Source organism: Chelonia mydas, chromosome 15 (assembly GCF_015237465.2).
Source record: "Chelonia mydas isolate rCheMyd1 chromosome 15, rCheMyd1.pri.v2, whole genome shotgun sequence".
NCBI lineage: Eukaryota > Metazoa > Chordata > Testudines > Cheloniidae > Chelonia > Chelonia mydas.
In genome coordinates, this window is record NC_057856.1 from 12948270 (window position 1) to 13444812 (window position 496543).

A 496543-nucleotide genomic window follows, 5' to 3' on the forward strand; every position below is an offset into this window, starting at 1 on the left:
TCAGGCTCCATAGGAATGAACCCACAATGAGTGAAATACTGTAGAAAACAGCAGCATGGCCATATTTATAATCAGCAGTGGGGCAAAGATTTTAAAAGGTAAAACATTATTTTGGTGTCTCAATTTTTGGGTGCCCAAACTTGAGATACCTGAAAGGGGCAGGAGTTTCAGAGACAGGGTGGGTCTGTGCTCGGATCTGGATCATGATGGATTCTACTGATGGATCCACATAGTGACCCAGTGGGGCTCCACACAAACACAGGGGTCTGCTGATGCAGAGCTATTTGCAGGATCTAGCCTCCAGTCTGATTTTGCAAAACCAAAGCCACCATGTTTTTGCCCATCTCTAATCAGCAAACAGCCAAACATTTATTTCCCTTCTGACCATGCCTTGATACTGGAATGGAACCATCTTATGGAAAGGTTTGACACACACTGTTCAGATAGTATAGGGGCAAGTGCAAGGCCCATATGGGACCAGCTCAGCTCATAACCTTAAAAAGAAACTTTCTCGCTCATGGGGGGACGCTTAGTTCATATTTGTAAAGTGCTTTGAGATTTGTGGATGGAAGATTCTAGAGAAGCGTCCCAGAAAGTAATCCAGCCTTCTTCAGTGAATCCCCTAAACATGCCACAGTGCTGAGCTACTGGAAGGTTTGTGGTGGATTTCCTGTGAGATGTATAGGACAGGGTCTGTGTGCCCTGAAAATCTCCAGTAAGACACAGGATAAGGATTTCTTCTCCAATGACCATATCTGGGAAAGAAATCTTGTCAATAATTCTGACCCCCCAAAAGGCTCCCAGGCTTGTAAATGACAATAGAAACACCCCATTCATTAAGTGGGAGAGCTCTCAATCTCCTGGAATTGCAATGCTTTTGGCAAAAACTCGGGAGAGTGGAAGGTTCATCACCGCTTATCCAGTCCCACATTGGGTGTTTCATAAGTACTATGGCTTTATTTCTCACTGGTCATCAGGACTGTTTCTGATTTCTAGTGCAGTGCGATACAAACAATTATATGAGAAAATAATTTATTTTTTTAAAATTGGAACCCTTAGCTAGATACAATGGTATAAGATAGACTATTCCCTTCATTCTACATCCAATGTCTGTAAAGTCAAAGTCCTGCTAGATGTAGCAGAAATCACTATTATACTCCAATATTAATTTTCAATGCGTATTTTTAAAAAACAGCTACGGTTGAGATGAAAATTATTTGAGTCACATATCTACCTAAGCTCTTCCAAATGAATCAGCACAGTGTGGGGGTGGGGAAGGGAAGCAGAGGATAGCTAGCCGTTTGAAACATGTACAGTGTACATGAAATGCGTACACCAAAGGGGTAAATGATCTGCAGCCCTCATCCAAAGTGCAGAACCTTAGGTCTACATTCATTTGGGTCCCAGTTACATCACTGAATGGAGTTTTCTCTGGATTGACACTAGTGTAACTGAGATCAGAATCTGGCCCTTGTTCTCCCAGTGCTGACCCGCCATTACACACAATCTGTTTACATCACAATTAGAGAGATTTTACAGGGTGTTGTTAAAAAGGACTGATGAACAGAAATAAAAAAAGTACGTAAATAAAAATCCTTGGCAATCAATACAAGAAACAACATGTTGCCCCCCAGGGAATGAAAGCTTATGGAGATCATGACATATGCCTGCCTGGTGCTTTCATTCTTGGAAGGCAGAGAAAATCCAAAACCAAGCTGACTGTGTAATACAAATCAGAAATGTCTTTATCCCCTTAACAACATAATATACAAATATTTTAGATTCCTATTGGGCCTTTCATCCCAAAGGAACCCAAGGTGTTTCACAAACCGGACACACAGCATCAGCAGCCCTCTCATATGCTCACACTGTACAAGTCAATGGTGACTGGGGAATTTTGGGCAAAGACATTGAGGCAAACCCCTACTAGTCTTACAAAAAGTGACAGGAGATCTCAAACGTCCACAGGGAGCAGACATAACTTCAGTTTGTCCTCTGCTCCTGTGGGATGGTTTAGAAAACTCAATGTTACCCACAAATGCTGATGACCCAGTGAGTAATGCTTCTTCCCCTCCATCTAAGAAAAATTGTAGCCCACCTCCACCACAATTCTAGATCCACCCCGCACACTAAGAAATGGAAGAGTCACCTACCAGGTAAAGCTTGCATTTTTCCATGTACTGTGAAGCCAGAGAGGTTGTGAAAGTCACTGTAGGAGAGAGATCCACCAGAACTCTTATATCATGAAAACCAAAACAGTCCAGTTCAAAATCAGAAGGCTTGATTTCCCAAAGAAAGCGAGCACCCTTCTGTGATCCAGTGTAAAGAGTGACTGGGGCTAGGATGGGACTCCAAGCTAAGCTAGCCAAGGTGAGTTCCTGTTTTATGAAGGCTAATGAGCAGGGAGGAGCTTCTCCCCAGGGCTGTCCCCTTGCAGTCCTTTGATGTCCAAAGGGACAAAGAGAGGAAGGATTTGCAGCAATGGCTGGGGCTGAGGGAAGAAAATCAAAGAGAATTAACATGGCTTTGACATACAGGAAACCCTACAGGGGAAATGCACCTTGATTTACTGCTAACACACTTTTAAACAAATAGAGACAAGACCAAAAATGCCAGCTGAAGATGTACCTACAAAAAATAACTTAATTGCAGACAACAGAGGAGATTTCCCTCTGGCAGTTTTGGGGTTTTGATCAAACTTTCATTTCCCAAACAGATTTCTGCATTCCAAACACAGAGCTTGTGGTTTCGTTTAACTGTTGAAACTGTGGACTGTATCAATTCAGGAAGACAATGATTTTTAAAAAGCTGATTCCCCTAAGATGAATGAAATAACTGTCTGATGTAACCTTTCACTCTCATAACACATTACTGAAATATCCCTTTTCTTTTGTCAGTCGAGGTCTTCAATCCCATTGGTATTTGACCTCAGCAGAAATTCAAGGGAACACCAAAGCGTTACCTACTGACTATATCTGTCCCTTCAACAGGGCTCGGCAGTATAATTTATTTTCTTTTTTATCACATCAATTTTTTATTGCATTGTACCCATTGATACAACAGAAATGTATTCTCTTTGGACAAATCCTGACGCTCTTACTACACTCAAAGGTTTTGCTGGCACACCTCTGTTGGTCAGGAGTATGGTTTTTTTTGCTGACATAGGTATGCTGGCAAAAGTGTGGAGTCGGCTATACTAGCAAAAAAGTCCTTTTGTCTGTATAGTGCGTATTGCTTTGTGAACTAGTATAAGTTTACCGGCAAAAGGAATATTTTGCTGGTATTAACTGCATCTCTATGTGAGCAAGGTAATATCTTTTCCTGAACCAACTTCTGTTGGTGAGAGAGACAAGCTGTGTGCAAGCTCGAAAGCTGGTCTCTCACTAACAGAAGTCGGTCCAATAAAAGATATTACCTCGCCCACCTTGTCTCTCTAATGTCCTGGGATCAACACGACTACAACAGTTCTACACCAGGGTAACCTTTTAAGTGTAGACTATACAAGGTCCAGTGTTTGTATTCATTCAGTCACTGAATTCAAGGCTGAGTAGAAACTAATGACTTCAAGTTTGGGCCTTAATGAGTTTATCCTGAGAGTGTGACCAATAACATTTGTTCTTACAAGTGCTAAGAGATGGCTAATCAATTCTCATTCTTCAGGACATAAACTGACCACCACACAGCCAAGAAAGGGATTTCTTTGCATCCATGTACAGCATTGCATTATTGGCTATGTATATTAGGGGCTAAGGGTGGAGGCTCAAATACTGATCACTGCCAAGGCCGGATATTCGCCAGAGTCTGATTCCATTGGCAAACTCTTGTGTTCCAATCTTCTATTAATTTCAAATGGCATGATTAGATTGCTGTAGCTGATTTAGGGTCTGATCCTTCTCCCTCTGAAATAGACACAAGTTTTGTCACTGACTTTAATGGCAGCAGGACCAGACCTTTAGTTTGGCGCATGAAATACATATTTTTAACATGCCTATTCCTTTATTGGGCTTTTGTTTAAAGTGGATGTTAGCATAGTTAATATTAATTCAGAAATAAATTAAATCGTGATAAAAGATACCTTCAGCAATAGTAGTTAGGAGCCTGAGATTACTTATCTTTGAACCCCAGTATGCCACTCCCCTCCTCTCAGTTTATTTACACTTATCTCAGTCACACACAACTAGATCTCAGGATGTAACCAGCGCCTGCTCTGGTTTTAATAAAAGGGATTTTTCTCTTCTCCTTTATTGCAACTCATTGTCATCTGCAGTAACTTGGCTGTGGTAGGTAGGTCCTTCTACCCCAACACAGCACTAACGATATGAATGGATCCAAATCTTGAACATTCTGTAGGGATGAAAATCCAAACTCTTATTACCACAGGGCCAAATCCTGAGACCCTTACACTCAGACAAAATTCCCCAGTGATTCCTGAGTAAACACTGAATCAAGGCCTCAGGATTTGGCCCAGAAAGGGTTCAAATAGCAACATTTGCAGTCCACTTCTGTAATCACTACCCCATTGCCCAAGACCAGCGTATTGTGCTTTGCATTGCTGAAAACTGGACAGCACTGCTAATGGTGCCTTTCTGTTTCCGTGGGTTGAGACTGAAAATGTTGCTCCTTGCTCACTTTATTTAAGGGCTGGAAATAAAAATATATAACCCCACCCTAGACCCCAGTTCCTGCACTGGTAAGCCCAGGAGCCTTCCTCTTGTTCCTGCTACATACAGGGAATTTTAACACACTGGAGCTGAGGTGCCCAAGAGTGTGCTAGGCTGATGGGGGATTTCTATTCTCATGGGAGCGTGGGCCATTTCTAGGAGCACATTGCACTCTGGGGCATCCCAATCCTGAAGGGGTAATGTGCCAGCGCTTAGCACAGTGAGATCAAGAGGAATGTTTTCTGAGTAGTTGTAGAGTGACAGGTTACTGACGCCTGGGAAGACTTCACCTGAGGAGGATTTTTGTGGGAAGGGTTAGTCTACTGGTCAGGTCCCTTGAAGAACCAGGAGCAATCTACCTGACTGCCCCTTAAGATAGGGGCGGGAGGATGTCAAACAGAAGACCACAGGTTTTTCCCCTGCAGAGGACAGCTAGGGACATCTCTAGAATTGGGGAGCTCAGCCCTTTAAAGGGAGGTTACTGTTTGGCAGTGGAAAGAAGGTCCTATGGGGAAGGAGAGTCAACTCGGTTTTGGGAAAAGGAAGGATGAGCTTGGGGTAAAGGCAATGGATGGGGGGGGGGGGGCCGCACAAGATCTGGGGCCTATTCCTAGAGTGAGGCTTGGTCTACACTACTAACTTCTATTGGTATAACTGAGTGACGTAATTATACTGACTTAATCCCCCCGTCCCATGTAGACATAGCTACTGCCTCTCGGCGCAAGTGAAGATCTCCCGCCTCAGCTCCAGCTGTGCCGCTGCAGTGCTGCAGGTGTAGACAAGCCCTGAGAGGCACAGATGTTGCAAAGCTGTTCAGGATAAGGGGCTTGCATTGGCTCTGATTTCTTTGGTAAGCGGTGATCCCCTTGTTCTCATCCTGTCATAGGGAAGAGGGCATATTAGCTCCTGAAATCTAGGCAAAGGTGATGAGAGCATGGAAAATAAACCAAATAGACAGGTAATGACAAGAGTGGATCCCTCACCCTGTATAGGCTGACTGTGGCTCCTGAGGCTCTGGATAGAAGCAGCTTTGGGACAAGGAACAACAGAGACTCCTCAATTGTATGTTAAAAAGAACATGAAGAAGATCTGAAGACTTCAGTTCTTCCAGCCCCAGTGCCACAGCAGCAAGCAAAACAGTACTGAAAATGACTCTTGTTGCTCTCCCCACTGATAAGGGGGAAGCAGCCACTGAATCCTCCTTGTCAGCCCTGTTTTTCTAGTGACACTTTTTCTGCCATAGAAAGGCATATGAGGGCCGTAACCAGGGGATATGTCTACACTGCAATAAAAGACCCACAGGCATGGCTGCAGCTGGTCCGGATCAGCTGACTTGGGCTCATGGGGCTCGGGCTGTGGGGCTGTACAATTACAGTGTAGACTGCCCGAGCCTGGGCACTGATAATCTGGGAAGGGGGAGGGTCGCAGAGCCCAAACATCTACACTGCAATTTTTCGCCCCACAGCCCAAGCCCCATGAGCCCAAGTCACTGACTGGGCTCTGAGAGCCTGAGATCTGCCATCATTGCAGAAGATGGGAGAAGAAAGAGAAAAGAGGGTCCAGTGGTGAGCTGGAACTCAGTCAACAACTGCACAGCAATAGCACCACTGGGGATTTCAGACAAGTGCACCACCAGACTGTCCAATGTATCAGGACTTACTGCGTACACCAATAAAAGGCATTGCACTTCTCCCTCGTCCACTTCATCTGGACGCACCGTATTGGTATTTCTGGCAACACGTATTTTCTGCAAACGCCCATTCCTTTCATCTCCTCCCAGCTGATTGATGGGGAGGCGGAGTCATTAATTACCAATTACTAGTTAACAGCTAGTGCGCTCTCAGCCATTCTAGGAGATAGAGAGGATTTAAAAAGGGAAGAAAAGTGAATTTGTTATAAGTGCTACAAAGTGTGGCTAATAGCAGCAAAACCCATGAAATTCACCACCGCCAAGGCGGAATTTAACACTTTACCCTCTGTCTGTCTGTCCCCAGTGTGCCTCAGGCTGTTCACTGAGAAATCAGATGTGAAGGGCTGGCCTCTAACAATTCATGGGCAAATTGGATGGGTGGGAGGGATGAGGGGGAAGCAGAGGGATGGCTGGGGGTGGGGAAATGAAAGGTGAAAGTCAGTGACGTGTACAGCTCTGTGCCCAGCACATTTACAGCAGCAGGTAAAGATCATATTGTACCTGACTCTAAACAGGAGCTGCCCCCAGCATCCTGAAGGGAATGAGGAGGGGAAGGCATATGGCATATGCCATTGGATATGGGATGAAGGGGAGGAGCAAACCCAGCATTTATTTTTGTCTCTTCAATGAGCTCTCAGTGCTTTTAACAAAACCACCTTTTTCTGGCCAATTTCATAGCATGTGAAGAGTTTTCAATGACAATTTCAACCCTCTCTCTGCCTTTTAGTAGCTAACACATAGCAGGACTTTGTGCTGAATTGGCCCACATGCATACATGTCACATTCACGACTTCTTTTGAACCACTCACATGCGGTATTGTCACAGTAAAGATCAGTATGTCAGCAACCCTGTAGCCTCAGTTGTTGGGGTTGGATCCTATAAGATGCTGAATGGGCTGCACCCCCACTTCTCAGCTGCAGCTCCTAGATCGCAAACACCTACCCAACATCTTCTGTGCCAGTAGGCTTGCCAGGTTCCAAGTTACTGTCAGGAATGTTGAGATGCAATAGACGTTCAGATGAGGAGTAATGATCCTTTTGGGTAGAGGTGGCCTTGAAAGTCACATGTGTTAAACCTTGTCACTGCCATCTCCAGTTCTGCTTGGTAGCCAGAGGTTCCTTAGATATAGGCCCTGGTGTATGCCACAGTTTCATGGCTGTGGAACTGGCTGCAGAGTTATGTGCCGGAACATGAGCCTTCATTTTTGTATTAAAAAAAAAAAGACTGTTTCTAGCCCTCATGGTTGTTAAGAGAATGTTAAAAACATGACCTGGGTGTAACTGAAGCAGCGTGGTCTTCCTGAGTCTGCAAGCAGCCTGAAACATGGCTCAGAGAAGTATGAACTGCAATACATTAATCTCAGTGCGGTGTTACTTCTGAAACCTAAAAATAGCAATGTTGGCATTTTAACTATTAATCATTTTAGCAGGGACTAATGTGCTTATCCCAAACTGCCTCCTATGCTTCCCCAAATGCCAAAAGACCCAGCTGCCCACACCTCTCTTAGCCACCTTTGATATTAGTATTCGCGCTGCATGCATGTATCTCTGGAAGAATGAAAACGTGGTGAGGGCCTAGAATTAATGGAATTTAATACAAAATAAACAGCAGGTTCTACTATCCTGACTATTCATTAAAATCCTCCATTACATTTTTTCTAATGAATCAGACACACAATTTCCAGATTGCTATGGAATCCAGAGACACTGACACAAAATTTAGGTCCAGCTTGCTGGTGAGTACCCAGGGCCCTGATTATGCACACACAGACCCACCGGCAAAGAGAAGCATGCCCGCAAAGACAGAGCACACTGAATCCATTTGCCCCTAGAGGAGGTGGCAGGATTACTCCCTTTTAGGTCTGGAGCAGCAAACAATGGCACTAATGAACACTTCAGTGTCTAAGCTAACTAACTAACAGTGTCCTGGCTAGACACTGACTTCAAACATCTCAGAAGGGACAGAGAAAAAAGAAAATGCAAAAATCACTCTCTAAGCAGAGCAGACGCTTCAGCAAGAAGTACATTTAGTGGACTCAGAGTAACAGCCGTGTTAGTCTGTATTCGTAAAAAGAAAAGGAGTACTTGTGGCACCTTAGAGACTAATCAGTTTATTTGAGCATGAGCTTTCTGCAGTTTCCACGATATGCTATGCATCCGATGAAGTGAGCTGTAGCTCACGAAAGCTCATGCTCAAATAAACTGGTTAGTCTCTAAGGTGCCACAAGTACTCCTTTTCTTTTTATTTAGTGGACTGAGCAGAGAACTGGGAGTGAGGACTGAGAGATTCTATTCCTAATGTTCCCACTGACTCAATCTCACCTGGGGCAAGTTACTTAGGCTCTCTCTAGGGCTTGGTTTCCTCAAACATGGGGACGTGAAGCTAAAATCAACGGATGTCAGTAAAGTGTTTTGAGATCCCCACATGAAGTGCTAGAAAAGTGTAAAGTATTGTTATTATTCAGAAAGACTCCCCGGTGAGCAGAACTTTCCACATGTTGGTTCAAAAAAATCCAATTTCCTCTCATGCTGTAGCATAAGGAAGGGCTTCTTGACAGCTGCTTACTATAGCTCAGGTGATGCAAACTTTTCATTTGATGATGAGTATTTGCATTTTTTTAAGTGGACAATTTTGGTTGCTATTTCCCGGGAAATCAGCTGTCATACTTAGGTTTGTCGCTTGTTAAACATTCTGTTCAGATGTTCATAGCCCAGACCCATGAGAGAGGCTCAGCAGCAGGCCGGGGTTTGCGGGTCTGCTAAGCCACAAATTGCATTGGTCCCCAACCATCGAGTGTTCGCAAAAAGCAAAATCACTTTTGGGAAAACAAAACTAGCTGAAAGGGTTAAACACGCTGGTTGGAGATAGCCGGTTGGTAACAGCTCCATGAACTGTGAGGCAGTGTGCTGTGTCCTGGTCACCCCCCTGTTCCCAACCCAGAGGAGGCTGTATTTAAAAGGTGCTGTGTGTAGTTTGGAGTGGACTTTGGGACCATGGGGTGAAAAGGGCTCATGCAAATATAGTATAGTATATTACAGTATTAACTTAGGCTTTGCCTTTTCACAGGTTTGTGGATTGAGCTATCTGGCCAAAGAGTTATGCTTGTGAATTGGAGAAATGAAGCTGCTCTTCCCTTCTTTCCCCTACTCATATCCCCCCTCCCATCCCCTCTATAATATGCACTCACTTCTTCCAACTAGCTAGTTAGCATTGAGACAAGAAGGGAAACACTTAACGGCCACTTAACAGGGCAGGCTGAGTTTGTGCTCAAAGGCTACAGTCCAGAGTCAAATGCAAAATTTTGGGGCCTTAGGCTCTTTCAAGTTTTCACAGACTCCTGATGTTAGCTGCACTGTTTTCCTGTCAGCCTATTGTGTTTCCCAGACACTGCTCAGCACTCCGTCCCATTCAAATCCACAAAAACACCTTTTTGAAAGGACTTTACAGCTTGGATGGGACATGACAGCAAAAACAGCTTCACAACACAGCACCAGAGTAACCACAAAGCACAACACAGCAGAGTGCTGCTTTTCTTGCACACTGCATGGGAAAGCACCAGCATATTAGCGCACCTGGGCATTGTATAAGGAAAAGCCAGCAACAAAGGAAGAATCCAATCACCTCCAAACCCAGTACACATTCATTTCATAGGGAGAAGGCTGTAGGTTAAAATACACACAAGGAAAAGAGAAGAAACATGGAGAGTATATACAACATGTAACTCAAACACTGAATACTGGGGGTTGAACTAAACCAGGACCCAGATCAAAACAAGCCCTGGGTATGGTTTTGCTGAATAAAAACCCAAACTGACATGGTTTTGCAAAACAAAAGCAGTTTTTAGGTTTTCACCATCTATTCTAAAAAAAAAAAGAAGGGCCAAACCCAAGAATGACATACCCTAATCTTTTGGATTTTTGGGGGTTCAGATAAAGTAGGATCCTGATTTTATTTTTGTAAACAAATACGCTGTATTAGATCTATCTTACAAACAACTACAGAATGAGCCAGAACTTGAACATTTAATCAGCTTACAAATTCATTAGTTTAGCTTCTGACATCAGAGGTGTACATTCACATTATACAATTGTTTCTGTATAAGACTCTACTATATCCCATCAAGGTTACACTCTCATAACATTACATTAATAAACAAAATAAAGGAGTCGATGGGACAACTCACATGCATAGCGCTAATGCATATGCTTAAGATTTTGCAGGCATGGAGCGAAAGTTTGCTGGAAGGACTGGGAAGTGCTGTCTACAACATAATTTTATGGACTTACCCCACAATAGCATCATTTTTGGATAAAGATAATCAAGATACCTGGGAAGATTATTAATAAAGCAGACATAAAATTTCAACCAGAAAATATAATACTTGCGACAGATAACTGAAATACACAATTAAAAAGTAAAAAAATACAACTGATTAGAAAGTTATGTCTAGCTGGGAAATACTTCATGGAAATTGGTCTTGCCACCCTCTAACACAAACTGGTTATAATGTGTGTGGCATATGCAAGAAATGGAAGAACTCACACATAATTTTCCCAAATACGAAAAAGAAATTCATGTCCATTTGGTCTTCCCTCCTTGATTACTTTAATGATCCTACTCATCACCCAAAAAGCAATGGATAACTGACATTTGTAGGGCATTGGTGTAATTTCTTAATCTCCAATAATGTGCTGTCTCGCAGCAAAAGGGAATAATACGAGAATGAAGTCATACACAATGGATTTCGATAGAGGGTACCTGTGATATTATCTCTGTCACTCAGGCTATTTCTACACTTAAAACGCTACAGCGCTGCACTTGCATGACTATAGCCTTTAGTGCAAACACTCACTACAGTGACAGGAGGGATTCTCCCATCGCTGTAGCTAATCCACCTCCCCAAGAGGCTCTAGCTAGTTTGACAGAAGAATTTTTCCATCAACCTAGCACTGTCTACACTGGGAGCGGGTAGATTTTTCACACCGCTGAGAGACGTAACTATGCCAATGTAAATTTTCAGTGTAGACAAGCCCTCAGGAATTAAATAAAAGTGGCTGCTGTTCTAAGTTTATTGTTATGATGGAATTCTTTTCCCAATATATTTTTTTTTATTATAAAAAAGAGGGTTCCATTTTTCCTCTTTGTGTATTTATATATGTAATTTATATTTTCTCAGTTAAAAAAAGAACAAGGTCTGACTGCATCTACCAAGCTATACAGCCATAGGATACATACACTGTATAAGAAAGGAAGCCATAATTAGATACCCAGAGAGAATACAGGCATTCTACAGGAGGAAAGAGTGAACCCAGGGAGACGGAGGATGTATACAGAATCCACAGAAGAATCCGACCTGAGGGACTGAGTTACAGGACATATACCTGTATCTCTCAGAAGAAGAAATTGAATGCAGAAGTAGACTATAAGGTGCATCCTAGATGACTGGTTCTGAAACTAGGAACAAAAGTTATGATGGGATACATATATTCTATAGGGAAGCTGAAGCCAGTAAAAAAGAGACATAAGATAAGTTCATTGTAGAAAGGAAGCACACTTCAATCAGAGTGGTCTCGCATATATAGTGAAAGAAAAAACCCATTCAGTTGACTGGAGAGATTCTGAGCTGTATTTTCTCTCACACCAGTTGATCAGCCCCTGGTAGCAAAAATGATGTCTCCATCGGCAACAGAAATTCAGACAGGAATCCCTATGTGCTACCAGGAATGGAAAGTAGAGCATGTCAGATTTCATGGATTCCTGAGGTCTGGCTGTGGGATCATACAGCCCATGAATTCCTATGCATTTGCATAGCCTTAAATGACTGCTGGTCTGTCTCTTTCATGAAGCAATTTGTTTGTATAGGTTCCCCCCAACCCCATCTTTAGTTAGTAAAGATCCTCATCCTTGTGATCACAGGCCTGGGTGCAAACTCCAGGCAGGAATTGCAGACCTAAGGCTCCCTCCCCCCACTCCAGTATATTGTGAAATGTTTATGACCAGGATCTTATGGCTCTGGAGGTGCTGAATAGCCTGTTTTCTCCAAGTCTCAACTCCTGATGGGCAGCTAGAGACCAACTTTTAGCCGGTTTGGTCCCTAGTTGTGCATTTTATTACCCAGTTTGTCTCTTCAGCTCACATTTGTAAACTCCCGAGTAAATTTCTCCCCGGTTAACACTCTGGAGCTCAAAGAACTTTTCATGTTTTTATTACATCCTTAGTGATTAAAGGGAAATTTAAACCTCAAAATGTCCCCTGCCGTGATTATAAAAGCACAGCATCATTTTGGGTAGACGTGTTTTGAAACAATAAATTAAAAATTAGCCCTCCTAAAGTGGACAAATGTTTTTAAGTTAAGTGCAGGACGTTATTAACAATAAATAAGTTGCAATTCCTTCATAGATCACTGGGTGGCATGTGAGCGAGTTGTATGGGCCGTTAAAAGAGGTAAATTCTAATTGGACTGAGGGCAGTAGGGGTGTGAAATGGATGTATTACACTAAAAATATTAGACTTTATCCAACTTCGTGTGCTTCTGGTAATAATATACCATATTCCAATCTCACATCTACGTAAGGAATCACTATCACAAAAGTGCAGACTACCCATGTGTCTGTGATGAGAAAATGTATTTAACTGACCAGCACTTTAAAAGCTGCAATATTTTCTGCAATATGAACATAGATTTAAAATACAAAACAAATGTCTATAAAGTGCAATCAATGAAAACACTCAAATTCTGTGCTAAAATTCCAAATGGGAAGGTAGGAGAAATTGGAACTGGGTGTGGTGAGTTCCTTCTAGGAATGGCTTGTGTGTAGCTGTATAATTATCATTATTGGAGGGAAGTGGTTTGTTGTGGTAAATTATATGAAAAATCATAGCCTGGGCATAGTAAGAGCCAGCATAAGTGAGCACGGGACAAGCTTTGGGTATGCAAAGAAAAACTGCTTGCTTTATCCACCCATACCACTAAGCTTTGTGTAGAGAGCTGCTCCGTGACTCAGTCTCAGTGGAGAGACCAGTATCCTTGCAGTGTGGCTACAGACTCATCGGTGAGGGGGTCACAGCCTGTCTCCTCAGCCCTTCCTTGCTTTACCATTTCAGTACCTCTAACATTTTTCCCTCTAGAATGAAGGAGAAAAACAAATTCATCATCACACAGCATACAAAAATCGATTCAGATGCACATATCCAGGTATTCAGACAAATACATTGTACCTGCACCACTGTGAACACACATACTCACACCCTACACTGCAGCTCCCCCATATGTAAGGATGTCATTTGTACTTCTGCACACACATTTAGACATACTAGCAACAAGCATGGACACATACATAGACACAGCAACATGATTATTACTAAACACACAGACATATTTCTTTTTATTATGCAGACATACACATGTACACACCCTCAAATACCACAATGCTCATATTCAGACAGATGTGTGAACAGAAGAATGCTGTTTGTTGATGTCTATGATTCTAGAGCTTACTCCAGGGTATTTCTCCAGTGCACGTGCACAGCTGAAGACAGTGAATGAGCTAGCAGGTTAAAGCTTCCCTTTCAAATTACTTCTTGTTTATTCTCCATCCACACTTAAGGCCCTGATTATAATGAAGCTGAAACTGAGTTTAAAAAATCATGTTCAAATTTGGTTGTTTGTCATTATTTATTTAGTGTGTCTGGTTGGTAAGCATGATGCTTTACATTTGTGCCCATGCACAATCTCTAGACAGATGAATAACAGAGATGGCAACAGCAGAGGCATAGGGAGGAAGAGAAGAATAACAAAAAACGGGAAAGAGAAGAGCTTGTGGGATAGTATTGTTGGATCATTATTACTTCAGAACTGGTCTTTAACATGCTTTGTCTGGCTAGTGTGGATGGTTACAACCATATTTATAATTATGCTCAAGCTTGGATCTTTACAGGTTTTAATCATGGTTCTAACAATTTAAGCCCTATCCACACTGGCTGGTAAAACCATGCCAGGACTGGGTTAAGGGGAACTCTTTAAACATGTTTCCCATATTCTCTTTAAAGACCAGTTTAGATAAGGCCTTTGTGGGCTAGTCTCTGTGACTCTTAATAAGATGTATCCCATCTGGATTTAGAATAACCAAGAGATGAACCAAAGCAGTCTCAGTTATAGCAAAGCTGAGAGTACACTAGCCTTTTGGGAGGAATCTCCACTATTTTGCTACTACTGGTGCACTATTACTACCCTAGTGGTAGCAATGGCAGGAGCACTAACAGAGAAAAGGCACCCGTTTTTTTTATCGTGGTGTCCTCTAAACCTGCTTTAAGCAGGTCTGGCTGACTGACATGGTACTTAAAATGCTGGTGGCTTGTGTGTTTTGTCTATACCACTTCTACCACCATCTCTACCACTAATGGAGCTGCAGCTGGGGGAGTGAAATGGTGGGATATTTCCCCCATAAGTGTAATACAGACAAGGCCTAAGTGGTTTGGCATAAACAGGAACTGTTGAAGAAGGCTTCTTACCGGTTCTTCTTATAGCTGAGTCCATTCTCTCGGAAACCCTTCGCAAATGGATTGTTATCAATCTTCAGCTGGGTAACCTGTGATGGGGAGATAACAGAGGGAGAGAAGGAAATAGAAAGGAGAGAGAGATGGGAAGGTGGAGACACAAAGAGAAAGGAAGGGAGGAAGAAAAATGCAGAAAAAAGGAAATAGAGGGAGAGGAAGAGAGAAAAGACAGAGGAAAGCATGAGAAAGAGGAAGGAGGGGTAATGAGAGAAAAAGAGAAGTGGAGAGGAATAGAAAAAGGGGGAAGAATGAGGGAGGGGAGAGAGTGAAAAAGGCCATGTGGATATTCCCCAGTCTATTGGTGAAATGGCTTCAGAGTCAGACCATTCAAAAATGGCGGTTATTTAAGGAGCAAATAGGACAGGAAACCAGAAAGAGGAAAACAACAGAAACCTGGAAGATGAAGCTGGTGAAATCAGGGAACAATGAATGCTCCCCTCAAAGGCAATAGCCCACATGATCCTATTTCCCAAGCCCTTCACTTAAAACCAACAGGCTGGTTTCTGAGAGAATGAAAATTTTCCATATGACCATTAGAAACTTCACTGGTTTTCTTATTTTTGCTACTACAGGTTAACCAGGAAAAAGCAATCTCTCTTGTTATGGCACAATTATGTTCATGTCACATGCAAAGTTTGTGGGATATATTGTATTCTTTTTATATTTAGAGTGAATTTGGTAAAGAATATACAGTACATGCTAGAGTCAGCTATGGTGCTGTACAAGCTTGCCAATATAGCTCTGCCAATACACCCCAGTCCTGATGTTATTGCACCCTTGGCTATTCCTATACTGGGTCTTTCTTCAGAAAAAACCATGGAAAATCATGGAGTATTTTTTGTGATGTGGGCAAATGTCATTAGCTACATTACCAAACTCACACTCAGAGCTAGGATTTGAACCGAGGTCTCCAGGGTGTTAACTAATAAGCTACCTTTGTGTATTTTTAATAGCTTTAGCACCAGAGTACCTGAACCTTTCATAGATTCATAGATATTTAGGTCAGAAAGGACCATTATGGTCATCTAGTCTGACCTCCTGCACAACGCAGGCCACAGAATTTCACCCACCACTCCTGCGAAAAACCTCTCACCTATGTCTGAGCTATTGAAGTCCTCAAATCGTGGTTTAAAGACTTCAAGGAGCAGAGAATCCTCCAGCATGTGACCCATGCCCCATGCTACAGAGGAAGGCGAAAAACCTCCAGGGCCTCTTCCAATCTGCCCTGGAGGAAAATTCCTTCCCGACCCCAGATATGGCGATCAGCTAAACCCTGAGCATATGGGCAAGATTCACCAGCCAGATACTACAGAAAATTCTTTCCTGGGTAACTCAGATCCCACTCCATCTAATATCCCATCACAGGCCATTGGGCCTATTTACCGTGAATATTTAATTACCAAAACCATGTTATCCCATCCTACCATCTCCTCCATAAATTTATTGAGTTTAATCTTAAAGCCAGTATACCCTTAATTTCCACCTCTTAGTGCTAATACTCATTTTGCTTGAAGGAAGCTTTATTTACCCCTGAATTGCCCCAGGTTCACAGAAAGTCACAGAGAAGATGGAAGGAGTCAGAGAAAAGCTACCTTGGAATTCTGATAGGCTGTCACAGCCATAAAAGTTGTTTCTGGGAACACAAAGGTGGCCACAGCATTCCAGGGCAGGGTGAGTGTACGTGCGCTGGTCAGCACCACATGAAATCGTGGTTGGTATTTGTGCATTGAATGCAATATAATCTAAAACCAAAGAGAGAACAAGCAGTCAGGAGGATTTGATAACAATGTTGAACTCTGTATGGCATCACTGTGATGAACTCAATGTTCCTGGAAGAGTCACCTGGAAAGGCTTCAGATGCAGTAGCATGTTGCACATCACCACTTTTAAATAACTGCTCATGTGTAAGTGGAATACAGATGACATTTGCTCTAAAGGGAGTGGAAGTGAACGCCACGCCACACCACACTTAACCTGGAAGGTTTGACTTAAATAAACAAAAGTCTACAATACATTTGAAACTTAGCTCTATCCATGGGCCTGATCTTACATTTGTTGGTTCTTTCCAACCTCTCTCTTCCCCCTCTGCTCCCAATCTCTTTGAATTGGGACCTCCTACTCCTGACGCACTTGCCCTTCCCACTCACCATAGGTGATTAGGGGTGGAACTTGTCTACTTGTGCTGTTCCATCTCTGTGGAACTTCCCGCAGAGCTGTACACTGAAGTGAAAACCTTCCTTTTCACTTTAGTGTAGAACTGTCTCCACAGCTGTGGAGATGGTAATATGAAAAATGCTACTGTATAGAAAGATAGTTCATATGGTATGGGATTGCAATGGGGGAAGAGGATCTACAACAAATGAGATGTTTTTAGTCCAACAACGGAAACAGTAAAGGCCAATGTACCGCAGGGTGCATATTGGAAAGTAACACATGGCAGAACAGGGAGGTAGCAAAGCCTTCCTCTATGGCTCGGGTGTGAACACACCTCTAGGAACAGGTCCAGGTCCAATTCTGAGCACCTCACTACCGGAAATTTATTGCCAAACTGGAGAGAGGCTGGAAAGGCCATTTTATTAGAAGAGATTAAAATAGTTAATAGCTTGGTTAAGTGATGGTTATGGGGTGAGATAAGAAAGAGACGTAACAGCGTACATATAAACACCAAGGAGGGAGAGGAATAATTTAGGGTGCTACAAAGGGGGGGCGGGTAACTAACAGCATAAGTAGGGATGAAAATGAGACAGGGAAAATTTAAGATGATCATTAGGAAAAAACGTCCTGGCTCCGAGGTGTTAGGTGTGCAACACACTCCCAAAAGAAGGGGTGGAAGCCTCATTGTGTGGAACTTTTAAAAGTAGCCTGAACAAAGCAGCAATAGGAGGACTGTAGGGAACAAACCTGCCCTGGCAGGGAGATGAGTGAGGTATTCTAATAGGCCCTTTCATCAGGTATAATTCTGATTAATATTAATATCAGTTTTGGGCACATGAAAGAATTATTATTCTCCTTGTTGTGTATGAACAGCATGTCATGGCATTAGACGATTTCATAGTGCAGTGCTCCCTATAAATCAATGGTTTGTAGCATCACACATTTATTCTATGTACAAATGAAATGGTCAGGCCTCTCCTTACATGTTCACACTGCTCCAGAGTATTGTTGGTGATCTTGAGTCTCTGGAAGGAGACTGGCTCTTTCATCCAGTGACTGCCAGGAGCTGGAGAATCTGGATGGAGGTAAAAGTGACTGGGGAAATGGGGATCAGCTTTTCCAACTGGCTCCCAGTGGCCACAGTGCCATTTATACCGAGCGTTGTCCAAAGGTACAATATCCACCAGCATCAGGTAGAGAGAGTGAGGGTTCAGGCCGGTAACAATCACTTTGCAAGGTGGAAACATACGTCTGCACAGAGGGAGAAGGAAGAGAGCAGAAAAAGATTTCATTGTACGCTTGATGTTTGCCCTCATCTGACGCACCAGCTCTTGTTTAGGGCCCTCACTTGAAGGAACTACAGTTCCTTGGGCGCTCAAGGTCCTGACTTTCTTGCACTGATAAATACAGGGGGCCAAATTCTCCCTTCAGTTACACCTATGCAACCCCCGTGAAGCTGTTTACCGCCTCTGTTGAGGGCCAGTGATAATAGAGGGCAGAATTTGTCCCGCTGTGTGTAATGAAAATCGAAAACCCAGATCAGACAATATACTGCAACAGTCCATATCAGGATCTGGAGAGCTCACATAGGGCATATAGCTGTAAAACTATTTAAAAGGGGGAGTACTTGCCACTCCTTTGAAAAAACACAGTGAGGTTGCTACCAAAGGCCCAGCATAATATCCATGCTTCTGCAGTGCATCCCAACTACTGTCTTGGTCACTGTCCCTGATGGCGGGGGTATTACTGCTCTTACTGGATCACACAACATGGGGCTTTCCCTTTAGTTCACCTTGTAGAGCTGTTGCCCGGGAATCTTCTGACCCTCAAGTGAATGTTTTGGTCAGGGTGGTGTGCACCTTGCACACTCAGAGCACACTTTATAGTGTTATGCTGGATGTGCGAACTCATCACATTCATCTGGTGACCCTGGTCACTAGTAGGCAGACACAGCACTTGGCTGCCTTGACCCAGAGAACAGGTGAGAGACAGAAAGGTAAAGTAGTAGCTTGAGCGTTGCACAGCAGATGGCACCGATGGTGGGATGTACCTAGGGTGGGTGAGTGAGGGTGGAAAGTAACATGCCACAGACATTTTTGGTGATACAGGTTTGCTCTCACCTGCCAGATTTGGTGATGATCATTTCAGTGCCAAGTGTGTAGAACTCCTCCCACAGTGCTTTGTTCTCCAGAGAGAGATGGACCCTGCCATAGGAACCATTTATGGAGGATGGAGGGAAGCAGCCCTCATTATGGAAGGAAGGGAGTTGTGAGCTATGAAGGGGCATCATCTGGAATTGAGGGAACAAGCCTCGGCATCTGCTGCATGGGGGGACAGCGTCACAGTCTCACAGGAGAAGGGGAGAAAAGCAAACACATTAATGTACATTCTAGAGAGCAGCCCACACAGCTGGAACAAAAGCAGTCCTGCTGCAAATGGAACATGTAAGAGGAAGGGGAGAATCCCTGCCAGGAGAGCTGTGGCCCTTTACGGCTACGCCAGGGAGAACATTCTGCAGGCATGGTCACCTCCACCTCTATGCTTCTTGGCTGCAAGCACAAGGGTCTCCTTGTAGGCACTGAGAGGCTTAGAACACCAACCCCAAATACTCTATTCCCAAGCGATCTGGTGAGCGGTACTGGCCACCAGTGTGACCGACACAGCAAGTTCAGGCTACCACCTTATTGGACTGCTACAAGCCATGATTCCTTCACATTGAGGGCAAATGAGCTTGCCCACTGAGTCTGTGACACAACTTCTGAGAAGCAACTAGTGGCAATGCTAGGAAAGACATGGCAGCACCATGTTAAGCTGGCCATACACATCAACTGCGCTGCGCTGAGCAAGGCCACATTCCCCACCAACCATCATCTGCCCCACTTCCATTGACAGCGGTTTTGTCTCTCTCCTGGGTTCATTCACTCAAAACTATCTTTGCTGTGCTTCAAAGCAGCCCAGCATTTTCAACAAAAGCCCCAACGATACCCTGAGAATTCTGGGGACAGAGGGAAGGTAACATGGGAAAACTGAATGAAAGAGAGAAATACATCCTCATTATTCAACCACTCAAACAGCCCCATTCAACCTGCTCTAGGGCCAGCATTTTTGTCTTAGAAGCCACAGTACAAAGGGCATCCTAGTGCCAGGCTGAGTGGACAGAACCAGGAACGTCGCCCCAAAGTCTGCAGCGAGGCCTTTTGCTTGGTCTCTAGGAGAGGAACATGACAGAAATCTACTCAGACACAGCCTGGGTTGACAAAATCATGAGCATATTCAAGCACAGACTTGCAAGACTATTTTAGAGGAGGCAGAATGCTCACAGGTTAGGATCCAGGATTTCCCGAGCCATCTCTTACCTGGCATCAGCATTGGTGCCCTCTGTTGGTGGCCCAAGCTGCAGCTTTCACCATGCTGGTGCCTGTATCGGCACTGGTGCCTTGAGCCACCGATATACAGGTCCCTTGAGGCATGAAGCATCGTGTAAGAACCTGGAGAGAGGCAGAAGGGCTTGGACTCCAGTGTTTGCCAAGAGAGGCAGGGAACAGCTTATAACTTGTGCAGGCAAACTTTCAAATTCGCCACAGGAACAGAAGGGGTAAAAGAGGGAGAAGTGAATGAAAGAGAGATGGGAAAGAGAAATAAGGGAAAGAGTCAATGAAAGGAGGCAATGGAGACAAAATGATAAAGATCCCGAGGATGTATACTGGCAATGCAGGCTTCTCTCTGCCTTTAGTATCCTCTCCCTGAACTCAGGGGTCTTGCCATTGGCTTTTGTATCCAGCACAGGAATGGCAGTAAGAAAATCCTATACTTCCACACCTCATAATTCACAAAACCCCAACTGTTTGCCCCCAAGGGAGGCATGATGCTGTCTGAATGTCGCTAGTTTCATACTGCACTCCCTCCACCAGCCCTGCGATTGGGTGAAAGGTGACCGGTGGGTGCCACATTATTGAGCAGGCTGGCACCCAGAGAGGTTTCAGTTCTCCCAAGGTGGCTCTGGAGGGCTGTGGAGGTATTAAAGCTGGCAGCCATCCTATTAAGGCTGACAAAAGATTGATCCAGGGATGAATGAAGCTATTTTATTGTCATTCCAAAGTGTGATGTTTACAGGCTGCTCTTCTCACAGCTTTCAGAGAGCTTCTGATGGCTCTCCAGGGAGGAGGGGGCTTCAGTTTATGCCAACAACATCCTCTCAGTGCCTTTAACTCCAGCACAACATCCAAGACTCACTTCCTCACCTTCCAAGTCTCAACAAATTCCTGCTAAGATCAGGCCCCTGGTTCCAGAAATCAAAATCCTCTTTCCTGTCCCTAGGAGCAACGCAGCTGAGAAACAGGGGACACCCTGTAACGGTATGTCTACACTACGAAATTAGGTCAAATTTATAGAAGTCGGTTTTTTAGAAATCGTTTTTATATAGTGGATTGTGTGTGTCCCCACACAAAATGCTCTAAGTGCATTAAGTGCATTAACTCGGCGGAGTGCGTCCACAGTACTGAGGCTAGCGTCGACTTCCAGAGTGTTGCACTGTGGGTATCCCACAGTTCCCACAGTCCACAGCTATCCCACAGTTCCCGCAGTCTCCGCTGCCCATTGAAATTCTGGGTTGAGATCCCAGTGCCTGATGGGGCAAAAAACATTGTCGCGGGTGGTTCTGGGTACATGTCGTCAGGCCCTCCCTCCTTCCCTCCCTCTGTGAAAGCAACGGCAGACAATCGTTTTGCGCCTTTTTTCCTGAGTTACCTGTGCAGACGCCATACCACGGCAAGCATGGAGCCCGCTCATCTCACTGTCACCGTATGTCTCCTGGGTGCTGGCAGACGTGGTACTGCATTGCTACACAGCAGCAGCAACCCATTGCCTTGTGGCAGCAGACGGTGCAATAGGCCTGAAAACCATCCTCATCGTGTCCAAGGTGCTCCTGGCCGCCTTGGAAAAGTCGGTCAGGAGCGCCTGGGCAGACATGAGCGCAGGGACTAAATTAGGAGTGACTCTACCAGGTCATTCTCTTTAGTCCTGCAGGCAGTCCTATTATACCATCTTCTGGTGAGCAGGCAGGAGATGAGGATGGCTAGCAATCCTATTGCACCGTCTTCTGCCAAGCAGCCAGGAGATGTGAATGGCTTGCAGTCCTACTGCACTGTCTGCTGCCAGCTAAAGATGTAAAAGATAGATGGAGTGGATCAAAACAAGATATAGACCAGATTTGTTTTGTATTCATTTGCTCCCCACTCCCTCCCTCCCTCCCTCCGTGAAATCAATGGCCGACAATCATTTTGGTGAGGTGTCGGGGCACCTTGAAAACTTTAATGGAGATTCAGTCCTGCCTGAAATACCAGAGGGAGGGATACCTTAGTGGGTTGAGCACTCGCCTGCTAAACCCAGGGTTTTGAGTTCAATCCTTGAGGGGGCCATTCTGTGTGACAGTTGTTTTTGTTTCTCCTTGATGTAAAGCCACTCCCTTGGTTGATTTTAATTCCCTGTAAACCAACCCTATAAGCCATGTCGTCAGTTGCCCCTCCCTCCGTCAGAGCAACAGCAGACAATCGTTCTGCGCCTCTTTTCCGTGCAGACACCATACCACGGCAAGCATGGAGCCCGCTCAGATCACTTTGTCAACTAGGAGCATATTAAACACCACACGCATTATCCAACAGTATATGCAGCACCAGAATCTGGCAAAGCGAAACCGGGTGAGTAGGCGATGTCAGCGCGGTGACGAGAGTGATGAGGACATGGACACAGACTTCTCTCAAAGCACGGGCCCTGGCAACGTGGGCATCATGGTGCTAATGGGGCAGGTTCATGCTGTGGAACGCTGATTCTGGGCCCGGGAAACAAGCACAGAGTGGTGGGACCGCATAGTGTTGCAGGTCTGGGACGATTCCCAATGGCTGCGAAACTTTTGCACGCATAAGGGCACTTTCATGGAACTTTGTGACTTGCTTTCCCCTACCCTGAAGCGCCAGAATACCAAGACGAGAGCAGCCCTCACAGTTGAGAAGCGAGTGGCAATAGCCCTGTGGAAGCTTGCAATGCCAGACAGCTACCTGTCAGTCAGGAATCAATGTGGAGTGGGCAAATCTACTGTGGGGGCTGCTGTGATGCAAGTAGCCAACGCAATCAAAGATCTGCTGATATCAAGGGCAGTGACCCTGGGAAATGTGCAGGTCATAGTGGATGGCTTTGCTGCAATGGGATTCCCTAACTGTGGTGGGGCCGTAGACAGAACCCATATCCCTATCTTGGCACCGGAGCACCAAGCTAGCGAGTACATAAACCGCAAGGGGTACTTTTCAATAGTGCTGCAAGCACTGGTGGATCACAAGGGACGTTTCACCAACATCAACGTGGGATGGCTGGGAAAGGTACATGACGCTCGCATCTTCAGGAACTCCGGTCTGTTTCAACAGCTGCAGCAAGGGACTTACTTTCCAGACCAGAAAATAACCATTGGGGATGTTGAAATGCCTGTAGTTCTCCTTGGGGACGCAGCCTACCCCTTCATGCCATGGCTCATGAAGCCATACACAGGCAGCCTGGACAGTAGTCAGGAGCTGTTCAACTACAGGCTGAGCAAGTGCAGAATGGTGGTAGAATGTGCATTTGGACATTTAAAAGCGCGCTGGCGCAGTTTACTGACTCAGTTAGATCTCAGCGAAACCAATATTCCCACTGTTATTACTGCTTGCTGTGCGCTCCACAATATCTGTGAGAGTAAGGGGGAGACGTTTATGGTGGGGTGGGAGGTTGAGGCAAATCGCCTGGCCACTGGTTACGTGCAGCCAGACACCAGGGCGGTTAGAAGAGCACAGGAGGGCGCGGTGCGCATCAGAGAAACTTTGAAAACCAGTTTCATGATTGGCCAGGCTACGGTGTGAAAGTTCTGTTTGTTTCTCCTTGATGAAATCCCCCGGCCCCTTGGTTCACTCTACTTCCCTGTAAGCTAACCACACTCCCCTCCTCCCTTTGATCACCGCTTGCAGAGGCAATAAAGTCATTGTTGCTTCACATTCATGCCTTCTTCATTAATTCATCACACAAATAGGGGGATAACTGCCAAGGCAGCCCGGGAGGGGTGGTGGAGGAGAGAAGCACCGGGAGGGGTGGTGGAGGAGGGAAGGACAAGGCCACACAGCACTTTAAAACTTTAAAACTTTAAAACTTATTGAATGCCAGCCTTCTGTTGCTTGGGAAATCTTCTGGGGTGGAGTGGCTGTGTGGCCGGAGGCCCCCCAACCGCGTTCTTGGGCATCTGGGTGAGGAGGCTATGGAACTTGGGGAGGAGGGCAGTTGGTTACACAGGGGCTGTAGCGGCGGTCTGTACTCCAGCTGCCTTTCCTGCAGCTCAGTCATATGCTGGAGCATATTAGTTTAATCCTCCAGCAGCCTCAGCATTGAATCCTGCCTCCTCTCATCATGCTGCTGCCACCTTTCAGCTTCAGCCCTCTCTTCAGCCCGCCATTTACTCTCTTCAGCCCGCCAACTCTCCTCCCGGTCATTTTGTGCTTTCCTGCACTCTGACATTGTCTGCCTCCACGCATTCATCTGTGCTCTGTCAGTGTGGTAGGTCAGCATGAGCTCAGAGAACATTTCATCGCAAGTGCGTTTTTTTCACCTTCTAATCTTCACTAGCCTCTGGGAAGGAGAAGATCCTGTGATCCTTGAAACACATGCAGCTGGTGGAGAAAAAAAAAAGGGACAGTGGTATTTAAAAAGACACATTTTATAGAACAATGGGTACACTCTTTCATGGTAAACCTTGCTTTTAACATTACATACATAGCACATGTGCTTTCGTTCCAAGGTCGCATTTTGCCTCCCCCCAGCGTGTGGCTAGCCCCTTCCCCTGTGGCTAACAGCGGGAAACATTTCTGTTCAGCCACAGGCAAACAGCTCAGCAGGAATGGGCACCTCTGAATGTCCCCTTAAGAAAAGCACCCTATTTCAACCAGGTGACCATGAATGATATCACTCTCCTGAGGATAACACAGAGAGATAAAGAATGGATGTTGTTTGAACGCCAGCAAACATACACTGCAATGCTTTGTTCTACAATGATTCCCGAGTACGTGCTTCTGGCCTGGAGTGGTAAAGTGTCCTACCATGGTGGATGTAATAAGGCTGCCCTCCCCAGAAACCTTTTGCAAAGGCTTTGGGAGTACATCCAGGAGAGCCGTGAATGCCAGGGCAAATTAATCCTTTCACATGCTTACTTTTAAACCATGTATAGTATTTTAAAAGGTACACTCACCAGAGGTCCCTTCTCCGCCTGGGGGGTCTGGGAGGCAGCCTTGGGTGGGTTCGGGGGGTACTGGCTCCAGGTCCAGGGTGAGAAACACTTCCTGGCTGTCGGGAAAACTGGTTTCTCCGCTTGCCTCATCATCATCTTCCTCGTCCCCAAAACCTGTTTCCGTGTTGCTTCCATCTCCATTGAAGGAGTCAAACAACACAGCTGGGGTAGTGGTGGCTGAACCCCCTAAAATGGCATGCAGCTCATCATAGAAGCGGCATGTTTGGGGCTCTGACCCGGAGCGGCCGTTTGCCTCTCTGGTTTTCTGGTAGGCTTGCCTCAGCTCCTTAAGTTTCAAGTGGCACTGCTTCAGGTCCCTGTTATGGCCTCTGTCCTTCCTGCCCTGGGAGATTTTGACAAATGTTTTGGCATTTCGAAAACTGGAACGGAGTTCTGATAGCACGGATTACTCTCCCCATACAGTGATCAGATCCCGTACCTCCCATTCGGTCCATGCTGGAGCACTTTTGCAATTCTGGGACTCCATCATGGTCACCTCTGCTGATGAGCTCTGCACTCACCTGCAGCTTGCCATGCTGGCCAAACAGGAAATTGAAATTCAAAAGTTCGTGGGCCTTTTCCTGTCTACCTGGCCAGTGCATCTGAGTTGAGAGTGCTGTCCAGAGCGGTCACAATGGAGTACTCTGGGATAGCTCCCAGAGGCCAATATTGTCTAATTGCGTCCACAGTACCCCAAATTCAACCCGGCAAGGCCGATTTCAGCGCTAATCCCCTTGTCGGGGGTGGAGTAAGGAAATCAATTTTAAGAGCCCTTTAAGTCGAAAAAAAGGGCTTCGTCGTGTGGACGGGTGCAGGGTTAAATCGATTTAACGCTGCTAAATTCGACCTCAACTCCTAGTGTAGACCAGGGCTAAGATTTCTTCTACCCTGGCCTACCTCCTGGGAATTCAAATACCAAGGCTGCCCAGGTCCAGATTAAGGCTTCCCACACAGGTAGAGGCACCTGTGACATAGGCACTGATCCACTGAGAGCAGGAATGGGATTCAATAGCTCTTCATCCAAAGGGCTCTGCATAGGCGACACAGCCACTTTATGAAGCAAAGCGCTTGGTAGCATGTAGCTGGAGAAGAAAAAGCAGCAGACCGTGGAGGCCACTGGGAGATGGTTTTAAAAGTGATTTTTGCACTGAAAGCTTTCCGAGACATTTATCATCTGTGGCCCCACAACCATACAGGTCTGATTCCTGCTCCTATTGAAGTGGCATCAGGACTGGGCTGATGGAGCTGGGCAGCAGATGTTACATCAAGACTGAGGCCACCACAAGACTCCGAAGGAGAGAAGGGGGGGAGGAGAGGCTAGGAGGGCTCTATAGTCCCCCCCCCTCAAGTAACCCACAAACTGGTGCCTTTGGACTCTCTAGACACTTGTGCCCACAGAGGTCATCACCTACCCCCTGGTTCTACTTCCTGGCTCCAGTCATCTGAGATGGGTCAAGTTACATAAAGTTAACACACTTATCACACAACAGGATCAGTACCCACTGTTATGGAGTGTGCCAGCCACTCAAACACTGGGAGAGTGGAGTTTAGGTTACGTGCAGCTACACACTCCAATGAAAGGGAGGCTGTGTCCACACTGCAGTGTGTAGCTATGAGGCAGTGTAAGGCTCTGTCATGGGGAGGCAGGGAGAAGGGCTTGGCCGTGCGGAGCTGTGCCAGAGCCTTTTCCGCTGCAGCACTGGACAGCTCTGGCAGGGGGAGCTGCCGGAGTCCTTCCCCACTACCTCCCCCTTGCCAGAGTCTATCACTAAGGCAAGGAAAGGCTATGACAGCAGGACACTACACTGCTAAAAATAGCGAAGACATGGGAGGCACTGCTTGGCCATCTTGAGAGCTGTGTAGGATACATACCTTAGGGCAGAGGTGGGCAAACTACGGCCTGCAGGACCGTCCGGGGAGGTTCGCCCCCGGCCCCTCCCCCGCTGTTCCCCCTCCCCTGCAGCAACGCCGCCGCGCAGGCAGCAGGGCAGCAAGCTCCTGCTGCTCTGAGCGGCATGGTAAGGGGGTGGTGGCGGTGCGCAAATGTGGTGGTGGTGGGGTTAGGTAGCAGGTCCTGGGGGGCAGTCAGGGGACAGGGAGCAGGGGGGCGATTAGGGGCGGGAAGTTCTGGGGGGCAGATAGGGGACAGGGAGAGGTTGGATGGGGTGGAGGTTTTGGGGCAGTCAGGGGTCGGGGAACAGGGGGGCTGGAGAGGGCGTGGGAGTCCCCGGGGCAGGCAGCGGTTTGGGGTGGGGGTCCCAGGAGGAGGCAGTCAGGGGACAGGAAGTGGGAGGGGGTGAATAGGGTACAGCCTTCCCTACCCAGCCCTCCATACAGTTTCGCACCCCGATGTGGCCCTCGGGCCAAAAAGTTTGCCCACCCCTGCCCTAGGGCTCATGTCTCTACTCTAGTTGCCTAAGCAGTGCATCACCCTCTACACTGCTATTTGTACCCATGCTAGCTGGGCATGAAGTGTCTGTACTCTACATGCCGCCACAAATGTAGCTCTACCTTGAGAAAGCCATTTGGGTTCATGTTTTACAAAAGCAGTATTGCCAACCCAAGTTTCAGCATTGTGAATCAGCACCCCGCCCTCCAATCACAAGAGCAACTTAAAAATCAAAAAATCCATTTTCAAGTTCTTTTTCTTTGCTTTCAGATTTTAACCTTTAGGTTTCCATTTTTTAAGCCTTTCTCCACATTCATGAGGGCTAGAAACTTTCATTAAAAGAACAGTAAACTCAGAGTCCTATGGACTCATATGGCTCCAAGAGTTAGGGCTTTATATTGCAATGACTTGTGATAAAGGAAGCAGGAGTTGGCAGCACTGTTATCAGTTTTTTAAACACCGATTTGCTGATTTTTAGCAATTTTTTCCTTGTACATTTATAAGTAAACTCTTATTATTTTAATATACTGTATTTATTTTAATGGAAGAAAATCATCAGGCAATAACAGTCAAACCAGAACCATTTATCTAACATGTTCCTCTCCCTGTGAGCTTTGTGGAGTTAGACCACATTTGTATATGTTTTTCACAAAGCAGAACCCCAGTTGATGAGGCTTGCAATACAAATCCTCCCCACCATTTGCTCTCTCTGTCTATAATAGAGGTGCCCTAACACTCGAAATGTTTTTCTGAGACCCGCACCCAAACTTTGGAGTGTAGATAAAATGGGATCCAGGTCTGAGAAAAACTTTTATTATGGTTTTGCTCTTACTGACTATCTGGAGCTTCCCAAGGGAGGGAATATCCAACCACATCATGGTCATCATCACACCTTCCTTCCATGACACCAGGGGTTACAAGCAGCTACTTTAAATGCTTCATTATTTCTCTCTTATGAGAGAGATGATGAGACCAGAGTGGGAGTTTATGCTCAGTAATGGTCCATAACTGCTTAAAAATTACCTGACCATCTTGGTCTCATTATTTGTCTGCCAGCTATAGGGAACTGAAGTTGACGCTGAAACTCGTATTTTAGTAACGTTATCACATAACTCTGTACCAAACAGAATTAGCACCAGACAATCAACTGACATTTGATCAAGAAAAGTTTTGAAATGCAAGTGGAGTGAAAACACTGCAGGAGGTGACCATTTTAAAGCAAACTCCAACCAGGCCAAAGAACACTCCGTTGTGTGCCGGACGATTTCACCCCACCTTTATTAGAAGACCCACATCTGCCAAACAACTGATTTTTGTCAGTCCGACAGGTTTCATTGTAGAACTTCTGCCCGTCAGAAACCAGCTTTAACCCCCTCACCTCCCAACAAGCTTGTGCTCTTATGGATAAGCTCGCTCATATCTGGCTGAAGGACACAATAGGTCTCTTCTGAATCAATCAAATTCGGCAGAACTTCAATAATGGCAGAGAGGGTAAATCTGTCTCACTGTACAATGCTGCATCAGACAGAGTTATTAAATCAAGGTCAGTATTTTGGGTGCAAGGGAGAAAATCCTTGTAACAGAGTAATATTACAGCATCAATGTCTCCTGCTTTGGAAATGTGTTGCTTTGCTGTTCATGGAGCAGCAGGAGACCATCCTACCAGAACAATGTGCTAATGCCATTGACATTTCTTAAACTCCGCCATCTGGTTTTGGACAACTGTCTTCAGGCAAGGCTGTTTCAAGTAAAAAAGAAAAACAGGACATAATGGATGTTAGCAGGACCTCAGGAGAGATTACGAGATATAGAGAACTTTAGCTGGGGAAAGAGAAAAAATCCCAGTGAATTTATAATGAGAGAAAAGTGAAGAGCATTGGTGTTTCTGTACTGAATCGTTCCAGGATCTCAGCAATTAAACCTAGAGGTTCTCCAAAAAATTAGCTGTGGAGTATCCCTTAAGAACAGATGCTAAATCAGCCGATAACCCCCTTGTGAATCTTCACCAGAACCTTGCTCAAGATCATCGATCCTGATGAAACCCAAATGGATTTCTGTACTCTGGCTGTTCAGTTGAGTCACTGGTATAAATTAATCTCAATAATTACATCATCCATCCATGAAAAACAGAGAAGAAAATAACAGATTGGATCAAATATTAAAAAGCAAAATTACAATCTGTTCCAAATGCATAAAAAAAAGAGTCCTAGCTTCAGTTGATGGATGACAAATTATTCTTGTCAAAACATTTTTCTGTACACATCTATGACATCCTGGATCCAAGATCTCAAAGCACTTTACAAATATTAATTATTCCTCACCACAGTTTGGTGAGATAAGCGTGTATCATTATCCCCATTTTACAGATGGGGAAATAGAGGCATAAGCTTAAAGGCCGCACAGTGAGCCAGTGGCAGAGCTGCGACCAAAACTCAGGTCTCCTGACTTCCAGTTCTATGCTTCAGCCATTAACTCAATGCTTTTTAAATGAGAAGGAAAAGACATTAATGATTACAAAGATCCAACTTTACAGAGTAACCCAGCATCAACTTGTGTCCAGTCTAAGGGAGTGAGATACCTCCACTTCCACTGCTGCTCCTTTGAAAGCCACCAGGAATTTATCACCATAAAAGCTTCAGCCTTTGCAGATGGGGAGGAAGGCTGTTAAACAACTAGATGTGCCCGACAAAGTCCAGATGCCATTTACCTAGGTATCACCCAGAGACAATACTGCTAAATGGAATTTCATTTCATGCTTTCCACCTTGGGGTTTACCCCAGTGTCCCTGCTGTTGCCCCAGGGATCTCTTCATCGCCACCATATTTCTGGCCAAGGAGAACAGAACGTAAATGGCTTTGTAGTCCCAGAAAACTGTTTCTAAGTTTGCTAGAGTTGCCATAACTGAGTGGTCTCTCTGCCAGGTGTGGAGATCACTGCCTTGGTAGATCTTCCAGCTCCTGCTGACATTAGAAGCTGGATAAGGGGTCAGGTAAATAAAAAAAAAAAAAAAAACTTATTCTCCACTGGGGGTTAAATTATGGGGAAAAAATTGCAGGGATGCTCTTCCAATCTCCGCCCACTCAAAAATGAGCTGCCTCTCCCAGTACATTGACATGTTGTTCCAAATAGGATGATGCATGTTCTGTTGGGCTTGACATCTTTTCATTGGGGTCTGCATACACCCATGGGTTCTGCTGAATTCCTTGGGCTTAGCTCAGCCTCAGAGGCAGTGCTGGGCTCCTTGAGCCTTGCTTTCCCATGGTGAAATGCAGATTTCTTTGTTTGGCTCTAGTAGGCTCTTTTTTGACTGAGGGGAAAAATAAATGGTGTCGTCTCCTAAATGCTATCAATTGTGGCACCAGAAAGAGATGTCCATGACAGTAGCTTGTGCAGATCTTTATAATATGATCACCCCGCTCCTTTCTTACATGCTTTGGTTAACAGTGAAATAGTTAATATTATTGATATTCAAATTATCACTTGGCTTCTGAGTTATGACCTCACGGAGATGATTGGGGACAGTTCACATCTCTCCCAGAGCTACTGTTTCAGGATCTATGAAAATTCAGGCATACACCAATGCATCAGTTACACTTGTCATGTTTTGAAGGTTTTCTTCAAAACACCAAGAGACAGAAACTAAGTACAAGAAAAACTTAGAGAGAGTCAGGATCACAAGATGGTAACTCAAGAAAAATATCACCTACACTTGTACCTCAACCTCAGGTTCTCCTGTATGGTAGCTCAGAATATTAACTGGCCATAGGGCTGACCCAGAATGTCCATTTTATGCCATCTCAAAGCCTTTATTGCATTTAAGCTGCCCTTGATTACAGACAGGCATTATTCTTATTTCTCTCACGAGCAGCTAGTAAATTGTCCCACAGCTCAATATGCACTTTTCATTGTCTCCCACCTTACAACAGAAATCAGAGATGGAAAAGCCTTATTAGCTCATCCAATCCATCATTTATGAACCAATGCAGGATTACATCCTCTATTACATTATATTCTCCAGTACCTTTTCCAGTCAAGCAGTGAGGCTTTCATCAGTATCCTTGAGAGATTATTCCACCATGATCTCAATGTTGGGCAATTTTTCCTCATATTCACATTCAGCCTTAAGTTCTCTTTACTTGTCAGGTATTTTCTGGATAAGGTTACCCAATATTTATTTGTAGAATTCTACATTAAAGTGGGTGGGAGCTAACGTACACCCTGAATTAGAAGGTGCCCTTTGTTTGCATACCATCCCACATGTCTAACGCAAAAAGCCAGAAACTTTCCCCATGCACACCTTTGTGTGGCTTTACAGATAAATAAAGGAGGTGGTGAGTAAAAATGTATCAAAAGAAATTTGACCCAACAACGTGGATGACAGTAACTTAAGGAAAGGGGGTCAGATAATGCAGAGTTACTGTTCTAGCTTTTAGCGTCCAATCACAAATAAAGATGTAAATTGATAGCACCAAATGAGTCCTAGACATTTATCCATATCTGAAAAATCAGTCGATGAATTTGGTATGATTGTCACTTTCTGCTTGAAGAGGCTCAGTATAGGAAAAGGAGCAGCATGCAGGTCAGAATTAAAGTTCATCAAGCCTCTAGCAACCTAAGAGTGTAGTAGTAGAAACGTAGGTCATTATTAAAAGTGCATCAACAAAATTGAATAGTGGACCAAGACCGGAGAAGTGAAAACCAGCAGCTGGCCATTAGGGAAAGAAGTGAAGGTTTCCCACCATGAAGATGTTGGGTGGGGCTGAGAAAGGAGTCTTGAGTGTCGGAAGCATAAGCAGAACAATTTATCCATGTTGGAAAATCCCTCACATACCTAAATCAGCACCAGTACCCCCTCCTCCCCATAATCCTTAAAATTTAGCTAGCTCTTACTAACTCACATAACCTCAGTAGCTTCCACTGCCAGCCTCTGATCACACTATAACCTCCTACTAACGAGTACTTCAAAGACTGAAGTGCTCCTGTTAATGAAAAATTCATCAGATTATCACTCACCTTAACTTTGCTCTCATTGTCAGAAGTCTCGAAGCCATCCTTGACCTCAAACTATGTCACCAAAAAATCAATCCCCTAACTGACATTGTTATATCAGCAAAAGTTTCTAGCATAGACCTGGTCTTAGGCTCCTAGGTGTCTATTTCCTTTTTGCAAATGGGGTTAGGTGCTTTTTCAAATTTTATCGAAGGCGTCTGCATCCAATTTAGAACTACTTTCCTCTTAATGCTCCATGGACATGCCCCTTCTGATCCTCTAGGACAGGGGTGGCCAACCTGTGGCTCTTCAGAAGTTAATATGTGGCTCCTTGTATAGGCATCGACTCTGGGGCTGGAGCTCCAGGCGCCAACTTTCCAATGTGCCAGGCGGTGCTCACTGCTCAACCCGTGGCTCTGCCACAGGCCCTGCCCCCAACTCAACCCCTTCGCACCCCCTCCCTTGAGCCTGCCATGCCCTCACTCCTCCCCCTCTGCCCCAGAGCCTCCTGCACGCCATGGAACAGCTGATCAGGAGGTGTGGGGAGGAAGGGGGAGGCGCTGATTGGCGGGGCTGCCGGTGGGTGGGAGGCGCTGGGAGGAGCTGATGGGGGGCTGCTGGCGTATTACTGTGGCTCTTTGGCAATCTACTTTGGTAAATTCTGGCTCCTTCTCAGGCTCAGGTTGGCCACCCCTGCTCTAGGAGTTCATGTCCCCCTGCAACTCTCCACAGAATCACTCACTCATCTTCTCTAATTTTACTTTCCTCTTTGACCTCTCTATTGACTCTCTCATGTTGTGTTGGGGGAGTGGGTGATGCTCATTACCTTGTGCTGTTACCCTACCTGGATTTCTCTTCTTCCTATGAGTCACAACCATTCTCTTTCTCGAGGGCTGTGTCTACACTGGACTTTCGTAGGTAAAACTTTTGTCGTTCAGGGGTGTGAAAAAAACACCCGCCCGAATGACAAGTTTTAACGACGAAAAGTGCTGGTGTGAACAGTGCTTTGACAATGTGAGAGCTCTCCCGCCGACAAAGCTACCACCGCTCATTGGGGGTGTAACTTTTTTTTGTCGGTGGGAGAGCTCTCTCCTGCTAACAAAGAGCAGCTACACTGTACGCCTTTTAACGGCTCGGTTGTAGTGGCACAGCTGTGTCGCTAAAAGGTGCCTAGTGTAGACATAGCCTAAATCTCACCTTGAAGACCTCCTTTTCTCCTCAGCTGAGAATGACTCTCTGCAAAGCTGTTTCTGATAGTCTGCACTATGAATGGTATAAAAATGGTTGTTAGAGACACAAAGTGGACGAGGTAATATCTTTTATTGGACCAACTTCTGTTGGTGAGTGAGACAAGCTTTTGAGCTACACAGAGCTTGTCTCTCTCACCAACGGAAGTTAGTCCAATCGAAGATATTACCGCACTCACCTTGTCTGACACCCTGTTACCAACATGGCTACAACGACACTGCATCACATAAAAATGGTGAGATTTTCTAAAGGAATCTAAAACCTCCTACAGAAGATGTCTTTTTCCCCCCAGTTTACTCTGGTTGACTCTGAAGCAAAGACTCCCAGTATGCTGTCTATTTTGCTTACATACTATATCAGTTGTATCATTCATGTGGACTTTCCTTTTAGTCACTTGTAACTTTGTCTCAAATCTTTCACTTGGACTGAATCTAAATCAGTGAAATTATTTTAATTTTTGTTCATGGTCATTTTCACTTTCAGGTTCTTAGGGATTGTCTACTCTTAAAAACGTTGGGTGACATAGCTATGGTGCTCCGGGATGTGAAATATCCAACCCCCTCAGCTCTGTAGCTATACCAACCTAGTTGTGTAGAATGCTTCCATGAATCTACCTGTTACTTGGAGAGGTGAAGTTTCTACAGGGACGGAAACAGCCCTTCTATCACTGTAGTCTGCATCTATCCTAGGGGGTTATGGCAGCATAGCTATGGTGCCGCAGCTATGCTGCTATAGTCCACATAATGTAGACATGGCTTTAGTGGCCAGGGTTGCAAACATAGAAAGGTAATGTATATTTGTTCTAAAATATTTGTTTTTGCTAGATCTCTTTTTAATTGGGGAAACATTTCTTAAAGGTTTGTAAATAGCTTGATTTTATAAAATTTAAATTTGTGGCCAAATGTAAGTTGGCAATATCCCTTAATATGAACATTAAGCGTAATGAGGCAGAAATAGAGTTCTTTAACTAGCGTATCCTTAACTTCTGCATTTGAACACTGTATTAAGCTACTCTAGATTTCTATTAAGAGGGTTCCTGGTACCATATACAAGCACAGGTCCTGCTTCTGTACGGTAATTAATGACATGAGTTGCTTCATTGACGTCAATGGGACTAGTCACATGGTTATGTACCTTGCTGGATGTGTGTCATATTTCAAAAAATGCTATTTTTTCTTTCTGCAATTTCTCTGGCACCTTTTGCACCCACTTTTTTGTTTCAAATTTCAGCTATAATTACCAGATCGTATGAGGGCTGGTGCATTGTGCTGTCTTGTATGTGAACTGCAATCGTTACTATGCTGACATATTCACAACTCTCCATTTCATCCAAATAGATTTCTCTACGAGTTTCACCGAGATTGCAACAGGCATCTCAATTCTGGATTTCTCATCCCATTAAATAGTCCAAGTACAGTGGAGAAAAAGTATAAACACATACTATTGACCCTTCTCTTTTACTTCAGCTATCGACTGCCTAAAAATAAGTCCAGTAATCTAGACATTAATGTCTCTGAATTGCTATTGCCCGAACAGCCATTTTAATTATGTGCAGTTGTTAAAGGACCTTATGTCTGCTTCTTAACAGCTGCCAATACACATGTCCAAGGAGCTCAGCCTTAGAAGTCATTCACTGTCCTGCAGAGGGAGAGCTGCAGTGCTCAGACAGGGCTAAGCACCTGTTATCCAAGTTGAATAGGGACATATTTGCAGCCAACAGGGAGGCAAGGGAAGAGATCAAAGGATTAAATTGGATCTAAGGCTGCAGTCTTCCTCTTTGGTAAAACTTCATTGCTTTCTTACTTTTTACAGGCCTTCAAAAACAGTGTATTACTAACACTCAGAGAAAACTGACGGCAAAGGTCAGGCAGGAGCATCCCATGGTTGGGAGAACTGTAGCTCAGCTCATATGGAGCTTAAAGACCCTCAGACTGCGCAGAAGCATGGAGCATCAATATGGAAAAAGACACCTGCTGAGCAAATGCTCTCTGCCAGTTTGGCTTCTATCAGAAATTCCAAATAATTTCTCGTCTTACATTTAAAATAGCCAGTGCTTGACGGCACTGGCTAAGTGCCTGTGTTTCTAACCAAAGAGGTGGAATTTCAGGTGTTCAGCTTCCTACATTTACAAAACAAGGACATTAATGGTACTTTGGGCTCAGCAGTGCAACACGGAGCACGTGCAGTTCTTCTGGCATTCAGGACTGGCTCTAGGCACCAGCAAAGCGAGCATGTGCTTGGGGTGGCACATTTCCAGGGGCGGCGTTCCGGCCATCCTTCCCCCTTCCCGGCCCCGCGCAGTCAACCAATGAGCTGCTGTGTGGGGCGGGGCGGCAGGCTCAGTGCGGAGGTCCCGGCCCGGGGGCGGTCCTTGCCTGGCCCCCCACCACTGGGGAAGCGGGGCGATGCGGCTTCTCTCTCCTTGCCCGCCCCATCACAAACGGCGGAGGAGCCGGAGCGGAGCAGAGCCCGGGATCAGGGCAGGACCCGCGCCCAGTAAGGGACCCACTGCCCCGGGTGGCTCGGCGCTGGGCGGGCGCCCCTGGTCCGCCCCCCTCCCCGCAGCTGACCTACCCCCAGCCGCTCTGTCGGTTACTGTCCCTCTGTGGGGGTGGGGCCGGGTCTGAGATCGGGCTGGAGGCCCACGGGCGGGATGTACAGCTCCGAACTCCTCACTCCAAACACTGCTATAGCATTACGCATTCTTTTATCATTACCAGTATCAGTGGCTTCTGGTGAGCGCAGTTTCTCAAAACTGACATTACTAAAAAATTATTTGAGGTCCACCATGTCTCAAAATCGTTTGTCAGGACTCGTATTAATTTCAATTGAAAGTACCATTGCAAAAAATTTAGATTTCACTGAATTATTGAAAGACTACACAAGTATAAAAACCAGAAAAATTCAGTTCATATACATTCTTTTAATTTATGAGAAACTGGGCACACCGGAAGACATTGACGTTTTTCATTACTGTGTATAGTTGAACCCAAATTGTTTTTAATTGTAATTTTGTTAAAATTAAATGAATACACTAATAGGAAATTGTTTTATTTCACTAACTACAAATTCCCTGTTTTCATTTTTAAAAAATTTTGAACAGTCAAAAAAAAAGCCCAAATCAAAACAAAACCATTGCAAAGTGCAAATGTGTAAAAGCCAAAAAAAAAAAGGAGGGGCAGCCGAAATTTTTTTTGCTTGGGGCAGCAAAAAACCTAGAGCTGGCCCTGCTGGCATTGATCTTTTGAAATAACAAATCCTGAAGTTTGCAGTGTTGTTGTAGCCATATCGGTCCCAGGATATTAAAGAGACAAGAAGAGAGACACAAGACCTGAAGAAGAACTCTGTGTAAGCTAGAAACCTTGTCTCTCTCAGGTGCAATAAAATAGATGACCTCAATTCTGAAGTTGTCATTTTGTTCATGAAAGCCTGACTGAAAACTCTCCTTTCACCAGTTCTGCTTTGCTGCAAGACAACACATCAGAGCCTTTATTATGCTCTCAGCAGAGCTAATTTACTTATTGGGATATGGAAGGAGTTTCCAGCACTGCCATTTATTGGGGAACTCAAAGCAGTATTGTTGTTTCACTGAACTTGAACTGAAGAGTTGAAAGCATTTAAAGCTTAACACTGCATGTTTACATGGTAAACTGTGTAACTTTCACTATGAATTTCTAGATCTTCACATATTTTAAACTCTAGTAAGTCTAAGTTAATGGAAATCTCCAGTCTACTATCTAGAAGACAACCCAGACCGATGATTGCTAGACTTCTGGAAAAAAAAAAAGTTAAAAAACCCGCAGTACAAGAATGTTTGTTTATATTCTTAACTGAGCCAAATACTAAGTTTGAGAAAGTTTAACTAAGTTTGAGAAAGCACCCTGAGCCCTTTCCTTCATGAGGAAAAACGTTAATGTGATCTTATTTCAGAAGTTATTCTTTACATGTACACATGCATTTAGCAAGAAAAATAACAAGTGCCTACATAACTAATAAGGAGTATAAAATGTGGGGTATGCATCTGTGAGACATTACAGGGAACCAGAGGGTGGTTTTAAATATAAGCAGCACTTTTTTGTTCATAAAACATTAGGTATTTATGGTTTATATGTAATATAATACTAAAGCAAGTATGATGTGGCAGCATATACACAGAGTATTTGAAAATAAGCCTTGCCCCAGTTTTGTAACCGTTCCATATGAGCAGATCCCTATGCCAGGTCCAGTCTCACTCGATTCAAAGGGGTTGAAAGTGGGTTCAGGGATCTGCTTATGCAGATCAGATTGCAGGATTGGTGCATAGTTAAGAGAATAAGGGTATGAGCTTTTATTTCTGAGGCAGGCAAAATTCCTGTTGGTTTAGAGGGGACTTCTGCCTGTCAAAGATAACGGAATCAGACCCTTATTGTCCTGATTCTCAAAGGGTTTTGAGCACCAGTAAATCTCAGTGAAGTCCATTATTATTTCTATTATAAAAAGAAAAGGAGGACTTGTGGCACCTTAGAGACTAACAAATTTATTTGAGCATAAGCTTTCGTGAGCTACAGCTCACTTCATCGGATGCATTCAGTGGAAAATACAGTGGGGAGATTTATATACACAGAGAACATGAAACAATGGGTGTTACCATACACACTGTAAGTGGTAATAGCTCACCTTACCTGATCACTCTTGTACAGTATGCATGGTAACACCCATTGTTTCATGTTCTCTGTGTATATAAATCTCCCCACTGTATTTTCCACTGAATGCATCCGATGAAGTGAGCTGTAGCTCACGAAAGCTTATGCTCAAATAAATTTGTTAGTCTCTAAGGTGCCACAAGTCCTCCTTTTCTTTTTGTGGATACAGACTAACATGGCTGCTACTCTGAAACATTTCTATTATAGTAACTCTTAGAGTCCCAAATGGGATATTAAGTTATTTTGTGCAAAGCACTGTACGTACACTACGGCAGCAGCTAGAGGTGATCAGTATCGGAAAATCTGATCTTGATTTTCAAAAACTGTTTCACCTGAGTTTGGCAGGTTCTTACTATACATGCATATTTGGTACCTGGTTTTATTGCAACAAACATGTACTTATACATTTACATAGTGCTTAGTATGTTTAGAACATACAATTTACTTAAAAATTGAACAGTCTGAGTTTTTTACCTACTGTTGTGGCAAGCCTAAAATTACTGTATCTGAGGACTTGTCTAGATGGCTAGTTAGTGCATGGCAAGCAGAGGTGTGAATGTAGAGCACATTAGCCTACTGTGCACTAACTGGCCGTAGGGACCCTGCTACAGCACACTAAAAGTTCCTTAACGCACTAAGTACATCAAAGCATACTAAGGGACCAGGTTAGAGTATGGTAACAGGGTCCACATTAGTAATTAATGCGTCGCATGCTAGCACTCTGTACATTCACACCCAGGCTTGCCATGCGCTAACTAGCCATATAGACAAGCAGAGAGATTAGAAAAAAATATTTCTGTGTTATTTCAGTTTGGTTACTTTGTGCATTTGACAGCACTTTGTGCATCGTCAGTTTCACTGGTTCCCCTGTTGACTGTGTGGGACGTCAAACAACAGGTGGGAGAAAAATGTTTTTAAAAAAATGGATTGTGAAATAAAAATTGGCAGTGGCTAATTTTGTACCAGCAGCTACTTTCTACTTTGTTTCTCAAATATATTGACAAGATTTCAAATAGGCAGTGTCCCTTACAGTTTACTTAGAGACATGTTGTGAAGTGTTCCCCCCAATGGGACTGTATAATTGAGAGCTTTCATACTAAGCCATGTATCCAATCATCTAATTGCACAAATAAATCCTAAAGGTAGGCAAAAATGAATTTTATTCTTCCCATTTAAGGAAGAGGCAGGAACTTATGAGCCTTTTATTTTTCTGATTACTGCAGACCATGCCATGCCAGAGCTATTTCTCACTATCCTAATTCATGTGCATTACTGTAAGATGAGTATAGTACCTGATTTTAGCTCCTAGCTGCCTGTTCAGTTATTCCTTCTTATACATTGGACACAGCTGTACAACCTTTTCCAGCTCCAAACCTCTCTGCAAATTTCATTCTTATGTTACTCTCAGATTCATGTTTTTGTCCCTAATTAGAATTTGGTTTTATGCAGTGTCTTTAACAAAGTATCTCAAAGCACTTTACAAAGCAATGAGGATAAATACCAGGGGCCAAATTCTGCTCTCAGTTACACTACTGGAAGTCCTGAGTAACTGCAATTAACTAAATGAAGTCACTCAGGATTTAAACTGATGTAACTGAAAGCACAATTTGACCCATTTAATGCAGGGATATTAGTTAACACACCAGGACTTTCACCCCTTTCCAAAATAAGCTGTATAAGCACTTATCAGGAGTTCTTTTAAAGAAAAAAAGTGCTTAACTTTAATCAAACAAAATACACCCAAGGGGCCAAAGATCAAAACAACTTTAATCTGGCAAACATGCACAGAATAATTCTGTTTTCAGGCAAAACGGAAACTGCAAACAACATTAGTAGCAATAATGCATAATTTTTGTTTGTTTCCAAGAACTTTAAGCAATAGGAATACAATTTAAATTGACTCCACCTTAATCCTGGGGGATTTGCTGAGAATGAATTTGTCCTTTCAACTGTTAGATTTAACTATAATTCTGTGCAAAGGATACTTCTAACAAGATTATTTAAGGTTCTGCAGAAACAGATTCGGCAGGGGGGAACATGGATAACTTAGCTTAAGATTGTTTGATCTTTGAAGGGCTCAAATGAAGACTTTGGTTATCCAGGGACAAAGATTTTTTTAAATTTAAATTTTTTAAATTTAAACACTTTTTTTTTTTAAAGAAACAAACCCATTAAAATTAAATTTGAAGTTGACAACTTCTATTAAGGCCTAAACTTATTATAATATATTAAAATCATTTAAATGAAGCAGTACATGTTTGCTGCCATATTTTAAAGAAAGTCAAATCAGTGACTGGTGGATGTAACTGGCTAAACTCCTGGAACCAGAGCTTGTTGAAGTGCTAACCCAGTTTTTGATATCAGTAGCCTCTTCTGCAGGTGCAGAGAATAATTTCTTCACTTCAGTTTACTCAACTAGTTCAGCTGAAAGACTAGCTCATTCAAAAGTTAAGAAACCAACTGAGAATTGAAAAAACAGGAAAGCGTTTTCCTTTTCCAATCTATGAATCAAAACTGTGTCTGAGAATGAGGTCTGTTAGTTCTAAACTCTTAAAGGACTTTGTGACCAAAACCAATCAGCTCAATCACTAACTACAAACAATACTTCCTTTGTTTAGTAAATCAGTTAGTTTTAAATGCAAAACATGCGTTGATAAACTTTTTTTCTTATGTAACCATCCTACTTAAGGTAGTTTTTTTCAATAAAAAATGCTGGTTTTGTGCATTTTTAATTGAATTTGAATTTCCATCTAAACAGAGCTAGACAAAAACCACAAGACAAAATTAATCTAATAAATAAGAAATGCATCATTCACTGTTAACATAATAAAAATGTAAAAAAATAAGAATCTAAATAAATGTAAATTAAGTTTTATAACTGCTTGAATAAATGTCAACATAGTACAATAGAACCTCAGAGTTTAGAACTCCAGAGTTACGAACTGACCAGTCAACCACACACTTCATTTGGAACCAGAAGAACACAATCAGTCAGAAGCAGAGACAAAAAAATAAAAAATAAAAACAAAAAAACCCACGCAAAGACAGTACAGGACTGTGTTAAATGTAAACTACTAAAAAAAATAAAGGGAAAGCATCATCTTTCTTCTGCATAGTAAAGTTTTGAAGGAGTATTAAGTCAATGTTCAGTTGTAAACTTTTGAAAGAACAACCATAACATTTTGCTGAGGGTTACGAACATTTCAGAGTTATGAACAACCTCCATTCACGAGGTGTTCATAACTCTGAGGTTCTACTATATCCCCTCTGGGTTAGCAAATTTAGTGTAAAGACTATGTTTAGTTGCAAATCCACGTTTTAATGAAAATTAACCTCTCTTTAGGAAAATAGCTAAAGTACAAATGCCAAACACAATTAAAATCAATTATTTACTCAAGGTTTCCTACTTTTTGATTTATATCATGATTAAAATTGGGGATTTAAATCGCTTTGATTTAAAACCTGTAGTCATCTATTTTGATTTTAGCTTTTATTCTGCAATATGGCACCCTCTAGTGTTAAAGAAAAAAAAGAGAGTGTTCCTTTAAGATAACATCCGATGAAGTGAGCTTTAGCTCATGAAAGCTTATGCTCAAATAAATTTGTTAGTCTCTAAGGTGCCACAAGTACTCCTTTTCTTTTTGCGGATACAGACTAACATGGCTCCTACTCTGAAACCTTACTTTAAGATGACTATCAAGGTCAGCAGGCCAACAATTTTACTTTAAAAAAAAATCCTAATAGGACTAAACGTCCTTCCTACATTTCATATAACTTAGTATAAAGAGAAATTTAGTCAATTAGGATACCTTTGGAGTCTGCTAGTTAAACTTTCTAAACTCATTCCCTTCATCAAATTGCCACTTGGGCTGTGACATCATCACTCAGCATTCTGGATATATATGTGACAGACAGCTGGACGCAGAAAGGCAATTTCTGCTATTGAGAAGAAGTCTGCCAGGGTAGTTACGGATATGAGCAGACAGCAGCAGGGTGGGTAGTAAATGGACAATGGTGAAAAGGAACAAAAAGGGAGGTGGAGAGTGAAAGAAAAAACTCCTCAATATTTCCTGTGGAAACTGCTCCAGACTTCCCCCAAAATGCTTGTGCACTAAACAGGACCAACATTTCACTCTCCATAGTTTGGAACTAATCATTAATCAAGAGGAAGAGGAAGAGGAAGAGGAAGAGGAAGTCTGGCAGTAACTACAGACCAGTGTTTTCCCCAGGAATTGAAATTAGGGGGGAAGATCTTCAAATATACAGGGAGGGTGATGGCTGACAAGGGGTGAGACCGTTAGGGCGAAGGTGGGCTCTATGGCATGATAGTAAAAACTAAAAATTGTTTCATAATCATTAGATTTAACTCATGTTTTAAAATCATCACACAAATGAAAGTTGGCTAATCAAGCCTACTATGAAGCACAACATCTACAGCCTTCTTGGTTTCTTTTTGTAATTTTGCACAACTCTATTCATGAACTTTCTGAATGCAGCGTATTAATCTTTGGTGGCTTCTTGTGTGTCCGGTACTGCCAGTCCTTCATGATATGCTCATGATCTGGGTAGAGGGTGACTCCTTTCAGAACACAAAATTCTGTTCAATGAGGAAAAAGAATGCTCAACTGTAGCTGTTATGACTGGGAGAAGCAAGAGATGGATTCCTACTTCTTTCATCCCAGGAAATATAGCACAAAGATTGGGTCGAACCACTAGTGATGATAAAGAAGAAGTAGAAGTCAAATCTTCATTTGTTCATCTTATGATATTCCACTCTGTTCAAATTCTCTGTTCTGTCCTGAGCACATGGCAGCCCCATTGCTGGTAGCGCCTCACTCCACTCAACTGTCGGTGTTTTATAAGACAGGCATCTGTAAAAGCTATGTGGCGATTGAGTAGAATCCAGAAATTGCTATTGTATATTTGTAAGAATCAAGTCTGTGTACTTTTTCAGCTGGCTTAATGAACACGTCTTGTTCTCTTCACTTAAGGAGTCAATATACGTGCCTTAATTAGTCAACTTCTGAACTAAAGTCTTTGCTTCTTCCAGTATGTTTGCAATGTATATCTCGCTGATCTAAGTGTAGCTTCTATTGCTGGACAAAGGTCTACTACTGTTGTAGCAGATGCCTCGATACCATTGTTTAATGACCAAAGTGGTTTCAACAGTAGACTTACAAGAGAGAGAATGGCAATAGGCTTCTCTGAATTTAGTACCAAAAGTAGTCCACCAGCCTCCCTACTTAGATCTGGCCCATCTCGGTGAATACTTTCCAAAGCCAATAATAATGGTTGCAGTAATTTGAAGACAATAGCCAAGGGCTGCTTATGAGAAAGCCAGCAGGTCTTCCCAGGTTGGACTCATTTGAACTTCAGTGCCAGGGTATCTTCTATTTTTTCCAAGACGTTCAGTCCTTTTGGACTCTTGCTGAAAAATAGAATATAATGAAGACATTAAATTTATGGCTTTTTAAATGTCTTTTGAAGATTCTGCACCACATACTAGGGCTAGCTGAAGTAACTGGCCTCTGTAGTAGGCACAGGAGAGATTAGGGTTACACTTTTCTCTGAGCAAAGTTTATACTCCACTATGTCTTCCAAAGAAGTTTGCGACTCCATCAAATGCACAGGCAGCCATCTCTTTTGGGTTAAATTTACAAGCATTTAATTCTTCTAAGATGTGGGTTGTCACAGATGCAGCCAATGTGTCTTCTGTAATCTGAATATGTAGAAATGCATCTACTGGCCTACCACTGACATCAAGATAACATACTCAATGACTTAATACTTGACACCCATTTGCATCGATGCATTCATCAGCCATGTATGCACATTGGCTGAATGCGGTGAGAGAGTTCTTCACTTTTTCAACGGCTGAGTCTTTCACTGTTGCACTGCATGCTTCTAACCAGTCAACTGAGCTTCTTGCAGAAAGATAGTGAGCATTTGTCGGTCTTGGTCAACTTCAGGATTAACAAGTGACCATGCACTTAACATTGGCCTCCAGTTTGTAGCGTGTGGTACCTCTTGCTTAAATAGAAAGTGTGATGTGACAGCCATATTTGTTCTCATAAACTGTGTTGTGTCTCCAGCATTCTTAACAGCCTAATCATTAAGTACTTCTAAAATTGGCTTTAACAGTGACTGGCTTATAAGGATTTCTGCATGCCAATGCAGTCCAAAGGCTTGGTGTTTTGCAGCCTTTTCACATAGGTTGTCAGCATTGGTTTGCTGATCAGTTTGGCAAATCAAGCTTCTCCACTTTTACTATATAAATCCATGGTACACCCATATCTTGAATACTGCATGCAGTTCTAGTCATCCCAACTAAAAAAAGATGTATTGGAGTTGGATAAAGTATAGAAAACGGCAACTAAAATGATTAGGGGTATGGAACGGCTTTCATATGAGGAGAGATTAATAAAACTGGGACTTTTCAACGACTAAGAGGGGATATGATAGAGGTCTATAAAATCTTGACTGATGTGGAGAAAGTGAATAAGGAAGGGTTATTTACTCCTTCTCATAACACAAGAACTAAGGGTCACACAGTGAAATTAATAGACATCAGGTTTAAAACAAACAAAAACAAGTACTTCTTCATACAACACACAGTCAACCTGTGGAACTTTTTGCCAGGGGATGTTGTGAAGGCCAAAACTATAACAGGGTTAAAAAAAAGAACTAGATAAGTTCATGGACAATAGGTCCATCAATGGCTATTAGCAGGATGGGCGGAGATGCAACACCACACTCTGAGTGTTCCTTGCCTCTGTTCGCTAGAAGCTGGGAGTGGACAACAGGGGATGGATCACTCGATAATTGCTCTTTTCTGTTCATTCCCTTTGAAGCACCTGGCACTGGCCACTGTCAGAAGACAGGATTCTGGGCTAGATGGACCATTGGTTTGACCCAGTATGGCCATTCTTATGTTCTTATGTAAAAAGTAATTATAATATAATAAAAATGTTTAGTACAGAAACTCCCTAAGATAACAAATAACAAATAACAAATGATAAGATAACAAATAAACAATAAACAAATGATAAGATAACAAATAAAAGATAACAAATGTTTAGTACAGAAACTCCCTAAGATAACAACCTTGTGAGATAACGACTTTGGCAAATAATGCATTTTAAAAATCTTGGCCTACTAGGAAATGTATATTTAGATACATTTCCCAGTCACAAATCTAGCATTCTGGAGCAAAGTCACTAAAACATAGTCCAACAAACAAATGTTCCTTTAACGTACCCCTCCCTTCTCCCTCCACCGCTGTCAACTCATAGTTGTTGTCCTTGGTCAATGGAGACCCAGAGTTCAGAGATGCTTTCGCTTGAGTTCACCTCCCACTCTGGGGGACAGAGGAGGAGAAGGCACCTTACTTGTTTCTCCAGCCACTTGCCACGGCCACTTGCTCTGACCACTGTTCGTCATGCCATTGTTCACTTCATCTCTCCGTCACCAATGGCCTTGCGCCATCACCTTCTGCTGCCGCCTGCCACTGTGACCTCTTGAGTCTCTTGAGGTTCTACCAGCTCTCAGTTATTTCAGCTCTCCGTGGGGGAACCTTGCTGCTAGTGGAGGCTGGACTGTCTCTTTCACAGAAACACCGTCCTGCAGTAGGTCTAAACACTTAGGCCTGATTATCAGTGATTTCAGCTCTAGGGGTCACGTAACCAAAAATAACCCTCTCAGTTGAGCCTGATCAGCTCTGTCTTTAAACAGGAGAGGACAGGTCAAATAGTTTCTGTTACTTAGGCAGAGCCCACACCACTCACCAAGCAAAACACCTATCCCCACCCTCTCTCTCCCCCCACTGGGATCTGCCATCAAAAACCCTTGCTTAGCGAGTGCAGTTCAGTTGAGGGTGACCAGCGCTTAATTTGGAATGAAATTAATTAAGCTGGGGCTCAAGCACGTTTTTTACTTTCATATCTGCTGTGGCAAGCGGGTGACCTCCTCAATCAGGACAGGCTATGTACATTCTGCTGCCCTTTACTCACACAATAAGGATAACATTTCATTACCTCTGCATTCAATACTAAAGTGATTTGTCACCCAACACCAGCTAAAATTGATCATTTCGGTAACACAGCTCTGTCTGCTGGATACCTAGGCAAACTAGGTGTTTTCATGTAAATATACTCTGGTCCTAAACACCTGGCTCATCATTAGTTGTCAGGGGAGAGCTCATTCAGACCTTATTTACCAATCAAAATGAATGCATCCACACTGTAAGAAAAAACAACAGCTGTGTGAGGAAGCTAGTCTTTGTTCATACTTTTCAAACCTATTATGCTTTTCCACCAGGTACAAGTATTTTATCACATACCATATATGGTTTTAAAGTGTGTATTTATGTTTCAATTTCAATTCAAATTTCCAACTGACTAAATTGGCAACACTCCTTGATGTAACTAGTTGACTACTAGGGGGGTGGTTGGGGAAATTTGGGGGGAGGGAGGGTTGTAGGGAAATCCCTGCTGCAGACCCTCTCTCTTCTTGCCTAAAGCCCTTATCTTCTCTAAGGCTAGGCCTACATTAAAATGTTAGGTTGACCCTGCTAGGTCACTCAGGAGTTGTGAAAAATCCATACCTGAGCGACATAGTGAAGTCGACCTAACCTCCAGAATTTTTCTATCTACCTAGCTACTGCCCTTTGGGGAGGTGGATTAACTACATTAATGGGAGAACCCCTCCTGTCACTGTAGTGAGTGTCTACACTGAAGTGCTACAGAGGCTGTAGGTAGGCCTACAGAATTCTTCCATCAACCTAGCGTTGTCTACGTCAGGGGTTAGGTTGTCTGAACTACGATGCTCAGAGGTGTGGATTTTTCACACCCCTGAGGAACGTAGCCAGGTTGACGTAACTTTTTATTTTAGCCCTGGCCTTAGGGGATGTTTGCACTACAAGCACTACAGCTGTAGTGATGCGGCTATGATGCAGTAGTGTAGACACTTGTTACAGCAACCGAAGGGTTTTTCTCCCTGCTATAATAAATCCACCCCCTCAACAGGCGGTAGCTAGGGTGATGGAAGAATTCTTCCATTGACCTAGCGGTGTCTACACTGGGGCTTAGGTCAGCTGAACTATGCTTCTTAAGAGTGTGAATTTTTCACACACCCCTGAGCAACATAGCTCGATCAATTTAAGAATTAGGTGTGGACTGGGCCTTAAGACGTATGATGATCACCTATAGGACTAAGTAGGTGCATAGCTCTGCCCTGTGTATAGCCTTGCACAAATTGCCCAGGTGCATTATAGACTTTTAACCTTCCCTAGAATTGTCATCACCACTGCCAAAGGCAGCACACTGGACTTGACAGCTGACTGATCTGATCAAACAAAGTGAATCCTATGTTCTATCCTCACCTGGCACCTCTTTGCTTCCACTGAGTCCAACCTGACCAAATTCAGATTCCTTACTTTAGCCTCCACTTCTGCTGACAGACCTTCGTCATCCTTTCCTGGTCCCTTCCCTTGACAAGTCCCTTATCAAGTCTTGTTTCCTTTGGCTGCAAGAGACACATTTATGTCATTATCCATAGGACAGACTCTCACTCTGAATTGAAAACATCTGAACATACTAATACTTGATGTGACTAATGAAGACTTTTGCAGTATTACCTGATTCCACATTTTAATTGTGGAATAAAGTTTATTCACTTTTTAAAAAATTATATTTTTGACACAGAGGAAGAACACCAGTAAGGAAATCAGTGATTAGTGTGTAAGTCTCAGTATGGCACAGATCCAACCTGGGAGATCAGAATTTTTGCTGGTCTTGGATTATAAACTCTTTGGGCCAGGCACCAAGCCTGCACTCCGCCCAACAGGATGCCAAATGTGGATTGGTATCTCTAAGCACTACCATATTAATATTAAATTTTAATAATAATAGGTCAGTTATCTTTGCAGGTACAAAGAAACATACACTATGAGGGTGCAGGAACACTAGAAATCCTCAGAAATTCTTCTAAAACTCAGACTCAAAATAGTAATATTTTCCCCTTGCTCCGAGATGCTAAACTTTTGTGATTATACAAGAAGTCTGGGTTTGTTCTTTTTTGTTCTGTTTTTAGTGTCAAATTTAAGGGTATTTTGATATATCAAAATCTGAGTGGAAGTGAAACAATTGTGGATTTGCTCTTTTAAGAAATTACTGAGAGAATAACCAGGACAAAAAACTCTTTCATTAGGGATCCTGCTGGTTTTGGAAGATGCTTGTGTGCTGAAATTGAAAACACTGGTCTGACCTCCTTTGGCTGGTCACTTAGTGTACAACTGCTATGAATGTAACAAAGGCTAGCACAGAAGATCCAAGGAGACATGGGGAGCAGCTGCAAAGAAAGCTGTTACCACTTTGTTCGTTCAGTGTTATATACGGAGAATCATCTCCTGCTACACAGAAATAATGCCTTTTGTCTGAAGATTTGGAATCTTGTGCTAGCACCAGCCATTCTGCTGAAAAACGACATTGAACACCAACAATATGTTTTACCAGGTAAACAAAGTTTCATGTTTAAATGTTAAAGTTCTTCCCATTGTTAAAGCAGGGAGGACGATGTAACAGTCCATTTTCTAATACAGTAGTGTTTTCAAATGGCAAGAAGAGCTTCTTACTCCATGTGCAGAGTATAAAGAAAATTTTTCCTTTAAACTCATATTTGGCATCAGAGCTTCCTCCCTATGTTCCTTTACAATAAAGGGGGCTCTCACCAGCTTTTTTTTTTTTTTCTTTTTCTTTTTTTGTTAGTTGTTATTTATCTGGCACAATCTTATGAAGAAATCAGGGAACCTTTCCACAGATGTCAGAGGTGATGGTGGTCCAGCAGTTCCCCTAAAAAATGTATGATCACAGGAGGTAGATAAGTGAAGTTGGGCTACTTGCCTACATTTGATATGCAAGTCTGAAGCTGGAAGTGATGTTAGCTTGATAATTATGTCTTATCTACACTGGGGATTTCAAGTTACCATAAAATATGATTTGCATCACCACAGCTTACCTCTGCTTGAAACTGAGGTAAATGACTAATATCAGTTTTACCTGTCTAGTTTAGGATTTTACATTGGTGCAGCTACTCCAGTGGCTATAACTGGAACAAATCCCACTTTACTGGACTTTATTGACTGGCCTCCCAAAAGGCGATAATGAGGGGAAGTTACTCTCTCTTGGTTTTTAAAAGAGTCGGGGTTCACTACGTGGTCCCTTTTGCACGTGGTTTTAAGACAAGCATGTCACACAAAATGCATCCTTACTGGCATCTTTTGCCTCAGAACAAGTTTCACTGAGTTGAACAGTGACTGAATAATCATCACTTACAGAGGCATGGTTTGGGGTATAAGGAAGGTATGTGGGTCCTTTGGCTGAAGTCAGCAGAAATACAATTATAAAAGATGGCATGGAATCTTGCCAGAACAGTATGTAGTCAGTAGCTGAAGACTCATGCTTGGAGGAGGCAGTACATGTACCAAATCAGTAGGAACCACCTTCATGTGTATAAAGAAGAAAGTCCTCAAGTCACTTGACGGTCATGGGAATTAAGCATAACAGATAAAAGGAAAGGAGAGAAGCAACTGAGAGCTTTCAATCCAGGCCAAAGCACAGATTACACAGTACTGTAGACTGTGTTTAAAACAGACCTGCAACGTTCAACTTGCTTTGCTAACAGAAAATGGCAATCTCTAGCCTTGTTACACCCTTTCATGAGCACAAAAAAGAACACATCTCATAAAAAAGGAGGTGGGTTGGAGTGAAAGAAAGATCCAGACAGTTTAGAAAATGTTGGAAAAATATGGAAAATATATCTGAAGAATTTCTAGCACCTTGGAATCCTCAGGAGAAATAAAGGTAAATATAATACTTTGCACTTACAAACTTAATTCTTTGAATAAAAGGTATGTTTTTGATTTATGCAGACAAAAATCGTCATAGACTAGGAATTAAATGTTTTTAAAACAAAATATCCAGATTAATTTTACTGAAAAATTGCAATATATATATTGTATAAGGAATACAGTGAAAATAGGGTATCAAAGATCCAATCAAATCCTCAGTCTTGGTATAGTATCACCAAACCCATGCTATATACATGGAGCCAAGAATTCAGATTATCCTAAACCTAACCATACATCTGAGAGTATATATTGACCAAAGACCTACACGGTCAAGTCCATTTGCGTGAATGAACGTTACATAGAATTACATGATCCTTCGAAGTTTGGCCCTGAGGTCCATACTGTTCACTGTCTTCTATTTCTTGCGATAGACTGTACCACTCCTGTTGGGTGACCTCATGTTACACAGAAACAGACAGAGACCACAAGATGTTTAAAAAAAAAAACCACAGACAACAACCCAGTCAGTTAATGTCTACAAAATATAGTGTGCTATGCATTCGGTTTATAAAAAAGCAGGCCAAATTAATGAACAAGACAGCACTGGATACTTTCCTCACTGAAAATGAATATATCTGCATTGCTTATTCACTGATCCTGACAAATATTCTCTCTCTCTCTTAGATTCATGTAGATAATTTTGTAATTTCTGTTAACTAGACCTAGTTTCATTAGAATTTGTTGATGTCCTGATTAGTGGACTTGTCCGTCACGGTTTCCCAGTCATACTCTATTCAAACTAAACTCTGTGGTGGTAGTTAAAGTTTTGAATGATGGATCTGAGATGCAAACTGGATCTGAACACTTCCAAAGTTTGTAAATATTTGAATTTCTGTTTTGACCTGGGCTCATATCTGTTCAGGATTCATGTTAAAAACAAGTTCTTCCTCCTAACGAGAAAAAGTGATTGCTATGATAGTGTATGAATTTCAGGTTTGTACAGTCAAATACTCTTTCAATATGGCCATTGTCATCACTGGGCTATCTTCTCTTCCCTTATGTTATCCATCAGTGTTCAAAGAGTGGACTGTATGCTCTCTGAGGAAGGGACTGTCTTTTTGTTCTGTGTTTGTACAACGTCCAGCACAATGGGGTCCTGGCCCATGAAGAGGGCTCTTCGGTGTTACAATAATACAAATAATAATACCCCAGATATGTCATGAAAAAAATTTAGAATGGATTTTGTAGCAGGGCTTCCTGTGGCTGCATGTTTGGCAACATTGTCTGAACTGGCCTTGGTCAGTTCTTGAGGAGATGGAGATGTGAGACCAGTTGTATTTAAGATGGATTTGTGGCCAGTATATACAAAATAATGGATCCCCCCCCGCATCCCTCCTCTTACCACAAAGGGCACCTGTTTCCAGAATCATGGGAGGATGAACAGATGTCCTGCTCTTTCCAACTAGCAGTTAAGAGAGGCAACCGTGAGTACATTTTAACTTTATTAGAAAAAATGTTTATACAAAGCTCCGCACTGCACAAAAACACACCTCCCCCCAAACACAAAGAGCAATCTAACATGGCAAGCTGTATGCATATTATATATGTGGCATGTATATATTTTTTGCATGGTTTGCATTCATTATTTTACAAAGTTAACATTCAGTAGAAAAAGATGCTGTTTGTTACCATTATTTTCCCATATAAATAACTGTGAGCAATCCCTCTTCAGATAGATAAAAAACACCTTTTCGTGTCATTCTGTAAAAAACAGACTGAAATGGTATTGAAATCTATAACATTCCCCAATACCACCATAAAAATATCATCTAGCCCCTGGCCCAAAATGCTTGTCCAAGGGAATTAGAAGAGAAGGGACCATAAGACAATGCTGGAAGGTGTGTCTTCAGTCCAGTTCTTTGAGCCAACATTCAGGTAAATAATATTTTATTAGACTTAACACTTAAGGGTGAAATGAGCACAATTTGGGAGGGACAAAACTTCTGCCCACATTGGAAACCCAACTTCCTGGTTATCTGTCATCCAGCCAACTTCTGACATGTCCTGTGGCTGTGCCAAGAAGCCAAACACTCACCAATTCTCTCCAGAAGGCATAGGAAATCAGTGATGGCAGGAGAAACCTTTGCTGGTTTGCCAACTTCTTCCCTCCACTCATCTTTGCTGGAGTTGCTGGAAACACAGAGCAGGAGCCCGGGCTGCTAAATTATTGGAGGAAAAGTCAACTAGGGAGAAATGCTAAAAGACAGCTAAAGGGAAGGTTTAAAGAAAAAGCCACTGGAATGGCTCCCAAGGATCTGGTTTGGAGAAGCAAGAGCAAGTAGAAAGAAATGCCTGCAGCTCACAAGACTGGCTTTACTGGAGTTTAAGGGTGGTGTTTTGGTCCAGATAAATTAACTGGCTGGTGACCAATCATTCTTTCCATCAAGCACCATGATGGGTAGAATGGAGAAGTTTTTGAAGGCAATACAGAGGCAGTGATGGTGGTGAAGATAATGGAGGTGAATGACAAAATGCTGATGAAGATTAATTGGAGGACAATGCCAACGAAGAGCAAGATGTACTGTCTGGCAGAGATGCTGGCAACAGAAGAATGGTTATATGGTTGGTGTTGTTGGTGATGACCACTGCAATCTATTTATATGTCCATGTAGTCGTCATCTTCATCAGTATCACTCTCCAGTGAGGACTCTTGGCTTGAGGTTTCTAAGATCTCCAATGCTGGCTGACAAAGACTCTCCTTCTTTACATTTGCTGCAGACTGAGCAGACAAAATAGCAGACTGACCCAAAGAAAAAAGAAAAAAGAGAAATATATTGCTGAATAGTTAGAATAAACCCACGATCACAGGGCGCAAAGACAAATGTCTGCTATTCCTCAACATTTATGAGTCTCCTTATTTGTAAAACCGTGTGTGTCCCAGCTTGCGGCTCCATAATACTGAATCATCAGTAAGCTTCCTCCCAGCCAGTACTCCTGAAGTTCTCTCTATAATAAGACACAGACTGGAACAGCTGGGATATCCCAATCAGACTGCATTTCTACTTCGTCCTTTTTCATGACTACTGCTAGGACTGCAGTCGCTATGAACTCCTGCAAGCACTGGGACCATGATATCTATGAGCTCACCTACAGCCTACACTTCACTAATCCTTAAAGTAACTCCACTTGGGAGCAGCTAGGGCCTCATACCATCATACCTCATATCCTGTGATGAGCTGGGGACAGGAGAAGTTGTTCCAATGACATGAAAAATCTCATTTTAAAGGGAGAATTAAGGTAAAACCCAAACATGACCTTTTTCTTGAATTACCTTTAATTTTTGCTTTGTCTCTTCTGAAATGCTGCCCTTTGGAGAAAGTAAGGTTGGTGTTGGTGGGGTGACAGTGATCTCAGGTGGGAATTTGGTGATAGATGAAGGGATAAAAAGCTTTGGCATAGTGGGCAGAATGCGGGTTTTTACTCTGGTGCTGTCTGCCTTGTTCTGCTGGCTTCCCAAGGACTGTGAATTGGAACTGACTTCTGGCTTGGAACCGGAGGCTGAGGAGAAAAGAATCAGGAAGAGAATTTCAGGGGTTTTCCATGCTTACATATGTCACAGGAGAGAAAACAATATCTTAGTTAAAAAAAAATCATCTGAGCCAGTCATATATTTCACTGCAAAGATTTTTGTATGAAGACTCAGAAATGGAAAAGGAAATGGAAGAGCAGGAGGAGATGCAAAGTGCTAGAAACCGATTCAGGATTCTGCAGTTCATGCTCTAGGTAACAGCAAAAAGGCAGTGACATTTCTTGAGACACACAATATCTCAAGCTTTCCTTGACAAGTACAATACTTGGCAAACATAATCTTGCCTTACTCACATCCATTCAAAATGCCACTGCAAAATTAGTTTTCCTAGACGAGAGGTGGGCAAACTAGGGCCCGCGGGCCATCCTGCCCAGCCCCTGAACTCCCAGCCAGGGAGGCTCACCCCTGGCCCCTCCCCTACTGTTCCCCCCTCCCCTGCAGCCTCAGCGCGATGCACTACCAGTGCTCTGGCCGCATGGCTGGATCTGGCCAGGCGGCGGGGCTTTGCTGTTCTGAGCAGCATGGTAAGGAGGGGGTTGGATAAGGGGCAAGGGGTCCCAGGGGGCAGTCAGGGGACAGGGAGCGGAGGTTCGGGGGGGGCAGTCAGGGGACAGGGGGGGTTGGATAGGTGTAGGAGTCCCGGGGGGGCCTGTCTGGGGGCAGGGGTGTGAATAGGGGTCGGGGTAGTCAGTGGACAGGGAGGTTGGATAGGGGGTGGGGTCCTCGGGGGCAGTTAGGGGCGGGGGTGTGGATAGGGGTTGGGGCAGTCAGAGGAGAGGGAGCAGGAGGGGTTGGATAGGCATGGGAGTTCCAGGGCTGCCTGTCTGGGGGTGGGGGTGTGGATAGGGGTCGGGGCAGTCAGGGGACAGGGAGAAGGGGGGGTTGGATAGGGGCTGGGATCCTGGAGGGTGGTTAGGGGCCGGGGTCCTGGGAGTGGGTAGTCAGGGGACAAGGAGTGTTGGATAGGTCAGGGGTTCTGAGGGGGGCGGGAAGTGGGAGGGGGCAGATAGGGGGCGGGGACCAGGCTCTTTGGGGAGGCACAGTCTTCCCTACCCGGCCCTCCATACAGTTTCGCAAAGCCAATGTGGCCCTCGGGCCAAAATGTTTGCCCACCCCTGTCCTAGACCATCACTTTGATCATGTCATTCCTTTCTTTGAAGCCCTCCACAGTCTCCTTCTTCTCTATTGCATCAAACTTAAGCTGCCTGTCAAGACCACTCCCATAGTCTCCCTGTGCAACCTATCATCTCTCATTCACTGTTGAGGTGTTGACTCCCACCTCAAATCAGCCAGTGGTGCCAGCATCCATTGTCTGCTTGTTCAAACAAGCACCTTATTCCATTTTGCCTCTTCTGCTTAGGAGGAGCTCTCTGTAAACATCTGCACAGCTACATTATCTTCCTGTCTCATTGTTTCTTTGTACTCTCCCCATCTGTCTTGTCTGTATCCAGCTGTTGTCTTCTCTTACACTTAGACTGTAAGCTCTTTGGAGTACAAACTATCTTTTTGTTGTGTCCTTGCACAGCACTTAGGCACTGTGGGGCCCTGATCTATGATTAGAACTTCTAGGAGCTACAGTAATACAAATTAAAAATAATATTTCTGTAATAATGATCAGTACAAGACATTGTCTCTTAGCTGACCGATTTAGTCCATAGAGAGGAGGGAGACCAATAGAGATTTCTCAGCCATACTGCTACTCGTTCTATATGGAACGATGACAAAAAACACTCCACCAAAAACAACCAACCAATAAAATCAAATTATGCAAGTCTGATCCCACGATGTGAGCCTCTGTAAGGGGTACAATAACAAGAGGTACTCCAACCTCCTGCTCTTCAAACTAAACACTTTCAGCTCTAGAAACCTGTAAAGACTGGGCAGTTTTATTGGGATTAGGCAGGGCTATTTAATCAGAGCCAAATGGAACTCCACTTACGAATGCCTGCCAGGAAAGCAGACACATCATCACCTATAAAATGATGTAAAACTGAATTTGGTGTCTCCTTAATACTGCAGAGGATCATCAGATCTGCCACTCTCAATCAGACCTGAGGTCCTTCTATAGCATAGTATCCTGTCTCCAAGTGTGGACAGTGCCAGATGCTTCAGAGGAAGGTGCAAGAAACACTACAATAGGCAAACGCAGGATAATCTGCTTCCCATGTAGGTATCATCTTATTATTTATATTTGTATTACTATAGCACCTAGGAGCCCTAATCATGGACCAGGACTCCAAAGTGCTCAGTGCTGTACAAACACAGAACAAGAAGTCAGTCCCTACCCCAATCCCTACCAGTTAGAGAGACAGGCTTAAACCCTGAAGCACGAGGCTTTATATTCCTTCCAAAACCTTTTTTTTAAAAAAGCATTAACTGTTATAACTATGAATATTCTTGTTATCCACATAAATGTCCAATCTCTCTTTGAATTTTGCTGAAAATCTTTTTTCCACAAGGCAGGTACTCCAGCTGTTTAATTAGAAGAGAAGAGTCATGGAAAAAATAAAGGTAATAAATGTGAATTTCCGATTTTGCTTTCAAACTGTATCCGATTTATCTGGGACAGTGGAGGAATCCTGTTAGGAAAGTGCCTAACTGATGCAGTGACAAAAGGATTGGACATGTTAGCTCCTCTGGATTTGGTATACTGCAGATCTTAGGTGACCTCAGTAAGCTTTTTATTTTTTAAACTGACTATTATTTTAAAAGCAGTACAGACTACAGAGTAAGGGCCAGGTACAATGGTGCTTTGTGTTTGGCTATGCTGCCAAGGGTATTCAGCATGCAAGTCATATGCCAAAGAGAATTACCACTGAAGAATTATAAGGTACTTCTCCAGGAAGCTGGGCCATTGCCATGAATGTCCATAAAATCTGGAAGACTGAAGGCATGGAGAGAAGGCTGGGGAAAGCATAGCCCCTGGTGTGTACAAGATTGCTACAGATGGATTTATTCTCATTAAAACAAACTTTCAGAAATGAAACCAAAAGAAAGACCATTCGGCTTCTATGGAGCACGGAACATTCTTACCTTGGGTACAGATATGTCCTGAGCTTGTGCTGGTCACTGATTCGACTTGCCATCGTGCAGCCTCAGCTGACGGAGCAACGGTAGCCATTTTCATCTGTTGGCAAAGTCGGGACTCTTGCTGCTGAAATCCAAGCCCTTCCAAAGGTCCTTCCAGCTCCTCCTCCTCTTCATTAACAAAAGATAATTCACAGATTAAGAGATTTTTCTGATCCCTTTCTTAATTCTAATTATTTTGTGTGTATCTTATAACTGGTGGGCATTTCATTACTCTGCCACTATTCAACAACACCATGATTGAAAATTAAATACTGGGAATTTGAAGTGGCAATATTACAATTCTGACACTTGGTACCATCAATTAAAGCACAGATTTTCATGAAGCCTTTAAAAACATAGCATTTTTAAAAGTTGGATGGAACACTGTGTGATAAATAATTCTCGCATACGCAAAGGCACATCCATGTGCCAAGTGAATTCCCTAAACGTGTATATGGGATCACCAACCTCTGAGACCTGGGGATTGGAACTCCTGTCATAAGCACCGTTACACAGACAATTCAGAGGTATAATAGTTGGCTGGAGTGCCATGCCAGCACTGATCCAAGAGATTTGTATCTGATTATTGGTGACAAAAGATACATACTATATTAAAAACCTCCTTAAAGCAAGCTATAAGGTTATTTATTATGAGTATCTAGACACAGTGGAAGCAGCAGCTTGGCTTATCCTATTTGGAGACGAGGAATTATAGTTAAATGCTCAACCTTTAGCGACATGGTCAATCTTGCCCATATGCTCAGGGTTTAGCAGATTGCCATATTTGGGGTCGGGAAGGAATTTTCCTCCAGGGCAGATTGGAAAAGGCCCTGAAGGTTTTTCGCCTTCCTCTGTAGCATGGGGCACGGGGCACTTGCTGGAGGATTCTCTGCTCCCTGAAGTCTTTAAACCATGATTTGAGGACTTCAATAGCTCAGACATAGGTGAGAGGTTTTTTGCAGGAGTGGGTGGGTGAGAGAGATTCTGTGGCCTGCGTTGTGCATGAGGTCAGACTAGATGATCATAATGGTCCCTTCTGACCTTAATATCTATGAATCTACGAATCTATGACATATCTACTGTAGTTTTACTAATGCGTTTTTTTACATCAACGCATTGTGAAATTCCCAGAGTCTGGCATTCAAAAGTATATACACGTACAGCTCAAATCCTTATAGTGTTTACTGGTTTGCACACTCTCTTTCTCTCTACCCAACCCCCACGCTAATTTATATTAGAAAAATATTTTACTGAATGTAAATATAGATTCCAAGGCCAGGACTGCATGTTTGACATGAGTAGTATAATTTTCACTGACTATCATGAGACCCTGATCATAGTCCTTTCTGGAAAGGACAGGCTGAAATAGCTAGCTGTGAGCTTTCTTAGATTCACTAACTGATAATGGTTACTATCCAAGGAACATATATTTCAACTTGCCACATTTATGGAGAAAACTGTATTTTTGCAATGAGAAAATCACTTTTCCATCTCCATTCAATGTAGCTAAGATCTCACAATCTGTTACACTGAGGTTCTGCTGCTTGATTCTTGCCTTTGCAGCAGGAGTTTGAAAGGAAGGTTTTATGGCTGAAGAACAACCTGCCAACTCTATTAAAAGGAATACCTAGCTAACCTGGGATTCCGTATCTAGGTAGAATTCTTTAAGGAGTTACATTTCCTAAATTTCTTGAACACAGTTTGTGAGAATAAGTTTATCAAGCCGGGTGGTGATGAAATTATTGCACTTGCAAATGCTAATTGGTGAAAAAAAGAAATGTCACCTAAACTTATGCCTGCTAGTCTGTATAAGCCTGAGAATCAACGAGTTTGCAGGCAGAAAATTCTATAACAATTCCATCATATGAATGTTCAGATATCAGGTGAAACACAGTCAGAATGATTCTGTGATGCTCCACTCATCGTCAACCATAAAGCAGAAAGGTCTGAAAAAGAGGAATATGTTCACTCATTTCAGCATTCTACTCCATATTCCTTCCTGCATCGTACTCTGTGCAGTGTTGTTGGTCCCAGGATATTAGAGAGATAAGGTGGGTGAGGTAATATCTTTTATTGGACCAACTGCTGTTGGTGTGAGACGGACAAGCATTTGAGCTACACAGAGCTCTTCTTCTGTACCTTATCCTGTATGGCAGCGCATATAACATTATAACAAAAGTAACATATATCCTATAACAAAGATAACAAAAATATATTTGATAACAGTCAAATATAAATATGCTTTGTGTGAACAGATAAGAAGAACCTGAAACAATACCAAAATGGAGTGTTTAAGCTACAGGGATCCTGAAGAAACACAATTCAGCTTTTTTAGTTTAAGAAACAGAGTCTATGTTAGAGAGACATCTGTGTTACTATTTCCCAAACTTCCTAACTTGGATTCTCTCTACACCAGATGTAAGTGTGGTTTAACAATAAGCAAGAGTACCAGAGGCTGTGTACCAAAAGAACAACAGCCCTGAAGTGGACTGAAGACAGGACGAATGCCCTCTATGCTGCTGGCCTCTGAGGATAAGCTGTGGACTAGACACTGTAGACTTCCAGAATCAAATGATTGCAAAAAAAATTCTTCTGACTCTGAGGCAGAGAGGAAGGAACAGCCCAGCCTCCCAAAAGAGAAGCAGGAGAACAATGACAATTTTGGGGGATTATACTGTACAACAGACAGGCTATCAAATCCCACCTTGCTGCTGCAACATCTCAGATGACAGATTTTAAAAATTTGGGATAAGCATAAAGTGGTCTTTATTCACCTAGGTTTGCCATCTACTGTTCCTTTCATTAGATAAAATACTAAATATGAGTGTGCTGTAAATCTTGTAACTAAACTGTATCCTAAGAAGAAATCACATGTAACTGACTGCTAAGCCATATCAGGGGCTTAATAAGTCAGCAACTAATTTAAGTTTACCACTCATTCACATTAAGAGCTGTGATTTGTGTTATTGCTTAATGACTGAATACTTATCCTTTAATGCTGATTATTTGCTTTGTTTGATTATAAGGTATTTCATTGTTTGGACTGATTTGCTATGTTTTGAGTCTAACTAGATTGTGTCACGTGACCTGATTGATTGGGTCTTCTGAGCAATCAAATTTTAGCCTAATGGTGCTAGCTTGAAATATACATAGTCTATCAGTGTACCTGTCCTATATTCAATAATCTGCTTTATTAATTTCTTTTGAATTTGTCTTGTATATCTAGTTTTACAGAATAAGATCAGATTTCACTTGAATAAAATTAGATTTAATTTGTCAGCTCCCTTTCACTCTTAAGAGAATACAAATGAAAAGACATAAATCTGATAACTCTAAATATGAATTTTTATTGAGACCTTTCTGGAAACAGCGATTTCTGATATAATATTGTAATGAATGCTCCAGACAACCAGAACAAGGAGCCAATGTCAAGTTAATCAATCAATAACTCGACTCTCAGAGGTGTTAAATGCCCAGTGACTGAATTATGCCCCTATATTGGCTGAGATTCTTTATTCTCTTGTGACTATGATGTTTTGTGCCATGGTTACTTGAGAGAGACATCTTTTTTTCTAAGTTTAAAAACTGAATTTACCAACAAAATACTAAAAACAATTCACTTAACCTGTGGTCTCACTGCACACAGGTGTATACACATACATATACAAATGTCCCTGTCATAATTTGTACCAATGATACTTCAATATAATGTGGAGTTATTCACTACATTTCTTCTCCTTGAACAGACAGAAAAAGCAAGAGACTGTAGGATAAACAAAAAAAGACACACACGCAATTCAATTTTCTCCTATCCACCTAAAACAGATTCTGAAGAAAATATCCCGGTACTTGCCTTTGTGGAAGACACTGTTACAGCCCCGACGAACATAATGTCCTAGTTCTTCTTATAAAAACTTTCCCCAGGGAGGTAAGGACTCCACTAAGTCATGAGCTACAATATTCTGCATCAGCACAACAGCACAAGGAAATCGATACAGCACCGTCTAGAGGTGTTCAGAAGCTCATTTTTAGTCCTGTTCAACTAGATCTTTCTATATCACACAGTACTGGTACAAGCCTGGTAGATTTTCAAACGTTAGTTCTATAAACCCAGCTTCAAAATAAAATCAGTTTTTGAAGACATTAAGAGGAGATGCAATAGCCACCCGTCCCTGGGCAAAAGATGGGACAGATACAGTACAGAGATTTATTTGGCACTTGAACACTGTAGTGCAACTTGCGAACTGTAAGCACAATGGGAAAACACAGATTTGCAACACAGAACATTTATGTTAATATTTAAATAGAAAAGTTCATGTCTGTCTGAGCAAAATGGAGCTGAATAAGATAAAATTTTAGCGTACCCCTTCCCAACAGCGCTCTATTATACATAATATAACATACACAATAGAAAGAGGCACATCATACCTTTCAACATCTCCCTGCTTTAGTGAGGAGGAAACAAGCTGAAAACAATTCAGTGCAACAACCTACTCCAGCTTTCCTCTCCAACCTCTTTCCACTTGTTGCCAGGGTAACCAGTGTTTGCAGATGCCTATAGCGGGCGCCTGGGTTCATGACTTCATTATAGTTAATATTCTCTCTCACTGCCTCTCTTTATACAGAGAACTCATTACATACATATATACACAACTCTAGATATATATATTATACACTTCCAGTGAGCATCATATATACAAATACGACACATTATTTTGCTAATCTAACATGTATACAATGAAAAAATGGCAAATATTCTCCCTGCATTTTACAGATGCACAGAAAGTTTACAAGCAGAGGAGCTGTAAGTGATAAACTGCTGCTCTGCTCTCCTTGTGCTCTGTACAGTGTCATTTGATTTCCTTGTACCGTCAGGTATTACAAGAGACCAACATTATAATGTTAATCAGAATCAAACACCTGCCTTTATTTATTCACAAAAACTGACAAAACAATCTGGATAATGAGACTAACACCTTAAGCAAATGCTTTCCAGCTGTTCAAGGAGGCAATTTTTAATATATACACACATAAAGGCATATTAAGGACTAAAAGAGAGGGAGAGAAAGAGCAAAATATCATCTCATCATAGGAAAGATGAAAGAGCTGAGCTCTGAACTCGAACTCCAAAACAGATTCATACCTGGGTTTCCAAAAGGCATGACTGGGAGAAACCCCATGGCCAAGAGTATCAAATGCTTAAGTAGATAATACAAAAAACCCTTCAAGTATTGTGTTATGAAAGGAAACACTAGAAACTATAATACTATTAAGTAGTCCTTTAGTACTTTTATATCATAAAAACACTTTAGACACAGTGAAGACCCAATTCTGCAATCTTTGCTTGTACTGAATAGCACTCACATAATTAGTCTCAGTGACCTCAATGGGTTTAATTGCATGCAAGTACTACTCTCAGCTCGAGCAAAGGGTTACAGAATCAAACCCTAATTCACCATGCAAGGTAGGTAAGTATTGCTATCCCTATTTTTCAGACGGGGCATAGACATGGGGACAAAGCCTCTGCTCTGAACTCCATGCCCCCATTTCCACCTCTTCCCCCCCACCACCTTTTTTTTTTTTTTTTTTTTTTTGGAAGTGCTCAGTGAGCCTTCAAAGAGCTGTGCTAGTGTTTAAGGATGTGGACACTATAGAAAATCTTTTTGCATCCTGCCTACCCTCAGCCTGAAGAGAGGAGAGGAGAGGAGAGCTCCATGCCTATAAAAGGGAAAAGAGTTAAGTGCTCCACAGAGAGTAAAGGAACATGTCCAAGACCAGACAGCAAATAAGTCACAGAGGTAGGATTAGCATTTTGGTATTTCTGGCTGACGGTATTGTGCTTAGTTTAGTCTATGCTGCTTCTCTAAAGGGAACAATATTGTACCTGCAGGGAAATGGATTAGATGACTTAATAGGGCTTTTGTATCTCTAGGAGTCTAGGTCTTTAGCATGAAGACCCACTTAAATACACAGAGTGGAGAAAGTTATATTGGAACAGATGAAGAGAAAAAAAATGTTGTGTGTGGAAGCAAAAAGAGGGCTTAAAACCACTGTGACGGAGATCAGTGCACAGACGGTGACCAGAATGACAAGTAATGAGTATCTGAACGGAGGTGCAGCGTGCAAGAAACTAGATCCAACAATGAAGCACAAAGCCACAGTGATAAAAATTCCTTTTGGAGAAACCTGGAACAAGGTAAAAAGTTTTGGAACAAAGTTCTGTGATCTGACTGAATGAAAGATGCTCAGATACCATCATGAAGAGAATATTGCACGCTAATGGAAGGTGAGAGTATCTATATCTAGGTCTCTGAATACTTAGAAACTCAGATGCACATGGGGGAAGGGGAAATCCTAAAAAAGAACGTTTTGTTCCCCAAATCCCTTTTCTTTTATTAAACTTTTAAATCTGTTTTTAAATATTTGTTGAAGACAAAGTTTGGTGTCCAGTTCCATGATTTCTTTACAAAACCATTTAAAAAACAGTAAGCTAATTGATTTTAGTGTCTTAACTAAAACTTGACTTGACTCGGCAGTAGCTAATAACTTGGAGAGAACAACATTGTACTCAGCTCTACTAGAGTACAGCAGCAGTTTTTCATTTGTAGTCCATTGCTGATGAATTTGATGTATGTTAATCTGTTGGATAGGTCCCTCAATGGCTATTAGCCAGGATGGGCAGGGATGGTGTCCTTAGCCTCTATTTGCCAGAAGCTGGAATTGGGCGATAGGGGATGGATCACTTGATGAATATCTGTTCTGTTCATTCCCTCTGGGGCACCTGGCATTGGCCACTTGGTCTGACCCAGAATGGCCGTTATGTTCTTTGAATGTAATAGCTGCCTGGAAAAAGCCACAAGTCTCTCCCTTCTCTCACAATATTTAATCCTTTCTTGTCCCCCGAGCCAATTAAACACAGTAGAGGTTAGTGAAAGCTACCATTAGATCGGTGAGTGGTTAAAAAAAGCATTGTATAAATAAGTTATGCAATAGCTGTGGAGTAGATTTTCAGCTAGGCCTCTATTCAGCCTTCACTAGGGTTAAGAGGCGCACTTGCAGGTGATCATGCCTACTAAAATTTCTATCACTTGCATGTGCACAGTTGTTATTTTGTTTGCAACAGTATAACAGCAATGTGCATGTAAGAGTTAGCATTTGCACTCAAAAACACCATTGACCTCAATGGATTTTTTGGGTGCAATTACTAACATTTCAATTAACAAGGGTGTTACACCATTTAAAGGGTGCATGCAAAGATTAGTGTATTTGCATGTTTGCAATTTTGCACACAAAAAAGAGGTGGCCAACAACGGAAAATTTAGCCCATAGTATAAATCTGAAATGTATGTACAGTCAAAAGTCCATATGAAATGTCTCACTACCCACTCCTCTTAGATCATCACCCTGTCTCAGCAAGAAACATCCCAATATCTATCATCACAATTTAGTATACTGTACGTCTATCTTTGTTGCTTTAAATACAAGTGGAATTCAAATGGTAGCTATCAGAAAAAGAAAGGCAGTAAAGCCACTATATGGACTGAAATGTTTTTGGCATTAACGTATCGTGCTAGCTGGCTAACTCAAACTTGCTGTACTCCAAATAGGTATATCGTGAGGAGGAGGAGGAGGGAGAGAACATATCCAATCAAGTGATCAGGTTTCAGAGTAGCAGCCGTGTTAGTCTGTATTCGCAAAAAGAAAAGGAGTACTTGTGGCACCTTAGAGACTAACCAATTTATTTGAGCATAAGCTTTCGTGAGCTACAGCTCACTTCATCGGATGTATTCAGTGGAAAATACAGTGAGGCGATTTATATACACACAGAACATGAAAAAATGGGTGTTTATCATGCACACTGTAAGGAGAGTGATCACTTAAGATGAGCTATTACCAGCAGGAGAGTGGGGGGCGGGGGAGAAACCTTTTGCAGGGATAATCAGGGCCATTTCCAGCAGTTAACAAGAACGTCTGAGGAACGGGGGGGGGGGGGGGGGGGGGGGGAGGGAATAAACAAGGGGAAATAGTTTTACTTTGTGTAATGACTCAACCACTCCCAGTCTCTATTCAAGCCTAAGTTAATTGTATCCAATTTGCAAATTAATTCCAATTCAGCAGTCTCTCGTTGGAGTCTGTTTTTGAAGTTTTTTTGTTGAAGAATAGCCACTTTTAGGTCAGAAATCGAGTGACCAGAGAGATTGAAGTGTTCTCCGACTGGTTTATGAATGTTAAAATTCTTGACATGTGATTTGTGTCCATTTATTCTTTTACGTAGAGACTGTCCAGTTTGACCAATATACATGGGGCATTGCTGGCACATGATGGCATATATCACATTGGTAGATGTGCAGGTGAACGAGGCTCTGATAGTGTGGCTGATGTGATTAGGCCCTATGATGGTGTCCCCTGAATAGATATGTGGACACAGTTGGCAATGGGCTTTGTTGCAAGGATAGGTTCCTGGGTTAGTGGCTCTGTTGTGTGGTGTGTGGTTGCTGGTGAGTATTTGCTTCAGGTGGGGGGGCTGTCTGTAGGCAAGGACTGGCCTGTCTCACAAGATTTGTGAGAGTGATGGATCGTCCTTCAGGATAGGTTGTAGATCCTTGATGATGCGTTGGAGAGGTTTTAGTTGGGGGCTGAAGGTGATGGCTAGTGGCGTTATTTTCTTTGTTGGGCCTGTCCTGTAGTAGGTGACTTCTGGATACTCTTCTGGCTCTGTCAATCTGTTTCTTCACTTCAGCAGGTGGGTATTGTAGTTATAAGAATGCTTGATAGAGATCTTGTAGGTGTTTGTCTCTGTCTGAGGGGTTGGAGCAAATGTGGTTGTATCACAGAGCTTAGCTGTAGACAATGGATCGTGTGGTCTTGTCTGGGTGAAAGCTGGAGGCATGTAGGTAGGAATAGCGGTCAGTAGGTTTCCGGTATAGGGTGGTGTTTATGTAACCATCGCTTATTAGCACCGTAGTGTCCAGGAAGTGGATCTCTTGTGTGGATTGGTCCAGGCTGAGATTGATGGTGGGATGGAAATTGTTGAAATCATAGTGGAATTCCTCAAGGGCTTCTTTTCCATGGGTCCAGATGATGAAGATGTCATCAATATAGCGCAAGTAGAGTAGGGGCATTAGGGGACGAGAGCTGAGGAAGCGTTGTTCTAAGTCAGCCATAAAAAGGTTTTCTCCCCCACCCCCCACTCTCCTGCTGGTAATAGCTCATCTTAAGCTCACTCTCCTTACAGTGTGCATGATAAACACCCATTTTTTCATGTTCTGTGTGTATATAAATCTCCTAACTGTATTTTCCACTGAATGCATCCGATGAAGTGAGCTGTAGCTCACAAAAGCTTATGCTCAAATAAATTGGTTAGTCTCTAAGGTGCCACAAGTACTCCTTTTCTTTTTGCGAATCAGGTGATCAGTTTGTGCTGTCTGAATGTCAGGCAAGAGGGAATTAAGAGATCCTTCACAAACAGGAAAAACCCCACTGACATTCAAAAGTGAGGTTGTTCTCAGAGTGCACCTGTGGTGAAGAGAAGAAAAAAACCTACATGAAAGGCATGGATCTTAATGGATGAGACAAGGGGAAGTGAGTATACCAAGGCCAAGCTTAGGAGGTGGCTACAGCAAGAGATTAGAAAGAGTAAACACAGACTACTTGTGACTGGCTCAGAAGCTGCCTGATTTATTCCTGCTAGCAAATCCATCTACTGTAAAATCTCACCCTGGAGTATACAACTAACAGATACCACAGTGCTTGCCCTATTTCAGAAAATCTTGTGAAAAATGGAGACGAAAGCTCAGAAAAAACAGGAAACGGTCAAGAGAAAAAAGGGAAATAAGGGAGGGAGAGATGGAAAATGGAAGTGAGTGAGGGGAACAAGACAACAAAGAAAAAGACATAAGGAGTTATAAAAATAGAAAGATTTAAGATGGGATTGCCTACAAAGCTGAAACTCACTCCTGGAAGAGATCTTGTTAACCATGAACCTCAGCAGCTTCAGAATGAAATGCCAAACCCATCTCTTTTGTAGAGCTTACCCAAAATAACATCACATTTTAAAAAAAGAAATAAAGGAAAAAAAGTCCCTAAAAACCAGAAGGCATGCAAGAAAAATGATTTTTTTAAAAACATGATGCTGTGGGAAGGCTTAGGTTTTGCATTTCACTCAGAGGGAAGACAAGGAGCAAGTTTCAGTTTTTTGGCCAGTCACTAAGAAAGCCCCATCTTCTTTGCAACCAGGTACCATTCTTAGGTCTGACAGTTCCATTTTCCAGTGGAACATAGCTGTCGATGCAGATCATTGATCACACAGGGTTAGGAAGTCCCCAGGTTAACTTGGTCCTGTCCCAAGGATGGCTTTGAAACAAGGACTGAAACCTTGACTTTAATTCAGCATTCAGAGAAGAGAATGAGAAATGGGGTCATGTGATCTTGGCATTCTGTGTTGGAGAGCAGATGGACTGCTATGCTCTGAACTAAAAGTAGCTTTTACAAAGGTTGGCATTTTGTCCCTGGTTACAGAAAATTACAATAAGCAAACCCAGAAGTCGCTGTGGATCACTGTGGCTAAGTCCAAACAAAACAGAAGGGGGTGCCATCTAATCAGCCATAGATGGAAAAAGGGGATTTTGGGTGGCTGTAGCTATTCAGGTATTCAGAAACAGTGAGGAGTCAAAGTGAACACTTACACTGTGTACTGTATTAATATGAAGGCAGATGCCCTCAATGGAAGGTAAGGTTAAGAGAGTTGGTGAGTTCTCTGAAGTACTTCCCACTCTATTTGCATCACCTCAGTCTTTTCAGGCTTCAGATTCAATCAGCTGCTGTGCATCCAATTGCTGAACTCAACCAAGTTGAGGACAGCTGGGAGACTGTGCTATTTGTATCTGATGTGAAGGAGATATAGAGCTGGGTGTCTTCTGTAAACATCTGGCATTTTAGTCCATGCTGTTTCACAATCTCTCCTTGTTGCTTTATATAGATTTGGATTGAAAAAAAGACATGAAAAATGGAGGTGGGATCCCTCTGAGAACTCTGGAGATGGAAGAGCAAGTGCCCATTGTGACTCTCTGGGTATTGTCTCAGAGATATAAGTGAAACCATCTTAGCATGATCCTGCTATGTCTCTGAAGTGAGGCAGCAAAATTCCACACCCTGCCATATTAAATGCTGTATTAACATGTGTCAAAGACCTCCCATCCTACAACCACCTTTATTTTGAGCTTCTGCTCTTGAGATTACTATTCCTGCCTGTGACGGGACGCCCGACCCGCACTGGCTCCCCGAGGATTAAAATCAGCCTAGCGAGGCTGAGTGGCAGGCAACCAAAGGTGTGGTTGCAGGGGAAACAGCCAATTAGGGCAGAGGCTGCAGACAATTAGGGTGAAGGCTCGACCAGCTGATCAGGGCCCAGCCAGCCCATAAGGCTGGATCAGCAGACCAGAGTGAGAGAGTCTGCTGCAAGGAGAAGCCTGGCTTCCTGGCAGGCTGCCAGGATTTACAGGCTCAAGGCCCTCGGAAGAGAGCAAAGGAGCTGGAGCCAGAGGCAGGAGCAGAAGGAACTGAGGCTATGGGAAAGTGGCCCAGGGAATAGAGACAGTGAGCTGGAAGGAAGAGGCAGCAGGAAGTTTCTGTTTGCAGGGTCCCTGGGCCGGGGCCCAGAATAGTGGGCAGGCCCGTGCCCCTTCCCCCCACCCCAGAAGGGGAACCGGATGGTGACACCGCCTGGCTGTGCCATGAAGCAGATGCCAAGAGAAAGGAGCCGTAATGGGTCTGCAGGTGGAAGCAGGGAGGGAAGAGCAACCACCACATGAGGGTGCACCTGCTGGGACTGAGCTAATTCCTGAAACGCCCAGCAGATGGTGCCAGAGTGGTGGGTGACCCCATGACACTGCCAATTATTTCTCATGCTGAATCAAATCTAGTGCCAGTTCCTTCTCTATAGTTATCATCATATTGTCACTCAACCTCCCGGGCCCTACGCAGCCTTCTTCAACCATCGCTGCATCTCATTTACTATATTTCAACAGATATAAAGCTTAGGTACTTTCAGAATGACCACTACATATCTGGGATTAAACTGGGCCCAAATATCTGGGATCAAAGAAGGATATTTATACAGTATGTATGTTGCAATACTTAGACACTACAGAAAGAACTAAGGGTGGAGTATTTGTCTTAACTCTGAATTTCCTAGTTTTGGAAGGGTTATGGCACAGCTTCAATATTTCATAAAAATCTGTTTTGCATGTGAGTAAAGGGGTCATTTACAAGTTTCAGGAAGAATGCATCATGGCAAACTAAAACAATTTCATGTATTTGGAAGTCAAAAGCGATAATGATCTGTACCACTGAGTACTATCACCATAACAGGCAGTAACTAAGGTAGAGGTAAAAATAAGGCAACTGAAGGCACGTAATTAAATCTTAAAGTCCTTAGTGCATTCTGCTCTAGTCTCACCAGGGGGACCCAGCTCTCCTCCATATACTGCACTGTGACTCCTTTGTGAAGGAATGGAGACCAGAACACAATTGTCAGTGATCTCCTGCTCCTGGGAAGGGGTGTGGATGTGTGTTGGGGGCAGGGTGAGATGAGGGGACAGACAGGGAGGGCAGAAGGCATGTCAAAAGAATCATAATAAAACAGCAGATTTTCACCAGTTAAAATCTTAACCTTACATTTTAATGCCCTTTAAAAATCTCAGCATTTATTTAGCAGGACAGGATCCCATTTCCCCCTCCGTTCATTTTACGTGCAGATCAAGCGCAATACTGGCTTCAAGCAAAGTCATCCTCACTTCTGAATAAATCCAGATATGGAAATCCTCCCTTGCACCTCCTTGCCTGAATCCATGTTAGTGTTTTCCTGACCACTCCTTCTAATAATTATCACTGGATTAAGAAATGGGAAAAAAAAGGGAGATCATCTGGGGAAAAAACCAACCATACTAGTAAGATTTTCAGAGCGATAGAATAGTACAGTTACTGGAATTGTGTGACAGAGCTGGAGAGGGTTTATCCTACTTGACATATTTTACAGCTCTCCCCGGAGTCAATTCTATGCCAAGCTAAAAAGGCTGGCAGCCATATGTGAATTTATACCTAAATGTTGGAAGTTTCCATGCTGTCATTAGCACCTGGTCATTGGACTTCATCGTCCTGTAGTTTCTGTACTAGTTGCTGTATACCAGTCGCAAGATCTCATTAAAATGTTGACATGGGGAATGACTGGCAGAACACCAACACTGCTTGGAAAATGGTTGTGTAATTCCTTTATGAAGTCATGAAGAATTACAGTAGTTAATACTTGGGGACAGGGAATCCTCCGAGATGGACAAACAGACATGGTGGGGGTATGAAAGTGGCAATTAAAAGGAAAGGCAGGAAGGAAAAAGGATGAAGAATAAAAAGATTACTTGGAAAATGAGGCAGAGGAGAGACTTTACATAGACAAGGAGAAATAACGGAGGAAAAGAGGAAAAAAGAAAGGGTAAAACTTATGAATTTAGCAATCATTCTTTAAAAAGTGGGGGTGTGGCTAGAGGGAGGAGTAGAAAGAAAAAAGAAGCAAAGGACAGTAATTGGTGTCTCTCTCAGCTAGAGAAACGACTTGTCAGGTGGGTCTGAGATACAGACAGCCAGAAATGATACATGCACTCAGCACTGAAATGAGAGATGTACAGAGAAAGCCTCTTGATCTTCAGACAGGAGACTTCAGGGCAATAATTTTGGTAGCTAACCCACCCTCCTCCCACCACCGGAAGATGTACAGAAACCATGAAAGAAGCCATCAGAAGCCTCACAAATCCCTAAAAGGCCTAGAGAGTCAAAAGATTAAAATAAATGTTCCTGCCACTGCAGGATGGCTTGGAAAATTAGAGAGAGGAAAGTAGATCAGAAATGCTTATGAGTTTTATGTGTAAAGCAATGGCACACGGGAGCGCTAACCTGCATTGTCATTCCTACCTCTCTGCTCAGTGAGATCACAACAACTTTAAAAGGCAGAGGCTTCATTCTTTTCCTCCTCCAGGGATGGACCTGAATTATTCCCTGCTGAACAAGCCTGGAAAGACATCCCATGATAATACCATATAATTCCATATCTGGACAAATCTGACTGCAACATTTTCTCCCTCCCCACCACAGGATTTGTGGAGAAGGAATGTGAGGTGATTATAAATTGACTATTAGTGGCGGATGTAAAATTTCAATTTAATCCTGTACTCTCTGAGAGATTAGCTCGTTGGGAAAATTGATTTCTCCCTGGTTTGCTCTTTGTTGCTGATGTATTCAGAAGATTATCTGCATTTAGCTGCCAAGGCTGATTACATAAGGAAAAAAAATCACGTACAGTAGGTGTGTGCGCATAAACTATACAAAGATACTCAGTCACAAAGCAAAATTTGTTTCAAACAAACCAGTTTGAGACTAGCTCATAAAGTATTGATGATGATACCTCCAATAGCTTGGCACTACCTTAACACTATTCTGATTTGCTCCATTCTACAGTGCCTGGATGGATATATGAGGTTTCATTCTTAACAGTAAACATACCAGGCTTGTGTAGATTTCTCTCTGGCTTTTAATATTATCTGAAAATAGTTTGATTATTTTCTTTAGACATACAGGGGCCAAGTCACTTCTAAAAAAAGAATTTAGGCACTTTTGACCATTATGCCCATAATGTAAATATTCATTTGTGAAACATTCATACTCTACAATGGGGTGGGCAAACTTGGCCGGCGAACCTTTTAAGCCAGCTCGTGAGTTCCCGCTGGGGAGCAGGTTCCGGCGCTCCAGCCGGGGCACCGGGTCAGGGGCCGCACCATGCGGCATGGCCCCATTCTGGCACTTCAGCTGGGGCGCTGGGGCATGGCCCCACTCCGGGGCGCAGGGTTGGGGGCCCCATAATGAGCTCCTGGAAGCAGCTGCATGGCTCCACTCCGGCGCTCTAGCAGGGTCGGGGGCCGCTCCATGCGTAGGAGCTGGAGAAGGGACATGCCACTGCTTCCGGGAGCCGCTTGAGGTAAGCGTCACTTGGAGCCTGCACCCCTGAGCCTCTGCCCACGCTCCAACCCCCTGCCCCAGTCCTGATTCCCCTCCTGCTCTCCAAACCCCTACATCCCATCCCACAGCATCCTCCTACACCCCAAACATCTCATTCCCCAGCCCCACCCCAGAGCACACACCCCCAATCAGAGCCCTCCTCCCCCCCTCCCACACCCCAACCCCAATTTTGTGAGCATTCATGGCCCGCCGTACAATTTCTATTCCCTGATGTGGCCCTCCGGCCAAAAAATTTGTTCAACCCTGCTCTACAGTTTTTTGATTAACTACAATTTTGATTATCTGAGTGCAAGAGAGGACTAAAGAATTTCAGATAATTGTGGGAATTTTCAATATAATTAACAGACATCAAATGACATGATCTTGTTTCAGATGATAATTTTGGATCATTGAGGTTGCACTGTATAGATTTCATATAAAAGTCACAAACCTTCAGGGCCAGATTATGCCTTTAAGGCACAGTCCCACATTGCGGGTATCTGTATAGCTGGAAGGGGCTAGGCTGTTAACAGAAGCCACAGGAAGAATTGTGGTTGGTTCAGACAGAATTCCTCCTGGAGCTCCGTAGCGTACACTTCAGCAAGAATTCTGCCATCTTTTAAGTGGGTGCATCATTACGCTTCCACACATGAGCACAGCTAGGCTCTGCTGGCCAGTACAGAGCAGGCTCGGGCTGGTCCAGCCTTACTTCATGCCCTCTGTGGAGGTTAGTAATACTGAGGGTGCGAGCCCATCACACTCCCTTTGCCTACTGGCCATGCTGTGGCTGGCCTCTGGCCAAAAATGCAAAGGTGATAAGACTCATTAAATTCTCTCATCTTGGTTGTCTGTCTAGGACCAACTATATAAAATGGCCCCAAATAAGTCATGTTCTCATGCCAACCAGGGACTCTAAACTGTATGTATTTTGCATCTTTAACCTTCTTATCTGCACCCTGTGTCCTCATCTAACTACATTAGGGCTACAAATATTGTAATTCTAACATTCCAGTCCTCTCAGCCACTGTTTATTCTGCCTCATACAACTATCATTCTGTAGTTACCATGGCTCATTGTAACTAAGTCAACCCTCCATTTTCCAGAGCAGAAATATTTATACCAATAGCATATCTGATGAATAAATATCTTATAAAATACCTTCTCTGTGGCATAAAGATGATGCTACCCTACAAAAAAGTTATTAGTACAGCACTGTACAAGTTTGGGATTTCTATACACACATACACACAAACACGTGGCAGTGAGACCCATATAATAAGTTACATTAATCATGCCCCTTTGACTACTTCACATACACATTGCCAACTAATCCATCTCCACTGGTATTATGTCTAACTTTTCAAACTTTGAAGCAATTTTAAACCATCACTATTTCTTTAAGTCAACTATTGAAAAAGTAAATATCTATTTTATATCACAGCAGAGTTAGAAACCCTCCTTTTCAATAAGCTATAGCACTTTTATATTTTACATACACACTGAGGACAACTCTTCGATCAGTTCTAGTAATATATACATCCCTTTCAGAACCAGAGACAAATCTCAGTTTGTGTGGCCTCTTGTGTTCTTTTGCATATGGTCTAGTGATTAAAAAATGTGACTTGTGGCAGAATTCTGCCACTGACTTACTATGTGCCCTTCGGCAAGTCAACTAGAGACTGTTAAGACATTTTATTAGGCGCAGACTTACCATGCGCAATGTAAGACATGCTGGGAGCAGTCTCTGCACTCTGGCGTTGGTGTGGCTCGATGTCCTTGTGTGATGTGTGCGGTGGGGGCACTGAAGAAGACGCGGAGGAAGAGGAAGAGGAGGAAGAGGATGCTGGCTTGGGTTTGGAATGAAGGTCGTTCAGTTTTAGGAGGTTTTCAGAAGTCACAGTGTCTGGATTTACTGGTGTAGGAGGCAGTGTTGCTGGAGTTGCTGGAAAGAAGCTCTCTTTATTGTCCTTTATATGCTTTGGGGTTGTTGGCGTTTCCCCTACGGACTACATTAAAAAAAGGAAAGATGGTGAGAAAATATGGCCTACTGAGCTCATATGTGTAACCTTATTGAATGGAAACTGGAAGTATTGTGGTCACCTGCATAATGCAAAAAAATAGCATCTCTCTTGTGCACATATATATTAACCATAACAATAAAATCTTCCCCCAGGTGAGTATTTATCTTCCATACTTTACAGTTCATTTATCAAAGCACCACCTGGAGTACTTATTCATATTCACAGTTATAGTGCTCTAATTGAGCTGCTTTGTATAGAAAGCTCCTTAAGCATAATATACTCAGCGGAACTTTATTATTAAACAGGATGAAATTCAGGAATGTTCCAAACTCCTATGAATAGAAAGAAGCTCTTTCAATTAAAAAGAATTGCTGGCAAACTCTGGGTTTAATCTAGCAGATAGTTAGTGCTTTGAGAAGAATTGAGCTTCAAATCCCCAAATTATTAAAAGAAAATACTGTGTGTAAGGCTATGAAAGAGAGCAAAAGAAATGAGGAGATAAGAGAGTATTTATATTTGTAAAATAATAAAAATGTGCTTATTCTAAGTGATTATCAATTGTGGCAGCGAGCGAATAATGCTGAAGTCCAGCTTGAAATGACTGATCTGGAAGCACTCTTGCCTTTGGACCTTAATACGGAGGATAAAATATCAGTACTAACAGCTGGGCTCTCATCCAAGGGCACAACTAAGAATCTGAAGCATTGCTACTAGTTACGTAACCAAGAGGTGGAAGAGTGATTTAAATTCACCAAGGAAGGGAAAGACATCTTAAATAAAATAAAACCCCTCCCACATTCCATACCAATAGATATTCTGGTCTTTAATGCTACAGACTACCTTTGTGTTCTTAATAATCTTCATTAATTCAGATTAAGTGGTAATGAACTGGCTAGAGAGACTCCAAGCTGCTCAACTGTCGGTCTCATAGGCCCTAAACCACTAAAGTAAAAGGAGATTTATGCCCAGTTCATGCAGTAGGGCCTGTGCTTTTGGAGCAAGAAGATCAAAGTTCTATCTTTGCTGCCAATGTTCTAAGGGACCATGGTGTCCTAGGTGTCTACAGATTTGCTACAATGATGTGAGAAGCAGGGGTTGAACTCCACTGACAAAATCTGGAGTGAATTTGTACCAGAATATCTGTAATATTTAATACATTTAAAATTCAGTACTGGAGAGCACTCTTGGACCTATTTATACTTTGTGTAGTATAACTTCTAAAGTCACTTCTGCGTTATTAGTGCGTATATTTAATAAGTCGCAGTATTTAATGGATATGGTTAAAATCTCACTGCCAATTAATTTTAAAAAAGCTGTTTTTACATCATAATTGCCATACTGGATCAGATAAGATCTATTGTGCCTCTAGCAATGTCCAGTTTCTGATGGTTTAGAGGATGTAAAAACTCATAACGCACCTAATTTATGAGATTCTGTACACAGAAGACAAATTTCCTGCATACATAATGTCCTAAATTCTGAAACTAGTATAGACAACTGAAGATGCTATTGACAGTCAAAGTTATCCAAATATTAAAAAATCCAGGCACACTATTAGTAATAAAAAAACCCTTACATTTATATAGGTAGTGAGCACAGAGAGAGGAATGAGAATGGAGGAGTGACAAAAAAAGAGGACAGGTAGGGACTAAATTAGTAAATGGACTGTAGGAGACACGCAGCTTATATGACTGGTGGGAAAAGGAGTGCATGAATAGAAAGGTCAGAGAGAAGGAAAAGGCAAGATTTGGGGACATACAAGAGGTAAAGGAGAAAACAGATGGTGAGGCAAGAAGAAACAGAAAGAGAAAGGTACATGAAAGGGGAGTCACTGACAGATTCCCATATAACACTTAATTGGAGCTTGAAGGAAACCACTGTGAAAGCTGAATATAGTAAGGTTTTTAATTGCAGATGAATGGGTGTGTAGGGCGGGGACAGAGATTTGACTGACATAATCCATGCATGTATAAAAGGCCAAATTCATACCTACTAAATCTGAAGTCAACCAGGAATATATTTGGCCCATTGTTTTTCAAGTTGTTCATTCATGTAAAATTTCAAGGTCTGTCTAATACTTTTTCTTGGCAGCCTAAGACTGCCAGGGTTGCATTCTAAGGAGGATGTTGGCACCCAATGGTGGCATAAGCAAAAACATATTTCATGTGTACGTGGCCAGCACTGTAGAACATATGTTTCACTTAAATATTGCAGCCACTGTCCTGACTGAAGCTGACAGAGTGCTTGGGCATGAACAAAACCAAGATTCCAATTGTTAGTGTATAATGGAAAACTATGGGTGCGTGAGTTGGAAAGGATTTAGGTATTCCATCCAACGGTTGGTTACTTTACAGGGCAATAGTTTTTTGTAATAAATCTGAACTTTAGTAGATATGTGCACATGGGCAGTGAGTATTAAAGGCTGGGGGGGGGCAGAGCCTCCCCAAACAGCCCTGCATGGCTCTGCCCCCAGGCCCACTTCTGCTTCCCGGCACTGTGCTGCAGGGGGCTCTTCCCTCGTGTCCAGGGCCCCAGGCTGGGGCTAATGGGGGCCATCCTGGGGCTAAGGACTCCACCTGGCGCTCTGGGGTACTGGAAGCTGTCCTGAGCTCCAGGGTTGGGGTGGGGAGGGCGCTGCCTGGAGCTCTGGGGCTGGGTGGGGGCCGTGCTGCCCGCCTGGTGCTCTGGGAGGGGGCACGCCACCTGCCTGGCACTCGGGAGGTCTGGGGCTGGGGGCCCACTCTGGGCTTCAGCGGGCGAGGAGGGGCCTAAGGCAGAAAGGGCAGGCCGGGCTAGGTGCTACCCTCCCCGAGGTTCACCCACTGCTCATTAATGTGCATGTGTGCAAAGTAGGGGTAATAATGCATCAGCACATGGCATTATCCTGTACTGGTACTAATCTGATAGCTCCATTAGTTTCAAAGTGATTTAAGGTTTTACTTGAAAGAAGTTTCTCATCTTAATGGCTGATAAGAAATCTTTCCAAATGTAAACTGGTGAAGGGCTCTCTTAGTGATTCTCGAGATAGAGAAAATCAGATCCCGTTCTCCAATGAAACAAACAGAGATGTTAGCAGGTGAACATAATCTTGATAACTTTCTTTGATGGTGAAAGTGGGGTTAAGGAGACTGTCTTAAAACAAAAAATCTCCCACAGTATACAAAAAAGAATCCTGGCCTTATCACTATATCCTTCCCCCACTGCAATTCCACTGTTGCCCTCTTGAGAGAGGCTGAAATTTATATGACATTTTATTGAAGTCAAGGAAGCTGGAATAGTATCAAAAATAACTGAGGAAGAATTATAATAGGTGTGAAGGATTACCTGTTTTGAAAATATTTAGTTTTTAGTGTGAAGACAAGAGTTGTGACACTTCTATATCAGCCACTGATGCCAACTTACACGCAAAGCAGGTGTGCATGATCCCACTAGCAGTAATACTTGTCAAGGTCTATGGGGCCACGTGTATTTTAATGTCATGCAGATGATTGCCTAGCAGCAAAACCACAGGACTATTACACTTTGCTTGAGAAACAGACCCGGAAGAAACATAGTAGAGAAACTGACTTAAGTGCATCAGAACTAATGCATACCTATCTATTCTATCTACGATCATACTGCTGATCATAACCAGGCACGGTGAAGACAAGACACTGAGAAGGGCACCAGGAGGAGGACCAGTTTTCTACAGCACATTTTTTTTTTAAATCAGGAGGGGGTATGACGTTCTGCGTGGATGAATGCATTCCATGTCTTTCTGGGGTTTGATTATTTCCTCCCCTCCCCATTCATCTTCAGTAGAAAACTGAGAATTAGTGTCAAGCTTCTACCCATGTTGTAGAACTGATCAATGAAATTGTTTTTCATTGTTCACTTTATTAATATAACTTCATAAGCAAAGTTTTATGAATGAAACAACATTCATTCATAAAACCGGTTACCCCAATAACTGGCTGAGTTTCACTTGCAATCCAATTGCTGCTTAAATTGCTGAAACTTACATTGTTTCAACATTGTAACTTCTGCTCACTGTTTGTCATTCATATACTTGTCTATATTGTAACTCAAACTCCATTTTAACTTGTCCCTAACTCAAACTCCATTTTAACTTGTCCCAAACTCCATTTTAAAAAGCTCACTACATTTTGTAAAAGCTTGCTGCAACCTTCATTTTTGCAAACCCTGCTGTGACCTTATTAGTTTAGTTTAGATGTGTGAATGAGGTATGTATGGATGATGGAATCAACCTCCAGCCCCAGCCTGTCCTGATGAAATAAAGTGTAAACACCAACGGCTGAAGATGCAGACAACAGCCCTGACAAAGCAAGAAGAGTCCACCCTAAAAAGAAAAGAACAAAAATACAATTGAAGAAACATCAAAGCCAGGTCCTAGGCTGAAAGTCATGTCTGCAACTGACGGGTGATCAATCACACCGAACCCAGAGACAGCGTGACACAGCAAGACCTATAAACTCTGGATTCAAACTAAAGCCTACAAAAAAGTATGGATGAGATGGAAGACTTTGGAGGGTAACATTCTGCTGCCAACATGGAAGAGCATTCGTGCATGCCCAACAGAGACCCAGCCCTTCCTTGTGCCCGGCTTTCCTGGCCAGTTAGCCGCCACAAGCTACGAACCCAAGCCATGAACTCAAGCTACATTCAGGACTGGTAACTATACAGCAGCTGCAGAACATACATACACATATATATATATATATATATATATAGTGAGTGTGTGTGTGTGTGTGTACACGTACATAGGTATTAGATATTAGTTATTGGTCATAAATCAAATTGTGTTGTTATAATAAACGTGACATCTTATCTTGTCCCCTGAAACGACCCTGTGTAGTTTTGTCTGCATAACAATGTTTGATGTGGCTTCTATGAGGAGAATGTTCTACTGTACTTTGTTGTGGTACACAGAGTCAAAGCTCTGACTATTCTCTCCCAGTCCACGGAAGGATGTAAACTTTCCCATTCTCACTGCCTTTAAAATTAATGTAAATGTGTTTTACAACGTGAAGAGGCTTCATGCTTTTTTCCATGATAAAGGTAGCAAGTTTCAGAGGGAACTGATGTCTACGAGGAACTGGTACAGAAGGAGGAAAATTATCTCTCCTCTCATTCCCCCTCCGATCATTTTGGTGGAAAACCTCTAGTTTCCCCACTAGGGGCTAGGATTTCCTGTAGGTCCTGACCTGTTAAAGAGAAGAGTATGCAGGAACTCTGCTTTCGCCTCATCTCTACCACACCAGATAGAGAGAACCAGCAAAGCCTGAGGCTTTTATGCTGTATTGGTCACATGACTGGTGATCAAATGATGTATTATAGGAAGAAGTATATCTGCTTTGGTCATATCCTATGTTCTTTGTGTTTTTATATATATATCAAAAGAGCTTTAAAGCAAAGGTGCCCTTTGGTATGGGATCAGGCTGAAACCTAACTGAATAAATAAAGCTATATGGCTGTGCAGATGGTCAGATCTCTTTTTGGGCTATATGTAGCTAGGCATCTAAGTCTCTTTCTATGCTTCTATAGCCATCAACAGAATACTCTTTTCTTTCTTTTCTGTCCTTTCTTTGGACTCTAGAGGCGTTAACCCCCTCCTCTTCAGAAAAAATCCTTAGGCCTCATGGAAACTGCAGGATCTATGGAGAAACCCTTCTTATACAGGAAGAAAATATAAAGGCACAGAAGAGGCAGAAAAGCAGTTACTGACCTAGCCTTAAAGGGAAGAAAGCAGTAGAGATAGAGGAATAACCTTCTCCTGGAGTATAAGCTCAGTAAAAAAGTCCTTGCAGTTTTTCTGTAAGGCACTTCAGGGTGGAGACAACAAGTGATAAGTGATATTTGACACAAGACTTCTGTCTAAGCTTTTTCCAATGTACCTTTAGAACTAGCAGTGATGCCCATAATATGGTACTGTACTCCATATCTTGAAGAACCATATATCAACTTCAACATGGCCTCCCAACTTGGTTTTAGTGTGTGGGTGCTGGTGGCCTGGGATATACAGGGGCTCAGACATTATGATCTAGTTGTCCTTTGTGGCCTGAAACTCTATAACTAACATTTTGTAAAGGACAAATTATAACATACACACAGTCATCTGAATTGTATTCCAGCCTAACCAACTCCTTCATGTAATGCATGCATTCAAAGACGTGGTCTCCCATTCTGAGTAGGCGGCCTACTACATATTCCGACGACGCTCTGATATGCAAACAGAATTATCAGATCAAGAGAGATAAAATGGTAAGGTGAAAAATATTAATAAATTGAAAAGGAAAAGTGTTTTTTTTCTTTTCTTCTTGTTCATTTAACAACTGTTTTCAGCTGCAGGCTGAGAGAGGAGAGCTGTTAATTACACTGAGAGAACACCTCCAGTATAAAGTGAGAGGGGATGCCATGGTAACTGGTGAATGCAACAGTGAACAAAATGGTCACTCTTTGGTAGGAGTGAGATCTAAAAAACTTGTCTTTTTGTCCCCCTTTTCCCACCTTCTTCTTTCCCTTTTTCTTGTCGTCTCTCTGCTGCATTAAATAAAACCTACAGACAACTCAGGAAAAACACTTTCAGCTCCATAAGCAGTCTCTGACGTCTTGATGTGCAGAAAGAAAAGAAAATGAGGAGATGAAAATTAGCAGCAAGTGGGCAGAACAAAGGAGGGGGGGGAACCACATGAGGCAGAACAAGAGATGCTTATTTTCTAATTATTTAATGTTTCACTTATTTCCCCCCATCCCGGGGAAAGGGCTTTTAACAGTTTCTTTTACAGATCAACAAGGTAAAAATGTGGGAATATGAAAAGAAAATCTGGACATCCAAACCAGATCAAACAATATCCTCTCATCAGTTTTCTCCCTGAAGAAAAAAATGTTTACAAACCTACCATTTCAGTTCACATTCTGCTTTGCCCCTGCACGACAATTTCTGCTGTTCCAAGCAAAACTTAAAAAGCCACTTTGAATATAAACTCTAACATGACGATTTACTAATTGTAAATCCATTGATAGTACAATTTGAGTGACTGATTTGATTTTGAGACTGGCTCAAGGAGAAGACTTGCAAAGCTCTTGTTAACAGATAATAGGTTATATATTGCAGAGGCATGATTTTTGCCACCACCACATGGAATCCATCCAAAAACATTATTTTAACTGGTCATCATAAACCATAAAGATTGGAATATGTTATAGTGAAAGAACTTCGATTTCCAGGATTTGGGAAATTAACGTTTTGGATTGGTGAAAGAAAACAAAAAGGCCTCTCTTATTTTTCCATTATGAGAGCCTGGAATGTAGAAACGTGTCTTTGCAGCTAGTACTTTTCTTCAGCAGATATTCCTTTATATTATAGAAGAGCCCCAAATTTAAACCAGTACAAACCCAAAGACAATTAGCTGATGCCTACTTTGCATAATCTACTGTGCCTTTGAGTTTTTATTAAAATTTACTTGTTTTAATTTCATTGGCAGGTTCATCATAAAGCACATTTTAAAAAAAAGTTGATACTGAAAGTTGCTGAGAAGGTTTGACTGCCAGTTCTAAAGGAGAAGGAGAAAAGCATTCAGGCTTTGACAGCTACGAGCAGGGAAATAATGTCATAGATGTGTTATTTTGACAGGGGGTACACAAAGCTGGGGAGTAAAGGGAAAGTTTTTCAGTTGGGGTGGCCTGAGGAGAGTGGGGATTTTGGCAATTGGAGTGGGAAGGGGTAGTTGGGAATTTCTCTCTCACTCTCCAGGGATGGAGATCCCAGAGCAGGGACTCTTTTTGGCCAGGCAGTGGTTAACACCACAGAAATAACTTTGTAATGTTGGAATGGCCTCCTTCGTTGTCTTCTTGTGATATTTAGATGATGTACAGTACTACAGCTGCAGATGTACTATATCCACTCAAGAAAAACCTTGGCGTCATTGTGGCTAGTTCCCTGAAAACATCCACTCAGTATGCAGCAGCAGTCTAAAAAGCTAACAGAATGTTAGGAACCATTAGGAAAGGGATAGATAATAAGACAGAAAATATTATAATGCCACTATATAAATCGATGTTATGCCCACACCTTGCATACTGCATGCCTGTTTGATCACACCCATCTCAAAAAAAGATATATTAGAACTGGAAAAAGTATAGAGAAAGGCAATGAAAATAATTAAGGGAATGGAACAGCTTCCATAGGAGGATAGATTAATAAGACTGTGACTTTTCAGCTTGGAAAAGAGATGACTAAGGAAGAATACAATAGAGGTCTATAAAATCATTAATGGTGTGGAAAAAGTGAATAAGGGAGTGTTATTTACTCCATCACATAACCCAAGAGCCAGGGATTACTCAATGAAATTAACAGGCATCAAGTTTAAAACAAACCAAAGGAAGTACTTCTTCACACAACTCACAGACAAACTGTGGAACTCGTTGCCAGGGGATATTGTGAAGGTCAAAACTGTAACTGGGTGCAAAAAAGAATTAGATAAGTTCATGGAGGACAGATCCATCAACGGCTATTAGCCAAGATAGTCAGGGATGAAATTCCATGCTCTGGGTATCCCTACTGCTGACTGCCAGAAGCCGGGAGTGGATGACAGGGGATGGATAACTCGATGATTGTCTGTTCAGTACATTCCCTCTCAAGCACCTGGCATTGGCCACTGTCAGAAAACAGGTTTCAGAGTAGCAGCCGTGTTAGTCTGTATGTTTCATGTTCTCTGTGTATATAAAATCTCCCCACTGTATTTTCACGAAAGCTTATGCTCAAATAAATTTGTTAGTCTCTAAGGTGCCACGAGTCCTCCTGTTCTTTTTGTCAGAAAACAGGATACTGGGCTAGATGGTCCGTTGGTCTGACTCAGAATGACTGTTTTTATGTTAGGTTCTTATGCAGCAGCCCAGGGGTCAGCAACCTTTCAGAAGTGGTGTGCCGAGTCTTCATTTATTCACTCTAATTTAAGGTTTTGCGTGCCAGTAATACATTTTAACATTTTTAGGTCTCTTTCTATAAAGTCTACAATATATAACTAAACTGTTGTTGTATGTAAAGTAAACAAGGTTTTTAAAATGTTTAAGAAGCTTAATTTAAAATTAAATTAAAATGCAGAGCCCCCCGGACTGGTGGCCAGGACCTGGGCTGCATGAGTGCCACTTAAAATCAGCTCGTGTGCTGCCTTTGGCACACGTGCCATAGGTTGCCTACCCCTGCAGTAGCCAATGGGAAAGGCTGCTATAATGACACCATGTTACTAGTGCTGTGCACATGCATGGTTCCATGCTTTCAAGAGTTACAATGTAAGAGGAGGAGGACTTGTGGCACCTTAGAGACTAAATTTATTTGAGCATAAGCTTTCGTGAGCTACAGCTCACTTCATCGGATGCATTCAGTGGAAAATACAGTGGGGAGATTTATACACACAGAGAACATGAAACAATGGGTGTTACCATACACACTTTAACGAGAGTGATCACTTAAAATGACAGGTTTCAGAGTAGCAGCCGTGTTAGTCTGTATTCGCAAAAAGAAAAGGAGTACTTGTGGCACCTTAGAGTCTAACAAATTTATTTGAGCATAAGCTTTCGTGAGCTACAGCTCACTTCATCGGATGCAACTTTTAGGTTGCAATTCTTCAACAAAAAAACTTCAAAAACAGACTCCAACGAGAGACTGCTGAATTGGAATTAATTTGCAAACTGGATACAATTAACTTATGCTTGAATAGAGACTGGGAGTGGATGGGTCATTACACAAAGTAAAACTATTTCTCCTTGTTTATCCCCCCCCACTGTTCCTCACATGTTCTTGTCAACTGCTGGAAATGGCCCAACTTGATTATCACTACAAAAGGTTCCCGCCCCCCTCCTGCTGGTAATAGCTCACCTTAAGCGATCACTCTCGTTACAGCGTGTATGGTAACACCATTGTTTCATGTACTTTATGTATATAAATCTCCCCACTGTATTTTCCACTGAATGCCTCCGATGAAGTGAGCTGTAGCTCACGAAAGCTTATGCTCAAATAAATTTGTTAGTCTCTAAGGTGCCACAAGTCCTCCTTTTCTTTTTGTGAATACAGACTAACACGGCTGCTACTCTGAAACGTAAGAAAGACACATCTACACTTTGGAGATTTATATTTTGGACACACCTGTTTTATGTTTTATATTTTTCAGTTAGGTCTGAAATAGATGCCTGCAATATTTTATATATTTTTAACTCATTTATGTAACTTAAACATAATTTATCTCAACAGCTCTGAAAGCCTAGGTAATATACAATATACCCAACATCTGCACATCGCTAAGGAAGCTCTATTTATCCTCTACATGCTACTCGCCATGCCACAATTTCAATTATGATTAAAGAGGTAAATTGAAAATTTAGAAAATATAGAGTTGTAACTGTGACCATACAATATAGAATCACAGAATATTAGGGTTGGAAGAGACCTCAGGAGGTCATCTAGTCCAATCCCCAGCTCAAAGCAGGACCAACACCAACTAAATCATCCCAGCCAAGGCTTTGTCAAGTCGGGCCTTAAAAACCTAAAATATAAGCATCACAAGTTTCTGTTCCTATGTTAATAAAAGTGCTATCTTTAAGTACCTGCCTAGGAGAAGTGAAGAAAGGAGACAGATGTTCTAACATTCTTAAGAGTGCAACGCTTTGTTTATATTGGTCACATTAACTTCAGAACTTCGATCTCAAATAGTCAGTGGAAAAGCCTGTAAGAAATTCCCTCTCCCTACTTCACCAGTTGCTACTGCTTTCAAGCTACCATTTTTATTAAAAAATTGCATATTTCCTTTTCTGAGACAAGGGCAGTATCTTATTCCTTTTGTTCTTTCAACAATAGTCAAAGTTTACTTTTTTTTTTTTGCGCAGCTAGAAGGAAAGTGTCATAAATTCCAAGGCTTAAAGGGACCACTGTGGTCATTTTGTCTGACCTCCTGCATGACACAGGCCAAAGAATTTTTTTTGCAGTAGAGCAAATTGTTAAAAATATAAATAAATAAAAGCAAACCTTTATTTCAAAATTGTCAGTGATGTTAAAATTTACACTATTATTTGCAGTCTGAAATTGCCTGCCTTCAACTTCCAGCCACTGGATCTTGTTATCCCTTTCCTTGCTAGATTAAAGAGCCCATTATCAAATATTTGTTCTCCACAGAGGTACTTACAGACTGATCAAGTCACCTTTAACCTTCTCTGGTTAAACTGAACAGATTGAGCTCTTTGTGTCTATCCCTAAAGACATGTTTTTTAATCCTTTAATCATTCTCGTGGCTCTTCTCTGAACCCTCTCCAATTGATCAACATCCTTCTTGAACTGTAGACATCAGAACTGGACAGTGGAAGCACCAGTGCCAAATACAGAGGTAAAATAATCTCTTTACTGCTTCTTGAGATTCCCCTGTTTATACATCCAAGGATCACAATAGCCCTTTCAGCTACATCACACTCAGAAAAGACTGGAAAATGTGAAGTATTTTCAGATCAGATACAGAGGGATTTTTTTCCATCCTGCTCCAGTTTTTCTTGGCTTTTTTACCTTCAAAAATTATCTGGGTCAAGCAGTGGAAACAATTATACTTCACATAATTCAGTTTTTAAAGAGAGTCCCTTAGTCTCAGAAGAAAACCAAACGCCATTACACAAAAACTCTCCTTATATATAAATATAGCTAGTACCTTTATTATCACCTTAAATTAAAACCTTTATTAATGTATTTTTCTTACAGCCCACCTCCTTCCAAGAAAGAGTCACCATTCTATCATGATGAAGTAAGGTGTTAAGTGACTCAACAAAGGTCTCTCAAAGTCTATGAATGAGGTTGGAATACAACTTTGGTCTCCTTATTCTCAAGTCGTGTGTTTTAATCAAAAGGCCATCTTTTGCCCCTTCCTTATGGCCTCACCATATTGTGAGGAAGAAAGATGAATTGGAGAAAAGAGGTTTGGGGTTTTGTTTAGAGCTGGTCAATTTTTTCCCCCCATCAAAATGTTTTTTAGGATTTGTTTTTCGAGCCTTTAGGATTCTCCACAATCATAAGGGCTAGGAAATTACGTATTTAATTCTCATGATCTTAAAATACAACATTCACATTCTACAGTCTGTATTCTTTAGTAATGCTGGTTTCATAAAAATGACCACAGCAGGGAAACAATGAAATAAATACTGAGAATCATTACATAACTAGAAGATAATGGAACTGTTAACGACAATTAACAATGGTTTATACAAAACAAACAATGCCAGACAAACCTGATCGTGTAGGTCGGTCAAAAAAAAAATCAGTGTATGAAGAGAATGCATAATGTCTAATATATTTGGACTTTAGAAACATTTAATATATACAATGTCTTGGAAAATCCTACTTACGAGATGAATTCAAAATCGTTTGGATATGAATTTTGTTATAGAATGAAATCTGCCTGAAAAACCCTAAAGCGAGTAATGTTAAACAATAATGTAGAGATTAGGAAGCGTGCCGCAGGAGATCAGTGTTAAGTTTGGTTTTATTTAACTTTTTCATGAAACATACAGAAGTGGAAGTAAACAATATATTTATGAAATTCACAGATGCTGGTAACTTGGGAAGTATTGTGAGGACAAAAATAATTGAGAGAGTCCTTCGGACATTAGATATGTGGACAGGAAATAAAACAAAACTTGGAAAAATGCAAAAAGTATACCTGTGGTGAAAAAAATACGAAACAGATATTTAAGGAGAGGGAGAAAGCTAGAAAGCAATACAACTGGAAGAGACTTGGAGAATGGAATACTAGACAAGATATGGACAAGAAATTAAGTAGGCATTTGCAATATAATATAGTAGCAAAAAAGGCCAATGTGATGATGGATTCTATATATTATTTGTATTACAGCAGGGCTGAGAGACGCCAGCAACAACTTAGTCTGCGGTGTTCTAGAAACTGTACAAAAACATATCAAGAGAGTCCCTGCCTTCTTACAATCTAAACAGACAAGACAGCCAAAGGGTAGGAGGAGAAAGACACAGAAAGTGAAGTATCTTGTCCAAGGTGACACTGCAGGTCTGGGGCAGAGCTGTGACTAGAACCCCTCTCTCCCAAGTGCTAGTCCAGTACCTTACTCAGTAGCTCACACTGCCTCTCTCACATAGAAACAAGAAGTCTTAGAGCAGGGAGAAGGTATTTCCTTTCTTTGGCCTTAAGTCAGCAAAGTAGTTAACCATATGTTTAACTTTAAGCACATGCTTAAAATCCAACTGACTTCAGAGACTATAAGAAAATATTAGATCTAAAAATATATGGTTTTGTTAAACAACTAAGAGTACCTTCTGAGGGGTATAAACACCATGAAGGGAGAAGAACTATTTAGAGTGGTACAAAGGAGTATAACTAAGCAGTGGGATGAAATTAAGGAGAAAATTTAGATGGGATATCAGAAAAACATTTCAGATGGTAAGATCTATCATACTACAGAATAGTCTCTCTAGAGCAGTGGGCTGGACAATGTACTAGAAAATATATTGAAAGGAACGATTCTGTATCTGCAGGGAAGATGAACTAGATGATCTAAAGTGCCTTTTCCATCTCTAATGCTTAAGTTCCTATGATTCACTGTCATGGTTTCTCGATATGTATGTAGAAAGCGTGTGTGGCATATACCCCACCCCATCCATCCCAATAAGTACTGCCCATATTCTCTCATCAACCAAACCAATTCACTGGATGGGGAGGAAAAACCCAAATTGTTCCAGCAAGAGGACAAGAACTGCTTAGCTAAAAAAGATGAGGCTTTCCCTATGCGTTAATGACCAGCAGATGCAGATGTCTCAGCAAATGAGTGACCAAGAAACGTTGTGAAGAAATTAAATGCTCCATAACAATCTTTTGTTTTAGTTTACATTTTATGTCACCACCACATATTTACTTCTTTAAACTCATATACACTTGCCAGTTCCTGGGGCCTTAATGGAGTAAATCTGGACTTGCTGTAGAAAACCTCTTCCAAACAATTTACAAAAGTATAAAAGTAGATATAATTACGTTTTAGAAACATGGAGCATCTGTGTTATTTAACTAAAGTGAATCCTCTTTACATTTTGTGAAACTGGAAATCTAGTGTTCTAGGATTGTATTTATGTCTACACTGAGGCACCTACTGCATGTTTTGTCCAGTTCAAGATCGCCATCAAAATATGAACATATTAGTTTGCTTTTACTTTAATACCTTGCATCGATACAATGGTATCTTAATACAATTACTGCTAGCAGCCAGTTGTATGATAGCTCCTTTTTGGAAAAGTATAGATTTCCCTAAAATTAGTGGCACAGAGAAATAAAGTATGGGAAATACTTTCAGTTGCCGGGGGGGGGGGGGGGGGGGGGGAGGTTGGGGGAGAGAGGAGAGACAGGCAGCCTTACAACAGGCTCAAGCAGATTTTATGGCATGGCTATCATTTTTAAAATCTGAAGATAATAAATACACAGATAATCATAAGAAGTGATTAAACAAATCAGTCTTTTAAAAGGTAACCAATACAGGTTCTGAATAAGATTTTTTAATATGTGAATTGACAGTTCATGTATGTTGTTAATGATAAGAAAAAAAAAAGAGCTTTTAAAAAAAATCTTAATGTAAGGAAGCACAGCAGAATTCCTGTAAGAAAGTAACTGAAATAAATCAATTTTCAAAAATGGACCTTAATCATTTTAGCTAGCATTCAATATTAGGATTAAAAATTATTCCGACAAAACAAAAATAAATTTCTTATTGCCCTACAATAAATTTTTGACGTTGCTTCTGTGCAGAAAACAATCCAGTCTACATCTTCTTTGACTCTCTCTCTAATCTTTCAGTTCCCATCTATATGTCTGTCTTAACCTTTTAAGTCCCTTTGGTTTACAACACCATAATTTATTATTATTGAATGTTTTAAAATTGAAGGTCTCTGGGGAAAATGTCTCCCTTGACTCTTATTCTACTCACTTCCACTAAGTTATACCTTACCTCTACTTCCAAAACAAGCAATACGAGAGATCTCCCTTTACTATGAGCCTTCTTTATCCTTGCAAATCTTACAGGTCTGTCTCTTGAATGTTACCTTAATTTGTCCTTATTTGACCCTACTTTTGCTGAAATTATTATTCATGTCTTATTTTTTCCTGTTTGACTACTGCAATTCCCACTTCTCTGGTGCCACCACTTGCATGCTCTTGAACTTGAATAGTTTTTCCCACTCACTTTGTACTGTGACCTAGTAGGACTGAAGAAGTTAATTTCTCCTATGGGACAAGGGAATAGGAGATGAGTGTTGGTTGAGTAAGCATGCCTGGGTTGGTATGAATGAACTCTCAAGAAGAGTCAACATATGGATGGAGTTACCTTGGAGAGATAATAGAAGACCAACTACCAGAAACTAACTGGCAGCCAAGGGATGCAAAACACAAGAAAGCAGCATGACGAGAGCTTGAAACAAAGAAGGAAGATGTTAGGAAGCTGCAATAAGAACTCTCCTGCCCAGGACTATGGGAGAGATGGAGTTCTGGATGTGTTTGAACCAAAGAAGCATGTTGTGCTGACAGCATGGACATGTGTAAGCTTTGCTTTTCCATTCTAAGCAAAAGACCCTAAAATACTGTATTCCAGTTGATTAATAATGCTGACTTGTTTTGAAAAGGCTTTCCTGTGTCACTAAAAACATATGCTGTTTGCATAGCTCGCAAAAGGGCAAAGTATCCAACAAGAGATACATTTTTTTGGACTCAGTGGAGCCACAGTGAGAAACAGTGGTGCTGAAGCCAGGGACCAATCTTGGAGTAGTGGAGCTGTGGGGCAAATAAGTAGAGGCCTAGCACTAAAAAAGGTATACTCCCAGAGAGGCTGTCTAAAGGTTGGAGGCAAGCTTTCCTTCTAGATCCAAGATATTTGGTAGGAAGGTTGCTATTGTCTCATTGTTTCCTTGTACTCTGTTTAGCCAATATGTTAAGTGTAGGACACGCCACTTTATTATATTTAGCATGTGGGCAATGTTAAAACTTTTGTTCATTTATGTCAAGATATATACTCTGCAATGCTAAATGAAGCTTTTAGCATTAGTGAATAGAAAACTGGCAAAGGCAAGATACATGAATGTTTTGCTCTGGTACAAGTTTGGGAGGTGCCTTTATGTCTGTTGGTATCTGTATGTGGTAAACAAGAGATGAGGAAAGGTACAGAACAACAAACTAAGGCACTTGTACAAACTGGTGGGTTGGATCTTAGGTGACATTTGAAGTCCTTTTGGCTTGTACACAACCCTGTGATAAATAGAGGTAATTTTGAGGGTGCATCTTCGAAATACCACTACCGTGTAAAGGGAACATGCTGCGAGATAAGAAATGCTTCCCAAAAGGAGGGGTATGTATATCTCCTTTTCATATTGTACTATTTTGTCTTTTGGCAATACATTGGCTAAGCTTGGCTATTTGGTCTTTTGAACATTTTTACTATTGAACTGCAAGTGTAGTCAATCAATTGGCTATACATTTTAATCAGTAATTCCTGCCCCGCATCTGTCTGTCTCCACCTGTTGTTTTTTGTCTTAAACTTAGACTGAGGGGCAGGGACTATCTTTTTGGTCTGTTTGTAGAGCGCCTAGCAAAATGGGGTCCTGGTCCTTTGGAAATACAAATAAATACTATATGAACAAATAAATGGTACTATATTTTTCAAGCTAGGGTGGCGAGTGCATTTGTAGTGACTGGCCAAATTTAAATAAAAATAAACTCATTCAAATCCTCTCTGATTCAAATCGGCTTTGCTGAGCTATGCTGCTGTAACCTCATAATGTAGATGCATCCTATAGTGACTGAAGGGGTTTTTCAGTTACCGAAGGAACTCCATCACCCTGACTGGTGGTAGCTAGGCTGACAAAAGCATTCTTCCATCAGCCTAGCTGTGTCTTCACCAGGGATTAGGCTGGCATAACTAGAACACTTGTATTGACTTATTTTCTGCTCATCTTTAAAGAGACATGACAAATACCAACGGCCCTGAAAACAATGCTGCCAAATATCCAGGTGAAAAACTTCCCTGATGGGGCTGGAAAAAATTAAAAAGAGGTATTGGTTGGACATCCCATTCAGTCACTGGTTCTAGCAGCCAATGAAAGCCTTCAGAACAAATATGCATGCTGATTGGCTGTTACAGTTGTAAAATCTGTGCTACCTGTGGTCATGAAAGAAAAAACCCAAGATATTGGCTTGTTAAAAACTGATAAAAACAGAAAAATCACAAACCGTGTAAGTCTATTTTCCCATCCAACCCCCCAGTAACATGGCCCTCTCTCCTTGGGCTCCTGCTGTTTTGCACATTAGCACCATTTGTTTACAGGAGGTAAATATTTGCTGGTTTGAGATAAAGCAGGATTCACTCTATTGGAACCAGACAGATGTCCCTTAGAGTAAATATTCTAGTGCCTGCATATTAATTCATGGCTTTGTACTAGCAATAATATGTCATCTCCATGCTACTCAAGATCATATCCCCAGCAGAAGAGAGTCAAACAGACTACAGGGTTGAGTAATCTCTAAAATTCAGATTTCCACCTTCCCAAAAGGGAGTTCCTAGAAGGCTTTGAAGAAAGGCATATGTTAAATTAGAAAGTAAGTTTTATTAGAAATGACTTATTAGGAGAACCAGTTTTGTTCCAGTGTACTCGGATATCAAATCTGCTCTAATAGTTGCTTTCAAGACTAAATTTGTTGTTCTCCCATCTCAAACTTTAGCTACATGACTGAATAATGAATGACCTCGCTAGAGGATCTGGTGGCAAAGTAATCACATTCCCAGAATCTTAGCATCCTAAAACTAATATAACTCAATTAGTCATGCTAATCTTCTCAAAACTCTACTTAGCGGCAAGTTATTTCCAGTATGGAACAATAGCAGGATGGATAAAAATCAACTGTTTTTGAAAGAAAAATAAAAAAATGTTTTATTTACATCAGATTTTTTAAATTTTGTCATTTAAATTATAAGTTTCTCTTTTTAAAATTAAACCTGTTTTACAAAACATATTATAATCTTTTAAAACATTTAAATAAAAATAAATATGCTGAATCCGTGAGCCTCTATAAAACTTTGAGTTAAAGTCTGCTTTTCTATATAAAGAAAGAATTAAGGAAAAAACATATAACTTTTGAGGTCAAGCTTAATAAATATAGCATAACAGGACAGTCTAATTTAAGAGATTGTCTCATTTCAAGAGCTAGGCAAAACTAGCAACATAAACTCCAGTCACTTTCACTTAGGTATATTTGAATATTTTCCCAGGCTGACCTGAAATAATCAGTTAAATTCACTGACTACAGTTAGTCCCTCAGTTTAATAAATCATTTAGCTGTAAATGTGAAACATGTTTTGATAAGAGAAGTTTATGTATTCAAAACATTTAAGGTTGTTTTGTTTAATAAAAATAAATTTGATATGCCATTTTATGTGATTAATTAAATTCCAGTTAGCATCCCAATGAAGCTTCACACAAATCACAAGCAAGAAGCTTGTAAATAAGCAATATATCATTCACCATTTTCTAACACACTAAAAATGTACAGTTAATAAGAATCTGAAAATACTGACCTATATAATTTCTTATATTTCATATATAGAGAGAGTTATGGTTTGTAGACACCAAAAAGATGTACCACATCTAGTGTAAATGCCCTGTTTAGTTGTAAATCAACATATTTTAATGGTTATAACAACCAATGAGTGTGCACCTTTCTTTAGAAAATAACTGAAGTACAAATGGAAAAGTTGATTAAAATTTATGATTTAAATCAAGGCTTTCCACTTGGTGATTTAAATCATGATTTAAATCAATGCACTCTGAACAAAAGCATGGTTTGTTTTAAGAAATTCACTACTCAGCAGATTAGTTTTACAATCCAGGTCACAAATCAGTGTGATGACTATAAAATTATTTGTTTTAAAGGAAAAATAAAGACATGATTTGCCTTCTGATCCCAGATTTCTTTATAAAGAAACAAGTTAAAGAGTAGATTATATGGGAAGAGAAAAAGTCTCCACTGTATTGCCACTTGCACTATTTGTAGTCATTTGTGTAGTTTTAACAGGAAAATGTTACTGGTTACCTGATGGGCTCAATATGGAGAACAAGATCTTCCACTAAAAATCAAATCAAGAGAGACTCTTGCACCTCTTTCTACCTCCTTCCTTCAAGAAATCAAACAATTAGTTCTCAAGAGCTTGTCAAATTGGTTCTTATATGAAGCTGCATTGCAAAATACACCATAAACAACTTGGATATAGAATATAAAATGTAGCATCCTTGTAACTATATAAGAAGTGTAACATTTAGCCCACTGGACTATTTGCTCCTACTTCTCCTGTCTGCTTATATTTCTAGGAGAAGGAAAGAGTTCATTTGTGAATATAATAAAATTGTTTTAATAAATGCTAATAATGCCAATAATGAAAATCCACTACTATCACTTTTAAGATTCTACATTTTTAGGGAGTATTGTGTATTAGCAGAATGGGAAGAATTCTTACAGCATAAAAGATTAAACAAATATCTTCACCAAAACTCCCAAATTGAAAAAAAAAAAATTAAGTTGGTCTAGGTGAAGACAAATGGTTTAAGCCTTTAAACCAATTATACTCTGAGGCACTGTTTGACATGCTAACTTTACAAGTGCACCTGAACAATAAAAGGTATGTTTCTAATACAACTATCAAGCAGAAGAGGGCAAACTTCTATCAAGACAAGAAAAGGGATTTTAGTTAATGAGTGCTGCTGTAATCCTAATGCTTCAGGTCTTCATTTTTCTAATTTAGGTTATGGCACTCTACATCTAAGGAATGATTAATTAAAAAAAATTGAATAGAAGCCAAGGTTTAAAGATCCTCAAGTGGTGTGACTGTAGAAGTGCAATATGCTCAGTTGTCTTCTAGTGTCTGACCTCTCTTTTTTACAGATTAACACTAATTCTAGAAGCGAATTTCTGGTTATCTTGCCTAGGGCTAAGAAGAAATTACTTAAGTTATAAGAAAAGTCCCATCTCAAGGACAGCAAAACATTTATTTTGAGGAATCAGAATTAGTGAGAGCCCTAAATGAATGACACAGAAGCCCTCCTGCCTTCATGTTAGCCATTCATTCATCAAAAAGACCTTTATCCCCATTCCTATTGTGACAGCTTTGTGGCCTTCTTGAGAGAGAGTGCAGTTTGATGTTATTCTGGCTGTAATGCAAAGATCAAACAGTAACCCCACATATCATCATAGAACTGTTGATCGAATTGTAGTCATTGCTCTACATGAATTTCATAGATTTCTAAAAAGCCTTTGACACAGTGGATAGAACTGTCTACTGGAAATTGCTGCGTCACTATGGAATCTCCCAGAAATCTGTGATTATTCTTCAAAAGCTTCTATGAAAATAGAACATGCAAAGAATTACATAGCAGCAAACTGACTAAGCCATTCAAGGTAACTACCAGCATCAGACAAGTACATCTTATATCACAGATGACTTTCCTACTAGTAACAGACTGGGTCATGAGAAAAACCACAAACAGCCCAGGGGTTTGCAATGGACTTTCACACAGAAACGAGAAGACCTTGACTTTGCAGATAACATCAGCTTGCTGTTCCATACCCACAAAGATATGCAAGCTAAAACAAACCATCTCCAGACATATGTTACTCGGGCTGAAAATCAACACTAAGAAAACTAAAACCTTGAGAATCAACCCCAATAACACTTTCTGGGATTAGAGAGACATAGTAGGGGAGGTACACCTTTTACTGGACCAACTTCTGTTGGTGAGAGAGCAAGCTTTTGAGATACACAGAGGTCTTTCTCAGGTCTGGGAAAGGTACTTAGAGTGCCACAGCTAAATACAAGATCAAACAGATAGCTTAGCAAAAATAGCTAGCATATATGCTAAGGGATCATTCTGGGATTGACATACAAGAGGTCTGACACTTCACATACCTTGGCAGCATCATAAGCAAAACTGGTGGAACAGATGAAAGAAATTAACAACTAGGGGTCTCAAAGTTATTTAGAACAGGGGAATTTGTCTTTATAGCTTGTGACATACAAGCATGCACATAAAATTGGCCATAAAGGTAAGGAGACTAAGTAGATGAACCTACAATGGAAGTCTCTGGGCCAAAATCAGCAACTTTAACAGGTGGTCTAAGTAGACTGCAAAACAGGTGATGTAACTTGTACTGATTAGGTATTCAGTAGATGTGAAAATGAGTGCAGCTTACCGATCTAGGAGATGTGTGTGGACTGTAGCAAGAAAAGCAACTAAATGGGAAGGTGTAGGAAAAAGCAGCCCTCCAGCTTACCTTTCATCCTCTTCTTAGTTCTTTTCCTGCTCCAGACTCCTTGGTGAGTAAAGTTATACTTATTTTGCACTCCCCATTAAGTACCAAACTAATACAAGATACACAACTTTACCACTTTCATCCATTTTTTAGAGTTCTTATGAATGATGAATATATTATATTTAAGTCATGGCTGAATTTCGCTCAGTATGTATGCACAGTTCTACATTTTTCATGCAGAAAATCTCAGCCAGCGGCACTTTTTGTATCTAGTTTTACAATTTTAAAATACCTCTACCACTTGATATCATACTAAAGCAATAAAAAGTTTCTAACTTGGACTCTAAATATTTCAAACAAATTTGGTTTTATTGTAAATACTTTTTGAGGGCTGTCAATCTACAATATAGCTAGATTTTTATATTTTGAAAGAACGTATAAGGCAGCTGAGTAATGGCTATTGAGTAGACGCACTGGGATTTTTCCAAGATGTATTTTACTTTCTCTAGTTGGACTTTGAGTCACTGTTTCTGCTCTTAATCCATGTGTGCTGATGCGAGGAACCATAAAATCCTGTGGTTTTGTCAACTCTATGTTTTGCCAGCAATATGAATCACCATAGGACACACCTACTGACCCGTTTGCTATTTCTTCTTGGCTTTAGGTCTCTTTCCAAGGGCAAGTAAATAACCATCTCCCTTCAGGTTCCACAGCTGTTGCTTGGAGTAGAAACCCAGAAACCACAGAGTTGCTGGGTGACCATGAAAAACGAGACCTTTACATGTAGCAATACGTTCAGATCTGTTGCTGCTGGTCTAAAGGTTGCGAAGATTTAGACAGAGGAGTCATTGTAAAGGTATGGAAATCACTCTGATTTCCACTGTTAGCTACCTACATCTCTCATCTTAGATCAGCTCAACTCAATTGTGCAATAGATTACAGGTCATCATAATCCTGCAACAGCCTTTGTAATGACTGATATCATAAAAACTGATGAGGGGAAAGAGTATAAAGGGTTAGATAAATACATTTCAGCCAATGGACAACGAAAAAGGAAATGTGACAAAAGGTTAACAAACAAATAAGAATTGAATTATCCTTAGCAACAAACACTTGATTAAACATTCAAAATGTGAAGCCTCCTCCCTCGATCTCCAATGATACTTGTTCCTCAAAAACAATGCTAAGAGGAAGTAGATGTTTCTTATATGGCTTACAGACACTTGTCTGCTAACTATCAGACCATAAAATAACAGTGCTGATGATGGTAAAGGGAAGAAAGAATGGTTTAGTGCTTACCTGTTTCTGTGTTGAGGCTCCCATATGTACCTGACAGAACTTGACTGCCTGTTCCAGGGCCACTTCCTCATCCACCTGAATAAAGGAGGACACTTGATGAAGCCAGTATGATTTAGTAACTGGCAGGAAATCTATCACTGATTTCAGTGGAGCAGAAGCAGGCCTTTGAGTTCCAACACAGTGTGGGTATGATTTTGCTTCTTGCAAACAATGCCCTTGTTCTGGCAAGAGGCTCTGTAGCAAAGTGCCCCCTTGCCCAGAGGCAGTTTGGTGGGATGGTATGAGGCCATCTGAAATATGTGGTGCCTTTTATATTTTGTTGGATATGGTGTTCACTGTTGCTCTCTGGTTTAAGCTGACTGATTAATCTGTCACCAGTGCAATAGGCAGATTCAGACTCCATGCTAACAAAGCCATTGCAAAATTTTAAGCAGGGAGGTGCTGAAGGCCTACTCTCCCTATTACCCAACTGCATCCACTATCAGTGAACCCTACTGACCAAGGAAGCAAAAAGTCCCCCTTGCACCCTCTCTGGCAAGATCATAAACCAGAAATGTTTGTTAAAAAGCAGTTGTTTTAATGTACTTTACCTTATAGATAGGACATGATGCAACTCCAAAAAATTAAGAGCTCCGAAGTAAGGATGCATTAGGGATTTATGTTCCTAACATAGGTGACATAATTTGATTAATATTCACTCCCTGCCACCTGATTCATAAAATGACAATGGTAAAAGAGAGACAAGGTGGGTGAGGTAATATCTTTTACTGGACCAATTTCTATAGATGAGAGAGACAAGCTTTTGAGAGAGACACAGAGCTCTTCTTCAGGTAACACAGGAAGCTGTTTGCCCAAAATCTACAGAGAAAGTAGAACTGATAGTAAAATCACTTGCCTGTTTAATCAGCATGTATGTTTCTGACATGATCTTCTCAATCCTGCCCAGGTCATAGGCCATGACCTTCTGACCTTGTTGCCACACCCGGTAGGCATCCAGTAACAGAGTTTTCCCAGACTCTGCATCATCTATTAACTTCCTCTTTCTGTTTGCTCTCTGGACAGCTTCCTCCACAGGTGTTGCCTGAACTGTTCCTTTAGCTGCCTGCTGTTGTTGCTGTTTTGAGCTGATACTTAACTCCTCCAGGGAGAGTTCTGCAGTCCTGCTTTCAGGGGTTTTGTCCTTTGAGTTCCTGCCAGACTGAACACGATCTGGCTCCGTATGTTTAAAGGAAGAATCAATTTTTTCAGGGTCTTTGGAATATCCATCAAAATCCATGGGCTCAACTGAGCCAGGCCTGCGGCCCTCTTTCATCTCCTTGTCATTCTTATCCTCTTGTTCCAGTGTGTCCATAGCATTGAGGGTTTGTCCCTGGGTCACTTCTTTTACTCCATTCTCAGTACCACATACTGCTCCATCAGAGAAGCCTGGCTTTTTGGGAAGAACCTCCTTCCCTTCTTCAGCACTAGCTTTGTTGGAGACGTCTGTTGTCATCTTTCCTACTGCAAGGCTACAAGATTTGGAACCTTGATCTTCTGATACCTTAAAAAAAGAGCATCCTTTTTAATTAACATTGAAATCAGAAGAAGCTTAGTGTTTGAAAAGCTAACTACAGGTAACACGAAGGCTGACAATAAGGACCATTGTTGTGTTACTGTCTTTGGTGCTAAAGAGAATGAGTTTATTTAGTATTCATTCTTGCTTAGTCCTTTAAAAAAAAATTGGTTAAAATTAACTCAAGTCACTAGCTTTAAGACTGGTTATAATATTCTGAGGAAAAGATCACAGTTGAACCAATAGCACAAACCGGATCAAAATTGCTATGGCAGGTTTATTTTAACCTTAAATTTCCTTTTGAGGCTTCAGTCTATGCCATATATTTGATTAGGTAAAATCAGGGTCTAGAATAGCTAGAAAGTTCCCCATCGTACTGCAACCACAACATTTCTTTTGGCACCTAAACATGAACATCAATTTCATAATCTTCATTTTGGTTTCTAAGACATAACCTTCTCTTGTGGTTAGAGGCTTGAAAGGTATCATGGACTCTGATCTAACATTTGAATGTCGTAGCTTTGCTATAGTGAAATCTGCCTTTGGAATGTCACCAGAGGACACCTTCCCCTCTTTCAGGCCACAGCTGGTCTAACCTGCTATTGCTGCCATTCTTACTACACCCAGATGGAAGAACTGCAGTACATGCAAAGGGCCAACTCCTTCAAACTTGTTTTCAGTAAGTTTATGAGCTTGTACTCTTCTTAACCAAAGAAATCCTTAGGCCAGAGCTCTTCCCTTGATTTGTTTGCCTAATATGCTTCCAAGTTCCAGGACTTATCTACACAGCAAATTACTGCATGGCAAGCCAGGATGTGAATCTACAGCACACTAGCTTGCTGCACAGTAACATCACTGTGGACACTGCTACATTGCAACCGGAATGCAGCTTGGCGTGCTCTACTCTAGGATTTTCATTGCACTGTGTCAGTGTCCACATGGGATATTACCACCGAAAAGCTGATGTGCTGTAGATTGGCACCCTGGCTTGCCACATAGTACTTCCCATGTGGACAAGCCCTGATACTGATTTAACTTGCAAACAATATGGAATGTTGGATGCTCACTGATTCAGCCGTTTAGCTGTTTTTCAGAGAGACATGAGACATATGGCTATTCTTTTATTCGTTTCACAACATGACTGGAATATGAATGATACCAGCATAACATGCATGTGGCTCTGAAGAAAAAGTATCAAAGAAACAAATCCAGACCTACAGAGTCTAGGTTTATTCTGCTAGCAGAGCCTCAGGTTGTGTTAACTAAAGATCCTGGGCCAGATTCTGCTCGCTAGCATTGTTTTTACACTAATGGAATTACGTGGGGGTAAGAGCAGTTATTTCCGACTTCCACAAGTTTAAGGAAAAGCAGAATCAAACCCACTCTTCAGGAATGTCTCTGGTTTTCAGGACTGAGCAATAGGCCACAACTGCACTGCACCACTGAAATTTTCTGGGCAGTTGCACAGATGCTTTCTTACCTCTGTCAGCTCGTTGAGTGTGTCCTCCAATACTTTCACTGTGAGAACAAAGGCTCTCTGTGCAAGAACTTGGCGATCTGCATCCCGTAAGTACTTCCTATGCCACAATGAGAAGATGAGAAAGGAAATTAAGCATCAAAAAGTTCTAGGGTTTTAAAAACAAGAATAAATGTAAACTTTCTAAAAAAGATAAAACCCGTTTAGAACAGATGTTGCAGGAAAAAAAGCCAGCAAAAATTTACACTTCTACACCAAATTGCTTCAAACTTCCCCCATACCCCTCCCAAGTTTGAGAGGCACTTTGTGGAGAGGGGTATTTGTATTGGCAAGACGCTGATAATAGTATCTATAGGTGTGAAAAATGTGGGGAAATGGTGTACAAATTTTCCCATACAACTCTTTCAATATCCCTCAAATTCTGGCCTACAACATCTCTGTTAGTCAAAATCTGGACTTCCCCTGAGCAGAGGATGTCAATTATGCAGAATTAGGCTGAATTGTGAGGTGGTTTTTGTAACATGGATAAATGTCCATTTGAGGCTAAGGGAGGATCAGCAGATTATTTTGACTTGTGTTCCAAGTTGCCTTTGAATCCAGATTTCTAGAGTTAAAAAGCTAGTGAATTAACGCATATAATTCCTATTGATTATTTACATTAAATCCTAATTATTTACATTAAGTGCCACAGAAGCCTCACTGAGTTGCAATTCATAATTGTGTATTTCACTTTAAAAGAAACAGTTTTTAGAGAAAGTGTTCTCAGCAACCAGCTTCACCCATCCACGGTGATGAAAAACAGCATTTCAGCCGCAAAGTTGACTATTTCTAACCAGAACTGGCTACAAATGCAGAAACTACATTTAGTCAGAAATGCACCAACTGTAATGTGTATTTTTATAGTATTTACCTAATCAAACCTTTTTCTGTTTTGTTTTTCAAATGAATGATTACTGAATAGATGACAATTTTCTGATTTATTACAACTGACAGTTTATTTGAATTAAGTTAAAGTCATAAAGAAAAACCCTCTTTAGTAAAACAAAAAATATCAAATGTAATTGGTACATGCTATATATACCCCAATATTTTCAGTTACAGATGCCTCACAAGGCTATAGCTTGCTCTGGTTGGCACAAGCGGACCATATTTTAGATAAGTTGAGAATACTCTAAACTTCAGTTTAGAACTGTAAATGATTATGCTGTATTTTGAAAACAGCATGGACTGGCCTGGTATAAATTTAAAGCTTTCTGTCCTCCAGTACTTTTGATATGTTAAAAATTAACATATTTTTGGCTGCAACTTTGCTGAACATGTGATCACATATACATGAATGTACTGCACCATATGCAAACTCACAGGCTCGCACACAGTGAGCTGTGTAATGCTTCCAGCCACTACAGCCTGTTGCCATCCACCTTAATTTCAATTTCTTAAAAACTTCATCCTGTACATATTTCCTTCTCAGTAACCAACTGGAATTTTACTGTGTTTTTAATTTACCCTGCAATATTTAGATTCTGGCCTTTCTACCTATATATGCAGCTGACATTAAAATGACACTCGTTCAAATAAAATTAATGTAATTAAAATTAGATCACTCCTGTAATTAGATCAACTCCTATAACGTGGCAGTTGCCATCAGCCAGTTAGAGGCTAGTCAGTCACTCAGGAATTGCAGGGACACAGGAGTGCCTGAGCCTCAACTCCTGAACATGCCTCCTGTGTCAGAGGTGAGGAAAGGGGCGGTATATGCTACTATGGTGCCTCTATGACACCTATGATTCTCCTCATATAAGAGGAATTCTCAGGTCAGGTAAGCCAGCTCACTGGCTGCTTTGTGCTGGAGGAGTGTAAAGCAGCTCTAGTAGGGATAAGAATCTGACCCCCAGAGTCATAGGTCTCAGTACCATTTTTAAGCATAGTCAAAATTCCTCAGAACCATATTAATTCACTCTCTTGAAATATGTTCTTCCTTCAACTGAAATATAATTTATGGTGATATAGATCAGGGTTTTGTTTTTATTTTTTAAAGCAGTTAAGTATTTTCCCAAAGAGACAGAAAAATGGGGGGATGAGGGGAGGGGGGAATATTCAAAATGGAAAGAAAAGGTTTGTTAAATGAAGACTAAACTTATGGCCTCACTTTCCCTGATCAGGTGTCCTCTGCAGCATGGAGGAGACTTTCAGCAGGGTGTTGTAATCCTTGAGCTGAGACAGCACATTCAGCAGCAAGACAATGGAGCGGTTCATATGAGATGCAAAGCTGCCCGGGCGGTCGATTTCATCCACGGGGATTCGCCAGATTCCCTGCAAAGAAATGAAGAGAAGAAGCCTCTAAAGATGGATCCATGGTAAAAGACAGAATAGAAAACTAAAAATATGGACCAGGTTCCTCTGTGTTCTCTGGATACTGTTTCAGCATGAGACGGGGTACAATGAATGAACTAATGCAATGGTTCTTTAAATAAGGAAATTTGGATAAGGAACAGAGTCTTACAGAAGCCACAGTACGCACCTTAGATATATTTGCCAATGAATTCCTGAAAAAGGCAAGAGAAGGTTAATTATTATGAGGGGTTTTTCTGAACCTCACTAAGTTCAAAGGTTTTAGTGTTTTGGTGTTACAGAAACCAAATCCCATTATCAAACAAGACAAGTTAGCCTATCCTTGAATGCATGAATAAAATTTTCCTGATCTAATTCAGAGACTCGCAACTGTCAGCCAGCTATTGTAGGAGTGTATCTTCAAATAGATTGTTAGCATAAAGGCGTCACCTGTTTGGAGGTTGCCAAGCATTAGCCATGGAGCAACCAACCTTTGGTCTGGTACAAATAATGGGATTCCTTACACTTCAATTTCCCCACTGGCAAATTTTAAACACACTTGTGCTCACATCCTGAACGCTAACTAAATCTTGGGAGCCAAAGGAATCTTTGGGAAAGACACCGGCGACAAATGGACAGTTATAATTAAATTATGACTAGTCAGCATGGATTTTGCAATGCTTAACAAATCTGAGGGGACTTTCCCCCCAATATTAATAAAATATGTTTAAGATGGATGTTAACCAGATTTTAAAAATTATGTTCAAACAATATCCATACATCAGTAGTGGTGGCAGAGATCACTTACTGTCTGGACTGGGGCCATCTGAATAAAAAATACTACTGTTGCTATACCAATACCAACTCTCCCACTATTTCCCTTGTTCAATGACAGAAATTCTCCAGGGGTACATCTGCAGAATGGAATCCTCATCTTGACCATGCCATTTAATAAGGTTGTAGGAAGAATCTCATTGATTTGAGAATACCTGCTAAAGAGTGAACCCTGCTTTCCAAACTTGTCCAGAGAGCAAGATGTACAAATATTGAATCTTTCATTCTTGTTTAAAGGTCTTGTTTTGCTAATTTTAGCTGTACTCTAAATGTGAGCAAAGTTCTTTAGAATTTATTACAAGGCAGAAGTGAAGAACACATGAAGAGCTGAATATCAAAACCAGCTATGGAAAAAGCCTGTCCACGGTAGGTCTGCCTCCTACTCCTTTTTGGTGAATTTGCAGTTCCACCCCATATAATTTATTTAGACATTTGTAAACCTCTTATATTTTCCCCCTATTTGGGGGCCAACTTTCCATGTTTACAAAAGAGAAGCACTGACCTGAGCTATGCATAACGCACAGAGGTTGTTCTGCAGACTTTTCCTTCTCTTGCTTTCCACAATACTCTTTTTTCCAGCCATCCTTTTTTATATCAACACTTCCCCATTCTTCCTTCTGCTTCTTCCAACTTTATCAACAAACTTAATCTCTTTATTACAGTTTATTATTCCATATACACAGAATAGTAACTATAACTGTTCTGAGACTGACCTTTGTGGCACTACTGTCACTTCCCTCCACCCTCAACTGTTACTTTTCACAAGCCTCCTCTAGGTTTGATAGCACAGCTTTATCAAGCAGCTCACTATCTAACACTTATTGACCTTGTAGATTAAAAGTGCAAAATTGCATTGAAAGCTTTCTGAATGCACAAAATAAGACGGTAGAGGGAAAGGTCTCTTGGTTATAAATATTTTAAAAAAATTAAAGTCCTGTGACTATGCTTCTTGGCTGCACCTGGATGCACCAATTCTAAAGAGGATACACAAAGAAGCAAGGTCATCAAACTGGTTCCCACCAAATCCTCAAAAGATTAGTTGACCTCAACGATGGCAACACACAAGTAGATAAAAACAGTCTTCCCAGCTGATGCAGCCGTCAAGTCAATTTATTGTTCATTTATAAATGAATCGTACGAATGGAAAGCAGCTAACTATGTAATCTCCTGGTTTGTTCTGACAGAGTCCACAACTCTCTACCTCATCTTTCACTTGCATTATGTAGCTCGCTCAGAGCAAACTTTAGGACATGACACCAGAAATCAGCTGACAATGCTTTCCCCCAGCTTCTTCCCATCTGCCCAGTAAACATTTTAACTACTTTCCCACACACACTGAGTATCCTCCGGAAAGTTAGAGGATGATCATTTTACAGGTCTCCAAGCACTCTTTGTTTGAAAATTAAAGTGTGCGGCAGGATTACCACTCAGAAAACTATCTTGCAACAGGTTATGATATCAAATCATCTAACCAAAATCACTATTGGGGAAATAACTTTCAGGCAGCATTAGACGCTTGTGGAGAAAGGCTCACCTCCACACACTTCAAGCCTCCAGAATGCTCAAGTTCAACTGAGCACAGTTTACAGTGTTACATTTCTACAGTTATGGTATCACCATATTTTGGTACTAAACAAGAAAAAAATAAATTATTCATGTACTTTGCGTAGTCTTACCTACATACATACAGATGCTACTGTGCTGAAGAAAATAATCCAGGTGCCACTTACCTGTAAACTCATCTCCTTTCAATGTTCTACAATTACAGGATGAAGAAAGAGATTTAAAGGGAAGCTTCCTCATCAACTCTTGCACTGACTTTTCATCGTCTTGCAATGAACTATACAGCTTTATACAAGTGCACTTAATTAACCATGACTACTCCCCTATGCTATCTACTCATCTTGTCTTCGGACCCAATCGTAAAGCATAAAGGAATTTGCCGTTAAGAACCAACTACCTTGCTTGCTTTCCCTCAACTGTTCTTTTGCATTGTGACATGAAAAAACACCAGATGTTTAAATAGTCAACCAGAATCCTAACAGGGCCTCCAGCTGAAGCTGAATCCTCCTCAATCTCCCAATCTGAGTTGAGTTAAAGATACATCCTCATCCAGAGTACTCCCAGAAGAATCCCACACATATACATAAAGAAGGATCTAGCCAAGCCTTCACTGGCTGTCATCTATCTCCAGGGAAAACATATTTCTCAATTCAGAACACAAGAACTGCAATAAAAAAAATCTGCTAATTTTAAAAGCCTATTTCTCAGCAGTCAAAGAATCTGGAACTCTTAACTAGAACAAAACACACCATATAGATACACTTGCTGGAGCTGCCATGGAACCAACTGGGGAACAGACAGGAAAAGTTTACTCAGTCTGACTGATGTATCATTATGTTTTCACATCATTTGAAAAGTAAATTTTTTAACCAAATATCCCCTTTAATGTACTCATACTTAACAGCGCAGACTGACAACATTTGCAGTCCTCTTCAGGGTTTCTATTACTTATAATCACTATCCAGGCCACCTGGCAGAGGTTCTCCCATCCAATCAGTCACTGAATGGAATTTATGTTCAAAACACCACTCTGTTGCACAGCTTGTGTGTGCTGGCCACCATTCTTTCAGCCTTAAGGGTCTCCTCCCTTCTGTTACAGCCAACCGAGCTGCTTATATGAAACCAAGAGAAGGAGCGAGAAGCTTTAAAAAGCTTCAAATGCCTCCAGGGTCCCAGAACTCCAAACCTCCATAAACTAACACTTTGCACCCTCCTAACGAATTTTACAATTCTGTTTTGCATTGTTAATAAAAATCTGCAGCTCAGTGAAAATCTGAGGACAACATAAAATAAACTGAAATTTACATCAAAATAAATACAACAAAGAATACTGTATTGATTGCATTGTTCATTTTCACATTTATTTCAAGCTGCTGCAGAATTTCTATTTGCTGCAGAATTCAGCACGGAAGCAAGAGGGAGGACCTTGCGGCAGTCTTCAGTTCCAGCTTAATGCAGGGTACACGAAGGCTTGTAGACAGGATTTGGAAAGTATCCATTGTGCCCATCTCAGCCATTCTGAAAACAGATAGGCAGGGAGTGCTAACTGCTCCATGCTGCTTATCTTAGCATTTTTTGAAGGGAAGGGATTCCCCAGGGTTTAGGAATATCTCTTTGGGGAGAAAAAGCTGACAGTCCTCAACAAAATGAGGCTTCTGTGGCTTTCTACTGACACTCTACAAAAGCACTCCAACAGATTAAGTATTTGAGTATTCTGGGCACAAGGCGACCTTCTCAGTATGCAAGTTACTGGATTAGCTATAGGATTTCTGTTCTTGGCAATAGCTCTTAAATGAAAGGAGTGGCCCTGGTCACACTCAAGATGTTCCTATCCAGTTGTGAAAAGCAATCCCCGGAACAATTACACTATAACTATAACAAAGTCAGGGCTCGTCAAATTTCATTAGGGTCGTCTCTCCTGCTTCCTCCCTGAACCTCTCAAGAGTGCAAATCACTCCAAAAGGGGGCAGAGATAGGGTCATGGCCCTTTCCCAGCACTGGCCCACAGAGGAGATCATACATATCAGGTAGGAGGGAAACATACTGGACTCCTGAGTCAAACAGGCTCTCTGACCACAGTTCTGGGAGATATTTTTCTTAAGGTATTTATGATACAAACTAAGACACAATAAAACTATTAACTAAACAAAGCAAACCGAGAGCCCAAACTCACCTAAAATGGAAGCAGCTAAAACAGATAATGACAAGCTGTTTGGTGCTGACATCAGAAATTGAAAATCTGTTCTGTTTCAGCATGAGATTACAGAGTATAGGAAAAGTAGAAAGGATGCTCTTTCTTCACACATCTGTCCTTTTCTAGCAAGGGACAATATTCCTTCTGAATATCAACCCCTGGCCCTGCAGATTTTGTATGGGTGAGCAAGGAAACTTGTTCTTCACATTTCCATCTCTCATACCGTCTTAACTAACATCCTCTATCCAGAAGTTACTTCTAGTATTTTCAGAAAGTGCTCAGTTGAGAAGGAGCAGGAAAGAAGAAAAAGAAATCACAGTCAAAGCTTTCAAGAGAGTGATGTGGATGAAATAGAAAGATTAAACTCAAAGCCATGTCAGCTAATAAAACCTACAGCAGCATCCAGAGGGAAATGCATACATATTTCCTTAGACAAGGTGGATGAGGTAATACCTTGTATCAAACCAAATTCTGTTGGTGAGAGAGACAAGCTCTCAAACTTGCACAAAGTTCTTTTTCAGGTCTACATATTTTCTGGTATTCATTTCCCTTTCTCATTTCTGTTTTACACTATTTGTTTACAGCCACCTGTTTCACTAAGCACTTCTCTTATCCTCAACTAGAAGGCTCTGTTCCCCATCTGGGACTCTTGATGATGCCTGGGATTAATCTCCAGGCAAGTGGAAATCTTGTGAAGACCCAGAGAGTGCACAAAAGAGTGGCAATCCCCCCACCCCACCCACAATTATAACAACATACAGACACAACATTGGGGGCAAAAGAACAGACGAATATTAGTCAACCTGTATAATAGCCTTGCCAATGAAAGCACGCTGTCCTTGGACTAATCAAAAGTCCATAACAATACAGCAAACTCTAGGTGGAGGGAAGCCATTGACTAATATTGCAACAATCCAGATCTACACTGTTCTTTATTACATAGCAGCTTAAAGTCAGGAACTGAACTCTCTTAACCAAAAGGAGTGGCCTCTGGTTGCATTAAAGATGCCCCTGTCCAATTATGAAAAGTGTGGGTCATCTCTGTGGATATTCATATCCTAAAGCTACTTTTTAAAATCTACTTCTGGCATGAAGTTTTCACAACCCCTCTCTTGCCCTCCCCATGACATCTTTTTACAGTAAGACTTTCAACATGATCCAGACTAGGGGTGGGCAAACATTTTGGCCCGAGGGCCATTTCTGGGTATGGAAATTGTATGGTGGGCCATGAATGCTCATGAAATTGGGGTTGGGGTTCAGGAGGGGGTGAGGGTTCTGGCTGGGGGTGTGGGCTCCGGGGTGGGGCCAGAAAAGAGGAGTTCAGGGTGTGGGAGGGGGCTCTGAGCTGGGGCAGGGGGTTGGGGTGCCGGAGGGGTGTAGGCTCTGGGTGGCGCCTAGTTCAAGCAGTTCCCAGAAGCAGCGGCATGTCCCTCCTCTAGCTCCTATGCGGAAGTGTGGCCAGGCGGCTCTGCGCGCTGTTCTGTCTGCAGTTGCCGCCCCTGCAGCTCCCATTGGCCGCAGTTCCCAGCCAATGGGAGCTGTGGGGGCAGTGCCCCCTGGCTGCCTCTAAACGTAGGAGCTGGAGGGGGGACATGCCACTGCTTCTGGGAGCCGCAGCACATGCGTGGAGTGGCCCCTGACGCCGTTCCCCAGTGGGAGCTCAAGGGCCAGATTAAATGTGCTGGTGGGCCGGATGTGGCCCACGGACCGTAGTTTGCCCACCCCTTATCTAGATCAAGATAAGACCTTGGATTCAGGGGCTGGAGAGTAAAGGAGTCAGGTTTGAGCTCTGTGGATTAAATGACTGGCTGTATTTTTCCCTCTCTAGCTCAACCCACTTCCTGCAGCCAACAAAGTGCAATATAGGGTAATAAATAGAAGTATCCTTAATCCTTGTTAATGGCATTGCGCCATATAGTGTTGGTCTTGAAGACATCAGTGAGCTTGCTCCAAGAGTGATAAATTCCTGCTGGCTTGGAGAGCAGAGTCCTCAAGTTCACAATCTCTGGTAACACCTAATCTTTTTTGATAAAGTAACATTTCTCTCTAATCCTTTCTTCCAGTTGCATAGTCTCCTGCAGCAAGTCATCTTTTCTTATAGTCATCTTTCCTTTTAGCTCTGTCAAGGTTCTTTCCCCACTCTGAACCCTAGAGTACAGATGTGGGGACCTGCATGAAAATCCCTAAGCTTATTTTTACCAACTTAGGTTAAAGCTTCCCCAAGGTACAAACTATTTTACCTTTTGCCCTTGGACTTTATTGCTGCCACCACCAAGCGTCTAACAAATATATAAACAGGGAAAGAGCCCGCTTGGAAACGTCTTTCCCCCCAAAATCCTCCCCAAACTCTACACCCCCTTTCCTGGGGAAGGCTTGATAAAAATCCTCACCAATTTGCATAGGTGAACACGGACCCAAACCCTTGGATCTTAAGAACAATGAAAAAGCGATCAGGTTCTTAAAAAGAATTTTAACTGAAGAAAAAGTAAAAGAATCACCTCTGTAAAATCAGGATGGTAAATACTTTACAGGGTAATCAGATTCAAAACATAGAGAATCCCTCTAGGCAAACCCTTAAGTTACAAAAAGACACAAAAACAGGAATATACATTCCATTCAGCACAACTTATTTTATCAGCCATTTAAACAAAACAGAAACTAATGCATATCTAACAAGATTATTTACTAAGTTCCAAGACTCCATTCCTTTTCTGTTCCTGGCAAAAGCATCACACAGACAGAGAGAACCTTTGTTCCCCCCCCCCCCACAGCTTTGAAAGTATCTTGTCTCCTCATTGGTCATTTTGGTCAGGTGCCAGCAAGGTTATCCTAGCTTCTTAACCCTTTACAGGTGAAAGGGTTTTTCCTCTGGCCAGGAGGGATTTAAAGGTGTTTACCCTTCCCTTTATATTTATGACAAGCTCTTTCATAATTCATCTACTGCTTCTCTCTCTTTTGATTCTCCTCTTCCATTTGCTCCTCTTCCTCTTCATCTATTTTGCAAACCAGATCCACTTTTTGTAATATGGAAATACAGGTGGGTGCAGCAAAGGCAGAGAAAAAGCTGAAACAATTCTAGTGTGTATATTAAAAACATATTATATGAAGTTTTACACCCCACCCCCCTGGTGTTTGTGTTTTGTTTTGTTTTTGTAAGGACTCTCTTGTTTTCTCTGGTTAATGACTCAGAGAAGGCTTGCCAACCCCTCTAGAATGTTTTAGAAAAATTCTTCCAATTTTCCATTTATCTTCCTGATATGGAAGAGTGAGAGATCAAAAGTGCCACGAAACAAAACATGGCATTTGATCAGCCTGTGGCAGGGGAAGAGAGGACACAGCTAATTGCCCCTCTTCCTTGCATTTCCTTTTTAAGAACTCTCAGGAGAACCGGACTACCATTCCATATCCTACCTCAGATCACAAGCAGTACATCCATATCTACATGTGTAAATACTACTACTCTTGTACTTTTACTCACAGCATTTGGAAGACTTACATGTACAAGGTCAGGATTATGCATAGCCCAGTAGCATTAATTCTGCAGAAGAGCTGCCGGACCAAAACGGTGGTGTGAAAAAATTGCTCAGCCTGCCCCCACATTAAAGTGTCTGTGGGAAGGAAATAGTAAGGGAAGAGGGCAGAGAACCTACACTTTGAGCTTCTCTGTTCCAAACAACAGCAATTTTTTAACATGAGTTTTAAATTTAATATTTTCACTTCCTAGAATTAACATAATTTTACAAAGCTGAACACACTGTTACTGTTTACATGGAGTTAGATTGGTTTTTACCACATGAAAAGCACACCCAAACTATCTATTCAAAGAGTGTGAGAGAGAGAGAGAAAGAGAGATCAGACAGTGGGGGGAAAAGGGTAAGAAAAGATGAACAGTCATTTCCTCCTGAATAAGCAATTATCTAAAACTAGAAATGCCTTGTTAAGATGATGAGTTAAGGGTTCAGGCAAAATTAGTGAAACACAAACTGAAGTCTGCAGGTAGCTTTTGTGAATGTTGGCTTTGGTCATTTGCCACAGTTGAGATCTAGGTGTATTTTGCTCACAGAAGCAGGAGGCTGGAGTTTTTACTCAAAATGTTCCAACATCCTTGTGAAATTTCACAAGGATCTCAGCGGAAATACTAAAATATACTCTTTTCATGGAAATGCACTCGATCAGTAAGGGACGGGGACAATGCAGCCATTCTGCTCAGTGGCTGCTGTAGAACAAAGACCAGGGGGAGGAGGAAAGGAAAAATAATTCAACTTGTGCTGTAACTTCAAGTGCTGTCCCTATGGCCGCTCCACTTTAGGTCCATATACACCCATGTGCTTTTGGTCAGAAATTTTTGGTAGCAATGTATGTTTTGCCTGTGCACAAGTCCTACAGATCCTCATGCCCCATACCGAGGCTACATAGGGCTGCATAGGCGGACCACCCTTCATTCCTTCTCTACCACAAAGCCCACAGAGGCGGCTCCAAAGCAGAGTGGAGGAGGGCGGGGAGCGGAACACCCACTGAGGGACACATCTTGAAGAACTCCAGTTACTGCACAAAGGGAGTAATCTCTCCTTCAAGCAATGTCCCTGTGGGTGCGCCACTTTAGGTGACTCCCTAGCAGTACCCCTTTAAAGAGGTGGCAGCTTCAGAACAGAGTCCATCGCTGAAGAAAGAACTGCGTTGCCTATTGCAGCTTCTAATCTTGCTGCATGAATTAAGCCACAGCACATGGAAATTGTGGGCACTGAGGACCATATTGCAGTCCTGTAGTTTTCAGCAACTGGAACATCTTTGAGTAGGGCTACAGATTAGAATGTGATCTAGTAGAGTGTGCAGTCACTCTTGGGGAGGTCGAACCTCAGGGAACCCATAAAAGGCAATAATGCATCCAGAGATCTCTTTAGAAAGCCTTTGAGTGGAGACAGGCATTCCTGTAGACCTATCTTCAGTGGAAACAAAGCGTTGGGGGGGGTGCGGTGTGTGTCTTCCTGAGAGGCCTCATTCTGCCCAAGTAAAAGGCTAACAAGGCTCTTAACATCTAGAGCAGAGATTCTCAATCAGGGGTCCAGGGTCCCCTGTGGGGCTGCGAGCAGGTTTCAGGGAGTCCTCCAAAATAAACCAGAGAGCAAGGCTGGTGTTAGACTCACTGGGGCCCAAGGCAGAAAGCCAAAGCCCAAGCTCCGCCATGTGGGGCTGAAGCCAAAACCTGAGCAATTTAGCTTCACATGGCCCCCCGTGGCTTGGGACCCCGGGTAATTGCCCTGCTTGCTACCCCCTAACACCAGCCCTGGCTTTTAATCTACTGGTTATGCAGAAAAACAGTTGCTGTAGCACAGGTGGGCCACAGAAAAAGGTTGAGAACCCCCATCTAGAGTATGAAGAGCCAACTCCTGTATAGACTGATGCCACTAAGAAGAAGAAGAAAAAAAGGAAGATGAACAGTTTGGTTGATAGGAAATTCAGAGGACACCTTAGATAAGAACTTTGGATGAGGTCGCAAAGATATTTTCTCCTTGGGGATGGAAGGAAAGGGAGCATCTGCCATTAAAGCCTCCATCTCCCTAACCCTTTCTGCAGAAGTGATGGCCACCAAAAAGGCAATCTTCATAGACGGATGTAGCAGCAAGCATGTAATCAGTGGCTCAAAGCGCTGTTTCATGAGAGGTTAAGAACCAGGTTGAAATCCCAATGTGGAGCAGGGGCTCCAATCTGACGAAAAAGATTGATAAATCCTCTGAAGAATTCTCAGTGTGGTTGGATGAGTGAATACCGAGCAGCCTTCTAACAACGCTCTGAAAGCTGTTATTTCCGCTAAATGAACCTTGATGGAACTCATAGAAAGGCCGGAATTTTTTACTTCCAACAGGTAAACCAAGATTAAGGAAAGAGACAACTGGATAGGAGAAAAATGGTGCTGGTTATATGAAATGTGTTATATTTTCGCCATTTTTGAAGGCAAGTATGCCTAGTAAATTCCTTTCTGCTATTTATCAGTATCTTTTGTACTTCTGATGAACATGTGGTCTCTAGTCCCAAGAACCATTGCAGAATCAGGCTTCTAGTTACAGGACATTCAAATGGAGCCTCCAATCTGCATCCTGAGACAACAATCAAGGTTTGATCAGGAGCTGCTATGGATGGCAAGAGGTGAGATAGATGGGGTAAGGAAACCAAACTTGTCATTTTGATTGCACCAACTTGGCCAAGACTTTGGCCTGGTTCTGTCTAATCTTGATAAGGAACTTTAAGAGCAATGGAGTTGGAGAATATGCATAAAAATACCCATAATCCATGTAATTAGGAAAACATCTTCAGATCGGGGATCGAGCCCGCATCTGGAACAGAATTTCCTGCACTTTGTGTTGGCTGCTATGGCAAGAAGGTCGATGTCTGGAAATCCCCAAGATAGGAATACTTTGTTGAAGACTTGAGTCCAACTCCCATTTGTAATTTAGGGAGAAATATCTGCTCAGGTCACCTGGCATGGTGTTTTGTACACTCAAGAGGTAAGAAGCCGAGACCACCATCCGATTGGCTATGCAGCAGTTCCAAACCTTTATCACTTTGGTGCAGATTGAAGGGGAATGCGCTCCTCTTTGATGATTAATACATGCATGCTATGTTGTCGGTCATGATCCTGATGGACTTGTTTTTGACTAGGGGAAGAAAGTGGAGGCAAGCATTTCTGACTGCCCTTAATTCCAACAGATTGATGTGCAAGTGCTGTTCCTGTTGTGACCATTTGCCTTAGACAGCGTGAGGGATCAAACTTGCTCTCCATCCCAAGAGGGAAGCGTCTGACGTTAATATGATTGTATGGGGATTCTGGCTGAACAGGATTCCTGAACGAACTTTGGATGGATTAATCCACTAGGTGAGTGACTGTAGGACCTGTTTGGGTACAGGTACATGCTTGTTGGGTACATAAACAATCTGAGCTATTCCTGGAGACATCAAAGATGAAATCTGGCATTTTGTGTCATAAAAACACAAGCTGCCATGTGTCCCAGAAGTTGCAGACACGTCCTTGCTGGAACTTGAGGGCTGAACTGCACTCTGTATAAGATTCTTTAGAGCAAGAAACCTGTCCGAGGGAGATAAGCTCCACCCATTATCGAATCCAGATGAACTCTTATAAAGAATAATTGTTGTATTGGGGTTGTCAAGTGGCTCAAGAGCATGAGTATCAACCATAGGGTAGACTGTTAAGAAGCAGGGCACACCCCCCAAATTGGTTGTCAATTCTATACTTAGATTTCTCCAATGAAGTATTAAGTGAAAACTCCTCCGGCACTTTAACAGCCTAACCACAGAGTTTCAGGCAGACTGGAGTATCCAAAGGGACTATCTCGCCACCTAGGCATGCTTACCTTTGTGATAGATGGTCCCTTATAACAAAAATCACAGCAATATTCAGGTTACTCCCAGTTTCACAGGACCAGTCATTTACCCCAGGTCAATTGCACCCTATATCTTACACTAAAGACAAAACTTGTAGCCAATCCCATAATAAAGTAACTAAAGATTTATTAACTAAGAAAAATAAATGAGAGTTATTTATAAGGTTAAAGCAGGTAAACACACACACACACAAATGAGTTACAGTCTTAGTTTTCAAAAGGTAATAGAAGTTTCTATAATAAGCAAGCTCTATATGTCCTTCGAGGTAGCTCATGCCAAGCACTGGCGATCTTTTGCTTACACTTAGTAACCCTTGCCCCTCAGATTCCAAGCAGAATAAAGACAGTTCCTTCTTGTTAGAGATTTTTATCTCCCTTCCCACAAAGTTCAAGCTGACGTGATGAGTTTACATGCATGTCTCCTCTTCATTCCAGGGGACCGATGTGGGGAGAGGGAGAAAGGAATCCAGTTAACAAAGTCTTTGTTATGTGATGTTCCACAATAGCTCATTTGGTTTCAATGGGTCTTCTTGATGAGCAGGACCTAACACTTTCTGTAGGAAGCCTGCATTTTACATTAATTAGCGCTTCTTTCCTGTTTGATTACTTACACAATCACAAAGGATTACAATGCAAACACTTAATGTCACCTTATAACATGTGGTACAGATATTATAAGTGAGATTGATACATTCAGCATCCTACAAGCGTTTCATAAAGACTAAACACATTCTTATAAACTTAATATCTATTTTAACAAGACTAATACACAGGTGAGCCACATTGGTTTCCAGCTATGTATTAGGTTTCAGAGTAACAGCCGTCTTAGTCTGTATCCGCAAAAAGAACAGGAGTACTTGTGGCACCTTACAGACTAACAAATTTATTTGAGCATAAGCTTTCGTGGGCTACAGCCCACTTCATCAGATTGCATAGAATGGAGCATACAGTAAGAAGATAGATGTGTGTATACACACACACACACACACACACAGAACATGAAAAGGTAACGTAAGAGGCTAATTAATTAAGATGAGCCAGTATCGGCAGGAGAAAAAAAAACTTTTGTAATGATAATCAAGATAGCCCATTTAGACAGTTGACAAGAGGGTGTGAGGATACTTAACATGGGCAAATAGATTCAATATGTGTAATGACCCAGCCACTCCCAGTATCTATTCAAACCCAAGTTAACGGTATCTAGTTTGCATATTAATTCAAGCTCAGCAGTTTCTCATTGGAGTCTGTTTCTGAAGCTTTTCCGTTGCAAAATTGCCACCTTTAAATCTGTTACTGAGTGGCCAGAGAGGTTGAAGTGTTCTCCTACCGGTTTTTGAATGTTATGATTCCTGATGTCAGATTTGTGTCCATTTATTCTTTTGGGTAGAGACTGTCCGGTTTGGCCAATGTACATGGCAGAGGGGCATTGCTGGCAAATCATGGCATATATCACATTGGTAGATGTGCAGGTGAACGAGCCCCTGATGGCATGGCTAATGTGATTAGGTCCTATGATGGTGCCACTCGAATAAATATGTGGACAGAGTTGGCATCGGGCTTTGTTGCAAGGACAGGTTCCTGGGTTAGTGTTTTTGTTGTGAAGTTGCTTCAGGTTGGGGGGCTGTCTGTAAGCGAGGACTGGTCTGTCTCCCAAGATCTTTGAGAGTGAGGGATAATTTTTCAGGATAGGTTGTAGATCTTTGATGATGCGCTGCAGAAGTTTTAGCTGGGGGCTGAAGGTGACCGCTGGTGGCATTCTGTTATTTTCTTTGTTGGGCCTGTCCTGTAGTAGTTGACTTCTGGGTACTCTTCTGGCTCTGTATTAGTCAGTGTTCAGCTGAGGTCTCGGGGCCTTGGTAAGAGCTGGCACCTGATCTGCCAGCGTCACAGTGGTCAAGATTAATTTCTCAAGATTTATCTGCACGCCTAGACTTCAGAATAGTAAAGCTGTTTGAACTGCCAACCATACCTCCTGATACAACTGACCCTTGAGGAGCCAATTGTCAAGGTAGAGAAAAGACTTATTCCTAGACAACAGAGGTAGGCAGCTATGACCATGATTTTTGAGAACAACCTTGGGGTGGATGACAGGCCAAAGGGTAGGATCTGGTCCTGGTAATGATTGTGATTGAAAGTGAAATGAAGAAATCTTTTGTGAGAAGGATGAATCGCTATGTGGGAGTAGTCATCTTTGAGGTCAAGGATCGCAAACCAGTCCATTAATTCCAGGGAGGGAACTGTAGCCGCTAGGGACTCCATTCTGAATTTTAGATATCTGACATGCCTAATATTGGCCTCCAACCCTCATTTTCCTTGGGTATGAGAACATATCTTGAATAGAACCCTTTCCCCCTGTGTTGAAGTGGGACTGGCTCTAGGGGGTCCTAGACTTAGGAGTGATGAGATCTCCTGTGTTAGCAACTGCCTGTAAAAATGGTCCCTGAAGAGTGACAGGGAAGGAAGTTGAAAGGGCAGGGTGGAAGGAAATTGGATTGTATAACCTGAAGTAACAGCCTCCACTACCCATTTGTTTGATCTTATGGGCTCCCAGCTTGATGAAAGAGAAAGAGGCAGTGTCCAAATTGAGGAATGGGGGCTGTCTTGTGCAGCTGATAAAACCTGGTCATTGGGTAGTCTGGATTCTCAATCAAACCATCAAAACTGGCATTTAGACAATGTTGCAGGCTGGGATAAAGCAGCTGAGGTAGTTGCAGGCTTTTTCTTTGTAAACCTTGACCTCTTAGCCAGTGGTTCCAGTAGCCTACAGAAGGTAGAAAATTGAGCCAGGTGGGATCTTTGTGCCAATTGAGACCTGCTATATTTCCATTTGTTTGGAGACATCTCTATCCCTAATGACCTAATTGTTGCCCTTCAGTTCTTTATGGTATGAAGAGAGTTGTCCATGGAATCTGCAAACAGCTTCTGGCCACTGAAAGGTAAATCTTCCACAGTTGATTGCACCACCTGTGGAAATCTGAACTAAAACCAGGAAGCTCACCTCATCACTACTGTTGAGGAAGTAGACATAGCTGCAGTGTCTACTGCACTAAGTGAAGTCTGCCGTGAAGTTTTAGCCAAAAGCTGACCCTTCTTTATTATGGCACTGAACTATTCTCAATGTTCCTGTGGCAAATGGTCAATAAAAGCATTAAACTTCTCGTAGTTCAGGTAGTCATATTTTGACATCAGCACCTGGTGGGCAGCTATTCTGAACTGAAGTGCTGCTGCTGAAAAGCTCGTGTGATCAAACAGGTCCAGATGCATCTGGTCCTTATTATAAGGGGTGGCTTTTTGAGTATGCAACCTGCCCCTTTCATTGACTGCATTTACGACCAGAGAGTTTGGTGCTGGATGAGAAAATAAAGACTCAGAATCCCTGACCAAGAAATAGTTTGTTTTATTTTTTTTCTTTTAAACATCAGCCCTTCAGAATGTAGGGAGGCACATGATGGAGTATGCCAGACTTCATTAATGAAGGAGGGCTTCATTAATGGCAGTGCCACTTGTGCTGAGGAAGAAGTGTGCAGCAGCTTGTGATGGGAATCCTGGACTTCTTTCAGGGCAATTTACAGAGTGTTAGCAACCTGCTTCATCAGGTCCTGGACTCTCCAATCAAAGGGGCAGGGGCGCATGTGCAACTAAATGTAGCACCCACAGAACAAACATATCTAGTACTGTCAAACTGTTCACCTGGAGTGAGAACGTGCCTGGAAGACACTGACCAGTGCAGGAGGTGGTAGAGATGCACTGCCTCAGGAGGATCTCTGGGAGGGATTGTGCCTCAGGTAGGCATAATCCCTCCTAGAACTTCAGGGAACACAGGAGCAGTATTCACACTACACCATCCTTTGGATGGTGCAGACTGCTCCCCACTAGTTCATCAGGTCAGTGCCACAGGCCAACGTGTGTGTGTGAGGTGGCTAACCTCTTGAGAGCCTTAAGAGGTAGTCCCTGTGCTTAGAGGAATATAGGGACCACTACTGTGTCTAATCCTTGGTTCCTTGCACCATTCCCCCTCACTTCCATTTGGGATGGGGGAGTGGGAAATGAGAAGATGAATACATATGAAATAGTGGGACAAGACTGTACAACTTTCTCTCTTGTATATGCAATGTTTTCTTTTTGGCAACTGGTAAACACCTCCTCAAACAGAGGATGAATTATGGATTAAGACTGCTAAACAACATATTCTTGTGCAATTTGATTCTTTTCTACAGGCTGTGACTCCTTGATACAAAGTTATCTCTGAGCTGTTTCCTTCTACCTTTTAGGGCAGGACAATATCAAAGACTTTTGCCAACATATGATTTTTTAAATTAAATTTTTATACCAGTAAAAGCCCTAGCATAGGGGCAGTTATACAAGCAACATCTCCTCTAAGAGTGTTTTAGTGGTACAAGTTTCAGAGTAGCAGCCGTGTTAGTCTGTATTCGCAAAAAGAAAAGGAGGACTTGTGGCACCTTAGAGACTAACCAATTTATTTGAGCATAAGCTTTCATGAGCTACAGCTCACTTCACTGGATGCTCACGAAAGCTTATGCTCAAATAAATTGGTTAGTCTCTAAGGTGCCACAAGTACTCCTTTTCTTTTAGTGGTACAACTATACCAGCAAATCTATTCTACTATAGGTTAGGCCTTAAGACGAATCGGAAGTCATATAATGGGGGAAAAGCATGTCCTCTTCATTCTGCATGAATCTAGTAATACAGCAGTCCTGTGCATGTCATACAAGCAACACAACATGCACACTGAGACCTCATGAGAAGGAAGGATGACATCAGTTGATATGACACAAATTCAGTTATGCAAAACCGATTTCAATCACAACATAGCAGTTATATTTGCTATGCAGCTAGTCTTTACTCCCTACAAAACAATTCTAACATACGCAATTTTCAAGCTTATACAGAGTTCTTCTTCAAGTCTGGGAAAGGTAAACAGACTCTCTCCAGGTACACAGAGTACCTTTCCCAAACCTAAAGAGCAGCTCTGTGTAAGCCTGAAAGCTTGGTCTCTTTCACCAACAGAATTTGATCCAATAAAAGATATTACCTCACACACTTTGTCTCTCTAACATCACTCTATATTTAATATGGACATTTTCCACACCTGTCATCATCAAATTGGATTGCTGTAGTATGCTCTATACTAGTCTGCCGTTGAAAACTGCTTACCTTGGAGGTGACAGAAAATGTAAAAGCCTGCTTGCTTTGCAGTGTTAGCCACAGGGAGCATATTATACTGGTGCTCCAAAGACTTCTTATTCACTTCTGAGTGCAATTAAAGGTATTCACAGCAATTATTATATTGTCTGGGTTCTAGCTACAACAGACCAACCCTTTCGCAAAGGGAGGCTGAGACAGCCAAGATCAGCTGACATGCACTCACTCATTGTCCCTAGATTTGAACATCTCAAAAAGAATGGTTACTTACCTTATTCTTAAAAGAAAAGGAGTATTTGTGGCACCTTAGAGACTAACCAATTTATTTGAGCATAAGCTTTCGTGAGCTACAGCTCACTTCATCTGATGCTGTAGCTCACGAAAGCTTATGCTCAAATAAATTGGTTAGTCTCTAAGGTGCCACAAGTACTCCTTTTCTTTTTGCGAATACAGACTAACACGGCTGTTACTCTGAAACTTACCTTATTGTTGTGCACTGGTAGGACACGTGCCAGCTCCACGTGTCAGGCTTCTTATAGATTTGTTGACCAGCAGGGTCCATTAGGGCTGCACATGTACCCCAAGCTTTCTCATGCACCCCCACCCAAGGGCATAAAGGGCGGAATGGGCCCAACTATCCCTCGGCCAATAAAGAATTCCAGAAGAGGAAGATGGGTTGTCCACATGGATTCCACAACCCATTTCAAAGAATGAGTACTTTATGGTAAATAACATTTTTCTTCAAGTGACTGTCCACCTAGATTCCACTCTTGGTGACTAATAAGCAGTTGTCTGTTTGCATAGAGATGGGTACTAGAAGTTCTTCTTAACCAATGACTGCAGGACAGTTGCTACCAAAACAGAATCTGATCTGGTAGCCTCTGCCAAATAGTTTCTTGTAAATGTGATTGAGCTTCATGTAGCTGCCCCACAAATTTCAAATATAGGGACTGTCACAGTAACAGGGCTAGCTGCACTTCTGTCCACTTTCTGGTCATTTTGAATGCAACCTCTCCGGTGTCAGGCCTTGTGCCTTTACCTATCCCAGGATGGATTTCCACAATTCTCACATTCTTAGACAGGGCCCTGGGCTACGTTACCCAGTACTCTCACCCTGAAAGTCCAAATGAGTTCAGACACTTGCTGTTCCTCTCTTTAGCAGTCTGACTGGTATACCATGACAAAACATCTTTCTTAACATAAAAATATTGTTTATTTTAAACCATGGGGAAAAGCCCTGTAGAAAAAAAGGATTTTAAAACACAAGACTTAAAACGCTACAGACTTACTATCCCTTGATAACCATGGGGAGGCCTAACTTCTTCAGACACCCCAGATGGTTCTGTCTCTCAGCCTGGTTCCCCCAAAACTACCCCCCCCCCCTTGAATGAGAGAGTCTAATTCCTGCTATCCTTCTTTTGAAATCCTGGTCCTTTTCTTATCCTGGCTTATCTTGAGCCATTTTTGCTTTCCTGCTTCCTCCACCCCCTTATTAAGATAACCTATTATATTCAAAATATAAACATCTCAATAACCAGGTCAACGTAGACTGTTATTAATTTCTTAGAGTAGCTCCGAATTCATCACAAGGACATTTTTCAAACAGGCAGCAAAGATTGCCAGAATGAGCTCTAATGCAGCTAGCTGGATCTAACATGTTCTTATATAGTTGGAAACTCATTCTGATAATATTTAACTGTAAGGCAATATTCTCATGACCCTTTTATAAAACAAAAAGCCACAAGGAGTCTAGTTTGAGCCCCATCTGCCCTTTATGTCCTTGGGTGCATGGGGACCCAGGGGACACTTTTACACCAAAAATGGAATTCATGTAGACAATCACTCAAGGAGCAGGGTGTTTTTAATTCATGGCCATATGCACTGAAATTCAGTTATCCCGTTGGTCTCACAGTCCAAATCTGTTGACGTTTAGCCCACCATGTGAATCTTTTGCCTGAGGAATAATGGTGGGTCACTTAGGTACAAGTGATCATGACTTGAATAAAGTCCAAACCAGTAACATATACTCTTGTTGCTTTATAAGGCCAATTCCACCAAGCTGAAAACAATCAGGAGTCAAATCCATTAAGAGAATAATTTAAACAGAAAATGTGAAAAACAATTCCCAATTATCAAAGAACATTTTACTACATGCCCAAAAAGTACACAATCCCACAGTTGTGAAAGGGAGCCACACTGGTTAAAAACCACAGCTGGGCTTGGGGGGGAAGTAAAGGTGGCTGTAAAAAAAACAACAACACTCCCCTCCACCATCCCACATACATAACAAATGGAAGAAAGACGAAACTGGTAGTAATAACTATAATCCAGTACCTAGAGAATGGGAGAAAATGGACAAGGAAAGCAAAAGGACATAAGGAGAAATCTATAGCCAGCAAACTTAAGGACAGTAAGAAAGAGGGTTTTTTTTAATGTTATATCAGGGGAAAAAACTAAAACTAAAACCACTCCAACAAAATATAGCAACCACAAAGAATGTGCCAACAAAGAGTTTCCAGTTGTACTCCTGTATCTGCCTCTGATCTTTCACCTGAGAAGTAGCGAAGGCAGTTGAAAGAAGACAGGGCAGTATGAACCATAAGCTGAGAAAATCAGGAGAAAAAGATGTTTTGCAGAGTGATTCTGGAGCTAGTGTAGCAAACGGTGAATCCATGCAATTTAGCAGGTATCATTAACTCTAGACCAAGACGTCAAGTTGTAGGTGCTGGATTAATCTGCTGTCACAACACTGGAGGAAGTTAGGAAGGAGTGAACATAACGCAAGCAGGAATTTAAAAAAAAACAACAAAAAACGGATTTGGTGGCTCTCCCACCCCATTCCTCCATGTCTATAGAAGACTACAGTGCTCTTGACAGTGGAAGTGGTGACTCCACTGGTGACTTGGGGAGGGTCACATTCTTGTGGCTGGACTGGCCACCAAGGGAGCCATGAAGGGAAGCTTGTGCTGCCAGACTACACTGAAACCATATATATGCAATCTAGTCCCATAGCTATCTACATTAAAAGCCACCACAGGGGCATGGAAGGAAACTGGTGGTTCCACAGAAACATGCAGTGGAGGGAGACACAGTGCCATTCAGGGTCATGCATCTTTGCCCACTTCTTCTCTTCTCATCACCTAGTCAGATATCCCCTCCTCCCTACAGGTTGCAATCTAACCAACAATTAGTGGATTAATGAACTGGACTTTTGCCTGGGACACAGGCTGAAATGTAAATTAAGTCCCAAGTGAAATATATTTTTTGCCTCAGTCTAGTTCCTAAAGAACTTTAATCTAGATCTCAAAACCACCACACAATACTGCATTATTTGCTCTGCTTATTGAGGACAGATGCCTTAAGATAATACCATGAACATTCCAAATTTGGAATGTTGGGGTCAATTTGCTTCCAGCATCATTTGGAAGACACAATTACCTGTAAAGAAATACAAGGAAATGACAACAGAAGGGATCCAATGTTTGAAAAATAAGAGGACAACAACAAGCTAGAAACAAAAAAGTTTTATAGTTTAGTCCAAGGATAGAAGAGCTAAAGGCTGGCAATAGATCTCAAAATGGTACATCTAGCCCAGAGGTGGGAAAACTATGGCCCGTGGGCCACATCCGGCCCGCAGGACCCTCCTGCCCGGCCCCTGAGCTCCTGGCCCAGGAGGCTAGTCCCTAGCCCCTCCCCTGCTGTTCCCCCTTCCCCCCAGCCTCAGCGCACTGCGCCGCCGGCGCAATGCTCTTAGGGGCCAGGCAGTGCAGTTACAGAGCTGCAGCCTGACCCGGTGCTCTGGGCGGCATGGCTGTAGCACCGCCAGCCACTGGTGCTCCAGGCAGCACGGTAAGGGGGCAGGGAGCAGAGGGGGTTGGATAGAGGGCAGGGGAGTTGGGGGAGGTGGTCGGGGGCAGGGGTGTGGATAGGGGTCGGGGTGGTCAAAGGGCGGGGAACAGGGGGTTGGATAGGGCAGGAGTCCCAGGGGAACCATCAGGGGGTGAGAAGCAGGGTGGGGTCAGATAGGAGGTGGGGGCCAGGCCATGCCTGGCTGTTTGGGGAGACACAGCCTCCCCTAACCAGCCCTCCACACAATTTTGGAAACCCGATGTGGCCCCCAGGCCAAAATGTTTGCCCCTGATCTAGTCTCACTCCCCAAAAGACAGTATTTCCATCCCTACTGGAATAGCAGCAGAACATTGCACAAACGGAAAATAAAGAAAAATATAAGACACATGTGTTCAAAAGGACGTGGAGAATGATACAATCTATGGAATGTCCAACTGGGCCAAGATAGGCATCCATTTTAGGCAAAAAAGGGAAGAATTGGTTTTTTTGCAAAAAAATCAGCTCATGTTCAGGTGGATTTGATCAGATCAATTAATAGAAAATGCTTGATTAATTATAATTAATAGCAGCAATGATCATTTATAATATATTAACAATATAGTAACAAATAAATATATTGACTTATTTATTATAAATTTAGCTTTATGTAAAGGTGCATGTCACCATCATATCTAGACATATTCCACTGATTCACTGAAACCATCCAGTCTCAGTGCTATTATACTACAGGTAAAAGAAGTACTTATCAGCATGAAGAACAGTATTATTCATTGAGAGCTAAAGTGAATTTTTAATTTGAACCTTTGAATGATGCAAAACCCCTTATCCTCAAACACTGCAATGTAAGCACTGCACTATTAGGGGGTACCTCTTCCTGTTATAATAGTCAATCTAGCTGATCAGAAAGTGTTCCAGCACATGTGATTTGAAGAAACTGTCAAATGCATATTTTATTACCTTGAATATCTGAGTTTTTGACATGCTATTTGAGCTACTTAATATAATACACAGGCTGTAACAGACAAAGAAAATTTTACCAGTGAAAGGACTAAGAAATTCCTGTGCACTGGTTGCCAGAATGCCTAGAAGAGTCATCTTTTACAGAAGCTTTCCAGGTAGGGTTTTTGGTGTGCCATTTTCACACCCCTCCCCTCTGATCAAACAAAATGTTCTTTCTAAGGTAAATGCTCTTCCCCCCATCTGCCAATATCCTGAATCCCTATATTGGAGCCTGTATGGCCAGGCCTGCTTTGAACCCCTCAATTTATAGAACATCCTCTGCATAACAGTGAGCACTCTAAGACACAAAGTTAAAGAGAACAGGAGTACTTGTGGCACCTTAGAGACTAACAAATTTATTTGAGCATAAGCTTTCGTGGGCTACAGCCCACTTCAGATGCATAGAATACATCTTTTTGCAGATACAGACTAACACGGCTGCTACTCTGAAAGTTAAAGAAGCGCAAGATTATGAAGGTCTGAGAAAACAAAGAAAGCATTTCAGGTGATGTTACAGTTTTCATCTCTTCTGTATGCTTATATAAACGTATCACCAAGTTGGGCTCCGATCCCATCAGATATCGGAAGCCAAACAGGGTTGGGTCAAGTCAGTACTTGTATGGGAGACCTCAAAGGAAAATTCATGTGCTGTAGAAAGCGATAATCATTCAGTCGCTGATTCTTGAATCAGTACTAAAGGAATGCCACAGCAACACATTATGAGATTGCGCTGGAGGAGGTCTCACCCCTCGGATAAAACACAAAACAGAGGTCCTGACCACGTGTGGTTAGCTTCTATGGCAGTTTTCATGAAAGAAAAACATTTATACTGCATCCTCCACAACAATGTCACAGAGCATCTGATAACTAAACTCAATCAAATTATCAGCACTGAGGCCTGGTCTACAGTACGAGGTTATTTCAGAATTAGCTGAGTTAATTTGAAATAAAACTAATTCTGTCCACATGACCAAACTGTTTTTTTCGATTCAAAGGGCTCTTTAATCCGGTTTCTGTACTCCAGCTCGGCAAGTGGAGTACCACTAAAATAGAGATCGCAGTTCCGGGTTACAGGTACTGTGGACGCAATTCGACGTTACTGGCCTCCGGGAGCTATCCCAGAATGCTCCCTTGTCCGCTCTGGACAACACCGTCAACTCCGATGCACTAGCCAGGTAGGCAGTAAAAGGCCCGGGAACTTTTGAATTTCATTTCCTGTTTGGTCACCGTGGTGAGCTCATCAGCACAGTCCACCATCACAGGTGACCATGCAGAGTCCACCATCACAAGAAACCATGCAGTCCTGGATTCGCAGATGAGCTCCAGCATGGTCCAAACGGGAGGTACGGGATCTCATTGCATGTTGGGGAGATGAATCTGTTATGGCAGAACTAAAGTTCCAAAGAAAGAAACTCAAATACGTACACTAAAGACTCCAGGGCCACGACGGAAAGAGGCTACTCCAGGGACACGGAGCAGTGTTGTACAAAAATCAAAGGAGCTCAGGCAAGCGTACCAAAAAGCCAGGGAGGTCAACGGGCATTCTGGGTCATAGCCCCATACATACCGCTTCTACTGTGAGCTGCATGCAATTATGGGGGGTGACGACACCACTACCCCACCACTGTCCGTGGACGCCTGCAAGGCGAGAGTTGTAAGGAGCAAGATTTATTGGAGGAGGAGGATGACGACGACAGTGCACAGGTGGCAAGTGCCAGGAACTATTCTTAACACTGGAGTCAATAGCCTCCCCCCACTCCCAAGGCAGGCTCCTGGACCATGACCCTGGAGAAGACACTTCTGGTGAGGGAGAGCCTGATCGGAGCCATGTGGTGAGGGTGGGGGGAAACCCAGCCGCACTGGGCTGTTCGCGTTTAGTTTAAAGGGCTCATCCCTGCTCAGAGCCTCATCTGAGCCATGCGGTGGGTGCGGGGGTTGTGTGAAATGATCATCACAGAGAGCCCGCAGGCCCTCCTTTTATATGGCAAACCCACCAGGCATTGCTTGCTATGGGAAAGGGGGCCCGGCAGTTTGAAAGCATTTAAATGAATGTGGAAGAAGCAGAACCCTGCGTGCCCCTAGGGCTTACCATGGCTGCCTGCAAGCTGAATTCTGTTGCCCGGCCGCGTGTGATGGCTTACTCACACCAAAGTGGCAGGCACTTCAGTATAAGAGGCAGAATGCGACCTTGTACAGAAAGAACATGTGCTGTGTACTATGAATTGCTTGTTTCACTGAGAAAGCATGTCCCCTTTGTTCTCTAAAATGTATCTTTTAAAATACTACCCGCCCTTTTCCTCCTCCCACAGGAGCAAATGTTTCAACACCCCTATCTACTCCGTCCCAGAGGCTGGTCCAGATTAGAAGGCGGAAAAAAAAACGAACTCAGGACGACGTGTTTGCTGAGCTCATGCAGTCCTCCAGCAATGATAGGGCCCAGCTGAATGTGTGGAGGCAAACAATTGCAGAGTCCCGTAAAGGGTTCAATGAACATGAAGAGAGGAAGGACGCACGCGATGAGAGCAGGCAGGATGCTATGCTCAAGCTCATGGGGGAGCAAACTGACAGTCTCCGCTGTATGGTGGATCTAATGCGGGAAAGGCAGCAAGACCACAGACTGCTGCTGCAACCCCTGTATAACCGCCGTCCCTCCTCCCCAAGTTCCACAGCGTCCTCAGCCAGACGCCCAAGAACACGGGGGGAGGCTATGGGGACCCAAACACACAACCCCAGAGGATTGCACAAGCACCAGAAGGCTGGCATATGATAAATTTTGATTTGGTTTCTGGACTTGTCCTTCCTTCCTCCTCCACCTCCATAACCGAATCCTCCCCCCGTCGGTCTACCTTCTCATTTTTCTCAATGTGTTGTGCAATAAATAATAAAGAATGGTTTTTAAACAATTGTGACTATATAAGGGGGGGCAGCTAACTTCAAGAGAAACAAACACAACTGTCACACCGTACCCTGGCCAGTCATGAAACGGGCTTTTAAAGCTTCTCTGATGCGCAGCACGCCCTGCTGCACTCTTCTAATCGCCCTGTTGTCGGGCTGTGCCAAACTGTCAGCAAGGCAAGTTGCCTCAACCTTCCACCCTGCCATAAACGTCTCCCCCTTACTCTCACAGATATTGTGGAGCACACAACAAGTAGCAATTACAATTGGAATATTGGTTGTACTGAGATCTAACCGAGTCAATAAACTGCACCAGCGTGCTTTCAAACGTCCAAAAGCGCATTCTACGACCATTCTGCACTTGCTCAGCCTATAGTTGAACTGCTCCTTACTACTGTCCAGGGTGCCTGTGTACAGCTTCATGAGCCATGACATTAAGGGGTAGGCTGGGTCCCCAAGGAGAACTATAGGCATTTCAACATTCCCAACAGTAATTTTCTGGTCTGGGAAGTAAGTCCCTTCCTGCAGCTGTTCAAACAGACCAGAGTTCCTGAAGATGCGAGTGTCATACACCTTTCCTGGCCATCCCACGTTGATGTCGGTGAAACGTCTCTTGTGCTCCACCAATGCTTGCAGCACCATGGAAAAGTACCCCTTGTGGTTTACATACTGGCTGCCCCGGTGTGCTGGGGCCAAGATAGGGATATGCGTTCTGTTTAATTGCCCCGCCACAGTTAGGGAACCCCAGCACATTAAAGCCATCCACAGTGGTCTGCACATTTCCCATAGTCACTGGTCAATGATTGCGTTAGCTACTTGCAGCATAACAGCCCCCACAGTAGATTTGCCCACTCCAAACTGATTCCTGACTGACCAGTAGCTGTCGGGAGTTACAAGCTTCCACAGGGCTATGGCCACTCGCTTCTCAACCATGAAGGCTGCTCTAATTTTGGTGTCTTTGCGCTTCAGGGCAGGGGACAGCAAGTCACAAAGTTCCATGAAAGTGGCCCTAAGCATACGAAAGTTTCGCAGCCACTGGGAATCATCCCATACCTGCAACACTATGCAGTCCCACCAGTCTGTGCTTGTTTTCCGGGCCCAGAATTGGCGTTCCACAGAATGAACCTGGACCAACGTCACCATGATCTCCCAATCACTACATGCCGTGCTTCTAGGAATGCCTGCGTCCATGTCCCCATCAGTATCGTAATCGTGCTGTTGTCGCTTCCTCGCCCAGTTATGCAGGTACTGCTGGATAACGAGCAAGGTATTTACAATGGTGAAAACTGCAGCGGAGATCTGAGTGGGTTCCATGTTTGCCGTGCTATGGCGCCGGCACGGGTAATCCTGGAAAAATGGCGTGAAACGTAGGAGAGCAGAGTGGCAGCGGAAGAGTGCTGTTTGGTTCATGATAGCCGAAAAAAGGTGGGAAATGGTTGTCTTCTGTAGCTTTCAAGGAAGCGGGAGCCCAGGGCAGACAACATGGAGAGGCTTGGTAGCATGGCAAGAGCATGAGAGCAGGGTTTGCAGTGGAAGCTGTGCTGCTCGGTTCATGATGGCCAAGCAGAGTCGACAGTGGAAGCGGTCAGTGAGGAAGAGAAAGAGTAGATATTATAGAGATTACATAGGAAGACAAGAGGAAATGCGAGTTGGATTCACAGTAGCAGGAGAGCAGCGGTGCACCGTACTGCACCGTCTGCTGAAAGCGGTATGGCGTCTGCATGCCAAAAAGGTGCAAAATGATTGTCTGCCGTAGCTTTCACGGAGGGAGGAGCGACTGATGACACACCCAGAAACACCCGCGAGAATGTTTTTGCCCCGTCATGCACTAGGAGCTTATCCCAGAATTCCAATGGGCAGTGGGGATTGCGGGAGCTGTGGGATAGCTACCCACAGTGCACCGCTCCGACATTCGATGCTAGCCTTGGTACTGTGGAAGCACTCCGCCAAATTCACGTGCTTAGTGGGGACACACAAGACCGAATGTATAAAATCGCTTCTAAAAATTCGAATAGAATAATTTTGAAATAATTTCATACTGTAGATGTACCCTTAGAAACAGTTACAAACTGCACAGGTGCTGGTGTTCTTATGCAGCCAAAATGTTAGTCAAGTTGGAATTAAGCCAGAACATCTCTCCCTGTAATTTAAGTTTAACCCTTTGGCTGAGATATACCATTATACCATCTATGGGCTGCTCTTATTTCCAAGGGTTTGCAGTGCTCTTGTAGAGCTGTTGCCCTTTAATTTTCGAAAATTGGACGGGGAGCATCTCTTTGGGGCTCTTTCTTCCTCACTCAGTCCAATCCCTGTAGGCATGCAGTTTCTCTTGACCGAGAGGGCAGGCATGAAAAAAATAGTTCTTCCCTGTCTCTTGACAAAGCTTGGAGCTGGTACTGTGTGGACACTGTTAGATCCTGTCTACGCTACAACTTTTAACATTATGGTAACAATAGGGTGACCAGACAGCAAGAGTGAAAAATCAGGACAGGGGGTGGAAGATAATAGGAGCCAATATAAGAAAAAGACCCCAAAATCGGGACTGTCCCTATAAAGTCAGGACATCTGGTCACCCTAGGTAACTGGGTCAGGAGATGGCCATGTTGCAACCAGCTCTGACCTTGGTAAACAGCTATAGCACTGACAGGCCCCAAACAAAACTAATCATTTTAGCAGGTTACCATCAGAGTACTTACTAAGGAAGTCACCCATACAATAGCATGTGAACACCCCAGCCTCCAAAACCATAAGACAGAGTTATTTTTGCAGTTCACTGCTAAGTTTGGTAGCAGGTTGGGGCCTTGGAGCATGCCAAATAGATTTCACCAAAGAAATTGTGATATGATTTACAAACAGAGGATTCTTTTTGGGGGGGCGGGAACTGGCATCAGGGTTATTTTTATTTCTTTCTTTTTGGAGTTTAAATTTTTTTTAAATAAAAATGAATGCATTGTATTATTCAGCAGGACTACAAACTATAAAAAGTGTTATTAATAACAAGCAATATGTAACAAATCAAAACTTGGCTATCCAACATTAGAGCCACTGATTTTTGACATAGGGTTTCTGGAAGGAAATGAGGAGGACCTGTCCCATGGCCAGTGTGCAGGGTATTCACAGGCATGTGGGGTGGGGATGGGGGGGGGAGGAATATGAATCACTTTCATCAGTGTAGAATTATTGGACAGTTGAATTGATAGTAAATTATAAATAAATTTCCTCCTATTCTTGTGTTTCAACAGAAGGGAAAATGAGGGCAGAGGTTAGTGGAAAAGCCTTTTAATCTTGAGTCAGAATCTTTGTCAGGAGTCTGTGACTAGGGCTTTCTATTCCTCTTCTTTATTGCCAAATTATTAAACATGCAGATTTGTTCACAGATAAGTTTATCCATATTTGAAGGTCAGAGTTCTGTCTGAGGTTTCAAAATCTGTTAGAAGATTGGTGATGTGCATCCTGGATTATAAACTGTTAGCAGGAACAGATAGAAGGAGGAGGAGGAAGAGGCTTATACAAGATAGATAATGAGAAACAAATACCTACACATTAGCGATTAGGAATAAGAAAGACACACACGGGGTAACCACTGTTAGAGAGGAGTTAAGTCTACATAGAGGCATAATCCCCTCCAAGAGCTAAAAATCTCTACAGAAGTTTGTACATTCCAAGCTCACCAAATGTACTTTTCAGAAGGGATAGGAGGCTATTAAATCATTTCTTTTACCTTCTTCTCCACTTGCTATTGAAATGTCTATAGAACATTTCCCTTTCCTGTCAAGCAAGTCAGGGCTCTAAACCAGAGGTTGGCAAACTGGCGTGCGGGACCGTCCTGCCTGGCTCCTGAGCTCCAGGCTGGGGAGGCTAGCCCCTGGCCCCTCTCCCACTCTTCCCCCTCCCCCGCAGCCTCAGCGCAGCAGGGCGGTAGCGTAGCTGCAAGTTCCTGCTGCTCTGAGCGGCAGGGAAAGGGGCAGGGCGTCCCGGGGGACAGTCAGGGGACAGGGAGCGGTTGGATGGGGGCGGTCAGGGGACGGGTAGCAGGGGGGTTGGATAGGGGGTGGCGTCCCGGGAGGGGGCAGTCAGGGGACAAGGAGCTGGGGGGGGAAATGGGTCGTGGGTTCTGAGGGGGGCAGGAAGTGGGAGGGGGCGGATAGAGGGTGGGGTCCAGGCTGTTTGGGGAGGCACAGCCTTCCCTACCCGGCCCTCCATACAGTTTCGCAACTGCGATGTGGCCCTTGGGCCAAAAAGTTTGCCCGCCTCTGCTCTAAACAGAAATCTTGACTCCTACACAAAGCAAACAATGTTGCTTCTACTAATGGCTATACATCCCATCACTAACCTCACAATATATATTTCTTTGACTCTACTGCAATTACTACAGCTGAAAACAAAGAGTTCTCTACAAGAGAGTTATTTATTGTGCTCGTCCCTCCATTTTTCAGCTACTTTATCAGACCTACTAAAATAAAAGAAAAATCATGCCCTGACATTGTTCCCATTTATTTGCTTTTCCAGGGCTTTGTCCATAACTTGGAGTTAACAAAAGGCTTTTTATCCAATTAGGGGATTTGGTGAAAATGCACAACTCATGTAAACAATGAGGAGTGCCTAGCAATCTAGCTAAAGTTAACTACTGTTTGGCAATACTGGAGAGAAAGGTACTGCAAAGTAGTTATGCTTGAATTATCCTAATTACAATAATGCAATGCACAGTATACACAAGGGATTTTCAAAATTCAGCCAGCAGTGATTTTACAATGGCTTCATCTGGCACAGGGCATGACAGTGACTCAGTTGGCTAAGCAGGAGAGAGCATACTGTCTGCTGCTGTTTGATTTCTGGGATACTGTCAGATCGGAACTGTATGCATGTCAACTGACAGAGTACTTAAATGTGTGTATGAGTGGGGGAGTGCTCAACTCTCACAGTATTTTACATCCCTTGGAAAAGGTAAAAACAAACCCTCAACTGATTATTCCTAATTGGAACATACTGTTAAGGCTACTCTGAACCCTAACTAAAACAGTTCAGGATGTCAGCGTCAATATGCCCCCAATAAAAAAGGCACATCTTCCAGACTCCAGGGTGATAAAGATGTTCGGAAACAGATGCTCTAATGTAGGGATCTGCTTTAAGTTAAATATCCACAGCAGATACACATCTTGCAGTACCAGTAAGCAAACACACCAAACACCGTATCAAAAAATTAGCAACATGAAGATGCTGAAGCCAAAATAGCCGGTAGCACTTGCTTCTTTTACAACATTAGAATTTATTGCAATTAAGACCTACAAAAGAAAGATCAAAAATTGTAAACATATGACCAGACAAAGCTGGCTGATTTTAGCTAATTGCTAATTAAACTGGAATCCTCTTATCCTCATTCCTTTCAGATGACTGAAACTGTGACTGCTACAGGTCAGTACTTTGTGCAAAACAGATGCTGGATGACAGTGTTAGGTCACTGTTAAAAAGGGGGAATCTCCAGTCTGAGCATGACAGTCACAGTCAAAACAGCAGAGTGCACACTAGAGATCACAGCTGGGTTGCTCTGTGCCAGACATTGTTTGACAGGGCATACTGCGTCTCCTCTTCTTCCAGACGTGAAAACCTCCCATTCTAAGCTCCAGGTCTGAATTGAAAATGATGGTGCTAAATAATTCATCCTACTCGGAAAAAACAAAAACAAACCACTCCCCACCCAAACTTAATTCTTGATTTCCCACTCTCCCATCCCTTTGTAGAAAAGATCTCTGTGTAGCCAGCAAGGCTCTGCTAAAGCCTTTAATAGAACATAAACGGAACTACTGAAACAAGTGCTTCCCAGCCATCACAACAAATGTCACCAGAGCACTCCCTGCCTCTTTATGCCGCTGGCTGCCTGCACATAGTACTGTGGAGAAATCTTCAGGGCACATAGATCTCCCTTCCCCCATCCCTTCTCCCAGCTTTTTAAGAGAAGGGATTCCCTGCCATATCCACAGGTAATGAATAGCTAGAAGAGGGAAGGTATTAATAACCAGAGGCAACTAGAACAAAGATGGGATAAGAAGCCTGAAATGTAAATAAGCTAGTAGTTATTTACATTAGAGGGTCATAAAGAGATGGAAGAGACGTTAGCAAAGCATAAAGTCTCTTCCTCTCCTACTGCAGGTTATAGGCCCCCCTGAGAGGGCAGATCAGACACTACATTTCTCTTCTCCTCTCATTTTCTAACCAAACATCTCTCCCTGTTCTGAACAGCAGTTCCCCACGTCTCCTTCTGTCTCTAACACAGGCGTACGTAAATAGCAAAACATTCAGGCTAAAACCAGAAGCACAAACATATTCTCTCGCTGAGGAACAGGACACATTTTCCCCTTCTGCCTTAAACATACTCGCAGCGGCACATAAACACCATTTCGATACAATGACTCTGCCTGGCTCTCAGCCTCTTCCCCCCTCCCCCCGTGGGTAAGTTTCGCTGCAGCCTCTTCGTTGTCACCTTCACAACAAGTTCAGGCGAAGGAACATAACAATCGGGGAAAGGAAAAGCCCCAGCGGCGGCTCTCCTGCGCTAATGAATTGCTGCCATACAAAGGATTCACTCCGTTTCCCCTCCCCCTTAATAAGTGCTATTTATAGCCTTCAAAATAAAGACACTCCAGCAGGACAGCCCAGCCAAAGCCCTGCGTCTGGGCAGGTAACTCACCATTACAAAGGGAAAGGGCACCTCCAGAACTGGGGTTTTACTTCACCCGCGTGTACAGTCAGCCATACTGCAATTAAAAAGTTCATTAAAATCCCCCAGGCCCGCAGAGGGGGCTTGCCAAGCCCGGTGTTTGCAGGGAGCGAGAAGCGGCTAGGAGAGACAGCAAGCCTCTGACAGACACTCGGCTCTCTCTTTCCGAGCCCTCCATCGCACACCCACGCACCCCTGCGCTCGCTCTCTCCCCCCCCCGACCCCGGACTCCTCCAGCTTTCGTTAGTGTGTGTGAGAGCCACCGTGTTTCTCTCTCGGTGGGTTTTTTTTTTTAAGGCCGCCCTGAGGTTGAAGGCGGCCAATCAGGTGGGACTTTAAATCCACCCACTCATCCACCCACATAAAATGCACTAAACAAATCCAACCCACCTGACTGCACAAGCAGAGCGTACAACTGGAACTCAGAGTGGTCCAAGACAACACAACAACAACAAAGAAAAGAAACTGCACTGACAAACACAGCCTCGTACCCTGGTGTTAACCGCCCGTCTCTTTCCTGTACTCCCCCTCCCCTACTTTTCACATACTTCCTCTCTACATGGGAGTTGATCAGCCTCTGGAAACCACATACCTTAGATTTCCTGCTGCATGGTTTTTTGCAACACTTGTTTTAAGGTGGCCAGAGAAAGAATGTGCAAATGGCACAAGCTGTAGAGACCTGCTTGCCAAGCGTAAACATTCTTCCTAATATTAAAGCAGAGGATATTAGACCAGAATATTACTCAGGGCCAGCTTCAAGGGGTCTGCTGCCCTGTAGCAAATGAGTATGCATTCACCCCCACAGGTATGCCCATACTGATACTCAACAGTTATCTGTCCCCCATCCCTCCCAAAATATCCCTTGACCCAGCCTAACCCTCTAAGAGTGGTGCATTTCTCTTCACCTCTAAATGTATGGAAAGAGCCAATTAAAACCATTGCCAGATTTCTTCCAACTGCATCCTTGAGGCCCTCCAAGCGAGCTTCCTCTCCCTTCACTCCACGGTAACTACTCTCACCAAGGAGATGAGAATCACCCAATTGCAGGGTTTATACTCCCTCCCCATCCTGGTTTTGACAATGTCAGTCACCCCCTCTTTTATCAATCCAGGGCTTCTGCAATATTGTAATAACCTGGTCTTCTACCTCTCTGTCCATTCCTTTAGCATCTTGTTTGGTGAGTCCTCCTTTTCTTCTCTCCCACTGTCTGTGCAGGAAATGAAGGGTTCCCCCTCATCTTTACATCTTACTGTGAGTGACTGCATAAATTACCATATTTATGCTGACAACTCACAAATTTACTTGTCCACTCATGACTTTTTCTCCATCAATCCAATCCTGCATCTCTGACTCCCTCATCCCTACCTGGGTGTCTCACTCACAGCTCATGTTTAACACAGCCCAAACCAAACTCTTCATTTTCTCTCCAGTGCCTCTCTACTCCCATCAGTCTGTCACTGCCACCAACATCACCATCTTCCCTTCACCCAAGCCTGTAACCTGCTTTTAGCTTTAGCTTCTCCTGATGCCTTGCTCCAGATATTCAAGCTGTGCTGAAGTTCTCCCTCTTCCTCAACATCACTACGTTTAAACTAGAGAGCTTACAGCAGCAGAGCTGTACTGATGCAGCTGCACCACTGTAAGATCTCTCCAGCAGCCACTCTATGCCAAAGGGAGAGAGCTCTTCTGTCGACATAATTAAACCACTCCTAACGAGCAGCGGTAGCTATGTCGGCGGGAGATGCTGTCTACACTAGCTCTTCTGTCGATATAATTAATGTTGCTGGGGGGGTGTATTTTCACACCCTTGAGCAACATACGTTTTGCTGACATAAGTGGTAGTGTAGACAGTCTAGAACTTTCCTTTCCTTTCTCTCTATAGTTAAACCTCTTAGTTCAGGCACTCAAAATTTATCTTGCTTACTGAAACATGTTTACTTACTGCTTGATGCCCATATTGCCCCCTCCTGTCCCTACAAAATTCAACAGATAAAATCATCCTCCTTCCAGTCATTTTAACCACATTCCAGTTTCCAGCATCTTTGAATCCCTCCACTAGCTTCCCATTTCCCAAGTCTAAGTTTTTGTCATATTAAAAACCCTGCATATCTCTGCCCCTCCTTACTTATCCATCCTTATCTTCAAGTTTCAGAGTAGCAGCCATGTTAGTCTGTATTCGCAAAAAGAAAAGGAGTACTTGTTGCACCTTAGAGACTAACCAATTTATTTGAGCATAAGCTTTTGTGAGCTACAGCTCAACGTCCGATGAAGTGAGCTGTAGCTCACAAAAGCTTATGCTCAAATAAATTGGTTAGTCTCTAAGGTGCCACAAGTACTCCTTTTCTTCATCCTTACCTTCGTTTGTGTTACCTCTTCAGTTCTGCCAAGGATGCCAGCCTTGTCTGCCCATTTAAGACAGCTTTTAAGATATATATCTGTGCCTTCTTCTATGTTAATCCCTATGCACTGTACTGAATACCCTTCCTGATGTGATCTCCAAGGTCATTACCCTCTCCACACTTGGAATCTATTCCTGACATGATACCTACATGAAACTAACCAGCTGATAATGCACATTTGAAGAATAGCTGGGACTGGTTTATATACTTTATTTATCTTTTTTAAAAGTTAGCTTCTTTACATGTTGTACCCATACCAAATTGTCCTGTCGGTCTGTCTCTCTTTAGATTGTGCACTTCTTGGGGCAGGAACCGTTCTTTCCTTTTTTCTTTAGAAAGTTCATAGCACTCTGCCATAAATAAACAACACACATTTTGTTGCCTCCAATATCTTGCTATACTGGAGACAATTGCCCATTCTGCACTTATGACAGAGCAACTCTGGCAGTCCACCCCAAAAATCTGTTAACCTTTAATCTTTAGACTGCTTAGCATAGACATATGTTTTACATACAGATCCAAAATATGTATTTACTTTCTATGTATTTAATGTACTTGAGCTTCTTTCTGATTAAAAACGGCAATCTACTGGTTTATTCGTAGAGCCTCTGTTCTCTCTGTTGCACTGGAGTTTGTTCCTACTGAGTTGTCATTTATTTATGCAAATTAAATGGTTGCTGTACCTGGAGTTAAACACACCTTAAAACATTTAAAAATTAATAGCCTAGGGATTGGGTGCTCAAGAAACTGGAAATTATGTCATATAGAAATGCTGCAGAGGCCTTTTGCCTTTATATTGTAAGCTTGGAGGTGCAAAGATTTTCTTTTCTAATTAATACATTTTACCTATTGTGGTGAACAGTTATGGTGCCATAAAAACAACATATGTGACTTTAAATGTTGGTAATAAGTAAATATGAATGATTATCACTACTAAGACTAATATAATAATACCCTCACTCTTACATAGCACTTTTCTTGTGTAGGTCTCACAGAGCTTTACAACAGAGCAAATATCATTATCCCCACTTTACAGATGGAGAAACTTACATCATACATTTGTTTTTTACATATACTCTAAGAGTTTGATTTCCTATCTTATTCACTGGGATACTTACTATACACTGATGATTTTTTTTTTTAAAACAGGAGAAGTATTTTTGGCAAAGGTCATTCACTCACTCAAATTATACAAGGCAAACACTATCTGCCTAAAGTTTAACACAATGGCGTGCTCCTCACAAATGATCCTCCCATTGATCTAGTACCAAAAGCCTCCCAGTTTTTTTCTCACTTAGCATTTTGCTTATTTGTAACGAAATTTCCCTTCCTTGCTTGTTGTGATGCTTTCTAGGGTTGTGTGGCACCTTGCTGCCTACCACCTGCACTTAGAGTGAGCATGCCCTGTCTGTACCTGCCAAGGCTCAGTTGCCCGAAAACCTTGGCCACAGGCAGCACAATTAGCCCTCTCAGCCCTTGCGGGTTCTGCTGTCCCTCTGCAGGCAAGCGATAGGTACACACCAACCCCCAAACTCTCTGAGTGTCCCTCTGGAACGCCCAGCTCATGTTCCACTGAGCAGTCACAGAACTCAGATTCCAGTCCCAAAGGAATAGTACACAGCCTCTTACTTGTTTTAACTGAGGATCATCACTCTACTTAACACACGGCACTTAAAAATGTATATACACACACACACATACAGAGGTGTGACACGTGGGGAGGGGGGGACATGCGGAGTCACAATGCCCCCTCCCTGCAGACCCAGCCTGGAAAGGCAGAGCTGCAGGAATGTCTGCTGCTTTAACTCTGCTGGGAGAAGCAGAGGAAAATCTGGGAGCTGCACTGAGGGGCTGCTGCTTTCTGGGAGGGGCTGCCAGGGACGGACGTGTGTGCCTTGAGCTGTTATTTCTGGGGTTGTGCTCCCCCTCCCCACTGTCAGGAGGCACAGGTCGTCTATGTATGAAAACAAGAATAAGTTTATCATCAAAGAACAGAGATTCAAGTGACAGAAAGTAAGAATACTGGAAACAAATAGTTACATATAAAACAGAATCATAACGTTTTCTAAAGCCTAAACTTAACTCACAAGGCTTTCATCTATCTCCTACCAGATAGCTTACCCTTTTCCCAGTGTTTTCAACCAGTTTGGCTGAGATCCCCCTTTCACAAGATCAATCCCCCAGCGACCTCACCTCACAGACTGAAGGATATATCTGAGGGCTCATATGCACGCCAGATATAGTTCCAAAAGTTCATTGTCTCAGTCCTAAACTGGATATCCCCAGCTGGTTTTATTTTTTCCCGCAGACCCTGCAATCTCTTGATTAGCATTCTGTTCAGACTGTAAATGGGCCTCCACTGGGAACCATACAATACTCGATTTGCATATGACCATCCAGAGAGAGAGAGAGAGAGAAAGACGCATCTCTTCCCTCCTGCCTGACAAGAGTATAGGGATCACCTTTTGAGGACCTGCTTGAACTCTCTCTTTATGAACATAATTTTTAGTATATGTGTGTGTGTGTGTGTGTGTATACACACACACGCAACTCCCCACATATTTTCTGAACATACATCTCATAGTGATTATGATGACTGTTGTGCCAGAGGCTTTCATTAGAGACCTTACATGATATTCTTTGGGAGACTAGTATGTAGGTATCAGACCTATGGGATCACTGTAACCGTTATGTAACTCTGTGCCCTCTACCACTTGGCATGAAGAGGTCCTAGGGTCATACTTGAGTTACGTGCATGTGTGTTGCACCACTGGAATTCCAAACAAAATCCAACTGGCTGAGACCGGGTCATGCAAACTAAATTAGTCCTCTATTACTGCCTTTGTAGCCAGTCCGAATATCTGGTGTCACTGACCAAGATATATGATATATGATATAAAATACAGAAGCTTCAGTGATATGCAAATGGCAGCCGCTATGCCTGTGGGGACAGGCATTGGTATTGTTACCGGGGATGCACTGACTCATCACATCTCCTGACTGACTTTGATCCCTCTCCAACTGGCTCCATGCTCCCTGCTGAAACAGGCTGTGGATGGCTTGTGCCACTGTACTTCTAAACAAACCTTTCTACCACTGGGACCTGAAGCATAAGCATAAGCATAGTATTTGAGGCCTTTACACTGATTCTCACTTAATACTGCATTTGGGACCCCTTTCCTTACTCTTCTAGCAGGCTGGGAAGGAAAGAGAGATCCCTTTTGTTATTTTTTAATTTTTAATTACTTGGAAGGTGCTCAGATACTACAGAGATGAGAGGCTGCTTAGATAGACAGAGCTGCTGCTTTTGAGGCTTGTCATCTGCAATACAGAAAGACAAAAGTGTGGGGGAAATGATGGGGGGGGAGGGGAGAAAACAAGATAATTACAAAGAACTTTAAACACTCCCAGGGTCAGCAATAGGGCTCTAACAACAGCTGGCTTAAAACCAAAAATTTAAAGTAAACACCCTCAGTTCAACAAACACTTCTCTGAACTGAAAGAATAGTGCAACTGTTAATACCTGCATACGACACAGGAAACTCGTAATCCCTCAAACGCCATTCTTCTCTCAAGTCCCACTCATGGTTTTTTGGATACTGCTTTCTTTAAAATCATCTCTTATTCAAATAGCTTTCTTTTTTGGGTTTAGCATTCTGTATCCTTTAGATCAATAGCCATATAAGAAAGAATATGGAATGTTTTAGTGAGCCAGAATCACCTGCTGAGATTTGAACTCTAGCCCTCAATCTCCAGGTCCACAATAGCAGGAGCCAGAGCAAACCTATTTTAGATTCTTAGCACTTTTAACCCTTCTGCATTGCGATTTCCTGATGAAATTTGCTGGGTTAAAATATGAAAGTTCAGAAAGATGAGATCTCCACACCTCTCTGCACTAAGGCGATAAGGAGACAGACTTTATACACATAAGCAGAACATGTCTGTTGGTTATGGAATAGCTTATGAAAGTCATGGATATGATAAACTTTCCTACTTTCAATGGAATTTCTTCAGGTCAGCAGACATTCACTACAGGTACAACATGAACTCTTCTTCCATTAAAAAGACATGATGTGATCTTTTGTTTTAAAGTAGTAAGAGGTTCTTGTTTTCTTTTAGAGATAAAGCTAATCAAATCTCAAGATTCAGGGGAATAACTGATCACCAGTAGGAGTTCAAAAAAATCCCCGCTCCTATCCCCACAGCACAGCTGGCTTGGTTAATAAGGGGCTTTTTCATCGTCCTTCTGAAGCATCAGGTGGTGGTTACTGCCAGAGGCCAATGCTCTGATCCAGCATGGCAAATTTTATATTCTGATAGAAGTAACTTCCAGCCCAATTTCTCCCTTTATCAGTATTGAGACACACTACAAGTTCAGTCCTGCTGAGCAGCACACCTTGCAGGATTGGATCCTAGAAGTATAGGAGGGTTTGAGTCCTACTAAAATAAGGTGAGCAGCTTGGGGACAGCTGTAGAAATGACCCAAGAAAGTAATGTGCTTGGCTAGCAGAGAAAAAGGGTTGCTGTGATCTAAAATGGAGCACTATGGCTCCTTAAAAAAAGGACACCTGCCTTTGAGCTAAAAGTCACAGGTAGCCTGTGTGGTGACAGCAAACAACAGAGGATATAGTTTAAAAGGCGGTGGAAGTGGAAACAGAAACAGCTCAGAAAACAACAAATGCAGTTCTTAGTGAAGTCTGCACTGATTCTGAGCTTTGAAGAAATGGCTGTCCTTTTTATTCAGTCTGCACTCTAATACCTTAAGTTCATCTACAAGTTTTTATTCTTTGCCAGTTAAATGGTCACCAAGATATGCAGATCCAGAAGTTCTCTGTTTCCATTATGTCCCCTTTGGGTCTCAAGGATGAAGATGTACTAGCAGAGCCAGCAAAAGCCAGATTTGGGCCTATAGTGGAGAGGTAACCTTTTAATACCTGGCCCTATTATTGGTATGCCCATTCAGTACTGGTGAGAATTTAATTTCTTATGGCAACTGGTGTTTAGTATTTGGAAACCACAACTTCTGCATCAAAGTTATTATTATTTCAGCCAGTTCAACATTGTTTTACAACATTATTTGATAAATGACATGAAACTATCACAGAATCTTGTTAAAAAGCAGCTATTTCTAAGGATGAAGTCTTTATTTTGGTAATTGCACATGCTCAGTGTGCTGTCTCTTTTACTGATAGAACCTCCAATATTCAGGTGCCTAATTATTTGTCTATATACTACATTTAAAACGTGCTCATTAAAGGACAAAGGGAACAAGAAAAAGGACCCAATGGCAAATGGGAAAATAAGCAGAGGAATATGGTCAAAAGGTAGAGATGATAAAAGTAGAATCAGAACAGAAATCTGTAGCATATCACCGTGCCATCTTCACCTTGCTGCCTGCATATTTAAAGAACTTCAGATTCAGACTAGTCTCCTGGTGGGTCTTTCATTTTGTCAGCTTCAGACAGCCATTGGAGGCAGGTTTCAGATGGAAGTTTTTCAGGAAAAAACACATTTTCCTTCTCCACTGCTTTAGCTTATCAATTTTAGAACACACAGAGTCAGGAAATTTTATTTCAACTCTATTATTTACAAAAAACCATGCAGCAACCTGCCAGAGTTAGAAGGGAGAAGAGTGACACATTGAAAGGATAGTACCAAAACAACCCCCCCAAAATAGGACTACATGTAAATGGTGTTTCTACTTACACTGCCACAGCAATGCTGTGCCCAGAATATGCTGCCTGTGAGCACTAGCAAGGATTATTGAAAGGGGGGCACTACTGAGACCACTGTAGTTACTAATTTACCAAATATGTCTGTACTGTTACTTTCTCCTCCCTCTTTTCCCCCATCCTTTATTAGTTGATTTGCCAGTTGGGTATTGTCTAAATCCTAGATTGTGAGCTCTCTGGGAACTGTGTGTTATTTTTCTGTACAGTCTGTAGTATAATGGGGTCCTGATCTCCAACTGGGGTCTTTAATGTCACTGCAATAGTAATAAATTATAATAATACTTGACTGGTCACATATTCAGAATGTCCTGTTTTTTCTATACTTCCTGCACTTTAATCATCATTAAAATGCCAACATTGTTAACTATTTCAGTGTTGATCACTAGGCTTCCAAGTTGACATCACACTAGGATGAATGGAGCAATTCATGTTTCTCAGAACTATTACAGCAGGTTGCCTGCAGACTTCACAGTTTATACTCACTTCACATTTTGAAGATCTTCAGAACCATGTAGCTAGAGGATTAATTTCTTTTAGCTGGAAACAGATTCTGGAGCACAGCTGCCACCCTCCAGTTGCCATGAGACAGCTCCATTCAACAACAGATGGCAATGCAGAGTGCAAGAAGTCTTCCTTCCATACTGTGCACTCCAGGCAATGGCCAGGAACAACCATGGGTGAATTGTCCCAAAGGGGGTAAGTAGGGATTAGCCCTGTCCCTACCCCTCCAATGGGCCCACAGAGATGAATGGGTACATGGGGGAATGCAGGCTACACCATTCTGAAAGACGGCATTACATGCACATTCCACGTGCATGTCAGAGAGTTGGGGGAGGGATTTTGTCTCCTGGTTGGCAAACACCTGGATCTGCACCCTTTGTATGGGAATAGTGGGAATCCCATAGCCAAATTTTAACCATCAGCAGGACAGCCCATGCCTGCCCCTGTCTGGAATCCTGGGGACCCACAGTGCCTCTAATGGATTAGTTCTTTCTAATAGCAAAAGTTTTAAATTCAGGTACATTAGGACAATATATTCTCCAACTATGTGAAGAGGTTAGTCTCTGACTGTGGATCTGCTGTGACTATACAACCATCAGCAAACCAGAGTTAAAATTAATTTTTTCCCCTTGAAAGGGGGTCTCATAGCAGATCCTCACTGTCAGAGAATAAATATCTCATGGAATATCTCCAGTTTTTTAAAACAAGAAATGAATACAGAATACTGCAACTGTAGGATGATGGAACATCAGGCTCCCGAAAAGAAAAATATACAACATATCACTTGATTGATAAGCTTCTCCAAAACAGAAACACAATAATGTAAAAAAGCACAGACAAATCACTAAACCAGTAAAATAATTGGAACAGATTCTGTAACTGAAAGTCAATCCTGGAAATACAACACAGTACAGAGAGTCTACTTAATGATGCCTTGGAAAATTCCATGTGGCTACTCTGCAAGTCTGGCTGGGAACTAACCTGAAGCTGGCTATGTATGACCCTAAGACAGTGGTCCTCAAACTGTGGGACACGCTGTCCCCCTAGAGGGTCATGGAGGAACATTTGGGGTGTGTGGTAGGCCCGGGCCAGCCCCCACTGGGGGCAGGAAGGGAGCACCACCCAGCCCATCTCCACCTCCAGATCTGCTCCAGCCCCGGCAATGGCTCCAGCTCCAGCCTCGGCCCCTGGCTCCATTCCCGACCTCAGCCCAAGACCCACCCCGCCTTGGCCCCCTTACCTCTGTCTGCGTCACGCCCCGCTCCCAACCCAGGCTCCCAGGGGGGTGGAGGGGGCTGACCCTGAAAAGTTTGGGGACCACTTCCCTTAGAGCAGCCCAGTGCCAGAGGGCAAGAGGTTCCCTGTTATCTCTCAGTGAGTCTCAGCTGGCCTGACCAGCTCAGTGTACCCCAACTCATAAACTATCTAAAAGGTGTCATGTAAGGTAACATATGCGAACTGGTAATACTCTGGGTATCAATATTATTGTGTGGTGTGTGTACAGGTGATATATAAAAAATCATAAACATGTGCTGGAAATATGTTCCTAAAATGTGTTTGGCAGGTAGGGCTAAAGGTATACCATCCTAATCAGAAAAATGTGGTCCAGCCTGCTTGAATTTGTCTCCAATGTAAACTGAGCAAAAACAGATGATGGAAGTATCTTTACATAAAAGGTAAACAAAATCAAACTACACAGTAGGGGAAATACCAACTTAACTAATTCGATGGGGGGGCGGGGAGGGGAAGGAGACTGCAAAAATTAACATGGTGTCAGCTCCCTAGTGAACACAGAAAGACAGACTCCTTGACTTTGAAAACAAGGATAAACTTTGAGGATGTAAGCAGAGGGAGAAAGCCACTTTGGCATCCTTCACCTGAAGAAACAAAGAAACCAAGTGCTCTGAGCTCTGTGTTGGATCTTGGTGAAGAACTGGCCAGTGATGCTAGAAGAAAAAACTGTGGTGAATAAACTACTTTGAACAAAAGGCTCTAGTTTGTTAAGTTAGATTTTAGTCTTAGAAACATATTTTTATTTTTGTTTTTTGTAACTATTTCCATCTCAATTCCTTCTATTTGTTATCACTTAAATACCTGCTCTTTGTCAATAAACTTAATCTTGTTTTATTACAATACCATCTCAGAGCAGTGTTTCAAACTGAAGAGTAAAATCCTTCGCCAAACTAACAGGCTGGTGCTGTGTACTACCTCTTTTAAAAAAGCAGTGATCTTGAAAAGGTTTTGTGAGTGCCACAGCAAGAGAGGTTGAGCACTGCAAAGGAGATGGTTCTGAGTAGATGTGGGTCTGGAGGGGCTGCTGGTGTTATTCTGCAAGGAGTAATCAGGCTGGTGGAAGCCAGGGTGAGGTCACTGTACTCTGACCAGGCTGCTGCTGTCAGGGCTCTGAGTCAGAAATGCATAGCAAGAAGCATCCAGGGTTACAGGGAAGGCAGTGACAACCCCTGACTGTACTGTGTGAACCCCAAAGTGCCACATTGGTGTAATCGAACAGAATTTACACAGACCTTTCTATTTAACTGAGGTTTATGCTTCAAGCATTGATAAAATAGTTTTAAGTGATTCTCAAGTGAAAAGGCTGGGAACAGTTTTAGAGAAAGGTTACAGTTTTATTATTTTCTGTTTATTCTGAGTGAGGAAATAGAACAAAGGAAGTTTAAAATGAGCAACAATGAAGCAACCCTTGAAGTGTCACACTATGGTACTTGACATTCCACAGACTGAATGTGACCTAACTTGACCCTGACATTGGAGGTCTGCTTAGGAAACAGAGATGCAGCCAGACTACCTTTTAGTTACATTTTAATACAGAATGACCTATTGATCCAGGGTCAAAGAAATGAAAAGCTGATGGATGTTCCAAGGGCTGTATAATTTGCCAGAGGCAGCAGTAACCGAAGGAACTTTTCATATAATAGATTTGCCAAGCACCAGAGTGAAATTAACAAGACTCTGGTGGTCAGTTTCTTTGCTCTTTTTCTGAACCCTATGGGCAGCAGCAAAACTGTCAGAAATCATATCCACTTCACGCTGTTGATGTTTCAAAAAGCTCTGAGAAGCAAGCATTGGAGTTATTCAGGAAGATGGAGGACCCCAAAAATGGAGACTGAGGAAGACGCAGAGTAATGGGAACCTCTCCTCAAGACGCATGTAGCCGGAGGGGGCAGAGCGTAAAATTTATCAAATCTTTTAATATCCAGAAACTGATAAGAATGGAATCCACAAGCGACGTTTAGGTAAAGCTCCCTGAAACAAATCTTAACATTTTCTCCCTTCTAAGCAGCTGGGAGAGGTAAGGGGACTATTTACCAGTATGTTAACCCTGGACTTTAAGGGTCGGGGTCCTCTACCAACAAATATGTCATATCTACCTCTGGATATTAGATGTAGTCCTTTGGCTACTAGGTGTCAAGTAATTTTCAAGCACTCCACTAAGACTCATGGATTATTTCCAGAAGAGGGAAGACTTTGAGGCAATTTGTGTCCAATAGGGTTTCTACATATTCCAATTGTCTTTAGAGAACAAAATGAGATTTTGGGGTAGTTTAAGATAAACTTAGTGACTCTGCAGCAATGTCACATTCCCTTCTGAAGTACTGTTTTGCTCCAGCCAATCATCCAGATATGGTGCAATGAACTCCATTTCTTTCTAGAAATGCTACAGCTACAAAAACGTTTTGTAAACACATGCCATGCTGATACCAGCTCAAAAGGCTATGCTCTGCACTGATAGTGTACTCTAAGAAATTTGGTATAGAGCTGGCAGTTTAGATGTACCCTCACCATCCATAAAAATTTCCTTAGGGGCCAGAGTGCACATCCCATTATCATCATCTAGATGAGATCAGTTTGTTTCAAGAGATATCATTTGCAGTATTTCTTCTATCAGACAGTAATTGAGTTTTCTGAGATTCAGACTGGGCCTCGGGCCTCCTAAATTTTTGGGCACTTGGAATTACCCAGAATAAAACCCCTTCCTTCCTTTGCTGGGTGGCATGGATTCATTCACATGTTTTTGCTATACAGTATTTCTGAGGTTTCTGAGTTGCAGGTTTGGACTGAATTCCCTAAAGTTTCTCATCCTAATGTTGAAGGTCTCAAGAGCGTTCATGAAAGAGTCAGTTTGAAGGATTTTTTTTACATCAAACTCCATAGTCCAGTTTTACAACATTGATAATCCATGTGCCTGAGGCAAGCAAAGGCCGTTAACTTTTCTCCAGTTGGAACATCTGGACCCTTCTTCCTCTGCTTGTAGTGAGGTCTGGTGACCTGACTCTGGGAATACTGGGTGCCCTTGAAGCCAAAGCTAAAGTACAGATTCTTTTCTGGGTAAGTGGCTTTCTTTTTCCTCCTTTGTGTTGGGAAACGGCTGAGGATTGAACAATGGAGCCAAAGGAATGAAGCGTGACCTATTATTTTTAGCTTTTGTAAACCTATCTTCTAACTTCCTTCTGAAGAAGTTCATTTAGTCCTAACACAGGACCCAAGTTTTTCTGAACTTCCTATGGAGAGTTCCTTCACCATCAGTGGTTAGAAAAGAACAGATTGTCTTAGGTTGCTTTATAGTGCTCACCACAGTAATAATATCAAAGAAACTGTTAAAGGAACACTACGATTTCAAGAAGGGACAGGATCACATCATCCTGTTACTGTCTTCTGCTGAGACTTAGTTACGGAAGACCAGCCAGTCACATGAAAGGGCACATATATAAGAATTAGGATCAGCTATGACACCCACTTCTAGAGAAATTCACATGCAATATATAGTTTATAAAAAGAATCATTTGTAATAATCCTATTGGGGTTTGAACCTCTTAACTCTGATGCATCCGATGAAGTGAGCTGTAGCTCATGAAAGCTTGTGCTCAAATAAATTTGTTAGACTCTAAGGTGCCACAAGTACTCCTTTTCTTTTAACTCTGTACAGTTCTTCTTTGGGATTTCTCTAGCTAACTACCAGCAAGGGGTTACATATTTCCTTTTCCATTAAAATTCAAACTTTTTCTGACATCTTTAACTTAGAAGAGATGTCTTCTCCACTCCCTTCCCCAGACTTTAATTAGAAGACTCTTCCATGCTCTCTACTGATGGACACATACTTTCATATTTTCCTTGAAGGTGGGAGTAAATCTGAGCTAGTCTCCTGCATAGCTCCTCCTTTCATCTCTGCAGGAGAAGAACTCACAGCCTGGAAAAACCTGTCTCATGTGGATGCCAACGCAATAAGGATATATTTTTCTATCATTTTTTAATTGGAGAAAGTGATGTTTTCTCCCTGGGATATGGAACCATTGTGCTCAAGGGCCGCAGAGCTGTTACAGGACTGTGAAACATTTCTAGGATCCCTCTGTGCTATTGTTATTAGAGGTGGCTATTGCAAGAGTAAGATGGAAACAGCTTCACATAACAATTGCAAAAGCACCTGCAGGAAGCAGACAAAGTTTAAAATGTAACCCATCATGTACTTGCATTGGCTGGTGAATTTCATTTTGTAAAAGTGAATATAAAAGCTAAAACCCAAAGCAGCAAACATACACCACTCTAAAAATGGTGGAGGAGATACATTTTCTTCCTTGAAAAGGGAGGGACTGTGAATCTGGAACTAATGGTTTGAACACACTGATTCCTAGTTCTAAAAGTCACTTGCTGCCAGAGCTTTAGACACTGAGGTCAGTATTTTCAAAAGTGAATAGTGAAGTTCAGTGTCTAATTCCTGAGAAACCTTAAAGTTTTCCTGATTTTCAGGAAGTGCTGAGTACCGACCCTTTGGGGTATCTCAGGTTAGATATCCAAACACCAAGGAACCCAAAATCACTAGTCAGCTTTGAAAATACTGACCTTAATCTCTGTGCCTCTGCATACCTTGCTATAAAATGGCTATGCTGCTATGAATGTGCCTTACACTTTACAGAATTGTTATGGGGCTTAAAGGGGCATTTCCAAGTTAAAAAAAATTCAAAAGCAAAAGGTTCTTACCTCTATGACAGGTAACACATCAGAATATTATAACTGAAAGATTCTAAATTTTTTTATTGTTTATTTTTTTACATGTTTTTCAGCTTGGATAATGAAAAGACCTTAGCCAGGTCACTTTTGTTTATAATCAGTTTCTACTCATTTTATGCTGCAGTGTTTGGGTTGCAAACAATGTAGGATAGCAATTATTTATTCACAGAAAGCTGTTGCCAATGGAATTAAAAAACAAACCAGAAAATATTTATTTGACATTTAATTCCGTGAAACCTTATTTTTACAAAATCTAAATTTTGGGCCTAATTGGATTTGACAGGATTTCTTTGATTACTTACTATTTGTAATACATTTTGAGATCCTGAGATGAAAGATGCTACAAAATTGCAAAAGTATGTTCTTAATGTTTTTTAAAGTAAAAAATGTTTCAGTCTTGAAACCCATGTATTGTTAGTTTTATCATCTTATAAAACATGTTTCATTGTTGGTTTCTGTGGGGAGGAGTGTGAAATCAAAAGAAAAATGGTCAGAATTAAAATCTTCAGTTAGCTAAGGAAATTTTAACACAGCCATCCACTAGCATGGGGCTGTCAGGTTAAGGCAAAAAAACCCACCCACCCCCAAAAAACACCCCGACAACCAAAAAGCAACCAAATGATCCTCTCTTAAGCCTGTTGGAACAGCAACTGCATTATAGGTGGGGAAACCTCAGCTTTTAGTCTTGCTAGAGAGAAACTGTCATTTTAAATTTTATTCCCTTGCCAGTACTTCAGTTAATGAGGTATTCAGAGCATTCTTGCTTTAATGTTTGTGTCTATGAAACAGTTCCAATTATTAGTTTTTTTATCTTGTACTGAAGAGAAAGTGTTTTCTCAGACAAGTTCTTCTAGGGGGGTTCTGTTGGGAACCACTGGATTTTACAGTCTGGTAAATAGAAGGATACTTTATCTCAAAGCTCTTACATAGCACTCACATTAAAACCTTTGAACATTGAAGGAGATAAATGGTAAGGGTATATGTTTTTGTGCATGTCATGTATAACTACACACAAAAAATTCTACATTAAAAGAACATTAAGGTTCCAAAGTCAAGCACTTCAGTAGTGGCATTTCTGAATTTTTAAGTGTAACTTTATTCAGCTCCCTTGTGTGTATGCACTATGATGACAGTCTTTATTTACATGATCACATGCTATTTTTTCTTCAGGACCCCTACCCGATTCAGTGCACAGGATGGACAGAGCTCAAACAACAAACAACTATCCAATATTTTGATTTCTTCTTGTTCAGAGTGTGGCTCCATGCCTCATTTACTACACACTATCCAAAATCTACTCTGAAGCCAGAATTATTAATTTCCTCATATGCTTTTCTATGGTGTGCTCATCACGATAGTATCGGAGTGCTTCACAAACATTAATGAATTTATTTTCATGGCATTCCTGTGAGAGAAGGGGGCAGGGATGTAAAATGTTAACCAGTTCACCGATAAGCATCGGTCTTACCGGTAATGTATTCAGTTAACGTTTAATGTGCACATTAAAAATGCTGCAGCAATGCCATTTCATAGAGCGCGCGGAACTAGGTTCCACATTGTTAGGACCATCGCTGACCATATGGAACTGATGTCACACTTTGGTAGCATTAAACCTTCAAACAATATCATGTAGGTTATCGTGATTTTTGGTAACTAATGTTCCATAGTGAAGATGGAGCGATCGAAAAGAAGTAATGCCTGAAATCATTTCACAAAAACAACAGACGACACTGTCAAATGTAAACCGTGTAATACACAGCTGAGGTATGTAAACAGCAGCGGAGCAATGCTGAACCATTTGAAGCTAAAGCATCCCTCTGTTTCGTGTGAAAAAGGCGGCAAAAAAATCAAACACTGATAACGTTTGTTTCTGGCAGTTCATGAAAATGGCACACACAATGTGATGAAAAACTAAGAGTTGTTGTGCACCATGATCACTACAGATATGTAAAAAGAAAAGGAGTACTTGTGGCACCTTAGAGACTAACCTAAGGTGCCACAAGTACTCCTTTTCTTTTTACGAATACAGACTAACACGGCTGTTACTACAGATATGCTATCTGTAAGTGTTGTTGAAGGTACAGGTTTTTGTGCATTGATGAGTTTTGTAGAACCTGAATACTGTGTGCCTGTGAGACAGACTATAACCTCGCAACTAGAGAAGTGCTATGAAGACTGTGTGAGGTCTGTCTGGGAAAAACTGGAGAACGCCGTTAAAATAGCTTTCACCGTTGACTGCTGGACAGCATTAACTACAGAAAGTACATGACTCACTTGCCATTATATTGAAAATCAGGAGCTTTGATCTGCAGTTCTATAAACCAAAAGTATGGCAGAACTACATACAGTGGAAATCCTTGCTGAAAAATTAAACGCTACAGTGGAAAAATGGGGTCTGGCAGGCTGTGTCCAGATTGCTGCTAAATCAAAGCTTCTGCAACTTGCATCGATGTTAGAAATAGAAGAACATCCAAGTGCTAGGGCTGAACCAAGAAGTGCTGAACTGGATGAGCCGATACACCCAGCACCAAAAAATGTGTGAAACTGAGAAGAGTGCTATAATGATGCAGTCAGATGAAGATTATACCAAAAAGGAGAATGAGGAAAATGCAGTAGAAAATGAACTGGAAAATTACTTCAAGGAGCCTTGACCTTCACTGAAATGCAGTCCATTGGGAGTGGTGGAAGATCAATGCACAGCGTTTTCCAAGGCTTGGAAAACTGGCAAAGAGTTACCTGTGCATTCCAGGATCATCTGTGCCTGCAGAAAGTGTGTTTTCCAATGCTGGCCTTCCTGTTAATCGGCTGCATACAAGACTGACATCAGAGCATGTAAACATGTTAATTTTTCTTAACAAAAATCAGCAGTAGAGTTGAAATTCTAATAGGACCTTTTGTGTTTTTGGCGCCTCAGGGATATAATGTAAAAGGTTAAACAAAAAAGTGGGTTTTACACATAAGACTGTCTGTTTTTGTTGTTAGTAAAGGCACTTGACAAAGATAATATATATGTGGGGTAGAGTCATTGTGAACTCGTTAACAGTTAAACAGTTAACCCATACAATTTTAATAAACAGTTACTTTTTTAAATGCTATTTACCTCCCTAGAAGGGGATACATATTATACCTATTTTACAGATGGCAAACTAAAGCACAGCAAGATTAAGGTTAAAAAAATGCAGTAGTTTTGGGTGTCCAGTTAGAGACACCTAGGACCTGATTTTTTTGGAATATTTAACATAATATAGCATTTTATATGTTCAAAGCACAGCTCCCATTGAATTCAGTTGCAGCTGAATATTATACCATGGATTTGAAACAATGTATAAAATACATTGGCTTTCATGACCATATATTGTATATAGTGTGTCCATCTACCCTACACATTGATATCACAGAAATGCAGGGCTGGAAAAGACCTCAATGGATCATTTTAGCCTATCCACCTGTGCTGGGGCAGGATTAGATCTAACTAGACCATCCCTGACAGGTGTTTGTCTAACCAGTTCTTAAAAACCTGCAATGATGGCGTTTCCTGACCTATCTAGGTAACCTGTTCTAGCGCTTAACTATAAGGATAGTTAGTTTTTCCTAACATGTGACCTAAATATCCCTTGCTGCAAACTAAGCCAATTACTACTACTCCTACCCTCAGGGTACATGGAGACCAGTTGATCACCATACTCTTTATGAAAACCTTTTACATATGTAAAGACTAATGTCCCCCCTCAGTTTTCTCGTCTCTAGACTAAACATGCCCAACTCTTTCAACCTTTTCTTACAGGTCATGTTTTCTAAGCCTCTTATTTTTGTTGCTCTCCTCTGGATTCTATCTGATTTGTTCATAATTTTCTTAAAAGTGTGGTGCCCAAAACTGGACAAGTATTCCAGCTGATGCCTCACCAGTGCCAAGTACAGTACAGCAACACACACACAAACAAAACTTAACACACTTCTAGGGAAAAGTAGAAATTAGAGGAAATACAACCTAGATGGAGGTACTATAAGGTGGGTGCATAACTAGTTGGAAAACCATTCCCAGAGAGTAGTTATCATTGGTTCACAGACAAGCTGGAAAGGCATATCAAGTGGGGTCCTGCAGGGATCAGTTCTGGGTCTCGTTCTGTTCAATATCTTCATCCATGATTTAGCAGGGGTCTCCAAACTACAGCCCACGGGCCGCATCCGGCCCGGGGCTTCCATTTGTCCGGCCCTCCAACCAACCAACAGCGGAGAAGCGAACAGCTGAGTAGGCGCGCCGAGCAGGCAGGGGGAGGGGCCGCTGGCAGCAGCTCATGTGGGACGGCAGCACAGCTGAGCTGTGCAGAGGGGTGAGTGCCTTTGGGAGCCAGTGTCCCCCCATAATGGGAGCCAACTTAGGGGAGAGTCGTTGCTGCAGCCGAGCAGGCACGGACCCCTTCCTTAGAGTAAAAATACAAGCCAGATGCTTGATTACATCTCCAATAAATGGAGTAAAGAAGATGGAAATTAACAATTTCACAATGGTTAAATTTTAACTACAGCAGTAATAGAACCAAACAGTCCCAACCAACAATGGGAACCTGGAGCTTCTCTTACCAAAGTACAGCCAAACTTTCAATCCTTTGTCATTTTCTTCAGCCGAGCAGGCACAGGGAGAAGGGAGCAGGCACGAGGCAGAGCAGACCCAAAAAGGGGAGCCTGATTTCGAATTTAATGCAACACTGACACAGTAGAGTAGTGTTGTTTTTTTTAACAATTTTGCATATATTTAATTTCTTTCCCAGTCGCTTTGGCCTGCGAAGCCCCTTCAAAAATCTAATATAGCCCTCGTCTCATAAAGTTGGGAGACTCCTGGCATAGAGAGTACAGTACAGTTTTAAAGTCTGCAGATGATACCAAGCTGGGAGGGTTCCAAGTGCTTTGGAAGATAGGCTTAAAATTCAAAATGATCTGGACAAACTGGAGAAATGGTCTGAAATAAATAGGATGAAATTCAGTAAGGACAAATGCAAAGTACTCCACTTAGGAAGGAACAATTAGCTGTACACATACAAAATGGGAAATGACCGCCTAAAATGGAGTACTGTAGAAAGGGATCCGGGGGCATAGGCGCCAACTCCGTGGGTGCTTGAGCCCTGGAGCACCCATGGAAAAAAATTAGTAGGTGCTTAGCACCCACCGGCAGCCAGCTCCCTCCCTCCCCCCACAGTACCTCCCATCTGCCAGAGGCCCTGCCGATCAACTCCTCCCCTTCCCTCCCCCCCAGTGCCTCCCGCAATCAGCTGTTCCACGGCATGCAGGAGGCACTGGGGGAAATGGGAGGAGCGGAGATGGGGCACGTTCGGGGGAGGGGTTGTAACTGGGAGTGAAGAGGTGGGGCAGGGGCGGAGTAAAGGCGTGAAGAGACGGGACGGGGTGGGAGCTTGGGGGATGGAGTTGGATGGGGGCAGGGCCTGGGGCAGAGCAGGGGGTTGAGCAGTCCCAAGGCCCGGAGGAAGACAGTGCCTGTGTCTGGCGGGTCATAGTGGATCACAAGCTAAATATGAATGAACAGTGTAACACTGTTTCAAAAAAAGCAAACATCATTCTGGGATGTTTTAGCAGGAGTACTGTAAGCAAGACATGAGAAGTAATTCTTCTGCTCTACTCCACACTGATTAGGCCTCAACTGGAGTATTGTGTCCAGCACATTTTGTATGTGTACATTTCAGGAAAGATGAGGCCAAATTGGAGAAAGTCCAGACAAGAGCAACAAAAATGATTAAAGGTCTAGAAAACAGGACCTATAAGGAAAGATTTAAAAAACTGGTCTTGTTTAGTCTGGAAAAGAGAAGATTGAGAGGGGACATGATAACAGTTTTTGAGTACATAAAAGGTTGTTACAAGGACGAGGGAGAAAAATCGTTCTCCTTAATCTCTGAGGATAGGAAAAGAAGCAATGGGCTTCAATTGCAGCAAGGCCAGTTTAGGGTGGACATTAGGAAAAACTTCATGTCAGGGTGATTAAGCACAGGAATAAATTGCCTAGGGAGGTTGTGGCATCTCCATCGCTGGAGATTTTAAGAGCAGGTTAGAGAAACACCTGTTTGGGATGATCTAGATAATATTTACTCCTGCCATGAGTGCAGGGAACTGGACTAGAAGACCTCTCAAGGTCCCTTCCAGTCCTACGATTCTATGATTTCACTGCACATTTTTTGGTACATTCCGTCAGAAGGAATGCACTGTGTATGTGCAAGCAGAATCCATTTTAGCCACTATCCAGGCTCCTTCTGATCTCAAACAATGAACACACAAGAAAAATAGAGAATTGTGAATAAGCATTCCCCTAAACCATATTTCTGCAGTACTTAGATTAGTAAATCTGAAACAGATTTCGCAAGGCAAAGCAGCAAGTCACTAATGCAAACGATGAAGCAACTCAGAAGTCACATATCAATCCAAACAATCTGAATACAATCCAGGCTCTCACAGAGCAGATGGTTTACACTATCTCCTTGTGGACTGTCAGAGCAAATGCTTCAGTAGACCAATGAACCAAAGAGATGACAGAGTGACAGTTTTGTGTGTAGATTTAGATGTCTCTGTCCATACTCGCTTGTCCAAACAAGTGTAACTGAAAGCCATGGAAAATTTAGGTTGACTATCAGGAAAAATTGTTTCAGTGAGCTCAATCAGACTGAAATAGCCTTCCAAGGGAATTAGAGGAATTCCCATCAGTTTATTTAAAATTAGACTGGACAAAATTCTTAAGAGATACTTCGTCTTCACTGGCAAAGATCTTAACTATATGCCCCAAGAGGACCTTCCATCTCTAATTTCTATTCTGTGTCAGCAAACCTCAACAGCAAATAAAAGCAAAATAGCCAACTATCCCAATTCATTCTGAATAACCTGTTAGGAAAGGTTTAACGTAGAAGGAGTTTGTTTTTCTCAGCTTGCTTCCTTTGAACTACAGAAAAATAAAGCAAATCCACAAAAGCCAAGTTTGTGAAACTGTCTGTTGAAAGGAGGTGTGTAGGATTCATACAAGGTTCATGCGCTTGGCAACATTCAGGGCACACCTGGAGTGTTGTGCTGGACCTGTGCACACACAGCTCCTCTCAAGGGCATCAACCTTGGAATCTCGCCCAAATGACATGAACCGTGGGAAGCCTCCCAGGACTGGGCTCAAGGCCCGAGAGCAAGGAATGCGGTAGATAGAAATTGGTAAATAAGAATGTTAAACAAAGCCAGTGTATTCCTTTTATCTGTTGGAGAATGTAATGCGCGGGGGGAGAGAAAAGAATAAAGGAGAGGGTGGAAAGCTGACAGGGAGAAGCCTGTTAGCAGACAAGCCGCCTGCTTGCTAAAAGCTGTGTTCCGTCTTGTCATTGAACCGCCACAACTGGCGCCCAACGTGGGGCCCTCAGCACTCACCTCGCCCGGCAAGGGTTTCAGACGCGTCACTCATCCGCCTCGCGGATCCCGGTGAGTATTTTTCATTGTGGTAAGTATGGGAAGCTCCCTCTCTGCTTTGCAAGTGCAACACCGTAATGAGCTACAGTATTTGCTGCGTAAGGCTCAGCATGACTGCCCCACTCGAGAACTCACTCTCCTGCTACAGGAGGTGAGTGCCCAATGCCCGTGGTACCCTGAAGCCAGAACCCTTAAGCTAGCGGACTGGGAGCGGTTGGGCCAGACATTGCACAAAGAGCCTCGGGCGCCCGTGCAGGCTTTACATGCCCGGCACCTCTGCCGCGACGCGATACAGCGTGTCGCCTCGGACAGGCCCTCCCTCGCGAGGCTGGTGATCTCGCCACGCCCGTCCGCTCCTGCAGCCATCCCCCCTCCTAGCGATGCGACACAGTGTGTCGCCTCAGAAAGGCCCTCTCCCGCGCCAACAGAGGGGCTGTCGATCCTGCCACCCCCGTCCACTCCTGCAACCATCCCTCCCCCTGCTTCGCCCCCAGTGCCTCTATTACCACCGCCTCCCTGGCCTTCCCCACCGGAGCCGGTGTGTGATTACCATCCCCCCGTGGGGCCCCATGCTCCAGGGCCCCCCGGGGGGTCGTCTGCGTCTGCTCAGGGGCTTTCGCTGGTGCAACAAATGGAGGCTGTGCCCTTGCTACAATCCGCCCTTTTGTACTCCCTGTCCACCTCAATCTTTGGGGCAGTGATTTACTTACAAAGCTGGACACCACCCTCGATATTAATATATAATGGCCCAAAATCCTCCCTCACCCACCTTGCCATCCGCATTACCATTGGTATGGCAATCCTTAGAGCCCGTATGGATTGACCAGTGGCCCCTCCCTCTAGAAAAGCTGAAAGCGCTTCATTCACTTGTACAACAATATTTGCATGCACAGCGCTTGGAGAGCTTCACTAGTCCTTGGAACTAGCTGCTGTTATTTTGGCCTTTCAACTTTTTGCTGATTGTCCCTTTAATTTGATTGTGGACACGCATTATGTTTATTAGGTAATTGATCATTTACCCCTTGCCCTCATTACCCCTCAGGTCGATGCGGACCTCCTTCGCCTGTTTTTGTTCTTACAGTATCTCCTCACCACTCGTAATTTCCCTTATTTTGTTGCTCATATTCGCAGTCATACCCCTCTGCCTGGGCTACTCACTGAGGGCAATGTGCGCGCCGATCGCGCGTTATGTGGTCAGGTAAATTCCCTTTTTTCTGACCCCATTGAAAGCCATTCCTTTTTTCATCAGTCTGCCTCTGTTTTGGCCCGACAGTTTCATATTCCTGCTGATCATGCACGTTCTATTGTTCGTTCCTGCCCTCACTGTGCCGCTGCTGCCCCTACCTTTTCTTATGCTGTTAACCCCAGAGGTACCGCAGCGAATCAGCTGTGGCAAATGGATGTCACTCACGTGCCACAATTCCGCTCCTATTCGTTTTTACATGTTTCCATTGATACCTACTCGGGATTCCTCTGGGCGACCCCACAGCATGGGGAAGCCACTCCCAAAGTTATTCACCATTTGCTAGCCTGTTTTGCTGTTATGGATCGCCCGAGCCAGATAAAAACGGATAATGCCCCAGCCTATTGCTCCACAGCCCTCTCCACCTTTTGTGCCCAATGGGACGTCCGTCTCAAATACAGGATCCCTTATAATTCCACAGGCCAAGCTATTGTTGAACGTGCAAATCGCACGCTAAAAACCTTGCTCGACAAACAATTAAAACAAGGGGAGCTGCGTCTCCGAACCTTAGGAGACATTCAGCAACAAATGCATGTCCTTTTCTTTACTTTAAATAATTTAACGCTGAACGCAGATCAGCAGACCCCCGCGGATCGGCATTTTCACAAATCCGAGGTACTGGAAAGACCGCGTGTCTATTACCGTCAGCTGCCCGATCCGCAATGGTTGGGCCCAGTGCCTTTAATTACTTGGGGTCGGGGATATGCTGCTGTGTTTCTCCCTGCAGGACCGTTGTGGGTTCCGGCCCGGTGTGTGCGACCGGCACTGAAACAGCATGGCGTGGCACCAGGGGCTGTCGAACCCCATACCGGAGTTTCAGCTGACCTTGGAGGAGAACGCGGTGCCTCCCGGGTCGACAAGGGCAGGACGGAAACGGAAGAGGCGTAGCGTCCCAAGCCAGCCCATGACATGGGGAGCAGTAAAAGCATTGGTCGCCGCGGCTCAACGAAAACTGGCAGCAAACCAACAGCCAGAGACTCCTGAGACTTTGTTTATGGCAATTCTCGCCCAAATTATTGCTAATTCTGTATTGATTGTATGCCTTTTGTGCCTGCTATTTCCTGGAGGGGTTGACTCGGGAGCGCTTCCTCCATTACGGGCTGGAATGACATATAACCTATGGGAAAGATTGGCTTCAATAGCAAATATTACCCACTTTTGTTTATTTGATTTTGTAGCAGCTGAAGAATTGTTACGTACATGCCTTATTCCAGTATGTCATCACCCTGAGGAAATTGGGAATGAGATGATGCTCGCTGCTTATGCGAACCTCTCTTCCCAGTACTTTAGCACGGCTAATTGGGGCCCGGCCAATCACACTTTACCTTCTTAAGCTTATTTTTTGCTGTTGCTGTGTGCAATGTATTTCCTTTTTGTTAAGGCTTTGTCGAGACCCGCCCTGGCAGGCTCCACGAGTTATGACCTTGTCTGTCCGGGAGTTAATTGGCTTGCAAAAGCAAATTGATGGCTACCATGAGATGGCCGAGCACAAATAAACAAAAAAGGAGCGGATGTAGGATTCATACAAGGTTCATGCGCTTGGCAACATTCAGGGCACACCTGGAGTGTTGTGCTGGACCTGTGCACACACAGCTCTTCTCAAGGGCATCAACCTTGGAATCTCGCCCAAATGACATGAACCGTGGGAAGCCTCCCAGGACTGGGCTCAAGGCCCGAGAGCAAGGAATGCGGTAGATAGAAATTGGTAAATAAGAATGTTAAACAAAGCCAGTGTATTCCTTTTATCTGTTGGAGAATGTAATGCGCGGGGGGAGAGAAAAGAATAAAGGAGAGGGTGGAAAGCTGACAGGGAGAAGCCTGTTAGCAGACGAGTCGCTTGCTTGCTAAAAGCTGTGTTCCGTCTTGTCATTGAACCGCCACAGAGGTGTGTGCACACACCTGCTGAGTGGTAGCACAGACAAAAGTACTGCAAATTAGTATAGCCATGAAAATATTGGAAATGAGCCATTTCTCACTCAAGCTGTACTTGGAACTTCCTTGCTGAATGAGAGAATGTAACAAATTTAGTGACTCATACGAGTAAATGTATAATGCTGACCACAAGTGGACTCTTTCTCTGTTCCTCTCTTCCTACACCTTCCCCAATCCCCTTTCCAAGAGGCTCACAAAGTTATCTGATTGATTTGTTAACCCTTTGGAGCTCCAACTACTAGTTATCATGCAAGTTGCGAAATGTATGCATATTATGGCAGGAATTCCCACCTTCTCCTCAGGAGCCAAAGAGTATGGAACAATCACACATAACACAATTGTCAAACTTTTTATTCTCTTAACTTCAGCAATGCTGCCAAAGCCAGTGCACTACCACTCATGAGGAGTATTTCTGCTTCAATGTTTACATGTGTAACACATCCACCCACAAAAAGGCTCCCTGACTACTTCACAATAACAAAATATATTCTGCTCTGTCACATCTCCTCTTTCCTCCATCTTAATTTTCACCATATGATCAGTCACATCATCTTAAAGCCATTAAATAAAAATTCACTCATCTCTAGGCCCTTCACATTATGATACATACATACTCCCAAAGTACTGTGAGCAGAACAATCCTGTCTTGGATCATTCTGCTTTCTTCTGCCCACATAGTCTCCCAGGCTCCCTCGCACTAGACAATATTTATTTGTGGCAGGTGCTTAAAACCTTCAGCCAAGATCTGGCAGTGCCAGGAATATTTCTGATGGCATATGCTGCTTTAATAAAGGAAAATACTTTTTCAATACAGGTCCTCTTCTCTTTCAAAGGCTGAAAATTCCAATAAATGACCTATTTGCCCAGTAAATTGGGATATAGTCCCAGTTGCAGCCCCAGGTCATGTCAGGATTTCACAAAGGTAATACAATCTGCCCAACTGTGGATGTTTTTTTGCATCTACTTGCTAAGGATCAGCTCCTTTAGCCCCCAAAATAGAATCAGTTCTTACAGGGACAAGGTGCAAGGTTGAAAAATCTTGCCGATAAATTCTGAGCACAAAATAAAAGAATACTAAACTGGCTGTGGCTTTGCAGTTCCCTTCAATGCAAGCTCAGACAGAAGCTCAAGTCTGCCTCAAAAGCATTCTCACAGTTACGATATACACAGAATGCGTAGTGGAAATGACATTGAATTACATTGATTACTCTGTTAGAATCCTCTTAAAACCAACATATAGCTAGTGAAAACATCTCAACCTAAATTCACAAAGTGAAAAAAGTACTTCCGTTTAGAAATGGACTGAAGAAAATTGCTTTGCAGTGAACAGTCCTCAGATAAGTTCATGGAAGAAAGGTGCATCAATGTACAAAGGCAAAGGTGGCAGGGATGCCACCCCATGTTCCCTAAGCCTTTGACTTCCAAAAGCTGGCACTAGATGACAGGGGATGAATCAATCAAAATTGTCCTGTGCTGTTCATTCCTTCTGAAGCATCTGGTACTGCCCACTCTCAGAAAACAGGATATTAGGCTAGATGAACCATTGGTCTGGCCCAGTATGACCATTCTTATGTTGTTAGAATCTGACTGTGCATCCATTAAATTCCCTTTCCACAGGGAATACTGCCATCACCCTCATAAAAAGGAGTAAAAAAAGCCAAGCATATTTAAAGTCAATGAAGTTTCACCTAGCAAAGTTACTCACTTCCTCTCCATTCATACACAGCCACATGCCTGCCTGCGCTCACATCTGATGCTATGGAATTTAACAAATGAGTAACTCTTATGTTAGGGGTTTCAGACAAAGGCTAGAAGAGTTTATAGGGGAAAGAAGAATGCTGATGCCAGCTACTTAAAAAAAAAAAAGTTAAAACTTGCTTGTTTTTTCTTAATTCTCTTTTTAAAAACACTCTAATAAAAGCTTAAAAATACACTATTTCTGGCAAATGTTAATTGAAAGATATAGAAAGATTAATGTGGCTCTTTTTATTGTTTTCTTTGCTTATGCACCAGTTCCACTGATGTCAACAAGGTTCTGAGAAAATCATTGCCATAGTTCACGTCTGCTGTAAACCAGAATAAGTAGCTCACTTAGTAGGAAGAGTAGAGAACTTGTTTGTCAGGTAGAGAGTGGGCATACAAATCTAATATTAAAATAAAAGTATATATATTTTAAAAAGACCAAGACCTATCACACATTATTATCTTCAAAATTCTAGTCACGGTGAAACTATCATTTTTCAGAATTTGAAGGTGTCCCATTAGGTTAAATTTTTAAAGGAGGGAATTTGAAGTGCTCAACAGTTTCTCCTTAAAGTGACACAGACGCCACACCATTTAATTTCTTTTCCTTCAACTGATATCCTCTGTTCACAGCTGGCAAAGACAAACTATGGAATTTATTCACTGTACATTTGTAAAATGACATATCATGGGGGATTCGATCATTAGAAACATAGATAGCTGGGTTTGCAATGACTGGGAGAACCACATGGTGACTTGCCTGTCTGGTGAAAAGGTTGCGGATCTCTCAAGACATTTAGATAGATGTATGTGTAGTGCTGGGGAGGAGCCAGTGGTCGTGGTACATGTAGGTACCAATGACATCGGGAAGGATAGGAGAGAGACCCTGGAAGCCAAATTTAGGCTGTGAGGTAAGAGATTAAAGTCCAGGACCTCCATGGTAGCATTCTCTGAAATGCTTCCAGTTCCACGTGCAGAGCTAGTCAGAAAGGCAGAACTGCACGGTCTCAATGCACGGATGAGATGACGGTGTAGGGAGGAGGGGTTTCGATTTATTGGGAACTGGGGAAACTTTTGGGAAAGGGGGAGCCTTTTCATGAAGGATGGGCTCCACCTAAACCAAAATGGAACCAGATTGCTGGCCCTTAAAATTGAGAAGGTTGTAAAGAAGTTTTTAAACTAAGGGCTGGCGGAAAGCAGACAGATGGGGAGTTGCACGTGGTTTGGACAGAGACATCCCTTAGGGGAGGGTCTATTAATGGAGATTCTCTATGTCCTAGTAAGGAGGAGAGGATGGAAGATGATAAAATATGGGTAGGATCTGATGAGAAACAGTCAAATGAAAAAGAGTCCCATTAAATTACATCAGATAATGGCAGACAGCTAAAAAGTGACATGTTTTTAAAATGCTTATATACAAATGCTAAAAGTCTAAATAATAAGATGGGTGAACTAGAGTGCCTTGTATTAAATGAAGATATTGATCTAATAGACATCACAGAAACTTGGTGGAATGAGGATAATCAGTGGGACACTGTAATACCAGAGAACCAAAGATATTGGATGGACAGAACAGGTCATGCTGGTGGGGGAGTGGCATTATATGTGAAAGAAAGCATAGAATCAAATGAAGTAAAAATCTTAAATGAACCAAACTGTACCATTGAATCTCTATGGATAGTAATTCCATGCTCTAATAAGAAGAATATAGCAGTACGGATATATTACGACCACATAACCAGGATGGTGATAGTGACTGTGAAATGCTCAGGGAGATTAAAGAGGCTATACAAATAAAAAATTCAATAATAATGGGGGACTTCAACTATCCCTATACTGACTGGGTACATGTCACAGCAGGACGGATAAAGTGCAAAGATAAAGTTTCTTGACACCTTAAACGACTGCTTCTTGGAGCAGCTAGTCCTGGAACCTACAAGAGAAGAGGCAATTCTTGATTTAGTCCTAAGTGAAGCACAGGATCTGGTCCAAGAAGTGAATATAGCTGGACCGCTTGGTAATAGTGACCATAATATAATTAAATTTAACATCCCAGTGGCGGGGAAAACACCACAGCGGCCCAACACTGTAGCATTTAATTTCAGAAGGGGGAACTACACAAAAATGAGGAAGTTAGTTGAACAGAAATTAAAAAGGTACAATGCCAAAAGTGAAATCCCTGTAAGATGCATGGAAACTTTTTAAAGACACCATAATAGAGGCTCAACTTAAATTTATATCCCAAATTAAAAAACATAGTAAGAGAACCAAAAAGTGCCACCGTGGCTAAACAACAAAGTAAAAGAAGCAGTAAAAGAAGCAGTGAGAGGCAAAAAGGAATCCTTTAAAAAGTGGAAGTTAAATCCTAGTGAGGAAAATAGAAAGGAGCAAAAACTCTGGCAAATGAAATGTAAAAAAATTAGGAAGTCCAAAAAAAAATGTGAAGAACCACCGACTAAAAAGTAATAGCAAAATTTTTTTTTTAAAGTACTGTAGATCAGAAGCAGGAAGCCTGCTAAACAAACACTGGGGCCACTGGATGATTGAGATGCTAAAGGAGCACGCAAGGACGATAAGGCCATTGCGGAGAAACTAAATGACTTCTTTGCATCGGTCTTCACGGCTGAGGATGTGAGGGAGATTCCCAAACCTGAGCCATTCTTTTTAGGTGACATATCTGAGGAACTGTCCCAGATTCAGGTGTCATTGTCATGGAGTACCTGGGCGATGCTCTGGAACTACTCCATATGGAGCCAGTCAGGACTTTGAGGTAACATGTCTTCACTGTCACCAGGGCAAGAAGCTTACACAGCTTCGACCTTCCTGGGTCTGATCTCGGAGCATTCAGCATCCCCTTCCACACTGTGCATTTCCTGCAGCAAGTCTTTTTACAAGCTATATATTGCAAGCTTCATTCTCAGCCTCTTCCCCATTATACTGGTGACTAAATAGCTAATATTGACCCAAGTGTCATTTAAAGTTGATATTCCTTTCAGATTAATAGGTGACAGGAGAGTTCACATCACAGTCATCATTTCAGCTGTCTGCAGACTCAGGCAAATATCTACATCACTCACTCAGTTCACATTTAAAAGGTTATCTCTGCAGCCATACGGTCTAGAAATTAACTTTTTTTTTTTAAATGAAAGTTTAGATTCTGGAGAATCTGACTTTAATAAATATATCATGAGGGATGGAGCCAGCCTGCAGCTGTATGTTCAAAACCCTGTCTCTAGAACCATGTGAGTCAATAATGCTTTGGGTACTTTGTGGAATCCTGGTGGGAACAGGGCTGACTTCCCTGCTGCCCAACCACATAAAACAACAATCATAATGCCATCAGCCTCAAATTCATGTGTCCAGCTCTGGTTACTCAAAATTCCAGTCCAAAGTCACATGGTTCCTAACTAGATCCCCTCTTCAGAACCAACTGCTTCCTTACAGAACTGTAAGAGCAGGCAGGACCAGTGGCAGGGCCAGAGAAACCCCACGACTGGCAGAGCAACAGCGGAGGGCCTATGTTGACTAATTCTGCCCCCACGAGCATCCTGTACACATAGAGAACCTCATTCTCTGACTGCATAGCAGCCAGAACTCTCAGTCCTGCAGAGCCAATTCACAGTGTGCCAATGCCCAATCATACTTAGTGTGAACAGTCCCAAAGCAATGAAAAAAAAAATCACTCTAATCTGAGCCATCACCTGCTCCCTCTCAGAATGCCGGAATGATCAGACAGCTGCTGCCCTATGAAGGCTGATGCCTATGCTTGGCTCTGCTTTGCCAGAGTATGGAAGGAAGAATGGGAAACCTTGGGGACACAAAACCCAGTAACATTTTTGTGTCACTTTTGGAGGTAGAAAGAGTGCTGAAGTCCTTGGCAGCTTCCATCCCCACATGACTTGGTATACCTGTCTCCCTATGTATAGTACATTGTATGTGTGTATACAGTGCTTTATTCCTGTCTTTTCCTCCCAAGTAAAAATTGTCAAAGATGGCTATCAGGGTTCTTAAATTTTGAATATAAACCCCCCCCCACAATATTTCAAACTAGACATTTGTAAGCCAGTATGTAAAGATATTTTGGGCCAATGAATTTTATTGTGAAATTCAGACTTGTGAAAAACAGCATGAAATCATTTTTGTAAAATGTTATGAGCATTTACCTTGAACATTTGCAAGCCTTTTCAGTCCCTAAACTTACTAATGCTGTGAGGGATATACAATGAAACCGCAAATCCTGGACATCAGACTGCGTGGTATGGGCAGCTGCTAATACTCGGAGCTCAACCCCTCATAGTGCTCCTTTCCATTCAGTCTTAAGAAATGTAGTTACCAGCCACCCACATATTGGTGAACACTATCTTCTGTGCACTGAGCTGAAATTTTTTTTTTTATTATTAATAGTGGCATAGAATCTGAATTGAAAAAGCTGCCTGCTATATAAAGAAAATGCTCCTCCTCTCCTCCCTGTGGATTAATCTCTGACTTAGTTACTATAGAAACCTTTCTGTAGACACTATAAGTAAAAAAATATAATATAATATAATATAATATAATATAATATAGGCAAATATACAAAATTAACTAAACAAAGTAGAAGTGGTACCGTCCGTGCTGAGCACACCAGTGGGAATGAAGTCAACACCGAAGTCAGGAACAGTATCGACATGTCCGATGGCAGTGAGAACTGCGATAGCAACATTTGCATTACCAACTGTGGTGGTACAAATGTGTCCCATACCGATCCCAATACAAGCCCCAATTCCATGACTTGCCGGAGGGGAACATTACGATCTGGTGCTGACAGACTCGGTGGTTCAGCAACCCAATCAGCCAACTAGTCTACAAATGATGTAGTCCCGGCAAAGTCCACGACCAAAGGAGAGGTCGGGACTGAAAGGCAGCGGTCTGTAGCCACCTGACATGCCACCAATGAGGGAACAGTCCTTCATGTGTACCAGACTCAATGCACACCCAGAAGCCAGAACTGGAGTCAATGGTACAGGGTTTCTAACCTCCCCAATCAGTACCGGGGCAGTGTTACAGGTACCTGTGCCATCCTGCATGTCGGCATTGATCCGGTGCTGATCCATGCTCCTTCTGGGGGAGGTGGGAGTGTCCCCACAGGACCTGGGACCTTCCCAATTAGTCTTATGCAACCTCTTCCTTGGCGTACTCAATGGGGAATGACTCCACTTCATGGGAGAGACTTGTGCTCCAGAACGTGAAGCCAGAGCACTCTCAGAACCCGAGGGTGACCTCCGACCAGATGAGGGCCTCAGTACCAAAGTAAGCCACATGGGCTGCTCAAATAGGTGCTGCTTTAAAGGAAGGTCTCCAGCCACTTGAGTCTGCTTTTTTAAATGACTTGCAGATTGCACAGCACCCTCTAACATGGGCCTCACCAAGACACAGTAAGCACCACGTGGGGAATCGCTGTTGGGGATTGCTTCCCCACATGAAGGACAATGTTTAAACCCTGGTGCAGGCATCACCGGGAAAACTTAGCTAACAGTACACAAAGGCACTATTAACTATGTACAACAACTATAAAACAGGAAACACTAATTGAGAGAGAAGTGGGATTAAAGCACACAGAGCTCTGATTCCAGCCACAAATGGTAAGAAGGAACTGACGGAGGGTTGGGGCAGCGGTGCCGAATATAGTCAGGAGAGGGGCTACAGCATGAGAGCTGCCCTTCTACAGGTAGTGCTAGGCAAATTTTTCCAGCTCCAGTGCACGGGGTGTGCTCACACTTAAGTGGAATACACATCTGTATCAACTCAAAGAAGCATATTTCCTTCAAATTTAGAATACTGAATTTTAAGTACCTTGAAGCTCAGTTTAATGTCAGTGAGGTGACATCAAGGCTAAGCAAACAAAGCTTACTTGCTGTTCCTCAAGGCAGCAGAGCATAATACAAAGAGATCTCACTCACAGCTACTCAAGGGCTAACGAATTAGGTAACAGAACAGGACATCCTGAGATTCAGACTTGTAGTCCTGCAGTAAAATTTAATAGGAGACAGCACTACCCTGTTTATTCCTTTTCATATATTGCTCTCACTCATTTCATAAATAATTCCACCAGGAATATGCATGATTTATAAAATGTCTGGAAGAGCAGGTTGGCAAGGTCCCTACTAAAATCTCTGAGCTGCTAGCTCTCATTCTCACACGATGGTTGTTTGTATATGTAAAATTAGATCAGCTACAATTTCAGCAGCTCTGACTCTTCCATATGAGAACAGATTAAAAACAGGAGGACTATTCACGTTGGAAGGAAATGGTATCTAAACAGTGAATCATATGGAGAAACCCACTCAGGCATTCATTTTAACCGTTCCTATGATGAGAACAAAAGAGCACTCTATGTCAAGGGCATACACTTTAAGTGGATACAAGTAAATACGGTAAGCAACACTATTAACCTGTGGAAATCGCTGCTGCAGGATATTACTGAGTTCAGTAAGATTAAAAATATTTGACATATGAATAAGATTAGTGTGAGAGAAGCTTTGGAAAATTGCCTATTTTTATGGGGTTCTGCAAAATTCTATTTTGTTACCACCTTGTCCTATTCAACATATATGCGCTGCTATTAAGGAGGATAGTGGGCTGTAAAGATATCAGTACATGGTAGATGGCATGCAGCTCTGTATCTCCTTTTTGCCAGACCCAGAGAATGCAGCACATTTGCTTTCCTAGTGCTTGGCCAAGATAGAAAGTTGGCTGAGGGCGGAAGCTTAACCCAGACAAGATGGATGTCATGCTAGTGAGAAGAGGGTTTGATTTTTAGACTATGGTGGGAGGGGTGATTCTTATTTCAATTATGGAGGGAGTTTTTCAAATGATTCACAATTTGGAGGTTCTTTGAACATTATTCACTCTTGGAATCTCAGGTGGCACTGGTGTCTTTTTTCATCTATATCAAAGTAACTATAACCATTTCTCTTGAATCTGGATCTTGCCACTGTGGTCCATGATTGCGTGTCTTCTGTGCTGGATTACTGCAATTTGCTCTATATGGTAATCCCCCTGAAGAGGACTAGAAAGATACAGATGGTGCAGAACGCCACTGTCAGCCTGTTATGCGGAGTTAGCCCCAAGATTAATATTATGCCTATATTAATAATAGTATTATCTTTTTATTTGCATGTAGGTGTTAGGGTGTTAGCGCTGATCTATAAACCCCTGAATGGCTCACATTATAGCTCTCCAAGACACACCCCACCCTAGCATGCCATCATGGCATTTGAGAGATGCTGGCGCAATTGAGTTAAGAGTCCCTAGATTTAAATCTCTCATGGTTGAAGACAGGATCCTAAATGAGGGCTCTTAACTGGCATAGGCACACCAACAGCAGAAGCAAAGCCTTAGTGGAGTCTGTTGTCCTTTGGACACGGATCATCACTTTTCTAATGCTACTTTTTGAGAGTTGTGTTGAGTTGGAGCATAGCTTCCTTTTGGAGACTATATTCTTATTTTTCTTCTTATAACGTTTAAGTTGTTAATAATGTATGAACATCCTAAACTGTGGGAATTTATTTTTGTAATTTTAAAAATTTACTAAATATGTAAATGTATAATATCTAGGATAAAATTAACAAGTCTATCATTTCTCATTCTTCAGGGCATAAACAGATCCTCATCAGGGGGTGAGGAAGAAATTTCCCCCACAGGGCACAGCACCATACAATTAGGGACATTATGGGGGTTTATACCTTCCTTTGAAGTATCTCACACTGGCATTCAAAAACTAGCTACTAAATTAGGTGGACCACTCATCTCTTTATACAGTAAATCCCTGTTTTTGAGTAGAAATCAATTCTCACACAAATTGCACAGTTCCCTTCTGACTGGCTCTTCCAGTCTGTTTAGTGCAGCCATTGGGATTTGATCTGCAAGGTGCTGAATGCTCTGCTTCTGATCCACCAGTGAACATGGTTAACTTTAAGCATATGAACAGTCCAACTGACTTCTTTAGGAACACTCATGTGATTAAAGCTAAGCATGAAGCAAGAAGAATGAAATATTTAATGCCTCTTTTTCTTCAGTCTTCACTAAAGAGGTTAATTATGACCAGATACTTAGCACAAGTAACATTAACAAAAGGAGGAAGGAACACAAGCCAGAACAGGGAAAGAACAAATTAAAAAATATTTAATAAAATTTGATGCATTTAAGTCAGGAAGGGCTGATGAAATTAATCTTAGGGTACTTAAGGAACTAGCTGAAGCAAATGTAGAACCGTGAGCGATTATCTCTGAGAGCAAAAGGAGCACGAGTGAGGTCCCTGAAGTCTGGAGAAGGGCAAACATAGTACATATCTTTAAAAAGGGGAACAAAGAGGACCTGGGGAATTACGGATAAGTTAGCCTAACTTCGATAACTGGAAAGATACTGAAACAAATTATTAAGCAATCAGTTTCTAAGGACCTAGAGGATAGTAAGGTAATAAGTAATAGCCACTATGGATTTGTCAAGAACAAATCATGCCAAACCAACCTAATTTCCTTTGACAGGGTTAGTGGCCTAGTGGATGGGGGAAAGCTATAAATATGATATATCTTGATATTAGTAAGGCTTTTGACAATAGTCCCAATAACATTTTGATAAGCAAAGTAGGGAAATGTGGTCTAATTTAAATCACTGTAAGATGGGTGCATACCTATTCTTTTAAGTACAGTTTTTCAACCAGTTATCTATGTTTCGCTGCCAAACTGGGAGTATGTATCTAGTGGGGTCCCATAGGAGTCTATCTTGGGTTTGGTACTATTTAATATTTTAATTAATGACTTAGATAACGGAGTGTTGTATCTAAAACACGGGAGGTAATTGTCCTTCTCTACTCGGCACTGGTAAGGCCTCAGCGGGAGTACTGTGTCCAGTTCTGGGCACCACACTTTAAGAAAGATACCAACAAACTGGAGAGAATCCAGATGAGAACTACAAAAACGATAAAAGGCTTAGAAAACCTGACCTATAAGGATAGGTTAAAACACTGGGCATGTTTAATCTTGAGAAAGGAAGCCTGAGGGGGGGACCTGATAGAAGTCTTTAAATGGGTTTAAGGCTGTTATAAAGAGGACTGTTTTCCATGTCCACTGGAGGTAGAACACGAAATGATCAGCTTCATCTGAAGAAAGGGAGATTTAGATCAGGTATTAGGAAAAACTTTCTAATTAGAAGGCTAGTTAACCACTGGAATAGGCTTCCAAAGGAGGTTGTGGAATCCCAGTCTTTGGAGGTTTTTAAAAACAGGTTAGACAAACACCTGTCAGGGATAGTCTAGGTATACTTGGTCCTGCCTCAGTGCAGGCAGATGGACTAAATGACCTCTTGAGGTCCCTTCCAGCCCTACATTTCTATGATTCTATTTGCTAGATCAGAGCCAGAGTGTTCAACAGTTTATAGGATTAAGCATTTACAGAGCAAGATTTTTGTAGGAAAAGCAGGCAGGCACTCAGGAGACTAGCATGGCACACAGGCACATGCTCACCAACTACATCACAACTATTAAGTCTACACCCTCCCAGACATGGCAGTCTTTATAACAAAAACCTCTCTTCCGGAGCAGAGAGGGAGATAGAATTTAAGATTGGTCCATGATACAGTTTTGAAACACCTGAAATTTCATTTAATGTTCTTCCAGTAGATTACAGTGGGAGAAGAGCATATACTGTACATCAAAAGAAATTTGTGCAGGAGGACTACTCAGAACAGAATGCACAAAACACCAAATGGTCTTCAGAAGAGGGCTTTTTGTTTGTTTTAAACAGATGCAAACCAGAAATCAATTCTTATGAGAAAACTGTTTCGTACAGGAAATAATAATATCAAACAGTGATAACAAACATTGAGCATTGTAATGGCCTGAAAGACTCCTTGGCTACATATGTATAGACAGCTAGTTTGCCATACAGTGAGACTCTGCTAGAGACTGGGCTTCATGAGATTACCTAGAACTCCTGTTCTTGCTGATAAAGTAGCTCACATTTAGATACAATACTTCAGTACTCTCCCCCAACCTCAAAAATTCTTTGAACAAATAGTACTATTTTTGGTTGTTCCAAAAAGTGCAAAAGGACTTACCCGAGAGAGAGAGAGCACATGCAGAGATGAACAGAATTAGAATTTTAAACAGTTTTCATCCCAGCAGCATTTAGTGACCATCACATGATGGTGAGCCATTGATTCTCCCGCCCCCATTCATGTTAATACTGTAAGATGATAGCTTCTCAAGCTTATAAGGATTAAGCACTACGCATGCATCCTCTTAGATGGGACAATACTGGTAAATTTTGCTGTAGTACAAATCCAACTTCTTTGCCCTCTGTGTCGCCCCTTCAACCCTCTCTTGTTGAATTCCCCCAACATTCTCTCTCAACAAACCTTCCATATGGGAAGCAGGTGTTAAAATGTCCAAGTAGTGGTATGTTTGTCAACAATATTAACTTACATTGAAGAAATTAGTCTTGTTCCTCTCACAAAAGAGACCCTGTGCTGGCATGTGCTTCAGTTGCTGCCATGGGATACTGCTGCCTAGCAACACATCTCGGGCCCACTGGAGGTTCTACAGAAGCAAGCAAGAAAGAAAATGAGTAGGAGACAGAGGAACGGTTTGTTAATGCAGGTAAAAGTACAAACATCCTCTTGCTTTTATTTATACATTACCGGCTATAATTTCTCCAGAGAAATCTGTCTAATGGCAGCCAGACTCAGGTCAGCTAATATTTGTGCATTTTGGGCAATAATGTAATTCAGAGAGATTATCCCATCTCCCCCCAAAAACCCTTACACAGAAAACACGATGGTTTAACAGCACAAGCCCTAAGACTGACTGGCCCTGGCACTAGGCAGAGGATTACTCAATCCCCCTAAAGCTTCAAATTCAGTCTCAAACCCTCATATTTTGCGCTGACTTAGACTCATTTTTGTGCTTTCTCAATGCCACTGAAATCTGTTTCCATTTCCTGTCACTTAGAGCAGCCTGAGTTGCACACACATTTTCTACCTGTTTTTTAAAAAAATGACTATATGTATTTTTTTATGGAATAATTGTCATAATTTCATTAACAATATAAAAGGATTAGATAGCAACCAAACTCAGAACAAAAAGTCACTGATTTCTAATACCAATTTCTTGTCCACAAATACTAAACAGCTAGCCAGATCCCTTGAATATATAGCAGTTTACCCGTCAGCCCTTTTTTTGGTTGCCTAGGATGTGTGTCTGGGTGCCTAATCACCATACTTCAGTGACTACACTTGCAAACCCTGTCAGCCCTAAAAATGAGAGACCAAGTGAGAGAATGAAATGTTCATCTTTCAGATGGCAAGAAAGCTCACCATTGCTCTGTCAACTAAAGCCTGGTCTATGGATAGATTTTTTTTTTTTAACTGTTGTTATTATTTCGGTTAGTTGTGTTTTTTTTTTTTTTTAACTGAAATAATTATACCAGTACAACCACTAGTGTGGGCACATTCATATCAGTATAAAGGTGCCTTAAATGAATGTCGTTTATTCCCCCTTTTTCCCTGTGGGAATAAGCTATACTGCTATACGCAACTTTATACTGGTATAACTGTGCCCACGCTAGGTATGTTGTAACACCTTAGCTATACCAGTATAGTTAAAGGAATACACCTTTTATGTGTAGATAAGCCATAAATTGGCTCTATATATTAAGAAATTAGGGCCTGGTCTGGCAAGCACCAGTCACATCTGATTTACACAGAAACATTTAACATGTGAGAATAAGAAATATTCCTGAGAGTAAGATCTTGCAGGATCAGTCTCCTAAGGAAGAAAAAAATATGGTTCAAGAGAACTCAATGCCTGACATGAATATATGAATATGAAAGCTTTTATCAAGGCTTTATTTTGGTCAGAAGAACAGCAGCTGTTGGCCCTGAGCAAACCTGCCACCCAGGAGTACTAACAGAAGGGACAATTATTAATTGTAAAGTTTCACTGACAGGCTAAATCTTTGGTTTACTTCTACTTTTTCCTTCAATCATTCCATGATCTCTTTAGCATTGAGCACTGGGTTGTTTTTTCCCCAGAGCACTAAAGCTGTAGAGCAAACAAAAGGCAGAGAACAAGGAAGAGAATGCACTGATATCTCTTGAGAGGCAAGTGACAATGCTATAACCTGCCTGTGGTGTTCTTTCTATGGACCTGGGAGCTGCATTTATAAACCATAAATCTGATTAACCCATGTACGTCCTGAAACTGTATTCTGGTTATGATACCACCTTAACCTTTCTCCTCTTGCTTTACCTTCTGTGGACATTATTGATTTTTTCTAGACTGATGTTTACCTTATTTCTCTGCTGATTTTCCTTTCCATCCTGTGAGTGTTTGTTGAAATATGCATAACTCATATATAAACCCTATCTAGTTGCAAACTTTTTCAGTCCTTCAGTTATAGTAGTCATGCAGAAACCCTCCGTGTCTTTTCAGAATTGGAGTCTCACCTCTGGACAGGTTACTTACTGTTTCTAGAATCAAGTGTAACAAAGCATAATGTTGGAAATGCCAATCAGCTGCTGGTAGGGGTCAAAACACTTCCAGATAAACTAGAAAGATTGTTAGAAACTAGGGAGAAACAGATATTGGGCCTCTGTAATTACAACATCTGACACTGGACAGAATTTGATGAGCTTACCTTGAGTATGAGACAAATGCATGTTACTTTACAAATACCATTAGGCATTTTCTGGCTTTTATGAGGACCAATACACACGTTTATTACCACAGAGACATATGAATAATAAAAGGTTCACTGGTGTTATGACTGGAAAATAAAATGCTTTGACTCACCATGCTCTCTCTCCATAGCACTGTTTTCTGCAATTTATACCATAACCACTCACTGACTTTTATGATCTAAAGCTGTAAAGCCTTTTAAGTTACAGACAGTAGAAAACCAAAGATATAAAAAAAGCTATGCAAAAAAGGGCCTGCTCCTGCTTTTATTGAAAAAAAGGAAAAACACTCATTGATTTCAGCATGGTGAAGGATTAGTCCTAAAGTTGCATTGCTAACAGAAAATTTATAAAAGTGCAGCAATTTATCATTATGGACTAGGCTGATTGTCATATTGAGGTGGATATACCGTAATTACATTTAGAATATGATCAGAGAGGAGGTACCTTTTCTTTTAAAGCCTCTCTCTTGCAAATTTCATCTGAAGGTTTCTATAACATATCAGTCATGCAGCAATGCTATTATCTGATCATGGTGTCTGATGTTTCAGGACACAGTAATTTTTAAGGTGTTGCGATCGTGTGAATCTTGTCTTAAAATTTACTCTTGCAGAACCTAAAATAATTGATGGCAACATATCTCACAATATATGCTTTACAGAACAACTCCTGGCTTTCCAATGAACTGTGAAAGACAACATTTATGGCCAGATTCTGCCCTGCATTAACATTGCTTTGCACTGCTATGGTGGTGCAAAACAATACTAAAGTCAAAATAACTGGTCACTTGAGAATTCCCACAATTTAGGGGATCTGGGCTGACACTGAGCCACTGTACTGGCTCCTAGGTCACCTTCTATGTCTCTCCCACATTTCCTGATAAAGGAATCATGGCTAGAAAAAAGGAGCTGGGGATAAGGTTGCTTTATGCCTGGGCAATCCCCAGGTGACAACGGCCTCTGAGGCTACTGGCAGTAGTCTCAGGTGGCTCTGATCTACGCCAGGGACTTCCCAGCACCCAGATGCCCCCAAAATCAGGGGCTGAGGGCCTCACAGAGGGCCCCCTTGCATTATTCCTCTCCTTAGCTGCACAAGATTGAGATCTATCTCACAATATGGAAATTCCAAAAAGAACAGTTCATTTACTGCTTTTGGTAGTGAAACAGAGGATAAGCCACGTGAACAATAACTACACCCAAGGTTTAGTTTGTGTGGTGTCTGACCATTCTGTTCTGAATGAAGTCAGCATACAGCATAAGTGACAATTATTACAATCAGCACTTCACATCTCTCAAGAAGCAGGCACATGAATACTTTTTACACTGTTCACACACATCAAATGCAAAAAGCGGTGAATGGAGCAGGAAAACAACAAACCTAGTGTTTCCAGTCCATTTCAACTCTGGGCTCTCCCTTTCAGATATATCGGCCTGTTTTTCCATCTCTGGTATTTAACAGCACCAGCCACCATAGTAAAGTAGGTGCTTTCAAGTCTGATCTTAAACTCCACTTCTACTTACTCTAAATGCTGGCAATGCCCATCATAGATTTTATTTTCCCTAATAGACCAGTCTACATCCTCCAAGCCCAAACTGTCACTTTGCAATGTCAGCTCTCTATTGATTTATGCATTGAAACTACACTGGGTTACATGCACATCAAAAGACTGGCTTCCTCTAAAGAACAAGACATCAGCATTTGGCTACCTAGCAGAAAATGTAAGAAGACTGCTGTATTATTTTACACTTCAAAAATATTCTGGCAGCAAAAAGACTCGCTCACAAATGGCTGAGTCTGTAAAAGCAGTGAACCAGAATTGCCAGTCTATCAAACAACAGAACAATGGGGCAACCCATGTTTCAGTGGTTTGTGCTTCACATTGCTCCTGGAAAGACACAGAGTTCAAGGCTAAATAAGGCCAAAAAAAGCCAAGTGTTTAAATATTGTACTTTCTGCTTTGCTTGCATGCATCCGTTTCAATCCAATCTGTGATGATCTGAGGTGTATGAAAGTGACATGCAATCTCAGGGCATCTCAACACACACGGCCGTGTGGATTTTTACTTACAGTAAAAACAACCCCTCAATCTAATATGTTTAACAAACAAAAACAGAAAAGCCACCATCACACGGCTGTAACCTTATATATAAAATCCCAGGCCTGAATGACTCTTAGGAGGTGTCTTATAGATATATTCCTGAAACCAGGATTTACACCAGATAGTTTGACAGAGCTGTAACTGTAGTGGCATGCTCTCGTGCTGCTCAAGTAGTGTATGATATATGTACACTGAATATATTATTCCTAGGGAAATCCACATATTTTGCAAAGTGATGACGATGATCTAGCCAAAAGCAAAAAAGTTCATCCAGACAAATAATGCCATTTTTCTGTAATCTTCACACAACTGTATGTAATGAGAGTAAAGGATGAAGCTAGAGATGTTATACTGTCCTTATCCTTAAATCAGGATAATCAGTAATTCCCAGTAAATACACTTGAGTGGATCTGAACTCATTGGTTTCAAAGACTCTGTTCTGCTTACCTTTTAAACTGGAGTCATTAGGAGCGGAAGAAGGGATTCAGGACAAAGCAAAAGGGATTTATTCTTACCAGTCTGAAGCACTGGATTTAACTGTGACTCAGACCAATTATAAAGAGCTGTTTCCAGTTCAACAACCACCTCCCACTCCCTCACCACTCCAAGATTCAAAGGCAGGCTAACTGACAGGTTACAGTCCCTTGCAGAACTGTTTTCCTATATTACTAAGATGGAAAAGGAGACTACCATAAAGATCATCTTGCTAGAAATCTGAGTCACCTCAGAAGTGGATACCTCTTAACTCCAAGGTGTCAAAAGCCACCTTTCCACAAGGGAAGGAACCACAGGAAGTGTGGCTGTGAGTTGCATAAAATGATCTGCTACTTCCTACCCCTCCCAGATTTTTAAATATCTGTTTCACTGCCAATGCTTGTAATTAGTTAAAAATTATGATACTCACCCCAAAATATCACTTTTACTAGTTACAAGAACTAATACTCCTCAAAGCCAAGCCCCCAACTCCTCCTTCAGCATATGGCCAAGAGAAGACCTAGAAAGCTCTCATTGAGGACACTGCAGGGTTAGCATCAATGTAGATGCTCTAACAACACTTTCAAATGTTGCTCCTCATTGTAGAAAACATTTTTTCAAGTTTGATTTTGTTAAGGAAGCCTGGAGTTGACCCTCCTCCATTATGGGAGAACATGCAGCCATGTTGATTTTAAAGCAGTGGCAGTGTTTGTGCAGGTGCATTCCAACGTTTCCCAGAGCCATACACTGTTCTGATCCTCAAATGACGTACAGATTTGAAAACATTCTTACTGTAGTTATATTTTTTATTTTAATACCAGGCTTTTAGGAGCGCCAGACAGCCAATTTTCACATTTGAAATTTGCCATAAATTAATATCCAAATAATGCAACAAATTAAGACTAAGGTTTATATTCTATTCCTTTTTACATATTTTTAACTTAAGCGGCATATAAACAAACTAGGGCTGTTGATTAATCGCAGTTAACTCACGCTATTAACTCAAAAAAATTAATCGCGATTAAAAAAATTAATTGTGATTAATCGCAGTTTTAATCACACTGTTAAACAATAGAATACCAATTAAAATTTATTAAATATTTTGGATGTTCTTCTACACTTTCATATATATATTGTATTCTGTGTTGTAACTGAAATCAATATATTTGAAAACGTAGAAAACATCCAAAAATATTTAAATAAACAGTATTCTGTTATTGTTTACCAGTGCGATTAATCGAGATCAATTTTTTTAATTGCTTGACAGCCCTAAAACAAACTATGTTTCGCTCTTCAAGATATTATTTGATATGGAAGGGTATAATGTGTATATATGTGGCGGCAGGTAACAGACTGCTGAGTAGTCTGAAGGTTCTTTAGAACTTTTGAATGTACTCAGAATAGAAGGCATATTTAATAGGAAAATTCTAGTTCCCCAAGTGAACAACAACATTTTACTTTGCATCAAAGCTATGTATTTTACAAGACCTCATCTCCAATGCACCTGCTATTTTAAAAACATAATCTACCTTTTTTTGGTCTATAAACATTTCCTCCTTACTGATTATTTGTTTGTGAAGGTTTCCACTATGTATTTCATGCAGTAGGTTGATGTGTTGTGTGGGCTTGTTTGGGGGTTTTTTTGGAAAGAGAAATTGGGAGAAAACCATGGGAAGCACCAATATAACCTATCTGATGGATTTTATTGGATCCCTAGTACTGTTGACATGGGCTGAGATCGGCCAATATGCCAGGCTTGGCAAGTGCCATTATATTAGGAAAAGTGATGTTACGTTGTTTGATCTAAACCCATAGGCCATACAATAGATATTTTAAAATGAGCTTCCATTGCTAACGGTGATACAAGCTCTGAACAGGTAAGAGAATAATTTGCTGTTTGCAAACAGGTGGCAGTCCAGTTTGTCATCTTTATGAATAACCTCTGTATAGCTCCATTTTATTTAGCAGCTTCTCTCTTATCAAGGACTAAAGCTGCTACATAGATGTAAAAGATGCAGGGGGCTAGAGTAGAAGTGAAAGATCCTGGAGGGAGACATTTTAAACAAATTAGTACCACTGACCTAACATATGACGAAGCAGCAAATATACATGATTATTACTAATGGGGTACTAACAATTTCTCTGAGCCGTACTGTTCGTGTTGGAAAGAGTTTTAAAGAACAGCACTGATCAGAGAAACTGTAAGCAACTTATTGGCTACAATGACATATAAACACACTTTTGCCATCACAATTGGGATACTAATGTAGACCAGTCCATGCAACATCTGTTCCAAAGTGTTCCAAGGTTATTAGATTTCAAAGTGGAATGTGAATCAACTGCAGCCTTGAACTATGCAAGTTTACATTGTCAGAATTTGTTCCTAATGTTTGATGTATGTCCTTTATAGACAGTATTTGACAGAATTCCAAGGCAACTAGCTCAAAGTGCCTTTTTGATTCCACAGTTGTGATGTCATCTTGCAGCAGGAATGTAGCAAAGAGTAGTCCCTGAAGCTGACTGAAAGCTAGACCCAGAGCAGCTGTAATATTGGTGTATTACTGGATTTGTACTACAAAGTTCCTGAAAACTGTCAAAACTTCCTACTTCCACAAACTAATTTGACTGTTAAATACAAAGTCGGTGATGATGAACAACTCCGTAGTGGATCACTTTATCAAAGATTCTGGCTTTAAATTACTACTCGTGCATTTTATACCATGTCCGGTGGCGGCCTGATGTAACTACGGCTCATATTACATTCTCCTAATGGCAAACAGGTGTTAAAAATTGTTAAGGGTTCTGTTAAGGATAGATAATGTATGAGCATTAATAAATTAAAAAAACCTAAGGACAGGAAAAAAAGCATCTCCTGGGAAAGACATTATAAGAAAGTTATGCCTAAAACCTGCATTAGGAGGAACATTTTATATATACACAACTTTTTTTTTTTTTTTTTTTTTTTTTTACACTTCCTGACTGCCTAAGGTTAGGAGGATATTATACCCCTGCCTGGACTGACCCCCACAACATAAGAGAACTATTCACTTTCACTTTATTTTAGGTAGTACTGTCTATCTGTATTTGTGAACAAAGTCTTAACTTTTTCTCTGCCTATCTTGTCCTTCCTATTTCACCCTGGATTTAAGTTATAAAGATCAAATTGTGGCATTGCCTTCATTTTTGTGGTAAAAGATGGAAGTCACACAGGAAGGATTAGGACTTCACTGCAAGGCAGAGAAGCAGGTCTAGTGGGGGAATAAAACTGGCAGTCAAGTTTGTAGAGAAAAAATAGCTTTTGAAAATTCACTTTTATATTCCCCCCCCCACCAGTATGAAAGTCCCATCTAACAAAATTTAGCAGCTAAACACAGATTAGCTTCGATGACAACATGAGATGAAAATAACCACCAACATTTTGAGGTGGAAAGGTGGAAAGTGGAGTGTCTGACCAAATAAAATGTAGAACAGATCCTGAAAAGGACTTGGTAAAAAAGCTTGTCCCTTTACCAACATCCTGATTCAGCAAAATCAATGGTACAGAGACATGACAGAAAAGGGTGAAAAGAACCAGTGCATGAGAAACTTACTTTTCTATGAACTGTGGAGGCTAGACAATCGTCTCTTCTGGCCAGCCATGAATTTTGGCCCTCCTTGGTTCTTCATGCAAATTTTTGGCAATGGACACAAGTGCTGAACTTCACAACAAGATTTTGTGCAATTTAAAATTACGCTTAGCTCTCTGAAACCTCACCAGAAATCTATTCAAGCCACACAGCAACCCACCTCTACCTAATCTATTTATCAAGGTTCTCATACCACGCTTGTCACCATGGTATAAGAACATAAGAATGGCCATGCTGGGTCAGACCAAGGTCCATTCAGCCCAGTTGCCTGTCTACCGACAGTAGCCAAGGCCGGGTGCCCCAGAGGGAGTGAACCTAACAGGTAATGATCAAGTGATCTCTCTCCCACCATCCATCTCCATCCTCTGACAAACAGAGGCTAGGGACACCAGACCTTACCCATCCTGGCTAATAGCCATTAATGGACTTAATCTCCATGAATTTATCCAGTTCTCTTTTAAACCCTGTTATAGTCCTAGCCTTCACAACCTCCTCAGGCAAGGAGTTCCACAGGTTGACAGTGCACTGAGTGAAGAACTTCCTTTTATTTGTTTTAAACCTGCTGCCCATTAATTTCATTTGGTGGCTCCTAGTTCTTATATTATGGAAACAAGTAAATAACTTTTCCTTATTCTAAGTATCCTTCTCAGTCCAGTTGTTACTACATATGCTCAGATATATTTTACTTTCTAAATTTATTTATGGGTAAAACTCCCACAAAGGGCATAATAGACAGACAGATATCCTAGCTCTTTGGCACTACCTAACCAGAGGCAGCAACTGTTTAAAAGAATATGAATCAATGGTCCAAGACAGAAAATTCTGTCCTCTGGAAATTCTGTGGTATAAGCAATCATAATAGCAGAAAGAAAAGGAGTACTAGTGGCACCTTAGAGACTGACTAATTTATTTGAGCATAAGCTTTCGATGCATGCATGCATCCGATGAAGTGATCTGTAGCTCACGAAAGCTTATGCTCAAATAAATTGGTTAGTCTCTAAGGTGCCACAAGTACTCCTTTTCTTTTTGCGAATACAGGCTAACACGGCTGCTACTCTGAAACCTGTCATAATAGCGGAAAGTAATAGAAGTTTTTTGGGAAGTTGAGTGGCAGTTTATTATGCACCAAATGTAAAAAATATATATAACCCTCTATAGACTGCACAGAAATTAACCTATCTACTAGAAATGAGGAAGGGAGGAACTGGCAAAGACAAGATTTAACGCTATGGCTTTCAGGAAAGACACGTATTTGACACGATATTTAGACCACTGTACCCATCCTCTTCTATGCTATCTACTGCCCAGCCAATAGCCAAACATAATGAATAACTAAGCGCGTATAAATAGTTAGTTTGTGAGAGAAAGAAAGAAAGAGAAAAAGAAGGTAAAAACATTAAGAAAATGTTTTGTGAGGAGTTCCTCAGGCAAGGATATACTACCCTCTGACCAACTACTTTGAAGATAGGCTTTCTTACTGGAAGATGATACAACCACAGTTTGTCAGCAACAGTAATGACAGATTGTGAAAATCCATTGCTGCTCTTAATGATTGGATTTTTATGAAGAAATTAATGGCTGTCATATACAAACAGTGTGAAAATATTTTCAAAACCGCCTGTGTTTAAAAACTGGTCATGTTTTGCTAGAAAATCACTACTTTATAGCCAGTCTGAATGCTGGACACATTCCACTTGATTCGTAATACATGTTACAGATCAATTTGGCGTCTCTTGTGCTGTTAATATTTTTGTACTACAGTATGACAGAAATTGAGCTCACATGTAATAAGATTATGAACACTGTAGAAATTGCTATATATTAATCTATGAATACATATATGTAATAATGACATGAACACTGTATATGACCAGGGCAATGAGGGAAACTTATTCTATATTGGGTTATAAGACTTTCCTGTGTGAATGCATTGATCTAACTTGTCTTGGGATTACCTGAACATTTATTATATGCCTATAATACTTGAATTCAATGGGAACTGTACATAAAGGCAATACAGTGGCTTCCCAGATGAGAATACATAGGTACACACAATAAAGACAAGGGAGGCAGCTGTTGGCTTCCAAGTGGAGCAGTATGAAGGAACTGGGTCTCCCAGATCTAGGGAATGGCAAGCCTTAGAGAAGAACTAGCTATGCAGACAGTATGCTTTATTGTTGTTAAGATGTGTTTCCTCTGAAATGCTTTTGTTCTAAATAAAGATTTCGCTTTAAGGAAGCTGTTTGGTCACTAATCCCCATTGTCACCGGGAACAAAACTGCAGGTTTGAGCCCAAGTCAGACCTAGTAAGGTGATCACAGTTGAGACACAGGGGACTGCCACCCTGCACCTGGTCTGAGATTGGGAGAAATGTGTGTTTCCATCACAAGAAAAAGGTGACAGCTTGAGGGGTAGAGGGGGCATGCTCAAGAAGCCAGGAGTTATTGGAGGTGCAGTTAGGTCGATAATTATGATAAGCAGTATAATTTTCTTTTCCATTTCTTTGCCATTATCTTTTCCATTACCCTCTCTGCTATTAGAATGCATAGTGGAAATTCAATTAATAGAAGGTACGGTGTAGGTGGGGAAGGAATACTAGGGGGGTAAAGTAGTACAGTGTGTCATTGCACTAGCCTTTCAAATCAAGAGACTTGGGTTCAAATGCTGATTTTTACCAACAGAGACGTAAGTTTGGTAGTTTCAACTTATTACTCATGGATACTTTACAACTTACTTTACAAGCTGGCATGATAGGCGGTTGCTGCTCAAGAAAGGCCCAGGGCTAGAATAGCAGTGGTGTTGCAGGCCAAAACTCAGGTGGACTACAGAACTGTGACAAAGAAACTTTCGCAGAACCTGACTGTAGTGCATTTTGCCTCAGTCTAGGCTAGAATTATCCATCTATAATTTTCATGAGCATCAAATTCTTAAAAAAAGAGGCTACAACATGCAAGAGTTACCCAAAACATCCATAGTTGCAAAGATCAATGCTCAATACATTTTGTATGCTGCTTGATTATGTGGGAGACAGTCCTCTGCAGAAACATGGTTACTTGTTTTGGGTGCAAAATAAACATGCTAAATCTAAAATAAAGGAAGTTTACAGTTCAAAACAGAGAAAGATATAACTCATGACAGTTAAAGTCCTTTCACAGTAATTCTACCATGAAGAACATATTTAGGTCATGCTGGAGGAGGAAAGTTCTGCTTCTCTCAGGCCAAATGTGCACTAATTCCAACACAGCGACCAAGACATTTTCTGCCCCGTTTAAACCAAAACCACAGGCCTGTGTGCCACAGTCTGCTTTGGAATTGCAATAGGATCCTTGAGTGACTTTCACTCAGTGATTTCTAACAGCCAGTAACTGGTCTACTCAGGGGGAAGTAATGACAGATTACAGGAGCAGGAAACTTAGAAACGCAATACCCTAGCACAGCAATTTGGGTTTAGTATCAAGTGGGGAAAAGAAATTTCTGTCAAGCCTTAATTCTTATTTTGACCTTCACTTAGTGATAGCTAGGATCCTACATCCATATAGCCATTGTCTGACTACCCTACCCGTCTAGTGAATGCCATTAGAGAAAGCATGCATTCCTATAAGATAGGAAGAATGTGTTCGGTTACAAAATCTTGAACTTTTTCAGCTGTGTGAAGGGAGGCAGAGGTAATGTTTCTGTCTTCATATTTAGCTTATATAACCTTCCCCTTTCCAAATCGTTCCATAACAATGCTTCAGTAAGGAGGAACTGTGCTCCTCTCAGAGCTCTGTTAAAACTATTCTTGACTGATTAGAAAATATCACTGTTGAGGAAGCACAAGATTTCCCTATCCCCAAAGGAGAACACAACCTCTGCAGTACTCCCAAGACAAGGCAGCACAAGAGTCAGAGACCAAACCTGGTCTTCTATCTGATAGTGATCTTACATCTGGCCCCTGAGATGCCACAAGCCAGAAACTGAGGGAGTTGGGAAGAGAACTAATTCTCACCATACTGAAGGGACCTTCTGGAACACAGCTCCTCTTGTTTTAATATATTAAGGATGTGTAATCTTCTAGTATCAGTAAGTATCTATTAATAAATCTACTGCTTTTATTTTTCAAAAAGCTGCATAAACACAAAGTCCTAAAATTTAAAAAGTGTGCACGCAAAGTATACTTTTTTGCATTCAGATCTCTCAGCATGTGTATGTGCATCAACTGGTTTGTGCATACCATACATATGCATACAAATGTAGTTGTCCAATTCTGCACATGTACTTTTTAAAATGTAGGTCCAATTTACTAATCTTCCCTATGCCCTGGATGTGGGTAAGCATTATTATCCTCATTTTACAGATGAGGAATCTGAGGTGCCACAAAGGCTAAGTGAACTGATCAAGGTCACACAGCAGGTCCATGTCAACGCTGAGGAGTTCCTAACCATTTGCTCAGTCTACTTACTTAGTTACAGGTAAGATATAATTCTTTTTATATTTATAAGAAATAAATAGTTTTAAACACAGCTGGCCAGTCATTGTGCCAGTGCTATGTCTTACCTTGTGTGTTTTGCTGTACGCATACAGAAAGGCCAGTCTGTAGAGGCTCTTATAGTGCTGGGGGAAACGGCTCAGACACAAACGGAAGGAGGTAATGCATTGTTCTGTCAGGAATTTGCGTTGCTCTTCAAGATCTGCTGGAAGACACTGGGGAAACTCAGATGTGTCTCCACAATATTCAGCTTTCTTCTTACAGTCCCACTGTGAAGGTGGGGGAACTGTAGCTTTGATAGGGATGCCAGATGATGCTTGGGCATCTAAAAGAACTTTCTGGACACTATGCTCAGTTGCATGATAAGATTCAGAGTTCTCCAAGGGTTCTTCTGACTTTCCTACAAATGAACAAAGGTTCAGCATTTGTGTTTTAGAACCGATGTATACTGAAAAACTTAAAACCTTTTCTCCATTAAACTACATTCAGAATAATTCCAGAACTTCCCAATATACGTGTGACTGTTCTATTCTACATGTTCAATGAACAAGACACCTTCAAGCTCCTAGAGAAACATATATATAACCATCTATCAAGAGGAAGGCAACTTTAGAGTCACAGGCTCTAGGGGCAGAAGGATCTATTATGATCACCTAATATGACTTCCTGAATAACACAGGCCAGGGAATTCCACCCAGTAATTTCTCCATTGAGTCCAATAATTTGTGGTTCAACCAGCCCATCATTTTTACAAGATAAATCTTCATTTATCAGATAATGCTGACTCTACAATATCCCTTGTCACCTGTTGCAAAGGTTAATTACCTTTACTGTTAAAAATTTGCAACCTATTGCCAATTAACATTTTTTCAGCTTCAGCTTTCAACCACTGAATCTTGTTACATTCCTCTACTAGAATAATGAACCCTCTCATATCAGTTACTATCACTCGATGTAGCTATTTATAGTCCATGATCAAATCGCCTCTTAACCGTCTCTTTGATTAGCTAAATAAACTGAGTTTAAGTCTCTCTTTCAGGTGTGTTTTCCTCACTGTGAATCATTCTTGAAGCTCTTGTCTGAACCCTCTCCAATTTTTCAACAGCCTTTTGAATGTGTTGACACTAGAAATGGACACAGTATTCCAGCAGGATGCCTATGTTTTTCAGAAGCTTCTGAAGGCTGGGGAAAATATTTCTATTTAATTTTTTAAACCATTAAATATTTTACAATCACCGCCTTCTGACCTAGAATTGTTAGCACACTTGATACGTCTGAGCCATCCCAAGTTTGAGGAAGACCTTTTAAAAATTTTAACTTAAAAAGTGTTATACATTTTTCAAGCTAGAGCATATTCATACAATGTTTCAGTAATACCAGAATGTTTTAATTCTCAGCTCAAAAAGTTTCAGTCATTCCAATGCCTTAATCATCCCAGGAGCAGAGGAAAAAAGCTGTCAAAATTAACACGAGCAAACCTCTTTTACATGCTTAGCTGATGTTATTTTGCATTTATCCCCATAGCATCTGGGTGACTTAAAATTTGTTTTAATTATTTTTAAAGTATCCAAAACAAATGTTTATGTCCCTTCCCTCAAAATAGGCTTTTTTAAATTAATTGTAGGAAAGCTAATTCAAATATTTTTGAATTATTTTTGAATTGTGGGTTTGTGTTGTGTTGTAAGCAATTGGTGTAGTTAGAAGTGGAAGTACAAAACATACACCCCGCCTCTAATACTGGGTCATATTACATATTACAAAATAATGTTATCAAATCTTATATTAATTTACAGCGGCGACGGACAGGGGGACAGGAGGGGAGGGGCCAGGGGCTAGCCTCCCTGGCCGGGAGCTTATGGGCCGGGTAGGCCATAGTTTGCCCACGGCTGGTATAGTCACTCTAGCACAAGTTTCCCTAGTTTAGACAAACCTTAAGAAAAAGCATAATTCAAAAGAAGAAAACAAGTTATCAAAATATCAGTGATACATGCAATGTTGAAATAAACGTTTACTGTACATTTCTCTCCAATGAGAATAAGGGAATGGATCAGGACCAGCTAAGCATCAAATTTTGTGGATCCATAAAATATGATATTATGAAAGGAAAGACTAAACAATGGTGTGATGTGATAGGAAAGTTTTATGGGCCTAAGTTTGGATGGCAGCATTACTCACAAAGGTGAACAAATTACATGCCAATAATATTTATGCTACACCCTCACATTTTACAGAAAAAAATGTTAACTTTTAGAGAGTTTTAAACTAATGTATTGGTTTTGTTTTTCATATCCCTCTACTTGTAAAGCCTAGCTCCCGCAGCACCGAATTCAGCTACACAGGCTTCAGATGGAGAGAGAAATTCTAACTAACAGATTTTGGAAGGTCTAAAATTATTTAAAATCACTTTTCCATATATAACATCTGATATCAAATGATCTATTGGAGCTACAAATAACTGCTGTATTCCACGGGAAAAGGATGGCAGAGGGTGATTTCAAGTTCTCCATTGCAATTAAGCTTTCAATTGTTGTGAAAGTGCAATTTACAAATGTAGATTTTTGTTTGTTTGTTACATAACTGCAATCAAAATCAAAACAATGTAAAATTCAGAGACTACAAGTCCACACAGTCCTACTTCTTGTTCAGCCAATTGCTAAGACAAACAAGTTTGTTTACATTTACGGGAGATAATGCTGCCCTCTTCTTATTTACAATGTCACCAGAAAGTAAGAACAGGCATTTGCATGGCACTTTTGTAGCCGGCATTGCAAGGTATTTATGTGCCAGATTTGCTAAACATTCGTATGTCCCTTCATGCTTCGGCCACCATTCCATACTCCTGAGGGCATTCTACACCAAAAAATTTAAAGTTCTGGGCACAATATTTTAAAATTCTGCAAGTTTTATTTGTCAATAAATAAATACAGGGGCTCCAGCATGGCAGTGGGGAGCACAGGCCACTGGCTGCACGAAGGTGGGAGACCACCCTGCAGCCTCCCCACCCCCACCCTCACCCCTGGGACACGGACTAAGTGGTGAGGCTGCACCCGACTTTGCCCCAGCACAAGACCTGGGCCTGCCCCAGAAAGATCCTGGGGCCCTGCCTTGCCCCTCTGTGCCAGGCGCACCAGGTGTGGGGCAGGCAGGCTCAACCAGGCAGGATCCAAGTGTGAAGGGGCTCAATGTGGGGGGATACAAGTGTGGGGTGAGAAAGTTCTGTGTGGGACAGTCTGGATGCAGGCAGATTGTGGAGGGATCTGGATGCACAGAGGCTTGTTGGGGGGTTCCAGATTCAGGGGCAATGGGACTCTACAGCGGCTTCCAGGTGAAGGTGGTTGGAACTCAGCGGGGGAGTCTAGATGCAAGGGGAGTGTGGTGTGGTGGGGTGGGGGTCTGGGTGCAGTTAGTTGGGGATCAGTGACATGGATGTCTGGATGTGGGGGCTCAGGATGAGGGGGGGGGTGAGGCTCATCAGGGTGGGGGTTTGAGTGCCGGGAGCAGAGTGGCGATGGTCTGCGGTGCAGGAGTGGGGGTTGGGAGGCAGGGTGGCTCCAGATGCATGGGTTGAGGTTCAGTGGGCAGAGTTCAGGTATGGAGTGCTAGGGGTGTTCTGGGTGTATGGGGTGAGGGTTGGCAGGAGAGTCTGGGTATGGAAGGTCTGGCTGCATGGGGATTGAGAGGATGGGGGGAGCATCTCCCCATACAGTGACCTCTCCCTCCACAGCTGAGGAGTGATGGGGGCAGGAAGCAGGGGAGGATGCTGAACTTCCTGCAGTTGGGGGAGGTTTCTGGGTGTGGGTCTGACACAGCTCCAGCCACTCCTTGCAACGGAAGAGTAAGTCCCATCCCCTCCTGCCTCCAGCCCAGCCAGGACTAGCAGCTGATCCCAGCTCAGGGTAGGAGACACTGGTTAGGGTGTCTCCAGCCCTGTGGTGATTTACCTCTCCATTGGCTGCTCCGGGTGCCTGAAACAATGTACCTGAGCTGCTAGGGAGTGGTGTGTGACTGCTCTTGCAGCTTCCCTTTGCTTCCCTGACAGAAAGTCATTTTTCTGCGGGGAAGCCTAGAAATTTGCAGGGGACATCAATTCTGTGCATGCGCAGTGGTGCAGAATTCCCGCAGGAGTAATTTCAGAGGAAATGCTCCCATGCTGATGACGCTCTTTAAACAAATAACGCGTTAATTAAATTTGTGACTGAACTCATTGGGGGAGAATTGTATGTCCCCATATTCTCCCATATATTTCATTTTATTGCAGCCTCGGATGATGACCTAGCACATGTTCATTTTAAGAAAAACTTTCACTGCACATTTGACAAAACGCAAAGAAGGTACCAATGCGATATTTCTAAAGATAGCTACAGCACTCAACCCAAGGTTTAAAAATCTGAAGAGCCTTCCAAAATCTGAGAGGGATGAGGTGTGGAGCCTGCTTTCAGAAGTCTTAAAAGAGCAATACTCCGATGCGGAAACTACAGAACCTGAACCACAAAAAAAGAAAATCAACCTTCTGCTGGTGGCATCTGACTCAGATAATGAAAATGAACATGCGTCAGTCCGCATTGCTTGGGATTGATATTGAGCAGAACCCATCATCATGGACACATGTCCCCTGGAATGGTGGTTGAAGCATGAAGGGACATATGAATCTTTACCGCATCTGTCACATAAATATCATGCGACGCCAGCTACAACAGTGTCATGAGAACACCTGTTCTCACTTTCAGGTGACATTGTAAACAAGAAGTGGGCAGCATTACCTCCAGCAAATGTAAACAAGCTTGTTTGTCTGAGCAATTGGCTGAACAAGAAGTAGGACAGAGGACTTGCAGGCTCTAAAATTTTACATTGTTTATTTTTGAATGTAGGTTTTTTGTACATAATGCTGCATTTGTACGTTCAACTTTCATGATAAAGAGATTGCACTACAGTACTGTATTAGGTGAACTGAAAAATACTATTTTGTATTTTTAAGTGCAAATACTTGTAATCAAAAATAAATATAAAGTGTGCACTGTACACTTGGCATTCTGTGTTGTAATTGAAATCAATATATTTGAAAATGTAGAAAACATCCAAAAATATTTAAATAAATGGTATTCTATTATTAACAGTGCGATTAATCGCGATAAATATTTTTAATTGTGATTAATTTTTTTAATCACTTGACAACCCTAGTCATAGTCATCACACAAGCTGCTGTGAGTTACATAATAAAATGATTACCTCTTTCTTCTTCAGATCCTAGAGTTTCTTTGCAGGATGCCATCACATCTGAACAGGAAGTGGAAATCCTCTTCTCTGAGTAAGGCTTCCTCGAACTGTCTTGAGAACTGGCAGGTTCATTAAAGATGTCCTGTGTGGAGCTAGAATCAGAGAGCACCACTGCTGTGCTGTCCTGACTCCTTTCTGCAAAAAAAGGAGAATGAGGTAAAGAATGAATGTGCTACTTCATCCACACCACAGGAGACATTAGGACCAAACAGACCTCCATCTTAAACCATGAGTTAGTGCTTTCTCCTCAATCTAAGTAGCATAATGACTGCAACCATTTTGTAAACTTTCTCTATTGTAACACATGGACCTATGCCAACCAATGTGCTTATTGTCTAAAAGATAAATTTATTTTCTTGTAATCTGTCTTCTACAATTTATTGCTATGTTCATCTCCTCACCTGTTTTTTCCAAGAACTGAATATGTAATTGTTTTCTTTCATAAGCAGTTGTTAAGTATTCATGTAGATTTCATTTTTCGAATGATTTCCTGGGATATCTCAGCACGTTAGAAACCTCGTACAAGGGCATTGATGCATAACCCTGATAAGCAGTCACCTTTAGGACAGAATGTAGCCAACGCTTTACACTCATAACATTCAGCAGTTTTACTGTGTCACTTGTGGCATCTCAAAAAGCAGGTGGGATAACTTTGGTACACTAGATAAAAATCTGAGTCCACTAGAACTCATTTGCTAGGGAAAGACCTCGAACATCAAGATTTCTAAGAATTTTTGGAAGCAGTTCTTGCAAAGGACAGAAGATCAATGTAATTAGAGATGCAAAAGACCTAAACAGAACGATCATTGACATCATCCACTTGACAAGAGTTTGATACAGTCCACGGAACGGTCATCTGCTTAGCATCTTGCTAAGATTTCGGTTTGAGATAGACATCAAGATTCCTGGACTTCAGGCTAGCAGCAAATCTTAATTAGTAATGAAAGAGGTGCAGGGGCTCAAGCAATTTTTTTACTTTCATAACTGATGTGGCAAACCCAAGGGTGCCAGGGCTATGAACTGCCAAGACTAGAGGTGCCAGGGCTCAGCCCTGGCAAGCCCTTGCACAAATTAAGCAATGGCTAGCAGATAGAAGGGTGAGGGAAGTGATTCAGTCTTGGTGGGTACAGCTGATTAGAGTAATGTATCGCACCTGTTGACTGCATTACAGTTTGGAGGGGGTTGTTAGCCCTTTCAGCCATAGTTGTTCAGCACATGAAACAGTTGTACAAGGTGGTGATTATAGTGGGATAAAAACCATACCCTAGAATAAAGGAACAAGTGAAAACTACTCAGATACCTCTGAGACCAGTCTAATATATTCTTAGTCACTATGTCAGGGTTTGGCAGAGACAACCTAGCATATCTTCATGATTGGAACTGGAACAGCCCATCCACATGCAGGCTCTAAAACTACAACACAACTACAGAAAAAGATACACATTTTCTTCCTCAGATGGGAAAAAACACATTTTTCTACAATTTTCCACCAGCAAAATCCACTATCTGATGTGAAATCCTAGCAGACAGATCTCTCTCTATATCTAAAGCCCATGGATGAATTTAGTCCCTTTACCATGGACAGGATTGGTTCAACCGATAAAAAAGTTGTATACAACTAATGGCATGCAAAAAGGCTGACACGTATCTGACACTGAACACCAATGCAGTCCCTCTGTATTCTTATTCATGATATGATCAAGAATAAAATGAAAAAATGCTCAGCAACAGAGAGCTTCAACAGAGAGAAGCTGATAGTATAAATAACTCCCTCCCTTTCTGTACAAATTACACAGTACAAATAGAGCGCTGAGATGCTTCTTATGGATTTGTCTTAACCAGATAAACCCTCTCCCCAGACCTCAACTTATAGTACAGGTATTACTTGTTTTGATTCCAAAAAGATTATAATGCATTTGATTCAACCTAAGCGTTTTTCATTTGGCACATGAAGAAAACCTGTCTATCCAGTGAATAGGTCTTATGAAACTGCACCTGGAAAAAGGAACTGGGGGAGGGGGTTCCTGGCTTCCTAATAGAAAGTTTTACAGTTTGTTAGTGATGACAGACTTTATATAGAAATGATATCATTACAAAAGAATGGGAGAGGAAAGATTCTGAATGGAGGTCAGTCAAACTTTCATGACTCATTTGTAGAGCTTTAAAAATGTTCTTTGATATATGTGGATATAGTTGAACGCCTGGTCGGTATCAGGGGGGAAAAAAGTTGTGTTTTAAACTTCCAAGGTTTGGAAATTGATTGCAAAGTTTTGGGGGATAAAATAAAAGATATTTTCTCTTGTCCACAGTGATTCTTAGCAGTTTTGTAACATCCAGAAAGACTGGTTGAATGACAGCACCAACAACAAAAACCCTGATATAGACAACCAACACACTCCACATTTACAGCAATTCATCTGACAGATTTTTTTTTTAAATGGTAGAAACTCAGGCATCTGCTTCAGAAGCAGGTTAGAGGTTGAGTTAGAAGACTGCAGATGCAAAAATACAGCAGTTGCGAGACTATAAATGTTTCATTATCCCATAAGCACTGAAGTTAGTTTTGATGTTCAGCCTGTGACAGATAAAAAGTCAAAATGTTGGAATGGGAATCAAGAATGGCTGGTATACAGTGAGTTTGTGAGGGCTACATCAGTTACTAGGAAATTATACTAACCTCTCTCAGCATAAAAAATGATGCTCAGAGGCTCTGAGCCAGCATGTTATATTTCAAATATCCGCATATCAATGAGGTTTTTCATCCCAAGGGAGCAAACGTGAAGTCTTCCTTTTCAAATCCTAACTAGCAATCCCAGCTTGAAGTTTCTACTAAAAAGAAGTGTACATATGTAGGTATGCATGAGTGTATGTGCCACTCTCTCTTTGGGCTATTCCTACACTAGCTAGACAGATACCCAATATTTCAACTACATCATCATCTAACCCTGCTCTGAGCACACAACATAATGGTAAAAACACAAACATCCATCCAATGACTCCCAATATTGCTTCTGCTGATGGAGCTGAGTTGGTGGGCTGCAACAATAGAAATGTTTTCAAAAGTAAAGCAAGTGTAGACCAAGCTTCTTTTTTGGGGGGGCAGAGGGGAAATGGGAGAAAGAGGATGTTTTTACTGTTGCATCTAAGACATTTTTAATGATTTCTTCTGAGTCAACTTCCTCATTTTCAGTGTACATTTCCCAAAAATGTTTAGAAAGATTGGCACTTGATTTTTTTAATATTTAAATAAATCAAGACTGCTAAGTAGAAGATATGGGTAAATGTGGTGTCATCATTTCTTTTTCATGGGCTCCAAAGCAACCACAGAAGAGAGGGTTACTATGTAGAGGGCATGTGAGCATGACTATTTTCCTTCACTTGCTTTGACCATTGATATATTACATAGTGGTGTGCATTACTTCGGAGTACACACCAAGGTGCCACTAGGATAAGATAAGGGGTGGTCTGAATAGAAATGAAAAAACTTACATATTCAATGCACTCCACCCCCAGCTGCTATTGAAATTCAGCATAAAAGTTGTAAAATGAGAGTCTGAGATTATTAGGTTGTTGCCAGGATTCAACTAATAGTAATTCAGAGGCTGGGAAGTGCTAATATCCACACATTACAGATATTCTCTGCTCAAAATACCTTAAAACATATACGTTAGTGCATCAAGATTCAGACTCCATCTGAAGAAGTTCCTAAACTGGACACACTTTGAACCTGCACTGCAAATAACAATGGGAACAAGAGCGAGGGGTTCCAAAATTAGGCCTCTCCAAAGACACTACTTTAGTTACGAATAAAAGGACTCCAGACTTAGAGTTCTTCTGGACAGTGTGTTGTGAGTCAGGATGTAAGTGAACTACCTTAGCAGTAATTAGAAATCTGTAGGACAGTGCTATGGAAACAGGCATGCATTACTGATAGGAGAAACCATGAAACTAGACAACTCAGCACTGACTGTATGGATCATTTTGGGAAGGGGGAGTCTTCCAGGAATCCCCATTTCCCCCGACTTCCTTTTACTTCTTTACCTACCCTCAAATGCCTCCTATTGCTGTAACTGTCCCACTGTCAAGAAGGGCTGTACATGGCTCTCTTTGGAGCCTATCAGTGTCACTCCTCTAATCAAGCAGAGATGACTGCTAGAGAGCAACACCAGGAACTCTCTCCCCCAGAAAAGATGAGCGAATCACTTTCTCAGTTCTCCCATGCCAGCAACAATTTCAGGTTCTGGACTGTGATCCTTCCATGGTAGTTTACTGTGATGTCAGACTGCCAGACTAGCCAGCTGCATGGTTCAGTTTGTGAGTTTGAGCAGGAGCCCAGAGAGAGAGACTGGTGTCAAGACTATATTAGCTTTGATTATTAAGAAATAATTAAAACATATACAGTGTTTTACGTTTATCTAGAAATTTACAAACATTCCCTGCCAAAAAAGTCTTAAGAGCTAAGAAAGAAAAAAGGTAACATATGGCCTAGTAGTTTAGGAAAGGGGATTACTATTAAGGGTTGGAAAGACCCCTGAAAGCTTACACTAGAAGATCTTCAGAGCAGGAGTTGTACATTCCTGTATGTTTGTACAGACCCTAATACATTTTTGGCACAACTGTAATAACAATACATGAGCTTTAAAATGCAGTTTTATTCTGAGAAATGACTAGAGCTGACTGAAAAGTTTCAGGATTTTTCTGATAGGAAGGGATACATTTTTCATGAATATTTTTTCTATTTCTCAAACAACTTTAGAAGTGACTATGTATAGCATATGTGGCATTGTAAAGCTACTTCTTTATTGTTCCAATAACTTCTATATCAAATGTGCTCAGTTTACAAGCAAAGAGATGCTGTCTGACTGCCAGTTCCGCAAACTCAGCCTAGAATCTGCGAATCAAGCTGTGTTCTTTCTATTTCATCCACCAGCACCAGCGGTGAAGGTCCCAAATTAAGCACTCGACACCTATAGAACTCCAAATTATGCTTTCAGCAACACCTGCACAAACTCAGTGTGAGAGATTCTCTCCTTTGCTACAGTCAATGTACACACAATTGTGTAGGCCCCGCTGCAAGGCCTGGTGAAGGGAGTATGCCGAGGATGGGGTCATTATGGGGATTCTATTTAAAGCAGCCCCTGGGGATCCCACTGTTATCCTACGGGACCATTACAGTCCTCTCAGCAGCCCAGAATTGGAGGATGAAAAGGTGGGGTAAAGTCACCTTTGCCCTCCCACTTCCAAGGTTGTGAGTTCTGTGCTGTGCCTCGAAGAGACTTAGCAAAGAATCACACCAAATGCCTTCAATATGTTTGCACAGGTGTAACTGACAGGAAAGAATCAATTTGTTGATGAGCATGCGAAGGGATGGAATCCAACTCACATCCTAACAACTGTAGTGTCTCTGCAGCGCTAACAGTAGTACAAGACCATAAAAATTTATAGGGTAAAATTTTAAAAGTCAAGGGGGGGGGGAAATCACTGGGTCTCAGGTGCCTAAGTCACTTAGGTACTTTAGAAAATCTTACCCATTGTCACTAAACTCAGTAGACATGACTGCTTACACAAAGGGAGCAGATCTGCTGAGTATGAAGGTGTCTTTTTACATATTCACCTTTTGGAGTAGAACTGCACTTTAGAGAGGGATTTGAAGGAGGAAAGGGAGTCTAGGTAAACAAGAAGAGGGAGCCAATTCCTGGCATGGGGGTAGCAAAAGTGAAGGTACCAACCTTAGAAAAAAGCGTTTGAAGACATTTGGAGAGTGTGTGCCAGAGGAGGAGAGCAGAAATGTAGAAAGGGGCAAAATAAGTTATTTAAGGATTAGAATTAAGAATTTAAATTGATGTGTTAAGAGAAGAGAGCAAAGGGGAGTGTGAGCTGTGTCCTCTCTTCAGTGGTATGAGAAAAGGAAAGCATAATCAGAATACTTACCAGCTGAAAGGGAGAGATATGCAGCAAGCATCACCTGACTGCCAAATGGTCAAGTCAGTGCTGCAGCTGCTTGTCTTCACCAAATTTAAAAGGCCACCTATTAGAAAAGCGTACTGGGAAAAGGGTAATTCTACACTGAGACATTTCAGGAGTGACTAGGTGAATGAGAAGAAACGTTGGAAGGAACAGAATTTCTGCCTATTTGAGGCAAGATATGTGACAAACACACGCCCAGGTCTTGAAGACTGAAGTTTGAAACGGCTGTGTCTTTTTATTGATATTATGTTTCTATAATAAAAGCTGAGATAAATTTTTGTTATCTACTGCTTGTGGTAATTTAATACATTCTGTTAAAAGAGGGGAGCGTTGTGGTTGGAATCCAGCAGAGTAAGAGAACAATTGCCAATGCGCCATATATTCTGCAGCTCTGGTAAGTACTGCAGAATTGTGCTCACAAATCTAAACTTTATTATAAGAACTCTTTTAAATGTCTAATTCGTACAGTTGGGCAGGAAACATTAAAAATGTGAATCAAGAGCAAGTGATGGACAGAGAGAAGATTTCAGTTATACAGTAGAAACATCAGAAAGCAAGCAGTGTTTGGTAAAGACCCAGGCCCCAATCCTGCAAACATACATGTATTTAACTTCAAGCTTGTGAACAGTCCCACTAAACTTGCCTAAATCCCAATCACATAATTACGTGCTTTGTTGAATCAGAGTCCAAAGGAGGGGGCTAAGGAGAGGAAACAGAGAGATGTCCGCCGTGTTGAAAATGAAGAATCCAGGATAATTATTCTTCCATGAAAATCCTCTAATCTCGCAACACTAGAGACATCTTAAAGTGCCTAATTTTGGGATATCACACATACCAGAAGGGTTAAGATTTCTGTTTACTATTATCCTCCAGAAACAAAAGAAAAATAATTGGTTGGTTAAGACTAGAAGGATGTAAACAAGTTAAAATAAAATTTTACCTCAGTAAGAAAGTAATTTTTGTTTCAAAACACAAAAACTAACAAGCCCTTTCCTTTTCCCAAATGTAAAAAAACCTCAAATAGGAAAGTTGTAGACTTTGTTTTTTACTTGAAAATATGACCATTTTAAAATGAGAGGAACCTCAAACTTTATCAAAAATATGCAATTTTTAAAATTTCATCTGTTTTCAATATGAAAATGGCCATTTCTTAGACATTTTTGCAAAAACTCCAAAACTACCTGGGTCACAAAATGAAAAAAAGTATTGAGTGAAAATTTATAAGTGTATTATTTCCACACAACACCAGTTAAAATTAATTTATGTTTTCTCAGAGGACACCGTATATTGCTTAGTGAACACAGCTGTTTAGTAGAGGAATTCAGCAGACCTCAAAGTTGTGTTAAACTTTTACAGTTGACTTCAGATGTACATTTACATATAAAAAAATATTTAAAAATTCTGCTTTGCTCCAGCAAAGAATTCTCTCCTCATATCTTCGAACATTGAGCCCCAGTGTGCAGGAGGGACAAGCGGAAAGGAAAAGTGCCTTTCATCCTGTTTACGTATTGTTACATTGTTTGAATATAGGTCTTGCTAGAAAGATAATTTCAGGATTTGAAAAATTAATGCAGATGGACCCTTTACAAACAAGTTTCAAACTTAGAAATTAACACTGTTCATAGACTGCAAGGAAGGGAAGGGAGGTTTCATTAAACACTGCAGTAATTTCCATTCCATTGTATCTGGGAAGACCCTTTTTAGTCATTCAGGTGGCGGAAGAGAAAGTATTTACCTATGACATTTTAAAGAACTAGAACTTCTATCAGATCTCAGTTCTCTTCTTAAAAGTATGCTAAGGCTAATCTAGTTTCTGACTGACTGAAGTTCACAAGGCTGATCCATAAACCAAAGTAGAATAGTGCTATTCTATAATAGCACAGGAAGCCATTGCCACTCTATTTCACTAATATCCAAATAAAAACACTTGTGTGTGCCTATCAGTTATTTGGAAAAAAAGGTGTTTTAATATAACTTTGAAAAAGGATCAGTGTCTCTCTTTGTCTCAGCACTTCTTTAGGACCAGGAGATCATTATTCTATGTCAACACTATTCCATTGATGTGAACTCTTTACATATACCAGTATACATATGGAATATACCTTGTCATCTGAACTGTAGATGTTCACTAGCATGGCAGGAATGAAAAAAGAAGAGGGCAATGGTGTGTAAAAATGTGAGACTGGCCTGAAATAGCAAGTATACAATAGCACTGGACAAGAGGCTACATGCAAAGGCATAAGTATAATGTAGTAAACCTCTTAGAATAGCATGCTGACTGGCAGAATCTGTTTTGCATTATGAAACTGTGAAGGTCCTTGCAAAGGAAGTAGTAAGTAACCGAGAAAAGTAAGAAAGTAAAGCTGTATTAATACAGCTGTATTAATGAGGTATTTAGTTTTTATCAATGAAGTTGCTATTCAACTTGATTGACAGATTCCCCACACTCCACTCCATGAAACTCTTTTTTGAGATGAGAGAGAATGGGGAGATGGTCCTAGGTGTAGCTATATCTGTGGGAAGATACCAGGTTCAAAGAGAAGAAAGGGTAAAACATACAACTTCCTCTTTAGAATACTATCCTGGACATCGGGAGGAAGGGCATGGGTTCTAGTAGCTATAAGGTCTTTCAACTGGGGTAGACGTTCAGATAGCGGTAGAAAAAGGTGCTAAAACAAAGAGCCTTAAACACAGGTGAGCTGTACACAACGCTTTTCTAGTATGTGACATATGTATTCCATTTCATTTTAAAGTAAAGAAAAACCTTTGAACAACCATATTTATGGAGTGGTAACTGATGACATTTATCAAAAGTGTCAGACTCAGACTTTCCCACTCCATAAGGATAGTTGTTCAAAGGCTGTGGTTTCACAGATTTACTGCATGTGGAATATAGTATTTTTACTTACCTTGGCAGTAACTGGAGTTCTTTGAGATATGTGGCTCCTATGTGTATTCCATTTGAGGTATGTGTGCGCTCCATGAGCCTGAAGACCAGAAATTTTTGCTAGCAATGTCCCTTGATCCAGGCCTGCATCCTTCTCCTCATGCTCCAAACTGAGAGCATAAGGGGCGGTGAAAACTGACTACCCCTCCAGTTCCTTGTGTACCACAAATAACCTTTGGAAGTATTTTCAGCAGAGGGGAAGGAGGGCACTGACAGATCCTATGCAAAGAAGGCTGGATCTTGCTCCTGCTTATTTATTGATATAATAAACTGCTGCCCTGTTGTCTAACATGATCTGAACATACAGGGTCTGAATAAGTGGTAGAAATCGTTTGAAGGCTTCATGCAGACTGCAGAACCAGGAGGTTGATGTGTAACTGTGATTCTTGTTGGGTACCACTACCCTGTGCTATATGTTCATTCAGATGGCCTCCCCAGCCTAGTACGGAGGTGTCTGTGACCCATCTTTTCATGGGCTGGGGAGGGACGAAGAGACCCCACTACCACACACACACAGTTCATCTGTTTTCCTACCAGATAAGCTAAGTCAGAACTCTGTGGGGACATGAGACTGCTTTGTCCACAACCACACATGTAGATATCAGAGATGAAGTCTCAAAGAGTGTTACATACATATAAGAGGACATGTGATGTAGGAGGAAGAGACAGCATCATACTGTTGTCTGAGGGCACAGTTGAAGCTGAGTGATGAGCTCCTTCATAGCTTGGAATCTGTCCAGAGGCAGGTATACTTTGGCTCTGATCGAATCCAGGGTTGTTCTAATAAAATGTATAATCTGCACAGGAGCTAAAACAGACTTTTCTTTATTTACTTGGAGTCCTAATGAACATAGGACTTGGACTAAAGATAGGACTGCCCTCTGAACGTCTCGGTACAGCTTCCCCAGGAGTCACCAGCACTTCAAGGTACCGGAATAATAGCGGCGTGCCCTGATCATTCAAAAGTGCTGCCACTACCAGTGTCACCTTTGTGAACACTCATAGCACCATCAAAAGATAGAAGGGGATCACTCCGTACTGGTAATGGTCCAAACAGATGGTGCACTGAAGGAACCTCCTGTGTGCTAGGTGGATGTCTGTGTGGAAATAAGCATTCTTTAAATCAGGAGCTGTGAACCAGTCGCGTTTGTTTAGAGAGGGAACTATAGAGACCAGGGTGATCATCTGAACCACAGGAGGCAGATGAAGGCATTCAGCTGTCTGAAATCTAGTATGGGCCTCCAGCCTACTTTCTTCTTGAGGATTCTTCTTCTTTTGTATGTCAACCTGAAAAGCAATATTAAAAGGTCAACATCCAAGTCTGTCATCTGCTCTGTGGCTTCAGGTGACCTGGAATAAATCAAGGCTTTCTCTTCAGAGAAAGATCTTAGAGGGCAGTGGTTCACTAGTTGTTCCCTGGTTTGGCTGTCTTCTCCACATTCACATATCAGGCTACACTTCATTTTCCATTTGAGTAGTGGTAATTACAAACATCTGTTTGAAATTCTGATGTGGTCTGCTGTGATCCAAAGCTTTTGTGCCATGGTGAAGCTAGATGGCTGGTCTATAGGATCTGTGATCAGGCCTTGATTCTTTACCTCCACTACTTTCCCCACAGCCTCTGCGCCACTTGGTTTTTGCTGATAGTCCCAAGGTTTTGAGAGCTTGGCAACTAACCAGAAGAGATTCCTGGACCAAAGGTAGCATTTTGGAGGAGTTTTGAGATCACCATAGATGAGTTTGTTATTGCATGGTTGTACCCTTGTATTACTGCTGCTTCTCTTCAGTAGTAATAGTAAAATATGGGTGAAGACAGGAAGCCAGATATTCAACTACCGAGAAAGCAAAATTACTCAAGATTGTAACTCTTTGCAATCAGCTTTCTATTTAACTAAGTGATTTCACACAACGGGGTGATTGGGCAACAAAATGGCAGATGAAATTCAATGTTGCTAAATGCAAAGTAATGCTCACTGAAAAACATAATCCCAATTATACATACAGAATGATGGGGTCTAAATTAGCTATTACCACTCAAAAAAGAGATCTTGGGGTCATCGTGGATAGTTCTCCTAAAACATTTGCTGTATGTGCAGAAGCAGTCAAACAAACAAACAAAACAAAACAACACAACACCAAAATGAACAGAATGTTAGGATCCCATAGGAAAGAGTTAGGTAATACGATGGAAAAGTTCATAATTCCCCTATATAAATCCACAGTGTGTGCCCACACCTTGAATACTGCTTGCAGTTCTGTTTGCTGCCCCATCTCAAAAAAATAGATTAGAATTGGAAAAAGTACAGAGAAGGGCAACAAAAATGATCAGGAGTATGGAACAGCTTCCATATGAGGAGAGATTAAAAACACTGGAACTGTTCATCTTAGAAGAGAGACAACGACTAAGGGGGAATATATTAGAGGTCTATAAAATCATTAATAGTATGAACAAATTGAATAAGGAAGTGTTATTTAACTCTTCATGTAACAAAAGAACTGGGTTGACCCAATGAAATTAATAGGCAGCAGGTTTAAAATAAACATAATGAAGTACTTCTTTATTGAATCTACATTCAACCCATGGAGAACTCATTGCCAGAGAATGCTATGAAAGTCAAAAGAATAACTGTTCAAAAGAGAATTAGATAAGTTCATGAGGATAGGTCCATCAGTGGCTATTAGCTAAGATGATTAGGGATGCAACCCCATGCTGGGGGTTTCCCTAAGCCTCTGACAACCAGAAGCTGGGACTGGATGACAGGGAATGGATCACTTGGTAACTGCCCTGTTCTGTTCATTCCCTCTGAAGCATCCGGCACCGGCCACTGCTGGAAGACAGGACACTGGGCTAGATGGACCATAGGTCTGACCCAGTATGTCGTTCTTATGTTCTTAAGATGGAGACCAAGGTGGCTGTCTACAAGGTGTGAGCATCTGTTCCCCAACTGGTCCAAGCTAGTTTGTGGATTATATTGTTCCTAGTTTTTAATCTTGGTATATTCATCTTGGAGAAGAGGAAATATCTTGAGTAGAATATTTTCCCTTGTGCTGAAGCAGTACCAGTTCTATGGCTTACAGATGGAGCAGAACTCTACTTCCTTTCTGAGCATCTTCTTCTGAGAGGGGTCACTGAAGAGGGACATGGAAGGGGGGTCTGAAGGGAGAACAGACAGGAACTCTGTCACATCACCAGTAGTGATAACCTCTAGAACCCATCTGTTTGACGTTATTCGGTGCCATGCTGAGAAAAAGTGAACTAGATGACCTCCAAATAGGGTGCAGGAGTCCTGTGTATGTGTCAGAGGCCTGATTCTTGGCTTCTGAAAGCCCCATGAAAAGGATTTCCTGGTGGGAGGCTAGGGCTGGAAGGAGAATGAAGAGGAAAAGTTCTGCTTACTGGGTTGTAATCTTTGGTGTTTGCTAGGAACTCACAAATCCTTTGATGGTAGAATGGTTATGGGGCTGGACACTGCCTGTAAGACTGAGGTTTAGGATACTTCCTCTGTGGCCCCAGGGTATAGATACCCAGAGAGCGAAGAATTGCTCATGGGTCTTTAAGGGTATGTAACAATTTATCTTTTTTCATGCTGAATGGGTTATTTCTCTCAAGAAGCAGATCCTCCACAGTGGATTGGACTTCTTTGGTAAATATGGAGGATTGGAGCCATGAATCCCTTCTCATAATTATAGATGCTGCCATTGACTAGGAGGCTAATTAATTAATACAACCATATTTCAACTTTAAAGCTTGGTTCTATTTCACTAAATGGAACTGTACACTCACCAAAGTGAAGTTCTTTCTTCAAAAGAGGTCTACACATTTGGCCTCCTTGCCTGTGGGTGTAAATCTGGTTTGATACTGCTTGTCACTTTTGGTGACAGCCTGCAACACTACAGAGTTCGGAGTATGAAAAAGTAAGTAAGTATTCCATCTCTTTCAATGGTACAAAATATTTCTTCTCTGCTCTTTTCAGAGTGACAGCACAAGTAGCTGGAGTATTCCAGACCATTCTGGTTGGTTCTAAAATGGCTTCATTAATAGGCAGTGCCTCCTTCCTGGGACCAGCTCTTTGGAAGATATCTAACAGCTCATGAGTGATGTCCTGCATTTTATCCAGAGGTATCTGCAGCGTGTCTGCAATTCTCCCAAGGTGGTCTTGGAACTGCCTATAGTCAGGTAGTGATGGTGATTGTGTGATCACCTCATCTGATGAGGACAACGATAATCATCCCACAGGGGTGAATGGTTCCAGCTATATGGGTTTCTCCTCTTCTTCAGAGTGTTCCTGATTAAGTTGAGGTTCTTTCCCAGGTGGCAATCCTGCCTTGCCTCTCATTGAGATCTCAAAAATTTGGGAGTCACAAAGATGGATCTCAGGGACACCAATAAGGCTAGTGCAAGGGGTAATAGAGGTAATGGGGTGGATTCCAGAGAGGAGGGTACCATTGGTCCTGAGTTGGGCAGTCCTTCCTATGAGAATATGAAGGCACCCATGATATTTTGGAGACTCTGTCAGGGCTGACTTCCTGCCTTGTTAAAGCTGGTGAAGCTCTCCCGCTAATTCCAGACTAAGTGGAAGAAAATAAGGCCTCTGTGTTGATGGGCGGTGCCATCAGTACCAGGTCTCATTATGTATTGGTTGGCTGATAGTACAGGAGAGTGGTGAAGTGATGGTGTCAGGAGGTCCCTGGTTAGGACTGGATCTAACAGTATCAGCGATTCCAGATCTGCAAAGATGGTAAGGTCCTCCAGGATAGAGTATCTAGTCTGTTGATGGAGAGTGGACCCAGTTTCTGTCCCTTAGCAGTGCTGGTTTCAGAAGGACAGTGGTTTTCAGTAACAATGATTTCTTATCTCTTCATGCTGGTACCATCAGTGTAGGATGTGTCCATGTTCCTCTTTCCATTGTCATTACCAGAGATAGGCCTGTTCCTTTGGCTATCAACTGTTTTGGGGGACTCTTGATTCTCCCTGTCAAGGAACCAGTACCATGCTCCTTAGGAGTTCCAGACACATCCGTATCAAGGCGTGGGGCCTTACTGACCTAGAAGTTGTCAGCAAGGAGGTCCTCTTTTTAGGTGAGGACTTGGCAGGAGATTTCGCACGTGTCTTGTGAGAGTGTTTGCTTTTACTCTCCTCATGTCTCTGTTTGGAAGAGTCTTTAACTCTGCCCTGAGCAGCCCTGGAGGCAGAGACCACCGTGATCAAAGGGGTGCTTCTCAATGCTTCTGTCTGATGTGCAGAAGAGTGTGATGGGCCAGAATAAGACTGAAGTCTCACACAGTTGTCCATCAGGAATCTTGAAAGCCTGAATTCATGAGACTGATGGGTTCAGCAAGGAAAGCAAGGGCAGATACTACACTTAGAAGGATTATGAGCTTCCCCAAGGCAATAGAGGCATGCAGTGTGGAAGTCGGTGACCAGGAAGACCCAGGGATAGGACTTGCACACCCTGGGATCTTGGGCATACTGGGCACCCCCATATGGGGGGAGGGGTGTTTGGGTGGGGGTGCCCCCAGAACTCTGAACTGCTTTAACTACACTATCTAAAACTGCTAAAACTTAACAGTATCTGATTTTTTGATCAGGAACCCTAGCTAAAGCTACGGACACTAGAGAAGTTCTGTCTCAGACCACATGCAGTAGAAAGGAACTGGAGAAGTGGTAGGTCTGCACCACCCCTTATGCCCTTGGTTCAGAGTGGGAAGAGGAGAAAGGTGCAGGTCAAGCAAAAAAATCTGCCCATCTCAGGTGCATGGAACACATATGCACCTCGACTGGAATACACTTAGTGACCATCACTCAAAGAACTCTAGCTTACACACACGTTTATCTTCAATGGTATGCAGTCGAAACATTTGGGATTACTTGGCCTCATACCACTGTGATTCTTGAAACAGACCCCAGTCATAATAGATGACACTACACAAATCTGGAATCAAAATGCACTTTCATGTAATTAATTTTTTTTTTTTAAAAGAAAAAGATAAAAAGTTGAGTTTTGCACTGGAGCAGCTTCACCACTTGAGGCAGAGTGTCTCTCTCCATGTACAGAAAGGACTTCCCTTACAAAATGAGTCAAAGATGTAATCCTGGATTGGGTCTAGTTTCATCAAATCATTAGATACATGTTAGTAACTCGTAACTCTAACAACTGCTATACTTCAACCATCAACAATCTCAGAGCACAGAGGCTCATCAACATTCCATTTATCTGGTCAGATTCTTCTTATAAATTTATATACTGAATATCAATTTCAGATTTTTTCTCATTCAACCCCATTAAAATAGGGGAGCTAAATAGATTAAATTACAGAAAGGATAAAAAAGCAGGATAATAGTAATTGCCATCCTGGATCCATTAGTCCAATGTCCTGTCTCCAAGAGCATCCAGTTCCAGATGCCACAGAGGCAGGTGCAAAATCACAACAGTAGTCAAATGTACAATTATCTCCCGCCATGAAGGTTTCATTCTAATCTCTAATAGTGAGAGATTGGTTTAAACTCTGATGCATGAGGATTTTGTAACCCTTCCAAAACTCTGTTTGTATTAACTGTTATAACTCTGGATATTCTTGTTATCCATCTAAATGTCCACTCTCTTTGAATCTTATTAAATTCTTGGCACCAGTGACAAGTTGATGCACAATATCCTCATGGATCACCTTTGACTCATCAATAACTTGAGAATCCCACTCTCACAGAAACTGCACACCTCTACATCATTTGCAGAATCACAGGACCAGCGGATTATGAAGTGGGACTCCTCCCACAGCACGAAGCAAGTAGCCTTTCCCAGTGAGCTTAACATGCAGTTTTTGCCAATTATTGAAGCAAGCCGTGACAGGTAAAAGCAGGAAGAAAATGTCTAGGGAACAGAACTGTATAAAGGTTAGGGGCAGCACGGGCAATATTGGTTGCAAAAGCAGTCAAGCAAAGATAAACACAAAAAAAGGATAATGACATATAATTGAACAGAAGGCAGTAAATGACAAGGGTAAAGACAACAACAATATAATGTTTCAGCATTACAGTAGCAATGGGCATTCCATGCATTTTCTGCACTGTCTCACAACACTTCATTGATAGATACATACATAGCTGAACATCAACATATTCAAAAGACAGATGCCACAGCAAAAGGACAAACTTCAGTTCTCTCTCTGGGAACTAGATTTCTTATTTGGATAATTGTTTTTATTTAGATACACCTTTTATTTCTTCTCTTTCTGAATTAACTTCAATATTTAAAACAGGGATTAGCTGAATACATTGAGACTGTAACTGTTGAAAGTCTGTATTTTCTCCCTCTCTCTCTGTGAAGAGCTGCACATATCCACAGCTTAATCACTGTGCATTCAGTAGAAAGTTGGCCCTCTAGCTGGGTAAGTTAATCATAGTGATATCCTAGGTGAGGCAAATGTCCTATTTAATCCCAGACTGCTATTTTAAAATAGTAAATAACAGAGGTCTACATTTGGTTCATCCACTGTTAAATTCAGATTTTTACTCTGTTGGGTTACAAAACCAGTGATGTGAAGGGGAGGGAAAAGGAGAGACTGGGCTAACACAACAAAGGGGAAAAGGGGATGTTGCCTGGTGAATGAGTAAGAAAGAGCACTGAGAGAAGCAGCCACCTGTTTTGTGCATGCACAACTGCCAGCAAACACTAGCTGCAGCTCAGCTATATTTCTTGCCTCCTGAAGGAAAGATGCAGGTCAGCAGCTGCCATAGGGAGACAGGGCTAGAAATGTGTGTACTGTACTGTACAATAAAGTACGGTACTACTCTACAAGCTTTTATTGCTCCATATTTTCCAGTTTGTCTAAAGCATGATATTCTAAACCAGTACTACAGGGATTCAAAACGGTCTACACTATAGCAGTCATTTCCGAATTTCGTGTCCATCTTTTCACAGATATAGAAATATGCTGGACAGTTATAGTACAATATGAGAGAGATAAGGGGCAAGCTTGTCTCTCTCACCAACAGAAGTTGGTCCACTAAAATATATGATTTCACCCACCTTATCTCTCCAATATATTGGGACCAAAATGGATACAACTACACTACATAATACTATATGGACATTACAGCTACATCACCTGAAAATAAATGCTTGCCCTTTACATTTTAGCTGTGTAGAGGTGCACACTTGAGGATTGGAGTCCAGTGATTTTCAGTGAAGGGCTCCTGTCTGTGGATGAACTCACTCTCTCTTGAAGTCAGCCAGTTTGCTGACCTCAGGGTACAGTACAAGATATCTTGGTAAAGCATTTGTTTGACTATGGACCATTGCTGAGTTATTTACTAAGTTTGCTTTTGGCAATTCAGGCAGAGGGGATTTTTGTGTGGGGGATCTATTGTAGTCACTTATATTATTGTCCTTTGTCAGGTGCCATGGTAATAAGTACATAAAAATACTAAGACAATTAGGGTAGATAACTGAACTGAATTTGGGCCAAACTATTTCATTCATGAACAATGCCAGTGTGGGCCATTTCAACTGGTGTCAGAATAGCAAAAAGTTCCCCCAAAGTAGTAAGTTAAAAAAAAAAAAAGAAAAGAAAAAAAAAAAAGAAAGCAATTGACTATTTTTAGGAACAGTATAATGGAAATGCAGACACCACACTTCTGCAGCAATTAGGTTGCGTTAAAGATGTCAGTAGCACTTTACTTTAAAAAGTACATATTTTAACAAAAGTATTATGCAAATTAATGCAAAGCAATGCAATATTAGTAATACACACACACACACACACACACAGGTGAGTCACTTCTGAGCTTCCCAACCTGTTAGCACTCCTCCATCTGCAACAGCAGCCCTAGGCAAATATTTTAATTTCCTGGGGCTCTTCAGTGTGCTGCTGCTGTAGTTTGGCTTTGCCAGCAATTTATAAGGCATTATGATTGGTGCAGTGCTTTGCAATTCTACCTGTAATAGTCACACTCTACCTTCCAAGAGGGCACCCTAACTTGGCTTCTTCTACAAATTGACAATCTCTATAGCTGTGACAGCAGCTATGCTATGCCAGGCTTGCAGCTCCTATAATTGCTGCTTCAGCCCTGATGGATGTAGCAGCTCCGTAGCTTGCACCTTTTGGTTTTGCTAAGTAGCCCACCTTCCTCCCATCAGGAAATTAGTATGCCATCATCCATTATACCTTCTTGTGAGTGAATGCACTCATGACATGAACTGCAACAACTCATTTGTCTCCACAAAACATTTCAGCAAGCTGTAGGGCCTATGCATATGTAGTCTGACAGAGAATTGAATCGCACAGTGCATATTATTTTAGGATACTTTTTAATTTTTTTTACATTTTTCGTTTGCTGTGTCAGTCTCCACAACGAGTGGGGGGAAAAAAGCAGGTCATGACTGGCCCCACATCCAAGTAACAGCAGAATTATTCGAGAAGAATCTTTGACTAACAGGACAAAAACTATCTGCTAATGAATGTGGCTGACAACGGAGAAGTAAATAATGTACCTGCCAACAAATAGAGGTGACTGTCCAATGATTTCCAAAGCATACTAGCTACATAAAGAAACTTCTTGCTTTCCAGGCACATGCTGTATGAGTCTGATCTGATCCAAAGCCCACTGAAGTCAATGCAAAGACTCCCATTGACTTTAATAGGCTTTGGATCAGGCCCTAAATCTTTATCCCTATTCTCTCTCTCATTTATATTTTACTTATACACACACACACGACTGGTAGAGAAAGGACACGGAGCAGTTAAAGCAGTATAAGTGCCTGCCTATATATAACTCATTCACACTAATGTGCGTGTGTGTGTACATACATATTACACACACACACACACTGTCTGTCTCTCTATTAAAACCGTGAACGAATTACTGCATACTGAAATGAAGGTTTGGATAAAACAAACTTGTAAGTATTCAGGTTAGTGAAGGAAATGCAAAAACCCTCTGCTGGTTTTAATCGAGAAGTTATTTATTAGTAGCGAAGAAAAGCAAACAAATACACCTTGTCGGGTACTGGACATTTAGCTACTGGTTTCAAAATTGGGTCACATTTTTATGGTTTAAATATTTTTGAAATGTTGACAGGCATGGAAGCAGCCCATCCAAAAGAAATAAGTTCAGATCAGGAACAGCAGTTCCTCAAGGAGGATGCTGTAATCCATCAACATTCACCTGCAGAAGCACTCTGCAGAATATGTACTTTATTCATGAATGTTGGTAGCCACAAATCTAGAGGGACAGATAGCTAAGCTGGTCACCAGTGTGGTGATGTTGAAACAAAATTGCCTGCCAAAAGATAGTGTCAGGTTTCCTAAATAGTAGATTTCTATTAATTTGTATTGCAACGACACACTACACTGCCCTACTACTTTTCTTTCTAAACCAATCAGCTGTTATTTTATGATCCACAGAAATGTGCTGCTAGCCAGTTGTTGTAAATAATAAAGAAAAAATTAAAAGATGAAGTCTATTAGACCACCATGCAAATCACCTTGTGCTGATAAGCAATATATTCAGACAGTCGCCACCTGCCTCATTCCAAATGGGATAAACTCTGGTGAGATTTTTTTGGATGGAACATCACAAAAAGTTAACTGAATTGCTCAGATTCTCACCAAGTCAAGGAAGCACTGAAATGGTACAACCTCAGGTATCAATTAAACCCAAGTCTTTCCTCATAAGCTCAAGTAGTACATGATTGGCTCTAGAGATATGCCACATTACTGAAGGACCATTTAATAGCCACATACTCCATCCCACTCCCATTCCCATTTAGTCTGGGTGGGAGGTGACGACCTTGAATGTTTTATTTAAAGCTCTGACCACTGTGAATTTATGAAGTTAATGAGCAGCAATATTGCCCGTGTTACCACAGACCCATCACCCTCCTTGAAATGAGCAGATTGATCTTCCCAGGTCAAGCCCCCCATGATTAAAGCACCTCCCTGTGCTGGCAGTATTGAGAACAGGGACTGTACCATCCGGCGTTGCCTGCTGACGGGGTTTTTTACATTTGACGTAATCGTGGTCAACTGGAGTGGCTGTGTAAGGTGGGGATGTCAGACCTGGACCAGAGGATGAGGGGAGGGAAGTCCCAGGGCCTGGTACTGTTCCAGCAGAAGAGTGAGAGTCTTCATCAATCATGCAAGTCTTTTCCCTGGGTAGATGGGAAGAAGACAAAAATGAAAAGGAAGAGTATTAGCATAGTCAGTGTCTATGTAAATTAAATGGAAACAGACTGCTCCTCTTGCATCATTATCTTCTGTATATAATCAAATCTATGAGCAACATCAACAAGATGGATTTTCACCATAAGACATAGGAAAGAAATGAAAAAGGGCAAACTGGATCCCCATCAATGGTTTGTGTCAAGACATCTTTATTTTATAACCATTAACAAACCAAAGCTAGAGGACTCATGTCAATAAATTAAGCTGGACTTTTAAGTAAAGCATCTGCTAATTAATCAAAAATAATGGTTTCACCAGTGTATCCAAAGATGAGCTTGTCCCCGTCTCTTGTTAACCTTCCTCCTTACATTGTGCCTATATATTGCAGAGATCTCAGAAAAATCAATAATGTAAGTTCTATGATGTGGAACACTAGATGCCATAAGAGTGAGTTAAAGTCTTAACATTTTGGGGCTTCTGTTGGTTTACAGCACATTCATTGTTACTGTAATAGTTTGTGGACACCTGTTTTGAATCTGTGTAGATGCCTACACAAATAATAATCTTTACATTAAAAGCCTGCTTGGTGTGGAAAAAGCATGTTTTCAGAGTATTTTCTGGAAGTTAGCACTCACTTTTCTGTAACTTTTGGAGTGTTCTTCTCTTCACCCCTGGCAAATGGTCCCTCAGAAGCCTCCTTCATGAAAGTAAGTAATATCTCCGCATCCACCCCAGAGTCTGGCTTCCCCACAAGTTTCAGAATAGAGGCATGAAGCCGGAAGTAAACCTAGGAAAACAAAACACAGTCCATTAAATCAGAAGAGAGCTCAGAATTCTGAAACTAGTTCCAAGAAGTAGGCCCTGCTCTGCAAAAATTTCTGAGATTTGCAGAGCAAGTTATTTGCTGTCACATGTACCCCATCAGGACATTTCCTGTCCATCCCAGTCAAGTAAACGGCACAGGTTCTCAGAACAAAAATGTGCTCCCTCCAGGCAATGGAATGAAGCAATGAGGACAGACATGGGAGGAGGTCATTGGATACATACTACAGCCAATGTCCTTAACAAGCTGTACCATGGATGCAGAGGGTCTGTGACTACTACGTCAGCCCATGGGCTCATGCCCTGCCTCTGGGCGAGGGGATGGATTTCACCCCAACCACCTACATTTCAACCTCAAAGTCTGACTGATGAGTTTTATGTGGGTAAAGCGAATTTGACTCTTGTTAAATAAGTGATAAATAATAGCATTATCTGATACCAGTACCATACCTATAAACTGGCTTTATAATGCAAGCATTTAGGAATTCCATTTGATTCCTGGTTTTTGCCTTGAATATATTTCCATCTCTAAAGTACAATGCACATCTATTGCCACTACTCTAATAATAATGATTATCGTTATTTCAACTAACGGGAGAAAAAACAAAATTTTAAAACACAGAGGTTTAAAAACAGAAAATGGTGTCTACTGGTTAAACTATGCATGTGTGGCAACATTTTCAACACACTGAAAACATGGTAACAGCTGTTAAATTCTGATTCAGTTTAGTTAGTAGACCTGGCACCAAGCTTTTGTGTGTGTTTTTCCATTTTACCTCTAATGCCTCCATGGCAAGTTCTGGTGGGTTATGGTAGTGAATCTTCTTTGGATACCTGGCAGCTTCTTCATGGAGGTAGTGACCTGCCTGTTTGTAATGAAGCAGATAGACAACTGGAGACTGCTTTTGCTTCTCTGCAATCTTTCCCAGCATGTAGTGAATAAGCCACTCCTCTTCATCTCCATCTCCCTCACAGCGAGATGCCGAAGTAAAGCAGAGTTTGGCTGTCTCCAACATGCTGTCTCGACGCTCTTCCATCTGCAATGGGACAAGATGCTGAAAACATGAGTTCACCCTTAGCTGGGATGAACAATGTTGAAATTTATTCTACTGCATATGAAAGTTCACAAAAGCAATAGGTTATTTAAAAATCCTTTGGATTTAATGGCAGAGCATACAAAATGTATCCAACTACCCAAATGGCTTCTCAAAACTCATAAAATGTGGTGCATATGAATCTGTGTTTCATTCAGTTAAAGGCCTTCTCACATTAATGACTCAAATAAAGTGGTAAGGAAAAAAATGTATAAATGTAAAACACTTGTGGAGAAATTAACAGACAGTGATTCTGTTTCTTTTCCATCACTGTAAGCAATTCTCTCAACACATATATTTAAAAATAAGAATTAGGGATATTTACCTAACTCTGCACCTAATAGTCTACTAGAACACAGGCCATTAGAATTCACAAAAAAATACATTTTATAGTAGTTGGTGAGAATCTGATTTTGAGCCTCATAAGCAAGGCAGCAGTATTGATTTTTACAAAACGAAACAGCATAAATTAAGGTTAGCCTTCCCCGAGGATGAACTAAAAAATATTTAAGAATATAAAGTAATGACAGCATCTTAAGTACTGTCTGGAAAAGTGTTGCTTTATTTTACAGAGTTTAAATATAATGTTAAATATTAATTATGAAATTCTTGAACAGAAAATATTCTTGAAACACATCTGCCCCCTTTTACATAATTCATTTAAGAAGAATCCCTTTGATTACGGTTTGGTATACAACAACAGTGGTTTTGTGTTTGTTTTTAAACAGATATATCCCTAAAAGGGAGAATCATGCTGTTCTAACTCACCTTTTGTTACACCGAAAGCTTAGCCTTTTCAAAGGTTTATACCTTTATAACACATTCATTTTAAAATGAAGAGTGAAACCATTTAAAAAAAAATTCTGGTTTGGTGCATGGAAACTTAAGTTGGCTGGTCTGTACCCACATTATAACTCTGTTACAAATGGTAACTAAAGTATTGTCCATTCAATTCCTTAATAAGTACCTTACTGTGATAGGTTTACAAGACAGTAATGAGCAAGTCTTTATTGTGAAGAATGGCATGGACTGTAATGACTTGAGGCTTCAAGGTAGTTAATTCTGGAGTTCTTAGGTACAATTACCAAGTAATCTTTAGAGATGTAATAACACACTCTTACATGGCAGTCCACAGTAAACCTTGTATGGTTACAATGTAACTAAGAGCAGTAACATAGTCAAAAGCCTTCTTTTCTTATGTGTGTAAAGCTCTGCACACTTCTATGGTGGTACTACATATATAAATACAGAATGGGAAGGTGGTAAATATTCAAACCTGGGAACACTCAAAACTGAGAAAGGTGAAAATGTAATTTAATCTCCTCCCACTAACATTTGGGATGCTAACACCTCGAGAGCTTTGGAAGAGATGGGAGTAGAGGTGCTAGCAAATGTTTATACTCTTAAAATTACTCTAATATCAGCATCACCATGTCCTATGGTTCTCACCTCTCAATAGCAACATCACAATTTATATGTGGCCAAATAAAAAGATGAATCTTTCTAACTACAAAATCGCAAATAAATAAATAACTAATTCTGGCACTGTTGTATCCGAGAACTCATGCCAATCAGGCACAATTTTGCTAGGAAAGAGCCCTGGATTTCTTTCCCTTTCTACAATGACCACCTTCCCAAATTATGGTTAGAAGAGGCAAGAAATCTAAAAACAGGATCCGAAAAATTGATTTGGTGTAATCTCCTTGGTTAGGTGTCTGACCTTTCACCATTAGTTTTAATATTTCATGAATAAATAGGAATTGAGAAGTTGAGATCCTGAACACGCTAAGATACTTTTCATAGCATCCACTAAAGAGCAGCAAGAACCTGGATGAGTAAATTTGACTGTATGTTTATTTTGTTTTTCTGGGAGGCACAGAGATTCACTGAAGTTAGCCTTCATGAATTCAAATCAACTCAGCGCATTTTCCACAAACATGTTTGTTTAGAGATGCTATTTCAGTAGATCATCTGTTGCTATGGAGTATGGCTGCTGACAGCCACCACTTTGTTTATAATCCAAATTATCAACAGCTTATATAATGTTCCTTTTGCTTCATGGGAACACCCTGGTACACTTCTGATTGTTTTACTGCAAGACAAAAATCTGAATTCCAACCCTTGGGGCAAATTTGCTCTAGAAAACATTTTATATACAAAAGGCAAATTGCAAAGCAAAAATTTAAGTCCAGATTTATTCGTTAAGCTCCGCACTAACCAAGTTGTGGGAGGCATTCAACGTTATAATTAACCTTTTAGACGTTCTTTCCCCACCTTAGTGGAACCCTTTTATAACCTCTTGATTCACTGAAGACATGCCAAAATGCATCATTCTGTGACATCACAAATACCATGAATTGTATTGAGACATCTGGGATAGCTTCCATGAACCAAGATCTACCAAGAGGGCCGAACACCACTCTGTGTTGAACATCCCTCAGAACTTCCTTAATGGGGGCATTCAACACAGAAATTCAGCTCAAGTTTTTATTTTTCTTTGCAGTTCAGCTAACTCAGGATTAGAGCCTCTTAGAGATTTTTGAATAAAAAACAAGAATGACGACTATGCCTCTTGAGATACGTTTTCTCTGAACATGGGATCCTCCCAAGACCCATGTTTTCCAAATGGGATTTTCAGCTCCTTTTGTGCCTAGCTCAAGAAGTGTTGAAGAAAATGATTCACTACCTTGAGTTAACTGAGAGTTTGGTTTTCACACATCTAGCATTGTGTGATCACAAAATGGTATTTTTAAAATTCTGACAATATAAAAGATTAGAAAATAACCAATTAACTTTCAGTGCAGTTAAGTTATCAGGCAGTCCTAACTCTTTCCTGCTTTCAGGATACAAACACCTTTCATTTCACAGTATTACTTTAATGGATCTCTTCAGAAACTCAAGTAATGGCCATTTGTTCTTCATCTGTAAGGATACTGGGTGGAACAATGGTCTTTAAGACAGTGCCTCATTTCTTAAGTTGATTAATTCATATCTCATTCCGCAAGTAAAACCCCAGTAAGATTTAGGAGAAGATATGCCTCTGAACAAACTACATGGAAAAGCATGGGGGAGAGATTCAAAACAAACTCTGATTGGCTCGCGTTGCATGCCTCTTATTGCAGTCCGAACGCAGCAAGTGATTCTATGATTTCCAAATCTCTCCAGTGACATACGATGCTCCTGAGCGAGACAAATACTCTTTATACTGAATCACTTCAAGGTGCTCATCTTATTCACTGAGAAGCCATCTAACTTTCAGTTAGAAAGATCAACTAAGCCATATAACCCTACATGATTCCTGATGCTTAAAGTTATCTAAAAAAAAGTCTCTCTCTGTTTCCAGAGATTGTGATTTATCTACTTGTCTGCAACAGGATATTTTAAGACCTTTTTTCCACTTAGCTCATGTAAGAAAGTTCATTTTAATTCCACACAGTGGTTCACACCAGTACTGTTTCTTTGAGTCTCCTCTTCCATATTTTCTCTGGCATATTCTTTAATTACCTTTGCTGGAAAAGTAATTATGGTTTAACTTCATGCTGAGGAATAGGATTCAGAGCACGTTTTCACAGAACCTTTGCAGGATGGACAAGAGCCTTCGAGAAGGCAGCAGGAGAAGGTATTCTCATTGCACCTTCTCTTCCATTCATATACTGGGGAACTTTAGATTTTCTTGAGTATTTAATAGCTCACAGACCAGAGACAATTCACCTTCTTTTTTTTTTCCTTCAAATTTCCATTCCTTCACTGTAATCTGATACTTGAGAGTCAGGATGGAAGATAAATGTATCAGTCAGAAAGAGGGGGATACAACACTGTCTATATCTAGTGACCCAAGTTTATAAAGATTAAAGTTGCTTTTCCGCCTTGGATCAGCAGAAAATTTCACAATCAAGATAATTTATGGATGGCTGTTGGTCAGGGGTCAATTATCACGTAAATTACTTCCTTGAAAATGCTATTGAGATGTTTGTCATTGAACAGTTTTGATCATGAGCTTAAGTAAATAACCCAAATGTAACAAAGAGAGAACCCTCATTACGACACAAGAGAAATGATGTTGTGTGGACACAAATGTGAGCTACCCAATTTTCTGGTCTTTTGCCTATTTAAAAAGAGGTGTTTCATCTTATTCTGAAGTAATTTGTATGAAGTTTAGTAACAGGGAAAGTAAATGTATTGTACATACTTGCAGTTCATTACAAATTCATAAGTATTTGGCTTTTTTCCTGCTGGTTCCGCCATTTTTGAGTGATCTTTGGAGGAAGAGTCTAAGTAGGCTCAAATCTCAGACAGACTAATTTTGAGAAGAAACTAACAAAATTTCAAAAAGTGCTCACGCTGGCAAGTTACATGTTTATTTTTACTAGGGCTGGGTGGAAGCTGTGACTAGCAATGCTGCTAAGTCACCATGCAGTGTAGCAATTCCACACCAATAGTACTGAATGCTTTAATCAAAAACATTATAAGATTTAAATATGCATTTCAAAAAGTTCACACAGCTCTAACTTAGACCCCCACCTGCTGCACAACTTCAGGGGGAAGTTCTAACTTCCACTGCTTCAGCTGTCGGGATGCAAAAGAGTGCAGGGCATAGGAAATGGTGCCATATTCTATCCAGAGAGAGAGATTGGAGCTGTCGATCTCCAGGGCTCGTTTAAAGCAGTTGAGGACGGGAGTAGAGTGCTTCCAAATGGGGCCATCGCTCTTCAGTTCATTGGAGTTCAACTTGTCCTGAATTCGACTTGCTCTAGCCAGCGCCATGCCAGCCCAAGAATCAAACCTATGCACGAAAGAACAAATGCGGCAAATAAACTACTGGCTGCAAAGCATCTTGAATCACGAGTGTGATTATTCCTTTTACTATTTCTACAGATGTTTCCTTCTTACATCACAGGCTTCTCCGAAACAATAATCCTGCTGCACATCCTCCCACGGTGGTGACATTCTGAGAGACACTGTACAAATCACCTTTCATCCTAGCCTCTAAACATTATCAAATCTTATCTAACAGACAGCACGGTATTCACAACAACATTTTGGATGGCAGGACTGGATGGCACTCCGTCTTTACTATCATTATACTTTTTTGATGGAAACATGACTTAGTAAGAACCAAAAAATCTCCCTCCAGGAAAATGTTGATGTATGTGTAGTGGGGCAGTCACCGCGCTTCAGCTCAGAAAGGGGGCTGGGAGCCAATCAGAAAAGGCTGGGAGGCAGCCAATCAGGGCTTGCCAAGCCAGTATAAAAGAAGGCAGACCAGAAAGGGTAGTCAGTCTCTCTCCAGCCTTGGAGAGAGAGAGAGAGATAGACCTGGCTCCTGGATAGAGAAAAGGGTACCTTGGACAGTGCTGTTCTGGGGAAGGGCAGGAGGAGGTAGGGAAGCGCCAGCCTGGCAAACCCGCAGGCAGAGGCCTTGCTTTCAGGGCCGGAGGAGGTACTAGGGCTGTGGGGAAGCAGCCAGGGAAGGAAGCAGCAGCAGGTCCAACCCCCTTGCCGATGATGAACGGCCATTTCAGACTGCAGTTTGCCCTTGAGGGAAGGGGTAGATGAAGACTGGCAGTAGATCACTGAGGTGAGGTGGGCTTAGGGGACTGAGGTTCCCCAGGGAGGGGATGATCCCTGGGTCTGGGGGCAGTGCAGTGGCGCAGTACCCCAGAGAAGGGGCACCGAGGGCCGGGGTGGGGATGCGGGGCCTGAAGTACAGTGGTGGAGATTGAAAGGAAGCAGGTACCAGTACGGAGACACCAGCCAGCAGGAGGCGCTCCGCAGCTGGAAGAGCTAATTCCCGAGATAACCAGCAGGAGGCACTGCGGCGGTGAGTGCACGCCATGCTATGGTATGGTAAAAGCTACCTTGCGACGAAGTACCTCAAGATTCAGCACTATGCTTATAAGTAAGGTTAAGATTTTGTCACAGTTATTTTAGTAAAAGTCACTGACAGGTTACAGACAATAAACAAAAATTAATGAAAGCCTGCAACCTGTCTATGACTTTTACTAAAAATCACCAGCAGGAGGGGATTGATTGCCCCCGCTGCTGTGGGGGGAAAAGCTCCGGCCCTGACTGCCAACAGTGGGAGTGACAGCCCCGGCTGCTGTGGGGAGGACAGCTCCAGCCCCGGCCTGCAGCCCCTGCGGAGGGGGCTGAAGCTGAAGAAGTCACAGAGGTCCATTAAAGTCAGGAAATCCATGACCTCCGTGACTAAATCATATCCTTACTTATAAGTGACAGTAAATTCAAGGGTATTCTCCACATTGGATGAACCCAAATTGCTAAACCATTTTAGCAATGGTATAGAGCTTCCACTTTTTAATGTGATTCTAGCACCAGATGGTTAATCATATTTATAATACTTTTAAGTTTCTGCTTACCAACATTGACTTAAAACTTCACTCCATGCCAGATTAAAAGGTGATCTGAAGACCCACGTTCCATGGGGTTTTAAAAACTAGATATTTTGAAAAGATAATGTGCCAAGTAACTGGGGTGAAAATACTATGTTGCTATATAAGATATTCCTTGCTGGATAATTAATTGTAACAAATTAATGCAGCCTGTGGAGCAGAATTTTAAAGTGACACTCTCAAATGCTGACAGGCTTTACTCCTCCCCCTCCAAAAAAATCATCATTTTGTATTAAATGTTCTTGCAGTTTTATCATAAGCCATCAAATCAAGATTTCAACACTTGAAAAATCCCAGTTCCTAAACTGGAAGACTCAACCATGACCAACCATTGATGCTAGGTTTGTTTTGACTGCAGAGTTACACATATAACTTTGCTCTGTGCCTACAATCTCCCTGTTGCTTTGTTATATGACTTAATTTAACAATATTTTTGCTCTTCAGAATAAGTTTTAGTCAACTTCAATCCCTTTGCCATCGCATTAGAAGGAAGCTGGTAGGAAAAAGCCTAATTTGCATGTCCTAGGTTTATCGATTGGTATTTTAAGATTATTGCAGCTCATTTTTTGGAGGAACTTTAAAATAGAAAATACAATTTTTAAAATGAGGGACTGTGAAGCTTATTCACCTTAGAAAGTATCCCTTTGAGATGGTGAAGACTGAAAAGGCAGACAAGAGAAATATTTTTGAGTTTAACTAGTGGTCATCAGAACAATACAGCTCTGTCCATTTTGACCCATTTTAGAGCACCTCTCTGCCAGCAAATCTAAATAAACTTAAAAAACCCAGCCCAAGCAGCTAATCCATCGAGAGAGGTATGTGTTTGTCTTATGCAGTTAACCACTGACATCTAGTTTCCATTTCTCACTGCCCCAGGGAAACCAATGAGCAAAAGAGAAAAGAAAGTCAAGTCAGTTATCATACCTCTTGCTCTTCCTAATTATAATTCAATTTCTTCCACTCTCTCTGAATTCTGGTCATTTCAGAAACCAAAAAGAAAATGTCAAATAATTGATGATTAATAACATCGTTTTTCCCCAAAATGCTCCTTAAGATACAACATACTTCTAATAATAAACACCAGAAAGTTTTCTTACTTTCCGAACAGAACAAAACCCCTGATTTTTCCCTCATTTCAGCACTGATAAACTGAAGGGAATGAACAACACTGACCTGTTTGGACAAATACAGATGTCATGCATGTAGAATTTAATGGCCTTAGATTGCTCTTTATTCTTGAAGTGGTAGTCTGCCAGGAGGTAATACAGCTCAGTCACCACTGGAGGAGAGTAGTCTGCACCCTCTGGAAGAGATGGTACCTGAAAACAGAAAACCTTAGATGACTCAGGAACATATTTTAAAATAGCTTTGTATATACTACTTCCCCACATCCCTAAATCTATCCATATTCATCTACATTGTACCTCTTCCTTGTAAAACTACAAGCTTTGGAAAGGCCATTCTAACCCAATTAAAATGTGATTTTTGTGAGCATCAAATGTCAAATCAGACACCACCCAACAATCCCCTACTGTGAAAACGAAACAATATAGCCATTTCCTTCCCTTGAAGTTTTTTTAAACACAACTAACTGTACCTTGCTGAAGGTTCCTTCAATATAGCCAGAGACATCATCTAGGCTTAACATGGGCTTGTCTGTTCGAGGAACAATTGTAGCAATCTTCTTCAGAAGGTTGGCCAGATCAGCAGATACAGTGCTGGTTTTGTAGCTATCAAACTCAGGGAGGGTTTTGGGCTTAAAATATTCAAACATGAATAACGCATCTTCCCACATCAGATCCACCTTAAGGGAAGGGGGTGGGAGAAAGAGAGAGCGAAATTATCTCAAAGTCAAAAGCTAGGGACATTTTTTAAGAATAGGATAAAAAAAAAACATTACATCAGCTGAAAACCAGTGCAATCTTCCCAGAATGGAACATCCAAAGGCATTATTAAGATACAATGTTCATCACAGTGATTACAGGCTAAGACTCTCAACTGTAACTTAACAAATGTTTTTAATAAGGATAGCTTTACTTGGAAGAGTTGGAGAGTCTGCTTAGACCTGCCTGGGAAACAGGAGATTTGGAGACTGACATGGAGGATGTGAGAGGAGAGAGAAGGAAAGAACTACATTTGCTGTAGATTTTGAAACTCAAATCCCGGTAACGGAGAAGGAAAATTCCAGGTGCGTCCCCAGCAATTACAGAGTTGGAAGCATTTTCAAATCAAACCGTAAACTAGCCAGTCACATCCTTGCGTCATCACCTTTTTTCTACATTTTTAAAAAAATGTTCATGTGTTTGTAGTTTTCCTATCTTAAGCTAATTGAGTCATGTTTCCCCATCTGCTCTTCTGAAGACAGGGTGAAATCGTAGCCCCAGTGAAGTCAATGGGAGTTTTGTTATTTACCTCAGTGGGGCCAGGATTTCACCCAGAGTCTCCCACCTTCTTTAGACAAGAAGTGCCGTTTCCAGCAGGAGGGATTCTCTTCTCCCACAATCCTTTTATTTTTTTCCTTTCTTTGCCCTTCCCATTCATCTCCTCCTCCTTTTTATTAGTCTTACAAAATCGTCTATCTGAGACACTTCTTTTGGCCCTCTAGCATATCATACATATGGGATGAGGTGAGGTTGAGAAGAATAATTCACAGACAGACTACGAGCAAGAAAATACTATCACTCAGCAGACTGCACTACAAAATTCTTAACAGGCTCATTATGTTATGGTTTCAGAGGCACTAACCTATTAAGTGTTTTCTTGGGTAAAATCCAGACACAGGAGACAGTTTCATGACCATCTGTTTTTTGGTAAATTGTAAAGCTATACAGTCTAACAATGAGTGAAATATCTTCTGGAGATTCCTCACAGCTCTGCTTCTCCCAAACTAAATTTTATAAGTTTTAATAATCAGTACTAACCAATATTTTCCATCGGCGCTTTGGCAAGATAAAAATTTTAATATTTTACCAGCTTCACTTTACCCTGCATTTTCCATATTCATCAACTGTAAGATCAGGTGTTTGGTGTTTTAGGGGTTTTTTTATAGCATGGATAAAGCTACAATTGGCTTTATTTCCAACATCTAGCCCTCTTGTGCCATACTTATTTTAGGGATCCAGGGAGTTTTCACCATATATAAAGGAAATGAATTTCAGGTCCGGAAAAAAGGCCCTAGTAATTATGACTCCTTCCCAATAATTCAGCTCAACATATTGACACAGGAGAAAACCATATTCTTCAGCATTCTAAGGTGTTACACTAAAGGTAAACTGTGCTTATCTTACCTGCTGCACAGAATGCTCTTCCAGGTACCTTGCTTTGCTCTTTTTGCTTGGGAAGCTGTACAAACAGTAAAAACACTGCTCCAGGGCTGTCTCCAGTTCCTCTTTGTAGGGATGAGTATCTTCAGAGGTAGACACTGCAAGCTCCTTTTGCAGTACCCACACCTAGAACATCACAAGCATCATAAGCCAAACAAGGTCTGATAACTGAATTTCACATTAAATTATATGCTTCCTATTTTTATTTTCCTAACCCTGGCACTCAGATACTACAATGAGGAACGCAGAATAAAAGCCTATATGGAACAGAACATGCACAAAACAACTTTAATGTTTCTCTGTTACTCGCATCCAAATGTTCTCCACGTCTCTGCATGCTCATCACTCTTGTAATATGTCCATTTCCATTACACTGTAACCTAATACCATTCTTTTACCTTCTGTATTTGTGATACTTATGTTCTCTTCCAGTTTCATTTACTGAAGACTGTCTCAGCTTGATGTTCCCAAACTTCTAAAAGTCACTGAAAAGCTCTCTCATTACCTTTCCCTCTGCACATTTAGGTGGTTTACTCTAACAAATGCATTACATTTTACCAGCCCTGACATTCAGGAAGAATATCACCATCAAAGACACAGAAAAATGAGAAAGAAGAGGCGCCAGTTCAGAGGATGTGGAGGAATACCTGCGATAATTAATGAAATTCATGCAAGAAAAGAGAGGGCGTTGTCTTGCACAGTAATCCCTTCTTTTCTACCACAACATTTGAACTACACCTGTAGGATACCATGATCTATTTATACACTAGGGGTCAAAGAAGGCAGCTGGATTATTGCTGAGAAGATTGAACCTCAGAGGAGTCTGTAATGGCTACTGAAAGTTTGACAGATCTCACAAACATCAGTTAACAGAACTTTCCAAATCTCAACCCAACAGGCATCCACAGCTCTGGATGAGTGAGCTCCACTACAGATGGGAAGGAGCCATGTTATATGAAATAATTCTCTTTAATAGAGAAAATTCTCCATCTTGCCAGTGAACGTTTAGAGATGGGAAAACCTAACCTTGACTGATAAGAGGAAATATCATCTGTCTGAGATTTGGACAAAGAGCTTCTAAGCTTGATCTCAAAGTTTATGCTACATATTTACAAATCCCCTTAGGTCTGGAAGTTCCATTAGAACCTACAAAAAATCATTTACAGATTCTCACTGAAAATGTAATACCAATTACAGCCTGAAGTTCTGTAATTCTGCAGGCCAAATAATGGAAAACAGGAAAGCCTTTTCTAAAGAAAAACTTTAACTATGTACCAGGTAAGGATGCTCACATATTAGGATACAAAGGGCTGCATTAATAGTTTACCAGGAGGCCAAAGGCAATGTCAGTTTTGCATATAAAATTTACACAAATATTATCCCCAAAATGCACAGTGTGAATATATGTTGCAAATGTACCTATCTTGGCTGCAATTGATCAGCTCTCACTCCACAGTTATGGGGAGAAGAAGAGGGTAGCCATCAGCTGCCCTCCCCCCCCCCCCTTTTTTTTTTTAAAAGGATAACACCTAGTTCTACAACATTTTGGGGACAGATCTGCAATAGAAGGCTGAAGAGTAAAAAAGGTGGCTCTATGAGATCTTTGATAAGATCCCTAAAGGGAACATTTTTGTGAAGGTCTTGATTTTTTCAGTGTCATTTACAGGCATTTTCACCAAGAGTAATCTGTGTTTTTGATTCTGCCCCTGTATGAAAGACTGGTTTTAACCACCAACTGAAGCATAGGTGCCGACTCCAGGGGTGGTCCAGGGCTGGAGCACCAATAGGGACAAAATGGTAGGTGCTGAGCACCACCAGCAGCCAGCTCCAACCTCACTCCCTCAGCATCTCCAACGTGCTGGCAGCCCTGCGGATCACCACCTTCCCTTCCCTCCCAGTGCTTCCTGCCCACCACGGATCAGCTGTTCCGCGGCATGCAAAAACCACTGAGGGGAGGGGAGAGGGCATAGTGCGCTTGGGGGCAGAGTGGGGCAGGAAGAGGCAGGGTTGGGGCAGAGCTGGGGGGGTTGACCACCCCCAGCACATTAGAAAGTCGGTGCTGCTGAACTGAAGTATTATTAATCACATTTCAGTACACACTGATAATGGAAATTACATTCAAAATATGTCAAATGCTTGTTGGAAACTTTACTCCATTTCTTCTCTGTAAGAGGCACTGTAGTACCAGAAGTAAAAATGAGGGAAATAAGCATCTCTATGAGCTTAAGTAAAAACTAACTTGGGATAAGAAGAAAGAAAAGCTGCTAGTGAAATCATTTTGGGAGGTTACAGGCACAGAAGAATTATGTTCTCCATTATGAATTGCTTCTACTTTGTATAAGTCTCACACCATTTGTAGTCCTCCTTTATAATGATTGGTAACTTTTCTTTAATACCTCTGTTCTCACAAAAAATGCAAATAGACCTTTCAGTGACAACAAGTAGTCTGGGGATCAGGATGGGGCTCTAGGCACTACTGCAATAGAAACTAGTAATAAAACAAGGCAAAATGCCATCATACTATAAATAAGAAAGGTAACTATAGAATTAGCACTAGAAGCGATGAGATCCTTTATTTTTCCCCAACAGGAACTACAGCCAATGATTTTAGTTTATTGTTCATTAATTGTGTGTAATTAACTAACATGTTATGTTACATATAATCATTGTATGCTAAATAGAGTTAAGTTGTAGGACTATAGAAGTACAAGATTGGTTGGTATGTAGAGGGAATAATCATGTATTAGGAATCTAAGCAAGTAGGGCTGAAACGCAAGGCCTATAGGCTGAGGCCTGCAAGATTTTAGCTTAGCTATTTTAGGCCTTGGAGCTAAGAAATGCTGACATAAATAAGTGACCAAAGAATAACCCGATGCCCTAAGATTATGGGAAAAGAGGTACCAAGTGGTAATATTGCAAAAAATTAGCCAGAAGATTAATTTTAAATCATAAAAATACTGTAAAGGCAAATCTTGTCTCCAACATGTATCTTAACCACATGATACAGATTGTGCGTCAATGCTAATGAGAATAAAGAGAGCCTACACAATCTATAGAAATTGGGGTCCCTGTAGTTTCTTCAGGACATCAGACCAATAAGGAAAAAGAGAGTTCACATTTTTATGCACATGTGCAGAATGTAGGTATAGACACATAAAAAGAGGGTGCCCAGAGTGGGAAAATTGAACTCCCTATGGGAAACTCCAGCAGGAACCATCCCTCTACTGATGATCAATCCATAAGAGACCCATCAGACCTTAACACTGTTGTTAATGATGTGTGTGTAACTATATTTGTAACTCGTGCAGAGGTCTGTATAGAACTTCTATATGCTCAGGTAATAACTTTAATTGTAACTTTAATAAAACTTGTAAAATAGACTAGACCTCATACTTGTGAATGTATGTGTGGTCACTACCCTTGGTCTTTGTGTTCCTAGAGACTCTAAAGCAAGTAGCAGAGGTGAAAGGCTACAGAACAAAATTGTACTTGTAATGCAAACTTCATACCTGCTTATAAAGAATTGAGTAGTGGCCTAGATTTTCTTAGTTTGTGTCTCTAGGCTTTTCATTATTCTTTGCTGTGAAACTGGATTGTAGAGGAAATGGTCATTTGGGTACAAGAAGGTAGAGAAACAACGGTGCCAAAAGGGATATCAGAAACCCTTTGCTATACAAGAGAAAATATGAGTGACCTGATGACTCAACAGTAGGGCAGTGAGGCTGGGATGTGGATGTCCGTGCCTAGTGATTGGAGCAGGACTCAGGCCCAGCACTTAAAGCAGATATTCGTAGCCAAGAATAGGAGCCTAGGGTCAGAGCTGGAGTCAGAGGCCAGATGGCAGAGACACAGTCAGAAATAGGAGCAGAGGATCAGAGCCAGGTTACCTGGAGGAAGACAAGGCTGGAGCAGGGCTGGATCCAAGGCAGGAGCAGGGCTGGAACAATTAAGGGACAAAAGCTGGCAACAAGCAGTCACAGGAACTATCACAATCATAGGTGAATGCTTTGAGCAGTCACCGAACTGCAGCTATTGCTGGGTTTAAGAGCTGGTCTTCTTACATTTCTGACAAGTAAGGCCCTGTAGCCAATCAGGCAGCCTACTATGGCCAGTTGCACTTGTTAGGTTGCCCAGAGACTGGCTCTGTTGCAGGCCTCGATTCCTGACAGCCTGGCTTTCCTATTAGCAGAACTGTGCTACAAACCATACAGCACTTTTTAGAAGCTGAGAATACATATTAATTAGGGTGAAATGAGAATTTTTAGAATGTATTTCAATGAAGCTTTGAGTCACAGTCACTTTATCATGGCAGAGTGTGTCATAGGAAATGTGATTAACAATTTTTGAAAATTAAAAGTGTGCAATGGAGGTAAATAGTGACCAGGATGAAAGGAAAGAGTAAATTATTACCACAAACTGTAGTAAAAGCATGACATGCCTGCCCAATGCAAAGTGTATAAACACTAAAATACCCATTTGACAGAATTATCTGAACAGTGACAAGTACAACTTGTGCCCTTACTCAGCTTTTAATAATAGTCTTTCTTAGCAACAATCCAGAATGATTTTGTAATGAATGCTTCAAACTGTGGCTATAGTAGATGTATTAATGCCATATTAACATTTTTTGTTACACAATATCCTTCAGCCACCAGCAGTGCAATGTGTGCCAGCAGATGGTTCACCTACAGATGGTGGTAATTTACTATGATGGGATACTGTGTAAAACACACACCTGTGTCTAGCATGCTTGTGAAGCCCATTTTCTCTTCTAATGTTTTCTTCCACACTGGAATATCTTCCTGATTTTCAGCCTTTCTACTCCTTTTTGGCTCTGAAAGCTGCTACTGACTACTTGTAATAAGCTACAAAATGTTAAATATGGCTTTTGTTAAAAGTACTTGATGACTCAAGTATTGGAATTCAGGGTTAGTGTGCTCTGAAACAAACACATGTGGGGTGCTAATCTAAATGTAAGCGATGCACCTTCTAAATTCTAGTTAGCTAAGAGGAAGCATCTGCTGACAAAAATTCTACTGCTGGCTATAGGAGACTTGTTCTCCCCAGCATTAACTAAACCACTATATATCATCATAAAAGTCAACAGTGATCTGACAGCCCTCCCTTCATCTACTAATACTGCAGTACTAGTGCCTTAAAATCCACTCCGGATTCTATAATACTATCTAGCTGTAACATTAATACAATGAAGAAAAGTCTTCCTGTAAGACAGTAGGCACTAAGCAATGATGCATGGACAAGGTAAACAAAACCTATTTCTTCCTCAGATCAACCTAGAATTATTAAAGAATTGTCTAGGGCAGCTGCAGAAGTCCTAGCATAGTTTCAAAGAACTCCACCTGAAAGTGTTTTGGGTTTTTTTGTCTTAATATACACATTTTATTTTGAGCCTCAAATTCTGATGTGGACAGTTAGACTTCTTCCCCACAGGAGAATTCCTTGTGTGTGTGCGTGTTTGAGTATGTGTGCATGCCCACAGGAATCAGTGCATCTCTGTGGTCCAGTCTTTTCTGCATTGATCTGCTGTGCTGAACTCTGTGAATATGAGCAAGGGAATTAGGTGCTGAGGATTATCTGTTGCTGTACCCCAGGAACATGAGCAGGGAAAACAGCACTAATTTTATTTATTTATTTGCCCTTTGGGTATTTTTCCTATGATCCTGCTTTAGAGGAAGACGCAAATTTGGGCTCAAACACGGTTACAAAAATATTTAGTGACTAGCACTCCCCCTGTTGATTGTCTCTCCCCCCCCAGGCCCGTATGAGCCCCCTTTCAGTACTGGCCTGGAGTTCAGGATAGACTGGACTCCTGTTTATTACATGGGAGCCACATGGGCCAGACAGGTCTGTATTTCCCTAGGAGGCTCCAGCCCAGTATATAACCCCTGGGAAGCCTGTTGTAGAGTCAGTAGCAGGGGAAGGGAGCTGGGCATGAAGGTCCCTTATCACGCTGTCTGGTGTCAGCAGCATCCTTATTGTATCCAGTGTCCTCCATCCATGGACTGAGGAGAGCCTGAGGAGTAGGAAGTGGCTGAATTCTGCAGTCAGCAGCATGCTGCTGGTGAGGGCTCTAGGGACAAAGTCATGATGCCATTCTGGCATTACTCCCCTCATGGAGTTGAGAGAGGGGGGAGTTGCTTACCCCTTGGAGCTGGTTTTTCTAATCCTAGCTGCCTCCTTTCCTGCCTGGGGGAGGGGAACCAAAGTGACCCCACCTAGACTAAGCTGCTGAGACAATGCGTGTGTCTTGCCCAGCAGAGCTGGCCTCATCTATCCCTCATGCCCAGGGAATGGCAGCAAAGGCAAACCTGCTCAGACTGAGCTTAGAGAAACTGCATCTTGTCCACAGAGCTGGCTGAGTTCCCTAACGCGACACTCAAACAGAGGAAGGATACAGACCTCGCCGTTTGCCTTTCCTTGGTTTAGCTGTCTCCCCTGAAGCCTGTAGGGGTGCCAGCTGCTGCAAATGCCTCAAAGGGAGAAGTAGAGCTGGGGGACAATTTCCCCCAAAAGGAGGGAAGAAGCCCAAGGAGATGGCAGCGAAATAAGACACACTACTAAGCCAAAAAATTATTCAGAAACTTGAAACAAAGTTTCAGTAAAGCTCTGCAGCAGGAAGATCTGGATGAACCACCAGCTGCTGCAAAGGCAGATAAAAATTTCAGGGTCACGGTATTCCCTTGCAGCTAGTGACTGACAGGTCTGGTTCTGCTCCCACACTGCAGAGCAACAAGTGCCCTTTGAACCAGATATCTGGACCAGAGCACAATTAAAAAAAAAAATCATTATGATCAGTCATCAGGTTACAAGTAATGTTGATGGATGCTGACGATACCATTCATTAACATGGTTTCTACTAACTTCAGAAAACCTCAGTTCAATTAATTCTTTTTTTCCTCTCTCTTAAAAAAAAAAAAAAAATTACAGAAACCACCATTGCTTTATTAAAATTTAAGTTGCATAATTTGAACTTTGTGTTGACCACTGAGAACACAGGCTGATACAAGAGCATAATTTTTTCAGGCAAATCAGTAATAACATTTATACAGTGCTTTACAGTTTCAAAGAAATGTATAGTGACTGAGTAATCATAAGACAGTCTGTTATCCCAGTCAAATGACATGGTTTTGTTTGTTTAGGAAAGCCAGATAATCTGAAAAAGTTATGATAGACAACAGCTGGGAAGAACAATCCTTAAATACTTCATTACCTAGGACAAAATGGCCATTCCAATACATGTATATGGGGGTAGGGAACAGGAGAAAAAACAGATTTAAAAATTTTTTTTTTTAATATTTAGGCATCAATACTCACATAGAATTTGAGAAGGGCACCATCTGAGTTACAACACCAAGATCTTCTTCCTAGGTACTCATGGGCGGTGTTCAGTAACATGAGGGAAGGAGGCAGCATAGGTGTGTCAGGACTCACTGGAAGAAAGATGCCAGTAATTATATCTCCTAAGTACAAAACTGAGCTAACCTACCCAGCTACTTATTTCTCCATGCTTTGGTAAGGAAACCTTTCCTCAGAACAACTGTCTGCTGTGGCAAGGAAATGAAGATTGGAGACTCCTTAAGTGAGGGGGACAAAAGAATACTAGCCATTTCCCATACACATGCCAAAGAAGAAAAGGATAAGGAGCAATGGTTTAACAACATATAACACTGACAAATTAAACTATTACCTTCCTCGCCCTGGCTTTGGAGCTGCTGCTGCTGACAGCAAAGGGATCGGAAGGCATCTTCTTCATGCTGGATAATCCGGTGCAAAATAATCCAGGGAAGCACTGACGAGACATATGGCTCTTTGGCTTCCTCCTGGATTGCCATGCTGCAATCTATAATCTAATAAAGAAATATACGATACCCATTATACACACAAAGATATACACATTAGAAAAAGAATTTACACAAGTTCAGATGACTCAGCAGGTACTGCATCCTATTCATACACAAACAAAAATCTAAATTTAAGTAGCTTTGCTTCTTGTGCTGGCTGGGCCTGAAAGTACTAAAAAGAGAAGACACTCTCAATTTCCAGAATTTGATAATATGGGAAAAGCCCATTTTTCTTACCTGTAAGGTAGTTTTCTAACTGGGTATGTTTGTCCTAATATCACACTAAAACAAGCACAAATGACTAAGGGAATAGCAGAATTTTTTAGCACTAGCAGAAGCTGCATCAAGGCTCCTGTTAGTGATGACTATAAAGAGATGTATTTACACCCTGGAAGGTGAGACATACTTGCTTAGAATGAAACTGGACAAAAGTTAGTTCCAACAAATTTAAATACAATGAAAATCTTGTAGCGAGATAGAGCCAACTAGGAATTATGAACAGAGATTCTCCTGAAGAGATATATTTCAGAAATAGTAGTTAACAAGTGAATAATGTATAACAACAAACAGACTAGAAATAAGGGATGGGTGGGTGTGTGACAGTCTGGTAGAGAAATACCAGTATCATTTATGTATAAAAAATTGCCTATTCTTGAAACAGAGAAGACAACAGCTCAAAGAAAAGGGATTTGTATGGCTCTCCCTCTAACCAACAGAGTGAGATTACTTCTCCAGAACATATGCTAGAAGAGCCCTACTGAAAGCTGCATCTACTGAAGCATATTTGACTACCCTATAGTGTCTAATAAAAGCACACCTTGAGGACCAAACAGCAACTTTACAAATCTGTTAGTAAAAATAGTGCCCTTTTTTTTAGTTCACATGGTGGACTTGCTATTCAGGAAATGGACTGTGATATTCAGAGAAGCATAGGCTTTAGTAACACATTCCATATATCATTTAAATAGTATGTTTTTATGGAACTTATGCTTTTCCTTTGGCCTCAAAAGTAAAATGAACAAATGTCCATAAACTCAGAACATTTATATTTTATTCTGATTTTTATGTCCTACTGAATGCCTCAGCAGGAATGGAGAGACAAAGGCCTAGGAAAGGAAGGCTAATCTCTTGATTCTGATAGAAATTAGTAGTGCAAGCCCTGGTCTACACTAGGAGTTTAGGTCGAATTTAGCAGAGTTAAATCGATGTAAACCTGCACCTGTCCAAACGATGAAGCCCTTTTTTTCGACTTAAAGGGCTCTTAAAATCGATTTCCTTAATCCACCTCTGACAAGTGGATTAGCGCTTAAATCGGCCTTGCTGGGTCGAATTTGGGGTACTGTGGACGCAATTAGACGAATTTGGGGTACTTTGGATGCAATTGGCCTCCGGGAGCTATCCCAGAGTGCTCTATTGTGACCGCTCTGGACAGCACTCTCAACTCAGATGCACTGGCCAGGTAGACAGGAAAAGGCCCGCAAACTTTTGAATTTCAATTTCCTGTTTGCATGGTCACCTGCAGCTTACCACGCTGGCCAGAGCTCATCAGCAGAGGTGACCATGCAAAGCTCATCAGCAGAGGTGAACATGATGGAGTCCCAGAATCGCAAAAGAGCTCCAGCATGGACCGAACAGGAGGTACGGGATCTGATCGCTGTATGGGGAGAGGAATCCGTGCTATCAGAACTCCGTTCCAGTTTTCGAAATGCCAAAACCTTTGTCAAAATCTCCCAGGGCATGAAGGACAGAGGCCATAACAGGGACCCGAAGCAATGCCGCGTGAAACTTAAGGAGCTGAGGCAAGCCTACCAGAAAACCAGAGAGGCAAACGGCCGCTCCAGGTCAGAGCCCCAAACATGCCGCTTCTATGATGAGCTGCATGTCATTTTAGGGTGTTCAGCCACCACTACCCTAGCTGGGTTATTTGACTCCTTCAATGGAGATGGAGGCAACACAGAAGCAGGTTTTGGGGATGAGGAAGATGATGATGATGAAGTTGTAGATAGCTCACAGCAAGCAAGCGGAGAAACCGGTTTCTCACCCTGGACCTGGAGCCAGTACCCCCCGAACCCACCCAAGGCCGCCTAAGGGGACATTCAAAGGTGCCCATTCCTGCTGGGCTGTTTGCCTGTGGCTGAACAGAACTGTTCCGCGCTGTTAGCTGGGGGTGGGGGTGGGGGTGGGGGCTAGCCACGTGGTGTGGGGAGGCAGAATGTGACTTTGGAACGAAAGCACATGTGCTGTGTATGTAATGTTAACAGCAAGGTTTACCGTGAAAGAGTGTAGCCATTGTTCTAGAAAAATGTCTTTTTAAATACCACTGCCTCTTTTTTTTTTTCTCTACCAGCTGCATGTGTTTCAATGATCACAGGATCTTCTCCTTCCCAGAGGCTAGTGAAGATTAGAAGGCGAAAAAAACGCACTCGTGATGAAATGTTCTCTGAGCTCATGCTGTCCTCCCACACTGACAGAGCACAGACAAATGTGTGGAGGCAGACAATGTCAGAGTGCAGGAAAGCACAATATGACAGGGACGAGAGGTGGCGGGCTGAAGAGAGGGCTGAAGCTGAAAGGTGGCGGCAGCTTGATGAGAGGAGGCAGGATTCAATGCTGAGGCTGCTGGAGGATCAAACCAATATGCTCCAGCGTATGGTTGAGCAGCAGGAGCACAGACCGCCGCTACAGCCCCTGTCTAACCAACTGCCCTCCTCCCCAAGTTCCATAGCCTCCTCACCCAGACGCCCAAGAACGCCTCCGGCCACCCGGCCACTCCACCCCAGAGGATTGCCCAAGCAACAGAAGGCTGGCATTCAATAAGTTTTAAAGTTTTAAACTTTTAAAGTGCTGTGTAGCCTTGTCCTTCCTTCCTCCACCACCCCTCCTGGTGCTTCTCTCCTCCACCACCCCTCCTGGGCTACCTTGGTAGTTATCCACCTATTTGTGTGATGAATGAATAAAGAATGCATGAATGGGAAGCAACAATGACTTTATTGCCTCTGCAAGCGGTGAGCGAAGGGAGGAGGGGAGGGTGGTTAGCTTACAGGGAAGTAGAGTGAACCAAGAGGCGGTGGGTTTCATCAAGGAGAAACAAACAGAACTTTCACACCATAGGCTGGCCAGTCATGAAACTGGTTTTCAAAGCTTCTGTGATGCGCACCACGCCCTCCTGTGCTCTTCTAACCACCCTGGTGTCTGGCTGTGCAAAACAAGCAGCCAGGCGATTTGCCTCAACCTCCCACCCCGCCATAAACGTCTCCCCCTTACTCTCACAGATATTGTGGAGCGCACAGCAAGCAGTAATAACAGTGGGAATATTGGGTTTGCTGAGACCTAACCGAGTCAGTAAACTGCGCCAGCGCGCTTTTAAACGTCCAAATGCACATTCTACCACCATTCTGCACTTGCTCAGCCTGTAGTTGAGCAGCTCCTGACTACTGTCCAGGCTGCCTGTGTATGGCTTCATGAGCCATGGCATGAAGGGGTAGGCTGGGTCCCCAAGGAGAACTATAGGCATTTCAACATCCCCAATGGTTATTTTCTGGTCTGGAAAGTAAGTCCCTTGCTGCAGCTGTTGAAACAGACCAGAGTTCCTGAAGATGCGAGCGTCATGTACCTTTCCCGGCCATCCCACGTTGATGTTGATGAAACGTCCCTTGTGATCCACCAGTGCTTGCAGCACTATTGAAAAATACCCCTTGCGGTTTATGTACTCGCCAGCTTGGTGCTCCGGTGCCAAGATAGGGATATGGGTTCCGTCTATCGCCCCACCACAGTTAGGGAATCCCATTGCAGCAAAGCCATCCACTATGACCTGCACATTTCCCAGGGTCACTGCCCTTGATATCAGCAGACCTTTGATTGTGTTGGCTACTTGCATCACAGCAACCCCCACTGTAGATTTGCCCACTCCAAATTGATTCCCGACTGACTGGTAGCTGTCTGGCATTGCAAGCTTCCACAGGGCTATTGACACTTGCTTCTCAACTGTGAGGGCTGCTCTCATCTTGGTATGCTTGCGCTTCAGGGCAGGGGAAAGCAAGTCACAAAGTTCCATGAAAGTGCCCTTACGCACGCGAAAGTTTCGCAGCCACTGGGAATCGTCCCAGACCTGCAACACTATGCGGTCCCACCAGTCTGTGCTTGTTTCCCGAGCCCAGAATCGGCGTTCCATGGCATGAACTTGCCCCATTAGCACCTTGATGCCCACATTGCCGGGGCCCATGCTTTGAGAGAAGTCTGTGTCCATGTCCCCATCACTCACGTCACTGCGCTGACGTCGCCTACTCGCCCGGTGTCGTTTGCCAGGTTCTGGTGCTGCATATACTGCTGGATAATGCGCGTGGTGTTTAATGTGCTCCTAACTGCCAAAGTGATCTGAGCGGGCTCCAGGTTTGCTGTGGTATGGCATCTGCACAGAAAAAAGGCGCGGAACGATTGTCTGCCGTTGCCCTGACGGAGGGAGGGGCAACTGACGACATGGCTTACAGGGTTGGCTTACAGGGAATTAAAATCAACAAAGGGGGTGGCTTTGCAAAAAACTGAATGGCCCCCTCAAGGATAGAACTCAAAACCTCAAGGATAGAACACAAAACTGGGTTTAGCAGGCCGTTGATTTCACAGAGGGAAGGAGGTAGGGAGGAGAAAATGAATACAAAACAAATCTGGTCTATTTCTTGTTTTGAGCCACTTCAGCTATCTTTATACATCTTGCTGGCAGCAGACTGTGCAGTACAACCGCTAGCCATCATCATCTCCTGGGTGCTCGGCAGAAGACGGTGCAGTATGACGACTAGCCATCATCTTCTGCTGGCTGGAGGTTAAAAGACAGTGCACTGCCTGTAGGGCTGAACTGCCACGAGACGAAACAAGGGAAATGACCTGGCTGAGTCACTCCCATGTTTGCCCAGGCGCCCGATTAAAAGAGCGCCCAGGACTACGTCGATGACGGCTACCACTGCACTGTCTGCTGCCAAAAGGCAATTTGCTGCTGTGTAGCAATGCAGTACCACGTCTACCAGCACCCTGGAGACATACGTTGATGGTTAGCTGAGCGGGCTCCATGCTTGCCGTGGTATGGCGTCTGCACAGGTAACTCAAGAAAAAAGGCGCAAAACGATTGTCTGCCCTTGCTTTCATGGAGGGATGGAGGGAAGGGGGTGCCTGATGATATGTACCCAGAACCACCCGCGACAATGTTTTAGCCCCATCAGGCACTGGGATTTCTACCCAGAATTCAAATGGGCGGCGGAGACTGCGGGAACTGTGGGATAGCCACCCACAGTGCAACGCTCCAGAAGTCGACGGTTGCCTCAGTACTGTGGACTCACTCCGCTGACTACATGCACTTAGAGCACTTATGTGGGGACACACACAATCACCTGTATAAAACCGACTTCTACAAAACCGACTTCTATAAATCCGACCTAATTTTGTAGTGTAGACATACCCCAAGTCACATCAACTCTCTATGCCTCAGTTTTACCAACTGAAAAGTGGGAGTAATGATATTTACAATCCTTTGTAAAGGACACAGAGCTACAGATGAAAAGATCTATATAAGAGAGTATTATCATCATCTCTATTTTTTGTTAATGTAAGAAATAAAACCCAACTCTTGACTTCTAATATTAAAGTCTCTTGGAAGGAGAACTCCACTGTAACATGAAAGGTATTCCAACAGCTATATCTATTTCAAAATGAGTGTGTGTCCCTACACAATTTTAACTGTCTAATCAGTAACTAAAAAAATAAACCCCCTGACAATCAAGCAGCAATTAAAAACAAAAACAACAACAACAAAAAAAGAAGTAATCAATTCGGCATAAAATAAATAGGAAGCTAGCATTTTGACAATTTTTGGAAATTATGTAAGATTGAGAAAATTCAGAGACTATTAGAAACTTTCTGGAAAACCCTCTACTATAAACCAAAACCATTTTTTTGCTAAGGAATTTACCTCTAGCTAATTTGAAATTCTCTGATTTTCCTTTCCCCCCCACCCAAAATGGGAAATTGATTTATCACTCCCAAATTACCTCAGGGGAGAGAGCCTCTTGGCGAGCAGTACAATGCCCCAAGGTAACAGCCCCAGTTACTGAAACAATGACAGGTGTTTCTAAAACTTCTGGAAATTCCTTCTTTATTTTATTATATTACACTTAGAGATATATTTTACACATATAAATTGTATATATTTGTTCTTATCTGTGAAAATATTTATGGTATTACAAGAAATTCCTGCAATTTCCCTATAATAGCCTTACCCTTGGTGCCACTTCTTGCAGGAATTTCTTGTAATACCACAAACATTTTCACAGATAAGAACAAATATATACAGGCATCATTGTGCACATTGCTCTAAAACCTTAGGGTCAGATTGTGCAAGGTGCCAAGTGACCTCAGGTCCCACTGAAGTTAATGACAATTGAGGGCACTCAGAATGTTGCAGATAGCAATTATCAAGCTTGGGTCTTTAAAGAGGAAATAATATTGAAAGTAGTTTACAATTCTGGCACTTAAATGAGAAGTTCAGGAGAAAAGTAAACAGTTTTCAAAATCTCAGAACTTCTTCTACAAAAAGGCTAAATATTACCCATAATTTTAAAACTGGAAAGCGGTAATAACCATCATTTTACTTAATTCTGTCCTTAAGAGGAAGGAAAAGAGGAATGAGGATGAAAATACCCTTCATAATCATCAGGTTCCCAATTCTGACTTAAGTCCTATATCTGTATAAGAATCTAAAGAACTAATCAGCGGCCACAGCTACTAGAATCTCAGTTGAATGATGTAACATACCAACAATACCAACTGACTGTATGTACCCTGTTCCTCAGGTACATAGGATCTTTCTTACCATCCCTCGTGCGAATGGCACATGCAGCGAATATGCAGCAAGATCTGTGCCACAAACAAACTGGGCCCGCCCAGCCAGCTGGACCAAACTTTGCAGTGCTGCCCCTAGAAACAGAGTCATAGCCAGCAGTACTTCTTCCTGAGCCACCTCATTACTACTCCTTGCTCATTTCAGCAGACACAGTGCTCAGAATTAGCAGCCATTACTGATTTCAGAAGAGATTCTCAATGCATCTGACATCTTGCAGCAAAAACTAGGAGTGTGAAAGGAAACAGCCCACACAGAAATGTAACCCAAGAGAGACTCTGCAAGTGGGTGGCAATTCAGGCAGCAGCTGTATCATGCCTAAAAAAGATCTGTCGTGCACAGTGGCTGCTTGCTAGTGTAGGTGAACAGGTTACCTGAATGAGGTTGTTTGTTAGTCGAATGAGGCTCAGCGTTACAGAAGATTCCTTCAGGATGCTGCTGTCTGACGACAGTGAGCGATCAATCCCCATGAGCAGCTGTGTTACTGTAGCAACCCACTCTTCTTTAGCAGACGCTACTGTCAGGTTAATCATCTGCTGAATTGCTTCGTTCAAGGCAACTTCAGAGCATTCAAAACATTGCCTGTAATCCTTCTGTTTCAGCAGGGAATCCTAGTGAATGTTAACATGAAAAAAAATTTTATATGGATCTAATGTTTATTTCAAAGCATAAAAACACAATAAAGGGGAAAGGGGAATGGAAGAAGGTACACAGTTTGCAGCTAATGTTTACTCTACTGAGAATCCAGCGTGAAGTTTCTAAACGTGGCATTAAAATGGACAATACAAGAGACCCCAGAACCCATGCTCCTCAACTGAGTGTCATCAGGGAAGCAACACTGAGTCCCATTCTCTGAATACAAAGAGACTCTACATGACCCTATTTTGCAGGGAAGAGGCAGCAATGAGCCTCTTGCTCTCTAGCCATATGCTGCTGTGTATGGAGGTTCAACAGAATCAGAGTTTGAGTCACTGTGGAGCCATGCTACTATTTTATTGCTGGTTTAGAAAACAAGCTCATACAATGATAAAGGCTACAATGCCCAACGTATTTTTATGATCCCCAGCTCTAAGATTCTTTCTTGTTGAGTATGGAAAACAAGATCTGATGTCCCACGATCACAACAAAATAGGAACGTGGACGAAAAGCAACTGGCCCAGGCTCACTCTAGTCAAACTAGCAGTAAAAATAGCCAGCATAGAGAAAGACTAAGGAACTGACAGACTGCATCCTGCTCCCTCAGCAGGGGACATCTGTCCCTTAATTGTCATGGTAGTGCATAATCTTTTGATCTTGCTAGACTAGTCTCCTATCCTGTACTTCCTGATTGCAGCAGCGATCAATAACTTTTTAAAAAAAAAAAAATCTATGGCTGGGCAATATCTGGCATCCTTTTCTGTTAGATAAGGATCTTGCCATTGTGATCTAAGCTTTTATCACCTCCAGGTTGGACTCTTGTAATATCCTGTGAAGCCACCCTGGAGGTTACAGTTGGTGCAGCAGCCTGACTGTGAAGCAGGACAGACCAATGAGAAGTTATCACACCTTGCCTCACACCCAGCTGGCTAACAACTTTCAGGTGCATAGGATGCTTGGGAGCCACCATATAAATAGTCAAGGGTAACAAAAACTCCAAGTCCTAGTAGCAGGCCATTGGTAAAGTGGGTTCATCCATAATAAACCTTTAAAACTGATCCAAGTTCACTCAAGTTTATATAGTCTTAAAGTTTTCAAACTAGACTGAACCTGGATCAGTTTTAGAGGTTTGGGTGAATCCACTCTCTCTCTCTACACATATATAGAGAGTGGATTCACACACACACACACACACACAGGCCCCATGTTTTGCTTCTTAAATGAAGTCAATGCAATTCATCATTAACACTAACCCTCCAAATCTTTTTTATGTTGCTCTTGGAAATAAAGCAGATGCAGGGCTTTCAAAACCTCACTAAACAGCATTTTTTAAAGAAACATAACAAACCTGCAGCAGAAGTAACTGTGTTGGTCTCTCTGGTATAGATATAACAAATTCCAGATGTTTAGCCCTACCATATCCACTAAAGCACAAGGTTGGGCGAAGCAGATGCACCACTGCCTTGTAATCCCCTGCCTCATACAGTCGCTGGATCTCCTCCAAAGATTGGCATCTCTCCAGAGACTTGAGGTTCTTGTCAATCTGCAAAAGTCACAAATAGTGCAATCCAACCTACATTTCACCTTCATGGGCAAATGACTGACTTTTCTTATGAACAACAAAACTATAGCTGTAGGATGTGTAAAATTTACAGCACTGTAAGGAAGAGTAACGACAAGGAAGAAAGTAGAGAAGCTTCCAACCATTATCACTTACCCCAACTTGTATTTAATTTTTTTAAAAATTAGTACTATCGTTTTTTGTATTTAAGCCATAAATCTCAAAACCTCACATTTTTTCTGATTAACTATGAGAAAGAGCAATCATCAGATGGCATTGCCTGCGTTTGAAGCCCTTCCCTATAAGCAGTAACAGAAAAACAACAACGATGTCTAATTTTTTATTTATAAATTCATTTGCATGTTTTACTGGAAAATTCTGACTGCTGAAGGCAAGAGTTCATTTGAACAGTGAAATTAAAGCATAAGAAACCCTCTGAAACAAAGCTCTAGTCTAATGACTAACAGCTGTATATGCAGCACCCTGAAAGCAGTATTTTTCATTCTATTTATTAAGCAAGACTGAATTGTGCAGGGACCAGTAATAGATAAAGAAAGCATTTAACTGAAAAAGGGAAGGATGGTTTTCAAATCAATTAACTATAAAAACACAATAATTATTGGTTTTAAACTGGTTTGTAAAAATATTCTTCACTTTAAGACAGCTGCTACTGATGTTATACATGCTACTTTTCCATCAGGGCAAGTGCTAGTAATTTTGAAATGAATCTTGCAGCTATGGCATTGTTTCTGAGCACTGTTGATACAGAAGCCGCACTAGTTTTTTTTGTTTGTTTTTAAATCATAAAACGTGTTTTTTTATCCCCAAAGGGAACGTGTCCCTTAGCATTTTTATCTCAGATTCCCTCCAGAATTATCACATTACAGCCCAAAGGAAAACAGAATGTGCACAAGAAAATGGTGCACACATATAAAATCTCTAGTTTCTCACAAGACTTAGCTCTTCTTTAGAAATGTCTCAAAACCACACTAAGTAGACTGGAATCCTCAATTTTGGATGAACTTAGAAACAGAAAAACCCAAACAAACAAACAAACAAATAAACTGATCCCTACCTCTTCTAGAGAAACAACAGAATCAACATGGAGGTTAGGTAATCGGATCACAATGCTGTGTTCATTGCCAGCTTTGGCTTGGAGTGCAGTGGAACTCTGCAGCATTTCAGTGCAGATGTCATAATTCTCCAATGCCTGCTCCATGTCACCCTGTGGAAACAGTTTGAGGAAATCACACAATGCTACCTGAGATTCTTCAAAAGCAGCTAGGCAATGTTGAATCACTAACTCTGTGAGTACACTGTCAGTGAGAGATAGGCAAATTATTTGGGAGGGTACTTAACTAATCAAAATATCAACCAAAAGAGTCATCACCAACAGTTTACCAGTCTATTCTACCTGTTACCTTCAACACCACTGGGGGTAAAAGGGGAGGAAACCGGACACCTAGGTATTCAAGTTACATAACAGGAAAATTTATTTGTATAAATTGACTAACATTCCCTTTCTCTGAAAGTGAAGGGAGGCAGATTAAATCCAGAAGTAAGTCTTCCTTTTATGCTGACCAGAACCATAAATTTGGGTAACATTACTGAGATGTACAGCTAACTAGTTAAGAGAAAGTAAAACTGTGAACAACCCACTTTTTTCATCTTAAACAGATTTGAGTTTTCCTAAAAGGGAGGGATCAGGACAGGAAGAGAGGCTGTAGAGGGAGAAAATATAACTCATTAAAGCTGAAGAGATACAGCACTAGCCATAAAGACAGTTTGTTTAATAAAGGTGATCAATACATTTTGACTGGACAACCTGCATTCAGTTTAAGCGGAGTTGGTTCTGTTTATGTATATTTATGTTTCAGATTATCCTTCTACTTCCATCTTTTTTTAATTGAAATATCTAGATCTATTGTGAAACAGAAGAGTTACATGTGTGTCATAATCATAAAAATTTTATCTTTCAGTCTAGTCTATATGTTTCTTCTTTACTGGGACTATGCAGTGACAGTTGATTTTGAATGGTTTTCACCTGAAAAAGGAATCAGAAGATCCTTTTAACTTAAAGAAATTTTATTTTTCAGTGAAAATAAAATGACTTATCAACGTGTCTCTACTTCAGTTGTATAAAATGATTAAACATAGTTTATAAATGAGAAGAAGGTTCTGTCCCCACTAATTTTTCTACAGAACAATCCAGTTTTTCATTAGATGGATTTCTTAAAGAAGGATTTTGAGATATGAAAATAAAAAGGAAATGAATTACTCAGTGGGTGTATATGAAATCAACTGATATAGTACTGTATCAATTGAAGATTAGTCAAACCCACATTTTTTCTTCTCAGAAGTTTAGACTTAAGTACAGACAATCTGTAAACATTTTCTTCGCTGCCTTAAGAAACCGATGCTTGAAATAAAATAATGATGAAGTCTGGGATCCAATAAATAACTTTTCTTTGGACTGTTTACTTGAGCAATCGGTCTAGGACAAACTGCTTGAAAATCTGTACATGAAATGAATAACTTGTCAAAAGAAGGATCAAGCTCCATTGGAAGAAAAGAATCAATCACAATATATAAATGTTGACTCAATGCACAGTTGCATTTTGCACATGCTATTTGGGCTTCTATTACAGATTCTACGAGCTAGAATCCAGGCTTCAGTCTGTTAGTGAATCTGTGTCTTGCAGCTGCTTATTATAATTCCAGCTGAAATTTATTTCTGGGGACAGAAGACAAACTATTTTAAACACATGTATGTACCAAAATGACTGAATCCTGGTACAATGCGTAAGGATTTTGGCCAGATCCTTTGCATCTATCTATTTACTGAATGTTCATAGGGACAGTTAATGAAACTAAATAAAACAGACAAATGTAACCTCTACTTTGTCTTCAAAGAGGTCAAGCTATTCCTGAATTACTTGACTCCAACGTGTTGATGACTTAACATAGACCCACCACTTCAACTCCTTATAATAATTCTTAAGTCCATTTGTTTAAAAACTGTGCTAAGTGTGAAAAATTCTATTTGTTGAACTCAAAATGAAAACAAACCTGCAGTGCTAGAAAGCGAGCCTTCAGCCAATACACTCGAGCCACAAACTCCAGCCAACCTTCCTCAAACAGATCTCGCTGGGAGGATGCAAATGAGAGCTGCAACAAGTCCCCCAGAAAATGGGATCCTGGGAAATCAGGACCAAACTTTCCGTTCACAGTGGCAGAAGGGCAATTTCGAGGGGAAACTGTAAATTAATTTATTACAGTTTAGCATAAAATCACATTCTCCCTATGCAAACAGTTCCATGTGCAGCAGCTGCAAACACTCAGCTCACCCTTCTAACACAAACACTAATAAAAAAAAAGATGATGAACTGTTGTACACATCCATTGATCAGACCTACATCTGGAGAAGTAACAGCTCAATATTCTAATAAATGATTCACAAAATTTCTTACAAGTTTAATTTACACTGTAAGAACAGGCTAGCAGAGAAAAACCAATTCTCACCTGTAGAGCTCTTCCCTTTTGTCAACAACCATTGGTCAAGTTGTAATTCCATGCAAGACAGACTCATCAGCATCATATCCTACAGTGAAGGTATGAAGAGGTCAGGGAAGAATACAAAGAACCTTGTTTGGAAAGTAAAAAGAAGTTAACAATTCACTTGAAAGGAAGCTTTCTAATTAATCCTCTTTTGTGATTTCCATTTCCAACCTACGCCCATCGTGGCTTTCTTCTGTCTAAGGAAAGGAGGTTGCCCTCTTTCTATGATGCTCAGTAGGATTAAAGAGACTCCCCTGGCCTTTTACAACTGGAAAAAGGAATGAAAAAAGTCTGTTTATGAAAAGATAAGATGATCTAGTGGGGAAGAAGATAAGAAGGGAACAGTTGGCCCAGACTTGAAAAAGAGCAACATCCTCAACCTAAAATATAATCATTTTAAATTGCTTCATCATTAATACTTTATGTTAGAACATCTGAAAAAACCCATCAAAAGGCTGAGATGAATACTCAAGAAATTGTAGGAATCAAGGAGAACGAACACATATGCTAGTTTTGCCAGCTCATTAACGCTTTCTGCATAAAGATGGGTGGATAAAAAAAACAAAACTGGATATGAGTTGTTCCTAGTAACACTGGATGTTCTGTTACAGCTCTTACAGATGTGGTTGTGTGGATTAAAGAGAAAATTATTTTTACATTTTTTCCACAGTAACCAGGGTTATAACTACAGCTCCATCTGAAGAGGGTGAAAGCTCCTGACATGGGTTCAAAAATCTCTGTACCCAAAAATCTTATGGTCTGTGCAGCATTGTTGATTGGCTAAAAAAAAAAAAACCAAAAACAAAACAAACCCCCCCACACAACTTGAGTGCACTGCAGTTGGCACTGTTGTTTCTGTCACTAAATTGCTACATCTTACAGTACTTACACATAATTCGATCTTTCACTCTGTGTCTGGAGCTGCCTCCTGCATCTCAAATGGTGTGCACACACAGCTTTGTGTTCTGCTTTTAAGGGTTGAGTTGAGGCTGCAGCACATTCAAGACACACAGAGCAATATACGGTGGATAGGGTAAATTAAGAAGCTCAAAAAATAGAGCGTTTCCTTACCTTGATGTGCTGGTTGCTACAGTCCCTCAGTAACGGGTTGGGCAAATTACTACTATGCTTTCTCCAGCTATTGTAGATACTAAGGACCACCTCAGACAAGCCAGGTGGCCACTTCACCAGGAACTTCTGGCTGATTACTTTCAGATATCTCATCATCAGTTCTAGGATGCCACCATTGTTCAGGTTATCCAATAGGAATTCATGAACATCCTGCTTCTCTGGAAAGCAGATGAGCACAAAGTCTGAGACCTGTTTGTTGAAACTAACCACATTTAATTCCTTGCCTCGCTTCTGAGAATACTACTTTTAATGCTTTGTGACATTTAGCATACATCTCGCATAAAGAACACCCATAACACCTTTATGACACAGTGGTTCTCCTTTTGCAGGAGTAGCCTTGAATTTATGCAGAATAAAGTGACTACACTAAAATGAGATCATGCACATAACACAGATCACACACAGTACATAAGCAGCCCAATGAAAACAAAAATAATTTATTAATACAGTGAAGGTCAGTCAACTGATGTATTAAAATAAACCCTTTAAAATAACATTCTTTTGTGCACAAAAAGAAAGAAAACAGAAGAAGTGGGAGTAAAAAAGCAGACATAAGGGAAAAAAGAAAACAAGTAGAAAAATGGATATGCTGAAGTCCCTACCAGATTCCATGAATGTTGTAGAGTCAAATGACATTCTATGTGGTCCAATATGCTGGAAATTCTCTTGTTTGATCTCTGATTGCACCTCATAGTTATTGAAAGGATCATCCTCTTCCTCTGGATCCAGTTTCCTCAGCCTGGGTGAAAAGGGGTGAAAACAAGTAAAAGAACAGTACTTGAGAGTCTGAATATTATTTTCAATAACAAATAGCTTGCCGGGTGTAGGTGTTATGTATATTTTCACAATGGAAGTATCCTAGTTGGAGTTCATCATCAGAAATTTAAATTTATTCCCAGACTTCATCAGAGTAAAAAGCCTCAAGCATGCTATACCTAAAAATGGAAAGAAACAGCCTACAGAAAAGAGCAAATCCCAGCAAATAAGCTTCAGAAACTGACAAGACTACTCCACAATATTTGGAATTGTTTAAAAAAAAAAAAAAAAAAACAGTGTTATCAGCATTATTATTTTAAGTATCAGCAGATCCGAACCCTTTTAGCAATGCAACTTAACATTTTCCTTTCAGAAGGATCTTTGTTTTTGAAATCATCCCACTCAAATCAATAATCAATGTAAAAACAAAATATGCCTTCTGATTTAATGAGAAACGCTGATCTGATTTGTTGACAATGACACTGGGGTCCATAGAGACCCAATACAGTGTAAATCATACCCACTTCTTAACTATGCAAAAAAGTTTATGACTTGCTTCTGCTTCTTCTCTAGAAAAAACAGTGAGAGAAATAACCTATATGAGAATACCTGACAAACTTAAAAAAAAAAGCATTTCTTTACTTTCAAGTTACTTTTCTCTATCAAGGCATAGATTCCAGAAGACTAGCTGTTTGACCTATAAAAGCCCAGTTCTGAAACTGGAAAATATTCTAATTGCCTTGCTTCAAGAATAAGAAATGGATATGATGAAACTGATCATAAATCTGAATTTATTTTTAATTTTGCACATGAATGAATGTTGAGTGACTGGTTGTTGAAGAACATCCCTTCCAAACAGCTATTTTTACAGGAATTTAGTGTTGAAATTTTTGTAAACTAATGACAATGTCATCTCAATGCCCTTTTACCAGGATAAGACCATACCAACTTCCTCAAAAGTAGTCTCATCCAGATTTTTTTTTATATGGGGGGGGGGAGGGGTCATAGACTTAGTCTGTGTAATATGTAAAACACTGAATATTTTTAAAATTGCTGATCTAAACAGGACTTTTCCTAAAACTGAGGCTAAGGATGACCGCATTTGAACCTGATTGGACCAAGATGCATGGCTGCAAGGCAGGCCTCGCACATGACTTGTTCAAAGACCTTGAGGGAGGCACTGTAAGACAGAGTACGTAAAGTTTACAAACTGTAAGAATCAAGGATAAGGCCAAGAATTCTCATCTTCTGGGTTCCAAGACACCAGAGGAAAGATTGATATTCCAGAATCCTCAAGACTAAACAACTTGGGGAGAAGAATTCATGACATCAATAATCAGGCCACTCCCACCCGGAAGGAGGCCCGCTAGTGAGAAGCACTTTGCCAGCAGAACATCATCGTTTAATTCCTTGACTGTAGTTCCAGCTCCTACTAAGAGTGTCCAGAAGACTGTGAGAGCTGAAGGAGTTTGCAAATTCCCTGTTACCTTAATACATTATTTTTCCTTTTTCTGTTTTTATCTGTTATTCTTATTAGTTGGCAGATGACCCAGACAATTCAGACTTTTTATTTTTAGGATGTGGAAATGAAAAGTGTAGCTGTGTGCATGCATGTGTGTGAGAGCACCCATAACACCCAAGCAAGGAAGGCACCTGAAGAAAAGTGCCTCAGATAGACAGTCCTAAATATTGTCTCATAAAAATTACCCATTAGAGTATATTCTATGTCTCGAAGTCTTAAGGGATTTGAGATTGTCATCCGTCATTTCTGGTCAAAGTTGACTACTTGTCCAATGTCTCTTGTTCTGTAGCAGTCTGTATTTTTATAATGTGTCTCATTTTTGGGAGTGGGAGGGGAAGGGGGTAAAGGTTAGCCACCACACAAGACTGAATTTTAAGGAGGAAAAGTTTGATAACTGGATCTGAGGTTGTACCCCAGATGTTAGACAATAATTCAGTTTCGATATTGAGATACCTAACCATTTAAATGAGAGAACTGATGGACTTTTGTCAAACTCTTTAGTTGTGACTTCTAACCAAATGGTATAGCCACCTCCTTAGAATGTATAAGGATTGGTTATATTTTGTATTAATCTGATGATTTAACTAAATTGATGATTTAATTCAATCCACCATTGAGATTAACTTGTTGCTTTATTGATTTTACAGTTTTATTTTTAATAGTTTTAATACAATTTATAAAAAGATACTGAGTCACATTTCTGTCAATAAGCAACATGAGTCCAGTACCTCTGAGGATCTGGGTGGATAACCAGCAGGTCAACAAAAAAGCCTGTGGTCCTCACATAATGCGAACAACTCTCATTGCAAGTGAAGGTCTGCTGTACCTTGAAGGAAGAAACTTTACCAACAGCTCTTGAAAGTCAACTTTCTCCTCCTTTTTACACTTGGTGTTTCGGACTCGAGCAGACCGCCTTTTTGCAGTTTCACCACTATCTTCTGTGATTCTCCTCCGCTTCACCCCTTTCTTGGATTTATCACTAACAGTTGTGTCACCTAGAAAATAGAATCAAACGTTTTCAAAACTCAAATTGCCAAATAACACACAATGGATAATGTTGCTTAGCATCACGGTGATTTATGAAATATATTTTAAATTTACTTTATTCTATGTCAACATCAAGAACCCAGTTCTGTTCCTACTGAAGACAATGGCAAAATTCCTTTTAACTTAAAGGGGAACAGAATCATTTAAACAGCAGTCTGGTTAGTGACCAGGTTTCAAAGCTTATATTTGATGTTGGCCTTGTAGCCCCTTAAACAGAACCATATTTATCACTGATCAAACTACAGTTAGGCCTAAGTCATGTTTTGTTTCACAGAACAGTTACCATAAAAAAATAGCAAATATCAGATAGGAAGAGTCACAGTAGTAACTTGAGTCAAGGCAGATAGGGAACCCTACACTGTATTTCTACAGGACTAAACATGATGGGGAATCTGGGGACTGCCCTGACAACAACAAGCATTATGATTTTACTATTTTTACACAAATCTACTCATTCTATTACAATGTGCAAAAATGACGGCATCTCTTCATTAAGAAATGCATAGCTCACATTCTAATTTTTCTTCTTTTAATTTGAATACAAAGTAAATTAAGTTTGATACTCATGACATTTTGTATGCATGTAAATTCTGGGTCAGAACTAAGAAGAAGACTGCTTGAAAACTTGATTATTTAAAATATACTTTCTTTTAATCTTCTAAGTTTCAGCACAATTTTGTGGTTTTTAAGGAAAACATAGGACTCTGGCTAGAGCTCTAACACCTGTAAATTCCTATAAACATCAACCAAAGACTGGTAGCCTTGTGAACAATAGTGATAGATAGATAGGATAGATAGATATACACACGCACACCTCCCTACACAGTATATACCTTAGAACATCTGAGAATATGAATATCATTTTGCAAACAAATAAGTACATATGAAGGCAGAGAATTAAACAGGCCAAGCAGCTGATCTTATTTAATAGTAATAATATTTTTTTTCTTTATGGCTCCTTCCATCTGACAGCCTCAAGACGCTTTACAAATATTAACAGATTAAGCCACATATCACCCAGGCATTATTATCCTTATATTACAGATGGGGAAACTGAGGCATGAGACAGCAGCACAGTCAAGAATAGAAGGGATTAAATACTACAGTGATGAGTGCTATAGAAAATCAATTATGGATAGAACTCAGAGCTAATCATTATCCAGTACCTCCTAGATCATTTAGACAGCTTTCTCTTTTTTAAAGTAATTGTTTTACAGATTATCACAGCTTTATATGACTGAACTTTTCTTTTTCTGACTTGGAATATACGTACTTTGAAAATGCATTGGATCAGCTAGAAGACAGTTTAGAAAACACTCATTTCTAAAGACAACAGACATTTTCCAGTCTCGTTTATGTCTGCAAAGACAACAGTGTCATCTGGAATTGTAGACTAAAGTACCTTGCTCACCTATAGGCATTACTGGTTCCAGTAAATTCTCACTATGACCAGAAAAATTGGGTGTCATTGGAGTGTAAGTTAATACTGGGTCACTCATTGTAACCACTGGATTAGTGCTGACAGGATTGGGCTGGATAACACTGACAGGAGTAGAGGTAGGAGAAAGAATCAAGTGCTGGACTGGGTCTTGGTACTCTGAGAGGTCAATTCTCTTCCCCAGGCTAGGTCGAGGAGGCTCACATGTTGTCAGGTGATGATACATAGCAAGTAAACTTTCTCCTAGACACTTCCACCTGCATGTAAAAACACAATCACAACACAACCTTATTAACACTTATTTTATCCATTTATTCATTAGCTTTTGCCACATAACCTTCTATATTACAGTTAAAAACCCCCTTGCTGCAGGATGTAGGAATTACAATGAAGATGTTCTTCTATAGAAGGTTAGAATTACCGAGGGTACCAAAAGCGATTTTATCAGTGTAAGAAGATAGATTCCTCATGGAGTCAAAATCTGTCACGCAACTAGAAAAGCTGGAGAATATGATTTTTGGCACCCTGTCCCCTAGAGATTTCAGTTCAGCAGCAAATGTCTCATGGGTCTTGCTTCCTATTTGGAACATACTGTTGAACCAAAGAGCAGGATTAACATTATCACAGTCATTAATTCTCCTGTTCCCAACAATGGCTTTAAGTATAATAGACAGGAAATGGAGCTCACGATATGCTTCACCCCAAGAGAAACCACTCATAGCAGAGGAAATTGCTGCACCTCAAAAACAAAAACATTAACCCAGTTTAATATGAATTTTCAGGTCTAGCATTATACTCAATGGGTAAGGGCAAGATTTTGTCAGCCTTTTATACAATTAGTAGTAACTTGCTCTGAAATTGGACTACTTGCAGAGAAAACTATTCAGTGCAATTAAGGGTGGCAGAAACAGGCCCTAAATAAGATCACAGAAGTCTCTAACACATGTATTTAAAACACACAATATATTCTAACAGAATTCCTAGACTATCCAAATGCACAATAGAACATTTTTGTAGAATAGTAATTAGTTTATAAATCCCCATTATCCAAATGGGGAAAATATTAAAAACATAAATTAAAAAAAAGCTTTAAATTTCAGATGCAAACCAATCAATGCAGGAAAATTTCAAATTTTCTGTTGTGAAGATATCCTGAATTTAGCTATTTGTTCCTAGTTTACACCACAATTTTGTTTCAGCATGTTTTAATTGGTATGTATCAACTTTAATCTGGAAACATGAACAGAGCCACACTCCTTATGGATTACTGAAACTTAAAAAAAATAAATACATGTAATGAGGAAAAATACATGCTGAAGAGATTCCAATGAACTATGGCCATGACTTTCCGAAACAGAAACAGTGATGACTTACGTGAAAAAGGGAATTGGCTGGACAAGCTTAAGATCTGGTTCCCTCTCTCGCACCATTAGAGCCTGCCTCCTTCTACGTAGCTCCAATGCTTCATCTATGATTGCTCTTGTTTCAGCTGCACTCACATTCACATCATGGATCGACATGTCACTGAGAGGTGGTGAGAAAGGAAGACAACATAGGTAGTTTTATTTTTTTAATATCAAAGAGATTAATTTAAGATTCTCCTCTAATGTAGGGTACAAAAACAGTAATCACATATAAAAGCACATATACATTTGTTCACAGTGCATTCTAAAATTAGATGGTTCAAGGCAGATTCTCCTCTTTCACTTTCTAAAAAGTGGGAAATGAATAGGAAAGCAGTGAGATAGATTACAGCAATGCTATTGTTATGGCTGAGAAGCTCCTTTTGTTCCAGGGTCCCATTTTGAGCAACTCAAAGTTTCAACAAAAATAACATCTAGGGTTGAAAATTCTCTTGCATGTTTTCAGTCCAGAAGTGAATTTTCTGAGAGTTTGAAAAATATCTATTCCATTGTTTTTGAGATATCAGACTGTGGGGAAAAAATGATCATTAAATGCTTTGCTGAATTTATGTGCTTAAAGCTTTGCTAAATCATGGCCTAAGTAACTAATCAACCAAAACTCTACGTCACAGGCCCTTATTTTCTATATCTAGTCCAAGTCAAAAACAAGATCATCCTTCCTCTAAGATTCGCTAGCTCCTTCCTTGCAAGCTATAAAGCCATCCCTATACTAAACTTCTACCTTAAGATGCATCAGGAGCCCAAATAGGTCTGGCAACCTTTCTGCTCTTTCCCAGTACATACACTCCACCTTAACTACCTAGGATTATTTGAGTCTGTAACTGTATGTCCACAAAAAATTAACTTTCAAATCAAGTTTCACATGTTCAGATGCTGAGCACTCAAGAGTTTGCTATGCTCTAAAAAACTAAATTTTAAAATGACTCTCTCAGGATACTATAGAAAGCCAGTGATACATGTCTGCGTCTCTTCAGATGATCCCCCACTCTTCATGTTTCAAAATTTGCAGGCTATGTAGAGTACAGTGCTGATAAAGTGAAAAACTCTATTTGCATGTCTGACCAAAGAATTAATAGATGTGCACCAAGACTCACATTCCACTTTAATTCATCCACATAGCACACACATATTAAGGCAATGATGTTATCCACATGCGCAGGAATATAAAATATTACAGATGCACAATGGGACTGAGTTACAGTTGAATTAAAATCCTAATTTTCAATTTCTTGAGTTTTGTTGATGGACAGAGTGTTAGATGGGGAGTCAGGAGACCTGGCTCTGCTACTGATCTGCTGGTGATTTTGGGTAAATCACTTCAATTCTCTGTGTCACTGTTTCTCCCACCTTTGAGATTATAAAATCTTCAAGGAAGGGGGAAGTCTCTAACCATAGGTTTGTACAATGCCTAGCATAATGGGACCTCACACTTCGTTGGGGCTTCTAGGCATTATCATAATATAAACAATAAATAAATAAAAAACAAATCTCAACCATAATGTTTCAATAACAGTTTTCAGAAATAAATAATCCAAATGCTCACATAATCTTACAGGATTCTTGCATCTCAGATACGACAGAAGCTTACAAAACTAATAACCATACACAATTCTCACTGAAGTCAATGCAAGTCTTTACATTGACTTCAGGGACAGCTAGAACTGGTCCCAAGTCAAATGCCATGGAAAGGTGGTAATTAAGAAGTGATTTCAATTAGGAAAGTAAATCCTGAAAAGAAAAGACAGGGGAGGTGGATGTACATGTTTCAATTATAGTTATATATAAAAGCAAAACACAATAATGGGAATTTTAAAAAGTCTGGGAATTAAAAAATAATTTTGGAACACTACAAAGAAAAGTTAGAATTTTCTTCTTGCAACAAGTAATTAACATGGAAAATAGTGCCTAACACAGCAATAAGGTTTATTCAGAAGACAAAAACTACATGGTACAATTATATTAGTTTAAAGTGTTGGACCTCACTAGGCTTTCTGAACTACTCCTATCCTAAAATTCTAATGTAAGAACTATAGGATGACTAAGAATGAGATTCACCATTTGAGGAACATCCTTAATGAGTCTTTCCTGAGGCAAGGTTGCTCGTCAAAAATCTTCTCCTTCAATACCAGTCCTTTGCTGTATTGGCAGTCTTTCTCCAGAGCTTTGCAGATAAAATACAAACATGCTAATAGAGGAAACAGAAATAAGAATTATGGGCAATTTGACACTTTGGATCATTCAAAAGTTCCCACTTCTGGGATAAATATAAACTACTAACAAGATTGTTAAAATCTTCAACTGGACATGAAACATTTCGACAATCATTGATTTGTAATTCTCTCTGCAAATGGTTAAACACATAGATATACAAATAAAATAACTTACCTGGGCATCCTAATCATAACCCCACATTCTCAAGTTTTAGCCCCTAAAAACAAATCTACAACTTTGCTAAACAGCTTAACAAAGTCATTTATCAGGTTTTGGTTTCAAACCCCGTATTTCTGAAAAACAGGAATCCTTCAGAGTTTTTACACCATTCCTCAGCATTTATCATGATCACTGCATTACAAATTGCATTACAGCAGGAAAGGCCATATCCTGCATTCTTTACTCACCGGAGTAATCCCATTAACTCCATTAAGACTATTCTCATGAGGAAGGACTACAGGATCAGGCCCTACATCTCTAATTTACCTTGGAGTCACCTATTAACCTTAATTTGTATTGGTTCATCTACCACATAAAACCTGCATTTGAAACTTGAGAGCCAGTTATATCAACTGCTGCATAATTAACCATGACTATGAACTATATTGTAGTTTTATACTCAAATCCTGGAGGTAACTTGCTAGAAATGACAACAAAGACAAAGAACATGCATGAGAGTGAGAGAGAGGTCTACAGGGAAACTTCTTGCATGCACTCTGATGTATAATAGATCACAGCTCCAGATGATACTTCCACTCTAAATCCTACAGATATTTTTTAAGTATTGTGGGGCAGAGGAGAATAGATTATTACCCAAAGAATTAAATGTCCTTCCGCATAGAGACAAATATCTTCCCATCAGAAAAAAAAGTATGGATTAAAAAAGAACTTAATTGAAATGTTTGCTGTTTCATCCTTTTATCTGATTAAGCAGAGTTGAAGAGTGCCATTCATAACTTCAGACTGGTGCAGGGCCATATCTCTCTTGCTGCATGAGGCAGAGGGGATAGAAGACGTGGATATCCTGTCCTTATGGACTAAAATTGCAGAAGAGAGGGGAATTAATGCTACATCTTCCAACTTTCGAGACCACAGAGAAATTTCCTCAGAAACAGCATGTAGTTGGTACTCCACAGGTGTTTTGGAGTTGTGTGACCTTCTGGAGGGAAGCATGTCTAAGGATAGCTGCTCTCCATGGCATCATCCTTTGCTAAAATTCCAGAAGAAATTAATGGTGACTTTATCAGCTGGAACTTTTGCACGAACCCATTCCACCTTATCTTCCCATTAGGTGGGTAGAGCGGTAAGGTGCAGCTCCTAAGGAAGCTGTGCTGCTGGGAAAAAAGGGAGTGGCCCAGGAAGTAGTATGGATCCCTGGTCCTCTGTGGAATTTCCTCACAGATCTTCAGATATTTACACAGGTGCTGGGCCTCATCTCCTGCTCCCTTTGTGGCCACAGAAACCCTGTCTACTGACAAGGTATCTCAGAAACTCCACAAGCTACAACACGAACTTCCTTACATGTATTTTTCCATGGAGTGCATTACCTGGTCCTTAATAGTTAAATTACTACCACACACTGATCAATATTTACAATGGAACCAGCTTAGAGAGTATCCTGTTGTACTGTAGTTCTATTTATAGAGGAGGGAAAACACTGTGCTGCAGAGCGAATATTTTCTTCTCCTTAGTTTATTTAACTAGTTCAGCTCAATGACTAGCTCATGCAAGGGTAAGAAACCAGTTGGGAGTTGAAAAACCAGTAAAGGCTTGTTTTCCTCTTCCACTCTATGAATAAAACTTAGGTGTGAGAGAATGAGATCTCCTGTTTCTAAAATCTTAAAGGACCTAGAGACCATAGATAATCAGTTCAAGTCACTAACTGCAAATAATACTTCCTTTGTTTAATAAATCAGCTGGTTTTAAATGCAAAACATTTTTGATAAAAATGTTTTTTTATATATACAACATATTTAAGATTATTTTATTTAACAAACAATTTAAATGCTGTTTTTGTGAATTTTTAATTGAATCCAGACTCATGAATCCAACCAGGGATACTGAATTCAAAAAATTCCTCCCCCCAAAGGATCTTGCTTATAGTCCACCTCAAACATTTCCTACAGAAAAGCAAATCCTTCAGGGGACCAGGGACAAAACGCATTTCAACTCAATATCCATGGTTGGAACTTTTGTTTCCTTGCCCCTCGTCTGTGTGTTCTGTTTGGGATCCCTTGTACCATAAAATGATATAAACTTAATTTTATTTCCATTATTTAAAAAAGTCATAGGAATTCTAAAAGAGAAAAGAACTAAATAAAAATAATGAGCACAATGATGGTTTTCAATAAATAAAAACAGCAGATAGGGATTTTTCCTGTAATTAAAAACCATTACAAATCACTGTACTTTACCTTGAAAAACTTACACATTACAGTCTTATCATTTCAATACATTGCTTGTTTAAGATATTGTCTGAAAGACTGCATCACTGTACTGTTCTGATCATATTGATTTTTACTTTAATTGCACATTTTAAGAAAAATTATACAAAAACTAACTGTACTTACTTGTATAGTCACTGAGCGTGTACAAGACTGTGATGAGGTTATCTAAACAAGGCCAGTGATCAGGATTACATCTGAGTCCTTCTTCAAAAGCATGTCGTGCCAGTGGCATACGGATTAGCCTTATTGCAACACGACCAATTTTATACCACAGGTTGACATCAGTAGAGTCTAACATTACAGCCTAGAAAACAAAAATATCACACCATATACACATGTCAACACATGCATGTGTGTGTCTGTACACATTGCCTAATATAGTTTGTATTTGCTAGAGTTGAGGTTTATGATGGAACACTATTGTTCTTTGGGACTGAAATGGTGAGCAAGTAATACCATATTTATTATCTAAACATACACACAATACATGCAAATTTGGGCTGTCGATTAATCACAATTAACTCATGCATTTAGCTCAAAAATTATTTGTGATTAGTCGAAATTTTAATTGTGCTGTTAAACAACAGAATACCAATTGAAATTGCTTAAATATTTTTGGATGTTTTTCTACATTTTCAAATATACTGATTTCTATTACAACACAGAATAAAAAGTGTACACTGCTCAATTTATATTATTCTTATTACAAGTATTTGCACTGTAAAAATGATAAGAGAAACAGGCTTTTTCAATTCACCTCATACAAGTACTGTAGTGCACTCTCTTTACTGTGAAAGTGCAACTTAAAAATGTCAAATTTTTTTGTTACGTAACTGCACTCAAGAACGAAACAATGCAAAACTTTAGAGCCTACAAGTCCATTCAGTCCTACTTCTTGTTCAGTCAGTCGCTAAGACAAACAAGTTTGCTTACATTTATGGGAGATAATGCTGCCCACTTCTTATTTATAATGTCACCTGAAAATGAAAACAGGCATTTGCATGGCACTTTTGTAGCCAGCACTGCAAGGTATTTACGTGTCAGATATGCTGAACATTCGTATGCCCCTTCATGCTTCGACCACCATTCCAGAGGATATGCTTCCATGCTGATGACGCTCATTAAAAAAATAATGCGTTAATTAAATTTGTGACTGAACTCACTGGGGGAGAATTTTATGTCCCCTGCTGTTTTACCTGTGTTCTGCCTTATATATTCATGTTATAGTAGTCTTAGATGATGACCCATCATCACATGTTCATTTTAAGAATACTTTCACTGCAGATTTGACAAAACTGAAAGAAGGTACCAATGTGAAATTTCTAAAGATAGCTACAGCACTCATCTCAAGGTTTAAGAATCTAAAGTGCCTTCCAAAATTTGACAGGGAAGAGGTGTGGAGCCTGCTTTCAGAAGTCTTAAAAGAGCAACACTCCGATGCGAAAACTACAGAACCCAAACCACCAAAAAAGAAAATAAACCTTCTGCTGGTGGCATCTGACTCAGACGATGAAAATGAACATGCATCTGTCTGCACTGCTTTGGATTGTTATCGAGCAGAACCTGTCATCAGCATGGATACATGTCCTCTGGAATGGTGGTTGAAGCATGAAGGGACATATGAATCTTTAGCACATCTGCAATGTAAATATCTTGTGACACCGACTACAACAGTGCCATGAGAACGTCTGTTCTCACTTTCAGGTGACATTATGAACAAGAAGTGGGCAGCATTATCTCCCGCAAACGTAAACAAACTTGTTTGTCTGATCAATTGGCCGAACAAGAAATAGGACTGAGTGGACTTGTAGGCTCTAAAGTTTTCCATTGCTTTATTTTTGAATGCAGTTATTTTTTGTACTTAATTCTATATTTGTAAGTTCAACTTTCATGACAAAGAGATTGCACTATAGTACTTGTATTAGGTGAACTGAAAAATACTATTTTTTTGTTTTTTTTACAGTGCAAATATTTGTAATCAGAAATAAATATAAATTAAGCACTCTACACTTTGTATTTTGTGTTGTAACTGAAATCTATATATTTGAAATGTAGAAAACATCCACAAATATTTAAATAAATGGTATTCTATTATTGTTTAATCGCACGCTTAATCTTTTTAATCGCTTGACAGCCCTAATGCAAATCATTTATACAAAATATGGTGAGGGTCTCACATCTACTTCAGCAAGACTAGTAAATATTGAGACTCTCATATTGTACTCAGACTGTACTGTACCTCTAAGTAGAACTCCATGGCTGTCTCCAGGTCATCTCGCTGTGCTGCTAATTGCGCTAGATTTTTATAGGTGGAATATTTTAACATCAAGCCTGGATGTTTTAACCCTTCTTTCTCATCACCAGAGAGAACTGCCTGAAAATGGTAAACAAAACAAATGTACCCTTGACATCAGGAATTAGACTAGTGATAAACAGCAGCAAATAACCAGCCAACTGACAACCAACATTACATTTTTGAGTCATCCATGGCCAAGACACAATGGAATGGCACAAAATACAATAAAGATGTGGCTACCTTTCACTTTGACTCTCTAAATTTTACTGACCTCTCGCAGAAGACGAATCTCAAGCAGCTCATGGTAAGCTTTGGCAGACTCTTCAAATCGGTCATGTTTCTGAAGGTCCAAAGCTTTGTGATACAGAGCAAAAGCTTCTGCTTCCTGTGGGTCAAAGTAACAAAATTAACAACATAATCATCACAACTCTTATGCAGAAATAACACTTAAATAAGAGAAGATTTATATAATGGATTTTCTCTACTGATTTTTCTATTAACTTTTTATTTAACAGTCTTCAGAAATAAAAGAATAAAATACTAGAACAACCAAGGAGAATCCTTGCAATAAAATTAGAGATTTTAAGAAAATATGTGGAAGTCAAAAGCAATTTGTCGGGGGGGAGGCGAGGGGAGAGGGGCAACGGTGTTTAATACAGCCTTAAAACAATGTGCATACCATGGCAATTATTCAGGAGAGCATTTCTGTCAATCCCTATTCAGGAAAGCACTCATGCACATACTTAACTTTAAGCACATACTTAAGTCCCATTGGGCTTCACTGGAATAAGTATATTTCTTCATTAATATGAACAATAAAGCACCCTCTCTGAATAGGTAGGCTTTCCTGAATTGGGTCCAATAGTTGTAACCAGGCTAAGCGCAGTTGTTATTATTAGGATTCTATCACCTTTGCAGTTTGTAAAATATTTTTTGTGAATCTAGTTATAAAACCATACTAAAAGCTACCTGTCAAAGTGGTTAGTATTCAGCATAGTTTTACAATAGAAAAAACCCATTCTACACTGGTCAGGAAAGTTAATTCAGTTGTTGCTAGTAACGACTCTACTTAAATATGGCAGTTGCTAGAATGGTTTCATAAACAGTATGAACAAGGCTTAAGTGAAGCTGTAAAATCTAAGGTTTTAACAATAAATACATGTTCTTTTCTTTTAAATATTTCTATCTGATAAATATGATGATTTATCAATAATGTTAGCTAAATAATTCATTGATCCTACAATGAGTTCCATGTGGGAAGCCTCCTGCATCTGCACAGTATTTATTATATGACAGGAGCCTAAGAACTGAGACAGGCACTCCAATCACCATGAGGAGTTAATCATTAAAGTAACTTTGGAGGAGAAGGGGAAGCAAAGGCCATCTCTCAGCTACAGAAAAATAAATGTATTTCTTCAGTTTATTAAAATACAACTAGAGATGTCCATCCAGTGCTCTAGGTGCCTATCTCATAATTAAAAATCACAACATAAAAAAGGGCTGCCCATAAACATTAGAGAGACAAGGTGCGTGAGGTAATATTGTTTACTGGACTAACATCTGCTGGTGAAAGAGAGAAGCTTTGAAGCCTACACAGAGCTCTTCTTCATAGCTACACCACCACTGCAAACAACGCCCATAAATATGTCCCCCTCAGCTGACATGCTGAGGCATGCTGCCTCCTCAACAGGCAAAACAAAGAGGAGCGGGAAAGGATGGGGTGTGCAGCATGCTCAGGTGGTTAACAAACCTGGGCTCTGGTAGACCAAGGAAAGGGAGTTCCAAAATCAAGGATCTCTCAAAGAGAATGCCCTGCCAGCAGCACCATCTCATTTATATTGAGAGAGCTACATGAGCAGTTCCATTGCTCTCAATTCTGATAGCATATCAGAGACATGCCACCCTGGAGGTCCTCTATTTTAATCTCTAACCTACCTGGAGACCAAATTTAGACTGGATCTCTCTCCTACCTTTCCCTATGTCATTGGTACCTACATGCATCACAACCCTCGACTCCTCTCCAACACTGCATATAAGTCTTTCTAGATGTCTGGAGAGGAAGGAAGATTGACAGCTGCCATCAACAAGATCTTTGGTCTATAAACAATTAGAGAGGTGGTTTAAGCTGCTAGTTCTGCTAACCAAGATGCCTGTGGTTCCCGCTGTCCCCAGTTTTCTCCTTTTGATTTTCACCAAGGTCAATAAGGTTCTGTCTACTGAAGCCTAGATCATTCTTGAAACATTGGAATTGATCAGCTGCAGTATTGAAAAGTTATCACATTACATCCAAACAGAGAAAAGCCACCATGTTGAGTGTAAGGCCTTGCAAGATCAATTAAAAATACACACTCTTTATGTTTTCTCTTGCAATAATCTGTACCCAGGAGACATTCTTAGTAAATCAGGAGAGTATTATACAGAAACAAACTGTGCTCAGACTAGTTGTCTACAATTAAATGAATTATAATTATATTTTTGAATGAGATATAATCAGCCAGATAAATCAGCACCTTGAACTTGGCCTCCGTAGATTATCTTTGCTTAGTTTACCTAACTAACATGACTGGAATGATTCACAAAGCTGAGACACTGAGATCATTCCTATCAAAATGTCTTCAGTTTGTATCGTAAAGTAGAGTCAGGCAACTTATCTCTTTCAACAGCTAATATTTCTTCATCTCTTCAGTAAGCAGACAGGAAACTCAGCTCCTAAACTAATGCAGCCTACTCACAAATAAGCCACACAGATGCACTGTACCCCATTTCAGTAGAGTCATGGTATGCTAAGGGCCGAGTTTAGGAGATGAGAATATTAATGTAGCTCTTCCCCCTAGAACCAAAAATTACGGGAGAACAGACCCAATGTCGGGAGATTAGAACATATCAGAAGAGATTCAATGTCAATTTTCCACATTATTAAAATTGTTTTACTTACTTGAGCCTCCTTTGTCTGTGTTTTGTGACTTTTGAAGGTACCTTCGTGCTCATCCTCAATTGTGGAGCTGGCATTCAATGCTGCAATTCGGATCTAAGAATGAGAATCAAGAAACAGTTACATACATGAAATTCATATCTGGCTCAGTTCCTCATCTCACTCTTGCCACCAGAATTTTTATCATTTCTCTCTCTAGTTGAAAATCTCACAATAAAACCCTGGTTAGCACTGCAAATGTAAGAAATTATTACTACTTCAGTATATAATGGTTACTTTATCAACCACTAACTGCAGAATATGACAAGCAAGACAAAGGAAGCTCCTTTAATGGCAGGGGAGGACATTTAAACCATCCCTAGGAATCATGGAGCCAGTAGAATGGACATATGGATTACAGTGAAGCTCCTTAATTTACCAATCACTACAAGGATAATTACTGAAAATGCAATGTTCTAATTGTGCCAATTAACACTCCACAGAGAGCGGCTAAGTCTTGGGATAAGGAAATATGGAAAATTGTTTTTGGTTTCTCAAATCAAACACATCAAACACATGAAAGGATTCAAGTAACATGTGGCACCGAGCATTCGCTGCTCTCTCAGAGAACCATACCACCAAGATGTCTGATAAGCAGCTTGTGCTGGACTGCCACCTTACCATGTTCAGAAAGATTCTCCCACTAGAGTCAGGTGGAGGGCCAGTCACATAGGTCTGAAGAGCAAACAGGGATTGCAATTATATTTACTATAAATGGAAAACATTTATTATTAAAAACATATAATCAATCATTATTTAATTTATTTGGAAATTTTTACAAGCATCATAGCACCTTACAATATAAACAAGAATTGACAATAACAATCTTAAAAACAATTGTAAATAAAGTTCTAAAATAATTAAGATGAAAGGAAATTCAACTGTTCCTTATTTTCTTTTTGCTTTTAAGACTTTAAACACTAGAAAAAAATGAATATTTGCAATGCACTTATAACTATGGTACATTAGTCAGCTGGAGATTTGTGTGTACTGTAACAGTAATATTAAATATAATCCCTACGTTAGATATGATATTCTTGAGAACATCCAATGAATGTTAAGGCTGCCACATTAATCACTTAAATGTCAGATTTCAGAGTAGCACCCGTGTTAGACTGTATTCGCAAAAAGAAAAGGAGTTCTTGTGGCACCTTAGAGACTAACGAATTTATTTGAGCATAAGCTTTCGTGAGCTACAGCTCACTTCATCGGATGCATACTGATGAAGTGAGCTGTAGCTCACGAAAGCTTATGCTCATATAAATTGGTTAGTCTCTAAGGTGCCACAAGTACTCCTTTAAATGTCAGACAATGACGAAGATAAAGTTGCCTGTGTAGCCTCAATTCTGTCTCCTTGCGGTGCATTGCTATAGTCTACCTGCACCATCGCCTCATTTTTTAAAATTATGGAAAAAGTCCTCTTCTCAGAGCAGGGCTGACTTCCTGCCCCTGTATCAGCAGCACAAGGCCAGAATCCCTGTTCACAGATGCATTTCTGGGGCTAGAACCCAATGCCCTTCCCACAACGAGAGTCTGTGGAACAAGACAGAAATCAAGGAAAAAGTTGTCCTGGTGCTGAGTGTCAGAGGAGGCAGCCATCATGGCTTGTTTCAGAGCACATCCAATTGACCTACTATTCAAAGCAAGCTGGCAAGCCCTCTATACTAGCGCTCCCAGCTACTGTTGCTAACTTTTACGAAGCTGAACTAGTGCAAGTATCAGTGGAGCACTTTTTTTTTTTAAACGTTCCCTATACAGAGTGTAGGTGGGCCAATGACAACACAGTGTCTCTGTCATCTCTCTTGCAAAGGCAGGACTTTAGAGCTGCATACCCATAGAGGTCTATGAAGTAAATATTTGGCAACAAAAAGAAGCTAAACGTCCATGATAAAAGCTTCTCCATTTTGAAAGGAGGGAGGTTAATATCCCTAGCAATTTTAACATTGATAGAAAATTTGAAAACTGGTATTCACATTTAAAACCAGTTATTTTTCATTTACATTAAACCTATAATTTTCATTCTATTAATTTCTTGAAGTATGATGCAAGTAACGGCAAAAGAACGTGAAAGGAATTTGTACATGTTTTATTTTAAATGTTCACTGCCATGAGACGAATCCCTCACATCAGCAGACATACAAAAAAATGACATGTGCACAGCAGGCTAAAAACAGTCTTTTATATTGTAGACCATATTAATAGCAAGGTAACTCCAGAATTAACCACAGCAGGAAGCAGTGGGAGTGCTGAACTATGAGCTGAATGAATTCAGATATCATTGATGAGTGCTTTCACGTGTAAAGAAAGCATGTTTTTACTTTAATTTAACTCATTCAGAAGTGATCACATTTTGTTGGTTCACACACACTGATTTTCCCTCCTCAACTAAAACTTCTATCACTTGCATCCAAATTACACAGAAAATTGCACAATAATATAAAGTATTTTACGTCTTCAAAGCATTTCATAAACATTAGTTAACAAAGCTTCAAAATCCCTGCAAGACATGCACGTATTTCCCCCGTTTTATAAATGGAGGAAACAGAGGCCTGATTTTCAGAAGTTACAGAACTAGAGCTGGGCAAAATTTTCAGTCTGAAACTTTTTGTCTCTAAATTTCCTTTATTTTTACTTTTAAAAATTCAAAAACATTTTAAAATGCTCAAAACAAAATGTTTTGATTATGTCAAAACAAAATATTTTGTTTTACCCAAAAAAGTTGGTTTTATAAAATTTGTTAAAAATAAATTAAATGTTCATTTTTGGTCTGACCCTAAACAATTTTTTTAAAAAAAATTTTTAAATTGCCAATGAAACCAAAAGTCCAATTTTCACCTAGATCTATACTATCTATACTGAACATCCATGACTCCAAATTAAATTATCACCAGCTCTAAAAAACATTGGGCTCCATGGCCCTATTTCAGTGAGATACTTAAAGTTAGGTAAGTACTTAAGTTTACTTGAGCTTAAGTTTAAATACATACTTAAGAACCTGGCTAAATCAGGGTCATGGTGACTTGCTCAAGGTCACACAGCAAGTCATTGATAGATAGGTTGACCACACATCCCATTTTGGATGGGACAGTTCCCTTTTTAACTCCTATCCCAGATGTCCTGACTTTTTTGGCAAAACTAGGCATTTGTCCCATCTGCTCTTGTCAACTGATCATCAGAGGGCAAGAGCAAACAAACAGGACAAATGCCCAGTTTTAACAAAAAAGTGGAGCACGCCCCCAAGGGAATGTTTGGTGGGGAAGCGACAATAGGGTCTGGGCTGTCAACCCCAGCCCCAGGGCTTGGGCCAGCCCCATGCGGGGGGCAGGGACCCTCAGGCCAGCCTCACGTGGTATCCTAGTTTCCCTTTGGGAAATATGGTCACCCTATTGGTAGACACAGGATTAGAACTCAGTAGCTTGGCTGATATTGCACTAGAGACTAGACCAGTGGTCCCCAACCTTTCTGTGGGAAAAGCGGCAGTGGCAAGAAGCATCGCCGCTGAAATACGGCAACGCTTCTCGGTGGCATTTCGGCAGGCGGTTCTCCGGCGGCCGCGCTCGGCAGCGGCATTTCGGCGGTGCAGTGTCCTGCGGGCGCACACAACTGCCCCGGTGGGCGCCATTGCACCCACGGGCACCGCGTTGGTGACCCCTGGACTAGACCAACCAAAGCGAAAGAAAAATATGTGGATGGCAACAATTTTAATTCTGCATTTTGCTCAAATAGAAACTTTTAAAGAAGAGTCAAGTTACTTTTAGCTCTAGTACAGTCAAATGGTGACAGAAGGAGAGAAATACAGTAAAACAGAAAGCAGAGTTTTTGTACAGGCATAACTATGTCAGTTAGGGGTGTGATTTTTTACTGGTACAATTCCTAATAAGGACACAGTTATTTTATAGCAGAATAATACTCTACGGGAATAAACTATACCAGTATAAGCATTTTAATGCTAGTATAACTGTATCCATAGAAAGTGGCTTGTACCACTTTAGCTATACCAGTATACCTAATATACCAGTACAATTAAAGCAAATTTTATGTGCAAGACAAAGTCTTAGGCACCTACAAACTTTATGTCTAGACAGAGACACTCAATAGAATAGTGCTACTTTAAGCCTTCCAACTTAAAAATCATATACAGGTACTGCAAAAATAAATTTACTTGTTTCACACAGCTCCTTAGATTATTAAAACCAAAGTAATTTTCTAATTCTAATTTACTTAACTATTTTTATGCTCCATTTTCATTTTGCATTGTTCTTGTGAGTTTCACGGTAGGTTCTCATTGCAGTTATGTTTAGGTGTCAAATGCTATAACGGAATATTTGTTTAAAGTCAGCAGTTTTCAGTGACTTTTTAAAAAAAGTTGTAAAAGTGTTTCTACTAGATTTAGAAAAGTTCATTCTTCCAAAACTAGTTTTTGACCACATGCTAAAGGGATCGTTTTCACGGTCTATCGTGTACACAGTGCCACTAACCCAGAGCACGGGTGTGAGGGAGTGACTGGAGAGGGAGAGGTAGATGCATAAATGATGATGGGTAGGTCTTTAGCAAGGGGAGGGGGAAGATCTGTTACAGTTCCTGAAAAGAGCTCAGCGTCCAAGTGTTTGAGAAACCCTGTTGTAAAGGGTGCAAGAGCCCGGCAGAATCGCCACAGGAGGCTCCATCCAGCCATAGGCCTGTGAGAGGCAACTGCAGACAGAGGGGCGGAACGGGGCCCCTCCGTGGAAACTGGGACGTCGGTGGGTTCTGGAACTAGAGGGCTCCCCAATTATCCGGGGAGCTTTAACGTAAGCAAGGCTTGTCCCACGGAGATCGCTCCCCCAAGGCACCTCCTCCCCGCACAATGCCGATCCCCCATCCGGGCGGGGACAGGGCTGCACCCCCGCTCTGCATACCGGTGCCCGGCAGCACTGGGCCCTCCGCTCCCTCAGCAGAGGCGCCAGGTACCAGCCCGCACTCCCCCACACGGGCACCGGCCCCGCCGCTTCCCCGAGAGAGCTCCCCACCCCCCAGCCCGGTGTGCAGCCCGGGCCGGCTGGGTAAGCGGCGGGCAGAGCGGCCCGCCTAGGACGGGGAGAGGGGGTTGACGCGCCGCTGAGGGGAGTCCGTTCTACAGGGAAGGGGGGAGCCTCACCTGCAGTCTCCACGGCAACCTCCTCCCAGGCCCCTGGAGCCCAGCAGGCCAATACAACGGCCGCTCATTGGCTGAACTGCGGCTCCCTAGCCAGCCAATAGAGATGCTGGATACAGCGTGCCCGGCTGCCTTCGGAGCGGGCAGGGCCGAGGGGGGCTGCGAAGCACCTTCCCACAGTGACGCCCCCACTCCGGGGGCTGTGCCTCCCACATCCGCCCCGCCCCTTCCGGGACCCCCGGGTGCCGTCACGGGACCCCCTTGTCGGAGACTGCCATGATGCCGTCACCGCGGCACGTCGTTGCCGTCACGGCCTTAGCGCGCGCCGACCCCTTGCCCCGTACTGTCCCTCCATTGGCCCTCGGGAGCCACCGTCCCGTGACTCTTCCTGCCCGCTCTCTCGTGACGTCGGGGTGCGTCCCTCCCTCTCTCACCGTGTCAGTCAGCCCGTCCCGCGCGCGCACGGGGCCGTCACGCAGCCCAGCCCCGCCGCCGCCGCCCGGCCTCGGGGCTCGACCAGTGACTGACCAGAGCCGGCCCGGCTGGAGCTCCTGTCACCGTGCGCCTAAATCACCGAATCGGTCCAGGTGCTGTGTCACTGGCTCTCTCCAGAGCGCGCCACGTCCCCCTGCACCGTCCTCACCCCCCGGCCTGGAGCATCCACACGTCAGCTTGAGGGCATTGCCCGGGGGGTTGGACATCGCCACTGCTTTACATCAGGCATGGTTGAGTGAACCAGGGCCCTGGTGCTGCTTGCGGTATGTGGCTGGCCCTCCTTCACTGTCTCCTTTCCTGGCTTTTCTTCCTGCTGCCTTCTGTTTTCTGCCAGGGCCCATCAGCTTCCTGTACTTGAGACCTGTTTCATTTTTATATCCCATCTCTGGGATTTTACTGCTCATGCATTCAACTACTGCCTTTTCTCTGACAGATCTGGAATAGCGGGGTGTTTTAAGTCAAGTTTCAGCTGCATTCCGAGAACTTGTATGGAGGAAGCTTTCGTAGATGACTTATATTGCTTTCTAGTTTATATTGTTGAAATCTAAGGGAATCATGTCAGTCTGCAGCCATGCCACCTTGTACTACAAGGAAATCTCCAACCCTAAGTGATATAAAGAATAGTTCCCCTTGTGTAGAATGTACACATATTTATCTCAAAATCTTTGACTCCAGGCTTAAGAAAGCAGACTATCCCCCCCCCCCCCCCCCACCAGCTATTGTATAAACTGATAATTGGGGATGGGATATTCATACACCTTAAAGCAATCTCCCCACATGGTTGTTCTTTTAACTCAAAAGTTATTATTTAATATTTATATCCTAATAGTGTCCAAAGGTCTTTGACAGGATCAGGCCCCTTGTGCTGGTTAAATACATACACAGTCCTTGTCCCAAAGACTTGAGAATCTCAGAATTTATCTTGGAGCCCTTAAATCAGTCTGTTTAAGATTTTGGACATGCAAACATGTCAGTACAGAGATTTTGAGCAGTCCAATAAAGATCACTAACCCTTAGAAACAGCAGCCAAATTATTTGACATTCAAGGCTTGAAATATTTAGAAACTGTAAAAAGATCTCTTGCTGGATGATGTTGGGGATCAGATGTCTGGCAGGCAGTGTACAAGAAAAGCTGGACAATTTGGGGGAACAGAAGTTTAAATAATTCCTATTGAGAACTATGCAGTTGATACATTTGCTTTTCTTAGACCTAGAGTAACAGATCTAAGCAACTGGGCTGTTACAGCGTAAACAAATGCTTACAGCTTCCTTTGGTTTCTCTTTACTGTACTATGCAGGGTTGTATACTTATTTCAGTTTGTGGATTTAAGGGGCCTGCATAACCTCCCCCTGCCAGTTTCCTCCTCAAGCCCAAAAACATTGAGCTGTATCTCACGAAAGCTTATGCTCAAATAAATTTGTTAGTCTCTTAAGGTGCCACAAGTACTCCTTTTCTTTTTGCGGATACAGACTAACACAGCTACTACTCTGAAACGGAGCTAAATGGCTGTTTCCCTAGCCAAGATGATCATAGAGAACATTCAGCACTAGCAGTTTGTGGAGTAGGAGAGCCTACAATGATTTATAGTACCAACTCATAACAGTTGCTTTGATCCCACTCCACCCCCTGCATTCGCCAGAGCCAAATAAATAGTAAGAGGGCTCAGGCTGAGAAAAACCAATCTGTCCCTGCCCTTCACTCACTTTGGTTTAATATTTTAACTGCTGTCTTACAAAAGATGCAAAGTCCATGAACAACGAAGCCCTCGGAAAGTTCCCTGCCCCAGCTTACTTTATGATTTTGCATTAATACGGATGTTTTGTCACTAATATAATGTCACAGACATACTGGGAGTGTGAAAGAGATGGTCAACATTGCACAGAAAGTCTGTGACTGGAGAAACCAAAGTAATGGTAGTTCAGGTGCTTGTCTGAACTTATTGAGACTCCCGCCAACACCCAAGACTTTCTTCCCACAAACCTACCACTCCTCTAAATATGCCCTGCTCCCCCTTTATCCGTTGTCTTCTAGGGGCAGGGAGCCCTCTCTCCCACCATCCCCTCCAGCAGTTGGAACAAGCTCTTGTGCTATCTTCGCATGGCAACTTCCTTCCCAAGCTTTCCCCACTTTTAATTCCTCCAGATAGTATCTATCCCCTTTCCATTCCTTTGTGTATCTCTACACCCCAGGGCAATGGAGTGAAGCTGCTGCTGAGAGCTGGAGAGCGTGTGGAGGCTGCCTCTTCTTCTTGTGCCTGCTCTTTTATAGCAATGAGACACACAAAGCCAGGAAGCAGCTAACGGGAGAAGCAATGAAGGAGAAACAGCCTCTAAAAGCAACTAGTGGTAGGAAGCCAGAAGGCGAGCTGGGACATAGGGCAAAAAACAGGATTGTCCTAAGGGAAGTCTCAGAGTAACAGCCGTGTTAGTCTGTATTCGCAAAAAGAAAAGGAGGACTTGTGGCACCTTAGAGACTAACCAATTTATTTGAGCATGAGCTTTCCACAGCATGCATCCGATGAAGTGAGCTGTAGCTCACGAAAGCTCATGCTCAAATAAATTGGTTAGTCTCTAAGGTGCCACAAGTCCTCCTTTTCTTTTTTCTAAGGGAAGTCAAAACTTGTCATCTCCAAGAAGGGAAGTACTTTAAAAACCAGAATTAAAGCTACATTTCTGTAATGCTAACATTGAGGTTACTGGGTTTTCTCAGATTGTCACAAAGGGTTCACCTCCACTTTTTTTGAGCCACTCATAGGGACATGGGCAGTACTGTCCCCCTACCTGGAGAGAGGGTAGTAATAGGATCAGCTAAGCTTTAAGTTATGCAGGGTTCCTAATTTTCCCTAGTAAACTTCCCCAAGTTCTCTGATAAAAAACATAAAAATCCACATTTTCCATGATGAAAGTGAAATGCTGAACTTTAGTTTTCCGAGCCACAATATATATATGTAACAGTTGAACACAATATTTTATTGATATATTTACAATTTTTAAGCAAGTTTGAAGCCTACCAGTGCCATCAATCATTATAATAAAATTAATAGCATTGCAATTTGTATTTCATACACATACCAAATAGTTCTGTCTGTATGGTATATTTTCGGAAAATTAGTTTTTTTTAAATGCACAAAAACGCTGGTATGATCCAGTCACAGTGCATTGTTTCTTTACTGTTGTCGATGGACCTGCTGTTTCAGTCTCGTTTTCATTCAGTTTATGTTTATCGTTTTCCATGTGTTCTACAATTGTCTGCCTTCGAATGTAATCTACAGCCTTGCTGCATACAGTACACACAGAACATTACCATCAACATGAAATTTGTCCTTGCCAAATGGAGAGACAGTCTTTAGGGTGATTTTTAAAGTTTTTGGCATCTTTTCATAACTTTAATCGCTCACATCTGGAGGCTGAAGTGAAATCTGAGATACATTAAAAAATGAAACACCCCCCCCCCCCCCCCCACGCCATTGAATAACCTCGAAACGCTGGAAGCAGTTTATTGGAATATGTTTAGCTATGTAAATTTAAAGCGTGTTCAAAAATTAACCACAAGAGGAGGAGGTTGCACACACTGAATAAGTGACACAAGTACTTTCAGTAAAATTTTATTTTATCACAAAAAGTAAAAACTAAAGATTCTTTGTAAAAATGCAGGTTCAGCTTTTTTTCCATGACAAACGGATTTCTAAGGTCACTGGTCATATGCTCAGTGATACACAATTGTTTCATTTACTATCCTAGTTTTAAAAGCATTTAATTGAAAAGATCTCATGAGAAAAATAAACATAGGCAGCGTGGATAGTTGTTTTATCTACAACTGTGCTTAGAGTGAGTGAGATAGAAGGAGAAAGGGAAACAGAGTGAAAGTATTACGATAATCTAGTGAATCGACACACACTAAAAGTATTTTGATAAAACTTTTATTGACCAGATAAACACCCAACTCATGACACTAACACATAAATCTGCACTTAGTGCAGATTTTATTTAGAGGACAGTGATATTGCAACAATGGAAGAAAGTTATGCTGCATGTGTAGTAACTAGCTTCAGATATTAATAAATCATTTGGTTTTAATTATTTTTGAATAATCTAATTGGTTTCAGTTATTTTTGAATAAGTGAAAGACACTTCCAACTTGACACCCACATTTTTTATTGTGTTTAAAAAAAAATTACAAAACCTAACTGGAATAAAAAGTATTCTGTGAGCAATGAAAGAGGAAATTAGTTCATTTTTAAATGTAATTATTCCCTTGCAATGCTGTAAATACCTGACAATTAAACACTGTAGTAGTACATCAGAACCAGAAAATGAAAGATTTAATCGTGACCCTCAAAACACTTATTCACATGAGTAATCCCAATGAATTCAGTGCAACTATTCATATGCCTAAATGTTTGCAGGATTTGGACCTTAGAAAGTGACTATAAATGAAAATGAAACTGACAACTCTATCTTCATTATCTCTGCTGAGTGAAATGCAAAAGTAAGGAAATCCCATAGACGATAACTAGGGGGGTTAAGGGTTTTTTTGTAATAAAATGTATATAATGTGTATAATCCAGTTATAAAGTGACCAACTAGAAGGGCGCCAAGGGAAAAACTCCCCTACTAAGAGAATGGGCATTACAGCAGATGTAGCAAGGCCCTGGGTCCAATAAGGGGGGGGGGGGGAGAGGAAAGGTTGGCACATGACAGGATCTTTCTCTTGCAAAGCGGCCCTCAGGCTGAACAAAACTGGAGAACCTCCCCTGTCAGTTATCAGCGATGCCAGTCACACAACAGAAAAAACCGTTCATTGCTAAAGGAAAAGACTACAGAACTTGGATTAACTGGATCCAAATAAGGAAGGCCATCATGACGCTGCTGATGACAAAACAAACTTCCAGCTAAACAAAGCTCACAATTCAAGTTTTGTTTGAGATCATAGGTAACTGCATTGTCTCTGAGCCGCAAGACAGGTGTGAGACAAAAACCTCCAACTGTTACTTTCAAAGAGTTTGGCTGGTAAGCCCCGCTTTGGAGATGGGTGCACACAGAAACAGAAAGGAACTATATGAGTGGAAGTGCAGAAGGGTACATATCAGATCTTGCATAGAAACAAACAGGTAGAGCTGGCCATCCTTGGGTTGTGCCCTCCACAAGGGTTTCTTTTTAATGGGTTTCTTGAAGAGATCATAAGAAAGTCATGACAGTTCCTTTCTTGCCAATCTGCCAAGGTTCCAGTGGATAAAAACGGATAACAATCCTTTGCGTGTGGAAGAAGAGAGAACAGAGGAGGAAAGGAAAGCTTATTATTTTATAATGGAACATTATCTCCAGTAAGTTCTCTCAACAACCCAGAAACACACCATTAAACATAGCTCTCAGTGGTCGGGACTTAAATGCTTTGACTGTAATAGGAGCAGGCTTTTTTATATGGGACAGTGTGTGAGTGGGTTCTAAAGTCCTGTCCACACCCGCAAAAAGTTAAACTGTTAACTATCTATTTATCCAAGATACTTATATGTAAATTCTCATTGCTGTATCTGAGTGCCTGCTGACCCCCAACACAGAGAAGAGCTAGCTGCACTGGGGCTTGCGCTGATTATGTTAAATGGGGTTACTCCTGTTCAGAATAGAGTATTCCCCACCCAGTTCAGTCAGTGCAACGTCCTGGATGTCCTTGGCTATCCTTGCAGCTCAAGCAGTGTCAGCACTGGTGCAGCTACACAGAATGCTGAATTTAGAGCTATTCTTAGGAGTAGAAAATACCTTAGTCACATGGAAACCATAGGAATTCACTGCCTTTTCATTTCAGGCATCTGCCCTATTTATGTTTTCTGTATTCCCCTTAGCTGTTTGAAAATAACCAGTGTATAACCACCATCCATGTCCACCAAGCTTTTGTTTACCAGCCTTACTGCCTAGGAGGCAAGACCTACTAGCAGCAGGATTCCAGGGGCAGCCAGTTAGGCAACTGGCCTAGAACCTAGTTAATATTTCTCTTATTCTGTCGTATGACTCTTTAAAAAAATTTCCGCTGGTCATAAATAATTCAATACAATTTCTCCTCCATATAAACACAAAGGGAAAGATAAGACTTCACCTCTCCCCAGAGCTATGAAATACACATGGAGCGAGTTTTTCTCTCTCTGCTACTGTTGGAAAATGGGAGAACAAGAGAGAAAGGGGCAGAGAAAAAAGATTGACAAATCCACCTGAAAGACAAACTAACCCCTTTGCTACCACCTGGCACTGATGGGTGATGGTGGACATGTCTGGCCTTTAAATAAAAAAATAAATTTTATTTTTCCTGTACTGAATAAATTCTGACATCCAAGACAGTAATTAGCCCTACTGAGGAGTTATTTGGATCAAGGATGACTAATAGTGTAGCAGGCTTTGTGACATGGTGGGGATGTGGAGTCAGAGCTGCTAAGTACCAGAATAGGGGAACCCAATTCATCCAGCCCTAACAATGATGACATTCAATTGCCATCTCTCTTCTTTCTCTGGTTTCACTCCAGTGCAGCTCTGCTTCTAAATCCTCTACCCTGAAATCCTTGCTCATGAGCCACCAGGCTCTCAGGGCATTTGGGGGTAACTCTGCTTTGACTACACCTGGGACTTTACCCCTCATTCTCACAATTAGGCTCAGGCTTAGAAAGCCAGGAGAGGAGCAAGAAGGAAGATGCCCAGTCTAACGACTGCAGGAAATTACTGACAGGGCAGGGGGGAAATCAGGAGGACTGGAGGAGAGAGACCCTCCCTGCCAAAGCCTCTTGTAAGCTTCCCCTATTTGTACTTAAACACAAACCTTGATTAGTGAAGCTCCACAGCACTGAGCTGGGTCTCACTGGGACGCTGTATGAAACTCCCCTCTACCTGTTGAATACACCTTCCCCCTGCTCTCTCTGCTCCCTGCACTGCACTCACCTGTCTGCACCGAGCCCCAGCTCCTTGGTAAGGAACTCAAAGAACTTGGCACTGTGCCCTCTGTTCTGCTCCGCAGTTCCCACCACTGCGATGGATGAGACGAACAGCTGAGCGCAGGGTGCTGGGGAGCCTCCAACCACCATGGACAAGTCGCTCTTCACCGTGACGTTTATCCTCTGCCATGCCGGGCACACCCAGGGAAACAGCCATGGGAGGGAAGGAAACACAGGACACAAGCCTCACAGATATGAGCAGTGTGTGTCATGAGGAGGCGCTGGTGCCCTGGGCCACTCACCCCATGCACCCCAGGGGAACCCTGCCTTGCCCTAGTCCAGGGGTTCTCAACCTTTTTCTTTCTGAGACACCTCCCCCCCAACATGCTATAAAAACTCCACAGCCCACCTGTGCCACATAACTTAGTTTTCTGCATAGAAAAGCCAGGGCCGGCACAAGGGGGTAGCAAGCAGGGCAGCTGTCCGGGACCCCATGCTGCAGGGCCCCCCGCAAAGCTACATTGCTCAGGCTTCAACTTCAGCCCCAGGTGGCGGGGCGCAGGGTCCCAGCCTTCAGCCCCATGCAGCAGGACTTTGGCTTTCTGCCCTGGGCCCCAGTGAGCCTAAGGCTGGCCCTACTTGGTGGCCCCCCTGCAACCTGCTCACGGCCCCCACAGGGGGACCCCAGACCAGTGGTTCTGTCTTTCCTAGACCAGGACCCCCTCCCATCTAGCCCATACCCCGCAGGGGGTGCGGGGCCACGGACAAGCTCCGCGCATCTGCCGCAGGCCCCAGCAAGGGCGCACGCAGCCACCACGGCCGGCCCAGAGGCCGCAGCGTTGCGCACGCCGAGGCAGGAGACTCACCTCCTCGGGCTTGCTCAGGATAGCCGCAGCGGCCGCGCACAGCTTGCCGGCTAAGCCCTGGGGCAGCTGAGCGGCCGGGAGGCTGGTCTCCAGCTCCAGGAACGGCATGGCCGAGGCTAGCGCGGGCTGCTGGGTCACTCGCTGCGCGGCCGGCGCGGGCTGCAGAGCGGGGGGTGGGAGCGAGCGCCGGGGCTCGCGATTGGCTGCGTCTGGAGACACCCTCCTCTGTCTGTCTCTCCGCCCTGACCCCTTGGTCCCTGGGGACCATCCCTGAGCAGAGCAGGGGCAGCCTGGCCCACCCTCGCTCCTCTCCCGGTGACTGGGGGTGGGGGCGAAGATTTGCTTTGGCCTTTTATGAACACCTTGCCACAGCCACGGATGTGCCAGCTGTCACGGCGATGCTGCCTAGTACGCAGGGCTGGCCCTGCCCAGACAGGACAGGAAAAGCAGTTCCCCGGGCCTCAGTCACCTGGATCCTCCAAAGCTGAGTGTCCTGTTTACCAGATCGTACAATAAAACATAGTACAATGGATTTGGCGCCCTGGTTTTTGTGAGATTTATTTCCACGTGACAGAGAAATCTGATTCTGCTAGGGGAATTTTGGAGTCTGCCTTAGCATAGGTGCAATGTGCCTCTAGTGGCATGTGACCAGGATTCATCACTGAATTTGGTCCGCTGGTTGGATCATTAGTTTTCCCAGCCTGGGCCAGGTACTGACCCGGAGCATGACGTGAACGCTGATCCATGCCCCCCAGGGAAAGGAGTAAGACAAAAGGAAACCCTCAATTCTTTTCATTTCCTGGGACACTGGCAGGCAAGGTATACAAACAGGCTATATGGATTGCTTATCAGGAAGGCAGTTCACCTGCTTCATGCAATTCCCTGATCAAGGGTGTCCTTAACAAAGCCACAAATGGAAATATGCCAGTGGAGTTTACCCTGGCTTTCATTTGTCTGCTGGAAACAAATGTTTATTTTTCGCACCCTGAATGCCCTGAGAAGGACAATAGAGGTGAGAGGATGGAAACGCATAAAACACATACACACACTAATAACCTGAACACTGAAATGTAACAGTAAGTCTTGATGGGCAGCATGATCACCATGGCACGACTGATTTATCACACCCTACCAGGTAACAGAGTGCTTGTAATAATATGTATGTGACTGCGTGAATGCAATTTATTGTGATACTTAATTTCTCTTGTTTTGGCAGCCTTTTTCATATTGCTTTTCCTTCCCTAAAGACTGGGAAATTATTTCTACTCTTTGTTGGAAGATGGAGAGAGGGGTTGATGTGCCTACAGCTGGCTGGGGCTCTCTGCCTTCCATGTGTTCATTGTTTCTTCTCACTTCAATATCTCGTCTTATTTAGATATTCCACATGGAGAAATGGGGTGAAGAAAATATTCTCCTTTTCACTAACAGCTGCTCCATGTGTGGTTGCTAAAATCCAAGAAGCCTGTTTTAGAGGTTACGTCTCCCATGTTACTGTCCAACTGATGTGGCTATTTATAATATATATTATCATACCCGACTCTTTATGCTGAAGTGGTAATTGTGATAATGGGTAACACTATCATTATAAAAAAGTTCAGCTACAAAATCTGAGACTGGCCCATGGTTTGAATTTTGTGATGGGGAGTTAATGATGTACAGCTTTTGAGTGGAAAAACCTCAGTAAAAATGGACACTTCCAGAAGATTAGGGCATTTAACAACAAAACAAAACCCACTAACCCTAACTGGAGCTTCTTAAGGAAGGAAAGTGTGTATGTAGGAGAAGGGAACAAAGCTCTGCTTTAAGTTGACTGCGTTTCAAACCCAGATCCTCTAAAAGCAAAGATAATGAAACACCCAAAGACAGAAGACTGCTGCATTTTTATTTTGAACATATACTTTGCAATATTCTGAAGAGGCACGCTGGCAGCTGATGAATCTGAGAGGTAAATGTCTGATATAGTCTAAACAGATTCAGAAAATATCGGTACATAAAATACACAACTCCTGCGCTGAGCTGTCTAGGAAGCACAAGCAGTGACATTACTGTGAATGCCAGAGTTACCTGTCTGGCTGAAAGACTGTTATATCCGTGTGAATAAGCTACAGTAAATGCTTGTTTCTATTTTTAATTTCTATTTTATAGCAGTAACAGCATATCAGGCAGTGCATTTCCAAGACTTGCACAAAAGATTTGGCACTTCCCGTGATAGAAGACACCTGATGGCTGGTATTCTGGGCATGCAACTGCACAGAAAGTGCACTGCTTTGGGTGTCCAACGGCATCATTATTTCTAGCAATATTTTAAGAGCACATAATCCTGGATAGATGGGGCACAGGAGGTTAGAACAGAAAATTCCTTAAGGAATGAGTCACTCCTCTGTGAAGAGTGGCACTGGCAATTACAGGATGAGGAGAGGAAAATAAGAACGTGTGCTGCCCGAAGAAGCTAAAATGTCCCAGAGATTAGTAAGCTTTCACAGAGAGAAATCCAGAGCATATGTGTGGAAGGGGGTTGAAGACTCTCTGCTAGAAGTCTGCATTCTTTTTGAGTTTTTCAAAATTGTCAAGGAGCAGAGAAGCTGACAGTCAGCATGAGGATATTTAAGAGGACTGCGACGAGGAAGCCCTGTGAGAGATAGTAATGGGTGAATTTTCTGGGGACCACACACTGTCTCCTTCAAGCGACAAAAAGGCAATGGTTAAGGGAAAAAAGGTCTAATTTTAAAGTGCCCTTCAGTGGTTCACTGTTAGAGGATAAAGACAGAACATGTGCAAAAGTTCCACTACTCAAGTGAAACCTGTGGAAAGTTCTTTCTTCTTGGCACAGTGTAACTGCATATAACAGGGGAATTTGGGGGTTGGATTTAGAAATACATTCAGAAAAGTCTAGCAGTGAGGGAATACTTCACATTTCCTCCTACTTCAGCATCTTCAGCGGCAGAGGTTTCATTTCCTTCTTCATCTGTGGGTCAATCTGGACTTTCCTCAAATCCTGGGCATTCAGGATCCGTTCATGCACTTCTTGGAAGAGCTCCTTCCCCACAGCTTCCTCCACCTGGCTGCGCCATGCCACCAGTTTGGGCCAGCCCTCAAAGATGTTGCAACCAGCACCTACGGACTTTAAAGAGAGAAAGACACAACAGCCAAACATGGTGAAAAGGAGAGGGATTCATTTCAAGTAACTGTGCACAGCAGAATCCTGCCCTGGATTACCATGTATCTGCCACAAGTAGGAAGACAATTTGCTGACTAGTGTCAGTGTCATCCTCAATCTGCTCCAGCACCTAAATGTCTGAGCCTGACTGGAAGGGTGAGGTACATCCTCATTGCAATTCACGTGGTGCTTATTGCAAAACCTCAGCCACTAGAGCTTAAGTCAGGAGATAATGAGCCAATTTCTCCAGCAGCATAATACCATTGAAGCTAATGAAGTTACATCAGCAGAGAGTTTGGCTTAATAGCTGTAACAGTTCTCACATGCACTAAGGCATGATCAATGAGAGAACACAAAATCATCATTTAAGATCAGAATTGCAGCATCAGCAGTTTTTCTTGCCCTCTCAAAAGTTTATCTGCAGGGTGACCCGCTCTTTGGAGGGAGGCAGTGCTGCCCCGTAAAGCATCTGGAGGAAAGGTGGAAAGTGCTTTAACACAGTACTCCAGGCAAGTGATGGATCCATATGGGAGCCACTTCATTTTACATGCTGTATTTTGTGAAGTCACTGATTGGTATTTTGCAGACTGAGAGCAGGGAAATGACTTGGGGAGGAAGCCTGCCCCCCCTTGGGCTGGGCTCTTTATTTTAATCTAAACATCAGTTCCCCGTTGCTCCTCATTTACTCTTCCTAGGATTTGAATTCTTCACAAGAAGGATAGAAAACTGTAATGAGGAGGGAATGACATGAATGAAAACATAGGATTTGGGGGCGGGGCAGAGCAACACTGGATCAGACTGTTCTATAGCATCTGCCATCTTTGTGAGGTAGCTGAATCCTGCTTCCCTTCTCAGTCATGTGGTGCTGCATCAAACCCCCCTTCCCATCTCCAGGGAAACTGCAGCAGCACCACATGCTGGTCTTCAGGCAGTATAGACAACATCAGTTTTTCATGATGCTGAAAATTCACTAACAACACTCCTACACTCACTGCATGAGCTCTGTGATAGCCACCAGGTCTGCCAGAGAAATCTCGCTGCCCACAATGAAGGGCTTGTCCTGCAGGAACTTCTCTGTGAACTTTTTCAGGGAATTATTCAGCTCATCCAAAGCCTCCTGCAGCTTCTGTAAAGGTATTGGCTTTCCTGTGAATAGGGGAATCACCACCTGCATGGGGAGGAGGGAATAGGATTAGCTTCCATACACATGCAGTGAAATTTAGTCATCACCAAATGGGGAACTGCACAGTTTGCTCCATAGATTTACAGGAGAGCTAATCTGGAACCCAGCTGTATGAATCCTCTATTTCTCTGTACCTCTAAGTATCAGCAATCAGAATGAGACTTAATGGGATCCTCCAAACAGCTGGATGTTGTCCTGTTGCATTTCTGAGAATAATCTGTGGATCTCAGATATCCTTACATCAAATGCTGGCAGCATATGCATCAGGTTTCACAGTCCACTTCTCGTACTGTCTTTTGCTCCTACTTAGTAGGTGAAGTAACCTTTTAATTTAAGTGGAGTGCTAGGATCCCTACAAGTTTGGTTTCATTAATTTACCCTGTAAGAGGAGACATACCAAATCTCCCAAAGACTCTTGGCTTTCCTGCATGATCTTGCTGTTCTCCATGAGACCACTAGAGGGAGAAAAGAGCCAGGTGCATGTAGTTTACCACATGGCATCATCATTATAATTTGTTTCAGAGTGGTGGCTGTGTTAGTCTGTATCAGCAAAAAAACCGAGGAGTACTTGTGGCACCTTAGAGACTAACAAATTTGTTTGTTTCTGAGGTGCCACAAGTACTCCTCGTTTTTTTAATTATAATTTGTATTATCATAGCACCATGTAAGTGATTTGTATGTGTATGTATATTGTATATACACATATTAAATATGGATTTCTGTATGTTCACCAATTGGCTGGTTATGGTCACAAGACATATGGACAACCACCCCCAAAATGCAGCTATTTAACCTCACAGGCACTTAAAAATGTGGGAGCACTTAAAAAAAATAAAGAAAGACGTTAAATGCGCCTCATGGCTCTGTCTGGAACTCAGGAGTGCTGCTAATACTCAAACTAACTACAAATGACCAAATCGGGGAGTGGTACTTGGCAGCCTGGATTAAGTAGGGAATCTTGCCCCATGACTTGCTCCAAAGGCTAAACTGGTTCCTCTCTGGGGAGGTCCCCAGAACAAGAGATCTACGGAAGCAAGAATGTCTCCGGAGGAAGTCTGCCAACAAACCAAAGCACACAAGGCAAGAATCAGAGATTCTAAGGCCAGAAGGAACCATTGTGAACATCTAGACTGACCTCCTATATAACACAGACCACAGAACTTTTCCAAAATAATTCCTAGAACATAGCTTTTAGAAAAACATCCAATCTTGATTTTAAAAAGAATCTGTCACAACCCTTGGTAAATTGTTCCAGTAGTTAATTACTCACTGTCAAAAATTTACACCTTATTTCCAGTCTGAATTTGTCTAGTTCATCTAGCCATTGCATCGTTTTATACCCTTTTCTGCTGTACTGAAGAGTCTATTATTAAATATTTGTTCCCTATGTAGATACTCATAGACTGCGATCAAGTTGCTCCTTAACTTTCTCTTTGTTAAGCTAAATAGATTGAGCTCTTTTAATCTATCACTATAAGGCATATTTTCTAATCCTTTATCATTAGAGGCTCTTCTCTGAACCCTCTCCAATTTATCAACATCCTTCTTGAATTGTGGGCTCCAGAACTGGACATAATATTCCGGCCGTGGTCACACCAGTGCCAAATATGAAGGTAAAATAACCTCTCTGCTTCTACCTGAGATTCCCATTTATGCATCTCAGGATGGCATTAGCTCTTTTGGCCACAGCATCACATTGGGCGCTCATGTTCAGCTGATTATCCACCACAACCCCAAATCTTTTTCAGAGTCACCGCTTCCCAGGATAGAGTCCCCTATCCTGTAAGTATGGCATATGGTCTTTGTTCCTAGATTTATACATTTATATTTAGCAATATTAAAATACACATTATTTGCTTGCATCCCATTTGGCAAGTGATCCAGATTGCTCTGAATCAGGGACCTGTCCTCTTCGTTATTTACCGCTCCCCCAATTTTTGTGTCTTTATTAGTGCTAATTTTATGTTTTCTTCCAGATCTTTAATAAAAATGTTAAACAGTGTAGGGCCAATAACTGATCTTTGTAGAATGTCACTGGAGACACACCCTCTCAATGACAATAACCCATTTACAATTATATTCTGAGACCTATCAGTTAGCCAGTTTTGAATCTATTTAATGTGTGCCATGTTAACTTTATATCATTCTAGTTTTTTAATCAAAATGTCATGTGGTACCAAGTCAAAGGCCTTTCAGAAGTCTAAGTATGTCCTATCAACACTATTAACTTTATCAACCAAATTTGTAATCTCATAAAAGATATCAAGTTAGTTTGACAGGACCTGTTTTCAATAAACCCATGTTGATTTGCATTAACTACATTACCCTCCTTTAATTCTAAATCAAGTCCCTTATTACAACAAAAATGATTAGGGGACTGGAACACATGACTTATGAGGAGAGGCTGAGGGAACTGGGGATGTTTAGTCTTCAGAAGAGAAGAATGAGGGGGGATTTGATAGCTGCTTTCAACTACCTGAAAGGGGGTTCCAAAGAGGATGGCTCTAGACTGTTCTCAGTGGTAGCAGATGACAGAACAAGGAGTAATGGTCTCAAGTTGCAGTGGGGGAGATTTAGGTTGGATATTAGGAAAAACTTTTTCACTATGAGGGTGTGAAACACTGGAATGCGTTACCTAGGGAGGTGGTGGAATCTCCTTCCGTAGAAGTTTTTAAGGTCAGGCTTGACAAAGCCCTGGCTGGGATGATTTAGTTGGGGATCAGTCCTGCTTTGAGCAGGGGGTTGGACTAGATGACCTCCTGAGGTCCCTTCCAACCCTGATGTTCTATGATTCTATGATTCTATGATTAGCCACTCCATTATCTTGCTGATTGCTGTCAGGCTGACAGGCCTATAATTACCCAGATCATCCTGTTTACCCTTTTTAGAAACTGGCACATTAGCTATCTTCCAGTCTTCTGGCACTTCCCCAGTACTCCAAGACCTATTGAAAAGCAACATCAATAGTCCAGAGAGCTCCTCAGCCAACTCTTTAAAAACTCTTGGATGCAAGTTGTACTTCCGGCTCAGGTACAGAAGAATCGCAGTGCTGCCCAGATAAAAGGGGAAACAGTAGGCCTGTGAGCTAAGGAGAGAACAGTTACATCCTCCTCGTCTCCTTACATCGCTTCCATTTAGAAAGTGTGGTAATGTTAGGGGTCAGAGAACAGCACAGGAGCTAGAAGTTCAGCACTGCTTGTTCTGCTGATAACCCACAGCATCTTTACACTTTAAGAACCACAGACCAATGATATTTTATAAAACTATCATCATGCAGTATAAGGTAGTGTTTTCTGCATTTCCTTTTCCCTCTCAGCTGTTTTAGGGCCTGATCCAATTCCCAATGAAGTCAATGGGAAACCTTCCATTGACTTCAACAGACATTGGACCAGGCCTTTATTTTGTCAGTTTTTTGTTGCTATGAAAAGTATATTGCACACGTTCCTTACAAAGACATGGCTCAGAGAATGCATTCTCTCAAAAATACACCACTTGTTCCCCGCCCCACAAATATAAACAACTTAGAACTTGCAGATTGTGTCCTGGCAAAGAAGATAAGCCTTGTGGAAATCAAAGCTCTCTCAGAACCAGACTGATTCTAATGGGGCTTTCAGGGAACCCTTCTCCTTGGCTTCTTGAAACACTGCTTTCCCATTTTGCTCTCTGTTCACTTGCGGTCTTGAGGAGTGGCACCATCTTTCTAAGTTGCCGGGGGGTGCTCAACCCCCATTCCACCCCAGGCCCCACCCCCACTCCACCCCTGCTGCCAAGCCCCCACCCCTGCTCTGCCTCTTCCCACTCCCGCTCTGCCCTATACCGCCCCCTCCACTGAGTGCACTCCACCATCGCTCCCCCCCCGCCCCCACCTCCTGCATGCTGCTGAACAGCTGATCCTCGGCGGGCAGGAGGCACTGGGAGGGAGGGGGAGGAGCTGATTGGCGGGGCCTGTCGGCAGGGGAAGCACTGGGGGGATGGGGGAGGAGCTGACTGGGGGTGTGGCCGGTGGGTGCTTCACCCACTGTTTTTTTTCAGCACCCATGGAGTTGGCGCCTATGGTCTTGAGCCACCTACATTTGTGTGAATCTTAGTATCAGGAAAGGTGCTAAGATCCCTTCAGATGGGTCACAGGCTGAATGAAAAAGGAAGGCCTAGTGCCACACTGCCCCCTGCACGTACAACTTTTTTCTCAATACACTCAAGGTGTGTTTCACTGAGACACAGATTGGCACTAACTCTCCCACGCCTTGGTGAGATTCCAATCTGGGTCCCCAGGAGAACATTCAGCCAGCCTGCTCTTCTCAGTGCCTCTGGGAATCTGAAACCAGCCTTATTACCGGCATGTCCTAGCACACTGCAAGACCAAACACCATCCCATGATCCTTGTAGAGGCGGACTGCAGCAGACAAACATGCCGCTCAGAGGTGTTATGGTTGTAAATACTGCGACAAGGATGTGAGGTTTCTACCTCTGCATTCTAACCTCTCTCCTAACGTGAAGCTTCCATCCTTCAGTATAGGTACTTTCTTCAGGGAGTTTATGTTGCTAAATTCTTGAATGTTGAGCCCTAAAAGAATTATAATTAATAAGAAAAACAATCAGTGATTAGTGGTGGAGAAACCAATAGAAGCTCAAGCTGAGCTGTCAGTGTAGCCCATTTGGAACCCGTTAATGGGGATTAGTCAAACCAGTGGCAATATTTTGCTATTGCCACTGCCAGACACTTAGAGGCACCTTGTTATAAATAAGTCAATGGGCGTTTTCAAGAGGCGTGTTTTTCAAATTAAAGAAGGAACATAAGCATAAAAAGCCAAAATGTCCAGCCAGGGTCTTTGCAGTTTGACAGTTATGCCAAGACTTTCAGCGCATTGCACAGGGACTCAGTCATTTTACTCCTGTTAATGCTAACGGTAGTGAAACACGCTGAAAAAAGTTACCTGCAAATGGCCGTTCTGAAATGGGAAGAGCATTTCCTCCGATCTTGGGGGAGGGAAAGAAGGAGGAGATTTCAATAAAGGCAGATGAATGTTTTTATGACATATTTTCCAAAAGTAAGGAAGAAGGGAAATGAGGGGACAGACTAGTCCTCAGTGGAGCAGATGTGCACACAGTGTTAAACAACTGCCTTCTGCAAGGGATTTTCACATCACACAGGTTAAAAACCCATGTCTAACTTTATAGAACGAATTAATAACAATGAGTTGTGGTAGGCTGAAGTAAGGTAGAAATTTCTACTTTCAATTTGGTTTTCCAGAGGTGGTATTAGGATGGATAAAGAACCATCATGACAGGTCAGGCCAGCCTAGAAAGCAAGGCATATAAATCTTTGCTCTCCTTTATTAGACCCTTCACCTCTGTTTTTAAAAGCACCTCAGAAAGAAAAAAGCCGTCAACAGCCGCAAGTGCATGTAAATTCACAAGGGTTGATTACTCAGCAGACTACAGAGGAGGTCATTGTTGCACATACAATCACATGTTTGCGGTCCAAGACTGGAATAGATTGGCTTTTGCACAACAATCCTCTCTACAAAAAGTGAAAAGGCAGCATGGTGGCTTATTGCCATAGCAAATATTTAAAAAGTCAGGTCAGCTACTGAGATTAGAGTTTTGCTTTCCAAGATCAATAAAGATGACCCTGGCAGACTGGCACTGATGGACAGCATAATCCAGGGTTTCATATTGTCTCAAAGAGTGATCAGCAATAGAATTTCATTAGTTCATAACAAAATGTTAGGACTAGGACAGGTTGTCTGAAGAGTGATGCTATTCTGAAAAATGACTATGGATGAATGAAATGAATTATGCTTGAAGGTCCCAATCTTTACTGTATCTCAGTAACCACTGATCAAATTTGCAAAGTTTACAAGAAAAATATACTGTTTTCTACCTGCCAGCCCAGCACATTCATAGAAACATAGAATCATAGAATATCAGGGTTGGAAGAGACCTCAGGAGGTCATCTAGTCCAACCCCCTGCTCAAAGCAGGACCAACCCCAACTAAATCATTAATAAACATCAATTTAATCATCAATAAACATAATGTTCACCAATTTATGCCTCAAATTATACCAGTGCAATCCCAATGAAGGCTAGTGTATTACTAAGGAAATCATTTGACCTAAAGCTCTTAATTGCTGAGAATAAAGATGAGAGGAAATAACCCATCTTAACTCTCAGATGCCAGGGTGAGTTTGCTGATAAAATAAATCTTGTTCATTTAAACAGAAGATATGATGTGGAGTCACTGAGTCATAATAAATATGAATGCATGTAATGGCATTACTAGTGACTTTTCAGAGTAGGCCAACACTTTCATTACATTTATAAAAGGCTCTTCTTGCTTTCTTTGAGGGGATCAGGAAAGTATCCCTACCACTGTACAGCAGGAGCACACTGGCTATAAAGGGGACACTTTGAACTTGCCCACAGAGAAGCACCAAGAGAATGCACCAGCTCACTTAGCAGGATGGGCCCAAGCAACGAGGCAGCAGAGTGTGTAATGTTGCTTCTCCCTGTTTGATAGACAGCTGCACCACCAGACCCAAGAGGTGACATATTCACACAAGCCAAGATAAACCAAGAGATCTAGTCCCAAACAGATTTGCCTATAAATCCCCGTTCCCAGAGCACCTGCAAGTCTCGCACAAAAGGGCATTAGGGCACTACTGTAAATAGGGAGGGTACAGCACAGAAGAGGATGGGGACCCCAGAAAAGCACAGAGGCGGCTGGGGGGCTGTGTGGGTGTAGCAGGGGCAGGTGTCACAGGGCTGAGGGAAGCACAGAGGGAGGAGGGTGTGTGTGGATGGGTGGGTGATAGGGTTCATTCTCCAGGAAGGAGGAGGGAAGGGGGTCAGAGGAGAACGGTGCTCAGCCTCTCCCCCTGCCCCCACCTTTGAGCAGCTCCATGGGCTTAAAGTTGAAGGCGAACATGTAGACGCATTGGCGCTGGGAGAGCAAATCCAGGTACAGCTCCAGCCCCATCCTGCCCGGCCGGCTGCAGGTGGGAAGGGGGTGGGGGCAGCAGCCGCGGGGATTCGGGCTACAGCTGCAGGCCCCGTGGCGAACCAAAAAGAACCATTGCTCTGCACTGCTAATTGGCAGAAGGCATAAACAAAGCTGAACGGGGGTTGGGGGATGGGACCAATCCGATGAGACCAAAGGGAGGACGAGGGGTTCTAGGGTCTGTCCTCATGCCCCCTTGCCCCCCCCCCATGGACACACTCAGAATAACCCACGTGCAACGGAGGGCGTTTAAAACTGTCCCGTGTTTGGGGTAATATGGGGGTGAGGGAGATAGGTGGGTTCCCTCGGGGAGAAAAGGGTTGGGGTGCTGGAGCTGGTCCCTGGGGGAAGAAGAGGGGCAAAGCCATGCTGACAGTACCAGCCGGCTGGTTCCCTTGGATTCTGCTGGGTCTTGGCAGGAATCGAGAAGCTTGTGTTTGCGTCAGTGTTTCTAGTTCCCCTGCCGCATAGGGGAATGGGCGGGGGGGGGGAGCCACTCCGGACCTGAACACAGTGCTCTGCTGGGACACACAGCAGCGTTCCTGCTCCCCCCCAAGGCTGACATACAATGCACTCCAGTCCAGCCTCCTAAAGTGCTCTTTACTTGTGGATATTTTGGCTGTCATGGCTCCAATCATTCTTCTCTAAGTGCTGCCCCCCTTCGATTTTTCTGTTAACCTGCTAGAGCAGAGGTTTTCAAACTGTGGGTCGGGACCCCAAAGTGGGTTGCAATCCCCTTTGAATGGGGTCACCAGGGCTGGCTTAGGCTTTGTCTACACTACCAAGTTTTGTCGACTACACTTACATCAACACCCAAAAGTCGACTCGATAAAAATCGGAAAAGCTTGTTCACACTAGCCCCCTCTGGCGGCACATCATCCACATTGGGGGCACCATCATCGACAGTGTGAGCAATATATTGTGGGTATGTGTCCCACAGTGCAGGGTGACACCTTCTGTCGCTAGGTGTTGTGGAAAGGCGGAGCAGATCATGGCGCATCTTGGGACCATGCTAAATGTCCTGTCATGCATTGCTTTGTGTCCTTGCCCTCCATTGGCTTCTGACTTTCTTTCATGCCATTTTTTCAATGGCCATTCTTTGCTGTGCACCCCAGCATCTGTAATGAGAAGGGATGGATCCTGCATTTCTCTTCTATGCTCTGTTAAGTGTCATGAGAACAGCGCACCTGGTACTGCAGTTAATTGTGAAATTACTGGCAGAGGAAGACTCACAGGCACCCAGCATTCTGCATGATATGGATAGCAGCAACGTTACATTGCTTTTGGCATTCACAGAGCAGCTGCATAGGGTGACCATCACTTCTGGGCTAGGGAAACCAGCACTGAATGGTGGGATTGCATTGTCATGCAGGTGTGGGATGACGAGAAGTGGCTACTGAACTTTCGGATGCGTAAAGCCACCTTCCTGGAACTGTATGCTGAGCTGGCCCCAGACCTGCAGTGCAAGGACACCAGAATGAGAGATGCCTTCTCAGTAGAGAAGCGTGTAGCAATCACTGTTTGGAAGCTGGTGACTCCAGACTGCTACCGGTCAGTCGCAAATCAATTTGGAGTGGGGAAGTCAACAGTTGGGGCTGCATTAATGCAAGTGTGCAGGGCAATAAATCGCATCCTGCTACAAAGGACTGTGACTCTGGGAAATATGCATGAAATAGTGGACGGCTTTGCAGAGATGGGTTTCCCTAACTGTATAGGGGCGACAGATGGCACACATTCCAGGTTTAGCACCAGACGACCTCGCAACAAGGTACATCAATAGGAAGGGGCACTTCTCCATGGTGTTGCAGGTGCTTGTAGATCAACGTGGGAGTTTCACAGACATGAACGCAGGGTGGTCTGGAAAGATGCATGACGCACGCATCTTCAGGAACACCGGCCGTACAGAAATCTGCAAGTGAGGACTTTCTTTCCAGACCACAAGATTACAGTGAGGGATGTGGAAATGCCCATAGTGATCCTGGGAGACCCGGTTTACCCCTTACATCTCTGGTTCATGAAACCTTACACAGGACACCTGGACAGCAGTACAGAGTGTTTCAACAACAGGCTGAGTAGGTGCCGGATGACAGTTGAATGTGCTTTGGCAGATTAAAAGCACGCTGATGTTGCCTTTATGGCAGGTCAGACCTTAATGAGGAGAATATTCCCATGATCATAGCTGTGTGCTGCACTTTGCATAATCTCCGTGAAGGATGAAATGTTTGCTCAGGGGTGGAGTGCTGAGGCAGGATGCTTGGCTGCTGAGTTTGAGCAGCCAGATACCAGGGCTGTCAGAGGAGCCCAGAGGGCAGCAATTGAAATCAGGGAGGCTTTGAGGAAGCACTTTGACAATGAGCAGCAGTAATGTATATCTTTCTTAGTTGCTTCCATGGTGCATTCCATTTTTTTCCCCTAGGGGGCTATGTTGACATTTGGGGCCACATATCCCAGTAAGGAAATGATTAAAATGCCTGTACATGTACTCATAGTGATTGCAATGTGAATTTGTAGAAAACAAAATAAAGATGATTTACCATTATAAAACTTTGCCTTTATTGATCAAGTAAAAGCACAGTGACACTCACCAAAACACAGATGCTTGCTGGGAAAGGAGGGACTGGGAAAGGGCAGACCTCACAACTGTGTGTATGTCCAGTTATCATTGTGAAAGTTTTGTGAGGGGGTGGAATGAAGAGGAAACTGAGGAGTCCCAGAAAGTGGAAAGGAATGTGTGGGCGGAGTGGAGGGGGGCTGGTAAAGAATTGTGCATGTGCTGCAGTGGAGATTGAGCCTGGACCTGCTCACTCTGCAGCATTATTAAAGACGTGAGCATTTCTGCTTGCTCCTCCATTACTTTTATCATCCACTCTGTTGCGTCCCTAGCAAATGCTTGATTCTCTTTTCTATCCTGCTTTTCGGCTTCCCAGCACTCCTTTTGTTCCCTTTTCTCTGTAGTGGAGGACTGCAGTACCTCCCGGAACATGTCTTCTTTGCTGCGTTTTGGCCTCTTTCTTATCTGGCGGAGATGGTCGGCAAGGGTGTGTGTGGTGTTCCTGAAGGCCACATCTGGTGAAGCACAGGGGACAATGCACAGAAGCAGGATTGTTAAATTCACGCACAGCATTGAAACATTTCACTTATATGCACCTTTTGCAACATACCAATCACTTTCTCACTGACCCTTGCCAGGCACACATCTCTGCAAGCACACAAAACATGCTGAGTGTTGACCAGAGGGGGCTGCACCTGGACAGAAGGACATAGTCTTTGTAGGGGTTGTGGTACAGCTTTACAGGGAACTAATTCTAAAATTATCCCAAACTTTTCCATAGGCAGGGATCATTCTAGCAACATGTCACTGCTGAGGGTAAGCAGGGAAACCAGGGTACATGTACTGCATGCTTGCAGCTTCCGTCCTGCTCTATATGCAGCTCACCTATGTGCTACTTTGGTCCCTGCACAAGTGATTGCCGAATGGCGTGGGACAGTGTCCTACAATGGGGGAAGTAACAAAGCTGCACTGCCACGCAACCTGTGGCAGAGGATTACTGAGTACCCACAGGAAACTTTCCTGGAGATCTCTCTGGAGGATTCCTGCGATAGCTCGGCATGCATCAACATCCTGTTCCACCGTACCAATCAGCTACACAGGGAAATATCCAGCTCACAGAAACACAACCAACCTCCCACATTTCTATGCCCTGAACCTACCTCTGCACTACACAAGCCACAGCTACTTACCAGGTGTCTCATCTCCTGCTTCTTGCTCGCTGGAGAGCAACTGCTAAGACTGGCTAGGCACCTCAGGAGGGGAGAAAAGTTCCTGGCTGCCTGCCCCACCGGGCGACCCCACCGGGAGCTGCACATTCTCGTCTAACTCCACCTCTTCATAAATAACTTCATCCTCCGGATTAGGTCCTCTTTCTGCCGCCTCTGTTCCCTCTGAAGTATCCCCGGGGGCTGTTGGTGATGGAAGTGGGGTCACCACCGAGGATACCTTCCAGCTCCTTAGAGAAACGGCAGGTCTTAGGTGCAGCACCGGAGCAGCAGTTTGCCTCCCTCGCTTTATGGTACACCTGCCTCAGCTCCTTTATCTTCACTCTGCGCTGCAGCGTGTCCCGATCAGCCTTTTTGCACAAGCCTCAAGAAATGTGCCCATAGGTATCCCAATTCCCATGGGTCAAGTGCAGCTGGGACTGCACAGCCTCCTCTCCTCATATACTGATCAGATCCAACAGCTCCATGGTGGTCCAGACGGGAGAGTGTTTGGTGCGATAGCCAGCCATGGTCACCTGGGAAGACGCGATGAGACCTCCCCAGGCCGAACCAGCAAGCAGGAAATGGAATTTAAAATTCTTGGGGCTTGCAAGGGGGAGGGGCGGATGGTTGTTTACCTGGCTGCAGGCCAGCTGAGTTCACACTGCTGACAAGAATGGTCAGGATGGGCATTGTGGGACACTTCCTGGAGGCTACATAAAGCAATTAAAACAGGTGTGGTGTCTACAGTGGCTCTTTCCTTTATTATCAACAAAGGGAAAAGAAAAAAGTCTCTCATGGGATGGAAGTATTTTGTCGCCAAAATGGGGCATTTTTCCTGACAAAAGTCACATCACAGTGCGTACGCAATCACTGCTTTGTCGCCAAAAGGCAGTTTTTTAATGTACAATCACATTTTTAATTATATACTTTCCCTTTACACTCAAAAGAGTGAGTGGCAGATTGTCAGTGCCTCAGGTCACAACCCATGCTTCCAAATAGTTTATAATAGGTTATTACTTTCTAATAAACAAATGAAGCCAACGAATAACTCTTCGACACCTTCTACTATAAAGAACTCAAAGAAGACCCCACACCCCAACTTACCCTGGAATTTAAGGATATCATCAAATCTTTCCCCAAACAACTCCAAGAGAAACTCTACAAAACTCATCCCCCAAGAGCCCACCCCAGGGACCTTCTATATGCTTCCCAAGACACACAAACAAGGGAACCCAGGCAGACCCATTATATCTGGCCATGGCACTCTCACTGAAGGAATATTGGGAAACGGTCCTCAAATCACTCACCACACAAAGGGCCAGCTTCCTCCAGGACACAACTTACTTCCTCCACAAACTCTGCAACATTAACTACTGCCCTCAGAACGCTATCCTTGCCACCATGGATGTTACATCACTGTACACCAACATTCTTCACAATGATGGCATAGCTGCCCACTTCAAATATTTACAAGATAATGGACAATCCTCAGATATCCACCCTCAACACATCGCTGAACTCATCCATTTCATCCTCGCCCATAACAATTTTATATTAACATAACTAACATTTTGTCCAAACCATCAGAACAGCCATGGGTACTAAGACAGCTTCCCAATATGCCAGCCTCTTTTTGGGCCACCTTGAGGAAGAATTTCTGGACAAATGCACCATGAAAACAATGATATATCTGAGATACATCAATGATATTTTCATCCTCTGGACAGACGACACACACTCCCTCATAGATTTCCACTACAACTTCAACAACCACCACACATCCATTAAACTCTCTCTGGAACACTCCCACACTAGTATCAACTTCCTGGACACCATGATCAGCTTCAACAATGAAACCCTACAGATAACTATAAACGAGAAAGCCCTGGATCACCACACCTACCATCACTGAGCCACTAACCACCCCAAACACACCAAGAAATCTGTTATCTACAGCGAGGCACTCAAATACCACAGAATATGCTCCAAGGAAAAAGTCTGAGATATACACCTTAACACACTCAAAACTGCCTTCACCAAACAAGGGTGCTCCACCAGAGAAATAGATTCCATCATGGAACAGGCCACCCAAATACTCTGCGAGAAACTGCTTCAATACAGAAATAAAACCTTCTCTGACCACAAATGCCTAGTTGTCACCTACCATCCCATACAGGGTATCATCAAACAGCTACAACCCATACTCAATGGGGACCCTATCCTGAAAGAAATCTTTCCTGAACCCCTCTTCTGGCCTTCAAACAACCTTCCCAACTTCTCCAAGCTCCTCATCAGAAGTAAGCTCCCCACAGACCAGGACACACCAACTCAAAGTGGCACCAGACCCCGCCAGAGCAACACATATAAAATCTGCAGAAATTATCTCCACTACTACTATGATCAAACAACCCCAAACAACACACCTTTCAAAATCCATGGGTTCTATACATGCCTATCACAACATGTGGTATACCCACATTCTGTGCACTGAAGGCCACAAAAACAATTATGTTGGTGAAACCGGACAAACACTATGTTTTCGAATAAACTCACATAGGAAAATGATAAAAGCTGTGGGTGAACACTTTTCACAATTCAATCACTCTATATCTGACCTGTCAGTCCTCATCCTCAAAGGGAACCTGCACAGCACTTTCCTGTAAGGATAAGGCCTTTGTCTGCAGCCATATTGTAAGGCCTAAAGCCTAAGGCCTTTGTCTGCAGCCAGATTAAAAGGGCAGCCAAGCAGCAGCCATCAGCTGAGAACCAGGAAGTCACATCCTCACATTCCATCTAAATTACATTAAAACAATGTAATATCAGGCTGCTAAGAAGGAGACCCCGTCCGAATGGCCCCCCACTATCATCAGATAAAGAAACAGATCTTAAGATGGTTAAAGAAAAGTTAGTGTGATGGCATTCTGTCTGACAAGAAACTACTTATCAATAGTTGGGGTTGTGAAATCCTCATTTCATTATTCTTCTATCATTATGGTCCCCATTTCCCTATGGTTTGTGTGTATGATCTCTGTCTGGTTCTTTAATTGTTTCTGTCTGTTGTATAATTAATTTTGCTAGGTGTAAATTAATTAAGGTGGTGGGATAGGATTGGTTAGAAAATTTTATTACACTATGTTGGGATTGGTTAGTAAAATTTTAGTATAATGATTGGTTAATGTATAGCTAAAAAGGACTCAAATTTCACTATGTAAACTGGGGTTCAAAAGGAAGTTCTTTGGGAACCAACTCCAGGGCACAGCCCCAAAGATCAGAGCGGCCAGACCTCAACACTCTGCCAATGACACCGTGCAGAAACTGGAGTCCCTGAGATGGACCTGATCCTGACTGGCCAGCAGGGAAACGTTCATCTGTCTTATTGGGAGTGGTGAGCACTGTATGTGTAGCATGTACAATCTCTTTTTGGTGATTGTTAATAAATAGAGGTTATGTGTAAGGCTCTTTCACTGGTAAAAGGTCCTGCAAACCTGCAGAAGTAGTATACACCCCGAGCCCTATGTACTGGGGAAGGGTGTGGGCAGAGGTGAAAGTAAGCTGGTACGTCCTGGTACGGCGTACCAGTAAGAGCTGGTGCGCCATACCGGGAACGGATTTCCCAGATGGCAATTTAAAGCCCTGGGGTAGTGGCGGCGGGGATTTAAAGGGCCCCCGAGCTCCAGCCCCTGCTACTGCCCCAGCCCTTTAAATCCCCGCCGCCACTACCCCAGGGCTCAGGCAGCAGGGCTCAGGCGGGGATTTAAAGGGCCTCGGAGCTCCAGCCGCCGCTACCCCCCCGGGGCCCTTTAAATCCCCACCTGAGCCCTGCTACCAAAGCCCTAGGGTAGCGGTGGCGGGGCTCCGGAGGGGATTTAAAGGGCCAGGGCGGTAAAGGCTGCTGGAGCCCCAAGTCCGTTAAATCTCCGCCTGAGCCCTGCTGCCCGAGCCCTTGGGTAGCAGTGGTGGCGGGGCTCTGGCGGGGATTTAAAGGGTCCCAGAGCTCCAGCCGCCACTTCCGCCCCGGGCCTTTAAATCCCCGCCTGAGCCCTGCTGCCTGAACCCTGGGTTAGGGGTGGGGGGGCTCTGGCGGGGATTTAAAGGGCCCTGGAGCTCCAGCCGCTGCTACCGCCCCAGGGCCCTTTAAATCCCCACTGGAGCCCTGCTGCCGAAGCCCTGGGGTAGCGGCAGCGGGGCTCCGGAGTGGATTTAAAGGGCCGGGGTGGTAGCGGCGGCTGAAGCCCCGCGGCCCTTTAAATCCCCGACAGAGCCTGGCCGCCGCTACCCCAGGGCTCGGGCAGCAGGGCTCAGGCTGGTATTTATAGGGCTCGGGGATCCGGCAGCCACTACCAAAGCGGAGCCCCAGGCCCTTTAAAGCTCTGCCAGAGCCCAGAGCCCCGGGGTAGTGGTGGCAGCTGGGAGCCCCCAGGGCTCCTCAGTGATTTAAGGGCCCAGGGCTCAACTGCAGTAGTAGCAGCTGAAACCCTGGGCCCTTTAAATCACCCCCGAGCCCCAGGGTTCCCAGCCGCATCTGCAGCTGGTAGCTCGGGGGTGATTTAAAGGGCCCTACGAATTGGGAAAAGGTGGGGTGCCCTAATGTGTGTAGGTAACATGGTGGGTGAACACTTTTCACAATTCGATCACTCTATATCTGACCTATCAGTCCTCATCCTCAAAGGGAACCTGCACAGCACTTTCAACAGATGAGCCTAGGAACTTAAATTCATAACTTTACTAGACACTAAAAGTCAGGGTCTTAATAAAGATACTGGATTTATGGCTTATTACAACTATCTGTAACCCACGAACGCCAGTTTTTGTCCTATGACTACAGGGGTGTTAACAGGCCACATCACTTTGAATGGTCTCTTGGAAATGTGCTAACTACTTAAGCTAAACTATCTGTTCCACCTTGTATTTAGCTGTGACACTCTGAGTACCTTTCCCAGACTTGAGGAAGAGTTCTGTGTAGCTTGAAAGCTTGTCTCTCTCACCAACAGAAGTTGGTTCAATAAAAGATATTATTCACCAACCTTGTCTCTCTAATAAACTAAAGACAATTTCTTTTCCTTAGGAGCAGACCATTAACAAGTGTGTGCGTGTGTACGTACACAGCAAAAAGACAAGCAGAGAAGAAACACATGGTCTCATCTGGTAAATTCATCCGCAAAACCCTCATCCTCAGAGAACCAATGATGACTCTTACTCTCTGAATGGAAGAGTTGTGCAAAGGTCTCTCAAAATCTTAGCTCTCATAAATGCATGCTGTCTCTCTTGAATCTGAAAGAAATAAATGTCACACCTTTTTAAGTTTCACTCATAGCTGTACTTTATACTTTTATAGGAAAAATATAAATAAAAACATTTTCTTGCCACAAAACCTAATTTTAGCTTGTTGATAAAATTTAGATTCAGGTTGAAATTTATCATATACATTCTCAGTTTGGGAAGGAATTAAACACCACATTACTCCATACACACACAATTTATGGGTTAAATTTATAAAAATGCTTTCAGGGTCTTTTAGAACTTAAAACCTAGTGCAGTAGCGCCATTAGAACCATAATGACATTGTAGAAAACTTCAGCAACAACCATCTAAATAGCTGAGATAGTAAATACTTGAAAAGAAAGAGGGTGTAAAATATTGAAGTTTTTAGTCATGATATTTTCATTGACAATGGGGAGAGAGTTTTGCCTGAGCAAGGACTTCAGGATAAGGTTCAAGGACAACAGGAAATCATGAATATAAGCGTACAGAAATACAGATTCCACTCATTTAGGATTCTTTCACAATTGGGTGTTTTCAGCAGAATCCAAAGTCTTTGTATAGTTTTCTCATCACTGCCTCCTTAATTTTGCTGCAATTCCAGAAGGTTTATGCGTTATTGGTACAGATCACCTGAAAGCAAATATGACAACAAAGAAGTCACAAAGCCCTCCCCCCGAAAAGATTTGCTGCCTGTTTATTTGTTCTCAGATGCTTCCTGTGAATTTACAGCTTCAGATTCTAAGATTTCCCCAGCTTCTGTCCCTGAGGATGCTACAATGGACTAAGGGAGGGTTGCATTTTCCACATGGAAAGTACTGCAGTGTTCTTTCCTCCTTATGAAGGGCACTTACTCATGGTGCTGGAGAGGGGGTTGGGGGAGCAAGATGGTGGAAAGATGCAGATCAAATGGTAACAGAACGTTAACTCATTTCATTATTTTCCTCAGCACAGGTGCCAGATGCTCTTTCAGCTGTGGGTCAATTTGGATGTTGCTGAGTTCCTTGATATTCAGGATAATCTCGTGTGCTTCCTGGAAGAGTTCCTTCCCCACAGCTTCCTCCACCCGGTTGCGCCATTCTGACAGCTTGGGTCTGTCTTCAAAGATGTCACAACCTACTCCAATGGGCTGCATAGAGAGACATAACTGAAGTGAGAAATGCTGAAGCTTCCACAAGGGAAGTCACCATTAAGTGTGTGTGTGGGGTGGGGTAAGGGGGAACTCATGGAAGAGAATCAGAAAGGTTGGGAGATCTCCTAGTCTACCTATGCATCTGGAAAAAAACCCAACTGGACTGTATTTCTTCATGCGTTTTAATAGTCCCAAATCCACTCCTGACAACATTGTCCCTTTTACTTGATGATGACACATGATGTGGCTAACACTTATTTGAGTAATGCTGAGCAACAGCATTAAAGAGATGGGGCTAGAGATCCCATTGGTGAATGCTATTGCCTACTTGCTATTTGTAGTGAGGAATGCTAAACCAGGTAGCAACATACGAGACCACCACCACCGTTGTAACTTAAGCTGAGGTTTTAGTTGGGGGGCTTCCCCTCTACTTTCTGCCTGTCCCACCCTCTGAAATTCTTCACTGCAGAGATGCAGCACTGCTATTTGTTAGTCACTGGGACATGGAATTAAGAGCGGGAAATGCTCTTGCTCTGCAGGATCCCAGCTCTGATGGCCTGGGACCGAGCAACCAATCTCAGTATGATCCACTTAATTTGATTAAAAAAAAAAAAAGCTCCCCCCAGCTTTGCTACTGGAGGAGTTTCAAGTTGGTATCTTGTGGGTCTGGTGTGGGGAAGAATAGGTAGGTCTGGAGGAGAATATTCTAATATAGGAATCCCTCCCTCTGCTGAATTAGATCTGCATTCCTGCTCTAGGGAAATAGTACCACATGCTGCTCATTCCCAGGTAGTTAGACAATACCATCTTTTCCTTGTGCTGAGTCTTCATGATTACAATCCACTACTCACCTGCATGAGCTCCACAATAGCCACTAGGTCTGCCAGGGAGATCTCACTGCCCAGGATGAACGGCTTGTCCTGAAGGAATTTCTCCTCAAACTGCTTCAGGGAAATAGCCAGCTCATCCATAACCTCCTGCAGCTTCTCCGGAGGCAGTGTCTGGCCTGTGAAGAGGGGAATGAGCACCTGTTTAGGGAGAAGGGAATAGACTTAGCCTCCATAGATATACTTGCACTGGATTTCCTTTGCCTTTGCAAATGGGATCCACTAAATTTACTGATCATCACGTCATACAATCCAGGATCAGTTTGAAGTGATGCTATATTCACATGTGGCAAGATCTCAGCTTTCATTAAAAGATGATCCTTTATCCTCCAAAATGCTCACAGTCAAAGCAATCGTGTCCAAAGCGGTGCACAGAATAAAAACCCTCAGTGTTTCACAGCTTCACAGCTTCCTCCTGCTATGGCTTCTGGTTAAGCCTCTTGTTTATTTTGGGAAAGTGGAGCTGACAGCTAGCCATCTCAGGTCACAACCTCAAGGAAGTATTAAGTGTACAAATTCACTTGTTAGAACAGAACAAAAAGGGATGTTATATTACATGTACCTGGTAATTACATTTGCTTTAGATGCGTGAAAGCTAGTGAAATTATGTTATTGTCTTCACCTGTTTCCTGTAATTGCTATCTTTGTACTTAATTAACCTTAGATCAGCAGTTCTCAAACTGTGGGTCAGGACTCCAAAGTGGGTCACGACCCCATTTTAATGGAGTCGCCAGAGCCGAAGCCTGAGCCTAACCCCTGGGGTTGAAACCTGAGGGCTTCATCTCTGGGTGGCTCACGTTACAGGCCCTCAGCCTGGGGTTGCAGCCTCTGGGCTTGGGCTTTGTCCCCCACTCTCCCCCCCCCCCGGGGGGGTCATGTAGTAATTTTTGTTGTCAGAAGGGGGTCGTGGTGCAATGAAGTTTGAGAACCCCTGCCTTAGATCAAAGATGTGTTAGGATAAGAGTTGTCACATTGTTCATGAAAACTAGTGAAATTGTCTGGATGTCTATAACTAAATGTATTAGGATGTCTCTATAATTGAATGGCCCATCAACCGGGGTTGAAGCCTTAAACTTTAAATGAGAAGGTTGTTAACTTCAAAGTATGGATCATTATGTAAGACAATGGAAGATCTACAAACTTGGTCTGCATTTAATCGATAAAACAAGACCCCTGCAGTGATGGAAACGCTTGCCAGACTTTTCAACTATAAAAAGGGAACCTGAGAATGATTCTGCATCTCTGATCCATTTGGATGCTGTTAGGGGGTGTTCCAAATAAAAGAGAGAGGTCCCCAAAGCCATTTTGGGCAGCCCTGAGAGACTTATGGAGAACTAAGCAGATACACCATCTCTGCTGTCACTTTGGACTTACAAACTTTGACTCACCTGTTATGTATTTTACCTGCTTTAACCTCTCAGTAACGCTCATTTCTTTTTCTTAGCTAATAAATATTAGGTTAGTTTACTAGAGAAATTGGCTTTGGTGATTTCTGGTTTTAATAAACTTTCATCATAAAGTCCAGTTTATCTGGGTGGTAAAAAGGTGCTGGAGAGCTTAAGGGGACTGGTCATGGCTCCATGGTTAGACTAATTCAGTAGTCCAGGAGCGCACATTTGTTACTGGTTTGGTGAAATCTAATTATAGAATATACCGCCTGTTTGGGGTATCGGCCCTGTTTTCTGACAGTCTGACCTGAGATTGTTTCTTTCTTTTGTAGCCACATACCAGGCACCGTGACAGGAAAGCAGAACTCTGATCACAGATTTTTGCAGGTGAAACTGGGAGCAAATGTCTCCTAATCATTAGCATACACAGCAATTCATTCCATGATTGCTTAATCCAGGCCAGAATTTAAGCAGATTCTATGTGGCAACAATATGAAGCACAAGCAGTGTTCCTTAGCACGTGGGCTATATATTCATAGATTTCAAGGCCAGAAGGGACCATTATGATCATCTAGTATTACCTTTGCCATTGAACATTGACCTTTTGGTGAGGGACCTTGCCAAAGACTTTCTGAAAATCTAAGTACACTATATCCACTGTATCCCCCTTGTCCACATGCTTGTTGACCCCCTCAGAGAATTCCAGTAGATTGGTGAGGCAAGATTTCCCTTTACAAAACATATGTTGTCTCTTCCATAACAAATTATGTTCATCTATGTGTCTGACAATTCTGTTCTTTCCTATAGTTTCAACCAGTTTGCTCGGTACTGAAGTTAGGCTTACTGGCCTGTAATTGCCAGGATCACCTCTGGAGTCCTTTTTAAAAATTGATGTCAAATTAGCCATCCTCCAGTCATTTGTTACAGAAGCTGATTTAAACGATAGATTACAAACCACAGTTAGTAGTTCTGCAATTTCACATTTGAGTTCCTTCAGAACTCTTGGGTGAATACCAGCTGGTCCTGGTGACTTATTACTGTTTAATTTATCAATTTGTTCCAAAACCTCCTTTAATGACACCTCAATGTGGGACAGTTCCTCAGATTTGTCACCTAAAAAGAATGGCTCAGGTTTGGGAATCTCCCTCACATCCTCAGCAGTGAAGACTGATGCAAAGAGTTAATTTAGTTTCTCCTCAATGGCCTTATCGTCCTTGAGTGCTCCTTTAGTATCTTGATCATCCCGGGGCCCCACTGGTTGTTTATAAGGCTTCCTGCTTCTGATGTACTTAAAAATTTTTTGCTATTAATTTTTGAGTCTTTGGCTAACTGTTCACTTTTTTTTGGCCTTCCTAATTATATTTTTACACTTCACTCGTCAGAGTTTTTGCTCCTTTCTAGTTTCCTCAATAGGGTTTAACTTCCATTTTTAATTTTCTTTGAAGCCTTGTGAGAGCAGGTTGCAGAGATTGGAAGCAATTGTATGTTGCATATGTGACTCATATTTGTGTTTCTTCTTTGTGGCGTTTAGCCAACTGTACTCCAATGTCAACAGAACTGGAAGCTAAACAAGCCCCAAAGTGTTTAGTCAATTATAGACAAGGGCAAAGTTACAACAAGCAAGATGAAGTTATTACATGTTTACTGGCAACTCTCCGCACAGAGTGTATCCCCATTATTTCTATTCTTGTTCCCATTTTGGAGTAGCATCTGTGTGTGCTGGAAGCAGACAGTCTCCTACAGATTTCATAATTGGTGAGTCTGCAGGGGAGCTGTGATTAAAGAATACAAGCCTTTCAGCTTTGTTTTGCAGAGCATGCACAAGGGAAGCAAAAGGAACCCAGGTCCTATTCACACCTCCAAGCTCTCTCTTTGGCTATGTCTATACTAAAACCACAGGGTGTGATGCGGTTTGTGTACACATACCTGAGCTAGCTTTAATCTAGCGGTGAAGGTGCAGCAGCGCAGGCTTCAGCAGGGACTAGCTGCCTGAGTAATCCCTAGGGTACCGGATCTGGGTGCACTGAAGCAGCTTCACTTTCTGAAGATCTATAAAGATCTGTGCTTCCCTGGTGAGGTTCAGACCTTCTGCGTTAGACTGATATTTTTAAGGGAAAGCTGTTACCAAAGCCTTCCTTCCCACATCCAAATACTAAGGAACTGGGAACAATTGCCTATTTGAGTTTCCTCTCAGCTGGGTATGGGGCCAAGTGTGCTATTTTGGGGAGACAAACTTGCTTTGTATAGGAGCTGTTTAAATGTCCCATGTCCAGAGAGGAAATACTAGTATTCTGAGCTGTTAGCATTTAATCTTCTTACCTTGATCCACAAGGTCTTGGGAGCATTAGCCCGGATGTTGGTATGGTGCCATGACAGGTATTCATCTACCCGGGCCCGTTTCTGTATGTCAGACGGGTACCAGTGATCAGGGGTGTTGTACTTCCTGCTCAGATACAGAAGAATTGCAGTGCTGTCCAGAAATTAATGGGAGACAAACAGTGGGACAGATAAGGTGAAAGAATATATTCAGCTGCATCAATCTCTCCTCCCCCTTTCCTAATGTTGCTTCCACTAAAAAGTGTTGGGGCTGGGATTTTCAAAGGAGCCTAATGGAGGGAGCCACTCAATTCCCACTGAAAGTCAATCCGAGCTGGGCGCCGAACTGTTGTAGGCTCCTTTCAGAACTTTAACCTGTAGGAAAATTAAGCCTCAAGATGAAACCAGTGTTTGTACAGTGCCTAGCACAATGGAGTCCTGGTCCATGACTAGTGATCCTAGGTGCTCCAGTAACACTACTATTACTACTACTAACACTAATAATAATCTGTAGACAATATTTTGCTAAAAACCCATTAGCAGCTGTACGTTTCTGATGCCTCTCTCATCACTGCAGATTTCCAAGGGGTTTGTGTACCCACAGAAGCTCTCTTTAAGTGGCATCCCCCTCCAATCATCTTCATAAAGGCCCTGTCTTGCAAGATCTCCCCACCCACCCTCGTGAGTTCAAGGGAATTGCTTGCACAGAGAGCTTGCAGGATCAGGCCCTTGGTGTTTGTTGCCGTCCAGTGTTTGTGTCATCACGAGCAGGCAGGAGAAATCAGCCGGTTAAAAATCTTGGTAATTTGCAATGACATATGGTCAGCTATTGTGTTGGGGAGTGAGTCCCATAGAAAAATCTATACTGACAAAAGTAAAGAAAGAAAATACAGGCAGCCCTTGCCATTCTGATACAGATATCATTGAACTATTTTAGCATTATGACAGTGTAAGCCTGCTGAGATAAGGCTTTGCAAAGGATGCAGACAGGTCATTTTGTAAAATAAAAATGAGGTTTTATCTGTCTGATGCTTATATGACCTTTGTCGCTGTAGTATCTGAGTGACTAACATAAACAGAAATGTTGCCATGATTTTGTATTTCAGAGTAAAAGGTTTTTTTTGTTTGTTTAGCTTTAAACATTCCTCTGCAGTGTTCGTAACCCAAGACTTTGTTGTGTAGTGTATGCACATGAGAACCAGGTGGCAAAACCCATGCCTAAGGTCCTAGGTGCTATGGTAACACAAATAATACAAAATAACTATAGTATGTTTTCATCATGGAAGCTAACAAATGCAGAAAAGCAAACAAAGTAAATGAGATTTTTTATTACAATAACCTGAGATGTTAAAAGGTACGAATTTTAAATCTTTGTGTATGATTTTTATCTTGGCAGTGTCAAGAGGTTTCAAATGTGAAAAGGTAATTGAAAAACATCTTAAGTGGGCACCCACAGCCCAAGCATGAGTGTCAGTTAAATTAACCGCTTCAGAGCCAGCAGAGAGGCACATGAGACAAACACTGTATTGTCCTGCTCCAGCCCATGCTAGAAAATCCTTGGTTCCCCATAAATAACGACCAATTAAGCTAGAAATGGCTACTCCACGATTTCAATTACATCTAACCAAAGAGGACCAGCTCCAAGTCTGAATCATATCATATATTTGAAATATGTGCATAGATTTAAGAACATAAGAACACAAGAATGGTCATACTGGGTTAGACCAAATGTCCATCTAGCCCAGCATGCTGTCATCTGACAGTGGCCAATGCCAGGTGCTTCAGAGAAACTGAACAGAACAGGTAATCATCAAGTGACCCATCCCATTGCCCATTCCCAGCTTTAAACATCTAAATGATAACACTGCATGTGAGTCAAGTCCCTACCATCTCCTTTCTTTGCAGGAACATAGGAGCTGAGACACTAAAGCCATCAATCTGTCTAATCCATAAATGCATATGGCAAATTCTGAATTTTTTTTTTAATCAGCCATAGGGAATGATACTTCCCAACCCCTGAATTTAATCAGCTTATCGCCTCATAAGTATGGTGAGTAATGGTATTTGGGAATTGAATTCTTACCTCTCTGCTAAGGTGAAGACTCCATCCTTCAGTGCTGGCACTTTCTTTAGGATGTTCACTTTGCCAAACTCTTCCCTATAATGTTGCCCTAAAAACAATTAAAATATGATAGTCCATGGTCAGAAGTATCTAAACCTGTGAAAACTGAAGCAAGCACCTAGCTTATACGTAACTAGACCATGCATGAATGAGGATCAGTCAAACCCATAAGAACATTCTGCCTTCACTTCATGGTGTTCTGTTAGAGTTTTCCTACATGTGCATGTTTCAGATTAAAAAGGGGCATAAGTTAAAGAGTCAGAACATAAGCTATCTGTGAACTTTGCAAACTGCTCAGGTCTGCCAATGGCATGGAGCAGTTCAGGATGTTGCATGAGGATTCAGACACTTGATTCCTGTCAGTGCTAGTTGTTAGTATTATATAGTTTATATTATGGAGCAAATATTATGTATTTTTAAAGGCCCTCTATTTAAGCTGTATGAATCACCCTTCTACCATGCTTTGCACTAGAAATGTATTAAACTGTGATTAGGCTCTTGTTCTTGGTACATGTGAAAGTCATCAAGGACAAGATAGTGTTTAGCTGAGGTTTGCTAAAATTAATAGGTAACTATAATTGTTGCAGTTTTTCTAGAAATATTTTGCTATAGATGTCCAAGAACCTTGGAAAACATGTGCAAACTGGATAAGAAAGAAAAATAGGGTACATAATGAGACAATGGAATGTGGGGAATTTCCTGTCCATGATAAACAACACAGAGGTGTGCGTGTGTATATATATATATACACTTACCGCTGTCAATCAGCAGTGTGATGAGGTGTAATCCCTGACCCATATAGCTCTGCTGGGAGATGCTTGTAGTGCATTATACTGGCAAAAACATGTGCTTACCAGGAAATCTTATTTAACTGAGAGTGGAGGTTGGGGACTGGAATAAGCATCATGCCAGTATAACTGCATCCATATTACGAGTGCTTTGCTGGTACAGTAGATATGTATACTATATCAGGAAAGTGCTCCTCACTCTCCAGGGTGTAATCTTTGTTAAAAGCTCTCCACTGCAAAGAGAGACATATAAAAGAGATGATTTGCTGTCAGATTGGGAGGATGTATCATCTAGTGGAGTCCCACAGGGTCTGGTACTATTCAATATTTTTATTAGTGACTTGGATAATGGAGTGGAGATTATGCTTATAAACTTTGTGGATGACACCAAGCACTTTGGAGGACAGGATTAGAATTCAAAACTACCTTGACGAGTTAGAGAATTGGTCTGAAATAAACAGGATGAAATTCAATAGAGACAAGTGCAAAGGAAAGGAGGAAGAAAATCAAATGTACCACTACAAAATGGGAAACAACTGGCTAGGCAGTAGTACTGCTGAAAAGGATAGTGGATCACAAAATGAATATGAGCCAATTACCAGGTCCCCCCTCAGTCCTCTTTTCTCAAGCCTAAACATACCCAGTTTTCTTAACCTTTCCCCAGAGGTCAGGTTTTCTAAACCTTTTAATTGTGTTGCTCTCCTCTGGACTCTCTCCAATTTGTGAACATATTTTCCAAAGTGTGGCACCCAGAATTGGACACAGTAGGCCTCACTAGGCTAATATAATTCTGGGGTGCCTTAACAGAAACGTTGTATGTAAGACACAGGTGGTAATTGTCCTGCTCTACTTGGCACTAGCGAGGCCTCAGATGGACTACTGTGTCTAATTCTAGGTGTTACACTTTGGGAAAGATGTTCACAAATTGAAGAGAGTCCAGAGGAGAACAAGACAATTAATAAAAGGTTTAGAAAACCTGACCTCTGGGGAAAGGTTAAGAAAACTGGGTATTTTTAGTCTTGAGAAAAGAAGACTGAAGGGGTACCTGGTAACAGCATTCAAATATGTTAAGGTCTATAGTAAAGAGGATGATGATCAGTTGTTCTCCAGGACCACTGAAAGTAGGACAAGACGTAATGGGCTTAATCTGCAGCAAGAGAGATCTAGGTTAGATATTAGGGAAAACTTTCTAACTCTAAGGGTTGTTAAGCTCTGCAATAGCCTTCCAAGGGCAGTTGTGGACTCCCCAGCATTGGAGGTTTTTAAGAAAACGTCAGACAAACACCTGTCAGGATGGTCTTGGTTTATTTGTCCTGCCTCAGCAAAAGGGGCTGGACTCAAAGACTTTCTAGTGTTTCTTCCAGCCCTACATTTCTATGATTCAACGAGATTGTAACGGAAGTAACCAATTGATCCCTTGTGTTCTATCATTTGTTTTGTTTTAGATTTTCTTTTCCTTTCTTTAATCATAAAATAGCCATGCTTAATAATTGTGATTTTGCATGGTCTCAGTCATGGTGTCCCCAAGGGTTTGTAAAAGAACCCCTGCGACTCACATGGTGAGAGTCACATCCCTGAGGTGGCTGTAAGAGGGATGACTAGTAAGGGCTGGCCTACTTTTGCGTGTTTCTTAAAACACAATATCGTTAGTAATTTTTCAAATGAAATTACTTGGCCTCCAACCATTTAAAATCAGCCTTTTCCACCCCACAATCCCTTGAGTGTAATTTGGCTCAGTGGCACCTACTGCAGTATTGCTGGTGCAGGTAGCAAGTGGGGACTAAACCCCAAGCCCCTATGTCCTTGTCTAGCTCAGTCAGGGCTCCCTGTGGGGGTGTCGCTAGGCACAGTGTTCCTGCTGAGCCCCTCAAGGGGCACGGCTGAACCTGTGCTCTCCACCGCAGGCCTCTTGCGGGCAGCGTTAAGAGCGCAGCTAAGGACCGAACCAGCCCGCAGTGTTGCCACATGGGACAGGACTGGGGCTGAGCTGGAGCCCAACTGGCATGAGGGGAAAATTTCCCGCCTTCCAGTGAACTGAAACCTTGCCTGGCCTGAGGGGAAAAGCCCTCTGACTGGCTGACTTCCCTACCTGCCCGCCTTCTTGGGCTGAGTGACCAATCAGAGCTGCTACAGGAAGAGCTAGCGCTCACTCCCTCTGTTACCACAGCAACCCAAAGCCATTCTCACAGGAGGGGAGGGGGCAGCGGAAAGAGCCCAGCCCTCCGGGCAGCTCCGCTCCCTCCTCCCGCGTCCCTTGCTGCAACACTGGCCCTGGGCAGGCGGAGAGGGGACCCCACGGCAGCCCCCAGGCCTGGGAGTGGGGTGCAGAACCCTAGAAGGAACAGAGGTGAGGCTGGGCGGATGGGGGCGGGGGCTGAACTGATGAGCTCCGGGAGGCAGGATTGATTTGGAGGTTGGGGCTGGGGCAGAATTAATTGCTGGGTAGGAGATGGGCAGATGTGGGGTGAGAGTTCCTGCAGCAGAGGCCAAAATCACCTCACCCAATAAATCTGGGAAAGTAATCAACACCGGTTGTCATACACAGGCAGGCATGCACACAGGGGCATGCACAGACACTACACACACGGGCTGTCCATAAATTATGTAATACATTTTTTTATTATTTTCAAGCCCCACCCACCTCTTGTAACATGTTGTAATAACACTGAAACAAACACACAAAATTAAGGACCCACCCACCCCCTTATGTAACTTATGGTTAGCCCCACCATCACCACCTCACAGACACAAAGGGGATGGGCAGGAGGAGTTAAAAAATCAAAAGTCAGACCGAAAAACCACAATATCACCTTTAAAAAAACCCAAAAACTCTCATGATTTTTTGGGGTCTGACTCATGGCACTTGAGGTCAACAATACTGGAATCAGCCAAGGAAAGTGAAGATCAGCAGAGCAGGGTTGAGGCACGGTAGGAAGGCTGAGTGGTGAGACCTGCACCGCAGCTGCTGTAGCTATCCTGTGCAGAAGGGGGATTTCTTTGGGGGTCTCATTCTAGCATCTCTCACCACCCCAAATAGTCACTGATGTTAAACAAATCTATTAACTGAGAGGCTCAGACAAATTTCCAAAGAAAAGAACAGCCCTGAGGCAAAGTACAAGGGCAAGAGTTATTATCTCCAATATTTTGAGCTCTGTTGACAGAGTGAGCTCTCTGCAGAGCTAGGCTTGGCTTTTGGATTCTGTAACAGACAGAGCAGGCTGTAGGGAGTTGTCTCCATGAGGATTTAGTTGTTGTCCATGTTAGTGAGACAAAAGATCCCAGAATGTGGGGATTCTGTATGTGGGAATTAGCATGTGCATCCTGGACAGTAGGTTCATCATGGTCTTAGGTTAAAGGGAAACAGCATCCATGTTTCCCTGCAGTCTAAGTTCACAAGGTAACAAACACCTTTCAAAGCAAATGCACTGTGAATTTATATATACACTTTATGCTAGTTATCCCTGGGGTCTGAGCCTATTGTTAGAGGCAGCCAGCAACTGAGTAATGATGTCCTTTATCACAGTGGCAGCAGGAGAGCTCCATGTGTAATACTCTGAACCAGCTTCCAAGCTGCTTTAATTATTAACAGTCCTATTAAGAACTTAAAATTAGTGTCCTTGATGGAACTACTAAATTATTAAAGCAGCTTGGAGACTGATTCAGATCCTCTTACAGGAAGCTCTCATGCTGCCATTGTCACAAATGAGAAATTACATCTAATTTTTTTGTTTCATGATGGCTTTACATATACAATACAGCCTTGCTGAGATTTCTGTCACATGGCTGTGCAGTGAGCCATTCAGGTTTGCAAAGAAAAGCCTTAATGCCGACACTGGTTTCACATTGCTTCAATGGGATTAATGGTTTATTTATTTATGTATAAAGATAATTATTATGACTGATCTTTATATTTGCAATTTAGCACAGATAACACTGTAGCCCCATTCTACTAAGCCAGGGATCGGCAACCTTTGGCCCGCGGCCTGTCAGGGAAAGCTACTGGTGGGCTGGGATGGTTTGTTTACCTTCAGCGTCCGTGGGTTTGGCCGATCGCAGCTCCCATTGGCCGGGGTTTGCCGTTCCCTCGCCCCCAACAATGGGGGCTGCGGAAAGCGGCAGCCAGCATGTCCCTCGGCTCGTGCTGCTTCCTGTAGCCCCCATTGGCCTGGAACGGTGAAACCCAGCCAGTTGGGTTTCCCTGATGGGCTGTGTGCCAAAAGTTGCCCATCCCTGTACTAGGCTGTGCTGGCCTGTATATGTGAGAAGCCTGTTCACAGGTCACATGGTGTTGACCTGACTTGTGGAGTCATCTTCTGAATGGGAACCAGATCTGCTGCAAGTAATTAATGGTTTCAAAGCAGCACCTCCAGCTCTCTTGGGGTTATGTACACAAGGGTGGTTGCCCTGCCTCCTAGAGCAATTTCAATAGGTAGTATACACAGTTGTTCATGGAATCAAAAAACTTGTCAGGATACTAACAATGAGGACTCCAAGGTATAAGACCTTAGGGGAAAGGAAGTTTACTGGACAGAAGGGAAAGAGCAAAGTGGGTAACATATTTTACAGAAAAGAGAAAAATCAATCTATTCGCCATGGCCAGCCATTCTCCCAGGACTCACATGTCTGAGAACTCCACTTTTTTGTTTCAAAGTTGATCAGGGTGACCAGATGTCCTGTTTTTAAAGGGGCAGTCCCATATTTAAGCCCTCATGCAGGTGTCCTGATTTTTTCTTAAAAACAGGTAAATTGTCCCGTATTTTCTGCCTCCCCCCACCCCGCATGATCTCTGCCCACCAGCCACCTGCCCACCAGCGGTGAGTGGGAGGGGTCCAGTGGCCGACGGTGGGGGTGGTGGTGCAAGTTTGGTGGCGGGGCAAAGCTGCAGCGCACAGGGTCGGGTGCTCCCCCTGCTGATCCATCAGTGCAGTCCCTGCTGCGTGCCGGCTCTTGGCCAGCAGGGCCCCATCCCCTGTCCCGTTTCCAGCTGGCACTGGCTGCGAGCTGCGGTGGCTGGTGAGTGCGGGCAGGCACCAGGCGGCGTCCGGTTATGTGTCACCGCTGCTGCCCACCCATTGGCCCTTTACATACTCCCCCTCTCACTGTCCTCTCCCTGCTTTGCCCCTTCACCTCCCCCAGACCCACTGCTCCTCCATATTCCCCCCGGTGGGGTGCATCCCGCTCCCAGTGCTGTGCGGAGAACCAGCCCCCGGACAGAGCTCTAAGCTCACCAACAGCCCAGGTCATCCCTTCCCCCACCTCCGCTGCGGCTGGAAGCAGCTCCCATTCCTTCCCTCCTGCACAGCGCCAAAAAGCTGCTGCTGGCCACAGTTTGGTGTGAACCCTGGCAGAAATCGGGAGGGGGGGGGAGCATGTGCCCCTGCGTGCGCCCCCACATGTGTTGCCAGGTACCATGAGAGCCGGGTCCGTCCCGGGGGCCCACCCAGGCAGGGTGGGCGGAGAACACTGAGTAGGGAGCATCAGGTCGGTTGGTCACCCTCCTGTGTGAGAGAGGTGTACAGGAGTGTGTGTGTGTCACCTCTTGCTATGTAAACCCTAAAGCCTAAAAGATAAGAAGGTAAATAAATAGAATCTAACCACACAGTATTTCTTTTTAACAGGGGCTCAGTCAACTTGATGTTAATTTGAACATTTGTACTGCATAGTTCTCATTGATTGCCGGTGAACTAGCTTGAATACGAGTAATTTTACCAGGAGTCCAATATTCAGCATAGGGAAATATGGCCACCCTAAAGCTGACAGATGGATATAGCTGGAAGGTGCAGTCAGTAAATGAGTAACAGTCATTTTAAACAATTGCGGGGGTCTAAACAGAAGCAAGCTGAGTGCTTCTGATAATACACAGTCCTATATAGTGCTCCCATGCAGACATTCAGGGTATCTATAAACAAAACAATGTCCAGTGCCCAGGCTGTCCTTCCCCTGCAGATTCTCTGTAACGAACCAACTAAACTTGCTAGACATGGCTGTAGGGCATTCCTAGCAGCGTCACAGAAGCAGCCACAATACAGATGAGTCAGTTGGGTATTCCAGGAATAGAAGCACACTGATCAAACCATAGTAGCCTCTCCCTTAGCTCCCCGCAGTAGGGAGTTAAAATAGTGCCATTGCCTTAGCAGTGAATCTGTCTCTCTCTCAACAGGCTGGGCAAAGTTTCCCGGGGCTGGACTAGTGGAATGGATTCAGTTAGGCTGTGCACCCCTTCACAGGCTTTACCTTCTTTTGTGTCTCTCCCATGCATCATGGGGCACTGGCTGGCAGGATGACAGCAAGAGGCTGCGTACAGATGTCTCTGAGCTCTGCCCCTCTGTGTTCCCCCCAAAAACAGTCCCTCTTACCCCCTCCCTCAGCATATTTTACAGGCTATGAGAGCATGTGTCCACTTTCAGGGAACACAAAAGCTCTACTTTCTCATGAAGCACTGACAGCGGAGAGGGCCTGCTGACTTGCGCTCACTAGAATTACAGTTGTTTGAGTTTCCCTGCAAGAATTCTACAAAATGAATGTGATGAATTCCAGAAAAGTGGCAGTTTATTGAGGAAGGATAAATTTAAAAGGAAGCAATTGAGATTCTGGTCACAGAGCAAAACTGGAGAGGGAAGAATGTGATGACCAGGTAAAAGACAGCAAGTATGTCTCCTCTTATTGGTGGGACAACAGGATTCCACTGATACTGGTGAAAACAAAAGTGCTTGTTGACTGGACAGCAATATTTGCTCTTTCATATCTAGGCCTTTTAGACCTATGAGCAGAGATGTTGTTTGAGGAAAATCAGCCCATTAGCTTGAGAAAGCAGCACATGGATATAAACACACTGATTTGCTGTGGTGGCAGAAACTGCCCATAACTCCCATGCATGACTGTACGATTGAATCTCCTGAGTTATAAGCAGCCTCCTGGTCACAGCTCCCATTTAATTGAACAGGTAAAACTAGACACCCTGCACTTCCAAAATGACCACTGTCTAGGATTGCCAGCTGTATGGCTCTGCCATACAAAGTGATCTTCTGGTTGCTGGATCCCAAGAGGCCCGTCTACGCTGCAAAAAGCCATGTTACAAGACAATATTTTCCTGACCACTTTATAGAAAATTCTGTTCTTGCTGTATAGATGGCACCAAACAGTGTTACACATATTTATTGCCAAAGCCCTGTAAAACTCAGTTTGTTTCCCCTTTCCATCCAGATGAGGCCAACCCATTTTAAGCAGATCCAGGGACTATCTTGTTATAACATCATGCCAAGGAACAGTTCTTGGTTGTTATTTCTAAAGGAGAGAGGCCTATGGTTTGTCAGCTGAACACCCGGCATTGCTTATTAACTGGTTGTAAGTCCTATTAGTCAGCTGAGGAGTCTGTGCAGGAACTCTCTGTGAGTCCCTATTCCAGGGAGAGAAGAAGCTGCTGAGGTGACACTGGGGGAGGAACGGGGGAAGTAGAGAGCAAAGAGTGGCAGGGGGAAGAAGAGGGCCAATTCAGGGCCCCCAGACCTCTGGTAGAAAGGGGAGACAGTTCATTTTTGTAGGATTCTGTCTCTTTTGTGTAATGCAAGAGCAGGTCCTGTAACCAGGACCCTTACCTTCGCATGAGTGTCCTGGGTTATTGCCACCTGGCATTTTCCTCCCCAGAATGGAATCTGCCAACAGACAAGTAGATTACTGTGACTGAATGCACCCCTGCATTCGCACTCTACACACTCTATAATCTTTGTACAAAATATGCTTTGTTAGGTATCATTTGAAAACTAATAGCTTGCCGGTCAGTAATCTCATGGTAAAATGCGTGTAGCAACATTATATGTCAAGTTATGAATTCTTCTTGAATGATGTTAGTGGCACAAGTTCAAACCCATATAGCTCCAATTTGGCAGAACTGGTCAAGCAGGCCTATCTTAAACAAAAGAATGTGTGTTTAACTCAATTTACATAGACGTAGTAAACAAGGTCCTTAAGACAGCAAGAGGGAGACGAGGCAAATCTGCATTTTAGCAAAACACAGCAGGGAACCTCTTTCACCACCAGATTCCTTGTTTCTGTGCTCACAGCAGTCCTGAACTTTTACTAAGTGTAACTCTGAGGAATATGTCAGGTTTCAGAGTAGCAGCAGTGTTAGTCTGTATTCGCAAAAAGAAAAGGAGTACTTGTGGCACCTTAGAGACTAACAAATTTATTTGAGCATAAGCTTTCGTGAGCTACAGCTCACTTCATCGGATGCATTCAGTGGAAAAAAATAATGCATTTCAAAGGGTGGCAGACCTATAAAAGTGAGGGGCAAAAACATCCCAGGTTCTCTCCCTATTCATCTCTCTCTTGCACCTAAGAAGACAAAAGAAACAGCCTATGGATTTGGGAGCAGATCCTAAATTTGTTAGTCTCTAAGGTGCACAAGTATTCCTTTTCTTTTTGCGGATACAGACTAACATGGCTGCTACTCTGAAACTTGGTCAGCAATGTTACTGGAAATTTGTGGTAAGAATTTCACCTTGGACCAAGCCTAGTTTGTTAAGTTTAGTACAGTTAAGTTTAGGAAGCATTTTATCTTTATTTTGCTAGTGATCATTTCTGATTTTAATGCCTTATACTTGTACTTATTTAAAATCTATCTCTTTATAGTTAAATAAGCTTAATTTATTCTTTAATCAAAGCTAATCCAGTGTTGTGAATTGTTTGGGTAACACCATTTAGGGTAGCAAGCTGTTGTATGTTGATCCCCTTAGAGGAGCAATGGACCTATGTATCTGGACTGTGCAGGAGAGGGCTGGACAGTGCAGAACACATTTTGGGGAGAAAATCTGGGACTGGGAGTGTATTGGGGTCACCCTGCAAATGGTACCAAGGCTGGTGGAATTCAGAGTGTGACTGATGTGTGGCTGGCAGGCTGCAGCTATACAGACATTCAGGATGTTACCTGCATGGTGGAAGGCTATTCATGAGCAGCCCAGGTGGGAGGTACAGCAGCAAACCATTGCGATAGACTCAAATTGCAGGACAGGGGTGCCACAACCTCTCACGGGTCTGGATTGCACTCCACAATGTCATAATTACACAAACCAGAGGGACAAAAGGAAAAAGGCCTTAAATACTAGGGGGTCCTTAGACAGGGCCTATTTTCTTCTCACCTGAAGTAAAGCCCATGCTGTGTACAAATGTCCATGCAAACCTCACATTCCAACCTCCTCATAAACTTCCAACCCTTTCCCTAAAACCTCTATTACCGCCATCTTCCTACCCCACCCCCCAAGAAAAACTGACTGCCACACACAGTTTATCCCAATCCCTATCTCCCTTGTGTGCTGCATCGCACACAGGATAAACTGCTTCTCCACATACAGACAGACTTCTCATCCCCCACAAACTCCTGGCCCTCTCTAACTCTATCTCCCTTCCCACTAGGAAAGATCCCAAGATTTGAACTCAGCCTTCCAGCACCCAGGCCTTGTAACACCTGTCTCCAAACTTCCCTATCCCACTCAGACTCCCTCTCAGCAGAAAAGGCTCCCATACTTTGCACTGCTCTTCTTTCACTGACTTCTGTAAAGTCTGTTACTAGCAGAATAATGAAGGGTTTTCAACCTGGAAATGTACCAAAATATCTATCCTGGAATATTCCAGAAAAGTTATGTTTGTGTGAGCCTCTACGTGGACCCTCCTATTCCAGAATAAGCATGTCTATACAAGAACTGATACCAAAATTATAATCAACCCAGAATAACTATTTTGATACAATCCCACTTTAGAAAAGTCCTTAAAGGAGGAAGGGAAATGCACAGAAATCCTGGGGAGGGGATGGGGGAGAAGGAAATGCACCACAGTTCCTTAGGGTTCGAGGAAATGGGGAAATGGGTAATATTGCCCCCTCTCCACAAGTGCAGGAAGTGTAATTTGACTGAGTTCCCCATGGACAGGTGCTAACCAGGCTCAGCCCCCAAGGGGGGATGGGATGCAGAGTGGTGAAAAGGCTCAGCTCCCCTCACTCACCTTTGAACAGCTCCACATGCTTGAACTCAAAGGGGATGTTGTTCTTCTTTGCGAAGATGTAGACCGTTCGGCAGGGCTGCGAAAGCAGATCCAGGTAGAGCTCCAGCCCCATCCTTCCTGCTGGGCACAGGGAGCAGCAGTGAGAGAGAGAGAGAGAGGCTTGTCTCAATGTGGCTTTGGCAGCAGCAACCGACAGGGTGGACAGAAATTTCTCTCCAAGGCAGACAGTGGCTTAACTTTGAACCAATAAGGAGAGCCCTTCCCCTGGACTGCTAGGTGTTCCTCTAGGGGAGGTAGAAGGGGCAGGGACTGCAGTAGGTGGGTGGTAACTTTCCCTCTCATTCAGAAAAGGACTAGACATTTATACATATAGTACTGAGAACAGCCACTGTTATGTTACTTTGGGTAGCAAAGTACAAGGAATATCAATAAACCTTCATCTTCAGGCCAACCACTAACTGGTTAAGCAGCTGGCATACTGTGACCACTGCTTGTTGTCCAGATATTGCTATCCCCACCTGTTTGTTTTATCCCATGTGTTTCTCACCATAGATTGGAAGGTCTCTGGGGCAGGCACCAACTTTTCATGATACCTGTGTACAATGCATTGGACAATACAGTGGCTGATCACACAATACAAATAAATAATTAGAATTAATCAACTGCATGGAGTTAGGAAGACCTTTCCCTTACGGGCAGGTTCTTCCGTAACTGTGGGGCTCTTGTACTTTTCTCTGAATCATCCGGTACTAGCCACTGCCAGGAACAGGATACTGGACCAGATGGACCACTGATCTGATCGAGTGTGGCTATTCCTATTAGAATCGTACCAGCTCCCAACAACCACCACAATGACAATGTCCCTGAAAAGGGACCTTCACCCAATTCAGAATGAAGTCTCATTATTATTTCTAACTGCTCTAATTGCTGAAGTCTCTGTAACCCTTTGATTATTTGCTGCTTTTCCATCCCCTCAGGGAAAGCAGCATCAGGTCATTGATCAAAAACAACTACAAACCAGGCAGTTCAGCAAACTCAGTAACCAATAGGAGACAATGGGTTGGGAGAGAGCCTAGGATTTGGGAGACCTGGGTCCAAGTCCCTGCTCCATCACAGACTTCCTGTGTGACCTTGAGCAAGTCAGTTAGGTGAGAGTGAGGCACCTAAATACCTTTGTAAATGCCATCCTTAGTCTCTCTTTGCCTCAGCTCCCCATCTATAAAACGGGGATAATAATACTTCCCTATCATTAACAATTGTTAGGCACTCAGATACTACAGTAATGGGGGATATATAAGTACATAAGATAGATACATTTCCCCTCTACCGTTGTCTAGGACTGGCCTTTGGGACCTGAGAAATCCATTGTCAAAGGCCCCTGGTGTTTAGGGGTGAGATCCCAGACCGATTTGTAGCTTTGTGAGGCCATGCTGCCCAAGGAGTCAGTGGCGGCATCAGAGCTCTGGAAAGTTTCCATCCAAGTGGCTGTCTGCAACTGAGGCTATGTCTACACTATGAAATTAGGTCGAATTTATAGGAGTCGGTTTTGTAGAAAGCATTTTTATACAGTCGATTGTGTGTGTCCCCACACAAATGCTCTAAGTGCATTTAGTCAGCATTTAGTTGGCGGAGTGCGTCCACAGTACCGAGGCAACCGTCGACTTCCGGAGCGTTGCACTGTGGGTAGCTATCCCATAGTTCCCGCAGTCTCCGCTGCCCATTGGAATTCTGGGTAGAAATCCCCATGCCTGATGGGGCAAAAACATTGTCGAGGGTGGTTCTGGGTACATATCGTCAGGCACTCCCTTCCCTCCATCCCTCCATGAAAGCAATGGCAGACAGTCGTTTCACGCCTTTTTTCCTGGGTTTTCCAGTGCAGATGCCATACCATGGCAAGCAAGGAGCCCGCTCAGCTCACCATCACTGTATGTCTCCTGGGTGCTGGCAGACGCGGTACTGCATTGCTACACAGCAGCAGCTCATTGCCTTTTGGCAGCAGACAGTGCAGTATGACTGGTAGCCATTGTCGCTGTACTCCAGGGTGCTCTTTTAGCCGACCTCAGAGAGGTCGGTCAGAGGTGCCTGGGCAAACATGGGAGTGACTCAGCCAGGTCATTTCCCTTTTAAGTTTCATCTCATGGCGATTCAGTCCTGCCGGCAGTCCTACTGCACCGTCTTCTAATGAGCAGCCAGGAGACGATGACGGCCAGCAGTCATACTGCACCATCTTCTGCCGAGCACCCAGGAGATGACGATGGCCAGCAGTTGTACTGCACCATCGGCTGCCAGCAAGATGTATAAAGATAGATGAAGTGGATCAAAACAAGAAATAGACCAGATTTGTTTTGTATTCATTTTCTCCTCCCTTCCTCCTTCCCTGCCTCCCTCCGTGAAATCAATGGCCTGCTAAACTCAGGGTTTTGAGTTCTATCCTTGAGGGGGCCATTCTGTTTCTCCTTGATGCAAAGTCACCCCCTTTGTTGATTTTAATTCCCTGTAAGCCAACCCTGTAAGCCATGTTGTCAGTCGCCCCTCCCCCCATCAGAGCAACGGCAGACAATTGTTTGCTGCCTTTTTTCAGCACAGACGCCATAGCACTGGGAACGTGGAGCCCGCTCAGATCACCGCGGCAATTATGAGCACTATAAACACTGCACGCGTTATCCAGCAGGATATGCAGAACCATAACCTGCAAGAAAAGCGAAACCAGGCGAGGAGGAGGCGACTGCAGCGTGGTGACAAGAGTGACGAGGACATGGACATAGACTTCTCACAAAGTACGGGCCCCTGCAATGTGCACATCATGGTGTCAGTTGGGCAGGTTCATGGCGTGGAATGACAATTCTGGGCCCGGGAAACACGCAAAGAGTGGTGGGACCGCATAGTGTTGCAGGTCTGGGACGATTCCCAGTGGCTGCGAAACTTTCGCATGCGTAAGGGCACTTTCATGGAACTTTGTGACTTGCTTTCCCCTGCCCTGAAGCGCAAGAATACCAAGATGAGAGCAGCCCTCACAGTTGAGAAGTGAGTGGCGATAGCCCTGTGGAAGCTTGCAACGCCAGACAGCTACCAGTCAGTCGGGAATCAATTTGGAGTGGGCAAATCTACAGTGGGGGCTGCTGTGATGCAAGTAGCCAATGCAATCACTGAGCTGCTGATATCAAGGATAGTGACTCTGGGAAATGTGCAGGTCATAGTGGATGGTTTTGCTGCAATGGGATTCCCTAACTGTGGTGGGGCCATAGATGGAACCCATATCCCTGTCTTGGCACCGGAGCACCAACGCAGTGAGTACATAAACCGCAAGGGGTACTTTTCAATAGTGCTGCAAGCACTGGTGGATCACAAGGGACGTTTCACCAACATCAACGTGGGATGGCCGGGAAAGGTACATGACGCTCGCATCTTCAGGAACTCTGGTCTGTTTCAACAGCTGCAGCAAGGGACTTACTTTCCAGACCAGAAAATAACCATTGGGGATGACGAAATGCCTATAGTTATCCTTGGGGACCCAACCTACCCCTTAACGTATGGCTCATGAAGCCATACACAGGCACCCTGGACATTAGTCAGGAGCTGTTCAACTATAGGTTTAGCAAGTGCAGAATGGTGGTAGAATGTGCATTTGGATGTTTAAAAGCACGCTGGCGCAGTTTACTGACTTGGTTAGACCTCAGCGAAACCAATATTCCCATTGTTATTACCTCTTGCTGTGAGCTCCACAATATCTGTGAGAGTAAGGGGGAGACGTTTAGGGCGGGGTGGGAGGTTGAGGCAAATTGCCTGGCCGCTGATTACGTGCAGCCAGACACTAGGGCAGTTAGAAGAGTACAGGAGGGCGCAGTGCATGTCAGAGAAGCTTTGAAAACCAGTTTCAGGAATGGCCAGCCTATGGTGTGAAAGTTCTGTTTGTTTCTCCTTGGTGGAAACGATCACCCCTTCCCCACCCGGTTTGACTCTACTTTCCTGTAAGCTAAGCACCCTCCCCTCCCCCCTTCGCTCACCGCTTGCAGAGGCAATAAAGTCATTGTTGCTTCACATTCATGCATTCTTTATTTATTCATCACACAAATAGGGGGATAACTGCCAAGGTAGCCTGGGAGGGGTGGTGGAGGATGGAAGCACCGGATGGGGTGGTGGAGGAAGGAAGGAAAAGGCCACACAGCACTTTAAAACTTTAAAACTTATTGAATGCCAGCCTTCTGTTGCTTGGGCAATCCTCTGGGGTGGAGTGGCAGGGTGGCCAGAGGCACCCCCACGGCGTTCTTGGGCATCTGGGTGAGGAGGCTATGGAACTTGGGGAGGAGGGCGGTTGGTTACACAGGGGCTGTAGCGGTGGTCTGTGCTCCTGCTGCCTTTCCTGCAGCTCAGCCATACGCTGGAGCATATGAGTTTGATCCTCCAGCAGCCTGAGCACTGACTCCTGCCTTCTTTCAGCAAGCTGACGCCACCTACCATCTTCAGCCCGCCACCTCTCCTCGCGGTCATATTGTGTTTTCTTGCACTCTGAGATTATCTGCCTCCACATATTTTGCTGTGCTCTGTCAGTGTGGGAGGACAGGATGAAGTCAGAGAACATTTCATCACAAGTGCATTTTTTTCGCCTTCTAATCTTCACTAGCCTCTGGGAAGGAGAAACATATGCAGCTGGTGGAGGGGAAAAAAGGGAGAGTGGTAGTTAAAAAGACACATTTTATAGAACAATGGATGCACTTTTTCACGGTAAACCTCACTGTTAACATTATATAGAACATGTGCTTTCATTACAAGGTCGCATTTTGCCTCTTATTGAGGGTATGCCGGTTTGGTGAGAGAGATCACTCATGCAGGGCCGGGCAGCAGAATTCGGCTTGCAGGCAGCCATGGTAAGCCACATTCTTTTGGCTTCTTTAACCTTCCTAACATGTGGGAATGGTTTCAAACAGCAGCGCCCTCATTTCCCATACGAAGTAGCCATTGGGTTGGCCATTAAAAATGGGTTGGCAATTTAAAAGGAGGGGCTGCGGTTTCTGAATTCACGTGCAGCAGAAACCCAACTAACTCCCCACACACACCCCCACACACACACCCAATTCTCTGGGATGATGGCTTCACCCCTCCCCCCACTGCGTGGCTAACAGCGGGGAAGATTTCTGTTCAGCCACAGGCAAACAGCCCAGCAGGAACGGACACCTCTGAATGTCTGCCCATCCCCCCAAGGTTAATGACAGCTGCTTTATGATCAAAGGGGACTGGAACTATGTTCCGCCATAGTGCTACAAGTCGAGTAGTCTGGGCTGGATTTTCAGGCACTGTGATTCATCTGCTCACCATAGGCAGGGGGGCATACTGAAAATATAATAAATGTTTATTTAAAAGTAACATGCATCTTTTCCAAGATTAACAAATTCAGACACCAGTGTTTTTCCCACTTTCGACCTGCAGATGGTATGACTGAGCTTGTCCACATCACAGTGACAGAGACAGTCAGCGCTGCTACTTGTGTCAGCCAGAGGGGGAGAATGGGAGGATGTCACTGCCAGCCTGGAAGTGAGCGTCTGACCTATCCTAAGTGCGATCCATTTGATATTTAGAAATGACCCATCCAGAAATCTGAGCTGCTGGAGAAGTTTCTGGTTAGTGTTTTGTAGGCAACGTACAGGGAAGCCATTGCCTTGTGGAGAAAATAGTCACATGGGATCCCTCTCCCTCTGTCCCCATGCCAGGGCATTCCTGAGCATTTTTTCTCCCTTAGGAAAATGATATTACCTTTTGGATCTTGCATTAGGAGAATTAAGAAGCTGCAACTATGGATGAAATCCTGAGGGGGGTGGGTCAGGCAAATGGGAAGAGAAACAACTGTGAGAACCTCATTCAGTCTGTGCTCAGCATGCACCTGCTTCACTAGGTGTCTGACCTCCTTGCACATACTTTGCTCCCCATCTCTATCCTGTGCTGATAGGGTACAGAGCACACGCATCTGGAAGTGGTACAGCATGCTGTCCAGTGGCCAAGCAATTCAGACAGCGCTGCTTTCCTCATTCTTCTCCAGCCCTTACCTGCATGAGCTCCGTAACTACCACCAGGTCTGCCAGAAAAATCTTGTTGCCTACAAGGAAGGGTTTGTCCTGCAGGAACTTCTCCTCTAACTGCTTCAGGGGAATGGCCAGGTACTCTAAAGTTTCCTGCAGCTTCTCTTCAGGAGCTGTCTGGTCCATGTATAAAGGAAACACCACCTGTGTGGGGAAGAGGGTATAGACTTAGCCTTCATACATCTAGACACACTTGATCCTGTTTAGTAATTGTAAAAAAGGTAAGCTCAGTGATCATCATGCTGCAGCCAGTGCCACACTAACGAACAGCAGTGGTGCTGTTTGTGTGGATAATACACAGACGGGAAGTCTAGACTCATACAGGGATCAAGTCCTTCATCTTAAATTAGAAGATGATCACTTGTCCTCCAAAATGTTTACAGTTAGGGAAGTAATGCCCAAAGGAGAAAGCAGAATAAAAATTCTCAATAATTCACAGCCTTAGGGGGCTGACAGCATATGATTTCTGCCCAAGATGGTGGAACTCTCTCAAGATCTGCTTATTTGCAGGTATTGGAACTGGCAGGGCTGCAGGGGAGGAGAAGGGGAACTATGGTCAAAGAATAGGATAGGAAGGCTGGTCTAGTGATTAGGGCACTAACCTGTGTGCTTCGGTAGGCCTGGGTTCAGTGCCCTGCTCTGACACAGACTTCCTGAATCACTTGCACAGGTCTCTCTGTGCCTCAGTTCCACATCTGTAAAATGGGGATAACAGCACTGTTCTACTTCATAGGGGGTTGGGAGGATGAATACATGAAAGACTGGGAAGTGCTCAGATACTACAGTAATGGGGGTTGTCACAGTTTCAGGGAAACTGCACCTGTATTCCCCCCACCGTTGTCCCTCAAGGGCACACACGTAAGGTTTCCGGCTCTCACCATCTCCTCTCTTGCTCAGAAACCTGTGTCTCGTTGCCTCTGGACCAGGGTTTTAAGGCTGCACAGCTACCTGTCTTATGCTGTGATTTCCCCAGCAAACCAATCTACCTAAAGGCCAGTGCCTGTGCTTTGCTTTCTCTCTCAGGGCTATGACCAATGTGCTGCCAGCAGTTACGAGTTATTACACAGCTCTTTCTAAGCAAGCACATTTATTCTTAAGGTAAAATCATTACAGAGAAAACATATATAAAACAAAAGTTCCTATACATGTGCTCAGAACTTACCAGAGGTCACCAATCAGTCACTTAGTAGGCCGTAGTCTTTCCAACCCTTTTGTAAAGGTCTAGGTCCTTGGACAGAAGGTCCTGTCCATATTCTGGATCAGAATGAAGGCCCTGAGTCAGTTTAACCACAGCCTTTTTATGCCAAAAGCCCTCTCTTTATGTCTGTTAGTCTCTGGAAAATCCAGTTTGGACCAGTAGATGTGCGCTTCCCCGGGGTAGTGCCTCTCTGGAGGTGTTTACAATCTCAGCGATTCACTTTTTTCACTCTCCCGCATGTTTCTGATTCCTAGAGGAGCTGTGGTAACCCTTCCCCCTGGAATTGCATACAATCCCTGGCCACAGTAGCACACAAACTTACAACAATATGTTCCCCCAAAGATACTGGATGTGGTTGCAGTATCTGTCACAGGGGCCATAGAAAGTACCAAAGGTAGATAGCACTAGGTTCTGGAGCACAATTCTCCACCATGGGAAATTCAGCAGCTGCTGACTCACACGAGGTCCAGCTTTGGATATTTAAATCTCTTACCTTGAGCCAGAAAATCTTTAAAACACTTGGCGGGATGGCAGAATGTTGCCAGGCCAGGTATTCATCTACCCAGGCTCGTTTCTTCATATCCAATGGGTACCAGTGGTCAGGGGTTTTATACTTCTGACTCAGGTAGGCAAGAATTGCAGGGCTGTCCGAGTATAAAGAGAAGAAGATAGGCAGGTGAGTTAAGGTGAAAGAAAGTTTTCATCTGCATCCCTTTCCTCTTCATTTCTTCATGTTACTTGCATTATAAAGCATAGGAATGGAGAGTGGTAGAAGGGGACAGCCAGGAAAAAGGGAAAGTTAATGGAGATAAAAAAATTGAAGTGGGGAAACAGGAGGACAGAATAAAGAATTTGAGAGTTCTGAGTTTGTTATTCCCCTCCAGTGAGCTATATTTGCTTTAAACACCTGAGCTACATTTATTCATGTAATTCTGCTGGGATGATGGGAGACAAGAAAGATTGGAATTCTGGGGACAGAGACTTAGGGAAGAAGGGTGACAGGAAGCAGGAAAAGTGCTCTTGAATTGAGGAACAAGTGGAGCACCAAGGCCAGTATATTGCAAGAAATCCACCTATGGCATCACATTCCTAATGGTTCCACTTGCGGGGAAAAACAGAGATAACTTTATTCTAAAGACTGCATCACTCTCCAAACAGACAGACAGGCCTTGATGAGATTCCAAGCTGGGTCCCCATGGAACATTCAGCCAGATTGCCAGTGGCACTGAGAAGAGCAATCTCAAAACAACAGAGAACTCTTATCATCCACTTTTCCTTGCCTGCTTCAGGCCAAAACCATCATCCTACAATGGATTGCAGCAGACAGATGTGCAGCCTCAGAAGGGTTAAAATGATGAATAATGGGACAAGAAAGAGAAGGGTGTACCTCTATGGAATTCTTACCTTTCTGCTAAGGTGAAATCTCCATCCTTCAGTGCTGGCACTTTCCTTAGGACATTCACCTTGCCAAATCCGTCGCTGTGCTGTTGCCCTGGATACAGTGAGAAAAAACTCACCAGTTATGAGACTGGTAGCTGGACCAATGGAAGCTAAAGTGAAAGGAGCACCCAGCTCGGACTGGACTCTGCCCACAAGGATGTCCTGCCATCATTTTATGATGCTTATAGGAACCTTTGTGATATACAACTAGAGTTTTTCCCATATCATGTATTTGTTTGAAAAAGGGACTATATTGGAGAGAGACAAAAGACCTTGCCCAGATCTGACAGTCACCTGGAGCAGGGGATTTGCTGTTGCAAGAGGATTCAACCACTGATCTCTGTCACTGGGAATGGCAGTTGTGCAACTTGCTGAAGTGTTACTCACAAATGTTCACTATGCAGTAGAAAGTGAGTGTGTCAAGGTCTTAGAGGCAGGGAAAGAAGAGGGAGATTTGAATAAAGGCAACTGAACATCTTAAATATATTTTCATATTTGTGAAGGAAATAGGCATGGCCTGGAAGAAACACATTTGTGCACAGAGCATTATAATGCGTCAGATGGTCACTAACCCCCCACTCTTCTCACAGGGAAAGTCAAAGCTAAACCATTTTCTTGCAGCTCATGAAGGAGACCAACACCAGCTAGGACGGAATAAGGAAAGGAGCTTGAAGATTGTGGGTCAATAGAGATCACTGCAGTGGATGAATATCAACTGTTGACAGCCCAGCTATGGGAGCAAAGTCTCTGCTCCAGTTTGCTAGGCTCTGAACAGCGGAGGACATTGAGCGCTCACATGAAAAGAAGATGCTGTCAGCAGAATCTGCTCCCCCGGGAGAGGAGTGGCTGAGGAAGTTTCCAGAGCCCTGACTAGGAAGAGTACGACATGGATGTCAATGACACAGCAGTCAGCTTGTTGCTGCATAAACAGTCACAGAAAATGATTCATCTGCAAACAAGGGTTCTGCGGCTCTGGAATAGCAGAGAGACTGGAGGTCAGAGTGGATGAGCATTGACCTAGTTATGGAGAGGGAAGCTTACACAGCATTTCCCTGCACTGCTGCTGGCTTGAGGACGCTGATATTAGTGCATCCCTTTCAGGAGACCTCGTGAAATAGTTTATTCTTCCCTCTCTCATAGGAGAGTTAAATTCCACAACCATGCTGTTCCAACTGGCAGATGTTAACAGAGTTTGTTATCTAATCAGGTCTTCAGCTTCTTTGGAAACGGGACCAGCACAGCAAAGCATAAAAGTGGGGTTTGCACTTTACTTCGGAATGATCTAGAAAATATATCTCAGAGTTTGATTTTGGTTTTAACTGTTCCACCCTTTCTCCCTGCCCTCACTTCATATTACACGAGAAATCTTGGATTCTCACTTTTCTGGCTTTGCTGGAGTACCTTGGCAAGAACCTGGGGGCCCAAATAGGGATGACACATGAAATGGTAACCTGAGCTGTAACTTCTACCTGCCCTCTAGATGCTGATTAGGTGGTAGACTGAGTGGGGAAGGGAAAACTGGTTGCATAAGTTGCAGCCTCATGTGACATTAGTGGCTAGACCCGCCACAGATCTTGCTAGGCCCTCCTAGAGCTACAGAGAGAATGAGGGTCTGGTAAGCAGGGCCGGTGCAAGGATATTTTGCGCCCTAGGCGAAACTTCCACCTTGCACCCCCTGCTGATCCCCCACTTCCCCCTCAAAACCTAGCCCAGCACACAAAGAGCCCCCCCAGCCAGGCACACAGCCCCCCCTTCACAGCGTTCAGCCAGACACGCAGCCCCCCTCGACTCCCCTCCGCCTTCTCCCACCCCCGGCACACAGCATCCCCCCTCCGCCTTCTCCCCGCCCAAGCTCTGCTCGGCACACAGCACCCCCCCTCCACGTTCTCCCCCCAGCACACAGCACCCCCCTGGCACACAGCACGCCTCCCCCAGCCCTGCCCGGCCCATGGCTGAGTCCTGCTACCGTCTCCAGAGTGTGGCACGCAGCCCTCTCTGGCCCAGCTCACCCACGCCTCAGCCTGGCCATCCCACGGGATCCTGCCCCCCACTCCAGAGCTTGGCATACATCCCCCCCCCCACACCTCCCCCCCAGCCCGGCCAGCCATGCCATGCTGCCCGTCCCCCCAGAGCTGGCACATAGGGTCCCCCCCACCCTGAGCCCCCAGCACCAGCATGCCCCTGCCTCCCCGCACAGGGCAGAGCTTCCCAGGAAGCACATGGAGCCCCCTTCCCGGCAGCCCGAGCCTTCCCCCTCACTCCGCCCCCACAGCCCGGGTGCCCAGCCCTCCCGCCCCGCCGCCCGCCTCACCTCCTCGGGTCTAGGGGAGCTGGGGCTGGGCACGGGATGGCATCTGCAAGGGGAGAGGCGGGGGAGAGCGATCAGCATGGGGGGGTGACACCAAGCTCAGCCCTCCTCCCTCCACCCAGCCACCTCCCACCTGCAAGCTCGTCACCGCTCATCCCGCCGGAGCCTCTTTTGGCGCCCCCAAATCTTGGTGCCCTAGGCGAACACCTAGTGGTTACACCGGCCCTGCTGGTAAGGTAAAAAATAAGGAGAAAAAACATACGCCTTCTGTTTGTAGGGAGGATAAAGTTTCTGAGGCTGTCTTTGTACATCATAAAGAACCAGTAAAGGCCACAATCCTTTCTGTTGCTCTTGTTTTGCGGTTTATCTTTAAAGAAACTGAAACATGCCCGTTTAAATTATTGGCAGGGAGAGTCAATGTTCTGAGTTCCTGGATGGTCACCTGGGCACAGACAGCCCATCTGTTTGTTTATTTTGTATTTCTACTTAGTGGGACATGAAGGTCTCTGTTTCACATCTGGCTCAGGTCAGTAATGGCTGATAGTTATCATCGGATGGCTGTTCATTGACCAAGATTCCTTATTCTCGTTCTTAGTGCAGAATTCCTTACATTACAATAATCACCACTATCATTGGCACCCTCTGTGGGAGGCCAAGGGCTGAATGGCCATGGAAACTGAAATCCCCTATAATCCCTGGAGGTGACCTTGTTAGCACAGAGGCAGAGTGGTGAGGTCTGCGGTGTTGCTGCTGTCCCTGTTCTGAGCAGAGTGGGTTGCTTTTGGGGCTCTCAGTGTGGCACCTTTCACTAGCTCTCCATATTCACTAAGTTAAATAAAATTCAGGTGACATTCCAAACAAAAAGGGGGTGGGGGGAACAGGCCAGAAGGCAAAGTACAAAGAGGAGGTTCGTTATCTCCAATATTTACAGTATGGAAATGCTGAAGCAAATTCATTCCTAGTTTACTGACATCCAAGGAGTTGCTCCATGGATGCACTTGGCCTTGTGTACTTGGATGGGTTCTGATTGCCAGTGGTCATGGTATACACAGCTCTGTTAACAGAGTGAGCTCTTGGCAAAGTTAGGTTTGGTTTTTGGATCCTGTAGCAGATGGGGCAGGCTATTGGGAATTGTCTTCATAGGTATGTGTAGCGAGGTGAGGACTCACCGGTGTGGCGCCTCCTGCTAGTCTAGGGAATTAGCTCTTTTCCAGCTTACGGAGCACCCTCTGCAGGGCAGTGTCTCACCTGCCGCTGGCCCCGTGTCCCTCCCAGACCCCGGTGCCCTTTACCTTGGGGTGCTGCCCCCTGCCAGTGCTCCCACACTCTGGGTCTCCCCTCCTAGGGGAACCCCCAACCCTCTAAACCCACCTTGCCTCAGTGGCTACTGCCAGTCATCATCTAGCCCCCGCTCACTGGGGCAGACTGCAGTCTGTAATGGACACTCATCATTGGCAAGGGGTTAGGACCTGCTGCCTTTGCCTATTCCCAGCCTGCCCCTCTGCAGCCCCAGTACCTTTCTGGGCCTTTACCAAGGCCTGCAGCCTGGAGGTTTACCAGGCTGGAGCTCCCCAGCTCCCTTTGCCCTTTCCCAGCACTGTTCCACTTCAGGTACCTGCTCTCAGGCAGCTAGCCCTTCTCACTCTAGGGCTAGAGTGAAACTCTCCTGCGTCTGGCCCACAGCCCTCTTATAGGGCCGGTTGGGGCGTGGACCCAGCTATGGCCACTTCCCCCAGTCAGCCTAGGTTTGCTTCTTTCAGTCCTTTTCCCCAGCTGCAGCCCTCTCCAGGGCTGCTTTAACTCCTTCAGGGCCAGAGCGGGGTGACTACCCCATTACAGTGTGTCTATGGTACAATTAGACACCAGCACTGAGCCAGTACCAGCTGATTCATGTTCGCAGGACTCGGGGTGAGAGGCTGTTTAATTGCGGTGTGGATGTTAGGGCTCAGGTTCTAGAGCCCGGGCTCCAGCCCAAGCCCGAACATCTATGCACAATTAAACCCTTAGCCCGAGCCCCATTAGCCCAAATCAGCTGGCACAGGCCATCTGTGGGTGTCTAATTGCTGTATAGATATATCTCCATGAGGCTATAGTTGTTGTCCATGTTAATGAGACAAAAGATCCCTGTACCCGAAGGTGGGGATTCTGTATGTGGGAATCAGTGTGGGCATCCTGCACAGTAGCTTTATCGCTGTGTTAGGTTAAAGGGAAACTGCTTCCATGTTGCACAGCCCAACAGTCTAAAAGTTCACGAGGTAACAAACACCAGCAAATACACTGTGAAATCCGATATGCTAGGCTGTTAGTTATCACTGGCATCTGAACCTACTGCAGGAGGCAGCCAGCAAGTGGGGAGTGAGGGTGTCCTTTGTGGCACTGGGCAACAGGAGAATTCCATGCAAGGGACTCTGTACCAACTTCCAACCTGCTTTAATAATTTATCAGGCCCATAAAGGACACTAATTGTGTGTTCTTAATAGGCTGTTCCATTTTTAAAGTAGCTTGGGAACTGGTTCTCAGTCTCTTACATGGAGCTCTCATGATGCCATGATGTCATAAATGAGAAATGACACCTTATTGGCTTGGTGTCACACAATGGCCTTTCATACACAATACAGCCGTGCTGAGAATTCTGCCACAGGGCTGTGCATTGCGCCATTCAGGTTTACAGGGAAAGCATTTCATGCCAACACTGGTTTCAAGTTACTTTGACAGGATTATGGGTTTATGTATTATGATCATGGCTGTGACTGATTTCTATACTCTGTGTACACCTGAGCAGAAGCGATGCAAGGTGTTTGTCAGTGTTGGGGATGGGAGGTTCATCCTTTATTAAAAAAAAAAAAAAAAAGAAGTTAGAGGTCAGGAATTTGGAGGATGGGTGGAGAGAACAAAACGTAACAGAGAGGGGAGTGAGACCAGTGAGCTCTGAATTCTCTCACACAACATAGATGCATAAGAGGGTCCATTTTACATTGACCATGCTGAAAAGGATAGCCAGTTGCCTTGGGTAGGCTGTCATTCATAGAGGAAGGGCAAAGCTGTGAGAGGGTGAGCCAGTGTGATGTGGCTCACACAGACGATTTTCTTTAGACTTGACCAAATGCTGCATGCAGGCTGCTGAAAGCAAAGGGAAATTAGTGCATTGAGCACACAGGGCTTAGTAACTAAGCCTCCTGCGGCTGGGCAGGCAGCAACACTGGGGTGCTATTCCTGGACAAGAAAGAGCTCCTCTAACCACAGAGTAACAGCTTCTTTTAGACATACTTGCCTGGTTAAAAACCAGATAAAAAAACAAACATTTTCTTCCTGTGTTAATATCAGCGTGAACACGGATGGAATTCTGGAATCCAATTTACATTTTCATCACTGGTACTGTTTGTTGATGTTCTGCATTTCACTTAGCTTGGAAGTGGGAAAATAAATTAGCCCAGTTCACTTTCTGGTTTTTGTGCAGTAGCCGAATGCTGCAGTATGTGCATTGAAAACAAGGTGTCAGGATGCCCTTAAGTCTTTTGAACTGAAGAGGTGTTAAAACTTATAGATCCACCTGAAAGGGCATGCTAAGCTCCCTTGGGCAGGTAGCGGCCTTCTCTGACTTATTTAGTCACTTGACTTGAGGGTGGTGACCTGCATCATTTTTCCAGAGGAGAAAAATAGCATATCTAAGTAAAAGCATCATTACCTGTGTCACCCATTACTGCTGCAGGGGAAGGATTGCATTTCTCATACAAATCTCACCAATCAAGTGAAAACCTTTTGTAAAAGTGTTAGCTTCGGGGTGGATGGGGGAAGGGCTGTTCAATGTTCCAAGAAAAGCAGGCATTTTCCCTCCTAACACAAACCCTACATTCTGGGTCTAAATTCACTATCCTTTTAATTATCAACTACTCTGATCCGTGGATAAAGAGGCTGAATGGGAAAAGCGGCATACCAAGCTAAATAGAGAACACCTTACTCAGTCAGATCTCCCATTGACTTCAATGGGATTTAGTCTGGAAGTCCTTATTCCACTATCATTAAGGCAGCAAAACTCCCACTGAAGTCAACATCGGCAAGTGACTGACTCCCCATATTCCTAAGAGCATTCTGCGCCAAAAAATTAAAAATTCTGCACCAGAAAATTAAAAATTCTGCACACAGTATTTTAAAATTCTGCAAAATCTGTCAAATAAATGTGGAGGCTCTAGCATGGCATTGGGGAGCACAGGCCACTGGCTGCGCAGAGGTGGGAGACCACTGTGCAGCTCCCCCCGGGACACGGACTCAGCAGTGAGGCTGCACCCACCCTGACACAGTGCAAGGACAGGGCCTGCCCCAGAAACACCTCAGGGCCCTGCCCCTACATGCCAGGTGCACCAGGTATGGGCAGGCAGGCACAGCAAGGCAGGATCCAAGTGTGAAGGGGCTTAGTGTAGGGGGAGCCAGGTGTGGGTCGAGACAGTTATGTGTTATGCAATCTGGGTGTGGACAGCTTAGTGGGGGATCCGGATGCAGGGGAACTTGGATGCACAGGGGCTTGTTGAGAGGTTCTGGGTGCAAAGGTAATGGGACTCTGCGGGGGGGGGGGCGGGGGGGGAGGGGTTCCAGGTGAAGGTAGTTGGGGCTCAGCAGGGTGGGGTCTGGATATGGGGGGGATAGAGCTCAGCAGGGAGGTCTGGGTGTGAGGGACTCAGTGGGGAGTCCAGATGCTGAGGGAGTGGGGCAGGGATCCAGGTGCAGCTGTTTGGGGCTCAGTGGTATGGGGATCCTCAAACGGGTGTCTCGTCAGGGTGGTCCAGGTGCCGGGGGAGTGGGGCTCATGTGGGGGGCGGTTCTGAGTGCAGGGGGTGAGGCTTCACAGGAGAGTCTGGGTATGAGGGGGTTTGGATGCATGGGCTGGGCAGATGGAGGAGCAGCTCCCTGTACGGGGATCCCTCCCCCTGCAGCTGAGGAGCAATGGGTGCAGGAAGCGAGGGGTAGGAGAATTTGCAGAGCTTCCTGCAGCTGGGGGATAAATCTGGGGGTGGGTTTGACCCAGCCCCGGATGCTATGCAGGGGAAGAGGAAGTCTCATCCTGACTAGCAGCTGAGCCTGGCACAGGGTAGGAGGCACCAGCCAGCTCTTCCAAAGTCCTGCCCCCTGTCCTGCAGTGTTTGACCTCTCTGCTGGCTGCCCTGGGCACCTGAAACATACTGCTGGGGAGGTTCTCATGACCGCTCTTGTGGCTTCCCTTTGCTTCCCCATCAGAAAGTCATTTTTCTGCAGGGAAGCAAATAAATCTGTGGGGGACATAAATTCTGTGCATGCACAGTGGCACAGAATTCCCGCACGAGTACTATAAATACCTTGGACACATACACAAAGATGTTGGGCTAAATCTTAAACAACAAACCACCCAAATCAGTACTGAATTCTGAATTGGATACCGTGTCAGTGCTTGCTCAAGTGCCTTGCCAGGATTTTGCAATTAGGCCCCAGTGAGGCTTAAACAGCCTTTTACTTCCTGCTCCCTTTTCTTTCAGTATCTGGGTTTAGAGTTCCTTCACATCCCAAATTACTGCTGCTAAGCCTCCTAGCTCTCTCGTGCTTGTGTACAGAGTAACTTTCCTGCTGCTGGTTCCTAGGAGCCCTTGTCTGACAAAGTTTGTTGGGCAGAACTGCTGAATCATAAGCCTTTCCCCACTAATTGGTTGACAGCCCCATTACTCACCTGGGGAGGAGTCATTTGGGGCTCTGAGTAACAATGCCTCAGAGGAGAAGCTGGAGAGAAATGAGACTTTAGTCAAAGCAACACACTCCCCCTCCATTACACCAAGCTGTAGAAGACCAAAACCAAAAGCTTGATCAAAAATAAACCCACACCTTTTTTCTACATAGAGTAACCTCTCATGCAGCAGCATTAACCGCCACACTTGTGACATAAGCTTCCCTATTCAAAACATGAATAATGCTCAAGAAGGAGTGTGAGGATTCAGGCATGTTTCAGACCAGTTCAGCCCTGGTGGAAGCAAGCATAACTCCCATGGGAGTCAATGAGGATTACATCTACTTATGTTAGGTCTGCATTTAGCTGGCCATGCTTTTGATTAACTTTCCAATGGACATCCCAAGCCTGCCTATTTTCAGGGCAGACTGACAGACTTTCCATTCATATAAAGCATTATAGTGGCTTGAAATTACAGAAAAGAATACAGTAAAATTGATTATGCAAAAGGCTCAGGAGACAGCAGTAGCCATTGGAGGACTGTGGGAAGCTGATTCACAAAGCTTTGACAGCTCTTCATGTGGAATGCATCCGATGAAGTGAGCTGTAGCTCACGAAAGCTTATGCTCAAATAAATTTGTTAGTCTCTAAGGTGCCACAAGTCCTCCTTTTCTTCATGTGGAGTGCAGACCTCAACGAGAGGGAGCTGGCCAGCACAGAAAACCAGCCAGCTTCCCAAAGGCTGCTTCCCACTGTTGGCCAGCAGCATGTGAGCTCCAGGACTTCTGTGGACTAGTCAGACTTCAGCACTGAAAGGTTTATGCTTCATGCAGCCATGAAGAATTCACCATTTAGATCTGTATGTGCAGGTCAGATGTCTGATATAATGTGTGTATATTGAAGACATATGTAACTTTCAGATACACTTCTGTTCATCTGAGGTTCAGATTATCATGGTTTCTATGTATGGTTTTATACTCACTTCCCCATCAACGTTGGTATCTCAGTACCTAGTTTATCCACTGACTTTAGAAAGCTCCATGGATGTGCTAAAAATGTTCCCCAGATGTGTTGTTGCTTATCCCTGTGGCCAAGATTCTAGCCCTAAGGAGACAACGTTCTGCCTAGAGGGAAGAAGAGCTAAAAACAACCTAAATTCTTTTGGTCTAGCAGGTACCTCAGAATGTGATCAGTAAAATGCAGGTAGATGCTTACCAAATGCAGAATCTGTGATCACAGATTAGAAATGAAAATCGGGAGACCCTCTGGCACCACAATGGGGAGCCATTGTGTAATGAGCGAAAACAAGGAAAGATTATATACGTTTTCTGCGTCACTATCCAGAACATAAAGAAGGGCTGAAAACCCTACTCAAGGCAATTAGAGTAGGCAGAGATTTCCTCTAATCAGTGAGGAAGAAAAACTGCCTAGGGAGGGGAGCGAGATGAGAACCTCCCCCCATAATATATCACAACCACCACTGAGTCAGAAAAAGACAGCAGTACAAGATGGAGACCCTGTATAAAACCCATCACCCACCTGTTCCTGGCCACAATGCATTTATACTGGGCAACATCCATATGGCTTGTCAGGTGTTGAAATGGAAGTGGAAAGTACATGGGGCTGGGAAGGGGGAAGCAGAGCAAAAAGAAACAGAGATGGGGAGCAGAGCACAGAGCCACAGCATGGGGCTTAGGACCCTTGAAGCCGCAAAGCAGATAGGAGGCAAGCTCCAGCAGCATTCGGAGTTGGCATCTGCAATGTCATGCCAGAGCAGTAGCCAGAAACTTAATTCTTACCCGTCTATGACAGTCCCAGCTAAATCCCATCTGGCATTTTGCTCCCCAAAACTGAATCTGCCTCCTAGATTCTCTTGCTCCAGAAAAGGTTCCAGGGTTTGAGCTTAGCTTTGTTCATCTCCTTCTTGAAGGTTCTTGACTCACAAAGGCTGAAAGCAGGAAGGGATGGGATGCTTCATAACCTGAGGTCTGTTGGGGGTAACTGGGCTCAGTGCCCTGCCTGGGAAGGAAGAAAGGTAAGCAAACACAACCCAAGGGGGAGCAAAGGGGTTCAGCTCCCTCACTCACCTTTGAGCACCTCCATTTGTTTGAATGTGAAGGGGATGTTGTTTTCTTGGCAAAGATGTAGATGGCTCGGCAGGGTGGTGAGAGCAAGTCCAGGTAGAGCTCTATCCCCATCCTACCTGCTGGGCAGAGGGAGCGAGGTGCTGTGTGGAGGCTGAGATTACCTGTCCTTGGCTGCAGCTGCAGAGAAGGCAGACTGAAGAGAAACTTCTTTCCGTCTCTTAGTTATTGTGTATCATGAGAGCTCCTCTCCTACCGTTCCTCCAGAAGAAAGAGTCAGGGACCAGGCTGAGGTGGCATCTCTCCCTGCCCCACCAGAATGTGAACAATGTACCTTAGCAGCCACCTGTAATGCTGACATTTACATGGAAGAACTGCATCCGCAGGAACATATTCCAAGGAGTGTAGTACTCCCACCCCAGAAACCTCTCCCCTCCTGTTTGCATGACCTGGTCCCAGGACCAGATGCCTGTCTGTAAAGCACAAGCACACCTTTGACATTACACAAATAATGATAAATCCCAGATGCATTTGCATCTCTCAGAAACCACCCCCCACTGGTCTCCATGGTTATTTGTTAATAACCATGTGTTGCTCCTTTCCCTGCCCCTCAAAGTGCCCCTTGTGGATCTCCTTGACTGCATTGATGGCCCAGCTGCAGCAGGACGAAGAGGGGAGGCTCCAGGTGACAGTTGGGTTTGCTCATTTGGAATCCTGACAGCAGCCCATAGACAATAGGCTGCCTGTTGTGGATGTGCTTAAGAAAAGAAGAACCACTTCTGCAAACCTGATCTGCCTTCTCACTTGCAGATGGGGATGGGCAATGGGGTGGGAAGGGAAAGCAGAAGGCCAAAGAGGTGGAAAGAAAGCACAGGCAGGATTGTCTAGCTCAGGTGTTTGCTCATCATTTTGCCCTGAAGTGGATGGAGCGCAGAAAGCAACTCTAAACTTCCCCAGCAGCATAACACCAAGAGGAGAGGAATACTCCTGGCTGGAGTAGGGGGAAGAGGAGACAAGAGAGAAAGGCTCCTTAAGCCTGGCTCCCTGCTCGGACTTTAATAGAGCTGTGCTAGGAATGAATTTGGCCATTTGTACCCAATTCCTGTGGGGAGTAGGAGACAAGGTGAATGAGGTAATAGTTTTTATTGGACCACCTTCTATTCAATGAAAAATATTACCTCATCCACCTTGACATCCTGGAATCCACACAGCATACAAACCATGAGAGTAGGAGAGGCAGTTTGGTTGGAGGGGAACCAAGTCACTTCCCACTGCACCTGTAAGCTGAGCCATGTGCTTCTGTGGAGGTCTGCCATGGCCTCCACTCATGCTGCATTTGTGAGTACAGCAGAGGCCTGGCAGACCTGTAATTCATTATGAATTACAATGACTTGGTTAGTAAATCATGTTGGGCTTATTAAGGCCCATGAGAAGGTCCATCCACCCCTCTGACATTTGTTTAATTCTTTGCATAAAAAACGCAAACAATTCAAGCCAGAGTCTCATTTAGCTGAGGAGGCATTGAATACTCAGCATGGCAGAGCATGCTGGCAGAAGCTTTGTTTGGAAATGCAGCTTTTGTTCATACGTTAGATCATTCCTTGCACATTAAAGCTTGAGTCTGCCAATACAAATGTACCATTAGTCATGTGTATAGTTCTACCTGAAGATTGGGCATAATGTTACTCACGGGTATGAGTGTCTGAAGGATCAGACTTGTCTTCACCTACATATACCCTGTCCCAGTTGGTTCATGGAACTGGATGCAGTAGCTTCCTACTGATGGCAGCATGTGTTTGCTTAGAAATTCTCATGCCCAGCTTCCCAGAAGCTGTCTTTGTCCACTTCCCATCCATTTAGCTGGAGGTTCTCTTTACTCTTTCTTTGGAAAGGCTGTGAATCTGCAGTCTACTCCCTGTGCAGATTGGGGCTATGACTCCACTAGAGAGCTTACAGTGCATGCAGCTGGGCCACTGTCAGCTCTCTGGTGGAGCTGCACTAAGCTGACGGAGAGAGCTCTCCTGTCGACTTAATTAATCCACCCCAATGAGAGGCAGTAGCTATGTTGATAGGGGAAATCCTCCTGTCAACATAGTGCTGTCTAGTGTGTGGGCTAAATTGGTATAATCTATAATTTTTCACACCCCTGAGCGATGTGGTTACACCAACATAAGGTTGTCATGTAGATCAGGGCTTAGTCTCAAAATACTTTTCCTTCCCCATTTGGAAATCGCTTAGCCCCTCCTGCACAATGGGACCCGCAACACTAATGTGCTCAAATATCTGAAATGTAGGCCTTTAGCTAGTGAGGGACTGGGGGCTTGTACAATCATAGAACTGGAAGGGACCTTGAGAGGTCATCGAGTCCAGTCCCATGCATTCAAAGCGGGACTAAGTATTCTCTAGACCATCCCTGACAGGTGTTTGTCCAACCTGCTCTTAAAAATCCCCAATGATGGAGATTCTACAACCTCCCTAGGCAATTTATTCCAGTGCTTAACCACTCTGACAGTTTAGGAAAAACTTCCTAATGTCCAACCTAAACTGCCCTTGCTGCAATTTAAACTCATTGCTTCTTGTCCTATACTCAGAGGTTGAGAAGAACAATTTTTCTCCTGCTTCCTTGTAACAACCTTTTATGTACTTGAAAACTTATGTCCCTTCTCAGTCTTCTCTTCTCCAGACTAAATATTGAGTGCCAATGTGGATTGAGCTGCTGAGTTGCTGTGAGTGTCAGACAGGTCCAGTGAGGATGAGTCAAGGAAGGAAAGGGAGCCCTACCAATACTGCAGCTCACATGTCTGCAGGTTAAAGGGGTGATTCAGTGTTTGTAACAAAAGATACTATTTTTTCCCCCTCTGTAAATTGTGGAAGGGCTGTGATTAAAGTATTGTTAGTAAAATGCTGTTCTTTCCTCTTGGGCAGGAGGACCTCTGAGATGTGGTGTTGGAGAAGGGAGTGAAACATGCAGAAAAACCCACACAGGATTAGTTTTGCTTAGAGGGACACTTTCCCTTTTTAATTCAAGTTTTTAGAAGCTGTTTCATATGATCCCTCAGTTCTGGGGGAACTTGAGGGATGCTCAGATCCTTGACATTCAGGATTAGCTCATGCGCTTGCTGGAAGAGCTCCTTCCCCACAGCTTCCTCCACCCGGCTGCGCCACTCTGCCAGCTTGGGCCGGTTCTCAAAGATGTCACAGCCACTGCCTACAGGCTGCAAAGACAGAAGCAAAAACACAGTAGCACAACTTCCATGCGAACAGTCCAAACCAGAATCCATTTAGAGGGATGGGACCAAAAAGCCATTTGGAATTAAAAACAAATATCAGTTGGATCAAGTCAGATCTGGAAGATTTGAGGGTTTGATTTCAGCTCATTTCAAGTTCTCCATTTCTAGGAGACTAGAGTAGTATCTGAGGATACCTGTAACAGCTGCATGGGGACACAGAGAGATAGCAATGTGGTCTTCCCCTTCTGCCCCCTACCCCAACATTAACAGGAAAGGCATTCTTGAGTTTTCATTGGAAACACTTCATTGTTTGGGTTTAAAAATCCCTCTGCAGAGTTTGCAACCCAAAACTTAGAGTCATGCTAACACATGAAAGCCAGAATGTGAAGAGACTAGTATGTCACTCTGCTGGGCAATGAAAATAGACACGACAAACTGACAGCACAAGTGTCAATAAGTATGTTACAAACACTATCTCAAGAGATAATCAATTTTATAATGAAAAGTAAAGTAGATTCACACCAGCCAATTAAAAGGAGACTCCTGCAATACAAAAGCAGGTAATCATTCTTAAGGATACATACAATGGTACTTCAGTTGTGTGAATGTGTTTAGGGATACAGAGGAAGTCCTCGCTCTAATATATAGAAATGTTTTCTTTCTAAGTTTAGACTGTATGCTCAGCACTTCAAGGAAAATGAAACAAACAAACAAAACCCTCACAACTCTGACCCCCAGACTTTTCCCTGTGGAATTCCCAGTCTGAGGAAGGGAAACCATGCACTTCTCAATCAGTTTAAAACACAGGTAGTTTTTCCACAGTGCTGAGCATTTCCAGGTACACTCACCCTAGAATAAGTTTTAGTAACTTAGGACCTTTCAGCTAGTCTACTGATTTCCACTGATTTCTGCCAGAGGACCAGTAATCAGAACAGGGTTGAAGTTCTTTGTTTAAAATATTTTTCATTTCCATAGGAAGTGTCACTTCAACGCTTTCAGTTTTATCCAAAAAGTTTGAAAGACAAACTGGCAAACAGAACTCTTATTTGAGATATTTTTGCAGGACCTGAAAGCCATGTGCCAGCTCACTCTCCCAGCAACCCAGCTTGCTTTGTCTGAAGTCTGGTTGGCAACTGGAACCAGTAGGACCAACACTCACCTGCATGAGCTCCACAACAGCCATCAGGTCTGCCAGGGAGATCTCGTTGCCCACAATGAAGGGCTTGTCCTGCAGGAACTTTTCCTCAAACTGCTTCAGAGCAGAATTCAGTTCCTCGACATTCTCCTCTAGCGTCTCTGGAGAAAATGGCTGCCCTAGAATGAGAGGCACCAGTACCTACCAGAGAGAGGAAAATGCAGCTCTAACATGTTACCTGCCAACTTTTAGTCCATCCACCATGCAGCCTTGGCACCCTGAACCACTCTAAGTATCCCTCATTAGTTTATAATGGAGTGGGCTGAGTTAACTGGTACTGGAAACCCCCTCTGCTAGGCTGGCTAGCATAAAAACCCATTGCATCATATTTGTCCAAATCAGGCAGTTTTGTTCAGATTCTCCTCTTTGGAGACATTTGCCTTTAAAAAAAACAACAACAACATTTCACACCAACTGCAATTACAGCCCCTTGTTTCAAGAGGAGAGGCCTGTCTCTGCAGAGAGAAGCGACAGTTATGCCTAGTCAGTCAGAAAGCAGGAGGAAAGTGGTCAGTGTCTGGCACCATCTCACCCTTGCCAGATCAGTTACATTTACTTACTACTCTGGACTGAGTACAGTGGAGACAATGTTCCCGCAGATTCAATCTTGGGAAGAATTGGGGCTAGAATATAAAGGAATCTTTCAGCAGGAGTAAGCGGGTCCATTACAATCCATCAGGAAGAGTGCTGGCTCACCAGGGATGCCAATGCAACTCAAGTTCCAGTTTGGTTTCCAAATATCAGCTGGTCTGTGTCTTTGGCTAGTGAGGCACAACATCCAGAAACAGTCCCAGTCATCCGTACAAGAAACTCCAAGCAAACAGCATGTCTGGCATTTTCTAGCTTTTGAGCACTGAACTTTGCAACCTCAGTGCTCTTTTAATGTCATTTTTGGGATGTAAGAGATCTACACTACCCTGGCAAGGTACCAGCCTGGTAAGATAGTGACACTCTACATTAAGGTCATTCCGAGTATGCCCCCGAATCCCTTGCCGCACACATACTTTGTAGGAAATAGGGATGCTATGGAGAGGGGAGGTTGAATGCATTCTACATGCTACAGCACTAGCAGGTGCTAGCAGTCAGTTCTCATGTTATCGAATATCTTTACCTTGGTTATGAAAATTTTGCACCCTTTCTCCCGAATGGTAGCGTGCTGCCAGGACAAGTACTCGTCAACCCGGGCCCGTTTCTGCAGGTCTGAAGGGTACCAGTGATCAGGGGTGTTGAATTTTCGGCTCAGATAGAGAAGGATTGCAATGCTGCCCAGATAGTAACAGGGAACAATGGACAGGTGAATTAAGAGGTTATTGTCTCCCCTCTTCCCCCCACATCTCAGAATACTCTTACTACCAATAGCTAGGTCAGTGAGTTAATACTGACAGACCCAAGAATCTCCCCATAATCCCTAATAACCAGTCATGTTCTGTAACATGAGAGTTACAACTCAGACTTCTCTCCCTGCCCCCCTTTCCCTCACTAGAAATGTATATGCCATAGCAACATCTACTTCCTAGCACGGCTTGAAGTCTTGGGTACTTTTCACAAAAGAAATGGTTAGAAACTGAACATTTTTAGGGTTTTTTTAAGTTTTGCTTTTCAAGATGAATTCATTTTGAGTTGTTTCGGTGAAATTAATGTTTTAGTTTTGAAAAAGCATTTGGAGTTTCTGCAGTCCAATTCCAGCCACTTCCCGGTGGGGGAGGGTGGGGAGGAATGGAGAGAGAAAGCGAAAAAAAAAAATTCACTCTCACTTTCGCTTCCCCCACCTTCCTCCAGAAAAGTGAGAAGAAGTGGATTTCCTCTTCCTTCCTCCACAGTTTTGTTTGTTTTTTTAAAGTGCCCTGTGATACTTTATCCAGCGGCTGGGGGGGGGGGGGGGGGAAGGGAGGTCAGCCATCCAACCCCACTACCACCTGTATTTTCAGTTGCAACTTGAACCACTAGAGCAATTTATACAATTTACACTGGACAACACACCCATGATGGGAAAGCTTCACATTACCAGACCTGTAGACATCCTCAAGCTAGCCCATCCTGCACAGACAATCAGCGACTCACCAGATCCATGGAACTTTGCAAGCATTGAGCCTACAGGCAGCTTAGCTGCAACATCACCCGATGCAAGTGGCTGGGCTGGGCCAAAGTTTGTCCTCATCTCCTTGTCTTCAAAGATGGATGCACAATTGCAGCAAGGCATAAGGGACAGAAGGAATGGGGAAAATATAGGACTGGAAGAGGCATAGATGAATGGGGCTGATAAATAGGGAGAAAAGAGAAAGGACATGAATGCAGAAAAGACAAAAAACCAGCATATAAAAGACAGATATGCCAAGGCATGGAGAGAGAGAGAGAGAGAGAGAGAGAAGAGATGAGCAAGTAATAAGGTGGAACACTGAGCAGGGGACATAGCAGGCAGATGTTAAGTGTTGTGATGTTAGACCGTGCATCAGAGAGTTGCATTTGTTTCAACCTTACCTCTCTGCTAAGGTGAAGGCTCCATCCTTTATCGCTGGTATTTTCTTCAGCGCATTCACCTTGCCAAAGTCTTCACTATGGTTATGCCCTAAAAAGATTTAGGAGGCGATTAAGGAGGTGGTAGCGGTGACGGCATGCAAGGAAGATTCAGTGACTAGAAGGAAAAAACCCGGCAAAGTTTAAATTTAGCATCCAAATCAAGCTAGATTCTTTACCCATTAGTGAGGATCAGCAGATCCCTGGGAATATTTGACCATGACATCTCAACTTTGACCACATAAGGAAAATTCCTGTTTATTTTCCTAAGAGAGCAAGTGGGCAACAGAGCTCCATAACAGATATAGATTTTGCCTGATGCTATCTTCCCTGTTCATCAGCTTAGCATTCCTGTCTCTCTCCTGTTCATTGTCTGCATGTTCAGTGTTCTGACATTTGTTAATAGGCTTGTAAGGCTCAATTTATGCTGGTAATCTTGCCAGCTCGGGCCTGCTTCATATCAGATATCTGCTGCTTTAATATCAGATACCTGCTGCTAGAGTGTCCCAAGACCCCTATCAGGATCCCTGTGCGAGGCACTTTACATAGGCAGAGTGACAGCCCCAGAGGGCATGCAGTCTAATTTTAAGATGAGAAATAACAAATGGGTGTAACCGAAAGAGGGAAGCAGGACAAGGGTAACAGTGATAAAGTGAAAAGAAAAGGAATACTTGTGGCACCTTAGAGACTAACCAATGTATTTGAGCATAAGCTTTCGTGATAAAGTGACAGTTACATAGGTCTAACTGGAGCACAGCTCAGTTCAGATGCAATTAGTTTTTCAGGCCCTGCTAGCGTGAGGCAGGATTTCAATCATGCTTTTGAAACATGAAAATGCAATATTGTATAACTGAGTGCTGTGACACTTTTACCAAACCCCTCAAAGCTGCTGTTGGAGTTCAGGGTATTTTCGGTCAGTTATATGCATTATAGTTTGTACTCAGACATCCGTTGCTTTCGATTATCAAATGGAACTGCCACCATTAGTTTATTGCAGGAATATCTTGCATCAGGCAGGGAGGGGAGAGAAAGGCATGCTTTCAGGTCTGAGATAGGTAATAGACATAGGCATGGGTTTGCATTCTCATAACAATTCTTCAGAGTTCAAAAACAAGACAGAAGGAAAGGGATGAGCTTTACAGCCTGAAATGAAAAATATTTACCTGAAGTCTGAGTGCTCTTCACATCAGGGCCCAATTCTGAGAACTCTTCCATGCACAATTAGTGCTTGCCTACCTGGCTAGACTCACACAAGTCATCCGCTGAAGTGTTTGCAAGATTGGGCCCTTTGATTTCAAGCTCCTCTAACCAACTTGCACAAGTGAACCTCGGAGAGCTAAATGATGCAACTCTCAAGTCTTTTGTACTAACATTCTGGCAGCCGATCCCCAGATAATGCAGAACCTTCTGGGAATTGGTTTAGTTTTCTCATTCGTGACTATTCAAGTATCAGGCTTGCCATCTTCACACAGTGAAGTGGTTCCATTTCAAACACAGCCTCATTTGGCAACCTTCCAAAAAGGATATGAAGATTTTTCCATGTTTCTCTCTCTGCTGAGCTCTAGAAATGCCTGGAGAATTCCAGGCCTAGACTTCACTCAGGCCACACAAGCCATTGGGGGGCGATTCCTGTTCTGTCCAGTCCTCATCCTTTGCATCTGTTTCCCTGAAGCTGCCCAGAATGTTAGAGAAGTAAGAATGCTTCAGAGGACTTGTTCCAGCCAGCCTTCGGAGCTATGGAAATTCACTTCCAAAGCACCACCTCTGAAATGCCGACCATCCTTAGGCTTCTGAATGAGGCTTCCAATGGTTCCTGAACTCTGCTTTGCAATTAGTGGTTTTGCTGTTATCACACAGATTAAATGGGTCTGGTTTTAGTTTGATGTGTGAGATTTATGCATGCAGCGCCAACACTTAATAGAAGACTGGCTTTTATTTTATTTTTTTAAATACAGCTTAGCCTGTATATTGTGCTTTTTAGCCAGGGTTTGGTCTTTACATATTAAGCAGGATCTGTTGCGATGAGCTAACAGGCAATTGCCACTTTATAAAAGAGCTCTGAGGCTTGGGTGTAGTTGTGGGGTAAGGGGGGGGGGAGCGTTGCCCCCCCAAACTGCAAGCCTTGGGCAAGCGTGGAATCCCCACCCCCACATGGCCCCATTGGCCTGCTGGAGCTTCCCCCCCCCCCCCAAATATAAACATCAAACTACACCTATGCTCTGAGGCCTTATTTAAGGTATCACCTAACAATGGTGGCTCTTCCAGGGAAGCAGAGCATCCACTTGTTTCCAGTGGTCCAAATTCAGACCTTGGGCTGAACTTTGCGCCCTCCTCAGGGTGCCTTCCATGCTCAGCAACTCTGTCAGGATTTGAGAGTAGGGCTTGAAGCAAGGGTGCAGATTGGGACTGAAGATTTTACTACACCCTTCACCTGCTGCCCCATATCCCATATGTCTGTCTGCATGCTGAGGCAGCATAGGGGCCCATGGTTTGTCTGTATAAAAGGCTATAATAACCCTGATTTTGCACCATGAATGGATGCCTGTGTCCATGCTGGTACCACTTAGGACCTGAACATAACCAAATGTATTTAACTTATAAGCATTTCCATAGGAATCCAGGAGGTTAGTGCAGTCAGAGATACAATGCACTTCAGAATCCCTGTAAGGAGAGCAAACGTAGCAATGCTTCGCTGTTGTAGTCATAAGCAACATGTAGGCTTTGGTAAAGCCTAGTGCTGCTACTGTATAGCATAGAGCATTTGGAGCTTGCGATTTTGTTGAAATCTCCTTCGGTCAGTCCAATGACAACGGAGTCAGTTTTTCACCCTTCTCCGTAAGTTCATTGGCTTGTCTCCCCCTGCCCCATATTTTAGTGGCTCATGGTGGTCAGTACTGAAAAGGAAAGGAGCCCAAACGTGTGTGTGTTTAATACGTTAAATATTCTTTTAAATTGACAATGCCTCCTTCCCCACGGTACCTTGAATAATCTTATTAATCTCCCCCCACCAAAGTCTCTAGAAAGGCAAATGTCAAGCAAGAGCAAGGCATAGAGAGAGGAGAGAATATGGAGCAGAACTCTTCATTATTAGTAGGCTTTATTGCAAACTCAGGCTTCCCCACTGAATGAATGGAAGCAAGCATGAGACTTCTTGGGGAGAGCAGCTGTGCTGCGAAACACTAGAGTTTGCCATACACTGAAAGGGGAGGTTTCAGAGTAACAGCTATGTTAGTCTGTATTCGCAAAAAGAAAAGGAGTACTTGTGGCACCTTAGAGACTAACCAATTTATTTGAGCATGAGCTTTCGTGAGCTACAGCTCACTTCATCGGATGTCACTTAACCTTTCAGTGAAGTAGTTAGATGAAAACTGGTGGATTAACTGGTGCCAGGCTGCACTGGGTTATATCAGTGAGCACTGGGAAAGGAAAGAGTAACTGCAGAGTGTCTGCTCAAGAAACTGCATTTCTCCTTCCTGCTGTTACTGTAAGAGGGACCTAGAGCAAGAGCTGCAGTGTGTTGCAACAGCAGCCCAAGTGAATCTTAGGCATTTTTAACATGCCCATGACTGCAGTCTCAAGATCACCCCAAGATACAAAGCCTAAATCTGACATTATGTCGTATTAGCAGCCAGGGGGATGAGAGGAGTAGCTTGTAGGTTAGTAATTACAGACAGTTTCTCTTTTCTGGTTTATTCCAGCCAGGCTTAAAATACATTTTATGTCATAAGATGGATGGCAAGGGAGCATCCCTGCTGTATCTGCTCACGTTCACCTCAGCAATAGGGCTGCAGCAGGAGCCAGAGAGGCATAAAAGCTCTGCGGAATGTAGGGCAGAAACCAGCACGGGGTCCGAGACACAGCACCCAGCAGCTGCTGCAAGGTCAGCATAGACCCATTAAGCCCACATAACTTTGACAGATTCTTCTGTGTGTGTCATAGCTCAGCAAGCTCCCAGCTGGGGCTGCCTGAACTCAGCCAAAATGGGTTTTTCATAGGCACAGTAAAACCCCAGGAGTCCTGTTTGCAGAGAAGGGCATCCTATTACATGTCCCTAGTTCACACTTCCCTTGATGAACTATCGCCTTTTGGTACCAAAGACATTCAGCAGGCACAGCTTTGACTTCAGGACAGCAGACTTCTGTGGTAAAGAATCGGCTGAGCCTCTCCAGAACCAGCTGGGGCAGTTCCAGCTACCAGCATCAGCATGACAACATAGCTACTGCCTGGGAGGCAGGTTGTCAAACATGAGCAACTAAATGAGACTCATAAATCCCCCACTGGTGTGTTTATGCCACCCCTCTCCCCCACATGCTATTTTGTTGCTTCAGACTAGCAGTGCATCCCCCCCCCCCCCACAGAACGCATCTTGTGCCCCATAGTAGCAGGGTATGGAAGGGAACCTCCAGAACTTTAGAGGATGTAGCTGGGAGTACTTGGATTACTTTAGACTCGGAGCAGAACTTCCAGCGTCTGCCTCCAGACAGGAAGAGACTTGATCTAGAGTGAGCGTTTTGTATGTAGTTAGGTGTGCTCTGAGAATGCTCACAGGATCAGCCTCAATAGGCAGGGCAATGCCAGCTTTCACCTGGCATGAGGATCCCACTGGTGCTTAGACATGAGATAGGCATTCAGGCACCTGCCTGAGGCAGCAGTAGGTATACCCAGAGGCAGAAACTTAAGGACCTAGGAAACCTTTTACAGTAACAATTTAGGCACGGAGGAATTTGAGACACCTCTAGAGTGAGGTGACAGCTGAGCAGGGGTTTTGATGATCGCCTTGGTGCTTAAACTTTGGCCTTAGGTGCCTCAGAAGTGGCAGTTATGTGCCTAAGTGTGTGAGGCATAGGGGCTAAGGAAGCGAAGAAAGATCAGAGTCACAGAAGCAGGCTGGGCATAATGCTCTCACTTAAACAGGGAATAATGGAGAGCTCTCCTTAGCAGTGCCAACATTCTGGGTAACACAGTTTAATTGAGAGAGGAGTTGCTGTTCTTTGTAGATGGAATATCCATCTGGGATGAATGAAGCAATTAAGTGCGTATTAATAAATGAAGGACGAGGAAGAGGAGAGAAAACACAAGTCATGATGAAAAGTCTAAAATCCCTGCTCCCCTTTCAAAGTTTTAAGGCTTTTGAAAGGTGAGCCTGCAAAGGAGGTTTTTAAAAAGAGTTGTGTCTTTTTTGTTCTTTATGGTGGATAACAACCCACAAAGGCTCTTTCCCTCCCTTCATTATTTGTAACATGGTCTCCTGGTTTTTTTTTTTTTAAATTCGTAAAGCATCATGAACATCAAGGCTAGATGACCTCCTGGAAGACTCAGAGGATGGTTGTTATGAACTTGAACCAAAGGGCCCACAGCATTAAGTTTTGAAACAAAAGAGTCATTTATCCAGAGCGAAGGAGTACTTGTGGCACCTTAGCACCATATATGCTCAAATAAATTTGTTAGTCTCTAAGGTGCCACAAGTCCTCCTTTTCTTTTTGCGAATACAGACTAACACGGCTGCTACTCTGAAACCATTTATCCAGAGTATTTAGTCATTGACATTAGATAGGTATTAACAAGATTCAGAGTAGCAGCCGTGTTAGTCTGTATTCGCAAAAAGAAAAGGAGGACTTGTGGCACCTTAGAGACTAACAAATTTATTTGAGCATAAGCTTTCGTGAGCTACAGCTCACTTCATCGGATGCATGTAGCTCACGAAAGCTTATGCTCAAATAAATTTGTTAGTCTCCTTTTCTTTTTGTATTAAAAAGAGACAGACATCAACCAATAGCCAAATTTAAAGCAGTTTGATGAAAACCCCTTCCTTTCTCAATTACTCGGCTTTCACTCTTGTGCGGTCACCCTCCACTAGCTCTCCAGTCACCACAAGCCTTACATCTACTCTACAAAAGATTCCTCCTTGCTGACAAGTGATGTTGGCAACATGCACACTTGAACAGGTAAGCAACATGGCTGTGCTGGTAGTGGAACTGAGGACTAAACACGTTCAGCACCACGTCAAACATCCCCCTGAGCGCGGCAAGTTTCAGCGCTGTGACATGGCAGTGTAGACACTGCACCAGCGCTGGGTGCCGCACTCCCCTGGTGGAGGTGGTTTTTTCCGCTGGTGCCGCGACTACACAGCCACGTTAGAGCACTGCTGCAGCAGCACTTTCATGTTGCTAGTGAAGACATGCCCTCAGTCTCTCTAGTCCTTCTAGTACCTCAGTTTTAGGACTGTGCAAGAATCTGCTTCAGGGTCATAATAGGGAGACAAAACTCAAGACTTTTTTAGTGTTAAAGATGACACAAGCGCCAAGGTTTAGACCTAGATCAGCAAGTCTGAATTACAGGAAGCTGGAGACAACTCAGCCTAGGCAGGACTTTTCAGAAAGCGTTTCTGCTCCGTGCTTTGGTCTAGTCATGTCATCGTATAGGAGGAACATATTTAGTGGAGCATGGAAACAGCGTGACTACTGCTAGTAGCAGCCTGCACATGTGTGTGACACCAAGAGCATGGCCCTGGCCCCATTCCTTCTGGTAGTAGGCTTAACTGTTAAAAATCAGAGACTGGGCAGAACCTTGCACCTCCCAAATGTGAGCCTGACAATTAAAAACAGCCCAGATGTGCAACTATTACAACAGTGGCCCAAAGTGAAAGTACAACAGCAGAAAAAGGAGCTTAAAGAGCTGGGGCTACATTTCTTTCATGCGTCTAGTTTCCTAAATAAGATTTCCACTGTCAACTGGAGGTCAGTAATGAAGAATAAGGCAAAAATCCCTGTGTGAAGAGACAGAGATACATTAGGGTTTAGAGCAAGGGAATCAGTTGCACCTGAGAAGTGTAACATGCAGATAGTCTGCACAGATCAGTTCTCCTAAGAGCAAATGTTCTCCCTTAAGATGTTATTGCTGGACCCCCCTAGCAGGGTAATGAGAGAACACACACACACACACAGTCCATCCCCCAGGTACAGGTGCCTTTCACTCACCTTTTAGCAGATCCACATGCTTGAACTCAAATGGGATGTTGTTTTTTTTGGCAAATATAAAGAGGGCTCGGCAGGGCTGGGAGAGGAGATCCAGAAAAAGCTCTACCACCATTCTGGCAGCTGGGATTCAGTGAGAGAGAAAGCCTACAGCAGAAGAGCCTCTCACAGCAACTCAGCCTGCAGCAGGTGGCCTAGAGGCAGGACTGAGAATAACTTCTGCATACCTCTGCTAAGAGCCTTTAGTAAGCAACTCAGCCAGTGCTGCTAGTTACTTTGGACCAATCAGGAGACTGCAGGGCTCATTCAGGCTGGAAACACCCCAGTGCAAATTTCCTAGCCACAGGAACAAAGGTTGAGGGATGAGGGAGGCAAAAAGTATATAAAGATTGACTTGGATTTATGAAAGGCATCTTGTCCTCTTATTTATAATGAGGAATAATTTAAAGCAGCTCAATAAACAAAACAGTAGAACTGAAGTAAAGCTATCATGAGCACTGGGTCCTTTCCGACCTCAGCCCATCAGTACTGAGACTGTCTGCAGTTCATGGCAGGGACCATGGGCAACAGTCTCAAAGACAGCTATGTGATGTAGGTGCCTAAATCCTATTTTCAAAAGTGACTCAGACACTTTTGAGCCTAAGTCTCATACAGAGTCAACTCTGATTTGCAAATTGGACTTAGGGCAGTTTTGAAAATTTGACCCCTTGACACATTGTCTTGTGCCTAGCACTGTCAGTGCTTTATGGGATGAGCCCACCCTGTTTTCATTTAATGGGAGAAAACCTTTTAAAACACCGATCCCAGCTTGAATCATCACTGGTTGGATAGCAAGAGAATTTATATCATGCTGCTGCACGCACAATGTATTCAGGTCTAAGTCTCTAATCCTGCACTGAGTTCCATGGGGCCAGAATCCTCCACCCACTCAGAGTTCATTGCATGGTGGGGGTCTAAATGCTTAACTGCTTTAGTGAAGGAATCTCCCACACTGAATGATGCTGAAAAACAACTACATGACACTGACCTCTGTAATGTGCTTTGAGATCACAGGGTGAAAAGCGCTACGTGAGAGCTAGGTACTATACGACTTTTTTCTATATAGGTTTTTATCCACAAATCAGCTGTATTATGTTACAGATTTTAAGTGCCAGATAGTAGGCATAAAAGTGTAACAATCACTCCTGCACAGAACCCTGTCAGGAAACATTCTGGTTTATATGTATGGAAACTGGGTTAGTTTATCTAAGCTGCTGACCACAAATTATCTTGAGGATTCTACCTTGAGCAGGCCAATGAGGTAGAAAATTTAAGTGAATTTCACAACATTTTCTCTCCCCCACCCCAGTCATGCCCACTGACATTTTAACAGACTTGAGCTCCAATCCCACTGCTTGCATGCAGTTTATTGCAGAATTGGGTCCCGAGGCAGAACTTGACAGAAGTTCATTAATTCAAGTACAATGCACATTAGCTAAGGTATCACATCGCTTTATTCCACAGGGGCCTGTTTCATTGAATTACTTCCCCCCTCCACACCCATTTTATCTTTATTTTAGCATTATGATTTTTTCTAATTGAAGTTGATGACATAGGGCCTGTGCCTGCACATGCTATTGCTTTCCAAGTACAACAAGATACGTTTCCAGCATGGTGCACACGTTCCTTTAATTGGCGTGGAAGCTCCCCCTCACAATACCTTGACATTTTAACTCTAAAATTGAACCATCTTTACAGATTCTTCTTAGCTTAACAAGTTCTGCTAAAGCTGTGCCAGGTCATTTGAAAGGACAGCCAACACATGCAAGCACAGAGTGACAGGAGCAGCCTTCAAATGGAAAAGCATTCTGCCCAAACAATTGCAACATCCTTGCAACAGCAAACAAAGTGGGAGACTTTGGCTCTTGTTTCATCAGCGCTGCCTGTTTACAAAAAAAAAAATTAAACCAAGGCCAACTGTTTTATTATGATTTCAAAGAACACGCTTATTGGGAGGATGCAGGGATAGGTGCCCATGCCCTGTTCATACAAGCGAACAGCTGAGCACTTGGAGGTCTACATGCTTTTTCTTTACCATGACTGTGACTTCAGTAGTTGGTCTTATGAAGTGCGTTATAGGAAATAGCTGCTGTGCAGAGAGGGGGGTGAGGCAGGGTGGGTATCAGCATGGAGGATGAAAGATGGCTTTAGCATTATGCAGGTGCGATAAAAGGTATTGTATTCCCCCCTCCTTCTACAAAACTAGACCCCCCCCCAATCAATTCAAGATAATTCATCCATCTTCACCACCCCCCAAAAAGCCCTATCCTTCACTTGCCTCCTTCACAGCCCCCCCACCCCCAATCCACTTTCTGGAAGCTTTCCAGTCCTGCCTTCCCCCATCCCACCAATGCTTGATGTTACTTTCACAAACTTAGCTTAATATTAACTTTAAAAAAAATTCAAACACTAAACTCACGCAACTGACATACAGAAGGCTACATGATCATTTAATATAGTTTTGAAATCCCCAGTTGTACTGTGTCTAACTTAAATTGCAAGCTCAAGGAGCAGCAACTTTTGTTTGAAAAGCATCATGCCCACCTCTGCCACTCTAAACATAATATGGGGCAGTTGAAATGTGTCAATAAAAGGTTTAGAGCTAGCCCTGCCCTTGGGGGCAATCACATTAACGGTGTGTTTGTGTTCATGTTACAAGTGGTTTTATAATGTAAACAGTAGAGCTGTCAAGCGATTAAAATAATTAATTGCAGTGTTAAACAATAATAGAATATCATTTAAATAGTTTTGGATGTTTTCTACATTTTCAAATATATTGATTTCAATTACAACACAGAATAGAAAGTGTACAGTGCTCACTTTATATTTATTTTTGATTACAAGTATTTGCACTGTAAAAAAAACAAGATAGTATTTTTCAATTCACTTAAGTACTGTAGTGCAATCTCTATCATGAAAGTTGAACTTTCAAATGTAGAATTATGTATAAAAAACCCCTGCATTCAAAAATAAAACAATGTAAAACTTTAGAGCCTGCAAGTCCACTCAGCCAATCGCTCAGACAAACAAATTTGGTTACAATTTGCAAGAGATAATGCTGCCTGCTTCTTGTTTACAATGTCACCTGAAAGTGAGAACAGGAGTTCACGTGGCACTGTTGTAGCTGGTGCCGCAAGATACTTACATGCCATATGCACTAAAGATTCATATGTCCCTTAATGCTTCAACCACCATTCCAGAGCACACGCGTCCATACTGACGACGGGTTCTGCTTGATAATGATCCAAAGCAGAGTGGACCGACGTATGTTCATTTTCATCATCTGAGTCAGATGCCACTAGCAGAAGGTTGATTTTCTTTTTTGGTGGTTTGCGTTCTGTAATTTCGGTATCTGAGTGTTGCTCTTTTAAGTCTTCTGAAAGCACGGTCCACACCTCGTTCCTCTGATTTTGGATGGCACTTCAGATTCTTAAACCTTGGGTTGAGTGCTGTAGCTCTCTTTAGAAATATCACATTGGTACCTTCTTTGTGTTTTGCCAAATCTGCTATGAAAGTGTTCTTGAAATGAACGTGTGCTGGGTCATCATCCAAGACTGCTATAACATGAACTATATGGCAGAATGCAGGTAAAACAGAACAGGAGACAAAATTCTCCCCCAAGGAGTTCGGTCACAAATGTAATTAATGCATTATTTTTTTAACGAACATTATCAGCATGGAAGCATGTCCTCTGGAATGGTGGCCGAAGCATGAAGGGGCATACGCATCGTGTTTAGCATATCTAACATGTAAATACCTTGCAACGCTGGCTACAAAAGTGCCATGTGAATGTCTGTTCTTATTTTCAGGTGACACTGTAAACAAGAAGCGGGCAGCATTATCTCTTGCAAATTTTAACCAAACTTGTTTGTCTGAGCGATTGGCTGAAGTAGGATTGAGTGGACTTGTAGGCTCTAAAGTTTTACATTGTATAAAAAAAACTGCATTCAAAAATAAAACAGTTCTACATTTGTAAGTTCAGCTTTCATAAGGAGATTGCACTACAGTACTTGTATGAGGTGAATTGAAAAATACTATTTGTTTTGTTTTTTACAGTGCAAATATTTGTAATAAAAATAAAGTGATCATTGTACACTTTCTATTGTGTGTTGTAATAGAAATCAATATATTTGAAAATGTAGAAAAAACATCCAAAAATATTTAATAAATTTCAATTGGTATTGTATTGTTTAACAGTGTGATTAATCCCAATTAATTTTAGAGTTAATCACGTAAGTTAACTGCGATTAATTGACAGCCCTAGTAAACAGTAAAACTTCAGCATAATTAATGGTGTAAGTTAGACTGATAACCCTGCTGGTGTTTCCAACAGGAACTATGACCACGGGCCTGACTTGATAAAGGGGGAATAAAGGTTGGTATGAGGGACCCAGAACAACTATTAGTTCACTCTAAAAACTCCTTTACTTACTCTGAACCATCCTTTACAAGAAAACAAAACCATATTTTTTAAAGTTACTCTTTATTTCAAAATTTAAGTCATCCTTTTTCTCCACCCCCAGCCTGGAACAGTTCTTGAATTGACAGCAGTCTGCTACATACATGGTACGGCTTTTGATGCACTTTGCAGATACAGATCATGTGTCTGCAGCAAAGGAGAAGGAACAATTGTCTTTGTCGAAATGATCCACAGGCAAAGCCAAGAGGGGCCTGGCCCCATCAAATTTGATAACTGGAAGCTCCATCAGATGCACACTCTAAGAAGGTAGGATGTTCTATTTACTGTTGGCAGTTTTCAATATACCAATAGGACAGGAGAGAGCGTTCCCCTGCAAAGAATATTTGTTCAAACTGAGATCGGAGCTTTGGTGCCAGTTCCCTCAGAATGGAAGGGGGCTGTACACACTCTGTGAGGTCCACAATGCCTGTTGGCAAGGTGACAATTTAGCCTTTTGACTAGGAGGTTGGGCAGCTAATCCATCGGCTCTGGAGCTGCACTGTTACCCTGACACTTGCCATTAACAGCAAAAACGTGATAAGTCCTGGCTTGATTTCAGTGCCATGGAAAATATACATCAGTCTTCTCTCCTGGGCTCTCTCATGCTCGTTTCTGTGCTCGCTCATCCTGTTAAGACAAAGAAGGTGACTGCAGATACTCAGAGCCTGGGTCACAGGGTCACACAGCTGTGCACAAACTGTATCAAACAGGCAGAAATGCAGCTGAATTTGACACATTTTCTTTCCCTTCTCTCCACTTCCCCAGCACTGCTAAAGTCCAGAATCTGGACACCAAAGCCATCTATTTTGCAGGGACAGGTCGCCAATCTCTTGACTTTAGTTTTAGGATTCTCCACAAAGTACTAGAGCAGTAGCTTCCCCCCAGATCAGTTACCATGTGTGACTGCTCTTAGGCTTAGCTGGTAAGGACAATGATGTTCTGTTTACAGATGAAAGAACTCCTGTCTAATGGAGGGTCAGCAAATGGAACCCCTTTTCCTTGAAAGTTCAAAACATAGCTATGCAATTTGCAAGTTGGGTGAATTGTGTCTCAAATTCTGATCTGACAGAAGGTTCAGCCTCTGCACATAGTTATTCTGTCTTCCTCCTACCAGCCCTCAAATCCCCAGGGCACTAGAGGAAATCAACAGATCTGCAGAAAGGCAGTAAAATAAGTAATGCCTACTGTGCTTTCAACACAGGGCCCTTCTGTTCTCTACTGGCTCAAGCATCTCAATAGATCTCCAAGGTTAACAGAAAAGACACTGAACACTAATTGACGTTCAAGTCTGCAGCAGGTTACAATGAGCTTTTTGTGCAGCTGAATTTTATACTGCAGCTCTTCACTGTTGCGGTTACCTTGACAGTTTTCTGGAGCTTGGACAGTGCTTCCTCATATTGCTGCAACAATGGATTTAAATACTCGCTCTTCACCAGCTGCTTCTCCAGATCTGGGGTGCCAGCATCCCTCAGCATCTGCAAAAACTTCCGCTCCTGTATCACAAACAGATACAGAAAATTAAGGGGAGGAGGAGACTCAGGAAAGTGGGTGCTGCCCCCTTCATCTTTTCACCACAACTGTCAGACCATGAGCCTGGGAACTGAGCAAGTCTGGGAGGCTCCATCTAGTTTGGAAATTACTAGTGAATAAACTTCACAACCAAATATAAGCTCAATTCTGAGAAGACCTAACTTTTATGCTTAAAAACTGGGTTTGCGGTCTCCCCAAACTCCTGAAGAATTCACACACGAGGCCTGGAATGCAACAGAGTTCCTGGAATGCTGGCAGGAAATCAACGGTTCATTTTCAGCACAAAATCTGGCAGCTTAGGCATACTGCTTTCAGTGTGTGAAGGGGGATGGTGTGGCTACCTCCCTTCATGCAATGCGGTATGCAACACTAAGAATTCATACTCAATACAGCCACGCCAGGACATCTTCACAACCAATGAAGAGTAATTAAAGTAGTGTCTATGAAAAATGTGCTGTACAGATACCACTGAAGGGAAAGTACCTGTACACAGAACTGGACTGCACGTGAATGGATGGAGGAAAATTACGTTAACCCCATCCTCCTCACCACTCTGCTGTGCTTCACTTCAGAATTGCTGCCAGGACTATGACTCACCTGCACTTTCAGGAGCATGGTGAATGCTAATCCCACCTTTCCAGCTCGAGCTGTTCTTCCAACTCTGAAATCAGATAAAGGAGGCCAACCTCAATGTTGGTTTAACTGTCCATCTCCTCCCCCCTCAGCTGCAGCACATTCCTTCCCACCTTGCCCCAACAGGAGTTCTTGAGACCTGAAGAGGACTATTCAGATTATTTCTATAAGTACCATCAGTATAAGTAGGCCTCCTGTACATAAACACAAAAGGTTAACATTTCAGGGTTTGATCTTCAGAAGTGCTGACCCTCCAGTCCTCACTTATTTCAACTGGAGTTGGGGCCCTCAGCGCTTCTGAAAATCAGGCCATCAGTGTTTGGGACCGTCCAGGGCAATACCCACATTTTCTATAAATTAGGCCTGGTATAGTAGGAAGCAGCCCTAATTTAGACTGGCCTTGTGTCACTACAGTGACTCTACAGGCTTAATTTTGATTGAACAACCGCTTTCATATTGAACGAACAGCTCTATTGCAATGGTATTAAGAAACTTTTCACACCACATACATTTTTTGTGTACGTGAAGAATGCTTTAACGTCTAAAAAGCCACATCCAAAAGAGAGAGGTCATAATCCGAATTCACGTTTCTTCTTTTTATTCCTCAGCCACTCACCGGTGAATATAAGTCCTGATGAACTGAGGGGCATCATAGTTTATCACACACTTCACTCCTTTAACATCAATCCCTCGAGCAGTGGCATCTGTGCTGATTAACCTGTTTTAAGTTTTAAAGAAAAAAAAACAAGTAGCGTTCATTTCCAGGTCTGTTGCATGGCATAAAGCCATTGCCCAATGACACTGCAAATTCTGGTAAATGGATAAGGAGCAGCTCACAATATGTTACTAATCTCCCTAATCAAGCTAGCCAGACACACAGAGGGCTGGGTCTTTGGAGCATAAGATAGTACCACGAATCACACCACAGATTTATTAGCTATACCAGCCATATTAGACACTTGCGGGGAAAATCCATTCCAGTGATGTGCTAAGCACTTCTGGAGGATTTTTTTCTATTGACATAAACCATGACACCACTGGAGTTTCCAGGTTTGGTAGCTACAGAGAATATTAACAGCACGCTATGTGGAATTTTTAGCCAGGCGACTCCTATCAAAGTAATTGGGAGCTAAATGCTGACAAACCATATTGAAAATGCACCCAAATGTTCATGCTCAAAGCATTCAAGACAGGACAGCCAAACAGCCACTGCAAAGAGAGGTCTGTATTAAAAAAAAATGTATTTTAATATGTTTCCCCTTTCATGAAAGGTTCTCAAGGACACTTGTCAGGCAGTGAGTACTCAGTGCCCCATCAGTATTTAAGAAACTGAAGCACATGATTAAGTGGTATACCTCAGGTCACAGCAAATTAGTGACAGACCTGGGAACAAAAATATAGACAGTTAGTCTAACAGGTTCTTGCTGTTAGATTACATTACTTTTGTTCCTTATAGCCCCCGCAGTAAAGCGGCATCCATTTTCTATGATGTGCCAATAAAAACCTGAACAGCAGAAAGGCTCATGCAACTTAGCAGCTAGATTCTAAGAGGCTATTTGCACACACAAGTAGCTCAACTGTACAAAAAATTGCAATAAATGCACACAAATGCACCAGCACAATTCAGAAAATGTGAGTCTCAGGCTATGGCTACACTACAGAGCTTACAGCAGTGCAGCTGCATCGCTGTAATGCTCCTAGTGCAGGTGCTCTAAACTGACGGAGAAGGCTTTTCCGTCAACTTAATTATTCCAGCTCCTGCGAGTGGCAGTAGCTATGTCAGTGGGAGAAGCTCTCCCGCCAGTATAGTGCTGTCTAAATTGGTGCTTATGTTAGCGTAACTTACGTTGCTCAGGGAGGGTGCTTATTTACATCTCTGAGCGACATAACTTATACCGACGTACGCTGTAGTGTTTACGTAGCCTAAGCCTCCCACTTAGTTCACAAGTTGGATTTTGTAAGTTCAGTTTTGCAGATGAGTTTGTTTTATTACATACATGTTTCCACTACTCTCTCTACACTGGAAAAAGAAAAGGAGTACTTGTGGCACCTTAGAGACTAACTAATTTATTTGAGCATAAGCTTTTGTGAGCTACAGCTTACTTCATCAGATGCATGTAGTGGAAAATACAGTGGGGAGATTTTATATACACAGAGAACATGAAACAATGGGTATTACCATACAGACTGTAACAAGAGTGATCAGGTAAGGTGAGCTATTATCAGCAGGAGAGCGGGGGGGGGGGGGGGGGGGGGGGGGGACTCCGACCAGGGGTATTCTATCTGCTACCCAAGATCCATAAACCTGCAAATCCTGGAAGCCCCATCATCTCAGGCATTGGCACCCTGACAGCAGGTTTGTCTGCCTATGTAGACTCCCTCCTCAGGCCCTATGCTACCAACACTCCCAGCTATCTTCGAGACACCACTGAGGAAACTACAATCCATCGGTGATCTTCCTGAAAACACCATCCTAGCCACTATGGATGTAGAAGCCCTCTACACCAACATTCCACACAAAGATGGACTACACGCCATCAGGAACTGTATACCCGATAATGTCATGGCAAACATGGTGGCTGGACTTTGTGCTCACCCATAACTATTTCACATTTGGGGACAATGTATACCTTCAAATCAGCGGCACTGCTATGGGTACCCGCATGGCCCCACAGTATGCCAACATTTTTATGGCTGACTTAGAACAACGCTTCTTCAGCTCTCGTCCCCTAATGCCCCTACTCTACTTGCGCTATATTGATGACATCTTCATCATCTGGACCCATGGAAAAGAAGCCCTTGAGGAATTCCACCAGGATTTCAACAATTTCCATCCCACCATCAACCTCAGCCTGGACCAGTCCACACAAGAGATCCACTTCCTGGACACTATGGTGCTAAGTGATGGTCACATAAACACCACCCTATACCGGAAACCTACCGACCGCTATGCTTACCTACATGCCTCCAGCTTTCATTCAGACCACACCACACAATCCATTGTCTACAGCCAAGCTCTACGATACAACCACATTTGCTCCAACCCCTCAGACAGAGATAAACACCTACAAGATCTCTATCAAGCGTTCTTACAACTATAATACCCATCTGCTGAAGTGAAGAAACAGACTGACAGAGCCAGAAGAGTACCCAGAAGTCACCTACTACAGGACAGGCCCAACAAAGAAAATAACAGAATGCCACTAGCCGTCACCTTCAGCCCCCAACTAAAACCTCTCCAACGCATCATCAAGGATCTACAACCTATCCTGAAGGACGACCCATCACTCTCACAGATCTTGGGAGACAGGCCAGTCCTTGCTTACAGACAGCCCCCCAACCTGAACCAAATACTCACCAGCAACCACACACCAAAAACACTAACCCAGGAACCTATCCTTGCAACAAAGCCCGTTGCCAACTGTGTCCACATATCTATTCAGGGGACACCATCATAGGGCCAAATCACATCAGCCACGCTATCAGAGGCTCGTTCACCTGCACATCTATCAATGTGATATGTGCCAGCAATGCCCCTCTGCCATGTACATTGGCCAAACTGGACAGTCTCTATGTAAAAGAATAAATGGACACAAATCAGACATCAAGAATTATAACATTCAAAAACCAGTCGGAGAACACTTCAATCTCTTTGGTCACTCATTACAGACCTAAAAGTGGCAATTCTTCAACAAAAAAACTTCAGAAACAGACTCCAATGAGAGACTGCTGAATTGGAATTAATTTGCAAACTGGATACAATTAACTTAGGCTTGAATGAAGACTGGGAGTGGATGTGTCATGACACAAAGTAAAACTATTTCCCCATGTTTATTCCTCCCACCCCGCCACTGTTTCTCACACGTTCTTGTCAACTGCTGGAAATGGCCCACCTTGATTATCACTACAAAAGGTCCCCCTCCTACCCCGGCTCTCTTGCTGGTAATAGCTCATCTTTCCTGATCACTCTTCTTACAGTCTGTATGGTAACACCCGTTGTTTCATGTTCTCAGTGTATATAAAATCTCCCCACTGTATTTTCCACTACATGCATCCGATGAAGTGAGCTGTAGCTCATAAAACCTTATGCTCAAATAATTTTGTTAGTCTCTAAAGTGCCACAAGTACTTCTTTTCTTTTTGCGGATACAGACTAACACGGCTACTACTCTGAAACCTCTACACTGGAAGTAGCGTGGGTCAGTACTGAAACCACCCCCCAACCACACATACACACACTCATCTGAGACACTCACAGTTGTATCTTCCCCTGTTCAAATTCCTTCAGGGTCCTCTGTCTCTCACTTGGAGTCAGCCAGGAAGAGAACTCAGCTACATTCACTCCACCAAAGGCTTGAATCAGTAAGAACAATCTATTTGGAAGTGGGTGGGGAGATAAAACAGAGTCATGAATTTACCCTATTGACTGATATAGGTACGCATAGTAAGTACCCCATCAATGAACTCACCTGTGGGAAGTCTGCTTGGAGTTGGTAAAACAGAGCACCCGGGTAAATTTCATTCTCAGCATGAAATACAAGAGGAACAAAGGTTTGGAATTCAGGTTACAAGGTACATAATATTGCTGTAGGGGACAGAGAAGAAAACAGTAAATTTTAAAAATGTTGCTCTTCACATGGACTCTTTCCCCAAACCTACTTGTCTGAGCTTCTTACTTACAAACACATTCACTATTACAGATAACTGATCCCACAGTGCCATCTCCTTTGGGACAAGTTATACAGGGAAGGTAGACAACACTTCAACCTCTCCAAAGGTTGAAGACAACACAGGACTGAGGTAGGAGACCTGTGTTCTAGTCTTGTCTCTGACACTGATACACGGTGCAACGTCAGGCAAAAACAACACTGTGCCTCAATTTCCCAATCTCTAAAAGAAGATAATGATGTATACTTGTCTTTGCTACACACTTTGTGATCTACACCTGGAAAGTGTGATGTAAGTGCTATGTATTACTCTTATCTTATTATCGCACTCCTTAGTGCTGATGGTGCTTCTCATCCTCTTTTAAAGGAGTATCTGTGTAAAAAAGCCCTGTTCTGAGATGAACAGGTGGAGATCCATCAACAGGTATGCATATGTAGAGCTACATATGTAGGACCTATCTGTTCTCTTAACCATTTCTCCTCCTGATCCTCAGTAATGCAAGGCTGCCTGGGGAAGAAATGCTTTTATTCATGGGATAAAATTAAGGGAAAATGTAACCCTATTTCCAGAAGCAGATCAAGCTGCTTTGAGTCTGATGTGTTCTTCAGATGTAACCTATTCACGCTCCTTCCCTGTTGGAAAGCTGCCCAGCAAGATACCTTCCATGGCTGCGAGAGGATAAATCACCTTACCGAAAGTCCCTCAGGGAGAGAGTATTTCTTTTCAGCATCCTGTTCTGTTTCTGTCCCAGCTGTGGCGGCTTGTTTCTCAGAGTAGACAGATGTGAAGAGGCGAGGCTGGTACAAGCCCAGCTGCTGCAGTTTCTCTGGGTTCCGAGTCAGTGTGGCTGAGAACAGCAACTTCTGTAGTGGTATCTGGGGACAGCAGGTGCTGAGACAGATAGTGTGCAGGCATTGAGCATTACGGCAGACAGGAGGAATGTCACATTTTACTCCTCCCCTCTAACAACATCTGAAAAATCTGAGACGTCGTTAACTCTTCCTGGAACTCTCTTCCTGACCCAATCCACTTTCTGCAAGTCACTTTGCAACCCCCTGCCCCTTTAAGCTTGCTTATACTGCTAGTGCTCTAATTAGTTCATAAAAGCAGTTAATATCAACTAAAAAAAAAACCTGTAAGCCCCCCATCCTTCCCCCAGTGCACACACCAGCTTCCCAAGTGAACAGGCAACCTTCGTGTCTTCGCCTTGGTCCTAACCCTACCTCAACCCCTCCTTCAATTTTCTCCTCCTGTTATTCTGTCTTAACCCTGTTCTGGGCAGGTAACCTGCCTGTATGTATTCTGAGAAAGGCCATGCATGTCTATGATGCTACATAGAAACAGCAACTACAGATGAATAGCTCAGGGGTGGTCCAGCAAACATTCTGCCAATCTCCTTATAGGGGAGCTGTGATAGTTCTGGAGCAACTCAGCCAGCTATAAAAACATAGCGATTGATCCTCAAAGTTTTGCACATTTTTGGTTTCTTTAATACCACCCTAATCTAGCTGGAGAAAGGATCAATAGATCCAGTTGGTAAGTTCACTTTAAAAAGCATGGGTCAATTCCTAGCATCAGCTCTTTGCTATCTGCATTTTCAAGCCACTGAAAAACAGCAGACTTGATTAGCAGTATGTTTTCTAACTGAATGAGTATTGGAGCGTACACAAAAATCAACATCCAAATGGAGCAGACAACAAAACACCAGCACTGAATAGAGGCGTAACCTGGAGTCCTCCTCTGTAGTACTGATTCAGCAGAGTGCATTTTCCAAGTTACCTGGCTGCCGTTACAGGTCCCGGTTCTGTCCTCTGGAAAAGCATGTTGGTGCCAGAGTCCTCTTCGGCTCGGAACACTGCTTTTACCACTTGATGCAGCCAGTTCTGGTGCATGTCATCTATCATACGGTCAGCTTCATCTATAATCTGCACTCAGACAGAAACAGCCCTTGTTGTTAGGCTCCTTTTGGTGCTGTAGCTTTCCTCCTGAATACATTAAACCCCACTCTTTATAACAGGCAGAAGACATTTCTGCTTGGGATAAACAAATGATAGAAAGGAGAGTGCACGCGCATGCACACACACACACTATCCTTGTGTATATGCATACATTTCTAATCAGCCAAACTACTTCGCTTAAAAAAAAAAAAAAGCACAGTTTTAATATGGGAGCTGAATCCTACATTTGGGTCCTTGCATAGGCATCTAACTACCTGATACATAGATTCCAAGTCCAGAAGGAACCATTGTGACCATCTAGTCTGACCTCCTGTATAACAAAGAACTTCTCCAAAATAATTCCTAGATCATATCTTTTAGAAAAAGATCCAATCTTGTTTTGTTATATTCAGTGGCCAAACCGAAGGGCAACCTTGAGTCCCATATGATAAATAGATTTGGTTTAACTTAAATCCATTGGCTAATAAACACCACGTGGCTTTAAATGACATAAGGGAAATCAGATCTTGGATACCTTGAATAAATAAGGCACCAAATAAATGTGACCCCAGTGCATACTCCGATATGCTGGTGAGTTATTATAAATTTGATAATTTACTGTGAAATCTTGGTTTTGATTGTTGAAGTTAGACCCTTTAAGTTTTATTTTTGTAGATTTTTTCCCCTCCAGGTATTTACATAAAATGCCTTTTCCAGAGGCAGATACTAGGATTAGATGGACCAATAATCTGAATGGCATGGCAGTTCCTATACATGGATGTGTATATGCACCAGAAGTACAAAAAGATGTAGAGTAGGAATTATAGACACAAAGAGCCTTGTGATAATCAGCTCAGTAGATCTGATTGTTTTAACTCACCAGAAAGCGAAGTTGTCTCAGGCTGAACCCTGGAGTCTGGTCAATATGATCCACAAGTCGTCCAGGTGTGGCCACAATGATATCAGCCAGACTGCAGTAACCCATCACTCTGAAAAGACAAAATGTCCTGTCACCCAGCTGCTTCCTGCTGTGCACAGTATAGTGAGGTCAATGTAACATGTTCCTGTGACCAACCAGTACCTGGTTTTCTTTTTTTTGCTTTCCTTTCTCACTTCACTTAATTGAGGAATAAGAAGTCAAATATATCATTTACATTAAAGAACGTGTATGTAGGATACTCGAGGCCATGCTTTGCTCTGGAGAGCTGAGATGGAGAACTAGCTTATTTCAGACAGATTTGGAGAATGTTTCATGGTTAAATAATTGGAAATTATCTGGTGTGTAACCCTTTTTTTAGCCAGTGTTATAATGTGGGCTGCAGGCCATCACCATTGCCCCAATCCCAGGTTCTCTTAGAAGCAGGTGTGTCTGTGTTGGAGAACCTAATTGCGAAGATAAAATAAGAGGACAGAACCGAAACCCAGGCCGAACAAACAGCAAACCTACAAAGCAGTCACAGGAGAACAAAAGAATTTCCTGGGGCAGTGGTTAAAAAACCAATCAGCTCCGAAAAGAGACAGATCTTATAACACCAGACAAGAGCAGAAAGCACGAAGTGCTAAGGACCCCAGTAAGGAGGGACATCCTCCACCCTTCCAATTTCATGACCAATTTGATTCCTGAAGATGCAACTGACAGACATAGCCACTTCTTCCCCCACCCCCGAGTGGGGCTGCTGATCCCAAGGACAGACTCTATTGCGTAAATAGCAGTTCATACTCAAAGTCACAGGTAACGTGTTTCTATCCTACTAAAGCTAACAAAACTTTAGAAAAACGCTGCTCCTAGCATTCTGGCAAGCAGAGATTTTAAACAATATCCAGTATATGAACCTAGTGTTCAGAAAAACTAACGTGATGCAACCTAACACGTGATGCAATAGCCTACACTTCAACCTCTCTATGCACTGAGATAAGGGGTTGAGACATTTGAGCTGTAAAACATTATCCAAAAGCATATTTAACCTACGTTCTCTGGACAAGAGTCTCCTGCTCCTTCCTGAAAGATTTCTGCCCAGTAACCAAAACAACCTTCAGACCTGTCCCATCAGTGTAGATGTTGAATACTTTACTCACCTGCAGAGGGGAGATGGGATTTGTTAGCTATTTTGACAGTTGTTTATGACAATGCTTTCTGTTATGTTCACCAGCATCAAACCCAGTTAGTCTTCAACCTACTTCACATGGTAGAAATCACATGTGTTCGGGCAGTGGGTTTAAAGCACCAGCCTTTCACTTGACTTAAATTCAGCTTAGAGAAAGGAAGGAAAAAAAGTCTCTTACCTGCTGTGCCAGTTCTTTGGTGGGCAAAACTGCCAGAGCTCGCACCTGGCAAACCACTCGTTGTAACAGAGCCTGCCAAAACAAAGGCCATATGAGCACTTGAAAGCTAGTGGGGTCTCTGTGCCCAGTCTGGGCAAGTGGGCGGCATCCTCATAATCCCCCAACATTTACTAATTCATTTATTCCCCGCGGTCTTCCTCAACTCCTCACGTTATGTTCTTTGGCCACGAAAGCTGGATGGGGCACTGAAGTTAATGGGAATTGTATCTAGGCAACTCTGCAGTTCTAAGCCTCAGTGCTTTTGTTGGTGTTTCTTCCTGACTTTCTTACCTACCTCAAGAGGCTTCCATTTTACAGCCCTGCTGAGAAACAAAGGCAACTGTGGCCCTCTCTGTTACAACTATACACCTTGGCTGAACTCACCTGTACCACAGGGATGACGAAAGACAATGTTTTACCACTGCCTGTAGGGGCCGAGACACAGATATCGCTGGGCTGGCATCCTCCCCTCCCTACCAAAAAGCCACTGGATGCACTCTCCAAAATGGCAGGAATCACCTCCCTCTGAACTGAACAAAAGGAAAATGAGGATCAGTAAAAAGCAACAACCTGGCCAAAGTCTATCCGTCAATTGCTATTAAAAACTGTACAATGTCATCTCTTTCTGTGACTTGGAAAGCCTTGTGTTCTCCCTGCTGTTAAGTTAGGTTTTCTGGTGCAAATATGGAAGATCTAGAGTTCAAAAGAGCTCTTCACTACTCAAGGGGAACCCCAATTCATTTTGGAAGCTGTTTCACATCTTTTCATCAGGGTCTTTTTTAACGGGCTATAAACAAAAGATTAAATCAATTTATTGATTCTGAAAGTGAGCCCTGACTAGATCTAGGCAATGATTATGTGGGTTTCCCTATAAAAGTAATTCAGCTGTCCCTAAATCCGAACTTAGCACCTCCTTGTAGCTCATTATATATTTTTTTCTTGTTTGCCTATGTATCAAGGTGATGAAAGTGTGAACAGAATGATCTTAGGCAGGAGTTTAACAAGAATAACCACATAACTATTTAGTATTTTTTAAAATCTTCCTTTCACTGGGAGACAGCACAGAGTCTGTTCCTTCAAGGCTGAGGGCAGCTGTGTACTCTCTGCCTAAAAAGATGGTTCTTGCTCTCATCTGGAGCTAGTCCTGCAAGGGGCTAAATGCTCCCAACTCACATCAACTTCAGTAGGAGCTGATGGTGCCCAGCTTCCTGTAGCTCTGGGTCCTTGAGGAGAAGTTACAAATGAAGCAAGAGCAAATTATTCAGGACAAAAGCTTTGACTGAAACCTGTGACTTCTCCCCCTTCTCCTTTGGATAGCTCTGGCTTATTAGCCAGCTTTGAACTAAATATCCACTAACAAATCATCTATGAGCCTCTTCCTCACAGCATATTATGGTTTAGCTTTTTCTTGATTAATAGTATAAAACTATTTACATGGACAGTACAAGCAGTACATGATTGAACTTATTTCCTGCCAGTGTATACGATAAACTGAACACAGGGGTTTCTGGACCTCAAAGTATAAGAATCTGTGATTGACATAAGGAGAGTAACTGAGGATAGCATACCAGCAACTCATTACACTCTGCTATATGTTCTAGCACAGCAAAATATTAAACAGTGAAATAATTTAAAATAGAAAACGTCTGAGCTAGAGCTGCAGTCCTTTGATGGTCTTCTGATGCAGACTAAGACCTGATAAATCCAGATCACAGATGTAAATTAGTTAAATCTTTAAAAGTGAAAGGTTAATGCTTTAACCCACTGTAATAATTCTACGTTTGTTTTCATTCCTTTGTCTTAATCAAATCAACAATGTGCAACATACATGCTACCAATAAGACCTTCCAGTAGAGATTTTATAGAGGTTTGTCCCTACCTAGCCTATGTCAGAACCTCTACATATACACAGGAATACCTCAGCTCCACCTCATATCCAAGTATGGAACAGCAAGTTTTTTCTAAGATGGATCAGTCTGTGACACTGAGGTGTGCTATTACCAGCAAAGGGGGGCGGGGGAGAGGGCTGGGGTGTGTGTGTGTGAAACCTTTTGTAGTGATAATCAAGGTGGGCCATTTCCAGCAGTTGACAAGAACGTGCCCACCTTGATTATCACTACAAAAGTCCCGTGTTGTCCCCCCCGCCCCGCCGCCGCTCTCCTGCTGGTAATAGCTCACCTTACCTGATCACTCTTGTTACAGTCTGTATGGTAACACCCATTGTTTCATGTTCTCTGTGTATATAAAATCTCCCCACTGTATTTTCCACTACATGCATCCGATGAAGTGAGCTGTAGCTCACAAAAGCTTATGCTCAAATAAATTTGTTAGTCTCTAAGGTGCCACAAGTCCTCCTTTTCTTTTTGCGGATACAGACTAACACAGCTGCTACTCTGAAACCTGTCATATAGGTACCTAATTCTTCTCTCCATCCAGCTCTGGTAGTGAAGATGACTGGTCCCTAAGTAACCACTTTACATATTGGTTTAAATTAATTTAAAGTTAACAAATCCATACCACACTGGCTAAAGTATCATATTCTTGTCAGCTTTTGGGAAATTTTGGAATTTGTTTCCACGCCCCCCAAAAAATCACTTATCTCAAGCATGCCCCAGAGCCCTGATTTTCTAGTAAGTTCTTTATATCATACACAAACACAGGACATGAGCGGTTTGAATATTGGAGAAGTTAGCTGATTAAAAAAAAAAGAGAGAGAGACCAAACAAAATATTAAAGGTACCTGGGAAAAAAGACTCTATTCCATTCATTTGCAGCTTCTTTAGCAGTTTGGGATGGATTCCTGGAACCTCCTGGATTGGAACTAGGTTCTGTTTTATGTGTTTATGGACCAGCTTGGGTTGAGCAAGCCACTGTGGTAGGATGGGCTGAACCTGGAAACAAAAAGTGAATGAATCCTGAAATAGAGATTCTCAGCAATTGGCCTGAAGTTGAAGTTCCTTTAATCCAGGGGAAAAAGTTAGTGTAACACAATCAGTAACTAATTAGTATTCAGTATTTTAAAAATAATTATTGGGGCAAGATTTTATGCACTCAGACTTAAGAGGATATGAACTTTTCTGTAGAAAATGTTAACATATTCTCTCAAAGTAACACACAAGCAGCAAGTTACAGGCTTGAAGATAGGCCAAAACTGTGCATCTCTGCACTTGTACAATTAAAAGTTTAGTATCTGAACAAAGAGTTTTCAGGATTGGGACCTGACACACTGACCATACCATTAAAAAATGAAAAACAGTAAAACATTTGAAGAGCAAATTGAAATGAAAGGGCAGTCAACCATGTATTATTATACATCAGGATTACAGTCAGCATTGTTTTAAATTTATCAAGCAGATGGTATAGTCAGTAACACTATTTTATTTTTTGTGTAAGACTCTTGTTTAAAATATACTTTATCCTTTATAGGGAAAAAAATTATTTATTTAGAAAGGCTAGTAATCTCTGTATTAACTAAATGACTTCTACCATAAAGCCTGACAATGCTACTTATAAAGCATGTCAGAATACTCCTTCTCTCACCCAAATAACACAATCAGAACAAAATCCCTGGCGAGTTGGTTACCTTCTGCACTGCTCTTTTGTCATACCCTCCCAGAACCAACAAACTAGAGGGTGGAGGTGTTGCTTTTTCATTCAAAGTAGGTATCCACACTTGCTCCTTTGTGCTTTGATTCCCTTTCACTTCTTCACTACTGTCTTTCTCAGCAATTTCAGCTCCATTTGTCCCAATTTCTGTTGGAATGTCCCTCTCCTTCTTCCTCGCAGCTTGGTGTCTCTTCAATTTACTTTTATCGTCCTGTTGTCTATTGTTTTCGTCAAGATCTGAAATATTGGTAGAGGGAATAAAATGCTAAAAATGAGACAGAGGGACAGATTAAAAAACTGGAAGTATTTTTACTAATTAGGCTTTCTAGGATCTAAAAATCCACTTATATTCTCATCTCTCTTTCCAATCCTAAGGTTGATGTAGCTCTAACTGCCCTTTGATACCGTTAAATCAGTGGTTAACTTTCCATACTTATGTGCATGCCCCCCTACCCTCACACACCAATTTTCAGGTTCCAGTTGTAAACCAGACCCAGAAGGTCAGAATTTTGCACTTTCTTCTAAAATAAAAAAAAATTTGACATTGAATTTTAACAATTAAATCCTACACTTTCAGTTTTGCTTTCACCTGCTTCAATTTTCTTTTGAGGTAGACTTGATTTTTTCCCATTTTCTTTCTTTTTCTTCTTAGCTGGAATGTAGCCATTGGCAGCCTCACCAGCTAGGCCAGAATCTGCCCCTGCTGAAGGCTTCTCAGAATCACTGCTCACTTGGTGGTTCTTCTTCAGCTTCTTTTCCCCTTCTCCACAGGAACCCTCACCACTGTGTCCTCTCTTCCTCTTTTTTGCCTCTCTCTGTGATTCATTTTCAGAATCAAATCCAGAGTTTCTGAGCTTCTGGTGGAGTTCATTTTCTGTTTTCTTTTGTTTTAACTCATCAGAAGGCAAAGGCACCTGCTGCTGCTTTTTCAGTTGCCTGGCTCTAGCTTGTTCCCGCAGCCGTTCTAACAGGGCCTGTGACCGGTCCTCAGTAGCATCGTCCTCACCGCCAAGGTATCTGAATATTTCACAAAGAGAACGCTTTAAACATACCACAGCAAGCACTACAACAAGGCTGTAACCACCCTTTTCACATTTTTACTGGCAGAGAAAAAGCAACAAAATTCAGTTTCACAGTCAACTAGATATCGTAAGAAGGCACAATAATCTAGGCCAGTGGATCTCAATCTTTCCAGACTACTGTACCTCTTTCAGGAGTCTGATTTGTCTTGCATACCCCCCAAGTTTCACCTCACTTAAAAACTACTTGCTTGCAAAATCAAACATAAAAATACAAAAAAGTGCCAAAGCACACTATTACCAAAAAATTGTTTACTTTCTCATTTTTACCATATAATTATAAAATAAATCTATTTGAATATAAATACTGTACTTACATTTTAGTATATAGAGCAACATAAACAAGTAATTGTATGAAATTTTTGTTTCTACTGACTTCACTAGTGCTTTTAATGTAGCCTATTGTAAAACCAGGTAAATATCTAGATGAGTTGATGTACCTCAAGGAAGACCTGTGTACCCCCAGGGCTACATGTACCTCTGATTAAGAAGCACTGCTCTAGTCTACATCTTTGTAGCCAATTAAGAGTACTTCCTTTTGTAATCTTGTATTAACCACGGTAACGCAGCCATTTAAACAAAGTCTTATGACCCTAGAGAAAATATTGAAAACATGACACAGGTGCAGCCTGACGGCTCCAAAACCTGACAGCAAACCACAAGAACTCATGAATTAAGACGATCTCAGGATTTTTAAGACAATCTCGTGATTCTGGGGGGCTGCTTTGCGCGTTTGGGTCGGGAATGGGGTGGATCCCCCCATACACAGTGTGAAATACGATTTCATGTAACGTGGATGAGTTGCAGGAGTAACGCTGCGTTACGAATCCCTGCCCAGCCTGGCAGAGCAGCAACGCCCCCGATACCCGCTGTCGGCGGAGTCCGTCTCCTCCACACCCGCGGGTCGCCCACCACAGGCCCAGCAGCGCCGCCCCTCCCCCGACACACGTGGGCCTGTCTGCCGCCGCCGCCGCCTCCTCGTGCTCTGCTCCACGCGCCGCGCCCTCCCGCGGGCTCCGTTCTTCTCCCGACCCCCCCAACCCGACCCGACCCGACCCCTCTCTCTCTCTTTCCCGCTTACCTGTTGATGAGGAAAAGCGCCATGGTACCGCAGCCCTACTTCCGGATCCTGCACCCCCACCTCCCCCGCTACGGGCGCTCTCAGATGACGTCAGCCGGCGCAGTAGCTACGTTCGCGACTGAGATTTGCACAGCTAGAGCCCGGCGGCCGCCATCGCCCCCTACAGCCTGGGAGGCGCGAAGAGGCGGCGGGTGCCCTTGGGCAGCTCAGCCTGCCTCCAGGCTGTGGCCAGGCCAGGCTCCACCCTCGGCCCCGTCTGGCAGGGGCAGTTGTTTAATGTGCCTCGGGCTCTGGCCTGTCACAGAGCGTACGGGTTACGGGGCCAGGCCCCAGCCAGGTCGTCTCCCCTGAACAGCCCCCTCCTCGCCGTCGGCCCGGCCACACCTCAGCTGGCAGCCTCCCAAGGCACAGGCTGGTCACCCCTGCACAGCACCTGCCGGGGTCTGGGGCTGGGCGGCAACAACAGGGGCCCTGCCCGAATCCTCGGCTGCCCAGGAGAGCCTGCCCGCACCAGGCTTTACTCAGCAACCCTTCCGAGAAGGGATCGTCCTTTGTATCGGCTTCCGATGGGCGAGTGAAATACGCTAGGACTGGTGTCCCTAGCCTCTGTTTGTCAGAGGGTGGAGATGGATGGCAGGAGACAGATCCCTTGATCATTACCTGTTAGGTTCACTCCCTCTGAGGCACCTGGCATTGGCCGCTGTCAGTAGACAGGCTACTGGGCTGGATGGACCTTTGGTCTGACCCAGTATGGCCGTGCTTATGTTCTTATGCCAGCTCAAGCCAATGGGCAAGTAGAATTTTGCAAGGCATGTGCCGCTGCCAGCTAAAGAACATTCTTGTGCACCTACCCAGCCAATGAGAGTGTGCACAGGTGAGAGAGTTAGACACAGATTTGAACATTGCCCCTACAAAATGGGCACTGAAAGGACACCTGGATTACAATGCATTTAAGATTTACCTTCATGCGCTACACAATATGGAATTAAGAAGGAACAAAGAAGTGTGCTACATCCATTTTGATTGCTGGTGAATGCTCTATACTTAAAGCAGATTTCTTAACTGAACAAATCCTCTGATGTGACTCCCTTCCCCTGAAATCCCAAGGATGGCAAGGCAGCCTCCACAGAAATGCCAGGAGCTGGCAGCCATTTCATTTTCTTAATTTTGAAAGGCAGCAATATTACTCTTCCAAGCGTCATAAGATTGTGCATGTATTTACAAGTCTTGTGTAAATACATGCCCAGTCCTACGATGTTTGGAAGAGTAAGAGCTCATTCTAACCACCACTGGTGCCAGTCATCAATCTGAATCATTTGCACTTTGAGTCATTGAAAACTAATATGACTTATTTGGCCTCATCCTTGTTCCTAGGACACAGTGGTTCAAAGAGACAGAAAAACACTTGTTTTGTTAGGCTAGCCAAACTCCCTCCCCGATCCTAAAGGAAGAGCTCACGCCATGCCACTTCTAAATCTTTATTATTTATTTTCTACATATAGAAAACAAAAGGAATGTTAAACAGTCATGTGAACACACTAGCAAGGAACAGTCATCCGTGACAGTGCACAAAATGCAGGGAAGGGCAATTTGTGCCATGGTCTGCTAATAGGCAGGAGATGTGCAGGTCCAGGAATAGCCTCTTTGCTCACATGGGAGTGCCCTATTGGAAGGTGGAACCATTCCAGCCCACATTAGCAGCATTCATGTCATAATAGTTGATGTAGACTCTGTTTAAAAAAACAAACAAAAAAAAAAAGGTAGAAATGTTGACCATGACAAATGTTAGATGCTTAGTGCATGAAAGCTATCCATTATTACTTGTATAGGAAACTGGGGGAGGGAAGAGAAGGGGAAGGAATATCACTCCCCCTCCCACCCTCCAAGGGATTGGTTTCACATTTCCATTTTTAAATTTTTAGAAAAGCTAGCAAGATCTTTACCAGTAAATTTTGGCTTAAGCCCAGAAGCTGCACCACCCACAACTTCCCTCCTCCAATACTTTACCAAGCACTGGAAAGCTGGGTTTGCCAAGGCTCGCAACCTCCAGCACACTGCCTTTTCTTTCTTGCATTTCCAAGCTCTTAGTTAAAAACACGTCATTTTAGTGACATGTCTGGAACTGCAGGAGAGATCAAAAGGTTTGAGCTCTTGAGTGCTGCAACCTTTTGCCAAAACCAAATGGACTCTCCTGGCTGCCTGCAGCTCCCCGCTTCTCCAGGCATAGGCAGCAGCAGCTTCCTCCTGCTGTTTGCCACGGAGCACAGCTGCTCTACTCCCTTGCTGGCTGACAGAACTGCAGCTGTTTGCCAAGTGCCTGCATTCTTCTGGGTCCCCAATCTGCCCAATGATCTCCCTTCATGCCCCCCCAGAAAGGGGGGGGGGGGGCCCAATGAATATTATACATATGTTCATCATATTTCACCCTAAACCCTGAGGGTCAGATTATACTGCATTAGTCAGCCATTCGGGATTAGAATTAGTCTATTAGCCAAGTGGTTCTCAACCAGGGACCCGGAGAGGTCTTCCAGTGGGTACATCAACTCATCTAGATATTTGCCTAGTTTTACAATAGGCTACATAAAAAGCACTAGTGAAGTCAGTACAAACTAAAATTTCATATAGTCAATGATTTGTTTATACTGCTCTATATACTATATGCTGAAATGTAAATTCAATATTTACATTTCAATTGATTTTATAATTATATGGTAAAAATAAGAGTAAGCTATTTTTCAGTAACAGTGTACTGTGACACTTTTGTATTTTTATGTCTAATTTTGTAAGCAAGTAGTTTTTAAGTGAGGTGAAACTTGAGGGTACACAAGACAAATCAGACTCCTGAAAGGGATACAGTAGTCTGGAAACACTGAGAGCCAGCCTGAAACACATCAATCCAGAAAAAGCCAATTAATGGCACCAGCACACACCTTTCAGATTTTAGAACAGTTGTAACTCCCTACTCAAAATAGATTCAGTTCTTTAGTAAAAGGCTTGCATGATGAAGGACTTTTTCAGTTAGGAGTCTTATGAAAGAGCCGTATTTGCAGTATTTTACTGAAATAAAGCTGAAAAAAAAACACCCTCAGGTGTGTGTGGGGGGGAAAAACAACACCTCAGGTGCGAAAAGCAACAACAGACAACCAGAGAGCATAATAAAGAATCCAAAAAAGTAATTTTAGATAAGCGGTTAACTGGAATGTCACTCTGGTGCAGCCTTACCTGTCTGCAGGTATGTGCAGCTGTTTAGTGAGCAGGTCACATAGCAGCTTGGTATAGCTCTTGTTCTGCTGCCCTCCTATCTTGCCAATGCTGTGAAGGCTGCAAAGGGCACAAGGATCGGTGGAGCCCCCAAAGGACATAAGCTGATCAGCTGCAATGTGCACAGCTATGTACTGTGAAACAAATCAAGAACCAGTGATCAGGTAATATTCCACGCTCTCCTGATGTGTATTTACTTGGAATCCAGAGAGCAGGCTTGTTTTCTGGAATTAGCTACTGCAAGCACAAATGGTGTTTATTCATACACATTTCTAAAGCATCCACTACAGTAGTACAGTACCTTAGTCAGACATGTAGTGATTTAGCTCCCCAGCTTACATTTTTTCCTTTTTTTAAATAAAGACATCAACCACCTCCTGCAAAGGTGTGGTGATCCTTCTCATTGAGACTCGTGCCTGCATCCAACTCGCTGTCTAGCCAGCTGATGTTTAGCCATTGGTGAGGGCTGTAATTGTTAGCTTCCGCACAAGTTGTAAGCAGGTGCACATCCCGGGGGCCATTGACCAGTCAGATTGCTCCCATAAATCTATAACATTTCAAGGCATCTGCGGTCTAGTAGATTTAGCACAGGACAGGGAGTCAGGAGGACTCTGTTCTCTTGCTTGCTCTGCCACCGATTCACTGGTGGTGTGTACACTAGCCTTTTTTGTTCACATTTCACACTGGCACAACTCCAGTAGCGTGACCGCAACTCATGCTGATGGAGAAAGACCATTGGCATTTTGGCCACCTCATCTCCTAACCCTGCTCAGGGGCCCGTTAAGATGACTGGGTGATCAAAACACTAATGGGCTGTCTACTCTGATACTCCCAAAGCTTTAGCTCCCATTATAGTAGCACAAGTGGGAAATTTAAAAGATAATGCTAGCATTGATAATAGCCACTGTATGACCTTGGGCAAGCCACTTAGCTTCTCTACACATCTGTTAAGTGGAGCCACATACCCATGTTTGTAAAGTGATTTGAGAGCTATGGGGACCAGGAGCCTCTATATGTGCTAGATAGTAGATAAAAATAAATACAGTTTCAAATCCTATTCAGTCAGAAAAATGTTTAAGATGAATTTTCTGCAGCTACCTGGGGCTGTCACACTCTCTCTTACCCATTGCTGCCCTCTACGCCAGAAGGTTTTTCCAACCCACTGGGCCTCACTGCAATCCAAATCAGCAAGGGAAAGAAGTGACTTCACATAGCTTTAGTCTTCTGTACACATCATTCTTTAATAGCAAAGGCCCACTTAGATCCGGCTTTTGTGGACATCAATAGAGAAAAATACTTGTAGGGTGACCAGATGTCCCGATTTTATAGGGACAGTCCCAATATTTGGGGCTTTTTCTTATATAGGTGCCAATTACCCCCCACCCCCAGCCCCGATTTTTCACACTTACTATCTGGTCACCCTAAATACTTGGTGAGAAGAGCTTGCCAGGTTAGTAAGAAACACAGTATATTTGCATGATGAATATTCCTAATCTATACACCCATGACAGTGAAGACCTACCTATTCTAACAGAACAGTTCCCTCCCACAAACACAACGACGGTAAACAGAGCTATCTCAAAAAGAAAAGGAGTACTTGTGGCACCTTAGCGACTAACCAATTTATTTGAGCATAAGCTTTCGTGAGCTACAGCTCATTTCATCAGATGCATACTGTGGAAAGTATAGAAGATCTTTTTATACACACAAAGCATGAAAAAATGGGTGTTTACCACTACAAAAGGTTTTCTCTCCCCCCCGACCCCACTCTCCTGCTGGTAATAGCTTATCTAAAGTGATCACTCTCCTTACAATGTGTATGATAAATACCCATTTTTTCATCCTTTGTGTGTATAAAAAGATCTTCTATACTTTCCACAGTATGCATCCGATGGAGTGAGCCGTAGCTCACGAAAGCTTATGCTCAAATAAATTGGTTAGTCTCTAAGGTGCCACAAGTCCTCCTTTTCTTTTTGCAAATACAGACTAACACGGCTGTTACTCTGAGAGCTCTCTCATTTGCTTTTCTAGAAGCTAAGCATGCGAGAACCCACTCCTGCACCTAAAGAACCAACACCCTGGCCTTGCCCACGAGGGAGACGGGCTTCATTGTGCAGTGTCACTTCTACATATTGGTCAGACGCACATTCAGTTATTCCATTGGCAGAGGAGGAGAAGAAACCAACTCCCCCTCCCCCGGGCCACGCCAGCAAGCCTCCATGTGCTCACTCAGTCCTTCCACCCTGTCTCGCTGCACTCCCAGGCGACCGACTGACCTCAAAGCTGCCTGCAGCAGCAGAAATTAGAGGTCTCCCTTTTACACGGAGACTCGTTACAAGAGACTCATTTCCGTTTCCTCTAGGCTAGAAAGGAAGCATCCAGGAGAACAGGACCAAGGATTCAGGCTAGCTACGACGTCCTTACGTTGTACAGTTTGCCCTTCCTGCATGCAAGTTACCTACATGCCCCTGGGGGTGGGAGGAGGAGGAGGGTTGCCCCCCTGAACTCACCTGGGCAGGTTTGCCTGTAGCCTTTGCTAGCTGCTGGGTGATCTCCCCAGTCAGGCTCTCGGGCACTGCATCCTTGCTCACGTTGGTGTTAACAACAAACATGGGCATCTTGAATCCTTGCAAAGAACTTTCCCTTTCTACTAAATCGTTAATCTCAGCCTGTAGCTGCTGCTTCCTCGGCGGCGGCGGCGGTAGCGGCGGCTGCTGCTGCTGCTGCTGCAAAATGGAGCTGAAGAGAAGAGAGCCTGCAGCAAGTCCCCCTCGCTGTGCTCTGAAATGCTGCTCATGTGATCTGTGCCGGACCAGATTCTTAAAGGGACCGCAGCACTCAAAAACTGGGGCTGCTGTCTGCAGATAATTTTGGCAACTAAACATTCAGTTAAAGCGTATTCCTGGTGCACCTACTGGGTTTAATGTGTTTAGTTTCCCCTCTCCCCTAGATTCCCTACAGAGATCTTCCCATTTCTTCCTTTGCTCAGTTATTTGCTTTACTATATTAGTAATTAATTATTATTATTATTATTAAATATTTATCTTATGGCAACATTCAAAGGCTCTCGTAAGGATTTGATACCCCTTTGTGCAGGGCACTGTACGAACATAGGCCCTGATCCTGCAAAGACTTATGAATGGTCTCACTGATTTCAATGGGACTATTCATGGTGGTAACGTTAATCACTGGTATTTTTGCAGGATGGGGCCAAAGAAAAGACACAACTCCTACCCTGAAGATGAGCTTTTATTTGCAAATAAATGGCATCCCTCTGCATTTTTTGATATAAATGTGTATTTGGCTTTGTCTGGTTTTTTCGCGTCACATAATGCAAACCATGGTTTAGATCTGTGTTGCTGGCATAAATTAGTTCTTTAATGCTTCTCCTTTGCTTTTCACTGTTAAATAGACAATGATCCATTTCTTCTCAGTGCTATGATTTCCATACCATGTTTTCTCGTTTGAACTGAATTACGCAGAAGTGGTCTATCTAATCCTGGCTCATGAATGAAGTGGAGCTACTTCATATAGAGGCCAAAGGCTGCTTGAGCGATGAGCCCTCTGCTGGGCTGTGTGCTGTGATGTACATAGATTGCCCTGGATCTTGTGTAATCATTTACTTCAGTGCAAAGAGAGTGTAAAATGCTGCTAAATCAGAATGGTAGCGTTTTACCCCCAATTTGCGCTGGTTAAATGACTCTCAAAATAGAGGGCAACAGAGAATCTGGTTCATAACCTCCTCCAGACTGGCCTACACACACACACACACACACACACACACACAAGAACAATTGAAAAATTACTTGGTTCTTATATTTGTAGAAAACCAGCCAATATGTAAATAATGACACAACTGAGCATAGACACCGGCTAATGTACCTACAGTAATGGTCCAGAAAAACAGTATACAATAAATAATGAGATGGCAGGGTCTGGGTCAAGAACATGGGGAATGTTTTAAAATGTTTTAGTAATGCTATTTTTAAAAAGGACACACTGTCCCTCTTATTCCCTGCAATTGCATAAATCATTCTCCCTCCCTGCTCCCTCACCTCCAGCATGCTGAGGGATTGCAGGAATGGAAGGGTGTTGCTTCTGGGAATTTCTGCAATACAGGGGATCATGCCTCAGCGAGTGACTGCACCCCAGCCGTTCTCACATACCTTCCCTGGCCTGCCAACCCCAAAACTACAGAACCCCAGCCATCCTGCAGTTCTTGCATGGAGAGTATCTATGGTCTCCGGCTGTGGAAGTACTCTTCTTCACTTTGGCAGGTTTGGGGGGAGGTTTCCCCTGCACAATGGAGGGCAATATTTGGCCCTCTATTTGGATCTCAGATAAAGGGCTTGCATGTTCACTAAAGCTGTCCATGTGCATGTGTAACCGACCTGGAGTGTATATATGTTACACATACACACAATTTTAATCATTCATTTTTGGATACACAGCATGCATTTTAAGATGTGACCTGAGCCTTTTATTCTTTCCTAAGCATCACTACACACAGTACCCTGAGAGTTATGAACACCAGAGTTACGAACTGACCAGCCAACCACACACCTCATTTGGAATCAGAAGTACACAATCAGGCGGCAGCAGAAACAAAACAAACAAACAAACAAAAAGCAAATACAGTACAGTACTGTCAAATGTAAACTATTAAAAAAAAGGAAAAACAGGATTTTTCTTCTGCATCGTAAAGTTTCAAAGCTGTATGTCAATGTTCAGTTGTCAACTTTTGAAGGAACCACCATAACGTTTTTTTCAGAGCTACGAACATTTCAGAGTTACGAACAACCTCCATTCCTGAGATGTTTGTAAATCTGAGGTTCTACTGTATTTTATAATTAAAATAATGATAATAACGACCATCTTGGGAAGGAATGGGTCGAAGAAATAAAGATGCTGGGATCTCAGATGGTTTGAATTTGTACAAATAAAAATGAATCAGGCTCAAAGCTCTCATGATGTGGGATGGCTGCTATGGGCAGAGTGCACCCAGCGTTTTTTTTGAAAATGTAAGGCAGACAGTTGGGTCCAGATTCTCAAAAGGATTTAGGCACCGAACTTCCATTCTAATCTTTATTGTCCTTGGACATTGCTGAATTGGTGAAAAGGGGAGGGGAAACAGTTTGTCCATTTACGGTCTCTGCACATTCCAAATCCTAGGATCTGATATTGGCCTCTTGTAGCAGATGTGACCATAGTTTCTAGTAAGTAGCTAACTGCCTTGCTACAACTATGTTTTTTGGTGTAAGTGCAATTTTGGACACACTTTTGCTAATACAGATACAGGGAGGGTTTGTAGTGCAACCCTACTCTTCAGTTTAAGTGTGCAGAGTGATTCTAAGAAAGGGCAGTAAGGCCAAATCTAAAGGGGGCTGGGAGCCACGTTATTCAGACTATTTTGGTAATACAATTTAAAATCAGTTCAAGCTAATTCTGTTTAAACTGTGTTAGACTGGCCAGCATGAACAGGCCAAAAGCATGTCTAAATTTAGTTTAGAAGCTGTGTTCTAGCCCAGATTTCTACCTGAGCTAGAACACAGTTTCTAAATTCATTTTTTAACTTCTCCACACTGGCTGACTTGACTAAACTGTGTTTAAAGGAACACTCTTATATTAAAACATATTTTTAGGAAGCACATTTCCTTATGTATTGTCACAGGGCAGCTGGTCCCTTTAAGGGGAATCAGAGCTCAGTCTACCTAGAACTGGCGTCTTTAAGGAGAACGAGCCAATCTTGGCCCACCTGCCAATTAATTGCCTAGGTGGGTGGTTGGAAGCTAATTTTTTTAATGAGCACCTGGAGCTGATAAATGGCTACTACAGTGCAGGTGAAGAATACTCCTACAGTGAGTGAAGCCTTCTAAGGAAAGGAACTGCCTAGATAGCTGCAGGAAGCCTCGTTTGTGAGGTGCTATGGGCTGTATGCTATCAGGAGAAGAGCTGCAGAGGGTAGGATGGCCCTGGCTCCAGTGAAGGAATCAGTGTTGAGAGAATACCTACTATGTAAAGAGTCTAGGTGTGGGAAAGGGTGCTATTTGATATGGGGTGGGGAGTTAGTCGCTCTTTGACTTTTTCTAGGTCTCTGTGTTCCCTTATGTCTTCTACTTTTTGCTTATCCTTCTCCCTGCCTGAAGGCTTTGGATGTGGTCATTAGAAAGACAAACTTTGTCCCCTCCCCCCCGAATCTTTCTTAAATGATGTACCTGATGTGGGACTACCCTGAGACTGAGCTGGAGGCTGCCTCCTAGGGAAGAAGATCTTTGTTGTGCAGTCTGTTAATATCTGAGAGCCTCAGAAGTGGGGGAGGGCTTAGTTGACATGTAAAAGCCTTGGCTAAACTTATTGATAACTGAGCTGGGGGAAAAACTATGGTAGAGTATCCACAGTGCTGGAAGGATATTTGTGTTGGAGGGAAGGGGGATGATGGCCTGTGCCTTTTATACATAATATAATTAATACTTTAGATCAAGACCTGAATCAGCTTAAAATGATTGACTCATTACTTTTATGCTGTTTACATCTGGTATTTTTCTTCATGAACATGGAAAGTAGACTAGCTGGGATGACTTGTTTGTAGTGCCAGAGACCCTGAAATACTACCATGTTTGGAAGCTGGTGCTAAAGGGGGATGATTATTTGTTTAAAGAAAACTTCCACTGGAAAAGCTCTCATGATGGAACCCAATGTTTTGTGCTTGTTTGGGTAAAACCAGTCTTCAGCTCCTATACTGATGAATATGAAACTTTAGATGGTTTCAGGCAGGAGACAAGTTTATTGGTGATAAATTCAATTTCCCAGCAACCCTCCACCACAGCTGACAAATATGTAGTTCTTTAAAGGCTAACTGGCTGCATGTTTAGCTAAACAAAGCTAGGAAGTCGGTTTACAATCTGGTGACTATGGTAATGTTGCACGAACATTGACCAACTTCCTCTGGCTTTATGTTTGTGGCTTTAAAAAAACCAAATGCCTACATTTTGGGCCAAATTGGACCAGTCAGGTTCTTTAAACTGAATTAACTGGTTTTTGGCTAACTGTAAATGGAGTTCTATGGCCCAATCCTGTACTCCTTCCTCAGATAAAACTGTTGAAGTCTGACTGTAAACTATACTTTTAAAATTGCCTTGAGAATTAAGTGCCTGGTGCAGATTGGCTAAACTTTGGCTAGACTTCTGTTGCCATCTAATCAGGCATTAAGTGCTGTGCTTGCCTCTGTGGCTTTGTCTAGGCAATGAAAACTCCAAGTTCCCTCTAATATTAGCAGCTTGTGTAGACAGGTTGCTGCTGACATTTAATAAGTCAACTAATCCTGCTCAGAGCAAGTAATGTACAATCAAGAAGTATCTCTCATACAGATCAACAGAAAGCGTGTCCATCTTCCCATGTCTCTGAAAAGTAATAAGACTCTCTGCACTTTTTCTAAGTCTCTACTTTTCTTTTACAGGTGTGGTGCAGAAGAATGTTAAAGCAGCAACAGGTAAGCATGCTACTAAGGAATCGTGATCCTTGAATTTGTACACACAATGCAGAAAGTATGACATGAGCACTAATCTCAGAACTCGGTAAATGCTGGTCCACGAATAACCTGTTACTTTATGTAGGTGCCTTAAGCAAAGGTGGTACAGTTCCAGCCTACGTTGGCAGCACTCATATCAAAGTAGCTGATGTAGATTCTGAAAGAAGAGATGCTGAGAACAGAGCTCTGCAAACTGTGTTTCACTTAGTGAAACTAACAGTGTCAAATATCCCTGTAATCCTGAAGCCTTCTCCAGATTTTACTATCTGAATTACATGTTCCTTAAACTGTCAAGCATCTGCAAAAGCTTAGTGTAGTCTCCTTATCTTCCTGTCAATTTGTACATATTATTTCAACTTACCTTAAATTATTTACTCTTAAATAAATTGTCATGTCCAGTTTGGGCCTACGTACAGGAAGAGGAACAGAAATGCTGCTTTTTCTTTTGTAAAAATTCTGATGGAAACAGGTTGGTTGGTTTTTTTTTTTTTTTTTTTTTTGAAACAAAACATTCCTCTGCAGTTTGTTTGCATCCCAGATTCTGCATTGAAAATTCAAGTGCAGGAGGACCTGAAAGTGAAATTAATAACTAGCAAGTGATACTGATTAGTACAGTGTTGCATTCTGGAAGACCAGATGTGAAAAGCAAAGAGTAGTGGAAAGTTACTTATTTGTCAAACCTTTATTTTTAAAAAAATATGGTTTCCAAACTGACAGGATTAACTTTTTTCTTCAGTTTCTGTTCTTGTAGTATCAATTTTGTTCTCTAGTAGTTAGTCAAGTTGTTATATCTAATCAGTTGGCCATGGTCACATACTAACTGAACCTGAGATGTTCAGCACCAGAATCTCCTATCATTTGTGCTGAAGGGGTTATCCCCTTCCTATTATGACAACTGGCAATACAGAGTTTAAATTTTGTTTTTTACTGTCTTCAAACAGGTTGTTCAAAAAGTTCTTTGCATTAACACTTATGTAATTTGGGGTTAGTAGTTTAAACAGATATGGAGACCCCAAATCAGGCACCCTGTAGTACAGGCTCACCTGTCTGCAGGTATTTTCAGATGTTTGTTCAGCAGGTCACACAGCAGCTTGGAATAGTCCTTGTTCTCCTGGTCTCCTATCTTGCCAATGCTGTAGAGAAAGCACATGGTGCAGGGGTCTTTGGAGCCATGGAAGGACAGCAGCTGATCAGATCTGTAGTGCTAGATACTGTAAGAAGAAAAAGATTGCTTTTCTTTGTGATTGTGGGGGAGATTTTCAAAGGCACAAATTAACTGTCAATGGGATTTAGGCACTCAAGTGTAATGGCAGTTTGTATTGCAATATGTTTGTGCCTTGGAATTTTCCCCTTGCATACTCGCTCTTCACCCTAGCTTGTTGTTACCTTCTTCGGTGCATTCAATACAAGTGAGGAGTTGCTACCCCTTGCCCTGTAACCTCAAGTGCCTTGCTGCTGTGATTCCTCTGCCTGGGTCACCCACCCTCAGCAACAAGGATGCACTGTCTATATAGTGGGCAACCCTGGTCCAATGCTTTGGATCCTGGCGCCTGCCTGCAATCTCACTGACTTCTACCAGCCTTGGTTAACAACTGGTATGGTGATTCCATACACTCATAGCCCTGAATTTTCCCAAAAACTTGTTTTGATTGTTCCAGGACTGGACATATCAGAGGGATATTAAGGTTTGCTGCCCTTTTAAGGAGTCAGTACCCAAAAGCTAGCTACTTTAACTGGAGTTACCAAACTGTTCAGTTTAAATATCACACTTTTTTAATTAAACAAAACGAGTTTCATAACAGATGATTTTAAATGAATTCAAATGAGTTAGAAATGGTTACCTGCAAATAAAAGTGAAACCACCCATCTAAAATGTAATCTAGCAAGTTTTGGTTCAAGGCTTTAAGATGGCCTTACTCACCCCCAGCTTTCCATTAAGAGGGGACTGACTCTTCCTTGGTCAGGATCTTGCCCAGATGCCCAAAGGGGTTTAGGTGAAATAACTTGGGGTTCTCTATATAGTCTAAGGAATCCTTGAAGTGGATTATTCTGAAGGGTTTCCTGCTCCTCCCCTCCCCCTGCAAGTAAAGCTCATTTGAACTGTGAGGTAGGTGACAGAGCATGGAGCTTCCTTCACCACCAGATTCCTCATTTCCCCCACTTGATGGCAGGAAACAAAATAACTTGTCAGTAATCTCCTCCTCTGCTATCTTGAGGACCCTGTTTACTAATTATATGTAAATTGAGGTAAAATTACTTTGGTTAGGATAGGCTTGTTTAACAGCTTTTGCCTACCTTGGCAGGGCTCTCTGGTTTTGACCATATGCTAATGACATCATACGGGGGACTTTATTACTTAAATATTGCTACATCTATTTCACCATGATATTAGTGACAAGTAAATCTAGTTTTCAAATGATTCCTCACAAAGTGTACTTTGTACAAAGGTTACAATAGTGTGTAGGGTGTGACTACATGGGGTGCTTATGATGTTGCACTCCATATGTTTATGGAAATATGCTTATGAGTGAATAATGTAACTCAAATATGCTTTATGCAAAAAGTCTCTTGTAAGGTATCCTTACAAAGCTTATCTACTGAGTGTGTTCATCCTATTTGTATGTATCATTCTTGTATCTAAAACTAGAAATATGAAGTATTACTCTGAGGTCCTATTGTAATCATGCAAAGTGTGGGCCATTAATGGTTTAGAATCTTGATGGCTCCCAGTGACTAAGACAATTGGTTGTAAATGGCTCTGTTTATCTGCAATCCTTCCTGTGTTAGTTCTTGTGAGTCAGAGCAGGAAGAATGGAGGCTGGGGTCTCACAGTATGTCTGACCATGTCACCTGGTACTGGAATCCATCTTAAACCTGGTGCTTCCCCATTTAGAAGGAGGGGAGGGGACCCAGAGAGACAAGATTTCCACCTTGTGCCAAAGCTATAAAAGGGGGTGGAACAGAACAAAGGGGGATGCCTGTCATGAGAAATCCCCTAGTTACCACCTGAGCTGGAACTAATGGACTGTACCAGGGGAAAGGATTGGGCCCAGACTAGGAAGGAGTCTAGTCTGTGAAAGAAGCTTATTGGAACATCTGAGAGTGAGATTACCTGTATTCAGTTTCTTAATGTATTAGGCTTAGACTTGTGGGTTTTTTTTGCTTGGTAACTTATTTTGTTCTGTCATTACTTGAAACCACTTAAATCCTACTTTTTATACTTAACAAAAGTGATTTTTATTAACCCAGAGTAAGTGATTGATACCTGGGGGAGCAAACAGCTGTGTATATCTCTCAGCGTTATAGAGGGTGGACCATTTGAGTTTCTGTATAAAGCTTATACAGGGTTAACTGATTTATTTGGGGTTTGGATCCCATTGGGAGCTGGGTGTCTGGGTGCTGGAGACAGGAGTACTTGCTCAGCTGTTTTCAGTTAAGTCTGCAGCTTTGGGGGTGTGGTTCAGACCTGGGTCTGTGTTGCAGCAGGCTAGCGTGTCTGGCTCAACAAGACAGGGTTCTGGAGTCCTAAGCTGGCAAAAAAAAAAAAAAGCAGCTTAGAGGTAATTTCAGCACATCAGGTGACAGTCCCAAGGGGGGGGTCTCTGTGCCCAAACCCATCACAGTGCTTTTGGACATGCTTGTGCCATACAAAACTTCTAAAGATAGTGCTGCTAATCACCCAACTAGACAGTTATTAATAAGCCAGGGATGCTTCTAGCATGTAGCATTTGGGCTGGGTGATGCTACCTTCATTACTCCCTCTATTGTAGAACTGTTTTCTTAGAAAGCACGACACTAAGGTTGTGGGGTGCATTGCAGCAGCTGTTGTCCTTGTGAGTATTAAGTTATAGGAGGTAGCATAGTTCCCTTGCTCTCCTGCCCCACATATGGGGCATCTCTTCCTCTGCACCCACATAATTCTGCCTAAAGAATACACAACTTGGTGCGGTGGATTTTGATTACATGTAAGAATCATCAGGATTAGTTTCCTAATAGAGGGAAATGGGTGGCACTAAACTCGGCCGTTTGTTGCCTCCAAGGAGCAGGTGTCCATTAGACCAGCCATGAAAATAACCCCTTGGTAACAAGAATTAGGGAAGGAGGGAGAGTGCCAGTTATTTACACACACTCCGATTATAGCATCAGTATAGTGGGAGGTTTGTAAGGGGGAATTAGCCAAAATGATCTTAAGTGTTTAAATATAAAAAGGAGCTGAGCTGCTACAAACCCAGTGAGCAGCCATCCCTTGTGTATACGTGAGATACTATTGGAGAACTATTGTCAAACGGGGGTGCTTAGAGAGGCAGGCCAACAATGCTTATATTAGCACTTAAATTCACACTTTCATTTTACTCAGATGACAGTCACTCCTGTGCAGAGAGGCAACACAAAGCTAGTGTACCACTTAAGCCCTCAGAATAGGGTTTAAATCCTATTTAAGTGGTACGGAGGCATGTCTGCCATCTACAGTGGCATGAATTTCAGGAGGGATTTTCAAAAATGCTTTGTGTTGGTTGTCAACTTTGCTCCCATTGAACTTAATGGGAGCAGTGCCAGACCAATACTAAGTACCTCTGAAAATCCCACCTGGAAACTTGAGCACTGAAGTGTGGGCTGTGGATGTCACTTAAGCACACACTTGTGAAAAGGACTCCTGGAGCATTAGGGTGCTGATAACCCCCTCTCAAGAGAGATGGAAATCCCTGTGTCAAGGCCTCCACTTTATTCTTAAACTTTGCCTCTGAAACACAGGAGGCACAGACTCCCTTCTCATTTCCCCCCTCCCCCCCCCATGATGTCAACAGCAGCAGACTATGAAGTGAAGCATGTGGAATGATAGGGTTAATTGATTTACACCCTCCCCTACCAAAATAAAATTAGGTCACGTCACTTCAGACTAGAATACACCATTCTAAAGACTTTGCTGCTGGGGAAAGCTGCAAAATGTTGTGACACACACATTGGAACTGTTCTCAAGAAGTCACTAAGGGCTAGATTTCAAGAGGTATTTGGGTACCTAATAACGCAGTTAGGCATTTAGTGTGATTTTTTGAAAGTGTCCAGGGCCCAGATCCACAAAGGTATTTTGGTCCCTAACCTGAAATCCATGGGATTTCAGTGCATAAATAAGTTTGAAGCTCTGGGTGTAGGTGCCTACTTCTATGTCCCCTGACCTGCAGTCTATTTCTGCGTCAAATTCAAATACCTCATCTTGCCTTTAAAGATGCTGCTCCTGCCTTCATCTCAACCCTTGTTTCTGCCATTATGTGGGGAATTGGATTGCTATCCTGAAAAGCTTCTGCAAGTGCATCATTCACTTAACAGGCACAGAGAGCTAAAACTTTGTTGTTCTTATAAAATAAAGATGTTCATTAAAAAGAGTAAAGAAACAGTAAGGGTTCAGTTACATATGTTCCTTATTTCCTATTTTTTAATATACTCAAATGCCCACTCATTTGCTTTTAAAATCAGCACATAGAGGAATTGACCTGAGAATATTTATCCGCCTTATACACTTGTCTTTTTTGATTCTGCAGTCAAACTGATAAAACTGCTAAGGAAGGGAAGATGCCCAGAATTTATCTTTTGGCTGTAAAATTGAAAGCTTAATTTGTTAATTTTTTCATTTCTGATCATAATACCAGAAACATCAAGGTTGTTTCTCTAGTATGTCTGTGCAAGAACGATAGCTCCCCATGAGCAAAGAGTTAACAGGTGATCTTCCCTATCCCCTTGCACAGGAGCTCAATAGAAGTGTGGCTGCTTGGGAGACTGGGGAGTAAAAGGTCAGGAGGTGATCAAGTTCCAGGCTGAGCTTCAAGCTACCCCAGGAGCCCTGTGCATGGAAGTTGTTCTGTTTTGTAATTTAACTTTTTTTTCTTATGACTATCTCATGAGGTAGAGAGTCTGACTGACTGCATGTTGTTCAACTGAGTCATTCTGCCAATTCATAGTAGCAGAGTCAATAGTATGCCCTGACACTATTGATTTGAAAGGATGTCTCCCCCCCCACCCCATAAATTAGTTTATTAAAATTTAGTAGACAAAGAACCACTGCATAAATAAAAATCTGGTGCAATCTTCTTTCCAACATATTTTACAGAAAAATTTTGAAACAGATGGGGGGTATTTCACGATTTTAAAAGTCCTGCAACTGATTTAAAGGACAAAGTTCTAATGGTGAAAAAAATGCATGCATTATAATTAAAGAAATGCAATTAAATTGTTCTGTTTCTCGGTCTCTTTGTAATTAGAGTTCATGCTTGAAGTATCACAACCAGTCAATTACTTGTGCACAAAAATAAGAATAGAGAAAGTACACAACTATTCAAAGCTTAAGAGAACTAGACACCGTGTAGGTTTTCAGGACACAACCTGAATGAGTATCTCATATACAATTAATATCAGCAATCACATTGCAAGTTTTAAGGATACAAATTCTCATTCTATTTAATGGACTTCTAGCTAGAGTGGTGGGAAAGAGAATCTGCAGAGAAAACATTACAAGAGTGACCATGCTGTGTACTCTGGTTTAAGCAGTAGGAATGGAGAAGAAAAGACTCCCTTTAGTGGTGATAAAGGGAAAGTGGCAGGACTTACCAAAAGCCTAAATGTGGAAGAAAGATAGGAGAACTTGAAAATTATATTGACGTCATGACTGCAGGAGATGGAGAGAAAAGTGTTCTCAATTGTAAGAGAAAAGGACAAGGTCTGGGAGGAAAATATAGGTAGTCTGGGATATAGTGAGCAAATTCCCAGTGTAATGTCATTGCCTTGCCTGGCTTTACACCTGGCATGAATTTGGCTCATTGAATGGACTCAACTGTGCCTATCAGAGAGTGAAGTTAATACAGTATTTCCAATGGTACTGTGGTAGCGAGACATGAGGTTGGCTTGTTCAACTGATTTTGAAAAGAACTGATTCTTAGAAAGGAAGGCGAGACTAGTGGAAAATGAGCTACAGGTAGGAATTAGTCCATCACAGCAGAAGGTCCCACACCTGGTGACTATAGGTAATCTAATCATCATTACAAAAGTAGTGTTAGAATGCTCAATTTCAATTACTAGTATCAAAATCCTGGTCAAGAACATCTCAAACACACTACTACACTGGGTGGTGTAGCATTATCTAACCCTAATTATACCGACAGCATTCTGAGGGAATCCTATCTTGCAAGCTCTGGCATCTTTCTTCTATTGTTTGAAGATAGCTTCCTAGAATGGAATAGCAAATCCAGTTTTCTAAAATGCTCCTCTGCTAATGAGAAGGTGGTACGGTACTGGACCAAGCTGTGTATTGTTCATGAAAGCTGCTGCTGCTTTAGGGACTGGAGAGGGTAGAGCATGTTTTAAAATTGTATTCAATAAAGATTAAATTTATGGAAATGTTTTAGACCTTTCACTTGCATACTAATATGGAGGATAGTGCCACCAACTAGTTTGGAGTGATGAATACAGTCTACTCGGACCTGAAAAAGTTGAGAGTGGCTACAAAATTGGTTGGTGACATTTCTTTAAATTCAATAAACAGGCAACTTTTGCCTTGCTTTTCATATAAGCTTCTCTAACCGTCTTTCAGTCAACATCTGCTGCAATTCCCAGAAGCTTTTTGGTGTTAGTGAAGAAAACAGATCCTTGCAAAAGCTCTTGGGAGCAATAGCTGTTTGTTTTAGTACCTTGATATTGGTACTGCAGTCATGGATCTCTGTCAGCTAAAAAGTCCCCATTGGTTTGGTAATGAGGCAAGCAGAGTGTAGTTTGGTACTGGGTACTCCAATCACTTCTAATAGGACATAACCAGAAAGCTTGTAATGGGACACACTATGCTTTTTTTTTTTTTTTTTTTACCTTCACTAAAACTCAAACAATGGTTGCCTTTGATGACTTGTACTTACTATCTAGCAGGTCAGCTTTGGTTGGAGGCAGCAAGAATGTAGATGCTAGTGTCTCCTTTTTTCTGTTACTGCTTGATGGTGCTTCCAAAGAAGCTGTGTTTATGCAAGAATCTTGCATAATTACCAAGGGTTTGGTGGATTCTCCATCCCTGGCAGTTTTAAAATCAAGGTTGGATTTCTTTTTTTAAAAAGAGATGCCCTAGTTGGAAAGGAATTATTTTGGGAAAGTTCTAGCACTTTTTAGTTATATGGGAGGTCATACTAGATCAGAGGTGGGCAAACTGTGGCCCGCGGGACCATCCTGCCCGGCCCCTGAGCTCCTGGCCCAGGAGGCTGTCCCCCCCCCCCTTCCCTGCAGCCACGCAACCGCACGGCACAATGCTCTGGGCGGTGGGGCTGCAGGGCGCGGCCTGACCCGGTGCTCTGTGCTGCACGGCACGGCTGCCTGTCCTGGTGCAGCCATGCTGCCAGCCAGCAGTGCTCCAGGCAGCGCGGTAACAGGGCAGGGAGCAGGGCGGGTTGGGTAGAGGGCAGGGGAGTTCGGGGGGATGGTCAGGGCTGTGGATAGGGGTTGAGGTGGTCAGAGGGCAGGGAACGGGTGTTGAATGGGGGCAGTCAGGGAGAAGAGGTGGTTGGATGGGGCAGGGGTCCTGGGGGGGGCAGTTAGGGCATGGGGCAGTCAGGGAGAAGGGGTGGTTGGATGGGGCAGGGGTCCCGGGGGGGGGCAGTTGGGGCGGGGGGTCCAGGGACAGTCAGCGGACCAAGAGCAGGGGCAGGGATCCGGGGGGGGTGGCCATCAGGGAACGGGGGGGGGGGGGGGCGGCGTTGGATGGGGCTGGAGTCCTGGTGGGGGCTGTCAGGGGGCAAGGAGTGGGGGGATTGGATAGGGGGTGGCGGCCAGGCTATGCCTGGCTGTTTGGGGAGGCACAGCCTCCCCTAACCGGCCGTCCATACAATTTCAGAAACCCGATGAGGCCCTCAGGCCAAAAAGTTTGCCCGCCCCTGCACTAGATAATCAGAGTGGTCCCTTCTGGCCTTGCAGTCTTAAGAATCTATGCAAAGCAGAAGCTTGATGGACTGTGTTATTTGATACTAATAACAATGGTTAAAAACTTGAGCAGGTCAGATAAAGAGACATATCTGTGAATAATTGAGACATTGCCCAACTTCACAGCAAATATTGTTTACCATGAATTCAAACATCTGTAGTAAAACCTTACACAGCACTGATTCTAACCGTAAAACTTCCAATCAAGTGCTGTAAGCATGTACTTCACCTCTATTCCTCTCCCCCGCAGCGGCTACCTGTGCTTCAACCATCAGTCCTTACCCAACCAATGGTGTGGAAATGCAAGAGAATCCGTATAACCCTGACCTCGGATTCCTGAACACTGCTGCTTCACATGGAAACACCTAAGGCAGAGGTTGGCTGTACTGCATTGTACAGCAGGCAGTTCCTTTTCCACATTGAAAATAGTTTGGTTTTTCTAAGTATTCAGTATAAAGAAGAGCTGCTTCTGGAAAGAGGAGCATGTTTATACAAAAAGCAGTTTTGTATTACTATTTCTGTTGTGTTTGAATAACACTTCTTCTCCCTCACCATCCAGTTTCGGCTTCCAACAGCCTTCATACCACATTTGTGATCCGAGTAGGTGGCTATGGAAAGCCACATCTCAGTATGAGGCCCTGGCTGAGATATTAAAGTTGGTGGTTCTTTAAACGTGACCTCCCATGTAGAGCAGTGCAAACTCTACCAGAGACTTGGGTCCTGAAACTCAGGCTGGCTTCTTTCTTTCTTGTACATTATCACCAGAAATAAAGATTCTAGAGGCCATGGTTTAGTACCTCATTGACACCTCTGCAAAATCCATCACCTTTTAGTGTGGTTGCACATGAGAAATGGAAATCAGAATATGAAGGCAATAGGGTTGCACTTGTGTAATTGAGTTGCAACATTTGACTTGAAGTATCTTAGTGCTGGGATGTGTGAGAAGGAGAGCTCAGTTTGACTCGAAGTCCAAGTTGAGTTTGCTGGGCTGTTAGTTGGAAAAATGACCTGAATTTAGCAAATCTCACATGGAGTCACACACACTGAATATTAGCCCCATGATTCCATTGTTACAAAGTCACTTTTCAGGGAAAAGCTAAACTTTAATCTGAAAGCTGACATTTAACATGTTTAATTGCCTATTTATATTTAGATCATATTTCTTGTTTCCCCATCCTTTTTTGACATTACTGAAATAAGCGTCTTACCCCTCTTCCAAATCAGGACATTATTCAAGTAGGTGTTTTATATTGCTTTTTCAGTTGACATTTACATGCTAGTTTTAGTCCCAAACTAAATTTTCTTTAATTCTTAGTCTCAAACTAAATCCGTTTGTGTTATAAAAATGTGAAAAGGATGTTTGCATGTTCTAAGAAACATTAGATGCTGTTTTTCCTGCTCAGTTAACTGAAAAATGGTTTCTCTTTAAAACTTTAGATTTGCCATGGACTTAATCCTAGAAAGTGGAGAAATGCTTCTGAAAATATTGGCTTAAATCTAGCCCTGATGTACAACAGGTTCAGCTCCATGTTTGCACCCACTTACACCACAACTGATTTTGGTCTTTTTGGTTTAGAAATAATAGATGTGTTTTGAAAATATTGCTGGAAAAATCACATTCAGAAAGCACATTGATACATTCAGAAAATTGTAGTGAGTATGCACCTGGAACTTCACACAGTGGGCTGTCAGATGTGACTAATTCTTATCAAGCCAAGATGAGAATCTAGCCCATGGAAACATATTACATTTATTTCAGTTGTCATCCTATACACATGGAAAGATTCACATAAAGACACTGGGCCAAATCCAGAATTAGTAGGGACAATTCTGTTGACTTCAACGGTGGCATATAAGTTGATTTACACGTTGGAGTCAATTTATTTGAATTTGCAGACAGCCAATTTTTCTTGATTAAAAACAAATTCAATGCAAAATTTCAGGTCAGTCCAACATAATGGTTGAGCATTTAATGCCAAAAGGTCAGGAAAGTCCATGGCAGAATTGGGACTACAAACCAGATCTCAGGACTTCATATGCAGTATGTATATTGGTTGTAGAAAAACCTACATTAAAAGGGAACTTAACACAAAGTCAGGAAGTTGTTATGGTTTCCACATCAAGTGAATTATTCTCTTTTCTTATGAGTCATCTTAAATGTTATACACAGGCTGTTCAGGCCTGGAATTATTTTAGGGGTGTGTGTGTGTTTGCACGTGCAAATAGAAGGTTCTAAATACTGTTAAATTTTTCAGGAATTCAGTGAAGTAACAATAGATGTATTTCCATGTGTTCTTTTCTGGATTAAGACCTTAGCATATACTATATTGTGCCTAGATTATAAATACAGTAATTGTTTGAACCTTTTCTGCTTACCTGTGCAGGTTTGCCTAATGCTTTTGGTAGTTGATGGGTGAGCTCTTCTATCAAGCAATCTGGCACTTTATCCTTGCTCGCATTTGTGTTAATAATGAATTTAGGCATCTTTTGATTACAAGAGAGCCTTTTTCTAGCCTTTGTTAAAATCCTCACTGAAACTACTACTCCCTGTGCTGTTTCACAGTATACCTGTTATGCTGCTCGCTCTCCTATAAAAAGCCCCACAAATTCCTAATAATTAATTAGGATCTCCTGATAGTCAGCAGTTCCCGCCCCACCGCCCACTCAGGCTCACCTGTTGGGGTTACTAGAGAGGAAAGAGGCTGGCTAAGACACCTGCTGGCCTTAATGTTAATGCAAGTAGGAACTGTAAATATATTACAGTGGGGAAAATGTGTATTTTTCACTCATAACAAACAAAAACAGATTTTGTTTAATGTTTAAACAATAATTCATTTCTGGATACAGGCCAATCATGAAAAATATTTAAAAAGTGAATGTTTCAGAAAGTTACAAGTATATAAGAATAGGGGGTTATAATGAGAACTGTTTTGCAATGTTAAGTATAACAACAAATGTAGAAACTTTCCATAACTGTGTGTTCTGGGAGCACTTTACATGGAATAGAATACGAGAAAATAGCAAATGCTCCTTATGTTATGTGGGCCTGGCCTAAAGTCAGTGGAAAGACTCCTATTAACATCAGTGGATTTTAGATCAGGCCTTATGACTTCCTCTTTCACCAGTACTACATTTGCAAAGCTTAAAGAAAAGGACTAGTCTCTGAGTCCTTGTTCTTCATGCTGTATGCTACAAGTGGTCCCACTGTAGTCAACAGGATGAGAAATCAATGTGAATACTCAGTGTAAGGTACTACACAGCACTGTATGGGTGGAAAAATTGGGCCAGTGTGACTTTTGTCCCTAACAAGGGTTGCTCTCCACTTGAATGTTCACCAATAAGGTTATTGAGGGGGATAGGGTATGTGGGCAGGAGGGCATTTGAGGTGAAGTGTGTGTGGTTAGGATACAAAGCAGGTTTTGGGGTCCCAATAGGAGAAAAATTGAATTAATTATTTCCTGAGGAGAAATAATAAGAGTAATGGTGGATCTAGGCCCCTGTAGCCCCTCTGGGCACAAAGGGCCCCCCATTGCCTTCAGTCAGGGAGTAGGGCGTAGGGCCTGGAAAAGCCAGCCCCGTGTGTGTGTGTGTGGAGGGGGGGAAGCATACAGCTCTAGTTTCTCCTTATCCCACAGTTTCCTGACTGCTGGCACCCAAAGGTTCCTCCTACAAGACCAGTGGTGCTTGGTGCCTACTGGGAATCTTTGTGTTGGAGATCAGTAAATTGGCATGGTCTGCAGAAAGCTGGGAGGAGACTGTCTGAAAGTGGGTGGTGTTAGTGCTGCTGTTCTTGGAGCTGCAGAGAGTGTAGCTTGTTGATTCAGCAGCCCTTGATGTTGCTCATAACGAAAGACTGCAAGCTCGGTTTGGTGGCGAAGGCTCAGCCAGGTTTATTTTCGACAAGGCACAGTCCTAGCGCCTGGCTCAGTGGTTACAGGGTATTAACACATGTATGCCTGCAACAAGGTATTAGCTCGCTCAACATGATATCGTCCCCTAGGCCAATACAAAGATGCCCCTCCTTCCACTCTCCTTTCATATATTGATACAAACAAGTTATATATTCCATTCCATATGTTAGCTACCCTCCTTGTACCTGCTAGTTCAATCCTCATCTATTATCCTGTCATTTCTTTCTTATTTTACAAGGGATCTGTGTGTTCCTGTACTCTCTAGGAATTTGTTGATGTGGTTACTTGAGAGTTCAGGGTGCAGTGTACCATCCGTTCAGGTCAGGAATGTGCTTACTTGGGTAGCTGATACCTAGTGTGTTAGTATTCTGCCAAGGCCTACTTTGGTTCATACTTTTAGCTATCCCTAGGGCTCCAGCAAGGCCTACACTGGGGACCCTAGGCTGAGGCAAGGGAAAGAGGACTGGGATGGGGAGGGGACAGAATGCAACACTGGTGAACAGTCAAGCTACTTCCTGAGGGAAGGCAATTAGTGATCTCCTTCCTGGACTGAGGCTCTGCTTTGGGAGGAAAAACGCCCACGATGGTCCACCTGGCAAGAGAGTGACTCTCCTGTTGTGCCATTTTTAACTGAGCCAGAGAGAGAATCCCTCCAGGCCACCTGGCCTGTGGCAAAGGAAAAGGTGGGATTAAGGAAGCACCAGTGAAATGTTGAACTGTCCCCTGAGGGGTGGTCATTAATTCCTCCTCCCACTCCTGGGATGAAGGACCTGCTTGTGGAAAGAGACCCTGCTCTCCTCCTTCCACCATGGCCTGTCTAGAACTGAGCTAGACAACCGCCCCCACCTCCCCTGCACTTCCAGGCTGCTGGGACTGAGGGGAGGGAAATGGTGGGGGGGAAAGGTAGCATGAGGAAAATCAATGACTTTCCATCTCATCTGGAGCAGCTAGTGACCTCTCCCAGAGCAGAGAAGTGCTGCCCCCCCCCAAGGGTGCCCTCCTAGTCACCACTGGTGAGCAGGGCCCCCCACATCTCAATATCCCCTCAGTCTCTTCTCTGCTATTAATTGTGAGAAGATCCCTTACCTAGTCACACCTGAGGAGTTGGGGCCTAGTCGGGTGGCTGAGGGGACAATGAGAAGATCACCCTCTCCTGTCCTCTCTGAGGAGCCAGATCCCCTGAGAGGCAGCATTACAGGGCCCAGTCCTGAGCACACTGCCTTATCTTCAGGGATGCTGCAAGATGCCATGAGGCTGGATCAGATAGCTGGAGAGACTCTCACAATTGGGTTACATTTCAGGGAAGTGACCTGCTCAGTGTGGGGGTGGGCCTGTGCCCCAGGTGGCAGTGGATTGCCTGAAGTGTTCCAGGAGCCATTCCGTATCAGGGTAGTCAGTCTCATGGGGCATTCCCAGTCTTCAGAATAATAGAAATTTCAAGTAAATGTATACCAGAATCTCTCTACCAATAGCTCTGTATATACCTGGCTATGTGAGTTGTGATCTTTTCACCTGTCACAAGTTAAGCATAATTAGGGAGACTCTTTGGAAGTCTAAGGAACACTTAGATGCTGTGGAAAGTAGTACTGATGGTTCAGTAAGAGGCACTTTGCTCTCTGAACTGGAACTGAACCAATCCTCCAGGTTGTAACTTCAGAGTAACTGCATAGTACCTACCTAAATGACCCCAGCAATTTTAGTTGGATATGTTATTCCTCAATTCCTCTCCTAAAGTGTTCCTTTGTGTTCTCAGACTAGGAAGAAAAAGATGTTGGAGGGACTACTTCAAAGACAGCCTTTATCACAAATGTTATTGTCTGATAAGCGAATACAGTTCTCGTATAGTTTGTATGCCCATACCTAATTAGCTGTATCCATTCATCCTGAAGTTAATAGATTGTTGCTGGCACCCAGTGCCAGAGGCGAACAACAGCAGGGGTTCGTTACCCGGTATGCATCACTCAATAATCACAACGGAGTGGAGAAGCAGAAAAGTTTATTTGCAGCTGCAAACAAGGTACAGGGAGAATAGAATCTCAAATCCTGCACACCAAGCAGGAAGTTACACAGGCTTTTATATATCCTTTCTTCAGCATACTTATCCAATAGCAAGCTGCCCTAAGTATCCATATAGCCAGCCAATCCAGTTACCAATCCAGTTCCCTTATTCTCTGTACCATGTGTTAAACCATACATAAAGCTGCTTTATTCAGCATTGTTCTTCCATATCTGCCCTGTTTGGCCTTGTTTAGTTTCAGGCAGTCTGACTCTGCAACATATTGTTGCAGATCCTCAGCATAACTGCTGCGAGTGCCTCCAGGCAGGGGGGGCCCAAGGACACTTGGGCCTAGTGTGAGGGGGCTTCATCGACACTCGTGGTCTTCCATCCCCTCGAGTTACCTAGTGGCCATGCCCAGTGTCCCCAACAAGATGATGCAATTGGCTGCTTATGTTGGAGCCACAAGAGAATTTGTCAAAGTAATGGGCTGGGTTGGTGTTATTTACAAGGATGTACGTGGGAGGCCAGTTTTCATTTTCAAATGAAAATAAATGAACCTAGCATTTTTAAGGGTAGATCTGCAGCTTGTCTAATAGTCAGAGCACACAACGAACTTTGTCCAAGTCAGGTTTTTGGATGACTTGGGCTGCTGCATGATAGGGTTTTCCTATTCTGAGAGTTGCTGTGGTTTATCGCAGGTCATATCAGAGGTGGCTGCATTTCAGTGGTGGATGGGAATGAGTATGTGTGTAACTCTTTAAAATCCTTTGAGTTGAAAGGCATAATACAAATGTACGATTACTACAATTAAGGGAAGGCAGGACTGTACATTTAGTGTGTGGTGACATGCACCTCTAAGACCACCTACATTTTTACCAGACCTGAAGCTGGAAAGTTTTGCTTTATCCACCTCTGCTTTCTGCCCAATCACCTGGCTTGATTCAGGTCTCTGGGAGTTGAGAGGGAGGCAAGGTCTTAAGATCTATCATCCAAGAGTTCAACAAAGCCTTCACACTGGGATGAAGAAGAGAGGATACTTGTGTGCTGAGTGGAGTAGAGGAAAAAGCCTCTATTCAGTTTTCAGGGGTAGTAAGTGACTAAGTCGTAGTCTTTGTCCTTCTAATCCCTTGGCTGTGGGTGTTTATGGTATCTCCTTCTGACTCTTTGGTATTGCAAACAGTAAGTATTTTCTTTCTAAGGCCCAGAGTTCACACTGTATTTTTTTGCTAGTAGCTACTGAGTATACTTGTTGCTTTCTGGTGCTCCCTATAAGATACCCCAGAACAGGCAGGGCTTGGAATATTTCCCAGACTAAATTTTAAATATAATAGAGGTAGCTAAAAGAGCTTAAAGTGAGCAGATGGAAATGGAGAGGTTGTTCTCCTTTTCCTTCCCTTCCTTTACCTTTCTGTTCTGCCCTTTTTGTCTGTTCCTTCCTTATTTTTGCAGGGTGGGGAAGAAAAAAATCAATAAAATGTAAATAAAAGGGTGGATCAACCTTTGGTTAGTAGGTGTCTAGTAAATTAGAAGCAACATTCCCCAACTGCTGGAAGAAAGAAAGAGCTTGCTTACAGCCCTGCCTAAACACAGCTGTTGCACCAGTTTAGTTTAAATGTATTTACTTAAACTGGTGCAAACTCCTTAATTCAATTCACAACTGGCTTTTATTGATTTTTTAACTTGAAGTGGATTCTCTCACCTCTCAAAAAATCAGAAGAGACAATACTGCTGTATACTTAGGGTCTAAGCCTGTAGCCCATATTCATGAGTAGTCTTTACTCATATGTTAGTACCACTGAAATCAATGGGAAATCTCACATGAATGGCTACTTGTGTAAATAAGGCCTGCAGGAGCAGACTCTTTGTCTCAAAAACATTAAAAGAGGCCAACCAAACAAAAACCCAAGAGAGATGCTTTGTCCATACTGGCAATAAACCAGTGCTGACTGAAATAGCAGTTTGTTATATTGATAAGTCCACTTGATTTTTTTCTTCTTTCATGAATTGTTGAAGGAAGACGATGTGATCATCTAGTTCTGAGTCATAAATTCTACTGTATACAGTTTGAGATGGTTTGGAAAGATGAAGACAATACTTCCACCCAGTTTTATAATCTAAGTTTCTACTTGGTTCAATAAACCATTTTACAAACCATTAGGGCCAATAAACCATTTTACTTGGTTCAATAAACAGCCATTTACAAACTATTTATATAAAAACAATCCTCTAACAAACTTTCACCTCTCGGAAAACATCTGGTGTAATTCTCAGAAGCCTTGTGTACTAAGAAAGCAGATCCTTAAATAATACAAGATCTTTTCAAGCATTCTTAAAACTACAATACCCACCTGGGGAAGTGAGGAAACAGACTGACAGAGTGAGACGGGTACCCAGAAATCGCCTACTACAGGACAGGCCCAACAAGGAAAATAACAGAACACTACTGGCCATCACGTACAGCCCCCAGCTAAAACCTCTCCAGCACGTTGTCACCGATCTACAACTTATCCTGGAAAATGATCCCTCACGTTCACAGACCTTGGGAGGCAGGCCAGTCCTCGCTTACAGGCAGCCCCCCAACCTGAAGCAAATACTCACCAGCAACTACACACCACACCACAGAAACGCTAACCCAGGTAACAATCCCTGTAGCAAACCTTGTTGCCTACTCTGTCCCCATATCTACTCTAGCGACACCATCAGGGCTCTAGAGACAGAAGTTAGACTTACTAGATAGTAATGGTCACGTCTCTTTTCTTGTTTGAAGACTGGTACAACATTTGCTTTCTTCCCAATCTTCTGTAAATTAATCCAATTTTTCCATGACTTTCCATGATCATTTCACTTCCTTGGTAAGGACACTAAATTAATTCCCTTGATGTGGGTCATCCAGTCTGGCTGAACTGTTTACAATGATGCTTTTTTAGCAAGCTTTTACCACCTCTTTATCAATAGCTATTTTACAAGGTCTTCGTTGCTTCCTAAACATCCAGTCTTGTTTTCTTTCTCAAGAAAAGAGACTTAGATTCTGATCCCATTGACTTCAATCGGCTTTGGATCAGGGCCATAATCAACCTGAAATCTAGTCAACCAAAATAAATACAGGTACTTTACCTGCTTGAGTCCCCCCGCCCCCCACCTGTGATTTTTATTTTTACAGTTCAATTTTCCTGTTTCTTGTAAAATCTTTCCTTTGTTGCAATATGAAAGCCCCTCAGGAATAGGGGAAACTGATGAAGTATAGCCCTTGTGCTAGTGAATCCTGGTGCAAGACTGACGAGTTCAGACTGAGTCACCTAAGTAACCTTGAAAATGTTTGACTATCTGGGGGAAAATAAGACTTAAGCATGAGGAATTTCATGTCTGTATAATTTTACGAAAATAAGAATAAGACAGTAAAACTAACAGTCCATTCTAGGATTATATTTCAGTCTGATTGCAACAGTGCTTCCTGTCCCTCTAATACGTAACATTTCCCATCTGAGCAGTCAGAGTTTGGTGCAGAAGGTGTGTTCCTTAGATAAATTATTTTCTGTGTTCACCGCTTGTTTCTTTCCAAAATTTAACTTATTAAATTCCCCTTTAATTTCCATGATTGACTTCCCCTTTGTCTCCGGGAGGAACAGGTAGGTGAAGATTGATGAGAACACAAGGATCCCCAGAAATATAAGGTAGCAGAAAGGTCCAAGGCTTTCCTAAAAACAGAAATAAGAGAAGATTGTAAGAAAAATACCCTTCTGACTCTTATTCCCTTATCTCTTCAGCGTAGGTTTATATTTTAGGAATGAGAGAAATTCTTAATTCTAAAATAAAACAGAGTCCCAAATCATTAGGTGGACTTTGTTATGCATTTCATTATCTATTGGGATTTGTTAATATTCTTTTGTTAGGTATAGAATTCCTAAATATTTTGCCTTGCCTAGAGCACCTAACGTTCATCAGTTCTGGGCACAGGATGTGCACGGGAACTATGATGGTGTTAAACCTTCTGTAATCAACACACAAACTTATGGTCACATCCTTTTTGGGAACCATAACAACTGGAGAAGTCCAGAGACTGTTTGACCCTTTAATTATCCCCATGTTCAGCATGCTTTTTATCTCCTTATGGATTCTCTCCTGCATTTTCTAGTGGTCTGATATGCTCTGCTGGGGGCAGGCAGTGGCTACACAGTGTTAGTCTTATGGAGCACTTTGAGTCATACCTGGCCCACTGGAAAATACCTGCCAGTGACTCTGGAACACGCTCATAACCTTTGCCCTTTCAGCTAGGTTCTCTTCACACACCTCAGTGCTCTCTACTGAGGTGTTACTATGGCACTCAATCATCAAGTCAAGGAGAGGGGCAATCTGAGAATCTGCCCCTGAACAGCATGGCATGTTTACAATGGCTTCTCAGTTGCTACACTTTGAACTTGTTACATGCACGGTCTGTGCAGCAGCCTTGCTGTGGGGCCCAAGTATATTGTAGGTAACACCATTAACCCTCTCCAGCACCCTCAAAAGCCCCTTCCACGTGTTCTGGATTTGTAACTTTTCACAGGGAGTAATATCAGCACCAAGTCCCCCACATCAAATGATTGCTCACTATGTTTTCTGAGCAGCGTGGTTTTTTGTGAAGCTTTGTTGAACCATTCCTATCGTTGTCTTTAAATCGTCCCTAAACTTTTGCACATATTCCGCCTCTGCCTCAGAGCCACCCTTCCAGGAGCCTCTGAGATCCAGGGGGCCTTCTGGCTTTTCACCCATATAGGAGATCACAGGGTTCAGCCCATTTGGACTCTTGGGGCACCTCCAAGTAGGTGAACAACAGATAAAGTAACATTACATCCCAGTTCCTCTCCCTTCTTTTAAAATATATTTCTAAATAGGTTCAATGGGGCTCTAAAATCTTTCATCTAAACTATTTCTCTGGATGATATGGAGCAGATCTTAACTGGTTTAGCCCACACATCTTCCATAACTCACTAAATAAGTGGGACATGATATTTGACCCACAATCTGACAAGATTTCCTTTGGGAAATCTGATACAGTGCTAAATATAGTGATTCTATATTAAATATTCTATGCACTGTTTCAGCTTCTATATTAGAGGAACTGCATCTGGATACCTAGTGGTGAAATCTACTACTACCAATATATTTTCCCCCTCTCTGTTTTGGCTTGGATAAGGGTCCTTTAATGTTCATGGCAACCCAGTAAAATGCTTCCTTGATTATTGGCAAGGGAGCTTTGTGGTATCCTACAGGCTTTTTCTGCTTCTGACATAAATCACCAGTCCTGCCGTCATCCTTTACCTCATTTTGAACATTAAAAGAATACAATTTTTTTCCTCAAACCTTTCATATGTCCTCTGTTCCCAAGTGTCCTGCACAAGGACAGTTGTGGGCTAATAATATTAACTCCACATGATGCTTTGAGGTCAAAAGCAATTGTCTGTATTTTTTGTATTCTATTTTTCCCCACCAGAGCCTTCCAGTAGTTTAGCTTCTCTTCTGTAAAGAACCTAGCACTGTTCTCCCTATCTGGGGCCCTACTGTGGATGGCTTCTCTGATGCTCTCTTGAGAGGTGTCCGCATTGTGCTCCACAGCAAACTCACTTTGGCTGTGGCTTGCTTAGAGAGCTGTCACCAGCAGCTTCTCCCCTTTCTCTTGGGACACATTGATATTCTCTGCTGATAAGGGGACTGAGGCTTTTCTTCCCCTCTCAGCTCCCTTTCTCTCCTCAGAGGTTACCTCTGTGAACTCAGGGACATATTCTCCTTTTATGGTTCACAATACTGAGAGCTTTGGGCAGTGATATTGCATAATTCTCAACCAACACAGCTGCTGGTAAATTTTTAAAAATTCCTACTTTCAAGCACCCCTTAAGCCTTTCCATTCCAATCTGATGCAGGCCAAAGGTACTGTGGTTTTAAATTGTCTTAAAGATAGTAGTTTTACCTTCCCACCCGGGAGCATATCATTCTCCTGAATCACATCCCCCCGACCAGGAAAAGCTGAGCACCAGCCTCTGGCACGCTCCACCATTTATGTTTGGCCTTTGTTATAAACTAGTCTACCCCTCAGGAGGTCAGACCTGACAAAGGTAACCAGAACTCCCTCTGCCACCACTGAAGTCTCTGACTCCAGCGTAGCTGCATTAACCCGAATAGATCAGGGAGTGAATTGGGATCCCCCATACTTAGGACACTGCCTTTTCATATGATCAAGGGACCCACATAAATAATGTTTCTTTGGGATGGGGTCCAATAATTAGGGTTACTAGGAGGAGACTGGAACTGTGGTGGTGTGGATTTAGTTCTCTCACCTCTCTCCCTATTCCCAGGAACAAACTGGGAACCCCCTTTTATACCAAGTTTTTGCCTTTCCCTTTGGAATTTGTGCTCCTCGAATAGTCTCGCTTGTATGTACAAGTTACCTTTGGCAGCTGTTTTCACTGATACTGGAGTTTTTCTCCTACACCATGGCTTGCCCTTCCTCAGAGCAGGCCTGAGCAGGGTTCTCAAACTTATTTGATTGCGCCCCACCTTCATATACCGCTGCCCAGCTCTGAAGGGAGAGTGGAGAGCAGAGGCTGCTGGCTGGGCACCCAGCTCTGAAGGCAGCACTGTGCCAGCAGCAGCACAGAAGTAAGGGTGGCAGTGTGATTTGTCAAGATCACTTTTCAAAGCAGACCTAGGATCCCATTGCCACCCTTACTTCTGCGCTGCTACTGCCACCCTGGGGCTGACAGCTGGAGCCCTGCAGCTCCAGGTGAGGGATGTGGGGGGAAGGGAAGAAGTAGACCCCAAGCCTGGGCTGCCTCCTGGTGTGGGATTGGGAGGGAGGGGGAAGAAGAGCCTGATCCTGGGTGACAGGGCTCTGGCTGTCAGCCCCCCAGGTGGTGGGGCTCTGGCTGTCCCCTTTGTCTCATTCTCCCAGCTCCCGGGAGTGCATGGCCCTTCTGCACAAGCCCCAGCCGCCTAGGCCTAACAGGCAGAGCTCTTTAAATAAAAACAAAAACCAGCACACAGCTCATGCCTCCCTTGACACATTCCTGCACCTCCCTTGGGAGGCCCTCCCCATAGTTTGAGAACTGCTGCTCTTGAGTGATCAGACCTACCAACTTGTCATGGGTGTCTGCCCCTTCACTTGTTATCCATTTTCTCACATAATCTGCCATTTTATGCACATATTCCCCTCGATGTAACTTATCAATCTTTTGAGGTTTCTGAATGCCTCTGGAGTAGTGTGAAACCTTTTTAACAGACTCCTTGCACTGATGCCTGTCAGAGGTGGTCTAGATAATACTTAGTTCTGCTTTAGTGTAGGGGACTGAACTAGATGACCTAACGAGGTCCTTTCCAAATCTACATTTTTATGGTTCTATGAACATACTTCTTAGCCTCATTAACCTCTGTATCATTAAATACCTGTAAAGTTTTACCAGTCAATTCAGGGAGTAAGACAGTCATTCTTTGTTCATCTGGAATTCTATGTACCATGCATATTCTTTTGAAGGTGGTTAAACATTCCTCAGTGCAGTCAGTCTCTCTGTAACCCAGGTACAGCTTGTTGCAGTTTTGTGAACCCTGGTGAGAATTCCCCGTGCGATGAGGGATGTTTTTTTTTTTGTAAATTCAATATGATCAGGGCATGTAGGCTCTCTGTCTTCCTCCTCCTCCCCCCCCCCCACCCTCCTAGGGCTTCTGCTTCTTGGGCTTCATGCTTTGTCTTTTAGCGCCAGTGCTCTTTGGTGGGGTGTTATTTGCTCCTTTGGCTCTATCTGCAGTTTCACACCTCTGGTGCTCTCATTTCTTTTCCGCTTTAGTCATCTCCCGCCAGGCAAACTCCAGCTTCAGGGCTATTTCACTGAGAGTTGCATCAGGATTGTTTTCTAAGCCTGCACCCTCCTTTGGTCCTTTTGGTCAATCAGTCTGATCACTTTTCTATTTATCTGCTTACTCATTTTATATTTTCTTTTGTTCTGTTTCCCTTACCCAAAATAACAAACCGTAACCTTTCTTTATCTGTTTCCCAATCTTCTCAGGTGTGAATCTCTCAGTAACTATTATTTATTTGGTAAATAAATGCCCGGAGCATGATCCCTAGCTAATCAGCAAACTGGGTGTAATTTCCTGCCAACTGTGATGCTTCCCAAAGTTATGAGGCAACTCATCCCACCTGCTCTTGTCATGAGTGTCTCATCTGGGCCTGCTGTGGATCAGCTCCCTGAAACCACCAACCTCTGGCAGCACAAGTGCTGCCTTCCATGTCTCCACAGGCCTCGCTGTCTCTGTATGAGTTCGCGATAAGCACACTCCAACTCCCAAATCCTCCAAGCCTGCCTCTGGAGTACTTGGCCTCTGTCCCACTGAATACTCACAGAAGTCTCGGATCCAAAAGATTAGTACACCCCAGCTTGCAAGACTCAACTCAAGAGCCATACTGTACTTAACACACAGCTAAGATATCTATAGTGAAAACGAGAATGTTTTTTATCAAAGAACAGAGTCAAGTGATGGAGAGTGAGAATATTGGAAACAAATGGTTACATATAAAACAAAATCATAACACAATTTCTAGAGCCTAAGCTTAACTAACAAGGTTGTTAGAATATAGATATTCAAGCCTGTCTGTAAAGGCCTATACGCTAAGCATTTAGGTGTATTCTTATCACTTAGCTAGTTCTAGAGGTATAAAAGAGAGAATCAAAATCACTGTCTGCCGGTGTAAGGGCCTTCTCTTACTGTGACAGTCTGAGGCCCTGTTCTTAGGCTAAGATCTTTGGCTAAGCAGCAGAGGCAGCCATAAGCTGGGAAGCAACCAGTCACATCCTCACATTCCAAACTAGTCCCATTGAAAGAAGGTGCCATTGGGCTATTAGGAATACAATCTTGTCCTGATAATGCCTATCACCTCCAGAGAAAGGGGAGTGCCTAGAACATGTAAAAGGAAACTTAGTTTGATAGCATCCTGTCTGGCAAGAACTCACTTATCAATAGCTGGGATGTGAAATCCTCATTTCTGTGTTTGTTCTATCACTGTAGTCCCCATTTCCCCATTGTTTGTTTGTATAATCTCTGTCTGGTTCTGTGATTGTTCCTGTCTGCTGTATAATTAATTTTGCTGGGTGTAAACTAATTAAGGTGGTGGGATATAATTGGTTAAATAATCAAGTTACAATATGTTAGGATTGGTTAGTTAAATTTCAGTAAAATGATTGGTTAAGGTATAGCTAAGCAGAACTCAAGTTTTACTATATAGTCTGCAGTCAATCAGGAAGTGAGTGGGTGGGTGCATGGGGGGGAAATTGGAATCATGTTTAGCTAAAGGGGGAAATGGGAACAGGGACACAGGTAAGCCTCTGGGGGTGTCAGAGCTGGGAAGGGGGACGCTAAGGAAGGAAACTAGAATCATGCTTGCTGGAAGTTCACCCCAATAAACATCGAATTGTTTGCACCTTTGGACTTCGGGTATTGTTGCTCTCTGTTCATGCGAGAAGGACCAGGGAAGTAAGTGGGTGAAGGAATAAGCCCCCTAACAAAGGCATTCTGCTATCTCCTACAACAGGGGTCCCCAATGTGGTGCCTGCGGGTGCCGTGGTGCCTGCCAGGGCATTTTTGTGTGCCCACAGGACACCTTGCCACTGAAATGCTGCCGGGAAGCTTTGCCATTTCTCAGCGGCATTTCGGCAGCGATGCTTCTTCTCGCTGCTGCTTTTCGGCGGCGGCATTTTGGAGGCGGGGTGTCTGGCACCTGCCACAGTCTTCTGGGAATAGCCGTATGCTACTCCCACACGAAAGGTTGGGGATCATGTCCTACAAGATAGCTTAGCCTTGGAATTTTCCCCAGCATTTTCAATCAATTTGGCTGGGATGACATCTCATAAGATCAAGCCCACTGGCAGCTTCTCCTTAGAGATTGCAGGAATGAGGGTATACCTCCTTGCCCATACCCCCAAAAAGTTCACTGTCCTTACTTCTGAACAGGCCTCTCCCCTGCTGGGTCATTTCTTCCTATAAATCTCCTTGTGGATTTAACAATTCTTCTTTAATATTTGGCTCAGACTGTAAATGAATGGGAACCTCTGTGAACCACAGAGTACTTAATTTACATGTAAACCAACAGATAGATAAACATTTCTTGCCTAAAAGAAAACCTGGTTTTCACCTTTCTAGTGACCAGTCCCTAGTCACAGATCTTAAGAACATAATTTTCAGTATATATACATAGAACTGCTTATACAGATGTTGTGTATATATACATGTTGCCATGATTATGATGACCAGTGTGCCACAGGCTTTCATTAGAGTCCTTTCACTGCATTCTTTTGTACTATATCTATGTACTCCTGTGCCCTCAGCCAGATGGCATCCCAAAGAGGCTGGGTCACAGAATCACTTACCACAATGTAGGGAAAAATCATTCCAAGGACAAAGAGCCACACCCAACTGATGCTTCCATAAATCAGAAAGGCTGATGGTCTGAATGACTGGGTGAAGATTTCCGTGATTATGGCTATAGTGGCTCCAGCTGGAGAAGAGATGTTTCTTTAGTAACTTTAATTCACTTGCTTCTGCAAAGAACCTCACACTGACCATGCCTAGTAGAAAATTATAGTAAGTCTGTCCCAGTGATCTATGTGGTTAGTGTCCTCTACTACAACAAAAGAACTTGATTCCCAACCCCAGAACCCTGGCAGTGGCACTGCTGCAGACAGTGTGCAAAAACTCAGGGAAGAGTTGGGTTGCCTTGTAGGGAGGTGTGGGCTAGTGGACAGAGGACTAGACTGGGACTTGGGACTCAGGGTATGTGTACACTGCAGTCAGGAGTGACTCTGCAGCATGTGTAGATGCGCCCGAGCTAGCTTTCATCTAGCTAGCTTGAATGACAATAGCAGTGTTGCTGTGACAGCACAGGTGGTAGCATGGGCTAGCCATTCAAGTACATACCCAGACTTGTACAGTCCACGCTGCCGCCACGGCTTCACAGCGCTTTTCCCTGCACCCCCCGCCCCCCGGCCAACTAAGTAGATCAAAACTAGCTTGGGTATAGCTACACATGTTGCAGTCATACTTTTTGACTGCAGTGCAGACGTACCCTCTGCCACTGACTTGCTGGGTGAACTCAAAGTCAGTTTGCTTCCCTGTGCCTCAGTTTCTTTATCTGTAAAATGGGGACAAATTATATTCACCTCCTTTGTATAGTGCTTTGAGATTTATGGATGACAAGGACTATATAACGCTGTGTATTTATTATTATACCTAGCTGTCCTGAATTTTGAAACTGTGCTGATGGACTCTGACAGGGTCCCTGCCTTAACTCAGCTGAATAGATGGAAATTGTGATGTAAAGTCTTGAGTTTGTTAATTTCAAATTGAAATAAATAATGGGATATTTAATCTGTGAGATGCATATAGCGTCCCTTTCTGCTGTGAGGCATGAGGGAGAAAAAAACAGATTTTTAAACTTTGTATACATTAGCCTCTTAATCTGCTAGATTGTAGTGCACAGTTTGGCATATTTCCTCTGATGTTATGTGATCTATGTGGTTTTATATTTTATTGGTATGCACCATCAGTGCAATAAATTGTTAATCCACATCCCTCATCTGTTTTGCGGCCTCTTCCATCGATGCTCCTCCATGGGCAGAAAGTGCATCAGTTCACTATTTTAACAAAGGAGGTGATCACTAAATATGTACTTATCAATGTTCTGTTGGGGGAATTGTGTTAGTAGCAGAATACTTTGGGGTTCTTCCTCTGGGATTGACTGTGACATTTTCTGGGGGAGGAGGATACTACATTCTGAGTTAAGAGCCAGTAAAAGATCAGCAGTAAAACTTGAGGTGCTCATGTGCTCTTTCCACTTTTTCCATTTATAGACACATTGTCTCCTTCTGTTAATGTATTCAGATAGCTAAACCTCCTTCCCTTGCTGCTCTCTAGAGGTGGTACAGTGGTGTTCCATTCTTTACCCACCAATTCTGATGCACTCGAGTGGTATGGTGCAAAGTTCCCTCCTCACCATCATCTAAAGTGGATGTACTCACATGGTCCAATTCCATAGCAGATAACGAACAAGAAGATCAGAACGACGCTGAAGTAATGCATCCAAAAGAATTGATGCTAGAGTGAGAAAGCAAAGTGAGAGCAGACTCTGTAACAACACGGTAGAATAGAATGCTCCCTGCCAGGGCCAGATTTACACCTTATGCACCCCTAGGCACAATGTCTTCAGCTCCCCTTCCTCCACCACACATGGTGCTCCCAGCCCGAACCAGGGCGCAGCCCACCCCCTCCAGGCAAGACTCAAGCGGGGGACTGTACCTCTCCCCACGGCAAGCGGTCCCTGGGTGTTTTCTGTCCCTCCCGCAACCCAGTGTGGTAGCTGCGCTCCAGTTCTGCCTATGCCAGTGAATGGGGCACCGGCCACGCCCCTCCTCCTACTTCCCCAGCTTGGGGCGGAGGCAGTGGGGTGGCTGAGATTGGAAAGGGGCTAGGACGCTCCCAGCACCTTCAGCAGCCGCCCTGCCCAGTGGTGGCTCACAGTGCCCCTCTTTTAACGTTTAGGTGCTCCTAGAACACCAGCGCCCCTAGGCACGTGCCTACTATGCCTCATTGGAAATCCGGCCCTGCTTCCTGCTCTCCACCATGGTGAATGAAGTTCACTTTGGTGGTTATTCTGTTGCGAAAAATCTTGCCTAGGAGGAAAGATTAGAAATGGGGGTTGATGCTGGAAAAGTCCTGATTAGGAAATCTCCTTACCTGCAGGGAGAGAGTCATTGTGAGGAGTGTTAACACGAAAATCATTAGTACATATCCTCCGCACAACAGCATCCTCCTGCCAAATCGCTCGATAAGGGAGCTCTGGAAAACAGAAAACACAACTTTACCAATATGGTTAATTCCAACTCCAAATGAATGGATTACTTCCCATGCTCCTAACCTTCTTCTCAGAAGTCTTATTCAGTTAATACAAACAGATGAGACTCTCTAAACATCAGCTAAATCTTACTGATATTTCAGTTTATCATTTGTACTGGGGACTGTACGTTTAGACCAGAAAGATTAATTTATACAGTATGGTTGGACTGATTCTGCTTTACTTCAGCATCTCCTATTGACTTATTCAGAAATATTTTTCTACTTGAATATTTCTCCCTTAAAACCATGGGGAAGAGGTATATTTTACTTTCATCGCTGTACATCAGTCTTGATCCCTGGATGTCTAGAGATAATCCATTTTTACGCAAGAATGCAGCGCGTGCAGACATGAGCTATATATATCTACCCTACTTACAGGAATAATTATTGTATTATCTTGTGTCATGAGAAAAAGTCGTAAGTCAACACATAGGTAGTTCAAACCTGAGGCTTACCCCAGAAATTAAGGCAGAAAGTAGGTGTTCATAAAGGGCTTATATCTCCCAGAGCCTCCACTGCAATTCCTTAAAAATTGATGGGATAAAATAGTTCATGGACTTTAGTCTCCTCCATTGTGGGAGCTGGTAACTTTTTCTGTCTCTGAATAGGGAAAAAAGAAAAGGAGGACTTGTGGCACCTTAGAGACTAACCAATTTATTTGAGCATAAGCTTTCATGAGCTACAACTCACTTCATCGGATGCTCACGTCATCGGATACTCACGAAAGCTTATGCTCAAATAAATTGGTTAGTCTTTAAGGTGCCACAAGTACTCCTCTTCTTTTTGCGAATACAGACTAACACGGCTGCTACTCTGAAACCTGAATAGGGAAAGTGTACAGCCAATTGACAGCCATTCCCTGCAGGTGATAACCTCTTTTTACCCAGAATGGCAGTGATCAGACATGCACCAGCTTCTTGGCAAATGACCTACATTTCTTTGTTACATGCAGATCTGTGTCAAACTGCACAATTTTGTATCAATCCAAAATTTCACATGGCTTCACGTAATCCACTATTTTGCTCTTTTAGAGGCCACTGGAACTGTGCCCTTTATTCTTCCTATCTATCCACAAAGCAGTTGTCTGTACAAAATCATGATTGGTTAAAGCATGATGTGAAACTCATTTCACAGAGTAAAAATGAGTACAAAGACATTCAGCAATACAAAATTAATTGGGGAGAAGGGCTGCCTTTCACAGCTTCATGTGACTTAGAGGTAGGAGGAAATTTCTTGATTAGTTTACACAACGGAGTGAGTCTCTCCCCTAGCTCCCCTCTGCCAAGGCCACACATTTAAAAAAAAATTGCTGTCTCTAATTACATTCCCTTTTTCCTACAAACTCCAGTTTGGTGAGACTTACACACACTATAGATGATAGGCATTCACATGTCCCAACTCCTAGTGATATGTAGGGGATGAGATCGTCTTCAAACCTGGCTGTACGGAACACTTCAAAAGAGTAGAAATAGATCTGAAAAAGGCAGAGAGAAAATAGTGTGAACAATCATCTTGGAGGCGGGCTGTGAAACTCCTCAGATGTGAGGCAGAAATCGGACAAAAATTATTCTAATATAAAGCAAATTTACCGATGGGTGGGCTGTCTGCTCACTGGCGAAGCATTTTGGTGCCATCTAGTTCTCACTGTACGTGTGATAGTGTCACAAGCATGTCACAAGCTCCTTGTACAAGTGAAGTTCTGTCTGCTCTATCCATTCCTGTCTCTACAACCACAGCTTTCTAGCTTCGCACACTGATGATTTTGGTTTCAGAGTAGCAGCCATGTTAGTTTGTATCCGCAAAAAGAACAGGAGGACTTGTGGCACCTTAGAGACTAACAAATTTATTAGAGCATAAGCTTTCGTGGGCTACAGCCCACTTCATCAGATGCATAGTCCCTCTTGCTGCTTTTGGAGAATTACATATTCTTAGATCTTCAGGTACCTGAATGAAAAGCTTCATCCTTGTCTCTGTTTTCAGATCCTAGCCTTCAGTACCTCTGACCTCCCCAGCAGACTCCAACCCATGGATCTCAGGGGGATGGGTCAGCAGTGTTTTGACATAGAATGTGATGCAACAGTGGTGTGTCTTTATCCATCTCCTTTATTGGTGGAGACTGACCCTAGAATTTGGCATTGAATACCTGCCCCCAATACTGGTGCTTGTTAGCAATTCTTGGGAGGATCCCTCATGTCTGAGCGAGTGGCCTATGCTGGCTCTTTGGGGGAGCTGGCACCAGAGACCTTTATGGAGAGGTATTATCTATATTTGCAAACTTGCTAATGCATTCAGGATTCCATACTAGAAAAGTCAGAGCAGAATTGTAATGGCAACAACCAGGGGTCCATTGATCAGGAAGAAGAGGACCAAGATTCTCAGATTTTTAAGACCAGAAGGGACTATTATGATCTGACTAGTCTGACTTCCTGCACAACATATGTCATGGAATATAATAGTGCAACAAATAACTAGGCCTTTTTTTAATGCTACCTAACAATGACTGAGTTTTTACACAGGGAAAACACTCAACTGCATTGACGCCACTAAGCTGCAAGCTGGTCATGATGGTGACCGAAAAGTACAATTGCCAGCGCAAGGATCGTTCTTTAAATAGTTCCAGGACACGCAAGGTTTTGGTGCTTTTTGTTGCAGCCTTTTCCTTCAGTATGTCATCAATCTCTTCTTGATGATCTCCTTCACCCCAGAGTTGCTTAATGGCTGTGCAGGAGAAAAAACTAAATAGTTTTAATCTATCAGTTCATCTCCATCATTCTTTAATAACAAATCCTTTTAGCCTGTCTGAATCACATAGACTTAATTAGTCTCCTGTCCTTAGAGTTGTTTTCATCACATCATGATTTGGTGTATGTTGTCAGGGCAATGTGTGGAAGCCTACTCTTGTTGCTCAGATGGTGCTTATTCTGTAGATAACTAGAAGAGTTTTGTCTGCGGGGCTGTCAGAATGTCCTATCACACTAATATTGAGTTGACAAATGTAACCATTTAAAAAATTTTATTTAATGAAAATGAACATTAAGAGCGCGGTTTTATTGAGGTAGTAGGAGTCTTGGGCTCTACTCTTTTTGCTTTCAATGGCTAACACTCCAACAAATTAGATTTACTGAAATGAGCGGAGTAAGTACTTTACCTTTCATGAAGGCATCCTCATTACCCTTCTGTATCAGAAGGTAGGATGGGGAATCAGGGAAGAATGGGAGCATAATCAGCTGAATCAATGCTGTGAGTCCGGTAGAAGCCAACAACAATGGCCACAACGATTCATTTCCTAAGAGCTCTCTGGAGAGTACATGTAAAAGTGCAGTCATGATCAAACCATTATATTAACATTCAATAACTTTTTCTGAATGATAAATAGAGAGACAGCAAATGGGCCAAATTCCAGTGGTGAGTGCATTGCAGCCAGATAACTGAGTCAACAGTCTGGCAAATTTTGTGAAACTCATCAGCACTTTGGAAAACTTTCTAATGATACATTAGGTCCCACAGTGAACGTTAGGAAGTTCATGAGATTGTGATGCTAATTTTGAACTGAAAAACTTTCTAATATGCTATACATCTCAAATGTGGTCCCATGTGCTAGATCTCACCATGATATTTCAAATAAACCTCAGGAAGTTTAAGGTAAGCCACTTGGTAGCAAGGCTATAGAGGAAAAAAAATTCAGATTATGGTTAATTACTTGTATTTTTCTGTGTCCAATGTCTTAAACATGGAACTCTCAGATTTGGTCAAATACTGTCTACTGGTTTAAGATAAAACATTTAATTTTGGAGATGAGAGCACTTATTGAGGATTTTTAGAGGGTGGTTTCTTTTTTTTAAAAGACTTAAGACCAGCTTCTGCTGCTGCATAGAAAGGTGGTAGATGATTTTGTTTTACCTTAGTCCAAAAATCTGTCCTAAGACTTTTCCTAGTGTCAGAAAAACAGCGAGAGTGGAGTTTGAAAATCCACGCAGCTTCTTGGGTGAAATCTCTCCTACATATTGAGGATGTATAGTGAGAGAGAAACCTTGGACAGGAAAGAAGAGAGATGGCCATTAAATTGAGGAAAATGTTAACTGTCTTATCCCAAGCTCTTCCCACTACTCATTTCCACCCCCTGCACCTTTGACCAGCTATTATGTATCAGTGTCTTCTGTGACATGCCAAGTATACTTGTTGGGTCATATAAAATAATTCTAAAAGAATTATAATGAAAGGAGACTATACTGGGACACCAAGGAGACTCCCTTTTGATGTATACAGAGGTCATACCTGTTCCCATGCCATAAAGGAAGCGCCCAATCAGAATCATCTCAAAGGACTTGGCCATTTTACAGAAGGCCATGAAAAGTGAAGCTACTAGCATGATCAGGTTAGTGACAATCTGACACTTCTTTCTGTAAAAACATGAGAGAGTGGTATGAAGTGAGTATCTCTTACACTGTTTTTGATTAATGTATTTGCTGTTACTTATCCAACATACAAGCACCATGTAACGTCTTAAATATGTTAACTGTAGGTATGGTACAGCAATTACTGTTCCTTTGTGGCATGTTTTAGTGGATACCCAAACTGGTTATTTCCCGGAGAAATTAAATGATTCTTCGCTTTCAGAATCCAAGAACTTTTACTTCATGACTGTACCTTGGCAGCATGTGCATTTATAAATGCTTAGCATGTGTCGGTATTTCTTGAGGATGGGAGTTCATGTGTAGTCGTACTTGAACAACAGGTTGATCAAGCACAATATGTTGAGGAGTACAAGCGTTGGGGTATTGAAGTCACTAGAATTCATGGTGCAATAGCCAAAGTACCAGCTTGTTATACAGAAACAATTTGACTCTGTGGGAGCCAACTGTAGACACGACTTATGATGAGGCATTCCTGCCACAGTAGTGGATCCAAGGCACTTGTGGATCTGGCAGAAAGGATATACCAAAGAGAGGCTTCAGTAAATACTATATGGTAAATTTTAGGCCAGATGGCTGCAGTAAGTGGTGACCCTGGCATATCCCCTCAGTGGACCCTGATGTCTCAGACTTGAATCACATAGACTTTTGCATCTGGGTGGCTAGTGGTTTCTGAAACCCACTGGCTGGATTACTATCCAGAGACTTTCAGCATTCTTGGAAAGGTCTTGCAGATTCATCTGATATCTCTGGATGCACTTGTGAAAAGGAGCCTAAGTGGAGCAGCTTTTCACTCAAAGTTGTTGGTATCTCCAAGACCAGTTGCTACACGTAACTGCTCTCGAGATGAATGTGATCTTGTATGCATTAAGAGCGTACAGAGACCTTATACCTAAAAGTTGATTCTGATTCAGGCAGCTAGGCTACCAAGGTTGACGTAAACAAGTGGAGAGGAGCAGGATCTTGCTTCTACTGTCAGGAGGCCTTCAAGTGTGGGATTATGCAGTGTCCCACAAGAAACTTCTTGGGGGCATTTACCTGGCAGGAAAGAACAATTGCAGTCAGGCTAAGATGGCTGAGACCCATATGAGGGGCCTCTGGATCAGAGGGTGGCGGAGCAGATCTTTAAGTGGAACACACCAGTAGATCTGTTTTGCCAATTTCTCTGCAAATGATATTGGTGTTACACACAAGATACTGAGAACACACCAGATGCATGAGGAATCCTTTCTCTATCTATGGTGGCGTTACTTCGGGACAGACTTTTAATAGAGGACACTACTAACAATGGAGCAGTCTCTTATACAGAACTATAGGTAAAGTTAACTTTCTTTTCTGTTCATTTTCAGGTTTTCATTAGAATAGGTACTAATAATTCTTTAATACAACATTCACTCCAGAATGAATACACTTTGGAAATCTGACTTTTTTTAAGCAAGCACTTTAATGTTTCAGGTTTACCCTTGAGTGTTTAAGCTACATCTCTCAAAAGTTGAATTCAGGCTGGTCCAAGTGTTTGTAACAGTTCCCGGGAAACCTGTGTTTGAACGAATATGCATGGTTTCTGTTTCTGGATTTGTAGATCTTGGAAATTATGTACTGGAGGATGATGTGAGGAAATTGCATCACATGTTACTTCCCCACAAGGCACTAGTAAATGGAGTGTTGGTAAGCCCATCTTAAGAAGGGACCACACTTCACCATCAGCATACTGTTTAAATACACTGAATGAAAGTCTGGTTACCACTTACCCTGGGTGGCTATGATAGCAATTTAAAGCAACTGAATAGAAGTATATATGGTCAGACTACACTGAACAAGAATAGTTGACTGTATGTGCTTTGCTAGTACATTTTTCCCCACATGCCTTATCAAGCTATGAAAATAAATACTTACTTTCTGTATTTTGTAGTAAGGTAGCCACAATATAGGCTCCCTAGCAGTCCTCCTATACCATAAACAGACACAATGAAGGACCACAGCAACATGATGGTCTCATGATGGAGGGGATAGCCATATCGCTCTATCCAGGTTTCATTGATAAATGTCCTAATGTGCTGAAAGAGCAAATGAGACTTTAAATAATTACTGGTTTCAGAGTAGCAGCCGTGTTAGTCTGTATTTGCAAAAAGAAAAGGAGGACTTGTGGCACCTTAGAGACTAACCAATTTATTTGAGCATAATTACTATGGACTTTCCTCATACTATTCTGTTACTGTGCTTCAACTTTGATCCATTGTTGTAGTCTTGGACCTCTTTTTAAAGTAATCTTCACTGTCAAAACAAATTATTTGTGTACTTTGCCAAATTTTCAACTAAACTTTTTTTAAGTTTAGAGGTTCAAGACACTTTCAAAGTTAGAAGATGCACCTTGAGTTTATTTTCTTTATAATCCTGTCAAGTCTTTTTATAAGCCATCTCTGAAATGTAGAAATTTCAGGAAGGCTTGGGAAACTCCGATGTAATAGACTGGCTTAGGATGGTTTATCATATCTCCTCCTAATTGATTAGATCCAGCAACCAGAACAGTCTATTACAACAGAAGGAGCGTTCCTTTAGTTCAAGTATCAGAGCTGTGTGGTTTTAGTAATGAAGGTCCAGGGTTTGGTCTTTGATTTTTTTGTTGTATATTTGGCCATTGTTTGTTGCTAAATGGGACTTGAACTGTTGTAGACCTTGCGCTCAGGATGAGTTAGCTGTATTGCCAATCCCAACTATTGAAAAATCATGAGTCCGCTCCGCCCAAATCATAAACTTGGTTTTAAAAAACATGAGATTTTGAATATAATTTGGGATTCTTTTAATTTTTGTTCTGGTATTTGAGCCTTTAGGGCAGGAGCGCTAGACACTTTTTTTTTTTTTAATGGAAGCTGAAATTTTAATGTAATCATATGATTGCTGGAGCTGTGGCTTTAAGAAAGATCAAATGTCATGAGACTTGTGATAAAATCATAAGATCTGGCAACACTGATCTCATGACGGATGTGCGTGGTCAGGTCTAATAGCAGGGAGCCAGGAGCCAAGCCAGGTGTTGGAGCTGGAGTTGGGAGCCAGGAGGAGGGCAGAGACAGGGCTGGGAGGGAGCAAAGCAGATAGAAGAGAGATTGCAGCTGTGGGGAAGTGCATTGAACAGCTGCCACAGCCCAGTGCTGCTGCTAGGTTTAGGAGCTGTCCTGGCAACAGCGCTCAGCCCGTCAGGCCGATCTGGCCAGTTAGGGGATTTAACTGAGGTTAGCTAGCTGATCCCAGGCCCACCTGGAGGCTGTCATTCCTGACACTGAGCTACTGTAGTGCATGCAACATACTGCTGTAGGCATGTGATCATATCTCCTATTACAAGCTGGCCCCAGGGACTGTAACTGCTGACTGTACGCAGTGGTGTTGTACCGTCTCAAAGCTTTAGTTGAAGTGGTATTCATTCCCCACTGATGACTGTAATGTCTGTACACAGCCATGGTTGGCTAAACTTATAGATAAGGGATGGAATTCCACTAGATCTTTTTCACCAGTGGAAACTCTTTTCTCTAATGCACGAGATTACTTTGGTTTTCTGACATTTCTGGGATATTAGCCTAATTTACAGCAGATTTCCCCCCTCAGTCATACAGCTCACTCAAGTGCAATTAACACAGATGAAAAATTGATACTCTTAAAAAAAACTTTTTCCACTTTTTAAAAATGATGTAATTTTGTTTTGAAAAAGCATTTACATATTCAAAAGTTTAGTCTTCTCACCCTGTCGTGCAAATTTCTGTGAGTGAATGAAAACTATACAACTTGCCGTAGTAGAGATCTGATCTCTTAAAAAAAGTTAACTTCTCTACACAAGAAACTCGCACCACTGCTTTCTGACAGGAACCCTTATCCCACTACTCTGGAATCAGTAATGAGCCTGTTGTGGCCGCACCTTTTTAGCTCTGAAATGTTCAGAGGTGGTTTCTGTTAGCACATTGGGAACAATAGGAAAAAGTCCCCTCAGCAGGCTTATGGGAAGGCTTTTACTTTAGATACCTCCTAATTCTAAGGGGAAAGTCTTTATCCTCTGAGACTTGATAAAGCTGACCAAATTATCTCGTCGTAAATTCACAACACAGCTGCAGGTTTGTGGACTTGAGCTATGAGGAAGTGTACGTTTGTCAGAGCTACACCAAATGAACACCTTTTAGTTTTAGTGATAACTGGGCCTCCTGTTGGTCTCCTGATGACTCCTAAATCAGGGGTTCTCGACCCCTTAGGGGGTGATGAGATTGTTACATGGGGAGTCACGAGCTTGTCAGCCTCCAGTCCAAACCAAGCTTTGCTTCCAGCATTTATAATGGTGTTAAATATATAAAAAGTGTTATTAATTTATGGGGGGGGGGGAGGAGGAGGAGGAGGAGGTTGCACTCAGAGGCTTGCTATGTGAAAGGGGTCACCAGTACAAAAGTTTGAGAACCACTGTCCTAAATGAATATGGCTACTGAGTTTTGTTTCCAAAACAATTTTTAAATCCCCCTCTAAAAGAGGATTTAAGTTTTTTACCTTTAAGCAGAGACTGCAAAATTGTGTTTTAAGGTGTAGTGGCTTTACAATAAGATCTCCACATTTGATTTCACTTGTTACGTAAGGGAGAACTTAAACCCAAGTCTTTAAAGATAAAAGGCTTGCACACAAATTGATTGTACCAGATAGTCCCCTGAAGCTTAGCCTATAATCACATAAATACTTCCCAACATTTTGGTAAATCAGTTCTGAAATGTAGGAAACTCATTTTGGGTGTCGCTCATTTTAGATTGCAAGAAAGGATATTCCTTATGCTATTGGGCTAACAATCTCTCTTGTTTTGCTTTGTTTTTTGTTTTTTGGTTTTTTAAAGTACTGTCCTGTTGGGGATAAGGTGCTCTACCCACATGATATTTACTTTTCATTATGGATCAAAATGAAGAAATTGTAATGGAGTTTGTTGAAATGCTCAGCAAGTTTTGAGAGTATCCTTAACCCAGGCCCCTCCACCATGTAAACTCCGGGGAGTCTCTGCTTACCAGGGAAGGGTAGTTGATCGCAGAAATATGGAACCCATATGGGAAACTTCCACCAATTCCCAGCAGTAAGATCATTTGAAACAATCCTCGATACTGAAGCTGAAAAGAGAAAGCAATGCTCTATCAACTTGTCATAAATCTAGATTCCCTCATGGTCTTGCATCCTTGTCTGCCATACTCACCTCTTTGCTCTGAAAGTATGTATTCACTACAGATACTTTCAGATATAAAGATTCTTCCGAAAGCCCACAGTCCCACCCCAAAAGCAGAATAATTGGCCACAGGACCAGATTAAGGCTAAATCCTTCCTAGTGCAAGGAAAATTATTGTATATTACAAAATTATCTACATATCCTTGCTTAGAAGTAAGGTAGCGGAAATTAAACCATTGTTGCCTGCGGCATGTCTCTCGCTATATGGATCTGGCTGCCAGTTGACAAGCTGACAGGAAAAAGGGTATCAGTCCAGGTAGAATGGAGTTCTAGTACCTTGAATCCGCAATTTGTTTATGAACAGTAAACCATAAGTATTGTACCCTCAAGGCCTCTCCAAATCAAACTCTCTTGAAAGTAAAACCAGACTTTCTCTCTTCCAGACTTAACATAAAGAGTTATCCCTCAGCTGTATTGCAAAGACATAATTTTAAAAACAACCAACTCTTCCCTGCTCCGTCCACCCAGGTTTCTGATCCAGTCCAAACTTTAAATATGATGATAGAAAGATACTTTCTCCTCTCATCATTGTTAGCTGTTTCCTCTTATTCTCCTCTATGTGCTCTTTACCAGAGCCAAATTCTTCTCTTTCTGAGCTCTACTGGCTCTAAAGCTCTTTGAGATGTGCAGAGGAAAAGTAAGGGGTTATCACCATTATCAGTGGCGATAGGTATCATCATCATTTTGTTCTTTTCTAGTCCTCTGTGCTCTCCTGTTTTACCCTTGTAAATGGGCTTTACTTTTCCAGCCATTAGGGTTTAGTCCCTTCCTCCTTCTGAAGGGACCTACCTGGTAGCACACACCTTTTCTCTACACATTTTCATGTTGTTCCCCTTCTGCTGCTGTTTAACTCAAAACATTTTGGGTTGTAGTTAGTAAGACATGCTATATAAAATGAGTCTTGTACTGTACTGTATTGCAAAGCATAGCCAGGCTTTTAACCTTACAGGTTTATCAACAAATCTATCCCATAATAATAATTATATATCAGCATTTTCCATGGGGAACATACATATATGTCCTGGCACAGAAGTGTTTCGAATGTTGAATCTATAGTTAGCCTAGTATATAGGGCTCTATTTAAACAAAAGCTGTTGATTCAATCTACATTGATCAGGCTGCCAAATGAGACAGCGTTGGTAGGAGTATGAACAGTAGGCAGATAACATTTCGCTCTACATCTCCTTCATGTCAAACCTAACTTACGCCATCTGCCAGGTTCCTTATTGCCTAGCTGAGATCAGTACCTGGATGTAGAGGAGCTGGCTGAAGCGGAACGTAAATGAGAATGTGATGATGCTCCTCCCCCACACCCATCAAAGGCATCTGCCTCAGATTGTTCCATTAGTCAGTGTTTAGATCCACAGTGGCAAAACCAGTCAATTTTTGTCTTGCCTGGCCGGAAAAATGTTTCTAATCTTACTTATTTGATTTATTTCTTCATATTTCTAAAGTAGAACTAGAGGCACCCATACAGTAATCTGGGCACTTACTTTGTAAATTAACAATCACAAAATCTATAAACAGAGGACTGCCGGTTAAATATATCAGCCTCAGCCCACAAATTCCTCAGCAGTTCTAGAGGAAAGAGAAGAAATATGGCCTTTGCTTTATGCCTGAAAAGCTAACAAATCTGGTCTCTGGAGTGTGAGTTCCAAGACCAAGGATCCTTCTCAGAGCACACACTGCCATCTGCTCCCTCATGTTTATATTGAAAGAGTTCCAGCTGAAGCATCTTTGCTTATCTTAAGTCTGCCATTGCATACTGGGGAAAGAGGTAATCCTTCAACTAATCAGATCCTAGAGCATTAAGCACTTCATAGATTAAAACCAACACCTTGAATTCCACCTGGAAGTTTACTGGAATCTGATGAGATTACGGAGCTCTGGTCTAAATTAGTCTAATATGCTCCCAACATGCAGCTCCACTTAATAAAGAAGTGGTGGTGCTCTGTAATAGGTTCAGCTTCTGAATGGTCCCAAGGTGTAGTCCTATCCAAATGCTATCAGACTTAGACCTGAGATTACAGTGATCTATGCATTTGCAATATTTAGGCTCCACTAGGGTAATGGTCTATAACCAGAAATGAAGCTCCTTGCCTTAAGAAAGCTCCCGCTAATTCAAAACATAGCAGACTACCTCCCAAGCAACACAAGTTATTATCATGAGTGAGCTGGACTTCAATGAGTTCATCAGCATGGACGTGGAGGAGGTGGCTGTGAGGGAGATGACCAGCGAGGCGTGCATGCTGGCCCAGAGGAATCAGTGGGCTGAGGCAGCCGAGTGCTCAGAGGAAGAGGATGGGGACCTGGACCCAGGGAGCTGTGTCATTACTGCCGAGGCTCTGGCTGGGCTGTCTGCTGCCATGAAGTGGTGCCTGCTCCACAGTGTGGTCTACCACTGGGAGAGACTGCTGGAGATGGAGAGCACTGTGGGTGTAGATGAGTATTGTGGCCAAGGTCAGCCAGAGCAAGGTTTCCCACTGCTCCAGCTACATGCCCAGCATGGGGCTGTAGACCCCAGCTCCAGCTGTGCTGGGCTCAGCCCTGCTTTGACTCTTCCTGTAAGATGGGAGGGAGGGAGGGACTGTGGGCTCTGATCCTGCAGTGCTTCCCTCTGATCCGCACCCCGCCCTTCCTAGCACAGGGCGGTGAGCTCCAGGCAGAAGGAGCAGCATAGCAAGGTGAGCCCAGTGCCAAAGGGGCTGCCAACAGTATGGGGAGGGGGGAAGGGCAAGGGGTTCTCAAGGGCTTGGTCACTGGTGCTTACACTGAGTGTAGCTTAGACATAGTAGGGGCTGGGCGGAGCACAGAGCAAATGGTGTATGGACACAAGGGGTGGCGGCGGCATAGATCAAAGGAGAGAGGAGCAGAGATGGAAGGGGTGAGGACAGACAATGTGGTGTGTGGGAGAAAGGAGGCTTCCACTAGTCTGGTCATTCCTGGGGACGGGTCTCTATTTTTTAAAAATAAAACCTCCCACAAGTTATTAGAAATGCATCCACTCAATATGGTGCTTTCTGCACTGGCTCCACATTGAATGCCCACTCTAGTTCAAACTCCCATGGAACTGGTCCTGGCTACGTTAAAGGTAATTTCACCTAGTATGACTGGCTTTCTACAGCAGCTGTGTTTCACTGGAACAAACAAACTGTTGACCAGTAGGGGGAGACTTGTGCCTGTAGGAACTAAAACCTTCATGAGAACCAAAGCAAGACCATTGGACTTGTTACTAGACGAAATAGGAGAGGCTTCTAACCTCATCACATTCATAGATAAACTGAAAACGCACCTCTTCACCCAAGCCATTCCTGACAGGTATTTATCTAACCTGTTCTTAAACCCTCCAATGATGGGGATTCCACAACCTCTCTCGGAAGCCTATTCTAGTACCTAATTTCCTAGATTAAGCTCATTACTTCTGTTCCTATCTTCAGTGGATATGGAGAGCAAATGATCCACCATCCTCTTTATAACAGCGTTGAACATATTTGAAGACTATCGGGCTGCCACTCATTCATCTTTTTCAAGACGCAAAGTACCCAGTTTTTTCAACCTTTTCTCAGAGGTCAGGCAATCTAAACCTTTTATCATTTTGTTCCTCTCCTCTGGACTACCTCCAGTTTGTTCACATCTTTCTTAAAGTGTGGCACCCAAAACAGGACACATTACTCCAGCTGGGGCTTCATCAGTTCTGAACGGTGTGGGACAGTTACCTCCTACGTCTTGTATACAATGCTCCTGTTAATACACGCCAGAATGATATGAGCCTTTTTCACAGCTGTGACATGTTAGCTCATACTCAGTTTGTGATCCACTATAAACCCCCAGATCCTCTTCTGCAGTACTACCACCTAGCCAGCGATTCCCCATTTTGGTTTTGTGCATTTGATTTTTCTTTCCTAGGTGTAGTACTTTGCACTTGCCTTTATTGAATTTCATCTTGTTGATTTCTAGTCCTATCTTTCAATAGCAGGCAGGAAAGAGAGAGAGATGATCATTTTGCCTCTTTGGCGGCACCTGAACACAACAGATGCTAATGTAAGGACTTAGGGTGAAATTCTTGCCCTAGTGAAATCAATGGGAGTTTTGTCATTGACTTTAATAAAGCTAGGATTTCACCCCTACATAGATAGGATAGCTTGTCCATCTTTTCAAGGTGACTTATCTCTGCCATCACAGGAAACAAGAGACTCCTAAATCTTTTTTCCTCATAAACTGGAGCAGTTTAGGAGCCATTTGGATGATCAGAAGAAAGTGATGATTAGTCTACTAATGGCATTTGTTTGGAAAAACAAACTCTCAAAAACAGTCACTTTACGTATGATATGATGAAAAGAGGCCACAGATTTCAGCTGTGGTCCAGGGAAACAAGATGATTATTTGTATTGTGGTAGCATGTAACAGCCCCTGTCACGGTCCAGAACTCCATTGTGCTATGTGCTTTACTAGCACAGAACAAAAACGGAACAGTCTAAAGATGTTGAATCTTTCCTATTTTTCTAGTATTATATCTTTGTGGTCTGCTACTACTAAATAGAGCCCCCAGATTAAATTACCAGGTACTCACCAGGTCTGAGAGACAGTTAGCCATCTTCTACAAAAGGGCTGGCTGCAGTTGATCATGGACTCTTTCCTGTCAAAGGGATGAAGTGTGCTCTGGGCGTCCTTATTTGAATTATGCTGTCTTACCAGTAGCGAGCTGGCACCATGTGATTCAAGTTAAATTTTACCTTCAAGGTTTTCAGTTAACTAAAGTCTATTTCAGATGTTGTACAAAGTTTAAAAGGGTTGGATTAAATATTTGAACCAACAGTTATGTCCAGGCCAATCAAATGAGGTGGTCTTCTTGATGAGGAACTTTTTTCCTGAGTACTCACTGATTGGGGGAGGGGGAGCAATTTAGTGTAGGCTTAAATTCTAAATAGGATTCTGTTGATCATAACGTATTTTGTCTTTAATATAAATTGAGAATTAGCTCTGAGTTGTAATCTGGTGGAAGCGGAGGATGCCCTGGATGGAATTTGGACACTGAAGTTTAGGACTTTTGATATAAAAGTGAATAATTCTGTCCCAATAGCTCTGCTGTGAATTGAAGTACCCTATAAATTAGTCGTTACTTAAGAGAATAGAATTGCTTCACCAGTTTAGCAGTGGGCACAGTCCTAACCAGCTCTGCAACTGGATATCCGGGTCTACCAGCTAAGCAATCAATACCAATTGAATTTTCTTTTTGAATTTTTTGACTAAGATTCATCGTTTAATAGTCTTCCTCCAACTTTTGCTGTTTGCCTACCTACTTCTTTTTTTTAGCTCTGTCTTCCTGTGATGGGATGGATGTACAAACCCTGCACTGGTGAGGTGAGGGTTAAGGAGATTTTCTGGACACAGGAAGCCACGCCCCTTCGCTCCTGCTGGGCATGCTCTCAGTGGAGGGAGAGTTCAAAAGGGAGCAGCTCAGCTCAGACTAGGGCGGCTAACCAAGCAGGTGGGCAGTTGGGTGCTGCAGCCTCCTGCAGAGAAGCTGCTGGGGCTCCAAGCATCCGGGACTGAGCCTCACAGTCAAGCTGCTAGCAGCCTTCTCTAAGTCCACAGGCACTAAATACAATTGCTTGTATTTCTCCTTCAATATTCAGGATGCAAACACTGCATCCAGTGCTGAGCTTCCTGGCATAAACCCGAATTTGTTATTGCTTACTTGAAGGTCCAGCTCCTCCTGAAGTGTTTTCTCAATAATTCTTTCCAGCCATTTCATCGTGTGACTCAGTAACTTGATAGGTCAGTAATTACTACGTTCTTGCACATCTCCTTTAGGCTTGAAGATCAGGACCAATGAGCTCTTCCTCCACTCATTGGGCATTTCCTATTCAGTATAGTTACAGTTTGTCAGTCCCCTGCAGATCAAACTGGAGCTGACCTGCTTAGTCATTCTAGCTATAAGTACAGGCTATTACTTAGCATCCATAGTTCTACACGATGCTTATCTGCATATGCTGATTGCTCCACAGTAACTCTTGTTTGGTTTCTCCCTTCAACTCTATATTGCCAGTACTATGCTGTCTTCCCCCCGTTTCTTCAACCCCCAGAATTTTTACAAAACTCATTGCAGCAGTTATAGGAGTTCACCTCTGGAAGCAGGCAATCACAGTTATTCACTGGATAGTCCGGGGCAGTTCTCACTTAGGAATACTGCTGCTCCTGTTTCTAACTTTAAATCTTTTCCTGACCCTAGGTCTGACTGTGAACCTTGGCAAGTTTTCTGGCTCCTACAGAGAAATTGATTTACCTTGGAGTTAACTTCCACACAGACCTCACAAACAGGAAAGTGCTTCAAAATGGGAGTTCCAAGCTCCACAGTCCTATTCCCTTCACCAAGGAATACAATTCCTTGGCTTTCTTGCATCCTGCTTCTAGGTAGTCCTCTGGCTCCACTTCTGCCTTCAGAAAAGCTTCAAAAACAGACTCCAATGAGAAACTGCTGAGCTTGAATTAATATGCAAACTAGATACCATTAACTTGGGTTTGAATAGAGACTGGGAGTGGCTGGGTCATTACACATTTTGAATCTAATTCCCTAAGTTAAGTATCCTTACACCTTCTTGTCAACTGTCTAAATGGGCCATCTTGATTATCACTACAAAAGTTTTCTTCTCCTGCTGATAATAGCTCATCTTAATTAATTAGCCTCTTACAGTTTGTATGGCAACTTCCACCTTCTCTGTATGTATATATATATCTTCTTACTATATGTTCCATTCTATGCAGCCGATGAAGTGGGCTGTAGCCCACGAAAGCTTATGCTCTAATAAATTTGTTAGTCTCTAAGGTGCCACAAGTCCTCCTGTTCTTTTTGCTGGCTCCTATAGTTGTTTTTTCTGTGAATTGGAGCCAAGCAGGAACAAAATTAGGTGGGTCCTTTCTGCCTAACCTTTCTCTGGATTGTTCTAAGAACAAACGTAAGCCTCTCTGGTTGTGAACGATATGTGGAATAAAAATGGCTCAGGAGAAATGGTCCAGCTCTGAGTTAAGGTTTCACACAAATGCTATAGAGCTAAGACATGGAAAAGGGGTCTTATTTGTGTTTAGAAGAATTATTTTACGCAAGCCATGGCTGGTCTGGAATGGCAGGTTTTTCATGATGGAATATTAATTATTGTTTCTTAACTGATAAAGATGAATCAGACTCCATGGCTTTCTTCCTATGAAGAAGTTCTATGAATTCATTACCTTTTAGTGTATCATCTCTGCTATGCTGTCATTGCCTGCCTGTGTATGCCCCTTTTTTGCTCCAAGGGGATTTCTTAGCATGACATGGGAATCTTCATGAAATAATGCTGACAGATTCAGCAATCATTCCTGTGAGCATTTATTCATGGTATTGCTGAATGATGGCGAGCATGATGCGATATTGTACCTCTAGTTCAGAATCTATTGACTGGCATCTTTCCTTATACAGAAATGATAGTGTAGCTTTGCCACATGGGCTCCTTTTGTGACTTCAGGATGAAACAAACGTACTACTTTTTAACATTGGGGTAGTCACGACCATTTTCTGTTTGCTTGATATGATTGTACTGGGCTCCATTATATGCTTTTTGAAATTCACTTTTTGTTCGTTTATTTTCAGCACAACAAAGCAATCTGTTATGGAAACTTGCTTTGTGAATTATAAAAGAACCCAACAAAGCTCTTTCTGTTTCTTCATTATCAGAACTTTGTCCTCCAGTTCTGTGTCTATGAATGTATTTTGGTTTGCACTACTTTGTGAAGAGAATAACTCACGTCTGCGGACCATGTGCTCTTATTGTATGATTGACACGGCTATCCTTGTGCTTGGAAAACTTTTGTGTTTAAATTACCTCCACATTTATAGAAATCAAATTTGATCCCACCCTTTTATTCTGTGTGTCAGTGTGCATTTTTAATTAGATACCCTTCAGTTTTACTACTTTAACACTTCAATTTAACACTAATTTAGGAAGTATCGTTTTCACTACTCCTGCTAATAACCACTGTTCTTTGCAAAGTCAGTTCCATTTCTTGTGGTTGTCTTGTTTTAACCTGGTTCTCAGTAAGGTTGCAAAGTTTCTCATAGCGTGAAAGTCACCGATAGCGTTATTGTCTTGTCTGTGACTTTTTTTGTGTGTCTGCGACTCTCTGCATAGCGGTGGCTCTTGTCCCCCATTGGGCTGTGCCGGGCTCCCTGCTCCAGTTGTTGTGACCTTGACCACCAGGTCACAGTACTGCTCAGGTTTGGCCCACCCGAACCTCCATAAGTTTTTATCAAAAATTTAGACTCTATTGTGTGAACTGGTCAAATTCACCTGACTTACCCTTACTGTGTAGGTCTAGAGCATGGTCTCACCAGACAGCTGATTTCTTTTAAAGAAGATTACTTTCATATTCTTGAAACTTTTGAGTAACTATCTAGTTTGTAGTCCCCCTTCATGCTTCCACTGGAGCATAGTGTAGATTCTCAGTGCTCTAGACCTGCTATGCACAATAATGTGGAGTTTTTCACCCTCCGGAAGGAGGGGACAATGTGCCATATTGGTGGTTCTTCCCTTCTAACAGATTTTAGGACATGTACGTGGCTTTTGGTTATTTTCATTCCCTCTGAACCTAAAACAGGAAGGGAAGAGCAGGTCCTTTAACATTTAAATATTTAAACATACTGACATTTATGCTTACCCAATTCACTGTTGAGTAATTCATGCCATATATCGCAAATGCATTGAGAAGTGTATTTTGCGCTATACCCGCCCGCCATTCCAGTCATCTGAATGCATGTTTCTTAGAAACCTGCTGCCAGAACATGTGCGTTTTTCAGAATTGACCTGTGCTCCAAATATCAGTTCCAGTCAGTTGTCTTGTTAATGTTCCACAGGGCATTTTTTCACTTGCTTGTGAGTAACTGAGATCAGGAAAGTGACTCAGCACCAAGTTGCTCATAGAATGCCATACCATGCCATTCTCATACATTTCCAAATGTTTTTGTATTGTTTACATTGAATTAAAATATTTTCAGTAGGTCTGACTAGAAAACAAGAACTGTTTCTTAAAAAACTGAGGTTTCAGAATTTTGTTTTCATTTCAATGCAGAAAGAAAACAAGATCTTTTGAAATGCCTTGCCCCCCCCCCAAAAAAGAGAGAGAGAGCGCTCAGAATAGCTAGGAGCCCAGTGGTAGGTAAGTGTCCCTACAATAGGGCACCTAGGTTCAAATCTCTGTTTCCATCAGTATCTTTCCTTAATTAGCCTCTTACAGTTTGTATGGCAACTTCCACCTTCTCTGAATATTAATGAATATTTAATTATTTATACAAAGTTGAGCAGCTCCAACAAAATGAGGAGAGAGAGAGAGACTGGCGCTCTAGTTCAGTGATTAGAACATTCATCTGGGATATAGAACACCCAGTCTGAATTCCTGATATAGCTCATTGATTAGGGCAGTCTCCTGACATGTTGGAGACACAGGTTCAAATCACTATGGAAATCTCATCCTGGACCTGATAAACCTCTGCAAATGGGGCTATTTTCTGTCAAAAAAACCATTGTCCATAAACTCCTGACCAGCCCTCATTGACAGTGACTGGACAAGGTTTAGAATGGTTCGATTAAGTGCATGAGCAAACAGCTGTGTTTGACCCAGTCCAACCTGAATTGTAGGATAGGAAAAATGATGGTACTTCAGGAATACAAACTTAAGTGATATTCTGTTGGTTTTAACATCATTTGGCTCTCAGATTCAGTGTTGCCTATGAGTTACCCATTTTGGATGAAAGTGTGCTCCATCAACATGGTTACTGAGCCATAGGACAGCACAGTCAAAGTGACCAACAGGGTAACAAATTCAGGCATATAAACTGTCTTATTTATTATCTATAATATGTGTATATATTGCAAAGCCAAATTGTCCTAGTGTCCTTACAATGGTATTACATGGGCAGAGTTAAAGGTTTGGGTGACTTTAAAAGTATGCAAGTACACATTTGATTTGTTTTTTGGAAACTGGAATCTTAACATGAAATGCACATTACTGTGTAACTAGTGATGGTGTCCATTAGATATTGAAAGACACTCATGTTATAGAATCACATAGAGTGATCTTCTATGAAGTCTGTTTGCACAAAGAAATGAATATGGAATACAGAATAACAGGAGTAAAATATTAAAGCTAACACTCTTTTTTTTATATTCGTCTGTGTGTGACACCCTTTTCTGTCCCTTTAAGAAATTACTCCTCTTCTGTCCAGTCATAACTTGGTACATGAGGTATATTTTTCAGAGGGATTCTCTCCCATGTCCTGGAGACATTTCTTCCTGAAATTTAAATGATTGAATTCCTCTTTGATTTCCATGACTGATTTGCCTTTTGTTTCTGGAAGGAACCTGTAGATGAGAATCCATGAGATAGAAATGAAGCCCACAAAAATAAGGAAGCAGAAGGTACCGAGGCTTTTCTGAAAACCAAAAGAGAGAAAATAAGTTAATGACCCTTGACTGTTGTAGTTTGGGAATTTTTAAAGCAGATATCTTAATTTCAAATGGTGATCTGGAGGACACATGTGGCACTCTATGAATGGAGCAGTCTCTCACTTTTCACCTCCTTGATAAGGGCTAATTTCTGTGGTAATGTCTACCCCTGGCTAGGAAGCAAGGATGTTATGGTTATTCCAAAACCCAGGTTTCCTGATATGCCGGTGTGTTGTGAGGCCATTGCTTTGGCACAGAAATATTCTCCAAACTTTTTTTTTTTGATCAGGCACCCTCAAGAAGAGCTCCGTTTAAATTCACTTACCACTACATATGGGAAAATCATCCCGATCACATAGAGTCCTACCCAGTGTAGAGACATGGAAATCACTAATGCGGATGATCTGGATGACTGGGTGAAGAGTTCAGGCATGAGTGGGAATGAAGCTCCAGCTGGAAAGGAAAAGATTTCTCAGAATAATAATTAAATAGTAAAAATAAATGTTTGTTCATTTCTAAGCTAATTTAAATCCCGTGAAATTTTAGTGTAAAGTTTACCGATATTAGACTGGATTCCAATTTCACACCAGTTTTAGACTGGTATAACTCCATTGACATCAGTGGCATTACCACGAGTTTACACTAGTCTAAGTGGGGGGAAAAACGAATCAGAGGCATTTAATTCTAATCATCCATGTGCAGTCAGTAGTATTTTCAGTGGTAAGCTCTTTTTTCTGTCTTTCCAAGTGGAGGAACTCAGCTTTTTTTCATTGGTAAACTTCCTTTTTTGATCAGTGTCACTTGAAAGAACTTTTCTTGTTTAATTTTTATTGCAGTAAATAGTCTAGCCCCTGACACTAAAGAAGTTATGACAGTGTAACTTACAAAGGTTTGATCCAATCAAGGTCATGCTACTAACATTCACATATAAGAGCCTTTATATTTCATATTTGATCTACAGTGAGATTCTTAAGAGTATATAGTTAGTAGAATTAGCTTCCAAACAAAACCTCCATTGTAAGGGTGTTTCCCAGGCAACACGGAGCAGCTAGAATGGCTTTAGGCTGTGTCAACCCCCAGTGTAGGGAGCGTATTGGGAAAGGAAGGGACATGGCTAGAACATGCTGCCAGAATGGCTATTAGGCCATTCCTAAGGGTGATGGGATGAATAGTAATACTTACTATTAATCTGCACACCAAACACTGTCTATAATTGTGCAAAATATTATAAATATTATATTTTATATTATATTGAATTTAATTTGTTCAGATATCAGTATATAGCCCCTTTATGTTAGTATATTTAGATTATTCATTCTTTTTCCAATCTCTCTCTCTCTCTCTCTCTCTCCTCACATCTATGTACTAACCTGGTCCAGTTGCAAAGATGATAATCAACAAGAAAATTAGAGCAATACTGAAGTAGGGCATCCAGAAGAACTGATGCTAAAGGGAAGACAAAGGGACAATAGACCGTGTTTGTTAATACCTTAATAGACTTCCATGCTGATTTCTTGCCAGCATGGTTTGGAAAACCTTAAGGAGTCTCAGCCTGAAGAAAATTTTCTCTCCTTTTTTGGAGGTGACTGTTCTGAAAATCACAGATAGAATATTTAAGAACTAACTGAATGAATGCTGTAGATATTTGTTCTTGCAGACAAGAATCCCAACTAGGGAAGTTATTGGTCAAGGACACAGAGAAAGGGAATGTTTCTTTACCTGCAGGGAGAGAGTTGTTGTGAGGACCATGAGCATCAAAACCATCAGTGCGTATCCCCACAACAGCAGCATCCTTCTGCCAAATTTATCAATGATGAAGCTCTGAAGGGCACAAAATGCAAAAATGCAAAATGCAAAAGACACTAAAACTACTTTTCCTATTTGTCTTTTATATTGATATTCTTCACCCGGATTCATCTGTCTTGTGTGTAATAGGTCCATGAGCTTATAATCAGGTTCGACTTCATTGGGCTTTTCTATATCCTAGAATTATATTTTGATTAGGGATGCTGGCATATGCCCTTCTGTCTTTTTCCTCCTCCTGTGTCTGACTTCCCATGAGGCCCCTGCCAATATGAAAACTAGAGCTGTTCAGGAAAAAAAAATATCCCTACAAAAAGTTTCAAGGAAAATGTGTTACGTAATCACTATGGTTCAATAAGCTATTTGGCCTCATCAGGCAAATCTCCATTCTGAACGCAGTGTCTTACTCTGCTGCCTCAAAACTTCCTTAATGGCTAGAGGTTGCCTTAATGGGTGAAGCTAGACAAATTTATATCTGAAATAAGGCACAAATTGTTAACAATGAGGGTAACTAACTATTGGAACAATTTACCAAATGTTGTGGCAGCTTCCCCATCAATGGAAATGTTTAAATCAAGATTGGATGTCTTTCTTAAAAGATATGCTGTGGTTGAAACAAGAACTAATTCAGGCAAGTCCTATGTTATGCAGAAGGTCGGACTAGGATTATAGTGGTCCCTTTTGGCCTTGTAATCTATGAAAAACAGTACTAGTAGTCCCATTGTGCCAGCAGCTCTTTCTTGTGCAGAACCTGTCTCTTCTCTAGTTCTCACTGATTCCAAATATTTTTCAAGCAAGTTCCTAATGGAACTGGCAATTGGTGTCCCTCTCAAGTGAAAGGAGACATGGAACAGAAATGATGTCCTTTTCAGGAGCCCATTCTGCTCTTCCTGTTGTGTAGATGCTCCCTAGAACTTCTAGAAAGGTGAATTCCATTGAATGAGCTCTCTTTGAATAGACACGAAGTGGGATCATGGGGTGAGCTAAGTATGTAAGTGAAGAGATTGTCAGAGATAGAATCAGTGGCACATGTCCTGAGGTTAAGAGGATTGAGAGGTCTGGTCCTCACCTTTGCCTCAATGCTGCTTCGATCAAGAACTTAAACTCAGCCTTCAAACTGTCCCAGAGTAAAGAGTTGAAGTTCTTCTACCACATCTTCTTTTCACTTGCCAAGCTTCACCATACCTCTCAGGGAGCTCCCCCTATTTTGTAGATGTTCCAGTAAATTGTGCTACTACCAGCTGGGGATGCAATGTCCTTTATGGATCTGAATGCCAGAGCTTTTTTAAAATTATAATTTCCCTCCATTGCATTGCCACTAGCAGAGGTCTTCCAGTGAGAGCAATGGTGGAAGCGCTAGTGTAGGCAAGGCACTAGTGTCTGCTGTTGTTTATTCCGCCATGTCATCTGAACTTGCTTTGACTAAGGTTAGATCACATGGAGATAGAAATGCTGGCACCTTGTCTATACTCGACTACCTGATGTAGTCAAAGAACAAGAGAGAAGCCCACTACTTCATATTGGAAAATCCTTTTGCAGAAATAGAGCCTCCCTTTTCATTGATTCAGAGAACTATCCACCACCCAGGTTATGGAAATTTTACATATGCTAACTCCCACTGCAAGGTGACTTACACACATTATGGAGGCGCAGAACTCACAGATCCCAGCTCCCAGAGATATGTAGGGGATACGATCTTCAGTAAATCCAGCTGTACGGAACACATCAAAGGCATAGAAATAGATCTGGGAAATGTAACAAAAGAAATAGTTGAAAAAAAAAATCACTGAAGCACACCTGTGCAAGACTGTTTAAGTAATGGGCCAGGTAGCAGAAAGAGTGTGTCTCACTCACTAACCTGGTTTGTACTTAATCTAGTTAATATTGAGCTCTTACTCTAACATTTATGTCAAGTTGTTTACGTGGGAACAGATTTTAATAGTTTCAGTGGAAGATTAGTTACCTAAAGAGCTTTCCAACTTTGTGGACATAATGAAAGTCCATTACTTTGCCAAGTCACAAAATCAGGAGCTGGGGAATTACAAGCTGTTTGAGTATTTTTGACTCACGATAGTAATAGAAAAATATTATGATCCTAATCCGTGTTCAGCTTCCATTCTGAGCTGTGTAAAGTTTGCCTGTCCTTGTAAGGCATAAACCCCTCACCGCCAGTGTAAATGGAAAATTGAGAATCAGGAGAAAGGAATTGAAGGGTCAAAACCCCTTCCCCACTTTCACGCACAGCTCTCTTTGAAATTCAGGGGAGTTGCACGTGAATGAGGTGAGTAGGTTTGAGTCCCAGACATTCAACTGCAGACTCGCAAAATGTCAGATTCCCATAGTGCAAATGTACAAAACCTACTATCCTTAGAACAGAGTCTCAGTTGGTGTAAATTGATGTAACTTCATTGAAGTCAATGGAGCTGAACTGATTCACACCAGCTGAAGATCTGGTCCAATTTTTCTGGCTGCAGAAGGAAGAAAAATTGTATCCTTAACCGCTATAATAATAAAAGTAGGGCAGCAGTTGTTTACAGTTAGGCAGGTTTCATGAAAGCTTCATACCTATAGCTGCCCATTCTGCAGTGGCCTTAAGAGTTTTGGGGGAAAAAAGTTAGTGCAACAAACCAGTGGAACGTTATTATGTTGAAACACAGAACTCACGGTGCCCAATGGTCTTGAAGACTTACACAGGAACATAAATATCGCCATGTTGGGTCTAACCAGCCTGGTATTCTTTTACTGATAGTGGCTAATGGTAGATTCTTCAGAGAAAGGTGCAAGAGTTCATTTGGGTATAATCTCTCAAAATCAGTTCCATGCCACTACAGGGGCCTTGGGCATTGGTGCAGTTCTCTGCCTGTAGCACACAATAGTTTAGTCTCTGGAGGAGGATTGTAATACTTAAATTTAATCCAGGTTATTGGGGATCAATGTAGAGGTAGCTGGGTGGGGGGAGGAGGTTAGTGGCCTGTGGTGTGCAGGAGATCAGATTACATGATCTGCTGGTTCTTTCTGGCCTTAAACTCAGCCTAGGAATCCCCATAATGGACAATTATAGTATAAACTGTCCGTAGCAAAAGATTCTTCCTAATCCCCATCACTTAGTTGCAGATTTGTGTCCTCAAGCATGAGGGTATATATAACTCTGTAAATTACAAATATATATACTGAACTGAGGATGTTTTCATTGTCCATATAAATGTCAAATCATTTTTTAGTCTTACTAAATTCTTGGACTAAGTGATATTACGTGGCAGTGAATTGAGTGCATTAATTATGCATTTTTTCAAATACAGTGTAATCCCTTTATCAGTTTTAGATTTCTTTCCTTTCAAATGAATTTTTTACTCCTCCTACTATTAAGTGTGCATATTGTAATGGACTTCCCCTCCCATTAACTAGAGTGTTGGTGGATGTGGTTTGAAAGAGGTTAGGGGACTGGAAAATGTAACAAATGCTTTGTTGGACTGTGTACTTGTCTGTACCTTTAGGGGAGGCGGGTGCTGTTTTGTGTCAGGGCTGTGGCTGCATTAAAGTTTGCGGAATCTTTATACTATGTGAGCTCGCCTCATATCTTTGAATACATCTGGTATTACAATGTGTTGCTTCCTCAGTGATGACTTATAATAATGTTTAAAGTGAGGCGAATACTTAACTGCATTGACACCACTAAGCTGCATGGTAACAACAACAGTGACCAATAAATACAACTGAAATCGCAAGGATCGGTCTTTTAGGAGTTCCAGGACATTCACGGGTTTGATTTTTTTTTTTGTTGTAGCCTGCTCCTTCACCATATCATCTACTGCTCCTTGATGATTCCCTTCACCCCAAAGCTGCTTCAAAGCTGTAAAGGAAAAACTCTCAAAATTATTAGGCAACAAACAGATAAACCCATTAAATTTGTTCGTTGATGTTTTTTCGCCAGCCTTCCAGTCCTTTACTGACTGATCAGTGGATTCATCCAGTCCTCCCATGCGTGGCCATTGATCAGTTAGAATCCTCTCTCCTTCTAGGTGCTGAGAGAATCCAGATCTTTTGAACTTGGGTTGGAAGCAGAGAAGAAGGGAGGAGTGAACACTAGATCTGTGACATCAACCCACCTGTACTATGGATTAGGCTATGTCAGTGTTTTCCAAACTTGGGACGCCGCTTGTTCACGGAAAGCCCCTGGCGGGCTGGGCCAGTTTGTTTACCTGCCGCATCCACAGGTTCAGCCAATCGCGGCTCCACTGGCTGCGGTTTGCCGCTCCAGGCCAATGGGAGCTGCGGGAAGCAGCGGCTGGTACGTCCCTCGGCCCGCGCCACTTCCCGCAGCCCCCATTGGCCTGGAGCAGCAAACCACGGCCAGTGGGAGCCGTGATCGGCCGAACCTGCGGACGCGGCAGGTAAACAAACTGGCCCCGCCCGCCAGGGGCTTTCCCTGAACAAGCGGTGTCCCAAGTTTGGGAAACACTGGGCTATATAATGTATAAGTGGGTGGGGGGGTCAGACAACCATTGATCTTTTCCGCATCATTTACTTCCTGCACTTGTAGTGGCTGCTACCAGAAACAGTAACTATTATTAATAATATTATTGGACCAAAATAAGATGTGGAAGTATGTAAATCTAAAGCAGCCTAAGTTTATAACAATTTAGAATCAACTCCATTAGACTCTCACCCACTTTCTAATGTATAAATTACATTCCGTATACATTACCTCTGAATTTGGGCCACTGAATCTCAGAGAATCTAAGTTGGTAGAACTTGTACACAAGGGGTGGGAAGAGATGCAAGAAAAATGCTTAATAGGAGGGTCAATCTAATTAGTTTTAAATTAACATTAAGGGTACAGCCTACTTATTCGCACCTTCTTTCATCTCTTTGATGTGTATTATACACCGTCTTAGACTCAAAGGTAGAGAAGGGGGGCCAAACTGAGAAATGATGTGTAAGGATGTGTAATTTATGTCTGTCAGTAGATTGAGTTTCAAAGAGTCTAATTTTCTCCAAGGGAGTGTGAGCAGAAATCTGAAATGATGTGTACATTAGGCCTCCGTAGACTAAATTAGTCTCCCTTAGACCAACTTTCACACATTGTATTGATTTCTAAGGGTGTTTAAATTGGTCTACTTTACACAGGGAGGGAGGTGGAAGATCATTGATTTACACTTGATTCATCTCTGAATTTGGCTTGCAGTCAAAGTTTTTCTTGGCATTTTTTTAACTTACCATTAAGATCTTAATTCTATAATCTTAGAAATCTTAATTCTATACCATTACTTCTAGTGAAAATAGAACCATTAAACTTTACCACAGATCTCCTATTTTATAAGTATAAGGGAAAATGTGGTAATTTTTGTGGTAATGTCTTTTGTAAATGTTGTTTGGTTTTTTTTAATGGCTACCCCTCAATAAACACAGGTAAAAAGCTCTCCGTTCTTGGTAGTCAAATACCTGTAGATGATTACCATGTTTCCAGTCTCTCTGTAGGTATTTCTTAGATAAACTATATATTTTTATCACTTTTAATCTTTCCTCAAACCCTCCCGCCCCAGTCTGTCATTTTTGTTGCTCTTTTCTGTACTCCTTTCAATTTGTCAATATTTCCTGGTGTTGAGATACTCAGTTTTGCGAATCATACTAATTGAGTAGTAACACCAGGACCAGATGGAGCAGAGGGTGATTCCTTTCTGCTTCATAATTTAAAGACACGGTTTTTCCCCCCACCCCCTCCAGCCAGAGCACATAGCAACCACAATATCTTGCTTACTGCACCACTATCATCCATATGTCTCTTTTGGCATTTCTTTTTACTAGTTTTCTTCTTCATTCACTAGTGAAATAGTTTTTTCCACCATGGGCTATATTAACTTATTTTTCCCTTGTTGAATCTATTTTTATTTCACACCAATATTTCTAAGCCGCCTTTACTATTTCTCTGTGCTCACTGGTGTTCAGAACACTAAGAGGGTATTCTCTCTAAATCTCTTCAACTTGCTGTTCCTCAACCTCCAGATAATTAAGGAAGATATTAAATAGCTAATCTGTTCATCCATCCATATCTGATCCATTGTTCCATCATTATAATGCATATTTATCAAAGTATGCAGTGAATAAGTCAATTACTCAATCCATCAGTCAGCTCTTATGTCATTGTTTGATGGATTGCTCCACCATGCTTTCTATTAAACCCATCCATTGCCCTGTCACTCTTTAATTGAATCAGTAAATATAGGACCATCCGTTCAGTCATCTACACTTCAGCTTATGTGAAGATGCACATGAACTTTGTTCCCTATCAGGTGTTGATAATATCAGTAGCTGTCCTGTTTTAAGAGAAACGTAGAACCCTGACCTTTTTTTGCTCCCTACTTTCCAGCAGTTCCTCATTTAACAATATCTTTTCTGCTCCCTTTCACAATCTCCACACTGTTGGTGTGAGCACCCTTTCCCTTCCATTTCCTGCTGTCTGAAATGATCTTCTCTTACTTCTCTGCCTCATTCATTTGCTTTTTTCTCAAATGTCATTTTTAAAATTTTTTGCTTGCCTATGCCTGTTCATTTCTCTCTTTCTCTGTTGTTGGCTTTATTATCAAATTCTTTAACTTATCTAGTGTCTATTAGGATAGTATTTTGGGATACCATTAGTATGAAAGACTATACAAAATAAAGGTGTCTGATTTCAGCTGGCTTTAAAAAAGTGTTTAATTTTAAATACATTCATAGATATCTCAGTTGATTATAGTTTACTACCTATTAGTTTGCTGTGCAATGTTGTTGTTGGCTAGTAGTTTAGACAGAAAATATTTACCTTCTTAACAAGAAAAAAGTTACTGCTCAGAAAACACACAGATCTGTTCAATAGTAAGATACCATTCTTACCCTGTCACTTTTCTGACTATAACCACAACTCAGTATAGCATTAATGTTAATTTTTGCACTAGTTATATATCAGAGTAAAGAAATGATGGCCACTAATTTTAATAACAATGTTAACCCCCGCTAATACTTGTATCTGAACTGTCTTGATGGCAGCATTAAGAAAGTACAGTGTAGAAGTGGTATTTTGTTTTTTCAAAATGTTGTGTAATCCTTTCCTCTTCCAAGATTCCAGCTTGAGTAACTGGACAGAAGTTAGGAAAAAAGCAGTGAGTTAAGGTGGTCCATGTTACCTTTCTGGCAGCCTTCCATGTCTCCCTTTTGCATCAGTAGGTAGGGTGGAGACTCAGGGAAGAACGGGAGAGTGACCAGCTGCACCAATGCTGCGATTCCACTGATAGCCATCAGTAAAGGCCACAAGGATTCAGTTCCTAAAAGTTCACTAGAGAGAATAGGTTAAAACAAGAACCAAAAGAACCCCAAACAGGTCTGGGAAATTTACCAAATGTTTTTGAGTGATAAATAGGGAGACTGAATTAAACTATATGGGATAACAATGGATAGATAGAGAATGAATAGAAAGATATCCCCCACCTCCGGTCCCAGAAATTTAGATGTGAAGATAAATACGTTTATTTTACCTTAGTCCTGCAATTTGCCCTAAGCATTTCCCCATGTTCGCAAAAAGCAAGACAGTGACACTTGTAAATCCACGCAGCTTCTTAGGGGAAATTTCTGCCATATACTGGCCATGTAAACTGCAACCCACACCTTGAATAGGGGAAAAGAGGAAGGACAAGTTTGTTTAAAAGAAGGAAAATGCAACTGAAGTCCCACTGAAATTAGTGGGTTTTGCCATTAACTTCGATGGAAGTAGGATCAGTTCTGTGCTCCATACCACAAACTAATGTTAAATGGAGGATTCTTCTGTTTGAGTGGAAATTAAGAAAGATCAAAACTCTTTTTAAAATAAAAAAGAGGATGAATTCTGGTTTACTCTTTAAAAAAAATAAGAAATCTAACTGAAGTTGTTCCTATATTCTGTGTAGTCAGACTGAGATGTAATTTTGATAACCATACCTAGGGATAAAAGATATAAGAGGCAAACAGTTTCAGTCTGGGCAGGATACTAGCAGTACGAAGTGAACATTTTATTTATTTATTTATTTTATTATTTGCAAGCCTGCAATATTTCTGCTGTCAGCTTTATTACCCATTTTTTTTAAGTTCACTCTTCCAACGTGTTTCCCCTTAGCCTGGAATATTATTATGTGGAAAATAGTCTCAAGCAATCAAATGCATTCTCTTATTTCTTCCTCTTAACCCCTTTATCCGATATCCTTTGGGTTATCCTCTCTTTTCTTCCCTATAACAATTTATTGACCCCTTTCATTTTGACACTTAGGAATATTGATCCTGCCTCTGGCTTACAGCCTTGCAGGGGGATCCCAACTGATTATTATACAAGTAGAAATCAAACACAACCTACCTGAATTAAAACCACAAAGGAAACGTCCAATCAAAATCATCTCAAAGGACTTTGCCATCTTACTGAAGCCCCAGGAAAATGCAGCTGCTATCAGAAGCAGGTTATTGAACATTAGACATTTCTTTCTGGAACAGCACATAAGAGACTTTCATAAAACTGGCAACACCATCTCTCTCTTGCTTTCCCCAAATACCCTCTTTTTATCCTCTGAATACACAGATAGTGGTGACTTTATCATTGAATCAAGAATTTGCAAGTGGGACCTAGCAGTTGCTTATGCCGGGCTGTTGAGCCATTACTTAAATTGATACTGAAATTGGTGTAATCTAGTGATTCTCAAACTTTTGTACTGGTGACCCCTTTCACATAGCAAGCCTCTGAATGCGACCCACTTATAAATTAAAAACATTGTTTATATATTTAACGCCATTATAAATGCTGGAGGCAGAGCAGGGCTTGGGGTGGAGGCTGACTGCTCGTGACCCCCCCCCATAATAACCTCATGACCCCCTGAGAGGTCCCAACCCCCAGTTTGAGAACCCCTGGGTAATCTAAGCGTAAAGTAGACTATTCCACTGTATATGGGAACACTTCAGTCAGGTAAAGCAGAGACTGTAATGAAAATTTTGAAATATTATTTCTTCAAAAATACCCATCCCAGCAGATCTCCCACTCATGGATCTGTGCCATTTGCTGGGAATTCTTTAAGTTCAAAGTTCTGAGATTTTGGTTTCTCAAAGGGTATCTGGCAATATCCCTGCAGAGGAACCCCACAGTGCTCTCCTAAACGGTTCCTTTCTGAACACAGTTTGTGAAGGACACATCCCCTACAGTTAAAGTGTCTATATCCTTTACCTGTGTTTGAATGTCAGCCTCCTTTATTTAAAAAGAAAAAATATTGAGGCACTTACTCATACCTGGATTAGGTCGCCAACAATCCTGGCAACACCCGTGATCTCCACACCCCCTCAAAAATTTTTTGTTTAATCTTCATTTTTATTGGTGCTATCTGTGCTGATTGATGATCCTCATTGATGCTAGCAGCTATGCTGTATCCGTGAACTTTGACCCATTCTTTTCTTTGGCCTTTTACACTCTTTTGTGCCTCCCTCCTCCACCCTTCCTCTTATGCCTGCTAAGGGGAGAAGAATCCCAGCAACTTCAGGAAGCATTCTTAATGCGGTCATATCTCATTCCCCAAGGACATGCACATTTAGCCAGCTTTTACAGGAAGAAGGCTTGGGATGATTTACACCTGGTTGCCTTGGGCGTCTGAGTCCTCAGTATTATCCAATAGGGACTATAACATCTGATTGATAGAAATTCTCAGGGGTGAAAGTAGGCCATACGGGCCAGTATGGCGTACCGGTAAGAAGCAGGTACTGGCCCGTACGCAGCCAACATTAAAGCGCTGCCCCAGGGCTGCTGACAGGGAGGAAAGGGGCAGCTGCCCCAGGGCTGGCGATTTAAAAGGGCTATTGCAGTGGCCGGAGCCCCGGGCGGCACAGGCCAGGCAGCGTGGATGGACTGGCTGGGGGAGGCCCGGCCCCCATACCGGTAAGAATTTAATATTACTTTCACCCCTAGAAATTCTGTACAATTGACTATCCCTCTCAAGGATGCACTAAAATTGAACAGTATAATGAGGACATACATCAGAAAATCCATCTCCCAGGGAAAAAAGGCATGTGGTCTATACCACTGGATGAAAGGAGAGATTTTTATACTAGATACTCCCTGACGCTCATTCAACCTAGTCATTCTGAATTTGAGAGCTCAGTTTTTCTTACTTTTAAAATGTCATGGTAATATTCTATATTCCTTCCAAAGACACTGCTGAAGTTCCGCCTTAGTCATCCATGGCTCTACTCTTTCTAAGAGACCATGTGTGCATGATAGTGGCTGAGTCTCTTGTTGCTATAATCTGACCAAGCTGCATCTCAAGGTCATATTGAGGCTGATTTGATGTGAAACTTGCTGTGGTAGCAAGCCTGCAGTCAGTTCCATCCAGGAGATATTCAGAGCCGTGTGTGTGTCATTAAGCAGAATTGCTTAGATTCCACCTCTAGACAAGGGTGACGATTAGGTCTATTGGTGTTATACAACCTCTTTATGAATAAGCTTGGGGCCTCCAAATTCTCTTGCCTTCTAGGAATTTTAATTTTTCAGGATGTCTCTATTTTTCCTTTTACTGCTTTAGTTTTTATATATATTTCTGAGTCCCCATATGTTAACCCTGTGTATATACTTAAAAAACCCTAGAAAACTCAGACATTTTATCCTTTTATAAATGTTTTCCTTTCTAAAGTAATTTACACCTTGAATAAATTTCAAGCTACCTTTTATAGTTGTTCTTTTTCCACTGTGTGAAAAGGATGAAAAATGGAGTAGTGCCTGATACCTATGTTTCATTGCAGGGCTGGCTCTCTACAGCTTTGAGACTGGATTGTTCCCATCCTGGCTTTATGCAGGGCCACAGGCCCAAGAATGGGTGATTGCCAACAACAGTTCAAAAGCTTGTCTCTCTCACCAGCTGAAGTTGGTCCAATAAAAGTTATTACCTCACCCACCTTGTCTCTGTAACTGGAGGTAAGTAATTTTCCCTTGGACATTTCATAAATATGTATTTTATTTTCTAAATCCTTCTTAGTTTAGGGCTTTTCCCCCTAGAAACATAACAGCTCCTCCTGAGCCAAACCCATTACTGGATATTATGTTTTCTGGTCATGCGAGTATAGTGCTCATGAAAGAGATTATATTTGATGGCAGTGAAATATGGAATATCCTGTTTATCTACTGAACAGATACATCAGGCAGTGGAAGTTTCTCTGCCCTATTCCACTAACATACCTTCACCATCTTTTGGAGGGACCACTTCTCAGGGTGCAAAGAGGAGCTGTATCTCCATTTTAATTCATTCCTTAGTTTCTGCTGAGACTTCCAAGAAAGGTGCTAATTTGTGCCAGTTAAGATTATCAAATAAAGGTAAGTATAATAAAGTCAGTTAAACTATGCTGATTTACAGGAGCTAAGGAACCTAATGAATTTGTTTTGAATTTAAAAGTAATGGACAGTAATTTCCTTGTCAATGTATGTAGTACATTTGTTCTTGTATCCTTTTGATCAGGCAGGATTAGTCAGACCTCCCTTTGGAACAGGTCAGTGCCCTTTGTTAATTCACTGGCAGGATGAAAGTGGAGTAACATGAAGTATTCCTTTCCAGAAGCTGATTCACTTACTATTGCAGCATTGACAGCAATCAAAATCTTGTTTCCTGCATGGGATGGCAGAGCACTAGCTAACAGACCAATTTTACAGTCAATTTTAATCTACATTTTTTTGCGAAGGTATTAATCAGTATTGTGGACTGAACACTTGGATAAAAGAGGGAAATAGGGAACTGTCACTGAAATATATTCATTAATTGGAGGGATGGTGTGAAATAATGCAACACTTTGGCTAGAAAAATATAGACTGTTCTTCCTTTCTATAGGGACAATTGTCTCAAAGCCAAACATAATTTTTCTACTTTGTTATAGGGAACAGTTTTTAAAAGTGCTTTTTACTTGATACAGACTTTCCATATTTTGCAGACAGGTATCTTGAGTTGATGGTTCCCAAGAATCCCCCAATGCTAAAGGTAGAGACAATGAAAGACCACAGTAATATGAGGGTCTGCTCATCGATGACAGAATGGTATCGCTCTTGCCAAGTGTCATTGATGAAGTTCTTGATGTACTAGAAAGAAAAATTGGGGAGGAGGGGGAGAAGGAGTTTCATTACCAGTTATACTGATCATAAGTGTGACAAATATGATAATATCCAGTACAAACCTTACTGAATTAAATAAAACTTCATTGGATTAAGCTGAAGTATTTTAGGAGATCAGTGTATTAATGCAAATGTTTATGTACTGTTGAGGGATTATATGTATTTCTATGGGGCTGGGGCACGACAGCCCAGGAATTAAGCCCTGGGAACTAAGCCCAGGAACTAAGAATAGTGAGATGTAGTTAGACATATTCACTCAGGTTGTAACACCTCCAATGAGCTACCATCACCTCGAGAAAGGCTTGCATATACTGGTTCAAACTGGATTCTCCAGGGACCAACAGACAAAAGATTTTTGGTTAAATAGCCTGAGCTAAAACCGTCTCATGGTCTTCTTTCTAATCCAGCAAATAGACTGGACCTCCAGCCCATGGGGAGCCCCAATCTTTATGGAGGGGTGGGAGGTCTTTGGGCTACTGTGGTCCCATAAAACTGAAAATTCTTGTTCTTAGCAAAAACATTTGCATTTTAGTGATGAATGGGTGACTACAGGAAAAACCCCTGTGTGAGGTTTGAAGAACTGTTCACTTGCCAGGGCCCTTGTTGGAGTTGGGGTGATCTCTGGTAAGCTTATTAATATGCATGTAGGTGCTTTTATTGTTTTAATGTATTCTCTGTAATGCTTTTACCTTAAGAATAAGCGTGCTTGCTTATAAAGAGCTGTGTGGTAACCTGTAACTGTTGGCGATTATAGTGTTGTTTGTCTCTGAAGACAAAGCAGAAGTGCCGATGCTGGTCATGTAGGCAGTCTGCCTTGCTGGGGGGATATCCTGGTGTAAGCAGTGGGCTGTGCAGCCTGGAAATATTTTGGTCAAGTGGGGGAGAGACACATCTCTGCCTAAGAAAGCTGAGGCCTGAGAAGCTGGGACCCTACACTGGGTGCCCTTGCTGGACCATGGAGGGGGATTACAGATACAGATGCCCTGAACTGTGACAATAAGGTCTTTTATTCTATCTAAAAATTCTAGGTCTAAAAATTCTAATTTAGAAAAAAAATTATATTGTACGTTGAAACAATTCTTTCCATATTCTGAATTATCTTCTTTCAGCTGAAGTATTATTATGAAGTTGGTATGGGAGATGAAGGCACTTACTTAGCTATAATAGTTCAGTGCTTAGACTTTAATTTGTACGTTGAGTTTCACTCTGTATCTTTGCTTCTTTCATGTTCTAGTTACTATAAGAGACACTTACGCCATCAAGACCCATATGAGACTCCCATTAGTAGGGATACATGAAATGAAATAGACGCTTTTTAAAGAGTAGCAACTCACATGAGCCTTCACCTTCTAGTAAAAGTCTCTGGTGTGGTTAGTCTTCTGTTCTTTTAGAAATGTCCATGATCCTGAGTAAATTCTGCTAAGTTGTCATCCTTTGGGGTTTTACAAACTATTCTTACTGTTCTTCATGGACAGAATGAGAACGGAAGGAGTTGAGGAAAGAATTTCAAGGTGTCTTGAAGAACATCCCCAGGCCAGAACCTGACACTATTGTAGGATTCATACAAGGTTCATGCGCTTGGCAACATTCAGGGCACACCCGGAGTGTTGTGCTGGACCTGTGCACACACAGCTCCTCTCAAGGGCATCAACCTTGGAATCTCGCCCAAATGACATGAACCGTGGGAAGCCTCTCAGGACTGGGCTCAAGGCCCGAGAGCAAGGAATGCGGTAGATAGAAATTGGTAAATAAGAATGTTAAACAAAGCCAGTGTATTCCTTTATCTGTTGGAGAATGTAATGCGCGGGGGGAGAGAAGGAATAAAGGGGAAGGTGGAAAGCTGACAGGCAGAAGCCTGTTAGCAGACCAGCTTGCTTGCTTGCTAAAAGCTGTGTTCCGTCTTGTCATTGAACTGCCACACACTATGAATTTAGCTGTAGAGGATGCTATGCTTACCATGGAAGGATAGCTGATCATGGAAACTTGGAAGCCATATGAGAAGGTTCCACCAATTCCCAATACAAAAATCATTGGAAATAGTTTCTGATACTGAACCTGGAAGATAGAAGACAAGTTTTTGGTATGTTCAGGGTGTCCTTGGTCTTGCTGCCTCATCCTTGCACATACAAAATTCTTAGAAATATTGTATTAACAGGGGATTTGAACAACAAATCATTCCTTGAAATGCTAAAATATATACCTTAAAAAGCTCTTTAAATTAGAGGGATATTTCTCAGTGTAAGTGTTCTTCAGCTGCATGTGACTGTCAAATATAGGTATTCAGGGCTTGAAAATATTTTGTTTTGTAACTTTGGGTCACTAATTACATTGAAATGAATAACTGAACATTCTTCACTGATTGCATATCTCTGAAAATAGGATAATATAAATTTAGAACAATAAAATTTTGGGAACAAACAGTGTCAAGTACCATATTTCCTTTTCTGATTTTGGGAAAAAAGTGTTAAAATGACTAAATTATTGAGTTTGATTGTCGCTCTAGAAGTACAGGGAGCATGAAAATGAACAGATCCCTCCCAATGTTCTCCCTTTTCCCTGCCCCCCTGCTGGATTTTTAGATATAAATGAGAAGTACTTGGTGAGTTCTCTGTCATTTATCTATGTACCAAGTCTGAGAGAAAGCTGCCCATCTTCAGGGTAAGAGTTTTCTTAGCTCTTAGTTTTGTGGCAGGTCTCTTGAATTAGCAGTCTGGTTGCAGTTGTTCCTCACTAAAATTGTATAATCCAGGCACTAAAAGAAGCTTGTCCATTTGGACTAGTCAAAGTTAAATTTGACTTCGTATTGTTTGCTTTGCATTATTTTCTTTCATGCCCATTGCATAAGGTTCAGAACATTTAAAATGTGTCTGTGTTCATTCTGTATCCTCTTGTAGGGAGATATTTCTCTCCAACTATGAAAGTGTGTTGCCCTTTGTTCATAGACTAGAAACTACAAAATTAATTGTATGCCTAGTAAGTGGTAGCTGTTAATATTTGATTACATAAGAGACTTGGCTTTGTTTGTTAAAACTCAAGGATGTAGGAAATGATTAATCCTGGAAAGAGACAAGGTGGGTGAGGTAATATCTTTTATTGGACCAGCTTCTGTTGGTGAGAGAGACAAGTTTTTGAGCTTACATAGAGTTCTTCCTCAGGTCTGGCAAATATACTCAGGGCTTGTCTACACTTAAAACACTGCAGCAGCTACTCTGCCTCCCTGAGATGCAATAGCTAGGGCCTGGTCTACGCTACAAAGAGGTTGATGCAAGGCAGCTTACATCGACCTAACTCTGTAAGTGTCTAAACTAAAATGTTGCTCCAACTAATGTAATTTGCCCGCTGTGCCGACTTAATAACTCCACCTCCAAGAGAGGCGTAGCATTTAGGTTGATGTAGTGTCAGTGTAGACGCTGTGACTTAGGTCAACTTCAGTGGCCCCAGGAGACATCCCACAATGCCCCACTATGACTGCTCTGGTCACTGTTTTGAACTCAGCTGCCCAGTGGCCAGGTATACAGGTATGTGCACCTCCCCTCTAAAGCCCTGCACGTTTTTGAAATTCCATTTCCCGTTTGCTCAGCATGGAGCGCTGACCATTCTGGCTCCACGCTGCAGACGCTCTTGCCTGGAGTATAAAGGAGGTGGTGAATCTCCTGGGTCTGTGGGGAGAAGAGGCTGTGCACGTACTGCTCTAATCCTGTAGCAATGTCTCCCTCTGTCTCCCATTTATATGGCCCAGGTGCCCTCTCTGAAAACCCACTTGGGAAACAGCTGATGAGTCACAGGTGCACTGGCATCTTCCTTTTTAAAGGGCCAGTGTCGCCCTAGGACAATCCCTGCTTCCTCTTCTAACATGGCTACAGATACATCTTGCCTCCTTGGTTTACTTTTACTTTTTATGGTCTCAGGATCTTGGAGTGTTATATAGATTGCCTAATCCCTATGCCATAGTGATGAATATGGGATAAGTGCCTACCTAGTAGGCAGTTAGATTATATCTTGTTGACTGACTTATTGCAGGTATATTTAGCTGTACTGATGTGTACTACTTCTTTATTACATCCAAAAAACTACAGTAAAGGAAAGGTATGATTGCAAAGTCAAACAATAAAAATTTGTAAAATGCCAAATAAATTTGCAACCTTAATTTGGCCCCTTTGTGTGTGTGCATTAGGTATACGTATGGTCTCTAATTACAAAATTTCATCTATTTCACTGGACCCCAGCCTCACCGAGAATGCAGGATGGATGGTGCTCCTGAGAATAAATCAGGGTTGTGTAGTGAATGAGGCTGTTGTCTGTAGGAACCTTGCCTCATTATTTGTAAATTTTGGAAGGTGTACAGTGAATAAGCCAGGGAATTGCAGAAAAAGAAAGGATGATCTCATTGTTCAACAAGTTTAATGCCCTCATGGAGAACTATATTTTATCCCTGTCAGAGTTCCTATATGATGCTGGGCATGTCCTTAAATAAAATGTTCACAGTCCCTCATGGCTTCTGTCCCCGTTCCCATCTGCTGCTGGCCCTCACCCACTGGCTCCTTCCTCTCCAGCTCCTGCCCATCTCTCCCTCTGCTCTTTCCCACCCTCTGGCTCCTGCAAATCCACCTAATTCCTCTGCATTCCCATCAGACAGCGTCTTCCTCTGTATTATGAACACTGGAACTGGAGTTAGAAGGCCCTTGTTCCCTAGGGAGACGTATCGACAGGACACCTGTGGAACAGGAAATGCAGGAAGTTAGGCTGGAAGCCACATGGATAGAGCAGTCCAGAGGGTTTAGTAAAGTTCCATTTGTTGAACTGAACTTGGATTCAGCTTCATTCTTTTCAAATAAAACATTGTGGCAGCATCAGAGCTGTGAGTTCTCTGAAGTGCAACAGCTAGGAGTGTGAGCCATGGAGTTTGGTTTGAAGCCCTGGATTCTGAAGGCATAGAACTTGTGAGACTATGGACCTGGTGGAAGGAGGAGTTTGACCTGTACACAGACCTAGTCAGACAGGGAGACTGCGACGGAAAACTAAAACGATTTTATCATATTGGGGAGCAAGGCAGAGAGATCTTCACCACTTCCTCAAACCTCACAGCAGGCCTAGGAGCCCTGGGAAACTATTGTTCCCCAAAGCAGAACAAATGTGTGGAGGGACCCAAGTTTTTCAGTACAAACCTGTCCAAAGGGAGGGATAGACCCCTACGTTGCAGCATTAAATACACAGGCTGCTACCTGCACATTTGGGGACTTGACAGACTCCCTGATTTGGGGCAGGATAGTCTGGAGCACTTGGGAACACCATCTGTGGGAGTAGCTGCACCAGGAAGCATAGGTGACACACGAATTTTGTGTTTGGGAAGGCTAGGCATGAGGCACAGAAGCTCCCTAGAAGTGGGAGGGACCATCGGTGCCCAGACGGGGGAACACCCTCTGCTCCACCCAAGGCCCTGCCCATGCTCCACCCCTGCTGTGCCTCTTCCCCCATCCACCGCCCTCCTCTTCACCCCCTCCACCTGGTCCCCCACCACTTGCTCCTTCCTGCCTTAAGGGCAAGCAACTTGGAGAGGGGGGCAGAGAGCAGCGAGTGATGGGCTGCGGGGGGGGGGCCCTCAAGGAAAGAGGTAGAGTAAAGGTGGGGTCTCTGGGAGAAGAGGAGCAGTGAGGGCGGGGCCACAGAGGAAGAGGCCGAGCAGGGACAGGGCCTTGGGGCAGAGCAGGGGTGGGGCCATGGTGTGGGCACCAGTGGTCTCCCCACTTCTTGGGAGATTCCGACAGCAGCGCTCCAAAGATGGCATCCGCATCTGACATTTCTTGCCCCTTTTAGGGAGGCTTGGCTTAGCCTCCCCAAGCCTCTTGTATCCACCCGCCCATGTCAGGAAGGCAATCTCCTATCAAACAGACGCGTAGACGTGGGCATGCAGCAGAAGCCTCAAGAGCAAGGGTGAAAGCCTAGGAGGCACAGCACCCCCAGAAGTACATGCAGTGAGACAACAGCAAAGGCAACCAGGTGGCCAGTGTTCCATTCCCACTGTGTGACGCATTTACTGTGGAAGACAGCATGAGCAGGTAAAGGAGACGAAGTGCCCTGCACTAGGACAGCACTGTGTTGTCAAGTTGGACCATTTTAGCAGCACACGCAAGAGCAGAGCAAGGTCTGAAAGATTAGTCAGACTTGTACAAGAGAGGGATGGCACATCAGACAGCAGAGAGGATATCATGACTCTCTCCTTGAGTTTGAGAACGAACCAGGTTCAGGCTGTCAGGACAGGAAAGCAACAAGGGACAATATCAACCTCTGTGCATGCAACAATGTTAATAGAGAAATGCCCTGTGCTATTTCAGCTGGATGGCAGGGCGCCCTTCAATGAAATTGCTCCGGGTGAATTGCACTTGAACGTACCCATTGCAAACAGGCACAGTCTAACAATGTACAATGAGAACATAATGTAGCCCGTAGGAAAATGTGACTTGGTAACAACTAGTCTGAAAAATAAGAAATGGTACCAATCGAAGTTTGTGGTGGTGGATGGCAAGCATTACAGACCCCTCTTAGGAAATACAGCCATACAAACCATGGATCTGATCTGGATGCAGCTTCAGAATTTTATAGCTGCAGTGCAAGAAGCAAAAGGGGGAGTCTCATAGACAATGGAGACAACTTTAAAAGCATATGGATGTTTTCAACAGCGAAGGGTGCCTCAAAGGAAAGCTAAGACTGAATGTAGACCCCACAGTGGAACTTGTGTGCTTACCACAAAGGAAAATTCTGGTGGCACTACATAATCTACTATGCAAGGAGCTTGAAAGTCTGCAGAGCAGGAGTATCCTAGTACCTGTAGAGGCCAATACAGCCTGGGTAAGCAACATGGTGGTGGTAAAAAAGCCATCAGGCAAATCACACGTCTGCATAGATTCAAAGCCACTGACCTGGACATTGGGGAAAAAATGCCACTGTCCACAACTGATCACATCTTGCCAGAACTCTTCAAGGCCAGAATCTTTATATATCCCCCAAAAGAGCTTCTGGCTGTGATATTTTGAGTGGAGTGATTCCATCAGTACACCTTTGGCTACCCAGTAATAGTGTAATTATGGCAAGGCCCCTTCTTAATGCTCCAGATAGATTGCAGTGCATGTGGATGTGCCTCCAGTCCACCAGGTAGAGAGAATGTCCAGGCAGATTACTGGTGTTAGCTGACACCTGAGCAGGGCATTTACCTACCATCCCTGAGCTGGGGGAAGGGGGTCAGAACATTGTATCCATTAACATGCTGCATCATCTCCCAGTTTCAAGAGCAAAGCTGATGGAAATCAAAGAGGTTACAGAAAAGGACATCCAACTACAGGCAGTCTAGAGATACTAGCAGGGTGGCCAGAAGACACAGGCCAAGTGCCGATAGGAGCAGAACTGCATTTTCAAATTAAAAATGAGCTGAGTGTGCAGGATGGAATCATATTTTGAGGACAAAGCTGTTGTCCCTGCCTCATTATGCAAGGATATCATGCAAAAAAATATGCCTTACACCGTGGCATTGACAGTTGTCTTAGATGGACTTGAGAGTGTTCACTGGCCAGGAATGAATACATAACTGAACTCCTTAGAAGGGTGTGAACATGGCTGGTTGAGTGATACCCGCCAACAGAAAGACTCTGTTACTATATGAACTGCTCACTCAACCCTGGGAAAAGGTGGGAGAGGACTTGCTTACCTTCAAGGAAAACCAATACTTGGCTACTGAGGACTACTAGTCCAGTTTTTGGAGGTTGATGTCCTACCTGATACAAAAAGTAAATCAATGCTTGGCAAACTGAAGACCCACTCTGGGAGATATGACATTCTAGATTCTGTACTCAATGACAACGGACTCCTCTTTGCCTTAGAACAGCAGCCGTGTTAGTCTGTATTCGCAAAAAGAAAAGGAGGACTTGTGGCACCTTTAGAGACTAACAAATTTATTTGAGCATAAGCTTTCGTGAGCTTCCGATGAAGTGAGCTGTAGCTCACGAAAGCTTATGCTCAAATTTGTTCATCTCTAAGGTGCCACAAGTACTCCCTTTTCTTTTTGCCTTAAAAGAATTCCAGGAATTTGCATATAAATGGGAGTTTGACCATCGCACCACCTCCCCAGCATACCTGCAGATGATAAGGTGGAATCAGTTGTGAAAACAGATAAGACTCTTACACAAGGCTTTTTCTTCTGCTTCATGCCCCTTGTTAGCATTTTTGGCACACAGGAGTACCTCATGACAGGGGTGCCAAACCAGTCCTACACAGGCACATGGGGACAGCAAAAGGCACATTCCTGACACTCGGATGGCCATCCTGCCAAATGTTAAGTCCTTTCTCCAAAGGATGGAGTTGGTAGAACTTCTCAACAAAACTGCTGTAAGAATTTTTTTTAACATGGGGAAAACAACGTGTTTTTATCTAATCTCATTTTTGCACACATCTGAACTGTTTAACTGAAATTTAAAGGAGAAAAAAGCAGGGAATGCGAGGGGTTGGGGGAAATCAGCCTGAGTCAGACTTTCAGAATGGAAAATTTCAGCCAGAACAGTTTAAATTTGGCAAAGTTATGAGCAACTGAAAGCAGAATCTTAGAGTGGAAAGTGTTGAGCAACCTTAGTTCTGCCTATAACACCATCTTTTATGGAGAGTTATCTGAGCTCTTATCCCTTTGTGATGTGAATCAAAATTTTTCCCATTCAATGATGTTGGGTCAAAAAGAACATTGGATTTTCCCTCCTCTTTCATTTTAACTTTTTCTTGGTTCTATCACTGTCTAAACCTAAGCCCTGGAGAGCAACCGAATAACTTCACTATTCCCAGTTTTGTATTGTAAAATGACAATGGGAAGTCACTTTGGAAGAGGTGGGTTTCTATTTCCTTTCTTTACTCATGGTTCAGCTGAGAGTTGTTTAAAAGTTTTAAACATAACGCCAACCTTTGATTCATTGACAGATAGTATAAAAGAATATTTACAGTTCACCAAGTTAAGCCAGAGTTCTCAGTCATTCCAGTCTTGAGCACTGGATCTGTTACTAACAGACATCATCCTGTTTCTGAGTTGACTGGAGAGCAGCACTTGGTCCCAGGACATTAGAGAGGGAAGATGGGTGAGGGAATATCTTTTATTGGACCAACTTCTGTTGGTGAGAGTGACTCTTCCTCAGTCTCTGTGTGGCTTGAAAGCGTATCCCACTCACCAACAAAAGTTGGTCCAATAAAAGATATTAAAGCTGACAGTCCAGTGTGGCTTTATTTTCCAGTCTGAAAGTCACTAATGTCTCTTCTTTCTTCCTTTTCCTGACTCCCTTTGATGGTAAATCAGAGCTGAGTGCAGAAAGTATAATCTTCACTGACATTCTTCTCCATGGCTGGGACATATTTCTTCCTAAAATTTAACTTATTGAATTCCTCTTGGATTTCAGTGGTAGACATTCCCTTTGTCTCTGGAAGGAACCGGTAGATAAAGATCCCAGAAGTGACAAGAACTCCCAGAAAGATGAGGAAGAAGAACTGACCAAGGCTCTCCTGGGGAAAAAAATTGAGAAATATGAACAAATCTTCTAACTTTCAGATTCTTGAATGTGACTTTATATCTTTGAAGTCAGATAATGTTTAAATAAAGGAGAAGTCATTCTTTACATGTTTGAGTTTGAGATCAGTTCAGTCTAAAAATGAAATGCACCACCTATGTTACGTAAGTGGTCTCCACAGAACAGGAGCCAAAAGATTCCAAACTGACCCAGCACTGTGACTTACTGCTCTTTATTCATCTCCATTTTCCTGCAACCCTCTCAAGGTGGTTTAAATTAGAAGCAGTTGGGAAATGATCCAGTTAGAATCACTTACCACAATGAATGGGAAAATCATCCAAATCACAAAGATTCCAACCCAGTTGAGGGCCCCACCAATCACAAAGGCAGATGGTCTGGATGACTGGTCAAAGATTTCAACCCTAATGGATATTGTGGCACCAGCTGAAAGGAAGATGAAACATGAACAAGTAATAATTGCTGTGTTGTTTTCTTAGCTACTCTGTTTCCCTTCACCTTCTTTCTTTCCTCTCTCCCTCCAGTGAAAAAAACGTTCATTAAAAGTTGTTGGTGAAAATAGATAACAAAACTATCATGCTAATGTAATGGTCAAGGTAAGAGGTTGTATGGGATGCACACTGAATATAGAGCTGAAAGCAAGGATCTTGTGAGTTCTGATTTATTTTTCTCCACAGACTCATTGTGTGCCCATGGGCAAGCCATCTAGACCCCAATTTGGGAAGTATAGGAGTAATCTCATTTAAATAATTGAGTCAACTCATTGGCACATCCTTAAGTACATTATTGAATATATGCCTTAATCTCCCTGCCTCAGTTTCCCTACATGTAAAGTATTGGTGATGATGATTCCAGGATGTGTTGCCATTACGAAGACAGAAAATACCCACAGTTACAGTAGTAACTCAGATGCCACTGTGTAAGTTTCTAGTCTATGTATCAAGAAATATATGTAGCAAATGTTGAGTTTTTAAATGGTAATTAACTCGCTGGGAAGATGTGAGGATGTTTGTAAGAGTCTGAAAGTCTGGCATGAAAGATGCTATACAAGTGCTTATTATTATCATCATTATTTTGTTGTTATTATAGGACTACGGAACTCTCCCTTTTTAATGTCCCAATGTACTCGATGATATTGATAGGCATGGATGAACCTCATAGAGTTTGGCTTTTACCAATGCTTCAGATTATGTTTTGAGGTCCCAGAACTAACTAAACAACTGTGAGTTAGCAAACCATGCTCCCCCCCAAGGGAAGGGAAGGCAGCTGAAACCGAACAGGCTTTTCTAGGTAAAAGGAAGCCTGTACTATGTATGAAAGAAGTCACCCCAAAAGCTAGCTCTGGCACAGTGATACTCAGACTGAAGGTCGGGAGCCACAAATGGCTCTTTAATGTGTTTCCTGTGGCTCTTTGCAGCACATGATATTAAACCATTGAGTGATTTAATTATTAACCAATCAGGATGCTTATACTATGTTGTTAACCAATTGTAGAACACCTGGTCAGTCATTTTGCTGTGAAAATTATATATAGTGAATTCACATGACTGTGGCTCTTTTGGGTGATGCTGATCACTAATTTGGCTCCTGAACCACTGAGGTCTGAGTATCGCTGCTCTGGCACAAATGAATTATCCACTCTGCGTACATGTGTATAATGATGTATTTTTAAACTTTTCCTCTTTCTTTTTTTCAGACTCTCTCTCTGTTTTTCACTCTGCCTGCTCTCTGCTTTGTTTCATCACCCTGTTTTTTGCCATGAATATTTTTTCTCTGTGCGCCTTCTTTGTTCTCTGCTTAGCAAAACACAAGCCAAATAACTTTTCAAGTCTGTGTCTTGCTACTGAACCTATGATGTTCAAGAGTGTTCAAAATTCAGCAAAATTAGTCTGCCTGTGCCTAATGTTAAGTCATCTTTGGGGCTAATACTTGATCAACGAGTGCCTTAGGTCAACCACAGTTGCCTGCTCTCCTGTTTTATTTATTGAGTTCATGTTGCCAATATGGGGGTTCTCAAACTTCATTGCACCGTGACCCCCTTCTGACAACAAAAATTACTATATGATCCCAGGAGGGGGGACTAAAGCCTGAGCCTGTCCAAGCCCCTCTGCCCCGATGGGGGGTGGGGTGGGGTGTCAAAGCCAAAGGGCTTCAGCCCTGGGCAGGGGGCCTGTAACCTGAGCCCCGTTGCCCAGGGCTGAAGTCCTCAGGCTTTGGCTTCAGCCCCAGGTGGTGGGGCTTGGGCTTCAGTCCTGGGCCCCAGCAAGACTAATGCCTGCCCTGGCGACCCCATTAAAATGGGGTCATGACCCACTTTGGGGTCCCAACCCCCAGTTTGAGAACCACTGGGAGGCCATATGCTGCTACAGAATCAGTGCCATAGGTGACGTATTTTGGGGAGCGGGGGAAAGACTTTTTGATGGAGAAAACTATTTCCTGAGCCTCTGAGGTCATATAATCAATAACGTAAGGTCAATAATTTCCTTCACTCAGGCTCTACTCTCACGTTAATGCACTCTCTCCTCCCTCCTTCCTTCCTCTAAGAAGATGTATTCATGTGGTCTAGTTCTCTTCTTTCCCTATCCTTGTGCATATTAGCATTCTGGATTCTGCAGTTACTCCACATATACCTAAATGGTGTATGCTATTTGTTTTCCCTGTCTCCTTACTATGTTGTTGTACTCACGTGGCCTGGTTCCTGTCTCTCTCCCTCTCCGTTGAACTAACTACTCACCTGGCCCAATGCCAAAGAAGATCACATACAACAAAATAAGACAGAGGCTGCAGTATGGCATCCAGAAGAACCAGTCCTAGAGAGGAAAACAAAGCTTAGTGATGTCTGTTCGGCTAGTGACAAATAGTTCCTCGTTTCCACCCTGGCCTCATTTTCCGACTGCCCCTTCTCTCCCTGCCTCCCAAATTCTGCTCGCTTTTCTTTTTCCTAACTTTAGAAATATGAAGAATACCAGATTGTGTCTTCCCTGATTTTGTTAAGGACTTGTTAGTTCACAGTCCAGATGAGATCTTTCTCATGCCTTGTTGAAGGGGTGAAGGTCTTGATTCTTTAATGAAAGGTTTTTCTCCCAGGTGTTTGTTAAATGGGTATGAACAAAAACAATGCTTTAAGCAGGGTGACTAAAAATCACTTTCCCTTTCCCATAATCATGTTGTTCTTTAATAGATTCTTTGTGGTAGATCTCCAAGTTGTCCAGTTGTCTATAAATCCAGGGTATAACACCTGAATTTTGAATGTACAGAAGAATCCTTAAACAAAAGAGAACCTTCAAGGCCTCCTTGTACACTATAAAGAAACAAACAAACCAACAAAAAGGGCAAAGTTCCATTTTTGTTGAGGTCACCTCTTTTTAAGGGCAAGTCTTGCCTCTGTAGCCCCTTCAGCATATATGGAGGTCCCTGGATGCAGCAGATCCTGCCTGCTGTACAGGGGTGAAAGAGCTTTTGGGCATCTGTTCAGGGGATCTATACTTCTTGCACTCCATGGATCACATCTCCATGTAGAGAAGAGTCCCTGCACCATAGTGCACAGAGGGCTGGTCACAAGGAAGGGTGGAGCCTGGACCAGTGGTTCTGTAGCTACACTGATCCATCATAAATGAAACAGGAGTGGGAGGCACTGAGGGTAAGGTAGCAGTTTGGAGCAGCTCCTCTTCCAGGAGTGCTGGTATCACAAGAGCCCTGTCTCTGAAGGAGCAACAGCAATGATACTAGTATTGTTGAGGTCACATTTAGCTTTTAACCATTTTGGCTGGGTCCAGCTGTAATGGAGGGAGGAATACAGCAGACTGTGCTAACAGTCGCCACATTCACAGGCCACAGAAGAAGGAGGACAATCAAGATTGAATCTACCTGAGGTTCAGCCCTGCCTGCGTCAGAGTGTGAGGAAGATTGGGGGAATCTCATGACAAACTTTAGCGACTACCAGCTCTGACATCATGGTAGCAAAAGTTATTTTGGGGATTCTAGAGCCAACTGGCCTTTTTCTATAGCCAATAGAACTATTGATGGGAAGGGTTAGAAATGGGGTGGATATTGGAAAAGAACTCATTGGAAAGATTTTCCTCACCTGCAGGGTGAGTGTTACCGTGAGGATAGCCAGTATTAAAGCCATTATCCCATAGCCCCCGCAAAGCAGCCTCTTTCTGCCAAGTTGCTCAATGACGATGCTCTGAGGGATACAAATCACATTGATGTAATTGCAGATGGAGCAAATTCTGACCAATTCCCAGTGTAATTTTACTTACGCAGAGTATAGAAGAGAGGAGTTCACATAGACCAACACTCAGAGACATGTAGGGGATGATGTCTTCACCAAACCCAGCCGTGTGGAGCACTTCAAAAGCATAAACATAGATCTAGAAAATGCAATTAAAGAAAAGTAAACTACCTCTTACATATGTATATGACACTGTTCCTGGCACCAGATAAATAATTGCTATTTTCCAGTGAGAACCGTGTCTCTACTGTTCAGTGTTGCAATGTTGCAGTTCTACATAAAGTTGGGTAGGTGTGAGACTTCGTATTACTGAAAGATGAAAACACTGTAAAATGTTATGAAATTAAAATATTTTATTATAAAATGTTACAGTAGCTAAAACCCTGTGACGGTGAGACCATCAGTTGCTGAGGTTTCATCAGTTCTTTATAGACGTGCATCATTAAGTGCTTTTTAAAGACTTGTAGTCGGAATAGAATGGTGTATTTCTTCCTTAGGAACTCAGTGTTTTTAAGTGGAACCCATTTCACAGGGCAAGTGGTATTCCCTCACACACACACTGTTTGTCAGGGAAGACCAGCCACTATACGTAAGAAGGAATGATCTCTACAGTATTGAAATAATGGTGGGGCTCTGCTCCTGTTTGTAAGTATGGCAGTTGCTCCAGTGAATGTCTACTACTCATTTGGGAAGTAGTGTTTGAATAGATTGCTTGAAGGTGAGTCAAGAACCTTTCTCCATGCAGTGCAGCAGTGTAATGTGGTGGTGAAATGTTGCAATACGGAATTGTGCCCTTTTAATCTGTGCTGCTTGTGTATGCAATCCTTAAACACAAGGATGGAGCAGAATATGACACTGACCAGGTTTTATCAGTTTTCTGCTGTTGCTGCTCTAGGGACCTGTATTTGTCAGATGATATTGTATTATAAATAGACCTGCACTATAGTTGCTCAAGATACCTCCTTATAATTATACTCCTCAATCCAGTAGTCCCACATCACAGTGGGAATTTGCAAACGAGTCCTATGTAATAATTTTGACATTCGATTCTTAAGTTTGTGTGCTTTCATTACTCCCCGTCCTAGACAGAGTGCATGTTAGCTTGGCTCAGAGTTAGGTGCCTGCCGTCCATGGCGAACAATTGCAGCACATATTGACATAGGCAGGAGGTAGTCCCACTACTTATCACTCCGCTGATCTCCACTAGCTATCAGAAACAGCTACATATATGGACACTGCAGGGACAGATCCAATAATGTCATGGTAGAACACATTCTTCCCTCCCAAGAACCCTGATGTGTGGAGTCTTGCAGTATTCAAAACTATCACCCTTTCTCTTAAATATACATTTGAGATTGCGTGGTGAGATTCTGAAATGCTATGGACTCCCCTGTTAACCAAATGCCAATTATACTGAGTCTGTAGCATTTTCAAGGCTGCCTAATAGTTTTGAGACTTAAAGTGAGGAAGAACTCAACTGTATTGATGCCACAAATCTGCAGGGTAACTATAATAATAATTATGGTATACAACTGCCAACGCAAGGATGCTTCTTTCATTAGCTCCAAGACACTGAGAATCTTGGTGCTTTTCATTGTAGCCTTCTCCTTCATCATGTCATCAATCTCTGCTTGATGAGTCCCTTCACCCCAGAATTGCTTCATGGCTGTCCATGAGAAAGAACAAAATCCATCATGTTAGTCAACTCTTTGTTATTCAGTTAACTATTGAATTTACTGAGTAGATAATGCATGAATTGTTCAGTACCTGCACTGATTATTCCATTGAACTGACAGGCCATGTCTCATTAATCAATCAGAATGATCAATGCAATAATGAAGTTAGCTGGTAATGGTAGAAAGCTAAAGCTTCCCCTAATACAGAATTTTACAAAGAAAAGTTTGTCTACTAATTTAGACATATATCAAAATCTGTAGCTCATCTGTATTCACAGAATCAGCTTAGTAATGGGCAGTGGGAAACTTGGTACCACCTAATATCACAAATCCCCTTAACAGGTTCTATTAAGATCACAAATCCAAAAAACCAATAGAAACAAAAGTGAGGACCAGGGAACTCTCTGTTACCTTTCAGGCAACCTTCCTCATCTCCTTTATGCATCAGGAGGTAGGGTGGAGACTCAGGAAAGAATGGCAGAGTGACCAGCTGGACCAATGCTGCAATTCCACAGGAGGCCATCAGTAATGGCCACAATGACTCAGTTCCTAAATACTCCCTGGAGAGTATAAAAATGTAAATATTGTAAAATAAAACTTCAGCAGATTTTGTTTTTGGAGAGATGCGTGGGCAAATGGAAGACTATGAACAGAAAGATAAAGAATATAGAGAAATAAAGGTAGGTAGGGAAGTAAGTGTATTCTACCTTTGTCCCATAATTTGCCCAAGGGTTTTTCCCAGTGCCCCAAAAAGAGGGATAGTAGAATTTGCAAATCCACGCAGCTTCTTGGGGGAAACCTCTCCAGCATACTGAGGATGTAGAGGAATTCCTAAACCTTGAATTTAGGAGACGAAACAAAACCATTATAGGAAATAAAATTAGTGTAAATTTAAAAAATTGTGGTTTTAGTACTTTATGGGCTATTTCTGTAGCAAGCAATATTTGATTCCAGAGCAAATCATGAATACTTTTGTCACGTGTATCTGTTTTGCACATTGTTGTTAATGTTGCAGATTTGGGGCAAAAAGTGTTATTTGTATCTTTTAATGAGTGAAATATTTAATCTGAAAACAAAGGCATTTAAAAATAAATATTACATCTTTTAGATAAGTAACAGGTTTCCCTTAATACTGTAATCTCAGCATACCTCTGTTTGATATTAAAGTAAACAAGTTTCTGACATTGTCCTTCCTGTTAGCATATGGTAGCAAAAGGAATAAAGATGTGAAACTCTGTTGAATCAGATGAAATTCTCTCTGGGCGAGATGCATAGAAGAAATTACAGAGCATCCCAGTGCATGGGCCAAAAAGAAAAAAAATGCTGCCATTCAATGCAACATTGTCTTACATCAGTTTAGAAAAGTTCTTGTTTCAAAATAAGAGATCCCTTTCCAAGGGAAAGAGGTGAAATAGGTATCCTTTTGTGTAGGTGAGAAATCAAAGACATAATGGCATTAGCATGGGAAGTTTTTATTGACATCTGGGCTACGTGCCAGGATTTACTTTTATTGATTATCCCAGGTCATTTTCCTAACTCAAAGGAGTTCATGTGTTGAGGGAGGGGTAAGACAGTGTACTGAGAATTTTTACAGAGAGAAAATAAAATGGGTGAAGCTCTGAATAGAGTTGTTTCTTGAGAGCTTTATGAGAACATTAGATTTAAACTGTCCTCTGTTTTGTTTTCCAGTTTCGTTGATCAGAACCATATTCTGCTGAAACTACAGATTGTAACTGAAGTAGGCTGAGAACAGTATGTATCTATTCATTTCTTTCCCATCAAGAAAATTACACATTATACAGTAAGCCCAAACTTTCCTCTGGCTGCTCTAGGGATTTTTTTTTCAAAGTAGAACTTTGTTTTTTGTGAGCAGAATTGGTAACATTTTGATACGTGTAAGAATAAGTGTTGTAGCAGGTGTGCTGTTTCTGTGCATATGACCTAATGAGACATTGCACCACTGAGGATAAATCTGGACATTTTGTTGTCAAAGTAAAGGGAAATCCTAATTTGAAGAGAGACAAAGCATTGTGGGATAGGAAAGAGAATTGACTTATATGAGAAGTCTCACCTGCACTGATGCCACATAGTAAGCGTCCAATCAGAATCATTTCAAAGGACTTGGCTGTCTTACTGAAGCCCATGACAAATGCAGCTGATAGCATGAGCAGATTGTTGCACATTAGACATTTCTTTCTGTAACAGTGCAAAAGAAACTTCCATAAAACTGTAGGCAAATCCCACCTACACCACTGTGCCCATCACTTGCAGACTCTCTCAGGGCACACTTCTCTCCCCAGTCTTAGGCCTGGTCTACACTAGGAAATTAGGTCAGTATAACTCCATTGCGCAGGAGTGTGAAAAATTCACACCCCTGAGTGACACAGTTAAAGCCACCTATCCCCCAGTATAGACAGCACTAGGCTGATTGGAGAAGTCTCCCATTGACCTAGCTACCGCCTCTTAGGGAGGTGGAGAACCTACACCAATGGGAAGGCCTCCCATGGAGGTAGGTAGCATCTTCACTGAAGAGCTGCAGTGGTGAAGCTGCGCTCATGCAGCATTTTAAGTGTAGACAAGCCCTTATTAAATATTTACATGGGGGCACTAGGAAAAACAGAGACCTAATGGGCTCAAATGTCAACAATATGCACATGGCATACAACTCTATCTGTCCTTCACAATTTAGGAATATACTGTTGTCAGCCAACTATCTAAGAGTCTGGATGAGATAAGAATATGGATGAAAAAGAGCTGGCTGAAGCTGAAGGCTAGTAACACAGATGTTATGCTGGTTGGCAAAGGAAAACACTTAGAAGATCTTAGAGACACAACCCTTCCACTTGAAGACATACCCACAACTCAGAAAGTCAGACCATAGCCTAGGAGGACTTCTGTGCTTCTCAGTGATGCTAAACTCTTAGTTGCACCTCCAAGAAACCCATTCTGTCATTTCAGCTGGCTAGGAAACAGCATCCCCTCCTTGCTGATGATAACCAGGCTTCAATAATAGATGTCTTTGTTAGATCCCACCTAGGCCATAGCAATATAACCTATCAGGGTTGAAGGTCTCAGCCCTGAGGAAATTGCAACAAATGTAGAATGCAGCAGTCTACCTAATCAATATATCACTCCAGTAGTCTTCTCACTCTTCTAGCTTTCCATAGAATACTACGTCAGGTTTAAGGTCTTGATCCTTACTTTCAAGGTGCTAAATGGTTTGGTTCTAGAATACTTAAAAGAATGTTTCACACTCAAGGACTCAACCACTCATTAATTGTTTCATGACTTTTGATTAGCAACTTGTTTTTATATATACATACTTGCCATATTTTCTAGTCAGGTATCCACTGCCCATAGACCCTAGGAGTCCCCCTATACCGAAGACAGACACAATGAAGGACCACAGCAACATAAGGGTCTCATGATGAAGAGGAGAGCCATATCGCTCTTGCCAGGTTTCATTGATAAACTTTTTAACATGCTGGGAAAGAAAAAGGGGATTTTCATTAACTAAACATGACTCCAATGGATTGTTCTTAGTTATTTGTCATATTTTCAGCCACTATTTAGAAGAAGTTAAAAGTGGGTGACTTACTATTAGACATAATTTAAAAAAGAACCCACAATTCCACCAAACTTTTCTGCTGCTTCTTGAATCTGAGACCTTGAACATCATCTTTGTATTGCTCCTTTTCTGTTTCACACTGTGGAACTGCTAGGAGCTAAAGGCCAGAGAGAGTTTAATATATTTAGAGTGGAGTGAAAAATTCCAGAGATGTTCCTTGAATTTGCTTAAAAATTGTGATTTAATTTATAGCTATGAAAATAAGAGGGTAATGACATTGGCTTTAAGTAGGACACAGTACAGAATTCCTCATGCAGTTCTGCAAGTGCACCTCAATCTCGATCCTCTCTTAAACAGTTGACTGGTAGTGCTTTTACAGTGAGATTGCCCACCTTGTTTTCATTCTCACTGTCCTGAAGCCTTAAAATTCTACTGTCTCTGTAAGGTGAAATCCACTGGATAACACTGAATCCCCGCGGAAAAGGCATTGCCTTCAAAGGAAATATATTTAGACTTTTGCCCTTTTTTTCTTCTTTAGGGTGTATAAAAAAAGATCTGAAAGGTATTTGTTTTATTTTATTACATTTGCTTGCTTCTAAGTTTTTTTTTACATTAGAAATGCAGATCTTGTCTATCCTAGAACATACTCTGGTGACTGGAGAATTAATGAAGTTACTGAATGACATCACAAAATTTGAGACTCTAAGCTGAGCAACTGTGAAGGGTGCCTCATGTCAGGGATTCATCTCTTCTGTCTCTTGGCCTGTAGAAGGCACTCCCAAAGACGGGGGTGGGGAGGCTATATAGAAAAGTTAACACTATGTGGGGATCTATTAGTTTTTCCTGGTAACCTTAGGGCAGGAGCGGGATGATGAGTGTCCCATCTATGCCATCTCCAGCTTGTCCTGTCTTCATCCACTCCCTATCATGACCTCAGACCACATGGATCTAGGCAGGCATAATCTGACTCTTTGTTTTATGTTAACACCTATTGAATTTCATTCATTACTGAGTATTTTGGAAAAAGAAGGAAGCTTATAAGAGCTAGATATTTTTATTATTTTATTATTTATTAAAGATTCAACTTCCCCTTTATGGTGTGAGACCTCAAAGTACCCACGCTCTGAGAACCCCAAGAGGTGTCCTTCAGCAAAACCTGGGAAGACCAAACTTGACATTCCTAATATTTCCAGTGTATGAAAACAGAAGATTTTTTAAAAAACAAACAACCCGCCCCCCCCTCCCCATTCAGGTCTTCTTTATACATCATCAAGAAGTAAAGTAAAGCAAAATCCTACTTTAAAAAAAATCCTTTACAGATCCACTCTGAGGTCTCAGGACTATGCAGTAAGGAAATGCACAACCTTACTGCCTTAACTTACTGACTGCACCATCTGTCAGAAGAAAAGCTAGCTATAGCATAAAGCATTCTGAAAATACATCTCTCCCGTCCTCTCAATTATTTTGTACACTTTGAGGAACACTGACTTACAGGATAGAATAGAAAATGGAGGAATAGTTGCAATGCAAACACTTGGTGAATTGCCTTGAAGGAGCATCCTCAAGCTAGCATGCAGTCCCATTGCACACACAACCAAATAGTATTCCAGCTGCTTAAGACCGCTTACCACAGAAGCATAAGTGATCATAGAAATCTGAAGGCCAACTTGCAGGGATCCACCAATTCCCAAAATGAAGATCATTTGAAATAGCCTTTGGTACTTAACCTGCAAAGAAAAACCACTTTTTAAGCTTGTGGTAAGACCAGGATGTTCCTTATATCTGTCTTTCACTTTCCAGAAATATATCTCATATGTCACAGACTGTTGCAGGTGTAAGAAGCTTCACAGGAACAGAATAAGAATATTGTCTCATCTTCACTGAAATGGTAGCAAAGCATAAGTGGGGCCTTGGTTCTGAAAACACTCTTTCTCCCTCTACTTGCTCTGGGGCCAGAGATGTGTTATCTGACCCTTTCTCTACTTGCAGCTCAAGGAACTGCATTTTGCTGCCATGGAAACCCTGGAGTTTCCTGTCAACAGTGTGGTAAGTTGTGGGGCTTCCCAGGCTCTTGTGTTAATGTAAGTAGTAGCTGTGGGAAGAGAATTGTCTTTGGCCTCTGCCACTGGATTCTGGATGGACTTATGCCATCTCCAGCTATTCCCAAAAGATCTTTGCGTGATTGGGATTGTATTTTCACATATTTTGTTTGTGTTTTCTCTTATGCCACCTGCTAATGAATAAGCACCTCATGACTCTCCCATTCCCTTGATTGTCTCCCAGACTGTCCTCCCATCCGATGAAGTGAGCTGCAGCTCACGAAAGCTTATGCTCAAATAAATTGGTTAGTCTCTAAGGTGCCACAAGTCCTCCTTTTCTTTTTGCGAATACAGACTAACACGGCTGTTACTCTGAAACCAGCTACCTAGGAACCTTCAGAGAATGCTCTTGTTCCAATATTTTTTTTTCACTTTTCTTGTTAAAGGGATATCCTCTAAAAAAGTGTGTTCTGCTTCAACCATCCTGACTGCAAAACAGACAGACTCAAAGAAGCCGTGTCACACACACAGATTTGTTTTAAAGAAGTCTTAATGGAAATATCAGAGAAACATTTTCAACAGTATTGCCATTTTACATTTTTCACAATTTTTAACCAAAATTTTAATGAAATTATATCAGTATTTATATCAACATTATTTTCAAAATCATTAATGAGATATTTCATTTACCAAAAGCTCAGTCTTCAGACAGAAAACAAATAATTTTCAGTAAAGGGAAAAAAATTTATAAAAATTTCAACGTGTTGGTTAAAATTATGAAAAATTGTGTGAGACAGAAAATTTTCGACCTTGTGAAATGGAAACAACATCAAAATTTCAAATTTTTGTGCAAAATAATTTTTGTTGGTTTTGCCCAGCTTTAATTTTCATGGCGTAGGAGGCAGATTCTTCCTATTGATATATTGGTTTTGTCAGCTTTAAAGTGCTGATAGCATTAAAAAATCAGCTACAATAGGTAAACCTCAGGGTACTCACCAGGTCTGAGAGGCAGCTGGCCATCTCTGCTTAAAGGGCTTACTGTTCCCAGTCCTTAGTAGGTCTCTTTTATTATAACTGAATGAACTGATTTCCGTGTCTCCATCTTTGTCTGAGTTGTGGCAATGAGGAACTGGCACCAAGGGATTACTGTTAAATTTGTACTTTGTACTGTTTTCTTTGTATTATATGTTTTGCAGTAGCTGGGCAAGGTATAAAACTGTTGAGTTAACTATTTCAGGAAACTGTCTAATCTAACCCAATGGAGGGAGAGGTATCCCTACCTCAGAATATTAGTCACTGTGGGGTGCTAACTGTGGGAAGGGAAAGAGGTACATGGATCAAGCATAAAACCTAAAATGCTCCAGTTACTGTAAAATTCTTTAGTTCTCTGATCTAAGCTCGGAAGTGTCTCTGCAGTAATACCTGTCTGAACTAGAACGTGCCTGAGAGAGAGTTTGTACAATGAGTTATGTTGCTGTGAAGTAAACATGTGCTCTTCTGTACAGTCAGATGAACTGTGAATGAAATGCCCTGTAATTTAGTGTCCAGCTTTGCAACTCTTACTAACTGTTGGAATCACTTACGCCATGAAAGTAGTCCAGCTGAAGGCATTGGGAGTGAGTGCTCCCCAAGGTGATGAAAGGTGGCACAATTTTATCCTTAATCATTAAGTTCAGTACCTGGTTGTCATGGTCTCTGGAGAGGTTGCCCATTCTGAGACACTTTCCCAGTCCCCTGAGGGCATCCATTTCAGGCAGCTGGCCTGTTCTTCCGTTTCTCCTCGGGACAGGATCCTGCAATCCAGCCACTCTCTGCCTGGGTTTCTGGTTGCCAATTGTGTTACGTAGTAGGTCCAGCATGGCTTGGACCCTGCAGGAGTTCTCTTTTGGGAGCCTGTGGTCAGGAATAGCATGCAGTGACACTAAAGCAGTTTCTCCAAAATAAAGTATGGTATATTTTACCCAAATTATACACAGAGCTTAGAGAAATAGAGTCAACAATAGCAAAGATATCTACACACATTCTCTTGCCTGCGCTTGGCTTTCTCCTCAAGCCCCTAGGTAGATATGACGTAGCCTTGGTGCCCAGAGAAGACGGGACAATTTACAGCTTGCTTGCTGATGACTCTCTGCTGAAGACTCTTGCTGAGCCCACTCTGTCTTGGGTGTCAGCCTTGTTGTATGCTGACTCTGTGTCCCTTTATCAGCTTCTAGCTGAGATGACCGTTCCCCCACTACCCTTTCTGCCAGGGCACCTTTTTAACCCCTGTAGGTCATTTGATCTCAGCCCTAGCCTTGGGAAGAGAAACACATCCTTACTGGGATTGTGCCAGCCAGGTAGATTCTTCCTCCAGTTGATGTCCCAGCTGTTGTTATCTTAACTCCTTTGAAGTGGGTACGTTAGGGGCTCTTTTATCTGTATCATTATTTACCCTTCGTGAATTCCTAAACAGCCCCCCTTGTGCAGCCTCCTTTGATTTGATTACACATTCAGGGGGTAACAATTCCGGTTTGAACAGAGAAACAGGGTCATAAACAATTAATATTAATAAGAAATGATACAGACATTTCCCCAATTTGTCACACTGGGCTGTCTGCTCCTTTGCTCTACACTGCAGGCACAGAACAGCCCTAAAACCACTGTATCCAACCATGGGAAGGTCATCCTAGTGTCAGAGGATCCTCTCATGAGCTACTGCCAGAGTAAAGTCTTCTACACCAGGTGTTCTCAAACTTCATTGCACCACAACCCCCTTCTGACAACAAAAATGACTACACAACCCCAGGAGGTGGGACCAAAGCCTGAGTCCGCCTGATTCCCATTGCCCTGCGCGGGGTAGGGGTTAAAGCTGAAGTCCAAGGGCTTCAGCCCCAGCCAGAGGGCCTGTAACCTGAGCCCGCCGCCCAGGGTTGAATCCCTTGGGCCTTGGCTTCAGCCCTCTGCAGTGGGGCTCAGGCTTCAGCCCTGAGTCCTAGCAAGTCTAAGCCAGCCCTGGTGACCCCATTAAAATGGGGTTGCAACCCATTTTGGGGTCCCGACCCACAGTTTGAGAACCGCTGTTCTACACCACTTCCTCTTCCCGCAGCCTGTGTAAGAGGCATGGTTTGGGGGGAAAGGGCAAGTTTGGGACTCTCTTGTGTTTGGTTGATCCCTGACTGCTGTGTCAGCCCCTGGAAGCCTTCAGGTGGTCTAACTTATGCCCGGGGACTTTCTCTGCCTAGAGCATGTCTAGGATTGGTGGAGGCAAAGTTGGCCTTTACATCACCTTGGCCCCTGCAACTAATCTTCACTGTGTAGTCCTATTGCTAAGGATCTAGCCAACCAAATACAGAATTCACTTGTTTTTGGAAGGGTTTACTGCAAATACCTATGAGTCAAAAGCAATAATGAGAAACAAGTACATGTTAATAGCAAAATTTCAGTTACTTGGGTAACTGCTTAAATCCCTTCTTACATATATCAGTTGTTCTCAGCCAGGGGTACATGTACCCTTGGGGGTGCACAGAGCTCTTCCAGGGGTGATACATCAACTTATCTAGATATTTGCCTAGTTTTAAAATGGGCTACATAGAAAGCACTAGCAAAGACGGTATAAACTAAAATTTCATAGAGACAATGACATATTTATACTGCTCTATATGCTCTACACTGAAATGTAAGTACACTTTTATATTCCATTTGATTTATTTTATAATTGCATGGTAAAAATAAGAAAGTCAGCAGTTTTTCAGTACTAGTGTGGCTGTGACCCTTGTGTATTTTTATGTCTGATTTTGTAAGCAAGTAGTTTTTAGGTGAGGTGAAAGTTTGGACAAAGACAAAGCAGACTCCTGAAAGGGGTACAGTAGTTTTGGAAAGGTTGAGAGCCACTGACATATGTTATGTACTCAAACAGTGATGGCTGGTTTATTGGAATGCCATAGTACCAGTTAGATGTTATAGTGATTTGAAGTGGTTGGAGATTTTTCCACTTCTCTGTTTCCTGCCAACAACGTTAACTCTTTACTGGTGTGCAGGAGCGTGTAGATTTAGAAACTCTTAAAAATATCGGGTTTCAGAGTAGCAGATATCTGTTATTATTAAAATAGCTGTTATTTTATTGGCTTGAGATTTTAAACAATTTCCTTTCATTTACAAGTTTGGGATATTTCAAAAACTTTCTAAATTTTTTTTTTTTTTGTATCATGGTGATGAATGCACAATTTGTGATATAATTTTTGATAGTGAAAATCATTGTTATGGTATAATACTAACTGGTAATAAGACTTTTCCTATACACTTTGGGCTCTAGTTTGTCTTTCTGTTGTATGACTACACTACCAGTGCTACGGGGCAAAGCAGCAGAGCTGCAGTTATGCCACTGTAGCGCTGGAATATAGACACTTGCTACACCAACAAAAGGGGTATTTCCATCCCTGTAGTAAATCCATTCCTTCAAGAGGTGGTAGGTAGGTTGACAGAAGAATTCTTCTATTGACCTGGCAGTGTCTACAACGGGTCTTATGTCAGTTTAACGATGTCTCACAGGGGTGTGATTTTTTTTTTCACATCCCTGATTGGTGTAGCTAAATCAACCTAAGTTTTAGGTGTAGACCAGACTTGAGCCACCGCCTGAGTGTTGTGATGTGGAACTGCTCCTCTCTAGCAGCCACATTAGGAGACCTTGTGCTTAGGAGAGCAAAGAGGAAGACTGTAGCTGGTCCTATGGGAGGAACTGAGCGGGGTAGGGGAGGCTTCTTGCCCCCTCCTCCTCCCTTGCAGACTCGAACAAAGGCCATCCAAGACCTATTCCTTTTTATGTAACATTATCAAAACCCAACAAGTTCTCCTTTAGATGAGAAATCTGTTCTCCGTAGTTACACGGTATTGTAACGTTTCTCCAGGTGACAATTTCAGATGCCAGGCTCAAAATTGTATCTACCTTTTTCTCCTTGCATATTATTTCACAAAGTCCATGTAGTTCCTTGAAAATGTTGTTCAAAATCAAAAACTCTCCGTGCCAGTGGGCAGCCCTACCATGACAAACCAATGTGCAAATGTAATGGAGGGGAAAAAAGTTCTGGTGAGGGAACAGAGCTAGTTCAGGTTTACAATTAGTTATTGCCAACAGCAATTCAAAATTATTTACAAAGTTAAGGAAAATACATTAGCAACGTCTCTTAATGTTTTAGATATAATGACTCATAAAATATATTTTTAGTATAAAAATTGTCCAATATTTCATAGTAGTATTTATATTTCATCTATGATACAGATGGCTACAGGCTCTATATTTGTGAGGATCCTTATGAAGAAAGATGTGTAGGGTCCCACACAGCTTCTTTGCCACGTGTGAAGAGATCTCATCATCACCTCCACATTCCTCTACCAGATGTGTGGGTTTGGTAGTCATTCAAACTCTGGGTCTGCCACTGGTGCAGTTTTACAGACCTCTAGGAGAGGAAGGGTGCAGGTACCCAGCTGCCAGAAATAGCCGGTAGGCTGGTGGTGTGATTGGGGCACTACACCTGAGGGATTGAGTGTGTAGCAGAAGATGTGCAGGACCCTGTGCAACTGCATAGGGAACATATGGGTGCTGCTGCTAATACATTTGATTAAACATTAAAAAATCAAACGTACAGCTTTTCCTTTTGCCATGAAATTGACCGGAGTATATGATCCCTCAGGGATCAGTCCATCTCACGTTAAAGTCAGTGATAGATTCTCGTTGGCCTCAATGAGAATCTTTCCATTGACTTTAACAGGAGTTGGATCGGGCCCTTAACCTATGCTTCAAAATCCATTTTAATTGGTAATTCTGTTAATGTTACACAGAACATTTCCCTGTGTAAGAGAAGTAGGTAAAAAGTCAGGAGCATGAAATAAGTAACTGGGATCAGGTAAGTCATCTGCAGGAGGCGCATGACAGGTTCTGACTCAGCATAAACCTGCTGTGTCATACCATGACATTCAGTGCCTACTAACTGGGGAGAAGGTGAATCCTGAGGCTGATATTTTTGCTGCATCCTGACCATACAGACGTGATTTTTGTACCTAGCCCTCAAGAAATCCAGCATGTAACTGGGCTTATTGTTATACTTTTTACGGTGCATGTCCCTCCCCTGTTCCTCTGGGCTCTATTGCTGCTTTTCACTTTCTGAAATAATAAATCATGAATTGAATCTGAATCCACTCTCACCCTGATGATTTGCTGCCTCAGTGGCGTGTTTTGCGGTGTAGTTATAGTGGAACAGAGACAAAAGCCTGCCGTACGTACAAACCTCATTACTGTAGTCCAGCTTATTGGAGTTTAAATCGAGTGATTGTCAATCAGGGATTTGGTAGTATGAGTTTTAAAAACAAGAATTTCTACTGAAAAACGTTAATTGTACCATTCAATTTTTAAACGTCTTTTTTCCTTGCCCACAGACCTCACTCTGAAAAATATTCTTTTGGGGACAGGCCTGAGTCACTAAAGTTTATTTTGAAACATTATTAGGTTTATTTTACAGTTTTGGTAATTATTTAGTGGCCAGCAATTTATGGTTTTAGTAGAGCTGTCAAGTGATTAAAAACATTAATCATGATTAATCACACTGTTAAACAATAATAGAATACCATTTATTTAAATATATTTGGATGTTTTCTACATTTTCAAATATATTGATTTCAATTACAACCCAGAATATAAAGTGTACAGTGTTCACTTTATATTTATTTTTTATTACAGATATTTGCACTGTAAAAAAACAATAGTATTTTTCAATTCACCTCATACAAGTACTGTAGTGCAATCTCTTTATCATGAAAGTTGAACTTACAAATGTAGAATTATGTACAAAAAATAACTGAATTCAAAAATAAAACAATGTAAAACTTTAGAGCCTACAAGTCCACTCAGTCCTACTTCTTGTTCAGTCAGTCACTCAGACAAACAAGTTTGGTTGCAATTTGAAGGAGATAATGCTGCCCGCTTTTTGTTTACAGTGTCACCTGAAAGTGAGAACAGGTGTTTGCATGATACTGTTGTAGCCGGTGTCACATGATATTTACATGCCAGATGTGCTAAAGATTCATATGTCCCTTCATGCTTCAACCACCACTGAAGAGGACATGCGTCCATGCTGACAATGGGTTCTGCCTGATAATGATCTAAAGCAGAGCAGACAGACGCATGTTCATTTTCATCATCTGAGTCAGATGCCTCCAGCAGAAGGTTGATTTTTTTTTTTGTGGTTCGGGTTCTGTAGTTTCTGCATCTGAGTGTTGCTCTTTTAAGACTTCTGAAAGCATGTTCCACACCTCATCCCTCTCAGATTTTGGACAGCACTTCAGATTCTTAAAATCATGGGTCGAGTGCTGTAGCTATTTTTAGAAATCTCACACTGGTACCTTCTTTGTGTTTTTGTCAAATCTGCTGTGAAAGTGTTCCTAAAACAAACATGTGCTGGGTCATCATCCGAGACTCTATAACATGAATTATATGGCAGAATGCAGGTAAAACAGAACAGGAGACCTACAGTTTGCCAACAAGAAGTTCAGTCTCAAATTTAATTAATGCATTATTTTTTTAACGAGCATCATCAGCATGGAAGTATGTCCTCTGGAATGGTGGCCGAAGCATGAAGGGGCATACAAATGTTTAGCATATCCTGCATGTAAATACCTTGCAACACCAGCTACAAAAGTGCCATCCGAACACCTGTTCTCACTTTCAGGTGACATTGTATATAAGAAGCAGGCAGCAGTATCTCCTGTAAATGTAAACAAACTTGTTTGTCTTAGCGATTGGCTGAACGAGAAGTAGGACTGAGTGGACTTATAGTTTATAGTTCTAAAGTTTTACATTGTTTGTTTAGTTTTTGAGTGCAGTTATATAACAAAAAAAATCTACATTTGTAAGTTACACTTTCATGATAAAGAGATTGCACTACAGTACTTGTATGAGGTGAACTGAAAAATACCATTTCTTTGTTTATCATTTTTACAGTGCAAATATTTGTAATAAAAAATAATATAAAGTGAGCACTGTACACTTTGTATTCTGTGTTGTAATAGAAATCAATTTATTTGAAAATGTAGAAAAACATCCAAAAATACTTAATAAATTTCCATTGGTATTCTATTGTTTAACAGTGCAATTAATCACAATTAATTTTTTAATCGTGATTAATTTTTTCTAGTTAATCGCATGAGTTAACTGCCATTAATCAACAGCCCAAGTTTTTAGTAAATATCCAAAATAAATTCCAAAGTGAAATCCATGTACACTCACTTTCTTTTCCAATATCTTCAGATTGGGCTATGGGAGACAAATGACTCCATAGATCTGGAGAGAATCATACCCAGCATCATGTTAAAAGGCATCATTTCTGGAATACATATATCATTTTATTACAGTAAATATGGGAATAAACTTTTGTTATATGTGAAGGTACAAAGATAACTACTAAGCAAAGATTTATGAGAATTGTGCCCATTTTTATTGGAGATGCTGCAGGTAGGAGAGGGAGGAAAATGTATCTCTTATGGAACTATCCCAAAGTCAAGATACCCGACTTCCATGTCTTTTTGGTCAAATACAGGATTTTATGGTTTGTCCTCTCCCTCTTTACTATATAGAAATTAATTAGACTAATTAACACACATACTTTTAAGTCCCATTTCTTTGCAATGGTTGCAGTGGAAGGGGACTTGCAATAAAACTGACCAGTTTAGTTATGCCTGAGTGCTCATACCTTCCAGTTCTGGGAAGTGTCTTTGTTAATTACTAAAACCCTCCTGATATAGAGTTGTATTAGGAGATGGGCACCATGTGTGAAGATACTGCCTGTGAGCATGAAAAACGAAGACCCAAATATAAAATGGGACGACTAGGAACAAGAGGTGAGATAGGTGTGAATTATTTTTCAAATAAGATTTTATTAAAAAACAGTCTGTTAGTACATTCAGCTTCCAATTTGATCTTGACAGTGCATTGTGTCAATGAAATCTGACTCTGCTGGCCAGTCAGAACTTGGTGCAGAAGGTGTGTTCTGCAGGGGAATTTTTCCCTGCAGTCAGTAAAAGTTTCTTCCCAAAATGTATTGTACTGAACATCTCTGTGATTTCTATGATCGACTTCCCCTTTGTCTCTGGAAGGAGCAGGTAGGAAAAAATCCCTGAGATGACAAGAACGCCCACAAAGATGAGAAAGGAGAAGGGACCGAGGGCCTCCTGAAGACAAAAATAAAAGAGAAAAAGATGAACAAATCCTCTTCTGGCACTTACTTTCTTAGATCCTTGAAGGTTGCTTTGCTTCTCCGGAATGAGAAAAAAATTCAGTCTAAAGAAGAAATGTTTCTTTACATTTTTAATGTATGTATAAGACAGCAGAGGGTGGTTGACGATCGGGCCAGCTCGCACCCTTCACCTCAAGACTACGTATGCCACCTCTGCTACACAGCAGGCCTCTGCAGAACAGGGACTTTGAGATGGGTTCAGAACATTGATCGCCTACATGGCATTGTAATGTACTTGCTATGCCTTGCTGCCTAGGACGGCCATAAAAGGTGGTTTAAATTGGGAGCATTGAAGAAGAAATCCAAATTGAATTACCACAGTGAAGGGGAATATCATCCCAATTACCATGAGGCCCATCCAGCCAATGGTCCCAGCAATCACAAAGGCAGATGATCGGGCTGACTGGTTGAAGATTTCCATCAGGACAGTTGTGACTGCCCCAGCTGAAGAAGCAATGTGAAAAAGTAGTAAAGAAATTTATGTGGGGTTTTCCCCTAGGAACTTTGGTCACCTCTTTTCCCCAAAATGAAAAAATGCAAATTCATACAATTCATATTTAGGAGCAATATCTGGTCAAGCAGAACCCCAAAGAGTGAGAATTTATGCCCACCTCCTGGCATATGTGCAGAGTTCCTGCTTCTAATGGGGGCTAGTAAGAAGACAGGTTGTCAAGGCACTCATACACCGTGGCTATGGCTATGATATGAAAACCCGAATAAAAATCAGTGACCTACAAGGCTGATATTTTATACCTAAGGTTCCAATAACAAAACATAGCCATTTGTCAGGGACCTAGAATTAGCTTTGGTCCCAAGTGAGGACCAAAACCCTAGCAGGGAGTTGTAAGCTGGTTCTGGCATTGCCATTGTATCTGATTCAGACTGAAATTAAGAAAGGATAAAGGGATGCTAAGAGAAGGAACTGAACATCCCATCAGTTAACAATCCTGAATGGAGCTGGGGTTTTACTTGTGAGTTGAGGATGTTGTAGGATTCTGCTTCACTCCCTTCTCTATGAAGATGTATTTACAAAGTCTAGTTCCATTTCCAAATACCCATCCATATTAATGTGTTCATATAGTGTGGTCCATAGATTTCCCATCATCACCTAAGTTGATGTACTCACATGGTCCAATTCCATAGGCGATAATGAACAAGAATATGAGAATAACACTGCAGGAGGCCATCCAGGAGAACTGATTCTAGACAGAAAGCAATGAGGAGAGAAAGGGGGAATTAATATGGTGGTAGAATAACTTTCTACTATCATTACTTTCTACTATCTGGTTTAGTGATTGCCAAGAGTCTGCTTTATATATGGGGAGTAAAATCACTTGTATCAAGGGGTGGGACGGAGGAGAGTTTAGCAGCTGAGGGAAGGGACAAAAGAGATTCAGGAGCTTAAAAGAGTGTGGATGGTTTGCACTGGGGGAAAAAGATTTTCAGCAGCTTAGATGATCACTGGGCAGCTGTCACAGCCACATGTAAGTGGAGAGGAGTGTGAGAGGTGCTGCTGAATGAGAAAGGAGACAGCAGGAATGATCATTGCAAAGATTTTGACAACAGCAAGGCAAGATACACCCACTGGAGACTGGTGTGTGAGGGGTTAGGTAGTAAGAAGGTTGGAGAGACTAAATCAGGGCACCTTGCTTGTGGGACAGTTACTTGGCAGCTGGAATGCGGATAGTGCTGGTTTAGGAGGAGGCGGTACAGAGGCCCCTCCAGGTGAGGACGAGGATGAAGGCCTCATAGAAGGAGCCATGAGTATTCATGTAACATTCAGCCCTGCATTTGTGTAAGCAGAGTCAGGATGAGCTCAACCCTGACATCTGGTGGTGAGGTGTGGCAAGTTGTGGAAAAGAACTTCAGGGGCTGATCTCATTTGCATAGGCACACCCACCACGCCTAGAATGAGGCCATAGCTACCCAAATGGTCCCCACTTTGGCTGCTGTGGGATACCCAGTGTCTCTGTTATTGGGGCAGGAAGAATACATTGTTATTACCCTGATTATGGGAATCAAGGACAGTGGAACTGTACTTGGCCTTTTGTTATGATGGAGGGACTCGCCAGGCAAGGGACATGGGTTCCAAAACTCTGTGAATGGAGAGAGGCTGGGAACAGGTATTAATACCTCGTGGCATGGGCCCCCTGGTGAGGGCCTTACATGCTAATTGCACTTCCTCCTCTCTCCACTGTGGAATATCAGAGCTAATTTTGATTCCATTAGGAGTCTAATTATAGGCTGCTGAGCTGAATTCACTTTGGGCTAATGGTGCACCAGCCCTGAGGCTCCCCTACTACAAGCTGAAATCACAAAAGAGCTGAACTGACTAAGAGCTGAAATCACTGAGTGTTGTGTTAAGTAGTGGGGGAGCCTCAAGATATATGGTGGAGCAGTTTGAGGGATGGCAAGCAGAGCGGAGCGGCTGGTGGAGCAGAGCAGCTCATGGGGCGGCTGGCAGAGTGGAGCCCCATGGAGAGGTGGGGCCATCAGATTTGGACCACGTAAGGTGCCCCTTAACCCTCCCCCCCCATCTCCACCCAGGTTGGGAGGTAAAACTCCGCAGATAAACTTTTGAACTCTGGGGCTGCCCTGACCAGGGACAGAGACTTTTGGGTTGTTGGACTTTTGGGACTTTGGATGATTTTGGGTTGCTGGACTCAAGAACCAAAGGGAAAGGACATGCCCCAATTTGCTTGGGGTGGGTTTTTGCTCATATGTTGTGTTATGAATCCTGTTGGTGGTGTTTCCCCAACATAATGCCACATTGTTTCTCTCTGTTATTACAAGGCTTTTTGCTACACTCAGACTATGTGCTTGCGAGAGGGGGAAGTATAGCCTCTTGGAGGCGCCCAGCGGGGGTGGTATATATTTGTCCCAGGTCACTGGGTGGGGGCTCGAGCCGGTTATGCATTGTGTTATTGGAATGGAACCCCTAGATACTGAACCCGGCCCTTGTTGCTGCCAACTCTGACAGGCAGAAGGGTTACATTTGTTAGAGTGCAAAACTAAGGTCTCCCACCAAATGTCACCATGGGGACCAGGCTTAATCTGAGAATAACATAAACAGCAGTTTCTGTGGAAGTGGGAACAGGGCCCCTCAAAAAGAAAAGCTTCCTTACCTGCAGTGAGAGAGCTGTTACTAGGAATGCCATCATCCCTGCCATCAACCCATAACCACCCCATAACAGCATCCGCCTGCCAAACCGGTCAATGATGAAGCTCTGAGGATCAGAAAACACATTGACATTACTGCAAGCATGGCAAATTCCAACCTCCACTCCCCCAGGGAATTTGACTTTCATTCTCTCTTGCTGTCTCCTTCATTCCTGTTCCTTTCAAGAATACAGAAATAGGTATAACTGTGAAACGTATGTTAGCCCTGTGATCAAGCAAAGCACTGCTAGGTGCTAGCCTGATGAACTCTGTGGGCGTTTCAGAGCAGCATTTATAATGGAGACTGCTCTTTGGGGCCAGAAAGGGCAGCCTGTATTTCTGGGATGATTCTGCTTCACTCAGCCCCTCACTTTACTAGTAAGTCACACTCTTCCATTTGAATGTATTTCATTTAGAGCCATGGGGATATTATTCTACGTTATTTGTGGTCCCATCTATTTAATTAGATGTTAATATGCCAGCTATCTGTAGCCTTGATTTAGTATCCCATGCAGAGTCTGAATCTGGCGTGTGCATCTCCGCTATAGCAATTGTAATGGTCTTCACTGAAAAGTCTCCTGAAATAGACATGCGTGCCTCTTTTTACGTGTGTTCGAAAACAAAAATGACAAATCATAAGTTTTATAAGGTTCTCTCTCAGCTGTGTTAGTTCCTTCCCTCGTATCATTGATAAAGGTGAAAATATTATATTATGGCCATGGTTGTCAATGGATCCCAAGGATCTATGCGAAGATGGGTGAAGCAGATTGGAGGCTGAAGTTCTGTGGCTACTCTAATTTCAGAGAAACTCTGGTCGGCAGAGTGAATACCACAGTTAACATCCTTTCCCTTGCAAAAAAATATTATAGGGATTTTAGTCCCACAGCTGTTCAGGGGTTCCATGTTGCATCTTATTTAGAGGATGGCAGCATATCTCCAACAGTGCAGTGCGTCACTAGCACCCTGCTGTGCCATTTGATCCGCTCTGACTCTGAGTGTCCCCCATCACTTTCTGCAGCACTGTGACATTTTCCCAGAGATTTCCCATTCAAGGAATGACTCCCCTACACCCTATTTAGTTAATGAGTTACCATGAGGTTATATCCCAAGGTTGCAGACAGCCTCTATACCTGACGGACCATCACATAGATTTTCTGGGTGTTATGTATAAAATTGCACCCTGAAAGTCTGATTTTCAAAAGTGAATCAACCATTTCACGTAGCTGCTGCAGTCTGCCACTATCTTGACATAAAGTGGCATTTTTCCCCTCTGCCTTTCCCACTTCTTCTGCTATATCTGATCTCTCACACAGCTATTACCTGTATATAAACATTATTATCAATGGGAGCATGACGTAAACTCCTTTTAAAAATAACCATAAGTCTTGATTTTTAAAAGAAATTGTGGACCATGACCACCCCCTCCCACCCCACCCCCCCACCCCCGCAAAAAAATGGGAAGTAATCTGAGGGGTAATGGGGAGGTGTCAGGCTTCTAGTCTTTCACCAGCACCCCATTGGGATGTTGACAGAATTGTATCCGTTTCTCCGGGTTCAGGCACTCATTAGCATTCTGAAGGAGATGGATTCTCAGCCCTCCAGCCAAGTTGTCTGGATGCTTACCCCTTTCAAAGTCCCAGGGAACAAACAAACAACTTAGGAGCAGCAAAGAAAACAAAGGAAAAGGAAATATACAGACAATCCCATTTGGCCACTGGCCTCTCTTCCTTCAGAAGGCCCTTGGGCAGGCTGTAATGTAGCTCAACGTCTGCTGGTTCGCCAGCAGAATAGATAGATTACAGCCCCCTTTGACTCTGCGGACTTGGGCATTCTTTTAGGCAAGGGTGTAGATTCTGGTCTCTGCCAGGACTCTCCCTGGGAGCTAGGAAGCTCAACACTCTGCTCTTCTCAGAGCTGCCCACCAATGAGGTCTGGTCTACACTTAAAAATTAAATCGACCTAGCTATGTTGCTCAGGGCTTTGAAAAATTGTGTGCCCTGAGTGCTGTAGTTAGGTCAACCTAACTCCCGGTGTAGACACTGCTAGTTCAATGGACAAATTCTTCTGTTGGCCTAGCTACCATCTCTCGGAGGGATGGATTAACTACATTGACGGAAGAACTTCTGTCGATGTAGGAAGCATCTACATTGTGGCTCTATAGCAGCACAGCTGCAGTGATGTAGCTGTGCCACTGTAGTGTGGACATGCCCTGAGCAGAGCTTCCCCCATCTTAAACTTCTCTTCCAAGTCTCAAAATGACTCGCAGGTGTGGTGAGGTGGGGCCACTTCAGCCTGGAGAAACTCCTTAGCCCCTTCCTGTTGCAGGGTTTATGTTGTCTTTCACAGTTTCATATGGTGGGGTAGTGGTCACACAAAAAGATTCTTCAGTTCATGTATCGAAAGAGCAGTTCGTTTTAAGAAGGAACTGGCTCAAAACACATTTCCCTTCACCCTCCAAACCCAAGTCAGGTCTGACTTACACACAGGATGTTAGAGAAGAATTCACAGATCCCAACTCCTAATGCTATATATGGAATAAGGTCTTCATCCAACCTGGCTGCGCGGAACACTTCAAAGGTATAAAAGTAGATCTGGAAAATGCAGTGAAAAGGAATTTTAACAGTGAAGTGTAATCAAGGTATGTGAGGTGTGCTTGTGCAGCAGCATTCAGATCTCAATCCTTCACCAGTACAATATCACCACGTGGGTTTTTATTGGGGGTCGGGAGAGGAAACAGAGGGGCCTGGATTCTATTTGGATTTCTATTTCAAAGCAAGAGGAGCTGAGGCAGCTGTTTGAAATCTGAAATTCGAGGGTCTATTAGGGATTAATGAAAGGGTTTTGGGGGTCAAGAAAAGAATGGAACTGAAAGAAGCATTGTGTTAGGAGAAAGGAGGGAATAAATAAGGGAACTGGGAGAAGGAGCTGGTTGGAGCGGGGAGAAGAGGAATGGTACTGGGTGGGGGAGATGAGAAAGAGAAACGTTCTTAGGGCCCTTGCTGTCTGGTTTGGCAGAGCTGGTAGAAGGAGATCCCTTGATACCACACAGAATGAAGGGTAGATGGCAATACGCATCTGCTACTAGCAGACAGGAACTTAACTGAGACCCAAATCTGTACAAAGAGTTCTCAAGGTCCTAGACGGAGAGAGTGAGCTTGTACAGCCATCTGTCCTAGAGAAAGAGCTTCTCGTGAGAACAGAAAGGAAATCAATGGGACAATACCCTTTCAGGGAACATTAACATCCACTGTGCTGGACCTATTGTATACACAGGCATGTGTTCACTTTAGAGTGCCGAGAAGCCTGGTAGTGTTAACGCCAGTGAATGTTACCACTTGACTTGCTGCAGTGAACTCTCTATGAGGAGGAGAAAAGAGGATCAAGAGGAAGTAACAAGTAGGAACTGTGGCTCTGTAATGTTCTCCGTGCTACCTAATAACAGTTCTGAGGTTGGAATTGAGGAATACTCAACTGCACTCAAGCCACACAGCTGTAGGCTCATCATAAGGAGAATCAATATATACAACTGCCAACGCAAGGCTGGTTCTTTCATCACTTCCAGGACACTCATGGTTTTGATGCTTTTCATTGCTGCCTTCTCCTTCATCATGTCATCAAACTCTGCTTGATGATCCCCTTCACCCCAGAGCTCCTTCATGGCTATGGAGGAAAAATAGCCAAGCATAATTATTAGTACCATTGTTTTTTATTTATAACATTGTAGTGCCTGGCAGACCTATCCATCAGCTGATCCAGCCACTCATCTCCATCATTCAATTGGCTAATGAATTAGTGATTAGATTATTCATTAATCATTCAGTAATCATTCATAATTCAGTCCATCTATTGATCCATCAGTCACTGATTGACGACATCAATCAGATATGGCTTAATGGAACACACTATATTACACATTGCTATTAGCTGGTAGTTGTCTGTCTCTTGTTTTGTGTAATACAGTAATATTTTAGAGGGTGATCTTGAATAACTACAAATTAGTAATTTTTGTCTACACTAATTTAGATCTACACCAATATCAGTACAAGATCCTTGTTGATTAGAATTCTTAAGAAAGATCATTGGTGGGTGATGGGAAACTCGGTTCCCTCTAACAGGCTGACCCCTTCAATGGCTATCAATATAATAAATCAGAGATTTGGAGAAGAGCTTGTCCCATTTTACCTTTCAAACAACCTTCAGTGTCTTCCTTTTGCATCAAAAGGTAGGGTGGGGACTCAGGGAAGAATGGCAAAGAGACCAGCTGGACAAATGCTGCAATTCCACATATGGCCAACAGCAAAGGCCACAAGGATTCGGTTCCTAAAAACACTCTGTAGAGAACATATAAAATATATTTATGGTTTAATAAAATAAAATAAAATAACTTTGTTTTCTGGAGGAAAAAGTGGACCAACAAACGCTATATGCAGATGGAAATGGAGAGGATAAATTGAAAGAAAATTTGGACAACTTGAAAGGAAAATAGCTAAGTAAGTGCCTTAGTTCTATAGTTTGTTCTGAGGTTTTCCCCATTATTAAAAAATAAAAATTCAGTGGCGTTTGTTAATCCATGTAACTGCTATTGAGACCAATGCTGCAATTCTACATAAGACCGAAGAATTCAGATCCTCAGTCTTCGTGAGTTACAACGATAGTAACTTTAGCAACTTCTTTTTTGTGTGATAAGTAGAGAAACTGACACACTATGCACAGACAATGGGAAAAATGGACGAAAAGAAAAAATATTTAGACTGCGTGGTCCCGAGATAAGTGCATATATTCTGCCTGGAGAAAGGTAGTAGCCTAGGACTTGGGAGACAAGTGTTTGATTCTGTGCTCTGACACAGATGCATTGTGAGGATAAGTATATTAAAGATTGTGGTGTGCTCACATACTGGGGTGATGAGGCCATGTAAGTATGTAAAATAGACAGTACCTTAATCCCATAATTTGCCCTAAAACTTTTCCTAGTGTCAAAAACACAAGAGCATTGGTGTTAGCAAATCCACGCAGCTTCTTCGGTGAAATTTCTCCTAGGTATTGACTATGTGCATTCAAACATACACCTTGAATGAGGAGAAGAAATAGGAAAGTTATATTTATAGAGAGAAAAATTATGGTTTTTTTTCAAATCACATTCTGCCAAACTGTAGCACTCTCCTTTTTTGAATTGTTTAAGTATTATCTGCAATAAGTCATCAAACTAGAAAATTACATCTTCTAGAACAAAACATTTAATAAATCACTATTCCCGTTCCCAAATTTTTTTTTCAGTTGAATCCTTGTGGAAGTAGACGGTGATTTGCTATATTTTATTATTGCACAGTCCAGCCCCAGCTGGCTTAATATGCAGGAGAACTGCTTGAGCTGCACCATCCTATAGATGTATGCAGCTTGCTTCCTCTGATGCTGGGTGTGGCCTGGCCCCCACCTCCTCTCTAAACCTTCCTGCTCTACCTGGAGTGCTGTGCTCCCTGAGGAGCTCTGAGAGGGAGTGGTCCCTATGTTCTCCCAAGAGAATAACTTGTGTACATACAGTAGTGGGAGGTCCTACCTGCACTGATGCCATAGAGGAAGCGTCCAATCAGAATCATCTCAAAAGACTTGGCAGTCTTACTGAAGCCCATGTGCAAGGCAGCTACCATTATGAGCATATTGTTGCACAACAGACATTTCTTTCTGTAGCAGCAAATGAAATACAGATGTGAATCAGGTTTTCCCATAAACATCTCCTCTGTCACTTTGAACAAATAGACTCCTGTTATCCAGTGAATGTACAGACCAAGCCATGGCTGTTCTTAAAAACCAATGCTTTGGGGTGTAGCAATTTCTGTTGGGTAGTGACATGAGAGACACCAAAGGGGAGCACTCCACTGAGGTTATAGTGGATTCCTGAAGAGAGAACTGCTGAGAGAAAATAGTTAAACAGTATTCATTGCTCCCTTTCTAGGATCCTATATCCCATCAAAAATATTGCACCTACCCCAAAACATAGAAGGAAAAAGTCAGCTTTGTAAAAGCCAAATTAAACAGCCATATTAAACAAGGGAGAATTAGTTTCATTCTCTCTTTGGGGCAGCAGAAGAGGAGTGAGCTTTGTTTACATTTTCTGAAGCACCAAATATATTCACAGAAGTAAGAACTTGAAAGGTTTTTTTAAAGTACCCAAGCAATTAAAAACAAAAAGCCTTCTGCTTCAGGCAATCTATCACAACCTCAGAAAATATCTTTTTACCCGTGGGCAATATTTTACAGCTGTTGCCCCAGGAAATAAATATTTGCGTACTAGAGAATCTCCTGAGAATGGAGCTCAAATAAAATTTCAGTGAAAAGATATATGTTTACGTGTTACATTGAATAATTATGAAATGATTAATACATAATTATGAAAAGAACAATAAGGAAACAGTAACAATTGTGTATTTGTATCAGTCTAATTTACATATGATTATTTATTCTTATAATAGTCTGTTTTTTTCACTTTCATCAGCAGAGTGCTTTAAGAATTCCCACATTCACTATCCTATATTTCTCCCAAGAAAGAGTGTTTCAGTGGCAATTCTATTGGACAGATATTAAAATAATGTTTAGCCCCTCCTCCCTGCCTGTTGGAAAGAAATTGTATATCCAATCAACCATAGTGGAAATGTGCTTATGTATCTTTAAGGGATGAGACAGCTTGTTAACCTTCGGAACTCTGTGTTCTTGTTTAAGGACACTTGAAAACTTTGTGTTCTGAAGGCTTGGAGATTGGGTAGGGCAACTTGGTCTGGATTTTATAGAGACTTTCTGGCAGCTGAAAGTAGAGCTAGATCTAGGATAGTGGCGGAAAAGATAGGTTGGGGAGGGGCAAGTGGAGGTGTGTGTTCAAGGGAGTTGGTTGGAGAGGGGACCAGCAGGTGGAGGAAAGGTTGAGTGGAAGCATATAGTGTGAGTGTGTGAAGTGGACCAAAAGCTGAGAAGGGGATACTATTGGGCGCATCTTTGGTTTTTTGAAAGGGGTCTGCAGCTGGTATATTTACTATTGCAAGGAATAAAGAATCATGAATTTAGCCCTGGTAGGTAAGTAAATGGGGAAATTATTTTCAAATATTTTGTTTGTGTGTATCTATATCCGTCTCTATCTTTGTAATTTTAAGTCTGTTTCCTCTCAGGGGTTCTACCAAGGGAGGCACCTTCACTTTCCACAAGAGGCTCTCTAGTTGTTTTGCCTGTGGAGACTGCAACAGGGAGGAACTAAATTAATTCATCTCCTGACTGCCCTGGCCACACACTCTTCTCAGTGAGAGAAGAGTTGTGCAGCTGTAACCTCTCCATGGACTTTAGACTGCTGGGGGTCCTGCACCCTGCTTCACACTGACTGAAGCTGGTGAAAAACGGGTGAATTTATTTTATATTCCATAAGCGCTCAGTCCTAGTCCCTTGTAGTTTTGCAACTGACTTGAATGAGACCAAGTTTTAGCCTTTAATGATGTAGGAACTTAAAACAGTTTTTTGTTTTTTGTTTATTTAAAAATAATTTTGTTCCCTTTTCAGTAAAATGTTTTTCAGCGTTAAATTAACTAATACAATTCTTCATTAGTGAGCTGTTCAGAAAAGATACGTACTTTCCATATTTCACAAACAGGTATCCACTACACAGACACCCCAGTAGTCCCCCTACACAGTAGATAGACACAATGAGGGACCACAGCAATGTGATGGTCTCCTGATGGAGAGGAGAGCCATATCGCTCCAGCCAGGTTTTGTTGATAAACCTCTTAATGTGCTGAGAAGGAAAAGGGGATTTGCATTAACAGTAATTATAACTCCAAAGCATTATTCACAATCATACTTCATTATATTTAAAGCTGGCTTTGGTTTCAACCAATAGTTACTATTTAAAGAATGACAACATGAGACTTACTTGCAAATAAAAGTTTAGGAAAAGCCCACATACCCACATTTCTTGTTATTACCAATCTGTATCTCTGAAAATCAGTTTTGAATTGCTATATATTAATTTCACAGTGGGGGAATAATGGGGTGGTGCTAAAAACTGGTGGTATTATACACATCTGCAGTAGAATTAAGTGGTGATGTCAGAAATGCTGTTTATTGTTTTTAATTAAGAACCTAAGACTGGCCCTACTGGGTCAGACCAAACGTCCATCCAGCCCAGTATCCCGTCTACCGACAATGGCCAATGCCAGGTGCCCCAGAGGGAGTGAACTTAACAGTTAATGATCAAGTGATCTCTCTCCTGCCAAACAGAGGCTAGGGACACCATTCCTTACCCATCCTGGCTAATAGCCATTAATGGACTTAACCTCCATGAATTTATCCAGTTCTCTTTTAAACCCTGTTATAGTCCCAGCCTTCACAACCTCCTCAGGCAAGGAGTTCCACAGGTTGGCTGTGCGCTGAGTGAAGAAGAACTTCCTTTTATTTGTTTTAAACCTGCTGTCCATTAATTTCATTTGGTGGCCCCTAGTTCTTATGTTATGGGAACAAGTAAATAACTTTTCCTTATTCACTTTCTCCACACCACTCATGATTTTATATACCTCTGTCATATCCTCCCTTAGTCTCCTCTTTTCCAAGCTAAAAAATCCTAGCCTCTTTAATCTCTCCTCACATGGGACCCGTTCTAAACCCCTACTCGTTTTAGTTGCCCTTTTCTGAACCTTTTCTCATGCCGGTATATCTTTTTTGAGATGAGGGGACCACATCTGTACACAGTATTCAAGATGTGGGCATACCATGGATTTATATAAGGGCAATAAAATATTCTCCATCTTATTCTCTATCCATTTTATAATGATTCCTAACATCCCGTTTACTTTTTTGACTGCTGCTGCACACTGCGTGGACGTCTTCAGAGATCTATCCACGATGACTCCAAGATCTTTCTCCTGATTAGTTGTAGCTAAATTAGCCCCCATCATATTGTATGTATAGTTGGGGTTATTTTTTCCAATGTACATTACTTTACATTTGTCCACATTAAATTTCATTTGCCATTTTGTTGCCCAATCACTTAGTTTGGTGAGATCTTTTTGAAGTTCTTCACAGTCTGCTTTGGTCTTAACTATCTTGAGCAGTTTAGTATCATCTGCAAACTTTGCCACCTCACTGTTTACCCCTTTCTCCAGATCATTTATGAATAGGTTGAATAGGATTGGTCCTAGGACTGACCCTTGGGGAACACCGCTAGTTACCCCTCTCCATTCTGAAAATTTACCATTTATTCCTACCCTTTGTTCCCTGTCTTTTAACCAGTTCTCAATCCATGAGAGGATCTTCCCTCTTATCCCATGACAACTTAATTTACATAAGAGCCTTTGGTGAGGGACCTTGTCAAAGGCTTTCTGGAAATCTAAGTACATGATGGCCACTGGATCCCCCTTGTCCATATTAACATTTTGATCGAATTTATTGCTTACAAAAACAAAAGACTAGTAGTATGTGAGCTTCCCCAGTAAATTCTGATAGTACACCTACTCCTTGACATGATGGTCTTATTAATTAATTAATATTATTACAGTCAAGGGCTTCTCTCTTAAGCAAAGACTGCAGCAAATTGTGCCATTTTTTTTATGACTGTATGATGCAATAACCAAACTTGTTTTCACACATAATCTAAACCGTGTTTGAATCCAAGTGTTGAGAGAGGAAAGGCTACTGCACAAATTAACTGCACAATCTCATCCACTGAAACTTGGCGTGTAAAATGTTGTGTATATGTCCACCCTCAAATGTTGGGTCCTGTTATCAATTCCTTTTAAACGTCCGTGTTCTTAAGTGTAGGTGATGGGAACAATGGGAGGAAGGCCAAAGGACGTTTTGAGGGTTGAACCAGCACCACGTCTTAACCTTGATGTATACCCTTTATGTTCATCAAGTTTATAGTTCACAAACAACCCTTACTACCCAGTCCATGGAGTGTGACTTAAGGGACTACAAAGATACTTCAAAATGAAGAAGACAGTAGCAGAGAGGGATTTACTAAGAATCCTCTTCCTAAATCCCTCAATTCAGCAATAGACTACACAGGGAATAGTATCAGAGGGGTAGCCGTGTTAGTCTGTATCCACAAAAACAACGAGGAGTCCGGTGGCACCTTAAAGACTAACAGATTTATTTGGGCATAAGCTTTCGTGGGTAAAAACCCCCTTCATAGTACTCATTTCCCAATGTCCTCAGCCTTTTAAAACGCTACTGGAATGCTATCTGTGGAGTGAAGGTCTGTCCTTTATCCAGACTCTCATCTTACTCTTTCTTTCTGTACAGAATGGGAATGGAAAAAGCTGGGAACAGTCTCAATAGAAACACTTAATGAATTATTTGAAGGACAAGGAGCTTCCTCAAGCTAGGACCCAGCCCCATGCACATTCAACCAAAGAGGTGTCTTTGATTAAGACTTTGCTTACCACGGAAGGGTAGTTGATCACAGAAAGGTGAAAACCTGGTAAGAGGTTTCCACCAATTCCCAACACAAGCATCATTTGAAATAGCCTCCGATACTGAATCTACAAAAAGACAATAAAACACACACTCAGTGTATGGTGAGATCCATGTATCTACAGCTCTCCCTTTCCAGAACATCTTATTCACTGCAGACACTTCTAGCTATTGAAACCTTTTCACAGTTTGCAAGGTTCCAGCCCAAAAGGGTGTTATCGACCATTCAAAGATGCCCCCCATCCCAGCCAAGTGGTCAGAGAGAACCAACATTCGCTTGGAGTCTCCTAATCTAAAGAGACAAGACAAAGACAGACCCACTACTATTCACTACATGGGAAGGACCATTGCATTCAGGATGATAGAACTGACAATGTGTCAATGAACATGTAAATATCTGTCCAAATGCCTATTAATGATACTGGGGTGTGTGAAACTGCGGCATGTCATCCCCTCTTATCCCATGTTACCTGTTTTATTTCTACAAAGGGAGAACTTTTATTCTTTACCACCTTTGTCAAAACAATATTTCAGGGTAAAGAAGGTTTTTTCATATTAGGCTTACTACACTGAGGCCATGTCTACACTTCCACTTATGTTGGCAAAACTTACGTTGCTCAGGGGTGTGAAAAAAACACATTCCTGAGTGACAGAAGTTTCGCCGGCATAAGTGGTAGTGTGCACAGTGCTATGTTGGTGGGAGAGCTTCTCCTGCCGACATAGCTACCCCCTATCATTGGGGTGTTTTTTTTTATGTCAACAGGAGAGCTCTTGGCCATCAACATAGAACGGCTACTTGAGCAATCTTACAGTGCTGCAGCTGCATCAGTACAGCTGTGCCACTGTAAGCTCGCTAGTATAGACATGGCCTGAGAGAATTGCTAGTCTTCGGATTGTCACTGCCTCTGGGCCATGAGAGAACCCTGACACCCCAGGCGAGTTTGTTTTCATTCTGCCAAATACTTTGGGAAGGACCGTTGGCCATGCTATGCTCTCTCTTTGCTCCTGGAACAACCTGGAGACAATAAAGAAGTGCTCCTTCTTCTGTTGGCCATCCCAATGCAACCACAGAGCTGAGAGAACTGTAAACTAACTATAACTTTAACAATTAGAACTATAACTCTCTGTCTTTCTCTGCACACACACAATGAGAGACAACACAGACAGCATTTTTTTCATTCTGAAAATCTAACTATCTTTCTTTTAACTGACGGTTTCACTCGTTCCTTAAACTCACTTGACTAGGGTCACCTTTTTTTTTAGCTCTATGGATGAGTAGTACTATGTAAGAGCTAATTGTTAGTATTTACTATTATGTGCTTCCCAGATCAGTAAAGTATATTGTGTCCTAACAAACTCCCATCATTTTTTATGTTTATTGACAAATTTAATGTGGTTTCCTTTGTATTTCACCTCCTCATTGTATTTTGCACACAGCCTGGAAGGATCCAACCCCAGGTACTGAAGGAATTAGCTGAAGAAATTTCTGCAAATATTTGCAAACTCATGGATGGCAGGAGAGGTCCCGGAAGCTGGGAAAGGGCTAACGTGGGGCCCATCTTTAAAAAGGAGGAAAAGGAGGAACTGGAGAACTAGAGACCAGTCAGCCTGACTTCGATACCTGGGGAAGTTACTAGAGCAATGTCTAAAATATTCAGTGTGCAAATACCTGGAGGATGAAGGGTGATCACCAGCAGCCAGCCTGGATTGACTAAGAACAAATCTTGGCAAACCAGCTTGATTTTGTTTTTTGACAGGGTAACTGGTTTGGTGGATAGGGGGAATGCGGTGGATACAATATACCTGGACTTCAGCAAGGCTTTTGACACAGTCTCACATTACATTCTGATAAGTAATCTGGAAAAATGTGGACTCGGCTCAACTACCATTAAATGGATACATAATTGGTTAAACAACTGCAGGTAAAGAGAACTATTAAAGGAATTATGTCAGATTGGAGGGAGGTCTCAAGTGGGATTCCATAAGGATATGTTCTGGGTGTGGTGTTGTTTAACATCTTTACTTTATGAATAACCTGGATGTAGGAATAGAGAACTTACTGATCAGATTTGCAGATGACACAAAGTTAGGGGGATTGCCAACACTTTGGAGTATAGAGCTAAAGTTCAGAGAGATCTTGATAAAGTGGAGAACTGGGCTATAGATAACACAATGAAATTCAGCAAAGACAAATGTAAGGTGCTACACTTAAGGAATTAAAACTAAATGAACAAATACAAAATGGTGGATAACTGGCTTGGCAGCAGCATAACTGTGAAGGATCTGGGAGTTGTGGTGGATCACAACCTCAACATGAGTGAGCAATTCAATCCTGTTGCAAAAAAAAAAAGCAAAAGAAGAAAAAAAAGCAAATGCAGTTTTAGATTGCATTAACCAAAGCATAGCATGGAAGTCATGGGAGGTGATAGTACTGATCTACTCAGCACTGATTAGTTCTCAGCTGGAGTCCAATTTTGGTCACCAATGCATAGAAAAGTGTAGAGAAACTGGAAAGGATCCAGAGGCAAGCGACAAAGATGATTGAAGGGATGGAGTGCAAGCCATATGAGCAAAGGCTGAGGGAACTTGGTATGTTTATTTGGGAAAAAAAGATATTAAGGGAAGACATTATAGAGGTCTTCAAATGGTTGAATGGCTGCCATAAAAAAGATGGAGAAAAGTTGTTCTCTCTTGCCACAGAGAGCAGGACAAGAGGCAATGGGTTCAAACTACAGCATAGCAGATTTAGATTAAATCTCAGGAAAAACTTCCTAGCTGTAAGAACAGTAGGACAATGGAACGGACTGCCTAGGGAGGTTGTGGAAGCTTCTTCACGGAAGGTTTTCAAAAGGAGGCTGGAGCCATCTGTCATGGATGGTTTAGACACAACAAATCCTGGATCTTGGCAGAGGGTTAGACTAGATCACCCTTGTGGTCCCTTCTAACCCTATGGTTCTATTTTTCTATAACCCTTATTACGTCAGCATTGCTAATCATGGGACTTCAAAAGTTTACAAAACAGAGCTTTAAAAAACCCCATGAGATTGTTATGAAAATAATGAGACTCTATAATAAATGTGATGGGTTTTTTGTGTCTATCTTATTATTTTATTAATATTTATTATTGGGGAAGTTCCCCCTCTCTCAATGAGGAGGAAGAATGTCCTCATATAGGTGCTAATGCATTTTGAGATGGATTTTCACACACCAGTTCAAATCTCTGTACTGTTCATGGGGCTTGTTTTTTCCTGCTTTCCCACATCACCTCGCAGGCCTGCAAACAGCTTTCTCTCATTTATACTTGTATATTTTTAGGCAATGTTGCCTCCTCCTGAGCCCCTCAGAGCGGAAGCAAAGGCACAAGTGTCTCCCCACAAACCCGTTCTGCTGTATTTCTTCTTCCTCCCTTGCTGTGCTTCCAACTGTCCCAGCACCTCGAGGTAATCCTCCTTTACCAGTAGTGCCTCCCTAGTTTTGTTAAAGGGGTATTGCACCCAAAATTGTTTTTTTTCTCTGTCCATCGGAATCGCTACCAAATAGACCATTCAGTATCCCCTTGTTGTAGTCTTTATAACTATATCACACTGTTTTAAAGATTGTTTAATGAAAATGTACAATACCTTCTCCGGCATTGGCAGTGGTGGGTAGGAAGTGGAAGACAGATCCTTCCTATTATTAATATCTGATGTGATAAAAAAAAAAAACAGGGAACTCACCAGGTCTGACAGGTAGCTGGCCATTTCCTACTGAAAGCTCGGCTGTTCGGAATCACTGGCAGGTCCCTGTCAGATGGGTGATCTGCTTTCTAAGCTTTTTCACCCAGGCATGTTACTTAAGTAATGAGGAGCTGGGATCATGGGACTGAAGTTAAATTTTTACTTTCTACGTTTTCAGTGAATTATGTTGTTTTTAGTCATTGGACAGGGTTTAGACCTATTGGATTAAATATTTCAAGAAACAGATATGTCAAGCCCAGTCCAAAACACACAGAGATTTTTCCTCCCCCTATATCAGGAGGGCTCTTGCGGACCTGGGATGGGAAGCAGGCAGCTAGTTCAGACATCAAAGCTAAACGGTGTTTCGGTTATTGTAACCTACTCTGATTCTCTGATATATGAGACATTGCTCTGATAGTAACTCATTCATTTTAAGGCTGATGAAATGTTTAAACAGTTTAACACCATCCTCAGACCTAAGTTCTTTTGTTGTTGTTTTCAGCCTTCAAACTTCTTACCTCACTTTTAAGACCCTGCACAGCTTCCTTCATCTTTGCTTTCATTTTCTCGTCCTCTTCTTCATGTTGTGTGTGCTCCTCCCAAACTTCATCTAAATGTTTCACTCATATCTTCTCCCACACTTCCCCTTACGCTCTGAGCTTCTTCCCTCTCCTTAAAGACTGGATGATCTCTGTCTTCAGTATGAAAGCCCAGAAAGAAATGTTATTTTTAAAAACATTGACCTACATCTGCCCAGACACTGTTTGTATTCAATCTAAACTATTTATTTTGGTTGTAAACTCCTTATGGCAAGGCCTTTGTCTTCCTTTATATTCTGTACTGCGCTGGACATACCGGCAGGCAGCAATCTCTAGAGTGGCAGATGATATCTAGAAGGATAACTGGTGCGCACACACATTGCACAATGGCAGAGGTAGGGGAAATACTAGCCAAGAAATTGGGGCAAACCTTATTCTTGCAAAGAGTGCTGAGATATATTTAATGTCTACGCAGCAAAGACAGGAATTTGGTTTTTAGGACCTCATCATGATACTCAGTTTATCTTCCTAAGAAGAATGAAGGGCTGAGTTTATCCTGCTAAGATTTAAACCAATGGTTCCAGTAAGTATAATTATTCCAAATCTGATGCTGTGATCACTATCCCTCCCCTGCCATGTAGTATTTACATTTTATAAGTTGTCACTATATCTTGTATGCGTGTATAACCCATTTGATCAAGCACAAGAAATTTGTGGAAATTGCATAGTTTCTCCCTCTTGCATGGCATTGATTCAGGTTTTTGAGCAGTCACTTAACCTATGCTCCAAAATCCATTCTAGCTGGTGGTTGTGTTAATGTTACAGAGAGCATTTCTCCACTTGCTGATCAAATTCACATAGAGAAGGGAAGTAGATGAAAAGGCAGGCAGACTGAATGAATAGCTGGGATCAGGTAAGTCACATTGCATGGTGTATGGAGACACATAAGAGGATCTTACTCTGTGTAAAATTGCTGTGTCATACCAGGAAATGCAATGCAGACTGAAGGAAACTCTTCAGACAGATGATTTCACTGCATTCCAGGAGCCCTATCCTCAGAAGTGTTTAGCACTTCACAGGAGTGGGTCCAAAATGCATAGACTTGAGGACAGATTTACAAAGGCATTTAAAGATGCAGGTAGGCAGCTGGAGCCAGCTTTTAAAAGGAGTTAGGCACGTAGTTGCTTTTGAAAATTCCACTACGCAACTAACTGCATCTTCAGGTGCCTAAATATCTTTGAAAATCTACTGCATTTGTGGCCTTGAGTCTCCATGATCAGCTGTGCTGGCAAGATCTCCACGCTGATCAAACAGGAAATGAAAATTCAAAAGTTCCTGGAGCTTTAACGGGGAGCAGCTGTTTCCTGTGTACCTGGCTGACATGCAGTGGAGTTGAAAGTGCTCTCCAGAGCGGTCACAGGGGAGCACTGTGGGACACCTCCTGGAGGCCAATTCATTCGAATTACACAACACAGTGTCTACGTTATCCCCTGTCGACCTGTGGATGTCTAATCAAGTGCTACACCTCTTGTGGAGGTGGAGTACAGAAGTTGACTTTACAGGCCATGTAGGTCGGCGGAAGGGACTTGGTAGTGTAGACACATAAATTATTAGATTGATTTAACATGGATTATGTTGACCTAAATTTGTAGTGTAGACCAGGTCTATGTCTGTGATGACTCGTTTACTCAGAGTGTGGAAACCTCTCTGGACTGGGGAGCAGGAATGTCTCCGTGTATTTTCATTAACTTTAGTGGCCCATCCGTGTCTTTTTTCCTGGGCTGGACAATGGCACACTACCTGGAGCCAGTTACACGTAAACATCGGGCTTGGGAAGTGCCCCTCCCTGCTATGAGGTATAGTTGACATAATGAGCACAGTTTCCTAAATACACAAATGCACAGATTCATAACCATAGTCTGTATAAATGTCTCATGATGACTGTGATGTTCAGAACATTACAAGCTTCCAGTAAAGACCTTACTCAAGACACTTTTGTAGTGCAGTATGCAATAGGCTGGTTCAACTGCTCATTTGGGGGTTTAAACCTTCTCTTCTCCTCCTGCTTATTGTATTTCAGTGAAAAACAAACCTGAGGCTGCATATTATCAGCAAATCTGTTCTGTGCCCTCTTCTGTTAAAGAGGAATCAGCCATCTTACTCCCGCTTCCCTGACTCTGCCCTGCATAGACCCCAAAACAGAGAACTCCAGCGGAAAACTACTCTTCCATTCAAATGAGCTGCCTGAAAAGCGTTCCATCTTTCAATACTTGAAAAGTGATAATAGCACAAAGGCTGCAAAATAACTGTTTTGAATTAACGCTGGCATTTAAAGCGTTAGTGAAGAGGAAGAATACTCATGATGAGTAACTTTGATAGGGCATGAGAGGAAGTGCTGGGAACTAAACAGCAGCAACTCCCTGTCCCTGGCTGCTATGGGGAGGAGTATACCTTCAGGGCAAGAGCTAGCAAGAAGGTCCTGCTGTACTCTGCATGTATGTGTGATCTCATGTTACTCTCTAGTGGCTCGCAGAGGATAAGGGAAACACTAATATCACTGTCGAAGAGATCTTCTTTAGTTCAAGTGGTAAAGGCCCATGTTGGTGGAGCTGGAGTTTCTGTATGTGCTTGGGTGAGTTTTCTGGTAATTGTACCCGTTGTCTGCAGCACGTGGATTTGTTACAATCCTTCTACTAATTCTGCAAAGATGTGTGTCTTAAGGGCATATTTTCTTACCTTTGATACAGCTCTCATTGTCCTTTCTGTCTACAAGGAGGTGGCATGGAGAATCAGGGGAAAATGGCAACATGACCAGCTGGATTAGTGCTGGGATTGCACTGGCAGCCATGAGAATGGGGTAGAGGGCTTCTGCTCCCAGAATTTAACTGAAATAAAAACACTGAGGTGAGAGGACCTGAATTTCAATAGTCCGTGACAATATGTGTATGTAAATATGGCAATATAGCTTCATCTTCTAGTAGCTGAAGGCCCAAAAGAGAATATCAGTGTTATTACTGCTAGTGTGAAAGGCACTGCTCAAGCAGTTATCTGCTGCTTTCTGACCCAAGGATGTTTGTGTTCCACTTGGGACAGAGTCCTCCCTTCAACACCCAATCAGGAGGTTAGTTCACCCTTTGTACTGAGTCCGACACAGATGACTGTTGGTGTGTTTGTTGTAACTGCATGTACACTGTTGCAACAGTTATTTGTGGACCTCAAACACCTATAGTGGTGGTTCCTTGGTACAGGTCCCAGCAAGCAAAATGCTTCATTGAAGAAACATGTGTTAATGTGAGTGCATACATGCAGGTCCATCTTTGGCTGTGTGTTGGTGTGAGTGTGTGGATGTGTCTCTGTGTATTTTTTTAAACACACTTTGATGCACGTGGAAATTTCAAGGAATTCCTTGTCCCCTCTAACAACAGGCAAAAATCTGATTTACAAAAGTCGCATATATACTACATATATCCCGGTAAGGATTTTGATTTTCTTTATTGAACTGCCCATTGCCCATTCTTCATCCCCAAACTCCTTTGCTAGAAAGCTTGTGGTTATTGATACAAACTCCTTGAGGAATGTAAAGTATCATATTTCTGTTTCCATGTCAGCTGATTCAGCCTGCCACAGTCTAGCTGCCTGGGATACTCTGAAAATATGTATTAAAAGCAGTTGCTAAATTGCCTTTTACAAGTGGCTTGTGTTAACATGTTCCTATATTTTAGTAGAAGAAAAAAATGAAATAAGCCTCACTTCTCATTACCTCAGTCCAATGCTGAATATCCTAAAAATGTTCTGATAGCTATGGCAGTGGATGTTGTTATGGCAATCACCCTAGGCAGCTTCTGGGGAGCACATTCTCCAGCACACAGTGAGCCTTGTGATTTGTTGGTACATTTTCCATTTGAAATAGATGGACCTGGCTATGGTGTTTTTGTTTTGTAGTAGGGTAGTGTAGGGGGTAGTGATGGAAAGAGATATGAGGGTTATGCTATAAGATATTTAGGAGCAATGCTGAGCCTCAGTTTGTAGATGTCTATCTGACAATAGCTCCAGGCTTGGGTAAATATTTTAGTAAGCATGTTCCCTTGGGACATTTATTCCTCCCCCAGATGGCCTTTTCATTTCATATTTCCTACAGCAGACTACTACTGCTTCATTCCATTTCAAATCACAGATTTCAACAGAGATGCAGAATGCAACGGGCTTTGAATCTTGCTCAGACCTGACCCCAAAGTCTTCATGCAGTTATAGCTGTATTCCATTGATTTGACGATGTCGTTATCTTTCATCTTCAGTAACACTTTTTAAAGAACCTGTCGTACAGAAAGCAGGGCCTGTCACAGGCAGCAGCAACAGGAACCTCGAGGTTAGTTTTCCATTCAGTCCGCATGTTCCTAAATACACTGTGCACGTTTTGACCTTTTCCCCTGCTTTGCTGCACTCGTTGTATAGACTCCAGTGTAAAGAGAAGGGTGTACAGAAAAGCGAAAGGAAAGGTGGTACATTATGAACTGTAATTATTATTGTTTCTATTTATTTAATTAAAACTGTATGTGGCAACGTAGCTCGGTGTGATGCTTTACAGAGCTCTTTAAAAAGATGCAGGCACGGATTCTCAGCCGTGGTAGGACCTCTTTGCTGCTGCACGGAGGAATCCTTCAGTGGTGTCAGGTGGCTGTTCTGGCTCCTACACCTCCCTCCCACACCCAATATTATTTATATAGTCCAGCAGTAGGAAGCTCAGAACGGCCTATTTTAATTATATTTGTATTAATATCCTGCCTATAGCAGAATTTCTAGTACTTTGCCCAGTCTGTTTTAAAACACCTGCAGAAGGAGGGGGGCTTCCACCACCTTTCTTGGGTGACCATTCCAGTCTTACCGATCTCACTTTCAGGAAGATTTTTCTTCATATTCATCATAAATATCTTTTTTCTATTTTTTATGCTATTATTTCTAGTTTTACCCTCTGATACTGCTCTAAACAAAAACAACTCCTTTCCGTCTCTTGGTGTTTACATCTTTCAGGTAGTTACAAATAATTGTCATGTGCCTCCACCCATGCCATCACTCACCCAAACTCTCTTAGCTCTTTTAATCATTTCCCCCTAAGTCAATCCCTCTGGCTCCTTAGTCCTTTTGTTGCCCTTCTCTGAACCCCTCTGGCTGGTGTTCATCTGTCACAACTCATTGCTTTAAATGAAAGAGGTCTCAAATCTATTTTTCACTATTTCTTTTTTTTTTTTTTTAATTATCTGCTAAACCAAACATTGAGATATTTGATCTCTCGGATATGACCTCCTATACCACTGTTTTAAACCATATTTGAGTTCAGATAAGAACTGGATTGATTTCCCCCCTTTACTGAGTTTCTGCAACACGGCTTTAGAACAGCAAAAGGAAGGGGAAAAGTAGTGCAGTAATACTGTTCGGAGAAAAAAGAGAAAAGTAGACCAGCTTGGTGGCCATCTCAGCTTGCAGATCAAATCTCTCTTGATGGTTCCTTTAGGTTCTGTGGGAACAATCACACTTTATACAGAGAGGGGGTTTAGATAATTTTTCAATGCATGAGTGCCTTCTCTCGCTCACTGTCTTGTTCACACCCTTTTTGCCTTTTCATGGAGTTCTTGTTATGCAGTTTGTTATTATCATGGTGGTTACTGATGAAACTGCCCATAATTTTGATGGGTCATGATCCGTTTGCATTCAGTCCAGGTCATTTGGGAAGAAGATGTATAAAGAATGCTGACAAATGATATGCAGCTGAAGGAGCTGGGTAAAGGGCAATAAAAGGGCACTGATGAAAGCCACTATCCAGGGACTGGTATAAACTAGAATGGACTGGCTGAGAGTCTGATAGCTTATTTCACAAGACTTTTGTTCTGGCTGAGATTTTATTGCCTTGAGTAATCAAGCAACACCTTCCAGCTAAAAATATTGATAGGCTGAGTGCACTGGATGCGGGAGAAGGGAAAATATTCCTCAGCTTTGAAAAGAATGTAGTATATGCTCACAGCTGCACTCTGAAGAACTCAGGGCTACACGGGTGCCTTTTTCTGAGGAGTGTTAAGGAAAAGTTAGCACATGTGACTCCATTTTGGTTTGGGGCCCACCATTGTTTAAATGCCAGCACATCATACACCAGGAGGAGTGATCCTTAGATACTGAATCCCTGTGAAAATCCTCCTCCTTGTCTCCAGCCTGCCTTGACTCCCAGTATCTGGTTTTTGTCAGTCTCTAACTCCCTGTCTCTTGGCCTTGATGTGAGGCCTCCCATCCTGATAATAAAGGTTATTGATGCATGGCTTTAGGACAATGCTGTGTAATTAACATACTGGTATAGCACGAGGAATGCACCAAGCAGGAATAGGTGGTAAATAAGACAAGGGTTTGTTTATTGGCTAAGGTTTCCGATGCACGAGGGCAACATGGTTTGCTAAAAAGTATATAACCTTTGTATAATCTGTATTCAAGGTCCCCTTCTGGCTAGCAGGGGGGCACCATGCTCGAGCGTAATAAACTTAGTATCTTTTGGGAACTCTGCAGTTGTGGACTTTGTTTATGTGCCTCAGCCTAGATTCGAACTGTGCGTGACCTATCAGGTATAATTCGCAGCATTGGTGTGCGTGTCCTACCAGGTGTAATTCGTAGCATTGGTGTGCGTGTCCTACCAGGTGTAATTCGTAGCATTTGTGTGCGTGTCCTACAAGGTATAATTTGCAGCAGTTGTGTGCGTGTCCTACCAGGTGTAATTCGTAGCATTTGTGTGCGTGTCCTACAAGGTGTAATTCGCAGCAGTTGTGTGCGTGTCCTCTCAGGTGTAATTTGTAACAGGAGGGAGAAGACTGTGAAGTAAACATGAGCAACTGCGGCATCTTAAAAATTCACAAGAGGACATGCTTATAACGAGGGAAAAACCTAAGTGCAGCCATTATTAATCATTTTAAATATTTTATTAATATTATTTGAATAATTTGAGTGCTTACAATTTACATTTTTTATTTTTTCCAACGGTCATACGGAAATGGGCAGCACATAAAATTCTCCTGTAAAGTACCTAAGAAAGCTCTGCTCTAAGCATTATGTGGCTCTAAATGCAAATTAGCCCATCAAGAATGTTTCAAAACTTTTATAATTTTAAAACACTTTTTGGTAAGCCATATTCTCACCTGCCCTGGAAATGTTCTCAAGGGCTTCTTTGTGATCTGTGTAACTAACTGTTAGGATGAAGTCTTGATTCAGATATGGGAAATGACCGAGGCATGTGTGCACACCGCCTTTTGAAGGGTTAGCCACTAGTTTAAAAAGACTAGAGTTCTCTGTCTGAAAGAAAAATTCAACCGTTAAGCATGTAGAGACACTCTGTATGATAGATGGTGATGAAACAGAATATCTTAATGTCTTTATTTTTGTCTGTAATTCTAGACAGGGACTCTCCTTAAGTAACCTTCAGTAACAGTTCAAATTAGGTAAACTGCTCGTGTTAGGAGAGCCAAGATTTGAACTCAGTATTTCCGTTAGCAGTGTGTGTTCAGAGGTGAAGCTGCTGCACTTGGTTCATCAGAGCCAGATTTTGTTTTTCAGGATATGCTAGAACAGTGGCTCTCAACCTCTCCATACTACTGTACCCCTTTCAGGAGTCTGATTTCAGCTCTGGGCAGGGCTTGGACTTCGGCATGAGCTCCAGGCAATGGGGCTTGGGCTTCAGCATGTACCTTAGCTTCATGAGGGCCCCTGCTTGCCACCCCCTAATGCCAGCCCTACACTTGCAACCCCCTCCCCAAACCCTTCCCGTGACACATACCCCCAGGAGTCACCACCCCTAGGTCGAGAAACACTGATGTAGTGTAGAGAGCAGTATAAACAAATCATTGTCTGTATGAAATTTTAGTTTGTACTGACTTCGCTAGTGCTTTTTGTGTAGCCTGTTGCAAAATTAGGCAAATATCTAGATGAGCTGACATACCCCTGAAAGACTTCTGCGTACCCCCAGGAGTACATGTACCCTTGGTTGAGAACTACTGCGGTAGAAGCTCAACTGATCAGTTTAGTATTTGTCAGAGGTGTGTGTCGATGTGATGGGAGTTGTGTCTAAAGGAAAGATAGTTGCTGGTGCTATTTGTAACTGCTGCTCTCTACTGTGGTTGTTGGAAATTGATTTGGAATGATTGTTGCTGCCATTTATTTGTAGGCATTAAATCAAGTTATGAATCTTTGATAGTTAAGTTTTTTAAGATGTACATGTGTCCAAAGGCTTGGGCAATGGGCATACAGTGTATTAATATTGATCTACATATGTAACTTACATTTTTAGTTTATTGAGTTCTTTTAATTGATTAACAGTTAACCAGCCTGTTAAATGCTCTGAGTAAAATGTAACCATTTAACAATTTGTGTCTGCCTCTGCTTGATTGCTCTAAAGGCAACTGCTTTCTAGTGAAATTCAGAAAACGCTTTGAAGTTAGATGTGTGTGTTTTTCTGCAACATGTGCACGAAATTAAATGAACATATGATCATTCCCAATCTGGAGTCTTTTGTAAATGCTGCACGGAAGGCTTCATCTTCTAGTAACGTTAGGCAGGTCTTGTAAGTAGTGCGAATTCAGCATTGTAACCACAGGTTATAAATGTGCAGCTAAGCAGCAATAAGATACGTCAAAGTATATTTTTGGTCAATGAAAGCCAGAAAGGGAGCATTGTGATCATTGTGACCTCCTGTATAACACAGAGTGTAGAACTTCCCCAAAATAATTCCCAAAGCAGATCTTTTAGAAAAACATCCAGTCTTGACTTAAAAATTGCCAGTGTGATGGAGAATTGACCGTGACCCGTGGTAAATTGTTCCAGTGGTTAATTACTCTCTCTGTTAAAAATTTACACCTTATTTCCAGTCTGAATTTGTCTAGTCCAACTTCCAGGCTTTGGATCATGTATATTTTCTTGAAAAGCCCATTATTAAATATGTATTCCCCATGTAGGTACTTACAGACTGTAATCAAGTCATCCCTTAACTTTCTCTTTGTTTGGCTAAATAGATTGAGCTCCTTGAGTCTCACTATAAAGCAGTTTTTCTAATCCTTTAATGATTCTTGTGGCTCTTCTCTGAACCCTCTCCAATTTATCAATATCCTCTTGAATTGTGGGCATCAGAACTGGACACAGTAGTTTAGGAGCGGTCACACCAGTGCCAAATCCACAGGTAAAATAACCTCTCTACTCATATTTGAGATTCCCCGTTTATGCATCGTAGGATGGCATTAGCTCTTTTGGCCACAGTGGCATGCTGGAGCTCATGTTCAGCTGATTACCCACCACAACCCTCAAATCTTTTTCAGAGTCACCACTTCCCAGGATAGGGTCGCCCATCCTGTAAGTACGGCCTGTGGTCTTTGTTCCTAGAAGTATACATTTATATTTAGCCATATTAAAACACGTTGTTTGCTTGTGTCCAGTTTACCAAGAAACCCAGATTTCTCTGAATCAGGGACCTGTCCTCTTCATTATTTACCACTCCCCCAATTTTTGTGTCATCTGCAAACTTTATCAGTGATGATTTTGTATGTTCTTTGAGGTCATTGATAAAGATGTTAAATAGTGTAGGGTCAAGAACCAATTGCTATGGACCCTGCTGGATGACAATTCTCCATTTAGGGGTACCTTTTGAGACCCGTCAGTTAGCCAGTTTTTAATCCATTTAATGTGTGCCATGTTCATTTGCACCTTCTGTAGCTGAAATCATGAAGTCACACTTGTCTGTGGTGTGGTTGTGCACATATATAATGTAGTGAGGTATGTTTGTGTGCTACTATACAGCTATGCTGCTTGCATGTGCCAAGTAATCTTTCAACTACATAGAGTCGTGGATAGAAGAAATCAGGGGGGACAATAGTTAGAAACTCTGATTTTTCTTTACTCCTTTAGTTTTAACACATATATTTAAAATTATTTTTGCTACACTTTAGTAAGGTTACTGGACATTTTGGAGCCTCCTCCCTACAGCCCCTTCCTCTCCCATGAGCCCAGATCTCTCTTTAGCAGCACTTTGTGGACCCCCAGCTACTTTCAGATCTCACTTTCTGTTGCATGCTGAAGTGAACGATTGTTAAACTCAGTGGTGCCCCCCGTTTTCCGTGTCTTTTTGTCTGTTCTTTCAGCTCTCAGGTTTGAAACACCTCAACTCCCTAGCACCACAGCTTGCATTCCCATCAGCAGTTCAGCCCTTCAGCTTTCTGAAGTAGATACATTGAATTTCATGCAGTTTAGTTAGGTGACGGTGTTTCTGGTGTAATTTTTAAAACCTAAGGTCAAGTCCATGCTGCATGTTACATCCATGTGGTGCCT

At 42.4% G+C, this 496543-nt stretch overlaps 14 protein-coding genes and 1 long non-coding RNA gene across 41 annotated transcripts; 1 reads left to right on the forward strand and 14 right to left on the reverse strand.

Moving 5' to 3' along the window:
* Positions 1-12849: 12849 nt before the first annotated feature.
* On the reverse strand, positions 12850-19349 carry LOC102929706 (T-box transcription factor TBX6). The gene is made up of 5 exons (XM_007063774.3): positions 19183-19349; positions 18046-18313; positions 16501-16650; positions 14864-14940; positions 12850-13476 (listed from the first exon to the last, which is right to left on the reverse strand). The coding sequence occupies exons 1-5, from the start codon at positions 19347-19349 to the stop codon at positions 13359-13361; spliced, it is 780 nt and encodes a 259-aa protein (XP_007063836.2). The 3' UTR covers positions 12850-13358.
* A 32646-nt stretch (positions 19350-51995) lies between these two features.
* CABIN1 (calcineurin binding protein 1) lies at positions 51996-264811 on the reverse strand. Of its 19 annotated transcripts, none has more exons than XM_037878947.2 (38): positions 264107-264454; positions 263196-263280; positions 259591-259644; positions 258934-259026; positions 256270-256383; positions 255942-256076; positions 253826-254006; positions 251100-251229; positions 248995-249144; positions 247594-247877; positions 245962-246130; positions 243460-243596; positions 242798-243015; positions 241691-241769; positions 241238-241425; positions 239244-239393; positions 237956-238150; positions 236346-236582; positions 228935-229094; positions 228562-228677; positions 221191-221352; positions 219501-219707; positions 219077-219222; positions 216015-216276; positions 211176-211436; positions 210213-210364; positions 209386-209564; positions 189453-189635; positions 184295-184626; positions 171309-171422; positions 102042-102205; positions 99896-99992; positions 97759-98403; positions 96864-96938; positions 73923-74217; positions 57134-57298; positions 53843-54069; positions 51996-53311 (listed from the first exon to the last, which is right to left on the reverse strand). In XM_037878947.2, the coding sequence occupies exons 3-38, from the start codon at positions 259591-259593 to the stop codon at positions 53168-53170; spliced, it is 6549 nt and encodes a 2182-aa protein (XP_037734875.1). In that variant the 5' UTR covers positions 259594-259644; positions 263196-263280; positions 264107-264454; the 3' UTR covers positions 51996-53167. The 19 variants fall into 19 exon arrangements, 18 of the variants coding, with proteins under 18 accessions (XP_037734875.1, XP_043384993.1, XP_037734878.1 ...); XM_043529058.1 differs by having other exon boundaries at positions 259591-259677; positions 264107-264327; XM_037878950.2 differs by having other exon boundaries at positions 209473-209564; positions 264107-264315.
* A 3376-nt stretch (positions 264812-268187) lies between these two features.
* Positions 268188-272700, reverse strand: DDT (D-dopachrome tautomerase). The gene is made up of 3 exons (XM_007063742.4): positions 272379-272700; positions 271520-271695; positions 268188-269849 (listed from the first exon to the last, which is right to left on the reverse strand). Exons 1-3 carry the CDS (start codon positions 272484-272486, stop codon positions 269777-269779), a joined length of 357 nt encoding a protein of 118 aa, XP_007063804.1. The 5' UTR covers positions 272487-272700; the 3' UTR covers positions 268188-269776.
* Positions 272701-274285: 1585 nt separating this feature from the next.
* Positions 274286-283698, reverse strand: LOC119563803 (glutathione S-transferase theta-1). The gene is given in 6 exon segments (XM_043529776.1): positions 274286-275499; positions 276524-276703; positions 277116-277173; positions 279729-279767; positions 281198-281282; positions 283608-283698. Coding segments are annotated over 6 exon segments (654 nt in total). The 3' UTR covers positions 274286-275298.
* A 9211-nt stretch (positions 283699-292909) lies between these two features.
* LOC102941728 (glutathione S-transferase theta-1) lies at positions 292910-311532 on the reverse strand. The gene is made up of 6 exons (XM_043529767.1): positions 311364-311532; positions 308966-309022; positions 300544-300631; positions 298464-298614; positions 294721-294897; positions 292910-293866 (listed from the first exon to the last, which is right to left on the reverse strand). The coding sequence occupies exons 1-6, from the start codon at positions 311473-311475 to the stop codon at positions 293666-293668; spliced, it is 786 nt and encodes a 261-aa protein (XP_043385702.1). The 5' UTR covers positions 311476-311532; the 3' UTR covers positions 292910-293665.
* A 5799-nt stretch (positions 311533-317331) lies between these two features.
* LOC114020372 (glutathione S-transferase theta-1-like) lies at positions 317332-330264 on the reverse strand. The gene is given in 5 exon segments (XM_037878767.2): positions 317332-317578; positions 319126-319276; positions 320037-320124; positions 330154-330195; positions 330198-330264. Coding segments are annotated over 5 exon segments (546 nt in total). The 3' UTR covers positions 317332-317380.
* A 2873-nt stretch (positions 330265-333137) lies between these two features.
* LOC102929480 (glutathione S-transferase theta-1) lies at positions 333138-344289 on the reverse strand. Its single transcript, XM_007063773.4, has 5 exons — positions 344067-344289; positions 337054-337141; positions 335687-335837; positions 334540-334716; positions 333138-333365 (listed from the first exon to the last, which is right to left on the reverse strand). Exons 1-5 carry the CDS (start codon positions 344176-344178, stop codon positions 333174-333176), a joined length of 720 nt encoding a protein of 239 aa, XP_007063835.1. The 5' UTR covers positions 344179-344289; the 3' UTR covers positions 333138-333173.
* A 4012-nt stretch (positions 344290-348301) lies between these two features.
* Positions 348302-365596, reverse strand: DDX51 (DEAD-box helicase 51). Its single transcript, XM_037878787.2, has 16 exons — positions 365417-365596; positions 363846-364273; positions 363234-363493; positions 362391-362541; positions 360035-360180; positions 359612-359683; positions 359298-359404; positions 358209-358317; positions 357171-357316; positions 356084-356282; positions 355193-355308; positions 354980-355096; positions 351341-351442; positions 350689-350752; positions 349920-350054; positions 348302-349188 (listed from the first exon to the last, which is right to left on the reverse strand). The coding sequence occupies exons 1-16, from the start codon at positions 365437-365439 to the stop codon at positions 349162-349164; spliced, it is 2202 nt and encodes a 733-aa protein (XP_037734715.1). The 5' UTR covers positions 365440-365596; the 3' UTR covers positions 348302-349161.
* A 1284-nt stretch (positions 365597-366880) lies between these two features.
* MIF (macrophage migration inhibitory factor) lies at positions 366881-371486 on the reverse strand. Of its 2 annotated transcripts, XM_043529396.1 has the most exons (4): positions 371396-371486; positions 371188-371357; positions 368639-368811; positions 366881-367146 (listed from the first exon to the last, which is right to left on the reverse strand). In XM_043529396.1, exons 1-4 carry the CDS (start codon positions 371472-371474, stop codon positions 367080-367082), a joined length of 489 nt encoding a protein of 162 aa, XP_043385331.1. In that variant the 5' UTR covers positions 371475-371486; the 3' UTR covers positions 366881-367079. The 2 variants fall into 2 exon arrangements, with proteins under 2 accessions (XP_043385331.1, XP_007063833.1); XM_007063771.4 differs by having other exon boundaries at positions 371188-371471.
* Positions 371487-374534: 3048 nt separating this feature from the next.
* On the forward strand, positions 374535-387375 carry LOC122463086. 2 transcript variants are annotated; one of them, XR_006286069.1, is made up of 3 exons: positions 374535-374638; positions 376134-376166; positions 385399-387375. It is a non-coding gene; the product is annotated as an uncharacterized LOC122463086 (long non-coding RNA). The 2 variants fall into 2 exon arrangements; XR_006286068.1 differs by having other exon boundaries at positions 374553-374705.
* On the reverse strand, positions 376296-387696 carry LOC102947909 (macrophage migration inhibitory factor). Its single transcript, XM_043529869.1, is given in 4 exon segments — positions 376296-376362; positions 377249-377398; positions 377400-377416; positions 387525-387696. Coding segments are annotated over 4 exon segments (342 nt in total). The 5' UTR covers positions 387633-387696.
* A 6714-nt stretch (positions 387697-394410) lies between these two features.
* On the reverse strand, positions 394411-418349 carry LOC102947684 (solute carrier family 2, facilitated glucose transporter member 11-like). Of its 2 annotated transcripts, XM_043529752.1 has the most exons (13): positions 418186-418349; positions 413404-413502; positions 410279-410439; positions 408246-408370; positions 407871-408000; positions 407119-407267; positions 406501-406688; positions 405334-405444; positions 403812-403913; positions 403097-403172; positions 401450-401577; positions 401024-401111; positions 394626-394753 (listed from the first exon to the last, which is right to left on the reverse strand). In XM_043529752.1, exons 1-12 carry the CDS (start codon positions 418207-418209, stop codon positions 401061-401063), a joined length of 1344 nt encoding a protein of 447 aa, XP_043385687.1. In that variant the 5' UTR covers positions 418210-418349; the 3' UTR covers positions 394626-394753; positions 401024-401060. The 2 variants fall into 2 exon arrangements, with proteins under 2 accessions (XP_007063831.2, XP_043385687.1); XM_007063769.3 differs by lacking the exon at positions 401024-401111 and having other exon boundaries at positions 394411-394753.
* Positions 418350-423843: 5494 nt separating this feature from the next.
* LOC102941505 (solute carrier family 2, facilitated glucose transporter member 11-like) lies at positions 423844-440671 on the reverse strand. Its single transcript, XM_037879124.1, has 12 exons — positions 440648-440671; positions 439977-440075; positions 437827-437987; positions 434250-434374; positions 433402-433531; positions 433054-433202; positions 429553-429743; positions 427528-427638; positions 425810-425911; positions 425461-425536; positions 424416-424543; positions 423844-424077 (listed from the first exon to the last, which is right to left on the reverse strand). The coding sequence occupies exons 1-12, from the start codon at positions 440669-440671 to the stop codon at positions 423871-423873; spliced, it is 1503 nt and encodes a 500-aa protein (XP_037735052.1). The 3' UTR covers positions 423844-423870.
* Positions 440672-446165: 5494 nt separating this feature from the next.
* LOC102947461 (solute carrier family 2, facilitated glucose transporter member 11-like) lies at positions 446166-460213 on the reverse strand. Of its 2 annotated transcripts, XM_027826214.3 has the most exons (12): positions 460082-460213; positions 458675-458773; positions 456802-456962; positions 455550-455674; positions 454186-454315; positions 453890-454038; positions 453281-453468; positions 451831-451941; positions 451653-451754; positions 450303-450378; positions 447867-447994; positions 446167-447545 (listed from the first exon to the last, which is right to left on the reverse strand). In XM_027826214.3, exons 1-12 carry the CDS (start codon positions 460103-460105, stop codon positions 447339-447341), a joined length of 1500 nt encoding a protein of 499 aa, XP_027682015.2. In that variant the 5' UTR covers positions 460106-460213; the 3' UTR covers positions 446167-447338. The 2 variants fall into 2 exon arrangements, with proteins under 2 accessions (XP_043385674.1, XP_027682015.2); XM_043529739.1 differs by lacking the exons at positions 458675-458773; positions 460082-460213 and adding an exon at positions 457077-457156 and having other exon boundaries at positions 446166-447545.
* Positions 460214-467966: 7753 nt separating this feature from the next.
* Positions 467967-485766, reverse strand: LOC102947242 (solute carrier family 2, facilitated glucose transporter member 11-like). 5 transcript variants are annotated; one of them, XM_043529735.1, is made up of 12 exons: positions 485664-485766; positions 481917-482015; positions 479112-479272; positions 477059-477183; positions 476441-476570; positions 475687-475835; positions 474977-475164; positions 473985-474095; positions 471471-471572; positions 469472-469547; positions 468692-468789; positions 467967-468280 (listed from the first exon to the last, which is right to left on the reverse strand). In XM_043529735.1, exons 1-12 carry the CDS (start codon positions 485685-485687, stop codon positions 468074-468076), a joined length of 1470 nt encoding a protein of 489 aa, XP_043385670.1. In that variant the 5' UTR covers positions 485688-485766; the 3' UTR covers positions 467967-468073. The 5 variants fall into 5 exon arrangements, with proteins under 5 accessions (XP_043385670.1, XP_043385669.1, XP_007063829.3 ...); XM_043529734.1 differs by having other exon boundaries at positions 468662-468789; XM_007063767.3 differs by lacking the exon at positions 481917-482015 and having other exon boundaries at positions 468662-468789.
* Between the last annotated feature and the right edge of the window lie 10777 nt (positions 485767-496543).

Bases quoted from the DNA above. Each gene is read 5' to 3' on its own strand.
- LOC102929706 (XM_007063774.3), bottom strand. From the start codon at position 19,349: ATGCCCCTTCATAGCTCACAACTCCCTTCCTTCCATAATGAGGGCTGC. The intron at 18,314-19,182 runs GTGAGAGCAAAC...CCCTCTGTGCAG, and splicing joins ATCATCACCAAATCTGGCAG to ACGTATGTTTCCACCTTGCA. The intron at 16,651-18,045 runs GTAAGGAGAGGC...CTTTGGTTTTAG, and splicing joins CTCTGGAGCAGTGTGAACAT to ATTATATTGCATTCAATGCA.
- CABIN1 (XM_043529053.1), bottom strand. The intron at 243,597-245,961 runs GTACAGCAGACC...CTTTTCACCCAG, and splicing joins GTAAAGTTTCTTCCTTCAAG to GCTGAGGAAACTGGATCCAG. The intron at 239,394-241,237 runs GTTTGTTTTCAT...CTGTTTCCACAG, and splicing joins CTCGCTTTCTAGCACTGCAG to GGTGACATGGAGCAGGCATT.
- DDT (XM_007063742.4), bottom strand. From the start codon at position 272,486: ATGCCGTTCCTGGAGCTGGAGACCAGCCTCCCGGCCGCTCAGCTGCCC. The intron at 271,696-272,378 runs GTGAGTCTCCTG...CCGGCATGGCAG, and splicing joins TCCTGAGCAAGCCCGAGGAG to AGGATAAACGTCACGGTGAA. The intron at 269,850-271,519 runs GTGAGTGCAGTG...CCACACGCAAAG, and splicing joins CTGGGGCTCGGTGCAGACAG to GATTGTTATCCGTTTTTATC.
- LOC102941728 (XM_043529767.1), bottom strand. From the start codon at position 311,475: ATGGGGCTGGAGCTCTACCTGGATCTGCTTTCGCAGCCCTGCCGAACG. The intron at 294,898-298,463 runs GTAAGAAGATTA...CTCCCTAAACAG, and splicing joins CCAAGACCTTGTGGATCAAG to GTGCTCATTCCCCTCTTCAC. The intron at 293,867-294,720 runs GTGAGTAGTGGA...CTCTCTATGCAG, and splicing joins CTATTGTGGAGCTCATGCAG to CCCATTGGAGTAGGTTGTGA.
- LOC102929480 (XM_007063773.4), bottom strand. From the start codon at position 344,178: ATGGTGGTAGAGCTTTTTCTGGATCTCCTCTCCCAGCCCTGCCGAGCC. The intron at 335,838-337,053 runs GTAAGGTTGAAA...CTATCTGGGCAG, and splicing joins GCCTTCACCTTAGCAGAGAG to CATTGCAATCCTTCTCTATC. The intron at 333,366-334,539 runs GTGAGTGTTGGT...CTGTCTTTGCAG, and splicing joins CTGTTGTGGAGCTCATGCAG to CCTGTAGGCAGTGGCTGTGA.
- DDX51 (XM_037878787.2), bottom strand. From the start codon at position 365,439: ATGGCGCTTTTCCTCATCAACAG. The intron at 360,181-362,390 runs GTACCTTTAATA...CCTTTTGTTCAG, and splicing joins AATAGAGTCTTTTTTCCCAG to TTCAGAGGGAGGTGATTCCT. The intron at 359,405-359,611 runs GTAAGAGACTTT...TCCCCTCTGCAG, and splicing joins CCAAAGAACTGGCACAGCAG to GTGAGTAAAGTATTCAACAT.
- MIF (XM_043529396.1), bottom strand. From the start codon at position 371,474: ATGAGCAGCATTTCAGAGCACAGCGAGGGGGACTTGCTGCAGGCTCTC. The intron at 368,812-371,187 runs GTGAGTTCAGGG...TTTGTTTCACAG, and splicing joins CTACAGGCAAACCTGCCCAG to TACATAGCTGTGCACATTGC. The intron at 367,147-368,638 runs GTAAGGCTGCAC...TTTTTTAAACAG, and splicing joins CTGCACATACCTGCAGACAG to AGTCTACATCAACTATTATG.
- LOC102947684 (XM_007063769.3), bottom strand. From the start codon at position 418,209: ATGGCTAACTGTCTCTCAGACCTG. The intron at 403,173-403,811 runs GTAAGGAGATTT...TTCTCACTCTAG, and splicing joins CAATGACTCTCTCCCTGCAG to CATCAATTCTTTTGGATGCA. The intron at 401,578-403,096 runs GTGAGTACATCC...TCTCTTCTCCAG, and splicing joins CTGCTATGGAATTGGACCAT to CTGGAGCCACTATAGCCATA.
- LOC102941505 (XM_037879124.1), bottom strand. From the start codon at position 440,671: ATGGGCAGCTTTCTCTCAGACTTG. The intron at 440,076-440,647 runs GTACATAGATAA...TCTATCTTCCAG, and splicing joins GCAGCTTTCTCTCAGACTTG to GTTCAGTATCAGAAACTATT. The intron at 437,988-439,976 runs GTAAGCATAGCA...TTTTCTTTCTAG, and splicing joins TGATCAGCTATCCTTCCATG to TACATCAAGAACTTCATCAA.
- LOC102947461 (XM_027826214.3), bottom strand. From the start codon at position 460,105: ATGGCCAGCTGCCTCTCAGACCTG. The intron at 454,316-455,549 runs GTGAGACTTCTC...CCTAAATTCAAG, and splicing joins ACTATGTGGCATCAGTGCAG to GTTTAGGAATTCCTCTACAT. The intron at 447,546-447,866 runs GTAAGTGATTCT...TTTTTTCCCCAG, and splicing joins TGATTTTCCCATTCATTGTG to GAGAGCCTTGGTCAGTTCTT.
- LOC102947242 (XM_043529734.1), bottom strand. From the start codon at position 485,687: ATGGCCAGCTACCTGTCAGACCTG. The intron at 477,184-479,111 runs GTACGTATCTTT...TTGCTGCTACAG, and splicing joins CTGTTTGTGAAATATGGAAA to AAAGAAATGTCTGTTGTGCA. The intron at 468,790-469,471 runs GTGAGTACATCA...TTGCTTCTTCAG, and splicing joins CGCCTATGGAATTGGACCAT to CTGGGGCAGTCACAACTGTC.